The 576,716-nt window shown below is 36.7% G+C and overlaps 6 protein-coding genes and 1 pseudogene across 12 annotated transcripts; 4 read left to right on the plus strand and 3 right to left on the minus strand.

Moving 5' to 3' along the window:
* Positions 1-6,020: 6,020 nt before the first annotated feature.
* On the minus strand, positions 6,021-134,447 carry ANKRD31 (ankyrin repeat domain 31). Its single transcript, XM_054578257.1, has 25 exons — positions 134,338-134,447; positions 123,851-123,924; positions 120,117-120,175; positions 115,666-115,706; positions 112,235-112,308; positions 107,074-107,117; positions 103,871-104,515; positions 101,026-101,297; positions 96,467-96,573; positions 83,025-83,180; positions 74,043-74,185; positions 64,326-64,470; positions 61,914-61,975; positions 59,450-60,962; positions 58,761-58,931; positions 55,090-55,227; positions 54,080-54,222; positions 42,755-42,917; positions 41,389-41,504; positions 33,771-33,858; positions 30,154-30,250; positions 25,732-26,731; positions 23,610-23,750; positions 17,000-17,102; positions 6,021-6,166 (listed from the first exon to the last, which is right to left on the minus strand). Exons 1-25 carry the CDS (start codon positions 134,439-134,441, stop codon positions 6,021-6,023), a joined length of 5,745 nt encoding a protein of 1,914 aa, XP_054434232.1. The 5' UTR covers positions 134,442-134,447.
* On the plus strand, positions 65,152-65,710 carry LOC129074445 (RWD domain-containing protein 4-like; annotated as a pseudogene).
* A 32,538-nt stretch (positions 134,448-166,985) lies between the features above and the next one.
* HMGCR (3-hydroxy-3-methylglutaryl-CoA reductase) lies at positions 166,986-191,899 on the plus strand. The gene is made up of 20 exons (XM_054578496.1): positions 166,986-167,092; positions 171,982-172,168; positions 172,616-172,727; positions 173,243-173,330; positions 174,255-174,339; positions 177,764-177,869; positions 180,224-180,330; positions 180,440-180,556; positions 180,979-181,139; positions 181,261-181,508; positions 181,623-181,801; positions 182,811-183,005; positions 183,374-183,532; positions 183,681-183,838; positions 184,515-184,620; positions 186,353-186,523; positions 188,674-188,814; positions 188,899-189,057; positions 189,445-189,599; positions 189,742-191,899. The coding sequence occupies exons 2-20, from the start codon at positions 172,004-172,006 to the stop codon at positions 189,794-189,796; spliced, it is 2,667 nt and encodes an 888-aa protein (XP_054434471.1). The 5' UTR covers positions 166,986-167,092; positions 171,982-172,003; the 3' UTR covers positions 189,797-191,899.
* Positions 191,900-197,656: 5,757 nt separating this feature from the next.
* On the minus strand, positions 197,657-299,039 carry CERT1 (ceramide transporter 1). Of its 5 annotated transcripts, none has more exons than XM_054578504.1 (19): positions 298,957-299,039; positions 298,318-298,711; positions 291,776-291,910; positions 274,884-275,000; positions 249,392-249,499; positions 248,413-248,551; positions 243,321-243,404; positions 230,918-231,075; positions 226,025-226,117; positions 220,187-220,273; positions 218,178-218,270; positions 217,583-217,660; positions 211,518-211,613; positions 208,175-208,307; positions 207,251-207,321; positions 204,795-204,923; positions 204,120-204,249; positions 202,770-202,906; positions 197,657-200,922 (listed from the first exon to the last, which is right to left on the minus strand). In XM_054578504.1, exons 1-18 carry the CDS (start codon positions 299,037-299,039, stop codon positions 202,779-202,781), a joined length of 2,256 nt encoding a protein of 751 aa, XP_054434479.1. In that variant the 3' UTR covers positions 197,657-200,922; positions 202,770-202,778. The 5 variants fall into 5 exon arrangements, with proteins under 5 accessions (XP_054434479.1, XP_054434475.1, XP_054434478.1 ...); XM_054578500.1 differs by lacking the exon at positions 298,957-299,039 and adding an exon at positions 298,769-298,855 and having other exon boundaries at positions 298,318-298,496; XM_054578503.1 differs by lacking the exon at positions 298,957-299,039 and having other exon boundaries at positions 298,318-298,777.
* On the plus strand, positions 299,027-370,812 carry POLK (DNA polymerase kappa). 3 transcript variants are annotated; one of them, XM_054578497.1, is made up of 15 exons: positions 299,027-299,108; positions 327,593-327,759; positions 332,644-332,763; positions 339,270-339,422; positions 343,871-344,002; positions 346,528-346,681; positions 351,597-351,836; positions 356,610-356,734; positions 358,055-358,221; positions 360,548-360,580; positions 363,146-363,242; positions 366,113-366,284; positions 367,986-368,930; positions 369,793-369,835; positions 370,016-370,812. In XM_054578497.1, the coding sequence occupies exons 2-15, from the start codon at positions 327,622-327,624 to the stop codon at positions 370,098-370,100; spliced, it is 2,604 nt and encodes an 867-aa protein (XP_054434472.1). In that variant the 5' UTR covers positions 299,027-299,108; positions 327,593-327,621; the 3' UTR covers positions 370,101-370,812. The 3 variants fall into 3 exon arrangements, with proteins under 3 accessions (XP_054434472.1, XP_054434473.1, XP_054434474.1); XM_054578498.1 differs by having other exon boundaries at positions 351,666-351,836; XM_054578499.1 differs by lacking the exons at positions 299,027-299,108; positions 327,593-327,759 and adding an exon at positions 332,112-332,190.
* Positions 370,813-377,902: 7,090 nt separating this feature from the next.
* On the plus strand, positions 377,903-423,069 carry ANKDD1B (ankyrin repeat and death domain containing 1B). Its single transcript, XM_054578258.1, has 15 exons — positions 377,903-378,071; positions 383,180-383,283; positions 385,815-385,913; positions 391,996-392,094; positions 392,201-392,305; positions 399,224-399,322; positions 400,093-400,191; positions 404,642-404,740; positions 409,599-409,697; positions 412,153-412,251; positions 415,480-415,578; positions 419,508-419,603; positions 419,946-420,147; positions 421,861-421,992; positions 423,008-423,069. The coding sequence occupies exons 1-15, from the start codon at positions 377,903-377,905 to the stop codon at positions 423,067-423,069; spliced, it is 1,662 nt and encodes a 553-aa protein (XP_054434233.1).
* Positions 423,070-425,772: 2,703 nt separating this feature from the next.
* POC5 (POC5 centriolar protein) lies at positions 425,773-462,661 on the minus strand. The gene is made up of 12 exons (XM_054578259.1): positions 462,552-462,661; positions 459,040-459,135; positions 456,956-457,097; positions 454,934-455,020; positions 446,137-446,342; positions 444,510-444,686; positions 441,752-441,856; positions 437,842-438,021; positions 436,333-436,486; positions 432,509-432,780; positions 429,051-429,227; positions 425,773-426,054 (listed from the first exon to the last, which is right to left on the minus strand). Exons 2-12 carry the CDS (start codon positions 459,121-459,123, stop codon positions 425,911-425,913), a joined length of 1,728 nt encoding a protein of 575 aa, XP_054434234.1. The 5' UTR covers positions 459,124-459,135; positions 462,552-462,661; the 3' UTR covers positions 425,773-425,910.
* Positions 462,662-576,716: the final 114,055 nt, after the last annotated feature.

The following is a 576,716-nucleotide window of genomic DNA, read 5'->3' on the forward strand; positions in this document are numbered from 1 at the left end:
CATAAACAAATTTAAGGGAGATTTAGAAATTGTATTAGTCTTCTAGTGCTGCCATAACGAAATACCACAAGCCAGGTGGCTTGAGCAACGAAAAGCTATTTCTCACAGCTCTGGAGGGTAGAAGTCCAAGATCAAGGCATCAGCAGGTTTGATTTCATTCTGAGGGCTCTCTCATTGGTTTGCAGATGCTACATTCTTACGGTGTCCTTACATGGTCTTTTGTTTGTACTGGCGCCTCCCTGGGGTCCTTTTGTGTGTCCAAATTTCTTCATATAAGGACAACAGTCAGACTGGAATACTGCCACCATAACAGCCTTATTTTAACTTAATCACCTCTTTAAAGGCCCTATTTCCAAATGCAATCCCATTCTGAGGTGCTTGGGGTTCAAACTTTAACATATGAATTTTGGGGGGACACAATTCACCCCATAACAGGGACAAAAAAATTTAAGAGTGAGTCAAAGGTTAGAGATGATTGGGAGATGAAACTAGAGTTTATGTAGGATCAGAGAGTAGGGGGCCTTGAATGCTGGGCCTAGATTATACTCTTGAAGCAGCAGGGAAGTAAAATAGATCTTTAAGGAGAATAATTTGGCATAGTATGCCACTTTTTATAAGGAAAAAAATTGAGGTGAGAGAAATGGGTTAGAATTGCAACTGCACATTGTCTAAACATGCACTGATAAAGGACTGAATTCAGGAGGAAAGTCAAAGGGACTGAATGAAAGAAACAGAGGAGAATGGACAATATGTATGCTTGGACATTCCCAGCAATCGGGCCAGTGGAAGCTTATACCATAATAATTCAAGCCTTCAAAGGAAGTATTATTTTATTATTATAACAGGATTGTGAGGCCTAGACATTGGGGTTCCAGCTTTTTAACACCTAGGACTACCTTTCTGAAAGGAAATAAGCTTCCTTATTTAGTATGGCGTATCCTGGAGGTGTTGAAGAAGTTAGTTTTATAGAAAGGATGCAAATATCAGGTAGAAGGCTGGATTATTAGATATTCTTGGAGGTCCCTTATATGATTTACAGGGATTCATTTAGAACCCAGAATAGGCAAAACATCTAGCAAATATCCCAGATCACCAGGTCTCCTCACAGGCATATCTGGGTGGGGTAATGTAGCTAGCTCTCTAAGCCCTAACCCTAGCTGGAGCAGACCTTTTTGCTGTTTAGTTTGGGCAATACTCAGCATGCCTTGGGGCACTAGGCATTATGTCAGTTTCCAGGTGGTACATAAAATTTTAAACAGGACTGGAACATTAAGAATTTTATCACTAAAATGAAAACTTAGAATTGCAAGATTTCTTATAGTATAAATTTAGAATGTGTGAATTTTATAAATTGTAATCACCAAATAAAATACATACTTTTATTCTTTTTATTTTTTAAATTATATTTTCTTGATTGTGCTATTACAGGTGTCCCAATTTTCCCCCCTTTGACCTGCTCCACCCAGACCCACCAGTCCCTCAGGCCATCCCCACACTGTTGTCCATGTCCATGGGTCATGTGTATCTGTTCTTCGGCCACTACATTCCCTACATTGTACTTTACATCCCCATAGCTATTCTGTAACTACCAATTTGTACTTCTTAATCCCTTCACCTTTTTCACCCATCCCGCCTCACCCTTCCCACCTGGCAACCATCAAAATGTTCTCTGTATCTATGAGATTCTGTTTCTCTTCTGCTTGTTTATTTTGTTTTTAGATTCAATGTTTTTAATTTTTGTTTTAATCTTTTTTTCCATTACCATTTAGTCCCCTAATACCCCCTCCTCCCAGCAATCACTACACTGTTGTCCATGTCCATGAGTCCTTTTTCCTTTTTGCTCAATTCCTCCACCCCCTAACACCCCCACCGCGGTCGTCCTGCACTCCATCTGTGAGTCTGTCCCCATTTTCCTTGTTAGTCCAGTTTGTTCCCTAGATTCCACATATGAGCAAAATCATATGGTACTCTTCTCTTATATTCAATTGTTGATAGGTATGTATTTATTGCCATTATATTGTTAATATTTTTTATCTTATTTTTAAAGACCCTTTAACATTTCATATAATATTGGTTTGGTTGTGATGAATTCCTTTAGCTTTTTCTTGTCTGGGAAGCTCTTTATCTGCCCTTCAATTCTAAATTATTGCTTTTCTGGTTAGAGTAATCTTGGCTGTAGGCCCTTGCTCTTCATAATTTTGAATATTTCTTGCCAATCTCTTCTAGCCTGCAAAGTTTCTTTTGAGAAATCAGCTGATAGTCTTATTGGAACTCCCTTGTAGCTAACTAATTGCTTTTCTCTTGCTGGTCTTAAGATTCTTTCTGTGTATTTAACCTTTGGCATTTTAATTATTATGTGTCTTGGTGTGGACCTCTTTGGGTTCATCTTGTTCGGGGCTTTTTGTGCTTCCTGTACTTGTGTGTCTATTTGCTTTACCAAGTTAGGAAAGTTTTCTGTCATTTTTTCAAATACATTTCCAATTTCTCATTCTCTCTCTTCTCCTTCTGGCACCCCCATGATGTGAATGTTGTTACATTTGAAGTTGTCCCAGAGGCTCCTTATATTATCCTCATTTCTTTGAATTCTTTCTTCTTCTTGCTGTTCTGATTGGCTGGTTTGGGGTGTTTTTTTTTTCTTTTTTTCGTTTTTGGCTTCCCTATATTCCAAATCACTGATTTGATTCTCAGCTTCCTCTACTCTACTGTTGACTTCCTGTAAATCGTTCTTTACTTTAGTTAGCATATCCTTCATTTCCAACTGGATTTTTTTTTTTAATGTTGTTGAGGCTCTAAGTTCCTTGAGCATCCTATAACCAGTGTTTTGAACTATGCATCTAGTAGCTTGCTCGTCTATTAAAGAATTATTTTCTTAAGTTCTTTTTTCTGGGGTTTTGTTCTGTTCTTTCATTTGGGCCATGTTTCTTTGTCTCCTCATTTGGCAGCCTCCTGTGTTTGTTTCTATGTATTTGGTAGAGATGCTATGTCTCCCAGATTTGGTAGAGCAGTCTAATATAGTAGGTGTCCTGTAGGGTCCCGTGGCACAGACTTACCTATTACTCAAGCTGGGTATTTGAGGTGTGCCCACTCTTTGGGCTGTGTAAATCCTCCTATTGTAGTTGAACCTTGATTACTGTTGGCATGTCCAAGGTCAGCCACTGACTGTTTTCTGTCCAGGATTACTCAACATAAGCAATAAAGCAATCTGCTGATGGCTGCTACTTGTGCTGGGATTGGAGGTGCCCAGGTGAGGCCAAGCTTGAATCAACACTGGCCACTACTAGTGCTGGGCCTGGGGCAACTTAGTGAGAAGTATGGGACTTGCTGAAGCCAGATGCTGCTTGTTTGAGAGAATTTAGAAAAATCTTAAGCATCGGCCAAGACAAGCCATTTGTATGGAAAAGCCAGTGGAAACAGCTTGAGTGTGCCTAAAATTTGGGTGGGACAGGTCTACAGAGAATCACCAGTGTAGGACAAATAGTGTGAGCCAGTTTGATGAAGCCTCAGATATGGCACATGCCTGCTGGCTCTGTGGCTCTGTGGCTTTGTATGAGGAGAGCTCAGAAAAGGAACAGTGGCCTCTGCCAGCACTTCTCTCTGGAAGAAAGCTGCCCCCCAGCTCTTGCTCTGATGCCAGACAATTCAGTTCCTCCCTATATTTCTCTGGTGCTTTTCAATCTGCTATCCCCACGCTGCATCTCAGCAGGAGTGAGTCTGAGTAAGTCTGCATGGGCCCTTTAAGAGGTACTGCCAGGCAGCCCAGCAGCTTCTGTCTTCCACTGGTTTTTACAGCCAGAAGTCATGGCAACTTCCTTTCCTGGCACTGGAACCTTGGGCTGGGGGGGACTTGTGTGGGGTTGGGACCCTTCACTCCCGAGATATCCCTACCACTTTTTATCTACCACAGATGGTCGTGGGAACAACCTGTTCCATGTCTCCTCTCCTCCTACCAGTCTCAATATAGTTTCTTCTTTAATTCCATAGTTGTAGGACTTCCATTTGGCTCTATTTTTGATGGTTCTATAGTTTCGTTGTAACTTTGATGTGGTTGTGCAAGAAGGCAAACCGTGTTTACCTATACCACCATCTTGACTAGAAGTTCTATTCTTTAAAAATGTTTTTAAATTACAAATTTTAAAAAAAAAGTTTAAAGTAAAACTGCAAAAGTATACTTCCACCAAGGATTACAAAGCATGAATTTGCAATTACAAAATAGTCAAGAGGATATAAAGTACAGCACAGGAAATATTGCCATTAATATTGTAATAACTATGTATTTTGCCAGGTGGGTACCAGACTTAGTGAAGTGATCCTTTCATAAGTTATATTTGTGTCTAATTACTATTTTGTACACCTGAAACTAATATAAAATTGACCATCAACTGTAATTGAAACATAAAATTTAAAAATATTTTTAGGGACTGTCAGTGCATAGTTTTATTTGCAGCATTCCAGACCTTTTACTCAACATATACCACCCCCCTCGGACACTTACACATACAAATACACATTCAGAGCTTATAAAATATATATAGCATATATATGTATATTTATATGGCTACATATTATACATTTAAAGGCAAATCATTTTTATTTAAAACGACCAGTATTTGTACTAAACATTTCCTAATAATTTGCCTTTTTTCACTTACTTATATGTATAATTTTCATGCTAGTACATATAGTCCCAAAGGGCCCATGTTTTAAATATCTCCTTAAATAATAAAAGTTGAATCGACTACCTCATGTAGATTATTCAAGAATTTTTTTGTAAATAAGGTAGTCTAAGAGCATTATGATGGAATAATATAATTTTTTTCTGTTCTCAAACATTGTAACTTGAAGGATCATTCTATCCTGAACACTTTCAAGGGACTCTCAGAGGAAGAAAAATGAAATGATCTAATATAATAATGTCCTTACACTTTTATTAATAGGCAAATCTTTCCAGATGCTTTCTTTTCAGTTACTTAAAATTTTTTATCTGAATAGAAAACAGACAAACACAGTACTAGTTTTGAAATTTGCCAAAGGGTACATGTAGTTAAAAGTCTTCCTTTCCCCTTAGTTCCTCAATTCCATAATTTTTCTCCTTAAAGGCAACTTTTAATGATAAAGACATCTAAAATTCAATACAGAATTTTAATTCTATTTGTTTGAAATATCAAACAAACAAACAAAAAACACTATCTCCTCCTCTTCCTCAAAATTCTAGCACTTGCTACAGTAATTTTAATTGCAATTTTGACTTCCCTGCTCAAATGAGAGAGAAGGGAATTAGTCCACAGAGGCAAGAAGCTTATTTGGGGGTCTGGGGTGATGGTTAATAAGTGAAGAATAATATAGCTATCAAAGGATTAAGACAGGCCCTTGAGAAAACTTATGTTTTTGAATATATCTTTTTAAAAAACTTCATGAAAATGTAGCAAAAGATGAAGTAATCCTATTTAGAATAATCAGTCCCCAAATCAACACTTAATTCATTTTTTTCTAAGACTCAATACAGTTACAATTCTATCTATGCAAATTTTATAAAACCTAAAATAAACCTATAATAATTTTAAAATTTGATTTCAAGATAAATTTCAAAGTAAATGGGGAAAGGTATTGGGACTTTAAGTTCTTGTCTGAAGTAGATGCACTTTATCCAGGCCTTCCATTCCTCAGACCAATCATCACTCTTGTTTGTATCCTTATTCCCTTAAGGAATAACTGTTATTTATTACTAATAAGGAATAACTGTTACTAAAGTAGAGGTGCTGATCAAAAGATTAGTTTTAAATTTATGCTAGTAAAAAGAAAGCCAAAAAGTCAAAATAGATTGCTTCAAAATTGCCTTTATTTGAGTGGCAAAAAAAGTATTCATCTTACTTCAGTAGTTGAAAACTTATGTTTTTTTTTACAATAGTAAACACACATTTTAAATTCAAGTTAAAATAGGCCCACCAGATCACAGAGGTCAAATATGAACATTAGTTAATAACACGAACAAAGACCTAATACATTATTAAGAAAACAAGGCTTTAGAATGTTAGCTCCTCACATTCCACATAGAACTTCCAATGTTGATCCATTATATGGCATGGGAGAAATTCTTGATCGCTGATTAACAGTATCTCATTTATTTGTAGATAATGTGGTATGCTTTGTATTGACTCTCCAGAGGTTCCTGTTTAAATAAGTGTCAACAAATTAAAAGCTGCTTTTAAAAATAAGATTTAAATTTACTTACTGCAATTCTTAGACCCTAGTCATGTCTATGAGCACACATAACGGGGCTTTCTGACCAGGTCATTCTTCACTCCATTTTCTATACCTGAGGTAACCTGTAAATCAGCATTAGCTCATGTTGGGAAAAGAAGCCTGTCTGCAGCCTAAGTCAATGATCCTAAAACTGGTTTTTTCAGCCTCCCTGACAATCACAGAGATTCCTTTCTCAGAGGGCTACATGAACTGTACATCATTCAGCAAACTGAATCTTATTCCAAATTTAGCACCAATATGGACTTAACCTTTGCCAGGCAGTTTCAGTTAGACATGTCATATAGTCCAAGAGCTTTGTTCATAATTCTAAGCAATGCAAATATTTGCATATTACACATCTGTGTGTTGCAATTACATATCTGTGTGGGCATCTGGTGCTTTTGATGCACAGTAGCCCTGAAACCTTCTCATGTTGACTCCACTCTAATTTGCCTCTGGAGAACTGTCCTTTTCCCCACACTTGGCCCATATGCTTCTAGTGGAATTTATTTAGATCTAAGCCAATCAGTGAACAGGCATTGATTCAGGGATGAAAACGTGACTCATTCAGAGTGAAGTGAGATGCAAGAAATCTTGGGTCTCCTGGGAAATAATTCCATATTCTTCCCCTCTAAACTTGAACCTGGAAGCATGTAGCTCTGCGATAGAGAGAAGCTGTTAAGATGGAGCTGAGACACAAAAAGCAAGAAAACGGGCTACCAGCCATGCTGTTGAAACCTGATTAACAGACTTAAGCCTGAAGACCTCTTCCTGGGCTTCATATATAAGTCAATAAAATTCCTCCTTTTTGTGGGGAAGGAGGATTAAGCCAATCTGATTTGGGTTTTAAACTGTCACAACATGAAGAATTCTACTTTTACCCATGGTCCACATCTAAACATAATAATTCCCTTATAGCAGCCCATTTTTTGGGGTAGACTTTCTGCAACAAGATATCCTACAAAAGTTGGGGGTGAGGATCATTCTTCTTTCAGAAAAAAACCCATAGAAATTGGCTTTAAATATTACTTTAAGTTAATTTCATTAAGGTTAGCTTAGCTTCATCAGAGCAAGGTGGGGCCCTATGCACAAAAACCTACTGTCTCTTTCCAAACGGTGGGCCTTCCCACAGAAGTCAGAGACCTATATAAAGGCACTTGTAAGAAAGGGCCAGTAGCACCTGATGAGCTTCACCTCATTTGTAATATCAAATCATCACCATGGTATTCACATAAGAAGATCACCAAGAAAACTAGATAATGGTAGGCAGCAGCTCCAGAGGAAGCAACTTGCCCATTTTCCCAACTGATATGCTGGATATAGAGTGGTACAAACTTGGGGTGCTTGAGATAATGTAACAAAATTGTTTGGAAAACAGCACTTTTAGATGGATATTTGTTAACCTAGTAACTCCTAGAAGCCAAATTTTCAATAAAGCAATGCTAATGTTAACCATATTTTCTTTTTGCCTTCCCATTTCCTTTGGAGATCATTCATCTTTGTTAAATGAAAAAATATACCACATACATGAAATCTTTCTGTAAAATTATAAAGTGTTATTCAATATTACTTTGCACTCTGTTTGCTCAGAGATGAACCGGAGCTCTCTCTCCCTTTGAAGCTGTAATGAATTAAGAGAAGGGGACCATTTTAGGCCTACCTCCTCTTTTTTAGCAGGGCTGATTTTATTACTAAAGTCAGTGGTGTGTGAAGGTTTTGATTTACTCTATCTTTCTCAACAGGTTAGCCATGATACATCCACAAGACTTAACTGGTTGACATTCTAGCTAGTACAGTCATGCACGTGGCTTCTCTTTCAAAGGGACAGAGGGCATGGCAGCTAAAATCTCATCTCCATCTCCACTCAAGTTTACTGTCAGCATAATACATTACTCAATATCAATCACAGGACTGTGGGAAAACTTCAGCGGCTCCTCAGTAGCCATTTCCTGGGGAAATCCATGGAAAATGGTCTGGGAATATGCGTATCACATCACAAAACACAGTATTAAGACCATCTTCTGCTCATTACAGAATGGCTTCCTTTCAATAATGATCAAACTGAAAGGGGGGAAAAAAAGACCATTCCCTACAATATACCTGTTCTCATCACCTTTACCTCTCATCTTCTGCTGCCTTTTCCTTCTCCTCTACCACCTTTACTGCACTAGGTATCTCTGAACTCCATCCACCAGGGCATGCCTACCCTTTCATTCCAGCTAGTGCTGTGCTGTACTGTCTACTTTACCAGGATTCTGCACCTTTGGCTGACCACAGCTTTTAGCTTCCAATTTTCTTTGTTGTTATCCACAAGAAAATTCCCAGCATATCTTCAGGGTGGGAATGAGGGAAACAAAACAAAAAACATACATACACAGAAAACAGAGCTAAACAGAGTAATCCCCAGGTAAAGAAATGTAAGGATACAGCAAATTGATTTCAAATTTATGATCCTAGTTTGAATTAAATTTTAAGTAACTGTACAATTGCTAGGTTATTTCATTACATAAGAGTACAAGCTTCAAAATTATTTGAATCATTCCTGGCAGATAACACTAAAGTTAGAGCCAAAGAACCTCACTAACTTTTATTCTTTTTCTGAGGTTCAGCAAACCTTTGGCTCCATGTCTGTATATATGTATGTATGTATGTATGTATGTCTCTCTCCACCTAAAAGCATGAATGCTGGTATGTAATAATGTTTTTTAAATTATTTGCATTTTCTTTACTTAAAAAATGAAACATATTCAATGTATTATACCTGCTTTAAATAAGTGAAAACATATTGTGCGTTTTATATTGGTTTCCTGAGACATAAATAATAACCATAACCTGTGGCTACTGTAGCCAGAGGCATAATTCTAGAATCGAGACTCTTTTCTGCAGAGCCTAGTCTGGGCTCACTCTGTAGCATATTCCGGGATATCTCCTCTGGCTTCAAGGCTTATTTGGCTGAGTTTTTAATGTTTTACCTGTGTAAAAGCTCCAAATGTTGCCTGTAGGTCTTTACCATCCCCCACCTTCCCCTCCTGGCCAGGTAACCAATGTTAACAACTCCGGGTATACCATACGCTTCTGTAATTTCTTCCAGTGCTCTGATAATAATATCACACAGTTGCCTAGTACTTTTCAATATATTAATCCTTGCACAACCATGGGAAACAAGAAAGGGAAAGACTAACTGGTTAGAAAACTGAGATTTTGATTTAATTTTCTTTATTTAATAATTAATTTATAGTATTCAATAAACTCACTGTTACTTAATAGGTCGCACAAAATAGAGACACTTAAATATAAAAGAAAAGTGAACAAGTTTCCCCTCCAATCCAGCCTATACTCTTACTTCAGCCCTATTATTCCCATCAAGCTTTGGGCCAGTCAGGAGAGATGAGAACACATACAGGGCCTGTGAGAAGGGCACACTAGGAAGATTTGCCTCCAAACTGAAAGCTCCCCAACACTGAAGGTTTGCTTCCCTTCTAGCCCTGATAGTCATGTTAGAAGCATGGAGCTGAGAGGGAATAAAGCAGCAAGATTCACACATCACGTATAACATGTACCTTTTAATAGATGATTTTACTTGGGGTCCTTAAGTAATCATCATTGTTCCACGGGAAGATCTTAGAAACACTAGGGTGTTGGGATCGGCAGAAATAGGAACCGACAGGTAAGACACTATAACACCAAAAACATACACACATATATAGACTTAAGCAGCCTGACAATATCAGCTATTTTTTCCAGTCCTCACTGTGGGAGGATTAAGTGGAATAGCACTTGAATATCTAGTTCTGCTTAAGGGGCCAGATATCTCCTGGGCCTTGAGCCTGAGAGAAATAAGAAGGACTAAGAGGATTAAAAAAGAAGCTCTATCACTGAAAGAATTTTTGTATATGAGAAATTAGAACCCTGAGAAGTAGTAATTTAATCCCTTCATTGGTCAAGTAATGATCATCTTCTTTGCAATGATACCATGGACATCTACTTGTAGCTCTGTGACAATGAATTTTTCTGTCAGGAACTGTGTAGACAACCAATCTACTCCGCTGAGGGATAGAAACCCTTCTCCCTATAATTTTTACTTTGAAAGTTTTTTTTTAATTTATTGATTTTTAGAGAGACAGAGGAATGGGGGGAGAGAAGAGAGAGGGAGAGTGGGAAAAACTCTGATTTGTTATTCCACTTATTTATGCATTCATTGGTTGCTTCTTGTATGTGCCCTGACTGGGGATTGAACCCACAACCTTGGCAGGTTGGGACGATGCTCTAACCAACTGAGCTGCCTGACAAGGGCCTAATGTTGACTTTTACTTGAGGTAGATTTCCCTAGGCAAAATACCTCTGATATCTAAAAACAAAATTTCTAAACAGAAGCATATTTAACAGCCCAGAACAAGTAGGAAAATAGCCATTTATGTGGACATCTGGCTCTTCCTGTTGCCCCTCATCTCCAACAAGAACTGCACAGCTAAGAAACCATTCTACTTATGCACGAATTACAGAGAAATCAATCTTCCTCAATTAGTATCACCAAATATTAGATATTCTGCACAAGCATACTTAAACCGAAGTGCTAGATTCATTACCAGGCAAAAGAATGGGCTCATATAACCATTCAAGTTACCTAGTTATCCAAATTAGCACTTCAAAATGACAAGTTATTTATAGTAAAATAATTTTAATCCTCTAATTTTTTAAAAAAAATTTATCTTAATAGGTCAAAAGCAAAAATAATCAGATTTGTTGTTTTATCTGACGGTTTACTTCTGAAACACTACTAACCTATGAACCCTTTACATAAAACCCACTTGACCTCCCTGGCTCAGTTTCATCATCCATAACACAGGCCCAAGGCTAGTTCATATAGTAGGTTCACTTTTAAATCTAAAATTATTGAACTCAGACTTCCAGAATTTATTCTTACAAACTAAGCTTTTCACATTTCATTAGAAGTATGGGATGAAACTTTGCTTGCTCTAGTTATAAATGGAATATACATATATATATTCTCATTCTGAATTAGAAATATAATTACAACAAAAGGCAAAATGATTAAGAATTATTTTAATAGATTGTAAAAATACATTTGTTCTAGCTGTGCTGAGGAAAAAAATTCTATTATGGCTACTTAAACAAAAGCTCAGTGTTTTTGAAAAATAGAAGGATTGTAAAGGATAAACATGGTGGTGGATTATTATATAATTTGATATTTAAAACTAAATTAGTAACTTGATATAGATTCACATTAATAAGATCAAAAATGGTCTGTGAAACTGTACTGGAATCAAGAAATAAAGTTGAATATTATGTTTTGAAGTTTAAAACTATGTCAGCTTTCATTCTTTGGGGAAAATAGAAATTCATTAGGTGGTTCCTTAAACTGAATTGGATTTGAGGTACCTGATTTTACGTGTAAATTTGCAGGACTTTTGTGTCTTTGTAGTACAATCACGAACCCTGGAGTTCTACTAAGAAGTAGCTCCTCAATGGCCTGATATATGTAAAATAATCTGGGAGAGGGACTGGCACATGGCAGATACTCAGCAGAGAACTCGTTTTCTTCTTTTTCCTCCACCTTATGAATTAGGTCAAAAGAGGATTAATCATCATACCAGTATGAAAAACATCATGATGGAAATAATGAAAAAGTATCAAGAGTTGTAAATAGGAGCGGAAGTAAACCCTCTGCTCTGTTATCAGGCCCCATCTTCCTTGGGTTTTTAAGGTTTAAGAAATTCTTAACCACATAAAACAGAAGCACCTGTGAATGTTTGTGCTCTATTACACATACTCTTACAGAGAAATGAAGCACAATAACAGCACTGAAATGATGAAAACTCTTTAAAGTCACTTATTTACAACATATTATCAGTAAGTTAAGAACCATCTTTATTAAAAACAAAAGTATCTTTTTTTGCTGTTGTTTTTTTTTCTGAAAAAGCATGTCCCATTTTCAAATGAACAAATGGTGTTAGGTCCCCAAGAAGAAAATTCTCTAATTAGTGTGCATTAAATGATGACTTGGGAAAAGAAACATTTCAGGAAGATGTTTCTCTCTCTCTCTCTCTCTCTCTCTCTCTCTCTCTCATTTTTTGCTTAGATGAATATGTTTACTTTAATGTGCTCTAAGTGTCTTGGTACTATAGTGACAGGGGACAAAAATATATAAAATTGGTTTTCCAGGCAAATATTAAAATGTAATCTAGCTTAACAGAATATTTTTTTTAATTTTTGTGAAAAATATATCAATGTGTCTATACACAGTGATCATAAATTATGCAGAAGTTTGGGACTGTTTATCTTTTTTCCTTCCAAATTGTACTGAAACATCAGTGAAGATTCCCTCAATAACACAGAATAGGAACTACCACCAACTAGGCAGAGAGGAGAGAGACTTGGGATGAAGTTGTAAAATTTCGAAGAAAAATACACTATAGACTCATTCCACTTTAAAGCTTAAAAGGACTTTAGAAATAGATGCTTCAGGGGTTTCATCAACAGGATTTAATTTTTAAAGGCTGGTGTCTGTATGTTTAAAATCATTAGTTGGAAACAACATATATCCTCGAATTTGTTAATATCACATTTTAACACTTGAGCCCATTGATACACTGACTTGAGTTACAGATTTAACTAGTTTTTTTGCGTGGGACTCAGAATAAAACTCTTCCATCATTTCTGAGTAAGAGAAGACTCTTAATCTTTAAATGGCAAGGTTAAAAACGTTTATCACTTATCTTGATGACTCAGGATTTTCTTGATCCCATGAATCCAAAAGTAGGTATTGAAGTTGCTGCTATTTGTCCCACAAAATAGCAATATATATTATCTGATTAAAGAAGTTTAGGAAATGTTGGTTAACAAAGCTAAACCGATTCCTTTATAATTTCATAAGAAGGGGAAGGAAAAGTGAGAGGGAGAAATAGTTCTCTTGAATTTCTGGTTCAGAAAATGTGAGGGTCCATCACTCTTATATCTCACAACTAGATGCAGAAAATTCTGATAAAGGAGATATATTAATTAATCTAAATCCCATTGACCATTTGTTGATTTCTTTACCAGAAATTCCACTATAGCCTGTGAGATCTAGTCATGTCCACGTATTAAGACAGTCAAAAATGGGGATAGAAGGAGACCTGACTTGGGGTGGTGAACACACAATACAATATACAGATGATGTATTACAGAATTGTACACGTGGAACCTATATAATTTTATTAACCAATGACATTCCAATAAATTTAATAAAAAAGAAAAAAATAGTCAATCACAAGTAAATCCAGTTTTAAAATAGCAGTCCTTTGAATCATATTCATGCATGCATTCGTTCATTCAATGAACATTGTTCAGTGAGCATTTACTGAGGAGTTACTGTGTGCCAGGCACTGGGGAATATAATAGGAAGCAAGGACATATAAAAGTCTCTCTAAATTCAAAGATTTTTCTCAGTCTATCAGGGGATTAAAATTAGGTAACCAGCAATTATTTATAATGTAGAATGATATGCATAAGATTTGTACATCTCTTTGCAGAAGTGTTAGAATCTATACACTTCTTATACAAATAAACAAAATTTAAAAGTTTCTCTCATTTTTTAAAACACCTTATCCAAATTTTTCTTTTTCCAACACCTATTTGCTTGGTTCCTCTTTGGAATCATCTAAATAAGGCATGCCTGAAAGTGAAAGGGTATGCTACTAATAATTTTGTTGGATTAAGGACTGCCCAGGTCAAACCGGGATGGATGGTACCCTTAGTCCGAAAAAACTATATTCTGAACTGTGTGATCATCAAAAGTGTAAGAACAAATTACACTCATGATCTGAAGTAGGCTTATGAAACCTGCGTTGATTTATCTTTCCTTCTACAACTTCCGTGAGCACTTCCTAATATGCAGAAAAGGGAAAAAGTTTCTCCTAAATGCTTTACTTATAATAGGATTAGAAAGTTTACATTTTTCTAACTTCCCATGTCTTTGGATTTCTGTAAGATACCACAAAACCAGGTACAGAAGAATCCTAAATCTAGAAGGTTCAAACAAAACTCCAACAGTGCCTACAGAATGTCAGGAGGGACCTGCCTGTGGATGTCTAGTCCTAGATCAAAGTAGCAAGAAGTGGGTTGGCTATACTGGCACCCTCACGGTTATCAAATTAACATTAATATTTTTGAAATATCTAAAGGGAAGATAATTCGGGACTTAATAAAAAGAAACTGTTCATAGTGTCTGTGACAGAAACAGCAGTTGAGAAGATATTTTTTTCTTTCATGTTCACTTAGCAGGGAACTGTGGTCCCTGTGAGGAAGGAGATGCATGACCAGGGTTGGAAATTCATGCCTAGCACTAGAAAATCTGAGAAGCAGAGAACCTTTGTGATATAAGGAAGAACCTATATTTCTACTTTGAGGTTAGAATCTAGGAGGAGAAAGAGTTTGCTTAGCTTTGCTTCAAGTGTGTTTGTGTGTATATGCTTGTGTGTGCATGCGTGTGTGTGTGCTTGCGTGTGCGTGCGCGCGTGTGTGTGTGTGTGTGTGTGAGAGAGAGAGAGAGAAGGAGTGGGAGGGAGGGTGAGGGAGAGACAGAGGATCGATCCTGTGGGCACTAGAGCAGGTGTGCTTTTGGAATCAAAATGAAGGGCTGAATGTACCAAGTTTTCAAGCAGTTATCTGCATAAGAATAAGATTCTACTAGTCCTTCAGAGTAGTAAGTTTAGAGTAAGAATCACTTTTAAAATTCAGGTTCCTAGCCCTGGTCTGGTGGCTCAGTTTGTTAAGAGTGTTGTCCCATACATCAAAAGGTTGTGGGTTTGATCCCTGGTTGGGGTGCATACAGAGGCTACCTATCAATTATTTTTTCTTTCACATCAATGTCTCTCTCTCTCTCTCTCACTCTCTCTCCCCCCTGTCCTCTTTCTCTAAAATCAATAAACACATTCTCAGGTAATGACTAATAAAAAATTTAGATTCCTGGACCCCACTCCAAGATTTGATTAGATAGATCTGCAGTTAGGATTAGGAACCAAAGACCGTAATTACTACAAAAACTACTTTCAGTTTGTTAAGCCCTTTAACTTCACTGCAATTGTTGTTTTACCAGATCTGTTTCCCCCAAATGATAAAAAGCACCTTTGAGGCTGTCTTCAAAAACGGGGGAAAATGTATCCTATTCTTAAGCTAGTGTTGGAGAAAAAGGAGGGCACTAAGAGGTTACAGTGGATTAGGTATCAAGTTTGGAGAGAAAAATACTTTGAATTATTGGGGTTTGTTGTAAGGAAGGGAAAAATCCTGGAGCATCCTGGTTAGGGGCTTGGTGGGAGTAATCCATTTGGTTCATGACTCCGGTTATCACAGTATTATTTTCTATTTTGTTTCTCCTCTCTACCTATACTGTTTCCAACTAGTCTGAGACAGGGGACCTGGCGGGGAGGAGAGGGGCTGCTACAGGGGAGAAGGGTAACCTGACATGAGTTATGTCTGCTTCCCAAAAATGTGTGCTGCCCTTTTAGGGCCATTTCAAAATCCGCTGCTATTTAGTGAAGACTACATTCTTTTCAGTTTTTGCAGGCTAAGATTTCATCAGGTAAGTTGTATTTGCTTATACTAATAAGCAAAGATTTATTTTAGTATGTTTTTAGAAAATATGGAAAGCTAACAGAATTGTTTCCAGAAAGGAAAAATACCATTTTTTCCCTTTTATATGACACTTAAAAAAATCTTCCCAAAGTAAGTACAGCATATATTCAGAGAAAGAAATTAGGAGTGGAGGGTATCATTTCTTAAATTCTCCTAAATCAACTGTAGTGAGAAATGGAGTGCTGTACACAAACAGATAATAACAAGTGTTGGTGAAGACATGGCGAAATTGAAGACTTGTACACTGCTGGTGGGAATGTAAAAATGTTTCAGTTGCTGCAGGAAACAGTTTGGCTGTTCCACAAAGAGTAATATATATATATATATATATATATATATATATATATATATATATATATATAATTGCTATATGATACAACAATTCCACTGCTAGGTATATAACCCAAATAATTGAAAACATATACCCAAATAAATACGTGTATACATGTGTTCATAGCAATAGCAAAAAAGTGGAACCACCCAAATGTCCATCAAAGGATGGATGAATGAACAAATTGTGGTATATATGTACAATGGGATATCATTCAACTATAAAAAGGAATAAAATAATGATAGATGTTACAAGGTAGGTGATCTTTGAAAGCATTATGCTAAGAGAAAGATGCCAGGCACAAAAGGTTATAGAGATGGGGCAAAAGTAGGTTTACAGTTCATATGGAAAATAATATAATAAATAAATAATATATATATTATATAATAATAATATATATAAAATAAATAATAATAAACTGTTTTGTATACTCACAACTATAAACTCACTTTCGCCCCATCCTGTATACTGTATGATTCCATTTTATGATACCTTCAGAAGAGACAAATCCATACAGACAGAAAGCAGACTAGTAAGTCCCAGGGACTGGGGGGAGTGGAGAATGGAGAGTAACTGCTGAATGGGTGTGGGATCTCTTTTTGGGGTGATAAAAGTATTTTAGAACTACACAGATGTGGTGGCTGTACAACACTGTGAATGCACGACATGCCCCTGACCCGTTCACTTTAAAATGGTTATTTGAATGTTATGCGAATTTCACTGGAAAAAAGAAGACAAAAAAAAAGTGTTTGTATTTTCCCCATAACTAAGAAATGGGTGTGGGTGTGCACATACCTGGAAGACAAGGTTGATGTTGCTGAGGTACTAAGTTTGGTTCTGGAGGTATGGGTACTTCCTCTGAAACATACTTTAAAAGTTCCTTCCCCAGATATGTTACCTGTGTATAATTAAGCAAAGAATTTAAAAAACCATACATTTTAGAAGGAGCAAATTGTAACTTTGGTCAAGTATTAACTGTTGTATATTATGGATTGGTAAACTGCCACGTTTTTTGTAAATAAAGTTTTATTAGAGCACAATGACACCCATTTGATTACATCTATGGCTGCTTTTGTGCTACAACAGGACCAAGTAGTTGCAACAGAGACTATGCCCATGAAGACTAACACATTTAATATCTTGTCCTTCACAGGAAAAATTTGTTGATCTCTGTTGTATATCATTAATTCTCTCATCCATTCACTTATTCAAAAACCATTCATTCAGCACATTTTTAAAAAAATTTTAAAATTTTATAATTAAAAAAATTATGTTGCATTAATAAAATTAAGCCACAAAAGTAATGGTACTATTCAAGAAATCAGATATTCACCTGGTCAGGTTAATAAACATTTTGGGTCTATATATTCCCAGTTTTTTGTTTTGGTGTGTTTGTGAACTTAGCTATTGTTTATCAGACCAAAAGATTAGAGCTTAGAAATATTTATACATGAATGGATTGGCAAACACCTGCCAGAAATGTTCTGGGCCTGAGTGTCTTTGGGTTCTCCACTCTTAGTTCTATACGAGTATGATAATATACCCCCAGAAGCTAGGTTCACTGTTTTTAAACCACCAATTCTCAACTTGAAGATCCCTCCAAAATGCCTTCCTGTAACCTTTAAGCTCAAGTAATGACCCTTCTCTAGGCTGTCATAACTCTGCCCTCAAATTTCTGTCAAGGTACTTCTCACATTTAAATGAAATTATGTGTTAATGTATCTGATTCCATTAAACTATAAACTCCTTGAAGACAGGATCTGTGTCATTTTTATACTCTAGCACTTCACATAGTGCCTGACAATACTGGGGAAAACAACTCTGAAGTCCCAGCTCTTAAGCAAGATTTTTAAATTCTCTGAGTCTCAGTTTGCATATCTGTAAACCAAGTACCTCCACCTTATTAAGTTGTTCTGAGGAATAAAAGAGAAAACATATGAAAAGCATTTGGCATACTGTCTAGCACATCCTCAGTAAATGCTTATTATTTAACAGAGCGAGAAAGGCCTGGGAGATAGGAAAGGGTTAGGCACACTTTGGGCTCAATTCCATGACCAAAGACTGGTAAGGGAAATGAAACAGACCTGGCCTATGCAGTGAGCTAAACCCCCTTGCTTACCATTGGAAGAAGGAGAGGCGAAGCCCCTGAATGCCATCTGTCAGTTCTCCAAACAACTAACAACTAGAAACAATGGATTCTGTTCATGCTATGCTCTGACAATATGCAGTACTCATCAATGTGCAGGCTTGGTATGTTTTCACCTATATCTCAGATTTAAAGTACATTTTTATCACTTAGTGCTAGGTAACATAAGGTGGTAAAATTGCACCTCAGTGGCCTTAGAGACCTTAAACATACAACTGGGGTAATCCAGACACAAAAAGAACACAACTTTAAGAAAATCCACTGAGCCCTGGCTGGGTGGCTCAGTTGGCTGGAGCATCATCCCATGCACCAAAAGGTTGCAGGTTTGATCCGCAGTCAGGGCACATACCTAGGTTGCAGGTTCACTCTCCCAGTCAGGGTGTGTACAGGAGGCAACCTGTTGATATTTCTCTCTCACATCTATGTTTCTTTTTCTTTCTCTTTTTCTGTCTCTCTCTCTCTCTCTTCCTCTCTCTCTAAAATCAGTAAACATATTCTCAGGTGAGGATTTTTTTTAATTAAAAAAAAAAGAAAAGAAAATCCACTGAGTTAACAATCCATTTTCCACAAGACAGAAGTGATTTATTGAACAAAGGTGGTAATGAATAGATCTCTAAACGAACAGGCACTAAGTCTCTTCTGAAAATGGTCTGTCTCATAATAGTGCTTGTGCTCCCATTGGCTAAAGCATAAGGGCACCATCCCATCTTAACATAACAACACAACACATCGCTCACATGTTTGTGGTGATGCTGGTGTAAACAGACATACTGCACTGCCAGTCGTATAAAAGTATATCACATACAATTATATACAGTATATAATACTTGATAATGATAATGAACGACTATGTTACTGGTTTATGTATTTGCTATACTACAAAAAACTGATAAAGCATACGGGCGAACAGTCCTCACATCTGCCTATGACTCAAAGTCTGATTCCTGGACTAAATATCATCAGACGCAAATTTAGCTCATATGCCTGCTAAGACAGATAGGATGCCACCTTCCCCCAGATGAGGACAAGTAAGAGTATTGTAGTTCAGAGTAAGATGTAGTCTGTGAAGAAACCTGTAGGTGGTTGTATTCTTGTGTTTTTGAAAGGTAAAACTATAGGGGTGCCTTCACCCTGAGGCCACCGAGGCTTTCCCTGAAGCTCTTATAGCAGAAGATCCATTATTCCTCAGAAATCAGACCATGCTGAATCCTTAATATCATATTTAGGGAAGAAGAAGGGTGTGGGGTATGTGTATGTGTGCACACTTTGGGTAGATGGATGATTCAGCCAGGCACTATTCTGGAAATCTAGCGAATGCACCAAGTAAAATGATCATTTAGCTTTATCTTGGTTAGGTCTCTGAAGAAATTCAGTATCAGTTGTAATTAATTACAGTAATAAATGTTTCTCTATACCTTATGTACCAACATGCATCAAGAAAATAATATAAAACACAACCTTCCTTTGAATACTAAAGAGGTGTCTAAGAATTTGTTTTCTTGCCGGGACTCCATTTTATTTGAAAGTACCAGTCCATTTTTCATGTCTTTAGAAAAACCAGTTATTGGTATTCACTAATAAGAACTTGTTCATGGATGATAAATGACTTTTTAAATTCCATTTCAAATTTTAAGGAGCAAGTCAACAAATTTTCACTACTTTGAGAGGAAAAGGAAAGGATGATTGTTTTTCATCTTAGGGAGAGCAAAAAAGGCAAACTTCATTTAAGTTTGTTGCAACATAAAAACCCATTTGGGCTAAGAAAATTAAAATACTTCTCAAGGAATTCAGATGACAAGGTAAAAAGTAGCATCAAAATGTAGTAACTGCCTTGGAAGAGCTGATCCTGGGGAAATAATAGGTATCTTTCTACTACTCACCTTCTTCCAACCAGCCTAGAGCCTTCCCATTTCTACTTCCCCTAGACACCCTATGCAGTTAGAGACAAGAGAAGGGCAGTAGGCCTTTCACTTTATTTATGTCTTCAGGGTTCATACATTCTGGATAGTTGTATTTCAAAAGGGCCCATATCTCCAACCATCTCCTTTGAGTCAAAGTTGGGCTCATAAGAAGTTTAAGTTACAACACATTGGGAGTGTAATTAATTGACTGAATGAGGCTGGCTGTCCAGATCAACAATTTACATCACTTTCTACATTCCCACTCCAAATTTTCCGTATCTTTTTTTTTTTAATTAATGTATTTACTTTTTTTCCGTATCTTGATATTCCTAATCATGGTGGTGGGAGAAATTTTTTTAGGACATGTGTAAGGTGAGGGAAAACCATAAAGAAAAGTCAATACTATATCCAAAGGAGTAAATGTATAAGGGTAGAAATTCATACAGGAAAGCATTAGGATGGGAAGTATGTTTACACACGAGATCTATAAGTGCTCCTTGAGTCACTGCACAAAATGGCAGTCTTCTTTTTATCTGCATAAATCTAGTTCTGGGTATTTACAAAAATGAACTGTCATCTCCTTTCTTATGATTTTCTTATTGCTATCACATCACAGAAAGGCATTTTTCGTGTGGAAGTGGGCAATTTTTGCTGCACAAGAATAACGCTTTGCAGAAATTCATAGAGGCAGCTAAAGGATTCTGTGTGTTTTGAGTTTAGGGCAACCTGTTTCCAATGAAAGGAAGTGGCCTTTCTTGTGTGTGATTGTTGTAAAAGTAAAAAATAGTAGATAGGGGATCAGAAGCTCAGGTTTTAGTCCTGGTTCTGGTACATACTGGCCTTGAGGCCAATCAGCTCACTTAACTGCCTGCAACCCTCGTTTCACATCTGTAAATAAAGATTATAGTTGACTTTGTGACATCATGTGGTTTTTGTGAAAGAATATACATAGAAGAATTTTATGAACCACACAGTGCTATGCAAGTCCTAGCATCTCTAAGTAGGAAAGGTCTTTAGAAACCATTTAGCACTACTACATATTGTATACATAAGAAAATAGATTCAGTAAAGTTAAAATGATTTGACTAAGAATGAGTTATTCTCATTCCAGGATGCACATTATAATTACCTGGAAAGTTTTTAAAAAATACTACCACCTGAGTTTTAACCCAGACCCTTAGATCAGAAACTACGGAGCTGGAGTCTACTAGGCATTGGTTGCTTTAAAAAGCTTCTAATGATTCTAATGTGTAGGCAGCGTTGGAATCTGTTGCCCACATCATGTAATTTATCAAGAGTGGTATCAGGAACAAGCATGGTCTCCTGTCTCCCACAGAGAGATCACTCTGCCACATCAGGATGATGCTTAGGAGGCTGTCAGTGACAGCAAACAGTGACGCCCAATGGGAATAAACATCAGGACCAGCTGCTTGGGTGGGAAGTATGAGTCATCTCTGTGTCTAATGGCTCTGTGGTTCTGTCTTATGCAGGACAAGACCTACTTTTTTGGCATTTCTTGCCTGACAACCAACCATTCCTGGACCTATAGCCCCACCGGCATTGTTAAAACTAGTCAGTTGAAATGTTCAAGTTTAGCAATGTAAAGGAGCTTTAACAAAAGCTCCTTTCATCAAGAAGTGGCTGAATTCAGGAGTTACTCCAAGACAAGAAGATGTACAGGCAGTTTCTGTGGTAAATTTTAAAAGAGGCTTTTAAATCTTGTAAACTCTTTATATTAAGAAACTCACTGGGGTAGTGTTTCTCAGCTTGGAGTATTTACTAGAAGTACCTGTATGGCCTATAGAAAACTTTAAAAACTGTTTCTGTTTTTAGGATAGTTTTTTAAAAATATAATACTTCTCAGATAATTTGTATGAATATCTTATATCCAAGAATTGGCCTAATATTGGTGCCCACATTTGCATTTGGCTTCATTATCATTTAAGTATTAAACAATACAACTCTAATTGACATGGCTGATGAGATAAGATCAGAAGCAATGTGATATGTAAATGAGGTACAGAGTAAGGGCTAAATGATGTCACAACCAGCTATTCAAAAGGAGGAAATGCAGTAGTTCCAGTACAGAAAAAGAGTGGGAGATTTGAGTCACCACTAGGCACACTGTAACACAGGCATGTCAATTTCAAAAGAATCTAAGCTATAGCAGTCAGTACCATATTCATACTGTGAGCATAAATTAAGTTTCAGCAAAATGATATAATCTATCATAAGTTTAGGAAACTTTGTAAAAAAAGGTATTTCCATGGGTTAAGTTGTAATTACTAATATGCAAATATGATTTATGAATCCATAGAAAGGATTGGGCAGGGTGAATTGAAAGCAGATGGTTTGCTGATTCCAAGGGTTGGGGGGAAAAAAACTTTAGGAGGAAGAAGAAGGACAGACTATAAAGCAGAGAGAAATTCAAAATGTGCTGATATAAGTGAAGGAATTGATATACAGTTCTGGAAGCACCTGCCGCAAAGGTGTAGGAGACCAGAATGCAGAGGTTAAGGATACAGACCCAGGGCAGGGGTTAGGGGAAAGGGTGGGTAGAGCTAGAGTGGGCAACAAAGCAGAGAGGAAGCTGTGCCTTCTATTCATGCTGGACTGAGGCTTACTATAATAGCTAGCAGTGGCCAAAGACATCTTCAAATCTGTGAAACACTAATGGTAAATGTCCAATTATTCACACTTTCCTGGGTGATTCATTTCAAGACTTCCCTTAAGTGGTGCCATAGACATCCGGAGGTGGCTGAACATTGGGCCTCAAGGGGGTCAGTCATTAATAGCTCTCAGACTGGTGGTTAGGCTGGGTTTCTAAGTCGGAAGACAGACTGTGAGGGAGGCTCCTAAGTCTGGGAAGTCTGAATGAAAAGAAATATTTCTTTGAGGAGGGCTAGCGATTCATATATAAGACTATGTTCAAACATAAGGGTGCACCATAATTTCTGTGGGTCTTATGTCCCTTGCTTGTTCCTTCTGTCTTTAGTAGAAGATTCTGTCAGAATACAGATAACATTATAATAAATTATTAATATACCAGTGGTTCCAAATTTTCTATGTGGAATCACAAAGACCTGAAATCACTTGGGGTCAAGAAAATTGGGGCATTTAAATTTTTGAGACTAAGTGAAGAGCAAGAAAGGAGAGGCTCAGTCAGCTGTGCAACCCTGCCCCTAGGGAATTCTTGCAGCTAGAAGTTGTGAGGAAAAGCATGTAGCATATTGCAGAAGTGGGACAAAAACAAGCTTGGTGAACTTTCAGATTTCTTTTTAAAAAAGAAGTTTTATCATAAAAAATGGCACCTTTCCATTTTAATATGAAATTAAAGATAAACTTAGGAATGACCCACCTTACTCCAAGCATAATTCCAGGTCACATAACTGTCACCTCCTAGAAGGTCCTTGAGCCAGGTGACTGGGGTTTGATAAATCTGACCACTTTCTACCTTAATTTTACCACTCAATAAAACACTGGCTTTGTGGGTAGTCTCCTGAAGAAAGAAAGTATTAAAAAAAGATGAAATATGTAAACTTCTGCTTCTGGCCATGATGAAGTAACAGGGACCAAGTTTATGTTAACACCCAACACAACCAAAACCAGACAGAATATATAAAACAATGGTTTAACAATCCTCAAAACTCAGTAAGAAAATAAGAAACCACTAAAAACTGGACAAAAGATTTGAACAGATACTTCATCAAAGAATAAATATGAAGCCAAATAGCACATGAAAAGATGCTCACCATAATTAATTATGAAATGCAAATTAAAACCACTACACATAGTATTACATATATACATATATCTACTCTTCACGTTAGCATGGCTGAAGTTAAAACACTAATCATACTAAGTGTTGGCTAAGTAAGGATGCTGAGGAATTACAACTCTCATACAAAATGTTGCAAACAACTTTGGCAGTTTCTTAAAAAGTTAAATATACACTTACCATATATAATTCAGCCACTCCACTCTTAAGTATTTACTCAAGACAAATGAAAGCCTATGTCATACCAAAACTGTGTATCAATGTTCAGAGTAGCTTTATTTGTAATAGCCAACAACTTGAAACAAACTAAATGTCTACCACAGATGAACTGATAAACTAATATATACATACAATGAGCTACTACTCAGCAATAATAAAGAATAAATCGTTGATACATGCTATATCAAGAATGATATATCAAATAATTATGCTAGGAAAGAAGCCAGACAAAAATAAATACATATGGTATAATTCCACTCATACAGAATTTTTGGAAATGCAAACTAATGTATAGGGGCAGAAAGCAGACCAGTAACTGTAGAGAGCAACATGGGAAGCGAGCAGATGAAGAAGGTATACAAAAGGACACAAAGAAATTTTGGGGCTTGATGCATATTGTTCATTATCTTGCTTGTGGTCTTGGCTTTATGGGTGTATACATATGTCAAAATCTGTCAAACCGTATACTTTAAGTATGTGTAGGATATAGTGTGTCAATTATATCTTAATAAAGCTATTAAGGAAAAATAGCTGAAATATGAAAAGTTATATTAAAATTCTACAATAGCTGACCCAGAGATGTAACCACAACTGCGAAAATACAAGTTAATGTAACTGATTTACTGAATAAAATATGATTTGCTTTGACTAATCTGAGGTAGGTATTACTTGGCAATAAAATGGTTAACAGGTAAGCGAACAGGAATATCAAGGGATCTGAGATGAAGCTAATAATTTGGTCTTTAAATTATAGTTTGGAGCTTTAATATAGGTGTTTTTTCTTTGCTCCTAAGTTATACGAAAAGCTTACTAACTAGGAAAAGCCTTATTATCCAGAAATGGAAAAGGTTGGAAACACAGGTTGTTCAGATTAAGTTCCAGCTGGCCAGGATTGGTATCTGTTGGACTAGTCCATTAGCAAGGAAGTGTTCCAGGACCCTGCAATCTTTGCCACTTAGAATTCCTCTTTCAAAAAGTGAATGTGGGGAGAGAGGAGAGGAAGCCTCTTTTGTTGGCATTTCTAGCAGAACCATTTTTTCCCTCCTCTCTTTGTATGCGTATGTGATATTGTTTTAACTGAATCAGATGTACACAAACTCCAACTCACTTTTTGTTTGTAAAAACAAATTGAGCTTCTGTGGAAGTTGAATTTTTACTTATCTCTTATTAGGGTAAGCTTTAACAGCACACTGGTAGTTCCCAAAACTCTGGAATCAAAGCCAGCTCCAACTTATTACTTTTATGTTGTTCTTATATCCTTTCTTGTGCAATATAATTAATTCTGGTCTGAGACCCCAAAGGTGCTTGCGACTGAAATCTGCAGGGCAATTCTATAAGCACTGTTTCACTTGATAGAAGACAATGGTTGTGTCCCTCCATTCAAACCCCATTTCACTAATTGGAGGTAAATGCCTACACTTTGTTACAGCAAAACTTATTCACTTATAAAATTCACATGATTTTAGAGAAAAAAATAAGATACCTGTGTTTTGAATTCCAAAATGTTATTTCCTGGGTTAATTCTTCCTAGTACTATCAGATCCTTTATCTGCATACATTTCTTTTTAGGAGCTGTGCTGTGGCTTAAAGGCTTTTTTGTAGAATGCTGCCGGCCAGACCCAGACCAGGAGGTGCTCTGACTGTCATTTCCATGTGGAACAGCAAAGGCTGATTTTTTAAGATACGGTTTCATCTGATGCCCCATATCACTGCCTAAGTCATCAATATCTTGATGTGCCAGGGTTTCTGATGCCCCACTAGGCGGTTGCTGGGAAGCTGTTTTCCTTTTTCCTCTCTTTGGATCACAACTGGAAAGAGCCTGACCACAAATAACAGTTGATGGATGGGCATCATTTTGGACAAACATACTTGTGATTTCTGAAGTATTTAATGTGCCAGTTTGTGCTGAAGGACTACAGGACTCATGGCCTTTGGCTGTATTTTCTGTAAGATCGTTTTCTTTCTGTGAATATTCTGCGGGAGCAATAAAAGCAACAGGTTGGGATGGTAATTTAATCTTCCTAGTGCCATCTGAAGATCTGAATTTTGATAACCCATCCAAGCTATAGTCATTGACATTTTGTCCTGAATTAAGCTCATTTTCAGAAAATTCTTCCCTTCTCACTGCCTCCGAAGTTAGACAAGTGCCGGTATGTTGGCTGTCGTTCCAGGACTCCAGAGACAACTGTGTTTCCTGTGCGCTCCCACAAACAAGGCTGGCAGGAGCAGATGCATCTGACGGGGGCTGCCCTGCATTGTCCAGGCCGGTGAGCTCGTGGCCCTCCTTTTCACAAGAGATGTCTGAGCTGGGCAACAGCTTCCTCAAACTAAGACCAGACACAGATGTAACATTCTTGTAGTTTTGAATTTTCTGGCTTATTTTTTTCTGTGTTTTTGCTGCAACTAAAAGGCTCTTCTGTCTTGTGGCCAAGTTAGCCAGTTGTTCTCTCAGGACTCCATGCTTAAATGATTCTATAGATACCCTTTACGAAGAAACAGAAAGAGACAAAAATACAAACACAGTAGAAAACTTTTAAAACAGTCATTTGCACTTTAAAGATACTCTGTCTCAATTCAAATTTGACAACCTCAAAGTACACAAGAGTCTGTCTCTGTAATGTATCTCCTTTGAGAGGAAACTGACTCTTCAGGTATGTGAGTTGGCCTTTTTAAGGAGATAACAGTGTGGTTATCCACATTTATATCTGCATTTATACTGATATTTTTATTTAGCAGTTGTGAGTCAACCCTAGAAGAGAAACAAAACTTGGGTAGTCTATCTAGGTATCTACTAGTCCATTACTTGGAAGCTAGCAATTGTCGGCCAAGGAGGAACACCATTCTCGAGCGTGCGTGCGTGTGTGTGTGTGTGTGTAACTTCTTTATATATATATAAATTTTTATATATATTCTTCTAGGCTACACACACACACTCTAGAGAGAGAGGAAGGGAGAGAGAGAGAGTGAAAGAAACAGTGCTCTGCTGCCTCCTGCACATGCCCCATCCGATGAGGGAGCGAACCGCAACCCATACGTGTGCCCCAATGGGAATCTAATCCATGACCCTTGGGGGCAGTGGATGGCGCTCCCACCAACCAAGTCTCACTGCCCAGGGCAGAAACACTATTCTCTAAGTCTGAAGTTTACTTACCTGTTTAGTTTGGAAAGGTGTGTCAGGAAGTAAAATCTGGGAGTAAATTCCACTCAAGTTCCCTTAGCTATGTAGGAGTGGGATTATTTTGTAAACAATTATACTTGAGCTAGATCTGAGAGATTCAGTTCAACAGGTAATTACTGTAATTGTACTACGAACTAGTACTGAGGCATTTTCAAGTTCAGAGGGACTACCTCCACAAGCATTATCCTGTTGGCCTACCCAAAACCAAATCTCTCAAGAGCATGAGGACTAAGTGGGAGGAAATGACTCATTCACACCTCTGTCTTCTGGTTATACCCATCTACTCCACAGTTATCTTCAGGATATCCTTTGACACCTTATTTCCCATGGCTCTCAAACTTTTTGTTCTTAGGACTTTATACTCTTAAAAATTACTGAGAAACCCAAAGAGCTTTGTTTATATGGATTTTATCTATCATTATTTATTGTTTTAGAAAATAAAACTTAGAAAATTTTAAAACACAAGAATACCCAAGCACACATTCCATTAGCTATTAGAGTGATGATCTTACCACACATCATGTGGCCTCAAGAAAATTCCATTGTATACTCATGAGAGAAGGAGAGCAAAGAAAGGTAAATAATGTCTTAATATTCTTATAAAAATAGTTTTGACTTCACAGACCCCTTGAAATGGTGTCAGGAACCATTTGGGCCCATCCTTTAAGAACAATTGTTTTAAGGGAAGCAGTAATATTGATATCTGTTTCTTCTATCACAGTTTAGAATTGTTGGTACTGAACACCAAGTAGACTGGGTGTTAAAGCAAGCAGTAGATGTAAGTGGAAGAAGCAGCAAGAAGAAATAAAATTAACAAATAACTGCTAGCACAAAATGCAAGAAACTAAATAGAGGAAAAAGAAATTAACAATACAGTTAAAACTATATGAAACAGAGTTTAGACAAAGAATAAAAGTATTCTTTGGAATACTTTGGAATAGAATAGAAAAGTATTCTATTCAGATAAAAGAATAAAGGTTTACAAGGTTTTGAGTCTTACAACAATATTAATAAGGATTTATACTTGAAATCCTAACTGATCAAGAACTTTCCAAAACTCTAGCTATCTTGTTAACCAAAAGATATAAGGAAAAATTGAAAATAGCCTTTTCTGAAACCCCCTAGAAAATGTTCTTTAGTCAATTTCCCATCTGTAGGTCCTGCAAGCTCACTGGTTGTATAGAAAGGAGTTTATGATACTCATTAGAGAGAAAAGCAAAATTGGGATAAAAATAGATTTATAAATAAAAATTAAAAGCTGATTTTAAAATAAGTTCAGAAAAAATTGAATAGGTAATAGATGTCAAATGATGATAAGACGAAAATATAAAAAATTAGAAAGATTACATGTGAATAAAGAATAGGATAAAATAGTTATCTGCATATTCATTGCAGCATTATTAACAATAGTCAAGACATGGAAACAACCCAAGTGTCCATCAGTGGATGAATGGATAAAGAAAATATAACATACACACGGAGTAGAATGTAAGTCATCCATAAAAAAGGAAATCCTGCCATTTGTGACAACACAGATGGACCTTGAGAGCATTGAGAGCTAAGTGAAATAAGTCAGACAAAAAAATATACCCTATGATTTCACTTATATATGGAATCTAAAACATTTATTTAGTATGTGTATATATATGTGCTTATACATATGTGTATATAGGCATATGTGTATACCACATAGATAGAGAGGACAGATTGGTAGTTGCCAGGGTTGGGGAGTAGGAGATGGGTGATATGGGTGAAGGTGGTCAAAAGGTACAAACATCCAGTTATAATATAAATAAGTCATGGGGATGTAATGCACAGCATGGTGGCTACAGTTAATAACACTGTATTGTATATTTAAAAGTTACTGATAGATCTTAAAAGTTCCCATCACAAGAAAATAAATAGGGGACATATGTAGTTAAGTCTATGAAAAACTAATAAAAATAATATCCAAATAAGAAAAAATATATATATATAAAACATCCTTCTCCAAAAGGGATGAGAAGAGGTATATAAACAACTTAATCGTGATAAAATTTCTAAGAACCCTAAGAATTTAAAAGTACACAAAACAACAAAATACACATTATTAAACTGCTTAGGAGACATTTGTAATAGCAAAAAGAAAAACTGTAATGTAAAAAATTTCAGTTTACTAAAGAAAAATATTATTTTGAATAATTTAAAAAAATTATTCATGACCAGAAAGGTTTTCATAAAATTCTTGGCTGTAGACAACTTTGTAAGATATTACAATGTCATTTTCTGAATATTTCCAGTAATAAAGAAGAAAAATATCTTTCTGGGAAGTACAATTTCCCATTAAGGTAATAGATAATCTCAAAAAGTTATTTTTTGGCCCTAAGCAACATTTGTTGTTTTTTTTTTTGCAGTTATTTTTTTAATCCTCACTCAAGGATGTGTTTATTGGTGAGAGAGAGACACACACACACAGACAGAGAGACAGACGGAGACAGAGAGACAGAGACAGAGACAGAGAGTAGCACTGATCAGTTGCCTCCTATACTCAGACGACTGAACCCTCAATCTAGGTACATGCCCTGACTGGGGATCGAACCGACAACCTTTTGGTGTACAGGATGACACTCCAACCAACTGAGCCACCTGGCTAGGGCACATTAGTATTCTTAAGAAACTCTAGGCCTTACTATTATAGTTAAAAGTAGAAAAATCTGAAAATTCTAACATACCTATTTTTTCACTTACCTGTATTTTTTAGCCAAATCATCCCTTTCTGCCTTCTGTTTGGCAAGTACATTATCCATAACCTCTTTTATCTCTAACATCTTTTCAGTGTATTGTTCTAGAAACATGGTAACAAAGTAACAAGTCAGTTAATTGAGAGATAGCAAATGTTAAATGTGCTCACATAGGATGTAAATGTGCTTACTGTTAATTTTATGATTTCCCTTCCTCTTCCCCAATACTGATGGCCCAGATATACAAATCAAGACTTATTAACTTATATCACCCTATGGAAGTACCCTGAGGCATGTCAGTAAGAACACTGTACTAAGAAAGAGCAGGCCAGCCTGAGTTCTAATGCTGCTACACCATTGACTAAGGTCAGTGAAACTGGATAAGTCACATGACTTCTATTAGTACTTTGATAGCACTGTATATATTTGTGTGTACACTAATATATTCATATAATGTATTGTTCTATATATTTATAATATATATAACTACATGTTACATGTGTTTAAAATAAAATAAGAATTGTGCTATTTTTGTTTTTGTTTTTTAGATTTTATTTATTTTTTAGAGAGAAGGGAAGGGAGGGAGAAAGAAGGGGAGAGATGTGCAAGGGAAACATCAATTGGTTGCCTCTTGCACACCCCCAGCTGGGACCTGGTCCACAACCCAAGCATGTGCCCTGACTGGGAATTGAAACACTGACCTTTCAGTTCATAGGCTGGTGTTCAATCCACTGAACCACACCAGCCAGAACCTGTTCTTGTTCTTTATACTTACAAAGGGCTATATAAAATCGAAGGTCACTTATAGATTTAGATGAAATAAGTTTTATAATAATTACTTAAATTTTTCCTTTCTTCCATTGCCTACTAAGTAAAGGCATCATGTATTACCGCAGCCCCATCACAAATCCACAGGATTTACACATAAATACTGATTATATCCAAATACAAATTCCCAAATAGGAAATTGAAAGGCTTAGATTTGATTTCTCTTAAACTATTTGCTATTCACTTCACCTTTGGCTTTGTTCCCCAAAGTTTTTGCCTAATTTTTTAGATCAATGCATATTTTTCTAGATAATTTAACTAGAGAATATCAGGAGTTGGAAATAACATGAAGAGAACCAGCCTTTGCAAATCAGATAAATGATTTGATAAGGATCGAATTGGTGTTCCCAGAGTAGTTTTTATCTCCCCAAAAGGGTCAGTTTCACAATGTGATACATGTGCTAACAAAGCGCGGAAACTTCTATGATCATTAAGAATTTAAATATAAATTTGTTTAGCAGATTTGACACTGAAATTTCCATTATCTATGTACCCTGTCACACTGGGTTTTCTAAAAGAATTTTAAACCACAGGTAAAAACAGTATCATAGTAACTTTAAATATTCTGTTTCTATAAGAAAGAATATAAAAATATTTACATGAGATACTTGTTTATCAAAGAGACATTAAATTAATACCTTAGAAAGAACCTAGAAATTACCCTAATATGTATAATATTTTAATATATGATAATAAGGTATTATAAAACAATGAAGATGAGAGGAATTATTCAACAAATAAGAGTAGCAAAATGCAGGAAAATCCTTTGGGAGGAACCCCATTCTATCCTTATTTAATACCACACATGGAAAAGAGATTTTAGATGAAGCATATACTTAAAATGCTCAGGAAAAAAAATAACATAAAATTTTTTAAATGATCCTTTTTCTGCTCAGTTGAGGCACTAAAGATTTTTTGATACAAAAGTGAATGCAAGACATCTAGAAGAAAAATTTACAAAGAAATGTAAAAAAATGGGATTCATTACTCTTGGACCCCCTCAGCCAGATCGAAGATATAAACTATTCAAACTATGAAGGTAGAGAATTTGCAAAGATACGTCTTTAGAAAGCTGTTGTTTCACTGGGGTGGGGCGGGGGGGGCGGGAATCTCCATCCTGAACAGCAAAAGTGAGAGGTGTGGGGGTTTCTCCCCTATATTTCAAGTCTAATGGGAGCAATTTCTCAAAGAATTGTTGAGAGCATAACAACTTTTAGTTGAGGTGATAATGGACTCATATCTGGCTTTCTCCTCGAACACCTAGAGGCTGAGACTCTGAAGAGCAAGGAGCTTGCACAGCAGGGCAGAGAAAGCTGCTGCTCTGTTGGAACTGTCCTCCCTTCCAAAAGTGGGTCCAGTATGCTAGGATCCTGAAGACTTGATGTGGAGCCTGTCCTATGATCCTGCCTATGAGGGCTTCTACCTGAAATCAGATAGCTGTATAAGATACTGTAAATACTAAATAAAATATATGAATCATCGTATTTGGGGGGGGTATAAATTATTTTGGATTATTTTCCTCAAAACATAATATGCACCACACGTTAGGCCAGTAGGAATAGTAGAATGGATATAATTTAAAAGGAAATGATTTTTTAAAATCTTCACAACATGAATTAGGACAAGAGATGAACTAACAGTTGTATCTTGCTACATGGAAGATTGATGTAGTACTTCAAATCATTTTTAGCTAACTACTTTTAACACTCAGATATGCATATATCAGGAGCTACTTTCCACCTTGTAAATTATAACTCAAGAAAACAGCTGTGCCCTGACTGGTGCTGCTCAGTGGACTGGGCATCATCCTGCAAACAAAGAGGTTTCCAGTTTGATTCCTGGCCAGGTCTCTGGTTGAGGGCATGTGAGAATCAACTGATTGATGTTTCTCTTGTGTATCGATGTTTCTCTCCCTCTCTCCCTCCCTTTCTCTCTCTCTAAAAATAAATAAATAAAATGTTTTTATAAAGTAAACACAGCTGTGAACTATCAAAGGTTTTCAAATATTTACTGCAGTTTTGAGAAATTAAGGTAATTAGGTCAGAAATTAGTCTAATTTACTATTTTGAATCACTAGTGTTTTGTAAACAGAAAGGCACCTATGCTGTAAGACATACCTGCTCATTTGAAAGGTATGAGGATTTGCTTTGTTGTGTCACTACTACCCATTCCTTTTCTAATTTGTGAAGGGTTACCATAGCTGGGTGAAGCTGAGAAGCCAAGAAGAAACATAATCTTAACTCTAATCACTATCTTGTGCCTTTTGATCTTCATATAAACATATCACCAATAGTAGCTTATTCTTTTTAATTTTTTTATCCTCACCCAAGGACATTTTTTCATTGCTTTTCAGGGAGAGAGGAAGGGAGAGAGAAGGGGAGAGAGAGAAAATAACATTGATGTAAGAGAGAAACATCAGTTCATTGCCTCCTGTACATGCCTGGGTTTGGAATCGTATGCACTGAGACTGAAGATCAAACTCACAACCTTTCCATTACAGGACAATGTTCCAACCAACTGAGCCACACCAGCCAGAGTCAGCAGTTTATTCTGATCATGGTTCTGAGTAACTCTCAAATTACTCATGCTATAGCTTGAATCTAGGTATACTCATGCAATACCTTGAATCTAGGTATCTTTATCAAAATTACATCAACTACTGGTTTGCATCATTGACTTCTAATGAACACTCCTGGCACTTTACTCTCACATTAAAAAAAAAAAAAAAAGCTACTTTTTTCAGCCACTGTAATTAAGGTAGCAATGATTCAAACTTGGGTATGAATCCATATTTACCTGCATCTTCGGGGGTTCTTATTTCAAACTCCAATAAATTTTCTTGTTTTTCTTCTATATCTTGTAAAATGGCACTGATGGCCTGATGCTATCAAATAAAAATATTAAAAATTTCATTACAAGAAATTAGATGTTTCTGATAGGCAATTGACAAATACACAGCGGAAGTGCTATTAAAAATACTCACTTCCCAAACAAGGATGGAAATTTCACTGTCAAGATGGCAGCGTAGGCAAATATGCTCACCTCCTTACACAACCACATCAAAATTACAACTAAACTACAAAGCCACCATTATTCAATACTGCCAGAAATCAAGCTGAATGGAAGTCGTACAACTACGGAATTAAAGAAGAAACCACATCGAAACTGGTAGGAGGGGCGGAGAGAACAGGCTGATCCCATACCCATATGTAGTAGATAAAAATCAGGAGGGATATCTTGGGAGTGAGGGGCCCAGGGTTCCAGTGCCAGGAAGATAAGTCCCCAGAACTTCTGGTTATAAAAACCCATGGGGATTGAGGCTGTGGAAGACAGAAACTGCTGCAGTCCCAGGCAGTTCCTCTTAAAGGGCCTGTGCAAGGATTTACTCGATTCACTTCCTCTGAGCTTCAGCACTGGGGCAGCAGCTTGACAGGCACCAGAGGCATACGCGGAGAAACTGAAGTGTCTCAGATCATGGTGAAAGCTGGAGGACAGCTTCCTCTCAGACAGAAGTGCTGGCAGAGGCCTTTTCTGAGTACCCCGGAGTACCTTTTCTGAGCCCTCCCCCCACAGAGCTGACAGGTGGGTGCCATATCAGAGACGCCATCAACCTGGCTCACACTGTTTGCGCCACCATGGTGATTCCCTGAGGCTCCACCCCACCCAGTTTTCAGGCACACCCAAGCTGTTTCCTGGGGCTTCTCAATATGAATGGCTTCTCTTTGCTCATGCTTCACATTTTCCTCAATTCTCTCAAACAAGCAACATCTGGCCTCAGTGAGCCTCACACCTCTTGCTAAGTGGCCCCAGGCCCAGAATTAGCAGCAGCTGACCTTGGTTCACAGCTTGGCCTCGTTTTGGCACCTCTAAACCCAGTACAAGTAGCAGCCATCTGAAGACTGCTTTGTAGCTTATGCCAGATGGTCAGAGAATTTAGGGGAAAAGTAGATGAAATCAGAGAGAACTTCAGCAGCATGAAAAAGGATATGGAAACCATAAAAAATAACCAGTCAGAAATGAAGGATACACTAACTGAAATGGAGAATAATTTACAAGGAATCAATAGGAGAGTGGATGAGCTGAAAATCAAATCAGCAATTTGGAACATAAGGAAGCAAAAATCAACCAATAGGATAAGTAAGAAGAGCAAGGAATCCAAAAAAAAAAAAAAATGAGCATAGATAAGGAGCCTCTGGTACAACTTCAAGCATACTGACATTTGCATCATGGGGGTGCCAGAAGGAAAAGAGAGAGAGCAATAAATTGGAAACCTACTTGAAAAAAATGACAGAAAATTTTCCGAACTTGGTGAAAGAAATAGACATACAAGCCCAGGAAGCACAGAAAGTCCCAAACAAGATGAACCGAAAGAGGCCCACACCAAGACACATCATAATGAAAATGCCAATGGTTACAGACAAAAAGAAAATCTTAACAGTAGCAAGGGAAAAGGAGTTAGTGACCTACAAGGAAGCTCCCATAATATTGTCAGCTGATTTCTCATAAGAAACTTTGCAGGCTAGAAGGAAAAGGCAAAAAATATTCAAAGTGATGAAAAGCAAAGACCTACAATCAAGATTACTCTACCCAGCAAAGCTATCATTCAGAATTGAAGAACAGATAAGAGCTTCCCAGACAAGAAGAAGCTAAAGGAGTTCATCACCACCAAACAGGTATTATATGAAATGTTAAAGGGTCTTCTTTAAAAGAAAGATCAAAAATATGAACAATAAAATTGCAATAAGATCAATAATTGAATCTAAAAAACAAAATAAATAAGAAGCAAAACAGAAACAGAATCATTGAACAGAGAACATTTTGATGGTTGCATGATGGGAGTGGAGGTAGGGGGATGGGCAAAAAAAGGTGAAGGTATTAAAAAGCACAAATTGCTTGTTACAGAATAGTTATGGGCATGTAAAGTACAGCATAGGGAATATAGTAGCCAAAGAATATATATATGGCAGCCTTGCAGACGCCATTGCTGCCTCAGATCTTCCCAAGCTCATATTCCCAAGACCATATTCTTCGACATTGCTGCTTACGGCCAGCCCTTGGGCTGTCTCCTTTGAGTTGTTTGCAGACAAAGTTCCAAAGACAGCAGAAAACTTTCATGCTCTGAGCACTGGGGAGAAAGGCTTTGGTTACAAAGGTTCCTGCTTTCACAGAATTATTCCCGGGCTTATGTGCCCGGGTAGTAACCTCATACCCCACAGTGGCACAGATGGCAAGTCCATCTGTGGGGAGAAATTTGATGATGAGAATTTCATCCTGAAGCACACATATCCTGGCATCTTGTCCACGGCAAATGTTAGATCCAACACAGACAGTTCCCAGTTTTTTATCTGTACTGCCAAGGCTGAGTGGCTGGGTGACAAGCAGGTGAAAGACGGCATGGATGTTGTGACAGCCATGTAGTGCTATGGGTCCAGGAATGGCAAGACCAACAGGAAGATCCCATTACTGACTGAGGACAATTCTAATAAATTTGACTTGTGTTTTATCTTAACACCAGAACATTCCTTCTCTAGCTCAGGAGAGCACCCCTTCACCCTCATCTGCTTGGAATGTTGTATTAATCTTTGTGCTCTTGTCAGAGTTTATTGGGTTCCATGTTTTCCTTACGCCTTCCAAATCTAGCTGGATTGCAGAGTTAGATTTATGATTATGAAGTAAAAACTAAAAAACACAACAAAAAGAATATATATGGCATGACCTATGGACATGGACAACAATGTGGGGATTACCTGAGGGAGGGGGGTCTGAGTGGAGGAGTGCAAAGGGGGAAAATTGGGACACCTGTAATAGCATAAACAATAAAATATAATTTAAATTTAAAAAAATACTCATTTATGTTCAAAATGTACTCATGCTTTGTTTAATTTTAACTGTATAAATATTGCATATCTGAGGGGAAAATACTTAAATATATCTTGATTTAAGTAGATCTATTTTTGAAAAATAGAATCATAGTTTTTCACTGACTTCTGTTATAGATGTAGGAGAAAACCAAACAACTCGGCATATATTTAAAGATAACATATATACAACAAATTGACTTTAAGGCTTTATGACTATTATTGCACACTATTCAAATGTTACACATAATATTAGAAATACAAAACACTACTCTCAAAAACTCACAAATGAGATTTAAGAGCATATCTTTATATCCTGTCAGTATTAATCTTCCTTCCTGGAACATCTTCAATTTATTCTGCCCAGATCCCTCTCTTTCTTATGAGAGATGAAATTATAAAGTGAACTCTTGAACCAGACTGCCAGGGTGTGGATTCTTACTTCATTTCTTCCTGGTTAGTAACTCCAACAGGTCACTTATTCTCATTGTTTGAATTGAGTAACACATGTAAAATGGTTAGGACAGTGTAAGCACAAAGTTAGAGCTCAATAAATACTGCTTATTATTTTATTTATTTATTTATTTATTTATTTATTTTTAGAGAGGGAAAGAGAGAGAGGGAGAGAAACATCAATGGGTGATTACCTCTCGTGTGGCCCCCTACTGGGGACTTGGCCTGCAACCCAGGCACGTGCCCTGACTGGTAATTGAACCAGCGGCCCTTTGGTTTGCAGGCTAGCACTCAATCCACTCAGCAACACCAGCCAGGTACTGCTTATTATCATATAACATCCATCTCATACACAAAACCTCTTAGTAATCTAATTCATACTGATTTTTCCTTTCTCAGAATTACTTAAGAATTTCAGTGCTACAGAATTTAGTATTAATATGTATGCCTTATATAGTATATTTCTTCATCAAGATAATGATATCTTGTTGGCAGGAGCATGATTTTTATATTCAAATGTGGTCTCCACACTGTTGGATGTGTAGTTGTTGCTCAATAGATGACAACTGATGGGTTGACTCATATATCTATCCTTTAATATATTCTCAGTACACATTCATTTTTAAAATGTGTAGGTCCTCAAAGCCTTCTAAGTATATTATTCTGAGATTTTACTTTGATGCCCAGAAGGGATATGGAAAATGCACAAATAAAACCATCCAATTATGTGGAAAAGCAATCTCGTTGCTGTCATTTATAAAATGAATCAAAATGAAACTATAAAATGTACATATGCAAAACAAATAAACAATGATATTTATTTCTTTTTACAATGAGTGGCTACGTTATAAAAGCAAACTAAAGGTCTGAATTTGGGCCCAGGCTAAGCCTCTACCTACAAGTTTGGATAAAGAAGACGACTTCCAATGCTGACTTTCTTTACTGTTTTGACTTATATTGTGGATGTGTATAGTTTTAGCCACCACTGGCCATAAGCTTTCACTCCACACCAGCTCCATATTCTACCTTCATTACTGCCTGAGTATCTTCAAACAACAGCAAAAAAAAAAAAAACCCCTAACCTAGGATGTATCTCTGGAACAAGCAGTTTTACACAGTTTATATTCTCCTTACTATGAAACTTCACTATGATTTTATTCCAAATATGCTATTTTTACTATGGCCAAGTCACCTTTGCCTCTGATACCTCCTTTAAAGTTTGTACAATATTGCACAGTGGTAAAAAATACAGGCTCTGGAGCCAAATTGCCTGGAGTTTAATTCTGGCATTGGTACTTAATAGAAATGTAATTTTGGATTAAGTTATTTAACCTCTTTTACTTTAGCTTCCTCATCTATAATGAGGAAAGTAATGATAATAATAGAACCTACCTAGAAGGGTTATTATGAGGACTAAATGCATTAAGATAGTAGTTAGAGGGCAGCTTGTCATATGGTAAGTACTTAGTGAATGCTAATTATTATTTCTGTACTTTTAAAATATGGAATAGAGAAGGAGGCTCTCTATATGCTGCAATATGAAGGTAGCACCAAACTAAAATCATCTCATTTCCTTTGTATGTGGCCACAGACTTACTCTTCACTCCCAATTTGGCTTGAAATTTCTAATATTCAAAATCAATTTTATATTTGAAGTCCTCATATTTCTTTTCAATTTTCTTTTTATTTTTTGTAAAGTTGGTTTTCCTTGGACTCTTATAACTCCATTACATATTCTCCAAGGCTAGGCATCTAACATGATATATGCATCATTCCTAAAGCAAATACCCATAGATTTAGTAACAATAGAGTGGTTTTTCATAATGTTCTAATCTTTATATGAAAATATACCTGTAGGATACAATATGGTGGACTGAGCTGATAGAGAAGGACCTACTACAAACACATGGAAACACTGGACAAAATACCATAAGCGTCACACACACACACACACACACAATAAGCATTACACACACACACACACACACACAGCTAAACACAGAAAAAGAAAGGGAAACTCTTTGGACACACACACACACACCACCACCCCCACCCCCCACCCCCAAACACAGAAAAAGAAAGGGAAACTCTCTGGACACACACACACACACACACACACACACACACACACACACCCCACCCCCCCACCCCCCACCCCCAAACACAGAAAAAGAAAGGGAAACTCTCTGGTGCCAGAAACTAAGCTAGCAGTGGCCCATGGGGAATTTGGAACAAACACAGATATTAGGGGCTAGGTTTTCAATGCCCATAGAGGAGCAGGAGATTAAGGCCTCAAACCTGCATGAGGAGGGATATATAATGGAGTTCCTGCATGCTGCTAGAGGCCCAGAGTGGGTGCACTTTAGATTAGATAAGGATTAGAAAAACTCTACTTGTCACCCATCCAGGCCTTTAGGTAGAAGAGACCTACTTTTGCCACACATGTATATGAGGACTAAATTTATAGAATGTGTGGTTCAGAAGCCCAAACTGAGAAATTAGCATAAAAATTGATGTGCAACTGACAAACCTCTAAGGCCCCAACAGAGGCAAATGCTAAACAGGAAGCCCAAACTCACCAAAATTCCCAGAGCAAACAACAATCACTAAAATGAGATTATAATAAAAAAATTGCAAACCACGTGAAGAATCATGTTATCATGAAAAAGAGTCTGGTGGAGAGTTTAAAATTCCTGCTAAAGTGTTTAGAAGGATTTTTTTTAGTGCTATCAATATTGTAAGGCAAGAGCAGAAAAGTTCTTTGTTTTGTTTTCTTTTTTAAACAAAAATTTGAAAAGGGTACAATTTCTGGAAATAAAAACAGTCATTAAATGAAAGAGGGAATGTACAGGTTGAAGAGGTTAAAAAGATTTAGGAGAAAAATAATGAATTGGAAGAGAAATCAAAGGAAATCACCCAGAATATCATATGTAGAGTTGAAGTGGTAGAGAATATGAAAAATGTATTAGGACACATGGAGGTGAGTCTAACAGACACCTAAATAGTTCTAAAAAGAGAATACTGAGAATAGAGGAAAGGCAATATTCAAAGATATAATATAATGACTGAGAGGTTCCAGAATACAAGTGAGAAATGCTTTCATATTAAAGGAGCATGTTTATTCCTGAGCATAATCAATAAAAACACATCCATGTTTAGACATAACCTAGTGAAACTATAGAACATAAAAGAATAAGAGAAAAATCTTTAAAACTGAAAGATTAAAAGACAGATTACCTACAAAGAATTGACAATTTGGTTGACAGTTGACTTTTTTGATCTATTACAATAGATACCAGGAAACAATACAAAATATTTTCAAAGTGCTGAGGCAAATGCAATTTAGCTTGAATACCATTTAATACATTTAAAGTATAAATTAGATGATTAATCACAATCTGCTTTCAATGAACAACATCTTCCCTCTCTTCAATAACAGAAAGTATGTAAGAGAAATGCAATCAACATACGTAGTCTTAATCAAAAGAATGTTTCACTGAGGGTACCACTTTGCTTAAGAAATGAGTAGTTAGGTCTAGTTGTTTTGTGTTTTTGTCAAATTAAGGATATATATCTTATCAATTAATATATATTTTATTGAGCAACTACTGTTATTTTTGCAAAAGTATACCTTTATTGAAGGGTTTCATATACAGCAAACACAGTCTATCACTATAAACCATGTGGGATTCAGGATAGCTAAACCAGATTGCTGTCCTCTCTTCTGTCTGTGTTTCCGAGTTTCACAGTCTTTTCTACCTCGTATGTATCCTAGAAACTTTCAGTAAGTGAGTGAGTGAAGACACATTATTACAGTGGAAACAGCAGTGTATGTGGGACAAAAAGCAGCCAAAGAACCAAACCTAGGTGTAAAAGACAGCAGCTAATCTATAATTCTTAATCAATGCAGATAATGAGAATTAACCATACAACGTATCTTCGTGACTCATTCTATTCAATTATGCTATTTTTTTTAATGATAAAAAACATTTTCAACCTGCATGTCCTTAGAATGAAAAGACTGCTGCCAACAACCAAGGTCTGGCTGGCCCAAAGAATGGTACTTTCTAGGCTGGAGAACGAAGGATTTCAACTTCACTCACCATAGGAAGGTTTTCTCTTGTTTTTTCTTGGTGTGAAAGAGAAGGTGGATGAACAGTTTTTAAGTCATCACAGGAACATGATTTGTGTCTTTTGGCCTGGACAGTAGCAATTTTGACTTTAAGAAGTAAAATTAGAAAATACAGTAAGAATGTGCAAACATTCAGCTTCATTTTATCAATTATGATGGTGATAGGAATGGATAAATTAAGTGTACAAGTATTGAAATATCTTAATTTTGGCAACACTTCAGTATTTATTATCAATTGACTAATTACAGCTAACATTTGCTGAATATTTATCACATGCTGGATATCAAACACTTTCCCTGAATCATCTTATTTAATCTTCATATGGACCCTGTGAAATAGGTAGTTTATTATATCCATTTTACAAAAGAGGAAAGTGAACCTTAGAGGGATTCATGAGGTTGCCTAATTGTCACACAGTGAGTACTGAAACCCGATTTGATCCCAAAGTCTATGCTCTTAATCACTATGACTATGATTTATTGTGAAGTTCTCTATGACCCTTCGCCCATTCTGGATTCCCTTTCTCCAGATAACTATTGTATCCGATACTCCTCATCCCTTTGGGGTTACCTGACCAAGGAAATACGTACACAAGAAACAAAAGACAAGTGGAAATAGATACAGTACTTCATAACAGAGTCCCTAGGAACTTCAAATGGAAAGCTTCTCTAAAGCTAAGATGATATACAAGTAAATCATGGGGCCTGAACCTTCAGATATGGCTGTGGAGAGATATGGATGGGGGATCTAAAAATGACCCTGACCATATGGACTTACTATATAGTAGCAGGCAATAAAAAGAGGAACTATCTATCAGTTTTGACCTTGACCTACACATGATTTAGCTTACTAGTAAAACATGGCACAATGATTATCCTTGGCAATTCCTTATATTATTTAAATTCTAACCACTGCTGAAAAATGTTTCATAAAATTTTGCCTGGCTGTACATTACCTTGAAATATTTTTTCACTATCTTAGTTGCAGATTGTTTAGTAGTATACTCTTTTCTATCCTCACTACAAGTGAACCAGTCTGTGTAGTTTTAGTTATATATCTGTCAGACCCAATGTTAGGATGATTAGTGTTTGTTTAATGAATGGAATGGGTTTTATTTCAACATGTAACTCCAAATCAAATATGATCATATAATTTATAAATTAAACCATGTTTAGAAATTTTACTTTCTAAAGGTAAATATTTTTTCAAGAGTTTAATAAATATACAAACATCCATCCTGAGTTATAAAACAATTTATACTACAAATATAAAGATTTTATTTTCTGAGCAGAGGTATACACCTATATAAAACAGTAAGCGATATTGACATACATACCAGAGGCTATAGCATTATTCTCATCTCTATTATCAGTCTCAATAGCACCGTAAGATTTTAGCAGCTCTTTCATTTTTTCATCATCTGCTTCATCTAAAGCAGTCTTCTGTTTTTTATTCTTTTGATTAGGGTTTGCTCCATGTTGCAGGAGAATCTCAGCTGCCTAGAAGGTATTTTCCAAAGTTATCTCTGTTAAGACCTTAGATCAATAATTTCTGATTTCATTATAAGACACCGTTACCAAGTGTTAAAAGTTATCAAATAAAGTTTTCAAATTCTGGCCAAAAATATTTATTAAGTTTTATATAACAACTGCAAATGGACCGACTGATTTGGCTTGATTTGTTCCCACAGGAGAACTAAACATGATATTGTGCGAGTACCAGATATGCTGTATTTACTGCAGTAAGAGGCAAGCATAAGTAGACTGTGTGCAGAAGGTTTTATTCAATCTCTTTAACAGAGCCCTTTGTCCTCATCTCCACAAGCTGCTGGAGGATGGGTAGAGAAAAGAGCAAGAATCATATCACAGCCCTGGCTGGTATGGCTCAATGGAGTAAGTGCCAGCCTGCAAGCAGAAAGGTCACTGGTTTAATTCCTTGTCAGGGTATGTGCCTGGGTTGCAGGCCACTGCGGGAGTGAAACAGGCAACCAATCAATATTTCTTTCCCTCTCATTCTATATCCCTTCCCTTCCCTTTAAAAATAAATAAATTCTTTAAAAAAATTTTAAAAATCACTTCAGAACTATATTATAAACTGTATCATAAATTGCCATTTGACATAGCTGAATAAAGTTCTATTTGGATTATATTTTAGGAAACCTGATATCCAATCTAATAATGTCTATGTAAATGTGTCCTAAATAACTGATTTATAGTCACATAATGTTAAAGACAAATGGAAACAGAAATAATTTACACTAACCCCATCATTTTATAGAAAAGGAAACTGAGGTCAGAGACTGATGTTTTAGGGGCAAAATAATCTTCCAGTATAAATAAGATTTCTCTAAATAACTCAAGGTTATGTATTAGAAGTCAGTTTGTAATTGATCAAAGTTAAAGATGGTTACTAATTAGTTTGTGGTATAAGTCAATTAGTAAAAACCACCAGTTATTCCATTTGCATGAGGCAAACCACTAAAACACTAAAGTGACTCAAACCACTAAAAAACCTTCTAATTAAGAAAAGACGGTCAGAATTTTGTTAAAATAGAGATATGTGATGTGCTAGTAGCTTTTCTATTTCTGCTTGTGTTCAGGGATACACAAGAGAAGTTGAGGAGCAAATGGGCCAGCTGAAATGATAGGGATAGCTCCTTATTTGTTCCATCAGTTTAGAGATAGCACAGCATAAAGGAAAACACATATTTTAAAGTGAAGCATACACCAGCAACACTGAAAGGAAAAGAAATCAACAGAGACAAGAGGGAAGGAGGGAGGGGGGGGCGGGGAAAAGGAAGGGAAGGGGAAAGTCAAGGAACATATAGCAAGGACTCATGGACAAAACCAAAGGGGAAGACCTGAGGGAGGGAAGGAGAGAGGGGGCAAGGGAAAGTGGTGGGGGGTAGGCAGAGACAAATGTATTTGAAAAAATAAATTAAAATAAAATAAAAAAATAATAATAAAGTGAAGCATACAGAACTCACTCTTGCTAATCACTAGTTATGTCCTTGAGCAACTTACTTACCATCTGAACCTTATTTTTATTACCTCTGAGGATTAAATGTGAGCCCTTGTAAAGTATCTGGCACACAGTGAGCTCTTAATGAAACTAGTTCCCTAATCCTACCTGTTTTCCTTAAGAGATGTAAAAAAGACCAAGTGAGGTAATAAAAAACAGTAGATAGTGCCATATGGGAAAAGTCTCCTGCAAAGATTTTTTTAATGAAACCTACATATATACACCTTAGTGAAATCTGAGTAATGATATTTGATTTTATTTTACTTCTTCAAAAGATGGGGTGAAAAGTGCCTTATCCAGTAGTTTCCATGACTGAGTGATCATTAAAGTCACCTGTGGACTATTTTAAAATACAGATTCTTTATTCTATTTTCCTACATTATATGAAGGAGAGAGAAAGCTATTTTTGGAAAAGGAAGCTTTCTAGACTCTTAAAAAAACTTATGGCATATGAACAATGACTATTCTGCCTGTGTGTTCAGACAAGGCCTTTCTCTAAGACTTGGACTTTCATATATTAACATGGATTAATTTACTAGAATGGAAGACGCAGAGAACTTGGCTCAGAAAATAGGCCCCTAAACAGCTGTTTTTCAGTAATACTCAGTCACAGGAAAAAAGTCTAAGAGAACACAACCAGGCTGAAAGGGACTAAGTAGGAAAGGCTAAAGCAAGAGTTGGCAGAGAGTTCCAGGTTAACAGGGTGAGATGGACCTGAGGAACAAAGAGCTTGGCAAAGATGAGGGGACCAAGAAATATGTCTCTCGCCTGTTTTTCTTTTTCTTTTTTTTCAAATTTAATAGCTTTACTGAAGTAATTGCTACTATAATCATGACTTAGAAACATTCCGCCGTCAGGAAAAAATCTGTTATGCCTCTGCAGTCAATCCTTTCCCACCACCGTTTGGCCCTTGGCAATCAGTGATCTGCATTAATCATTACAAATTTTGCCTTTTATAGAATTGCATATGAATAAAATTATACAGTATATGGTCCTTGTGTCTGGTTTCTTTCAATTAGCATAATTTTGAGATTCATCCATATAACTGCATCAATAGTTTGTTCTGGCTACTTGCTAGCTAGTATAAGTACAGTGTTTTATCAGTGAATGGAAGTTATACCCATTCTGCAATGCATGTAGAGAAGTATATAAGAACACTTGAAATAAAGACGTCTCTAAGAATGCTGATTGCTAACTACGATGATAACAGTGTTATACTAGTGTGTGGAAGTTATACCCATTCTGAAATGCATGTAGAGAACTGTTTTTGTTTTTGTTTTTTTCATTTGAAGTCTTTTGAGAGAAACATCAATTTGTTGTTCCATTTACTCATGCATTCACTGATTGATTCTTGTATGTGCCCTGACCAGGGATAGAACCCACAACCTCGATGTATTGGGATGATGATTTAACCAACTGAGCTTACTCAGGCAGGGACTGTAGAGAACGGTTTTTAAAAAGCTTACAATAAAGATGTCTCTTAAGAATGTTGCTTGCGGTGTTAGGAGAAAAGATGGTGGAGGAGTGAAAGGGAGTCACGCTGACCTCCTCCCAAAACCAAACTGGAATTGCAACTAAATAATGGAGTAATCACCTGGAAAGCAGTGGAGCGATAGTGGGAGAGGAGCCTTGGTGCCGCGGACAGTGGATTCGACTCTCACACATCCCAACGGGTGAGAATTGCGGTGGAGGCTCGAGAGGGTGGACTGGGTGCGCACGGGCACTGGCACCAGAGGGACATTGAAACAGCCAGTTAGCGTCCCCCCGAGAAGAAAGGGGTCTGAATCATAAACAGGAACCCCTAAACTACAGCAGCTAAAGCCGAGAAAATACAGACAAAACGCAACCCCAAAAAGCTTAGGGGCGCTCTCTGCCAGAGACAGGTAGCTGGGGATGCAAAAAGACATTTAAAGGGCAAACGCAAAAGTTGCAGCGGCAGCCACCCTCCTTGATCGCTGGGTACAGGCGGCAGCAGGGTGGGCTGGCGCCTGGAAAAAGACCGGTGAGGAAAACTTTGTGAAGAGAACTGACACTGCGGCTGGTGGAGCCCGGGTGATAACGCACTTCCCACTCTGCAGCTACCATCTCGCTCAGGCAAAAGGGAATCAATTAACCTGCCTTTTGTGCGCTCCGCACACAGCTTGTACACGCCTGAGCTACGGGGCTGAGTGCAGACTGGCTGGGAGAGCCTTGAGGAGAGACTGGAGACAGAGGCGTTGGGGAAAGAACGGGAGGAGGAACCGGGGAGTCCCGACTCCCTCCCCGTTCGGTAGTCTCCATTGTGGGCTGGAAAGGCGCGACCCCAAAGAGGCAGAAGCGGGGCGTGCATGAACCAGACTGCCTGCGATTGAAACGCAGTCCGCACAGGGGTTCGATCCTCAGCCGAAGGGGTCACAGAACTGCCCAGAGGCCCCTGAGGGGAGACTAGAAATGGAGGCATTGGGGAAAGAACGGGAGGAGGAACCGGGGAGTCCCGACTCCTTCTCCTTGCCGTAGTCTCCATTGCACGGGGAAGAGGCCACACCCCCAAAGAGCCAAAAGCCGAAAAGCAAACATAGACACCCCCAAAACACCCAGAGCAGGCGCGCACACTTGCGCCGAGTGACTGGCGAGGGTTGGCGAGCGTGTGTGTGACCCACGCGGGCTGGCGAACGCTTGGACCTACCGGCAAGGCCTCACACAGACTGGCACCCATACGGCCTGCGAGGGAGTGCACAGAGGGGCAAGGGCAGGCGTAAACTGACCTACCCGCCGCGATTGCGGAGCAGCCCACAAAATAAGTAGAGCTGCCCAGAGTCCCTGGAGGAGAGACCAGAAACAGGATTAACCGGAGAGTCCTAGAACTGATTTCCTCCCATTTCCGTAGTCCCCATTTGGCGAGGGCAAGCAACGCACCCAAAGAGCCAAAAGCGGGGAAAACACACAATAGAAGACCCTAAACTGACCAGTGCCGCGAAGCTCGCGTGCCAGGGAGGCCAGATGAGCACGGGAGGTCGCGAATAAGCCCCCTGGTCTGGGGCAAACACATGCGAGCCCAGGCAGGTGGGGGACCCTGCCGCGCTGGGAATGCGCTCAAGGAGCTCTCGTGAGAGCGCAGAGAGATCCCAAAAAATAGCCCAGCCCTGACCAAAGGGGTCACAGAGCTGCTCCAAGCAGGAGTCAGACACAGGCATTAGACTCCTGAAAGGCTCAAACAAACAACCCAAGGCCCTATAGGGTCAACAACTGACATCATCAGAGGCAAGCCCAGAAAGAAAAGTAAAGGACAAAAATACTTAACAGACTCTCACAAAAATGGGAAGAAAAAGAAGTTCCCCCCAAATGAGTGGAAAAGGGGACTCCCCACAGAGAGAGCTCAATGAAATAGAGGCAAGGGAACTATCAGATATGGAATTTAAAACAATGGTTCTAAGGAAGCTCAATGAGCTCAGCCAGCTCAAAGATAACTATGAGAAACTGCAGAGAAACTATCAGGATCTTACAGCAAACTATATCAGCCTGGAAAAGGACATAGAAACTATCAAGAAGACACAAGAGGATATGAAGAATACCATTTCTGAATTGAAGAACACAGTAGAAGGAATCCAAAGCAGGCTGGATGAAGCTGAGGATCGAATCAGTGAGATGGAGGACAAGGTAGAAAAAAGCTCCCAGAAAGAACAAGAAATGGAAAAACGGCTCAAAAAGAATGAAGAAGCATTTAGGGAAATGCAGGACAACCTGAAACGCAATAATATCCGTATAATAGGGATACCAGAAGGAGAAGAAGAGGAGCAAGGAATAGAGAACCTCCTCGAAAAAGTAATGATGGAAAATTTCCCTAATTTGAGGAGAGAAAGACTCTCATGGATCCAGGAGGCACAGAGGACCCCACTCAAGAAGGACCCAAGGAGGTCCACTCCAAGACACATCATCATTAAAATGGCAAATGTCAAAGACAAAGAGAGAATCCTCAAGGCAGCAAGGGAGAAGGAGAAAGTAACATACAAGGGGGCCCCGATACGCCTAGGAGCTGACTTCTCAACAGAAACACTACAAGCCAGAAGGGAATGGCAACAAATATTCCAAGCCATGAAAAGCAAGGGCCTACAGCCAAGGCTGCTCTACCCAGCTAGGCTCTCCATTAAAATAGAAGGAGAAATACGGAGTTTCCCAGACAAAAGAAAGCTAAAAGAATACATCTCTACCAAACCAGCACTCCAAGATATGCTAAGGGGACTGGTTTAAGCAGATGAAGGAAAAGAATGAGACAGAGAGGAACACAAGTACAAAGAGAAAAGATGAGTAAGTTTCTATCAGTAATATCTCTCAATGTGAATGGACTAAATGCCCCAATCAAAAGACACAGGGTAGCTGAATGGATAAGAAAACATGACCCACACATATGCTGCCTACAAGAGACCCACCTCAGAGCAAAAGACCTACACAGATTGAAAGTAAAGGGATGGAAAACAATATTCCAAGCAAATGGACATGAGAAAAAGGCTGGCGTTGCCATACTTGTATCAGACAAAGTAGATTTCAAAGCAAAGGCCATAAAGAGAGACCCAGAGGGGCACTTTATCATACTTAAAGGAAGAATCTATCAAGAAGACATCAACATTGTAAACTTATATGCTCCCAATATAGGAGCCCCCCAAATTTATAAGGAAATTGTTGGATGACTTCAAAAAAGATATAGATAGCAACACACTGATAGTAGGGGATTTCAACACCCCACTGTCAAAAATGGACAGATCTTCCAAACAAAACATTAATAAACATATCGTGGCGCTGAATGAAACACTGAATCAAAGAGACTTAACTGACATATATAGAATCTTACATCCCAAAGAAGAAAAATACACATTCTTTTCAAATGCTCATGGCAGTTTTTCAAAGATAGACCACATGATAGGACACAAAGCAAGCCTCAGTAAATTCAGGAAAATTGAAATAATACCAAACTTTTTCTCAGACCACAAGGCCTTGAAACTCGAAATCAAACTCAAAGAGAAACTTCAAAAACTTGGAAACTCATGGAGACTGAACAGTACACTATTAAACAATGAATGGGTCAATAATGAGATAAGAGAAGAAATCAAAAAATTTCTGGAAACAAATGAAAATGGACAGACAACTGTCCAAAACCTATGGGACACAGCAAAGGCGGTCCTGAGAGGGAAGTTCATAGCAATACAAGCTTACCTTAAAAAGATAGAAACATTTCAAATAAAAGACCTAACACTACAACTTCAAGAACTGGAGAAACAACAACAAATAAATCCCAGAGCAAGTAGAAGGAAGGAAATAGTCAAGATTAGAGCAGAACTGAATGACATAGAGACAAAAAGAACAATTCAAAGGATCAACCAATCCAGAAGCTGGTTCTTTGAAAAGATTCATAAAGTGGACAAACCTTTAAGCAGACTCATCAAGAAAAAAAGGGAGAGGACCCAAATTAATATCAGAAATGAAAGAGGAGAAATAACAACTGATACCACAGAAATACAAATGATTATCAGAAACTATTATGAACAATTATATGCCAAGAAATTTGAAAATCTTGATGAAATGGACAAATTTTTAGAAAAGTATAATCTTCCAACACTGAAGGAGGAAGAAACAGAAAGCTTGAACAGACCGATAACAGTTGTGGAAATTGAAGCAGTAATCAAGAAACTCCCAGCACACAAAAGCCCAGGGCCAGACGGTTTCCCAGGAGAATTTTACAAAACATTTAAGGAAGAGCTAACCCCTGTCCTTCTCAGACTATTCCAAAAAATCCAAGAGGAGGGAAGACTGCCAGACTCCTTCTATGAGGCCAGCATCACCCTGATCCCAAAACCAGATAAAGACCCTACAAAGAAAGAAAACTACAGGCCAATTTCGCTGATGAACATAGATGCTAAAATCCTCAACAAAATATTGGCAAACCGCATCCAGCAATACATTCAAAAGATTATCCATCACGATCAAGTGGGATTCATCCCAGGGATGCAGGGATGGTTCAATATACACAAATCAGTAAACGTGATACACCACATAAATCAAAGAAAAGACAAAAACCACATGATCATCTCGATAGATGCAGAAAAAGCATTTGACAAGGTACAGCACCCATTTATGATCAAAACACTCAGCAAAATGGGAATAAATGGGGCATTCCTCAACGTAATAAAGGCCATATATGAAAAACCTACAGCCAATATCATACTCAACGGGCAAAAACTGAAAGCTTTCCCACTAAGATCGGGAACACGACAAGGATGTCCGCTCTCATCGCTTCTTTTCAACATCGTATTGGAAGTCCTAGCCACAGCGGTCAGACAAGAGAAAGAGATAAAAGGCATCCAAATAGGAAAGGAGGAAGTAAAACTATCATTGTTTGCAGATGACATGATAGTGTACATAGAGAACCCTGTAGACTCTACCAAAAAACTCCTCAACCTAATAAGTGAATTTGGCAAAACAGCAGGATACAAAGTCAACATTCAGAAATCAAAGGCGTTTTTGTACACCAGCAATGCAATAGAAGAAGAAGAAATCAGGAAAAATATACCATTCGATATAGCATGAAAAAAGATAAAGTACCTAGGGATAAATTTAACCAAAGACGCAAAAGACCTGTATGCAGAAAACTATGCAACATTGAAAAAAGAAATTAAGGAAGACACAAATAAATGGAAGCATATACCGTGCACATGGATTGGAAGAATTAATATCCTTAAAATGTCCATACTACCAAAAGCAATTTATAGATTCAACGCAATCCCTATTAAGATACCAATGACGTATTTCACAGAAATAGAACAGACATTTCAAAAATTTATATGGAACCATAAACGACCTCGAATAGCCGCAGCAATTTTGAGAAAGAAACACAAAGTAGGAGGGATCACAATACCGGACATCAAACTCTACTACAAAGCCACTATACTCAAAACAATCTGGTACTGGCACAAGAACAGACCCATAGACCAGTGGAACAGAATAGAAAGCCCAGAAATAAGCCCAGGTCTCTATGGACATCTAATATTCGACAAAGGGGGCAGAAGCATAAAATGGAGCAATAACAGCCTCTTCAACAAATGGTGTTGGGAGAGCTGGATGGCTACATGCAAAAAATTGAAATTGGATGATCAGCTGACACCATACACAAAAATAAACTCAAGATGGATAAAAGACTTAAATATAAGTCGCAACACCATCAAAGTCCTAGAGGAGAACATTGGCAGGAAACTCTCAGATGTCCCACGCAGCAATTTTTTCACTGATATGTCTCCTAAAGCAAGGGACATAAAGGAAAGAATAAACAAGTGGGACCTCATCAAAATAAGAAGCTTCTGCACGGCTAAAGAAAACATCAGCAAAATGAAAAGGGAGCCAACCATTTGGGAAAATATATTTGCTAATGATACATCAGATAGAGGTTTGATCTCCAAGATATACAAAGAACTCACTCGACTTTACTCCAAGAAGACAAACGATCCAATCAAAAAATGGGCAAAGGACCTGGGCAGATGCTTTTCTAAGGAGGAGATACAGAGGGCCCAGAGGCATTTGAAAGGATGCTCTGCATCACTAGCCATCAGAGAAATGCAGATCAAAACCACCATGAGGTACCACCTCACACCGGTCAGAATGGCCATCATAAACAGATCCACAAACAACAGGTGCTGGCAAGGCTGTGGAGAAAAGGGAACCCTAGTCCACTGTTGGTGGGAATGCAGACTGGTGCAGCCATTGTGGAAAGCAGTGTGGAATTTCCTCAAAAAGCTGAAAATGGAACTGCCTTTTGATCCAGTGATTCCCCTGCTGGGACTATACCCTGAGAACACCAAAACGCCAATACAAAAGAACCTATGCACCCCAATGTTCATAGCAGCACAATTTACAATAGCCAAGTGTTGGAAGCAACCTAAATGCCCATCAGTAGATGACTGGATCAAAAAATTATGGTACATATACACAATGGAATACTACGCAGCAGAAAGAAAAAAGAAGTACTAAACTTTGCGACAGCATGGATGGAACTGGAGAGCATCATGCTAAGCGAAATAAGCCAGGGGGCGAAAGACAAATACCATATGATCTCACCTATAAGCGGAACCTAACCAACAATGCAAAGAAGCAAGGAAAATACGACCAGCAACACTGAAAGGAAAAGAAATCAACAGAGACAAGAGGGAAGGTGGGGGGCAGGGAAAGGGAAGGGAAGGGGAAAGTCAAGGAACATATAGCAAGGACTCATGGACAAAACCAAAGGGGAAGAGCTGAGGGAGGGAAGGTGGGAGGGGGCAAGGGAAAGAGGTGGGGGGAAGGCAGAGACAAATGTATTTAAAAAGTAAATAAATTAATTAAAAAAAAAAAAAAAAGAATGTTGCTTGCTACCTTGAAAAAAATGCTTTCACTTTAAGTGGACATTTCCCTGTACAAATAGCCAGTAAGTTCATCACTGTAATGAATCTTCCTGTTTCCTCTCTTCCATTTCAAAATCATATAACCTTGAGATTTGGTCTGTTCTCTTTTAATGTAAATACCCTAAAGGCAAAAGAGCTTCTTTGGTCAAAAGAAGCCACCTTGGACATTTACCCACCAATCTGGTATTATGCTTAATCATTAGTTTACATCTTCTATCTCAAATCATAAATTCAACACTATTCTTTCACAAGATTACATTTAGGCTGAAAACAGTGGTTACATATGTTCACAAAATTAAATAGATATTAGTGAGAGATCCAAGAAATTTTATGTATATGAACCCTAGTTTTATATTGTTTTTATTGGTGGTAGTTTCCTTAACTATTTTTTAAAGCCTATGATTATTCCTGAAATCTTCATTGCCCACTGATAACAATAAAAGTTTTCTTCTAAGGTCTGTCAAACAAAAAGGTGTGTTTAAAAATCTTAAGAATTTTAGAGTCTAGATTTGAAATTCAGTGTGCTAAAATAGTGACCCTAGTAATCTTTTCTTATGATATTTTTGCCACATTGCTAGGAAAAATAAGGAGAAAAATATACAACAACCCCCCAAGTAACAAGCTACTTGTGTTTTTACCCATTTCTTTGAGACCTCAAAGACTAAAGTCTCTCTGTCACATGTATCATGACTATAATTAGACGCTTATCCACAACAGCAAAATCATTTAAGACCATTAAAAAGGGAATGTATTAGATTTATAGCCTGTGTTTACTCTCAACCCATTCATTTTATTCTGATTTACATGAATTATGTAATGAAGAGATAATGGAAAAATGACTCATTAGTAAATATATTGATTTTCCAATCTATATACAATGGCTTATCTTTATTTGTAATTTCAAGTCTTCAAAAAGAATTTGTTGTAAGGATCACTTTCATTCTCAATTTAAAATACAGGCTAGGTGGCTCAGATGGTTGGGGCATAATCCAGTACACCAAAAAGTTGTGGGTCCAATCCCCTGCCAGAGAGCGTACAGAAGCAATCAATCAGTTTCTCTCTCACATTGATATCTCTCTCCCCTGCCTACCCTTTCCTCTCCCTCCCTCCCTCCCTCTCTAAAATCAATAAACATATCCTCAGGTTAGGATAAATAAATAAATAATAAAATATCTTCATTTTCTTCATTCATTTTTCTAAAAAAGAGTAATAGGAACCAACTCTGATGTGCACTGTACCTTTAAATGATTATTTGCAACTGCATCATGTAAGGGCAGAATTCCATCTAGATTTTCACAATTAACATTAGCACCAGCTTTTAACAACGCTACAATTATATCATTAGATCCCTCACTAGATGCCTTATGTAGTGGTGTCCAACCTAAAATAGAAAAAAGGAAAAAACAAAAGAAGCTGTGGCTTACAGATTGACATTCATGTAATGTAGCCACCATTAAGTTTATTTGCACTAATGGAATCAGCATCTATATTGATTCAAAAGTATATACTAGTGGAAAAGAAATAATATTGAAAACTATGGCCTTAAAATGTTTCATTTTTAAAAACAAACTGATCTCATAAAAATATTTTTATAGAAGTGCCAAAACAGAAGACTCACAGAACATTAAATATAATGGGACCAGAGTAAATATTAATCATATCAATTTGTTTCAATTCAGATATTAAAATACAGTAAGATCATGCCTGACTTTTCCACTCGTATCCTTCCATTGTCACATTTCTCTTTAAAATGAAATGTGATTCAACCAGTCTTTGAGTTTTTCCCTCTGAAATTCCTTACACATGATTCTTCTCGGATGAGCAAAGTGTCAAGAGATCAATTTAAAACTGGAAGTTTAAAATAAAATTAAGGGAGGAGAGAAGAAAGGAAAAGTAAAAAGAGAAGAGGAAAGGAAAAGGGACATAAAATGGAAAAAATTTTACAAGCTCTCCAAAGTTAGGGAATGGTATTAAAGTCTCCAAGGAAAAGGCCTAAATAAAGCTTCCCTTACTCCCCATTCTGTATACTCTCACTGAATGCTCCCAAATGTGTATTAAAAACTCTTTCAAAGAAGGTTATTTTACTGTGGGAACCAAGATTAATATTACTATTCAACTAGCAGTAAAAAAGATTGTTTAAAGTTAGCTGTTATATAGCAGCCAAATTCTAAATTGGGGTGGTGGGTGTGAAATGTGTATTTTAGTGAGTTCAAATTGTAAACACAATTAAAATTAAAAGAATCCGAACCTGCATTATCTTTTAGATTCACATCTGCTCCAGATTCTATTAGAACTTTCATCAGAGACAAATTTCCTCTTCTGGCAGCCAAATGAAGCTGGCTTTCCCCTCTGGCAGTCCTCTTATTGATCCCAGCTGTTTTCATTTCTGTAAATTTGCCAAGCAAAACTGAGGCCGCTTTTCTGCCAAAGGCTGATTATTATAAAGGAACTTAGAAAATACATAACAACTTCCTCAAAATATCCTAAGTAGGGTGCATGACACAGAAGCATAAATTAATATTACCATTACTGTTACTATTTTAAAATATAACTGAGACACAGTTCTTCAACTTCTGAAGAAATTATAGGACATCTAAGCACAAATTCATTCTAGCAGTTGTTCAGTCACTCTATCATATGCTTGATTAAAACAAATAAACTTGTTTCAATTCTACACTCGTTTCACCCTTAGTAGCCCTTTAACAATGGATACATTTTTTCTTAAAACAAATTGTGATTTTTATAAAAATTCTCTTTGACAGCTATTCTCTTTCTTGGTGAGTCTGTTTCTGATTACTTAAGATGCCAAGAACCAAACTGTGGCCTATTGATTTATTATTTTTATTTCATAAAAAGTGAAGCATTATCTAAAGATTCTTTTTTAACTCTATTTCTTGCAAGACAAGTTAGATAGGCTTAAGCTGGAACTAAAAACAATGAACTGAACACGTTTTCCCCTATTTCCTCCTCAAACCATACTAAAGTGATGGTAAAAGTTTTAAAAAAAATATATGAAAGAAGCAGAAGAAGGAAAAATAGAGGACAAAGACTTCAAGAAATTTGGGGGAATTGGAAAGTCACAATGGAGAAGAGTTAACTTGTGGCAAAGCGGGGAATGGTTCACAGGAGGAATTTGCTGAGGAAGGGAGCCAATCCTCACCCAGGCACTCAGCACTTGAGGGCATTAGGTACCATGAAAGGAAGCATGGAAACAGGGGGACTGACTGGAAAAGTGTATGTAGAGAAAAGTTGGAACTCCAAGTTGCTTTTTCCTCGACCCCAAATTGCCTGGCAACCACTCCTGCCACCCCAGATTCCCATCCCTAAACCAGGAACCTGGCGGGTAATTTTCTGTAGAGCTTGCATCAGAGGAGCTTCAAACGGAGACACTAGGCAAAGTAGAGGATTAGACTGATTATACAAAAACAACTATTCATTAAACCAGTAGTACTCAAAGTGGAGTCCCAGATCAGCAGTATCAGTATCACTTGGGAAACTTGTTAAAAATGCAAATTCTTCAGCCACCCTAAGCCTACTCTGGAGGGCAGACTTTAAGATGGCTTCTAATGATCCTTACCTTCTATTTATTGCAATGTTTTAAGGGGCTTTCCAGGAGACTCTGATGCAAGATAAGGCTTAAAGACTGCTGCATGAAACCATCAGACCCTTACTCTGCTTATGTCCTATATGTCAGCAACCAGGCATATAATGTCAGAGCAAGAGAAAAAAGATGGGAGGACTACTCTAACAAATAGATCATTTGTGTATATGAGTCACAGGGAAAACTGATACCCAGACAAAATTTCTAAAGTTTTTAGAAATTTGCATTCAGAAATTCTTTATTGGAAGAATAAAGACATATTTTATATATAATATATATTTCATGTTAGATGTATATTTCTAAATGGTAATATAAAGACTACCTAAGATGGTAGGTTTGCAGATTGTAAGTTTCAATTGAAAAATCTCTCCCAGTAATTGTTCCTGTGAATGACACAAATCTTTTCAACTTGTTCCTAGTATGTTTTGTAGCAAAGAAGGTAGGCATGTGATAAACATTTTGGGATAAAAACTCAGAAACTGCTCAATGTTAGTGCTGTCATAAATTTCAACAGCATTTTCCTGAAATTTGAAAATAACAAAATGTGGCAGAAAAAGGAAAGGAAACAAATGGGACTCACACTAAAATTCTTTATAAAGTCCACTGTAGTTAAAGCTGAGTATTTCATAATAGCATTATATTTTACATTTATTTAATAAAGTATTAATTACTTATTAATAAAGTATAATGTCATTAAGAAATACTCAGCTGTCTGAACTTTTTTATGTGGCCTGTTTTTTCCTCTCTAGAAGCTTTTTGGATCTTCTCTTTATTTTTTCTTTGAAATTTCACAATGAGATGTCTTATTTATTGTACTAGATACTTTGTGGCCCTTTCAATATGGAAGCTTCTGTTCTTTATTTCTTATATCTTTAATGATTTCATTTCTTATTTTCACTGTTCTCTCTGGATATCCTGAAGTGAGCTTCTAATTTTCTTTTCTCTCCTTATTTTCCAGTTTTCTCTACTTTTATTTTTTACAGTGGACTTGGAATGTTTTACCATCCAACTGTGCTACAGAGATCTGTATTTTTTAAAAAACCTTTCTGCTATTATGTTTTTAACATATTATTAAGGGCTTTCTATTGTTCTCTGTTCCTTTTGTCTATGCCTTTAAAAAAAGTTTCAGATATATCCTGATTCTTTTATCTGTTTCTTCTGGATTCCTTTGGTCTGTTTAGATCACTTTGATATCTCTTTTATACTGGGATTTTCTATAAATACATGTTAATTTTTCTCTATGAGAAAAACTAAAATGCTGACTGGAAATCTGTGGAGGATGAGGGAAGTGCAGCAGAGCTCAGGGCTTGGTAGAATTCACCCTTGGGTGATTGGGGCTTAGGTAAGATGGCCTTTGTCTTAGGGAATTACCAGGTGTTTTTGGAATTCTCTTCTCTTGGGCAGTTCAATTTATTAATTCAATAAAATATATACTTATTCAGGCACTGTACTCTAAAACAAAGAGAGAGAGAGAGAGATGAAACACAACAGAAATTTATTATCTCATAGTTCTGGAGACCAGAAGTCCAAAACCAAGGGGTCAGCAGGTCTACACTCTCTCTAGAAGCTCTAAGGGACAATCCTTCCTTGACTGTTCCAACTTCTGATGGATATCAGAATTCCTTGACTCCCTTGATTTTGGCTACATTGCTCCTCTGCCTCCATCTTCACATCGTCATCTCCTTTCCTGTGTGTCTCAAAGTTTCTGTTTTTCTTTTATGAAAACACTTGTAATTAGATTTAGGGCCCACTGAATAATTCTGAATGATCTCCTCATTTCAAGATCTAAATTACATCTGCAAAGATTCAAGATGGCAGAGGAGTAAGTGGAAGCTACACTAACTGAAGTAGTCCAGCCTATTGTTCAGCACATAACTAGCTCCAAGGACTGTCAAAGCATAGTTAGCTTGACCATACTTCCAAACACAAACAGTTCATTCATATGACCCAAAGAAACTAGTGGCTATGCTTTTAAATATTTCCTTATGTTAAAAGAGCTCAGTGGATGTAGCTATGAGATGTGAAACAGTTTACCCCTACTGCCCACTCTCAGAATTTGTGTGGTTTATCTCCTTTAAAATAACAAATTAGAAATCAGAGGCAGAAATATCATAAGAACGTATCTAAAGATTAACAGATTCGTAAGTGGTGCTTTATAGTGAAACCATCTGAAACTATAGCTGAAATAATTTTATAACTTAGTGAATGACTAAACAAATAAACAAATAAATCTGAAAGTTTAGAAATGTCCTGAAGTAGAGTAGGTTTCTGGGCTTGGCCATGTAAACATTTACCAATAACAGTACAGGAATACAAACCTTGGCTGCAGGCAGCTTTCGAGAAATTTTGTCTTTTCTTGAAATTCTGAACTTTATAATGTTCTTGTATGTTAGCAGGTATATGAATTTCTGAATCTGTTTTATCTTTTTTCCCTTCACAATTTCTTACAGTGTTTTCATCTCCATTGATATTATTAGTTAACTCTTCATCTGAAAAACAAACATTTTGCCTTATCAGTGTGGTAGTTCTCATTACTGGTTACATGACTAGAAAAAAGTCTAGTCATGTAACTGTTTTGAGGTTCTGTTCCTAGCTGGACTGTTTTCTTTTTAAGGGAATGAAAAACTTTAAAAATGTTTTTATATAACAAATGTAAATTAGTTTGCCAAATGCAATTCTGATGGGAATTCAGTGAATTGTTAAAATCACTGGAGCTAACAATTTCCTGCTTTGAAAATGTTGTTTCCTAAGATAAGTCCACACTAAAAACAAACATAAAATTGATATAATTACTGTTTATTAACTTTTGTCAATATCAATTGAGCAACTCTCTTTGATAATAATGGTTTGACTTTCAAAGTAAACACTAACAGCATCCCCAAATTATAGCTCACATGTCCTCATTCTTGTTAGTTTGGTCATAAGTTGAGTGAAATTCAGTTGGAAATTTCTATAAAATAAGGAAATCTACAGCAAATGTGTACAAATCTAGAAATACTACTAATACCTGGTTTGTGAGAAATTTTCTTCTCTTCTCTTTGACTAACTTGTGAGACGTTGGTCAATTCTTTATTCATATTGTCAGTGGAATGAAAATCTACATTATGTATGTTTTCGTTCTCTGGAAGGTCTTTTTTCCTTTTTTCAACTTTAGTTGTTTCTGTCACTTGAGAATGGACAACTGTGGATAAAGGCGCATTTGAAGAATTTGTTTTTTGGCCTTCATCAGTGTAATTCCTTTTAGCATCTTCTTTCTTATTCCTCCTTTCCACAATATGTGTCTCTATTTGATTCATTAAAGGAGTTGGCACTCTGGGGCTACAACAATCCTGAGATCTTGTGAATTGCTCCACATGACTAGTCAACTTTGAAACTTCATGTGTTGAAAGTGTTCTTGTACAAGCCAAGGAAGTATGCTCAGGATTCCCATGTGAGTGATCAAAAGAAGTTCCATACATGCAGCATTCATAATTTGCAACGTGTGGTTCAGAAACAGCTATAGCTATATTATCTGAATTGGAAAAATTGATGGCTTCCTGTTGTGGAAGTATACTTAGGCCACCTGCTGTTAACTTATTTTCCTGTGAAAAATGGTCTTCAGAAGGTAAAAATTGTTGAAAATTCATTCCTTCTCTAGTTGTTATATCTTTATAATAATGGTGATTTTTGCAACCTGTAGAATATACCACCTTTTTAGATGTTTCAGTCTTCTCAGAGGTACAGCAGTTGCCATGAATATCATTATTAAAATTTTTCCACTTATTAAGGTCCTCTGTTTTCGCATCCAAGTTACTGTTTTCATGAGATTTATAAGGACTAATGTGCTGTTGTTCTCGATGAGTATGAGGCTGCTGATATGTAGTAACAATTGGTAATTTGGTTTCTTTATGTAAAGAATGTCCTGAGAAAGAAAGGGCTTTAACTTGGTCACTAGATTCTAATTCCAAGGACTGGAGTATTTCTTGATTTTCTGATAAATCTAGGGTCTGGGTATATGTCTCTTTGCGAATTGAACAAATCTCAATATTATTATCTAATCTATTTTTCAGGCTTGACAGAGCCGGGCTAAAAGGTTTACATGGCTCTTCTGGAAAGTCATCAAGGGTTTGGAGACTATGTTGCTGATGAGTAATCAATCTACTACAACTTCTGGAAGAAGAGATAGCTACTGTCTTTCTTGAGTTGCTTTCTTGGGTTGCACTATCTACTTGAGTGCTTTTTTTTTGTGCCTTTTTTCTTCCTTTATATTTAGACACATTTGTGCTGGTATTTTTGACACTATGGAGATTGTCTTTTCTGAGTCCTGTAGAGTATGCTTGGTTAACAGTTGATTGTTTATGCTTGGAGTTACCAAATTTCATGCTTTTGGAATCTTTTGGGTAATGTTCATATATATCTTCTTTCTTTATAAATAAACACTCTTTGCTTCCTTCATTATCTTTTACATGTTCTAGCTTCTGTTTGTTGGAATTTTCATCACAAACAAACTCAACACAATTTTTAGAACTGACTTTTGGTTTCTATAGAAACAAAATATACAGTTAGCTTTAATTGTCAGCTGTAGTTCTATATTCAATTCATTCTGGATTGTTCACAAATTAAACTATTACTCCATTCAATTTTATAATTTGACCTAATCACAGGGTCTACTGGGATATATACAACCTGACTCTTCAGAAAAGTAGATTAATAGTAGAAAAGTATATACAATAGACTCAGTATGTGTACTAATCTTTATTTTCTGGTGTAAATTTCAATTTCTTTTTACCAGTATTTTAGCTCGATCGACCTTATGAAGTATAATAAAAAATCTTAATCTACTTATAGGCTTTTGAAATAATCAGATAAAAGTTTCCTTGTAAGGAGACTTTACAAGAATACATTAGAAATACTCTTCTTTCCCAAATGTTATACAGATAGAGCTTGAATTTAAAAAGTTTCTTCCGCTCGTATTTGTGAGAGACTATATAGGTAGGGCAGCAGAAGAAGGGATTTAAAAACACAAAGACAGATATGCTCCTAAACTGGTCTGTATGGAAAAATTATTGTGGGCTGCTAAGATTAAAACAGGAACAATGCTTCCTGTCACTCACCACAACTGAAGCACCACATAAAGAGTAACTGTCCACCATGTGAAGTTTGAAGGGACAGATCAATGCCTTTGACTCTTGTACTGTGTTTAGGCCAAAGGAAATCTGACATGGTTGATAAACCTTATGGCTCCATGAAGAGGAAGAGAAAGCAAATGTCTACCAATATATCATTGTGCCCAGATACGCTACATTTACTACTTCCCAAATTTATGGCCCAGAACCCTCTGATTCTCATGTAATTATTCCAAAGTATCTTAAAGCAAAGATGAAGTCACTGTTCTTAATCCATGCTTCAGCAATCTTTCCCCTTTGATGATGTATAAAAAATAACCAGCAGGTGCATTCTATGAAAATGTTTATTGCTAAACAGATATATACCTTGTGCTGGTGTGCATCCTCTACCTCTAGTGGGTCACTGCTGTTCTTTTGAGAGAACAGAACTTCTGTTAAAAAAGAGAGAGAGAGAGAAATCAAGAAAATAGCCTCCAGTGGTCAGTATATAGACTTCTAAAATCCACAAGTCTCTTGCCATGAGAAAATCAGGTAGAATAAGTATAATTATGCAATAATTTTCTATTAAAATTCACACAAATAACATTACTATAATTTCCATATTTATCAGAAACCAAATACTGTCTTGAGGGATCTAAAAACATTTCTGTGGATAAAGCTAAATAGACCTAAAAAGTAATACTAAAAAAGGACACTGAACTCAGTATTTTTATATTCTCTAGAGATATGTCCGGATATTTAACTGTGTGAAAGCAACTTTTATAAGGCAAAAATTATTTAATTAATTGAATTACCATCATTCCCTAATGTTTACTTAATGAGGTTCAGTTTGTTCCTCTTATTTTCCAGTAAGATTGGGCTACCAAAAAGAAGTCTTTTGTCCTAAAGAACTATTTATTAATTGCTTCTTGGTGGCTTTAATTATCACTAAGTTATCTCTTTATTATAAAAATAGGGTGTTTTGATCCAGGTCTTAGTCCTTAGTCAATGGCATTCAAATAATCACCTCTTGGGAAAAATTCTATTAATATGTAGTTCAGTCAAAGTGAATGAAGCACACGTATCTCTTGAATGAAAAGAATTTGTTTTGTTTGGTTTCAAAGGACTGACACTCAATTTATTCAACAAATATTTACCAAATGCCTACTGTGTACATGGCACTTCAGTATTTATTACTACACAAAACAAAGATCCTTTCCTTCATGGAGCTTAGCTTCTAGTGGGGGAAGACCAAAAATAAAAAATAAGCAATTGTCCAATGTGTACGATGGTGTTAAGTGCCATGGGAAAAGGATAAATACAGCAGGTAAGAGGGACTAGAGAGAGTGTGGTAGTTCTAAAAATATGTTCATAAAAATTGTGATACTCTTCCTTTCAAGAGGTGAGGCTTAATTTTGCTGCCCAAGTGTAGGCCAGACTTAGTGACTCACTTCTAACAAATCAAATATGGCAAAAGAGATTGTATATCAATTCCAATATTAGGTTATAAAAAGGCTGTGGCTTTGTCTTGGGTGCATTTTCTCTTGGATTACTTGCTCTGAGCCAGCTATCAGGTTGTCAGCAGCCTTATGGAAAAGCTCATGTGGCAAGTAACTGAAGCTACCAGCTGACAACCAGCAAGGTACTGAAGCCTGTCGGTAATCATGTGAGTGAGCTGGAAAGTGGCTTTTCCTGCCGCACTGAGCCTTGAGATGACTGCAGCCCTCGCTGTTAGCTTGACTGCAGCCTGTGACAGACCCAGATACAAACCACTGAAATGAACGGCACTCAGATTTCTAACTCCGTGAAACTGTGAGAGATAATAAATGATGTTTAAAGATGCTAAGTTTTGTCGAATAATGGTAGATAACTAATTCAGTGGGGGTAGGAAAAAGGCAGTCTGCAATATTAAGTAGGGTGGTCCAGGCCTCAGTGAGAAGATGTGGGAGGATATCTAAGGAACAGCAAGGAGGCCAGTGTGACTAAACTAAAGTGACAGAGGTAGAGAGTTGTAGGAGAGGTTAACTGGTAGGGTGGCTGATAGTGCACTGTGTTTCTAGGCCTGGCATTTCTTCTAGATTAAATGGAGAGCTATTGCAGGGTTTTGAGCAGAGAAATGCAGTAATGCATTAATTAAATTGGTTATACTAGCACATGTAGATTTTTAAAACTGAGAGGAAAAAAGCCCCTTCTTGCTTCCAGACTCCCTCAGAAAATTTGCCTGTTAGGTTGGCTCCCAGAAAAAAAATTTTTTTTTACAAAAAAAATATAACAGGTATTAAGGAGAACATAAAGAATATGCCATGTATTTAAGTTATTCTTATGTAACCTTTATATTGACAACTGCAGATCAAGTACTTTGGAGTTAATTTAAAAGTGTAATGGATGACAGGGCAACAGTATAGCCATAAGAAAAGATTCTTAGGGAATGGAAATAAACAATTTTGACTATATTCATTAACAAAGATACAGCCAAATATAATTTACATCACATAATGCTATTCAGCCTAAGGATTATGGGGAGTGTCAGAATTTTGCAGAAGTTCTCTTAACCATTTCCTGTGCACAACCTGGGGAAAAGTACATTTGGTATTACCTTTCTTTTTCTTTTAGGAGTCCTTCAGTTATGACATTTGTAAACAAGTCAGTCTGCTTTATTAAAGAAATGGAGCAAGGACATCACTGGGTGCATTTTCTCAAAACTTATAAGGAAAACAAATTTAATTTCTATAATTGTAAATTCAATTTCTGTAACTTTCTACCAACACGAACAAATGTAACAAAGCAGTTTAATCTTACCTGTAATAAGATGTTTCTGATGTTTAGGAACATATCTCTCAAGAAGACGCTTCATACGTGCATCTTTGGCCTCATCCAAAGCACACTTTTCATTGTCACTTCTAAATAATGGATCAGCTCCATTCAAAAGAAGTAACTCTGCCACCTAGAGGAAGACTCATATGAAGGAAGCCAGACAAAAGGTATATTATTGTTAAATGTGCGACAGCATACCACTCTAAACAACATCAGATATTTCTTTCAACAATACAAAGTTTGATTTTACCTATAACATATTGCCCAATAAAAAGTTTAATGTAATTGCTACTGAATCATAATTTGTTGATATACATATCCCTTTTTTTACAAACAAAAAAAAGAAAGAGGGAGGGAAAGAAGGAGAAGAAGAAAGAAGGGAAGAAAGGAAAAAAGGAAGGAGGAGAGGAAGGAAGGGAGGAAAGGAAATGTTTGTATTTCAGCTGCTGGTAAAATGGGGCTAGAAGATAAACCAAGAATGAGGATGGGATTCTGCAGTAGTAAATGTTAGTATACCAGGTTCTGGGAGATAGTCATGTTTTCCACCTACATCTGTGTTGCTGCTGCTCCTTCTCAGAGAAAAATAACCCCTCTCTTCTTTCAGGTACATATTTTGCAATAGTGCCTAATATACTCTATATTATTTTTTGGACATCTCTCTGTGTGTTACCGTCATCTGCAGCATAAATGGTGCGCTTCCAGCAGCAGAGGAAGTGGAACAGGGACAACTTGGCCTCAGGAACAGGCCAGGTTTTGGGGCCCCTGCTCTTGGTAGTCACAAATGTGATTTGCCCCAGAGGTGACCCATATGATGACTGCCAATGAGAACCAGGAGATGGAAATGGAAGCATTACATTCTACATATGAAAGAGATGACAGTTTTGGGGAGTTAAGTCCAGTTTCATTTCAATATAAAGTGAAAATAGTGATCCCAAAGCCTTTTTAATAGAGATTTCCTGGACAGAAACATATCCTCAGAGACCTCCAATTACATTTATGAACACTTTTTTTTTAACAGGACCATATCCTCAGCTGAAAAGAAGACTGTATTAGCCAAGGAAGCATGGAAGTTAATCTTTGCACTGCTATGACCTACACATTGTTCAAATATGCAAGGACAATAAAGAACAGTTCATGGAGAATCACTATCCCATTAATTCTTCAGCATCCACAAGCAATATCGTCTTAGTTGAACTTCATAAGACAGTCTCATCAAGTAAGGAAAAAAGACAAAAGAGAATAATTTTAGAAAGCTCAGAAATGTATGCTGGTAGATAGAACAAATCAGAAAGGAGAACTTCCTTGAGGATGGAACTGGATTGATTGAGATGAAGCATTTAAGCAAAACTGACTCTAAAGATGACGAATAGTATTTGGAATTTGAAACAAGGGAAGGACATCCTTTAAAAAGAAATTGAGTTCAAAATCTTTTGTTACTCTTCCTGGTATTGAGGCGGCTTCTATAAGATATAGACGCTAAATAACATTTATTAAACAATGAATGGGTCAACAATGAGATCAAGGAAGAAATAAAAAGATACCTTGAAACATATGAAAATGAGGGCATCACAATTCAAAATCTGTGGAACTGGGAAAGCAATCCTAAGAAGGAAATACATGGCATTACAGGCCTATCTCAAAAAAAAAACAAGAAAAAGTTCCAATAAATAACCTATCTGTATACTGAAAGGAACTTGAAAAAGAACAACAAACAAAACCCAAAGTGAGTAGAAGGAAGGAAATAATAAAGATCAGACCAGAAATAAATGAAATAAAGTCTAAAAAAAAAATACAAAAGATCAATGAATCCAAGAGCTGGTTCTTTGAAGAGATAAACAAGATTGACAAATCTTTAACCAGACTCATCAAGAGAAAAAGAGAAAGGACCCAAATAAATAAAAACAGAAATGAAAGAGGAGAAATAACTGACACCAAAGAAATACAAAGGACTGTAGGAAAATATTATGATTAATTTACATGCCAACAAGCTGGACAACCTGGATGAAATGGATAAATTCCTAGAAACATATAATCTCCAAAACTAAAACAGGAAGAATCAGAGAATCTGAATAGACAGATTACAACTAATGAAATTGAAGCAGTAATCAAAAAAACTCCCAAGAAAGAAAAGCCCTGAACCAGAAAGCTTCACAGGGGAATTTTACCAAATATTCCAAAAATTAACACCTCTTCTCAAACTATTTCATAAAATTCAAGAAGAGAAAAGTTTCCTAAACTCATTTTACAGGCCAGCATTATCTTAATTCCAAAACCAGTTAAAGACATACAAAGAAAGAAAATTATAGGCCAATACTCCTGATGAACATAGATACTAAAATCCTCAACAAAATATTAGCAAACTGAATACAGAAATGGATCATATACCATGATCAAGTGGGATTTATTTCAGGAACACAAGGTTGGTACAACATTCACAAATCAATAAATGTGATTCACCACATAAACAAAATGAAGGATAAAAACTACATGATCATATGAATAGATACAGAAAGGCATCTGATGAAATTCAACACTGATTTATGATCAAAACTCACAGCAAAATGGGATTAGTGGGAACATACCTAAACATAATAAAGGCTATATATATGACAAACCCACTGTCAGTTAGCATCATATTCCATGGTCAGAAACTATTAGCATTCCCCTTAAGATCTAGAGAAAGACAGGGATGTCTGCTTTCACCTCTCTTATTTTACATAGTACCGGAAGTCCTAGCCACAGCAATCAGATAGAAGGCATCCAAATTGGAAAGGAGAAGAAAACTATCTTCATTTGCAGATGATACGATGTTGCACATAGAGAATCCCAAAGATTCCACCAAGAAACTACAAGAACTGGAAAAGAATTCAGCAAAGTAGGATACAAAATTAATATCCAGACATCAGCTGTATTTTTATATGCCAATAACAAACTAACAGAAACAGAAATTAAGAAAACAATCCCATTCACAATTGCTACAAAAAGAGTAAAATACTTAGGAATAACCCTAACAAAGGATGTAAAAGACCTGTACACGGAAAAGATGCTGAAGAAAGAAACTGAAGAAGATACAAATAAGTGGAAGCACATACTGTGTTCATGGATAGGAAGAATTAACATCATTAAAATGTCCATATTACCCAAAGCAATCTATAGATTCAATGCAATTCCTAACAGGATTCCAATGATGTATTTCATAAATTAGAACAAATATTTCAAAATTTATATGGAACCACGAAAGGCCTCTCATAGCAACAGTGATCCTGAGAAAGAAGAACATAGTTGGAAGAATCATGATACCTAATGCCAAACTATACTACAAGGCCACAGTTATCAAAACAGCCTGTACTAGCATAAAAACAAACACATAAATCAATGGAATACAATAGAGAATCCAGAAATAAACCCACACCTTTTTAGTCAATTAATATTTAACCAAGGAAGCATACACATACAATGGGCTAAAGATAGTTTACTCAATAAATGGTGCTGGGAAAATTGGACAGATATGTGCAGAAAAATGAAATTAGACTGCCTTATACCACACAAATAAATTCAAAATGGATCAAAGACTTAAATGTTAGACCTGAAAACAGAAAAATCCTGGAAGAAAACATGTCAGCAAAATCTTGGACACTGGAGACTTCTGGCGAAGATGAAGGTGTAGGTAGATATCCTTTGTTTCCTCACACAACCAAAGAAGGACAACAACAAATTTAAAAACAAAAAACAACCAGAATTGCCAGAAAATTGAACTATACGGAAGTCCAACAACCAAGGAGTTAAAGAAGAAACATTCATCCAGACTGGTGGTAGGAGGAGCTGAGACAGACAGCTGGGGTGGAGAGGATGTGAGGCAAGGCAGCGGACTGGGCAGGCGAGGCTGTGGCCGGCAGACCAGACCCGGTGGTCTGACTTTCACATGCAGATAAGCCAGAAGGAACAGCAGGGAAGTGAGACAGACTGAGCTACTCAGGGCTTCAGCACAGGAAATTAAAGCCTCAAAACCTCTGGCTGTAAAATCCTGTGGGGATTGCAGCAGTGGGAGAAATTCCCAGCCTCACAGGAGAGTTCACTGGAGAGACCCACAGGGTCCTTGAATGCACACAAACCCACCTACTCAGGAATCAGCACAAAAAGGGCCCAATTCACTTATGGGTAATGGGGGAAGTGACTGAAAGCCAGCCAAGAGCCAAGCAAGCTGCATTGTTCCCCCCTCTGACCCCTCTCCCATATACAGTGCCACAAGACAGTGACGTGGGTTGCCTGCCCTGGCACATACCGAAGGCTCCATCCCTCACAATGTAAAAAAGTGTGCAGAGACAAAGAAATACAGCCCAAATGAAAGAACAGATCAACACTCCAAAAATAGAACTAAGTGATAAGGAGATAGCCAACCTATCAGATGCAGACTTCAAACACTGGTAATCAGGATGCTCACAGAAATGGTGGAGTATGGAAGCAAAATAGAGGAAAAAGTGATGGATATGCAAAGTGAAATAAAGAAAAATATACAGAGGACCAAGACTGAAGGAAACCAGAACTCAAATCCACAATTTGGAACAGAAGGAAGAAACAAGAATTAAAAAGAAATCAGGAGAGGATTAGGAACCACTGGGACAACATTAAACATTCTAACATCCAAATCATAGGGTTGCCATAAGGAGAAGAAGACCAAGAAATTGAAAACTTATTTGAAAAAATAATGAAGGAAAACTTCCCCAATCTGGCAAAGGAAATAGACTTCCAGAAAGTCCAGGAAGCTCAGAGAGTCCCAGAGAAATTGGACCCTAGGAGGAACACACCAAGACACATGGTAATTAAATTACCCAAGATCAAAGAAAAGGAGAGAATTTTAAAAACAGAAGATAAAAGGGGATACTTACCTACAGGAGAGTTCCCATAAGACTGACAGCTGATTTCTCAAAAGAAACCTTGCAGGCAAGAAAGGGTTGCGAAGAAGTATTCAAAGTCATGAAAAGCAAGGACCTACATCCAAGATGACTCCATCCAGCAAAGCTATCATTTAGAATGGAAGGGAAGATAAAGTGCTTTCTAGAAAAGGTCAAGTTAAAAGAGTTCATCATCATCAAGCCCTTATTATATGAAATGCTAAAGAGACTTATCTAAGGAAAAGAAGAAAATCAAAACTATAAACAGTAAAATGACAACAAATTCACAACTATCAACTCTGAACCTAAAAAAACAAAAACAAACTAAGCAAACAACTAGAACAGGAACAGAATCACAGAAATGGAGATCACATGGAGGATTATCAGCTGGGAAGGAGACAGGGGAGAATGGGGGAAAAGGTACAGGGAATAAGAAGCAACAAGCGTAGGCACAAAATAGACAGGAGGTTAAGAATAGTATAGGAAATGGAGAAGCCAAAGAACATACATGTGTGATCCATGGACATGAACTCAGGGGTGGGGAATGCTGATGGGAGGGATGGGGTGCAGGGTGGAGGGGGATAAAGGGGAGAAAAATAATGGGACAACTGTAATAGCATAATCAATAAGTTATACTTTAAAAAGATCTTGGAAATAGCTCATAGTTATTTTTTATGGCATATATCTCCTCAGGCAAGGGAAACAACAACAACAACAACAAATGGGACTACATCAAACAAAAAAGTTTTGCCCAGCAAGGGAAATCATCAACAAAATAAAAAAGACAACCCACAGAATGGGAGAACATTATTCGCCAATACACCTGATAAGGGGTTATTATCCAAAATTTATAAAGTATTTACAAAATTCAACACCAAAACAACAAACATCCTAATTAAAAAATGGGCAAAGGATCTGAATAGACACCTCTCCAAAGAGGACACAGAGTTAGCCAATAGACATATGAAAAGATGCTCATGTCACTAATCATCAGAGAAATGCAAATTAAAACCACAATGAGATACCATCTCCCACCTCTCAGAATGGCTATCATCAATAAATCAACAAACAAGTTCTGGTGAGGTACAGAAATGGAGAGCCCTTTTGTACTGTTGGTGGGAATGCAGATTGGTGCAACCACTGTGGAAAGCAGTATGGAGATATCTCAAAAAATTAAAAATGGATCTGCCTTTTGACCCAGTGATCCCACTTCCGGGAATATATCTGAAGGAACCCAAAACACTAATTCAAAAGAACATAAACACTCCTATGTTCATTGCAGCATTATTTACAATCACCAGGATATGGAAGCAGTCCAAGTGTCCATCAACAGGTAAGTGGATAAAACAACTATGGAACATTAACAAATGGAGTACCACTTGGCCATATAAAAGAAGAAAATTTTACCCTTTGCAACAGTATGGATAGACCTTGAGAACATCATGCTAGAGTGAAATAAGCCAGTCAGAAAAAGACATACCGTATGATTTCACTCATATGTGGAATCCAATGGATAAACTGAACTAACAAGCAAAACAAGAGACAGACTCCTAGTAAGAGAGCAGATGACAGCTAGTGGGGAGGTGGTTAGTGGGTGGAGGGATTGAGCAAAAAGGAGAAGGAAGTCATGGACATGGATAACAATGTGGTAATTGCTGGGAGGAGGGCGTATAAGGTGACTAAATGGTAAGGGAAAAAATGCAATAAAGATTAAATTAAAATTTCAAAAACAAATAGAAAATATATGAAAAAAAAAGCTATAGACCACCAGAAAGATAACATTAGCTAAATTCAAAATTTAGGAAATTCTGTTATCAATTAAAACATACTTAAGAAATACAACAATCACATGTAATATATGGACTTTGTAAGATCCTGATTCAAACAAAACCTTTTTAATAAAACACATTTGTTTAGATAACCTGGAAAATTTAAATATAAACTGGGCATTAAATGGTTTTAAGAAACTGTTAATTCTTATTATGTGAAATGATATTGTGGGTGTGAAAAAAATGTCTGTACCCATTAGAGATGCAGACTCAAATATTTACGGGTAAAATGGTATGATATCTGGGATTTCTTAAGAATATTCCAAATAAAACACAATCTGTATTCCAGCCTGTAGAGGTGGTTTGACTCTTTATAGCATAATAGAATATATCATCAAAGCTTTATAAGAGAACTCACTCTAGATACACATGGAATGAATAATCATCATGTCTGAGGAATATTTTTTCAATATATGTGGATCCCAGTAACTTTGTCAACTAATCTCATACACTCATATACCTTAGGGCACTTCATGAAATAAAAGCTTTGTTAAAATCATGACAGCTTACATCAACTTGCCATGTCATTTTCTTCACATACTAACAAAGTAAGCCTAAAAATAGAGGAATCAAGGTTTGTCTGATATATCTTGTTCTTAATGATACCAAAAGATTTTCAAAGACCACTACATTCTTGTCTAAATGTCTCCTATCATCTGTTAAATAACTTATTCCAGATTTTTTGAAGGAACCACACTGAGATGATCATCTGTAATACTCAAATTCTACCTTTTCCATATTTTAAAAGATGTACTTTTAAGTTTTGTTTATTTAGAATTCACATGCCACTCAATTCATTTAAAGAATACAATTCAATGTTTTTAGTATGTTAAGAGGGTTGTATAAACATAACCACAACCTTATTTTGGAACACTGTCATTCCCCTTAAAAGAACCCTTTAACCATGATCTGTCACTCATCTTTCCTCACCCTCTACCTCCCATTCCTACTCTTCTTTCTGTCTCTATAGATTTGGTCCATTATGGCTGTTTTAAATAAATGAAATTATACAATATGTGTTTTAATGGCTTTTTCACTTTAAAAAGTATGATTATTATCTTTTAGTACTCCTATATTTTACTATCTTTCCAATATACAGTCAATGCCTGTAGGACAGTATCAAGTACCTTTAACTCTGGGATGTTAAAAAGCTCACACTCCCCGGGTTCCGAGTCCAGAATCAGGTTCCCAGGCTTCCCTATTTGACATCTTTAGTCCTCTGACATCTAAGATATAGGAGCAATCCCATACACAGGGCCTAGGCCATTTTTCTGATCATCTTTGCCTGATCTACGAGATTCCTTGAGGTAAGCCTAGATACTCATCTGATGCTCCCACCATTCCTACTCTATCCCCTAAAACCATGTCCTGACCCACTTTGGTTCTCAAGGCTTTGGTTCTTAAATCAGTCCAGAACTAACCTGGAGTTTTCTAATTGCTCTTGGACTGGGTGAAGTAACTTGTTGGCTCCACCCAGATAAATTAAAGGGGAGGGCAGAAGGAAGACACACTGTGACTTCACCCCACTCCACTGGGTTTTAGCTTTTAATCATCATGACTGTTCTCTAGATTTCTACTCCTTGTCATTCTCTTTTCTCTGGCGTCAGGATATGCCATAGAGCCAGGAGCACATGAGTTATAGGAACACAGAAGATGGCAAAAGGGGAGGGTGGTAAGTAGTGAGGTCTGTGCCTTTGGTCCCTTCTACTTCACTGAGGCAACAGGAGAAGGTTACATATCTGTAAAGGCTAGAGGAAGACAGCCAGTTCTAGCTATGAGATAGAAATTAGCTGGAGACACATTACCAGGTAGAGCAAAGGAAGAACTGAGAAAGAAAAGAAGAAATAGTAAAGTGCTCACATTGCCCAAAAGGAGAAAAGATTCTTGACCGGGAAAGGTCAGCCCTGGCAAGAGAAGGGAGAAGTGCTCTGGCTTTAAGTTTTCACTGCTGGAGGCCAGGGGTAAAAAAGGGAGAGAGAGAGAGCACATGCCTAAATCTGCATTCTTCTGGCCTATTAGGTCCCAATCAGAATTCCCGCTTTCCAGCCCTCTATATAATGTGCAGTAATGATCACTTACTAGCAGGTGATACATTATCAAAAAAAACCACTTAAACTCTCCTAAAGTACTGTTCCACACTAGGAAGGAATATGCTCATAGCTCCCACTAGCCTTCCACAGTTCTACCTGTGTCAGGCATTTGTTCTGAAAGTATACAGGACACATCTTCCTGAGCCCAGGTGATTAGCTCTCTTTCCTATCCTAGGGGTTTTGAACCCTGAGGGAACTTCCAACACTGAAATAAAGACATTTTCAGCAAGTGTCTTGGTCCTGTAATACAGTGCCTGAACCAAAAAATGTCTAGGAAGTTCACAGCATATATGATTTCTGAAATAAACTATGTGTGCTGGAATTCATAATCTCAAATATTATTATTACTATTATTATTATTGCAGTTACTACTAATCAACTCATATGGAATTACAGTATTTTGATATTTAACCAAGGTACATCTGTGTTGGTGTGTACTTGCTGATCATTAAACCTGGGAGGCTCACCTATCTTATACTGACTATGAAAATTATATTCGACTCTATAACGCTGCCTGCCTCTTATCAGGGTTGGACATCATTGTGTAACACGTTATTGAAGGAAAAATTCTCTTGAAGTCTATAAAGCACCATACAAAAAGAGTTTTTTAAAAATGCATATTTTTAACAAAAAATATTCTATATAAACAAAAATGTTCTATAGTTATTAAGAGTTACATGTAAAATGTCACCAGCCAGATTAGGCAAATAAATAAATAAGCAAATAAATAAATAAATAAATCGGGCATTAAAATTTTAGTACAAATTCAGAGCATCAATTAGCAGAATGAACTGAAACTAAATTCCTATCTATTTTCCTATTGGTTGGTCCCAAGGATTTTAATACTTGCAGAATGTAGTATTTGATCTGCAAACAAAAGCATCACAGTACCTTATAATGTCCATTCATCACAGCATCATGTAGGGGAGTGATCTGGTACATTCCTTTGATATTTACATCTGCTCCACCTTTTACTAGTTCACTTGCTGTCTCATAAAATCCCCTTACACTCACTTCATGAAGTGCTGTCCAACCTATTATACAAAAAAAATGTATTTGTTCACATTTGGCATCTTAATAATTTTTTGTGCTTAGCCTTAAAATAAAATAAAAACTCAAATTTTAAGGTGTTTCTTTAAAAAATATTTTAATTATATGAGACAAGATAATCTCACCATGAAAACAACCTGTATTATTTGGTGAATTCAATAAATCTGAGGGAAAAATCAAATTTCTACTCCAAACTCTGTTGTAGAAAAATATGGAAAGAAATAAAATATTTAAAACCATTCTTGCCTTCTTCAAATAAAAAAGCTGTAAGTGGGGGGTCATTATAGCTCATAAAGTAAGCTGGTTACAGGATACTTTTCTGCAGAGAAGAGGGGGACAATAGCTTTATTTCTAATTCAAGGTATTTCCATTAAAGTAACCCAACTGACAGAACTACATAGAATCATCTCTTTCTCCTTATTTGCAGAAAGCTATTTACAATTTAACAATCTTCAAACTGCTCCAAGAAAATGAGTCACCCAGATAAATATTCTTTTTCTTTGTTAGATAGGGACAATGGTAAAAGTTATAGATATTTATTAAATTCCAATAAATCATATGATTGATGTAAGAAAACCTGAAAGCCGCCATATTAAAAGTATACTTAACTCTTTTCAGAACCTTCTCTATAAACGAGGGTTTCTCAATTTCTGCACTAACATTTTGGACTGGATAATTTTTATTGTTCTAAGCATTCTATCAAATGCCAGTAGCAACTCCCTTTCCCAGTTGTAACAGTTAAAAATGTTTCCAGGAACTGCCAAATGTCACCTGAGAGGCAAAATCACCCAGTCAAGAACCATAGCCATAAAATGTTACAGGAAGAATTTCTCTTATAATATTAAATAGAAAGCCTAGAGGAAAAAATAAAGGGCACCAAAAATGGTAGATACATAGTTAATAGAGATTTTTTCTATAAATTTCCTTAAAATGCACATGGCTATTTAAAACAATTGATAAGTAATATTGGTCTACAATCATAACACTATATTTTGGGATTTATAATGTACATAAATATATGTGACAGCTATCGCACAAAGGATAAGGGAAATATGTTCACTGTTCATACATTTTATAAGAAGTATTACAATATTAACTCTAAAAAGACTGTAAAACATTAAAGATATATATTGTAATTCCTACACTATCCACCACAAAATAACGCAAACAAGGAAACAAAAAATACAGAGGAAGCTCAAAAGGAACAATTAGTAAAATGGTAATCCTAAATCTGACTATTTATATTATATGAAAATAGACTAGTCAGCCTAATTAAAAGGCAGAGATTGCCCTGGCTGATGTGGCTCAATTGGTTGGGTGTCATCCCGTAAACCAAAAGGTCATGGGTTTGATTTCCAGTCAGGGTACATGCCTGGGTTGTGGGTTTGGTCCCTGGTCAGGGTGCATATGAGAGGCAAGCAAGCAATGTTTCTCTTTGAAATGGATATTTCTCTCCCTCTCTCTCTCCTTCCCCTCCCCTCTCTTGAAAATCAATAACCATATTCTTGGGTGAAGAAAAAAAAATAAAAAACAAAAATAAAATTAAGAAAGGCAGAGATTGTCAGAATGGATAAAGTAACAAAACACAAGAAATATATTTTAAATATAAAGACATAGGTTGAAAATAAAAGATTAAAAAAAGACATAGCAAATAGAAAAGAAACATAAGAAGACTACAATGTATATATTAACATATATTAACTATAAATTTACAATGTATGTATTAACATATAAAGACCTTAAGACAAAGTGTATGTATTACCAGATATAAAGAGAGATTATTTCGTAAAGATTAAAAGGTCAATTTATCATAAGATATAATGATTATAACTATGTATGTACTTAATAACAGAGATTCAAAATATTAGAAGCAAAATTTGACAAAATTAAAGGGAGAAATAGACAAGTCCACAATCATAGCTGTGAACATTTCAATACCTCTCTCAGGAAATGATAGGTCAACTAGACAAAACATCAGTAAAGACAGGATGTTCTGAACATTACCAGCCACCTTCATCTTACTGACATTTATAGAATATCACATACAACTAAATAACACACATTCAAGTGCACAGGGTTATTCACCAAGAAAAACCATACACTAAATGATAAACCAATTCTCAGTAAGTATAAAAGGATCAAATTCATAGAAAGTGTATCCTTTGACCATAATGGGATTAAATTAGAAATCAGTAACAGAAAAATATATGAACAATCCTCAAATATTTAAAAATTAAACAACTTCTAATATAATCCTGGGGTCAAAGAAGGTACTCATGCAAGAAGTGAAAAGAATTTCAAACTGAATGATAATGAAAATTCAATATATCAAAATTTGTGGGATGCAGCAAAAACAGTATTTAGAGGAAAACTTAAAGCTTTAAATGCTTATAGAAGGAAAAAAGGTATAAAAATTTGTAGCCTCATTTTCAGCCTTAAGAAAGTAGAAAAAGAACAAAGAAAACCAAAAATAAATAAAAGTCTGAAAAAGAGTAGAAATGAAATACAAAACAGGTAATAGAGAAATTGATAATCCTCTAGGAAGGATGGAAGAAAAAGAGAAGAAGGAAGGGAGGAAGGAAGGGAGGGAATGGAGGAAGGGAGGGGGGAGAAAATAAAAATATAAGGAATAACAGATAAAATATTCCTAAATTTTTTCAGATATTAAAAGGATTACAGGAGACTATTATAAATAAAACTTTATAAATAAATTGTATAACTGAGATGGGAAGGACAAATTCCTTTATAAGTACAACTTACCTAAACTGAAATAGAAAACTGAATAGCCCACACCTATTCACCTATTAAAGAATTTTAATTTATTATCAAATCTTCCCACAAAGGAAACTACAAGCCCAGATAGTTTTACTCAAGTTCTGTCAAACATTTAGGGAAGAAAAAAAGCTCAACCTCATATAAATTAGAAGTGAGAATACTACTTAACCCATTTTATGAGGTCTGAAAAACCCTGATACCAAAACCAAAAACATTACAAGAAAATTATAGACCAATATTACTTATCAACATTGACACAAAATATCTTTAACATAGTATTATTAGCAAATTGAATCTAACAATATATTTAAAAAAATCATGATCAAGCATTCATTCCTCATAAAAACTCTCAGCAAATTAGAAATATATTCCTCAATATAAACAGCAGCTACAAAAACCTACAGCTAACACCATGCTCATTACTAAATATTAAAGAGGCAAAACTAATCTAGGGTGAATAATATTTGAACAGTAGCAGCTTCCAGAGAGCAGGTGTGGGGAAAAATTGGGAAGAGATATGAGGGACTTTTGTAGAATTGTGGTAATATTCTATCTCTTAATCAAGGTTTGGGTTACACAGGTGAATGTTGTATGTCAAAATTCATCAAATGGCACATTTAAGAATTGGCATTTTACTGTATGAAACTTTTACCTCAAAGGAAAAAACTAGCGAACTCTAGTTAATGGCATGTATGCTGACTTATTTAGTGGTAAAATATACTGATCTCTATACTTTGAAATATGTCAACATAAAGATGGTTTATAGATGGATAGGTGTAAAATAATAAGAATGAATTGGCCTCTACCTCGTGGTTTCTGACACAGAGCTCCTAAAACTCTTGTAAATAGGGGTACGAGGAGAATATTTTGTTCTAACATTTAGCCTTTGACCCCAGTTCTTGATACAGAACCCCCAAGACCTTTGTAATTTCCTGAGTGATAGGAGCCTCTCACACAGAGCTCCTGAACTGCTTGGAATTTCCTGGGTGATAAAAGTGTCTTTTGTTATAATGAGGCAACTTTTGGCAAACTCCTGGATGGGAGCTGGTCACCAGAAGACCAAGCCATGATGAGAAACTTGGAACTTTTGGCTCCCCCTCCCACCCTAATTCTTTGGAGAAGAGGGAGAGGCTGAAAATGAATTTCATAACTGATCATGCCTACATGATGAATCCTCTATAAAATTCCCAAAAGTATGTGGTTTGCAAAGCTTTTCCAGGCTGGTACACACATCTATTTGCTGAGAGGGTGGCATACCCCACATTCCATGGGCATAGAAATTGAACAGAAGTTGTGGGTAATCCGGGGACCTACTACTTGCAATTGGCATTTAAGTGGGAGGCAGTTTTGTGGGACTGAGCCCTTAACCTGAAGGGTCTGCACTAATGTAGGTTAGTGTCCGAATTGAACTGAACTGCAGATACTTGGTTGGTGTCAGAGAACTGCTTAATGGATTGAAAACCCATACATCTGGTGTCAGAAGTACTGTGAGTGTGAGTAGCAGGAAAATATGAGAGTGTTTTTCCTTTACAATAAGTATATGGAAAACATGTGAGTGTTTTTCCTTTACAATAACTATGTGATATGTAGAATCTAGGTATTACGTATATAGAAGTTTACTGTACAGCTCTTTCAACTTTTCTTTATGTTTGAAATTTTTCACATTTTCATAAAAATATTTAAATAAACAGCTCTCACATGAACTTTTGGAATATATCCATTTAAGAACTACCTGTTTTTTAAAAATATATATATATAAAACTATCTCCCCCAAAGTACTGTTTCTGATAAAAAATGTGAACTCATTGGTGTTTTGTATTAAGACCTGTAGACACTGGAAATTTGCTTACTGATGTGTACCCTGATTAACTCGATTATCTGCCATAGGTCAAGGCTGGCTGGATGAAAAATGGAGTATCAGAAATCCAAAAGTTATTAACTTTAGAATGCAGATGATGATCTTCCTTTTAGAAACCTCATTTCCTCATTTAGCTTTCCTTAAACTACAATAAAAATTGGTTTCCTCTGTGGCTGTCTTCTTCAGTTGTTAATCTAGTCACTCTGCACTCAGCAGTCAGGCTTAGACAGCACAGGGTAGGGCAGAGTCCCTCCTGGGGGCGGGGGGGTTATTGGGTCCTCTCACACTGCTGCTGCTCAGGGGAGTGGTCAGACTGAGCCTAAAACTCCTTAGATTTTACATATTGATTTTTAACTCACCTGAAATTTTTTTGTATAATGTGTGAAATAGGGCTCTATATTTGTTTTATTTCAAGTAACAGTGGTCCATGCACCTTATTTGTTGAATAACATTTATTTTCCCCATTGATTTAAAATATCAATTTAATCATATATTGTTAGATATATACATTTGTTTCTAGAATGCTCATTTTATTTCTTGATTATTTCTGTGCTGGTGTCATGTTGTTTTAATTGGTGAGACTTTATAGTGGATTTAAACTTTTTAATATTTTATAATGGATTTTGACATTATAAATAAATAAATAAAATCTGCATTTAAAAAAAAAGAAAGAAGGAATTCCTACCTTTTATGACAACATGGAGAATATTATGCTAAATGAAATAAGCCAGTCAGTGAAAGACAAATACTATATGATCTCCTATAAGGTATTATGATCTTCCACCCATAAGTGGAATCTATTCAACAAAATTAACTAATGAACAAAATAAACCACAGGCATGGAAACATGGAGCAGGCTGCAAGTGACCAGAGAAGATGGGGAAGGGGGACAATGGTGAAGAGAAGGGGAAGGGACTAGACAAAGAACATGTATAAATGACCCATGGACATGGACAACAGTGTGGGAATTGACTGTGGGAGTGGGGTGGGGGATGGGATGGGTGGAGGAGGGCAAAGTGGGAAAAATTGAGACAACTGTAATAGAATAAACATGATTTAAAAATAAATAAGTAAATAAATTCAAATTTTAAAACAAATGGTTTCCTAAAGGGAACAAAAAGGCTGCTATAGAAATGAAAAAATAACTATAACAAAAGATTAGTTTGTTTTCCTTGAGCCCAGACTGACAAAAAGATAAGGTAAATGTAAAACAATTGTTTGGTTTCCATGGAAAAGCCAACCTCTGATTTTAAATTTACTAAAAAAAATTCCCCAAGAAGACAACGTGCATGTGAGTGATTCAGAATAAATGATGGAACCTGAAGGGAAGGGACAGTTAAAAGTGAATGTTACTCCTGCCCTGGCCAGGTGGCTCAGTTGGTTGGAGCATCATCCTGTTCACTAAAAGTAAGAGGGTTCGATCCCTGGTCAGGGCACATACCCAGGTAGTGGGTTCGATACCCAGTTGGAGCACGTCAGAAGGCAGCCAATCAATGTTTCTCACAGTAATGTTTCTCTCTCTCTCTCTTTTAAAAAAAATCAATAAGCATATCCTTGAAGGAGGATTAAAAAAAAAGAGAGAGAGTTCTACTTTAAGTATGACCTAAGCGAGAAAGATCCAGTGATGAATGGTCTCAGGGCTGAAAGAAATTCTCAGTCATCAATAAACCCAGAACAACCTTTATTCTGTAGAGAGGGCCACTGTAGACCATAGAAAGAGCTACATATTGCAGAAACAAATCAAATTTAACCAAGAATTTCCCTTTCCCTAGAGTTATTCCTTCTGTGATGTAAAACCATGCCTACAAAATAAAGGTAGAGTATAACTTACAACAGATCTTTTATTAACTCCTGAATCTGCAGGTTGGAAGATCCTTAAGTAACGTATTTTTTCTTTTTAAACATTTAACCATTTTGGAGGAAATCTCTTTAAAGCTTTATAGGATTATAAATTTCCCATAAAGGGAATATAATTTAACACATGTTTAATAAAGATTCAAGATCATAATGTTAGTTTTATGTTCTAAAGCAGCAACTGCTAACACCCACAGAGGTAGGAAGAACACTTCTTCCCAACTGTATAGTCCTCAACAATTTTACCTCTCATTTTTTGTTTTTATCTGTCACTTGCCTTGATGCTGGCTTAAATTTCTTACTGTCATCAATATCCTGATCCATGCCAAACTTTGTTTTCAGTTCTAATGTGTCACAGGCATAGGAATCAGAATGCCATATAAAATAATGCTCAAGACACTTGTCTGAGAGGTTTTAGCAAAGAAGCTTTACGAGATCTATGTTGGGCATTCAGAGTTTTTTTCAGTCTACTTGCTGGTTATCATCATTGCTTTTGATAGGTAAAAAATTATTCCAATTGATTTTTAAAACCAAAGATATTAATAATGTATATGAGGACTTATAAAATGTAAATGGTACCTATGAAAAGACCATTGGTCTGTTACTGTACATTTTGTAATTTCTTAAAAGGCACATAAGCCTTTTTCAGATTGCATCACAAAATACATTTAAGGCTTTCTAGTAGATATTATTTATATTTGTTTTCATAGCAACTGGCACATAGGAGGCACACTGGGAAAGTTCGCAACATTGAACTGATATGTTATGTGGAGGCCATACACCTCTTACCAGTAGTTCTTGAGCTTTAATGAGAATAAAAATCACCTAGGAGAACTTGTTAAAAATTCAGATTTCCACACTTTAACCTATAGATTTTTACTGAGTGAGTGTATGTGTGTGTATATTTTGGGGTGGAAGTAAAGACCGTATTTTAAACAAAACATTGCAAGTGACTGATGAAAATGGTTTGTAGACAGCCCTTTGGAAACACTGCTCTCTGCAACCTGTGGGATGTAGTAGCCAGAAGTATAAAGATCAGAGCTAAGATGCAAAGAGAGAAGGAAAGTAGAAAACAAGAAAATTCATTGGAGGGATAAATGGTAATAGGAAAAAATACAATAAAAAAATAAAATAGAAAATTAAAAAAAAATTCTTTATAAACTTAAAAAAAAAACAAGAGAGTTTGAAAAACCTGGAGAATATGGGAAGGATAAAGAATTCATGAAGGTCACAGAAGTACCTGTGAGGAAAAGCTGTACATCAACTGGCTGAAGACAAACAGGGAACAGCCACCAAGTATGTTAGCAATAGCATAGAAAAAAAGGTGGAGGGCTAATGAAAAGACACAGGTCAAAAGATGCTTCAGAAACCCACAAAGCCCAGTCAGCTGAAGGTAGAGCTACTCCTGAATGTAAGGGGCAGATAGATACTAACAAAAAGAACCACATATATCTCAAAATCAAGGGAATAAGTGCTCTACCTAGCAAATAAGGATCAAAGATTGAGGGTAATAGGAAGATGGCGGTTGATCTCGATATTAGGTTGGAAATTACAGCCTGTTAAGACCTGATTACAGTAGAAACCCAGACCTTGCTAAAATTAAGTACTGAGGGTGCACTAGTAATCATCTGCTTGTCATTGGACTGTGCTATTGCTCTTGGCATACCATACATAGACTTTTTGCACTGTTTCATAAACTGAGGAAGTCTAGACACATTAGTAAAAGTATGGACACAGAAAAGCCCTATCCAGTCTGGCTCAGTGCAGCTCAGTTACTTAAATCCTTTAAAAGAATCATTCATCTCCAGGAGAACATGTCAGGTTCTTCCCACAAAGAAGACTGTACCAGAGATACGACAGAGACTCTTCTCTCTGAGTTCCCTGCCCTTCTCTCTCCACCTCATACTCTCTCCTCTCCACTCCCTTGGCCACTGCTACTTCTATCATCTACCATTTTTTCATCAATATTCCCCAAGTTCAATGTATCAGTAGCTTCTTTCAGCTTTTGACCTCATTTCTCTTCCACTCAAAGTTGAGGTGCCCAGGGCAAAGGGAGCAAGCCAACCTCAGGAACCCCATTCTCCTGTGTAATGCCACTGCACATAGCCCACAGGCAGGCATATTCACTGAAAGTAAAATATAATGCTCTTCTCTTGCTCCCCCTGCCCCTTACCTTTTCCCTGGGAGATGATGGTGAAGAGCTACCTGTGCAGGAAAAATGCCTGGAAGCTTTGTGTTTGAGACTTGCCTTAGGCCCAGTTTGCCGTACTTTCATTGGAATGGCTCTTCTAAACAAATCACTTTCAAGATAACTGTGGGTGGTAACCCCAACTTACCAGCATAACTTGGTTGATTAACATTTCCTCCTTTTTCAATACAATAATGAACAAGATGAGTGTCGTTGTGCAGGGCAGCCTTATACAGTAGGTTCTCTCCAAAAATGTTTCTCCGGTTAATGAGAGAAAGAGATATTTTATTCATCTTCATTTTTTCTGAAATGAGGGAAGGAACAAAAGAAAGTAATCCTTATTTGAAAATCAGGACGAATACTGGTAACAGGGTGAATCCAGTCAACATTCCAGAATAGAGGTACACCATATTATGAAAGAGTATTTTATCCATTGACCCAACCACAATAACTACATGCAAAAAGGTAAAAGAGGCAACTCCTATTAGTTTGAAAATATTTGTAGAAGTTATAAACCTCCTAAGCAATTTATGTTGACTGAAACCCCATGAAACATGCATATATTAAAAGATTAATAGATTATTTTCTTAAAAATTCTTGTGAAAAAGATTATTTAAACCTAGAATTAAATGCCATTAAACCCAACAAAATGTTATATAATACCATTATAGAACACCAAAATGTCTTATAAAAGACATGAAAAGAAAATCTAAAAGGTACATGAGGAAAATACAAAAATTAACTACAATGAGACCAGAAAAGAGAATGCTAAATTTTCTTTCTTTGCTAAAAATAACTGTCATTAAATTGAAGAACTATGATCTTGATCTGTACAATAGTTCTGATCTCCCAAGCCAAGAAATAGTTTACCAGGTTATGTATATCAGGTATCATTTTCCACTGTGCTTCCTAAAATACTGAAACTCCTCATTTAGATACTCTAAATCCTGTCAATTTTTGTGGGTAATATTCATTTGGTTTCCTTGAATTTCAGAGTAGCTTTGATGATAGCTTTTCCCATTTTGATTTAGTTAACCTGCCCCATCCTAAAACTTCACAAAGGTAATTGAGTACTGCAGCAGGTTTCTTAGTAGATCACAATTTGCCTTTTATTTGAATCCTTCCACTCAGTTCCACTGTAAATCAAACTAACTGCTGAACATTTGAGCTTACCTTCCTCCATCCCAAACTACAAAGCATTTTGATCCCATCAGATAAACGGTATGCTTACCAAAAATCAGTAGTTTAACTCTTCAGTCTGTCTTTGCTAGTTGTACTTGTTATTACAATTATGTAATTTATTTAAAATAATTTTTTGCCTGTTGAATATGATGCTGGCAGTGGGTTTGTCATATATGGCCTTTATTATATTCAGGTATGTTCCCTCTAACCCCACATTGCTGAGAGTTTTTATCATACATGGGTACTGGGTTTTATCAAATGCTTTTTCTGCATTTATTCATATGATCATGTGGTTTTTGTCCTTCATTTTGTTTATGTAGTGAATCACATTTATTGATTTGCAAATGTTGTACCAAGCTTGCATTCCAGGAATAAATCCCACTTGATCCTGCGTATGGTCTCTTCTGTTTTTCTAATTTTTTTTTTTGTTGTTTTATTGCAGTTGTTCCAATTTTCTCCCATTGCTCTCCCCTGTGCCACCCACTTCTCCACTCCCACAGTCAATTCCCATCCTGCTGTCCATGTCCATGGGCCATTTATACTTGTTCTTTAATTAGGCCCTTCCCTTTCTTTCCTCCCTTATCCACCTCTCCTCTCCCTCTGATCCCTGTCAGTTTGTTCCTTGTTTCTATTCCTCTGGTAATACATTGCTTGCTTCTTTGTTTTGTTGATCAGGTTCCACTTAAAGGTGAGATCATGTGGTATTTGTCATTCACTGCCTGGCTTATTTAATTTAGCATAATGCTCTCCAGTTCCATCCATGCTTTCCTAAAAGGTAGGAGTTCCTTCTTTATTTTTGCTGCATAGTATTCCATTGTGTAAATACACCACAGTTTTTTGATCTTCTCCTTTACTGATGGGCACTTAGGTTGTTTCCACTACTTGGCTATTATAAATAACACTGCTATGAATATAGAGGTGCATATATTTTTGAATTGGTGTTTCAGGATTCTTAGAGTATAATACCAGCAGTGGAAATGCTGTATCAAAAGTTCCTTTTTTAGTTTTTTGAGGAAATTCCACGCTATTCTCCACAGTGGCCACACCAGTCTGCATTCCCAACAATAGTGTACTAGGGATCCCTTTTCTCCACATCTTCACCAGCACTTGTTTGTTGATTTGTTCATGAGGGCCATTCTGACAAGTGTGAAGTGGTATCTCACTGTGGTTTTAATTTGCATCTTGCTGATAGCTAGTGATGCTGAGCATCCTTTCATATGTCTCTGGGCCCTCTGTATGTCTTCTTTGGAGAATTGCCTGTTCAGGTCCTTTGACCACTTTTTAATTGGATCGTTTGTCTTCCTGGCATTGAGTCATATGAGTTCTTTACATATCCTGGAGATCAAACCATTGTCCGAGGTATGGCTGGCAAATATGTTATCCCATATGGTTGGTTCCCTTTCATTTTGATATTTTCTTTAGCCCTGCAGAAGCTTTTTAATTTGATGTAATCCTATTAGTTTATTTTTTCCTTTATTTCCCTTGCCCTAGAAGATGTATCAGTGAAAATATTGCTGCATGGGATATCCGAAATTTTATTACTTATGTTTTCTTCTAGGACTTTTATGGTGTTGTAGCTTATGTTTAAGTCTTTTATCTATTTTGAGTTTATCCTGGTGTACAGTGTAAGTTGGTGGTCTAGTTTCATTTTTTTTTCCACATGTACCATTCCAGATCTCCCAGTGCCATTTGTTGAAGACGCTATTTTTACTCCATTTTATGTTTCTGCCCCCTTTATCAAATATTAATTGACCAAAGAGAAATGGGTTTATTTCTGGGCTCTCTGTTCTGTTCCACTGATCCATGTGTCTGTTCTTATGCTGGTACCAGACTGTTTTGATTACAGTGGCTTTGTAGTATAGTTTGATATCAGGTATGGTGATTCCTCCTACTTTGTTCTTCTTTCTCAAGATTGCTATGGCTATTCTGGGTCATTTTTGGTTCCATATAAATTATTGAAATATTTGTTCTAAATATGTGAAATATATCATCAGCTTTTTAAATAGGCATTGTGTTGAATCTATAGATTGTTTTGGGTAGTATGGACATTTTCATGAGGTTGATTCCTACAACCCATGAATATCATATATGCTTTCATTTGTTTATATCTTCCTTGACTTCTTCAGTGTTCTGTAGTTTTCTGAGTACAGGTCTTTCACCTCTTTGGTTAAGTTTTTTCCTAGGTATTTTATTTTTCTTGTTGCTATAGTAAATGGGATTTTTTCTAGTTTCTGTTTCTGATATTTCATTGTTGGTGTACAAAAATGCCTTCTATTTCTGAATATTGACTTTGTATCCTGCTATTTTGCCAAATTCATTTATTAGGTCAAGTAGTTTTTTGGTAGAGCCTATAGGGTTTTCTATGTACACTATCATGTCGTCTGCAAATAATGACAGTTTTACTTCCTCCTTTCCAATTTGGAGGCCTTTTATTTATTTTTCTTGTCTGATTGGTGTGGCTAGGACTTCCAATACTATTTTGAATAGAATTGGTGAAAGCGGAGATCCTTGTCTTGTTCCTGATCTTAGGGGAAAGCTTTTAGTTTTTGCCCACTGAGTATAATGTTAGCTATAGGTTTCTCATATATGGTCTTTGCTACGTTGAGGTATCCTCCCTCTATTCCCACTTTGCTGAACGTTTTAGTCATAGTGGGTGCTGTACTTTATCAAATGTTTCTTCTGCATCTATTAATTTGATCATGTGGTTTTTATCTTTCATTTTGTTTATCTGGTGTATTACATTTATTGACTGGTGAATATTATACCATTCTTGCATCCCTGGGAAGAATCCCACTTGATTATGGTGTATTATCTTTTTAATGTATCGCTGCATCCAGTTTGCCAATATTTTGTTGAGGATTTTAGCATCTATGTTCATCAGCAATATTAACTTGCAGTTTTCTTTGTTGTGTCATTACCTGGTTTTGGAATTAGGATAGCACTAGCCTCATAAAAAGAGTGAGGGAGTCTTCCTTCTTCTTGAATTTTTTAGAAGAGTTTGAAAAGGATAGGGGTTAGCTCTTTCTTAAATGTTTGGTAAAGTTCTCCTGTGAAGCCAGCCAGCCCAGGGCTTTTGAGTGCCAGGAGTTTTTCAATTACTGCTTCAATTTCAATAGCTGTTATCAGTCTATTCAGGTTTTCCGCTTCTTCTTGACTCAGTTTTAGAGGATAATATGTTTCTAGAAATTTGTCCATTTCACCCAGGTTTTCAAATTTCTTGGCATATAGTTGTTTGTAGTAATTTCTTACAATCCTTTGTATTTCGGTGGCATCAGTTGTAATTTTGCCTCTTTTGTTTCTGATTTTTTGTGTGTCCTCTCTTTCTCTTTTTTATGAGTCTGGTTAAAGGCTTGTTGATTTTGTTTATCTCTTCAAAGAACCAGCTCCTGGATTTACTGATCCTTTGAATTGTTCTTTTCATCTCTATGTTATTTAATTCTGCTCTGATCTTGATTATTTCCTTCCTTCTACTTGCTCTAGTGTTGTTTGTTGTTGTTCCTCTAGTTCTGGCAGACATATGGTTACATTGTTTATCTGAAATGTTTCTATCTTTTTAAAGTAGGCCTACATTGCTATAAACTTCCCTCTCAGAACTGCCTTTGCTGTGTCCCATAAGTTTTCAACTGTTGTGTGTCATTTTCATTTGTTTTCCAAAAACTTCTTGATTTCTTTCTTGATCTCATTGTTAACCCATTCATTATTTAACAGCATGTTATTCAGTCTCAATGAATTTGAATGTTTTTGAGTTTTTTCCTTGAGGTTGGTTTCTAGTTTCAAGCCATTGTGATTCAAGAAGATGCTTGATATGATTTCAATTTTCTTGAGTTTGTTGAGGCTTATTTTGTGACCTATTATGGGGTCTACCTTTGAAAATATTCCATGTGCATTTGAAAAGAATGTATATGTTCCTTCTTTGGAGTGAAAGGTTTTGTATATATGAATTAAGTCAATTTGACCTAGAGTGTTGTTCAATGACACAATATCCTTGTTGATTCTTTGCTTGGAAGATCTATCCATTGTTGACAATGGGGTCTTAAAATCCCCTGCAATGAGTGTATTCCTATTAATATCTTTCTTGAATTCCTCCAAGATTTTCCTTATATATTTGGGTGCTCCTATGTTGGGTGCATACATGTTTACAAGGTTTATATTTTCTTGATGGATTGTTCCCCTGAGTATTATATAGTGTCTTTCTTTGTCTCTTTTTATGGCCTGTTTTGAACTCTATTTTGTCTGATACAAATATTGCTTCCCCAGCCTTTTTTTTCATGTCCGTTTTCTTGGAATATTTTTTCCATTCATTCACTTTCAGTCTGTGTAGACTTTTTGTTCTAAGGTGGGTCTCTTGTAGACAGTATATATGCAGATCATGTTTTCTTATCCATTCAGTTACCCTATATCTCTTGATTGCAGTATTTAATCCATTTACACCTCAGGTTATTATTGATAGGTACTTACTGATTACCATTTTTTCCTTTTGTACTTGTGTTTCCTCTCTCTCTCTCTCTCTCTCTCTCTCTCTCTCTCTCTCTCTCTCTCTCTCTTCTTAAAGCAGTCCTTTTAGAACCTCTTGCAATGCTGGCTTGGTGGAGATGTATTCTTTTAGCCTTTGTTGGTTGGTTTGTTTGGGAAACTTCTTATTTCACCTTCATTTTAAATGTGAGCTTTGCTGGGTAGAGTAGTCTTGGTTGCTGGCCTTTGCTTTTCATTACTTGGAATATTTCTTGCCATTCCCTTCTGGCCTGTAGTGTTTCTGTTGAGGAATCAGCAGACAGCCTTATCGGGGCTCCCTTGTATGTTACTAGCTGTTTCTCCCTTGCTGCCTTTAATATTCTCTTTGTCTTTAATTTTTGCCATTTTTATTATCATGTGTCTTGGAGTGGGTCACTTTGGATTCATCTTGATTGGGACCCTCTGTGCTTCCTGGACTTGTATGGCTTTTTAATCTCATCAAGTTAGGGAAGTTTTCTGTCATTACTTTTTCAAACAGGTTTTGTATGCCTTGTTCCTTTTCTTCTCTTTCTGGTATACCTATGCTATGGATATTATTACATTTCATGTTGTCCTACAGCTCCCTTAAACCCTCTTCATTTTTTTAAATCTTTTTTTCATTTTGTGGCTCTGTGTGTGAATTTTTTTCTACCTTGTCATCCAGCTCACTTATTTGATCCTCTGCTTCATCTAGCCTGCTTTTAATTCCTTAATCTAATCTACTGTGTTCTTCAATTCAGAAATTGTATTCTTCTTTTTCTCCTGGCTCTTATTCATGGTTTCTATGTCCTTTTTCCTGCTGATGTAGTTTGCAATAAGTTCCTTGTAACTTCCCTGCAGTTCTTTGAAGTTCTCACCGCAGTTCTCCTTTAGCGTCCTTATAACTATTATTTTGAAATCAATGTCTGACTGTTTACTCATCTCTATTTCATTTAGCACTCTTTCAGGGGATTCCTCCTTTCCTTTTGACTGGGGAGGTGTTTCTTTGTCTCCCCATTTAGATACTCTTTCTGTTTGTTTCTGCTTCTTAGATTGATCTGCTTTGACTCTCTGTCTTCTTGGTGTGACCTTCTATGGTAGGAAATCTGCAGGGTTCAGTGGTACAGTCTCCCTGATCTCCTGAACTTGATGTTCTTGGGATGCCCCTTATGCCATTCATGTTAGCTCTATGGTTGTAACTGGGTTTTGATTGTTGTTGTTTCATTCTTTGGTGGGTCCTTCCCTCCAGCTTGCTGGGAGTGACTCTGATCACCACATTTTGTATGCTGTTGTGCAGGTGCACTGTTTTTTCTTTCTGGATCTGCTTCTGGTAGTCAGATGGTGTCCCAGTCTGGCCTTAGGCAGCCTATTCGAGACTACAAGGCTGTCTATGGCTATGAAGGAGACAGCCACAGACTGTCTCCCTCAGTTGTTAATCTGTAATCAGCAGTCAGGCTTAAACACCACAGGGTGGGCAGAATAATTCCCGTGGGCAGGGCTATTGCTTCCCTTCAGGCTGATGACATTTGGAAGAGAGTGGTCTGCCTGAGCAAGATGGCTCCTACAATACTGGGCATGATTCAGCACCAGGGTACCTCAGTTCTCTCCTCAAAGCCATCGTCTCCGGTCTCTCCTCCAGTGTCTCTAGTCCCCTCTGCCCTCCTACCCTTTGCTGGAGCTGAGTGTAAGTGACTGCAAATGAAATTTTATGCATTGGCCCTTCAAAAGGCTCTCCATGACTCCAGCCATCTGTCCCTGGCAGAGAGAAACCCTGCCGTTTTTCATAGCTGGAGGTTTTCTGGGTTCTTTTTGGGCTCTGGTTCTGTAGGCTTGAGAGCCCAGCTTGGGTTTTAGACCCCACACTTCTCAGGGGGAACCCCCTGGATGCTGAAATATTCCTCCAACACTTCAGCTTCCACCCAGCCAACCCTCCTGCGTCTCCTCTTGCTCTCCATACCAGTCACATTGTGGTAAAACTGTTTTGTTTGTCTGTCTGTTGTTTTAAGTCTTTTCTCCTGCTATTGCTCAGTTGTTTATTCTGGATGATATCTCTACAATTTAGTTGTAATTCCATACTGTTCCTGGGAGGAAGTTAGTGTATTTCCCACTTACTCCTCTACCATCTTGGATCCTTGGTTATGATCTTTTTGATTCATTGTTGTATTCAGTTTGCTAATATTTTGTTGAGGATTTTAGCATCTATGTTCATCAGGGATATTGGCCTATAATTTTCTTTCTTTGTAGTGTCTTTATCTGGTTTTGGAATTAGGATAATGCTGGCCTTGTAAAATGAGTTTGGGAGCCTTCCCTCCTCTTGAATTTTATGGAATAGTTTGAGAAGGAGAGGTGTAAGTTCTTCTTGGAATGTTTGGCAAAATTCACCTATAAAGCCATCTAGTCCAGGGCTTTCTTTTTTGGGAATTTTTTGATCACTGCTTCAATTTCACAGGTGTAATCTGTCTGTTCAGATTCTCTAATTCTTCCTGATTTAGTTTTGGATGATTGTATGTTTGTAGGAATTCTTCTACTTCATCCAGGTTTTCCAGTTTGTTGGCATATATTGTTCATAACCTTTTCTTACTCAACACCACTAATCAGAGAAATGCAAATTAAAACCACAATGAGATATCATTTCAGACCTGTCAGAATGGCTATCATCAATAAATCAACAAACAAGTGCTGGTGAGAATGTGGAGAAAGGAGAACCCTTTTGCATGATTGGTGGGATACAGACTGGTGCAGCCACTGTGGAAAGCAGTTATGAGATACCTCAAAAAATGAAACATGGATCTGCCTTTTCACCCAGGTATCCCCTTTCTGGGAATATATCTGAAGGAACCCTAAACACTAACTTGAAAGAACATAAGTATCCCTATGTTTGGGGGTTTTTTTTTACAATCACCAAGATACAGAAGCAGCCCCCATGTCCATCAGAAGATAAGTGGATAAAACAACTATGGGGCATTTACACAATGGAATACTACTCATCCATGAAAAAAGGAAATTTTACCATTTGCGACATTATGCATGGAGCTGGAGAACATTATGCTAAGTGAAATAAGCCAAGCAGAGAGAGACAAATACCATATAATTTCACTCAAATGTGCAATCTAATGAACAAACTGAATTAACAAGGAAAATGGGGACAGACTCTTATATTGAAAGCAGGATCATAGCTGTGGTGGGGAGGTTAGGGAGTGGAGAGATTGATCAAAAAGGAAAAAAGACTCATTGACAACAGTGTGGTGATTGCTGAGAGGAGAGGGGTATAAGGGGACTAAATGATAATGGAATAAAATACAATAAAGATTAAATTAAAATAAAATAAAATAAATTAACAATATAAAATTCAAAATGAAAACTAGTTTGGGAAGGAAAACTAGCAATGGAAGACATTCACTTCCAGTCATGACTAAATAGCTACCGGGACTTGCCCTCCCACTGTAAACAAATTTCTTTTGATTGATGTGGTAGGGTGAATAACAGTCCTCCAAAGATGTTTATATCTTAATCCTCAGAACTTGAAAACACTACCCAATACAGCAAAAGCAACTTTGTAATGTGGTTATGTTGTGGATCTTGGGAAGGGAAGAGGGAAGCAAGAAGATCAAATGGGCAGAAGGCAATGTGATCATAGAAGCAGAGACTGGACTGATGTGGCCAGGAGCAAAGAAATGATATAGCCTGTAGAAGCTGGAAGAGGTAAGAAACAGATTTTCCCCTGTAGCCTACAAAAGGAACCTGTGCTGCTGACACCTTAATTTTAACCCCTTATTATTCATTTGGACTTTGAACCTCAAGACTGTAAGACGAATAAAGCTGTATTGTTTTTAGTCACTAATTCTGTGGCAAATTATTACCACAATAGAAAACTTAGGCAATTGATGTTCGCAGAGTGTATTTTTCCTCATCCTTTTAATTTTAACCTATTTATGTTTTTATATTTCAAGTGTGTTTCTTAAAGTCAGTATATAGTTGGGTCTTTCTTTTTCAGCTGTAGTGGGGAGGTTAGGGGGTGGAAAACCTCTGCCTTTTAATTGGGAGTATCTTGACCATTTACATTTCTTGTGATTGTTGATGCAGTTACTGTATTTTGCCATGTATAACACGTACTTTTTTGACCAAATTTCTGATGGAAAAATAAGGATGTGCATTATACATGGATATAATGATTACATACTATGAGTATAATAATGGGTATAATAATCCCATATATGATGTGCAAAAAAGCATGAGTGTTCATTATACATGGCAAAATGTGGTAGGTTTGACTGTATTATCTTACTATTTGTTTTCTGTCTTTCTCATCTGTTCTTTGTTCCCTTTTGCCTCTTCTTCTACCTTCTTTTGGGCCAACACTGAATATTTTTTGTTATTCCATTTTATCTCCCTTGATGGTTTATTAGCTGTAACTGGTTTCTTTGTTTTAATGGTTCCTTTAGGTTTTATAGTATACACTTTTAAATTATAATAGTCTATCTTCAAATGGTATCTTCACATATATTTTACAATATTATACTTCCGTTTCTTTTTTCTTTGTTATTGTCACAAATTTTATGTTTATATGTTAAAACCTCATAATCCACTCTTATATTTGTTTAAACAACTTTCCTTTAAAATTGATTAATAAAGAAGAAATTGTATATTTTTATCCATTTATTTACCATTTCCAGTGATCCTAATTCCTTTGTATAGATTCATATTTCTATCAAGTATCATATCTTTCTTCTGCCTGAAGAATGTCCTTTAGCATTTCCTATAGAATTGATCTGCTGGTGATGAGTTCTTCCAGCTTTTTTGTCTGAAACTTTATTTTACCTTCATTTTTTAAAAGATATTTTCCTGGGTATAGAATTCTAGGTTCTAGTTACAGAATACTAGGAATAAAATTTCTTTTAGAACTTTATAGTTGCTGCTCAACTATCTCACTGCTTGCATTGTTTCCAACAAGAACTTTGATATCATTCTTATCTCTATTCTTCTATACATAACATGACCTTTTTCCTTATCAGCCCATATATGAGGTCTATCCAGAAGGTACCCAGCCATGTAATATGAAAAATAGAGACACTTATTAAAGAAGATACAAGATACTAGAAACATAAAACTCTGCAGGAGACACGATGCATGAGCAGGTGCATTGTTGTGATGAAGCTGCCAATCACCAGTTGCCCTTAACTGTGGCCTTCTGAATCATCCCAATAGTTTCTGCAGAGGAATGTTTAAGCTTAATGCAAAATTTGATGCATATTTGTTGCTCTACTTGCTGAGGCATTTTGAATGTGATGGGTACATGGTACACATGCTCACTCAATGGCATCTGCCGCCCTCACTGACTAGTACAGTGAAGTCATCATTGTTCACACATGCTCATTCCAGTCCACTCTCCTTGGCTGCCAGGTTACATTGATGTTGCGCAAACCATTCTCATTATATTAACAATGGCTGGACTTTTCCTAGAAAGTCCTTGTATATCACATATATATTCTTCTGATTTCTTAAACACTTAAATATTATTTCATTGGCTATAATATAATTTATCAACTATTCACCTAATTTATATTGTTTCTTGTTATTACAATTAACAAGGCTGTGATAAACATCATTATAAAATATTTTTATGTATCTAAGCAAGTGTAGTTATAAAATAAATCACTTTAAGTAGAATTGCTGATACAAAAGAATTGTAACTTAAAATTGTGACGAATGTAAATAAACTGTCCTGTAAGGGGACTGAACAAACTTAAACTCTTCTCAACCACATATTAGAATGTTTACTTGTTCTACATTCTTACCACTGGGAATTCTCAAATGTTTAAATGTTTAGAATTCTCACCCTGTCTGGGTGTAGCTCAGTGGATTGAGCGCCAGCCTGCAAACTAAGGGGTTGCTGGTTCGATTCCCAATCAGGGCACATGCCTGGGTTGCAGGCCAGGTCCCCAATGGGGGGTGTGTGAGAGGCAACCACACATTGATGTTTCTTTCTCTCTCTTTCTCCCTTCCTTCCTCTCCCTAAATATAAATAAATAAAAATCTTTTAAAAATGTATGGTCTGTGTAAATTTTATCTTCTTTTCTCTCCTGGCTTCTGTGTTTGAATCATTTTTTTAAAAGGTGTTTTTCTACTCCAAGATTACAAAAATCCAAGATTCACTTATATTTTGTTCTAGAACTCTTTCTTTTCTTTTAAATCTTTGAGCAAACTAGAACTAAAGTTAGTACCATAAGAAATGTTATGCCCTGGCCAGTGTGATTCAGTTGGTGGAGCATTGTCCCATAAACCAAAAGGTGGTCGTTCTATTCCCAGTCAGAGCACATGCCTAGGTTGTGGGTTTGGTCCCTGGACAGGGCATGTATAAGAGGCAACTGATCTATGTTTCTCTCTCACATCAATGTTTCTCTCCCCCTCTCTCTCTCCTTCCCTTCCCTTCTCTCTAAAATCAATATGTCCTCGAGTGAGGATAAAAAGAAATAAAATGAAAGAAATATTGTAAGGATCCAATATTGTGTTTTTCACTACTTATTGTTTAGTCATTTTTTGCCACCAATTTGACACTCCATCATAATCAATACCTGCCCCCATACTCCCACTTTATCTGGCTTCTACACCTAAACTCTTTACTCTGTTTCATCGATTTGTCTGTCCCTGTGCCAGTACCAAATTAGTTTAATTTCTGACTTCCTAATTGTTTCATTTTATGTAGGGTAGGTTCCTGCCCCACTCTCCTCTGGATTTTATTTTTCAGAATTTTCTTGATTAGTTTTTCATATTTACTTTTCCAGCTGAAATTTAGTATCATACAACATTCTCATAGCTAACTTCCAGCCCTATAAAGCAAAATAAACTAAAATAATTAACAAATAAAAATATTTCTGATTGAGCTCTCATGCATTTATAGAAAAATTTAGGGTGAAGTAAGTTTCTTACAACATTGAATCTTTATTGTCAAGAATAAGGTTGTTCTTTCCATTTATTCAATTTTTTATATCCCTCAGAATAATTTTTAAAACCTCTTCTTATAGGTATGGCACATTTTTTAATTAGGTATGTAAGTAGATACTTTTCTCTTTACATACCTGTTATAAATGGGATGTTCTATTTTCTAACTGGGTAATATTTTATACATGAAAGATATTTACTTTGTCTTCTTTTGGTTTACTGAATTTTTAAAGACTTTTTATTTGGAAATAAGTTCAGACTTACAAAAAATTTTAAATACAGAACAAAGGATTCACCTATTGTTAATACTTTGCCACCACTTTTAAATCATTCTATTGCCCTCTCTATATATACATACGCATGCACACAGATGCACACATAAAAAAGAATAATTTATATACATCAGGCCTCATTACTCAGTAATACTTAAGTGTACATTTTCCAAAAACAAGGACATTATTTTACATAACCAAATTATTATTAAATTCAGGGAAATTTAACACTGATAAATATTATTATTTAATCTACAGTATTTCAATTTTACCAACTGCCTCACTATCTACAGTTTTTTAACCAGTTCTTATTTTTCTTTCTGATAGTTTTTTAGTTCATTCCTTGAGATTTTATAAGAATGTATAAATAACATCTAAGACTAAGAATAATAAATTTTGTCTTCTTTTCTCCGTTTTATCCCTCATGGTATGATTTCTTAAAGACTTATGCTAGATTGATCATTCTACAAATAGGTCAGACATGTAAATTTTAAAAGGGTTCTATAACTATTCACTCCAAAGTACAAGTATAGAAAAAAACATTCAGGATCAAGTCCTAGTTATGCTACTGATGATCTGTGCAATGCTGGGGAAAATCCTTAACCTCCTTGAACTTCCTCATCAGTAAAATGAGAACACTTGAGATAGATAATCTCTAAATCCTTTTTAGTACCAGAATCCTATGTTTCTGTAAGTTACTTACTTAAACAAATAAAATAAGCCTCACCATTTTTTCTTGCAAGTTTTCTGTTTTTCCTGATTTGTTCTCCAGTCTTGGGTCTGGATGAATGCATATTCTTCATTTTACCTTCAATCAAAGCAGGACCCTGCATTCTTGAAAAATAAATGTAATTTAAAATTACTCTCATGTTCTCTACAACCATTCATAGAGAGCCATACCAAATTTTGACTAAATTTTTAAAACTCAAAGGTATTTTACTGAGCTGTTGTCAAGCAGCACAGCAGTCTAAAATACAGAGATGTCTCCTGAGTAAACAGTAGATAAATCTGTTATAGGCATGCTAGTCATTATGGTTTCTGGTGTTTTCTTTGTGCCACCTGCATGCTTTTATCCTTTAAAGCAGTCACTTACAAGTGTATTCGGAGTCTCTTGCCCCTTACCCTCCAAGTTGACATGAGACTATCCACTCTATTCACCTTCTAGGGAAAATGAGGAAGACAGTTTGCAGGAAGAAAAGGGTTTGCCATGTGATATGGTACTGATCAAAAACTCCAAAATACTGGCATAAAAACAGAGACATAGATCATAGGAACAGAGTAGAGAGCCCCAAAATAAACATGCATATATGGTCAGTTAATTTATGATAGAGGGAAGGGGGGGCAGGGAAAGGGAAGGGAAGGGGAAAGTCAAGGAACATATAGCAAGGACTCATGGACAAAACCAAAGGGGAAGAGCTGAGGGAGGGAAGGTGGGATGGGGCAAGGGAAAGAGGTGGGGGGAAGGCAGAGACAAATGTATTTAAAAAGTAAATAAATTAATTTAAAAAAAAAAGGATCCAAATATATACAATGGAGAAAGGAGAGTCTCTTCAATAAATGGTATTGAGAAAACTGGACAGCCACATGCAAAAGAGTAAAGCTGGATCGTGATCCTACACCATACAAAAAAATTAACTCAAATAACTTCAAAAAAAGATTTGAAGGTAAGGCCTAAAACCATAAAACTCAGGAAAAAACGTAGAGGGTATGCACTTTCATATCAGTCTTGGCAATTATTTTTTGGATTTGACATCAAAAGCAAAGGCAACAAAAGCAAAAACAAACAACTGTAACTACATCAAACTAAAAACCTTCTGTAGACCAAAGGTAACCTACTGAATGGAAGAAAATATTTGCAAATTATGTATCTGATAAGTGATTAAAATATAAAATATATAAAGAACTCATACAACTCAATAGCAAACAAAATGTGATTAAAAACGGGAGAGGAACTAAAAAGACATTTTTCCAAAAAAGATGCCCAAATGGCCAATGGATCTACATTAGGTATATGAAAAAGAGCTCAATACCACTGACCATCAAGGAAATGCAAATCAAAACCACAATGAGATAACACCTCACACCTGTTAGAATAGCTATTATCAAAAAGACAAGAAATAACAAATGTTGGTGAGGATGTAGAAAAGGAAACCCTTGTATACTTTTTTGGGAATATAAACTGGTGCAGCCAGTCGGGAAAACAGCATAGAGGTTCCTCAAGACAATTAAAAATGGAACTATCATAAGATCCAGCAATTCCACTTGTAGATATTTATCCAAAGGAAACAAATCACTATCCAAAAAAGGTAGTTGCACCTCCATGTTCTTTGCAGCATTATTTATAATAGCCAAGACATAGAAACAACGTATGTTGATGGATGAATGGACAAAGAAAATGTGGTATTCATAGACAATGGAATATTATTCAGCCATAGAAAGGAAGTAAATTCTGCCATTCTTGATAACACAAATGGACCTTGGGGGCATTATGCTAAACAAAATAAGTCAGACAAAGACAAATGTTGTGTAATCTTCTTATATGTGAACTTCAAAAAAATAACAAAAACAAACAAACAAACAAAAAACAAACTCACAGATACAGAGAACAGACTGGTGGTTGCCAGAGGTGGGTGGGTGAAATGGGTAAAGGTGGTCACAAGGTACAAACACCCAGTTACAAGATAAATAAGTCCTTGTATATTATGACAAATAGCAGTACAGTTTCATTCTTTTGCATGTGGCTTTTCAACTTTCCCAGCACCATTTGTTGAAGAGGATTTATTTTCTCCGGATTTGACTTCTTTGTCAAAAATTATTTGTTTATCTAGTGAGTTCATTTCTGCGCTCTCAATTCTGTTCCATTGCTCTATGTGTTTATTTTTTCTGCCAATACCATGCTGTTTTCATTAGTGTCTCTTTATAGTAGAATTTGTGCTTAGAGAGTGTGATGCCTTTGGCTTTGTAATTCTTTCTCATAATTGCTTTGGCTATTTGGGGTCTTTTGTAGTTCCATAAAAGTGTGATGATTTTTTGTTCTTACTTCTTTTTTAAAAAAGGCCATTGGGATTTTGATGGGGATTGTATTTAATCTTTATATTGCTTTGGGTAATAGGGTCATTTTAATTATGTTGATTTTTCCGATCCATGAACATAGAATATCTTTTCATTTCTTTGTGTCTTCTTTAATTTCTTTTAATAATGTCTTACAATTTCAGTGTATAGGTCCTCCATATCCTTTGTTAAATTTATTCCTAGGTATTTTATTATTTTGTTGCAATTACAAAAGAAACTGTTTTTTAAATTTCTTTTTCTGAAATTTCATAGTTTATAGGAATGCAACGCATTTTTGTATATCAATTTTCTATCCTGCAACTTTACAAAAACAAACTTTATTTGCTTATTGTTTCTTTGTCATCCTATACAAAAATTAACTCAAAACAGATCAAAGACATAAATATAAGACCTGAAACAATAAATTACATAAAATAAAATATACATGCTAAACTTATAAACTTTGGTCTTAGCATTTTATGAATTTACCTCAAAGACAGAGACGGAAAGCAAAAATAAGCAAATGGGACTATATAACACTAAAACGATTCTGCACAGCAAAACAAACTGTTAACAAAACATGAAGGCAACCAACTGAATGGGAAAAATATCTGCAAACAACACCTTCAATAGAGTTTAATATTCAAAATATATAAAGAACTCATACAACTCAACAACAAAAAACAAATAATCCAATTAAGAAATGGGCAGAGGACCTGAACATACATCTCTCCCAAGACAAGCAAATGATCAACAGATGTATGAAAATATCCTCAACTTTACTAGCTATTAGGGAAATGTATATCCAAAGCACAATGAGATACCACCTCACACCTGTTACAATTACTATTATCAACAAAACAAATAACAACACGTGTTGAAGAGGTTGTGGAGAAAAAAGAACCATCATTCACTGCTGGTGGGGATGTAAACTAGTACAGCCACGATGAAAAACAGTATGGTGGTTTCTCAAAAAAGTAAGAGTACAGTTATCATATGACCCAGCAATCCCTCTTCTGGGTATTTACCCCCCCCAAAAACTTGAAAACATTTATTCACAAACATATGTGTACCCCTATGCTCACTACAGCATTATCCATGGTGGCCAAAACATGGAAAAAACTGAGAAGTCCTTAGATAGATGACTGGACAAAGAAGATGCGACAAAGCCCTGGCCAGTGGCTCAGTTGGTTGGAGTGTTGTCCCCTACACCAAAAGGTTGTGGGTTTGAGTCCCAGTCAGGCCATATACCTATGTTGTGGATTCAGTCCTTGGTCTGGGCATGTAAGGGAGGCAACCGATAGATGTTTCTCTCTCACATTGATTTCTGTCTCTCTCTCTCCCCACTCTTCCTCTCTCTAAACATATCCTTGGGTGAAGATTAAAAAGACAGTTGTGGCACATACTCATATATACAATGGAATACTACTCAGAAATAAGAAAAGATGAAATATTGCCATTTACAACAACATAGATGGATCTTGAGAATATCATGCAAAGTGAAATAAGTCAGACAGAAAAAATTAAAAACAATATGATTTCACTCATATGTGGGATATAAAACTGAAAACAAATGAACAAGAAAAAAAACCAAACAAAAACTCATAGGCAGAGACAACAGCATGGTGGTTACCAGAGGGAAGCGGGGATAGGGGATCACAAAAGATAAAGGCAATCAATTATATGGTGACAGAAGGAGATTTGACTTTGGATGGTAAATACACAATGCAATACACAGATGATGTATTTCAGAATTGTACACTTGAAATCTATATAATTTTATTAACTAATGTCATGCCCAATAAATTTAATAAAAATTATTTTTACAAAGATAAGTAAGTCCCAGAGATATAAGGTACAGCATGGTGGCTATAGTTAACAATACTGTACTGTATATTTGAATGTTGCTAAGACAGTAAATCTTAAAAGGTCTTATCACAGGTAAAAAAACAAAACAAAACTGTAATTATGTGTGGTGATGGATGTTATCTAAAACTTATTTTTAAAAAGAGAAAATTAGCATTAGGTTGCAATACAACAAATCTCCATTATTTTATCTTCAAGATAAAAAAGTAAGAGTTTTCTAGTTTAAAAAAGCAACTGCAAAATAAAAATTTAACAACACTAAAAAATAAAGTTCTTTACTTAGGGGTAACTATACACTGACTCTGAAGTCCCAAACATAGATTTATAAGTTCTGCAGCATATCTAGGTAGAAAAATAAACACAGCATACCTGAAAGTCTCAGTTGAAGAGTTATTATTTGTTTGATTCTCACAGCCAAGTATTTTTGGTAAAATCTTTTCCGGCATCTTATGCATGTCCTCTGTGTCCTTTGTATATCTGCCTACTTTTATTCTGGATGATCTCCTTAACACACATGGAGCATCCTGGTCAGAGCTATTGTCCACTGGATTTGAATTTCTCTTACTATTCAGTGTATCACAAGAGGTTGCATTTTGATAAACTGAAGCTTGCAATCCAAATGGATTTGGATCTTCTAGAGTCTGTAATAAAATATAAATACATCCACAAATAAATGCAAAAAATATTAAAAATAGGAGAAATTAAGTTTTATCTTGTTCTTTGATTACATAAAAATGCCTCTTATAAGATGAAAGTACAAAAACCCACATGTGTGAACATAATGAAAAATTATATATCAATATAATAAAAGACAATGCATATTTAAAAGCCTAAGGCAAGCAGAACCTAAGTAAAAATTATTTTTATCAATATTTATTCTTAAAATTCAATGCTTTAATTTCACAGGAAATGTGTAGCACAGAATGATAAGAGACACGTACAAAGGGTAGAGATGTAACATTAGGCCAGATCTATGTTCTATTCAGCCTAGTATTTTCTAATTTGACAGCAGCAGGAACAAGAAAGTATATTACCTCCACTATGTTGATTTTAAAATGTTAACAGTATGTTATAAATAGCTCTGACTTTGCCTTAATAATTCATTATAGATTTAACTTTTATAATGACATATTTTTTTAATAAATACCATGTAAACCTTTCCTGAATTATTTATATATCCAGTTGCTAAGCTTCTCAAAGTAACAAGGTCCATACTTTTATTACAGCTGTGAAAAAGAATATTTGATTTGTTCTAAATCAATCTTTCTTATTTCATTTATTTTTTAGTGATATCTGTTTTAATCATTGTTTCTTTTAACATTAACTTAACAATTTTCATTGATCATAGTTTATATGGTGTTGGTTATAATTATTAAATGTTCAAGAAACAACCAAAAATCAACAATGATTATTTAATGTCAATGGGACAAAACTCATTGCACAAAGAGGCTCTATCTATTCAAAAGACAATTAGCAAACTCAAGCAATACTTCAAAGAATTTCATTCTACTTTTTAAAATTTATTTTTTATTGTATTTTTTTCCATTACCATTTATCCCCCTTATACCCTCTTCCACCTCCAACCACCCCCTCCCCACAATCACCACACTGTTGTCTACATCCATGGGCCCTTTTACTTTTTTGCTCAGTCCCTCCACCCTTTAACCACCCACCCCACAAACTGTCAGCTCTTTTTTTTTTTTAATTTCTTTTCTGGACGACTTGCTAAATTCATGCCTATTCTATCATAACTTCCTACACTTTACTCATATTGCCTCATTTCAGATTACAATACTCAAATGATTAATTAAATCTTCATGCCCTATTCTTGTGATTAGTTTCTATTTTTCTGAATATTTTTAGTCATACTATGTCTGTTTTGAGATTTTTTTTACCAGAATTACATATAATATTATGATTCTAGGTGTGTATGTTGCAATATGACCTTAGTATAATGTTATTTATATATTCCTAGGCATGTTCATAGGAGCATTTGGTAATAGACAGAAGAAAAAAAGAAAACAAATAAAAATAATCCAAACAACCATAATTAATGAATTGGTCAAATAAACTGTATACATATACACACACATAAAAATTTCATATAGTGAAATACCATGCAGCAAATAGAAATATTTAAGTACTGCTACATTTGCTGACACAGAAAGATAATCAAGATTATTAGTAAGTTTAAAAAACAAGTAATATTTTATATGTATTATAATCCAATTTACATAAAATAAAATTACATAGAATATGCACAGATAAAAATGGAGACGGATACATGAAACTGTTAACAGTGATTATCTCTGGAAAATGGAACTGTGGGAGACTATATTATTGAGTGTTGCTGTAATGTTTAAATTTTTTATAATTAGGATATATTACTTTTCTAAAAATTGTTACCTGAGGATATATTTTCATTGCTTTAGACAAAGAGGAAGGGAGAGAGAGGGACATCAATGAGAAACAGAAGCATCATTGGTTACCTCCCACTTGGTCTGGAGATTTTACGCACCTGGACCTCCCACCAGGGAATCAAACCTGCAACCTAGGCATGTGCCTTGACTGGGAATCGAACTGCAACCTTTTGGCTACAGGGTGACACTCCAACCAACTTAGTCACACTGGCCAGGGCAAGGATGTATTACTATTTTAATAAGAAAAACAATAAAGATTATTCTTTTTTAATTGTCAACATGAAAATGGGACTCAGCAAGTGGGCCACTGCAGAGTCCCCAGGCATGACACTGTAAGAATTGTGCCCCTGGCAATATCCTCAGACAGAGAATGCAAAGTTCTGCTAAAGCCAGGCATAATTTTTCCCTCTCCTAGCAGACCAACTGCATATATCATATGTCCAACTAGAAATTAATGTGGGCTATCTCATTTCTACTCTTACCTGGGTAGACATAGTGATTTTTGAACTAATAGGGAAAATTCTGGTAAAGAACTCTTTCTTTCTCCTATATAAGCAAGCTAATGATATATCTTCACAGGTCTTCTGGGGAGAAACTTACCTCAACTTTTACCCCTTGAAAACTCTACCCCAGGAACCTCTAAAAAAATCATTGTACACTTTCAAGTCAAAAAGTATTTTCTGAGTGTTGATATTTGTTTAGAAGGTTTGAATTTAAAATAAAGGATATGGGCAATGAAAACTTGTTAAAGCTCACTATAAAAGGCAAAACCATAGATTCATACTTGTACTTACTTGCTGCACTGAAAGATGCTTGTCCTGGAGCTCAGCTAACTTGGAATCTTGTTTAAATAATGGAGTAGAAGAAAGAGACTCAGAATTCACTCCTGCTATTTGTGTACAATCTTCATCAGTCTGAGGCATGTTGAGCTCTATTCCTAAACATTCATTTCCAGCACTGAGACTGCTGCCTCCCTCTTTTCTGTGACAGATGGGTCCCTCCTTGTCTTCAGACAATGTATTTAAGGCTGTTAACAATTCAGTTGGCAGTGCATCATCCTCTGTTTTTTCTAGTGAATCTCTGTGACATGTCAAAGGTATTGATGTGGAATTCGGAGAGTTACTCAACAGGTTTATCAACTCCCTAGGCTCAAAATCACTCATCGTTTCAAACAATCTTTCCTCCTGGGTGTTTTGTGGTGGTGTTAGTAACTTTTCTAAGGCAGACACAAAAGTTTCAAGAGAGCTTTCTTCATCTTTGGTTTCTTCAGAAGTCATAGTCAATGTGACTTCCATTCCAGACTCAGAAAATGTATTTGGTGCTGCTAAGGTCTGTGGCTCTATTAAAGATTTCTCCTTTTCAGGAACCGTATCAGGTACTTTCATACCAGTACCTGAGAAAAGGCTAATTTCAGGAGCATCTCTATTTGCATTTAGTTCCTGTGTATTCCAAAAAGAAATTCCATCAGTATAATACATACAAAGAAATGTTTAAAATGAAAATTTTATAGTTTCCCAGTTTATCATACCAGTAAGTTATCACCAAAAAGTTTTATCAATTTTCCTCCCTTTCTATAAATAAAAATTCCCTTTATTACTTTACTATACCAAATAACTAATGACTCTAAACACATGGCTAAACATCAAATAGTGGGCCAAGGGTAAAATTGACTGGGCCATAATTACAGATGGCAAATTATCTGTTCAGCTAAGTTAAATTAATGTGCTACAGAAGAAGCAGAGATGGCACGGAGAGTTAACCAATGATCTCAAAACCTCTCTGCAGTTGGTTGTCAAAAATCTTGTCAAAAATCTATTGAATTTTATAAAAATTAACCAAGAATAAAATTGGTATAGTTTCACCTTTTTATTTCCCATCTCTGTATGATTATGTAAATGTGAAGTAAAAAGGATAAAAGAGAAGGTGGTCAGAAGGAAAAAGAGGAAAAATTAGGACACGGGTCTATGTAAATATTATAAGCCCTGGCTATAAATAAATGATTCTGGGTTGTGGTTGTTTTAAACAAAAAAACACAAAACTTGTATTTCTAAATGACTATTATTTTTCAAAGACATCATCTTAATGGGTTATACCTATTCTCACAATATTTCTAATGCTCAAAATATTATTAGACTTCCTCTTTTGAAAGTGTTTTCAAATCTTTTTATAAGCATTTCAAGAAAACCAGTCTCAATATTTTAAAGACACTGAACTTCTTTTCAGTATTAAAAACTGCTTATTTGCTTGACCTTAAACAACAGAACAGGTTTCAATGACTTTTGTCTGTCACTAAAAATCAAATCTACCTTCCACTGACACACCACTCTGACACAATGCACTATAAATTTTAAGCACTCTAATATTCTGATTTGATTTGAATAAGAAGAGTGAAAACTATTTTATTCTCCCCCTGTTCCTTTTCTATCTGCCACCAACCATCTTCTCCACACCTTTTGGCTACATAACACACAAAGCCTAAGAAGATACACTTATTTAGCAGTACTGCAAACTATTATTTGCTCTGAAAGATAAAAGGAATTTAGAAGGAATTAAAAAAAATACATCCTATCTGTTCTTTAAGTCATAGCTCAATGTCTCCCTTCTATTTATAGTCCTTATATATATTAATTCAAGGCCATATATGAAATAAATTATATGCATTGGTCACTGCCCTAAAGGAATTTAATTTCTAACTGAAGATTGAGAGCATAAATATATAACATTAAGTAAAATATAAATAATGTCAAAAACACTATATGAACTCAAATGAATGGCATAAACCATAAAGCCTAGTGTGTTACAAGACAGTTTTGGGGGGAGAGGAGTCTGTTGCAAGTTTTCATGATTGCTTTAAAAATGCAATTAAATGAAGTTAAACAGGTTTCTTTATCACAAGAATTTTCATAGTATGTACATTGTAAATCTGAGAACACATTAGGATATAATGTTCTCCAAACTTCTTTGTTCAAAAAAATCCTTTTTCTCAAAAGATCTATTAATATTATAGGATGCAAGTGATTGGGAAATACTGAAATAGTCAATGAATAATAAATGTTAAAGGGGAATCAACTGCTTTTGTCAAGATCACCAGAGTCATCTGAGACAGGGCCACAGAAGAGGGATTTGAGCTAGAAATCAAAGACTTGTGAATAAATGATATAAGGGAGAAACACATATTTATTAAGCACTAACTTGGGCCAGATATGCTGAACTATCATTGCCTTCACTCCTCACAATAATTCTATGAAATGGATAGCACTAGTGGTATTTTACACAGGTAAATGGCACATTTACCCTTGGAACACACACCTATCTGGTCCCAAATTTTATGTTCTTTCCCTTGTTTTCTGGTTCCTGACCTGAACAAAGTTATGGAACCAGGAATGTGTAAGGTACAGCTGAGGTAAAGTAAGGTATAGCAGTGTTGACCTTGGGTAACCCTTGATTGCATGAGTCCATTGTGGGCAGAGCCAGTCTTACAATCCTCTGATTCTCCATAGTGCCAAGGAGAAAGCAAAGCCTAAACAAGAACTCAATACATGGTTACTGATTAGCAAGTATGGCAAGTACAGTAACCATGCCATACTGGAAGATGGCAAGGCAGTTTGTACAAGGAAATATTAAAAGAACAGAAAGCATTTCTGCTACATCATCTCAGCAACTAGTCTGATAATAAGTTATATGTTTCCCCTCTAGATAAAGAATAAGAAACTTACAATACTAAATAAGGAACATAGTCAATTACTTCTGGGCCTTTTGGCTAAGATCAAGTATAGGAACATAGTCAAAAAAATACTATTTCATTAGAGATAAGGAAAAATAAATACTGGAAGGGGTTGTTGGACAAGAATAGATTTCTACCTGTTGAAATGATTTAGTCATATTCCTGCCTATAAAAAGAGCCTAAATGGGCTTGAGACTTTAATAAACATAATTTTTTTAAAAAAAAGATATAAACCTATGTTCTGCATAGCTAATCTCAGTTATGTACACCAACCTTTTCTGGGCGTGGTAAAACTTCAGGATTTTCAGCCTTAGACCCTAGAAGATAATAACATTTGTTTACATTCCAGTTTTATTAAAATACTAAAAATATACATACCACCTCATTTGGCATTTCTTAATCACATAACCTAAAATGATTTCCTCAGACATTCATGTAACATTTCAAATATGTTATAAATATTATACCAATTTGATATAAAAGTACCATTATGCTGGCAGTAAAGTTAATAAAAGAAAATTTTGCCATATCCCTAAAATATTTTATATGAAGCCAAGTAAAATTCTAATTATTTGGAATGAGTTTAGCTAAAAGCCAACCTTATTATTTTGGCTGAGTTATTTAAACTATTTATGACTACATGAGGGAAAATCATGTCTACTTCCTCAGTGTTATTATCTCTTCCATTATAGGTAATAGAATTTAAATGAATTTATGCTGTTAAGCATGAGAAGGAGTGCTTCATGCAGGAGCCAAAAGGAGTCAGGAGATTGTCTTAAATATGACTTCACCTTCACCATCTATTCCTCATCTGGCCTACTGTCTCTGAAGTGAGCCGGCTGACAGCAAGTCCCACCAAGCTAATGGGGATCAAGAAAAAAGGTATTTCTCCTACTCTATTCCTCTTGCCTTCTACCTTCACCAGCAAAGCCCCAGCACTCTGACATACTTAGGTAGGAATTCAGGGCTCACTGGCATATGTTTGAGTCATTATTTTGGTTTCTTTTGATTGCACAATGTTTAGAGCTGAAGTATAAGCAAGTAGTTATCTGCTGAACCTCAAATGCATCCTCATAAGACAGGTTTTCAGCAGAAAAAAATAAGCATACTGAGTTTATATGCTTACTGAGCTTTATATCCTGCAAAAACCCATTATTATTATCATTATCATCATCATCATCATGCTTCACTTTTACCAGTTGATAAGGAAAAGCTTATCATCATCATCATCATCATCATCATCATCATCATGCTTCACTTTTACCATTTGATAAGGAAAAGCTATGAAAATCAGCTAGGAGGATTAAGAGTATCACAGCATTCCAGTCCCTCACAAGATGATGAGAAAAAAGTCTTAAGAATAAAACATTTCTTATCCTTGCATTACAGCCCTTTGTGCCAAGCAATAATGATATATTACACTCTATCCTGTTTCAAATTTTGTATGTCTGGTTGCTTAAAATTTAATATCAATAAAGGAACATTTTAAAACAACAGATACATCTTCAATTATCTTTGCAAGGCAAATTTTGTTTTTAACAAACAGATCCCGGGGGGTGTTAGAATAAAAAAAAAACCAGAATTCATACTCTTCCTTCTTCTCTGAATTGTAAAGAAAGAACCTTAGAGTCATCTTCTTCTATGTTGTTTTTAACCACCTTAACATAGAAATGATAATTCTTTTATGCCAATAGTTTACTATTTTTAAAACTTGATAAATATAATAAAGTATATTATGGTAATTTGATTGCTATATTAAAAACTCACATAGAAGGAATTCTCATTTTCTGGCTACAAAGTTTACCTAAAACAGTTTTTACAAACTAAAAAAAAAGCATTATTTCTTGAATTCTTTTCTCTCCTTTAATAAATTATTAGAAGATTTTGTGCATTTTCTATTTACCACTTGAAAGAGATAAAATGTAATGTATGGGAAAAATAATTCTAAAGTGCCAAATGAAAAGAAAACGTTGAGAGGAGGTGAATTTTAACTTCTAAACAAACTATTTTAAGGCCAACGTTATCATACTTACTAAAGATAATTTACTTATTTTGATCAGTCTACAATTCAATTAGAATTACTCTGAATTGAGAGGGAGAAGATAGAATGGTATTAGGACAGAGTCAGTTATACTAGCTAACAATTTAATAATTTCCTATTACATAAATCAACTCACATTCTAGGATGTTAACAAAATAAGCTTCCTGTTCTCAACACTCTGAAAGGGGTAAAGAACGAGAGGGAACTACAAGTAAGAGCTAAAAGAGAAGGGAATTACCATTTCTGGGTTTCAAGTCACAAAAGATTCATGATAGTAAGAAATACCACGAAGTTATAATTCCGGTGTCCATGGCACTTTTTAAAAACCATTTTATTTATTTATTTTTAGAGAGAGGGGAAGGGAGGGAGAAAGACAGTGAGAGAAACATTGATTGGTTGCCTGGGGACCTGGTTCACAACCCAGTTATGTGCCCTGACTGGAAATTGAATCTACAACCTTCTGGTTCAGAGGCCAGTGCTCAATCCACTGAGCCACACCAGCCAGGGCTCTGTGGCACTTTTAAAGAAACAGTCAGTAAAAGACTTGTGACTAAGAACTGCAATGAGTGCCTTACAATGCTACTGGTGGTGCCAAGAGTGCACAGGTACCAATAGCATCATAAGGCACTAATGGCCCTCACAAGACCAAATGAGTAGGAGGTTGGAATATCGGAAATGCAGAACATAGTGGGTCCCTGTTTTTCTGGGATTGAGCACGAGAAAAATGAGAATAAAACTAACTATTGCTGACACCCGTTATCATGATCAAAACGCAAGCTATTCCTGACACCTGTTATCATGATCAAAACTCAAAGAAGAGAAAGGAATGCCCAAGGCATGCTATAACCCATAACACCTCTCTCTCAAACTGTTCAAGTCACACTTATAAAAAACGGATTTCAACCTCTAAGGTGTTGCCTCTATAGCTTCATGATTGTTACACCTGACCTATAAACTGTATCTTGTAAAAGATGCCAAATAGGTTTTCACCACTTTTGGTGGGTAAGTTTGCCATACTCCAAATTATATTAGCCTATTTACAATTGATTAGACATCTCAAAAACCACAAAGGCTTTTTTACTTGGAAACATCTACTATTATTCATATTTATATTTGTTTAATGGTCAATCTTTTAAACTTCTTTATCTAACATAGGAAAACTTGAAAACTATTGTTTAACATTTAAACATTAATTATAAACTTAAATTCCCATAATTTAAAATACAAGTTTGACACTTTTACCACTTCAAACATATTAACTATTAGACAAAACACACATGAATATGATGGTTATAAAACTTATTACTGCTCTTAACATAATTCTAAAATAACAATACATTGGTGTAATTTATTCTACATTATTTCCATACTTGTTCCTATGCCTCTTATGATTAAAGTCATATTTATTTTGGTACCTTGCCAGGGTTAGGAAATTGTACGAGATCCAAAAATGCTTTATTGATTTTAGAGATAGAGAGGGGGGAGAGAGAGAAAGAGAGAGACAACCATTGACGTGAGAGAAACACGGGATGACTAACGGATTTTTGTTGGGTCATGGTACCGTTCCCTCCAAGACAACTCAAACCTGAAGAGTCAATGATCTGACTGCACTTAATAATAAATAAATACCTTAAATTCCACAAAGGTTATTTTTTGTGAAATGTAATGTTCTGCCCAAGAATGCTATCTTTAAGTTTTATATGGCTAGTGTTACAAAAGCTTTTGTGCTATCATTATTATATACTGACACATTTAGCACTGTTGCAAGCTTATGCCTGCTCTTTTAATATCAAGCAAAGGAATACAAAGAGAGGACTTATAGCCATGGACAATGGGGTGAGGGACTGAGTGCTGGGAGTAGGGCGGGGATGGGGTAGGGGTGAGCAATGGGAAAAAAGGTAGGACAATTGTAACTGAACAATAAAATAAAAAAAGACAGTCAATATATTTTTAAAAATATCATGATCAGCAGGGCCATCCAAGGCTTTAATTTCCTTAGAGATGGGGGATGTAATCTGTGTAGGAAGGTCTCCTTAATTATGTATCAAGTTAATCTGCCATCTTGGGACATAAATAGACACAATTTTTTACATGCTTTTATGTATGACTGCTGATGCTGTGTAGTCTTTCCTTTTCCTGTTACAATTCTTACCCCAGGACTACCTGACTTATTGTACAATTCTATTTTCTTCCTTCTCACTAACACAGTAATAAACAAAAATGTCCTATGCTTTATAAACAGACACGTATTTAATAGAGAAAACACAGTGCACACATATTAACATGCCTCTTTTCTTAAAGTCATTACAATGTTCTAAATACTCTACTATAGTGGTTTTAATTTTTGCATTGAGACTACCTTTTGTACACTATTAACATTTTTTAGTATCATCATTAACTCATGGTTTTTTTCACACTTATTTACATGAACTTAAAATTATTGTTGGATCCCCCCCGCCAACTTAATTTGTGATAGCTTGGCCAGTTAGAGCACCAGTGATCTAGCTTTTTATTCCTTTTGTACTTTTAGACATTCTGGAAAGCATTCTGGCTTTCTAACAACAGTAGGATGTTTCAGACCCATTCTAGTATCTTCATGTTCCAAGAAATATCAGCTGTCCCGTAAGGATCCTGGTCTATTTAGCATTCCATACACTCACAGCACCTATATACCCTCCATACACTCACAGCACCTATATATCTAGTACACAGTAGGATCAATAAATATTTGTTAAAATATGAATAAATATTACAGACCAAAATCTAGGCACTAAGAGCATATGAAAGAATTGGCGATGCGTATAGATGGTACTGCTACTGTAGTAGCAACAAAGTAGCAGAAGGCAGAGCTTTTAAAATTTAACTTTCTCAATTTCAAGTTATCATGTTTTTGTTTCCTTTTATTACAATACCAGGTTTCATTGGCCTCCAAGAATATTTACTACACTGTCACACAACATACATGATATTCACTCTGGAGGAGTCACTAGGAGACACCTCAAAGACAAAGATAGCCAGCCATTCTCTAATATAGCTTAATCCTAGTTAAGTGGACTGCATGATTACCTGTCAAGAAAGGCACAACATATATAATATTAAGAATGCTATGAACACAGAACCAAACCTTGTTTTCAATTTCAGTCCTGAAATTACAAGTCGAAAGAGCAGACTTTTGGCGTAGTTGGTATTGACTGCACCTGAGCTGCTTCTCATGTGGGCAACTTTATGCAGCATGATCCAAAGTAAATAGCAACATTGATTTCACATATTAAAATGTATTGTAGCAATGTATAGTAGACTAGCCCAGTTGTAAACAAAAGTATATCTAATTAGGCCTTGTATTTTTAGACTAAAACAAATTTACTTTCAATAACTTTACCCATGAAAACATACCTTGGATGCTTTTGTGGTTCAGTGAAAGTTCAGACTGGGGAAATGACACAGTAAACATTGGACTTTTTCTAGTTCTGAAATAGAAACCAATAAATAAATAAATAAAATGTTAAAATGGAAAGAAAAAAACACTTCCTCATTCAAATACAATTTGAACTTTTTTCATTTAAAGGGATTTCAAAATAGGATAAGTTGTTTTTATTGCTACATCATTCCAAATACTTTCACAATTACTACCAATTTGTGAACATTATTTCAAGTGGTTGAAAAATGAAGGAGGGAGCTGAAAAATTAATGGATGAACTTCAGGGGTGTAAACAAGCTAAACTACATTTAGTTCTGAAAGTAACTTTGAAGATGACTATCTGCCAAATAGGTGTGGTGGGGTCAGGAACAAAATTGGTCCTGACATATAGTTGGGCTATCTAAATCCTCAAATACATTGAAAGTTTGTCATTATAGTTTGAGATGTAAGTGAAAGTAACTAATGACATCATTTATCATTTTTGTATTTCACAGCAGGCAAAGATAGGAAATATTGAAGGGGAGAGGGTAAAAGCAAAATGAGAGTCATGTCTAATCTGCAATATTGATCACCTGCCCTAAAATAATTAAAAGGTCATTGAAGAAAAGCAGTTAACTCTTTTTCTCAATCTAATTTACTACACAAATGCAATTAAGGTATCTTCCTTTAAAAAAAAGAAAAGCCTCTATTTTCAGTTGTTTTAAGAGCAGTTTTCATGCATCAGACATATCTACTTCAATCCCAAGCAAGAATAATAAATTGAGCATTCTCTTCTGTCTAAAAATAGATGTAATCAATATATGCTATCTTGGAAATACAACTGCTCATGTAAAATAATTTCTATGAGGCAAAGAAAACTGAATACTGTTTCCCCACCCCAAACTGTGATTTTTTTAGAAGCTGATTTACAACAAAATAAAATCATAGTTTGAGTCAATAACAGAATTCTTTTCCTTAATTAGAAAGAACTGAAGACATAAATCTAAAAACAGAGCAAACTTTCATCTAAATTATTAAAAATAATTATATTAGGCAAGACTGCAAACAATATACAAGTCTGACAATAGTGATTAAATTATAGTACAGTCAAGTTATACAGTGAAACATTATGAGGCCATTAAAATTCATGTTTATAAAAATATTGAGAAAATAATTATAACCATTACTTAAAATTTAAAAAGAGCATATAAAGCTATCTACAGAATGATAGCAATTTTGTAGAAAATATGAATAAAAGCAAAAATATATAGAAAGCCTAAAACAAAATGTAACAAAATGTTAACAATGGCTCTCTCTAGGCAGTGAGATTATGGATGTTTTGTTAGTCTTCTTAGCCTTTTTTCTATTCTGTAGATAAACTTATATTCAGTAAAAGAGTTTTTTTAAACAGCAATTCTCAAAACCTTTTATTTTGGACTTCTTTACATTCTTGAAAGTTTTTGTCTGTATGGCTGATATTTATATTTACATATTAGAAATTAAAATGGAAAAAATTTTAAATGATCATTAATTTAAAAGTAACTAATAATTTAGTAACACACTAATATATTTTATGAAAAATTATTGTATTTTCAAAATGTTTCACATTTTTACAAATCTCTTCATAGTTTAATAGAAGACAGCTACCATCTCATATGTGCTACTGCTTTCAACCTTTTGCCATATATTTTGTTTGACATATATAACAAAAATCTGATCTAACACAGACATGCAGTTGGAAAAGAAAGGAGTATTTTAGTAGCCTTTTTGGATAATTGTAGGTATTCTTTTTTGATATCCCATCAAAACTCTAAAAGCAGTAACTTCCTTAAAGGTTACTGAAAATGTAGAAACTGAAATAAAAAAATCAATGAACATTACAACCCTTTGGTCTACTTGTACTATGAACAGATATTTTACCTGTGCCTGACTTTGTGACATCAGGCATTGGGTTTTTTTTTTTTTTAATTAATTTATTTACTTTTTAAATACATTTGTCTCTGCCTTCCCCCCACCTCTTTCCCTTGCCCCCTCCCACCTCCCCTCTCTCAGCTCTTCCCCTTTGGTTTTGTCCATGAGTCCTTGCTATATGTTCCTTGACTTTCCCCTTCCCTTCCCTTTCCCTGCCCCCCGTTCCCTCTTGTCTCTGTTGATTTCTTTTCCTTTCAGTGTTGCTGGTCATATTTTCCTTGCTTCTTTGCATTGTTGGTTAGGTTCCGCTTATAGGTGAGATAAAAAATTATGGTACATATACACAATGGAATACTACGCAGCAGAAAGAAAAAAAGAAGTACTAAACTTTGCGACAGCATGGATGGAACTGGAGAGCATCATGCTAAGCGAAATAAGCCAGGGGGCGAAAGGCATTGGTCTTTTAGAAAATCCTGAGTTATACAAATCTTAGGTATATCTCATTATAAAATATCAAAAAGATCACCTTCATAAATAATATTACCACTGATCTCACCAGAAAATTTTAAGTATTTGAAAGCCATCAAGGTCAAAGTGGTAGACACAGGTTTTCCTAAACTCTAATTTTCTGTTGAAAGCTTGAATATTTTCATTGGCAACAAATACTATTAGCTATTTTCCTTGAAGTAACTGGCTTACTTTTTTCATTTTCAAGAATATGTCTGCCATATATCCAAGTGTGAATAACTAGTTTGTCTGTTAGTCATTTTTTCAAGTTACAAAAAAAAGTGAGGCTAGTTTTCATACAGTGCTTATAACTCAAACAAGTACTCTCCTTTAGACAACTATAACACTTCATTATGCATAGAGGTACTTTAAGCATGCTTCCCACTTCATCAGGTTTAATAAAACTAATAAATTTTCTACTTCAACAAGTACATTAAAGGAAACTTTTTTCCCTTTAACTGCAAAACATCGTGACTACTAGTGCTATTTGGTACCACTGCCCTGATTCCTACCTAAGGCTCAAGAATTTTACACATTTGCTCTTAACACTATAAGTGTAAACATCAATACCATGAAATAGGCAATCGTGTGTCGGTATTATCATGAAAATAATTTTGACCTTACATACCTTCTGGAAAGAGTACCAAAAGTTCCTAGGGGTCCACAGACCATACTTGGCAAATCTTTGCTTTAAAAGAACTGAAAGGATAAAGTCTCCTCAAGTGCAATAGTTGTATGAAGTCTATTTTCAATACACTCTACAAATTCTCATTTCATGTTATGCTTTAATTTTTTAAATAATATTAATAAACAGAATCAACTTAATCTGATTCAATCTCTCATGAAATAAAATGAGTGTGTGTAAAATAATATAAATTTATGCTGCTTTTAAAGGGGCAATTATATAAAAACATAATTCTAAAACTCTTAAGAAAATGAAGACTCATTTTAGATGTGCAAAATGACAAAATATCTGTAGTATTATAAAGCCAAAAATTAATATGCTTACTGTAACAGAGCTTGACTTTGTTCCACTTCATCTTGAGGTTGCTAGAAAAAAGAAACAGTAGTTTTTTTCTCCAACTGATGAATGCTAATCCAATGCAACACACTAAAAATTTAACATTTAAGGTAGTTCAAATGTTATTCTTTCTTAGCATCTTTTTAAAAATTGTGGTAAAATATACATAACATAAAATTTACCATTTTAACCATGAACAGTTCTATGGTATTGCATACATTTAAAATGATGTGCAACCACCACTACCATCCATCTCCAGAATTTGTTCATCTTCCTCAACAGAAACTCCATACCAATCACACACTAATTGTCCACTCACCCTTCTCCCAATGTTTGGCATCCACCCTTCTACTTCCTGTCTCTAAGTATCTCATATAAAAGAAATTATACTATATTTGTCTTCTTATGACTGGCTTATTTCACTTAGTAGGATGTCTTCAAGGAAGCATGTATCTGTGTTTACCTCCTTTTTAAGGCTGAAGAATACTCCATTGTATATACCACATTTTGTTTATCCACTCTCCTGCCAGTAGATGCTTTGGTTACTTCCACCTTTATGGCTACTGTAAATAATGCTTCTATAACGATGGGTAAATAAATATACTTTTGAGTCCCTGTTTCCATTTATTTTAGATATACAAAGGTCTGTCCATAAAGTATCGAGCTATGTATATGAGAAATAGAGACATTTACTGAAGAAGCTACAAGATACAAAAAACACTGTACACAGGACAATGACACCTCAGTCCCTTTCAAAGTAGGCTCCTTGGGACCTCACACAGTTCTCCCAATCGCCATCAGCTGCCCCATTGTATTTTCCTGAGTCTCACTGATGGCCTGAAATCTCTCCACTTTCAAAGGAGATTTTAGTTTTGGGAAATGCCAGAAGTTGCAGGGTGCCAAATCTGGGCTCTAGAGGAGCTGAGCCACCTGGATGATTTGATGTTTCACCAAAAATTCTGTAAGAGATGTGATACATCAGCAGGCATATTGTCATGATGAAGCTGCCAATCACTAGTGATCCACAGCTGCAGCCTTCTGAATCATCCCAATAGTTTCTGCAGAGGAATGTTCAAGCTTAATGCAAAATCTGATGCAGATTTGTTGCTGTACTTGCTCAGTCATTTTGAATGTGACGGCCACACAGTACACATACTCATTCAACAGCATCTATCGCCCTCACTGACTAGTACAGTGAAGTCATCATTGTTCGCACATGAGCTTCCTAGTCCACTCCACTTGGGTGCCAGGTTACATTGATGTCATGCAAACTGTTCTTGTTATATTAACAATGGTTGGATTTTTTTCTGGGCAGACTATATATATACAGAGAGAGAGCTCAGTTAAATACAGTGGTGTTTCCTTGCTTCCTAAGGCTTTAAGTGTTAAATAAATATTTTTTTAATTTTTAAAAATAATCTTTGAAGCTGGTTTTTATTTTACATTGATGTTGTGCAAACTGTTCTCATTATATTAATGATAATTGGACTTTTTCCTGACAGACCTCATAAACCCAGAAGTGGAATTTCTGGATCGTATGGTAATTCTATGTATAATATTTTGAGGAATCACCATACATTTTCTACAGAGGCTGGACCCATTATACATTTCCCACCAGCAATGAGCAAGAATTCTGATCATTCTGCATTTGGTCCAGCTAGTAAGAGGGAATGTTAACTGCATACTGGGGCTTAATAAGACTGATACACACACACATATATAAGCTATATATATAATAAAATAGCTACTATATATTCACATAAATCTCTCCACAAGCTCTGGACTTGCCAACCACAATCCTTCTTCCATTACATAGCCATCAAATAAGCCTGTGGTTGTTCATTTCCTTCAGGGTTCATTTTAACTGATTTCACCTTTACATATGGATAAGGGTAAAAGGTAAAAGAAGAAAAGTGACATTCAACCTGGATTCACACCTCTCAGATAAAAAGTCCCACATTTCAGAGAGTAGAAGTTGAAAGATGCAGCATGCTGGAAATATCCATAAGATTGAATTAATCATTACTCCCTATTAAACAAGTATTTTCCAGATGATCAGAAACTGGTAATATGACCAGTGATGCCTCTGCATTAATCACAGTTCTTCAGAGAAACAAAAACATAGAATATGTACATACATATTGAAAAAGATTTATTATAAGGAATTGGTTTTATGAACTGGCTAGTCCAAATCTACAGTGTGGGCCAAGAGGCTCAAGACCCAGGGAAGCTGATGACACAGATGAAGTTCCAAGTCTACTGGAGAATACTCTCTTGCACGTGGAGGCTTGTCTTTTTGTTCTATTAAGGCCTTCAACTGGTTGGATGAGGCCCACGTGCACTATGGAGGGCAATCTGCTCTACTCGAATACACGATTTAAATGTTAATCTCATGCAAAAACATCCTCATAGAAACTGCCAGAATAATGTCTAATCAACTACCAGGGCGCCCCATGGTCCATCCAAGCTGACTCATAAAAATTAACCACCACACCTCCTAATTTTGATAGACACCAGTGTCTTAAATTATTTTCCATATTACTAAACTCTCCAAAAAAAAAATTTTTCATGTAAAGTTTAAAAGGTGCTTGCCAAAAAATAGTATGTCAGCTAGAAATATAATAAACAAGTATCATACAGGGTGGGGCAAAAGTAGGTTTACAGTTGTTCATATGGAAAATAATACAATAATTAATAGATAATAATACAAGAATAAACTGTTTCACATACTCTCAACTGTAAACCTACTTTACCCTACCTTGTATATAGCAATGAAAATAATATTATTTATTTATTTATTTATTTATTTATTTGTATATTTAAAGGTGAGATCATACAGTATTTGTCTTTCACCACCTGGCTTATTTCACTTAGCATAATGCTTTCCAGTTACATCCATGCTGTCATGAAAAGTAGGCAGCTACAAGCAAAAAAATGAAACTTGACCACCAACTTACACCATACACCAGAATAAACTCAAAATAGATAAAAGACTTAAACTGTGACACCATAAAAGTCCTAAGGAGAACATAGGCAGGAAAATTTCAGACATTCCATGCAGCAATATTTTCACCAATGTGTCCCCACGAGCAAGGGACATAAAGGAAAGAATAAACAAATTGGGACTCCATCAAAGTAAAAAGCTTCTGCCTGGCTAAAGAAAACATCAGCAAAATGAAAAGGGAACCAACCGTATAGGGAAATATATTTGCCAATGATACCTGGGACAAGGGTTTGATCTTCAAAATATAAAAAGAACTTACATGACTCCACACCAGCAAGACTAACAATCCAATTACAAATAGGCAAAGGACCTGAACAGACACTTCTCGAAGGAGGACATACAGAGGGCCCAGAGACATATGGAAGGATATTCAGCATTACTTGCCATCAGGGAGATGCAAATTAAAACTACAATGAGATACCACTTCACACCGGATAGTCTACACATTTTTAAAAAGCTATCCAAATGAATCTGATAATAAGCATTCAAAATCACTGTTCTGAATTACAATACTCACATAGCAAATGCTTCTGAAATAAACTAAAAGAAATATTTCCCATTTCACAGTTGCTGAAACTAAAGGAAAATATGTTCTTTTTTTCTTAACTCAGATATTGCAGAACTGATTTTTAAGCAAATTATTAGAAACTAAATATAGAAATTTCAGCTTCAAGAAAAAAAAACTTGATGTTAAAATTTACTTTTAATCAGAGATCATTCAAGTGATACACCTTCCTAGGTACAATATTAAATAGATCCTTAGGGTCAACTCTTTGGAACTATTGTCAATTTCTGCTATTAAAATGTATGTTCTTTCCCATTCCTTAAGACTTTGTAGGTGTCTAGTTAGCTAACTTCCAAGGTACTAACTAAATTACTCCTTACCTTTCCCCTAAGTGATTACATTACAATGAAACAAAAATCTGTGTATATAAGCATGTGTACACACACATGCACACACACACACACACACAGGACAACAGCAAAGCCCTTCAGTGGTCCATACCTCAAATCACATCACACTGACTAGTATCTTCTTTAGAAATTTAAGATGACCTCTGACATACCATGGAGATGAAAACTGTAATTTTTAACCTAATTTAACCTATTTTAACATTCTGTTCCTCTCACTTCCACATCTATACTAGAGAGAAAAATAAAGAGGGAAAAGGAAATATTTTAACACCTCCTCCTAAAACAACTATCTTTCAACAAATTTGCAGCAAAGAAGTAGAATGACTAGCTAAGAAAAAAGATAAAACTAAATATGATAAGAAGGAGCAAAATAATAGATGAGAAAAACAAATCATTAGTAATTTGCCACTCTTCAAAGTAGCATTTCCGATTTTTAATAAGTATGTATTTAATCAATATGCTTAAATATCTGTAAGACTGCATCCTCACTAAGAACAGGCATCGTCTTCTTTTTACTTACTTGCTCTTGGGGATCCTCTCTGAGCTTGAACTTAAGTTGAATCTCAGGAGAACGTGTGCCTAGAATGAGATATAATCATAAATCATTAGTAACAGTTTTATTGCTCTGCTTTGACAATGACCCAAGGATTAAGAGATAGTAAAAATGTCATTAAAGATCATTTTGTAAATTATAATTTCCTAACTGCCACTTTTATGTGTTATGGCTTTTAACTTACTAATTAGGAAGAAACATATGCATTACATTGAATAAAATAATATTTCTTTTTTCAGGATGAATGATGAAAAGGATATATATTATATATATTTATATAGACTTAAATCATGCTAGAAAGAATACTTTCTTTTTAAAATATTTCATTTTAGGTTATTTTAAAAACCCTTCAGGTAGTATCAAGAAAAGTCAGTTTCTGTTACAAGATGACAAATTTATTTTAACTTTCTTCCCTTCCCAGTTCCTAAAAAGAATCCAAAGAAATGATTGGTTTTTAAAATCTGAAGCAGCAATGGTAAAAAAGGAGATAGACCCTCTATAGATTAGAAGATTAAAATGGATTAAAGGAAAATTAAAAATTAGTAAACAGCTGTCACTCAACGTAGGAAAAGGAGTGGCCCCTTCAGAAGTAATTATGTGGATTTCTTCCATCAAAATCGTTGAAAACCACCCAGCTCAGTGCAAATCTCACCAACAAAAGATAGAAGAGGGTAAATTAGACGTTCACAGTGGGTAGTCTCATACTTCACTAAGCTTACTGTTTGTACCAAAGAAGTTTAGAACGAATGTTGTAGCCAGCTACTGTGTATAGGAGGATATCTTCCTGGGCAGATACAGAAATGTACCAACGGCTGAAGTTGGTAAAATAACATAAACTTGGCACAAAAGTAGAAACAGTCTAAAAGATCAATGAAACAAAAAAGAAAGAAACAGACATATATATGTAGGAATTTAATATGTAACACTAGTGGTATTTTAAACAGTAGCACCGGGATGAGTTATTCAATAAATAATATTGGGAAAGTTTAACCATTTGAAAAAAATGAATTTAGAGACCTACCTTCCCATATGCCAAAATACTCTAAAGAGATATTTGTAAAAGTTATAAATATAATAAATGGAAATAAAGATTAAAAAAAGTATCTTTATGGTCTTAAGATAGGTAAACTATTTCTAAATTTGAAAAAACTAATGAGCCCTAAGGGACCAACAGATTTCACAATATATTGATAAAAACTTAAAACTTCTGCAATACAAAATACATCATGAATAACATTAAAACATAACTAGGAAACTGGATAAAACTATTTGCAACATATATGACAAACTTTTGTTATCTTTAATATGTGAAATACTCTTAAAAGTCAATAATAAAATGAGAATAATTAGGAGGCATATAAGGCAATTCACACTAAAAAAAAACCTATGAAGAGTCAATATTAAAATATGCCTAAATATTCTCAAAAATGCAAGTTAAAATAATCAGATGCTTTTTATTTACCAGTTTCACAAAGACTGAATATGTCCTGTGTTGGATCTAGAGGGGAAAAGTCATCTTTTTTAGGGGGCAATATATGAGGTCTGTCTGGAAAAAGCCCAGCCATTGTTAATATGAGAATGGTTTGCGCAACATCGATGTAACCTGGCAGCCAAGGAGAGTGGACTGGAACATGCATTCGTGAACAATGATGACTTCACTGTATTAGTTCAGTGGAAAAGGTGCTTGCCATTGAGTGAGCATGTGTACTGTGTGGCCATCCCATTCAAAATGACTGAGCGAGTACAGTAACAAATCTGCATCAAATTTTGCATTAAACTTGAACATTCCTCTGCGGAAACTATTTGTGTGATTCAGAAGGCTGCAGTTAAGGGCAACTGGTGACTGGCAGCTTCATCATGACAACATGTCTGCTCATGCATCATGTTTCATGAAGAATTTTTTGGTGAAACATCAAATCATCCAGGTGGCTCAGCCCCTCGACAGCCCAGATTTGGCGATCTTCAACTTCTGGCATTTCCCAAAACTAAAATCACCTTTGAATGTGAAGAGATGTCAGACCATCAGTGAGATCTGGGAAAATATGATAGGGTGGCTGATGGCAATTGGGAGAACTATGTGAGGTCCCAAGGTGCCTACTATGAAGGAGACTGAGGTGTCATTGTCCTACATACAATGTCTCTTTTATCTTGTTTCTTCTTCAATAAATGTCTCTATTTTTCATATTACAGGGCTGGATACCTTCTGGACAGACTTTGTATGTCAAGATCTGACATATGTCAGATCCTTTAAAATAAGAATAAAGAATCAGATTCTTTAAAAGCAAATCTACTGTTAACTAGTTATTTATTCTAAAGAAATAACCAAAAAAGTGGGCAACGGTATAAGTATTAGAATATTCATATTTGTTATAGTATTGAGAAACATCAAAAATATAATCAATTCATTTAGTAAAGGTACACTCATACAAAATAATATTTAGCAATTTAAAAGGCTGAGGTAAACCAATATAACAAGGAAAGAAATATACTATGTAGTATAATGACAATTATGAAAAGAAATGTTTATATTGGCATGACATTCTAGAAGGATATAGAAATACTAAACACCAGCACTGTTGGGAGTGGGATGATAGGGAAGAACATTAGAAAGCATCTTTCACTTTCCACATAATATAATTCTGTATTTTAAAAAAATTATACTTTTTTAATAATTAGCAAAAATAATAAAGATCTATCCATTTGGAAAAGAAAAAACTTAGCTGGACTATTAAAACAGACCTCTAGCTTTTTCCTATTGGCATTGTACACATCAAAGAATACATTCTGAAGACCAATATTACACCTTGTCCTTTCCAGTTACAAATAAGAAAAACCACCCCGAGACAAAACTGTAACTTGCCATTTTCACTAGCCATTGAGGTAATGTGCAGTTAAAAAACTGTAAACTGTAACAAAAAGATCTTCATAGTGTTTAAGAAATTTTTCTTCTATTCTACTCCTATTTCCAGACATCCTCTAAAATGAAAAATGCTCACAGGAAGAAATAATAAAAGGAAATAACCTACCATTTAAACAGCTATTTCAGAATCGATCTTTTTAACAGTAACAATTAGTGATAGACTTTTCTAGAAGCATTTTAAATTGATCTAGAAGTGGTAAAAGGCACTTTATAAAAAGAGATATATAACTAAACTTATTATGTGACTAGGTTAACTAGACTAATAAAATAAGACTTTGTTAACTACACTTATTGTGATGATCATTTCACAACATAAATATTGAATCATATTTTTGTACACCTGAAAATACACCTGACATATCTGTCAAATTATACTTCAATAAAAATAGAATAAAATAAAAATATATACTAAGGATATTTGTAACAATTTTATTTGAAACAAACTGGTTATTAAAAAGTACCATTTACTTTTGCAAATAGGCAGCTTCTAGGGTTAAACTGGGAATTTGGGGTTGGGGGTTGGTGGGAAGAGCTATCTGATTACCACTTCCATATCTCTGTTGTCATCTCTAGGAGTTGTAAACATCTTCTAGAAGTTAAGGTGCCTCCTGTTGTCCTCATAGTAATAGACCTTAATAGACCTTAGGGTCTATTAAAGATGCGTAAAAGAAACTAACTCTTATAAAGTTAAAAAGTGAGACTAAATATAAAAGGAGATAGTAATGGAATAATAACACCTGGGAAGTCGTAAGGACTATTGCTGAAAAGAATTATTTCTCACCTTTGCATGTTCCACTTACATCAGGATGGAGACTGAACTCAGATCTAAGAGATGTGTCTTGATCAAAGAGCAACCTTTCAAATACCAAAATCAAGGTAGATTGTTATCATGTTTCCTTAACAAAGACTAACAATTTAACAGTCAGGATTTTTTTTTTTACAGTTTACTGTCAATTTTGTTTTGCAGAGGTTTCAGGTATACAGCTTAGTAGTTAGACAATCATATACTTTACAAAGTGTTCCCCTCGATATTTCCAGTGTCCACCTGGCACCACACAGTTATTGCAATATAATTGACTATATTCCCTATGCTTTACTTTACATCCCCGTGACTGTTTTGTAACTACCAATCTGTACTTCTTAATCCTTTCACCTTTTTCACCTAGTCCTCTAAACTCCCTCCCCCTGGCAACCATCTGTGTCTATAGGTCTGTTTCGATTTTGTTTGTTCATTTATTTTGTTCTTTAGATTCCACATATAATTGAAATCGTATGATATTTGTCCTTCTTTGACTGACATTTCACTGAGCATAATACCCTCTAGGTCCATTCAGGCTGTCATACAAATAAACAATACGATTAAAAAATTGGCAGAGAATCTGAGCAGACGCTTCTCCAAAGAGGACACACAGATGACCAATAGACATATAAAAAGATGCTCAACATCACTAATTGTCAAAGAAATGAAAACTAACACTACAATGAGATATCACTTCACACCTGTCAGAATGACTATCATCAATAAATCCACAAATGGTAAGTGTTGGTGAGGATGTGGAGAAAAGGGAACTTTCATGCACTGCTGGTGGGAATGCAGACTGGTACAGCCACGATGGAAAACATTATGGAATTTCTTCAAAAAATTAAAAATTGAACTACTTTATGACCCAGCAATTTCACTTCTGGGGATTTATCTGATGAAACTGAAACATTAATTTGAAAGAATGTATGCACTCCTGTGTTCATTGCAGTGTTATTTACGGTAGCCAAGATTTGGAAACAGCCCAAATGCCCATCAATACATGATGATAAAAAAGTGGTAGTAGATACATACGTACATACAGTGGAATACTATTTGACCACAAGAAATGAAACCTTAACAGCCATTTCTATTATATCTAAACTTGCTAAAATTCTTAGTTATAGCACTGCTAATACGTTGGGATGTTACTTCTGATATTAGGTTACAAAAAGACATTGGCTTCCATCTTGCCTCCCCCTCTTTCTCTCTTGTTTTTTCCCTCTCATGGAAGTTGGCTCTCCATGTTGTGAAATGCCTTGTGGAGAAGCCTGTGTGGCAAGAAGGTAAGGGACGCCTCCAATCAACAGAGATGAACTAAGGGCAGAAGGAACTGATTCTTAAAACCATCATGTAGAAAGTGGATCCTTCTCATGAAGCCTTGAGATTAATGCAGCTTTGGGAGTTCCTGAGCATGATGACTTACGCAACTCCTGGATTCCTGACCTTTACAAACCACAAGAGGATGAATGTTTTTTATTTCAAGATGTTAGGTTTTGAGGTTGTTACACAGCAATGAAAAACTAATAAACAGACTGTAGTCACATTTCCCCAACTGTCTCTATTTACAGTTGTTTTGTTCAAATCAGGATCCAAACAAGGTGCACACACTGAATTTAGTTTCTATGTCTCTTAAGCCTCTTCTTTTTACTTCCAACATCCCCCACCCCTTTGCAATTTATTTGTTGAAGAAACTGGGCTGTTTTTCCTGTAGGGTTTCCTACACTTTGGATTTACTGATTCAAGGTCAGTTAACATGTTCCTCTGTCCTGAATAGTTCCTGTAAAATGGTTATTCCTCTAATTCAAGTAGTCTGGAGAAGCATATGTGTACTTCCTACAGATTTTTTTTTTACAGTGTGTATTGGGAAAGACAGTCTTGTGCATGCTGTATTTCAACCACCTTGGCCCAGAAACACTTTTTTAAAAAGAGAGAGAGTCCTCCCCCAGGCTGTGCTGGACCTATTACCTTGTGTGGGAATATCTTTCTTTGTTTCAGACAGAATGTGTACTCCTTTGTTCTATTTAAGTGTCATATGGCACCTGGCCAACCCCAATACTATGTCTGTCTTTTGTAGGGAGAGGATGAAGTTCTTCATTATGGGGCACAAGGGACTGTGCAAACCAATGGCTCTGCATCATCAGCTGCTAGCATGAGGGACCAATGCCTAATGTTGAAGCTATTCTTGCCTATAGAAGTGTTATTCCAGCCAGTGCTTTATTGTACTGTATTTGCATTGGTGACTCTGATACCAAGATGCAGTGGACAGAAGTGTTTGGATTTCTTCTCCTGGTGATAGGCAACAGGCTACTTGCTCAACAATATGACTGTAACTCATTTTGTCATGCCAGTAACCACTGATGACCACTGCCTAGTACATTCATTATTAGGCATGTATAAAATAATAGTATTCTACTTTACCACCTTCTTCACTTATTAATGGAAATACATACATATTTTTTAAAAAAACAACTTTCCCTCATCAACTATATAATTACTTTCCATTAAGCCTGTGCTAACTCAGCCAGGTTACCTAGGTACAGTTTGGAAAGGAAAGGCAAGATAAACACCTGCTTCTTTCACTTTCCTTATCTGTTTTCAGAATATTGAAATAAGGTTTGAATCCACTGCTGTTATTGTTCTTATTAATGTTCAAACTGTCCCATTTTTAGCTAGTGGAGCCTCATTAAAATGGCTCATGGGTTGTTTAACATGAAACCACTTATTATGGACTGAATTGTGTCCCTTGTCCCATATTCATGTTGCAGCCTTAACCCCCAATGTGACTACATGTGGGAAAACAGGGCCTTAAATGGGGCAATTAAGGTAAAATGAGATTATAAGGGTGGAAGCCTAATTTAATATAACTGGTAGCTAATAATCTATAGGTTGGCCATAAAGTCCATTTAGTTTTTTCCGTAAAATAAAAGACACATCTTTCATTTTCATCAATAACTTTATTGATTTGGATATTTTGAGAATGTTGGCTACCTCCCACATGTTAGAATGTTGATTGTTCTCAATTAATGTCTTGATTTGATTGCTATCAATTTCAATTGGTCTACTGGGAGCATCTAGTAAGAAATCTCCAGCACAAACCTTCGCAAACCACTTTTGAAACCTTTGATCAGTCATGGCACCTCCTTCATACACTGCACAAACATTTTTGCATTTCAGTTGCATTTTTACTTTTCTTGAAATAATAAAGCATAACACACCAAAAATGTTGCTTGTTTTTCTCCATCTTCAATATTAAAATGGCTACACAAAAATTTACCAATTCTGATAAGGTTTTTTTAATGCATGCTGATGATGACAGCTGTCACACAACAATCTAATAAAATTGTTTCAAATGAAGTTAAAGACAACTAAGCACTACTAGAGCCATCTAACAGGAAAAAAAAACAAAGGAAATTTTTGGCCAACCCAATAGTAAGGAGAGAGAGACACCAGGTTATGCATACACACAGAGGAAAAACCGTAAGACACAGGGAGAAAACAGCCGTTTGCAAGCCGAGGAGAAAGCAACACTACAAGCACCTTGATCTTTGACTTTCAAACTCTAGAACTGTGAGAAAATAAATTTCTGTTGGTTAAACCACCCACTCTGAGGTATTTTTGTGGCAGCCTGAGCAAACACACACTAGTCATCCCTAGCCTCCCAGGATAAGATATCTGGCCTTATCTTATGTATCTCCTCCTTTAGACCTGAAATTAATTGTTTTTTCATGGAGCCATGGTTCCTTTAAATGGGATACCATATTTAGAGTCCACAATAGTAATATTATCATTAACAATCTGATTACTGAAAAAAGTTATTTTGCGATTCTTTTGTCCTTGGAGTCTATCTCATTTTGCATGTATAGCTAAATTCTATGTTTTAAAGGCACTTAATTCCTTTAGTGTAATTCTGCTACCAAATCTATACATAATTAGGTTTACTTGTTTCATCTTGCTTTTGCTTTTTAGGAATTTATGTTAATTTCATTTTGTTTTATAATTATGCAAACCATTTACATCACTCCAAAGACAAATGTATTAAAGACAACCTATTTAGAGAAGTCTAGCAGCATCTATTCTTGTCCCCTCACCCACCTGTTCTCTCCCTCCCCACTTTTTAATTATATGGTTTATCCTTCCAATGTGTTTTTGGAAGTATAAGCAATAGGTCCCCTCATTCCTTCTTAGGTAAGCAGTCACATTCTTTACACACTTCTCTGCTTTCTTAACAATGTATCAAGTAGATTGATCACTCTAGAGAACAGAGACACTCCTCATTCCTTTTTATTAATTCATAGTACACCACTATGTGGATTCTTTAAACAGTTATAAAATCTTCAAATTTTTTAAAGATTTTTTTAAAGGGTTTTTTTTTTAATTTAAAAATAACACAAAAGGGGCATGGAGGAATTTTAGAAGGTAGTGGGGCTGTTTTATATATTATTGTGGTAACAGTTATTACACTACTGTATGTCTGTCAAACCTTACAGAACCATACAGTAAAAAGAGTAAATTTTGCTGCATGTAAGTTATACCTTAGTTCTAAAAATGAAAAAAAACAAAGATATTAATTTTCCATAAGTAAATTTATAAATTTAATATTATACCAATAAAAGTACTAACAAGGCTTTTTGTTAAACTAGACAACTGCTTGTAAAGTTCATGTGGTAAAATAAATAAGAATAGCCAGGAAATTTTTAAAAGTAAGAATAAGAACATAATGAGCTACAAGATATTAAAATATTTTTGGATATATTTTTTAAATGTGAAACAGGCACATGAAATGACAGACCAATAAACAGAATAAAATCTCTCAAATAAATTCATATATGGGAATATATTAAAAAGGACGCATCTCAAATCAGTGCAAAAAATATAGGTTTTTTAAAAAAATTATTTTGGGACATTGAAGGAGACATGGAAAATAACTGGATCCATATTTCACACTGTACTCAGAAAAAAATTCCACATAAATTAAAGATGTAAATATTTAAAAGTGAAACAGAAAGTACTAAAAAAAACAAGGAGGGATTCTTTTATAATTGTGGAGGAAAGAAAGCCTTTCTAGTTTTGATATAAACCCAAATAATTCAGTTATGAAGATTACAAACACCCATACTCCTTTACATATTGCTTCTATTTTTAGAAAATAATTTTATATATTTTCTGAAACATATACACATATCTTGAAACATATCTGACAGAAAAAAAACAAAGGAAATTTTTGGCCAATCTCTGGAAGGATAAAAAGAAATCAGACATATTGGTTGCCTGTAGAAAAGAAAACTGAGTCACTGAGAGAGAGGAAAGAGAGGGAGACCTTCTACTATACACCTTTTACTACTTAAAAAAATTTTTTTGAACCTTGAAAATATATTACTTACTAAAAAACTGTAGAAAACACAGGCAATAAAAGGAGATATATATAAGAAGAGAAAACTCTGTAATCCTACCTGTATTAAGACTTTGGTGTACTTCTTTCTATGGTGGCTTATGTGTGATGGAGCCAGAATTCTTTTACAAAGTTTCGATCAATCTGTTTTAGAAACTACATTTGTCATTTAACATTGTATTTAGTCATTAAATACTGATAATATTCCATCATAAGGATATATCATAATTTATTTAAACATATAATTCTAAAGCATTTGGTTTGTTTTTAATTTTTCATTATTGCAAATAACTTTGAGATAATTTTCTTACACATCAGTCTGTGTTCTGTTACTATTTCCTTAAAACAGGAGTCAGATGTTTTTAATTCTACAAAAGAAAATGAAAGAATGGGGCCCATAAAAATTACTAATCCATGTTCAATCAATGAAGTAACTGAAAAGAAAACATTAATTTCTAAGTGGATTCTTAAACTACTAACCTACATCAATAACAATCCAAAAGTCACTGACTACCTCATTATGGAGGCAGTATTTCAATAAAATAAAACTTTGAAATACTGTAAAGAGAGATACTAGAAAATATTAACTATAGAAGGGGGGAATTAGAGGTTTAGGTTAAAAAAGGAAATTATCAGACAAAATCTGAGTAAAAATTTGAAACAATTTTCACTACTTTGTTAAAAGTACAATGAAATGTTTCATGACAATAGGCATTTCAATTTTGATAGTACAGAATCCTAATGTCATGCCAAGGTTTTGATTCATAAAAGAAATCTAACTAAAAATAACTAAAACAGTTAACAGTTCTAAAAGTAACAGTACTTGGCACCATTCTGTTTTAATCATTGGAGTGGCTACTATTTTGATATATCTCCTGAACAAAAATATTGCTATCTTTAACTAATTTAATGTGATTAATCCTTGCCTCCTTGTACTTTTTTATTCCCCTCTTCCCCAAGTGTATCCTTGTTAACAGGTATAGTCTACCTAGACAATTTACATGAAGACATTGTTAGAATTAACACCCACCTTATAGAGTAATTACGTTGAATTAGCCTTTTACTACATGCAATTATAATGTTCGGAGTACATGATCTGACTGAACAAATACACAAATCCGTGTAACAATGAACTGTTTTAGAAGGTGGCTCTACTTAAATGTATGGAATAAGATTTGAGATATATCCCTTAATAAGCTATATGCTTATTATGTTAATACCATATTAAGCTATAAGCTTAATTATATAAGAATATAAGCTTAACATATTCTTATGTTATTGAGCACTTGGTTAACATTACCAGAGGCTGAGACAGAAAATAAGGATTAAAGGTTCCTAGTGACACAGATAAGAAAAAATGAATCCTACCACTTAGGAAACAAATTACAAGCAAACAAAGCCTTATTAATCAGCAACCTGAATATTTAAAGATTAGTAGCAACGACTACTGAGCCACAAAAAAGGACTGGATGCATTTCAGGACAGTTTCCAGAGGTGGGGCTAGGACCAAAACCAGGCTCTCAAAGAGTGAGACACAGTTAACACCTGGCATCCTGATTCTTTGACAGCCTTGCCTTTTCTAATTCCAAATGTTACCAAACCCTTTCTCAGTTCTTAGCAAAATCATCTTGAATAATTGTAACATTTAAGGATTATTAAGTGACATGAAACTGTATCATGTTTTACCTGCTGGGAAATCTCCACTCTATTAGATGTGCTCCCCATTCCCATCTAAATTGGGAGCTTGTACATGAAAAACAGCCAAAATGCATTGCACATAAGTAATCAAAGACAATGAAGGGGGAAAAAAGCAAAAAACAACACTAATTTTTAAACTCAGGCTATGAGGTCTGAAAGAATGATGTTTCTATGGCACTGCAAAGAAGCATTTTAAAATAAATCAGAGGGAAAACCAAAAGATTAGCCACCCAAGATACAGTGAGCTATCTATATAGCTTATTTCTCCCCTTGTTACAACTGGTAAAATATTTTTTAAATGCTACCTGAGTAAGTGGAACAGTAAACAATAACAGGTAGACTGGGGACTGAAGTCAAAATTTATATAACAATCTTGTATTAATGAGTTTCAAGTTTGTTTTATTTTGTTTTTGGGCTCCAGCTTTAATCCAAGGCCTAATTCCAGAACTGCACAGCGGGTACAGAGAACAAAAACTCCAGAAGAAACTATGTCTCTCTAGAAGACTAGGGTAAGGAACCCCTGAATGCCAGAAGGCATGGGGGGAAAATCCTGGGTTTTCTTTATTAGTTTTCTCTCTTTGGCCTCAGAGCTATACTGCTACCAAGTGTGGCAGCTTGGGCACTTAAAACCCAAGAGAAAACCTACCTCTCTAGCTAAAGGAACCATACACATACACTGAAGAATATAGACAGAATCTCTTATTTTCTTCTCTCCCTTAATATTTTGCTCTGAAGGTGGCTCCAGTTGCAGGGACCTGCTCTATAGTGAGAAGGCTAACACGCAGAGAAATCTGCCTTTCTGGTCATAGGAACCAGCATGTGGGTAGAAGGAAGAAAGGATACATGAGAATCCTGGGGAAAAGAAAGTAGCAAAGAGGAATCATCTAAGTCTGTATATGATCCAACATTAAGGCCCAGAATCAACTCTGAGCTGCCCACAAGCACAGGAGATTCAAAGAAGTATAATAAAGGCTTAGAGAACTGAACAATAATAATAAGTACTGCCCATGTTCCAGAATAACTCGTGAGTGGTACATGAGTCGAACAGACTCAATCAGCACAGTATGGGCTCTGAAAATTGGACTGATGTGACTACGACCCACGGAAGGCAGAAGAGAATGTGTAGTTAGAACCTAATCAGACTGACTGCCTGTCGAAACAAACAAAAACCAAAATCCTCTAGAGGATTTTAATAGGACCAAGAGTCAAGAACAGAATATTCAAAATATACAGGATATAATCCAGAATTAACATACAAAGAACAGGAAAATCTGACTAATTCTTGAGAGAAAATACAATTAACAGATGCCTCATACCCCCTCAACTGTTGGAATTACAAAGACTTTAAAGCAGCTACTATAATCATTATTGATAATCTGAACACGCATCAAATGGATGAAAACCCTGATGTTTTCAGCAGAGAAATAAAAACTATGGAAGAGAGTCAGATAGAAATGCAAAATTCACTGGATAGGCTCAACAACAGAATGGAGATGACTAAGGACAGAGTAAGTAAACTTGAAGATAGAGCAACAGAAATTAAACAGTCGGAGGAATTGAGAGAATTAATAAAGCTTCAGGCATCTCGGAGGCAATATCAAAAAGTCTAACATTTATGTCATTTAAATACCAGAAGAGGAGATGAAATTGGTACATAAAAAAAAAAAAAATGAAATAATGACAGAAAACTACCCAAGTTTGGTGAAAGACATAAATGTACAGATTCAAGATCAGTGAACCCTAAACAGGAAAAACACAAAATCATGACCAGATATATCATCTAATCACACTGCTAAGAACCACAGACAAGGGGAAAAAAAAGAAAGCAGACATACAAAAAGATGATCTACTACATATACAGAAACAGTGATTTAAATTGGAGGAGGCCTTGACTACAAAGCAGCAGCACAGGGGAGCTTTTTTGGAGTGACGGAACTGTTCTGGATCTTGATTGTGGTGGTCGTTATAAGGTTCCACGTATTAGTTAAAATGTGCCCTGGGCACCACCTAGAGCAAATATCACTGTGTATGCATACATAAATAAGCCAGAAACCTGGGTATCTTCTTCCGTATCTAATTAACCACCATCTCCTGCCCAATGTACTTTCTAAAGATTTCTCAAGTTTGCCCTTTTCCCTCCATTCACACTGTTTCTTCTTAGCTGAGCTCTCATCACCCCAGTCTGTTACTACTTTGATCCCAAAACTAACCTCTGTAGACTTGCTTGGCAAAAGGTGATCTCTTCTCTAATAGAACCTACTTTAACCTGGAAGCTTGTTAGAAATGCAGAATCTCAGACCCCACCAGAGAACTCCTGAATTGGAACCCACATCTTAACAGGATTCTGTAGTGATTTATAAGGGCATTAAAATTTGAAAAGCCTAGCCTAGGGCATGCTGGAACAAACAAAAACCTGATTATGCTGCTCCTCCATTTAACATCTTACAGGCACCCCCCCTGGACAGAACAAACGCAGAACACAGGAGGCCTTACAAGACCTCACCCTACCTTCCTTTCCAGGCCCATCTTTCATCCCTCCCCACCTCACCATGTACTTAGCACTTCCGTATAACTGAAGCTGCCCATTCCAACACACGTACACAGGATGTCCCCCAGCTACACCTTTACCTATGCAGTTCCCAGAGCCTACAGTACCTCCTGTTCCTCACCTGGCTAATTTCTAAACCATCATCAAGGCTCTACTCAGAAGTCAACCCTGACAAACTCTGAAGGTCACCTAGGTTGGGATAAAAGATCCTCTGTGCTCCTAAACCAGCCTGGGCACACTTCCATGCCTGGACTTCCCACATTACATTGAAATTACCTGTTTGCGTGTCTTTCCTGGCCTGAAGGTTTCTCATAGGCAGGAGCCTCATCTCTTCCCTGAATCTAGCACTGAAAACAAGGCATTTTCAACAAGATACTGATGGACTAAACTACCGACTTTTTTTATTCCTATAAAATTATCCGTTGCTAATTTGGTAGTAACTAGTCCTCCTAACACATTATTTTCCTGACAGAAATTATGTTAACCATCTCCTAGACCTGAGTTACAAGCTGTCTGAAGCAACATACATTGAGTTGTTTAGATCTAAGACGTTTTGGCCCGTACAAAAGGATGTACGTCCCCAGGCTAAGAGTAAAGGCTTAGTTTTTTGTTTTTTTGAAAATGCCATAAAGCCAGCTACTATAAAGTCCTAATTTGTCCTAATTTGGGGGTTTTTGGCCTTGTTTATTTACAAGTTCTTAGTTCGGGACTGGCTGCCTCACAAGACCTACGTTAGACTGGTAACAATTCTTATGCATATCGAAGAGGGCCACTCGCGCCTGTGTCCATGCCTAACAGCAGTCACTTTCTCCTAGCGCTAGTGGTGGTCACCTTCTCCATGGCAGTTCCTCTTCCTCCAAGTCACTCTCCGTCACCGACCCCTCTATCACGGTCTCATCGCTGTCCCAGTCTGGAGCCTGGGCGCCTTCCTCCATCTTTACCTCACACTTGGAGTATTTTTATCCTCCCTAATTCTCCCCTTCCCCCCCCCCAAAAAAAAACAAACAAAAAGCTCGGAGAGGTGGGGTAACTCCTCAGTTAAAAATAAAATTCGCGGCGGGGGCCGGACCTTGCACCGGGAGCTAAAAGAGTAGAAGACCACCAAAGTCGTCGTGGGGTAGGCGGCCCCGTTCGGCAGTCTCGCCGCACGCCGCCGCCAGCAGGTGGAGCCGCGCGCCGCACGTTGCAGCCAAGCGCAGCGCACGGCTCCACCCTCACCACTCGCTTCCTTAGCCCGCGGGAGTCGCCGGAAGTCGCCCGCTCCGTGCTCCCGCCCTCTCTGGGTTTCCGGGTTGTGTTGGGCGTGGCCCGCTGTCGCACAGCTTTCGGCTTCTGTCTGTATCCTATTCGTTGGCTGGGCTGTGTGGGGCCTTGAGGACCGCAAAAGCAGAGGTGCCTCTAACAGACCGCACGCAGTCCGAACTTTCCTAACGCCGTTGGCAGGGAGCGAGTCCTGGGTCGCGTCACGTGCAGTGCACCTGAGGCTCGAGACACCCAGACCCGGAAATAACTTGTCAGCTCCTGCCGGACTCAGCATCCCGGCTCTGAATCCTACATTCTGAAGCCAGAATGTTACCTTAGACCCAAAAGTGTTTTTGCAGTCCACGAAAAACGGCCTTTCTCCGTAATCCCTGTGACATCTCCTCCCCGTGTACCCTGAGGTAGGGAAAAGAAGCATTTATCAGAAGTCTCAGGTCATCAACTAATCGAATAGAGGTGTATTGTAGTAGTTGCGTTTTAACGTCAGCTTTTAGATTACTCTGTAATATAGATTGTGTAGGAAAGGCAAGATAAATGCTTCCTTTTTCCCATTTATTTTTAAAATAATAGTGGTGCCTAGACAATTATGATTTTTAAATGAATCTCTGGGTTTTTACATATTTGCTATATTTCAATCTGTTTGGAAGTTTTTAATTGAAACATTCAAAGCAAAGCCAAGTAAGCTCCACCCCCCAAAAAAGAGGACGATTCAGGAAAAGACAGAACCACTTCTGTATATACCAAGTGTTTAAGATCCACGTTGGAATATCCAGCGTCTAGCTCATATTGAGTCTTTAAAGGTTTGTGAGAAAATGGATGGAACTGGGGCTTCCTGACTCCCTGATTCACTGCTCTTAAATACATGGAGTGGTATTACCATTATTTTATATTTAGATCATTTTCTTTTTCTAAAAAAAAAGTCTACACCTTTGAGAAAATGAAGGAGGTTCTTTTTGGGAAAAGGATTTTAAAATATTTACAGAATATTTGGTAAAACACTTTATATAACTTTATTTGGTGGGATATTTAGATGAAAAATAGTTGTTGGGTTTACTATTGGAGGTTCATGTTGCGTAATATTTGTGGTAATTCAAATCTTCTATAAAAGTCTTCTCTCTCACAATTCTGACCTTGAGAGGCTATAAATGATCTGAAGCTATAGGCAGGAAATTTTAATTATAAAGCAATATGTATTGTGTAACCACAAAACAAACGTTTTTTCCAAAATCCACTCTTTTAAACAAGTCTGATTACATTACACCTTGTACATACTCTACTTCTTAGTGCTCAAGCCTCATTTCATATGACTCTCCCGTTACTCCCCAACTCTAGGCAAACAGACCTCCTTCCTGTTCTTCTGGGATGTCTCAGAGTCTTTGCACTTAATGTTCATGCTTTAGGTCTAAGGTCAAACATCACCTCCTCAGAAAGGCCATCTTTAATCATGTTCTCTATCTCAGCAACCTGTTTTTTCCTTCAGGCACACATCACTCTCTTAATTATTTAATTTATTCATATACTTGTTTATTGTCTGCCTCATCCATTAAAAGGCAGGACCAATAAGGGAAAGGTCCTTAAAATAGGAGGTAGAGGTGGAGAAAAGGTAATGTGCAAGCAGTAGCTCAAATCTTTAATGTATAATTTACATAAATAAAATACATAATAAAAATACAAATTTTAATTATTTTGGACTGATGGGATTGCTAGATTTATACATGGTAATAGGATCATCTTTGTGCACAACTATAACAGCCTTGTAAAAATGTTTAGGCTAACATATTAGCAGGTATATCAATATAGAAAAAGAGACACAAAAATCCTAGCCACAGGGGTTAATCAGAATTTTGATGTAGTAAATGCAGTTCGATAATTTTGAATATATATGAAGTCTGTCCATAAAGTATCCAGCCATGTAGTATGAAAAATAGAAACATTGACTGAAGATACAAGATACAAGAAACATTTCACATAGGACAATGACACCTCAGTCCCCTTCAAAATAGGCACCTTGGGACCTCACATAGTTCTCCCATTCACCATCAGCTGCTCCATCATATTTTCCTGAATTTCATCAACAGTCTGGAATGTCAAGGTGATTCTAATTTTGGGAAAAGCCAGATGTTACACGGCACCAAATCTGGGGTGTAGTGGGGCTGAGTCACCTGGGTGATTTGATGTTTCACCAAAAATCTCTGCCCAAGACGTGATGCATCAGTGGGTGTGTTGTGATGAAGTTGCCAATCACCAGTTCCCCATAATTGCATCACTCTGACATCCAAATAGTTTCCAGCAGAGGCATGTTCAAGCTTAATGCAATATTTGACACAGCTTTGTTGTTGTACTTGCTCAGTCATTTTGAATGTGATGGCTCAGTACATATGCTCACTCAATGGTATCTACTATCCCCACCAACTAGTACAGTGAAGTCATTATTGCTAATGCATGTGCATTCCGGTCTACTCTCCCTAGATGCCAGGTTACATCAATGTTGTGCAAACCGTTCTCATTATGTTAACAATGGTTGGACTTTTCCTGACATATCGTGTGTGTGTGTGTGTGTGTGTGTGTGTGTGTGTAACCGCCCCTTAAGGTAATTTCCATCTTTCCTGCCTTCAATATCTACCTCCAGAAAGCACTTTCTGATTTCTATCATGCAGAATAGTTTTTTGATCACCATAGGAATCACACTGTAAGCATCTTTTTAAACTGCCTTCTTTGAAACTAGGTTTAAAACTACGTTTAAGTTTTTCAGATTAACCCATGTTGTTGTACCAATTCATTCCTCTTTATTGCTAAGTACCATTTCATTTCATATGAACATACCAGCTTTGCTTAGTCCATTTTACTGTTGATGGACATTTGAGTTCTGTCCAGTTTGGAGGCTATTATATATTAAGGCTGCCATAAACACTCTAGATGAAGTGTTTTTGTGGATGTGTGTTTTCATTTCTTTTAGGTAAATAATTAGAGTGAAACTGCTGGGTCATATGGCGGGTACATGTATTACTTTATAAGAAACTGCTTTTCAGTACTCCAAAAGGAGTATCACTCGCACCAGCAATGAACGAAAGCTCCATTTGCTCCATATCTTCACAGACATTTGATATTGTCAATCTTTAATGTGTTAGCCATTCTGGTGGGTATGAAATAGTATCTCATTGTGGTTTTAATTTGCATTCTCCTTCTGGCTAATGATGCTGGACTTCTGTGTGCTTTTTGGCTGTTTGTATACCTTTTTTGAAGTGTCCAAATTTTTTGCTCACTTTTCAACTGGGCTGTTTGTATTTTTTTTTTTGTTGATTTATAGGAGTCCTTTATATATTCTGGATATGAGGCCTGTGTCAGATATATGTATCATAAATATTTTTTATTAGTCCCTGGTTTGCCTACTCATTTTTTAGTGCTTTTTTTTTGATCAGCAAAAGGTCTCAATTTGGATGATGCCCAGTTTATCAATTTTTTATAGTTAATATTTGTGTTAGTTTCCTATGGCTGCCATACAAATTATCACACACCGGGTGGCTTAAAATAACAGAAATTTATTATCTCACAATTCTGGCTAGGCCATGCTCTTTCTGAAGGTTCTAGAGGAGAATCTATTCCACACCTTTTTCTTAGCTTCTGGTGTTGCTGACAATTCTTGGTAAAATATAACAGAATAATTAATAAGTGATGTTTTTTCATATCCCATTTATTTTTAACATGATTTGTTCAATAATAACTTCATTTACTTTCATTTTTAGTACTGACTCTTTAATAACTGACTTGCAAATTCTTGAAAACTTAACAACAGGCTCTTGCAAACTAGTAGAAGCTGGCTCCAGCTCACCTTTGACACCACTCTAGTAAGGACTTTCCTGCCTCCCTCCCCACCATCTTCCTGTCAGCCTCATACTGCAGTCCTGAACGGTTAGCCTTTGTCCTTAGCTAAGGGGATAAGGAGAATCAGAAAATAAACAATAATGTGTAGATTAAGTTTTGGAACTCATGGTTCTTTGAGTGTCCTACCTGGGAGGAATGAGTTAGTCCTTCATTTCACAATATGAACATTATATTAGGAAGACTGTGTAAAAAGAGGAAGACTGAAGGGTGGCAGGCAGAAAAGAAAAACAGAAGGTAAAATGAATGTTGAGGGAGAAAGGTAACAAAACAAAATAATGGCCACTCTATTTGGGTTTATATTAATTGTGATTGTATTTACTGTGCATAATTTATCTTAGCCAAGTCTCGCCGAACTGGTTGACTGTTACATAATCATGTAACTGACTTGTAAAGTGACTGAATAGATGTCAATTTTGAACTGCCATAAAGAAATTGTGTTATTTTTTCTTTATTAGGATGCACTGCAACTGAAGAGTCAAATGCTTTATGGCATTTGGTGCCTGTGCCATGATGTTCATTCTTTCTACCTGGAATGTCTTTTCCCCTTTCTCTGTCTGAAAAACTGCCCCATATTCCCTCATCTCATTTAATGCTTTCCTCTACTGAGCCACACCTCCCCTTTCATAATCATGATTTAGACTGTGATATTTTAAACTAAAGGACACACATTCACTTTTCTTCATAATACAGATGATGTGAGAAGAGACCAACCCTTAGCTTATAGTATAAATGTACTTCATCAATATTTAACTCTGGCTGTTGTCATACATGAGGGAACATGCCATGACCGTTTTAAAAATAAGTGGAGGTGCCAAGTCATAAAATGAAGAAAGTCTAACCTTTTTAACACAAGGTACTGGAACAACTGGGTATTTGTATGGAGAAAAAAAATTAACCTTGTCCCCTATTTCATTACATACACAAAAAATAATTGAGGTAAATCACAAAACAAGCATCCTATAATTCAGAGATTCTACTCCTAGAGAAATTTCGGCACATTGGTAGCGGGCACATGTACAACGTCATTCGTAATAGCCCCAAAACATAGACAACCTAATTACCCTTCCATGAGAGAACAGACATAAATGTTCATCAGGAGAAAAGATAAATAACTTCTGGTATATTGTATAATGGGCTATCTAATATGCTGACAAAAGGAATGAATATATCAACATGGATGAGTTTTAGAGACCATTCTTTCAAAGTTTAAAAAAATAAAACTAAGCAATATATTATTTAGGACCCATTCATATGTAGTAAAACTCAAAGGGATAATTTAAAAAGAAAATTCAGGGCCGCGATTACCTTTCTGGGAGAGGCAGAGGAATTGTATGGGGAAGAAGAGTTCACAGGAAACACAAAAGAATTGCTAATGTTCTATGTCTTGAGTTGTGCAGTGTACCACAGGTGTCTATTTTGTTATTATATTTTATAGCTGCCACAAGATGTATATGTGTATACATGTGGCGCATATATAATATAAAATGAAAGTATATATATACTTTATATATGAAATATTTTATAGTTTTAAAAGGTTAGGAAAAAATGTGCTAACATGCTTATCCTGAGTGGTAGAGTTCTTGGTAATTTTCTTATTATAAAATTTTCTACATTTCCCTAATTGCTTAAATGGTAATGTAATAATCAGAAAAAGGCAATTTTAAAAATTAAAAAAAAAATTAGGATACCTACAATGTATTGTTTTTTGAAACCTGATTTGAAACTTCAGTCAAGTTTTAGATGCCCTAGGAGGGATAATCTCTAAAGATTTAACATTATTGTTTGGCTGAAAAATAGATGTCAGAATGCTAACACACAAGTTTCAACTATGCCAACAGTGGCTTTAGATATTCAGCCCTCCTTAGTTTTACTTCGTCTATCTTTTAAAGATATAGTTCCATTTTCTGTGTTTAGGCTTTTATCTTTACTATTTATGAGAGCTCTAAGCTTCCTTTGAGCTCCAATTTAGTAGGTCAGAAGCCTTGGATGAAAAAATAAAGATTACCTTTTCCATAACCCTTTAGCAATATCTAGTGGGTACTTAAAGATAGGACAAGGCAAACATTTTCCTACATAATTTAAAGGGCAACAGCTTTGATGGCTAATCTGACTCAGCAAAAAAAAAAAAAAGTCTTAAGTCCTCAAGACAAATATAAAGCTCCTGTGGTTAAGTCAGTTTACATACATGTGTGTGTGTATATAAGCCCTTCAAATATATCAGGCATTTCCTCATCTGGCTTGCTGTGAACTTAAACAACATTCATTACCACATTATACAATGAGCATTATCATGGAGAACCATATAAGAGGTCCTAAGCAGGAGACCAGAACAGAGTCAAAAACTCAAGAGCAAAAAGTAAGAACTTGGGTGGGATGACATCAATAAGAAACAGAAGTTTACAGGAATATAAGCAGAGAGGAAGAAAGCAGAGAACAGGAGGGAAGGGGGGAGGGAGGGAGCACAGGAAGAAGAGGAGAGTGGCAGATTTATGATAATAACAGTCCAGTCATTGTTCTCTTAACCAAAGGTAGGTTTTCCTGGCTAAGAAAACATGGAGAGAAAGGTGCACCACCCCACCCTGGGACAAAGAGGGATAAGAAACATTCTCTCTCCCCCTTTTTCCATGTTAAGACATCACATGACTGCATGTAATTTTGAGTCTTGAGCAGAGGGTGATGATGGAAGATGGTATTTTTAGAGTCTTTTCATTGAGTTCCTGATGCCTTATATCAGCACAGCTTGCGTGACCCACCTCAGTTATGGCACACGCCTTAAGTTTTCTGGTAGAGCTCTTAAAAATGTATAATTAGCTCTCCTATGTTAATAAGGCCTAATCACCCAGGAGTAGGGCTCAATAATTTGTATTTTTTAGTAAGCATCCCATATGATTTTGTACAAAATTCTAGTCTATATATGGAAAAGCTGCGTAAGGGAATAAGCAATAATGTTTGTCTTAATTTCGACATTTGTTCAGGTCCAACTGTAGATAGGTGTCTAAGCTGCCATTGCACCACTCATTTGTACACTTTGTGTGAATTTTGCAAGTTAGATTTATTGCATGATAAACAAAGTGGCTGTGGTTGGGTCACTTGTATATCTGTCTGGTGCCAGCAGATTATGAAACTCACCTTCTCCAAGTCATGCCAGCTGGCAGCAGGGCTCAACTAATTTCAAGCAGGAGTCTTCTGTTCAACTGCCCATGGCAAATTGGGTGACTTCCTTTCCTTCATCAATTCAGATACCTTTCACATAGTACAGGAAGTCATCTTGGGTGCTTCTCTGTTCTCTTAATCTGCCTGTACAATCGGTTGAAGGACATTAGGCCATTACTTGACATCGCCTGCCACTACGTGGTTCCACTCGTGGTTTCTGAGGCCTTCTCAGGCTCCTGGTGTTGACTGCACAGGTCCCCCAGCCATGGCGGCATGTCCTCTGTCTTCTACATTTCATCTACTTATACTTCTTAGATTCTAGAGTAGCACTGAGGTGAAAGTGGCACAGTCTTTCCCTTTTTCACTTTTCTTCAAGTCCTCCTAAAAGGTAAGGTCAGACTTCATAATTACCCCGTCCCATGGGGCCTAATTCTTTCAGCCCAAGCTCTGGTGGCCTAACTCCTTAGGTTAAGAGTGACTTTCTTCCCCAGAATTTCTTCAGTTCTCAAGGCCATCTGCCCCACCACATTAAGACTTGCTTGACACACCAGTATAAATATAGTTTATGCTCTTACTTTGGGACCAGCATTGCATGAAACACTCTGAAGAAGTTAAAGCAAAGAGTGGAGGTATAGTTTGTCTGAAAACAGTCGAATGGCTAGAATGTAGAAAATCTTGAAAATATTGTTTGGGAATTGTTCATTGCCATTTACTGAGCAAGAACACGCCAATTATTATGTATACGCCCAACCTCACAGAAGCCCTGCAATGTAAGTGACCTGATGTTACAGGTGAGGAAAGGGGTTCAGAGAAGTGAGGCAACTTGCCCCAAGTCATAGAAATAGCAAGTGAATGAAAGGCAATGAGGAGGGGGGAGAATAAATTTGCTCCTGGTTTTAACTTAACAGTCAGTGCTCTGAAGCTCAGCACTGACAGGTAAAGACCCGTTGAAGTAAAAGGGCTCTGAGATCCCATTGGACCAAGATTGCTGTTTAAAGGAATGTGTGTATTCAAATCAGACAGATGGATTATTAAAAAAGAAATTGAAAGTATGGATCTTTCTCTTTGCTTAATTACCGTTAGTTCAATGAAATCACAGACTTTGATATATTGCATAGCTATTGGGTAGAAGAAATTAAGTCACCATTTCTGAAAATCCAGAATTCAAATGTTGACTACAAATCATGTTTTAAATTTCTATGTCTGTGGAGGGCACACCTTTTCAGTAAATTTAAACTGATCCGAAATTAAACACAAGTAATGTTTGGGTCCATCTAACAGTGAAAGAACATTCTCTTTTATAAAACTGCTAATCTAAAAGCTGGGATACACTTTTTAAAAAAACATTTATAATATTAAGAATGGAGTAGTATATCAAAATTGAGCAGAGCTCTGAATATAATCCAAGGTCCTTATAAATATTGTGGCATGATATTGAAAGATGGCAGAATATGCCATCCCAACATATTCCACATTGGCGTAAGGATTATTTTGAGCTGAAGGCAACTGAAAAGAAGCAGGTATAGAAAAGCTCTGTCCTCCTTCATTTGCTTAAAAGCCGGACATAAATTTGTAAATGTGCTCCCCTCTCCTCCTGAAGAGGAAAAAATTCTCATGTTTCTTCTTTATTTGCACATTCTGCTTTAAGAATACTCTGACACCAGATGTGTGGGGGGGAGGGTCCCCACAACACAATTCTCAGACACCAGCTGGATGTCCTACAATTCAAAACAATTGACACTCTACCTTGAGTGAGCGTCAGATGCCCCAGGTTAAGAGCTCAGTCCTATAAGACTGCCCCACTTCAGATGCTACACCCAAGTCTAGGTTGTCACCTACACTTTTAACCAACAGGCTATCAATCGGCGATTCCCAGGATCCCCACCTCATGTTTCATCATTTGCTACTATGGCTTACAGAACTCAGGAAAATAGCCTACTTACTAGATTACTGTTTACTATAAAAGAATACAACTCAGGAAAAGCTACGTGGAAGAGATGCATAGAACAAGGTATGTGGGAAGGAGTGCAGCACTTCCATGCCCTGTCCAGGTGTGCCACCCCGTCAGCACCTCCAGGTGTTCACCAACCTGGATGTGCTCTGAATCCTGTCATGTAGGAGTCATTACCATCATTAATTCATTCATTGGCCATTAGTGATTGATTCAACCTCCAGACTCTCTCCCCTCCCTATAAGTTTGGGGATGGAGCTGAGAGTTCCAATCCTCTAGTCACATTATTGTTTCCTCCAGCACTCAACCCCCATCCTGTGGTTATCTAGTGGCTTTCCAAAAGTCACTTCTTTTGGAGACAACTCTAGACCGTATCAGCCTAGAGACTTGCAGAGAAATCTATATAACAGACTTTACTAACTAGTCCTTATCTTCCATTAGTTCTCCCAATATTTACCTTCCCACAGTTTGCTACTCTAGAAATGCGATTTTTTTCCTTTGCCTTATCATTTCTCTAAACACTCATTGTTCTTTTGTTAAGATGCTACGAAAGCTCAAGCCCTAAACACCCCTTTGAATTACTCATCACTGAGTTCTCACATGGATGCTCAATGCACATATTAATAAACTTGTTAATCTGTCTTTTGTAAGTCTAATTTACAGGGCCTCAGAGAACCTAGAAGGGTAGAGGGAAAGGATGATTTTTTCCTCCTCCACAACATGAATATTCAGACTTTTAAAATACGAAAACATAATTTTTGTATGTTTTTCCCCTTTCTGCACAACAAAAATGAAATTAAAATATTTACACCTCACCTCCTGGGAAGATTTGAAGATTAGGTCACCAGCCACACCATCTGTACACTGTATTGTGTGTCCACTACCTCAAGTTAAGTCTCCATCCATCACCATTTCTCCCCCCATGCCCTCCTCCACCTTCCCCCCCCAGCACTCTCCACACTGCTGTCCAAAAATATTGTTGACAAGATTATTTTCCTTGAGAGCAGCCCATATCACCTTCAGGGATTAGGCTCAGGAAATCAAAGCCCTTCACCTTCCACCGAAACATGACTTGGGCCAATTAGAGTAAATCTCAACACTTTGATGGAAGCTACAAGTAACTTCTCTTACTCTTTCTTGCTAAACTTGAACCTAAGAGCTTTCGAGGAGGGAGTACCCACAACTATTTTGTCCCTATTAGAAAGAATCTGGAGATGCTGGAGCTGTACTTGGTGACCAAAAAAAAAAAAAAAAAAAAAAAAACCCCGAAAAAACAACATAGCAGAAGGCAGAGCAGGGAACTAGATAAAAGATTAAGACTGGGATATGTTTGGAGGCTTGAATCTAGCTAAGTTGAAGTCAGATCTACCTCCTGAACTTTTCAGTAAAGTGAGTCAATAAATTCCTTTTTTTAAAGATTGTATTTATTTATTTATAGAGAGAGGAGAGGGGAGGGAGAAAGAGAGGGAGAGGAACATCAATGTGTGCTTGCCTCTTGAGTGCCCCTCTACCAGGGACCTGGCCTGCAAACCAGGCTTGTGCCCTGACTGGGAATCAAACCGGCGACCCTTTGCTTTGCAGTCCAGCATTCAATCCTCTGAACCACACCAGTCAGGGCAATAAATTTCTTTTCTGAGGCAAGCCAGTTTGCACTGGATTTCACAACCCAGAGTCCCAGCAGACATACGCTTTATAAATTTGTTTTCACAATAATCACTGCTTCTTAGTGATTCTTAGGAACTTGAGCCTCAGAAAAGTTAAAAAAAAAATTGTGAAATGAAATACTGTTGGTTGGTGGAGCTGAAATGGCACATAAATCTTGTGACTCCGTCGCTAATGCTCTCTCTTTTTCTGTAAATTATCTGAATTGGTAACAAAATTATGGTTCAAAACTCATAATGCATAAAAAGGTTAACAATCTGCCTGATCTGCACTGTTCCCTGCTCCGGGGGGAGGGGGCGGGGGGACATTTCTTATGTATCGCTCCTGTGTATATAGATTTACACACTCTTTTTTTATACAAAAAAAGGTATTATATACTGTGTTCAGCACTTTTTAAAACCATAATATATGATCTAGCCCTGGCTCACGTGGTTCAGTGCATTGAGTGCCAGCCTGCAAACCAAAAGGTTGCTGGTTTAATTCCCTGTCAGGGAACATGCCTGGGTTGCAGGCCAGGTCCCCGGTTGGGGGCATGGGAGATGCAACTCTTTGATATTTCTCTCACACATGGATGTTTCTCTCCCTCTCTTTCTCCATCCCCTCTCCTCTCTCTGAAAATAAATTTTAAAAATGTATATATAGTAGATCTTGCCATATTAGTAACAATAACAAAAGAAACCACTTACATAGTGCTTACTTTGTGCCAGGCTCTGTTCTTAAATGCTTTACATAAATTAAATATTTAATAATTATTAGACTGATTCTACTGATAGGTACTTATTAATATCCTCATTTTACAAATGAAGAAATTAAGGCATAGAAAAATTAGTCAAGCTGGAGGTGAAAGCAGGTAGTTAAACTCCAGAATTCAGGGACTAATTCACTATGCTTAACTGATTGATATTCTTACATAAGGAACTCCTTTTCTACAGTCACATAGTATTCTTCAGGGTGAATGTAACATACATTACTGATAAACACATTACTGATAAACATAACCCCTAGAAATGGGTTATTGTCAATAACTTACTATTACAAAAAATATGCAATGCATAACCCTGTACATCAATCATTTTATATGCAGATATAGTGGTACCTCAGTATTTGTTCATTTGTTCCAAAGAGTGGCAATCAAGCAAAGATCGATGAAGCATTTTGTCTTGCGGGGTGGCATTGTGACGCACAAGTTCTAGCAAGTGTGACAAGTGGTGAGCAACCACCAAGTGCTAAAACATTTTTTTCTTGTCAAAATGCGACAAGTATCACATTGGTCGAGTTCTGAAGCTGATGAGTACTGAGGTACCACTGTCTAACTTTGAGTAGATTCCCAGCAGTGGAACTTCTGGGTAAAAGAGTATGTGCATTTATAATTTTGACACATATGATCAAGTTGCTCTCTGTAAAAGTTACAACAATTTACACCAATGTGATTTACACCACCACATATGAGAGTGCCTGTTTCTCCATTGCCTTGCTATTACGGAGTTCTATCTAACTTTTAGATTTTTACCAATCTAATAGCTGACCAATAGTACCTCAGGGTAGTTTAAAATTGTTTCATCGTTGAAGAAGAGTGCACAAATCACAGATGTAGAGAGTTTCACAAAATGACATCTTTGAAACCAACTTAAGAAATGGAACTTCACCAGGACCTAGAAACCCCTTCTCACACCCTAGTCCCTCTCCAACTCTCGTTAAAGCACTGTCGTGACTTCTAACAGCATGGATGTGTTTGATTGTTTTGAAACTTCATATAAGACAAATCATACAGTATACTATTTTGTGTTGGTTACTTTGAGCTCAAAATTATGTTTCTAAAATTTATTTATATTGTTGCATGCATTATAGCTCATTCATTCTCATTGCTGTATGGTATTTTATTGTGTAAATATTATTTACAAATTATTTCTCCATCTTACTGTTTGTGGAAATTTGAGTAGTTTCCAATTTTGGATTATTAAATATATTCTCATGCTTATATTTTGTTGAACAGATTCCAAACTTTTCTTGCATATATGATTGCCTGGTTATAAACTATGCATATATTAAGTTTGGTAGATAGTACCAAATAGTTTTTCAGAATGATTGTACCAATTTATGATCCCATCAACAGCATATCAGAGTTCCCATTGTTCTAAACCTTTGCCAACACTTGTTATTGTTTATCTTTTAAAAATATATGGGCTCCTATCAAGATAACAATGGCATACTTCACAGAACTAGAACAAATAATCCAAAATTCATGTTAAACTACAAAAGACCCAAAATAGCCACAGTAATCTTGAGAAAAAACAAAGTTGGAGGAACCATTCTACCTGACAGCAAGCTATACTACAAGGCCATAGTAATCAAAAGAGCATAGTACTGGCATAAAAACAGACATATAGATCAATGGAACAGAAAAAAAACAGAGGTAGACATTTTTTCCTCTTATGTTTTGTCCCTGGAATCTGAAGAGTTCTTTTTTTATATGTAAAATTTAGCAGCATGCTTAAGAATTAGAAGATGGCGGAGGAGTGAATGGGAGTCACACTAACCTCCTCCCAAGACCAAACTGGACTTACGACTAAATAGTGGAGAAATCACCTGGAAAATAATGGAACGATAGAGGGAGAGGAGCCTTGGAGCTATGGACAGACAGTGGATTCAACTCTCACACATCCCAGCGGGTGAGAAGTGAGGTGGAGGCTTGAGAGGGTGGGCTGGGCCCCCACGGGCACCAGCACCAGAGGGACATTGAAACGGCCAGTTGGATCCCCCTGAGAAGAACAGGGTCTGTACCATAAACAGGGATCCCTAGACTATAGCAGCTGAAATTAGGAAAATGCACAGACAAAAATGCAACCTCAAAAAGCTTAGGGGTGCTCTCTGCCAGAGACAGGTGGCTGGAGATGCAAAGACACATTTAAAGGGCCAACACAAAAATTTGCAATGGCAGCTGCCTTCTGGGTAGAGGCGGCAGGAGAGTGGGCTGCTGCCTGAGGAAAGATTGGCAAGGAAAACTTGGTGAAGAGAACAGAGACGGTGGCCAGTCATAACTCACCTCCCATTCTGCAGCTACCACCTTGCCCAGGCATAAGAGAATCAATTAACCTGCCTTTTGCGTGCTCCACACACAGCTTGTGGGCGTTTGGGCCTAGGGGCTGAGTGCAGACTGGCTGGAAGAAATAGAGGATCCCTGGCCAAAGGGGACACACAGCTGTACAGAGACCCTTGAGGAGAGATTGGAGATGGAGCGGTTGGGGGAATAACTGGAGGGTTATCTGAGATCCCCAGAGCAGAGTCCCTCCCCATTCCATAGTCCCAATTTCCACAGGCAGGCTGCGCCCCCGAAGAGGCAGAAGCCGGCGTGGGAGCCAGAAGGCTCGCAATTACAGTCCGCAGAAATAGCGGATCCCTAGCCAAAGGGGTCACAGAGCTGCCCAGAGACCCTGGAGGAGAGACTGGAGACAGGATTAACTGGAGAGTCCCAGAGCTAGTCTTCCCACTTCCCTAGTCTCCATTTCGCACGGGCAGGCCACGCCCCCAAAGAGCCAAAAAGGATGAAAGCACACAATAGAAGACCCTAAACTGACCAGTACCGGGGCGCCCGCTGGGCATGGGTGACAGGCAAGTGCACGGGGTCGGTCGAATAAGCCCCCCTTCCCCGGGCTGGGGCAAGTGCACGCTCCTAGGCGGGCGGGGGATCCTGCTGGGGCCAGGGAGCGCACTCAAGAAGCCAGCGTGAGAGTGAAGAGCGATCCACAGAAATAATGGATCCCTGGTCGAAAGGGTCACAGAGCTACCCAAAGCAGGAGTCAGACACAGACAGTAGATTCCTGGAAGGCTCAAACAAACGACCCAAGGTCATATAGGGTCAACAACTGACATCATCAGAGGGAGGCCCAGAAAGAAAAGAAAAAATAAATAAATAAATAAAAGACCCGCCTACTGCCATAGAAGTTTAATCCACAGAGTCAGGAAATCTAGATGGATCAATTGAAGCAGAAGCAAAAATAAATAAATAAATAAATAAATAGTAATAGACTCTCACAAAAGTGCGAAGAGAAAGAAGTTCCCCCCAAATGAGTGGAAAAGAGGAATACCCACAGAGAGATCTAAATGAAATAGAGGCAAGGGAACTATCAGATATTGAATTCAAAACAATGGCTCTAAGGAAGCTCAATGAGCTCAGCCAGCTCATAGATAACTATGAGAAACTGCAGAGAAACTGTCAGGACCTTACAACAAACTATATCAACCTGGAAAAGGACAGAAACTATCAAGAAGACACAAGAGGATATGAAGAATACCATTTCTGAATTGAAGAACACAGTAGAAGGAATCCAAAGCAGGCTGGATGAAACCGAGGATCAAATCAGTGAGATGGAGGATAAGGTAGAAAAAAATCTCCCAGAAAGAACACGAAATGGAAAAAAGACTCAAAAAGAATGAAGAGGCATTTAGGGAAATGTAGGACAACCTGAAATGCAATAATATCTGCATAATAGGGATACCAGAGGAGAAGAAGAGGAGCAAGGGATAGAGAACCTCCTTGAAAGAGTAATGACGGAAAATTTCCCCAATTTGAGGAGAGAAAAGGTCTCATGGATCCAGGAGGCACAGAGGGCCCCACTCAAAAGGGACCCAAGGAGGCCCACTCCAAGACACATCATCATTACAATGGCAAATGTCAAGGACAAAGAGAGAATCCTAAAGGCAGCAAAGGAGAAGGAGAAAGTAACATACAAGGGAGCCCCGATACGCCTAGGAGCTGACTTCTCAACAGAAACACTACAAGCCAGAAGGGGATGGCAACAAATATTCCAAGTAATGAAAAGCAAGGGCCTACAACCAAGGCTATTCTACCCAGGAAGGCTCTCAATTAAAATAAAAGGGGAAATAAAAAGTTTCCCAGACAAAAGAAGGCTAAAAGAATACATCTCTACCAAACCAGCACTCCAAGATATGCTAAAGGGACTGGTTTAAGAAGATGAAGGTAAAGAGTGAGAAAGAGAAAAACACAGGTACAAAGAGAAAAAATGAATAGGTTTCTATCAGTAACAACTCTCAATGTAAATGAACTAAATGCCCCAATCAAAAGACACAGGGTAGCCAAATGAAGAAGAAAACATGACCCACACATATGCTACCTACAAGAGACCCACCTCAGAACAAAAGACCTACAGAGTCTGAAAGTAAAGGGATGGAAAAAAATATACCAAGCAAATGGGCAAGAGAAGAAAGCAGGGGTTGCAATACTTATATCAGACAAAATAGATTCAAAACAAAGGCCATAAAAAGAGACCCAGAGGGACACTTTATAATACTTAAAGGAAGACTCTAGCAAGAAGACATAAACATTGTAAACTTATATGCACTCAACATAGGAGCACCCAAATATATAAGGAAAATCTTGGAGGACTTCAGAAAAGATATAGATAGCAACACACTGATAGTAGGGGATTTTAACACCCCACTGTCAAAAATGGACAGATCTTCCAAACAAAACATCAACAAGGATATTGTGCAGCTGAATGATGCACTGAATAAAATAGACTTAACTGACATATATAGAACCTTACATCCCAAAGAAAAAAAATACATATTCTTTTCCAATGCTCATGGAAGTTTTTCAAAAACAGACCACATGATAGGACACAAAGCAAGCCTAAGAAAATTCAGGAAAATTGAAATAATACCAAACTTTTTCTCGGACCGCAAGGGCTTGAAGCTGGAAATCAACCTCAAAGAGAAACTTCAAAAACTTGCAAACTTATGGAGACTGAACAGTAGACTATTAAACAATGAATGGGTCAATAATGAGATATGAGAAGAAATCAAAAAGTTTCTGGAAACAAATGAAAATGGACAGACAACAGTCCAAAACCTATGGGACACAGCAAAGGCAGTCCTGAGAGGGAAGTTCATAGCAATACAGGCTTACCTAAAAAAGATAGAAACATTCCAAATAAAAGACCTAACACTACAACTTCAAGAACTGGAGAAACAACAACAAATAAATCCCAGAGCAAGTAGAAGGAAGGAAATAGTCAAGATTAGAGCAGAACTGAATGACATAGAGACAAAAAGAACAATTCAAAGGATCAACCAATCCAGGAGCTGGTTCTTTGAAAAGATAAATAAAATGGACAAGCCTTTAAGCATACTCATCAAGAAAAAAAGGGAGAGGATCCAAATAAATAATATCAGCAATGAAAGTGGAGAAATAACAACTGATACCACAGAAATACAAAGGATTGTAAGAAACTACTATGAACAATTATATGCCAAGAAATTTGAAAATCTTGATGAAATGGACAAATTTTTAGAAAAGTATAATCTTCCAACACTGAAGGAGGAAGAAACAGAAAGCTTGAACAGACCAATAACAGCTGGGGAAATTGAAGCAGTAATTAAGAAACTCCCAGCACACAAAAGCCCTAGGCCAGATGGTTTTACAGGAGAATTTTACAAAACATTTAAGGAAGAGTTAACCCCTGTCCTTCTCAGACTATTCCAAAAAACCCAAGAGGAGGGAAGACTCCCAGACTCTTTTTACGAGGCCAGCATCACCCTAATCCCAAAACCAGATAAAGACCCTACAAAGAAAGAAAACGACAGGCCAATTTTGCTGATGAACATAGATGCTAAAATCCTTAACAAAATATTGGCAAACTGCATCCAGCAATACATTAAAAAGATTATCCACCATGATCAAGTGGGATTCATCCCGGGGATGCAAGAATGGTTCAATATATGCAAGTCAATAAACGTAATACATCACATAAATAAAAGAAAAGACAAAAACCACATGATCATCTCGATAGACACAGAAAAAGCACTCGATAAGGTACAGCACCCATTTATGATCAAAACACTCAGCAAAATGGGAACAAATGGAGCATTCCTCAATGTAATAAAGGCCATATATGAAAAACCTACAGCCAACATCATACTCAAAGGGCAAAAACTAAAACTTTCCCACTAAGATCGGAAACACGATAAGGATGTCCGCTTTCACCACTTCTTTTCAAAATCATATTGGAAGTCTTAGCCACAGCGGTCAGACAAGAAAAAAAATAAAAGGCATCCAAATAGGAAAGGAAGAAGTAAAACTATCATTGTTTGCAGATGACATGATAGTGTACATAGAAAACCCTGTAGACTCCATCAAAAAACGCCTCAACCTAATAAGTGAATTTGGCAAAACAGCAGGATACAAAGTCAATATTCAGAAATCAAAGGCATTTTTGTACACCAGCGATGAAATAGAAGAAGAAGAAATCAGAAAAAAATACCATTCGATATAGCAACAAGAAAAATAAAGTACCTAGGAATAAATTTAACCAAGGAGGAAAAGACATGTACGCAGAAAACTATACAACATTGAAGAAAGAAATTAAGGAAGACACAAATAAATGGAAGCATATACTGTGCTCATGGATTAGAAGAATTAATATTATCGAAATATCCATACTACCCAAAGCAATTTATAGATTCAATGCAATCCCTATTAAGATACCAATGATGTATTTCACAGAAATAGAAGACATTTCAAAAATTTATATGGAACCATAAACGACCCCAAATAGCCTCAGCAATTTTGAGAAAGAAAAACAAAGTAGGAGGGATCACAATACCAGACATCAAACTATATTATAAAGCCACTATACTCAAAACAATCTGGTACTGGCACAAGAACAGATCCTTGGACCAGTGAAACAGAATAGAAAGCCCAGAAATAAGCCCAGGTCTACATGGGCAACTAATATTTGACAAAGAGGGCAGAAGCATAAAATGGAGCAATAGTAGCCTCTTCAACAAATGATGTTGGGAAAGCTGGATGGCTACATGCAAAAAATTGAAATTGGATCATCAGCTGACACCATACACAAAAATAAACTCAAGATGGATAAAAGACTTAAATGTAAGTTGCAACACCATAAAAGTCCTAGAGGAGAACATTGGCAGGAAACTCTCAGATATCCCACGCAGCAATTTTTTTCACTGATATGTCTCCTAAAGCAAGGGACATAAAGGAAAGAATAAACAAGTGGGACCTTATCAAAATAAGAAGCTTCTGCACGGCTAAAGAAAACATCAGCAAAATGAAAAGGCAGCCAACTCTATGGGAAAATATATTTGCTAATGATACATCAGATAGAGGTTTGATCTCCAAGATATACAAAGAACTCACTCAACTCCACTCCAAAAAGATAAATGATCCAATCAAAAAATGGGCAAAGGACCTGGGCAGATGCTTTTCCAAGGAAGAGATACAGAGGGCCCAGAGACATTTGAAAGGATGCTCAGCATCACTAGCCATCAGAGAAATGCAGATCAAAACCACAGTGAGGTACCACCTCATACCAGTCAGAATGGCCATCATAAACAGATCAACAAAAAACAGGTGCTAGCGAGGCTGTGGAGAAAAGGGAACCCTAGTCCACTGTTGGTGGGAGTGCAGACTGGTGCAGCCATTGTGGAAAGCAGTGTGGAATTTCCTCAAAAAGCTGAAAACGGAACTGCCTTTTGATCCAGTGATTGCCCTGCTGGGACTATACCCTAAGAATTCCAAAACGCCAATTCAAAAGAACCTATGCACCCCAATGTTCATAGCAGCACAATTTACAATAGCCAAGTGTTGGAAGCAACCTAAATGCCCATCAGTAGATGATTGGATCAAAAATTATGGTACATTTACACAATGGAATACTACGCAGCAGAAAGAAAAAAAAAGAACTACTACACTTCACGACAGCATGGATGGAACTAGAGAGCATTATGCTAAGCAAAATAAGCCAGGGGGCGAAAGACAAATACCATATGATCTCCCCTATAAGTGGAACCTAATCAATAACAGAAAGATGCAAGGAAAATAAGCCCAGCAACACTGAAAGAAAAAAGAAACCAACAGAGACAAGAGGGAAGGGGGGAGGGGTGGGCGGGGGAAAAGGAAGGGAAGGGGCAAGTCAAGGAACATATAGCACGGACTTATGGACAAAACCAAAGGGGAAGGATTGAGTGAGGGAGAGGGGGGAGGGGGCAAGGGAAAGTGGTGGGGGGAAGATGGAGACAAATGTATTTGAAAAAATAAATAAATTTTTTAAATAAATAAATAAATAAATAAATAAATAAAATTTAGCCGCTAAACCAGGCAATGTCTTGATTACAACCATTCTTTTATTTTTTCTGATCCATTGTATGCCCTTTTATCTGGCAAATCAATAGGTTGAGTCCATAAATACATTTTTCTACTGTCTTTGGATGTTTTTAAAAAACTTTTCATTACAACAGTTTAAAAACTTACACAGATGTAGAGGGAATGATATAATGAAATCCCATCTACCTATCACCCAGCATCACCATTTATCAACATCCTACTATTTTGTTTCTGAATACTTGCTTTGTTTCATTTGGAGAGTTGTTTGCTTTAAGGACAGCAGCTTATCCTTATTTTAGCTGATGCACATTTATATTCTATCATCTAATTGCTTTAATTGATTTGTTTTTATATTCTATATTTTCTAAGGTATCTCAAGCCTTTCTCTTTATCAGTGATTCTATATTTAACCCTATCTAGTCAGTTCCTTGATATTTATAATTTATTAATTTTATAGTGGTATTATTTTAAAATTCATTTCTGAAGCACTGCAATTTCCTTTTTTAGTCCATATGTATTTTTTTTACCATCTAGTCTTTAAACTTTTGTTTTACTTAATTTATGTTGTTATTATTTTTTAATCCTCACTCTTACAGCTTATTCAGTGAAGAGGGACCCTGCTGGGTTGTCCTAAGTAGCCCCACGGCTGTGAAGCTGCTAGGGATAGATAGTTGGGTCCATATTTCTAGAGTAAAACCAGCAGATTCTCTCCCATACCAGCAGAAGAATCTGAACTCCACCTACACCTGTGAACTCTCAGAAGACCTCAAATTCCTGTTCAAGAGAAGAAACCTTAAAGATAAGTCAATATTTACCTCTTCTTACTAACAATCTGCATCTCTGCTACTCCTTGGGTCAATAACTCTCTTTTCCATCTTTACCCAGGATTTACTCTGGGACAATACTTTTAACAATTGCTGGGTTTGCCATCACCAACCATAATACAATAGCTGACCTGATATAAAAACAAGTCAGTCATGCCCCCAGTTCAGCACCAAGACCCGGGCAAAGACAGAGAATCTGGACAGTGTTAGGAGGGGTATTCCTAACAGTACTTTGGGCCAACCGAACTAACGCACAATCCGAGCCTCCATGTACTCTTGCCAGCCCAGAAACCCAAAATGGACTTTTAAGTAAATTACTTATTAGCCTAGGAGGGTGGGGTTTGTGCTCTAGCTAATACTTCTTGATGATCTCTTAGGGCAAATGGAAACAAGTGCTCACAAAATATTTTAGCAAGCAACGTGGCTAAAAGAGTCATATCCCGGGAACCCCCAAACTATCTGGGATATTATTAAGGGATATATTCCCTCAGTAATTTGTTTTCTACCTGTGTTGGGATTTATCAATACTTCGCCCTTGCATCCTTAACCTGTTGGTTAAATTTATATCTTTCAGACTTGCCACATCAGGATGACGATGCTCCAGGGATTTCAACCAATCCCTAAGGAATCTGAAGTCAACACCTTATAACACCCAGTGTCCATGCCAATCTCAGGAATTTCTCCCCAACCCCTAGATAAGATAGGGCGAGAGTTACAGGGTCTACTGTCCCATTCCAGCAGGAACTAGATACAGAAGACTGACCATCCTTCCTCAGCAACCCCAAAAAAGAATTTTTGAGAACCATGTCTCTCAAAGTGAAGTTGAGGCAGGAGAAAGAATAGGAAACCTTGAGACACTGCAGCTGTCATCAGTCAGCATCTTGTTTCTGAGAATTGCCTTTTGACACTTGATAATAATTAGCATTGTGGTTTCTTCCCTGAGTGGGCAATCAAGGAGGATTGTGGGAAATCGCATACATAGAAACTTAAGTAAAAACCCTTTAAAGCCTGTATCCCTTCAACAGAAGGGAGACATTCTCTGGCAAGAGATGCCTTGCTCCCATGTTTTGGAAAGTGTATTTTCCTTAGTAAATTTCCCACTTGCTTTGTTTTACAAAATCTGTGTGGTCCCTCCAATTCTTTGCTTGTGATCACCAAGAGCCTGGCCCCTGTCTCCATCTGTAACAAACAGACACAGTCTTTTCATCCTAACAACACCCCAAGGAAGAAGGCCGAGGCAAGAGAGATGACTCCACAAGAACAGCCCAGCCAATAGCCAAGACACTCTGGCAGGAAAGAGCTATAAAAACCCTACACTCTCTGTGTTTTGTTTTTTTTTTTTGCTAGACTGAGTAAACACAGAGCTATCAGTCAGACACAAATACTCATTTCTCACAGCCAGGAGAGGGCCCTCTCCACAAATGCTGTTTATATCTGCCAGCAGATTTTTCTGCACAGTGGTAGTTCCTGAGAGAACAAAAAGCTGGCCTAGAGCGTATGGAAACAACTTCTGAGACGTGTGCCAAAGGTGTGGAAGATAAAGAGGCAGACAGACATCAGCACTTTTCTCCCCAGCTGCCACCAAAACACTGATGTTCCCAGAAGGCTCTGAAATATTCAAGCAATTTTGTGAATTTCTTCATCTGTTTAATTCCATAGCTACATAAGCTACCATTAATGATGAGAACAATAATTTTGCAGTTATGGTTTCTTAGAGTTCAACCAGGGGCTAACCCACTTGGGGTACGCTGAGGAGATTTGATGCAATAAGATGGCCAAATCCACAATATTCTGGAGTTTGCTCTGGTTTCTGAAAGTTGGGAACCTAACATTATTGCAGATTCATTTGAAGTGTTTGATAGCTTACAGCAAATTGATCAAATTGGCTTTTGAAGAAATTATTTTCAGGGACATGACTTAGAGCCCACTTCTCTCCTTGAAGAGGGACAGTAGTCCCTCACCATCTACTCTGGCCCTTAGTCACCCATTCTGGGCTCTGACACAGCCAGCCTGCTACATTTAGACTACTTTTCAAGTCTCTGACCTCAGCCCCACAGTTGGTCAAAATCATCTACCTCGGAGCCGAGAATCAATTTGCATCCATGCCTTAAGCCCTTCCTACTCCTTTTTATCCATAGCTATCATCCTCAATTTCTCTGAAGCATTCTCTCTTTTTCTTTCTTAAAGCTCTTTGTACTTAACTCCACTACCACTTGCCCTTTTGCCTATTACAGATCAAGGCCACTACCCCCTGGCTGAGTAAGCTGGCCTGCCTTTGTTAGAGTGGGAGGCCTCCAGAGTCTTTCTAACTCATGCTCTCTATTTTTTCATCTGTTGGTATCTCTGAACTATTTTTATTCACATTTCTGACACTAAATGTGTGGTGTCTGTTCCAGGACCACTTCTCCAGCTCCCCAACACCAGCTGGCTGTCCTGCAGTTCAACTTAATTCTGACACAATTTACCTGAAATTAGAGTCAGTTCTCTTAAGTTAAGGGCTCAGTCCCACAAGACGGCCCCACTTCAGATCCCAGTCTCAAGTCCCAGGTTGTTACAGGTGCTTCTGATCCACTGGCTATAAATTTGGGGGTTCCCATTAACCTCTCCTCAGGTTTAATATTTACTAGAATAACTGATAGAACTCAGGAAAATACTTAAATTAACTGATTTACTATAAAGGCTACAACTCAGGAATAGCCAAATGGAAGAGATGCATAGGGCAAGGTATGAGGGGAGGGGCACAGAGCTTCCATGAACTCCCTGGGTGCACCACCCTCCCAGCACCTTGATGTGTTCACCAACCCAGAAGCCTCTGTACCTCATCATTTATGGATTTTTAAGGAGGTTCCATTACATAGATATGATTGATTAAATCATTGGCCATTAGTGATTGACTTAATCTCGAGCTCTTCTTTCCTTCTTGGAGGTGGGAGGGGAGCTAAAAATTCCACCCTCTAATCGCAAGTCTTGGTCTTTCTGGTGACCAGCCCCCATCCTGATGTTACCTAGGAGCCCCCGGCACTAGTCCTCTCATTAGCATACTGAACACACTCTCATCACTCCAGACATTCCAAGGTTTTTAGTAGCTGTGTGCCAGAAATAAGGAACAAAGACTGAATGTTTGCTTTTTAAAAAAAATTATATCACAGTATCCCAAACAAAATGAAAACTAATAAGCTCATCACCTGCTAAGTTTCTGAAGCTGAGAATCAAGATATTCCTACCTAATAGCATATGTAATTGTCCTATTTAAGGAGATTTCTTAAGATCTGGCACTACATATCCATACTTATTCTATAGTAGACATTGTTTTCAGAAAGCAGAAATGAGATGCTTCAATGTGGCCAAGTCTATCCATTGGCTCACCGAGTAGCTATTCCTAATCCTCTCTCCCTTGCTATTTCTCCTGATAGAAATTTAAAAACTCAAGTGTTCTATTTCCCTGCTTCTCTTGCATCTAGGGGCAGCCATGTGACAGGGCGGCCTGGGCAAGGAGACAAAAGTCTTCTGAAGAAGCCTGGGAAAAGTTTTTTCTGATAAAAGAGACACACACCTGGTATGCCTCTTCACCCTACCCTTCCCTTGAACTGTAGAGGAGGCAAAACTCTCAACCACCCTAAGGTCTCTGGAGGGGCCTAAGAATTAAATTGCCATAAGACGGATTAAGGGAGAAAAGCATACAAATTTTACTTTTACATTTACATGAAAAACAACAGAAAATGAAGACCCAAAAAGCATTTAGACCTCAGTACTTATCTACAAAGTTGAACAAACAGTAGTAATTGTGAAAATGTAACTAAAATATATGGGGAAGCTAACAGAAGATAAGGGTTACTTTTAACAAAGTCAGTGTCTGTACAGGTTTCTCTTGGCCTCAGCTCTCCATCTCTGGTGATAAAGTTCTCCTCTTGGTATAAGGAGGGCATCTTTTACAAGGGAATTTTATCTCCTGCTTTCAGGAGAAAAAGGAGAGGTTAGGGTACCCTTCTTGCATCTGCTATTCTTTAAATGCCTGTAGCTCAAAATAATCCTTATGCCAAAGTGGCATATTTTGGGGTAGCATGTTCTGCTACTTTTCAGAAGCCAGAAGGAATGCCTGGAGCCTCAGCAGCCATGTTGGAACCATGGATCAAAGGCCAACATAACTGTAGTGGTGCTATCCCTAACACGGTCCAGCTGCTGATCCAGTGCTAGTAACCACCTACCTCCAGTTTACTTGATATGAGAAGGAAAAAAACGTTTAAACCTCTGTAAGTTAATTTCTCCATTGCCTGTAGCTGAAATATATCATAGAAATGTACACTTGAAAGTTATATAATCTTATTAACCAAGGTCATCCCAATAAATCTAATAAAAAGAAAAAAAAAGAATAATTCAAAAGCAACTCTTCCATAAAGATTGATTTCCCTGTATTGGCTGGTGTGGCTCAGTGGATTAAATGCCAGAAACCAAAGGATCACCGATTCGATTCCCAGTCAGGGCAGAGGCCTGGGTTGTAGGCCAGGTCCCTGGTAGAGGGAGCATGAGAGGCAACCACACATTGATGTTTCTCTCCCTCCCTTCCCCTTTGTCTAAAAATAAATAAATAAAATCTTTATTTAAAAAAAAAAAGGTTGATTCCCCTAGTGCAGAGAAATACTTGCTGGCATTTAGGCAGTAACCTAAAATGGAAATTCTACTAGTTCCATGCTGCCTCCAATTGTTTTCTAATCACGCCACATGAACTTACACAAGTTGAAGTGCTTAATCATGGGAAACTTATCATTCACTTTATTTAAAATTTCCACAATTCTTGAGTAGGTCTGGACAGTCAGGAAAGCACTTAGTAAGTACAATATTCTTTTCACGGGGTGCTAGAGCTCCAGATAAGTTACACCCTATATACTCTGTAATCATTCTCTGAAAACAGTACCCTTTGGAACTAAAGAAAAAAACTAATGTAAACAGGGTATAAGGGGGACAAATGGTACTGGGAAAAAAATACAATTAAAAAAGTATTTAAAAAAAGAAGTAAAAAAATTATAAATTATTTAAAAAAAAAACAACGAAAACAACCTAATGTGGTTCATTATATGCGGAAGTGACTCACCCGAAGAGAGAGCTCATAGCTGTGCGGCTGTACAGAACATAACCACTGGTCAGAAGATTATATTGGATTTACACCTCACACTTACACCCAAGAATAGAGTCCAAAGGATCAGAGATCTTAATGTAAAGAAAAAAAACCAAACAAATACTAAAAGAAAACACAGATGAATTCTTTTATAACCTTGGTATGAGTAAGGCTTTTGAACTATAATTGAAAATCCAGATGTAATAAACGACCACATTAAACACACACACACACACACACACACACACACACACACACAGCTTCTGTGTGGCAAAAATCACCAGAAGCCAAATCAAATGATAAAGTGGAAGAAAATACTTGCAAAATATGAGGTCTGGCAGAAGTAACACCTCCTTGAGTGTGGTTGGTAGGGTAATAACATAGGTGTACTAATTTATGGTTTTAATTTGAACATTTCACCTAAAATGTTATATGGTGTGCCTGAGAGTGATATTGTTATGTTACAGAATTACATGCTTATGATTTTGTAATAAAAGGTTTTGTAATAAAAAGAAGAGTTATTTGTGCCATTATATTATAAAAAATGGGCTAGTCATAAGAAGCACATCTCAAATCTAATAGCACAGATGACAGTAACACTGATAGAGACTAACACAGTGGTTTTCAGCTTTTTACATGTCATGGCAATATAATTCACCAAAATATATATTTTTTGCCGATCTGACTAAAAAAGAGGTATAATTTTGATTCATTCACACTGGACAACTACTGTTGCTTTGGCTGTTGCCTTTTTTTAAAATTTGACAATCTAAGGGTAAAGAGGTCAGTGCCCATGACTACATAGTCAGGTGTTGCGTGTTTTAAAAAGTCTTGTGTCACAGCAGTGGAAAATCGCTGGATGAAAGCAATACTATAGGCAAAAAGGAACATGTTAGCATTCGCCACCTAATTCCCACTTATTTTAGAATTTAATAGTTAAATCTTATGGGTAGAAAGGTTGGAATGCTTAAGTATCTATAGACAAGCTCTTCCATCAGGGGGTCTCAAAACATGATATGCATAAGAATTTCTGTCAATGTAAAAAAAATGCACGCTGCTTTTATGAAATATAAAGAGATTTCAAGAATATTTTTGATTTTGATATTTTCCCTCCCCACTTTGAGATCCTGATGGAATTCTTTTTTTTAACACTGATTTTAGATCCTTACAATAATATACCTCTTCTGTCTAACAAAGATGAGATTTTTAGATATCAGAGCCATTGTAACTCGACTGTATGTATCAGCTTCTTGAATTCCTATGTGACTGCCCATCAGTTTTCTGTTCTTTCTTAGAAATACTTTTTGTAAGGAATGTTAACTTCATTTGACTAGACAAGTTTCAGACAGCATTTATAAGTCAGAGTTTCACTATTGTTAAGAATCATCAACAAATGTGTATTGATCACTTTCCACGTGTAAGATAGAGTATTTGCAAGCTTAAAAATATTGACAGCCACCTGCTACGAGAATAAGGCCTACTCAGAGGCCAAGGAAAACCAGAGTGAGAAAATAAGAGGTCTTTAGAACGTGGTTTGTGTGTCCAACACTGTTGCCCAGGCACTGGCAAAGCATTGTAAATGTTTCAGGGGGAACAGGGCCAGCTTCTCAAACTGTTTCAGGCATGTAATTAAAAGAGGCCCAATGGGAAAGGAAAAGGAATGAAAAGACTGGTATGTGACCCATAATACAGTCTTCGCAGCAGAAAGCCACCTGTTGCCACATCTCCTGCTTGTGTGTTCATTACCTTAACCTGCCAAGTGTGGCAGACTGTTTCTGGCAGTCTTTCCCCTTTCAGGTACCTACCATCAAGTCTTTCAACTTTTTTTTTTTTTTTGCCCCTGGGCTTTTTCAAAGCCTCTGTTTATCAGCCCTTGCATACATACAGCTGGAGGTATGCCCAGAAGACATTTATCAACCAAAGAGAGACTGGACCTGGTAGATAAGTGGTCCTACCTCAGCCCCGCCATCCTTCACCTTCATCCTCCTATATGGTTCTTCAGCAGATCCTCAGCAAGATTGAGCCGCGGATCCCCACAATGGTAACTAACTGTATATTTGCCTTTCCTTCCTCCCTGTTATACTTTGCATTTGTATTTTGACTTCCTGGTGTCATCCCCAAGATAAGCTATTGCACCCCAGTTTTTATCTCAGTCTTTGCCTTGGGGAGAACCCAAACCAAGGTGGTCCTACTCATGATAAAGGAGTAATAAGATCAACTGAAGAAGCAGGTTGAAGTTTTAGACTCAGTTGGGTCTGCTTGAAAAGAAGAGTGGACCAGAAAAAAAGTGAGACTATCATACTTATGCAGGAAGAGGGGCGGGGGGAGGAGAGTTTCTGCTATATTTAAGGCCTGCCAAAATCAGGATGTCTCCCTTCTCTGTGCCAGACTATACTTCTTTATCCTTTTTATTGGAATGAGAAGGGCACCTAAAGACAGAGGCCAGCCAAACAGTTTCATTCTCCCTTTATCCCCTATTAAATGCAATGGCAAGAAATGGTCAAATATTCCCATCCATGGTTTGAGCTCTTTACCAAAATTGGGATTATTGGTGGTCCAGTCAGTCCTAGATTCCAAAAAGAAAGATAGTTCCCTTGGCAAGGGTTGGGTAGAGACACATAATTTGATCCACAGCCTATAGCCAAACTCTGGTAGAGCTCCCAGAGCAATTGTTTCAATAAAGGGCTAGGCAAAGGAAGAGGTTGTCCTGATTACTCGCCCATGGTGACATAAATTGTGTATAAATTGCTAGAAATTGCTATAACTCATTCACTTAATGTCACAGCTGTTGGAGAGAAAACAATGGATAAGATCAGCATCCACTTTGCTAGTTTCCCAGATCACTTCCTAATGTTGGACCATGTGTAACATTATATATTTTTGGTGAATTTAGCTAAGTCAAGTCTAGGTGTTAATAAGAATTCCAAGCTAATGTTTATAAAATACAGATCTTAGATCTTAGGTTTATGTTGTGTCTCATGCCCCTAAAATCTTCATAGTAAAATTGTTTCCTGTTTTTGAAGTAAGTGATCAACAACTGTATTGGGTACTCACTGTGTGCTCATCCAGTATGGGCATACCATGGAAGATACAGAAGTGAGAACTTTCTTCAGTTTTAAGCTAGACCTATTGTTGCCAAAAATAAAGAACACATTCCGCAGCTCCCTTGTCTCTATGTATGACCTTGTCCTTCCGACCACTGGAAAATAAACTATGAGAAGGAAGCTGACTCAGCTGGGAAGGGCCCTTTTTTGCTCTCTTGTACTTTTTTGCTCTTTTCAGAAAGATTAAAATGCAGATATGAAGGCTGGAGCTTCAGATGCCATCTTAGACAATAAGGTTACCCTGAGAGTAGAAGACATGCTGAGGATAGTGAAACGGAGGGACAGACGGTCCCTGACAGCATCGTGGGCTGCCATGCTAATCCTGGACTGCCTATCTCCAATTTCATTTATCCAAGGAAGAAATGCTTACCTTGTTTAAGCCACTTTTAGTTTAGGTTTTCTGTTAATTGTAGCCAAATTCATTGCAATTTGTAGCAGACAGAGCTAGGGTCCTGTACCCTGTTTGGGCCACTTTTACCTGTAAGGGACACATCTTCTGTATTAAAAGGTTGCCCGCTGTGTGTAGTCTACAAAGCTAAGTGACCAATTAATTGCTTGAAATATACTAGTTAAAAAAATTATCCCTGAAATAAAAAAAAAAAGAAATATTGTGCAAAAAAAAAAAGAGAAAACTGTCCAAGACTGGAAGATATAAATTTGAACACAGCTGGGATCTGTAATGGGAAATAGGTAAGTGAAACTCTTTGTTGATATTATGAAAGTTTTTCACAATGGAGGATCAGAAGATTAAATCATCATAATATGTGCTAATATAATACAGTGCATTATATTCTAATGCAAAAAGATGGTACAGTGGAGTAGTTTAGAGCATGTGCCTAGGAGCCCTATTTCAAAGTTCATATTCCAGCCCTGTGTGAATTTAGGCAGGTTACTTAATTTCTCCGTTTCTGTAGCTTCATCATTTGTAAAACACAAATACTACTAATACTTTCCTCATAGAGCTGTTATGAGAATTAAAGGAGTAAATATAAATAAAGCACTTAGAAAACGGGCTGGTACATAGAAAGAGCAATTTAAGTCTTTATTATTATTGCTATTGTTATAATTTCCCATCTTAAAACAGAATCCATGACAACAAAAAGGAAAGGTGAGGGTAGGAGTTCTAGCCTGTTTACACAAGTAAATGCTAAGGGCAATGTAAGGCTGCAGTGTGGGCCATTCAATACTTTAAGAGAGGCTTTCAAAATTGTACTTTTATAAACTCTGCTCTGAGGGTAAACCCACAAGATAAGACAATAGATTCCGTTGGTCCCCCACCCCTCACCGATTCCCCTGGGTGTCGTGTCCAGGCCAAATTTTGTGATTTATCATTAAATACAAATTATTAAGTGCAATACAGATTCTTTTGAAATACATTTTGGAAATTATATAGAAGTTGTTTTAAGAACAATTAGAGTTTATTTACTGCTGTCTTTAAGCTTATATGCTCACTGGAGTTCTCAATTAAGCAAAGTTTAGGAGTAACTTTCCAAATCTTGGTCTAAAGCCTTTTGTGGAAACACCCCCATAATCCTTATTTGAATTTATATTCGTAAGCATTTGTATACTCTGTAACTAATTTTGAGATATCTGGCTCTTTAGATTTCTAGGCACAATAAAAGTATGAAAAGTTTCTAGGCTTTCAGTACTCACAGATCTTTCGTTTCTTTCTTCCTTTGGATAACATTTATAATAGAATATTGCAAACTTTGGTTAGTTCTCCTCAGTCTTATTCACTGCGAAAGCTCCTTTCACTGTAATCAATTCAACAAATATTTAATGATCATCTATTATGTGAAGGGGTGTAAGGTTCATAAAGGTGATTTTCCAGTTTGTTATCCAGATTATTATCTCAGTGTAAACTATGGTGCATTTCACGTAATGGGCATTCCAAAAGTATCTGGTGAAGAGATATGAATAAAAGTCTCATACTGAAGCAGTGGAGTTTAGTAGAACCAGCCTAAGTTTTAGATTTTGATTCAAATCCTAGTTTTTCCAATTATTATCTGTGTAATCTACAGCAAGGTGCTTAACGAACCATATTTTTTGGTAAATGGAGATAATATCCATTTTATAAGGATTATAAGAATTTACCAAGGTAATAGTTAATGAAAACTCCCACTGTGTGTATATATAGTATTTTCTACGGACTGTGTTTCAAAATACCGGGCTTTAAAAATTGAATGGATTACAAGTCCTGTTCTTAATAACCTCCCAAATAAGGCAATAAGACAAGTCACAGAATGTTATGGAAATATTTTAAGTGTCAAACTAGGGAGAGATGGAGTGTGTTTGAAGAAATTATGAAAGGAGGTGGCATATGAAATGGTCCTTGAAGGCTAGTTAAAATTTCAACAATTAAAATGCATAGGCATATCCATATTAAACATAGAATCATATGCAGGGAGAAAAAAAGTTTGAGTGTGACTGAAAAAAAGTACCGAGTGTGACTCTTCTGGCAGAAGTATAGAGTTGACACAGGGAAGCTGTGAGAGATACGCAAAAAATGTGGGTGGGGCCGTACTGGTGGGGCCAGTTACTTTACCTATTAAACAATCGGCAACTCTTGATGGTTTGGAGGCAGGCCTATGGAATACTGTAATAGGATTGGAAGGTGGAAGCGCCAAGAGTGGAGAGACCAGTTAGGAGAGGCTATTGCATTATTTCAGGTAAGAGATAATAAGGGCCTGCAGGAGAGGGAGGGCAGAGGGAATGCAAAGACTCTGGAGAGGCATGTTTCATAGAGAATTGACAATACGTGACTACTGCCTCACACTGGCAGGGGACGTGGTGGGGTAGGGGGAGAGACCAAGAGACCAGTCAGTGACTGGAGTCACTTACACGAATGGTTAAGTCCCAGCAAGGTGTTGGTTTAGGTTTTGGACATTGGTCAGTTTGAGGTTTGGGTGGCACCTCGCTGCCATCTTCCCCTTTTTACACCCCTTTTTTCAGGGACACCTCCACTTCTCTCCACCTTCCCCCTCTAAGTAATGGAGCTTTCTATCCTCAACCTGATCTTCGTTTATCTTCACACTTCACTTCTTCTTCTCATAGTATTCTCATTGCCAGGATGACACAAGTCAGGTCCTGGCCTGTAGAATACTCCTCCCGAATTAATCCACCCATTGCGCCAGGGCAGCTTCGAGGCTTGCGCCCCCCTGCTCTTTGACCAATAGGCAGGCCCTAGTGCTGGAACTCGACTAGCTATTGGTTGGCCGAGCCATGGTGAGAGATGGTGCGTTGCTGGATCTCTGCATCCGTGCGAGCTGAGGGAGGTTGTTAAGGCGACCGTTCGTGACGTAACGCCACCAGGCCGAGTAGCCCCCAGATGATTGGCTAGACGATCGGACGATCCTTTCTCATTGGTCTCAGGCTCGGCTGGCTCCGAGCGTGCGTCAGCTGAAGGTTCCTTCCGCTCCGCGTCTCTGTTGACTGGAGACAGGGAAAGCGCCGGCGGTGCCGGTGTTCGGTGACCTCTAGTGAGATCAGGAGGTGAGGCACATAGTGGCCGCGGAGGGGAACCGGGCGGCGGGAGAGGGGCAGCGGTGGGTGGGAGCGGGAGAAGGGCCGTGTTGGCGGCGGTTCTCAAGCTCCCCTAGGCCTTGGGAAGGGACAGCAGACATCTCCTGCGGACCTGGCGGGAGCTGCGGTGGTGGATTTGCGGGTGTGGCAGTCGTGTCTCGCAGGAACTTCGATTTGACGTCCCCGATGCGCGGCCGGCAGGGAGGTGGCCGACACCAATGCCGGGAAAGCCTGGGGGCTAGGCAGGGCCTCAACGGCGGACCGCGGGATGGGGCATCCTTTTCCGGCCCTGTTCGATCTAAGCAGTGCTGGCTGCGCTCTCACGATCCTCTAGGCGGAAAGGGTCGCAGGATGGTGACCCTGGAGACCCTCGATTCGAGAAATACTGGGGGGCTGGAGGGCGACCCAGCCGCAGCTCTCCGAGAGCACGCGAGAAGGTCCCTTTCGGTGCAGTCGTCCACGCCCTGGCGGTGCTGTTCGTCAGCACCTTTTTTTAAAGTGATGTGGAAGGTGTCTGTAAATGATGCAACTAACACAGAGCCATGAGAAAACCAGGGATCTGCATAGCTGTGCCCTGTTATGGCCAGGAGAAACGGGTTGAAAGGATGCGGAGGCCAATGTAGGGAGGCGCCCAAGGACTTTATTTCCTTTTTCTTGTAAGGGGTGTAGTCTCTTTGGTGGTGATGTCTTTTAGTCCAAAACTTCAGGGTTTTCAAAATTACTTGGTTTTAGTTAGGAAAAACCTACCCTGGGTGTTCAGATATCGAACAGTCAGTTTCTGCGGTAGGAAAAGGTTGATGTGTGCTCCATCTTAAGTGATTTATTGAAATGTTTCGCGGCTTGAGGACATGCCTTCTTAGACTTGGTGCTGAAAAGTTACAGGAAACATTGGTTTCCAGGCCATGATAAATAATGTCAGCCTCTCACAACGTAGAGAATGTATTTTTTTTGTTTGCTTGTGAATTTATTTTTCACTCCAAGCAAAGACATTTTATGATTTAGAGAGTGTGCATAGATTGTATTTTAAGGACCTGCTTTGTTGTAGTGTCTTTCCAGAATTTAGGATAAACCTGCCAATAGGGACAAATGGGAGTTAGTAACATAAAGGTTTAAAAAAAAAAAGTGTGAAGATTACATCATTCCATCAAACTGACGCATGGATGATCATTTCAAGATAAAGTGTGTGTGGGGATGGCTGCATTTGCTTTTTAATCTTTTATGCTCTTATTTATAGACCATGGATAATCACTTCTACAGGGTAGAGCGAAAAGTAGGTTTACAGTTGTTCTTATGGAAAATAATACAATGATAAGTAGTAATACCAGAATAAACTCTGTGTTGCCAGCTCACAACTGTAAATCTACTTTTGCCACATCCTGTATATGAATGTCCTTTTACTCATATGAAATTGCTGATATTTGAAGTTTGGCTGTTTTTTACCTACAAAAATAGCAGTTTTTTTTTTTCATATAGTTCTACTTAATACTTTGTCCAAACTTTGTAGCTCTAGCTTTATAAGTGAATAAAGAGGAGAGATGACTTATAAACAGGTAGCATATGATAGAACTGGATGCAGAATCTGGGTTTCCTGATTCTCAGTGCAAGAAACTATCTTTCCCCTAGGATATTAGGTTAAACAACAGATGTTGAATCCTGTTGGAATTAAAAATGGCTCAGCATAAGGCAAGGTGTTTGTCTTCAAAGGAACATAATGTATACAGCAATTAATTTGAGAGCAGTGTAAGCAAGTGTATAATCAAATATTGGAATGTGTAGCACAGGAGAGGTACTGAGTCAAAGGAAAGAATTAGAGCAGGATGCCCAAGCATCCTCTTCTGCAATTGGCTTTTGTAGGTGGTTCCATTAGCATACTGGGTTAGAGTTTGAATTTAAATTATCCATTCTTTTGAAAAATTTTGTGAAATGCTTATATCATACTTCATTCTGAATAAGCAAGGAAAATAGATTACCTGTTCAATACGATTTTTAAAGTAAATTTTATTTTTGTTGCAGCATGACATAAATATCTACCCATTGAATTTGTCCAAGCCCTTCTGTAGCCTGTTAGGGCCACTTGCAACTGCTGATGAAAGTGGAAGATTTGATTCCATGGCACTTAAATGCTTTGCAGCATAATCCCAGAGATATGGGGAGAGTGCTTGCTCATGAGAAATGAGTTTATAGTTATGGTTATTTTTGTTACACCTTTGTACATTCCTTTACTCAGTTTCTGTTTCCAAATAAGTCATGTTCTCTGTGCTGGGGTATAGTTCACAGGATCACGTGTAATTTTTTTCCTGAATGTTGCAAAGATGACATAACATCCAGGAAAGAAATGTCACAGAATTTACAGGGCTACCATGAGATCTTTTTGAGGGAAAATATAATGTGCCTAATTATAGAACTATAAGTTAATAATGCTAAACTGATTTGTGATTAGATTGGGGTACCTTCCTGCTAGCAGCTCAGATTTTATTTCAACTGAATTAATTTTTTAATGGTGAAGGATATGTTGATCTAAATTGAGGGGTTTTGGGAGAAGAAGTGTTAGAAATCATTTTAACCTAGTTTTGAAATGTGTTTTTAATGAACTCATTTTCTGGAACATTGACTTCTTTTGATTCTTTAGACAGGTCTATGGGGTTTTTCAGTTTTGTTTTGTTTTGTTTTTTAATTCAAGAAAGAAGTTATGTGACAGCGAAGACCATCATGAAAAGCAAATCTTTTGTGAGGCTTTTGGTTGTAATGAAGTAGGGTTCAAATCTGAGATATGATTAATACTCTCCAGTACTGTAAGGCCAAGTCCCTGCTTATTTAATAATATTAAATATTATTATTTATAATTATAAATAATTATAATTATATTTAATATTAAATATTAAGAAAGTATTTTTGTTAGTGCTTATTTCCCAGAATACTATTGATATATACAATGTTGCCTCACTTCCCCACCTCATCTCCATTTAATATATTCCTTGAATGCTCCACATTCAGCCTTAAATTGGGGAACCAGAGGGGGTAGGGTTATATTTATATCTTGGTGACTTCAAAAAAAAAAAAATCTTGTCCTGGCTGGGTGGCCCAGTTGATTAGAGCATTGCCCATACACCGAAAGGTTGTAAGTTTGATCTCTGATCAGGGCACATACCTAGGTTGTAGGTAGGTTCGATCTCTGGTTGGCGTGCATTCAAGAGGCAACTGATCAATGTTTCTCTCTCTCCCCCCTTCCTCTCTCTCTAAAATCAAGAAGCATATCCTAGGGTGACGATTTTTTAAAAAACTAATCTTTAGGTTTGTTTCAGGATGTGTCAATAAAAGGCATGTTGATGTAGTTTAAGAATACATTTTTAATTAAGCAGGTATTTGTTGAGCAACTGCTATATATGAGTGCAAGTGCTGAGGATAAAAGAGTAAGACTGGGGGAAGGTTGAAAAAGCATGAATAAACACAGGCAGATGCAAGGCGCAGTTATGTGTCTTAGTGACTACCGGCTGTTTAATATGGAGGCCCATAGTATGAAATATATGGTATGTGTAGTTTCATGAAACAGAAAGTTTCAAGAAGTAAGTTCTTACCCACAGCTATTTTTTCTATTTTATTTTATTAAAAAATTTTTTTTTACTGACTCAAAAATTTTTTTTATTGACTTCATTATCTAATTGATCCAGTGGCCTGAACACTGAAAGCCAGATATCTAGCTGGTGGCCTTGTATGGTTGAAGTGTCGAGAACATAGAGGAATGCAGTGTGAGATGATTGCTTTGGTTTCTTTAGATAGATTTGGTGTCTTTAAATAGATTAATGCTTTCTTTACCTTGATTTGCCTTTTTACTTTTTGTCTTCAATGAATGAATCATCTTCTTAGTTATTATCATAAATGTGAGATTCATTTGAATTCTTATGAGTGTGCTAGTGTGTCAATCAGCTTACTTTTTAAATCTTAATTGATTTTTTATGGGTAGTTTATATGCTTTATCATAAGCATATTAATTTTAGAGTAAGGAGTAAGACTTGTAAGTTCCTATGTTAGAGATCAATGACTATTAGATTTTTAAAAAACCAGAATATCAAAATTATTATTATTCTTTAGCCAGCAAACATGGGGAAGTTTAGTCATGGCAGTCTAGATCTAAGTTACCTGTGTGTTCTGTTGGGAATTTTTGGATGCTATAGACACCTACTTTGGTCAGCCATCCTCTTTTTCAAATAATGTTCTAGCATTTTGATGAGCTATAAAAGTTTGGGAAAAGGCTTTTCTCGGGTGACAGCAACGTTAGGAAAGTTTATTAAACATCATTTGGCTGGTGACATTATGCCAGATGTTGAATGGAATGTTAAAGTGTAATGGGCCTCTCCCTTGAGGAGCTTTATAAACTAAGATAATTTATAGGAGGTGTCCCAGAGTAGGTTCTTTGGTATTTACTTTTTACATAATGAGAATGTGGAGAATGAAGAGGGTGTTATATGCATTTTACATCAGGGTAATTAAAAAGAAATGAATAGTTGTTTCTCACTTTTGTTTTCTGCTTTATTGCTCTCCTTGGCTCAGGTAATATCAAGGGCTGAGATACTTATTTGATTTGATTTTAAATGCTGGAATTAATACAATTTGTAAGAAATACCTGCTTTTAAGTTGGTTGCTAATGAATAATAGAGGATGTAAGTGTTGTGAGTAAAAAAGTAGTAACAGAGTTCTCTTATTTTGATTTTATAATTATCTTCCAAAATTATAAAGAGCACTATCAAATAGTGTTATTCATATGTACAAGACACTGCATACTATAGCAGGGTTTACAACAGTCTTTTCCTAAAAATACAGTGAACTGTATACTAATTGTTCATACTTGATATTCCTTCCAGGATCCAAAGATTCTGAGTAACAATGTTGTCAAGACTTTTCCGAATGCATGGCCTCTTTGTGGCCTCCCATCCTTGGGAAGTCATAGTGGGGACAGTGACACTGACCATCTGTATGATGTCCATGAACATGTTCACCGGCAACAATAAGATCTGTGGTTGGAATTATGAGTGTCCAAAGTTTGAAGAGGTTTGTGAAATTAATTTAATATTAGCATAAACAAATTACATTTTCAGTTTCTAACGAGTATCTTTTTTAAGAGATTATATAACCAAAAAAGTTATGAGTAAAATATTTTAGTATTTGTAAATTTACTTCAAATTTTCATTTATTTATACAGTATGGAAATGCGCAAAAACACTTGTTTTGCCTTTTTGTACATAAATGAGTGTAATTGCCTCTACTTGAGAAATACAGCTTTTATAATTAACAGTGAATGTGATTAGCTTAAACAATGGATTGTTTAAAAATGGGTTTAATTTTTGATTTGCACATTTAGTGGTTTTACTTGTATTATGCCTACATTTATGTTAAAATAATATGTAAACTGATGATGCATACAAAATAAAAAATTTTATTTTTTATTGCTTATTTTAAAAGCTATAACTATTGTGATTTTTTTCTCTCTCCCAATAGGATGTTTTGAGCAGTGACATTATAATTCTGACAATAACACGATGCATAGCAATCCTGTATATTTACTTCCAATTCCAGAATTTGCGTCAACTTGGATCAAAATATATTTTAGGTAATCATTTTATGTATTAACTTCCTTTTTAAAAATATATTTATTTTTAGAGAGGGGAAGAGAGGGAGAAGAGGAGAGAAATCAATATGTGAGAGAAACATCAATCAGTTGCCTCTTGCATGTGCCCCAGCCGAGCCAGGCCCACAACCCAGGCTTGTGCCCTGACTGGAAATTGAACTGGTGACCTTGAGTTTCTGGGAAGACGCCCAACCCACTAGCCACACCTTTGGCTATACATTTGGTTATACATTTAACTCCTTTGTGCCACCAGATTGTTTTATTTGCTGTGGCTGTACATATATTTATTCAAATTGTGTATATGGAAATGTGTGTATTGCTTAAAGTGTGCTGTGTGCATTCAGTAGTTCACTTTTTCATTACTGGGAGTGAGACATTCTGATATTTGAAATCTTAAGAATCTGGAGAAAATAATATTTCAGAATATTTATAGGACTATATGTTATTTGTGTAATAAAGGATGGAATTTTTCAGTTTGTTGAATTTTGTCATTTTAGGTATTGCTGGCCTCTTCACAATTTTCTCAAGTTTCGTATTCAGCACAGTTGTCATTCACTTTTTAGATAAAGAATTGACAGGCTTGAAGTAAGTATTGAAAGCATAATAATACTTTTTTCAAAATATTATTTTTATATATTATACCTGTATATATTTTCTTCAATATTAAGAACTTATAAAGTAATATGTAAATTTTCAGACTTTTTAGAAAATAAGAGGGAAGTTTTCATGTAATCATTTAGCTATTTTTAAAAACTGTTAACATTTTGGTATATATGTCCTTCGCCATTTTTTTTAATACTTCAAGAAAACTTCTGAGATCATCCTATATATACTGCTTTATAATTTATTTTTGACTAATAATAGTTTATCAACATCTTTGCATGTGCTTAATGCTAAACTAAATTATTTGTTGTGGCTGCCTATTATTAATGTCTCTGTATGAATATTTTGTAGTTTATTTAGTCATGTAGAATTGGATTGTTAGGTTACTTAATTTCCTCCATTAATAGCAACACTGTGCTGCATGTCTTTGTAGATAAATTTTTGTTCATATTCATAGTCATTTTCTTAAGACAAATTCTTAGGAATGAGGTGTAGTGGTTGTGTGAGTAGAATTGAGTGCCATTTTTGCCACTTTACTCTCCAGTAAGGTTGTTTAACTTCTCAGAAGTAACGATAAATGAAAGGAAAATTATATATATTCTACTTTTTTTCCTCATGCTAATTCAAGGAGACATTATTTACTAAGAATGATATTTTGGTATAAAATTATCAAAAGGTGTTTCTATATAAATGTATTTACATTTTTAACAAATGTTTTGAACAACTAGAATATTTATTTTTAAGGATGTCAGAGGAGTATAGGGTATTGACTTTTTGATCTGCAAAAAGGCACACACACTAGAGAATCCTACAATGTAAGAAGGAGCAAGTTTTGTTTTAGAAAAGATTTTAAAGCCATATGTTTTCCTCTGTTAAATGTACCTCATCATCTTGTTTTTTTTCCAGTGAAGCTTTGCCCTTTTTCCTTCTTTTGATTGATCTTTCCAGAGCAAGTGCACTAGCAAAGTTTGCCCTCAGTTCAAACTCACAGGTAAGTATTGTTTATAAGACATGTAAGTTAATAGCACTCCTTTTTTGTTTTGTTTTTTTTCAGTTTGTTTACATTCATAGGAAAGATTAATAGTAGAGTTTCTTTGTAGTCTGAGGTTTAGGAATCACCTATAATTGTAAATGTATTTTATTTTTTAAATTGTATTTTCCGATTATGTTATTAAAGTTGTCCTGATTTTTTCCTCCTCTGCCCACCTCGACCCAGCACCCCCTGCTCCCTCAGGCAATCCCCCCACCGTTGTTCATGTCCGCAGGCCATGTGTATAAGATCTTTGGCTACTCTATTTCCTATACTGTACTTTACCTCCCCATGGCTATTCTGTAACTACCTATTTGTACTTAATCCCCTCACCTTTTCACCCATTTTCCCACACCCTCCTCCCATCTGGCAACCATCAAAATGCTCTCCGTATCCATGATTCTGTCTCTATTCTTCTTGTTTGCTTAGTTTGTTTTTTAGATTCAGTTGTTGATATGTATCTATTGCATTTTATTGTTCATAGTTTTGATCTTTTTTTTCCTTAAATAAGTCCCTTTAACATTTCATATAATAATGGTTTGGCGATGATGAACTCCTTTAGTTTTTTCTTGTCTGGGAAGCGCTTTATTTGCCCTTCGATTCTAAATAATAGCTTTACTGGGTAGAACAATCTTGGATGTAGGTCCCTGCTTTTCATGACTTTGAATATTTGTTGCCAATTCCTCCTAGCCTGCAAAGTTTCTTTTGAGAAATCAGCTGACAGTCTTATGGGAACTCCCATTTAGATAACTGGCTGCTTTGCTCTTGTTGCTTTTAAGATTCTCTCTTTATCTTTAACCTTTGGCATTTTAATTATGATGTGTCTTGGAGTGAGCCTCTTTATGTCCATCATATTATTTGGGTGCTTCCTGGACTTGAATGTCTATTTCCTTCACCAAATTAGGGAAGTTTTCTTTCATTATTTTTTCAAATAGATTTCCAATTTCTTGCTCTTGCTCCTCTCCTTCTGGCATCCCTGTGATGCAAATGTTGGACCTCTTGAAGTTGTCCCAGAAGCTTCTTATACTTTCCTTATTTTTTTTTTTAAATTCTCTTTTCTTCTTGTTGTTCTGATTTGTTGTTTTTTGCTTCCTTGTATTCCAAATAATTGATTTGATTCTCGGCTTCATCCACTCTACTGTTTCCCTGTAAATTGTTCTTTATTTCAATTAGTGTATCCTTTGATTCTGCCTGGAATTTTTTATGCTGTTGAGGTCCTCTCTAAGTTCTTTGAGTATCCTTATAATCAGTATTTAGAACTCTGCTTCTGATAGATTGTTTATCTCCATTTTGTTTTGTTCTTTTTTTGGAGTTTTGATCTGTTCTTTCATTTGGGACATGTTTATTTGTCTTCTCATTTTGGCAGCCTCCCAGTGTTTGTTTTTATGTATTAGGTAGAGCTGCTTTGACTCTGTGTCTTCGTAGTGTGGCCTAATGTGGTATGTGTCCTGTAGGGTCCAGTGGCACAGCCTCCCCTATCACCCAGACTGGATGCTTGAGGTACACCCTTCATGTGGGCTGAGTACACCCTCCTTTTGTAGTTGAGCTTTGGTTGCTGTTGGCAGATCAGTGGGAGGGTTTTACCCAGTCCAGTCAGCTGCAAAGATTGGCTGTGACCCTTACTGCCAACCTCCACCCTCCATGGAGGGTCAAGTTGTTCAGGGGCAGGGTATACTAGCCCTGCAGTTTCTTGGGTGGCGCTGGCCAAGGTCAGCCTGTGTTTTGCCCAGAGTCACCCTGCCTGAGCTATGAAGTAATCTGAGGTGGCTGCTACTGGTGCTGGGCTTGGAGATTCCCAGGCGAAGTCAAGCTAGGCTGGCTACTGCCGGTGCCATGCCTGGGGCTCACTGAAGCCAGCTGTTGCCCATTTGATAGGATCTAGGAAGTTGTGAAGCATGAACCAAGACCAGCCATTCATACAGAAAAGCAGCTCTCATGGGTCTGTAAGTTGGGTGGGGTGAAGTCTCTGGGGATCTCCAAGGCAGGTCCAGTGGTGTTAGCCAGATTGATAGAGTCTCGGATATGGCACCAGCTTGCCAGCTCTGTGGGGAGAGGCACCAGGAAAAGGACAGTGGCCTCTGCTTGCCTTAATGCCAGACATTTCCTCCCTTTATGCCACTGGTGCCTTTCAAGCTGCTGCTCCAGTGGTAGAGCTCAGAGAGAATGAGTCTGAGTAGGTGAGTGTGTGTGTGGGTTCTTTAAGAGGAACTGCTTGGGGCTCCAGAGGTTTCTTCTGCCAATTCAATCCCTGCTTGTTTTTGCAGCCAAAAGTTGTGAGGACATATCTTCCTGGCACTGGAACCCTGAGCTGGGGGGCCTGGGTGGCGCTGGGACTTCTCACTCCTGAGATATCCCTCCTTAATTTTTATCCACATGTAGGTGGGGGACCATCCCGTTCCACGCCTGTGCCCCTCCTACCAATCTGGATGGACGTGGTTTCTTTAATTCCGCACTGTCAGACTTCCATTCACCTTGATTTCTGATGGTTCTGAGTTATTGTTGTTCTATATTTTAGTTGTAATTTTGATGTGGTTGTGCTAAGAGGCAAGCCATGCCTGCCTACACCACCGTCTTGACTGGAAGTCCTTCTATAATTGTAAATTTAATTATAAAGTCCTAAGACTGGTCTTCTTAAGTACCCTGGGAACTGTCTTATTTATCTGACAACTCAGTTACAATTCCATAGCTTCTAGAATTTGGAATCTTTTCCATTTTCCTTTTTGAATGTTTCAGAAATTAAGGTTACATTTCAGAGTTTTGGATAAGAGTATCGACCTAGTAAAATGCAGGATAGGATCTAATAAAAAGGTGCTTCAGGATAGAGTCCCTTTGAAACCACTGTCATTATTTCCCAATAAAGTTTTACCTTGGTATTCATTAGTCTCTTTAAAGAATCTAACATTTTTAACAATCTTCCTTCAGAGTATCTGAGTATAAAATAGCATGTTCTGCCTTGATTATGTATTTGATGAATAGTTATGATCATTTGAGATGGGACATGATTTGACAAGGATATTACTTAGGTTTCATAATAGTAACATGGTCTTAAAATTTTTGCAACTAAATACTTCTGTCAGTGGTAGCAAAAATATAAAATACTGTAAAATTTAATTATGTGAGATTTAAATGGCAGAATTCATGCACCACCTCAAAGGAATCTTTCCAAGAAATATCTTGTTCAGTAGAAAGGGAAAGCAGTACACTAAATATGCTTTTCTTTTAAATCCATTATTTTATTGGTGCACTTTGCATTTAGAATGCTTGTTAGTCTTGTCATATTGCATATTTTATTCTTTGCATACTAAGTTAGATTGGTAGTATGCTAACATTTTTAAAAGTCATTTTGTATCTTACCCTCATTGATAACGTTTGGTCTGTGTTTTAGGATGAAGTGAGGGAAAATATTGCTCGTGGAATGGCAATTTTAGGCCCCACATTCACCCTTGATGCTCTTGTAGAATGCCTTGTGATTGGAGTTGGAACCATGTCAGGTTTGTAAGCAATTTTTAATATATTTTAAAATAAGTTTGTAATAAAGAGAAAAAAAGAACATTTAGATTGCATTGGTTATTCTTAAATCCTGATTGAAAAGACTGATGTTATTCTTAAGTGTTTCGATTATATGAGTATGTTGGTATAACTGACCTGTTTGTTTTAATGTTAACTTAGTAGTAGATTTCTGATTTATTGTTTACTCTTGCCATCTTTTTCAGTGCAGCACTCTTTGATTACTTTGTGGTGTTTTTGTTCTTTGGTTTTGTAAGATTGTATTCCAAGGCTTTTCTGGAAAGCATCTTCCAGACCCTGCTGTTGCCCATACTATAATAAATGACCAATTTGGTTCCTTGTGTTTTGTCATGTAGAAGATAGTGCAAGAGTCAGGAGCTGGACAAAACTAAGTTAGATCCTCCTAATAAGATGACTGAGAAGATTTAATCAAACAGTATGTGGCATTTTTTCAGTTTGACAGTAGAGAATTATATGGTAAATATCAAAGGGATTCATTCTTTCAAAAGCAAATGATCTAAGTTTTAAGACAGTAGTTAGTTGTCACTATTAGTTGAGGTCTCTTCACTAGGTAGTGTATTATATTGCGATATATATAATGTTAATTAAAACTTCCTGAGGGTCAGTTTTTTCATTTATTTAATCTGTCATTCAACAAAATTTTATTTAGTAAAGACATTTTTTAAATAATTTTTTTAAATGTACATTCTTCAAAATCTCTTTTTGGGTAAAATTCTGAGTTTTGACAACAATATAATCATGTAACTACCATGACAATCCAGAAAAATGTTTTGATTAGGTGAAAAACGTACCTGTGTGATTTCATTCAAGCAAAGGAGAGTAAATAAGAGGATAAGGAAGACCAGCCAGAAACTCTTAGTAGGCCCTGAAACCCTGAATTAATCTTTTGAAACTGACATGGAAAGCAGTGAAAACTGATGTGGAAAGTAGGGTGATGAGCTCCATGATAGGTCAGGGAAGTGGATGAATGAAGTGATCATATTTGTTGTTGGAGAAGCCAGTTGGGAGACATTTATAGCTGTACAGAAAAGGAATAATTGTTTGGGATTTGGATTAAGGTAAAGTTTTAGAAAGGACAGATTTAACACATATTAACTAGGAAGTAACCCTTTGGGAAAATCAATAAAAAAATGTAAAAAAACCTTCACTTTCTGGAAATATAGAAATTAATGCTCTTTGTATGGTAGCAAAGTGGCTCAGAGATACTACTTGGAAGGAAGAGTAACCTGGAATGTACGGCACCCGTCATTACTGCTGCACAGAGGAAGTAGTAGATTTCCAGGTTGTAAAAGGTGCTGGTTTAGTATAGTTTCCATGATCGTAAGTCTGAAAAGATTATATTTGACTGCCATTTAAAATGTAGGCTGTTCATAATGCTTTTGTTGTTGTAATTTTGTGTTCTCCTTAATTTCCATATTTGAGAGTAATTGCTATGGAATTTTTAAAACTGCAGTGTATGCTCTTGTTCTATTAATTAGTCCAATGGTTTATCACGATTCAGAAAATAAAGTAAAACTGAGTTTTTTGTATTACTCTATTTGGCAGTTTTTATTTAAAAATGGGAATATTTTTACATTTAATATGAGTGACATTGGAAATATGTTTTATATTCAAGTTTATTTGGAAAGTGAAGGGGTAGGATTTGATTATTTAAAGTCTTTTCCAGCTCTATAATTCTGTTACCTTCTATTTGAGACGATTACTAGATGACACCTCAACCATTGTCTAGTGGAACAGTTGTTATTTTTGTATCTTGAGATTTCTTTTTGCATTATATCATTTTTCAAACAATGAAAATAACAAAAATACAAGAACATCAACAGGTACTATAGAGGTTATACTGAAATTAGAGTTTAGCAGAGTTATACTGAAATTAGAGTATAGTTTATTATGACACTATATCAGGAATGGTGGAACTGGCAGTATGTTTTATTTTTATATAAAGTCCTTGGTCCACAGGTGAATTGCTTTTGTGGTAAAGAGTAGAATTGGATCAATAGTATAAAACTGTGGGAGGTGTGTTCTATTAGATATCATTATCTCAAAACAGAGCATTTAAAAAAAGGGGATTATTAAATGTACATTAAAGGCTACCATACTGCCTGGCTTTGTGATTTTGGTGACATGGGAGAGGATTATCTATCCTCTCGGGCTTGACATCACCTCTGAGTTCCTAATTCTTTTTCTAGTAGATGACAAAGAGATTGACACGCTATATTCTCATGTATTTGTATACCTATGGGAAGAGTCTTGTGAGTATACGGCATCAAAAATACACATGCTTTAATAATTGTACATTTGATTTTTCTCTTACTAGGTGTGCGTCAGCTTGAAATTATGTGCTGCTTTGGCTGCATGTCAGTTCTTGCCAACTACTTCGTGTTCATGACTTTCTTCCCAGCTTGTGTGTCCTTGGTTTTGGAGGTAAGAGCAGTTCTTACAGCAACATTAATAGAAGAGTAATATTTCTCATTGTATCAGTTCACTTAAATGAAAGCAGTACTTTCTAATGTAACACTGACTTACTTTGTAGCTTTCTCGGGAAAGCCGCGAGGGTCGTCCAATTTGGCAGCTCAGTCATTTTGCCCGAGTTTTAGAAGAAGAAGAAAATAAACCGAATCCTGTTACTCAGAGGGTTAAGATGATTATGGTAATTACATAGTTTTCTTCTCCCTTCAGTACCTTCTGTTCCAATATCATATTCTGCTTTTCAGTTTTGATTTTATTTTCTTCTTTTGTCATCTTTCTATAGTTTTTGGCTCTTTCGCTGATATTTCTCTTTACTTCTTTTCTTAACTTGTTTCTTAGAAGCTCCTGGTCTTTCTTAGTGTCTCTCCCATAAACAGATTTTTCAGGTTCCTCCACTTTCTGTCACTGAAAACCTGTTCTTTGGAATGTGCTCAGTAGTTCAGTGAGGCCAGTACTATAGTCACATAGCAAGTTTGGGGCTTTCTTTTCATGCTAAGGGGAGGCCAAAGGCGATAGTGTCTGGTTATCCAGTTGCTAAAGATAAGAAGTTTAGGTTTTGCTGATATGTAGAAAATATATAATTTTTTAAAAATTTTATTTCAGTCTCTAGGCTTGGTTCTTGTTCATGCTCACAGTCGCTGGATAGCTGATCCGTCTCCTCAAAACAGCACAGCAGAAAATTCTAAGGTTCCTTTAGGTTTGGATGAAAATGTGTCCAAGAGAATTGAACCAAGTGTTTCCCTCTGGCAATTTTATCTCTCTAAGTAAGTTACCTGATACCTACTTTGTTGTATATTAATCTTGGTACTCTGTGCTACTAAAAGTTCAGGTGGTGCCCTTTACATTTTCAAGTAATAACATTATAATTTGCTTTCTTTTATTTAGAATGATCAGCATGGATATTGAACAAGTTATTACCCTAAGTTTAGCTCTCCTTCTGGCTGTCAAGTACATCTTCTTTGAACAAGCAGAGACAGAATCTACACTTTCATTAAAAAACCCTATCACATCTCCTGTAGTGACCCAAAAGAAAGTCCCAGACGATTGTTGTAGACGTGACCCTGTAGTGGTCAGAAATAACCAGAAATTCCATGCAGTGGAGGAGGAAGCAAAGATAAACAGAGAAAGAAAAGGTGATTTGTTACTCTCTTCGTTTTCGTTTCTTACAATGCTGATTTGTTAAGAAGTGGAGTCAGTTTTAGTCCTTATGTTTAGTGTTGTGAGATTTCATTTGATTTTTCTAACAGCTGAGGTTATAAAACCCTTAGTGGCAGAAACTGATACCTCAAGCAGAGCTGCGTTTGTGGTTGGTGATTCCTCTTCACTCAATGCTTCGCCAGAACTAGAGACCCAGGAACCTAAAATTGAACTTCCCAAGGAGCCTCGGCCTACTGAAGAATGTCTGCAGATACTTGGGAATGCACAGGTGAGGAAAACAAAATACACTCAAACGTGGTACCTTTCTTAAGAAAAAGGGCTTTTTTAGTGAAGGAAGGAAGTTTTAGCTACTGAGTACCTACTAAGTTCTAGGCACTGTGTTGCATGATTTACAGGCAGTGGTCTTATTTATTCCCCACAACTTTGTGAGATAGGTGGAATTATCCCCATTTTTCAGATGAGAAAGCTGAGGCTCCAAAGGTTTCAATATTTCCCAAAGTAATACATCTAGGAAATTGTAAAGCTGGGACCGAGAGTCCAAGATTTACTGGCTCAAGGGTCAGTGCTCGTTCTATTTTATTACTCTTATTACGGAGATGAGAAACTACTTTACTCTCTCATGTGTGTTGAGGCCTATCAAAGGTTTAATATAGAAATGAACCTCAGAGATAGAAGAAGGTTCTGGTGTTTTTTTTTAAAGTAAGCTTAATGCTCATGAAGAAGCTTACTTTCCTTTCTGAGATTTGAACAGGGTTCCTACCTACATGAAGAGGCCATTCATGCTTTAGTGTGATGCTGCGTTCTATCCATATCTGCCTAACCTGGTTCATTTTTAGCTTATCTACATATGGGTGAAAATAGGGTTGTGTTTGTTTTATCACTTTCCTTTGCCTCATCCTGTTAACATGTAGCAGTATCTCAGCTGTCTTGCTATATACAGAGTTATCGATACGTATAGGGTGGGTGTCAGAATTTTAATGAGGGATTTTTTTTTCCAAGGAACTTACTTGCAAAATTTAGTGTTTTGGACTTATGTTGGTTTGTCACATTTTTATGAAGAATTTACTTTCATTTTGATATTCTTATTTCTTCTCAAATCATGTTCTTTAGAATGCCAAAGTCCTTTAGGTTCTACTCTTACTTGTGTTTTAGCTCTGTTGAGAGCATTATTTCGATTAAATTGTTTATTTAATATGAATAATATGAAGTACAGTTCTTCAGAGTCTTTCGTCATCTCTCTCCCTCAACTCCCTTCTGTTTTTTTTCCATTTCTTTAGAAAGGCGCCAAGTTCCTCAGTGATGCTGAGATCATCCAGTTAGTCAATGCTAAGCATATCCCCGCTTACAAATTGGAAACTCTGATGGAAAGCCATGAACGAGGCGTGTCTATCCGCCGACAGCTACTTTCCAAAAAACTCCCAGAGCCTTCTTCTCTCCGCTATCTACCTTACAGGGACTATAATTACTCCTTGGTATGTTATTCTATTGATTTTAGAAGGTTTGCTTTGTAACTTTTTACTCTTATAGTTTTAGTCTTTTGCTTCTCTCCCGCCCCCAGCTCATCTTTTCCATGAGTACATAGTTTTATATTTTCCTTTTAAAGTCATTTCACTGTAATTTTGTATTCTGTTTATGATGTAGGCCATAGAAATTCAAAATATACTTCCTTTTGGTATTTATAGTCATTACGTAAATATTTTAGTATCTTAAATACTTTTAAAGAGTAAATAAAAATTTTGTTGAAAAATATACTAAAAGGTTAAGTTGAATAAAGTTTTAATGACAAGAGCCGTGTATTTGCAACACAGATTTCCACTTGGTTCCTAACTTTACCGTTTAGGTGATGGGAGCTTGTTGTGAGAATGTTATTGGATATATGCCCATCCCTGTTGGAGTGGCCGGACCTCTGTGCCTGGACGGAAAAGAATTTCAGGTTCCAATGGCAACAACAGAAGGTTGTCTTGTGGCCAGCACTAATAGAGGCTGCCGAGCAATAGGTGTAAGTTGGCATGTTTTATATTTGCCTGTTTTAGGATACACTGTCGGTGAGACAATGGGAGGAGATTGGGGGCAATCGGGGACACCTATTGGGATAAGCAGAAGTGCTTTCAACATTAATCTGTGCTTCTGTAACATACGCTGCATAGCTCGGTGGGGGTGCCAGCAGCCGAATCCTCGCAGATGGGATGACGCGTGGCCCAGTGGTGCGTCTTCCCCGTGCTTCTGACTCTGCAGAAGTGAAGGCCTGGCTTGAAACACCTGAAGGCTTCACAGTGATAAAGGAAGCATTCGACAGCACCAGCAGGTATGTGTGGGGGTTTCTAAGTTCATTTATGTCTATTTCAGAACCAATGCCATCTTCTTTGATCACTAAATGTAACTGTTAACATATTGCCAGCTTGAAGTGACATAAAATATCAACTTTAAATCCATTTATTCAAAATTTGTAGTGTTAATGCTTGGTTTGGGGTGGGGGAACGGAATGTTAATCTAAATGAATACCTCCACAGAGGTGAATTAGAAAGCTCACCTAGTGTGAGCTAGTAAGTTTGTGTGTTGATTTTATAAGGCTCACTAGAAGAGTTTTGACTTAAAATTGTCCTCTGGCAGAATTGCCTGAGAGATGATTTTGGAAGCAGGATAGAAGTAAATATTAGTATAGTTGATTTACTTTGAATACAGAAAATTAAACTTACAAAGAAGCATAAACAATACAAATGATATCCCCAGTATAGTTCAGATTTATATGCTTGTCTTTATTTGGACTTCTAAAGTTTACCTATAATGAAATGACTGTAGCCCTCCCTTCCTTGCAGCATATAATGAGAGAGTTGATATAGTATTCTGATAAAATGTTTAAAGAACAAAACACATTAAGTAATCTCCATGGGGTTTCTCTTACGAATAAAATGAACCAACCAAACTAGATTTTAAGATAACTTACATTTTCTTTAAAAAAAATCTGTTTCTTTGGTTGATAGGTTTGCACGTCTACAGAAACTTCATATGAGTATAGCTGGGCGCAACCTTTATATTCGTTTCCAGTCCAGGTCAGGAGATGCCATGGGGATGAACATGATTTCGAAGGTGAGCGCAGATAGACTAAAACAGAGCTTGAAAGAGCGTCCCAGGAAAGGGGACCTCATTGTCAGGGAGACAGATGTCGGGAGCAGACTTGCTGTCTTCTTTATGCCCTCCGTACTTTTAATATTATACCATATACATCTGTTTACTCAAAGAAGTAATTGATGGAAACATTTTTCATGTAACTCATTATATATATCAGGCATTTGTTGATTGGTGGTTTTTTTGATATATTTAATTTAGACTTGGCATTATATATGTTCTGGGTCTACTCGGGATGGGAAGAATCTTGGGGTTAGCACTTCAAAACTTTGCTGTATAAACCTTGAAAGTTGACCTCTTTTAGGAACTTTAAGACTTTTATTTAAGAAGCTAAAATATTTTTTTTTTTAATATTTTGAGGGAGAGGGGGAGGGAGGGAGAAAGAGAGAGAGGAACATTGATTTGCATGAGGAGCAGCACGCCCCCAGCCAGGGACCTGTCCCGTACCCCAGGTATGTGCCCTGACTGGGAATCAAACCATGATTTTTCTGTTTGCATGATGACTCCCAACCCACTGAGCCACACCAGTACCCTAGTGAGGGAAAAATGCATAAGCTTTAAAAATTGCCAATAAACAGCACAGTGGTTCTTTAAATATATTTATTATCCAGCAATTCCACTTCTGGGTATATACCTAAAAGAATTGAAAGGAAGGTCTCAAAGAGACATTGTGCACCCTTGGCCACAGCAGCATTCTGCACAATAGCCAAAAGGTCACAGCAGCCCAAATTCTCTATTGGTGGATGAATGGATAAACAAAATGTGTTGTGTGTATACAATGAAATACTATTTAACCCTAAAAAGAAAGAAAATTCTGACATGCTAACTGTGAATGAATCTTGAGGTTCACTTGTTAAGTGAAATACTCTGGTTACAAAAAATAAATACTAGGATACCCACTGATGAGATACCTAGATGAGTAAAATTATAGAAAGTGGAATGGTGGTTGCTGGGGGCTGAGGAGAAAGGGGAATGGAAGAGTTATTTAATAGGTATAGAGTTTCAGTTTTGCAAGATAAAAAGAGTTCTGGAGATTTGTTGTACAACAAGGCGGACATACTTAAAACTACTAAACTATAAACTTGAAAATGCTTAAGATAGTAAATTCTATGTTATGTGTATTTTACCACAATTGAAAAACATTGTTTAATTGTCTGCCAGTATGTTTTGGGTTATTGAGGTGTGAGTTAACTGAATTAATTTCACTTAATTGGAAATCGTTTAGAGGTCTTGTTTATAGTCCATATAATGTAAATCCCATAAACTTTCCATTAATGGCAAGGTTTACTTTCATATCTGACCTCTCCTTTCAGGCTTCATAAATTGGGCTTTTGGGTAACAATTTAATAACCAGAAGAAAGAATTTATTAAATGTTGATCATGGGTTGGGTAACACCCTCCAGTGGCATGAATGTGATTATTCTCACTGACTATTTTTTCATACTCTTAACTACATTCTATTCATCAATAACTAGAAAGGAGTGTGTTTTCATACCTAGAAAGAACCATTAGCAATCTACACCTGACTAAGAAATTACTTTTGTGCTTAGTTTCTTTTAAGTATAGTTATATTATTTGAAATCAAAATTATTGTAGTTACTGTACTTAGAAGTATTACTATTAGATACAAATAAAGCCTCTGATCTGTAAATAACTGTGCCTTTTAATGTAATTTTTTTGTTGTTGTTTTCAGGGTACGGAGAAAGCACTTTTGAAACTCCATGAATATTTCCCTGAAATGCAGATCCTTGCAGTTAGTGGTAACTATTGTACTGACAAGAAGCCTGCTGCTATAAATTGGATAGAGGGGAGAGGAAAGTCTGTTGTTTGTGAAGCTGTCATTCCAGCCAAGGTTGTCAGAGATGTGAGTGATTGGATAAATATTTTATTTTGTTAATCTTTATTTGGATTAAAAAATTGGAGGAGTATTAGCATTCAAAGTAAAGTTTTAACATATGGCTGTATGTTTTACGTTAAAGATAACTGTTGATCATATCTTGCCCATCTGTCTGTCGGTGGCATTCACAGGAACAATCTTAACTGATACTCTCTCTATTGAGGACAGGGCTTACATGGGGCCACATCTAAACTTCCTTGTTTTCTGGAGGTACAGAAAGACAGATGTGGACACACCACAAAGTCAGGAAATGACAGATCAATTTAAGAAGCAGAAGAGAAGAGCCTCACAAATAATGGGAAGACAAAGAAACAACCCAGTCGAAGAGAAAGGAGGAATACCCAGAAAGAGAAATAAATGAAATAGAGACAACTAAACTATCAGATATTGAGTTCAAAACAATGGTTCTAAGGAAGCTCAATGAGCTCGGTGAGCTAAGTGAGAACTACAAGAAACTACAGGGAATCTATGAGGAACTTACTGCAAACTAAATCAGCATGAAAAAGGATATAGAAACTATTAGTAAGAGACAAGAGGAAATGAAGAATACAATTTCTGAATTATAGAACACAGTAGAAGGAATCAAAAGCAGACTAGATGAAGGAGAGGAATGAATCAGCGAGCTGGAGGATAAGGGAGAAAAAAAGATCCCAGAAAAAGCCAGAAAATGAAAAAAGACTCAGAAAGAATGAAGAGGCATTCAGGGAAATGCAGGACAGCCAGAAACATAATAATATCCATGTAATAGGGATATCAGAAGGAGAAGAGGGTGAGGAAGGGATAGAGAACCTGTTTGAAAAAGTAATGATGGGAAACTTCCTTAATTGGAGGAGAGAAAGAGTCACAAGTTCAGGAAGCACAGAGGGTCCCATTCAAGAGGAACCCAATGAGGCCCAGTCCCAGACATATAATTAAAATGGCAGATATCAAAGACAAACAGAATCCTAAAGGCAGCAAGGGAGAAAGAGGTAGTAATATACAAGGGAGCCCCAATACGGCTAGCAGCTGACTTCTCAACAGAAACATTACAAGCCAGAAGGGAATGGCAAGAAATATTCCAAGGAATGAAAAACAAAGACCTGCAACCAAGACTGCTCTATCCAGCAAGGCCCTTAATTAAAATGGAAGATGAAATAAGGAGTTGCCTCGGACAAAAGAAGGCTAAAGGAATACACCTCCACGAAGCCAGCATTGTAAAATATGCTAAAGGGACTGCTTTAAGAAGATAAAGAAAACCAGTTCCTTTCACAATCACCAATACTTGATATTACCAATATTTTTAATATGTATTAATCTGATTGTGACAATGATGTTATTTTAATTGTTCCTTTATTGTTGAAACTAAACCTGTTTTTGTATATTTCTTGCCTATTTCTATTTTTAAAAAGCTTTAAATGACTTTCTGGTATTCTTTATCCATTTTTTGATTAAAGATTTGCATAGTTTTTACCCTAAAAAACAAAACAACACAATACAATTAACCCCTTTTTTAGATGTGCTGCAAATATTTTCCTATTCTATTACTTGTCCTTTAACTTTTTTATATATGTATATTGCCGCATAGTCTTAAATGCTTAATATAGTCATATTGTCAATATTTTACTTTATAGCTTCTGGGTTTGAATATGTTACTTCAGGGTAAGAAAAATATTATATTGAATTTTCTCTGAAAACTCCTTAGATTTTACATATTGATTTTTAACTCACCTGAAATTTTTTTTGTATAATGTATGAAATAGGGCTGTATATTTGTTTTATTTCAAGTAATAGTGGTCCAGGCACCTATTTGTTGAATAAGCCTCATTTTCCCCATTGACTTGAAATATCAATTTAATCATATATTCCGTTGTTAGATAGATATATATGTTTGTTTCTCGAATGTTCATTTTATTTCATTGATCTACTTGATTATTTCTGCGCAGGAGTCATGTTATTTTAATTGCTGAGACTTTATAACAGATTTAAATTTTTTAATATTTTATAATGGATCTTGATATTTAAGAAAATAAGTAAAATCAGTCTGCATTTTAAAAAAAATAAAAAGAAAGACAGATGTGGGTAACGTACCCCTGGATATCCGGATGGAGATGTAATGGGTGTACACCTCCGTTTTCTAGGTGTTAAAGACTACTACGGAAGCTATGATTGAGGTCAATATTAATAAGAATCTGGTGGGCTCTGCCATGGCCGGGAGCATTGGAGGTTACAATGCCCACGCAGCAAACATTGTCACTGCCATCTACATTGCGTGTGGACAGGTGAGGACCCCGGCCTCTACTTCTTATCTCTTTTATTGTTCTAAGTAAGAGAAGTTTTAGTTTCTTTCTTTTCCCTCCCCCCAGGATGCAGCACAGAATGTTGGTAGTTCAAACTGTATTACATTAATGGAAACAAGTGGTCCCACCAATGAAGATCTGTACATCAGTTGCACCATGCCCTCTATAGAAATTGGAACTGTGGGTGGTGGGACCAACCTGCTCCCTCAGCAAGCCTGTTTGCAGGTATGAAACACAGGTGACCTCAAGCCTAGTTCTCGCTGAGATCTCTGTTTCTGCCTGCCACGACATATGACTCAGCTCTATATTTTAGCTGTCTTTTCATTCTTTTGTTTCCCATCCGCCTTGTCCAAGTAAGCATGTTTGGTCATATGCTTAGTGAATTGAGAAGGTAGGTTAAGAGAGCAAAAGAAAGTGCGCTGCCAGCCGGGCTCTGTATGTTTACTCTGTATGGTATATATGTTGTCAGTACTGGCCGTCAAACCTTGGGAAATTAAGGGGAGTCTAGTTCTGTTCTAACATCATGTAGTTGCCCTTATTTTAGTTGACTGAATAGGAAATTGTTGCTGTGACTTTAAGGGTGAGTCCTGCTCTGTCTCTCTGTGGCTGCAGATGCTAGGTGTTCAAGGGGCGTGCGAAGACAATCCGGGGGAAAATGCCCGGCAGCTCGCCAGAATCGTGTGTGGTACAGTAATGGCTGGGGAATTGTCACTGATGGCAGCATTGGCAGCAGGACATCTTGTCAAAAGTCACATGATTCACAACAGGTAAAGACCAAAAGATTTATTTAATGTGTTTTCTGTTCTCAAAATAGGGAGTATAAAAACCTAGTATTCAGATGCAATAGTCCCAACTTAAAATTCTGTAGTCTTGATATTTGGTATATCTCTTTGTCTCTTTTTCCCGTAGGTCAAAAATAAATTTACAAGACCCCCATGGAACTTGCACCAAGCAGGCTGCTTGAATGGCCTGGCAGTTCTGAACTGAAATACGGGTGTTGTGTTCTAAAGGACTAACATAAAATCTGTGAATTAAAAAGCTCAAGGTTCTTTTGTTGAGAATGAATAGATATGATCGGTGAGATGACTGCTTGGTGTTTGGCTCTTTCACAAAGACCTGAGGTTCTTCTCTCCGTGCAGATTCCTCAGCTCTGAAGACAGTTTAATGCTTTAGGTGCTGTGCTCTTTGGAAAGATCTCAACATGGCTATTATGCTTCCAAGCGTCACAGGTCGTGATTGACAGTTCGCTTCTGAAAGAGAAAACGCGTGGGGAAAAAAGTGTTTTCTTTTGACGAAATTCATGGAGTTCATGGTGATCAGTATGAGGTGGCACTTCCCTGACACCTCCAGCACACTGGGTTGAAAATGGACTTTTAAATTATACTGCAGCTGACAAAATTCCTGATTTCATAGTAATTTATTAAGCCTGGGTTGTAGAATTTTAAGAAATAAGAGTTAAGTTTATTTTTTGTAAACTGCTACTTCATTTGGTGCTGGTCTATTTTGATTTTTTTGGGGGGTAGCCAGTGTGATTCTTCAGAAGAGAACCTGCTTTCTTCAAGGGAAGAATTACTCTTATTACCAACCACAGAATAATGTGCTAAGCAGTATAAAATAGTTCTCTATCAGGAAAACAAATCACTACACTTATCTCTGCAGGCTGTTTGTTCAGTGAGGCCTCTTGTTGAAATGTAAATGTATGTCTAGATTGGCTATAACATATCTTTCAATATAGTGCTTTAAGAAACAGTTTGTGTTCTTTATTAAAGATACCAGAGATCTTAATATTGCTTAGACCAGTGATTTTCAACCTTTTCCATCTTGTGGCGCATACAAACCAATTAAAATCTGTGGCACACCAAAAAAAATTTTTTTTTCCCCCATCTGACCAAAAAAAAAAAAAAAAAACACCCCAAAAAACAGATATAATTTTGATTCACTCACACTGGATGGCTATTGTGTTGGCTGTTGTCATTTTTTCATTTGACAATCTAAGGGGAAGGAGGCCAGTGCCCCTGTCTAAACTAGTCAGGTATTATATGCTTTAAAAATTCTTGTGGCACACTGGTTGAAAATTGCTGGCTTAGATGAAGGTGGTTCTGTTTATCAAGAACATAGAAGTCTGTGACCCCTCTGAGAACTCAGAGGATGGAAAATAGGTTTGAAGAAAAATGCCATTTCTCTAACCAAGTTTAATTTCTTAATGATGCTTACATTTATTTAGCTGAAAAATCTAGACAGTTTTTTGTAAAGAACTGTATCAAATCTGTGTATGTTGTAATAGAGCTTCTTATGCTAGTTTATTGAGAGTATTGAAGGAGTAAATAAAAATCACAAAAAGACTACACTGATAAAACACTCTGCGCTCAGGCCAGAGATGACAGTGTTCTTTAATGTAGTCCAGGAAGCCCTGGTTTGCTTGTGGAGCCCAATGAAAGGGCAAGTCAAGGGTCAGAGCCAGTGTGAATGGCCCTGGAGGAGTGTGCCTTGTTCCTGTGGCCAGGAGGTTGGTGACTGAAACATGCACCCAGGGCTCTTTGATGGATCCATAAAAGCTCTCAGCTTTCTCAGGGGGTCGGCAGAGTTGTTGGATCTTAATTTTTTTTAATATACAAGTTTTGTATAAGTAATAAAAGAAGTCCTTATTTTGTATTACATCTAATGCTTCAAGTGTTGGTCTTGGAGAGCTGATGGCTCGTGTGGAAGACGGACTCTGGAGAACATTCCACTGGTGAATGTCATGGCAACATGAGAGCCTCTGAATGGTCACGTCTGCAGCATCGTTGTGGAAGCTGTCTGTAAACTTGAACTTGCTTCTGTTGTGACTTTTCATCCAGTGACTTATTTATCTGAACTTTTCAGAGAAGTGGCAGTGAAAAACATGTTGAGTCTTCACTTTGATGAATAACCAATATCATCTTCCTAAATTAATGTTTTGTACAATTACTAAATTGTATACATTTTGTTATACTTTTTTCCAGTTCCAGTAAATTATGAGAAGTCAATACTGATAAGTGTAAGCAGTAACCTTTTTCTTGTTTGGATTAACCCTGAGGCCTGAAAGCCTGTAAAGTCCAGCCGGGGTGGTAACTGACCTATGATTCCCACTAGGGGTCACATGACCATTTATCGTTCTCCATTATATTCTCCAACTCTACAACATTAATGGCACGCTGGTGTTGCATGCACATTAAAATTCTCTTCCCTATAGAGAGTTTGATCAGATTTATCATCTCACTGAACTACTTTTGGATACTGGGGCTGTGAGGAAGGGCATAAATACTGGGCAGCCAAACCCAAATAGCCATTGCAGTGTGCATTTAAGCTGTATACACTGAACAGGAGAGTACAGCATTGGCCTCTTTAAAAGCTGATTCCCATTTTGCAATTATCAAGTATACTTCTGCTGTAGTTAGAGATGAAAAGGTGTATGTATGAGCCTCTAAGAACAAAGGCCCAGGTAATAGAAAATCAGTTTGAATTTTTCTTCCCAAATGGCATGATTACTTGGATGTTTGTCTCCTCTAGAGTGGAGTGAGTTGGAAAGGCAACAGTGAGGATTTTCAGCCCCTTCTCTGCTTGGGTGATTCCGTGAACAGAGAGGTGCATGTGGATAGAGGATAGAGGTCGAAAGGAAACATCTCACATTGTTGAAGGGTCTAAGTTCAAACGACACAGAGCAGCAAAACACATCAGTACAAATCCACCCTATATAGAAGGTAAAATAAGAGCAGTAAATTCACTATAGAAAAGTATTTTCAAGGCCACTGTTTCTCCTGGCCAAGACTAATTTGATGATGATAAACTTTGTGAAGTTAGCATAATTAATGGATAACCTCTACCATGGAAACCAGAAGATGGCAAATGATTTTTGATACACAGTTTTGTAACATTCCTTTTTTCACTGTAATGGAACATGCCTCCTATGTGGCCACCTTTTTCCCTCCTGAACAATTTTGAGGGCTGCCGACTGAGGGATGGGCACTCTTGTGTCAGGACCCCAGTTTCCCTGAGGCCAACAGAAGAGAGCCTTGTGCTGGCAGGGGGAGTTAGGGGCCAGAACACAAAAGAATACATTAATTCAGGGCTTCTCCAACCTGAGTGTGCAACACAGGGAAGACTTGTCCAAACTGTGCTGCGCCATCCCCAGGGTTTCTTGCTTCCCTTGGTCTGGGGCACGGCCAGGACTTTGGCAGTTCTGTCAGTGGGTGCTGCTGCTGCTCTAACGGTGGATTTCAGCAAGCGGTGCTTGCTGTTAATGAGTGGTATTAGGAGTCATGTTTCTTCAGAAGCACTCAGTTGGAGAACGCCATGGAGAGATCAAATGTTATGAATTAATCCTAGAGAGAGAACAACTGGAAATTACGTTACCTGGATTTGGTGTCTCCCTGAGCTCCACCTATGACCACCCCCCTCACCCTCGCCTCACTGAACAACACTGGAAGTCTTCATATCTTCAATGAATGGAATGACTGGCCCCCCCCCCCCACCCCGCCCCCAGACATCTAGCTGTGCCGACTGGAATTCCTTTGCTTTCCTGCCACTTGAAATTTGCAATGGTAAACAGGCTTTAGTGGATAGGGTAGGGGTAGGGGATGGTTGAGGGAGCAATTCTGTCTCCACTCTAAACTCAGCTGGGATCCTGTTAGAAGTGTTGGACACAGTAAAGCAAATCCAGAGTATCATTAGTCCTAAATGATGTGTGGTGGGTGAGAGCCTTACTCCCAGCTCACTCTTAGCCTGGTGATTGCACAGCAGCCTCTACCTCTGCCCATTTCACTGTCTGGACTTGGGCTGTGGCCTCAAAGGGCTAATGAAACCATGAAGTTTTGGTTCACTTTCTGCCTCAGTCTCTGATAAAGGGTATAACCTGTGAGAGCCCTACCTCATTCTTAAACTTTTATTGCTCTTAATGGCAAAATATACTCAGGTCTGGACGGAGCAGCCCACTGACCTCCGGCCATGGCCCCTCCAACAGATCGGTGTGTTCTCACACTGTACCCTTGGCAAGTAGAGCATCAAGTTGGCTTGCTGGTGTGGCCTGGATTTATCACAAAGCTCTTGGGGAAAGGGCCTCCTTTAACTTGCTTAGGACAGTGTCTACCTAGCCCAGTAGGATCCAAACCTTGAACACCCCATCAGAAAAAACTTTTGGAAACACACCTCCAATAAATGTATTTCTTGATAAATTGCATTTATATTATCAAAAAACTAAAATATAAAAATATATACAAATAATTAGATGTTTCTGTACTCCAGGGGTAGACCTTGGGCACATTTTCCTCCAGATTGAGCTCTCTTCCAGACAGGAACCATGTCTTTTCTAGTTAATTTAGTACAGTACCTAAAATTTAAAGGTACTCAATGATGTTGAATGGCTAACATAATAATTAGGACTCCTCCCAAAGGGAAAATAGCAGTCATTTAAAATGAGATGATGGCAGTGTTAAAGAAGCTGGAAATCCAGACCTGTGAGGCCTCAGGGTGTGCTGGTCTATTTTTCTGTTTTCTTTGTAAAAATGTAAAACTCAAGACAGTTGGATAGCTGGCTACTTAGGCCTTGTCTAGCTCCACATACTCCATGAAATGCTGCATTTATTCTCTTATATATACAGAATCATTCTATTATCCAAATACAGGCATTTTTTTTCCAGTGGTTGTAATGGATCGCATGGTTACTCAAGTTTAATAGCCCGTCCCTTTTCACACAGCATCTTAGGGAGTCTGGACAAAGTTCCTTAGCCAATTGCCTCCCTTTTCATCCTGTCTTCTCAGGAACTGCACAGCTAACTACTTAACTCTTTGCAGCCCAGACCCTGGGGGCTGTCGCAGCATTTACTTTACAATTCTTAGCTCCTTTGACTGGGAGATTCTGATCTCTTTATAAAGATTAAGTCCTAGGGGAAAAGAAGAAAATGTCCCTCTTCCTGGTTCTCCTTCTGAACTCATTCTTCTTGGACAGTTCTACCCTCTTCCATTTATTCCTTCTGTTGTCAAATAGGTACCTTCTTACAGAAGTTAAAACCCTCTGCCCACCGCAGCTCCAAGCCAAGGGCCTTAATTCAGGCTTAAAGCTCCAAAACACTTGCATCCTTCTTGTCATTATTCCTCTGTCTACTCATTTTCATATCTCTAGCATTCAAAAGACAGTACCTAACACATACCTGTGGTGGACTAAATCCTTATAATCACATAGTGCTCTAAGGTTTTCAAGGGATTTTAAATACATTATCTCACTCTTCTCCAAACACCCCTGTGATGTTGCCATGGTAGGTGGTTTTTGTATTACTTTATGGAAGAAGAGATTTAGAGACATTGAAATGACTTGGCAATATTTGAAACACAGGCATGGCTACATGGAACAGACTGACAGCTGGCAGAGGAGGGTGGGGGGACTGGATGAAAGAAGTAGCCAAAGGACATATGCATAACCCACAGACACAGACAAGTGTGCTGATGGCCAGAGGAGGAGGGGTTGAGAGAAGGGGGGAGGGAGGAGGAATGGAGACATCTGCAAGATGTCAACAATGAAAATAAAGAAAAAAAGATTAACAAAATAAAAAGAAATAACTTGGCAACATCAAAGCTGTTCAAGTGAGAGAGCCAGAACAACTCTGGTCTTTCAGCCTCTAAGTCTCATTCCCTTTTGGTATGTTGAATACATGAATACTCAGGAACATGGAGATTTTTCTGCTTAGAAAACAGAAAAATCTAATGGGATGTTAAGAATGTAAAGTCAGTCACAAACCATAAATTAAATTGTCATTTTAGATTAAATTGAATAATCAGCGGAGTGGAAGAGCTTACCTATTAATTTCATGTTATCAGCACAAAAATTGGCAAACTTGTTTAAACACAGCAACAACTCATTTCTTACTTGAGAACACACCCAAGAGCCAAGAATAAAAAATAAAATTTTGTATATCTCAAATGTGGCTTAGTCTGTAGTTCAATGTACCCCTATTCAAAGCTCCTGATCTCAAAGCCTATTTCCTCTTTGTTTAGATACATTTCCTGGAACACTTCACGGCAGGCGAGTAGTGGGTGCTCAGTTAAGTATTTGCTCTGGGAATTGTTCTGCGTGCAGAATTAGTGCTATCCACATGCTAAAATGGTTTGGATGTTGACAGCTTGATTTAGCGAGTTCCTACCGCTGAACTCAGCTACCCTGTAGCCAAGGGTTAGTAAATGGAAAAGAACCACAATTCATTGACCAGCTGTGGCTCGGTTGTGGCTTTAGTAAGCTAATCTTGTGGTCATTTTGCAGCAGGTAGCTCACAAAACAGTTGGACAGCTATGTTGGTGCTCATCCTTGGGTTGAAAAATCCAAGGAAAAATACCCTTCTTGGGCTTGTCTGTGGTGCTGTTTTATGACTGAGTTCCATTTCACCCCTCTAAGCTAGGAGACAGGAGGGCAGTTAAGGCATCAAAGAATGGTCGAATTTAACCTTTGAGATAAAACTTACATATCTGGTGGGATTTTATGACAGGTATTTGGGATTTTGTGAAGCCAATGTTGATGTATGTAATATGAAGACCCATACCTTCAAAGTGCTTCAAGCATGTCAGCTTTTTAGTCTATCAAACAATATATTCTTGATAGCGAATACTAAAATTAAAACGGTGTAACAGAAAGGCTTTAGACTTAATAGGCCTGCAACCCCGGCCTGCCTTCTCCTCTGTGAGAGTGGTCATGCTACCACTCCCACCCACCAGCACCGCCCCCCCGCCCCCGCCACACCCTGGCAGTGTTGTAAGGAGCAGTAAGATCAAATGCGGGCACAGTGCGTTACAGGCACCTAATGGAGACATCCTCATTCAGGACCACGATACTGGGTGCTCAGAAAACCTTGTTTGGGCATTTTTGATAACTTCAAAGACCTTTAAGATGTGTTCTAGTACTAAACTCAGACTTCTTTGCAGGAGAATGAAGAGGTCAAATAGTCTGTGATAGTTAAGGTTATTCAAAATATAAAGACATGGAGGATTCATAGAAGATTTGTTTTAATGGGCAGGATACTGCCAATGCCAACAATATGAGTCCTGCTGCAATCTAGTTCAAACAATGGCAAGAAAACCTGGAAGATACTATAGAAGCAATCTAACTTCATCTATCTGCAGGTTATATTCCAAAGTCAAGTCTAAGACAAAAGCTGCATACAGTTAAATCACTCTTGAAAAACTCTACTTAAACATGTGTCATGAGGACCACATACTCTCTCTCAATAAATTCAACACAGCAGCCAGACTATTGGCTCCAGCATCCCACCAGATTAGTTAGCTGGTGTTTAGGGGTCATATTGCTTGGATGGTGTGTTCTCTCTGAATACTAGGAAAGAAATAAGCTCAGTGTCTTCCAGTAACGACAGAGGAACTCACTGAATTAACTGCAAATTCACATTTCCCATCTCATGTTTGTTCTAGGGCATAAATTCTCTGAGTATAACATGTGGAGTTAGTCATATCATTTCAGTAAATGAGATGATTTACTCATAGCTAAATTCATGTAAATATAAGTGTGGATGATTCACTGGCACTGTACTTTCATTTTAGAAATGCTTGATTACATATGGTTTTTCTCTCTGGCAATTAAAAAAAAAACTTTTGGGCCATGACTCACAGTAAAGAATTCATTTTAAATTGTAACCCACTACACACACACACACACACACACACACACACACACACACACACACACTTATACATATGAAAAAATTCACAAAATATTTACCTTTATTATTTTAAGTACTGATTATTCCATTCTGTTCTATTTTGCTTTTAAGAAACAATCAGGTCACAACTCATTAATAGTTTTCTTGATCCCTAACTGCGTTACAACCTACAGTTCGAAGAACATTTAGCTGGAGTACTTCAAGCTCTTGACGACTCAGGGAATTAAATAGGCAGTATCTCGAGGTTAAAAGAAACAATCAAACAAGCACGTTTGTCCATAATATTTTAATACTTTTCCACTTTTAAATACTGGTTTTAATTTTGTGATTGTAACATGGAAGATCCAACTTTATTATTTTTTAAAAACATCATCAGGATCATAAAGCTATTATAGAATAGTTACACTCTATACACTCCCAAGGTACTTTAAAATGATTATGTTTTGAGTTTGTAGATGAAGAATGACAATAATCCAAATACATCATCTGTACAACTTGGACTAAATACTGGTAAAAGTGTTTAATTGGACAAACAACTGATAAGCTTAAAGATAACCAGCACAATTTCACAAGAGAACCAGCTCACCCCAACTAAAAACTTCTCAACAGCAATTGATACTGATGTTGTAAAGATGTACAAATTAGTTGATGAAACCGAATAAATGGGGAACCCATTCCTCATTTTCCTTATTTGTGTTCTTATACCTCTCCCAGCCATCCTCCTCCTGCTCTGGCTGCCCCTATGTCTGGTGATCCCAAACCAAGAGCTGCTAGGATTACCCTCCCTTCAAAATCAGGAGTTCTGAATTCTAACTAAAACACTGTTCTCACTCAGGGAACAAAACCCCTCATCACCAATATTTTGTTTCGATTGCAGTACAAAAGGGTAACTGAGTAGAAAAGAGAGTAGAAAGATCTTTTTTTTTTTTTTTTTTTTTTGGGCTTGGGGAAGAGAAGTAGTAAATAACTGTAGATGAGAATACATCATGTATATTCAAGAGTATGTAGGAATTCGCCATATGGAAATAATTCTAGAGGGTCTGAATACTGTCTAAAGGGCTAGTACCTCTCTAAAATTTGACCACTTTTAAATTCTTTTCACATTCTCCTAATTTCTATATCTGGTTGGACAGGATTAACTCTAGTGAAGTACCAGTGCAATTATCTAAAGGTAAAATGCATCTTTTTTCTTTTTTAATACAAATATTTTAGTGTAATCATTTTATTTACAGAATAAACTGCAAAAGTATATCATTAACATTTAGTGCAAATGCAACAAATGATAATTAGATTTAGATACTGCTTTGTAAACTTCCCATACCTTTGTAAAATAAAGCTATCCAATTTAGTTACGAAAGAGTTACTTGTCTGTGTTCATAATAGTTACCAGAAAAAATGGCAAACAGAGAAATATTTATAGTGGGCATATAGAATTTTTTTAAAGATTTCCATCAGCGTCTTATGGTGAATATACCTTCCCTCCCTAACCCTCCCACACCCCAACCCACAGCTGATTGTAAAATAAAATACACATTTGAGGTATAAACTTTTCTTTTTAAACAGCACAATATAAAATGTTAAATGGTGATGTAGTAAACTGATAGGATAATTTGTCTTATTTGCCTTACTAGCATTACCACCATAGGCACTTTTCCACATAGTCAAATTATGAACAGCATTTTTCTATATAAGGCATATTCCATGCACATCATTTAGAGAAAGGTAAATTAAAAAATAGAAAAGATTTATGGAGCATGAAACCTGCGTGCATGTAATGTTAAGCATATGTTTTATATGTATTTTTCTCTCTGTACAGAATAATAAATACCACTATATCTGATGCAAGTAATTCACTTCCAGGATTGTGCATATTAAGTGATCAGACTAATCCCATCATTAAATTATCACCTTGCATTTATCATTAAGACTCCATTACCATGTATGAAATATATACAGGACATGTTCCACATGACATGACTTTCTGCTTTACAAAATGGATCTGATTTCTGTGTTTCTACAGAGATGAACAAGTCAGAAAAGCATCTACAAAATGCCTCTGATTTATGTAAGCACATTTGTATATAAACATAATGAAGATTTTGAAGTGGGCAGTCATTTCTACTTCAATGAGTAAAATTTCTTGCCTCAACTCCATGCTTCAAGGTTTTTATCAAAGGCCTAAAACTAGTAAAACTAAAAAAAGTATTTTACATTTAAGTTCTTATAGCAACTAAGGAAAGAATTTCACATGGACTCCTTTACTGCTCTGTTGAAGTTTCTGATCAAGAGGCAAACAGGGGCATGGCTCACATTCTCTATGCATATCTTGCAACGTATCTTTTAAACTAACTCAAATTAGAAAAACTAAAAAACATACCTGTTACTGAAGAGTAAAAATACTGAATGAAAGGTCAAACTCAGTCTGATTTGCTTTTATGAGTAATAACTGTATATCCTCTTACAAATTTCATAAAAATGTGAGCTCAGTTTACCCTGACCATTTTACCAGAAAGTAGTTTATACCCACAAGGTTTGTGCAGATTTCTGTTTGAAGGCAGGCAGAGCCAATTTAGGAATTGCCAAGTTGTGTTTCTAACAAACGAAAACAAAAGCTGTGCCACATCGGTATACAACTAAAAATACATGAAATGTAAAGATGTCTAGGGGGAAAAAAATAAAGCTTTTCCTTCTTTCTCCGTCAGAACCAAAGTTCTTCATGGGAGTAAGACTACAGAAAAAACAAAAAAATCACAGGTTATTGACAGCCCTCAGTTATTAAGAGACACATTACATGACAACATGAATCATTATGGAAATCAGCAGCAATGAATTCTATGATTATACAAAGCAAAAATAAAATAAAATAAAATAAAATAAAATAAAATAAAATAAAATAAAATAAAATAAAATAAAAAAATTCTGGAAACAGATTTAACTGTAGGCCTGAAAAAAGAAGCCCATCCAGGTAGTTGGTGCACGGAAAGCACATGGCCCCATGTGCGTTCAACTTTTGTGCTTTGCTTTTGGGCACAAAACCTGATACAACTAAGGATCTTGGGCTGGACCACACTAAGTTTAAAATTCTGAAAAAAGTTTCAAAAAATTAAAGCATCAATTTCTAGTTGTGATTCAAAGTTGATTTTTTTTTCTCTTCTAGGAGCAAGCAAATAAAAATATAGCCATGTACATGTAACTTTACATGTATTTATAGTTATATGCTGAGCACGGAGATCTAGCAGGAGACAGCTAGTGTTAGATGTTCAGATTTGCTATTGCAATATTTCTTCATTTTTGTACACAAGGCCAAGGTGCTGGGCCATACAAGGCTAGAGATCCTACGTTCCAGCTTAGAGCATTCTATTTTTTTTTTAAAGTTTTTCCTCCAACATGGAATGTCACACAGCCTTGCTTTCAGTCACTGTAGGAAAGAAAATGACATGCAAAAAATTCAGCAATATATTATTATAACAACAGTAAGACTACCAAAACAGATTTCCCCACCCCCTGAATTCATGGAATACACAGATTCTCTATTAAAGTTTATCTTTAAAAAATTTTCAACTTTAAGAATATAAAATTATCCCATCAGAAGGAAGAGAAGGTATAAGGAATCTTTGAAAGTTAGAAAAAAACTAAAAGGGTCATGTGCTACAGGTAAGCACACAGGGAATTAACCAAAGGTCTCTGGATCTGTACTTTGCACATTGGCATTTCCTCCTCCTTAGTCTATTAAAAATTTAAATATTAACACACTGAGAGTTCACAAGAACAGAATCATACAAATGTTCTCCAATGGACCAAAAGATGCTCAAACTCATTTGTAATAAGAGAAATACAATTAAAACTACATGGCAAGAGTACTTGTTACCTATCAAATTGGAAAAAATCAGAAAGCTTCATTTAACACATTGTATGACAGGGTACAGGAAAATGGGCATTCCAATACACTATTGCTGGTGAAATGGTAAATTAATACAACCTCTATTGAAGGCAACATCTAAATTACAAATGCATGAAGCCCCAGAGCACCAGCGGGGTCACATCAAATACTTCATCCCACTTGTAAACTCGCAAGTGCAAAATGACATGTAGATATAATTGCAACACTGTTCTAACAAAAAATTGAAAACAACTTTAACATTTACAAAGAGAGGTTAGATAAATTACGTATATCCATACAGTGAGATACTGTAATAGCCTTAAAAAAATGAAGAAGCTCCCTACCACATGTGAAGACCTTCAAGAAAATAAAGAGTGCAATAACGAGATGCAGAATGATGTGTATAGTATGTTATGTTTTCTTCAACAACAAAAGAGTACGTGTGGGAGCAATACAACTGATTTGCTTTTTCAGGCATTAAAAAAAAATTCTCTTGTCTTGGCTGGTGTGGCTTGAGGGCTGGCCTGCAAACTGAAAGGCTGTTGGTTTGATTCCCAGACAGGGCACATGGCCGGGTTGTGGACCAAGTCCCCAGCTGGGGGAATGCAAGCAGCAACCACACACTGATGTTTCTCCCCCTCTCTTACTTTCTCTCTTCTCCTTTAACTAAAAGTAAATAAATAAAATCTTAAAAAAAAAAAAATCTCTGGATAAGTAGGGGGACGGGGATAAATTTTACTGTATACCTTTTCATACATTTGACTTCTTAATCATGTTAACATATGACATAAAGAAAATTAAAGATCCTTGCTCTCTGCACAAAGATGTTCAATGTAGCATTTCTTGACAGTAAAAATATGAAACCAATATATAGATGTTACCATAGGGACTAGTTAATAAATTCTGCAATATTCATATAACAGATGTTAATATAATGAGACAGCATATACATCTCTTATCTTTATATGGAATAATAAAATACACTGTTAAGTAGAAAAAGAAGCTGCAAATCAGTAACTATAAACACATTTTTTAAAAAAATCAAAAATACATATATGTAAGTATATAATTATATAGAAAAGTCCAGAAGAAGTCTAAGTTTAGAAGTCTAAAAGTAATTTCTGTGGAGGAAAAGATACAGAAAATTTGTATTTCTGAAATTCTTGAGTTCTATAATGTTAAAATTTGTTTAAATAAGCAGGTATTATTTAATGTAAGCAGAAAGGTGAAAATGTTAGTTTTAAGGCTATAAAAACAACAACTCTTTATCTGAGAATTGATATCGTAAAACACAGAAACTACTTTCAACAATTAACTAAATTTTAATATCTGCAGAATCATGTTAGGCAAAGTTTAAGAAAAAGATAACATGTATCTTCCAGTACCTGTTAATACTAGAACAAAATAGGCTTTCCTGCCGTTTTCTCTTGGACATAAGAAGTAAAACGTTTTAGAAACTTGGGATATTCTCGTTTTGCCACTGCCCTTAAGACTGAGGCTGGTGCCCATCCTCCAGGGTTCACTGTGAGTTAAAGAAAAATTTAAAGATATTAAGATGTAATTCTCCAAATACACATGAAGCATTTACTCATTTTGTTCCTTTGCTTTTAAAAAATTCTTCATGTTGGAACAATCAGAATCTCTTAAAGTCTTGACCATTAATCCTTAATATTAACCATCAGGCAGGAACAGATAGCAAATAAGAAAGCATTTATTATCTTTCTAAAGTGTTTTTACTTCCCTAAATTATAGGTAAATATTGGTATAGCTAGACTTTACATTACTTGAGGCAGATTTATTCATCAAAATGTACTATAATCAAATAGTAACTTACTCGGGCATAACTGTCTCTTTAAACATAGTAGCAGTTAGGGTCCTTTATAAAGACATTATGAGGATTTGATTAGATGGAACTTCATTAACTACTGCAGGAAAAAAATGGGTGTAGTAAAGAATCAAAGCAACAGGGGTGTCCAGCAGCAGGATGGTATCAAATAAATATGTACTTAACTTCTAATTAAGGATGATGGACCAAACAATGACACAGAAAATGAGCAAGCCTGACAACAGGAAAAAGTACTAATTTCCTTTCCCCAAACTGTTGCTTATATTCCTAAGTCTATGTATATTATTTCAGGTAAACATTCAATAAAATGGTTGTTAAAACCAAGGATAGCCGTTGTTGTCGTGGCTCAGTTGACTGAGCATCAACCTGCAAACCAAAAGGTCGCAGGCTTGATTCCCGGTCATGGCACACGCCTGGACTGCAGGTATGGTCCCTGGTTGGGGCCCAGCTGGGCCGTGTTTAGGCGTATATGGAAGGGCAGCCAACCGATGTTTCTCTCTCACATAAACGTTTATCCCTCCTTTTCTCCCTACTTTCCACTATCTATAAAACCCCTCTCTCTAAAAAGCAATTGAAAAAAAAAAAGTCCCTGGGTGAGGATTAAAAAACAAAAAAAACAAGGGTATATGACAGTAATCTTGATATAAAGTTTTAAAATTTACCTATCCAGCTCCAGCTTAAAAAATGCTGATATAGTAGTTCTGGGGTCAATACTGAAAGTTTCCCAATAGTTTTGATATACATCTTTCCAAATTAAAAATCACTTATGTAAAGAATAAACACTCAAAAGGCATTTGTGATGGTATTTCTCTAAACGATGTTACCGTGTAGATCACACTAAGAACATCCACATTACAAAGCAGCAGAAACAAACAACTGAAATACGTACCATTAGCTACGTATGTGATCTTGCATAAAATGTTGTCCCTGCTAATCTCCTGGTTTCCCTCTGGTGGGCTTACCAAGGTTTGACAAATCATAGCGATATTTATTTTGGCACGGACACATCGATTGTTCAGCTGCCAAAACAAAAAAATAAAAACAAAACACCAGTAGAGAAGATACCAAGTATTTTGTAATCTCTACTGGTCTACTACTGCTAGCTTAACCAAAACCATAACTCATCAAAAGCTCCAACAAAATCTTGTAAACACCAAGAAATAACACATGCCAAGCTGACAGGATACCAGAAATGATTTTCCCTCCTATTACTTAGTAAATGGAGCTAAATCAAGGCGGAAACCACAGAGGTCTTGCCAGTAGTTAATAATGGCTTGAGAGGCAACTGTGAGAAGTAGTCTATGTATATTACCTATCAGCTCTGTCTCACTCCACCTCAGGAGGAAAGGAAGATGGACCAGCTGAACTGTTCACAGCCATGACTACTGTCCCTCAGATAACACATGGACTATATTATTCCCCAAAGCCAACATAACACAGAATCTAAGAATCATGATCAAATCTAGTATCTGTGTGTGTAGGGTATGTGTTTAATCACTTTTGCATTGCATTGTGTAGTCAGCTTTATACTGTACAACTATATACATTTATACAGTGTACTTACCGGAGCACTGTCATGATCCACAGAAAAGTTACAAACTATCCAAGTCTCAGGGTCATTTTCAGTCAAGGCGGGTATCTTTCGAATGGCAGAAAGATACAATACATCTCGCTGAGAAGCAGGCCACACTCTCTGTGGAAGAAGTAAAAATCATTTGATAATTTAAACTACTTTTATTTATATGTAAAATGGAACTAAGAGAAATAGATGTAAGATCAATAAATGTCTTAGTTGAAGGTCAAATCTGTCAAATTTTAAATGAACAGTGTCTGACAATACCCACCAAAGGATTAATTATGAACACCTAGTTAATGGATTTGTCAAACTATTACCAAAGGATTAACATTCTACTATTTTTCTAAAATTGTGGTTATTTGCTATTTAAAACACTTTTAAGTGTACAATTCAGTGGTATTAATTATATTCACAATGTTATATAAACATCACCACTATCTACTTCCAAATTTTTTTATCTTCCCTAACAGAAACCCTACCAATTAAGCAATGGCAGACACTCCAGTACCCCCTCCCATAGACTCTGGTAACGTCCTGTTTTTAAGTATAGTATTAAACCTCAGTGTTAATTGTTCAGAGACTTTAAAGCAAAGACTTCAGGCAAAGAAGACTCCTCGTGTGATGGCATAATCACTTTTAAAGAATTCCAAATCAGTTAGACAGAACCTCTGAACTTTATGGTATATAAGGAAAAACAGCTGTTGGAATGACATAGTACCTAGGTCACAGAAAACTGTAACTATGTACTTTTAAGTGCGAGATTCTAATTGTTGAGTATAAAATAGAGCCAAAAACTCAGTGTCAATACAACACAAATCATTTGCAAAGTGAAATAGTTTATCTTTTAAAGATACAAAACTTCTTGAAGTCGACAAAAGTAGTGTTGCAGAAGTGCATGTGAAGCCAATAATAAATGAAAATTTGTCCAGCTTAAAATAAATGAGAATCCAAAAGGATGATAAGAAAAATTTAAAAGATGCAAATAACTTAAATATCAGGAGGTGAGTAGCCCTATTTAAGGCCATATTATAAAAGAAGCCAAGTCTAAAGAGAAAGATGTATAGCGTTATTGGATATTGTTGGAAAAAATGCTAGGATAAATTGTTTATTCAAATAATTATAACTTAAATTTTGTTACATATAAGATTTACATAAGATACATATTTTAACAGTTTTTAGTTTTATTTTTCAAGAAATAAACTTAGTACAACCTATATAATCTTCCCCCCCATCTACTATTTACCAAGTAAAGTATATGCTCGCAGCAGACTGTTTTCCAGGATCAGTTATCTTCAGATAATAACACTCTTCTGAATCTAAATTATTGGTCATTTATTTTCATTCTAAATTATAGGGCAAGTAATTGAAATTTTAACATCTACTAAATTTCAGATTTCACTTGGACCCACCTCCTCAAATCTGTATGCTGAAATAGAATCTTCATTGTTACACATTTCTTGAGCAGCTACCATGTAAAATGAAGCCTAGTTCATAGTTATTAGATATAAAATGACTCAGGTGACAAGACTGAGCTTAAGAAATACAAAGCAAACCTCAAATATTTTCGTATATTCAGCTCAATTAAAAAATCACTGGAAAAAGAAAAGTGAAGTACTTATTGAATCATTTTATTTCCTATATAACATATAGTATTGCTTTTGGTGGATCTCTCCAAAATTTAAATTCATTTTGTTATTCTTTTTAAAAAGGTATTCATTCGTTTATTTATTTATTTATTTATTTTTAAAGAGAGGGAAAGTGAGGGAAGAAAGTGAGGGAAGAAAGTGAGAGCAACGTTGATTGGTTGCTGCCTCTCACATGCCCCCACTTGGAGATCTGGCCTGCCACCCAGGCATGTTTCCTGAGTGGGAATTGAACAGGCAACCTTTTAGTTCACAAGGGTGGTACTCAATCCACTGAGCCACACCAGCCATGGCACTTTATTACTCATTATTCGAAATAGTATTTGGCAATTTTCAGAAGGGGAAGAGAGTGGAATAGAGTAAGATAAATATTAATTTAAAAATTTTAAATCTAGATCAGCAGAGGAAGAAATGAAAGGGAACCAATTCAGATGACTATGTTTCTGTGTACTTTGGTATATGATCAACCTCTCAATAGTCATGCTCAGCAATTTTCCATTGCTTTCAGATAATACACTGAGGATCACGTTCACTCTATTAGTCTTAACATAGGCTAATACTTTCCACTCCCCTTATTATATTGTTATCACAGGAAACTATGATTCACTTTCACATTCATTAACTGTCATTTATCTCCTATAAAGAGAGACTAGATGCTAGAAAAATATTTGGATTCTTGAATTTTAATAAAGTCTTTAGACCTTTTCTGGCATTTAATTTTCTGCCAAATTTTACTTCAGATAATTGCTATGACTCAGTTCGAACTACAGTGGAACCTTTTTGGATCAAAGTGATGCTTACCTTGTGCGTCTGATAAATGATGATTGCATTATCAGCTAATGTTTCTACCACATGAAAGTTTTCTATAGTTGCTGAAATAAAGAGAAAATATTAGTCAAAAAGACATATTATCTTTTTCCTAGAATGTGATTAATTCACTTATACTGAAAGTCAAATTATAAATGAACACTATGACAGAATGAACAGGATTCTGCCCCACTTGGGCTAAGTTCAAATTGAAGGTAGTTAATACCTAAGTTATTAGGGCTACAGATAGTGGCTGTGAGACCTGGTCACCGGGGAATCGCTCTTTCTTTGGTGCACTATTTAGCTTTCACAACCAGAAAGCAATTTAATTCTAATCACACTGCATTTCTCAGGCACAAATTATTTCCTGACACTATGCCCCTCCTTATAATCCCTAATTTAATGGATCTGTATAAACTGTTTTATCTAGGCTTAGGTGACTATATTTATGCAAAAAGAATGTCAAACTGCCACTGATACACATCTTATAATGCTTAGAAGCATCTATTTATGAAATGTGGTGCCTAAGGGAAAGCCCCCTGCCAAAGTAACTAAATAAACCACAGCAGGATTCATCTAGGATTTACCGGGGAAACAAAACAGTCTAGGAGAAAAGTTAGATAAAACAGAAATCTTAATTTTAGTCCTGGATTTCCCTCTAACTAGTTCTGTGGCCTTTGACAAGTCACTAGACCGATGTGAATTTTACTTCATTACCTATCTATGCAGGACTGTTGAGGCAGCAAATCAAATGCTATAATATACTAAGAATTTTACACTGTGAAAAGCTCTATTTAAATGTAAAGCATTATCAGTCCCCTGTATCATTCTCCAGATATTTTCTACACTGATTTTGTAAACTAGCAGAAAACCAGGTTGAATTTGATATTAAATTAAAATAGTATTATAGCAGCTTACTTTCCCAATCATTGCGAACATCAACATTCCAGAAGTAATTGCAGACCTCGTGTCCTGTAACTCCTTTAACTGCATGGGTAGCTTTCAAAGGATCAAGAACGATCCCGTTTTCTTCTACTTCTCTCCTATATACCTACATAGGACATAGTTAAAGACCTGTTTAAAAAATAAAAATCAAACCCCTAAAGTACAAACTTGAAAGCATGTTTTTAAACGTCACTGGATTTTAGGATTTATGAAAATCTCTTTATGGAACATAAGTATTCTGCTAAAAGTAAGTTTAAAAATGTAAATTGTTTACACATAAACACAAAAAACATTAAAAAACTACAAATCCAAGGAAAACTTTAACTAAGAAAATATGCATGTAATAAATAATTACCATGAGTTGTTAAAAAAAAAATATCAATTTAAATCAGGCATTATTTAGTGAATATTCTCAAAGGCTCTCTGACATGGCTAAGAAGGACAAATAAACTTGGTTAGTATATAATCTCCTTAAGGATACTGATTTAAAGCACTCTGTTCAACTGCTAATATCCCCAGCATCCAGAACAGTATCTGAAACACAGTAAAGCAATTACTTGTTGAATTGATGATTGAAAGCTAAAATGAAATAAAGATCTATGCTCTCTTTAAATACTGAGACTGTGTATCTATCTAACAGTCTGATTAAAATTATTTCAAAATCACAGAGGCTTTGCTACTTTAGAGAACTCAGTAATAAGTTCGATAAATGAATAAACATTATCATAGGGAGAATCAACTCTCACTTTATGGAGTGCCTACAGAGCCAGATACTCTTAGACATTTCACATTTACTTTCTTTTTTACAATCTCTCTCACCAAACACCTTTCCCTACATGCTTATTTATTCATTATTGGGACTGTTGTTTTCCTGGTCAGCTAAACTGGAGTTCTGTACACTTTTCATGCCTTTTCTCACACTTCACGTAGCTATTAAACTTGTTTCCAATCTTGGATAAGACATCTAACAGCTTGACTTTTCTACTGTCCTTTTAGGTAAGCTTTCATTATCCTGTACCTGACTTCTATCAAGAGGTTTTCTTGATCTCTTGTTTATTCTCTATCAGCTTGAAAATGTTACTTTGTGTAGTGGCTCACCTACTGCTACAAATGACAGACCATTCTCTTTAATGGGTTTATACTCCCCATAATCCAGCCCGATTTCTCTCTTGCTAATGTTCTAAGCTGTAGGAGCAATTTTTTTCTTCTGTTTAGTCCCTTCACTTCCTGGAATCTTCCTAAGGGGAGAAACAGTGACTTATCTGAAAGACGAGGACAGAGGGAGAACTAGCAGGTGTGGCTCAATACCTTCTTCTGCAGAGAGCATGCATCCTGGTCTGCTTTTAGGGCTTGATCTTGTGGGGAAGGCCTGTGATTACCCCAGTATGTCAGAACATTATGTTTAGAGATAACATATTAGCAAGACCCCAAGACAGCTGTACTCCCTGTAACCGAATCAGCTTATAAGAATCATAACATTTTGTAATCTCATTTGCAAGTCTCCTCTATCTTATTTCTTAATTTGTTTTCGATTCAGGAGGAGAGGTAATTCTAACATCTGATATTGTATCCCGTTTGCTGGAATAGTTCTGGTTAACACAGTCTATACAAATCTCCTGAATAAAAAACTAGCTTTCAGTAAGTGAAAATTAGTCAGAGAAAGACAAATATCATATGATTTCACTTATACAGGGAATCTAAAGAACACAATAAATGAACAAATGAAATAGAAACAAACTCAGATACAAAGAAGAGAGTGATGGCTGACAGAGGGGAGAGGGTTGGAAGATTGGGTGAAAAAGGTAAAGGAATTCAGAAGAACAAATTGGTAGTTAGAAAATAGTCATGGTAATGTAAAGCACAGCACAGGGAATATAGTCAATGACTGCAATAACTATGTATAGTGCCAGGCAGGTACTGAAAATATCAGGGGGAACACTTTGTAAAGTATACAACTGTCTCACCATTATGCTGTACACCTGAAACTAATACAAAGTAATACTGAACGTAAACTATAGTTGAAAAATAAATTTAAATTTAAAAAAAGCAAATCAGCTCTTAAGTTTTTGCTCATGTTGTATTTGTCTAAAATGCCCTCACCTTACTTTTGTCCACATTTTTCCATATCCAGACATAGTTCAAATGCTTTTCCTCAGTGTAAAACAACCTCATTGTTTCAAATCAGAGTCCTCTCTCTTTTCCAAATTTTTCTCCACTATCCTTCTGTATTCTTCATTCAGTACATTATCAGATGGAGCCAAGTCACAGTATCTTTTAAATGTCAATATCTTCTTTACCTAACTAAAGTTTCAGTTTAGAGGGAATCTTATTACACATCTTTTCTTTAGTACAGTGCCTTGGGTGTTAAGTAATCCAAAACTCAATGCTGCTGCTTTTCAATCTATCTCTGATCTCCTGGTCCTTGCTCTTATTCTCTGTCTCCTGTGTTTAGGGATGTGAACATTAGCTGACCAATGTCCAAATATCAAAAAAAGGTTGTAAGAGAAAGGACAAGAAATGAGGTATAGACCAAAAAGGGTAATGTGAAGTGATATCTGGGCACAACGTTTAGTATAGTTAAAAAAAAAAAAAGAGAAAGAGAGAGAGAAACATCCAAATAGAGAGCTATCAGCTAATGGTGATTTTTTCATACCTAAACCACAAAATTTTATTTTCTCCATTGCCTAGGCAAAACAGAATGGTTTGTGCATAGATCTGATCATAAAGAAATTATATAAAAGCTAAACAAGGGAAGCAAAAGAATATTTTATTTCTCAATATCTGGTGCTTCTTTGGTCATATGTAATAAATGCCCATCAGTAGATGATTGGATAAAAAATTATGGTACATTTACACAATGGAATACTACTCAGCAGAAAGAAAAAAAGAACTATTTCCCTTTGCGACAGCATGGATGGAACTGGAGAGCATTATGCTAAGCGAAATAAGCCAGGGGGCAAAAGACAAATACCATATGATCTCACCTATAAGCGGAACCTAACCAACAATACAAAGATGCAAGGAAAATAAGACCAGCAACACTGAAAGAAAAAAGAAACCAACTGAGACAAGAGGGAAGGAGGGAGGGGTGGGCAGGGGAAAAGGAAGGGAAGGGGCAAGTCAAGGAACATATAGCAAGGACTCATAGACAAAACCAAGGTGGGGAAAGACTGAGGGAGGCGGAGGGGTGCAGGGGAAAGTAGTGGGGGGAAGGCAGAGACAAATGTATTGGAAAAAATAAATAAATTAATTTAAAAAAGTAATACTGCTGTAATGAGTTGCAATTAGCAATCTGTAACATTTCATTGGAAATTACCTTCATTTCTCCTTCTTCTACAACCAACTGCCAATTGGCATCTCCACCTACATCCTGTAATGAATACGTCATGTGGTTCTTTACCATTTCTTCAACCTTGAAAAAAATAATTAAAGCTGTAAGAATCCACATCCAATTAATAGGTGTGACATAATCTCTAAAACAGAATAGTACTCAGTTTACTTCAGTTCAGAAATGCTGTTCTTAGAAAGCTGAGCAATCAAATGCACAATGGTTAGTAAGTTTTAAATAGTATTGAAGAGTTTAGTCCACATTCCAGATACCATCATATCTAGGTTAATGACAGGAGGGAGAAATGCAGGGAAGTAAGATGCTTCAATCAATTAACATATTGTATACTGGACCTAATGTGTGTCACATGACCGAAATCAGCATTTTCTTAAAAAAAAAAAAATTCCTTCCTTTACTATAAAATGCTTCCTTACAGAGAATGTTTCCTTAAAGCATAAAAATCACTAAACTCTAAGGATAAAAGAAGCATGAAGAGACCATCTAGGCCAGTGTTTCTATATTTAAGATTACATTGAGATACTAGAGAGCTCATTAAATGGCAAGATTACCTAAAAAAAGTAATGAAACTTTTGTTATTTCACTGAAATGATAAAGACTGTCTCTGAAGGAACTGGCTCCTTTGCCTTCTATGCACAGACACTTTTTCTAAGCTCTATTTCCTAACTTTTTACTCATAATTTTGTTTTACGTAATAAATACACTAGAGAAGGCAGAAAAGAATGGAAAATGTGTATACTTCAATTGTTTACTTACATTTACATGAAGTCTATTGTGTTCATTAGGAATAAAAAACAAGAACCAAGTTTATACATATTTTGAAATAAATACATTAAATACAAAATTAATAGTTTGGGGCAGAAACTCTTAAAATTATTAACCCTGTAGATAGGGGTTTTCTATGCAAAGTATGCTATCGATAGAAACTGTGACATGTACTTCTACTACATCAGGCTTTCTGGATCTCAGAATGCATTTTTGGTTCCTGAAGGCAGGTAGCTTTAAGTGTCTCCTTAGTTGGCAATGATCATAAAAAGGCTTTTGATAAAAATACATGCTGAGATTCTATAATCTATTTTTGTACTACATAAACACTAACATAGTATTTTATTTCTTTATTCATAATCCTCAAAACATTGTGAATGGTGCTGGGTCACATACTTGAGAGAAAATTTAAAATATGACTATTAACTTTACAAAGCCTAAATTAAAAAACATAACTTCGGGGCTGCCTGGAAAAACTGGTGTGCCCCCTGTAATATTGAAATACGCTTTTAGAAGGAAAGGACAACTAATGTGGGATTCCAAGTTACAAATACATTAAAAATGTAGCTCTTTTCCAAAACAGGAAGAACAAAAGTAGTTTCAGTTAGTATTCATAAATTACACCACCACAGTAGCACTGCACCTTCCTCTGTCTGTGTCACATCGTGATTGGGAGAAATTTTTATCCATTCTAGATCCCAAAATCTTAAAAATCTTTAGATTTAAATGAACTTTTTATGTTGGACAATGGAGGTAAAAAGCACCTATATATTTATTATGTGAGTAGAGGCAGAAGGACAGGCTTCCCCCAAGTCAGCCCTACTTTTAATGGATTACCCCTGTGGAAAAGTGTGAAGGATTTTATTTTTACTTTTTAATTGTATTTTTTTCCCATTATCATTTAGTCCCCTTATATCCCCTTCCTCCCCCTAAATCACCAGTTGTCCGTGTCCATGAGTTCTTTTTCCTTTTGGCTCAATCCTTCCACCCTCTAGTTCCCCCATCCCCCAGGATTTTATTCTGTTACTAAAAGAAGAGAGTTCTGTTTAAAAAGAATAATTAGTATCATTTAGCTTTTTGTTGGAAATTATGAGGGTAATTGCGTTTTTATTTGGGAGGTTATTTCGGAATTAGCTCTTTTCAAAAGTTTGAAAAATGATTTGTTCTGGTCCAAAAGAAACCAGATTCCATAAATATAAATTGATAGGGGGTAACCTAAGTTAAAACAATGTGGAGTAAAGCACACTTAACATTGTCTCTTTCGATAGATGAAAACAATGGTGTTCCTATCTCACAGTTACCACTGCATCTATGAAAGTTTTCAGTCTTCTGGTCTTATCTACTTCCTTGATTTAAGAAGGCTTGAAAAAGTCCAATAAAGAAACAAACAAGATGTATTCAATGCTCTACTCCTAGGAAATTAAAGAAACTAAAGAAATACTCGGTTATTGTAGAAATAGTTATTATAGTAACCATTTCCGCAAAGCCTTCATCATGAAATCTTTATCCAAGCATCTTCCTCTAGATAATAACATTAAGAGGAAAGATATAATACCATTTTAAAGAATTTTGTGTTCACTGAAATACAATATGAAGTAGTAAATCTTATGACTGGGGGCAGTGACTATGGAATGTGTGACCAGTTACTTTCAGTTATAACTGTATATCAAAATAAGTGGGAAACAAGGGACTGTTAAGTTGGACAAGAATAAACACAAGCTAAATTTACCATTTTCTTAGGCTCAAAATTTGATATAGTAAACCCTGCTGTTACTTAAAAAAAAAAAAAGAAAAAAAAAAAAAGACTAGACCAAAATTACTGAGGCAGGTTTTCCCTGCTTTAATAGTATTTGCAAGTTTTAATTAGACTAAGCATAATTTCGGGAATCATGACCTTGATTTTTTTTGGGCCCAGAGTTGAAAATGCTGAGCTAACACACACAGCATCTTCATACCAAACGAACTATTAAAAAAAAAAAAAAAAATGGAGATGAAACATATTTGAAATAAGAAGTGATGGCACTCCAATTATAACCCTTTCTTTCACCTTACATTTGAGTCAGTCAGTATGCCATTTTAGGAGGCTAACTGAATTTTCCTAACATTATTAATATAGTAATTTTAATAGAAAATTGTCCTTTGATAACACAACAGAACTGTAATGAACAAAATTCTATTGAACAAAAATAAACTCTTCTAAGAGGGCTCAAATGTAGCTCAGATCTCTATCTCTTATCCATTTAAAAGGAATACAACTATGCTTATTATTACAGTTACAGAGTCAAAAAGAGGTGTATTGGGTAGAATAGTTTATTAGTAAAAAGTTAACAGTGTACTGTTAACCTAAGAGAAAGTAGCCAGGGATATAAAGCGTCCAAACATCCAAGAAGCAAAAATACCACTTTTAGTATATCAGAATGACAAAAATTAACAGAATTATAATATTCTGTATCAGTATAGTAAAAGAAAACTGACCTGGGAATATAGCTGATTCAGCTTTTTTAATGAACATTCTGGTAATCTAATGTAAAAACTCATAAATGTGCATGGGCTTTGTCCTAACAATTCTACTTCTATAAATACAGTATAAGGAAATAATCAAGTAAGTTTACAGATATGTTATATATACAAGGATGCCCATGTAGCACTACTTATAATAGAGACAAACTGAAAATAAACTAAATGTTCAATATTAGGTAAGAAGGTAAACCCAGTTTACATATCCATAAATAGGTAAGACCTTTACTTACTGATGCAAGATGGGCCTAACTATATGTTTTTTAAAAAGCTTATTACAAAATAATATATATAGAATTAACAACTGTGATAGAAAAAGCCAATTAAGTTGTGTGCATTTATCAATATGTGCTAGTTTTTTCATATGCATGAGAATGTGTATCAATAGTGATGTAGTATTTTACTTTTATTTACTTTCTAGTTCTGCTATAATTAGCATGTATTACTGTACAATAAAAACAGGAGTAAAATAAATAATTACTGCAATAATAATACGTTACTATCGACATAAAGTAGAACTTTACACAATTGTTTTTGCAGTGATGCTCACCCCAGATTAACCTGCAGCTGTACCACACAACTTTTAATTTTATTTTTACAACAGATGGGCTTTTTCTTCTTTGATTTTTGAGGTGACATTTTTAGATGGAAACTGTGTTATACAAATAAATGTGACCAAAAGATCCATTTATAAATCCAAGCCCTTTCTACTTTCTACAGATTCTGATTTGGAGCTACTTCATTACCAATTTCTGTCCAGCAGACAGATTCATGATTTGCTATTAATTTCCTAGTTGAATCACTTATTTTATTTGAAGTACTTTTCAGGGCATCTCGTGATTCTATGCTTAATTATCCTATCCCATCAGGATTATGAACCTAAGTTCAACAAGAACAAAGCAGTCAGGAGCCGAGACTTGTACACAGATGCCAAAACCCAATTAATCAACAGCTAAATGCCAGAGCCCAAGTCTGCTAGTGACAACACATACTTTAGCAAGAACAATAAATACTCGAAGACCTCAAAATTATTTCTCTTCATTTTTGCCTGTTTTGGCATACAACATAGTACAATAATCAAAAGCTAAAACAGAATCTGACCAATCATTTGCATCACATATTAGAAAGAAAACACCAAAGACTTCTCAATTTACATACCTGAGTTACACAAAAAAATCTGATGGAGTAAGCTACAATTCAGGAGAAGTCTTGTAAAAATCTGGGCACCTACTTCTCAGTGATATATTCATAAGTCCTTGAAGGTTTTCAGCTGTTCTACAGCTCTCTATAGGCAGGGTCCTAGTCTGGATTCTGCAGCCCTAATTCTTAGGCACCATCAGTGGCTTCTTTTGCTCTCATTACCTTTCTTTCATTTATAGCCTGTATAGTCTTCTGTTTTGAAGGGAAAATGGTGACCAGTACTGATGAGTTTTAGTCTGTTATTTGACTATTTTAATGGAAGGTGGAACTTAGCAGAATAAACCAGTCTCCCAGGATCATCTAGTTTTGTCCGTGATTTATTGTGAGTATGAATCACTTTTTATGCATGCCTTTTAGCACGCATAAATAGATGGATAAGCAAAAGGTAAGAAATACTGGAATAATTTTGACTATGGGTGATTTCTGATAAATTAATACATCTCCTTCTCAAAAATGTTTAAAGAGAAAAAAGGTGCAAACGTCAGAAAAACACAATCTGATTCTTAGATTTATTTTCTTTACTGCATATTAAAACTAATGTAAATTTTATTCATATGTGTAAACTAATTGGACAATTTTAAATTATGACTTTTAAAAACTTTTATTGGAATACTGATAGAGAAAAAATAATGTAAGTAATTTTCATTATCTCAAAGAAATTGTGTTATTATATTGTTATTAAAAACTTACTTGCTGAGCACTTATTACATGCCAGGCCCTAGGCAGATCTGAACCCTAACTAGATCACAGAGTGGAGCACAGAAGCGTGAGGACAGCTGTCCAACATTATGCAGCTAACCAAAATTTAAACTTGGTCACTTTGGGAATTTTGGTTCTTAAAATAACATAATGCAATGCAGTCACCATAAAAATACAAAGTTAAATTGCAAAGATGGTAAGATGATAAAAATTTTTTCCCTCAACTAATGATGATGTTAAAATCTATTGTTCCAGTGATTTTATGATACTATTTTGCAGAGACTGCAAGCATCCAGCTTCCTGCCTTAAATCCTTACTGATGATATCAAATAACCAATTAAAACCAATTTCCATAAACTTAGCATATGAACAGGAATATTAATTTACGATATCCAACAGTAATGTGCATAAGGAAAGTACAACCTGTTCAATGATGATTAGTATTATCATGGTTATAAGACAATAAATTAGATCAGAAATGAGACTGTTGAATCCTGCTTTTATGCTATAACATATCCTGTAAACCATATCCATCAAAGTTATTGAATCCTGCCTGAAGAAATCATATTCATGATATTTAAAACCAGGTATGTTTAATTATTTCAATTCAATTTGAAATCTTTCAGGAGTGCTTCCTATATGGCAAAATTTCACAGTAAGGATACAAAGGGCACATACAAGCCTGACAGAAGAACTGTTTAGTAGACAAGGAAGGCCTTTTTAATGCTTATTGTCACTACTTAAAATTCAAGATGAAAACAAGTGGTCTAACCAAAAGATTTCTTGGAACTGGGAAAGCAGGCTGAAATATAGTACAGAAAGACTCAAGTCCACTCTATACATTCATACAGTACCTGGGAGCTGAATCTGTGAACATCGTCAGAGGCACTGACTAGATCAATGGAAGACATGGAGGAAGAGCGACTATAGGGCTACCAGAGACAGACAAAGAAAAAACCAAGTAATCAGAACAAAGGCACAACAGAGCATTCAGTACCAACTTCCAAACACAAGATAAAGAAAGAAAGAACAAAGCACTATATGAAACAAACTCAGCAGCAAGTGCTGACTCCATGCACCTATTATGTTATGCTCCAAAATCTTTCTAAAAAGAATGCAGTGTTTTCAATAATATAATACCACTTATCCCCAAAGAAAAAAGAATTTAATATAACTGGCTATGCTTCTGGTTAACTATTTTGGACTAGTCATTCCCTATCAACCACCTCCAGCCCCCCTTTCCCCTTAAATAAAAGAGAAAGAACATTGTGTTCATAAGAAGATTTCTAACTGTTTTGGAAATGTATATGGAAGAAAACATATGATACCAAAAAAATCTCATTAATGAAATTCAAGAAAAGGAAGAAAAACTTATACAACAAGATAGTTCCATCAACAGTGAAGAACAATACAACATGTAATTTCAATAAACTCTGACATTAGGCTTACCTTTTGGACAAATCTATGAGTCCCCACAGAAGAAAAGGCATCTCCAGATGGCATGGATGTAGGCCAATGTAACCTGACCTTTTCGCTCTGTGACTAAGAAAACATAATGTTAAGGTGCAAAGGTTTTAAAGTGTATTTTGCAGCTAAAGAATGGTTAGTATAAACTATAACCTGGAACTATGAACATTTGATTATTGAACACTTCAGTGCTACTTATGTGGTAGGCAGTTAGACAATACAAGCAGAACAAGGACCATGGGCCAGGTACAGGTCACCAGGGCTGAAAGCCCCAGGGGCCTAGCAATGGACAGAACTGGAAAAACAAGGGCCTTGCCCCCAGAGTAACCTTTCCTCCCCTAGCATATGTTAGTCATGCAGTTCAGACCCCCTTAGAGGGGGGGGATGAACAAGGGGGCAGAAGAATAGCCTCATACACCTCCCCTATGAGCCCTTGCATGACCACTCCCTTTAGCATTAAGCCTCTAGGACAATGAGGTTCTGACCTGCATCAAATAATCTGAGGAACAAAGCCTCAGGTCTGTTGACTACAGAGACAAAAAGTTTTGGTCAAAGTAGGGATAACAGCTAGGTTTAGTTGTGTTTTAGGTTCAGGCCCAGAAAAGCAGCAAAACAAGACAAGTGATGCATGACTGACTGACATCAGGACCAGCTGCACTGACTAATGATGACCCCCTGTCCTCGCACTGACCAATCACTGGAGTCCATGACCCAGAAAAGACACATCTGGAAAGTGGATGAATATTCATTCATTCCATTTGGATCCTCCCCAGAGCCTCCAGATGGAGGACCCAGTACGGCTCTCTGTATGGATTATGGATCACACCTTTCCCCAGGTGCACCTTTCCCCAAGTACAATTTCCTTGCCTCTCTCTTTCCTAAGCTCCAAGAGTCCTTCTTTTGCCTCTGTGACTTGTTTCCTGAGCCTATTTCCTCAACAACTCACCTCCACCACCTCTGTGACTTTCTAAATAAACTTTTGCTTGTGTCTGAGTCTTGACTCTAAATTTTCTCTTAGTCAGAACTCAAGTACCAAGATGGCTGAACAGGGTTCAAGTCTGACTCCACCAGTTCCCACTCTTACTGAGTGTTCTATAGCATCTTCTAGGTATAAAAAATGAGCAATAAGCTTTATAAATTAATGTGGCATGAGTTTTTATCACTGATTTGTAAAACATATAATGAAAAATGAACATGAAAAGCAATCACTGTTGCAGGTGATTTACCACCGAATGGGCATAATGGCCATGGCTGCCTTTGCAAGGGCAGGGAAGGAACGTGCCAGCTCTTTTTATGAAAGCAAATCTAGTGTACAAAACCAATATATGTATCATTTATTTGCAAGATGCTTCAAGTCCCGGGAAAAATAACTAAAATTCACCCTTAGGTACCATCTAGTGGCAATACATGGTAACTACACTGTTGCAGAACTGCAGGAAAGCATCAAAATCATCTCATTAAAGGATTTAAGAAATGTCTCCCACAGAACAAGCTGCGTATAACTGCCGTGAATTTAATGATGATAAATCACTGAGAAAAGTTAAAAGTGAGCAAGCAATTGAAGTTGAAGGTAGTGAAAGCAATAAAGGAGGTAATAACTGAATGACACTAACATAAAAGGGAAATAAATTCTTGATAATCTTCCTTTTCAATTTATATGGTACTTGATGGTAAAGAGAAATTCAAAGAAGCTGTTTTACTCAGAGTAAATATGTACCTGATATTAATAGGATGATGATAAAATTGGAACTTTAAAAGGCAAAATATTTTCATTTAATTTTGAATTAATTATGCATGCTTTCTTTAAATTATCATTGGTCTTTTTTCTATTGTTTGGAAATTAATCAATGAAGGAAATGACATAAGGATTCTTCTATATTTGAGACTCAATGCAGACACTTCATTTTCTAGGTTATGACAGTTTCATGGTTTTTAAATTCTATTTATATAAAATAATATTCTAGTGCTAGAATTTTTAATAACAGATGTACCTGTTCTTCTATTTTATCTTGTCTGTCAAGAGCAGCTTCAACCGCATCAAAGAATTCTTCTTCATTAATCAGACTGTTTGGACCTTCCTATGTGAAGACATAGAAAAAAAAAGTTGATTTAAGAAAAATGGAAAACACTGATAACCCTGGTGTTATCTCTATGGGAAAGCTGAAAAGTGACTCAACAAACATTTAAGAACCAGTTAGTATACTAGGTAATATTATATAACAGATGAGTAACATATGCTCTGTAGAGAATTCTGTGAGTAACAATTCAGCACTCAGTACTCATACACTTACTGCATGTTGACCAATATTGTGTTAGGGCAATAATCTAGAGGGCAGGAGGTTGGTGAACTATGGCCCATGGGCCAAATGCCGTCCATTTCCTACTTTTGCATGGCCGATAAGCTCAGAATTTCATTTTTTAAATGGTTGGAAAAAAGAAAAGAATAACATTTTATGACATAGGAATTACATAAAATAAAAATAAAGTTTTACTGGACTACAATCATGCTCATTCATATTATTGTCTATGCCTGCTTTCATGCTACAGAGAGTTGACTACTTGTAACTTGAATACTTGGCAACAGAAACCATATAAAATTGCACAAAATTAAGTAAAAAGTTGCAGTCTACAGGCAATGAGTAGCACAGATGGGAGTTCTGAGAGGGATCTTTCTAAGCAGTGACAATTATTTTATGGAGAGAAAAGAGGTGAGCTGAAAGCGTGGTTAGATGGCAGAGCAGTGGTTCTTAATCACCTGGGAACTTGTTAAAATGAAAATTCCCAGGGCCCCATACACAGAAATTACTTCTCAGAAAGTCTTGGGTGGGCCAGGAATATGCATGTTAATAAGTCCTCAGCTGTACTGGAAAATAAAAATATAAAGAATAGCAAAATGGAAAAAAGCAAGTGTGCCCCTGCTACCATGAAACAAGTAAGTGGACTGTAAGCTGAATAATGGCTTTACATTATAGTAAATGTGGAGACTATAAAAGTAGGCTTAAGTTTAAGTTTCCCTAAATTTCTAAATATAAAAATATGACACATGAATGACTGCTGGTCTGTCTATAATCTTTCTAGTTAGACTAATAACTCCAGGTCATTACTACTCCATGAAAAAATTTAGCAACCAGATCCCATCCCTGCCACAACTTGGGGCCACAGAGGAAGGGTGGGAGGAACTATGGTTTAACACTCCTGTCGTCTGTAACAAGCATGTGAGAAATCTTGATTTAATGCAGTAGTTCTTTCAGAGGACTCTCTTACAACCCATTTCAAAAGAAAAAAAACAAAACAACAACTTTTTATACATACATATTGAAGAGTGCATATCTCATTGAATTACCATTAAATGTATATAAATGATCAGATGGATCATGAATCAAGAACAGTAACAACACTCCAGATACTACCATGTGGGATTCCCTGTATAAAGTTAAAACATTTCAAAGAGACTCAAAAGACAGCAGTATGACTTTGGTCTGTTGATAGAAGGCAAATACAAAATATCCGAAATCTCTCAACACTAATATATCTCCTAGTGACTAAAACTCTATTGATCATAACCATCTCTACACTTTAAAAATGTAATATTCATTCCATCTATGCTATCATGTCAGAGTATCAGGAGTCTAATTGGAAAATTTAGCATTAAGAAGTTCTACTTTTGGGATGAGCACACAAAGCAATATACAGATGATGTATTATATTATAGTACACTGTATACTTGAAACTTATGTTATTAATTAATGTTGCCCCAATAAATTTAATTTAAAAAAATTAAATTTCTACTCTGACAAATGAAATGGGCAATTAAGACAGGTAAATCCTTTGATGGCAAATTGGAGAACTAAAGTAACTGTATAAAATGTGCTTTATTTAAAAAAAAAAAAACCCTTTTATCTCATCATACTTACCAAGGAAAAGAGCTATTTATTGCTAAATCTATGGGACATTCTAGTCTTGATCTTACTAGCCCTATTAGCAGCATTTCCAATGACTCTCTTTGAAGAGATCTCTGCCCTTGGATTCTTAACTTCTCAGTTCCCCTGTACTAAGCATTCCTCTTTGGGCTCCTGTGCACTCTTCCTTCTCTGTGTCTCTCTTAAATGAGGGCATTCCTTAGGGTTCCACACTTCTCTTCCTACAGCATTCTTATTCATTTCTAAGACTTCAGTCATCATCTAATTATTTCCTAAATTCACAGCCTGCCCACCTCTTTCCGAAGTGTCAGATCTTCATGTTAAAGTATAGAAGACCTCCTCAGATGAATGTCTCAACTCAAAAGCAGCATGTCTAGAAACTGTTCTTCCCCTACCTGTGTACCAATATGAGAAAGGCAGAAACCTGGGCCTGTTCCTGGATTCCTCCCTTTTTCTCCATTCATCACCACATCCTTCGATTCTACTTTCCAAATATCTAATTTCTTCACGTCTATTCCTACTGTCCTACCCTATCAAACTTAGGCTATATTCAGTTCTTACCTGTAATACTGAAAAAGTCTCCAAGCCCCTGTCACATCTTTCAATTTAGATTCACTCTCCTCACTACAGAAAGCAAGAATGATTTTTCTAAACTGTAAATCTGGAAACTTGGTTTGCTTAAAACTCATTCCTGACGATCTGTACTGCTTCTTGCAGATCTCTCTAGCTAGCTTTATCACTCCCTCCCTCCTATGGGCCCCGTGCTCCATAGATAAGTTCTTTCAGTTCCCCTGGCAAAATGCTTTCTTCCATTTGCTTCTGGCCTCCAAATGTTTTCTTTGTTCTGAGCCCCCTATAAGCAACACCCTTTCTAGGCTATTCGCCTAATTAAAATCTATTCAACCTACTCTTTGTTAAGGTTTCAGCTAAGATGCTGTTTCCTTTAGAAAGCCATCTATAGCAGTGTTAAAAGTGCTTTATAACACACCTCATTCTATTTGCCTGTTACCTAGTCTTTATTCCCATTAGTATACACTCAAGTGGGGCCCTCAGGCAGGATCCCTGTCTCCCTTGTTTCTTACAACCCACCAATCCCATTCCCAGCACAGTGCCTTACCTTATAATAAATCTTAAGGAATGGATTTAAGATTATCAAGTAATTTCTGAGGCTACAGATGACAGAAATATTTAATTTTGTTCAATTAGAACATCAAGAATGTTTAATAAGAACCAAAGTAAAGTTATAGTTTAAAATAGTGTCTAAAATCTACGCAAGCATAGTACTGACACAACATAGATGGTTCAAGACTGAAAGAAAGGGGGAGGGAGCATAAAAACAGGCCCTAGGTTTGCGTAAAAGTATCCTTAACTCGATACCACAAGGAGTTGGTGAGAAAAAGGCTGAAGTACCCTTAACTATTTTCTTCAGTAAAAGAGGGCAGTGCATTTCAAATGAGTGGAAAATAATACTTTATTCTACACTATTGGAATAAAAGATTCCTATATTATATCATAATTTTTAAACATCTAGGTATATTAACAATATATTTAGAAGAGACCTTTAAAAATTAAAAAAAAAACCAAAATACAAATAATATTTGAGGTAGAGAATGCTTTTTGTGGCATGATACTAAATGTAGTGATCAGTATATCAAAAGATTGAGAGATTAATTACATGAAAGCATAAAACAAAAAAAAATTTTTTATCCTCATCTAAGGACATTTTTCCATTGCTTTTAGAGAGAGAGTAAGGGAGAGAAAAAAACATCGATGTCAGAAGAGAGGCATAGATTGTTTGCCTCTTGTGTGCTCCTTTGAATCTACAACGCCCATATGTGCCCTCACAGGGAATCGAACCTGCAACATTTTGGCTGTAAGACAACACTCCAGACAACTGAGCCAAACCAGCCAGGGAAAGAAAGTGTAAAACTTGAAATGGTAAAGCAAAGGCCATTTGCTATCGTGGCACTGTTTGCTGAGTAGGCCTGTGACCTTGTTAAACATGACTCATTTTTACTCTTCTGAGTTTGTCCCAAGGACTGGAAATTACTGGAAAGCAAGAACAGAACGAACAGCTCCTTATAGCCACACGCAGAAGATAACATTGGAACAAACTGCAGCCTTGTGTTACAACGCCCCCAGCAGCCCAGGGGCCACACAGCAGCAGCCTCCACCTTTTTTTAATCCAATTATAATCCAATAAAAGCTCAAAGCCCTCACCCTTCAATGCTGGTGTCTCTCTCCACATCATGCCCCTCTCTTTCTTGGAGACTGAATAAAAACTTTATTCTCCACACTTCTCTTTGTGAATTCTTTCACAGCTCGCATCACTGACTACCCTAACTTTTACATGGCAAAACTAACACTCAAAAGACCTTTTAAAAATTACAAAAGGAAGAAAATTACCGAAAAACGAAAAGCCAATCCTATACATCCAAATCAAAAGGGAAAAAATCCTAATTAAAAAAGATGTTGAGGGACATGGACAAGTGAGTCATTAAAGAAGGAAAATGACCAGAAAACTTTTTTTTTTTAACAAAGTCCAAATCAATCACATTAAAAAATAAAGCATTTTTAAAATTTGAATCTAGTAAACACAGGGTCTCCCCTCCCTCTACTCTTCTCTTATCCTCTGAAAGAAACCTGTGTTCTCAGAAGTGAAAAAAATATATATATAAACTATACTTACAGATTGCTAGTAAGAAGTTAATTGGTACCACATATTGTTAAATTAAAAACAGGGTCTTTTTTTTGTATTTCCTATAATAAACATCTATTTTATTTATAATATGAAAAAATAAGGTAATTTTTAAAAGCTGATAATTCTACTCAAATAAAACTAAAATGGCAAAACCATCTGCTTACTTTAAAATAAAAATTAAAATTTAATAGCTTATATTTCAGAAATCTAGTTTTTGAGAACTCTGGAACATAGCTAATTATATAATTTTTATCCATCTAGAAGGAATAAATTGACAGCTTAAGAATTTAAAAATATTACAGCTCAAGTCTCATTATTATGAATTTTTACAGCTGGAAATCAATTCCAACATAAAAAATATTCGGTCTATAGCAGTTCTTTTTTCCTTTCTAAAATAAAAATAACAAGAAGTTTTCCTTCCATTTTTCTTAAATATAATCTAACTATAACTATTTTATCATCCTACTTCTATCTCAATGGTATTTCTTGCTACTCCATTAAAAAAAATTGCTCATTTTAGGAATATCAACAATGTTAATGACAATTACCTGATATATTTCTTACATGTTTTTTCTCTAAAAAAATATGATGAAAAAACAGCTCATAAAATTATAATGTGTGTGTGCCTATGGAAAGAAAGTTTTATTAACTGCTTAACAGAAAAAAGAGAGGAAAGAAGTTGGTTTTACACACTTTCAAACATAAAAGCAAGGCAATTAGAACAAGTCATCCTCTGCTATGGTAAGACTTCACAGTATATTGCACCAACAAAAACCTTTTGCCTGTATTAAGTACTCAGTCTTTTCCTTTATAGGTTGCTTTTATTTAAAAAGTTAGAAGATAGTATTAAAGATTACTGTCCTCACAGGGGAGATAAAAACTTGTCCTATAAAGTGGAGAGGCCAAATAACAAGCCTTTTAAAGCCTATGCAAAACTTTGCAGGCAATACCAAAAAATCAATTTTAGAGTAAGCCTAGCATTTACATATTATGAAATATACAGTTAATTAAAATAAACACCAAATAATTATATATTTAGAATCTTTAAAGCTTATGAAAGTATTATTTAAAAATTAATCACTTTTGTCTACGGCCATACCACCCTGAACACACCCGATCTTGTCTGATCTCGGAAAAATTAATCACTTTTGTAATAGATATGCCTATATGTTTTTCTTTCTAAGATCAAAATATAGCTATCTTCATACCTCATAATCTGGTCCTCCAAAGTGGGATTTTTTCTTAAGTTCTGTCACGGCATTTTTGTAAGCTTCCTCTATTCGTCTTCTTTTCTCAATTTCCTATTTAAAAGAAAAAAAGGAAGTGACATTTTAATCATTTAAAGTGGGAATTTTCTTTGCATTTCACTGAAATTTTATGATTTGGCCAAAAAAATAAGTCTACTCCTATGAAAACTCAGTATTATTCTGAGCTATATATTATACAGAAGCTACCATTTAAATCACCACTTAAATCACCTAATACACAGGTTATGTATTTAAATGGGTTAAGTAACTGCCACAGTGTTTACACGTTAAAAAAGATAAATTACCACCAGAGGAATGCCTCCAATATATTCATGTCTGTTTCCCCCAAAATAAAACCACATTTACTTTGTTATAAAGAAAAAAACAAACAAGTAATGGATGCCAAGAAGAAAATAACGCAGTTATTGGGTAAGGGGAAAGCTCCTGTCCCACTCTTCTGGTACCAGATTGGGGTGGGACCTGGGAAGGCAGGCACTGGCGTCACAGAAGTCAAGATGGTAGCATTGAAAGGTGCTGGACCAAAGAGGCCTGACAGTAGCCTGGGGAAAGAAAGGATTGGTTGGGAGGTGGACCTATCCAAAGGGCACAAACGTTTGGAAATTTAATTAGTCATTCTGAGAAAGCACCTGGCCTATCCCACACCAAAAGACAAATATAGCCCCAGGGGAACAAAGAAACGCTCTTCTGCTTGTTGCTCACTGCTTGGGACCTGCACTCAGAGGGTGGCTTTGTAGCTGCATGGCCGGCCCATGGCCTCCAGGAGGGAGTCTCTCTCTCTCGCTCTGTCTCCCACCCCCACCCCCTCTCTCCCCAACCTGGTGAAGCATTTATCCATGTGCTCATGTCTTCTCCCGTCCAGGAAAACATGAACATGGCTATGCCGGTTCCACACAGAACCTCCAGGAGGGAGCCTTAAGTTGGAGAGCAGCTGAAAACAAGCTGATCTACCAGGATGACCCCTGCCTGTGGGCTCCAAAGGATGGTACTTTAAAATGGAGCAGGAACTCTGGTCACTGCCTTTTGTTTTGGTCTTGTTGAGGATGGCCGGGCTTTATCCAGGTTTTGCAGAGGAGATGAGCTATGAGATGGGGTCTCCCGCATTCTCCAAGATTGTGCTGCATACGAATAAAACCCCTTTTCTTTTGTATCAGCATCTACTTTGATTTTGGCTTTTGTGGCACCAGGCAAACAAACTCCCCATTTTGTGGTTGGTAACAAAATTTCTTTTACTTTCCCACTGCTGGTTAAAACTATTTTAGAGCTGAAAAAAAGCTTACATTTTTACCTAAACACTCTCCTCTTATAGATATTGTCTAAAACTCTAAGGTTAAAAGACCCAACGTCAGCACTTAAAAGAAAAAAGATGGCCCTGGCACCAATCTCACACTTATTTCTACAACAATGGGCTGCATTGTGTTAAATCTGATACTAAAGTCCAAAAAGCTTGTAAAGAACCTAATGCCTTAGTTAAATGCTTTCCCTCAAATATGTAAGGGCTAAAAAGTCCATACTAAACTCACACAAGCTAACTACTTCCAAATACCCTCTTTGAAATAAAGCTATTAGTTCATTAATCCAACGACTAAATGCTTATTGCATACTCAAGAGAAAATGGGACTAAAACTCCAACAGAATGGCTAAAAATTAAAATAACAAAAACAAAACTGACAGTATTAAGTGTTGACAAGGGGGAAGAGCAACTGGAATTCTCAACTATTGCTGGTGGGAGTTTAAACTAATATAACTCACTTCATTCATTCATTCATTTTTAACCTCACCCAAGGATATGTTTTTTATTGATTTTAGACAGAAAGGTGAGAGAAACATCGATGTGAGAAACATCAACGGGATGCCTCATGCACATGCACCAGTCAGGGATCAAACCCACAACCCAGGCATGTGTCCTGACCAGGAATTGTACCAGCAACTTTTTCGGTACACCAGATGACGCTCCAACCGATGAGCAACCCAGCCAAGGTGAAATTGATATAATCACTTTGGAAAATTATTTGTCAATATCCACTAAAGCTAAGCACATACCCCATGAATCAACAATTGTACTCCTAGGTATGAAATCTGTCCAGAAAATGTCCAGCCATTATTAATATAATGAGAACAATTTGTACAATATCGATGTAACCCGGCAGCCAAGGAGAGTGGACTGGAATGCATATGTGTGAACAGTGATGACTTCACTGAGTTACTAGTCAGTGGGGGCTGCAGACACTGTTCAGTGAGCATGTATACTGTGGGGTTCTCTCACTCAGAATGACTGAGTGAGTAGAGCGATGACTCTGCATCAAATTTTGTATTAAGCTTGTACATTCCTCCATGGAAACTATTGGGATGATTCAGAAGGCTTTCAAGGATGATCCAATGAGTACAGCACAAACAGAAGTGTGGCACAAATGCTTCCAAGATGGTTGTGAGTCTGTTGAAAGTGATCCATGTTCTGCAAGGCCTGCAACAAGCAGAACACCTAAGAATGCTGAATGCGTATGGGCTGCAATCAATAGAGTGGTGACTGACAGTGTGAGAACTAGAAGCTGATCTGGGGATTCCAAAAACTACTGTGTCCGAGATTTTGATGCAGGATCGTGGCATGAAACATGTGGTAAAATTCATTTCATGGTTTCTGCTACCAGAGCAGGAGGAACATCATGCTGCAGTTGCTAATGACTTGATTCTAAGCTCTGCCAATCAACCAAGAAGGTCATAACTTTGAAGGAAACTAAAGTGTCACTGTCTCATGTACAACATTTCTTGTATCTTCTTCAATAAACGTCTCTAGTTTTCATACTACATGGCTGGATACTCTCTGGACAGACCTCATACCCAAGAGAAATGAGGGCATATGTCCACCATATGTACAAGAATGTTCATAGCAGCTTTATCTACAATAGCCAAACTATAAAAAACCAAAATGTCCCGCAACAGGAAAAACAAATAATCAAACTGAAGCCACACAATGAAAATGTATCATACAATGAAATACTACAGAACACTGAAAAAGAAAAAATTAACACTAAATCTAACAAGATGAATAAACCTCACAGTCAATACTGAGGGGGGCGGGAATAGACACAGAGTGTATATTGTATTGATTCCATTTATATGATGTCCAAGATCAAACAACAACTAATCTATGATTATGTTAAGTTGGATCTATGGTCACCTCTTGAGGTGGTGATATGAATAGGTAGGGGAATGAAAGAACCTTTTGTGGTGCTATAAAAGTTCTATATGTTGATCTGAGTGGTGGGTACAGGGGTACATACAAATGTACAAAAATCATCAAGCAATACACTTAAGACTGGTTTACTTCACTATGTGTATTAATATATAATTAAAAAATAAATAAAACAAAAACACAGAGCACAGCAGTAATATTTAAAACACTTCTGGAAAGCGAAAAAGCATGTGAAATTACACACTTTTGAGTCTATTATGGTAAGAAAACATCTGAAATAAATAGAATTTTTTTTAGGCAGTGTGATTAGATATGACTGAAGATCATGATCCCTTAGTGAAGGGTAAAGAGACTAAAGACACAAAGTTTTAAATAAACTAGTCTAAATAAGTTAAATGATTCTCTTGGGCCATGAGTCTAATAGATTTAAGGGGTTGCCTTGTTTTCTCAATATATTATTTTTTTGGTACACAGGCAATCTTCTAAAATTTCAATTTGATCCACAATGGTATAGAATATAGAATATTCTATGGGCCATCATAGGGCCAAGCAGGGTGATGCGAGGGGGACAGGTTTCATCTCCTCTGTGGCCTGTTTTCCCAAGGCCTCCTTGATTATTTCCAGCCTTGGGACCCTCTGGCCTGTTGGCAGGGCTACAGTTCCTGAAACAAGACAGAGCATTTCCCAACACATCAGTGATGACACTGTTTTCTTTCTTTAGTGTCCTGCTCAAACTGATAGGACCTTCAAACACTGCAAGCAATATGACTTGATTCTGACTGAGGTCTGGCCTAGCATCTAGAACTGAAATACAGGAGACAGTAAAATTTTTCTAATTCTGCTACTTAACACTCCTGGATAAGTCTCTGTGCCCCAGTTCCTCTTCTATAAAATGGTAGCACTGGACTAGAGCTAAATAAATTCTCTACGGTATGTTTTGGTTCTAATATTTACTGATGTTGAATCATGAACAGAACTATTTCTACTGAACAAGTTCAATTCACTAAGCCATACTTTACACTAGAAACTAAATATTCATATTGTAATATTATCAGTGCTACAGTTAAACAAAGGTCAGAAAAGATAGGCAAAAAGCAAATGTTTACTGAACAATATAATGTATGATGAATATCACAATGACCTTGAAAAATATACATGGCTATGAAGCAATAAGTTAATATTGAACTATATAAATTGGTGCTTACGTTAGTCCATATATCTTAAATGCAGTTTTATATATCACACAATAAAGCTGGATAATGTTAAATGGCTCATCACTTCTATTCCAAAGTATTACTATTAGCCTTACAAAAATGGTAATATTAAAATCCTATCAAGAATGCATATTGTACAGTAAGTAAATACTTAACTGGTAAATCTCATTAGCAAAACTGGGTTAAGATGCCCACAAAGTTTCAGAGCAGTATTATCACCAGCTACTTCTATCAATCCCAATGGATTTTTCCCTGAGAAGTATGTTTGGCTTAAATGTTCAATCCAGTGGGGGGTAGGCAGAGACAAGTGTATTTGGAAAAATAAATTAAAATAAAATTAAAAAAATAAAATAAAATAAATGTTCAATCCAGATATAAAACTTCAATAAAATCTGATTATTTTTTAAGAGAAAGAAAAACTAGGTTTACCTTATCTAGTCTTTTTTGCCAGCTGTCCTCACGTTTTACCATTAGTTCAATACAATGAGAAAGTGTAGCAAGGATTCCAGCAGTAGTTGCTTTAAAAGTTATTGCTTCCCCTTTAAAGTCTATGCCATTAATTCCTTTCGGTGTTACCTGTGGAAACACTGAAAAAGAAAGTTATTCACTGAAAATCTTTGTAATGAAAAAATAATTCTTCACTTACACTTAAAATTAAAAACTGTTGAGAAAACTAGCAAATCAGAACAGGCTTTCAGAATATATTTTCCCTCCTGTTGGCCAACATTTAAAAATTTCCACACATATTCTAGCAACAAAGAAGTTTGTAGCAGCAAATATACTTTCAAGTCCTTTTTTCTAGATTCTTCTCTCTGAAATCTATTTGCTGTGCTGCACTCAGTGAATAAAGTGGTAGGAATAATACTTTAATAATAATACTCTGACAGCTTAGAGTAGGACCCAATTATGGCAAGAACTATGTTACATTTTGAGAAACCTAGAATGTAAAAAATATCTGGATGTAAACTGCAGAGCTGAATAAGACAGTATAAGAATTTTAAATAAATGTCCAAATTTAAGTCCAGGACCAGTGCACACATTAAATCATTTTTTATGTTCATATTTTATAATATTAATTTGGAGTTAGCCTCTGAATGAAATAAAAAAAATCTTAAAACTCATAGGATGCAAACAAGAGAACATAGTATCTTCTCCTATTAGCTACTAAGAAAGCATTGCAATAGAACTCTTATAAATGAAATAAGGATACTTATACCTTTAAAAACTCATGCAGACATGACAGCAAAGTTCAATTCATAAAAGAATAAACTGATAAACTACTTCACCAAAATTGAAAATGTATGCTCTAAAAAGGCATAGTTAAAAGAATTATAATTGCAGTTATGTGTGATGGGTAACTATGGAAATCTAATATACAGCACGATGACTACAGTTAATATTATTGCACTGAATGCTAGAAATATTGCACTGAATGCCAACAAGTAGATTTAAGGTGCTCTCATCACCAAGAAAAGGTAATTATGTGAGATAATTAGTTTGACCATAGTAATTATTTTTCTATGTATACCACATCATCACATTATACACCTTACTGAGAGAAAATTTTTGTAAAGCCTATGTCTGATAAAGGACTTCTATCCTTTGTAAATCTGTATTATAGATCAATATAGAATGTTCCATATTATAATACAGAATATATATTGTAATCCCCAAACTCAACAATAAGAAAATATATAATCTAATAAAAAAATTGGACAAAAAATTTGAATACACACTTCACCAAAGAAGAAGTAAAATGGCAAATAAGCACATTCAAAGATGCTCAATACCATTATTTACTAGGGAAATGCAAATTAAAAACCACAGTGAGATACCCCTACAACCTTTGAAAAAACTAAAATTTAAAAAGACTGACCATGCCAAGTGCTGACTGAGATCTGGAGGAACTGGGGCTCTCATACATACATGACTGGTGAAATATACTTTGGCAGTTTCTTTAAAAATTAAGCATACCCCTACCATATAATTCAGCCATTCCACTCCTAAGTATTTACTCCAACAAACAGATGAGTGAGTACACAAACTGTGGTGTATCAACACAAGGGAATACTATTCAGCAATAAAAAGCAATCAAATACTGATAAAATGCAGTAACATGATGAACCTCAAACTAAGAGTGAGCCCAGGACAAAAACCCCATAAATTGTGTTAAGTCCATTTGTATTAAATTCTTAAAAATGAAAACTAACCTACAGTGACAGAAAAGAGATCAGTGGTTGTTTGGGAAGAGAGGAGGGATGATAAACAAGATGAAGAAACATTTTTTAAGGGTGATGGATATGATAAAGATCTTTTTTAAAAAATCCTTACCTGATTTATTTTTATTGATTTCTGAGAAAGAGGAAGAGAAGGAGAAACATTGATTGGTTGCACCCCTGCACCACACACACCCTGACTGGGCTGACTGGGGATTGAACCCACAACCTAGCTCTCTGGGAATTGAACCCATAATGTTTTGGTGTACAGGACAATGCTCAGACCAACTAATCCACTGGGCTGGGGTGATGATGATCTTAACTGTGGGTGATGCCATCAAAACTTACCAAATTGCACATTTAAATATGCGTGGTTTATTTAATGTTAATTATATCTTAGTAACACTGTTAAAAACATATTATTTTATTCTTATGTTTTCTCTTAAATCTTTTCTGTCATTGTAGCTGCTTTATTTTCTATCACTCTTACCAAGATTGTGATTTTCTTATAAACTGTTTTTATTAATTATTAACTTAGACATTTAAGTCATCTGTGTCCTATATAAGACAATGTGTGCAACTGTAATAATGGGTCCTTGCTAATTTATATACTTGTACTTATATACTTGTCAGTATATGAAGAAAGAGCAACAGGAAATGTCTTTGGGAAAATTCTAGAAATAGAGATATGTACTGTTTCAGCTGCACTCACTACTTTCAGAACCAGATACCTAAAATCCTTTCCAGAACGATACAGGGGTTATGTTAACAGATTTTTAGGCTTTCAAATAGTTGATATTTTCAACATGTATTTAGTGTTTCACACATAGTAAGGTCTCTGAATAAATGTCTCATATTACATTCTGTTTGGAAATGAAAGTATAAAGACAAAACATCATCTTAATTTGTCATTTACTGGGCTCCTCTAAGTATTGGTTACTTCGATTTTTTTCCAACTCTTTCATACCTTATATTGTAAAACTACATTAACATTAATGGCAAAACTTAAGCAAAACCCCAAAGTACTTGATCATTTTCGATGAGCATATGTATCTAATATTTCACCGGAAAATAAGGGCAAGGTGATCTTAAAGAGACAGGTGACCATGTCTACTGGGATAATGATCACTTTAGTAAAAGAAGTAGAAAATAGGTAAATGCAACTAAGCATATGAAGGGCAGAAATGAAAGAAATAAAAAAATAATCTACAATTTTTAAAGTACTTAGGCTCCAAAAATTATCATTCAGATTTAGTTCTTTCAGTTGACCTCAGGCCTTACATACTTAAATAATCGTTTTTTTAAAGATTTTATTTACTAATTTTTAGAGAGAGAGGGAGGGAGGGAGGGAGAAAGAAAGGGAGAGAAACATCGATACATGCATGAGAGATACATCAACTGGTTGCTTCTTGCGTACTCCACACGGGGGGACCTGGCCTGAAACCCAGGCAATGTGCCCTGACTAGGAATTGAACCTGTGGCCTTCCAGTTTGCAGGCTGGTGCTCAATCCACTAAGCCACACCACCAGGGAAACTCCAATAATCTTTTAAAGGAACTAACAAAATCAGACAATCAAGTTACCTGTAAGACAACATCAACATGCCAAAAAAAAAAAAAAAAAAAAAATGCTGACAGAAGCTGCGAGATTTGTAATCCCTTCATTTCATTAGGACTCTTAAATACACTGTTTTGAATAGTAGACAATCTAATGGGGAATCCTCAGTTTCTGTGCTGAGTTGTTTTTTCTCTCCCAACATGAAGTATTCCAAATGACCATGCAATGTCATGCACCCCCATACAGTGGCAGAAAAAAACAGGTGGAAAGTCCTTCTGAACATACAGGATGGCAAAATCTCTCCTTTCCTGTCTACTATGACCCTGGTATCACTTATACTAGAATCAACAATCAGTTGGTTTGGGACTACTGGCCTATTATAGATATGGTTATCCTAATAAAGTAAGTTATGTTTGGCTAAGAAAGTGTATTTAAAATATTTGTACATGAAAAATCTGTGAGCTAGTCCTGGTCAATGTGGCTCAGTTGGTTGGAGCACTGACCTGTAACAAAAGGGTTGTGGGTTCAATCCCTAGTCAGGCCACACACAGGAATCAACAACAAATCAATGTTTCTTTCTCTCCCATCCTCTCTCTCTAAAATCAATAAATTAGAAAAATTAAAAAATAAAAATTTACCCATTTTTCCTAAGATCTTTATTGTCTTAGCTCTTTAATTCATTTTGAGTACATTTCTGCACTTCTTGTCAAGTAGGGGCTCAACTTCCTTTTTTTCCATATGGAAATCCAGCTTCCCAGCATCACCTGAAAAGACTTATTTTTCCTCATTGAATTGTCTTGGCATTCTGTGAAAAACTGATTTACTATAAATGTGTTTATTTCTAAACTCTCATTTCTATTCCACTGATCTACATCTCTCTCCTTATGCCAGTCCCATACTTTACTGTTACTTTTGTACTAAGTTATGAAACCAGAAGTGTGAGTCCTCCTACTTTGTCCTTTTTCAAGATGGTTTTAGCTATTATGGGTCATCTGTACTTCCATATGAATTATAAGATCTAGCTTGTCCTTTTCTGCAAAAAAAAAAAATTACCTGGGACTTTGGTAAGGACTGCACTAAATCTATAGGTCATTTTGGAGAATACTGAATTCTTTACAATATTAAGTCCCATGAACATGGAACATCTTTCCGTTCATTTAGGTCTTAATTTTTTCATAATGCCTTGTTATCTTCAGAGTACAAGGTTTGTGCTTCTTTTGTTAAATTTACTTGTAAGTATTTAACTTTTTGATGCCATTATAAATGAAGTTGGTTATTAAATTTTACTTTCACTGTTTGGTGCTACTGTATTAAAAATACAACTGATTTTTTATATTGATTTTATATATATCCTGCAATCTTTCTGAACTCATTTTTCACCTCAAGGTTTTTAGTGAATTCCTTATATTTTTCTCTACACAAAATAATGACTTCTTCAGAATATAGTTTTAATTATTCCTTTTAAATCTGGATACCTTTTATTTGTTCTTCCTCCCCAGATGTCCTGGCTAGAATCTCTCATACACTGTTGAAAAGGGGCAAAAATGAACATGCTTGTCTTGTTCCTGATCTTAGGAGGGAAGCATTCAGTCTATCACCATTAAGTGTAACGTTAATTGCTGGCTTTTCATTTTTATCAAGGTATACATTCCTAGTTTTTTTTTTTCCTTCAGATCATGACAGAGTATCAGATTTTGTCAAGTGATTTTCTGCATCTACTGACGATCATTGGTCTTGGCTTTTAGTCTACTGATATTATTATATTAACTGATTTTTTTAATGTAAACTAACTTTGCATTCTGGGATAAATCCCATCTGATCATAGTGCATAATCCTTTTTCTATGTTCCTGGATTCGGTTTGGCAGTATTTTGTTGAGGATTTTTATCTATATTCATAAGACATACTGATCTACAGTTTTGTGGTATCTTTGCCTGGTTCTGAAATCAAGGTAAAACTGGTCTCCAATTCTATTTCTGGAAAAGATTTTGTGAATTGGTATTAAGTCTTCTTTAAATATTTGGTAGAATTTACCAGCGAAGCCATCTGAGCTCAGGCTTTTCTTTGTGGGAAGTTTATACATAGATCTCTTTACTTATTATTGGTCTATCTGCATTTTCTGTATTTTCTTGTCAATTTCAACAATTTGTGTCCTTTTAGGACCTTAGGCCATTTTGTTTAAGTTACTTAATTTGCTTTCATACATGTGTTTATTACATTCACCTATATCTTTTGGGTTTCTGTAAAATCAGTAGTAAGGTCCTCCCATTCATTTCTCATTTTAGTAATTAGAGTCTTCTCTCCCTTTTCCCTGATCAGTTTAGCTAAACATTTATCAGTTTTGTTCTTTTCAAAGAACCAACTTATAATTTCACTGAATTTCAGTAGTTTTTAAAATTCTGTTTCTTATTTTATCATAAAAGTGTTCCAACTACAAATTTCCCTCTAAGTACTGCTTTAGCTGCAGCCCATAAATTTTGGTATGGTGTATTCTTGCTTTGATTCACCTTATGGTACTTTCTAATTTCCTTTGTGATTTCTTCTTTGACCCACTGGTTATTTATGAGTGTTAAGTTCTACATATTAGTGAATCTCCCAAATTTCTGTTATTGATTTCCAATTTCAGTCCATTGTGGTTGGAGGATATGCTTTGTATGATTTCAATCCTTTTAAGTTAATTAAACCTTGTTTTACAGCCAAGCATAAGGCCTTTCCTAAAGGCCTTATCCATACCCATGTGCAATTGAGGAGGATACATAATCTCCTACTGCTTGGTGGACTGTTCTGTAGATGCCTGCTAGGTCTGTTTATACTATTTAAGTATTTTATTTCCTTGTTATCTTCCAACTTGTTCTGTCCATTATTTGAAAGTTAGGTATTGAAGTCTTAAACTATTATTATTGAATTGTCTTTTTTTTTCTCTTTGGTTAGTTTTTGCTTTGTGTATGTGGGGCTATGTTGTTACATATAACTATGTATGAAATTGTATCTTTTTTATGGGTTGACCTTTGTAACTTCATAAAATCTCCCCTTTGTCACTAGAAACATATTGTATCAGCCAAAAAGTTTGTTTGGTTTTTCCCCTAAGATGGCTCTTGTAGCATTTAGTTGTCTAACTTCATTCGAAACAATTTTTGTTAGATTGTACTATGACAGCTGTCATATCAGCATGCATTAAAAGAAATTATCAAAATTGGTGAATTTTTGTGCTGCCATTTTAATATTGAGAATGGAAGAAAATATGCAACAATTTTGGCATATTATACTTTATTATTACAAGAAAGGCAAAAATGCAACTGACACATGAAAAAAGATTTAAGCAGTGTATGGAGAAAGTGCTTTGACTGGAGATAGTGCTACGATTGATTAAATGTGTCAAAAGTGGTTTGCGAAGTTTCGTGCTGGAGATTTATCGCTGGACGATGCTCCACAGTTGGGCAGACCAGTTGAAGTTGACAGCGATCAAATTGAGACATTAATTGAGAACAATCAATGTTATACCACAGAGGACATAGCTAACATAAAAATATCCAAATCAATAAAGTTATTGGTGAAAATGAAAAAATGTGTCTTTTATTTTACAGAAAAACCATATGGACTTTTTGGCCAACCTAATAAATTAAGGTGGTATAAAATATAACAGAAGGAAATTTACATTAGATATAAATAAGAACTTTGTTCACAGGCAATTAAGGAATCAGTTCTTCCACCATCTATAATTCTTGAGATCTTTAATTATGGAAGACGTTTTCTTATCCAGAAGTTTTTCCTCTTGTGTAATCTTCAAGTTTATTGCCTTCCTTCTGGAAATTTTACTCCTGCTTAAGTCTCCCCCGATCCCTCACCAAAAATATCATACTCTTGTAGTATTTACTGTTTACTAGCTGGTTCTAAATTTTTAAAACTTTAGCTTACATACTACCACAGTATGTGATTTAGACCTAATCCATAATGATGGCCTTAATGGTGAGACTCATTACATTTATTTTAAGATTCCATTATCTTGTAAACCAAAGCTTGCTGGATCCTAGCCCATAGATCCTCTATCAGTATTTGAGAGATGACTGACATAACCTAATCCCAGACTACATTCATAGTACCAGATTTAAAGGCTAAATGTTCTACTTATATACCAAATTATATACAATGCTTCTGACTAATTTACTTCTAGTATCAAAGATACTTTCCATCTGTGATTAACAAGAATTTCCATTACCACTAAGAAAGGAATTTTTTTAAAACAGTGACTTCCACAGGTGTACTGAAAACATGGCTCATAATTTTAAAAATTATGCAGATAGCTTGTGTAGGATATCTTCTAAATGACAGCAATAACCCTGCCTTCTATTGACTGGTCTCAGTCTCTCTTCAAAAAAGAGATGTTGGGGTTTTCCTCAAACGTCTGGAGATCTGGCTATCTGTTCACATTTAACACTTTGAAATGGAAAACTCTATATGCAATAGCAGGATTTTTTAACCAGTGGAATTCATGAAAGGGTACCCTGGTAGTGAGACAGCTTTTTCATGATGGACCCTCAAAAATCTCTATTTATAGGTCTTTCTCTATGTCCATTAGTGTCCCTATAGTTATGTTCTAATTTTACATCAGAAAATATATGGCTGGTTCATAGGTATTCTGGAAACAGGGTTATATAAGAGACCTGGGGACTGCAGCTTTCAGTATGTAAACTTTCATTTAGTCCGTGGCTGCCAGAATTCTTAAGAGATAAACAGAATAGTGACACTGTTAGATTCCAATAATCAGTATGTAAATTTCCATTAATCACTTTATCCATAGGCTGATACATCTATCTTTTGCTGTGCCAGGTATTCCTGAATCTGTAACTCTCCAGTTCAATTTCTATAGGAAATAAGTTTCCATTCTCTTTTGGGGAATGTAGCTGTGGTAGCTAAGTATATGTGGCATGGCAGACTTGACCTGTGAGTTTTAAACTTCCTTCAATAATATTTTCAATATTTGAACAAAACATTTTTTTCTACAAAGATTATTCATTGTGAAATTAAAATGTAACTGAAAGAACCTTCCCAAAATAATCCTTTAATTCCATAGATATATAAACCTGGGTGATTCAATAAGGTTCAACATTTCAGTCCCAACTTATAAGGACAACCTTGAAATAAGCTACTATTCTGCAAATTGGGAGGGAGTTAGGTTATACAGAAAAAGTAGAGAGCCATGATGAAATTAAGAAATAAGAAAAGGAAAGAAAAAGGTTGGGGAGAGAAGCATTAAGTTTTAGTATCAATATTCAGATAGAATATTCCCATATGCTCTCTGAAATAAAAAATTACTTCCATGCATACAACTTAAAAAAATTATTTGAAAATATGACAACCACAGATTTTACTTTATAGTCTTTCACAGCTGCAGCAAAAAAAAAAAGCACAATTAGATTAACTTTATTATTATTTAATGAAAGAATGTGTATTTTATCTACATGCCTTTTTCCAGAAGAAACTTTCTCTTTCAAGCAGTTCCACAGCTTTTAAAAATTAATCACATGTTAGGATACAAAAAAAGTCTTAATAAATTTAAGAAGACAAATCATATCACGCATCTTCTCTGATCAAAATGCCATGAAATTAGAAATCAATCACAACAACAGTGAAAAACACACAAAGACCTGGAAGCTAAATAACATGTCATTAAACAATGAATGGGTCAACAATGAGATCAAGGAAGAAATCAAAAGATACCTTAAAACAAATGAAAATGAGGGCACAAAAACCCAAAATCTGTGGTACACTGGAAAAGCAATCCTAAGAGGGAAGTTCATAGCATTACCGGCCTACCTCAAAAAAAAGGCCCAAATAAACAACCTAATGTCACACTTAAAGGAATCTGAAAAAGAACAACAAAGCCTTTTTTTGAAGTACAAGGAAGGAAATAATGGAGATCGGGGCAGAAATAAACAAAATAGAGCCTAAAAAACACTATGCAAAAGATAAATGAATCCAAGGGCTGGTTCTTTAAAAAAGATAAACAAGATTGACAAACCTTTAACCAGGCTCATGAAGAAAAAAAGAGAAAGGACTCAAATAACACAATCTGAAATAAAAGAGGAGAAATAACAACTGACACCAAAAAAATGCAGAGTTGTAAGAAAAATGTTATGACAAGCATAAGCCAACAAACTACACAAGCTGGACAAAAATGGATAAATCCCTAGAAACATACAAACTTCCAAAAATACATGAGAACATTCAGAGAATCTGAATAGACAGATTATACCTAGTGAATATAAAGCAGTAATAAAAAAAACTACCAACAAACAAAAGCCCTGGACTGGATGGCACCACAGGTGAATTTTACCAAACGTTCCAGGAAGAACTAACACCTCTCCTTCTCAAATTATTTCATAAAATTCAAAAGGAGGGAAGGCTCCCAAACTCATTTTACGAGGCCGGCATTATCCTAATTCCAAAACCAGATAAAGACACTACAAAGAAAGAAAACTACAGACCAATATTCCTGATGAACATAGATGCTAAAATCCACAAAATATTAGCAAACTGAATACAACAATGCATCAAAAAGATCGTACACCATGATGAAGTGGAATTTATTCCAGGAATGCAAGGTTGGTACATCTGCAAATCAATAAATGTGATTCACCACATAAACAAAATGAAGGATTAAAACCACGTGATCAATAGATGCAGAAAAAGCATTTGATGAAATCCAGCACCCGTTTATGATCAAAACTCTCAGGAGAATGGGAATAGAGGGAACATATCTAAAGATAACAAAAGCCAGGTATGACAAATCATTGCCAGCATCATACTCAACAGTCAAAAACTACAAGCGTTCCCCATGAGACTGGGAACAAGACAGAGATGTCTGCTTTCACCTCTCTTATTCAACATAGTACTGGAAGTCCTAAATACAGCAATCAGACAAGAAGAAGAAACAAAAGATATCCAAATTGGGAAGAAAGAAGTAAAACTCTTTTACTTGCAGATGATATGGTACTATACATAGAGAACCCCAAAGATTCCACCAAGAAACTACAAGAACTGATAAATGAATTCAGCAAAGTAGCAAGATACAAAATTAATATTCAGAAATCAGCTGCATTTTTATATGCAAATAACGAACTAACAGAAAGAGATATTAACAGTCCCATTCACAACTGCATTAGAAAGAATCAAATACTTAGGAATAACCTAACTAAGGATGTAAAAGATCTGTATTCAGAAAATTATTAAGACACTGAAGAAAGAAATAGAAGATACAAGTAAGTGGAAGCACATACTGTGCTCGTGGATAGGAAGAATTAACATCATTTAAAATGCCCATACTATCCAAAACATCTACAGATTCAACACAATTCCTATCAAGATTCCAATGATGTATTTCACAGAACTAGAACAAATACTATATGGAACCATAAAACACTCTGCACAGCAACAGCAATCCTGAGAGGGAAGACCGAAGTTGGAGGTATCACAATATCTAATATCAAACTATACTGTAAGGCCATGGTAATCAAAACAGCCTGGCACTGGCATAAAAACAGATGCTTAGATTAATGGAACAGAATAGAGAGCTCAGAAATAAACTCACACCTTTACAGTCAATTAATATTTGACAGAGGGAGCAAGCATATACAATGGGTTAAAGGGAGTTTATTCAATAAATGGCATTGGGAAAATTGGACAGATATGTGAAAAAAAAAAAAAAATGAAATCAGACCACTTTCTTATACCACACAAAAGAAAAATGAACAAATGGACTACATCAAATTAAAAAGTTTTTGCACAGCAAAGGAAATCATCAACAAAATAAATAGTCAATCCACAGAACAGGAGAACATATTCACTGATACACCTGCTAAGGGGTTAATATCCAAAATTTGTAAAGAACTTACAAAACTCAACACCAAAAAAACAAACAACAATTAAAAAATGGGCAAAGGACTTGAATAGACACTTCTCCTGAGAGGATACACAGATGGCCAACAGATATGAAAAGATGCTCAATGTCATTAATTGGAGAAATGCAAATTAAAACGACAATGAGATATCATCTCACACCTGTCAGAATGGCTATCATCAATAAATCAACAATAACAAGTGCTGGCTGGTGAGGATGTGAAGAAAAGAGAATTCTTCTGCACTGTTGGTGGGAATGCAGACTGGTGCAGCCACTGTGGAAAGCAGTATGGAGATACCTCAAAAAATTAAAAATGGATCTGCCTTTTGACCCAGTGATCCCACTTCTGGGAGTATATTCAAAGGAACCCAAAACACTAATTCAAAGGAACATAAGCACCCCTACGTTCATTGAAGCATTATTTACAATCATCAAGATTGGAAGCACCCCAACTGTCCATCAGTAGTTGAGTGAATAAAACAACTATCAGACATTTACACAATGGAATACTACTCAGCTAGAAGAAAGAAGAAAAATGGACCTTGAGAACATTATGTTAAGTGAAATAAGCCAGTCAGAAAAAGACAAATACCGTATGACTTCACTCAGATGTGGAATCTAATGAACGAACTGAATAAACAAGGAAAATGGTGACAGACTCATAGATGGAGATAAGCGTGACAGCTGGGTGGGGGGTTGGGGGTCAGTGAACAGATGGAGGGATTGAGCAAAATGGAAAAAGGACTCATGGACACAGACAACAGTATGGTGATTGCTGGAGGAAGGAGGGTATTAAGGTGACTAAATGGTAATGGAAAAAATACAATAAAGATTAAATTTAAAACATTACTAACTTAGGTAATTATTTTCTTTAAAGAATTCTTTTTATTTATTTTTAGAGAAAATGGGGGAAAAAATAAAGGAAGAGAAACTTCAACATGTGGTTGCCTCTCTCACACCCCTAACTGGGACTTGGCCCACAACCTGGGCATGTGGTTTGACTGGGAACCAAACCGGCGACCCTTTGGTTCACAGGCCAGCCAGCGTTCAATCCACTGAGCCACACCAGCCACGGAGGCAATTATTCTAGTAATATAGTTAATGATCATATACCTTTAGGAAGTTGTAGTTTATCCAGCCATGGGAGGAAAATATACTACTTACGCTTTTCCTTATTGCCATTAGTATTATGCAAGAAGTCTCCATCAGAACGCGTTGTAGGAAAGTCATCTTCATCATCTTCTACCACTAAATAAAATATATTTAAGGATATTAGGATGAAAGAAAATAGAAATTAACCAGTTTATTCTTATGTTGACCTGAGTCAATATATTCTGGATTCTTTGAGTACAAGATCTTACTCATCTTTGTATTTTCAGTGCTTATCAAGGTATGCCCAATAAATATGCTGTAGAATGTCTTAAAAACTATACGTATTGTCATTTGTGTAAAGGATGGCATTAAGATATGAGTTATTTTGCCCTTTAGTCTTTATACCTCTTCCTACCTACCTTGGGGCAATTTCTTAATTCCATCAGAGGTCTACAAGGGTTGAGCAGGACTAAAAGAATTTAACTTCCATGCGGAGGATACCTTAGCTTGTTTCTGGGAGTTCCTAAATTTACCATTTCTGAATATGCAGGGGAAAATATAATGACTTACAGATGTGACATCAATTTTCATTCATCCCAGTGTGTCTGTACCTGGAGATCCCTTTTAACTTACTCAATTCTAGAAAAAACAAAATCCCCTGCATTCTCCTCTGCACACCCCTTTGTTCTATGTCCCCTTTTTCTACTGCCTAACATACTTTAATTCTCTGCACTATATATTCCATTTTTAATGCCAATTTCTAGACCTTGGCAACCTTATCCTCTGCTTTCTAGCAAATGTTTTTATGGCTTCTTTATTTTATTATTTTTTTGAGGAACTCTCTTTCTACAGAAAGAATTTTCATCCTAAACTGTCGAACTTCTTTACTGTATCTCTTTACCTCAGAGGTAATTTGGCTTTACAAGGAACATCTCATCCCTTTTAGCTTCTCTCAAATACGTGCAAAGCCCATTCCTACTCCTTATTCCCTTCCTTAACTAAATGGTAAAAATCACCACGAAAAATATCTTTATTCTGTAATGTCATTTCTAATTACTGAGCTGTTTCATTTTTTCATCACGTGAAAATTTTGCTACTTATCCATAATAACTTTATCAAACCATAAACTGCTTTATCTACTAATACCTATTATTCATTTCTATCCAGCTAGCTGATACCAATATCCGACTTGACACTTCTTTTCCATGCCCATCACCCCTATCGAAGCCCTCTGCAGGTACCTAACTCCCAAGATTAATCAGATTCCCAAATTCGGTGGATCTTCATTGTCTCATCAATCAAATATGATCAATTCTAGAAATTCATTAACACAGCACACTGCTCTGTTTTTAAATCAGTATTCATCATCACGTAAGACCCTGACCTTCACTCAATATTACTCTGATTAACTGCTCTTAAATAATGAAAGATTTGCCTTTCACTCATCTCATTAGTGCCTACTTTGGGTTACTGAGGATTCACTTTCGTATCCCCAACCATCCAATAGCCTAGTACCACCAAACAGGGATTTTCAACCTTCTTTTTTTTCTAGCCCAATACTCAATATACAAAACCAATGAAAACAAGAGCCTTTCTGCCTAAAAGAGCGGCTTTCCCCATTTCCTTCCCAACCAAGCATTCCTTGTCCATTCTTGAGGCACCTCTGAGAAATGTCTGACATGGTTTGAAACCACTGTCCCCCATCCCAATCAGACGGCTTTCCTTCACCAACACTCAAAGTGATTATGCTAAATTCTGTCTTTGGATCTTGCACACATCCCTGCTTTCCTTATCCCTGAAATAACCCAAATTAACTATATTAATACCAGCTATTATTTATTGTTTTTCTTTTTTTGCTAGTAAGCACAATTCTAACATGTATAATTATTTTAGTTGTCACAATTGTGCGTGCAAGACATAAAGACCTATTTTACAATTGAGAAAACAGTTATAGAGAAATATTTCCTCAATAAATAGAAAAGTCTTTCCTTTAATGTGGTAACATGTGTCTTGTTTTAAAATCAAGCAGTATAAAGATAATGTTTTCTACTTCTGCAATCCCAGAGTAGCTAAGACCTAAAGAGTTAATTAAATCTTACTGAAGTATGTGTGGGAACGGTGAAGGATCAGCCTGTCTTACTAGCAATTCTAATAAAACACATGACATGAAAACACTGATGATCACCTAAAACAAAAGAGTTTGCTATTATCATTTCAATGACACACTTACTGACCAGCAGTGATTCTTAAAATTCACACTTAGTTTTGATAATTTAATAAAAGTGTACCTACAGAGATCCTTAGACTTTGGTCAGAAACTTTAATCTACAAAGTAGAAAACTAAGGTCCATGTCCTTAGCTCACCTGTATCCAGCATATATCCTTAAAAACACCAATATTTCTTAAAACAGCATTTATAGGAAAAAACAATTGTTATACGTGGAATTGTGACCCCCAAAATTCATATGTCAAAGTCCTAACTCTCCTGTATCTCAGAATGTGACTATACTTGGAGACAGGGGTTTTACAGAGGTAATCAAGGTAAAATGAGGTCATCAGAGTGGGCCCTAATCGAATATGACTGATGCCCTTATTAGAGGAAGAAATTTGGACGCGGGCGCAGAAAATAGATGAAGTAAAGATATAGGGAAAAGATGGCCATCTACAAGGCAAGGAGGGAGGCCTGAAACAGCTCCTTCCCTCATGGCTACAAAGGGAACCAACCCTGCTAACAGCTTCATCCCAAACTTCTGGCCTCCAAAACTGTGAGAAAATAAATTTCTGTTGTTTAAGCTACCCAGTCTGTGGTACTTCATGACAGTGGTCTTAGCAAACTAATGCATTAGTCTACCACTGTTATTATTTACTCAAAATGAATAATGTTTAAAATCATTTTTCAAATCTTCTACACAAACTGGTTATAACTGAATTCCAATTTCTACTCCTCCATCACTTGTGTACTTCAAATGCTATATACTTTTGTTGTGGATCATTTAAAAACAAAGAATCCAATTCTGTATATATCCTAATTTTGTTTCACAAGGTATTTTCAGGCAAATGAAAGTGGATATGTAATGTTTAATTTGATAAAGTTTTATACAGTCATCTCTCTGTATCCATAGACTGAATATATTTTTTAAAAAGTTATGTTGTTGCTGACATGTACTTTGTAGCTAGGCCTACAATGGTTGTTACTTGTACTAAACACGAACATACTTTTTCCCTTGTCATTATTCCTTAAACAATACATTATAACAACTATACATAGCATTTACATTGGATTGAGTATTATAAGCAACCTAGAGATGATTTCAAGTATATAGGAGGATGTGTGTAGATTATATGCAAATATTACTCCTTTTTACATGAGAGACTTGAGCATCTGGAGATTATGGTATCAGCGAGGTATCCTGGAATCAATCCTCTCTGAATACTGAGGGACTATTATATATACATTTTTTTTTTTAATGAAGGAGAAATTGTTCACCTACATTTATTTTTAGAGAAATAAACATTAAATGTTAAAAAACCAAAAACTTAGAGCATATCAAATATAGAGAACTTGAAAGCTACTTAATTTTGTCTAAACTTTAAGAATATGGACTTTTGCTAGTGGCCAAGGTGGAATAAAGGAACTGAATTTACCCTCTATCAAGAAACAAAAAGCTGCACAAAACATATGTAACAATGGTTTTCAAGACATTGTCTATTAGGCAAAAATGGACAGTGATCCCTTTGATTGTCCTCTATGATGTGGCCTGTAGGACTGTCCAACTAACTGCCTTGGGAGAGAGTCCAAGACCAAGTGATGTGACCTCTATGACTGTCCAACTTACTGCCTTGGGAAATAGTCTAAGCTGTAGAGGAAGGAGGAACATAGGAGGAGCCAAGTAGACTATGAGGTGAGGAAATGGAGCTGAGTGTCCAGAGAGATAAATCAGAGTACTAGAGAGGAGACTGCTGTATATAGAAAGAACCCAGGAGATTGAGAGAACGTCCCCTTGAATATTCAGTAGAGTACTGATAGTACATACAAATGAGGGAACTACAGAGGTCAGGGAAAGAACCATCTGAAAGGATTCCAAGAAACAGTATCCAAAGCCAACATGGGGTGAGGAAAAATGTACTTCTGGTATATTACTTGAAGACAGACTGTAATAAATTAAATGTGTGTACTATAAACCAAAGTAGCCACTAAAATAATTATAATGAGATAAAAATGGAATTTATAAAAATAAAGTATATATAAAGTATATATATATATGTATATATATAAAGTATATATAAAATAAAGTATATATAAAAATATACTTCCTGTGTTTTGGGATTTTGATCCCAAAACACATAGGAAAAGGAAACAAAGAACAGAGAAGACAAAAAGTATTTGAACTCAGATCAAACACATTTAATAAGACCAAGAAATGAAACCACGTTAAGCAACTTAGTTTTACTGGGAATAAACTTAGTGCTATTTAGTAATAATTCCGTGAGTAGTGCACTTTTGCCTTAACAGCAAGTAAGAGAATACTGAAGAACAAATGTTGACACCATCAGTAATATCTTCAGCAGTAACAAAGAAAAAGTTCAAAACACACATTATAAGTTAACTGAAGATCATATCTCTCTTAAAAACTCTCTATAAATTGTTTTAAAGTGTATATATAGCTCCATTATTAATTTCTTCTTCCATGAAAAAAAGGCCACAGAATGGGAGAGTGATGAGGAGGGAGAGAAAGAAAGGTAAAAAGATAAAGGGAGGAGAGAACAAAGAGAGACGGAGAAAGAGATCAACTGGTTCCAGGCTGGAGAATTTAACACAAACACATGCTTGGTCTTTAAGACTCATCATGGGGTAAATTTATTTGACATAATTGTATAAAAGACCCCATATTACTAAGATGACAGATACTCTTATTTTTTAATAAAATAAAGGGCTTAAAAACCATTTAAAAATTCCAGTGGAATCTGGCATGAGTAATCTGATTAATTAAGATATGTTATTAAAGTATACAAGTTATAGAGACACTAAAATCTGTTACATTGGCGGTTTGCAGCAAAAGTGACTATAATTACCTTTATCAGTTAAAGACATTACCCTTTAAGATCAAGAGGCTTTAAATCCATTCATTCTCCAAGTAAAAATAGTGGTAATAGCCTAATTAACCTTTATCCCTTTGAAGTTCATCCTTGGAGACAGCATCAGCACAGGCATCAAAGTACTTCTGTAGAGTATCAACTTGTCTACATAGGATATCTCTAAAGGTTTCCATTTCAGCCAATTTCTCACGTAAACTGTGGCCTTTCTGCAAAACACAAAAAGTGGAGATGTGATCCAAGTTAACAAAACAGTAATTTCTTTAGTCCTATGGTATTTCATCACCTTTTACGGCCATCATCTTATTAATGAGGGCCATAGGGTAAGGTGAGCTGTCAAGCTCAATGTAATACTCCCAGGTATTAACTTGAAACCGACTAACAGTGGCCAGATAGAGATAAGCCTGAAGGAAATAAGAGCAAATAAGCCTGACAATTTTCTCGTGTAAAATTTAATATTTTCAAATTACTGACATTGTGAGGAAAAACAGTAAAAGACTTTGAAATGGGCAAAAATATTACTGGATAGCCTTTCAAAGAAATGGTGTCTGTCATCTATGGAACCTTGAGCACTTATGGAACCCTTACGTTGTTGTCTAATCATAGGAAAGTCTTTAATTTCATTACATTTGACCTATTTTGTAACTCTTTTAAGTAGTAGAAAACTAAGAGTAATATAAATGATTCTTGTCCATAGATATGCAAATAAACTTTGTTCAGTGGAATATACTAGTTACTAATTTGTGGATATTGAACAGTTTTGCATATATTAGCCACATCATTTTGGCATTCTTCAGATTCTTATTTGAACCAAATTTTTTCTTTATATCTTATCTACTAATGAATGAAATAAAATCTCTGACATATGCTCATTTTATATTTGTATGAGTCATAAATTTTACCCCTTAAAAAGCTATTCTGTAACTACTTCAAATAAATTATATTGCAGCAAAGTTCTTTCAAAAAACTATCAAATAAGTTCTGTTACAACATTTAGCGCTAAATTCAATTTATGAGCCCTTAACCTAAGAACATTCAAAACTACAAACCTTGAATGAAGAGGTGGATGTTGCAGAGTAGCCACTTGCCCCAGACACCAGTGACACCATTGAGCCATGTCGACGCAAACTGGATTCAGACCCATAACCAGATTCAGTCTAAAAAAGAAAGAAAACTACATGAAAAAGAATTAAATAAAAAATACTTAATCAGCACGAGAAAAAAGTTGTAACCATGTGAGATAGCAGATGTTAATTTATAATCATTTCACTAGATGCTTTTGTGTGTGTGTATATAATCATTATGTTGTACACCTTTAATATAAGGTTATGTGTTAATTGTATCTCAATAAAACTGGAAAAATACTTGAGAAAACAAAAGTTTCCCTTTAAATTAATAAGACTGTTATAAAAACTGGATAGAAAAAGTACTATAAAGTAATAATAATAGGGGGTGGGCTAAGAAGTCTTGAATCACTTTTAATTCTTTTTTGTATAACAAGTAAATAAACAGTACATTTTTAAGAAGAGGGCAACGTCCAGTAATATTTCTTCTTTTTGAAGTTTTAAAAAAAAGATTTTATTTATTTATTTTTAGGAAGGGGGAAGGGAGAGAGAAAGGGATGGAGAGAAACAGTGACCTGTGAGGCTGCTTCTCATGTGTCCCTAACCAGGGACCTGCTGGCAACCCAGGCATGTGCCCTGACATGGAACTGAACCAGTGATCTTTCGGTTTGTGGGATGATGCCCAACCCACTGAGCCATACCAGTCAGGGCTGTATTACAGTGGTACCTTGGTATTCATAGTTAATTCATTCCAGAACTTGTGACGAGTACCGGAACTGACGAGTACAGAACTGTTTCCCAAGGTACCGTGGGACTGACACATCAACCTCTGTTTTATTGCAAGAGCGCTGAATGGCGAGCAAGTGCTGAGTGCTGAAACATTTTTTCTTTCATCAAAATGCATCGAGTACAGGTTTTGTACTGTGTTATGACTGTAATTCTTTTTTTTTTAAAGATTATTTATTTATTTATTTATTTATTTATTTGTAGAGAGAGGGAAGACCGGGAGAAAGAGAGGGAAAGAATCATCAGTGTGTTGTTGCCTCTCACATGCCTCCAACTGGACACCTGACCCAGGCATGTGACCTGACTGGGAACTGAACCAGCGACCCTTTCATTTGCAGGCTGGCACTCAGTCCAATGAGCCACACCAGCCAGGGCTGTAATTCTTTATAGTACTATTTCCAGTACCATCACTTATCACTGTCTCAATGAAGCCTCTCCCATTACACCAGGCAGTTTTGTCTCTGGATTCTCAACGATTTTTAACATATCACAATTATGTCATTTATCGTCCAATTATATTTACATTTTATAATTACTACTGAACTTGCTTCTTCTGGAAGAAGACTGTATCCTTCTCATTTTTGTAGCCACCTCAACAGTTCATGTCACAAAGAAAATTCTCTTCATTGTCAGTCAGTGCACATGCCTGTGTTGCCGGCAAGGTCCCCATTAGGGGGCGAGCGAGAGGCAATCACACACTGATGTTTCTCTTCCTCTCTTTCTCACTCCTTTCCCCCTCTCTAAAAAACATAAATAAATAAAATCTTTAAAAAAAAGTTAGTTCTCAGTTTTGCCAATGTGTTAAACAATCACACAATACAAAATAATCAAACTCATGGATGTTTGGGTATACTCAGACTTAGCACTATAATACTACTCTTATCTTAATTTTGATGGAGTTGGTACTCTTCAGAGTATCAATATTATATTCCACCCTGATACCTGCTCAAGTATTTTAGATCTCTAATTACTTTCTATTGCTGTTTTATAAAGAACTGTGCATGGTTTTAATCTTAAGTCTCTAAACTTAAAGAGATAAAATAACATCTAATCATTTTCTAGTATCACACCTAGTACACAATTCAACTATCCAATTAAAATAATAGTTGTTTTAGTTTACTTGATTTTCAAGATTAAGATTGGGAATCATTACAATTCAGTACAATGTATTACAGAAAATATTTCCATTGACATTTTATATCCTCTGTGCTCTATTTCCTGAAAATTCATTACATTTTCTATATAGTATTGGTTTACCTCTGACATTGTTCCAATAGCAAAATGTTCTTTTAGGTACAAAAACATCAAGCTTTTATACTGATTTAATTAATAAATGAAATTATATTATTTTTATGTAAATAATATTAACACTAATTTAAAACATTTTTTCAGTTCAGTGTCACTCCATTTAATTTAAGTTTAATACTCAAGGAAGGAGGAGGAGGAGGAAGATAGAAGGAAAAAGGAGGAAAAAGAATCCTAACTAAAATAGCAAAACAATTCATAAAAAATGAATATCTTCAGGTAAAGACACTAGAAATTTATCCATGTAAAAACAAGCAGCCTCTTAATATTCAAACTTCAGGATATACAAGTCACTAAACAGTCAAAGTGAAACTCCATACTCTAATGATGCCTGTTTACAAGACATTCTATCTATAAAAGGTACTGTAATAGCTCAACACTTAATTTACTAACAGGTTACATGTAAACTTAGGACTGTATGAAATCAAACCTCTTCTCCAAGACTTACATTACTATATACCACTTCACATCTCAAGAAGAGCAATGTCTTTAGCGATGAAACAAAATAAGTATTTTGGTACCAGGAAAGCATGTACTTTATTATAGGCAAATTATACCTCAACAAAATTTGTTTTTTTTTATTTTAAAGGCACAGCTATTATATGACAAAAGAAAGCTGGTCAGGGTGCAGTAGGGGCACTAACTACCAAGAGGAACGAAAAATTTGGGGGTGGGAGGAGAATGTAGGTAACGATTGTCTAAACTCAACTGTCTGGTTAAAATAGATATATTTTAAGAATGCTAAATTATCTCAAAAAGTAGATAAAGAAAAACGGTAAGCTTGTTTCAATATAATATAATTTACTAAAAGAGAATTCTAATTACAACAATCATAGAGTTTACAAAAATTAAGACTTTCTATCAAATAATGTCCTGGAACAATCATACTGAGCTAGGCAGGTTCCTTAGCTCAAATGGCTCTAGTTTCTTGTTATTTGTGACAGTAGCACTAACTTTCGAAAGGCAGCATTTCAACATTTTAATTGAACTGGTTTGGTAAAGTTTTTCCCTGGATTTAAATATACAAAACTAAGATTAAAAATAATTTATCTGTAAGAGGTTAAAAATATAAGGTACTTCAGAAGCAACTTAGATCCCTGTGTCATCCATTTCTAACCAAAAATTAATCTGAATTCTCCATTTAAATAGAAATGACCATGTAATTTACAATCAATATTTATTATTTGAAAAAATTTAAAACCAATTTGAAGTTTAAATCCTAATGACTCTACCTTCCCATTTCCTGCTTTATATCAATGTCTTAAACAGGACAAATCAAACTTCAAGATCTTGAAACAAAATATAAATACTACAAAGCTTCAGTAAGTGTGTCTTTACTGTAAAACATACTTTTTATATCCTTGTCTATTTTTTTTTCAGGTTTCACTATTTCAAAATAAGTAATATCTCCTTACAACAAAGACACAGAACAAAAAGACTCTACCATAGTAATAATGACATTTTATACAATGGGTAGTAAATAAATGTGGAGGCTGAGAGTTTAGTGGAATTGTGTTTCTATCTTTAATAAAGTTTCACTTAAATAAGTTCTACTGTAAGTTATATAAATCATTCCAAGGAAAAAGAAAATGCACCAATTCTACTGTCACTGAGTTTAAATAATAATGACTCATTTGTCATTATTTCAGTCAGTAACTGCACTAAGATAGCTTTAAATATAATTTGTTTAACAAATATACATATACACACACAAATGAATCCTCACTATTTAAAAAGCAGTTTTTCTAGAAATGCCAATAATTGTGCAAATGCTTTTTCATTGTGTAAAACATTCCTGATAGTCTTGCCACAACATTTAGCGTAATTTTATGACAAAGCTTCAAAATGAAGCTACCTGAAATCAGTTTCAGAATAAAAATTAAAGAACTGTCTCATTCTTTAAAGAAATAGCTTCAAAATATTTAATTAAGCTTGATGGCTTCCTTATTTATATGACATGGCGCTCAGTTTTGAATTTCTCTCAAAAACCTGATCTATCAAGCATTATCATTATCTTTCAATGTTTTTAAGAAATACTACACCTCCTCAGTCCTTCCCCATCTTGGCCTCATCCATGTGTCCTTCATACCTGTTCCTTGATCTGACCCAACCTCTTGCCCTCTCCGCTACAGTCCGCCCTCCCTCCCGCCCTCCTTCCTGTCCTTCGGTTTCTTCTTTCTTTCAAAGTTGCTGGTCATATTTTCCTTGCCTGAGGGGGGGAGGGGGAGGTGGGTGGGGCAGGGAAAAGTGGTAGCAGGTAAATGGAAACAAATGTATGTGAAAAATGAAGAAAAGAAAAATTTTTTAAAAAAGAAAAAAAAAAGAATCACTCCATTTCTGAGCATTACTATTATTAAAAAAATTAACCTCAGCATTTCTGTAACAGACAACATGTACAGTCTATTTCAAAGTTTATATAGCACACAAACATGTTTTTAAAATTGTACTATTTATGGGCATTTATATAATGCTACAGTGGCGCAGGTGCTGCCTTACCTCAAGATTCAATGTTTTATAAACACTGTCATGGGGCTGAAAATAATTCTAAAAGAGAAGTTGTAAAACTACTCCAAAAAGTGGCAATGTTGTTGACACATTTACTTTGGCTTCCCAAAATGTCCACTTTGAAGGCAACAACACTCATCCTGAATTTGTAAGATCTGCTTTTTGAAGTTAGAGTGGGTGAGCAGGGATGAAAATGGGAAAAAAGTAGTTTACAGTCACAACTGATACACTCTTAAATGTTCTTAAAATTATAAGATGCTTTCAAATCTCATTGGTATGATTTTTATGCATAGTACTTTACAGGTATCCTGGCTTTTAAAAAATCCCACTCAGTCTTCCACAAGAAAAAAGAAGGTGAGCTTACTTAGAATCTCTAATCACCAATACAGTATTTTGAAAGCACCAAATTCTATCTAAAATTGATGAGAAATTCAAATGCAGTTAATGCAGGAATATTTTTCCCTTCCAATATAGCTGCTTTAAGCTCCATCATATGAATTGCTGTGTAAAAACTTTCCCAAGTTTGTGTTTGTAAGCAATATTCCTGAACATGTTTTGCATAAACACAGAAGGCCATTTTGGTTCAATAAAACACTTACTGATGTGCCTGATATAGAACAAGGTTTACTTCTTTTAAATACTACAGTAATGAGACCACACCTCTTTGTTACAATATTCCTTTTTACTTAAAAAAAAAAAAAAAAAAAAAGGCAAAGCACAATCTTTTGGCCACTAGAGGGAGCCAGCAGCATATTCCAAATAACAATATACTACCTGGACAACTGATACAAAGGTTACTGTTGGTCAAAGAACAAGAGTAACCTTAGTTTAGACTAATTCCTTTACATGTACCTGTATCCACTGTATCTTATCTTTGAGAAAAATGAAAAAACAAAATTAAATCACATCGTTTTAACTTTGAAGTTATCAATTTAGTAAAATACAAAAAATGCCTAAGAACTGATCTGAAAAGAAAACTCCCTTATTAATCTATTATTCTGCACATTGTTTATCCGGCCATCCACACTCCAAAGCAGTGGTATAAAATATGGCAAAAAGGCTGGCTTATATTTTTAAAATGACACTTGGCTTTTGAAAAGCTTACTCTTTCTCCTAGTAGTATTTTCCAGCAAGAAATACAGCAAAAAAAGAGAAAGAAATTAAGTAACTTCTTCACAGTGTCAAAAGTTATCTAGTTATTAATAGCATAGCTCCCTCACTCCCAAACTATAGTGTATTTTTTCCACTTTATTATGGAAAAAGGGAAAAATAAAAGATTAAATGTTAACATAAGAATGAAGAATTTTCAAAAAACCAAAATTCTGAAACCTGTAATAAAATCAAATAAGCTTGCTGTGTTGTGAGCATCCATATCTACCTTCAATATTATTATTTTATTTTTATTTTAATTATGCTATTACAGTTGTCCCAATTTTTCCCCCTTTGGCCCCTTCTACCTGGTACCCCATTCCCTCCAGCAATCCCACCCCCTTAGTTCATGTCCATGGGTCATACATGTAAGTTCTTGGACTACGCTATTTCCTATATTTTTCTTAACATTGCTGTCTACTTTGTACCTACCAATTTGTATTTCTTAATCCTTGCAACTTTTCCCCCATCGCTCCCCTCAATGGATAACCCCCTAAATGATCTCCATATCTATGATTCTGTTCCTGTTTTGTTTACTTCATTTGTTTTTTAGATTCAATTGTTGATAGTTTTGAATTTATTGCCATTTTAATGTTCATAGTTCTGATCTTCTTTTTCTTAAATAAGTCCCTTTAACATTTTATATAATGGCTTGGTGATGATGAACTCCTTTACTTTGTTTGGAAAGCACTTTATCTGCCCTTCCATTCTCAATGATAGCCTTGCTAGATAGAATAATCTAGATTGTAGGTCTTTGCTTTTCATCAATTCGAATACTTTTTCAAGTTCCTTAAATCCTACACAGTTTCTTTTGAGAAATGAGCTGACAGTCTTACGGGAACTCCTCTGTAAGTAACTCTTCTCTTGCTGCTTTTAAGATTCTCTCCTTATCTTTAATCTTGGGTAACTTAATTATGATGTGCCCTGGTGTGTGCTTCCTTGGGTCCAACTTCTTTGGGACTCTCTGTGCTTCCTGGATCTCCTGGAAGTCTATTTCCTTTGCCAGACTGGGAGAAGTTCTCCATTATTTTTTCAAATAAGTTTTCAATTTCTTGCTATTTCTTTTCTCCTTCTGGCACCCCTACGATTTGAATATTGGTACGTTTGAAGTTGTCCCAAAGGCTCCTTAGCTTATCCTTGTTCTTCTGGATTCTTTTTTCTTGTTGCTGTTATGATTGAATATTTTTTCTTCCTTATGTTCCATATCGTTGATCTGACTCTTAGCTTCATCCACTCCACTGTTGATTCCCTGTAAATTTTTATTTCACTTAGTGTAGCTTTCATTTCTGCCTGGATATTTTTTATGCTGTTGAAGTACCCAATGAATTCCTTGAGCACCCTAGTAACCAGTGGTTTGAACTCTGCATCTGACCGATTGCTTATCTCCATTTTGTTTTTTTTCTGGAGTTTTTTTCTGTTCTTTCATTTGGGCCGTATTTTTTGGTCTCATTTTGGCAGCCTCCCTGTGTTTGTTTCTACGTATTAGGTAGAGCTGCTTTGGCTCTCAGTACTATGACCTATGTAGAAAAGCGCATCCATAAATTGGTTAGGCGGAGCCTAGGTAATCGCCAGGTCTGGGCAATCCATGTGAACCAGGTTGATTGAGCTTCCAATATGGTGTTGCTGCTCTTTGGTTTGTGTTGGGGAGGGCTCAGAAAGGAGACAATGCTGCTGCCTGGCCTCTGGAGTTCTGTCTGGGAGGAAACTGTCCCCCAGGACTTGCTCCAATGTCAGATATTTCAAATATTCCCTGCATGCCACTATGCCCTTCCAAATGCTGCTCTGGTGCTGAAGTCCAGAGGGAGTGCATCAGTCCTAAGTCTGTTACGGGCCCTTTAAGAGGAGAATCCTGCAGTTTCTTCTGCCACCCCAACCCCCACTGATTTTTACAGCCAGAAGTTATGGGGACTTCTCTTTCTGGCACTGGAACCCAGGGCTGGGTGGTCTTGTGTGGAGCTGGGATCCCTCGCTCCCAAGGTATCCCTCCTGATTTTTATCTTCCATACGTGGGTGTGGGACCACCTGTTCCACGTCTCTGCATCTCCCAGTGCAGCTGTGTCTCTCTGCTCCACCTACCCATCTGAATGAATGTGACTTCTTTAATTCCTTGGTTGTCAGACTTCCATACAGCTCAATTTTCTGACGATTATGGGTGATATTTGTTTTGTAGTCTAGTTGTAATTTTTGCTGTGGTTTTGCAAGGAGAAGAGCTGTGTTTATCTATACCTCTACCTTGATCAGAAGTCTTTCAATGTTACTATTTTAAAGCAAACCACATGAGAAGCAAGACAGGACAATCAGGAGAACAAAGGAATCAATAGAGGTGTGATTTAAAATATCGTTAAGTTGCAACGGCAACAATTTTATTCTTGTCTAGGTCAACATAACAAAATATTTGACTTAAGAAAATTTGGTACAACAATTTCATGCTTGGCATTATTAAAAAATATCATCTATTTAGCTTTTCAAATACTTATGGATCCCCCTAGAGAAGCAGTAGCCTCTGAAACAGAAAGAACACAAGGGTAAGAGTGAGAAACAGGCTCTAATATCACTCTAACCATTACAGACAAGACAAGCCAGTCATTACAATTTCCTGGGCTTAATTTTTTTTTATTTTTAAAATGATATGGCTGGTTTAATACTACAGTTCTTCATACTAAACCTAAATACCTAAAGCTTAGGCTAAAAATGTATATATCCAGTTGAGTCCAAATGTAAGGCAGTTCTTTGTTGAACCAGATGGAAAGATAATTCATTCAGAAAACCAACATTTGTAATGTACAGATGAGGAGAGATTCAATCCATAATGATTTCCAGGAATTGCGTCATCTCATATATCAAATAAATTGAGAAATATATTTAAGAAAATGGTATTAAAGAGGATTTTATCATACTTTGTCTAAATAAAATCCAAAGGCAATACAATTAACTTCACTGAGTAGAATTATTTGCTGACTTTCAAGATGCTTTTCTCAGATCATACTTAGTAACAGAACATTTGTTCAAATTAGTTCTAGAGAGCTTTTTCTTTCCTATCTAGATGCTAGTAACACTTGTACCATGATTTTAAAAAGTATCAAATATAACTTCTCATTGAAAATTATAGAACTTGGTTATTCATTTTGCATTTTCTTCTATTAGAGCATGACATGAGCTTTCCTTTACAGACATCACTAAGCAGGCAGTGTTACAGTGAGATGAGGCTGGAAGGGTTAAGCAGGGCCTTGATCACATACCCTTGGTAAGTGTTAAAAGAATGCAGAAGAAAATAAGACACTACCTATCACAGTAGAAAGTACTAAAAGAAATGCTCAAATAAAATATGGTACTGCAGAAGTAGAGGGTAACAACATCTGTCCCTACTCTCTCCTTGATTTCATAGGTATTTATGATACCTATGATTTCATCTTCCTTTCCTGTACTTATAATTATGGGCTTAGGATTCCATAATATATCCTTTTATCTACTGGGGGAAATTAGTAAACTACCAAGCCATTCTTCAATACCAAAAGCTGTTTAGAAACGCAACCTGTGATACAAAAGATGATTCTAAATAAACTAAATTTAACACTCTGAAATTCAGTCTTGTCTTTTTTTAATCTTTCCTCCTTTGAGGGAGCCTAGAGGTCCAACTGTCTTTTTTCTTAGTGATGTTAAAAGGAAGGTGAGAAGTAACCAGATAAATTGAGTGAGGCTGTATAAAACAGGTGTGTTAAACAATTTTCCATCCTAGTTTTAGAAAACAAATACTAAATGATAAGATCTTTGTTTTACTTTGAGAGGAGGGCTGATGAAAGAGTTCAATAATTTTAAATGGATATTTTATATATCCATTCCAGAGAGCCACACTGGATAAATTACAGCAACAAAAACAGTGAAAGCTATTACTTAGGACACTTTGTGCCAGGTATGATGCCAAAGCTTTATGTGCAGTATTTTATTTCATTCTTTTAATAGTATATGTGAAATGGGTATTATTATTATTATACCCATTTTGTTGCTGATTTTAAGTAATGTCTTCAGACTCACACAACTGGAAAGGGAGCCAGGATTTAATCCCAGATTCAAGTGTCCATGGTATTAATCATTGCTATGCTGCATCAACATCTAAAGACTTTTGTTTCTACTTCTCTCCGATCTGTTCCTTTCTGTATTTTCCCACTGCCATACTCTAGTTTAGGTTCTTAGTGTTTCATTTTGGATAAAGTCTCGAGTTTTCTGCTTTTTAACCTTGTTCCTCTTGAAATCCTTTCTAGTGTAGCCAAGCAGTCCTTTAAAAACAGACATCTGAGTCTTCGTTTCCTGTTTTAAATCCTGTTTGGCTATTTCTTCTAGGATCAAATCTTTACGTTTCCTTTAAGATCTTTATTTCTACCTGTTAGAGGAATTGTAGAAATTTTATTTCTACATCTAACAGGTAGAAATAAAATTACACTAAACTACTATCAGCCTCCATATTCATTTATTATCCACTATTTAAAATGTGGTTGCAACAACATTGCTGTAATGGGTTCTTTTATTCTAGTATTCATTTGTTGTAAGGAGATATTGCCTATTTTGATACAGTGGAACTTGAAGATACAGTGGAACAAGGATATAATAAGTGTTTACTGTAAAGAAATCGTTAGTAATACTTTGCAATACTTGTAAGTGCTTAATAATGTTAGCTACTTCATCCCCTACAAAGGCAAGATATACCTTTCTATCTCTAGGGAACACTTACATAGGGGAAAATAAAATACAGAAGCTAGCAGCAGATGCTAAAAAATATCAGAAGGTCAGTGCATATTTTCCTTTAGACAGAAGTTCCAGAGGCATAGAATAAAAAGATCATAATTTTATTCTTTTTATCTAATTGCAAAGAGATGACAGTGACAAAACACTTGTTACTTTTATGAAACTCCCTAAGGTGTCCCAGTAAGGGAAAAAACAGGTTTAATATGTTCAAGAAGTATTTGCAGGACTGTTGAAATGTTAAGACTGCATTTGGCAAGGGGACAGGAACTATTTAAATTTCTTTGCAATGATCCTAAAAGAAATACATGCAAATAAAACAATGGTCAGCAGATAAACATTACTCTGGGGCTTTGGACCCAAACTAAATTTTCTGCAAAAAATATGCATTCTTTCTTAGGGGGAGGGGAGAAATTGAGACCTGTATCAAATATGAAAAGAAACCCATAACTTATTGCTAGCGGAGAAAAAGCTATAGTACAGCACAGTATTATGTAAAATACATAAAATACAGCACAGTATTTACGTAAAACTATAAGGCTGTACATGCAGAGATATATCTCAAAGGAATTTTTACCAATGATGAATAGTTGCCATTTCTATGTGGCCTAAATTTTCATTTTCTTTTTTGTAGTTCTCAACATTTTCTATATTATTAGAATTATGTATAGCAATCATATATCATGTCCACAAAAATTAAAACAAAAAAAGTCACAGAATACATTTTTCATTTATTTCACTTAGAGGGTTAAAAAACTAATAATGCTAGTAAATTGCCAGTGAAATGAAGATGTGCACATCCTGTAGATGAAAAGTACATCAGTACAATCGTTGCGGAAAGTAATTTGGCAACATATATATCACAAGTGCTTGTATCCTTAAACTTACCAATTCTACTTCTGAGAATCTAAGGATGCAACTACACTGCAGGAAAATGCTTTAAGTAGGAAGACAGTCAATATAAGATATTAAAATAATAAAAGGTCTAATAATAAGCAAATGAGCACCAAAATTACAGTATAATAAAATATTAAGTGAGCTGTGTTATAAGGAGAAAATGATGTTAGATGGGGGAATAAACAAGATACAAACTTTATCTCCATAATGTTTTGGGGGTAGAATGTATAAAGAATAAGAAGGAAATATACCAAAATGAAGAGTAATTGTCTCACTTATAAGTTGAAGATGGTTTTGTATCTTCCCTTATGAGCAAATATTACTTCAAAAAATCAGAATTGGGGAGCAGTAAAATCTAATTAATAAAACTATTTGCAGGAATAGTTTTAAAAGACTTGTTAAGAATTTTTAGATCTAACTGCATGGGAAATATTTTTTAAAGGGGCTAATTATTTTTTAGCATTCAACTGTGCATCCATTAGAACAGCTGCAATTAACTAGAAAAGGGAGTATTACAAAAGAACTGAGATTGTTAGTTCTTGGAAAAATGTTACCACTCACTGATCAATAGTCTCATAATATATTCAATTATATACATATTTTTAATGCAGAATGCAATTAACACCTACACAGAAAGGCTTCCAAAAGGATGAAATGATAACAGTGCCTAATACTCTTCAATCCCTTTACAGATCAAAAGGATGCCACTGAAAATAACAAGGGACTAGGAGATAAAGTGATATAAGCACTATCAATAATCATATCTTGTGTCTCAAGAACAAGGACTTTATGTAACTGAAAAATGACAGAAATGTTTTCAGGTAGGATAATATTTTAACCTGCAGAGGATTCATTTACTTTGCTACTTACTTTACTTTGCTTATTATTCATTTACTTTACTTACTTTACTTTGCTTATTATTCCTAACCCAATGTTGTGTTTCATCCCTCAATTTCAAAAAAACCCAGAGTATTTACCAGGCAATGAAGACAACACAGGCAATATTTTTTCTAAGCTATTAGCTAAAAGGTTTATTTGAGGAAAAGGCATTTTGTACTCTTTAAGTATTTTTTAAAAAAATTTCTCCCACTAATATCCATCATACTCAGCAAATAAAATTAGAAAAGTTTCCACTGCTGTCAATGTGTGCAAGCCATGCCACCCACCATTACTTTTCTACATCCAACATAGAAAAAGCAGAATCCCATCTGTCCCAGTGACTGACAGAAATCTCCCCTCCTGATTAAATACAAATTCAAATGCAATATTGAAATACTGTAAAAAAAAAAAATGACTTTGTAGCCTAACCTCATTTTCTTTCATATTTTCTGTAGTAATGATATAGAATAGCTATTTAAGTATAGTTAACTGCTTTTTTTCTTATCTAAAGAAACATTTTGTAAGCAAATTACAGACTAATAAAGACTAAAGAAATAAGCTGAAAATCTAGTAATATTCACTTGAGTTGTTAGTAGATAATATGTGCTAAGCATGATAAAAACTTACAAATTTGGTAAACGTTATACTGAATTATACAACATGCTTTCAGAACATTGTACAACTGCCAGTTCCACTCTATCCTTTAAGCTTAAGTAAATATATAATTGATTATAAATGGACTAAGGTGGCCAATTCATAGCAACCTAGAGTGAAAAGGCAGTCAAATTTTCTCAAGACATTTACTTTAGGAAATGCCAAGAGATTAGGGAGTTAGCAGTAGTAGCTGAAGCTGAAAAAAAGCCAACAATAGGAAAAGGTCACGGCAAACCAAGGAAGAAGAAACTAAGAGTAGGATGGGAGGGCAAAGGTTATGAAAAAACAGAAACTATGAAAGAGAGAGAACAATAGAATGAATCTAACTTACTCAGGTGGGAGTAGCTGAGTTCTGTTAACAATAAGATCATTCCAAGTTTAAGTATAGCTTGTGGTATGTGTCCAGGTAGCACATTCTAAATTTTCTTGGTTCCTGGCCTGGCATATTCCTATTTCTTAAGGTAAAATGGGTGGGCCTGTACTACCTATACCATGTAAAATCTTCTAGTTCCGCTTTTACCATCATGGTAAATGATAAACACCTTCCTCAGAAAAAAGAACTTGGATGAAAACTATAAAATTACTGACCTCTATTCCTTCTTTTCAAGATAATACACTTTTTATTAAGTATTTAGGTAATTGGAAATGCAAGTGCAGATGCTAGTTTCAGGTGAGTTCAGATTTCAAAAATTGCAGGTAACAAAAATTAACAAAGTTATTTTAAAAACCCTTAACAATTTAATTATTTTTATTCCAGAACACTAAGAATATTAAAGAGGGTCGGTACTTTGTTTTCCTCCTTCATGTTACCAACAAAAGTCCTGGTAGTGTAACACCATCTACATTTAGATGTTTAAAAAAATTTGTTAGCCATGTATGGATTGCTGCAAGCAATTACCCATTAACTCCCACTGTTGGGAACTAAGCAAATTCCTGATCTTAAAAAGAAAAGCATGCAGAGACACACTGACATTTCTTTCTGGTTAATCAACTTCCGCTGTGATCCCATGTACTTGGGCTTTTCTACAACTTATCTGACAGCCCTGATGCAGCTACTAGATTTGCACTTCCTTCAAAAATTAAAACTCTTGAATGCAAAGAGGTAAAATTTGATTCCATCTTCTTCCCTCCATCAATGTGATATAATGCAAATAGTTAAATGAAGAACTGGTTCTCATCTACAGATCTCATAAAATTACTTACATAAAACATATACTAAAAATAGTACTTTAAAAAGTATATTTGCATTCTTAAGCCTTTACAGTTAAATCAGATTCAAAATGGAAAGATAAGTTTATAGGAAAATCATTTATAAAGCAGACAAGTATACAAAAAAACTTTCTATTGAGAAAATTTTCCAAAATTATAGTTGATTAAAAATTGGCAAACAGAGGTTGCCAAAATGACGGAGGAATAAGTGGAAGATACACTAACCTCCTCCCAGGACAGGTCTGGAATTACAACTAAATTGTGGAGAAATCATCCTGAACAACCAACTGAACACCAGCTGGAGAAAAGCCTTATAACCAAGCACAGACAGAAGAAACCACTTCACCACAAGACTTGTAGGGAGTGTGAAGATGCGAGAGGGCTGGCTGGGCTCCGACAAGCAGCAGATGAAGTATTGGAGGGGTAGTTAAGCAGCCAAGGAGTTCCCCCTGAGAAGTGTGGGGTCGAACCCCAAGCTGGGCTCCCTGGGCTATAGTAACAGAACCAGAAAGGAGTGCAGATAATATCTAGCTGTGAAAAGCAGCAGGGCATTCACTGGTGTGGCTCACTGGATTGAATGCTGGCCTGTGAACCAAAAGGTTTCCAGTTTGATTCTGCTAGGAGCCTGGGTTGTGGGCCAGGTTCCCAGTTGGGGCCATGCAAGAGGCAACCAAACGATGTTTCTCTCCTTCTCTCTTCTCCTCTCACTAGAAATAAATAAAATCTAAAAAACAAAAAAAAGAAAAGCATCAGGGTTTCTGTCTGACAGGGAGAAATGGCTGGAGATGCAGAGAGCCTCTTAAAGGGCCAATGTACAAAATTTTGTTTGCAGCCACTTACCCAGGGCTCTACAGAGAGAGGGCAGAGTGAACTAAAGACCTTTGAGGAGAGTCTGGAGCTGCTAGCTTGGGGGAGAGAACTGAAGAAACAGCCAGCAGGATTCCTGTGCTGAGTCATTCCCCAGACAGGAGAGGCCTTCTTTCTCAGGCAGAGCACTCCTCTCCAAGTGGCATCAGCCTGAGGGGAAGCAACAGCCTCGCCCACAGGAATTACCATATTTTGCTGTGTATGTTACGAACGTTTTTGTGCACATTATACATGGGATTATTATACTTGTTGTTATACCCATGGTATGTATTTATTATACCCAAGTATGATGCACATCCTTATTTTCCCCTCAAAAATGTGGACCAAAAAAAGTGTGTAGTATATACAGCAAAATAGGGTACTCTGTCCCAGCCTGTGGTACTTAAGTCCAGCTGCCAATTACAGCGTGGTTAGATTAACAAATTGATTAGTTTAGTGGTTGATTACTTTAGCAACTAAGGCAGAAAATGCAAAGCAGCAGCCAAAATGGGAGGACAAAAGAAACAGACCCCAAATGAAAGAAAAAGGGAATTCTCCAGAAGAGCTAGATGAAATGGAGGCAAGCAATTTATCAGATAGAAAGTTTAGAGTATTGATTATAAGGATACTCAACACCATGAAAAAAGACATAGAAACCATAAAGAAAAGACAAGTCAGAAATACATAGTGCAATATCTGAAATAAATAATATATTGGAAGGAATAAACAGTAGGTTAGATGAAGCAGAATATCAAATCAGTATTTTGGAAGACAAGATAGAAAAAAAAAACAAACCCTAGGCAGAGCAGGGAAAAAAAAAAAAAGAATTGAAAAAAATGAGAAGAGCTTAAGAAACATTTTGGACAACATGAAGCGTAACAACATCTGTATCGTGGGAGTACCAGGACAAGAGAGCAAATGAAGGATTGAGAATCTATTTGAAGAGATAATGACTGCAAACTTCCCTAATGTGGTGAAAGAAAAAGTCACACAAGCCCAGGAGGCTGAGAGAGTTCCAAACAAGTTGGACCTAAAGACGCCTACATCGAGACATATCACATAATTAAAATGATAAGGCTTAAAGAAAAGGAGAGAACGCTAAAATCCACAAGAGAAAAGCAAGTAGTTACCTATCAGGAAGCACCAATTAGACTGGCATCTGATTACTCAACAAAAACATTTCAGGTCAGAAGGGAGTGGCATGAAATATTCAAGGTGATAAAAAGCAAGGACCTATGACAAAGGCTACTTTACCCAGCAAGGCTCTCACTTAAAATCAAAGAAAAGATAAGGAGTTTCCCAGACAAGAAACTCAAGGAGTTTGTCAACACCAAACTAGTACTGCAACAAATGTTAAAGGGCTTGCTTTAAAAAGAAAAAGAGAAAGAAAAAAAGAAAAAGACGAAAACAATCTAACCAATAAAATGGCACTATGTACATTATCTATCAATAATCACCTTAAATACCAATGGCTTAAATGCTCCAACCAAAAAAACATAGGGTAGCTGAATGGATAAGAAAACAAGACCCACATATATGCTGCCTCCAAGAGATTCATCTCAGAAAGATATACACAGACTAAAAGTAAAGGGTTGGAAAAAGGTATTTCATGCAAATGGAAAAGAAAAAAAAGTTGGAGTGGCAGTACTTATATCTCAGAAAATAGGCTTTAGCATCAAAGCTATAGAAAGAAACAAAGAAGGACACTACATTGATAAAGGGAACAATCCAACAAGAGGATATAACCCTAGTTAAACATTTACACACCCAGCACAGGAACACCTAAATATGTAAAGCAAATCTTGATGGACATAAAGAGAGAGAGCCACAGAAATACGGTCAAAGCTGGGGATTTTAACACCCCACTGACTTCAATGGATACATCTTCCAGGCAGAAAAACAAGGAGATGTAGCCTTAAAAAACACACCAGATAGAATGGACTTAAGTGATATCTCCAGGGCATTTCCCCCCAAAGCAGAATATACCTGCTTTTCAAGTGAACAGAGAACACTTCTAGGATGGACTGCATGCTAGGACACAGAACAAGTCTTAATAAATTTAAGAAGACTGAAATCATATCACGCATCTTCTCTGATCAAAATGCCATGAAATTAGAAATCAATCACAACAACAGTGAAAAACACACAAAGACCTGGAAGCTAAATAACATGTCATTAAACAATGAATGGGTCAACAATGAGATCAAGGAAGAAATCAAAAGATACCTTAAAACAAATGAAAATGAGGGCACAAAAACCCAAAATCTGTGGTACACTGGAAAAGCAATCCTAAGAGGGAAGTTCATAGCATTACCGGCCTACCTCAAAAAAAAGGCCCAAATAAACAACCTAATGTCACACTTAAAGGAATCTGAAAAAGAACAACAAAGCCTTTTTTTGAAGTACAAGGAAGGAAATAATGGAGATCGGGGCAGAAATAAACAAAATAGAGCCTAAAAAACACTATGCAAAAGATAAATGAATCCAAGGGCTGGTTCTTTAAAAAGATAAACAAGATTGACAAACCTTTAACCAGGCTCATGAAGAAAAAAAGAGAAAGGACTCAAATAACACAATCTGAAATAAAAGAGGAGAAATAACAACTGACACCAAAAAAATGCAGAGTTGTAAGAAAAATGTTATGACAAGCATAAGCCAACAAACTACACAAGCTGGACAAAAATGGATAAATCCCTAGAAACATACAAACTTCCAAAAATACATGAGAACATTCAGAGAATCTGAATAGACAGATTATACCTAGTGAATATAAAGCAGTAATAAAAAAAACTACCAACAAACAAAAGCCCTGGACTGGATGGCACCACAGGTGAATTTTACCAAACGTTCCAGGAAGAACTAACACCTCTCCTTCTCAAATTATTTCATAAAATTCAAAAGGAGGGAAGGCTCCCAAACTCATTTTACGAGGCCGGCATTATCCTAATTCCAAAACCAGATAAAGACACTACAAAGAAAGAAAACTACAGACCAATATTCCTGATGAACATAGATGCTAAAATCCACAAAATATTAGCAAACTGAATACAACAATGCATCAAAAAGATCGTACACCATGATGAAGTGGAATTTATTCCAGGAATGCAAGGTTGGTACATCTGCAAATCAATAAATGTGATTCACCACATAAACAAAATGAAGGATTAAAACCACGTGATCAATAGATGCAGAAAAAGCATTTGATGAAATCCAGCACCCGTTTATGATCAAAACTCTCAGGAGAATGGGAATAGAGGGAACATATCTAAAGATAACAAAAGCCAGGTATGACAAATCATTGCCAGCATCATACTCAACAGTCAAAAACTACAAGCGTTCCCCATGAGACTGGGAACAAGACAGAGATGTCTGCTTTCACCTCTCTTATTCAACATAGTACTGGAAGTCCTAAATACAGCAATCAGACAAGAAGAAGAAACAAAAGATATCCAAATTGGGAAGAAAGAAGTAAAACTCTTTTACTTGCAGATGATATGGTACTATACATAGAGAACCCCAAAGATTCCACCAAGAAACTACAAGAACTGATAAATGAATTCAGCAAAGTAGCAAGATACAAAATTAATATTCAGAAATCAGCTGCATTTTTATATGCAAATAACGAACTAACAGAAAGAGATATTAACAGTCCCATTCACAACTGCATTAGAAAGAATCAAATACTTAGGAATAACCTAACTAAGGATGTAAAAGATCTGTATTCAGAAAATTATTAAGACACTGAAGAAAGAAATAGAAGATACAAGTAAGTGGAAGCACATACTGTGCTCGTGGATAGGAAGAATTAACATCATTTAAAATGCCCATACTATCCAAAACATCTACAGATTCAACACAATTCCTATCAAGATTCCAATGATGTATTTCACAGAACTAGAACAAATACTATATGGAACCATAAAACACTCTGCACAGCAACAGCAATCCTGAGAGGGAAGACCGAAGTTGGAGGTATCACAATATCTAATATCAAACTATACTGTAAGGCCATGGTAATCAAAACAGCCTGGCACTGGCATAAAAACAGATGCTTAGATTAATGGAACAGAATAGAGAGCTCAGAAATAAACCCACACCTTTATAGTTAATTAATATGTGACAGAGGAAGAAAGCACATACAATGGGTTAAAAGTAGTTTATTCAATAAATAGTGTTAGGAAAATTGGATAGATATGTGCAAAAAAAGGAAACGAGACCACCTTCTTATACCACATACAAGAATAAATTCAAAATGAATCAAAGACTTCAATGTTAGACCTGAAGCCATAATTGTAGAAGAAAACATAGGCAGCAAAATCACAGACATTGTTCGTATAAATTTTTTATTGGATATATCTCCCTAGGCAAGGGAAACAAAAGAAAAAATACACAAATGTGATTATATCACACTAAAAATCATTAACCAAATAAAAAGACAACCCACAGAATGGAAGGACATATTCACTGTTACATCTGGTAAGGGGTTAATATCCAAAATTTATGAAGTTCTTACAAAACTCAACACCAAAAAAACAAACAACAATTAAAAAATGGGCAAAGGACTTGAATAGACACTTCTCCTGAGAGGATACGCAGATGGCCAACGGACATGAAAAGATGCTCAACATCATTAATCATCAGAGAAATGCAAATTAAAACGACAATGAGATATCATCTCACACCTGTCAGAATGGCTATCATCAATAAATCAACAAACAACAAGTGCTGGCTGGTGAGGATGTGGAGAAAAGGGAACTCTTTTGCACAGTTGGTGGGAATGCAGACTGGTGCAGCCACTGTGGAAAGCAGTATGGAGATACCTCAAAAAATTAAAAATAGATCTGCCTTTTGACCCAGCAATCCCACTTCTGGGAATATAGTCAAAGGAATCCAAAACACTAATTCTAAAGAACATAAGCACCCCTATGTTCATTGCAGCTTTATTCACAATCGCCAAGATATGGAAGCAGCAAAGTGTCCATCAGTAGATGAGCAGATAAAACAGTTATGGAACATTTACACAAAAGAATTCTTCTCGACTGTAAAAAAGAAAATTTTATCCTTTGTAACAGTATGGATGGACCTTGAGAATATTATGAGTGAAATAAGCCAGTCAGGGAGAGAAAAATACCATATGATTTCACTCAGATGTGGCATCCAGTGAACTAACTAGCAAAAGAGAGACTCGTAAGGGTACAGTAGATGACTGCTAATGGAGGGCGGGGGGTGGCACAGGAGGTTAGGGGACGGAGGGATTGAGCAAAAAGGAAAAGGACTTGTGGACATGGACAACAGTGTGGTGACTGCTTGGTGGCAGGGAGTATAAGGGGACAAAATGGTAATGGAAATAAATACGATAGAGATTAAATTAAAAAATGGCAGAGATAATAGCTTTATATGACCTTGATAACTAAAATGCTAAGTAGTAACACATATATTTTGCCACCCAGTTTTTTAAAAATAGTTTTCTAATAAGCATATGTCAAATTTAACGCAAAAGAAATTAAGATGTTAAATAAGCAGAAATTGTTCCTAAAATTAAGAGGAAAAGCACGACTATCAAGCTATCCCTGAGGTAGCATGGGGAAAAAATTTCATTATGGCAAACAGCAACATAATTTTTAAAAGATCTTTACAATGAGTATTGGGTACACTCAGCTGGCTCAACCATGAGAATCTGTTGGTGAGAAACTTTTTTCACAACCATTTCAAGTAAAATGTATAAGTTCGTTTAAAAAATTGTCTTCTATATTATTTCTTCAGGAATCCTTAAACTTCTCAGTTTGAGAATAAACTTTTCTTTCTGAAAGTATTCAGTGGAGCTTCACATATAAATTAGTGAGCCTTCAAAAAGGGAAAGAACAAATCCACAAACATTAAATTATAAAACAACTGCCTGAAGATTCCCACTATAGAAAATCAACATCTGTAAAAATTACCATTTTGATTCTTTCTCTCTAATAATGCATTTTCCCATGATTCCTCAAGTCTTGGGTAATTTTCAAAAATTTTGCGTGGCCCATGACAGCAGAATATCAGGACCTAATAAGGTTGCTCCCTTATGGACAGAAAGGAATGTTGTGATTACCACAAAGTGGTAGAGAGCCATAAAAACTTAATTTTCATACAGTTTTTAGTTTTTAGATAATTTTCACAAACACATCTCATCTGATCTCAGGACAACATGGAAGATGGCCAAAACATTTATTAATGAAAACAAAAGAAAACAAAGTCTTCAAAAATCATTTATTTAGTGTTGTATTAAATCCCAGCAGAAATGCAAAATATGAATGAACTCCACACAATAAAGCCGGCAAACTATTTCAAAATAAAACTACTAGTCTGGTATATATATCTCTTTCTATATTTTAAATTGAAATACATCCTTCAAATTGAAGAATGACCTCAGGAATATCTTTCAGAGGGGCCACTGCCTAATGTTACATTGAATTATTATTTTTAATACAGTGAGAAAATTTATATCACAGAATTATTTTTTTAAAACTTTTCTTGTAGTGAGCAAGTTATCCTGGAATAAATACGAAGGAGGACAAAACAACAGAACTAGACAAAGAATATAGAGCTCTACAGTGTATTTTTGTAAGTAATCATTCTAACACCAACTCTAAAGAGTAAAAGAAAAAAAAACACTTCAAAATCACATATTTCCCCCATAAAATCTGTTGTACAATACTCTAAATTATTTCAACTGGAAATCTTATGTGCCCAAAGCTTTGCTGATTACTACAAAGGAGTTGTCTATCTGAGCCTTTATGAGCTTATGGTCTAAAACAAACACTAGAAATAGGAAGAACATAAAAATATGAGAATATTGTGATTCAAGAAGCCCATGATTTAAGTCAACAAACTATATGTCAAATAAATACATACTTATAGGATGGCAGAAGTGCTTGCTGGCCAAAAGCTCTGGTTCTTAGGGCAGACAGACCTGGGTCTGAATGCTGGCTCCTTCACTAATTATCCATTTAACCTTGGACAAGTTACTTAACCTCTCTATGTCTCAATTTCCTAATCTGTAAAAATAGGATAATAATGTTAAACTCACAAGACTGTGAGAGTAAAATGAGATAACGTATAAAAAGTGTTTATTACCACATCTGGCATATATTAATTCTTAAAAATGGTAGCTATCATCATCATCATCATCACATTACTATTGTTAAAGAGGTCCTGTAAGATAGAACTGCCGGTGTGGTGTGGTGTGGTGTGTGTGTGAGAGAGAGAGGGAGGGGGACAGAGAGATGGAGATGGATGGGGGGAGGAGGGGGAAAGACAGAGAGAGAGAAGTATGTTAATACATAGAGGTTATTATAATGGGCATAAGGACCTCTTGAGAAAAAGAAACCTCAAACTTACTCCAAATACTGAAAATTGAAAATTGCTTAAACCCGTCAGGAAAGCCCTAACAAAGGCCCAGAAACAAAAAGAGAGGGGAGGGGGGCAATGAAGGCTCATCTGATGACATCAGAAGAGAAAAAGGAAAAACACAGGTCCACTATTTCAGGTGTCCTGTCCAACTACCATAAGGACAAGTGGTACAATGAGGAAGTAACTACTAATTGAACGAGTCGGCATGATGGACACTCTTGGTTTAACATGATTGCATTATTTTGCTTGCTTATTTGTTTTTGTTGGGGGGGCTGGGCACATACTGTATAATGACTGTCATCTTTTGCTTATTTGTTTTTGTTGGGGGGGCTGGGCACATACTGTATAATGACTGTCATCTTTCCTCCTTTAACTTACCAGTGTCATACAGCTACTAAATAAGAGTGCCAGGATTCAATCCCTTATTTGTCAGACCTCGAAATCCAGTGTTCAAACACTAATTCAATAAAATGCTCCTTTTGACATTCCATGGACAGAAAGATGAGTTAATACTTGTCCTGAATACATATGGTAGTAACTCAGATGATACTCTTACCTGCAAGAAGTGAGCTTATGGAAATTATTTTCAAACATTCAGTCTACCAATAGTAAATGATGGAAAGCAGAATCAACATAAAACTGAATCCTAAGAGTCCATGAATGAAAAGGTAGTACAGTCTTAGGCCAAGTTAGTTAATTTTAATCTAAATCTCAGTTTTCTCTTCTGTATAGCAATACTTCCCTCACCTCTCAGGATAGTAGGGAGAAAATAAAGCACCTGAAGCACAAACAAAATAATTAGAACTTGGTAATCCTCAGTAAATAGTAGAGCTCATTTCATTATCATTATCTAATTATCATTATCATCATGATCATCACCATCATGCCCTAACAACATTTTGATATAAATTTTGAAGAGCAATACACCAATGCATGCTTAAATAGTAAAATTAAAAAATTAATTCCCACATTCAATATTCTTTAGTGAGTGATACTGAAGAATGAATTAGAAAACATCTCCTTACTACCTCCTTACTTCTGGTCTACGGGAAAAAAAATAATACTTTGCTGATTATGTCTGGTGATAGGATTGATAGGATCTGAATTTTTTCCCTCCTAGACATTAGTTTCACAACTCAATTTATTTTTAGAATTCACATGGAGTTTAAATTTTCACTGATATGTTACTTAGTTGGCACATATCGTGTATTTTACATGTATGTAAATACCATGTAAAATTAAATAAGTATTAAAAAGAGTAACAGTTAACAATGATTCCTCCTTCCTTGCCGATGAATAAACTATCTTTAGAAATCAGAAAAGTTTACATTGTATCTGCAACCCTGCTGTTCAACCTTTTTTGTAATAACTTAAATGCACCAAAAATCTGTTATCTCAGCTTAAGTCACAGTGCTCTGAAAGAGACCCAAAGATTCTATCTATTACTGTTCAAAGACACAAAGAAATCAATAATATAAAAGAAATATATGCTTCATATATATTTCTTTACTCAAAAAGAAAATACAAAATGGGAGCATGCAAAAAAATTCTGGCAGTTTTACTAAGAAAAACAAGCAAAATAAAATATGCTTAATTAAACAAAAAAAAATTTCTATAATCTAAATCAACTGATTATGCCTTTAAAAGCCATCTCAGTTAAAAATATAGAAATTACTTCTATTTAATAACATCTTTAATCATTAAGAGGGCTGGTCCTGATTAAATTCACAAACTAGGCCACTCTCCTGATGTGTACATTTAGCAACTCTCACCAAATATAGGACTCTTAATCCAAAAAAACATGGTAAAATTTAGTGAATTTAGTAATGACTCCAAAGCCCATTCTTTTTTCCATTATGTCATAAATGGGAAGGCATATCAGCCACTCTGGTAATTTTACATATATTATCCCATGTATTCCTTACACACTAAGAGGTAAATTATCACAACTAAGGTCACATATGTTGTATTTGGCACAGGCTGCACTGTCTGATTTCAGGTAGGCCTGGCTCCAAAGCAGTAAGATTCTGGAATTCTAGCTTGTTTCTCTTTTAAGTAATAGATACACATTTCCCATTTTTACATTTTTAGACACTTTTCTAAAGTAGTAATACCAAGATAATTAAGAGTTGCAAAAATTTTTAAATCAATATAATGCTAAAACTAAAACAAGGAGAAAAAGATGGGCATCACAGTCAGTTTTCTCTACGCTGGGAAAAATTCAGAATCAATAATGAGACAAAAAAAACAAATGATCAAGGGGGGATATGTTACAGAGGGCGGGCAAAGGGAAAATCATTGGGACAACTGTAACAGCATAATCAATAAAATATACTTTAAAAAATAATTAAAAAAAAAACAAAACAACCCTAACACATGATCAACATCAAGAAGAATGTGCCTGTGGAATCCCAGGCTGGACTGGTTTTTCTTGTTTTGCGTGTGTACAAGTTTTTGTGCCTGTCAATCAAAACAGGTGTTTCAGCTACAACTCTGAAACCGAAAAGAACAAGTACAGACAAGTATGTGAACAAATGCAACGTTCTCTTAAAGTCATACTCAGGAGTGACAGAGTAAATTTATAGCTTTTCCTACTCTTTGTTTTACCATGATACAATGAGTTAGCTAATAATGCAGATTTATTAATATATTTCTTTAGTCTACTTACCACTTATAGAAATCAAAGACTAGTTTTAAATTATAAGAATGTGGCTTATATATTTATGTAAGAAAGACTTTCTAAAGGCTTTTTATTAAATAGCTTTATATTTATAAAAAAATGATTTGCAAAGGTTTACACTAAGAATTTACCCAAATGGTTACAGATGACTACAAAAATTAACAATGAAGCTTTTAAATATTAGGGTTGAATGACATTTATTTTGAAGCAAATCCTAAATATGAAAATCAAGCTTTGTTTTTACTAAAAAGGGCATATTTTTAGTCAACAATTAAAAATATTTATCACAGCAAATTCATTAGTGCAGCTCAAATGTTAGAAATAAAGTTATTTCAAAAATTTACTTCTGTACTGCTTTAATCTTTATCACCCAAACAATATACAGCTTTTCAGTAACACATGGTAGATCAAAGGATGGAAGGTAAACATTGGAGATCCTACCTTATGTTGTTCAATGGCATCTATCCACTGTTGTCTGTGATCTGGATCCTGAGCACGAAGATACCAAACGCTATCATTTACACTAATATCAAATCGACACTCATCAAAATCATGAGGCTGTGGGAAAAAAGTAGAAAATGAAAAGCAAAACTAATTATATTCTTAGAAATATCATACTCTATAGCAAAAACATGAACATACCCATTCTGGCTGGTAGGACACTCTTGTTATTTTTTCTCTTCAAATAACTTTTGTGAAGATGTCTCAGTTAAAGAGCACATCAAGCTCTTTAAGCAAGGGCATAGTTACCAAACACTGAATTTCATCTACCATTCCTACAAATGAGCTGACATAAACTACAAACGTATTTCAAAAAAAGAGTGGATATTTTTCATCAAATGCTTTTACTTAGCCTAACTAATGGAACCACTACTGAAAGCACAATTTAAAACAAAGGTCCAAGATAAGTTTTACAAAGACATTTACTATTTTTTTCTGCCTCCATTTATCAAAAGTAAATTCTCATAATGAAGAGTTTCATTTCATTAAATTTTAGAAACAAGATATTGTTGTATTTTATCACAAAATGATGTTAGCATTTCCTCTCAAGTAACTCAAATTAACTTCTAGGCTTTTATGTGTCTTCAAAAGTAACAGCCAGAAGAGCTTTCAATAAAAAGCAAAGATAAAATGAACACTATGTTAGACCAATGTAGGATAGGTAGAGGCATCAAAATGTAAAAACTTAGTGAAAATGTCAACTATTTGGTTCAGTGTTTTACATTCTTCATAAGGAGATATAAAATCAATACTTTATATCCTTGTTTTTTTGCCCAGTAAATGAATTAGAATACAACAGGATCACATCACATATCATGTCTTCGTCCATCAGACAGAGTACAACAAGTCCTCGAGGTAACAATAAACTTATTTGCTGAAGAGAAGCTACACATTGTACTTCCAGAGTTTATTGTTTATCCTCTCCCCTCTTAACAGCATCATCTTTTATATCTTTATCAGTTTATTTAGCAAGAATAATATAACTCCACAATGTTCTTTAGCCTATGAAACAATTTCTTTCAAGATTAAGACAAGCGCCCTCACAGGTGTGGCTCAGTTGGTTGGGCGTCGTCCTGCAAGGAGAAAGGTTTGATTCCCAGCAGGGGCACATGCCTGGGTTGCAGGTTCAGTCCCTGGTTGGGTACCTACAAGAGGCAACTGATTAATGTTTCTTTCCCTCTTTTTCCCTCCCTTCCCTCTCTCTAAAAATAAATAAATAAAATCTTTAAGATTAAGACAACAAACCATGGTTCTGACTGGCTAACGTATACAAAAACATTTTGTGAACCACTATGTGCTGGGCATCATAGTTAGGACTATGGTAGGAGGTAAGGTATGTTAAAATGATGCAAAAGGAAAAAAACAAAACAATGCACACCTTGTTCAATAGTTATGAAAACAGAAATGCATAGAAGACATTTAATACTCATAAATACAACAATTACTATATATTTAACTGAGTGTCAAATACTCAGAAATTTTAAGAATGGAGTCCAGTCATTGAGAAAAGCTTCTTGGAGAAAGGGAAGCATATACACTCTCTGAAGAACCTAGTAAATAATTTAACTGATCAGTCTACTGTTCTAAGTAGCCCAAAAACCTGCTTTCTTGCACTGTACTGTTTGCAGTTTTAATAAATTTATGCAAATCGAATCAATATGTATTCCTTTGTGCTTCACTGCTTTTACTTTGTATAAAAATACTGAGGTTCATCCATATTGCTGTATCTCACCAGTAATTTATTAATACATAGTAGGTGCAAACGGGGCTGAAAACAGGGCAGGCTAAAAGTCTATATATGACACAGCAATAGTTCTTCTTTAGAAAAAAATATAATACAATTAGTTTTCTACTCAGTTGTACTTCCATAAAACTGCATCCCACTCAACCTGAACTGTGGTACTACCAAAATCTCTCCTAACATGTTCTTTAAAATTCTTTAGGTTATTTCTAAAAATTTCCGAGTTTTTCTAATGGCTTTATTGTCCCTCCATGTCCTGATCATAACAGTTGTGTATCTCATATAAATTCATAGTTCATTTCGATAGCAGCTAACGGTCTAATAAGATAACTACCAAAAAAACAAAAAAGACAAAAACTGAAGAGAATACTTACTCCCTGGAATAGTATATGGCAATTTTAATACAGTGTATGAAAGATTAACAGTCACGACTTTTAAATTGTATGATTAAAGCTCATTGCCTTAATTTGCTTACCTCTACATTTTTCTATATATCACATGTAACGCTTTTGTTAAAGGACAAAATGTTTATTTTGAAAGTATGTGGAACTTGTGGTTAAAAATGGTAGACTAAATATATTCACCTCCATTCATTCATCAAATCCCATTTAAATAATAAGAAAAGGCATTAGACAAAGAATTAAGTAGAAGAGGACAGCAAAAAAGAGATTTTCATCAAATTTTAGTAGGTGGAAAGGAGCAAACCGGTATGTCACAGGCTACTAGGGAAACCTAAATGTGTAGTGGGGAGAAGACAGGCTAAGTAGCAAGTTTAGCACGTCAGAATGAACAGGGAATGAGTTTGAAGGGATTTCCATTAGCCAAATATAGAACAATTTGATCATCGAAATACACAAGTACAGAAATGGATTATAAATCCATTGAATAAATCAGGAATAATGAGTCCATTTCTCTTAACAAATTGGGCAAAAAGGGCTGTTTTTTTATGGTAGAATGCTGGTAAATGTAGGAGTTTGTAGAGTTGAAAAAGCACCATTTTGTCAATCATTATAGAAAATATTGGGTAGGGCAGGCACCATAAATAGTTGCAAAATCAAAAGTACCTCTTCCCTGACCTCCAGACTTCTACTCAGTTGCCTCCTCTATTATTTTCCTTCTTTCTTTTTTTATTACAATGTTTAAAAAATAGTTTTCCATTACCATTACCATTTCCATTACCATTTAGCTCTATACTCCCCTCCTCCCAGCAATCACCACACTGTTGTCCATGTCCATGAGTCCTTTTTCCTTTTTGTTCAATCCCTCCACCCCCTACCACCCCCAATAGTTGTCATCTGTTCTCCATCTATGAGTCTGTCTCTGTTTTGTTTGTTAGTTCAGTTTGTTCATGAGATTCCCCATATGAGTGAAATCAGCCTCCTCTATTACATTCTCTTGAAAACCTAACATGCATCTTAACTATGTATAACTGATCACCTGGTTTGCCGTTCCCCAACCTTCTCTTGCAGGGTTCCACATTTTTGTAAATGGTAACTACCAATTGCTTAGACTTGAAATCATCTGACTCCTCATTTTTCACACCCCATAAATTAGGGAACCACTGCACTAATGGCAATCCTTCCACCTTGAAACAGGAGGAAATTACTATCTCTCTTGTAATAAGAATGAAAGGCATAATACAAGACAAAAACATATATATGAAAAGGTTATATATACAATATAAGATAATATTTAGTTAGGCTATAAGGAGATTATTGTGAAAACAAAGGAAGCAATAAGTAAAATACCTAGCACAATGCTTACCATGTAATAATTACTCAGCCCATTAAAAAAAAATCTCCTCCTAGCTGGTGTGGCTCAGTGGATTGAGCTCCGGCCTGTGAACCAAAGGATCGCCGGTTTGATTCCCAGTGTAGGGCACATGCCTGGGTTGTAGGCCGATCTCCAGTAGGGGGGTTGCAAAATGCAACCACATATTGATGTTTCTCTCCCTCTCTCCCCTTCTCTAAAAATAAATAAATAAAATCTTTAAAAAAAAAATCTTATAGTTAAGACAAAAAATGAGGAGTGATTCATTGAGAAGTTGTGGCCTAGGTTGGGCCCAGAGGAAAGACAGTCTGTTGATAGTGGAGGAGGGGAAAGATAGTCTATTCTCAATAATGGAAAATTCAATGAGCAATGTTAGCAAAGAATACCAAGATGCCAGTTAAGACAAGCAGCCAGGGTGGTATACAGGGGTTCATCTGTTCTCCATGTAACTACTCAATTTCTGAGACAATCATTATACTTAACAGTTTCCCAAAGTCTGAACATTTTACATCCACTGTCAATTCAGACTGTTAGCACCAGTAGCACAACTAATAGCAATTTCTCTGCCTTTATGCATGATAACTCCATCCATTTAAATGTTAGATCAACTATCAAAGTTCTGAGAGCAAGCAGTTAAGAAAATGAGATGGAATAAACCACCAGTAATGTCCATTCTTTACTTGAGCACAACTATTTTTCTTGCTTTGGGAGAATGGTTCTTCACTTAGGCATGCATTGACATCACTTCAGAGTTTGTTAAGACATAATGCTGGATCTCATTACCCAGAGTTTATGATTCATTATGTTTGGGTTTGGGCCAGACAATTTGCATTTCTAACAAGTTCACAGCTGATATTGATGCTACTTGGCCTAGAGATCACACTTTGAGGATAATATCTTCTGCCGAATCTTCCACTTACTTATTTAAGACTTCCTTGTTTTGGTGGGGCACATTTTTCAGAAGTAAGGTTTGTAGAATGTTTGTGTATTTTACTTTTTATCATGGGAATTTTCAAATACATGCAAAAATAAAAAAATAGGAAAATGAACGCCACATACTACTATTCAGCTCTGACAGCTATTAATTCATGGTTACTCTTGCTTTGTCTATAACCGCCCCCCTGCAAATACACACCCTCCCAGGTGGATTATTTTTTAAATTTTTATTTATTGATTTTAAAGAGAGGGAAAGAGAGAAACATCATTTCCTGTTCCACTTATTTTATGCACTCACTGGGTGCTTCTTGTATGTGCCCTGACCAGGTGTTGAACTCGCAACCTTGTCCTATCAGGACAACACTCTATTGGAATGAACTACCTGGCCAGTGCTCATAAGTAGATTATTTTGGAGCAAATCCAAAACATACCATTTCATCTATAGGTATCTGAGTATGTAATCTATAAAATACTTTTGAAAACCATGAGGAGTACCTTTTTAAAGACCTTAGTACTTTATAATGCTTTTATGTGCCTTAAAATTTGATCACTGGTTTGACTAGATACAGAATTCAGTGTTGAAGATAAATCAGAAAAATGAAGGCCTGGTCCATTGTGCTTTAGCTTCCAATGTTGTTCTCTAGAAGTCCACGGCCATTTTGAATCCTTATCTTTTGTTGTAACCGGTTTTTCCCTCTGGAAGCATCCAGAATCATCTGTTTTTCCAGCTGTCTGACTCACTATAATGATGTGTCTTGAATATGGGTCTTTTTTCATCTATCATGCTGGACCTTTCTTGGCCCTTTCAATGTGAAAACTCATGTCCTTTATGTCTATGAACTTTTCCTGTAGTCTTCATCCAAGATTCCTTTCTTCTCTGATCTCTCTTCCTGATGCTCAAACATCAAAGCTCTTGGGATGGGATGGGGTAAAGGGAGGTCTCAGGATTCAGTCTGCATAGTTCCCTTAATCCCCTTCTATTCAATATCATTCCTTGCTTTCAAGTGTTTCTAGTGCCTACTGACCAATTCACTAGCCCAGAGACCACTATTTTATCTTCTCTATAGAATAAACCTCCCATCTTTTGCCAGGTTAGGGGTGGGTCAATCACCCAACTGCCAGATTGGGGGGGAAGAAAATTTTAGAGATCCAACTGCTTCTTAAACTGATATTCAATGCATCCTCCTTATTTTAAACAATTTCCACCCCAAAATTCTTATTTCAAGAGGTACCTTGTACTGCTAAAGAATTATGTGATTGTTATGTAAATTTAGATCTAAGCTTCTGAACTGACTGTTCAGTATCTGAATTCTCAGGTCTACAAACTCACTCACTTAGCAACTGCCCGTATTTTTTCCAGCTTCTAAAATGATACCTTCTATTGTCTCCTCTCTTGTTCTCCTTTTTTGGGTTAAAAAATTTTGTAACTTCTTTACTACTCTTTTCATGGACAAGACGATTAAAACAGATACATCTTTACCAGGTAAACTTTTTAATTTTTTAAAAGCCAAATGAAACCACTTGAATTCTTTTACAACCGGAGAAAACTCACCTTCTAAGACTGGGCTTACACATAAGTTCCCAGGAATCATTACCTAACCCTGTCTCCCACTCTCAAGACATTATCACTTTAGAGACTGCCTTAATTTCTGTATGAGCTTCAACTGTCATAGTTTCTTGTAGTCAATTTATTAAGTGATCTTTTAAGAGTGATGAACCCTCACTAGTGGCCAATTATAAAATAAATAATTGTTGGATAATATAAAGTCTAACATGGGGACCAAGAAAATATCTCATTCTCTATCAGCCATGGTTTTCTTCCTTCAGTGAAGCAATGAGACTTCACAGCACACACTCCAATGAAGCAGCTCAGCAGCAATACCAACTTCCCTGAATTCACTACAAGATTAGTTGTTAGGAGGTACTTTAAAGTACAGGTCTTTGTTACTTTAATTAAACAAGCATGTGCCACAGTAAACCCAAACTAAAAAATTAAAATTAAAAAAAAAAACAAAACCCTGAGAAATGCTGCCTCTTGTACAAATAATAGTGTTGGTATCTTTGCAAACTGTACTAGAAGATAAAAGAGCCTTCAAGAGCTCCTAAGAATTCAGAGCAAAAAGTCAGCAAAACATACATTCAAGTATGTTTTTCTGATTCTGAGTGACAAAAACCAAACTGATTGGCAGAAAATACCTGCCAAACATGTCTAATTATAAAAATAAAAGTCTGATAAAAATTATGTATCCAGAATATTTGAAGAACTTTACCAATTTATTAAAAAAACACAGAAACAAAAGTTTTGCACAGGCATAGCATCAAAGAGATACAAAGAGCAAGGAGATGAAAAGATGTGTAACGTCATTAGGAAAATGCAAGTAGAAACCACAATGAAGTACTACTATATATCTGCTAGAATGGTTAAGATAAAAAAAAAAAAGGCAAGTGCTGACAAAAACGTTGGGCAACTAGAATTCTCATTGTTGGTAGAAATATAAAATGGCACTGCCACTTTGGAAAACAGTTTTGGCAGTTTCTTACAAAGTTAAACATACATTTACCATACAACCCAGGAATCCCATTCTAGGTATCTACCCATATCTTTACACAAAGACCAACATGTGGATGTTTACAGCAGTCTTACTTATGGTAGTCCAAAATGGGATACAAACATATATGTGCATTAAATGGTGAATGGATGAACAAACTGCGGTACTTACATCGGTGGAACAGTACTCAGTAATAAAAAGGAACAAGTTGTGGATACAGCAATAACAGGGATGACTCTCAGAAACATTACACTAGATGAAAAATCAGACACCAAGAGTTGCATACTGTATGATTTCATTTAAATAACATTCTGGAAAAGGCAAAACTATGAAAATAGTTATTGCCAGGGGTAACTAACTACAATGGGGTAAGAAAGTACTTTCTGGAGTAATGGAAACTGTTTACATTCTGATTGTTGCAATGATTATATGACTGTATACATTTGTGAAAACTATAATGGTACACTCAAAAAGGGTGAATTAACTGGATATAAATTATATCTCAATAAATCTGATTTTTTAAAAAAGCACAACATGCCTCCTTGAAACTGAAACAACGAAAAAACAGTCTGTCAGGAAAATTCAAAAGGCATATAAAAAGTTGTGTGTGTAGTGAAACAGAACCACTTGGTAGAAGGAACATGCTTATGGGAAATGCATGCTTATGGGAAATGCTCATATACGACATGCGACATACCTGGCTCTCCTAAATCACCCGCCTTTTATCCCCTTTAACAAAAGGTTTTGTCGGCTTCTCTTATACTTTCTTTTCTTAAGACAGGCTTTACTTCCAATACAAATATTTCACAAAATAAAATTAAAGAAATATGAGTGCCTACTATGTGCCAAAAACTGTGCAAGTACTTTTATGCTATTCTGTTCAATACACATAATCATCCCATTCTTAAATCTTATACCCCCATTTTTAACCAGCTAAGGAAGGTGAAGCTCAGAGAAATTTAGTTACCTGCCCAAAGATATCTCTATCCATGAAAAGCAGTGCCTAGGTCTAAAACCAGGTTTGACTTCAGAACTCCTGAACAATACTTAAGCACTTTGGAAATTAAGATAAAATACTAAATAAACACTGATGTATTTGGAACTTAAAAGACCTTCAGAAAAACTATGAAAACAAGCCTCTGAACTACCTCAAGCAGGCAAATCTAGAAAATTATGTGTATTCCTTAGGGAAACTTGAATGCTAAAATACATTTATTAGAGATTTAACAGAAGGCATTAATAGTAAATCACAAATTTTTAAGAGGTGCTTTATAAATATTTAACAGCCATGTCCTGCAAGTCTTACATAAAGTAAAATGCATCAATATGCATTCTTCCTATGCTTAGTGATACGTGACAATAAAAACACTAGATGGGAATCAGGAGGCTTGCGTTCTAGTCCTAATTCTGATACTTGTGTGTATAACAGGTTTGTGTGCTCACAAATTTATACAATATGTTAAAACTCTAACCCTATGTTATCTTAGCATGTGACTTTATTTGGAAATTGGGTAATTGGATATATAATTAGTTAGGATGAAGTCACATTGGAGTAGAACAGGCCCCTAATCCAACATGACTAGTGTTCATATAAAACAGACAAAATTGGACACACATATATACAGATAGGGAGAGTGTTACGTGAACATGAATGGAGAGACTGGAATGATACATCTACATCTATAAGCCAAGGGACACCACAAGCAACAGAAGGAACCAACCCTGACAACACTTGGATCCAGACTACTAGCCTCCAGAACCGTGAGACAATAAATTTGTTTTTTTAGATCACTCAGTTTGTGGTAATTTGTTATGGCAACCCTACAAATAACTACATTTTGTAATTATATAATTTTGGGTAAATTATTTCAACATTCTGGGCCCTACATTGCAATAGGTATCCCTTTTTATATTTCCCTTCTCCCAAAACTAACCAAATATTTGAAATATTTCCTACTATGTTCAAATTGTTCAAGTTACATTATTAGAGGTTAACGTTCAATTTATCTAAAGATGGAAGCTAATACTTCCAAATGAACTGCTAAGCAAGCATCATTAGTTTCTCAAGGCATACATCTTACTAGCATAAGATTCTAATTTATTTAGAAATTCACTGGCAGATGCTCCTCAAGAGTTATTTATCTAGTATCTTATCTTGTGCTTTTACTTGTTGTATGTGCCTTCCTCTTTCCTTCAGATCTTCCTAATAGAGTTCAATATAGCAACATTACACACTTACTAAAAGGCCAATTGCTGGGATTTCTCACTAATCTGGAGTTCTTTATATATTAATTATTTATGGCATGGCTCATATTTGATGATATTCAATTTGCTGAACATCAATCTACAGCGTAATTTTTTACTTCACAATTCCACATTCAAAAACTTTTTAAATCTATCCTGGCTGGGTGGCTCAGTTGGTTGGAACATCACCTCATACACCAAAAGGTGGTAGGTGCAATCCCCAGTTAGGGCACATACAGGAAGCAACTTCCAATGTTTCTCTCTTTCTCTCTCAAATCAATAAAAGTGTATCCTTTGGTGAGGATTAAAAAAATAAAATAAATAAAATAAATTAATCATTAAAATATAACTTTTTAGATCTGACTACTCTTTATTTGGCACTTTTAATTATTTTGTGTTATTTTTTATCGTTCTCTTCAATTTTGAATACTTTCCCCCTTGCTTTTACAACTCTATTTTCAGGATCTTTCAATTACTTTTCTTCCAACCCACACTTATCTAAAAGTATTTGGCTTTAATTTTCTTTTTAATCTAGCAATAAACATTCTTACTGCTTTTCAATTTTCCTTCTGAAAATATGAAACTGGTAAATAAATTTCTCTATAACCTACCTATGTTAAGAATAATAGGGATTCCATTCATCTGATAACCAGGAAGTTCTACAAGATATTAGGTATACAAAGTCAAATACCTAAAGTGAGATTTGGGAACGCAGAATTTAGGCACATCAATTCTGAAGACATTACTATTTATTTCCACAAAACCAAAAATCTCTTCCTACCTAATTCTCAAGACAGTTTCTAATCTCAATAACTGCAAATAAACAACTTATTTTCGTTTCACAAGAGGGTCATTGGCAGTTTGAGGAATTAGTTGATGACACATTAGCAATATAATTTTAAACATGGTACCAAAAGAAGAAAGCGACAAACCAACTTAAGAGAAGATGGTCCAGAAACAACCTCAAATACACATAGGAAAGTAAATTATGATAAAGATGACATTTCAAACCAGTAAGGAAAAGGTGAATTATTCAATTAATATTGAATAGCATTAAAGTACATAAGTCATTTGGAAAAAAGTAAAAAGCTAAATCCCCAGATCACTCTTTACACTAAAATAACTCCCACAGAATCAAAATTCAAATGTAAATTGTAGATGAAGATACAGCTACATTGATTTAGAGTAACAGTCTTGGAGGGGGAAACAGCTATCTAAACATAACTACACAAGCCATAAAGGAAAAGGTCAGTAAGAGTATGTAAAATTTTTAAATTTCTGTAAGGCTTCAAAAGACTGTAAAATAAGAAGAAAGAGACAAATGACAATGTGGGATAAAAAAATGCCTGTAGCAAATATGACAGATGGCTGATTATCACAACATAAAGAGCTTCTACAAATCAACAAGAAAAGTGAAAAGAGATGAACAAGCAACTGGAAGAGGAAATAGAAAAGGGTTATAACATACGAAGTTACTAAACACCTTATGAATAAAAATGCAATTTAAAACAATGATATCATTTTTATCTAGCAGTTCGACAAATATTTTAACATTTGCCAAAACCCAACTCTTTCAAATACCTGAGGATATGGAGAAATAGAAGCACTTACACACTAATATTGGGAATGAAAAGTTGTACTTTTTTGAAAGAGCATTTGACAGTAACTATACAGAAATTTTAAAATACATGTTTGTACCAACAATGTTTGTAGTAAAACAAAAGTAGACATTATCTAAGAACAGGGAAGGGTCAGACAGGATATGGTACTATTTGTGTAAATGAAAATTTGCATATAAACAAATAAATGCTTACATGTATAGGCATACAAATTATCTGGAAGGACAGACCAGAAATTTAACTTTGGTTATTTCTTGAGTGCAGGACAAAGAGTAAAGAGAAGTATTTACTTCTTAAACCTTTTCACATCATGGATTATGTTTTTCACCATGGGCATTTTATTTAAAAATAAAATTTTAAAAATAAAGAACAGTTTACTCCACAAACCTTGCTTTTGATTAAAGAAATACAACAAACATATATTGAACATCTGCTATACGGCAAGTTTTGTAGCAGGGAGTTGATCTTAAGCAAATAACTATTAAACTATAATAATTGAGAAATTCAACTTTTTGCAAACATTTATTCTACATACAGATAATTCAGTTTTCACAAAGTGAAAATGTACTGTTTTTCTTCTCCCAATTCTTTCACATTAAGAATTATTTCTAGGTAACAAATAAACTTTCCCAAGAAATACCTTGTCCCTTAAAAGTATTTCACCCAACTTAGTATCATATAGCCAAAGAACATGACTTGAATATATTAAGAATGATTTAACTGTTAAACTAGGTAGGAATGAGGTTAACAATGAATTAGGTTCTATCAGAAAAGGTGGGCTCAGGTACTAGGTTCACCAACTAATAATACACGTTAATGAATGGTTACAGTAAAGTCACAACTCTTCAAGTCCAGATTTCTAGATATATCAATTTCATAAGGGTATCATGTGAGCAAACTCATCATTGATATTTATTTTTTGTCTTCAGAAATGAGGTGATATATATAACAAGCCATATTTAAGAAAAAAAGAAAAAAGAAAAATGGCCTATTTAACAGATATTAGCAATACATTTTAAAAATTTAACTCAAATATATATTCTACTTGTAAACTCATTCTGAGTAGTTCACTGAATTTAGTCATATTTTGTAATTTCCTTGAAATATGTAACGATGAACCTGGAGGCCCACAGCAAGGGGCAGATTGAAAGCTGAAGGAATTCATAAATGCTTGTGTTTCTCCCTGCCATTTGTATCACTGTATCTAAGACTACTACTCAGATTCTGCTGCCTCACTGACCTTTTTATCCTCTCTAATACTACTTATTCTGGTAAATACTTTCACCAGGTCTCTTCCTAATCTCTCCTTTCAAAGTTTTCAAATTGTTATTAGCCATTTCTTTGACTATATACCACAGTGAAAGTGCTGGAGGAGCATTTGAAATCTTGCTCCCTGACATATGTCCTTAGGTTGGCTCAAATAAACTTGAAAAAATTCTCTACAGGATTGGATGTTTCTTACATTGACATTTACTTAGCATAGTCAGCAGGATTCCAAAGAAGCCCATCCAGGACTATACTACCCAGCAAATCCAGACCCAGTGCTAGGTACAAGCAAGGGCCCTTTGTGCACCACCAGCTCCTCACTTCACATCAGGTGAACTTGGGTGAGTTTCTCTCAGAATTGCAGGCCTCCATTCTTTAAGTAGGAGGCCAGGACTTTATTTGAGCTGTTCTTAGAAAATCCTCAAGGTGGATAAGGGTTGAGATAACCTAGGGACCGGAAAATAAAAATGGGCTGCTGCTTTTAATTTGTCCTGTTAATTAGATTGATTACTTAGTCTGAACAAAATCTTTGGTGGTTAAATGAGAGTGAACTCTAGCTTCAAAAAAGAATGGGAACTTGCTTACCCAACCCAAATAAGCCATTGGGATTTGTCTACTGTGGTGGCACAGATGATTCCAGAGACGCCAGTGGGAGCCTCAGGGTGAATGGACCCCAAGATGGGGGCCTAAGAGAGGGGACTCATGCCTTGCCAAGTATCGTGGTTCTGGTGGCATCTTGTAAGCTCTAGCTGTCCCTTGCTTAGGTATTCTTAGGTGACTAAGAATCTTTGAGAGGTTGCCCAGGGAAAATTTTCCTCTAGAGCAAAAAGCAGTCCTACAGGGATGTCTACCACATTTGACTTGTACGAAGTCATGAGGGCTGGTTTTCCCTCTAAGTTGTTCAGGCTCTACAGATCTCAAAATTAAAATGGAAAGGCGTGCCTCTGAGGCTGATGAGCCCCATGATAGTCAGCCTCTCATTAATACTGAGATGGCCAAAATGAAGATCCTTTGATACTTTTAAATTAATTTTGTGCACACACTTGGAAAAGGTGGCTATAAAATTAGACAGAATATATGAAAAACCTACTTAATTGGTCTTTCAAAGCCTCAAAAAGAGGATTTAGATAAATAGGTCAACCTATGATGTCGTTTAGATGTCAACTCAATTCTTTGAGATATTAGAAATGGCTGTCCTTATTTTAAAAGGGAGAAGGTCATTTAGAACTTCATTTGTTAGGCACAGATAAATTGTAAATACCTCCAGGGTAAAATTTAGATTCAACTCTTTTTGCTATAAACTAGTGAGTTTCCCTTCCCCACCCTCACCCCCCCGATGGCTAAAAGGTCTGTGTTTCTCTGTATGTGTCTCTCTCTCTAATATGTTGTATATGTGAGATAATTTTCTACCTCTGAATGGTATCGTTAAAATTAATTTAAAGGCAAGCACTTACAAGAAATGGGTTTTCTAAAATTGTCAGAAATACAGAAACTAACACAAATCTTTTTCAAGTTTACATGACTTAAAATTAATCCTTAGTAAATAAAAGCTAGCTTACGTTTATTGGCTTAGGTAAAACAGACATTGCCTTTATTTAAGTCCATGTTAATAATTGACATTATGTCTATGAAATGTTCCTGGAGTTTGTAAAATGTCTTATATTTGCCAGTAAAAGTCTATTTCTAGAGGTTATAAAATGTCTTCATAAATCTGCCAAGGTAAAGAATGATACTTGCTTACTTACTAATTTTCATTAGAAACTAAAGTCTTAAGGGTTAAAAATCTCAATATATGTAGGAAAACTTCTAGGGTATAGTGTATGGGCAAACAATGGTTGTAAATTAGACAAACAGGGCTATAAAAAACCCAAGACAGCTCCTTGGTTCTTCCCTGCTCTGTGGTTTCCCATTTTTTTGGTTTTTGCGTTTCTCCATGCAACACAGTACCTTTAAACTGACCTTAAATGAAGGAACTTAAGATCCAACAGTACTGAAAAGAGATGTCTTATACTACTGCCTGGGTTTGACAGGGTCATTTCAAGAAAATGCCAAGTTGGTAACCCCTTCCTTTCACAGAGAGCTCCCAGGAGAGAGAGACTTTAAAGATCATTCGACTGCCACCTGGAGATTTTGTTTAATGAAGAGGGCATCAAATAAAAGACATTCTCCAACCTCACTGGAAGGGATCTTACAAGGCACCTAACTGTGAACGGACATCTTACTCCTGTCTACAGGCATCAAGGACACACCTTGAGGACAAGAAGCCACCAACACCAGAAGTAGAGGGTTATCCCAAGGCATCAACAACACTTGTGTATCTACAGATTGATACTGAACTTAGCAAACATTTTGTTTATCTTCACCTGACTGCTAATGATATTAGTCATGACAGTAGTTGTATTTATTCTCTGTTTCTCTATACAGTCCAACTGTTTATGATTACTGTTAACACTCTTCATGACTTATGTAAATATTATACTAGATACCAAATATAGAAAAATATGATAGAAACTGGTGTCATGATAGTTCACAGGGCAAAAATGGTCCAGGGTCTATTTTTCTTACTGAAGGCCCTCAAGATGGCACATAATCTTGTTAACTAATCCTTGAGACCTTGCTCCCTGGCAATTACCAGTTTGGCTCAAATAAATTTTTATGAAAAATTTTTTTAAAAAGTTCTGCATGCAAATATAACAACAAAAATATCTACAAAGAATGAACACACTCTTTTTTCCTGAGGAGATGCCATGTAAATGTTTATTAAAAATGTTCCATTTCCCCAAATAAGCCACACACTATTACCATTGTCTATAATTCAAGACAGGAAGACTATATTTAACTCTATGTAATCTAGCATGGTACTCTAGGAATACTACTTAGTAATCAATAAAGATAAAATTTCATTTCTTCCTATCTTCACATCAACCATCCACATATTATATAATCATACCTCAGTACTCGTTGGCTTCAGAACTTGTCAAACCCTGTACTCGTCACATTTTGATGAGAAAAATACTTCAGCACTCTGTACTTGTTCTAGTGAGGGACTGGTCACATTTGCTAGTACTTGTATGAGTCATGACACTATCCCACAAGAGGAAATGCTTCGTCTTTGGGTACTTGTGGGTTTTGGCACTCATCACGAGTTCCGGGAGGAGTGAATGACTAGCACTGAGATACCACTGTATTTTCAAAGTGTAAAGCATTGTAACTAACAAACATGTGACAATATGCAAAAAGAGGGAGGGGAGGAACCTAGGAAAGATATTTCAAGAAAGTACATTTCTATTAACTATTCTGTTTTCTAGCATGATGTTCTATCTTAAAAGAAATTAAAACCCCCAAAAACTAAACTAGATACAATTTCAAAATACACTACAATGTATCACCTACCAGTCAAAATGAATAGACTTTATACTCAAACTATTTTCTTAAAATTGTCCCTAAGGATAGAGTAGTAGTCTCATTCTCAACACTTCCGAACAATTCCTCTATAAGTTTTTCCATCTCAATAGGCAACTAAGCTTTTGTTTTCAAACATGGAATATCCAAAAGAAGCAGAATGTATGAGAAATGATGGAAAAATAGTAAAAGATTTTTCTTAAATGTGTAACATAAACATATATGTCAGACTTATATAACACATATCCAAAGTGCTTTTTTTATAAGCATTAAAATATATCATAATGTGAATTCTCTTAGAATGTATCAGTAAAATCTATGATTAAGTTTTAACACATCCATTTTTAAGATTTTAACTACAATTACTACCTTAATTGACTTCCATTTAACTGACCTGCCTTAACCAACACTTTTTTTTTTGGCCCTTTATTAAATATGTTATGGCATGCTGACCACTCTCAACTAGTATGCTATTTTTAGTATTATCAGACACTCTGATCCCATTAGTTGAGATACAAGTTTAACAGGTCAGTTGGTTGTTCCTAAACCTGTTTATACCAGTTTGTTGTACTTCTTACACAACTTAATTAATATTATGTAAGTGTATGGAACACAAGAACAAAAAGAGATTTGTTTCTATGTAAACTAAGTTGAATGTAAGTTAAGTAGATTATTCAGTAAAAGTGAGTCATTCTTTCAAAAGGTATTGAATTAAAGGTGAAATATCAGTAACATACTAGGGGAAAAAAAATCATAAAAACCCAGAAAGAATGTATATTTAGGTTTTTTAAAAAGTATCTTTAAGCTTTTATTTTACCTTTAGAGAACTGAAAACTATAAATTGCAAATAATGCATTACAGATATAGTTTATAAAAGATCAACTTCTCTCAACTCCACATTCAAAGAGATGGTGTTAGCTCTGTATCAAAAAGTTGGCAAATAGATTTATATTTTTAAGTTAAAATTTTAAGATGCCAGGATATGTATTTTTTTTTTATTTTCCTCCTTTACGTTTTCAATAACCTACAAATCTCAACAGACGTAAAACCTAATGGCCTGAAGGCCTTGTTTAAAGGCTTGCTATACCAACTAGATAAATATTACATGTCTACATAAAATAACAGTATATAATAATAAACACTCTAAAATAACTTCATGGAAAAAAGTATTAGACTGTATACTCCACAAGGGCAAGGATCTTTACCTATTTTGTTCACAGATGTATACCAAGCACCTAGAATAGTTCCATGTGTATAGTGGATGCTCAATAAATATTTGTTAAATGAAGGAGAACAGAAACTTACCGTGATGACAGCCTTGCTAAGACAGATGGATCCTCTGCAGCCATACTCTGTTTCGTCTTCAGATTTGTAGTAACTCAAAGTATTATTTTTCAAAACTACCCAACGATCCTGCCACCCATGAATGTAGTTCGTCCACTGAGAGTAGGGGAGAGGCGGGGCGGGGGGGGGGGGGAGAAAAACAAAAAGTAACAATTTAGTATTTTTGAAATCCAAACTTTCTGAAATAGCAATCAATATAATTTTAAAACCAAAATGTGACAAATTCTAACATGATTATAAAGAGTAAAAATTATTATAAAAAGTGGAAAGTTACTTTCTAGATTAATAATTTTCAGTAATTTTTACAAAATTATACATAAAATATAATATTTACTTCTAACAGTTGAAGAATAAAACAGAAGCAGATTTCAGTTTAAAATTCTGCTTTGCTCTGCAAAGCAAACAATACAAAACAAAAAGGCAACAAAATGAATGTAAAGATATTTGCAAATGATATTTCCAATAAAGGGTTACTGTCCAAAATATATATAGAACTAATGCAACTTGACAACAACAAAATCGGATTAAAAAATGGATAGGGGATCTGAATAAAGAGACATTTTTCTAAGGAAGATATACAGATGACCTACAGGTACATAAAAAGATGTTCAACATCACTAATAATTAGGGAAATGCAAATCAAATCCACAATGAGATATTACCTCCTACCTGTTAGAATAGCTACTATCAAAAAGACAACAAATAAGTGTTATAAAGGATGTGGAGAAAAGGGAAGGTAAGATTATAAATTGGTGTGGCCACTATGGAAAACAGTATGGGGCTTCCTCAAAAAATTAGGAATAGAGCTACCATATGTTCTAGCAATTCCTCTCCTGGGTATTTATCCAAATATGAAAACACTAATTCAAAAAGATACATGTACCCCTATGTTTATTGCAGTATTATTTACAACAGCCAAGATACTAAAACAACCTAAGTGTCTACTGATGAAAGAATGGATAAAGATGTAGTGTGGGTGGGTGGGTGGGGGTGTTTGTGTGTGGGTGTAATGTTACTCAGCCATAAAAAATGAAATACTGTGCTATTGACAACATGGATAGCTCTTGAGGTTATTATGCTAAATGAAATAAGTCAGATGGAACAGAAAAGGACAAAAACCCCTATGATTTCACTCACATGGAATATAAAACAAAAAAAGTAGCAAATGAACTAACAAAACAAGACAGAAACTCACAGATACAGAATGATGGTTACTAAAAGGGAAGGGCGGTAGGGGGAAGGTGAAATGGATAAAGGGGGTCAAATACATGGTAACAGATGGAAATTAAAACTTTTTGTTGGTGTTGAGCATGCATGGGTATACAGATATTTAAGTACAATATTGTACACTTGAAATTTATACACTGTTATTAACCAATGTGACCTCAATTAAAAAATTAGTTTAAAAAACTATGCTTTGTTCTTTGTGTGCTTTCATCTTCCCCTCCTCACCACCTTCGTGACACCTACTACAAATCTCAACAGACATAAAACCTAACGGCCTGAAAGCCTTGTTTAAAGGCTTGCTATACCAACTAGATAAATATTACATGTCTACATAAAATAACAGTATATAATAATAAACACTCTAAAATAACTTCACGGACAAAAGTATTAGACTGTATACTACACAAGGGCAAGGATCTTTACCTATTTTGTTCACAGATGTATACCAAGCATGACTACTACAACTAACATATTCGAGAGAAAAGTAACTAACATATTCGAGAGAAAAGTTTGGTTATACAGTCTCTTATTCTCCTACACCAAGTACTGCATGAAACCTTCTAAATCAACAGAAATATGAAGCTAAATCATGGCCAAAACTGTACTTTTGTTGTAAGTCATTCCCATATGAAAATTTATGATGTTCATAACTACATCAAAGTAAAAATACAAGACCATTAATCTTTAGTAAGTCTATATCAACTTCATTTTCCTCCACAGAACTCAACATTTCATATTTAAAACAGTTAATTCATTTTCCATATTTCTCTGAAGATCTATTTTTCAAACCCAAAACTATTAATACAAATATAAAACTGGTTTTTCAAAAATATACTTGGATTATCTGTTCCCAGTACCTATAAATGGTTTCTGTTTTGCTAAACTTTTGCACACTGAAGATTACAATAAACTTGCAATGGCAGAAATGTAACCTCTATGGGAATTCTTGATTTTGCATATTTTCATGTTCTGGGGCTTAAATATAGACAATTCCAAAACTGCCTGCCAAAAACTAATTCAAATGGACTGTTAAACATATACATACTGCAAGGGCTCAGGCTCTTAATCAACTGAGAAATCTTTACTTTCCTATTCCCTAATTCAGCATGTTTGAGATGGTTCAGGTCTTAAATCTAAGCCCCATCTTTACAATCCCTCCCTGAGAGCACATCCATGCTGGCAATTAAATCCATTCTTTTCTAAGGGCTTCCTAATAGCCATTTCTTTATTTTCAACTCCCTGTGACTTTCCACCACTTAGACTGCAAATTGAAATAAAGATTCTGGCCCTGGATGATTAGAGCAAGGAGCTTGCCTGAACTGTGCCTCCTGTCTCTGCCTGAGGAACACCTTCCCACTTCCCTCTCCTCTGCCCCCTCCCCTGCCCCCAGCAGCAGGTGAGCAGAAGTGGGAAAGTGAACAAGTAAAGCTCACCTGAGCTGGGCCTCCTGATACTACCGGCCCACTGCCGACCCCCACTCCCCTCCATGCCCAAAAAGGTTGGGGACCCCTGGATTAGAGCATCATCCCAATATACCAGAGTTGCAGGTTCAAGCCCTGGTCAGAGCACATGCAAGAATCAACCAATGAATGCATCAATAAGCAGAATAAATTGCTCTCTCTCTCTCAAAATCAGTTAAAAAAAAATAAAAAGAAAAAGAAAGAATGATTCTTACATATAAAGCTGAATGTACCTCCTCTCTTAAGGACCTCTTTATGTTACCATTTCCTTGACTTCTGGAGTATTAGTCAAGGACTATTTCCTTGACTTCTGCAGTGATTCAGACTCAAACCTGCCTGAGAGTCTGTGTACTGCATTGGCAGAGTAGTTAATACAAAACCAGAGACTCAACTACTTTATTAGTTATGTGAGGAGTTTTGAAATTATTTAACTTTTGAACTTTAGTTTCTTTACCTGTTATTTCAATGGCTAAATAAAATTGTGAAGGTGCTTACTATATTGATAGGAAATAATCAATACCTGAGGGTTCCTTACCTGAAGGTTCCTTCTTAATCTTTATAGTCTATTATCAACTCTTATGCATCTTTCCTTCATATTAAACCCTTGAATTTGGCTCCTCTTCTCTATTTTCAATTAATCCAACTAAATTATCAGGTTCCTGGACTCCTGAAATGGCTTAGTAACCTTATCTCTAGTATCTTCTGCTACTTACCTCATAATTTATATTATCTTATTTACTTATGAAGCATATTTGTCTACTTATCGTACATTAATCTCATTGAACCATCAGCTCCACAACTTACATGAACAACTCCCCATTGCCTATAATACAAATTGTTTGGATTGGCATATCTTAATCCACCTCACTTCCAATTGTTGCCCTTCTAATGACTAGTAACTGTGTGACCATGGTTAGGTTACTTATTCCCCCTGTTTTTCTGTTAAACTCTACCTTAGAATTGTAAAGATAAAATAAGAATAGACTTAGAACACTGCCAAGCACTTACTACTTTCTGATTTGGAGGCAGCTATGCATAGCTAATGAAGCTTAACCTTCAGAGCAGCTCACTAGAACAGACCCCTTCCAAAATGACAGAAGGTGCCCCCGCAATATTGTGTTCACAATTTATACTATTTCCTTACAGAGGACCCAGTAAATTACATAAGCCTCAGGACCCTCTACTCAGTAACATTAAACTATTATTATACCTAGAAATCAGATTTTTGCCTTTCTCTACCCTTATAAAGTACCTTCACTCTTCCCCATTTATCAGAGACAAGGCAATGTGCTAGACACTGCAAAGGAATCAAAGATTTCTGCTCCCAAGTATATTTTCAAAAGAAAAAAAGACACCTACATTTAAAACGAGAGTAAGAAGCAAGTTATGAGTAAAATGCTATGGGAATCCAAGGGAAGTAGATCTGGACTAGTTGGAGAAATAAAAGGCTTCATGGAAAGAACAGTATTTGAGATGGACTCGAAAAAAGGATAGAATTTTAGTCAACAGGTGTGTAGAGAAATAAAAGATAAATTACACCTCAAAGAATGAGAATTCAGAAGCTGGATGCGATTTATTTTACCCAGTCTTAGTCGCTCTCAAGTCTTACTAAAACAGGAAGCTTTTCACAACCATATTCATCCTGATACTTATTAGAGCTACCTAGAATTAGTGCCTATCCAGTATTTTTGTAACCTACATACCTAATTATAAATGCTATAGAAAAAAAAGCTTCATAGGTATTTCCAGGCATTTTAGATTACCTAATAGGAAAAAAAACAAAAACAAAAACAACTTTGGACTGGTTTAAGAAACTAATCAAATTAGTACTAGGACTTATCTACATTAATAAACAAAACGGAAAGAGAACAGCTGTTGAGCTTTAATTCATATTTTAATTACCAAGTGAATATAAGAGGCTCAAAATATATACTGGTATGTACTTCAAATTTTAAAACATGTATTCAATATAAAATAGTCTTCATTAATAAGCTTTCAGGAAATTACATATACAATCATAAATTGTTAAATTTCAGGGACATTACCTACAAGAATAATACCAATACCTATATTTCTGTTGATCTAAGTACACAGAGACACTGTAGTTATTTATCTACCATATAAATGATCAAATGCTACATTTCCACACATTTAAATATCAAAGAGACAGTCTTCCATTTTCCTATATAGTGTACCTACTACACTACTCTGAATAAGGTAGCTACTCTGAGCACCAGTGATTCCACTAGTCGTTCCAATCCCCCGCCAAAATCATGATGAATAGGTTAAAATTATGGTTTGTTTTGTCAAACACTTAACACCATCACAATACTAATTTGAAAGTCTGCTTATCATCTAATAAGAAAAGCACTGAAACTACCAGAATCACTCAGAAGCAAAAAGCCCATTTCATAATAATTCCATCTGAAAATATATACCTATTACACAATGAGTTCAATACAGATTCCTAAATTACAAGATACATTTAATTTAGACAAACCCTAGGGAGCTTCTTTACCGAAACTCTCTCAGCGAAATTCCAGTAATGATCACAGTATCAACACACACTGTAATTTTTCTGCTATGCAAATGAGTTAATACTTGTAAGCCTTAGTTCTGACATATTAATGCCTTTCTTAGGCCCTTTCTTACCAGCCTTCTAAATACATTATAAACACCTAATATGAAACAATTCCAAAAGATGTCCAAATCCTTAGCCAAAGTATGTATACTGGAAGCAGGGTGATTTCTTAATAGCTGCACACATGACTTAGTATCTTATGACCAGCTTGTTGAGAGACGCCCCAGCTCCCTCTTCTCCAGGTTAACTGCTTGCTCCAGCCATTTCTAAAAGTTTAACAGGAATGGAGAAGGAAGAAAAAACAAAACAAAACAAAAAAAACAACAATGTGGATCTTCTCAAAACTTTAAGAAAAAACAAACAAAAACTACCCCCAGGTACTATTGAAAGAAAATATCGCCCACCTTCTTTCTTAAAAAGAGCCTCATCAATGTTAACTAATTAGCCTTAGAGTCCAACAAATGACTAGCTGCTTTGCTAAAATTTTAAAAAAGAAGTTTTAAAAAATACAGGAAAGGTACAAGGACTGAAAGAATATTTTATTAAATAATGCTCTCCTTCCTGGACTAAAGGTCAGTCTCCATTCCAACATGTTCCAAGATACTACGAATATTTTTTTGTACATACTACGTGGCGATTCAATAGCTCTTTTCCGATTAGGAGTAAAAGGTGAGAGAAAAAGTACAAAAGTCCTCCTCAATGAGATCTCTCCCTACATCTAACCTGGCATAGTTTTCCACCCGATTTTAGCACCGAGCCTAGTTGCGCCGGCTTCTGTGTGAACAGCCGCATTCCCAGAAACCCCCTACTCTGATGGGCATCTGCGGACTAACCACGTTTGAGGGTGCTATTGGCACTGCTCCGAAACCCAGCTGTTCGGCCACTCCCGCGGCTCAACCTGGATTCTTACACCCAGGAGAACTGCTGTCCCGAGTCCCAAGTCTTGGTGCGCTTCCCGCTCCCTACCTGGATCCGGGGTTGGGACAGGTTTCCCCTGGTCTTCGGCGGCAGGCCACCGCCGACACCCAAGGGAGACAAGGAGGACAGTCCTTCCCTACTCCACCCCTGGCCCGGGCACTCTGGCTGCAGAACTCAGCCCCGCACCCCGACACATTCTGCAGCCTCCGCCCCGGGACAGACCGTGCCTCCCGCCCAGCCCCACCCCATGTCCTCAGTGGCTCGCCTCGCGGCAGGTGAGTCTGGGCAAGGGACCCTCGGCCCCGCGGGTCGCTCACCTTGCTGAGGACCCCGCAGCGCTCCACAGGCGGCCCGGACTCCGTCTCCGGATCCTCCTCCGAGCCCGACGAGTTCCAGCTCTGGTTATCCGACATGGAGGCGCGACAGACGCGCAGGAGACTGACCCCCGCTCCTTGAGCTGCGCCGGAGGAGGCGCCCAGTCCCCGGGGTGAAATGTCTGGGGATGGCGAAAGGAACAGTGCCCGCTCCGGTGCCTGGGGATGCTGGAGGTGGGACGAAGTCCGCCCCACGCGCCGCCGCCGCCGCGCCTGACACCGAGCGGACCGGGGAAGGAGGACGAGCGGTGAAGGAAGCCTGCCCTTCCAGCCGTCAGCCGCCGCCGTCGCCGTGACCCCTGCGCTGCGACCGGAGCCGCCACCCGAACTCAGCCCCCTCAATGCCAATCTCAAAAGGAGAAGAAAAAGGGGAGGAAGAAGGGAGGAGACAAACCAGCTGCAGAGACCCGAGTCCGCTCACACCTCCGTCCCCGCCGCCATCTTCCTGCCTGGCCCACTATTTACCCTTCCCTCCCTTCTCCCCTCCTCTTCGTCCTCCCATTCTCCTCCGGCTCTCCGCCCCGTCCCCTCCCAACGTCTGACGCAGCACGCTGAGTGCTTGGGGACCCTCCCGCATCGTACCTTCGGCCCTCCCGGGTGACGCCAGTTAGAGAAGTAGGAGGGGCGCAGAAAGGAGAAGGGATAAGGACGCCGCTGTGCTGCATTCTGGGAGGGACCAGATCTGTCAGCCGCGTTGCCTCCTGGGAGTTGTAGTCGCAATCCTGAGTCGACTGGTGAGTGTTTAGTGCCGGTAAACCTTGTTGTCTTGGGGACAAGTCAGGCGGTGGGTGGGCTTCGTTCGATAGCTGCGTGAGTGGTTCCCTCAGCAGCGCTTCTTTTTCTGCCTAGCGTGTTTATGACGAACCCGGGCTTGCGGCGCCGGACGTGAGCTAACTCTCCGCTGAGGATGCCGGGCCCGGTTTAGCGAAAGCCCGGGAACATTTTAACACTTACCTGGGCTCGAGTTTACTGGACCCTTCCGCCTCAACCCAGGGCCAGGGGTTTGCGACTTTTCTAGTGACAAATGACAGGTGGTCCTCCAAACCACCTCTGCACATTTTGATGGTCTTTCGTCTCGCTTTTTAGAAATTTGACTTCACACTTGACGTCCCGCTTTTGAAGGAAAATTTTTCAGTTCCTTTTCACCAGAGCAGACACTTCGCATGATTAGATTTCCAGAGTTTTATTTTGTGCAAAGTAATTATGAAAGTGCCAGGGAATAAATCGTGCTTGAAGAATTTTTAAAGCAAAATAAGAATGTATGTGATAGCCTGGCATTTCCTTTTAGTTGTGAATGAGTATCCTTTTGAGACTCAGGTCAACTGTCTCTACCGACCTACTACCGGTCTCTGAAAGATCAAGATTGGAGTAGAAATTTGGTTCTCTACGAATGGCCAAAGTGCAATAAACATTGAACACTAAGGGATTAGGGAATAGGAGCCTAACTTTTTTAAAACTAGAATTGTGGGAAAAGCAATAGAAGAGCTAACAGATATTACCTAGTCTTTTTTGCATTCATTTTAAGGACAACTTTAATTGTGAGATCTTGAACTTTGTAGCTTCAGGGCTTAACTCCCCTTTGCTACTTTTACATATTTGTCAATTTCTTAATAATTGCCAACAATAAAATTCACTATTAAACCGTAGAGAAAATACCGGTTTACTGCTGGGACGGGAGTATAGTAGTGAAATTTTGAGTTTGGTGGAACAGGCACTGCAGCTAAAAATAGCTATGATAGCGATAGGGGCCAACTTAACTGGGGTCTTAAGGAAATAATGGAATGATCTAAGTGTCTCTGAGGAGCACCTATCTTCCGTTCCTAAGATTGACACGAATGCTCAATCTGTTGTAAACAAGTTACAAATCGCTTTTCATTGTGAAATCAAGTGATCAAGGAAAGCCATTCAGATGAATAAAATCTTGAGATAGAGCTTTTGAAGATAATTTGTCAACATGTTAATTAAAACGTAATTCCAAAGTTGTCATTCAAAGAGAAAAAAAAGTTTAGCACATTTTCTCCTCTTTTTTGAATTACTAAATTATACCTTTAGAATGTTTGAATACTGTAGCAATCAAGTTTTGCATTGCCTTCCAGAAACCTAATACAGTTAGATTTTTCTGTTTCTGATTTTTTTTTAAGCCCTGGGTTTTAAAATGTCATTAGTCTTAAGCAAATGATTGTGGATTGTTGAGAAAGTTACTTCATAATGCAATTTAGAATCATGGGAGTGTAGTATATCTTTCTTAAAAAATATATTTTATTTATTTTTAGAGAGAGGGGAAAAGAGGGAGAAAGAGAAGGAGAACATCAATGTGTGGCTGTCTCTCGTGGGCTCCCCTACTGGGAACCTGGCCCACAATCCAGGCATGTGCCCTGAGTTGGAATTGAACCAGGGGCCCAGGTTTGCAGGCTGGCACTCAGTCCTCTGAGCCACACCAGCCACTGTGTGTAGTATATCTTTAAAATCAAACTTTCTGTTTTATTTTATGCATTTCTGAGCTGTGCTAGTACTAAGGTGCCCTTTTACTCAACAGAAAATTGTTTCAATTGTTTCATTTTATTTAGTATTAATATGGGAAAAATTGCCTTTTTTATTTAATTTGTTGGGGTGACACTAATTAACAAAATTCTACAGATTTCAGGTGCACAGTTCTACAACACACCATCTGTACACTGTATTGTGTGTTCATCACCCCCAGTCAAGTCTCCATCCATCACCATTTATCCCCCCATGCCCTCCTCCACCTTCCCCCCAGTTGCCACACTATTGCCTGTATCCATGAGTTTTTTGCCTTTTCTTGTCTTTTTTGCTCAGTCCCTCGATGCACCCCCCCGCCCGCCGCACACACAGCTGTCAGCCTGCTCTCTGTGAGTCTTGTCTCTATTTTGCTTGTTATTTCATTTTGTTCATTACATCCCACATCCCAGTGAAATCATGTGGTATTTGTTCTTCTCTGACTGTCTATTTCACTTAGCATACTGTTCTCCAGGTCCATTCATGCTGTTGCAAATGGTAAAATTTCCTTCTTGTTTACAGTCTAGGAGTATTCCATTGTGTAAATGTACCACAGCTTTTTTTTTTTTTTTAACCAGGTATCTGAGGGCTTTATTTTGAGATTTCACTCCTGACTCTTTCACTGCCAGCATTGATTGGTGTCAAGAAATTTCTTTTTAAAAAGATATTTACCACAATCATCTTTCATATTTATAAGACTATTTAAATTGTTTTTTAATTTAAGAAGGATTTTTATATACTGATTAGAATAGAATACCACATTAGAGCCTGGGATTCACTTCATTTCAGTTGATGGGAAGAAATTGCAGTACAACAGTAAAATGCATGTCCTTTCTTTTTATTCTATAGTAAGTGATAGCTTCTCAGTTGTCTCTCTTACTTAGAGCCTCCCCCAACTTCTTAAAAAGTATTTCTCTTGGTAATTTTCTTTTTTAACTTTTAGAATTTCAATCCACCTGGGATTTATTTTTGTATATGGAATGAGGTAGGAATTTGTTTTTTAAGGACAGTCACTTGGCCCAACGGTTTATTGAATCGTCTATTCTCATCCTTATATCTATGCGATACGTAAAATCCATATATATATATGTGTGTCTGTTTTTGGACTCTATTCTTTTTTTAATAATTTTTTTATTTTTCAATTACAGTTGACATACAATATTATATTAGTTTCAGGTGTACAACCCAGTGATTAGACATTTATATAACTTATGAAGTGATCATCCTGGTAAAGCTAGTACCCATCTGACACGATATGTAGTTTTTACAATATTATTGACTGTATTCCCTGTGCTGTATGTTACATTCCCATGATTGTTTTATAACTATCAGTTTGTACTTCTTAATTCCTTCCCCTTTTCACCCATCCCCTTCAGCAACCCCCTCCCATCTGGCAACCATCAAAATTTTCTTTGTATCTTTGAGTTTGTTGTTGGTTGGTTTGTTCATTTATTTTGGTTTTGTTTATTTACTTTATTTTTAAAAGATTTTATTTATTTATTTTTAGAGAGAGGAGAAGGGAGGGAGAAAAAGGGAGAGAAACATCAATGTATGGTTGCCGCTTATGTGCCCCCTACTAGGGACCCTGACTGCAACCCAGGCACGTGCCCTGACTAAGAATTTAATGCGAGACCCTTTGGTTCGCAGGCCAGCATTTAATCCACTGAGCCATACCAGCCAGGGCTTTGTTTTTTGTTTTTTGTTTTAGATTCCACATAAAAGTTAAATCATTTGGTATCTGTCTTTCTCTGTCTGACTTATTTCATTTAGCATAATACCTCCTAGGTCCATCCATGTTGCAGATAGCAAGATATCACTGATTGTATGGCTGAGTAATAATCCATTGTATATATGTACCATATTTTTATCCATTCATCTATTTATGGACACTTAGGTTGCTTCTATATCTTGGCTATTGTAAATAATGCTGTAATTAACATATGGTGCATATATCTTTTCAAATTAGTGTTTTGGGTTTCTTCTGATAAATATCCAGAAGTGGAATTGCTGAGTTGGACTTCATTCTTTTCCATTGATCTATTTGTCTATACCTATGCTAATACCACACTGATTTAATTACTTAACTCTGTGTGTGTGTGTGTGTGTGTCCAATATTTTCCCAGTGTTTTTTTGCATGTGGGTATTTTTGTGTATCTTCTCTTCTAGATGAATTTTAGAACAGCTTGTCAAATTGCATGAAAAATGCTATAGGGATTTGGATTGAGAAAGCCCTTAATTTGTGAAGAAAACAGCATCTTTACAGTATTCTTATCTCTGGCCAGGCACTTTATACACCTAATCTGACTTATTCCTTACATATAAGGTGAACATTGTTGGCCTCTTTTTCAGGTTAATGAAACTGAAGCTAACCCAATGTCATATAGCTTTTAGCTAGAAGAATTAGGATTTGAATGCAGATCCATATGACTTCAAAGATTAACTATTTTCTTTGCTTCAGAATGCCTCTATAAAAGGAAGAATCATGTACATAAATAATTTTATACTGTAGGTAAATATATCAGAGCAATTATGCTCTTAACTCAGCTAATGATTTATAACATCATAAATTTATGCTGTTTTGTTTGCCCCCAATTTAGAATTTACTGTTTCCATTCCTGATATTTTACATGGAGAAACTGATCCACAGAGAAGTTAAATAACTTTCTGAAGGTCATACAGCTGGTAAAGAGCATAGTTGCAGTCTAAGCTCAAATATTCTGACCAGCGTTCATTCCCATCCCACTAGAGTCCTATCTTCCACATCACCTCATTCTCTCAGCTTTTATCTCCACTAAACACCAATTCCAAAGCTTTCACCTTGGCCCTCCACTCTCACTGCCAAGCCACAGAAGCCAAACAAAACAAAAAACAGAGGTGTTGGAATTAAGAATGTTTGCAATTTTACTGATCAGCAGGTAGGGTAATGAAGAGGAATATTTGTTCTTGATGCTGTAGCAAGGGAGGCTGTCCCACGTTGACATAGGAAATAGAATTTTTTTAAAAAGATAATGCTATGAAGACCCTTTATTAGTCAGCAGGCTGCCATGCAAAATACCATGGACTGGGTGGCTCTGGTCTTTCTTCCTTCTCTTATAAGAACATAAGTCCTATTGGTGAGGGCCCCACCCTTATGACTTCACTTAACCTTAATTAATTTTTTATAGGACCTATCTCCACATACAGTGACATTGGGAGTTAGGATTTCAAATGTGAAAAGTGGGGGAACATAATTTAGTCCATAACAGAGCTTATAGGTTCTATACTCCCACAGTATTTGTTATGTTTTTTAAAGCATATGTTATTAATTATGCTATTACAGTGCCATTTTTTTTCTCCCCTTTATTCCCCTCTGCCCTTCATCTCCTCTCCCACCAGCATTCCCCCCCTTAGTTCATGTCCATGGGTCGTACATATAAGTTCTTTGGCTTCTCCATTTCCTATACTATTCTTAACCTCTCCCTGTCTATTTTGTACCTAACAATTATGCTGCTTATTCCATGTACCTTTTCTCTATTCTCCCCTCTCCCGCTTCCCTCTGATAACCTTCCATGTGTTCTCCATTTCTGTGATTCTGTTCCTGTTCTGATTGTTTGCTTAGTTTGTTTCCTGTTCTTTTTGTTTTTTAGGTTCAGCTGTTGATAGTTGTGAGTTTGCTGTCATTTTACTATTCATAGTTTTCATCTTTTTCTTATGTAAGTCCCTCTAACATTTCATGTAATAATGGCTTAGTGGTGGTGAAGAACTCCTTTAACTTTACCTTATCTGGGAAACACTTAATCTGCCCTTCCATTCTAAATGATAGTTTTTCTGGATAGAGTAAACTTAGATGTAGGTCCTTGCCTTTCATGACTTTGAAAACGTCTTTCCAGTCCCTTCTTGCCTGCAAAATTTCTTTGGAGAAATCAGCTGAGAGTCTTATGGGAACTCCTTCATAGGTAACTCTCCTTTTACTACTTTTAAGATTCTCTCCTTATCTTTAATCTTGGGTAGTATACTTACGATGTGCCTTGGTGTATGCTTTCTTGGGTCCAACTTCTTCAGGACTCTCTGAGCTTCCTGGACTTCCTGGAAGTATTTCCTTTGCCAGATTGGGGAAGTTCTTCATTATTTTTTCAAATAAGTTTTCAATTTCTTGCCCTTCCTCTCCTCCTTCTGGCTCCCCTATGATTTGGATGTTGGAACATTTAAGGTTGTCCCAGAGGTTCTGGAGCCTCTCCTCATTTTTTTTTTTTTTTTTTGAATTCTTGTTTCTTCATTCTGTTATGGCTGAATGTTCATTTCTTCCTTCTGTTACAAATTGTTGATTTGAGTCCCACTTTCCTTCTCTTCACTGTTGGTTCCCTATATATTTTTCTTTATTTCACTTTGCATGGCCTTCACTTTTTCTTCTAATTTGCTCCCGAGCTCAATCATTTCTGTGAGCATCCTGACTAGCAGTGTTTTGAACTCTGCATCTGATAGGTTGGCTATTTCCTCATTGCTTAGTTCTTTCTCTGGAGATTTGATCTGTTCTTTCATTTGGGCCATATTTCTTTGTCTCGGTGCACCAGTCTGGATGAATGTTTCTTCCTTAACTCCTTGATTGTGGGACTTCCATACAATTCGATTTTCTGGCAGTTCTGATCGTTTTTGTTTTTAAATTGGTTGTTATCCTTCTTTTGGTTGTGCAAGGAAGCAAAGCGTGTCTACCTACACCTCCATTTTGGCCAGAAGTATGAATATGTATCTGTATTCCTACAGTATTTGTTATGTTAAAGACTCATTTTGAGTTACATAGTCCTGTTTAGCTAATCTGGGAATTTAATTGTTATTTATACTGCTTTTTCAAACCGAAACATAACCAGCTAAAAATTGGGAATTTACATAAGAAACATGATTTTGCAAACTTAGAAATGTTAATCTATGTCACAGAGGTAATAATCTATGAAGAGCAACAGCCTAAAACACTAGAGGACAAATGAGCAAAGTATAGCATGTGACTAATACAGTTGATTTTTTTGCCCTTTATTAATGTCTTGAATAATTATCTGGATGGTGAAATTATGGACCATTTGAATTTTCTTCTTTATACTGATTTGTATGAAGAAAAAACTATCTGTATAGGTATATGTGTGTGCATGTGTATATGTATCATTTGTGATAGAAGAAAAGGTAATTACCAGTGTTATAAATTAGTTAAGAATTAGTTAATCTCCCCACATTCACAGTCTTCTAAATTAATTTTCAATTTCGGTTGTTAATGTCCTTGTTTTTCTATACATTTTCCTCTTTACAATCAAGAGAACTGATGATTGCAACATTTCTTTAAAATGCCCCCTCGTCATCTTCAGGTTTTTCCCCAAGCTGACACTTATTCCTCATGTTTTGATTCATAGCTAATGACAATTATGTCACAATTGCTACTTTACTGACAAGGATTATGTGAGGCAGCCCAATTTTAGAGATGTTAAAATGTGAAAAAAAAAAAAAAAAAGGCATGTCCCTGAAGCAGTGAAATATGGTACTTACTTTTCTGTGTTTCCTCATTTTTTTCCCCTGAGAACATTATTTATGATTTTCAAAATGTAAACATATATGTGGACAGAGAGAGCAAGAGAGACTATTTATACCATTATATAAAATGCCTTTTAAATATTACAGCATATTGTGACTGTGTGTTTCATGACCTTTTTAATGACTGCATAGAATCCCTCTATTGAAGAACAAGGAAAATATTTTATATTGTGCTATTACAAAAATATACAGAACAACAGTTCAGTTCTTGTACACTTGTTTAGCTCTTTTGGAGGGAACAAATTGCTAATAATAGACTGCTGAAGTGGGGAATATGTACATTTTACAATGTGATACTATCAAATTTTTCTCTAGAAAGGTTGCTAATTTACACTCCCCATTATGGTGTGTCTGAGTTCTCTGTCCCTAAAAGAAGACAAGTGATGGTGGTAGGATGGCATCTGAGTAAGCTATTGAAAGGAGATTGTGATAGGAGTTTATAGTTTCAGAATGAACCCACACTGGGAATAGTGAACACTTTATTTTGGTTGACCTGTTGGCAACTTTACTATTATTGGTCTTATCAAGGCTTTTTTGACTGGGGGCAAGAAATAAATTCAGGGTAGTTGAAATAAGAGAAAGTTATTGTAGAGATCTCTGAGTCCTCAGCTAGGCCTCATACATGTTGAAAACTTGGAAAATGAGGACTTGGTGTTTTCCTGTTCGTCTCTCAGGGGTGGTGGTATCGCTGTGATCTCGTGTTCTCAATCTCTGTTTTCTTTGCCTCTTTCAACACTTATCGTGCATATTGTCCAAACTTGGTTTAAGTACCTCTCAGTTTCAGGACCATCTCAGTGTCTTCTAGCTCAGGTTCTTTTTTTAAAAAATTGCGTTTTATTGTTTATGCTATTACAATTGTTCCTGCTTTTTTCCCTTTTGACCATCTCCATCCCTCAGGCAACCCCCACTCTGTTGTCAGTGTCCATGGGTCATGCATATATGTTCTTTGGCTAATTCCTTCACCTTCTTTCATCCAGCACCTCCTTCCCCTCTGACATCTGTCAGTCTGTTCCATGTATCCATGCTTCTATTTCTATTTTGTTCGTTACGTTTATTTTGTTCATTAGAGTCCACATATAAGTGAGATCATATGACATTTGTCTTTCACAAACTGAGTTCAGATTCTTAAAAGAAACAGGTAGCTAGCTGGCCAGCCAGTGTTCTAGTTGGCTCTTCCCAAAAGTGTGGAATATAAAGCTACCCCTTCCGTGGTTTTCTGGGAGTGGGAGGTCAACTAGAAACAGCATATCTAGGGTATATAATTTCAGAGTCTGTTTATAACTTCATGGGGAGAGGTGGGGGTGTTCTTGAGGGTGAAAAAATCCATTTAACATACGTGAAAATCCCATTGTCAACCAGCACATAGGGCATAGCACATAATAGTATGTGATAAATGTTTAGATGGATATATTAGACTGCATATATTATTTTCTTCCATTAGAATGTGAGTCGACAATTTTTAATTTTTTCATCCATTTTCTTCATAACTTTTTTCTATCCTTAGTCCTTAGAATAATGCTCAGTACATAGAAAGCATTCAGTATAACTAATTAATACATTATACCTTCCCTTTCAGTTAATAATTTAACTTAAAAAACATACAACATGCAAGATATTATGCTGACTACTGTGGGTGATTTTAAGATAGTAAAAGATTATCAAATGGGATGCTTTGGGGGTTCTGCCTTCAAGGAGATTATAATAGAAAACAAGGTGAGAAAGTTACACATCTAACTAGGATAACTGAATTAGTGTTTTCAAAGTTGAGAGAAGTAAAGGAATAAAAGAGTAACCTTGACTCCTACTACCTGACTGTGATAAACCCTGTTCTCTAACCCTGTTATCTAATTGTACTTTTACTGGATCTCTGTAGGTCACTTACAAGCAGTTTAACCTGTACTGCTTGCCCATTTCAATGCACTTTTTTTTTTTCCTGGTTTGACCACCTCTTGATCGTATTAGTCTCTCCCAATGCTTCTGCCAGGCCCATGGCAGAAATGACATGGTTAAAGAATCACGTCATTTCTGTCATTATGGTGATTTACAATGAGTTCAGAGTGAGCAAGTATCCTAACTAGCTTCATCCTTAATAACCACATAATTCTGGATGTGTATTTAATATATACTAACTTAATAAATGGCATTATTTGTGTAACCAGTCTCTTTTTTTATTACTATATCTATCCCAATTGTGCTATTTATACGCATTGCTAAAGTGATATTTGCATAAGTATACCCAATATTCATTTATGTGAAACGTGGTGAATATATCTATGTCCATTTCTGATATTATAAACATTAGGTTCAGAAATATAAGAAGCAAGAAAGTTGCATATATTTATCTTTTATGACTTTATACAGAACTATTGTATTACATCTTTGCAAGTATATTCATAAAAGTGGTATACAAATGTGTGTAAAGTGAATGTAGAAATATTGAGGGGATTGTTCTCCTAATTTTTTGTGTTGGTACAAAAAAATGATTGTATTTTTCCTGTCTATAATCAACATCTGGCAATATCAATATCTTACAAATTAATGCTTTTTAGTTAGACTTAGATTTTTTTAAAAAAGATTTTATTTATTTTTTAGAGAGAGGAAGAGAGGGAGAAAGAGAAAGAGAGGGAGAGAAACATCAATGTGTAGTTGCATTTTGTGCGCCCCCTCCTGGGAACCTGGCCTGCAGCCCAGGCATGTACCCTACACTGGGAATTGAACCGGTGACCATTTGGTTCGCAGGCTAGCGCTCAATCTACTGAGCCACACCAACTAGGACTAGGTTTAGATTTTAACAGATATATTTATATCCAGTGTAAGCAACCTAAGTATAATAGTCAGTGAAGGAACTTTAAAGGATCTATCAAGTTTTTTAAAAAACAGAACAAACTTTTTCAGTTGCTAAGTAAAATACCAAAAGCTGTGATCATAAAAATGTAGTTCAATAAAAGCAACCTTGTAATTAATCTGACCAATATATATGCATTCTTTACATGTGAATGGTCCCCACAGCCAAACAGCTGCAGAATTTCTGTCTCCTTCCTGCATATGCTAGTACACAGCCCCCCTTTATCTGTAGGGGATGGGTTCTAAGACCCTCAGCAGATGCCTGAAACCAAAGGTATACTGAACCTTTTATATATTATGTGTTTTCCTAGAAATACATACCTATGATAAAGTTTAATTTATAAATTAAGCACAGTAAGAGATGAACAATAACAAATAATAAAATAGAACAATTATAATAATACACTGCAGTAAATGTTATGTGACTGGTCTCTCTCAAACTTTCTTAATGCACTATACATACATCATGGATGCACTGGACAAAGGGATTATTTGCATCCCTGGTGGGATGGAAGGGAATGGCATGAGATACTCATGGCATGAGTATCATGACTCAGAATGGTGTACAATTTAAAACTTATCAATTGTTTATTTCTGGAATTTTCCATTTAACATTTTCAGACCATGGGTGACCACAGATTATGGGGAAACTACTGCACAATTTTCTCTCTCTTCATTCCTCCCCTTTCCCTGCATTTCTATTGTTTATATGTGTTGTGTATTACTATTGTTTGTTACTATCTTTCCTCTTCCTTTATTCCTCGTCTACTATAGCAGTCATTGGCAGCAGCGATGGGAAAATTAGAGGAGAGATCAGGTGAGACTAGAAGCTGGGAGAAAAATTACTTACAATGGAACCTTTACAACATGTCTTCCACCCTGTTTTACTTGACTCAGAGATAGAGAAGAGAAGCTGATATTATGCCTATTCATAATTCTGACTTCAATCCGGTTTCCCACCTCAGCATTCCAAGTACCCCTAATCTTCTCACTGTTTTCCCAGGCCCTCTGATTTGTATTTATATCCTTGTCTCAAATCTAGACTTGATTTTGTTCATCCCAGTCTTATATTTTGTTTTTCTCCAAGGGGAATAATTATGATTCTAAATGGTTAGTAGCATTAAGTTAGGTTATCCTTTTTATGGAGATGGATATTGAAGCATGCGTGACCAATATTGCTTGATTTCTTTTTCTCTGTTCTGTTTCTAACCACCAACACTCTATTTGGATTGAAAGACTTAAATAACTATCAATTATTATTATTATTATTGTATTACGCTCATACTGCCAGGTCTTATTCTGTTACTCTGATCCATAAGGTGACTTTGCATGTATATCTTGGACTGACTTGTGTGATGATTTTTACCATTTAACTCTCTAAGGACAATTGATGCCTTGATGCATTGCGTATAGTTACTTAGGAATATGTTGTATCCCTCAGAAAGTTCTAACATGGAGCAATAAGACAATGATTTCAGAAAAAGAAATTCAAAGAGCTATGTTTTTATCCTGTTTCCTGTTATACAGAGGAGAGCCAAGCTAGGCATGTTCTAAGCAGAAATATGCTTTTTTGCTATTAAATAATATTGAAATTGTATTCCGTTATCTTCTTTTTACATGTATATGGTTTATAGAATTAAAATGTGTCCAAGATCAATTTTTCTAGGTTTCACTGTAACAGTAGAAAATCCTTTAAACAGCACATAGTATTCATCTCTAGTGGATAAACAGTGATATTAGTGTCCACTCTGCATATACACATTTTCATTTCATTTTTTCCCCAAGGTTTTGAATCTCTAACTTTTAACTTCTTTTGCTGTTACGCTGAGAGATTTTGTTAACATGTTAAAGTCATGCTGTATAAAGAAATGTGCTATTTTTAAGTATTAGTAGAATCTTTATGATAACTATTTTGTAAATGTGTTTTTGCTTCCTCTTTTTCTTCCCCAAGTTTTTGAAACTCTAACTTTTAACTTATTTTGCTGTTACATTGAGAAATTATTTTGTTAATATGTTGGTCATACTGTATAAAGCAATGTGTTATTTTTAAGTATTAGTAGAATCCTTATGATAGCTATTTTGTAAATGTGTTTGGCTTCCTCTTTTACTTCCCTGCCTTTCATTGTTTCACTTTTACTATAATTTCAGATCCTCTTCTTCTTAGTCAAGTATGCTGAAAACTACTGTAATAGAACATACATGTTGTTATGGTGGTACAGACAGTTTATGAATATACAGTTTATCTTCATCCTCATTAGAATCTGCTATATGATTGATGATCCTGATTGGGGTGCTATGAATATGAGATATATACCACATCTTCCATAGATTAATTGCTTGTAACATTTTTACATCTAGAAATATAGGCAATAATTAAGTGTATAAAGATACTGGTATGTTTTTAACAGTTACATTATTAAAGATCAAGTAAAGGTTTAACTAACACAGTAAGTGTTCAGGAAGTATTCACAGATGAATGAGAATAAGTTTACTTGGTTGATGATGGTAGGGAAGTGGTAGGAATGGCAGTTAACAAGGTCCAGAAGAAAAATCACTAGCATGATAAACATGAAAGAGAAACTGAAGAACCAGATTCCATTATAGCTTTTTGTAAGGAAGAAGGACCTACCCAATGTCAAACAGTGTTTTAGGCTTATTTTTAAAAAATATATATTTTATTGATTATGCTAATACAGTTGTCCCATTTTTTTCTCCCCTTTGTTCCCCTCCCCCCTGCACCACTCCATCCTCCAGCCTTCCCCCCTCCCCTTAGTTCATGTCCATCTGTTATATATGTAAGTTCTTTGGCTTCTCCATTTCCTATACTATTCTTAACCTCTCCCTGCCTATTTTGTACCTATTTATACTCCTTATTCCCTGTACTTTATCCCTCATTCTTCCCCCCTCCCTTCCCCTCCCTTCTGTTTTACTGTTCATAGTTTTTGATCTTATTCTTAAATAAGTCTCTTTAACATTTCATATAATATGGGCTTAGTGATGATGAACTACTTTAATATTACCTTATCTGAGAAGCACTTTATCTGCCCTTCCATTCTAAATGATAGCTTTTCTGGATAGAGTAATCTTGGATGTAGGTTCTTGCCTTTCATGACTTTGAAAACATCTTTCCAGTCCCTTCTTGCCTGCAAGGTTTCTTTGGAGAAATCAGCTGATAGTCTCATGGGAACTCCTTTGTAGGTAACTGTCTCCTTTTCTCTTGCTGCTTTTAAGATTCTCTCCTTATCTCTAATCTTGGGTAACTTAATTATGGTGTGCCCTGGTGTGTGCTTCCTTGGGTCCAACTTCTTTGTGACTCCCTGTGCTTCTTGGATCTCCTGGAAGTTTATTTCCTTTGCCAGATTGGGGAAGTTCGCCTTCATTATTTTTTCAAATAAGTTTTCAATTTCTTGCTCTTCCTCTTCTTGTGGCACCTCTATGATTTGGATGTTGGAACATATAAAGTTGTCCCAGAGGTTTGTAAGCCTCTCCTCACTTTTTTGAATTCTTGTTTCCTCATTCTGTTCTGGTTGAATGTTTATCTCTTCCTTCTGCTCCAAATCGTTGATGTGAGTCCCGGTTTTCTTCCCTTTACTGTTAGTTCCCTGTATATTTTTATTTATTTCACTTTGCATAGCCTTTGCTTTTACCTCCATTTTGTGACCATACTCAACCAATTCAGTGAGTGTCCAGATTACCAGTGTTTTGAATTGTGTGCATCTGATAAGTCTATCTGTTCATCTCTTAGTTCTGTTTTTGGAACTTTGATCTGTTCTTTCATTTGGGCCATGTTTCTTCTTCTCAGCACACCTGTTATGTTGGAAGGGGTGGAGCCTTAGGTATTTGCTAGGGTGGGCCACCCAGGTCACTGCCTTGTAACTTTGTGTGGGGGAGGGATCCTAGAGGGAACAATGCCACTTGCTCAGCTCTCCACCGGCTTTCAGTCACTAACCCTGCTGCCCACAAGCAAACTGGGCCCTTCTGGTGCTGATTCCCAGGTGGGAGGGTTTGTGTATGTTCTAGAACCCTGTGGGTCTCTCCAACAGACTTTCCTGTGAGGCTGTGAGTTTTCTCCTGCTGCCACAACCCCCAAAGATTTTTACCTCCGGAGGTTTGGAGGCTTTCTTTTCCTGTGCTGAAACCCTGGATTTCAGGGTCTGTCTTGCTCCCTAGCTGTTCCTGCGGTTTATCCGCATGCAAATATGGGACTGCCCAGTCTGCCCACTGCCGCCTTGATGCGTGTCCTCTCCGCCCCTCCTACCGGGCTGGATGAATGTTTCTTCCTTAACTTCTTGGTTTCGGACTTCTATACAGTTTGATTTTCTGGCAGTTCTGGTTATTTTCTGTTTTTAAATTTGTTGTCGTCCTTCTTTTGGTTGTGCAACGAGGCAAAGTGTATCTACCTACACCTCCATCTTGGCTGGAAGTATCAACTTACCTATTTTAGGATTATTACATGTTTACCCTTCACAAAAATCCACAGGATAGACATTATGCTTATTTTGCATATAAAGAAATAAAAGTTTGAGAAGTTAAGTTGTCCATAATTGGTGAATAATTGAGTCCAGACTTTTGAACCTCAGAGGCTTATAATAGGTACTTTTAATACATAGAAAAATGATTTTAGACTAAAAAAACCCCCAAGCTATCCTAAAATGATTAAACATTTGAGCATCTGTTAGAACCAGATTACATTCTAATATGTTGCATAGTTTGTCTTTAGTTTGACAATTTTCCTAAAAGAAAATTCATCCACATACATTTTTAAGTTGCAATAATAGCTTACTATGTAGCCAGTTTACAATTTTTTTCTATGTTCTAATTAACCATAAATAACTTAAGTGATCTCTGGAGACTGTTACTATTTTCCTTTTGTCTAATGTTGATAAAGGAATTATGTTTTGATTTAATCAGTAAAAATAGTCATTTGCATTTATCATTTTAATTTTTTATATTTTTGAATAATCTTAAGAAGTAACAAAGGGATAGTAAGCAACTTCATTAGAAATTATAATAAAAATTGAAACTTAAATAAACTCAAATTTTTATTCCGTATTTCCGTGAAATAGGTACTGTCCCTTTAAAGCAACTAGCTGCTCATCAACTTTTATGCATGGTCCTGGAACTAGCCATCTTGTAAATAAAGGTTTCATATTTAATATTCATTTTTTAAAGATTTTATTTATTTTTATAGAGAGGGTAAGGAAAGGGATAAAGAGAGAAGAAAAAAACACCAATGTGTGCCTATTGCACACCCCCAAATGGGGACCCAGCCTGCAATCCAGGCCTGTGCTCTGACCAGGAATTGAATTGGTGACCCCTCAGTTCGCAGGCCAGCACTGAATCCACTGAGCCACACCAGCCAGGGCTTAATATGCATCTTTCATAGATCTAACTTATTGTTACTTATGGTTCTTTTTATCTTGCAATTATGTTGTCAAATACAATAACATTGAAAACTATGATATCTCATAACCTTGTTAAAGAGAAGCAACCATTTTCTATAATTGCAAAACATTTTCATTTTTATATTTATAAACACCAGTTAGAATTATTAGTCCAATAAGCTTTCATTTCTACATCACTTGTTCTCTCCCTATTCCCTTTTTATATGCATCTACCTTAAACATCTGCTTATTTACAAACTATTTTAAGTAGCTTTTAGCATGCAAACATCATAAAGAATGAAAGAACACTGTCCTATACTTTCTTTCAAAGCTTTGATACTGTGGGCAAAACACAATAAGAAAACTGAATGATGATGTAGTAGTGATGATTTATTTGACTACAAGATCATCCATTTAGGTGATGGTGTTATTTCATTTTATTATTTCATTTCTTAGCTTAACTCTTAAAAATAATTGATGAATAATGATTACATAATTCCGAGGATGATAAAATAGATCCATATAGAAATTTTGCAAGATAGAGTAAATTTTAGTCTGTTAGAAAATGAATGAATTGGTTTTTTTATTGTTGTTGTTTGGAAGATTTCTAAGAAAAAATAAGATGTGAAACAATGCTTACAAATGAAGTTGCTCAAGAACTAAAGTTGGGTCTAATAGATCTTTGTGGTACACCAAGGGTTACTATAATCACATATCTTAATTTCATTTTATAACCAAACCAGAACAGTTGGTATTTCCTTCTCCTATCTCAGGTGAAAGGGTTAGCCATCATAATTCATTCCAAAATAATAAGCTGACCAAATAAGGAATTTATCTTAAAGATTAAAGCACAGCTTAATGTATTATGAGTTCATTTATCTTTGCTTAACCTAGTGAATTTTTTACATTAAAAATAGATGTGCAAAAATTCATGTATACAGTATATAATAAATATTTTCCCATTGGGACATCTGAATAGGCCATTTTTTGTTAGTTACAAATACCTAAAATAACAGAATTTTTCACTTTTTTCTTACATAAGAAAAACATGGCTATCATGTAGACCCCACTGTAGCAAGCATTTCACAGTAGAACCATACTTTATAAATCACAATCTGAGGGAATCACCCAAAATCAAGTGCAGTCAAGGAGATCAATAACTGACATGTAGTAATATTTACTTTAGCCCTCAAGCAGTCATGTGAAGAGATGTGAGCAGTAAAGAAATATTGGTGAACTCTAGAGACAAAGGCCTTCAAAAAGACCTTTGCCTCTTTCTAGGGATTGTTGCTAGTTTTTTATGGAATGAGAACCCAAATAATTTTGTGATTAAGATTAGTATAGTGCTTGATATTGCATGTAGAAGTTAAAAGAGGTACATAATTCAGACAGCTTTTTGTAGGTCATATGCTTAAAAAAGAAACTGGGAATTTTTGAAGCCTTGGAAAGCCTTCTTTTTTATCCCTTATTTGGGGGTATTTTGGAAAAATAGAAAAACATTAAAATATATACATTCTGAGGGTAGGAGGGGATGAGGAAGGCAGCCCTGCTGCATGTCAGGGGCAGAGAAAACCTTCCAGTTTTTAAAAGGACTGGTGAAGAGGAAGCATGAGTAAAGCATTCATGGAAAATAGAGAAACCTGGTCTAGCTCTGTCCTTTGAAGGAAGGGATGTGTCTAGTCACATTGTGGTCAAACTGTTGAAAATCAGAGATTAAGAGAAAAACTTGAAAGCAGCAGAAAAAGAAAAAAAGACATTATCTACAGGGAACAACAATTGGAAAGATCATGGTTTTAATGGAAATAACAGAGGCTAGAAAACCGTGGAGCAATTTCCTTATATATTTTACTAATATATACTTTATTGGGATAATATCTAAACTGGTGACTAATCATGAGGAATAAATGAAAGAATATTACTTAAGCATTTAGTACCTGCCTGGCATACGGTAGTTTTTAAAAAATGTTAGTTATCATTAATCATACATATTTTTAGCAAAGTAGCCAACCTTTATGGAATTTAATAATTATTATTTTTGTGTTTCATTTTTTTCTAACTTTAGAGAAAAGTTTTGTTTTATTTTAAAAGTTTTTATTAAATTTTTCCAGCTTTATCATGAAAAAGGAAGAAACCACTGACAGTATTATAAAAGAGAAGTCACTTTTACTATTACTTTCACTTGTACAAAGATAAGATTTAAGAAACTCTCATTTTCAGGAAAAAAAAAGTCATTCTTTTTAGGTATAATGCTCTTCTTATTTTCTGTGTTTCTTTAGGCAGAAATACAGGGCTTTGTTATTACTGATTTTTTATTTAAGTTATTAGGTAAGGCAATGCCTGGTAAAAATGAACTGTTTCTTTTAGATACCATGATTATTAAAGAAATTGCTCTTCAGATTCCCAGTTTATCCCCAAGTATATTTTTAATTGTTCAGTCTTTCTCACATTTTAGGATACTCAAGAAACCTCATCTATAAAATTTTCTCTAAAAAGTTCATGGTTTTTATACAAGACTGAATGAACACATTTTTATATGAAGGAACTTTGAGTTCCTTGTCATTATTTCATATTTTCATTTGAATACTTAGGCTATTAGAAAGTTCTCAAAATCATGATGTCATTTAAAACTAAATTGAGTCATAAATTGTGCTTTCTATTACAGTAACGTATGATATTTTATCTATTTTTGTTCATACCACTTTTATGTTACTTCCATTATCAGTCAGTGAAAACAACTATTGTTTTATCTTTTTTGGTAAGATTTCACTAATTTTCTATTTTAGTTTCTTTGTGTTTATAGTAAGTGTGATAGCTTTTAAGCCAGACCTGAAATACAGTCCCTAATTTGCATGACCTTATCTAAGGTACTTAACTAAATCTGCACCTTAGTTTACTCGTCTCTTATGAAGAGTAAATAGATTAATGTGCATAAATGTTAACTTCTACAGTTATTGCCTTTAAAAATATTTAACTGAGGTATTACCATTAATTTTATTCCTTTCTCTCTGTTAATCTGCCCATCATTCATTCATTCAACACACATTTATTAAATAACAGGCTCAGTGGCCTAATACTGTACCAGTTTTTGCTTTTTTGAAATCTGTATTTTAGATGTCTTAAGTACTACAAAAAAATATTGCCTTGTTTTTTGTTTTCACAGATTCTAGGAGAAAATAGTCATGTGGCATAAACGTTGTTCAGTTGATCGGTTTATTAGTTTATTTTAAACTTTCACCTATTTAAATGAAAACAGTAATCTTTAGTACAGTTGTTTTATGGTAGAGTTACTTAAAATGTGGTCTGTGGATCAGCACTGACCTGTAATGAGATAATCACAGAATTTGAGAATAAGCTAAAATTTACTATCTCACAGTTTCTTGTGGGTCAAAGATCCCAGCTTTGCTTAACTGGGTTCCTATAGATTATAAGGTAGCAATCAAACTTGTCTAGACTTATCTGAAGACTTGACTGGAGGATGATCCACTTTCAAGCAGCTGGCTTCCTTAGATGAGTAATCCAAGTAAGAATGAGAGCTTTGAAGATGGAAGTCGCATTCTTTTATAACCAAGTTTTAGGCATGATATGTCATCACTTCTGCTTCTGCTATATTCTGTTTGTAAGAAATGAGTCAATTACACATTAGCATTTGTTTCTTGAACCTTGTTTTCCTGGCATCTGTGAGTACCATTGAAGGTAATTCTCTAAGTAGTATTAGGAAATGCATAGTTCATTTGTAGATGAAATTTTTTTAGTTTTTTTAGTGTGGCAGTATAGAAATGAATGCTTCATATGCTGAAAGCTACTGTCAACATTTGACCCATTTTCATAATGCTATATCATGTGCAGATTTAATAACATGGTCAGAGTTAATCATAATAATTTACTGGCATTGGGGAACTGGTTTTGGCAAAAAGATTAAGATTAACGTAGGTTTTAGCCCTGACTGGTATGTCTCATTTGATTGGCGCACCATCCCATAAACCAAAACGTTGTGGGTTTGATTGCATGTCAGGGCACGTACCTAGGTTGCAAGTTCAGGCCCCAGTCAGGGTGCTCAGGAGAAGCAGCTGATCAATGTTTCTCTCTCACATCAATGTCTTTTCTGTCTCTCTCTCAAATCAATAAGGCTGTCCTTGGGTGAGGATAAAAAAAGAAAAAGTAGTTTAGGTTTTATAAATATTCTAATACCATTATGGTTTAAAGTTCTGAAATCTGATAAATTTAAGCTCTTACTTTAATATAGGCTAATGCTTTATTTTAACCTTTTAAAAATTATAGTCACGTAGTAAGAAGTCAGATTTTATATCCCAAAACTAGGCTGCTATTATTCGTAGCTCTAAACCTTTTAAGTAAAGGAGGCAATAAGCTATCTTTGTCTAATCTCTGTTGAAATAAATGGATGTTGTTTTTAGAATCTACTTGACTCCTAATCCTTTGAGGCCTGGTCAGGTAGGTAGAGACAGTGACAACAAGTATTATAATGAAAATCAAAAAGCAAAGTTTCACAAGGAAATCAAGGAATGGGATTCATTTTTTGTTTTTTAAGAAAACTATGGTGTTCTCCAGACACACAGATGTGTCTTACTTACCTGTGAAGGTTATATAATACCAAATGCATTTTTAGATTAAAGGATTAAAATTATCTGTTAATATAAGCACTTGTCAGGTATTTACATTTTTTAAATATGCACATTCTAAACTAGATTTGTAGAAATGTTCTTGGGGATATTTTGAGATTTAATTTAAAACTTCGAGAACTTGATTTATTCCTGTAAGTATATTAATTTGATTTTTTACATTAAAAATGTGTATATTTGTCAAGCTTTATTAATATAAAGTATGTATGCATATATTCTAGTCAGTAATATATATGATTTTTAAATTAGTCATGCCAAACACATTACATCAGTACATTCATACAGTTAAGCATTATCAGATCAAACTCAACATTAGATGTTAATGGGGAAATTTCATGTGTATGTGAAGACTTGGTTTCCTCCTTTATATTGTATTCAGTGACTTGAAGTAAACTAAAATATAACTGCTTGGTACCTTGCTTTTATTTTCGGATCATGTCAATAGTAAAGACTTAAAGCCATGAAGAATATTTTCTTGTTGGTTTATTGAGTTCCACAAACTCTGAGATGGGTGTGGTGAGGGATCGGAGGTTATTTGTTCCTTCTGACTCCCTTAAAGTTACACCTAACATTTTGTGATTGTGTTAGTGGTGGGTGACTTTTTTCCCTTGTCATTTAGTTAGGAATGAGGATTATTTTTTGTTTTTCAATTATTTCTCAATTACATGCTCATGTTTGCAGCCAGCTCTGTAGGCTTAGTCACATTTTAGAGAAATAAGTAAGAATGAAAGTAAGAGGAGAGAATGCTAACCATGTGTTTACTGTGCTATGGGCTCTTACATATTAAACATTTAACCCTCAACAGCCCTGGAAAGTAAGTGTTACAGACCAGGAGACCAAGATTTATAAACCTTGAAATCACATAAATTGACCAAGAAGACACAGCTAATTAAGTTTCAGAATTTAAATTTAAATCCAGGAACTATCTGGCTTCAAAGCACGCACTCTTTGCACTACTATATCAAAATGCCCCCTGGAACCGAACTGTTTATTAAATCTTCTGTAGGTTAAAATAAGCAGTTAGCATACTTAGCTCTCATTAAGGAATAAATTTGTATCAGTGAATCTGGACTGCTTTTCCTTTTATGAGTTAATAGTTCCCTTTAGCTAACATAAATTATTTATTGTGTAACAGATGATTGTTTAATAAATTATTCTAGCTCAGAGTTTTGCAAGGCTTTTTTTTTAGCCAATGCTTCCTTTTACAAATCTTTCTTTAATGTTATGTGAAACTTCAAAACAAGAATCACTAAATACAAATCATTATTACCTCCCTCCCTCCAGTTATAGCATATAACCCTGGGAAGAGGGGAGATCATCTCATCAGTTAATAATATTTTTGCTAATTTAATGTAAATTCCAGATGTTGTTTTCTTTGTTATCAGATGCTTTTCTATATCATATCTGTTTAAATATACTTTCATAACACAGTGTTAATAATAGTTTGTAAATGGGTTGTAAATGCTTTAAAACCAAAGTCCTTTAACAGAGTTTGATTTTTAAAAAGTCAGATTATTATGGAGTTTTGATTTATTACAGCAAGGGGAAGGTATGTAGGTGTGTTTTAAATCATTTTGGATCAATCACTCCAAAATCACAACTTCATGCTACTGTTTTTTGTTTTTGTTTTGTTTTATTTTGCCATGCTTCACAAATTTTGGAGTAGTATTTTTTGGATGTTTAATTTTTGTTTCTGATTTTTAGGCATTGTATAAGATCAATTAAAAAAAATAACAGTAATGATTTTCAGAGCCTGACTTCTTATGGAAACCACCTTTCAAAATTCATCAATAGTAAATAAGTTATCTGGAAACCATTAATGCAGTCTTGGAGTTGGTAACAATTTCAATATATTGTATTTCAGCGTTCAATAGATACTTCTAAGGAATTAGGAAAATCAAAGAAATGAAGGTTACTGTTAACTTTCCCTGTTCTGTAGGCTATGTATTTATGCTTTTACATTAGTGATAGAACATTTATGAAGAAATATTAGAAGAGCTCGACAGCATTCTTAGAACAAAGATTTAAGGAAAAGTTTGAGATTTTACTTAAGATTTCATTTGCCAAGAGTTAGGTTGTAAAAGTGCTTTAAACTCCTGCCATAATAGACTATTGGAGCTGTAAGAAACCTAAGAAGTCAGCAGTGAATCAAGAAATACTAAGAAATCAGCAGTGAATCAAGAAATAATGTCAAGATTAAAACTCATAAAAACTGGACAAGTTTGTTGGGGGGCGGGGGGTGGCAATAATTGAAAGGATTTTTTCCAGGATAGGAAAATAAAATAATATCTTGTACAACTCTTTCTGTACAATTTATTAAATTTATGTTTAAAATATTTTCCTTTCAATAATGTAGAACACAACGCAGTATAGTGATAAATAGTATACTGGCTCAATTTTCCAGTAGTACTATAATCCTGTCTTATTATCCTGGCTTCTTATGTAATTTCTTATTTAAATGGTAACATTTGTGTAAAACTTAAATTATTACTGTACTGGCTCTGGCTGGGTAGCTCAGTTGATTACAGCATTGTCCAGGTACCCCAAGGTTGCAGGTTCCATCTCCAGTGAGGGCACATACAAGAATCAACTAATGAGTGCATAAATAAGCAGAACAGCAATCTCTTTCCCTCTCTCTCCTCCCCCTACCCCCCCAACTTCCCTCTCTCCCTTCCTCCCTCCTCCCTTTCCTCTCTCCCTCCCTTCCTCTCTCTCTAAAATTAATAAATAAATTTTTAACCTTTTTAAAATTATTACAGTACCTAAAAAGGTACTATAGAAGAACCCTTTTCTCCTTTTAAGAACATATGTATTCAGATATCTTTTAAGCTTTGTGCACTTTACTATATACTTCAACTAAAACAAAATTAGTCTGTTCATTATCACTGCTGTTTTGCTGACTTGCTCTAGTACCCAAAGAAAGAACCTCTCAGCCTAAATCTTTCATGTTAATGAATCAACATACCAGAAACAATCAAATTCTGTAAGATATAAACTTAGTTTTTCACAGTTGTTAAATGTCCTGAGTGTGTTTATTTCTGAGTATAAACAAAGTTTTTATTGTTAAAGAACCTGCCAGACTTTTTACAAAATATGCAACTCATCATCAAAATAGGAACTTCACTTTGGTAATTTACCTTTGAATTGACACTTTAGTTAATGTGTTTTGTATCAGGATAATTTCCATTCTCTACTAAAGAAGCAAATAATTTTAATTTAATATTCTATAAGAGTGAATTTTACATGTGTCTAAGATGAGGTATAGTATAGGTTTTTTGACTGCCTCTGCCCATTCTTCTTTTGAGTATTTCAAATGAATAGAACACACAGGAAGGAAAAAGGCACCTGAAAAGAACGTATGCGCAGTTCTCTTTTATAGAGTAGTCTTTATGTCCTCAGCAAAAACTTGAGTTTTCTTTTAGCTGACATATCCTTGGTTTGGATCTGTGGAATTAGAGTATTTTAGGTATTTCTCTCAGTGATACATGCACGTTTTAAAAATCTTGCAAATAACCCACTCTGAAGTAATTTTGAAATTTTTGTACATCTTATTTTGTAAAGATAGTAAAAGCTAAAGCTAATAAATACAGTTGTTCCCATCATATAAGAATTGTGGGTATGTGATTTGAGTGTATGTGTGCACATATGTATATATGAAATAATTGGAGAAAAACATTGAACATAATCAAGTTGGGGTTGTGATTTTTTTATTTTCTTGAAAATTAAAAATAAATTATAAGAAATGAAGCTGAAAAAAGAAATTAAGCCAGATTTTAATTTGAAAATTACTATTTTAAAATTAAGGTAATATTCTTAATTTAACTTATTGTATTTAAATTTAGATAGTAAAAAGAAAATATAATCACAGTCTGAAGTTTTGTGCTGGGTGCTTAATCTATTTAAACAAATATTAAATATTCAAATATTTGGAGGGTTTAAAAACAATTTTTGTTTTTAAAACATACAGGGTTTTTTTCTGGGGGAAAATTATTGATTTTGGTTATTTATAGTATGTTAGAAATAGGAGGCAAGCTCTATCTAGGAACTTACCTGCAGTTTAATTTTTCCTCCTCCTCTCTTTGCCCTCTTCTTTCTTTTTCTGCTCCACTCCCTCTCTTTCTCTTATTAGTATATTTTGCACATTTTCTGATAGATTAATTCTAGGTGATTTTGGTCGATATGCTTAGTGCCTGTGATATTGTTTACATAGTTTTGTATGCTTTTTTTTAGTAAGTAGGTGGAACCCTACCACACAAAAACTTCCTTAGAATCCCTTCTGAAAACTCCTAATTGTACATTCTTACTACCTCCAAAAACATTGGTTGGCCTTATGTTTTTTAAGTGCTAACGTGAATAGTTAGTAATAGAATCAGACTGGGAAGAATTTGAATATTTCCAGAGAAAATGTGCTTTTAAACAATATGCTTAACCACTAGAACCCAGCGTTCTTTCCTTTGAGTTGTGCATTACTGTTTTTGTTTCTGAGTTGAAGTGGAACAGATTATTCTGTAATATCGAGCTATATTAATATTTGACCATTTTCTTTTTCAAAAAAATTTTGTTTTTATACTCACAGTTATATCCATTCATAGATTTTGGGACTTTATATGTGATAGTGCATAGTAATCATAGGACAAATACTATTTTGGAAGCAAAACAAAATTCATTTGTATGATCTGTGAACTTTGACATTTTCTCAAGGATGCTTACTTACAGTGTACCCTGTTACCTTATATAGTCTTTTTATCTTAAAGAGAAGAAAGTAAGGCAAGTGGTTTTTTGCAGCTCTGAAAATTTGCTTGATTTACTAACAACTATTGAGTGAGTTTGTCATGTAGCAAACACCATACTAATCACTGACTTTATATGCTGCCTTCCTAAAGCCACCTGCAGTATCAAATCTCACATCCCAGAAAAATATGGAAAATCTTCATACTTTGTTATATTGTGTGATCATCTCTGCTAGAAGCTCCCCCTTTCAATTTACAGATTTCTAAATAAAGAAACTCAGTAAGAACTAATGGGAAGAACAGACATAACCAGGACTAATGAGGGCTTTTAGAAATTTGTAACAAAAATACTAAATAATAAAAACAAAAAACACGTTTACCACAATGACATATATGAAAGTGCCAAAAGGAACTGATAGGGACGCAAGTATACTAAAACTTAGTATGTTGTTTATTACCTTGTTTATTACAGAATAATAATTTTTCTTAGGTTTAGATATAATTGGGAAGTATTTAATTAAAGAAATGAAATTTAACAAAGCAACTTAATTTCCCAAATAAATATAAGCTAGAATCTTTTGAATATTAATGAAGCCTAGCAAGCATTCTATTGTGTAAATTCAAAATACTCTTATCTTCTCATACAAGTCCCAAAAGCTTTAATAAACCAATTTAACCATTAAATATCTTAGGAAAATTAGAGTTATAACATTGGAAGTTGTTTAAGCTCATATACTTGACCTCCTTACATATTTAATGTTGAAATAAGGAAAAAGCTACAAATATTTTTAAATTATTAACTTTAGAAAAGTAGTTTTTCTCCCACTCTTTTAATTTGATTATATGACTTTGATATGTGAATATAAGAATTAGAAAATGATATAAACTGAATACGAGGGTAGACAGGTAACAAGTAACTGGGGATCCAGATTGTTAAAGACTGAGTTTATTCTAGAGTGAAATGAGATGCCACTGTATAGATTTTAGCAGAGGAGTAAGATGACATAAGTTGTGATTTAAAAGAATCATTTGGGCTACCATGTTGATAATTGACTGTAGGAGGAAAGGGCAAAATCAAGAGACTATTTGAGGCTATTGCAATAATCCAGGGAAGAGATAATGGTAGTTCAGACTAGAGTGAAAGTAACAAGAAGTGGTTAAATTCAGGTACATTTTGAAAGCAGAACCCACAGCATTTCCTGACAGTTTTGATATGGGTTGTATGAGAAGGAGTGGGAGGAGACAACAAGGTTATTTGCATGAGCAATAGGAAGGGATTAGACTTGCCTTCAATTGAGATGAAGAAGGCTGCAACTGGATCTGGTTGGGGGGATAGAGGCACGTGGAAAGATCAATTTTGTGCCTATTGAGATGTCAGACATGCATTTGGACTGGAGCTTCAAACTTAGAAGTCTTTAGCCTGTAGATGATAGTAAGCCCATGTCCATGAAAAGGGACATAAATTGGCTGGTAACTGGGCATCAACAAAGCAAGATGATAGCTGAAAACTTAACTATCACGAATTTTCCTCGTGCCAGTATTGCTGCTGATGGCCCAGTTCTTCTGACCTAATTAAGAACCAAACAATTCTTTTCAGAGTTTTTGGGCTAATAGTATACCATAAGTGAAGTAGTAAGCATTCATTAAATGTTTGTTTTCCTTTCATCATTTAAAGGACAAGGCAGCTTAAATGCAGATGTCTGCATTTAGCCTCTTCACTCTTTGGTAGTGTTGGTTTGGGGAAATTATGGATGAATTACACTTAACCTGTTTTACTAGAAAATGAAAAGTATTTGGATTACTAAAACATAAGACAAAATACCAGGTAATATTAGGCTGAATGTGATAGTTGAAGAGAAAAGAATTCAAATGATAAAAAACAGAAAACTAACCTCTGTTCCCTTGGGCACTGAGAAACAACGTCACTGGTGGTTTCTGTACTTTGGGGAACGTTGGAATTATCTGGGCATCTCTTAAAAATGCTGATATTTGGTTCCTTGCTCCCAGACCTTCTGATTTATTTGGTTTAAGATACAATGTGGGTATCAAGCGTTTTAGAATTTCTCCAGGTGGGTCTAATGTACACCAAAGGTTGAGAACTACCTTGATATACACTATTTTTTTCCTAATGGAACTATCACTAATCACCACAGTATTCAGTTTTCCTTTCATAATTTTTTTTGTTCTTTGCTGGTGCCAAGAAAGGAAGCAACATTGAGAAAAGGTCCTCTTGTAGGTATTATGCCAAGTGAAATAAGTCAAAGAAAGAAAAATACTATATGATTTCACTTGTATGTGGTATCTTTAAAAAAAAAATCATAGATATAGAGAACAGATTGGTGGTTGAGAGTGAGAGAGGAGAGGAATGGGTGAAGGTGGTCAAAAGGTAAAAATGTCAAGCAAGGTTTAAGATGAATTAAGTCATAAGGATGTAATGTACAGCAGTGGTGACTGTAGTTAATAATACTGTATTACATATTTGAAAGTTGCCAAGAGAATAGATCTTAAAAGTTCTCATCATAAGAAAAAAATTTAACTATGTTTGATGATGGCTGTTAACTAGATAAAACTAAAAATAAATGAGCTCTAAATTTTGTACATAAGAAATCATTATTATAATTTGTTGTAGATTCATGGCAGCTGTTCACCTGGTCATTTATTTATAGCATAAGTGAACCTCAACTTGGAGACAGCTGTGATGCTATGGAAGCTTCATTAAACTTTGAGTAAGAGGACTTGGATTCAAATCACAGTTCTTTTGCTTCTTAGCAGAATTGTAATAAGCAATTAATTTAATCTTCCTGTAATTATAATTTCTTTCTCCATAATGTGCAAATCTATTTTGCATGGTTATTATAAATAATTTTTAAAGCTAATGCATGTGAGGGTAAACTATAAAGAATTATATAAATAAAGATATTAAAGAATTATTATTTGAAAGGATTTTTCTTAACCTTAAAGTGATAAAACATTGTAAAATGTAATAATTTCCTGAAAGTGAGTAGATCATTATTTTTTCCATATTTTTTCACTGCCATAAGAATGGAACTCTGCATGCAGTAGGTAATAAATGCTAATAATTAAACACTTAGTAGAGGAAGTATTGTTTTGTATTTATTTCCTATACAGTGTATTAATATGGGGAAAATACAGGGGGAAACTCGGGCCTGGGTTTCAGCACAGAAGTTGTCAGTTATTAGCAAGTTCGTGTCAGTAGACATGTTCTAAGTCTCAGGTTTCTTTTCTCTGCATATTTGGGATAATAGTCACCTTTCAGGGCTTCTGTGTGAGGTTCAAATGTAAAGCACCAAGTATAGTGGCTGGCACAGAGCTTGCAGGAAATGTTAATTCCTTTTTTCTCTCCAGTAGTACAATAATCTTGGAATGGTAATTTTAAAAGCTGAATAATAATAATTTCTCAGTAGCTAAAAATTCTTAACCATCATTTTTTATTTGTTTTGCTGATTTCTATATCATTTTAACTTTTAAGCTTCCACCTCCTTCCCATCCCCAATGCTTTGAAAAGCAGTTTTTATTTTGTATGCATTTTCAGGTAATAAAGCCATTTAATATTAAGTCTACATGATGGACAGCACAAAGGAAAAGAATGACAGTTACAAAGATGACCTTTTGCTTAGGATGGGACTTAATGATAATAAAGCCGGGATGGAAGGATTAGATAAAGAGAAAATAAACAAAATTATAATGGAAGCCACAAAGGTAAGTTTCTTGTTTCTTTCAATATCTTTAATTTAGTAACTGTTGTACTTTGCTTTGAACTGAAAATCAGTAAGTTTTAAACATCCTTTTTATTATAATTTTTAATTTTTTAAAATATAATATTATTAAACTACAAATGGGTGTGGAATAATCTCCTTTCTTGCCATCCAGTTTTCTACTTCACGTGTACATAATATATATATGCAAAATAACATGCTTGCAAAATAACATGCATTTTTCTTACCCTTTTTAAAAATCCCAGTAGAATATAATTGTTTTATTTTTTATTTTTGTTTGAGTTAATATAACTTGGAGGTCTTTCTGTATAAGTAATTAAAGATCTTCATTCCTTTTTTATGCTACGTATGTGGATATATAATTTACTGAACCGGTCAGAATCTTGATTGATGAATATACATCATTTCTAGTCTTATGTTTTTACAGACAATGCTACAATGAATGACCTTGTATTTTATAACTTTACATATGTGCAAGTAAAGCTATAGGAGAGATTCTCAGAAGTCAGATTATTCCACCAAATGCAGATAGCACTAACGGATATATGCATATGCAGTTTTTTCAATTGCCCAGCTGTCCCCCATTGTGGTTTTATCAATTTACATTTCCACTGATTGGCAAATCCAAAAGTTTCGTAACACAAACATGCCAACACTGTGTGTTACGAAACTTTTGGATTTGCCAATCAATGGTAACATAATGTACCATTAATTTGTATTACCTTTTTGAAAAGTAAGATTGTACATCTTTCGTATGTGTAAAAGCTAATTGTCTTTCTTTTTTTATGAACTGCCTCATTTTAGCCTTTGCATAGTTTTCCATTGGATTATTGTTTATGTTTTTATTTTGCTTATGGTAGTTTCTTCTGGGCAAGGTTTTGCAGAAAGGTATAAAATTTAAGATAATATCCTCATTCTCAGTAAATGCATGCTGATATCCACAGCAGCTTCCTTCAAATGGTTTAGTCAAAAATGGGGAGGAAAGCTGTGTGTGCGCCTGTGCACACATGCACATCCAAGGCTTAGGGAAGCACCCAAATGCAGCAGGATGTTAACTCTTGCTGTATCTAAAAGAGGACATACTAAGTGTTCATTGTACTATGTGTCACCTTTTAAAGATTTATAAATTCCAAAATAAAAAGTTGAGGGGAAAAATAATTTAAGGATATAAAACATAGACACAATTTTAAAAGTAGAAGGATTATGAGGTGAAATAGGCAAATATAACATATGGACCCTGATTGGATCCTGGCTTAAACAAATACATTTAACACATTTAGGTGCATTCGAATATGGAGAAGGTAGTACAATATATTCATGAATTATTGTTAATTTTATTAGTTATAAAAATGTTATGATTATGTGGGGAAATGACCTTATTTTTAAAGATGCATGCTGAAATACTCCATGGAATAGCTAAATGTCAGTATATCTGTAATTTATTTTAAAACAGTTCACTTTAAGAAAAATCAATGAAGGCTGTATGACAAAATGTTAACAATTTTTAAATCTCAGTGATAATTTTATATGTGTGTTTATTTTACTAATCTCTGTATTTTTCTGTTTGAGACTTCTTTGAAATTTTCATCATGAATTTTTTTTAAAAAGAAGACGACAAGAATAAAACCTGTAATCTTGGTTTTTAGGTTAAGAGATAGAATATTGCATATATCCTAGATATCTCTATCAGATCTTCTCTCTTTTCTTTGTCCCAGTACCACTAATTAAATAATCTATCCTTTTCCTACTGATTATTTGTCTTTTTCCTACTGGATTATTTCTCTATTCTTGTAACTATACAACATGATTTTAATTAAAATACTTTATACTAAGAGTTAATATTTGCTAGAACAAGTTCTATTGCTCTTTCTTTTTGTTTTAAGAGTATCTTGGGTATTCTTGAATCTTTGCTCTACCATATGAATTTTAAATAATATATTCATAGAAAAATATATTTTCATATATCATATAATGATATATATCATATGATTGATATATATTACAGTCATATACATTATAATGGTATATATTCCTCTAGTATATATGTGTGGGAGAGAGTTTACCATAAATATCTTTTTAAATTGAATTTTCTAATTGTTGCTCTCCATAGCAATGCAATTTACTTCTTATGAACTTATCAGAAAATTTTAAACATACTCTAAATTAGAGAGAATAGTAAACTGAATCCTGAGGTAAATATCACCCAGCACCAACATTTTTACAAATGCTATTTTCTCTATCCCACACTTATCTCTCCCCTAACTGAATTTTGGAGATATTTAAAATAAATCCCACTAAACTGGACAAATTTATAGGAATTTAAAAATTTTCAAAACTGACTCAGGAAGATATAGGAGATCTAATTAGACCTATGATAAATAAATTAATTTAATAATTAAAAATCTTCTCACCCCACCCAGCCCTCTGCCCCAAAAAAAGAAAAGGAAAAAAAAGACTAGGTCAAGATGACATCACTGATGAATTTTACCTGACTTTTACCTGAAGAAACAATACCAATATTCCACAAGCTCTTCCAGGGGATGAAGAAGGATAGAACACTTACCAACTCATTCAATGAGGCCAATATTTCTTTGATATCAAAGCAAGAGAAGCAGAAGATTATAGATTACTATAAATGTTAAAAGTCCTCAACAAAATTGTTGTAAACTGAATCCAACAATATATAAAAAAAGATTACCCTGACCAAGTGGGATTTATCTTAGGAATGCAAATTTGGTTTAGCATCCAAATATCAATTAATGTAATACACCATATTAATAGAATAAAAGACAAAAAAGCACCTTGTCATCTCACTAGATGCAGAAAAAGCATATTTGACAAAATCCTATACTCATTCATGCTAAAAACTCTTGAAATAAAAGGGAACTTCCATAGTGTAATAAAGGGCATCTATAAAAACCTGTAATTGTCATCACACTTTGTAATGGAAGACTAAACACTTTCTCCCTAAAACCAGGAACAAGGTAAGGATGTACAATCTTTCCTATTCTACTCAACAGTCTTAAAAATTCTAGCCAGTGGAGTCAGGCAATTAAAAGAAATAAAAGGCATCTAGATTGGAAAGGAAGAACTAAAGCTATCTCTTTGCAGATGACATGATCTTATATATAGAAAACTCTAAGAAACTTCAACATGTACCCTGAAAAGTACAAAAAAAATTGTCGAGGGAAATTAAAAATCTAAAAAATGGTGAAGTATGAGGAGACTAGTATTATTAAGGCATTTCTCCCCAAACTATCTATATATTCAAGATTATCCCCCATCAAAATTTCAGGGGCCTTTTTTTTTCCTGCAGAAATTGACAAGCAGATCCTAAAATTTATATGGCAATGCAAAACACCTAAAATAGCCAAATTGGTTTTGAAAAGGAACAAACATGGAGGTGTTTGACTTTCCTATTTCAAAATGTATTATAAAGCTACAGTTATCAAGACAGTGTGGTACTGCCATAAGGCTAGACATATAGGGCAATGAGCAGAATTGAGTCCAGAAATAAATTTTTATGATTTATTGATTTCTGACCAAAGTACCAAGGTAAAAGTATAGTGTGCTCAGCAAATGATGCTGGGACAACTGGATGCTCACATGCAAAAAAAGATGAATTTACACCCTCACTTCATACTATACTAAAAAAAAATTAACTCACAATAGACTTAAATATCAGAACTAAAGCAATAAACCTTTTAGAAGAAAGGAGAAAATCTTTGAGACTTTTGGTTAGGCAAACATTTCTTAGATAAAATACCAAAAGCATAGTCAATAAAAGGAAAAGTTGACAACTTAGACCTCGTCAAATATCAAAAAGTTTGCATTTCACAAGATGCCATTAAAAAAAAAAAGATAAGCAACATACTAGGGTAAAGTATTTGCAAAACACCCATCTGTTAAAGGACTTAACATCATGAATCTATGAAGAATTCTTGCAGCTCATTAATAAGACAAAACAACCCAATTTAAAAAATGGGCAAAAGATGTAGACATTTCACAAAAGATATAAGAATGTCTTATAAGCACATGAAAAGATGTTCAGCATCGTATTAATCATTGGGGAAATGCAAATTAAAATCACAATGAGATGCCATTTACACTATTATAGCCTAAAATGACTATAATACATAAGACAGACAATAACAAATGTTGGCAAGAATGTGGAGAAATTGGAACTCTCACACATTGCTGGTGGGATTGTAAAATGATTCAGCCACTTTGGAAAACAATCTGGCAGTTCCTCCAAAGATTTAGCATGGAATTACCATATGACACAAAGATTTCACTCCTAGGTTCGTATCCATGGAACTGAAAACATGTCTGCATAAAAACGTGTACACAAATAAGTCATTGCAGCATTTTTCATAATAACCAAGAAGTAAAAATCCAAATGTCTATCAGCCTGGTGAGTGGTTAGATATTATGTTCAGTGACGGGATGATAGTTAATTTTCTAAAAGTTATTTTCTTTAACGACTAACATTAAATTTTTAAAAATACTTTTAAAGTAAAAGTGAAGGAGATAATTGATGAGCCATGTGACTAAGACCTGGATATGCCAAGGACCCTGCCTAGGACACATTGTTATTTTCCAAGTGCAGATCTGCACTCAGTTTATACTGTGCTTGGTACTGCCTCACAATAATTCTATCATTTAGATAACTATAAATTTATTTTACAAGTAACGAAACTGAGACATAGAAAGGTTAATTTTAGAGTTGCTTAACTAGAAGTAGTGGAGCTAAGTTTTGAAGTCAGTCATTCTGATTTTGCAGTCTGTACTCTTAACCCCCAGGTTATACTACAGTGATGCTTTCCTTCAGACGTTTTTCTTAGGTTTTGTTTTGTTTTCCACATAGGGCTCCAGATTTTATGAAAATGAGCTTAAGAAAGAAAAGCAAGTCAACCAACGAATTGAAAATATGATGCAACAAAAAAGTCAAATTACCAGTCAGCAGCTAAGAAAAGCACAGTTACAGGTATTCATTTATTTACTAAATAAAGTAGAGGCTGGCAGAGTAGTAATTGATGGTTTAAATGCATCATGGTCATGTTATAAGTAAAAAGGTAAAATGTAAATGTTTGTTATACTGTAAAACAAAAATGTTTATTTTGTTAAAATTGCTCTACTTTACATAAAGACATCATATCTAGACATTGTCACCTTCATTATACAGAAGAGTAAAAGGAGCCTTAATTAGGTTGAATAACTTGCGTAGCTTCATAGGACAATTAGTTGGCAAAGACATGGCTTACGTTATTTTTATTATACACATACTTAGCAGCTAGAAGGGTCACAGGATTAATGTGATGTGCTTTATGCAATACTGATTTTGCAAAAAAGATTTGGAGGAACATGTTAAGTAATTAAATTAAAAGGTGATTTTAAACAAAGTTGTGTTATAGTAAAATAAAAAGTCACCTAAAGTGATGCCTATGTGCATGAATTTTTAAGATGAAACACGAGAATTTTTGAGATAGTTTAAATAAGTTTACAAAATCAGATTCACCTTAACAAAGTATTTTACAATATAATGATAAAATTTTATTATTAATCTGATATGCTACAAAATTCTTCTCATGATAGAACTGAGATAATAAATTTTACGTTTCTTTACCAAACTATAATGTCATTTTTTAAAAAATATATGCTTTCATAGAGCACAAGCTAATTTTTTTATCTTCTGTGTTAAGTGGTCTGCTACCATGACACGACATGACTTGTCTGTCAAATCATCATTTTTAGTGCTTCATAGCATGCCACTTGTGTAGAGGCACCATTATTAATTTACCTTAACCCACTTTGGTTCTAGTTTTTTGTTTGAGACACAGCCTTGTGACAGTGATTCTTATTTATGTCTTTGGCACTCTTACCCTGTATTTTCACCACAGATTGGATCATTTTATAATTTCAGCATCAGAGTGCTGGTTTCCTCAAGTGTTTTAAAGCTGGATTTTATCAACTTTATCATTAGTTTAGTTTCTGTTGATGCAGTGTCCAAAATCTTATTTCATGGTTGTTTTAATTTGCTCTCCTTTGATTATAAAAGAGAAAGATTATTATTTTGAGGAGTGACATTGGTTCACAAAACCGTACAGGTTTCAAACATCGCCTGCACACTGAATTGTGCACCCATCGCCCAAAGCCAAGACTCTTTCCATCCTCATTTATCCCTGCTTTGTCCAGCTCCACCTACCCGACCCCGCTTTCCTCCTATAAGTCACCACACGGTTGTCTGGGTCTCTGTGATATATGTATGTATATGTTTCTTTGGCTTAATCCCTTCCCCTTCTTTCATCCAGCCCTCTAACCCCCCTCCCCTCTGACAGCTGTCTGTCTGTTCCATGTATACATGCCTCTGTTTCTGTTTTGTCTGTCAGTTTATGTTCTTTAGATTACATATATAAGTGAGATCATATGGTATTTGTCTTTCTTTGACTGGCTTATTTCACTCATCATAACAATCTCCAGGTCCATCCATGCTGTCACAAAAGATAATTGTCTTTTTACACATTTGTTAGCCATTAATATTTCCTTTTTGTGGGAATTTCATCTTTTACTCTGTTTTTAAGGCTAAGTAACTGACACAAGAGACCCAAAGATATAATGGTCCTAATAAGATAAAAATTTCTTTCTCTCTCACATAATAATACGTAAGTAGTCCCAGCTGATTTGGGGAGTTCTGATCATCATAGTAATTTTGAGACCCAAGTTCTACATCATGTTGTTCCATCATTCCAAAGTGTTATCCTCACTAGAATTGACAAAACTGGGTTAGCCCCAATCTATATTCCAGCTCCTGGTAAGGAAGAAAGAATAAGGGAAAAATCAAAAGCAAATTATTTGCTATTATACAGTGAAAAAGAAGTTGCACACATTACTTCAGCTCACAATTTTTTGGCAAGAATTTAAATTTCATGTCACACCTAAATGCAAGAGAAGCTGTAAAATATAGCTGGGTGGCCACATGCCCAGCTAAAATTTTATTACTATAGAAGGAAGAGAGAATGGATTTGGGGATTCAACTAGCAGTCCAAAGCAATATACTCTTGTCTACATTTCTAGTGGAGTTTGCACCTTTTTTCTCTTAATTTGATAGATCTTATATATTAAGGACTTTTTATTCTGTTATTTGTTGTAAATATTTTTCCTGTTTGTTGTCTCAATTTTGCAGAGTTTTTTTCCCCCTATGAAGTTTTAAATGTTTATGTAAACATCTCAATATTTTTAAAATTTTTCTTGGCTTTGGTATTGTGCATAGAGGTTATTCCTCACAAACAAACCTGTATGTTCTTTTAGTATTTTTACAGATTTTATCATAATCAAATCTTCAGTCTCTTTGGAATTTGTTTTGATATAAGGTGTGAAGTATTTTTTCCTTTAATAGTGAGTATTATAAATACTTTTCCCTGACTAGTATTATTATTTCTAAATAATGATTCTCTTGTCTCAACATCATTTATTGAATCATGAGTCCTTTCTCCAATGAATCCAAGAAGCATGTTCATTTACTAATCTCTCATTGCAGTTGGATTTATTTCTGGACTCTCTCTTCTAATTAATACAGGAATCTTTTCCTATATCAGTACCATGGATTTTAATTATTAAATGATAATAATATAGTTTAATACCTTCATTACCCTTTAAAAAATGGGTATTTTTTTCTCAGGCATTCTTTTAAATAAATTTAAGCATCATTTCATCAAGTTTTTTAAAAAAACTCTATTCTGTCCATAACAATATTATTTTTAAATCAATGTTAATCCTTTGGCAATTTATTTTCTAGACTTCTTTTTAGTAAGTTTTATTGATCTCTAGTCTACAAATATCTTTAATTAAGTTCTAAAGATATACGTGTGAGTGGCGCAATATAACAACTTTTTGCTGTTCATACTGTATTTAGAGCTCATGTTTTTAAATATTATGATAATCTGGAGAAATAGAAAATACCTTTACATTGTGAAATAGAACTTCAGAAATTGTTACTGTTTTAGTTGACTATTTTATAGGATGCTCTCTGGCATCTTTTACAAGGGGAATGACAGGAAATGTGTTTTATGTTGATTGTTAAATTGTTTTGTTTGTTGAGAGCTTCCTTTAAAAAAACTTGCATGAGTGGGAGGGGATTGAGGAAGTCCTAAGGAGTTTTAGAAGTTCTGAGAGGACGGAGAAGTTTTCATAGGAAATGTGTTTCTATTTTAGAGTCATAAAATTTTCAAATAGTAGATTTTATTATGTGTGATAAGATAGTATGAACTATTGCCAGTCAAGCTGATGTAAATTATCTCTGTAGGCATGAACTCCCATGATATTTATTCAGAACCTCTCTAAGTATTTCCCACTCTATCCCATCCTCATTAGATTTCTTATAAGCACATTTTTGTAGCTGCCATAACATCTTATTATAACATGGTTCATAAGTTGAATAGACAAATATCCATATTACAGTAAATGGCAACTGTACAACAAATCAGTGCATTTTGACCATTTTAACAATTGATTTTATGAACTCAGAGTTACTCAACAATTTTTAGGGTACTACAAATTAAGAAAATGAAAAACAGTATTTCTTGAAACACTTAACTGATATAATAGAAGTAGATCTTTAAAAAGTAAGATGTAATATGGATATAAAATATACCATTAGAGTTTGGTTTCAGCTTATTTCAGTGATAAAAACTTTTAAAAATCTACTTTAGGGAAGCATAAAATAATGGAAACAGCACAGACTTTGGAATAATCTGATTTCCAGGCCTAGTTCTAACATTTACCAGCTGTATGATTTAGGGCAAATAACTTAATTTGACTGAGTTTTAATTTCCTTATCTATGAAATGGGAATAATAATCATTACCTTAGAATGATTTTGACCATGAAATGCATTAACATAAAAAGCATTTATAATATACACATGTCATATAATATAATCAGTAAATATCACTTCTACTTTCAAAATAATAGGTATTATCATGAAGCCCTTATCATATCCCTGGCAGGTTCACTACATGGGTATCTCTTTTAATTATTTCAACCTTTTGATGTTGGTTTAGTCCCACTTCACAAATAAGGAAAGTGAGAGTAGGAGTCATTTGGAAGGAAAAAATGGAAGAGAGGAAAGAGGATTTCAGAAGAAGAAACTTGAAAAAAGCAATGGTGGACATTTGCTAGATGTGGAAAGAAAAGAGTTCAGAGAATGGTGACTAATGAGAGATAGTAAAGGAAAATGGAATATATGAATCATCATTGGGGAAGTTTCCTTTTGGCAACTGTACACTTGCTGTAAGCACAGAGAAATCAGTAGATTGCTGAAAAAACTGCCATGGCTTAATATATGAGTCTAAGGAGAATTTTTCCCATTTAGTTTGCTTTCTGTTTATTATCTTTTTCCTTTGCAATGATTCTGGGTTAAGATATTTCAGATTTTGTTTTTATTCTCAATTGACTTTATCTTGGACATATTTCCTGGATTAATATAGAGTAGTTTTCAAACTCTTGCTTTTATTAGTTTCCATGATTTGCTTACATCTTTTTTGTTTATGTCAAGTTGCTATTCTCTAGTTTAAAACTGAACTGGAAGAATAGTTGCTTTAAATCTGAATGATAAATTGGGTTAATGTTGAAGGTTTTCATTTATTAGGTGTGGTGTCTCACTCCATGAGATCAGACTTACCCAAATTTTTCTGTGAATACTACTTTCTTTTTTTAAACCAGAAATATATATAACATGTGTGTGTGTGTGTATAATTTATTCTTTTTCTCCCCCTTGTTTCTCCCTTATGAGGAAAGAATTTAAAAGCAGATAAGTTCTTTCTCTTCCTTATCTGAGATAAGATCTCTTCTTAGGTACTAAACTCACAATTTAGTCTCTAATACAATAAGTGCTGTTGTAAGAACAGAAAAACAAATAAGGGAGCATTAAATTCTGTGGTGTAGAGAACAGAGATTCAATTAAGTTTCATAGACACATCTGAACCAATACTTAAAGGTTTTGTGACAGAACTAGGAAAGGCGTTCTAGACAGAGACACAGCCTGAAGAAGGCACAGAGCACCCCAGGTTGTTCAGTGAGTTGCAACCTAAATAGGAGCAAACCTCTACGGAGTCTTCTGTGCCTGCTAGAGACATATGTGATTCGGTGTGATTGTGTCTAAAAGAGACTTTGCAGTCTTAATCTGCAGGTAGCGGGCAGCTAGTATCACTATAATGCTAAGAAGCAATACTAGAAGCAAGTTCGAAGTTCATTGAGGGGAAACGCTAAGTTATATCCCTGTAACTCTCTACCTTTGAGGAAACCTGCTATTGGGATTTTCACATGATGGAAATTGCTTTTATTCCAGTCACCCTACTTGCATATTTCTGGCTCTTTCCCCCTAAATTTTCTATTGTTTTGCCACACAGCTAGCCATTGCTCCTTTTAGTAATATATTGCATTTATTGAACTTGAACCATGTGCCAGCCACTCTTCCATATTCTTTATGTAGTCCATTGCCCTCAAGAGCTTTCTAATCTCTTTTCTCATAATTTTGTGGGTTTAATTGACCTCATGTGTTTTGGAGATCAAAAAGGTCACACAACTACCCCCAACTACAGGGAAACTGAGGAAGTGCATATTTAGTTTTTTCAGCCTCTATAGTAGAGGCTACAAAACAGGAACACTTGGGAATGGGTATGTTGCTACACAAACCTTTTTCTTACTGCCCTACTTTGCTTATCTCTACCCCTTTTCATTCCTTTCATTCCTTTCTTCTTATTAATCCAACTCTCTCTCTCTAAAGAAACAAAAAAATTCTTTATAATTTAAGACTCTCTACTGTTATATTTGACATATATATTGAAATTTTATGAAAGAGTAAATTACACTTTAAATTTTTAATTTGGTTTGTATAGACTAACAGTTATCAAATTTTAGTCTTATAAAAGCAATTCTACAGAGGGAATGTTTACATATGCTTCGGTATAATCTTTTGTTATTCATTTCCTTTGTTGCTATTTTAAGACATGAATATTATGAGTCAGATGGAAGTAGTTGTTTATTTTACCTAAACTGAAGCTTTTAGTTACAGTGTGTTCTCTAAATTTATAAAGCAGCAGACTCATTTGATATAAGCAGTTGGAATTGTTCTTTCATTCAATAAATATTAAGTACCTCTTTTACTTGTGAGTATTGAGGAATGTGAGAGTTGGTAGGGAATGATATTTGAGAGCAGACTGCCTATGCTTGTCAAAATTAAAGCGGTTATCAGCCTTAATAAACAACAAATATATATACATGGGTGGATTGATGGGTGGGCAGGTGGGGGTATGATGGATGGATAGATGAACAGAAACAGATAAACAGATACCTAGTAAAAGATTGATGTTATGATTAGTAGTATTATAATATGAACAGAAACAGATAAACAGATACCTAGTAAAAGATTGATGTTATGATTAGTAGTATTATAATATTATGTTGTCAAAAGTATATTAACTTTTTAAAAATTAAGGTTGACAGATATGCAATGGAATTAGAACAGAGCCGGGATCTGAACAATACCATAGTGCACATTGACATGGATGCCTTCTATGCAGCTGTAGAAATGAGGGACAATCCAGAATTGAAGGATAAACCCATTGCTGTAGGATCATCAAGTATGTTGGTAAGTAGATAAAGACAAAAAGGAAATTTCATAATATATTCAAGTAAGCTTTACTGGTTTATGAAGGGGAAAGACTTTATTGAATTCTATCAGTGTACTGAGTATTTTTCTGGTTACTTTAGGTGTTCAATTGCTGGATCTTTTCAACATCCCTTGAGGTACAGATTTTTGCTTCCATTTGACAGATAAGAAAACAAACTCAGAGAGGTGTTTAATGACTTCCCTAAAGTTACAAATCTGGTAAATGGTAGAGAGGCATTTTACCTTTCTGTTGTAAATCATATTTTTCTTAAGTATGAGAGAGGACCCCAAAAAACCAGAATTATCTTCCAGAGGGTGGGCCACATGTAGCACAGGCTTCCCCCGCTAGGAACCCACATGTGTCAGTGTACCAGCTGGTATTGCTGTGTTCAGCTTCAGTGAATTTTTTTGAAGACTCTTTCAACATGTTTGCCCATTTCACGATGAGTGATTTACAAATGCACCTCCCCATACAGAGCTGAGTGTGCAGCAGTTTTTGATGAAAAATGGAGTGACCTTCATGTCCCATCCTCCATGTTCACCCACTATCACCCCAAGCGACATTTTTTGTCCCCCCTTTTTAAAAAAGATTTTATTTATTTAGAGAGAGAGGAAAGGAGGGAGAAAGAGATGGAGAGAAATACCAGTGTGTGAGCGATACGAATACCATCGATAAGTTGCCTCTTGCACGCCTCCAACTGGGGTCCTGGCCCACAACTCAAGCATGTGCCCTGTCTGGGAATTGAACTGGTGACTTTTTGGCTTGCAGGCCAGCTCATCCCACTGAGCCACACCAGCCAGGGCTGTTTCCTCCTCCCCTCCCTTTCTTTTTATTTCCCCGGATGAAAAAATTCCTCAAAGGGAAACGTTTTGCCAATGTAGAAAAGGTGAAACAAAAAACTGGAGAAGTGCTAAAAGACATCAGAATTGACAAGTTCAAAAACTGATTTGAGCAGTGGAAAAAATGTCTCGATAGGTGTATTGCATCAAATGGAGAGTACTTTGAAGGTAACTGAGTTTTAAACATGTAAGAATAAATAGACAATTTTTTTATAAATAAATTTTGTTTTTTAGGGCTTTCATCATACCTGTTCCAGTTTAAGAAAATTGAAGAAAAAGTAAAAATGATATTCTAAAGCAGAGGTTTTCAAACAATGGCCTGCATGCCAAATATAGCCTGCCATCTTTTTTGTAAATAAAGTTTTACTGAAACACAGTCACACCCATTATTAATTTATTATTGCCGTTGCACTAAAATTGCTTAGTTGAGTACTTGCAGCAGAGACCGTGTGAACTGTAAAGCCTTAGTAATTACTATCTGGACCTTTACAGAAAAGATTTGCCAACCATTACTTTAGTTGAGTACTTGCAGCAGAGACCGTATGAACTGTAAAGCCTAAGTAATTACTATCTGGGCCTTAACAGAAAAGATTTGCCAACCACTTCTAGAGTAACAAATTTCATTGATATAGTACTGTAATTAAGTAGCTTTTCCCAGGGTTTGGAACCTTTGCTTTTCTGATTATTATGTTGCTCTTCCTTATTTCCACCCTAACCACAGAAGGTTAAAATGATCAGGATAGCCATATGTAGCCAAAAATGTGTTGGGAATTAAAAGTAGCAACTGGAATAAAAGGGTTTTGTTAAATAAACATACAAGAGAAACAAGGAGAGTTCTTCCCTGTTACCTAATGCTTTTCTATAAATGTAATTCCTGCTAAGTTATTATTTTACTGTAAAAATAAAATCTGGTCATTATCTCTGTTCCTATGAGTACATAAGCAACTAATAGTCCTGTTCCCAAAACAGTGTTTATTGAAAGAACACTCCTCTTTCCTGTAAATAATCAACTAATATTTGAATAAATATATTTAATTCCATTAGGAGTATATAATACTATGCCCTATGCCCTAGCTCGGTAGTTCATCCCCATACACCAAGGTTTCAGGGTCAGTCTCCTGTCAGGGCACAAGAATCAACCAATGAATCCATAAGTAAGTGGAACAGCAAATTAATGTGTCTGTCTGTCTCTCTCTTTTCCCTCTACCTCTCTTGCTCTAAAATCAAAAAATAAAACTTTTTTAAAAGAATATATAATACTATATGTAATATATACCTTTATATAATATATTAATGTATGTATGCATGTCTGTATGCATATATATGCAAATAAATAGTATATATAGATATATACATATATATGTACATATATACAGGTGGCATAGTCATGTTAAAGCTAACCCCACTGTCCCACTGTTAAATCCACAAAATATTTCTTTCCTATAATTTTTGTCCTCCTAACAACTGGTTATTGTTTCCAAATTCAAAATGATTATCTATTGTATTTAAACAAAGATTACTCCCATTTAAGATTACTCCCATTATATGTATACTGACCCAGTAGATTTTCCTTCTAATGAGATTTGAAGCATAACTGTTTTTGTCCTGTTGAACTGATAAAAATGTATCTATGCAGTAGTGGTTGTGGTGACACATATCTGACTAATACAGACTGTTACAGTTAGAATTCTTTTTGAATGAATTTGATGGATGCTTAAAATATTTAAGTTAGCACTCATAGTTAGAACTTAGACCCTGTAACATTTATTGCTGCATGATGAACCCCTTCAGTACTTAGTGGTCAACCATTTATTTGCTCATGAGTCTATAATTTGAGCAGAGTACAATGGGATGGCTCATCTCCACTCTACCTGGGGTTGGCTAGAGCTATTTAGCTGAGGCTGGAGGGTCCAACATGGCTTCACTAACATGCTTGGCACCTAAGCTGTCTGAGATGGCAGGAATGGCTTCCAGTCATTCAGCTTTCCCCTCTCATGATGAATTATTATTCATTCATCTAACCCAAGACCTTTACATGGTTGCAGAATCCCAAAAAAGCAATGGCAGAGGCAGCTGACTTTGTAACACCTAGGCTTCATGACTCATATAAAGTCACTCCCTCCCATTCTTTTGGTCAAAGCATTTAGTCACAATGCACATTGCTTGGCATGAGGAACTAGAATCCACTTTTTGCTAGGAAGAACTGTAAAATACTGTGGCAATGATTTACAGTCTACCACAAACCTAAAAGTTAAAGGAGGTCATATCTAAAATTTTGTTTCTACTCTACTATAGATATAGCTTTTATATCAATTCCATTAGGCTTATTTATATTTAAAGCATTGGTTTGCTTTTCTAGTGCCATTTGCATTTTCTGTTCCAGAATACCAACCACAAATTACATGGTTTAGAGTACTGTCAAGATTCTTTAAATGCCATTTAAAAAACCATTAATGACAATTTAATGTTATTCTGAAATAATTATACCATTTGATAGATTCTGTTTTGCATTTCTCTGACTTTTCACTTAAAACTCCAAACAAAGATTTCATTTGTGGTAAAAACTGTGGTCTACTATATTGACAGAGACTGTTGTCAGGTATCATTTATAGGATTTAATAAGTAATGTTCTCCTTTTTAGTCTCAGTTTTTTACTTCCATCTCCTAGTCAAAGTGTTTTCATCAAAAAAGATATTCAAGTCTTAAGAAATAAAACTTAACTTTTAAAGTTCTTTTACGCTTTTATTACTTCATTTTGGAGACTTAATTTTACTGACCACATATTAGACCTTTGATTTTTGTTCTAGATGAAAAATTTCCAAAATTCCAAATAGACCAAATTTCAAATATATACTGTTATACCATATTGTTACTTTCTATACTGTTAATTTCATGTACCATCTATGCTATTTGTATTATACTGTTACTTTATCATTATATTCTACTATCATTACTAAACTCTTACTATTTTTTATATATTTAAAAAAAAAACTTTTAAAAATCCTCACCCGAGGTAATGTTTATTGATTTTAGAGAGAGAGGAAGGGAAAGAGAGAGAGAGAGAAAGAGAGAGAGAGAGAGAACACTGATGTGAGAGAGAAACATCATCAGTTGCCTCCCATACACACCCTGAGCAGAGATCAAACCCGCCACCCAGGCATGTGCCCTGACCGGGGATCAAAGCCCCAGACTTTTTGTGTACAGGACGATGCTCCAGCCAACTGAAGGGCTCTGACTTTCATGTAACATCAGCCACTATCATCAGCTTTGATGTATAGTACTATGTTATCGGTATACCTTAAAACCAATGAAGTTTAGTTACTGGAAATATACGGGAACCTTTTTACTAGCACAGTCTTCCTTATTACCTGGTGTCACATTATAAATATGGGACAGCAGTAAGAGTGTCATGGCATCATAATACATACCATGGTAGGATAAAAATAAGCTCGATTTGAGACAGTGACCTATAAAAGAAATGTCCTTGAATTGAAAATGCACATCAGTAATGTGTCTCTTCTGAATGTATCGATCAATATGTTCATTTAGGTTTGTATATATTCCCCATGTGGTCCATTTTCTTTCAGACTACTTCAAATTACCATGCAAGGAGGTTTGGAGTTCGTGCAGCCATGCCAGGATTTATTGCTAAAAAACTCTGCCCACAACTTATTATAGTGCCTCCAAACTTTGACAAATACCAAGCTGTGAGCAGAGAGGTAAGTCTAATGTCTCACTTTCTACTTATATATAGCCTTTCACTGATTTCCTGCCACCTATCAAGTCAAGTCCACATGCCTTCACACATCGGAATTTGGCCTTAGTTTATCCCTTCAGTCTCGCTTCCTTCCACTTCAGCCTGTATATTGCATACTGAGCTGCATGTCATATCTATAATTCATCCTTCTAGTTCCCAATTCTTTGTTTTTCCACATTTTTTCATCTGCTTAGAAAACTCTATCTCCCCAGAAAACTTTGAATTGCCTTAATTTTAGCCTAAATTAACTTTAGCTTTTTTTCTCTTACTGTGCGCTATACATTTTCTTATGGAATCTACCTGATCTTTATAATTTACAGAATCTACTCAAGTCATTAATTTGAGCCTCTTTTCTGAATAATTTTTTTATCATGTTTTTAAACATGAAGGACTTAATTCTTTTTTTTTTTTGATTAGCTGCCTTCCTTGGCCCACAACCTAATAAAGATGCTTATGAGCACTTAATGTCTAAGAGACTGATAAAAAAGAGAATAGCCTATTGCTTTGAAAAGAATCTCAAGTATAAATATTTGATTACACAGTAAAATTGCCTAAACTATCATATATGAAAAACTATCACTTTCTGTATTTTTGATAACAACTTAGCTATCATACCAGTGCTGGAACTTAAGTCATAAATTAAAATTTTAGAATGCTACATAAAACACTTTAGACAACTGAGGTAAAATGCAATGTATTTTCTAGAAGTGAACCCCCTACGAAATTAAAATGATACCCCACACAAAATTTTTAAAAAATTTATAAACAGTCTGTGGCAGCAAGCACTTTAGCGCCTACCTCTGGAGGGTGTGGGAGGGAGAAACACATTCACATTTGGTTACTGCTTACCTGTTTTCCTGTATTCCTAATTAAAAAGAGATAAAATGCTGGCCATAAATGTAGGCCTTTAATAAGTCTGAAAATATTTCAAAGACTTCGTAAGAAAGTTTTTTTTTAAGCTCTACTTTAATTCAGTAAAACTTTGGACAGTATGACCATGAGAACTAAATTTTTTAGTTATCTTTAGTTATTTGTGTAAGTTGGAGATATCTTTCTTCAAATTTGAGTAGGATCTAGCTAGTTCATTTGCAGATAGCAAATGGGTTTTTATGTGTAAATAAACTGCAGCATAAATTCCCTGACTATAAATACATTAATATTTATGCCTTTGTTTAAAAGTTAAGAAAAGCCATTTTGTTTTATCCAAAAGAATGGAATAGCTTGAACCGTTCTTGAAACCTAAGTACTTGATATTTACTGGAACATGTCTGTTCTCATTCTTAAAGCAGTATCCTGTGTAAAGGAAGGGAGTACTCAATGCCTCTAAGGAGTACTTCTCATTCAGAGTGATTTTAGTTGGCTGCCAACTACAGCCTTTCCAGAGTTTCATTTTCACTAGAAAGATCCTTTTTGAGTACATCATAAAAATGGTTTCTTCTACAAGAACAGAGCTAATTAAGGTACTCTCGGAGCAAAGCGTGGCCAAGTTTTATGTCACCATTTTCTAAAATTACTTTTCACTCAGCTGTTCATACTTATATTAAGCTAAAAAGCTTCCTTTTTATAAATCATAAAGAAAGGTTTTCTCCTGGTACAGCAGACAGCTTTTAAATACTAGATGGAACCATAACATAATTTAGCAAGTATGTTTTTCTAACATACATATTATTTTGGCAACCATTTCCTCTCTAATTTCAGCTAATACTTCAGAGGTTAAGAAATAAAGAAAAAATAAATAGGTGAATGAGTAAAAAAATATGGTTTAATGAGTAATAAAACTATCTTATATAAAAGGTACTTCTGGGATCATATAGACATTCTGATCTCTTTATGTATTTCTGTTATCCCAAGATGCAACTTCATACTATTCTCCATTACTTATTATAGTCACAGACACTACAGATTTTTTGTCATCTTTTCCACTATAAATCCTGATAATTGAGCGTTGTTTTCTTGAATGGATACATGCATTAATACATGTATGGAGTGGAGTTTTATGTGCATGTTATAATTAATTGAAATAGAACTACTTTGTAAAGCAACATAGTACCTTTATGTAAGATTATTCTTTTTAAAAATGTACAAAAAACACCATAAAAGGTGAGAGAGAGCAGGATCCTATTGTTCCTTCCCCCTTATACTTTTGCTCAACTAAAGTTTCAGTGCTTAACCATTTTTTCTGTGCCTACCAGAATGATGTTGTCTGAGACTTATTTAAATCACTTGCTATATCTAGATATAGATGGCTAAATAGAGATTGTATCAAATAAACCTGGTCTTCTTCATTCATGATCTATTTTAATACAAAAGAGAATTTGGACAAGTTTGCCCTAATGTAAATTATTTATTCTCTAAATCCATGAGCTATTGATTACAGGATTGTTACTATAGTTGCAAAGTAAGAATGTAATTTTTCTTATCAGATGTATGTGACAGATTTTGCTATGGCAGCAACACTTTAAATAAACTAATTTGTTCCTTTTGAAGGTTAAGGAAATACTTGCTGATTATGATCCCAATTTTATGGCCATGAGTCTTGATGAAGCCTACTTGAATATAACAACCCACTTACAGAAAAGACAAAATTGGCCTGAGGACAAAAGAAAATATTTCATCAAAACAGGGAACTCTCTAGAAAATGGTAAGCAATTTATTAGAGCAATCAAACTAACAAATAAAAAACCTTTTGAATTTGAATTAACCCAGTTAATCTATTAACATGCATAGGTGGTAGGACTACATAGCTATACCTTTATTATGAAAAATCAGAAACTTAAAATATACTGGTAGGTTTTCTGAGTTAAATATGTGAAGTGTCACTTTAAACCAAAAGCAATTATTAAATCTCTAGACTTTAAGACTGTGCAGAGTGCCTGAATAAGGTGATTTCATAGCAGTTCTTTTCCTAAAATCTAACCAAGGCTTAGAATGCATTGAATCTGAGGGCCTTATCTGTTTAAGGTGGGTTTTTGTTGTAGTTGCAAAGTATTTTAAAAATTTACTTCAAACGTATGATATTAGGTGGGTTTTTTTCTTCATTTACCAAATTAACAACTCGCCACTCCCTTCTTTGCCTTAGACCTTACTTTTATTCTTTTGTATATGATGAAACAGAAGTTTCATGATCCAAAGGTTTCTTTTTAAATGGTCCCTTTATTATCTATCCAAAATGATACCAATAAACATGAAGATATTATGAATACTGCTTTTAACCTTCTGTCATACTTCCGATTATTTCAAATGTCTGAGCTGTCCTGGACTCCTGAGCAAAGCTCACCTGGATTAAAAGGTAGAAACAGAGGGTTTTTGCTCACAACCAACAGCCACATTCTGTGTGCACAGCTCATATGACAGCTGCAGGGGCCCCACTTGTCTGTGCCCCTGAAGCAAAAGTAGAGGATTCTCAATGGCAAAAATTCTAACTCTTACATTGTTTGGATCTCAAATCTTTGGAGCAATTTCTTTACCTTCTTTACAGTTCTAAGAGGTAGGTCTCTTTAACAGAAACATTAAAAATAAAGAAGGACAATTTCTGAACACAGAGGGTTGGAACAAAACGTTTTCTTTCCTTAGTTTAACTTTATTGTTTGGGGAAGTGGCACAAAAAGCCTCATGTCACTTTGCTTAAAATCTCACTTTGTTATTTCCTTACTTTTCCCAAGAGAAGGGGGTGGAGGGCATTCAATGGTTATGTCAAAGAATCCCCTGGGGGCCTTCCATAACAATTATTTTCATATATGTATTTTTTAATATATATTTTATTGATTATGCTATTACAGTTGTCCCTTTTTTTTCTCCCCTTTTTCCCCTCCACCGTACACCGCCCTATCCCCCGGCATTCCCTTCCCCCCTTAGTTCATGTCCATGGGCTGTAAATATAAGTTATCTGGCTTCTGCATTTCCCATACTATTCTTAACCTCTCCCTGCCTATTTTGTACCTACTATTTATGCTGCTTATTCCCTGTACCTTTTCCCCCATTCTTCCTCCTCCCCCCCACCCCCCGTTTTACTGTTCATAGTTTTTGATCTTCTTTTTCTTAGGTAAGTCCCTTTAACATTTCATATAGTAAGGGCTTGGTGATGATGAACTGCTTTAACTTCATCTGGGAAGCACTTTATCTGCCCTTCCATTCTAAATGATAACTTTGCTGGATAGAGTCATCTTGGATGTCGATCCTTGCCTTTCATGACTTTGAAAACTTCTTGCCAGCCCCTTCTTGCCTGCAAGATTTCTGTGGAGAAATCAGCTGATAGTCTTATGGGAACTCCTTTGTAGGTAACTGTCTCCTTTTCTCTTGCTGCTTTTAAGATTCTCTTCTTATCTTTAATCTTGGGTAGTGTAATTATGATGTGCCCTGGTGTGTGCTTCCTTGGGTCCAACTTCTTTGGGACTTCCTGAGCTTCCTGGATCTCCTGGAAGTTTCTTTTCTTTGCCAGATTGAGGAGGTTCTCCTTCATTATTTCAAATAAATTTTTGAATTCTTGCTCTTCCTTTTCTCCTTCTGGGACCCCTATGATTCGGATGTTGGATCCTTTAAAAGTTGTACCAGAGGTTCATAAGCCTCCCCTCATTTTTTTTGAATTCTTGTTTCTTCATTCTGTTCTGGTTGAATGTTTATCTCTTCCTTCTGCTCCAGATCATTTATTTGAGTCCTGGTTTCCTTCCCTTTACTGTTGGTTCCCTGTATGTTTTTCTTTATTTCACTCTGTGTAACCTTCCCTTTTTCCTCCATTTTGTGACCATACTCAACCAATTTTCAGTGAGTATCCAGATTACCAGTGTTTTAAACTGCGCATCTGATAGGTTGGCTCTCTGTTTACCGCTTAGTTCTATTTTTGGAGCTTTGACCTGTTCTTTCATTTGGGCCATATTTCTTTGTCCCAGTGTGCCTGTTATGTTGGGAGGGGCAGAGCTTTGGGTATTTGCCAGGACGGGCAACCCAGATTGCTGCATTGTGACACTGTGTGTAGAGGAGGGGTCTGAGAGGGAGCAATGCTGATTGCTCAGCTTTCAGCAAGTTTTCAGTCACTTCCCCCACTACTCACAAGCAAACTGGGCCCTTCTGGTGCTGATTCCCAGGTGGGAGGGTTTGTGTACGTTCTAGGATCCTGTGGGTCTCTCTCCAACAGGCTCTTCTGTGAGGCTGGGAGTTTCTCCTGCTGCCACAACCCCCACAGGTTTTTACCTCCAGAGGTTTTGAGGCTTTCTTTTCCTGCACTGGAACCCTGGATTGCGTGGTCTGTCTCACTCCCCAGCTGTTCCTCATGGTTTATCCACACGCAAATGTGGGACCGCCCAGTCCTCCAGCCACCTTGCCATGCACCTTCTTTGTCCAGGCTGCCCATCTCCACCCCTTCTACTGGTCTGGATGAATGTTTCATCTTTAGCTCCTTGATTGTTGGACTTCCATACCGTTCAATTTTCTGGCAGTTCTGGTTTTTTGTTCTTAGATTTGTTGTTGTCCTTCTTTGGGTTGTGCGACGAGGCAAAGTGTATCTACCTACCTCCATCTTGGCTGGAAGTCCACAAGCTATATAAAGATATTTCTTTCAGAAAGCAAATAAGAAACCACTTTAGCATTTGGTTGCTCATCCAGGCCTCACAGAGAATAGACAGATTTGAACAGTAACTATACCATTAAGCAGCTCTAACAATGAAACTGAAGGCAGCTCTGCTTTGCTTCCTGCTATATATAGTGTTCTACTATCAGAGTGACTCACCTAAGGGCAGGGTGATAAGGCCATGAGGAACATGAAAATGGCATAAGGACTCTGAAGAAGGGGCTTATGAATGGGACAGGTTTATACCTTACTTGAGCTGCAGCTTTGCTGCTCTCTTTGCCTTGATTTCCACCCATCCAGATGGGAAAAGAGGGCCTAAGTAAATAGCACTTCAACTGCCAGTCTTAATCCCCTCTGAATTGCTTTGCAATTTAAACTAGAATATGGGAAATGGAAGGAACTGAAGCACACAAATAACAGGTAATGTAAGTTTGAAAATAAGGCTTATTTTGTAAATGGCCTAGAGATCCAGATTTGGAAAACCTCTCTCCATAACTTTATTTGTATTATATACTTTAAAATTAGAAATGAATCAGCTGTTTGTCACATTACTTATATTATCTTAGAAAATATTCCAAGTTCATTTTTAAAGTAATATAAATTCATATGAGTCTTACAACTAGAAATTTAATTTTTGCTTCTGCACTTACCTTAATTTGGAAAACACTTATATTTAATAAAATTATGAAATGGGATCAGAAAGCTCTGTTGTTAATCTTAGTTTTAAATGTATTTAAACTGCATTTCTCCTCCACTAAGCTCACAAAGTGCAGTCTTTAATGGATTTGTTCATGAGGGCATTTTTAGTACCAGTATATATTTAAGTGTATTTTACATTCCATTTATGAAAAATGCAAATGAAGTGATGTAATAACCACATATTTTACTCACTTTTTAATAATAATATTACCATATTTTGCCATGTATAATGTGCTCCCATGTATAATGCACACCCACGATTTTGGTCCAACTTTCAGGAAAAAAACCTTTCACTTTAATTTTCCAATTAAATTTTGTATTCATTTATATTTAAAAACAAAACCGATTATCATATACCAGGGTATTATTTTGCATTCGTATATTCTTATCACTTTCTAGAGTTACACTTTTAATGTATAAGCATAAATAAAAAAATTAAAAACATGTATATGGATAAGGAATTAGTACTATGCAAGTATAATGCATATCCTTATTTTTCCCTCAAAAATTTGGGCAAAAATGTGCACATTATGCATGGCAAAATACAGTAGTTTACAGTCAATGTATAATAATAAAGGCTTCTTTCCCTGAACGTGGGACAATGGTTACTCTAATAGGACCTTAAGAATTTGTATATTTTAATAGATATACACATGCAAATATATAGACTATAAATTAAAGAAAAAGAATTTGTGTATTTTAAAAAGTATAACACCCAGAAGTAATTTTTACTTATTTCAAATATGCCTTTAGTAAAAGTGACCTTTATTAACAGACAAGTGAATATTAAAATTAGCATTTGAAAGAAGAAAATTCAGATTATGTTAACATCTGAGAAGTTTGTTCCATGAATGCAGAAAATTTAAGCTTTTTTCCTTTAAAAACAAAACTTACTTTTCAGGAGTTTATTCTAGATTGCTTAATGCCTTCTCATTATTAAATTCTAATTTAAGAAGATTTTTTTTTCTCCTAGAGATAAGTAAACAAAAAAGAAAGCTTTCATTTTCTAAGAAAAAAATAATGTGATTTAGGTACAATTAGTGAGTTTAGGATATTTCCTTTTAAAATGTATACTATGGAAATGGGTAATATATATATTTTTAAAAACCTTAGAACCATTGTTTTCTTTTTAAAAGAGTTATAAAATATAAACGATGGCATTTCTGATCTTGGTTCTTAGAAACAAAACTAAACTGTATTTCTTTGGTCTTTATGAAGAATGTAGCAAAACCTGATTTATGAAGTATGTGCTTCTTAAAATGAAGGTGAATTATTGTTCCTGTTTATAATTTAGGTAAACCAGGAAAGGATGTTAATAAACTGAATGAGCATGACCAATCCATCTCTCCATTACTTTTTGAAGATAGTCCTCCTGATTTGGAGCCCCCAGGAAATTCTTCCCAAGTGAACAGAGAAGAACAAAATAATCCTCAAACACTTCAAAACTCAGTTGTTTTTGGAACATCAGCCGAGGAAGTGGTAAAGGAAATTCGTTTCAGAATCCAGCAAAAAACAACACTGACAGCCAGTGCAGGTACTTAAACAGAATATTTATGGCTACAATAGTTATAATTTTCAGACTGGCTAATTCATGTGTAATATTGGTAGTTTCTCATTATAAAGTATAAAATAACATTTTACTTATCCATTTTTTAAAATTCAACTTCTAACAACCTATTTAGAATGCCTAGAACCTACAGGTAAGTTGGAATTAAGCCAAAAAGGCTTTGAGCCCAAAGAAGAAAACTATTATAAATCTCATGTAGCTTTTCTTTTTTGAAGCACAAAATATATGTTAATTATTTTTGGACATAGTACTTTACTACTTTTCCCTCAGAGGACTGCAGTCCTTCCAGGGTTACAGTGCAGGAGAGACCCCAGGTGGCCATAAGGTAGCAGACAGAGGAATCACTAACCAGCAACATAGCAATCTAGGACCACGCAGGGAAGGGAAAAAGAGCTTTACATATGTCAGTAAGCCATAGGGGTAACAGTACTTATACCATAGAGACTGATAGTCATCTTAAGGATCCTAATTATGCTATAAAAGCTATATTAAGATGAGATTAGTCTTCTCTTTCTATACCAAAGCATGAGAAGAGTAATAAAATTTAGGAAGATATGTATAAACATTTAAATGAACTATTTAATGATTGTATTAGAATATTTTTATTTCAATTTCTCTTAATCATTAAAAGTGGTACTTTACTCTGTAACAGAAAAATGATGCACCCATATCATTATCATCGTTTTAAATATACAACCCAGACTCTGATTTTTTTTTAATGTGGATAATCTGTAAGAAAGACCTTTTCAAAGAGTAAACATACATTCTAATTTATATTCTGGATCTTTTCTATGAGATAGTCCTATGTTTCTACTACAGATAGTATGTAAATTAACAATATGAAAGGGTAGTCCTCAAAAAACCGGAATTATTCCTCGAGGGCAGGTCAGTTGTAGTCCAAGCTTCCCCTTAGGCGGGTGTTCTAGAAACCCATCTGTGTACCAGCTGGTATTGTAGCAAGAGGCTGCATTTAGCTTCAGTGAATTTTTTTGAAAACTCTTTAAACATGTTTGCCCATTTCAGGATTGGTGATTTATGAGCGCACCTGCCCAAACCGCTGCCACACTGAGTGTTCAGCAGTTTTTGACCAAAAGATGGCATGACCCTCATGCCCCACCCTCTCTATTCATCCGATCTCGCTCCAAGTGACCTTTTTTTTTGTTTTCCTGGATGGAAAAAGTCCTCAAAGGGAAACTTTTTGCTGATGTGAGGGAGGTGAAACAAAAAACTGCAGAAGCACTAAAAGGCATCAAAATCTATGAGTTCAAAAAGTGTTTTGAGCAGTGGAAAAAATGTCTAGATAGATGTATTTCATCAGATGGAGAGTATTTGAAGGTGACTGAAGTTTAAACATGTAAGAATAAATCACAATTTTTTATAAATAAATTCCTGGGTTTTTTTGGGGGTCCCCCCTCATGTCACTTAAATAAACTCAGAAATTACTCTTAGACTTTAAAATATGATGGAGATTTAAATAGTCCTCATTTCTGTTATGAAAATAACTAACACAGTTCTTTTTACTAAAACCATAGGAAGCCCAGGGGAGATAGATAATATTTATTTGTTTGTTTGTTTGCTTGTTTGTTTTTGTCATTGTTCATGCATGCATATTTCAGTCCACTCTCCTTGGCTGCCAGGTTACATCAATTTCCAGGTAGACCTCATGTATTTTAGAAAATACCATATATTTGAATAATAATATTTTGAAAAATCCAGCCTATGTTACTTAGAATGAATGCTTCTGTGTCTTCATAATCCTAAAAATTATAACTCATTTAAATGTTTGTAATTTATTTTTTAAAGATTTTATTTTTTTATTTTTTATTTTTAAATCGTGTTTATTCTAATACAGTTGTCTCAATTTTTCCCCCTTTGCCCTCCTCCACCCATCTAACTCTGCCCCCCCCACTCCCACAGTCAATTCCCACTGTTGTCCATGTCCATGGGTCATTCATACATGTTCTTTGTCTAGTCCCTTCTCCTTCCTTCTTTCCACCGTTGTCCTCCTTCTCCATCGCCTCTGGTCACTTTCAGTCTGCTCCATGTTTCCATTCTTGTGGTTTATTTTGTTCATTAGTTTATTTTGTTGAATAGATTCCACTTATAGGTGAGATCATATGGTATTTGTCTTTCACCAACTAGCTTGTTTCACTTAGTGTAATATTCTCCAGTTCCATCCATGTTCTTGCAAAAGGTAGGAGTTCCTTCTTTCTTTTCTTCTTTTAAAAATGCAGTTTGATTTTATTTATTTATTTTTTAATATCAGAATCTATTATAAAATATTTAAAAAATTTAAATCCACTATAAAGTCTCAGCAATTAAAACAACATGACACCAGCACAGAAATAATCAAGTAGATCAATGAAATAAAATGAGCATTCTAGAAACAAATGTATATATCCATCTAACAATGTACTATATGGTTAAATTGATATTTCATATCAACAGGGAAAATTAGGCTTATTCAACAAATGAAGTGCATGCACCACTATTACTTGAAATAAAACAAATATAGAGCCCTATTTCACACATTATACAAAAAATATTCAGGTGAGTTAAAAATCAGTATGTAAAATCTAAGGAGTTTTAGGAGAAAATACAAAGTAATATTTTTCTTACCCTGAAGTATAGCTTCAAACAAAGAAGCTATAAAGTAAAATATTGACAATATGACTATATTAAACATTTAAGACTACCAGTAATATACATATTAAAAAAGGTAAAGGACAGGTAATAGAATAGGAAAGTATTTGCCACACATCTAAAAAAGGGTTAATAGTTTTGTTTTTTTAGGGAAAAATTCTACATTTATTCAAAAAATGGATAAGGAATACCAAAAAGTCATTTAAAGCTTTTTAAAAATAATAGAAATAGGCAAGAAATACACAAAAACAGGTTTAGCTTTGACAAATAATAAAGTAACACTTAAAATAACACTTCATTGTCACAATCAGATTAATAAGTATTAAAAATATTGGTAATATCAAGTATTGGCAACTGTGAAAGGAACTGGGTATTCATAGACTCTCTTTCTTCATCTTCTTAAACCAGTCCCTTCAGCATATTTTACAATCCTTGCTTGGTGGAGATGTATTCTTTTAGCCTTCTTTTGTCTGGGAAACTCCTTATTTCACCTTCCATTTTAATTGAAAGCCTTGCTTGGTAGAGCAGTCTTGGTTGCAGACCTTTGCTTTTCATGACTTGGAATATTTCTTGCCAGTCCCTCCTGGCTTGTAGCATTTCTGTTGAGAAGTCAGCTGCTAGCCATACTGGGTCTCTCCTGTTTTCTCCCTTGCTTCCTTTAGGATCCTCTGTTTGTCTTTGGTATTTGCCATTTTAGTTATGATGTGTCTTGGAGTGAGCCTCATTGAGTTCCTCTTGAATGGGACCCTCTGTGCTTCCTGGACTTGTGTGACTTTTTCTCTCCTCCAATTAGGGAAGTTTTCCATCATTACTTTTTCAAACAGGTTCTCTATCCCTTCCTCACCCTCTTCTCCTTCTGATATCCCTATTACACAGATATTATTATGTTTCAGGTTGCCCTGCATTTCCCTGAATGCCCCTTCATTCTTTCTGAGTCTTTTTTCATTTTCTTGCTCCCTCTGGGAGTTTTTTTCTATCTTATCCTCCAGCTCGCTGATTTGATCCTCTGCCTTATCTAGCCTGCTTTTGATTCCTTCTGCTGTGTTCTTCAATTCAGAAATTGTATTCTTCATTTCCTCTTGTCTCTCATTGATAGTTTCTATGTCCTTTTTCATGCTGATACAGTTTGCAGTAAGTTCCTCGTAGTTTCCCTGTAGTTTTTGGTATTCTCTCTGAGCTCACTGAGCTCACTGAGCTTCCTCAGAACCATTGTTTTGAACTCAATACCTGATAGTTTACTTGCCTCTATTTCATTTAGTTCTCTTTGTGGGGATTCCTCCTTTCCCTTCGATTGGGGGGTGTTTCTTTGTCTTCCTATTATTTGTGAGACTCTTCTTTTTTCCTTCTGCTTCTTAAATTGATCTGTCTTGATTTCCTGACTTTGTGGCGTGAACTTCTATGGTAGGAGACTGCTGTTTTTTCTTTCTGGATCTGCCTCTGATGATATCAGATGTTGACCCTGTCTAACCTTAGGCAGTCTGTTCGAGACTTCTGAGAATCTACTGTCTCCTTGCTTGTCTTCAAGCCCAGGGGAGATAGATAATATTTATTTATTATATTATCTCCTGGCTGTCTCCTTCAGTTGTTAATCTCTATTTTTATTTATTTATATTTTAACAAGGCATATAATTATGATTCATTGCTACTATCTGAATATTCTATTTCAAACATAGATGCATTTTTTATTTATTAAATTTATTGGGCTGATAATGGTTAAAATTATATATGTGTCAAATATACAATTTTATAATATAATATCTGAATATTGTATTGTGTGTTCACCACCCAAAGTCAAGTCTCTTTCTGTCACCATTTATCCCTTTTTTACCCTCTTTTACTTCCCCCCATCCCGCTTTCCCTCTGGTAAATACCATACCATTGTCTGTGACTATGAGTTTTTTGCTTTGTTTTGTATTTTTGCTTAACCCCACTGTTTTTTTAAAAACATTCTTTTTACCCACTCTTATTTTTAAAATAGCATTTCACATCATTTCAGATTTTTTGCACTTAACATTGTTATTTTCCTATGTTGATATCACATATTTTAAAGTCATGCATATCAAATTCTTTGAGTCATCAGAGTGTTCTTCTTTTAAGGCATTGCCCCAAATACAATGTTAGCAAAAGTATGCAGTGATAAGAATAAGCCAAATGGACAATACCAAATCCTCCCCAACAGAAAAGCCGTGATGGACTTCATCAAGGACTTACCCATTAGAAAGGTGAGATTTTATAAAAAACTTATTTTATATACACACACATTGAGTTCTGAGGAGATACTGTTTAGGATGGCAGTAATTCTTAGCTGAAAAGTTTTGAAACAGTAGGTAACAAGCAAGAACTATAATGGATAATTGAACTAGAAGAAATCTTTCTATTAATCCCTTACTGTGAGATTAGAAATCTTGTTTGCTAAAAAGTTTTAAGAAAGTAATAGATGACAGACTTTTAAGTTTACCCCTGCCAAGGAGAAGAGGAATAAAAAGAATACAGATAAGATTTCTTTCAGCTGTAACTCAATATACAGTCTTAGTTCTAAAGTACAGATTGCTGCTAGATTAACAGGTATGATACTTCAAAGGGATTTAGAATTTTACTTGTTTTGACAAAAATTAATCAAAATATTACCAAGTTTAAAATGGTAAAATGATACCTTAGGGATTATTGGAAGGGGGTATATTTTATTATTTTTAAAACTTCTAGATTTTTCTGCAGTTATATACTTTTTAAACAGTAATTATACTAGATACTATTTGATGTTCTGGGACTTTTCTCATTCAACATAATGTTTAAGTGAATTTCAGTAAAGCATTTTTCAATGCTCAGAGGAAAGGCTATATCAAAATATATAATGTATAATGATTACTGCATAGTTTATTATATAAGGGGTAGGTATAAAACAATGTTTTCTAAAATGTTTTTTAAGGTATAAATAGGTGTTCCATAAAAAAGTTTCTGGGATCAAATAACTTGGAATCTACCCTTGGAGGTCACAAAGATACTAATATATTAAAGATTCATAAGTCTTACATTGAGAAGTTCAATTTAAATTTGTTCATCCTAGCATTACCCAAGTTTGACCACAGAGCACCTTTTTTTTTTAATGCTTTTAAAAATGTCATGGAATTTTACATTTAAGTTTTCTATGGAACACTCCATAGGAAATGTGGCCAAAAGCAATTAAGCAGTTTTCCTACAAAGATAACTTATAAATATAGTCATATTATTTATGCCTTTTTTAAAAAAATATTTATTAATTTTAGAGAAAGGGAGGAAGAAAGAAAGGGAGAGCAACATCAATATGTGGTTGTCTCTCATGTGCTCCCAACCCTGAGTGACCCAGCCTACAACCTAGGCAGATGCCCTGACAAGGAATCAAACTGATGACCCTTTGGTTCTCAGGCTCGTGCTGAATCCTTTGAGCCACAGCAATCAGGGCTATTTATGCCTTCTATTGACTGTAAAAGGTATAATGAGATTACAATATCAGTTCTTACCTTAATTTAAAAATGTGTTAATAATAAATACTGATTCTCTTCTAGGTTTCTGGAATAGGAAAGGTTACAGAGAAAATGTTAAAGGCCCTTGGAATTATTACGTGTACAGAACTCTACCAACAGAGGGCATTACTTTCTCTTCTTTTCTCTGAAACATCTTGGCATTATTTCCTTCAGATATCCATGGGTCTGGGTTCAACACACCTGACAAGGTATCATATGTATATTCATTCTGCTTTTTCTTTATTTGCCAAAATAACAGTTTTAACCATTGAAGTGGAGCCTATAAGGATAACACATTTTAAAATTATTTTAGGCTGGTTCAATATAATTTTTAAGTTCAAGTCAAAAGATTGGATGTGGGAGAAAAGGAAAAGAATAAAGAATCACACCTAAGTTGTTGGCTGTAGCAATTGGGTATATGAACATGAGGAATGATATGTACCTTCTTTTCTGTAAATGACTTGTTCTTTGTTCTGAACATAAGAATACTGGAACACTTATGGTCTGATTTTTGAGAAAAGCAAGATGGCTTATATCCCAGAATCCACTTTTTAAACAAGGAGATTTAATGATTCTTTGAAAACCTTCATGAACTGTTTCTTTCCCCCAGATTTGTAATGATTCATTCATTCAGTATTGAATTCTTACTTCGTGTTAGGCACTGTTCTGGACCCTGGGGATAATAGCAGTAAACAAGAAAAACATCCTGCCTTTATGGAGTTTGCAAACTTGTGTAGGAGATAGAAAGTAACCAAATAAATGAATTGAGAAAGTGAGGACCTAAAAAATGACTTGGGGGCAGGGGAAGAGTTGGGGTTGGCCAAGGTCATCCAGAAGCAGAGACCTAAAGGGGCCGGCCAGATAAAGATGTAGCAGATGCACATCTAGAGAAAAGGCCCCATGTTTTCTTTTTTGCCACTCTTTTTTATCTAGGTCTTAAAAAGAAGTATCCTAGAGCTAGAAGGATATACTTTTGGGGGTGGGTAAAAGAAGGGAATTAAAAAAAAGAATGGGAATTAGCAGAGCACTATTTTTACAGTTTTGTCATCATCCTGTCAGCCTGCCCTCAAAATAACTCCTTTATATTCTTATACTCAAACTAAAGGAGAACAAAAGATTACTGAGGGAGCATGTAAAATAAAGTTGATTAACCAATTAAACCTGGTAAATCTTACAGAGATTGTAAGACTTGAGGTATTGATTTTCTTAGCTCTCTGTGCTCCTCAGTCATTTGAGTCCACAATCAGCTGCCATTGATTTTGAGCGGATATCATGAAAAATGAGAAAAAGCCATTATAGTACTACAAATAATCAGTATTTTGAAGATGATGAGAAATAAAACTTTCCCTTTTAATACAAAAACCAAACTCTTTTTATTTTTGTAGTGCTTGGACACATTAAAGTTCTTGATAAAACATAGGACATATTAATCTGGGGTTGTAAAAATAATATAATATATAATATAGTATAAATATAAAATAACAAATCTACCTTTTTTTTCTGTCTACATTCTCTAAGTCCCCTACTCTGCTTTATTTTTAAATCTGTACTACTTCTCCCCTTCTAACATATTCCATATTTACTTTTATTTCTTTATTTGTCTCTCTCCACTAAGCTACAAGTTCCTTAAGGGCAGGCAGTTGGTCTGTTTCCTCCACTACTGTATCCCCAAGGCCTAGAACCGTGCTTCATTCATAATAGATTCATTAAATCTTTGGAAATGAATAACCTAAATGTCATTTCAGCCTTTTGGCGTCAACTGCTGTCAGAGCTGGTAAAATCCAACCAAACGAGGTGTTTCAGATTTCCAACCTTCATCCTGTTGCTGTGTGCCAAATTCTGACTGAGGTTCTATAGAGTGGTATAAATGAATAATGAATAGGCTATAAGAGAGAGAAGTTAATGTACTAAGCCAAAAACTAGATAATTGATATTAAATTATTTAAAATTTAATTATATCCTATAACTGCAAGCCATTACATTACCACCTGCTATTGGTTTTTTTAAGTTGTGGTTTTGATATTCAGGCTTTTAATAGGAGCAAATTATAATATCAACCTATTTTCTTTTTAAAAAAGTGTTTTATTTATTGATCTTTAGAAGGAGGGAGGGAGGGAGAATGAGAGAGAAAGAAAAACATCAGTTTGTTGGTCCACTTATTTATGTGTTCATTGGTTGCTCCTTGGTGTTCCCTGACCAGGGATCAGACCTACAACCTTGGCATATTGGGATGACGCTCTAACCAACGGAGCTACTCTGCCAGGGCAATATCAACCTATTTTCAAATTTGTTCTCTTCAGTAGATACAGACTTGATCCATGACATGTGTAATCATAGTAGCATCTTATCTATCTACATTCCTTGGATGATTTACTTTTAGATTTGAAAAATTCACTGTTTCCATGATATATAAATCTGAATCAAAAACACTGAGATCTCTAAAGGATAATTGATATAACAAATCATCTTGGTTGACTAAAAGGAAATCAGTCTTTGAAAAAGCAAATGAAACCTTCTCTTTTTTTTAATTTCAAGGGATGGAGAGAGGAAAAGCGTGAGTGTTGAGAGGTAATCTTTTGATATTATTAATTGTTCATAATTCATGCTATTTTAAACTAATTTTTAATTTTTAGGAAAGTATCACTGAAATTAAAATACCTATTTTCAAACTACAGGTCAATTCTCAGCACGTCACATTCCTGAAGTAAATATCCCAGTACAATGCTTTATTATCTTCACTTGCTATGCTCTCAATGGAAAAAAAACAAACAAACCCTACAGTTATTTTTTAAATGTTGGTTTTGTTTCTATTCAATGAAAACCAAGCATTTTAAGATTCCAAATCTTAATTTCTATCCTTTATTTAAAAATTATACTGAGAAGTTATTTGGGAAATTTATGAAGTGGCCATGGAAATTCTTTCTAAAACTTCAGATATTGATGAATGAGCTGAGTCATCAAATAATAAGATATTGATGTAAGAGAGCTTAGAGGTGGTTTGCAGTCTTGTTTAGAAGTCACATGAAATCTTGATGGAAAACTTATTGTTTTGGAAAATATCTCATTGTTTATAAAGTCCCTCAGTTTTCTCCTCAAAGCACCAAAATTCCAATGAGACATTAAAAACCACTGATGTAGTAAATGGTTGTGTTCAGAAAAGCTGAATGACTCTGACAAAACAATATATTCAATAATGACTGATAAAAATTGCTTTGAGGCTGAGATTTATATAAAAGCAATCAAAGAAAAAGGGGGAGAAAGCATCTAAGAGTGAGATACTATTGTCCTAGTTAATGAATTTTTTCCTCCATTTTGTCTGTTATTGAGAACACTACTTAGTATCCAAAAATATTAACTATTAATATGTGTTAAGAAAGGGCTAGCAAATCAATAGGAAAAAATGAACAAAAATCAACTAAGTTAACACAAAGAAAAGTATAAATGGCTCTTAAAACATGTGAAAATATTCCCAATCTGCTTTATAATTTAAGAAATACAGATTGAAAGTTCTCTGAGATACAGTATTTTTCACTGATGAGGTTGGCAAAGATTCTAACACAACCTATGGGAAAGACTGTGGGAGTGAAAAAGCTATGAACTCCGGGAGGGAGCATACTAGCTTCTTATTGGTACTGTAACAAATTTAGTGGTATAAAACAATACAGATTTATTCTCTTACAGTTCTAAAAGTCAGAAGTCCTAACATTAAGGTATTGGCAGGGCCGCATCCCTTCTAGAGGCTCCAGGAGAGAGTCCATTTCTTTATCAAAAGCTTCTAGAGGCTGCCTGTATTCTGTGGCTCATGGATCCATCTTCTGTCTTCAAATGCAGGATCTTCTCTTTCTCTGACTTTGAACCTCCTCCCTCTAATAAGGAACTTTGGGATTCCATTGACCCACCTGGATAATTGAGGATAATCTCCCTGACTTGATTTAAACACATCTGTAAAGTCCCTTTCTTGATGTACTCAGTTTAGAGGTTTAGGATTTGGACATCTGTGGGGACCATTGTTATGCCTACTCCAGGTGACAAGATGTTTGGCAATAGTCAAAATTACAAATATGTATATACTTTGATCCCACAGTTCTTTTTCTAGGAATTCATTCTGTAGTTGTAATTACATGGCATTTCACATGTATACAAAGTTATTCGTTGCATTTTTTACTATAGCAAAAGATTGAAAATATAATAACTTAAATATCCACAAATAGAGGGCTAGTTAAATGACCTTACATCTTTAAACTAGAATATTATGCTGCCATATAAAAATGAGAAAATTATTTACTCATAGGGAACTCTGACCAGGATGAATTGAGAAAAACAAAGTGCTAAACAATGTGTCTGATATTCTACTGTTTATATAAAAATGAGGGGAAAGTTTTTGCTTGTTTGTTTATATGTACATAAAATATTTCTGGAGGAATTCATAAGAATAGAAAGCTGGCAACATTGGTTCTGCACCTGGGGGGAGAACTGGGTACCTGAATAGTTAGGAAGGGAGGTCTGAAGGGTCATTTGCACATGATTTATTACTTATTACTCTGATGGCTCTGTAGTATCCTTCTCTTTTAGGTTAATCAAACTTCCAACTTCTTTTAACACTCTTGTGCAGATGAATTGAAAATTTCTACATTTAATCAGTCTTCCATTTTCAGTTATTTGTTAGATAACTATACCTAGGTGCCATTGAACAACCCCTTAAATCTACTTGAGGATATTTTTCTTTCAGGAAATACCTGCGCAATAATTGGAATGATGTTCTCATCTGTACTTTCTTAAGATAATCCTCTATAGCAGAGTCTACATACATATATACCTAAATGTGTTTTAAGTTTCTGAGGCCATTATTATCTGTTGTTGGCTTTAATCATCTTTTTTAAAAAACATTACAGAGAGAGCAAAAAATATAAAAACACACCTTTGCTAATCAGCTTAACTATCTAAATGATCTTCAATTATTAAGTAGGTCTTAAATTTTTTTTACTTAATTATATCTTAATTCATCTGAAAACTTTATTCTGTACTACAGAAAATATAACTTAATGCTAAGCCATTTATACATACTATATTATTCCTAAATTATTCTGAATTATATTTTTACTTTGAGCACCAAAATCATTCTTGTCTTTCTAGGACATTCAGTGAGATAAGTAAAGCAGAAGAACAGTACAGCTTGTGCCAGGAACTTTGCGGTGAACTTGCTCAAGATCTGCAGAAAAAAGGACTTAAGGTATTTTATTTTAATGTGGTGTTTCTTAGTTTTAACATTTTCTAATAATGCATTTTAATGCAAGAATTAAATTTTGCATTTGAATACAAAGTGGGGAATGTCAGATAAGAGTATTCTCACCACCAACAAAGAAATTTAATTCTGACCCTTATTTCAGGCCTATGATGAGGTCATTCTGTGAAGAAGCATGTTATAGGGTAGAGGGGTTCCAGTATAACTCCAGAGGAGTTTATACTGCCTTGGGTATACATTGGAATGAGTTCAAAATCTGAGTTACATTTGTATTAGAGAATAAAGCAAAGGGAGAAGGATTTTCCTAGAACTGTATTTACATATAAACACCTTCCAATCATCCGTTAATGATTTCTCATGTAGGCAGTGACTTTCTACAATAAGCATTTTGTTTCAAGGCTCTAAGGCAGGTTTTTTTTAACACATTGAGAACAAAATCTAGAAGGCTTTGAACTTTGTATTTGATACTTTTCACTCACAACAATCCATATTTAGTGTTTTTCCAACACTCTCAAACCAGAGTTATTTAGAGTAATTACAAAGCGTAATGGTAATTTCCAGAGAGAAAGAGGATTAGGGGGAAGTAGAAGAGGGTAAAGGGGGAGTAAGTGGTGATGGAAGGAAACTTGACTTTGATGGCAAACACACAATACAATATACAGGTGATGTACTACACAATTGTACACCTGACGCCATATTATTTTATTAACCAATGTCACGTGAATAAATTCAATAAAATTTTTTAAAGTATTAAAACATTATTGCAATGAATAGAATAATTGAGTATTTTTCTTTTTTTTAATGTTACATTTTGGGGTTTTTTTTAAAGATTTTATTTATTTATTTTTAGAGAGGGGAAGGGAGGGAGAAAGAGAGGGAGAGAAACATCACCTGGGGGAAGGGAGGGAGAGGGAGTGTGTGGTTGAATCTCGCACATTCCCTGCTGGGGACCTGGCCTGCAACCCAGGCATGTGCTCTGACTGGGAATCAAACCAGCGACCCTTTGGTTCACAGGCTGGCACTCAATCCACTGAGCCACACCAGCTAGGGCTGATGAGCATTTTTCTTATAATCCTTTTCTATCATACCATGATTGTAGAAAGAGTTGTTTTTTTAAATGTTTAAATAAACTTTTAATTTTAGAATCATTTTAGATTTACAGAAAAATTGCCAAGATACTATAGAGAGTTCTGTCGTATCCCATTTTCCTCATTATTAACATCTTACACTGCCAGAATATATTAGTGCAAACGAAGAAACTGACATTAGCACATTGTTTTAGCTATTCACCAAACTCCAGACTTTATTTGGAGTTTATCTGTTTTTGCTTAATGTTCTCTTTCTGTTCCAAGATTCAGTTGAAGGAACCACATTGTGTTTAGCCGTCATGGCTTCTCCAGTATCCTCTAGTCTGTGACAGTTTCTTAGTATTTCCCTGTTCTCATGACCTTGATAGTCTTGAGGAATACTGGCCAGATATCTCCCAGTTGGGGTTTGCCTGCAGTTTTCTTTAGATTCGACCACAGTTAGGAGTTTTAGAAAGAATACCACAGAGGCGAAGGGTCTTCATCACGTCCTTTGAGGTACAGTAGTCTCCTCTTATCGAGATTTTATCTTCCATAGTTGCAGTTACCCACAGTCTGAAGATATTAAATGGAAAATTCTGGAAATTAAACAAATCATAAGTTTTAACTTGTATGTCATTCTTGGTAGCATAATGAAATCTTAGGCTGTCCTGCTCCAGTCTGCCCAGATGTGAATCATCCCTTTTTCCAATGTATCTGTGTTCGATATACTACCTGCCTGTTAGGCATTTAGTAGTGGTTGTGATTATCAGATCAGTTATCAGAGAGAGACCACACTTTTATAACTTTTATTACAGTAATATTTGTTATAATTGTCCTATTTTATTATTAGTTATGTTGTTAATCTCTTACTGTGCTTAATTTATAAATTAAACTTTATCATAAGTATATAAGTATAGGAAAAAACACAGTATATATAGGTAGGGTTTGGTACTATCCACAGTTTCAGGCATCCACTGGGGGTGTTGGAACAAATCCCCACAGATAAGGGGTAGCTACTGTATATGAAATCCACATGATATCATGGGTGATGTTAACTGTACACACTTGGTTAAGGTAGTGTTTGCTGAGCTTCTCCATTGTGAAGTTACTATCTTTCCCTTTTCATACTCTATTCTTTGAAAGTGAGTCAATAAATCTAATCCACTCTCACTACCTCCAGGAGGTAGTAAAATATATGTAACATGAAACTTACTGTTTTAACCATTTTTAAGTGTTTATTTGAGTGGCATTAAGTACATTCATACTGTGTAACCATCAATATTGTCAACCTCCAGAACTTTTTCATAATCTCAAATTGAAATTTTGTATCCATTAAACAGTAACTATACAGAGAGTTCTTACATGTAAATTGTTTAGCAAGTATCTGTCACATAGTTGGCACACAGTAAGTATAAGCTATCCACAAGAGCTTTTCAATGAGGCTCTTTTAGAAAGATTTTTTTCCTTCCTTTTTTTTAGGCACTGAATTGACCTCTAACACAGGTTGTTAAAAAAGAAAAATGATTAGTTAACTTTGCCCTTTATATAAAGGTCTCTAATAAAATTTCATTTGGAGAGAGGAGTAATAATTATTGGCTAAAATGGGATTTTTGACTACTTTCAGATTCCAGTTCTTCTTTATGACAATTTTATTACTATGTTTTAGAAATAATTGATTATACTTCCATATTATATGTGTTTAAGTGAGCTTTATGAGTTTTTAAACCTGCAAAATAACTTTTTTCTATAAGTTAGAAAGCCATATTTAATAATATATTCTATTAATTATAGGGTAGAACTGTAACCATTAAGCTGAAGAATGTGAATTTTGAAATAAAAACTCGTGCATCTACAGTATTATCTGCTGTGTCTACTGCAGAAGAAATATTTGCTATTGCTAAAGAATTGCTAAGAACGGAAATTGATGCTGATTTTCCACATCCCTTGAGATTAAGACTTATGGGTATGACTTTTCTGGCTTTTCCTTAAATCTTCTGGACTTTCACAAAGAATCAACTTTGGAAATATTCTCACCTCCATTTTATTTCTTAAAACTTTAGGAATTTGTACTTACACTGCTGCCATCTTCCTTAATTCTTAGAACCTGATGCATGTGAAGCTATGATTATTAGTTTAATTCCAGTAAGAAACAATTGAAGTTGTTCTTTTCCTTACTACCAATACTTACTGAAATCCTTGGGGCTAGGTTTGTTTCAAAATTTTAAACTTTTCAGAGTTTAGAAAGCATACTGAGTGTATTTTGTAATACTCCTTTGGGATATATGAGGAAGCACTTCATGATCAAACACATGAATATTTCTGCAGCAAAACAAAAAAATATTCACACTGAGTTGTAAAGACTCTAAAGAGCTTCCCATCAGTTCAGCTGTCAATTACCATATGTTGCTTACAATTTTCAGGGCTTTTTGGATTTCAGAATTGCAGATGAGGGACTATGGTGCTAATAAAACCACATCTTTAGCTACCATGTGTTAAAAAAAAATGTTTCTGAAGTGAACTGTGTAAAGACAATATTTAGGGATAAGCATCTCAAATGCCAACTTAGTATACTACTAAGAGTGGATCATTAGCTATATTTTCATATATGAAAGACAGCACACACTGAGATCAATTGAGTAAAACATGTTAACTAAAAGGAACTAAAGGACAGATGTTAATAGCAGCTTTATTTATTATTACTAAAACTTGGAAGCAACCAACATGTCCTTTGGTAGAAGGTTAATCAATGGAAACTGTGGTACATCCAGACAATAGAATATATTTAGCCATAAAAGAAATGTGCTATCAAGCCATGAAAAGACATGGAGAAAACTTAAGTATATATTACTAACTGAAAAAAGGCAATCTAAAAAGCCTACATACTGTATTATTCCAACCATATAACATTCTGGGAAAGATTATGACCACACTAAAAATATCAGTAGTCATCAAGGGTTTTCAAGGAGGGAGGAATGAAGAAGCAGAGCACAGATGATTTTTAGGACAATGACACTATACTGTATGATGCCATAATGGTAGACACATGTCATTATACATTTGTCAAAACATATAGAATGTGTAACAACCAAAGTGAATCTAACACCCAGAGCGGATCCTAATATAAACTTTGGACTTTGAGTGATAGTGTTGTGTCAGCATAGGTTCATTGGTTGTAACATATGTACCACTCTGGTGGGGAACATTGGTAGTGGAGGACACTATATGTGTTGTGGTAGGGGATATATGGGAACTCTGTTTTAATTGTTCAATTTTTCTGTCAACCTAAAATTGCTCTAAAAAATATAACCTACTGAAAAAAAGGAGCTAAAGTACCCATGTAGTTGACTCCAATTAGTTACTTAGTATTTATTAAAAGGTACATGTGTCAAAATATTGAAAGACCCATATAATCATGCTAACTCCAGTAGGTACTTACTAATTAGTGATACCCAGTTTTATTTTAAAAAGTAGAAATTTCAACTCAAACACCAGCTTTGGAAAAAACATCCTTTAATTCAGAAAATATACAGAGTTGCTAATTGTTTTTCTCTAAACAGCCTTTTTTATGTATGTCACAATAGTATTTGCAAAATGTTTAAATGAATTATGAGTGAATTGGCCTTGTTGAATTTGAAATTGATTAACTGTGATTGATTTCATTTAGGTGTGCGGTTATCTAGTTTTCTCAATGAAGAAGCTAAGAAACACCAACAAAGGAGTATTGTTGGTTTTTTGCAGGCTGGAGACCAAACCCTGTCAGGCACTGGGTGTGTAGAGAAAACTAACAAAGATCAGTTTTTAAAACCTGTAGAGATGTCTCAGAAGAAGAGTTTCTTTGATAAAAAACGATCAGAAAGGAAATGGAGCCACCAAAACACATTTACGTGTCAAACTGTGAATAGACAAGATATACAAACATCACAATCATTCCAAGTTTTAAAGAAGATGGGTGAGAATTTAGAGACATCGGAGAATTCAGATAGCAATCAGATATTTACCTGTCCTGTTTGCTTTAGGGAGCAAGGAAACATCAGTCTGGAAGCCTTTAATAAACACGTAGATTCATGTCTTAATGGACCTTCAATGAGTGAAATGTTCTCATATTCACATGCTTCCTCAACAAAAGTTAAGAAGGAAAATGTACGTCATTCTTCTTCACTGTGTGAGAAGCAGGATTATGAAACCCATCAAAAGAATACAGAAATCAATTCAAAAGGTTGTGCCAAGTTGATAGAGACTATAGGTAATCCATCTGAAACAGAAAGTATAGATGGTTTAAATAATAAGCACAGCAAAGAGGAATGTTCTAGTCTTCCAAGTACATCATTTAATATTGAACACTGTCATCAGAATTCTTCTCATACTGTTGCATTGGAAAATGAAGACGCTGGGTCACTGAGAAGGCAAGAACCCCCGCAACCTTATTTATATGAAGTGATAACAAACCAGGCTCTAATTTGTCCTGTGTGTAACATAGAGCAAAAAATTTCAGATCTCACCCAGTTTAACGAACATGTGGATATTTGCTTAAATAAAGGCGTAATCCAGGAACTGAAAAAGGATAAAGTTGACCCAGTAAACCAACCCAAAGAAAGCACCAAAAGTACTGGTGAGTTTGCAGTCGTTTTAAAGAACTTGATTTTCTAGGAATGCTTTATTAAAATTGAGATCATTATTAGATCTGAAACACTATTAAAGGGACTGTTTATGAATGCTGCCATTGAGGTAAATGTTAGTTACCTTACTATAAATTAGAATTAAGTGAAGCCAACAGACATTAAATTTGGGGAAAACTTTGGTTTGGGCTTGATTTAGCCCAGAATGAACTCAAAGGTGGAGGGAGCAGAGTGGTGTAATCAAAAAAATTTGTCAAGAGACATTTGTCAAGACACAGTGGTAAATTAATGATAATTACATAGACAGAAAGCCTCTTAACTTGTTTTTTGGTAATTCTGATTCTGGCCAAATTTCAAAAATAAAATTAAGTGTAATACTAATAAAATAGCTATAAATAAATTATGCTGTAAAGTTAGTTCCTGATATATATAAGTATGAGCTATGTAGTACTAGGGAACTTTTTATTATTATCTTTATATAACAGTCAGCTTTAACTTTTTAATTTTTTAAAATATTTTCTATTGTTGTTCAATTACAATTGTCTCCATTTTTCCCCCATTTGCTCTCCCCTGCCCTGCCCACACCCCCTCTCCAACCTTTAATCCTCCCCCCAACCCCCATTGTCCTTGTCCGTGGGTCAGTTATACATGTTCCTTGACCTTTCCCCTTTTCTCCCCCTTATCCCCATCCCCTCTCCCCTCTGGTCACCGTCAGTTTGTTCTTTACTTCCATGTCTCTGGTTCTATTTCGCTCACTTGTTTGTTTTGTTGGATAACTTTTTAAATTTTTATACAACCCTTTAATTATTTCTTATTATTCATTATGAAATTTTTTCATTTTTCTTCCCTCTAAAGGTAACTCAGGCAGAGTACAGAAGACTGTAACAAAAACAAAAAGGTATAGTTAATTTGAGCTTTAGTAAAGCTTCCTAAAATACTCATATTTTGAGGCTGAATTTTTAGATGTTAAAATTTCATTTTATATCAAGTAAAATTTTAAAAAATCAATTATTTGAAAAATTATTTTTAAAAATCTCTGCATTTTAATTGTTTTTTTTTTTCTTTTTTTAAATTTCAGATCAGGATTGATGACGAAGTATTCAACATCAAAGAAAATAAAACCAAACAATTCCAGATACACACTCGATACATTTTTTAAATGAACATTGAACATTTGAGCATTGATTTTTAATTGAAACTTGTTTTTATAATCACTGAAGCTATTCTTCCTCATTTTAAGTTTACAGATTCATTTAGTGAAATGCCAATGAAGTAATCCCTCCCTAATGATATTTCCCTTACATGAATTTGGAATATATATTAATTTATTTCTGTATATCTTTTTGATATCGTAAGAATTGCGCTTCTTGTTAGACATACTTTTAAAATGTGAAATTAGGAAATGGATCAAAAAGTAATTTCTTTGTTTATTAAGTTTTATAGTGAATGTAAAACCATGTATTTATAAGGGCTCTGATGTTCGCAGAAACCTTTTTTAGCATATAAACTTTTCAGTACTTAACCATTTTGTTGGCACTGGTCTGCCATATTTGATCTTAGTATCTTCTACAACTTCGTGTATTTGTATTTTAGTTCCTAGTACCTTCAGATTCCTCATGAGCTTTCGTAATTAATATTTACCATACATTCTATGAAAAATGTTAGCAGAACTAGCATGGGTGGTTCTGTTCCTTTCAGGATAATAATATCACAGTATTATTTTCTGTGTTAAAAGAGTTTTCCTTAAATATGATTATTCATTTGATTTTTTAATTTAAATTTTCTTTTTATGAATAAGCACTTGGTCCACTTTTTAAAAAATTTAGTCTAAGATATAAAGTAATTATTTTCTTATTTAGGACTTTTAAATAGCAGTATTTAATTTCTTGGCAATTATGTTTGTACTCTTCGCAAATCTATAAAGAATAAATTGTAAATTCTATTTTTATAAAACCTTCAGAGGAAAATGCACAATTCAAAAGATTAATGTGTACTACAGTAGCTCATTTATCTTAGTTATATTTCTGTCATGTTTTTATTCATATTTATGAAAGAAGACAGCTTCACAGTAAGTAGTTAGCTTAAACGGTTGCTCCAGATAATTTTGTGCTATCAGTAATAGTTTTTATTAGAAACAATTATTTAGTTGAAACATGAAGATGGTAGCCATTTTGTGACTGCTCTAAAGAACCAAATCTTTTATTCTCTTAGATTTTTGTTTTATTTTTTCTACTTTTCTTTTTAATTGACATACAACCTCAGTTGCAGGTTATAACAATGATATAATATTTGTATACCTACTTTTCATCTAAATTTACTTCATTTAAATTTACACAGAAACCATATTTTAGGAATAGCTTAAATTAGGATCTTGCACAGTCTTTGGCCAAAGTGGTAACTTGACTTTAAATTACTAGATTGTTTAAAATAACGCTTACTGTTTATTAACATGCCAATCTCATACCTATTGTTATTATATACAAACGTGAAAATAGAGTTGTGCTATGGTTCTTGACTTTGTGATTTACTAAGTAACAGTAAAATCTGTAAGAAATAAAATTCTGTGAAACATTGATTTAATGTATTGAAAAGTAGATAACATCATGTACATTTTCTGTCTTGCATCGTTAATTTTTGTTTTCAACATTAAATACTAAATTATTTTCAGTTAGATGACTTATTTAATTGAATGTTATTTAGACATTTATTTTTTTGATTTAATCTTTATTGTATTTTTCCATTATCATTTAGTCCTCTTATATCCCTCTTTTTTAGATATATTTAATAATAATTCAAAATAAAATTTAAAATATTTGGTTGATCCCTTAGCCAATAGAAATGGTTTCCATCCTTTCCACTCTTTTTCCTTCTTCAGTGCTGTTACTCTTATTTTCTTTGCCCCCAATTCTCTTCATGTCCTTGTCTATCTGTTTTATCTAATATCTAACTCACTTTTTTCTCTTTATTATGATTTACCTTTGGGGTATTTTTAGAAAATGCAGCAAAGCTACAAAGAAAAAACACCTATAATCTTACTACTTATAGGATCAGAATATAAGGAAGCTCCTGGGAGAATATATTTGTAACACAATAACTGGGGAAAAAAACAGATTATATAATTCTGAATATATAAATGACTTTAATGAATCAGTAAGAAAAAGATAGCCAATAGAAATTTGGATAAAAGACTTTAAATGGTACCTGACATAAAAAGAAATCTAAATAGCCAAGAAACATGCAAACATTCTCAGCCATTTTAGTAATAGGGAAATGGAAGTTAAAATACAAAGAGGTATCATTACATCCCTACCAGATTTGCAAAAATTAAAAGGTTCAGTGATAATTAAATTCTGGTGATGGTGTGAAACAATGTGAACTCTTACTTTGAAAACAATCACTTTGGAAAACACTTTGCCCTTTTTTATTAAGTTCGAAGATGTACACACTCAGTAACCCAGCAACCACACTCCTAAATATACACCTTTGCTGGTTATTTTCTCTTTGCCCTCCAGGTCATTCTTTTCCCTTCAGGACCCTCTTTATGCTCAGCAAGGTGTTGCGGCAATGGGGCAGCCACTGCAGAAGATTTGGGGGAAGGAATAATATGGAGTTGGCTATTTATTCCTTCATATACCTTTTGGTTAAGTCCCTTGACCAAAGGTCACAACTTCTTGTAGGTGGCCACAGTCATACTGCATTCTCTGCTGTCTCTCCAGGTTCTGATAACCCTTTCCTTCCCTCACCTCTTCAGCTAGGCGTGGCAACAGAGCCTTGCTCTTACTAGCCCCGGGGTGCTACACTGTCCCTTATGATTTCTCCATACCCTGCCTGCACCTTTGTAGAAGATCCCTTTCTTAAAATCATCTCAGATTACAATTTTTTTTTTCTCTGCCAGAACCCTAACCAATGCATTGTCTTGGAGAAACTATTGAACACATTTCCTAGGCAGCATGTATAAGAATGCTCACAGCAGCACTGTAAGAGCCAAAAATTGGAAATAAATAAAGTATTCAGCAATGGTGGAATGGTTAAATTCTATCACTGTATATTCAAAAAACAATTCTACCCAGTGGTGAAAATGAAGGATATAGCTGATCAGAATGTGGATGAATATCACAAAGATAATGAGCGAAAGAAGCAAGTCATAAAAGGATGCAATCAGCATGATTCCATATATATAAAGTTCGAACAGTTAAAGCTAGACTATATTGTTTTTAAAGAGGTATCCATATGAGATCAAATTATAAAGAAAAACAAGTGTGTTAGTTGTCCCAATAGTTAATGATTTCTTCTGAGGAATAGTAGGGGAATGTGATCAGGGAATGGCACATGGAGCTTCGGGATGCTGGCAATGTTCTGTTTCTTATCTTGATTGGTGATTGCCTATATATTCACCTTAAGCTGTACAGGTATATTTTATACACTCTGGTTCATATGTGACCTATATCACAATAAAAAAGAAAAAAATGACAGAAACTGCATCAATAAAGAAAAAAAGGACATTTCACTCTTCTAGGACTTTGCCAGGCACAGCAAAAAAAGAGCCATCCCACACCAACATTTTGAGTTTTCCTCCTAATGCTACAGCCTCAGTCAGCATTTGGTCTGCTTTTCAAAGAACAGCAGTTGACAACTCGGCCAAATACTTTGTCACTGCCAAATAAGTCGCCAGCTTTTCAGCCAGCCATATGTGTCCCCACTCCCCAAAATTCTCCCTGAAACACCAACTCAATTCTGTATATTAGGTTTTGTTATTTGTGGCACCCTACTTTCTACATGAGTTCAGAATTTCACTTCAGCTGTGTGTTATAAAGACCCAAGTCACAGTTTTTTTAAAAAATTGGATCTACTATGCACTTGAAACATGTGCATAGTACATGGTTCATTGGTTTAGCACTGGCTCAGTGCTTCAAAGATGGGCTCAAAGTCTCTGATTTCCTTAGCTTCACACAGTCAATTTGTGGTCACAAGATGGACTTTTCCACCCCAGCCTTACATGTGTGTTCCAGGTAGGAAGACACGAAAGTGGAAATGATAAAAGGGCAACAAGTTAGTCCCACTTTAAGGAGCTTTCCTAGAAGCCCCACATAATTTCCAGTTATATCTCAAACTGCTATAGGGTAGCTGATAAGTCTTCCCCATATTATAGGGAACCTGGAAATGCAGTTTTTATCTGGGCATATTGCTACCCCAGATAGAATCAGTTTCTGTTAGTAATTCTAAAATATTTTTCCTATGAAAAACTATATAAATTATTACATTTGATGGTGAAATTTTAGAAGCGTTTCTTTAGAATAACACAAGGGAGCCCTCTATTATTTTGTTGGAGATCCTAGCCAATTTAATAAATAATATAAATGAAAACTGGAAATGAAACACAAAACTTTGTCAGATGATGTATTTCTCTACATTTGTTTAAATCTACATTTAATAAAAGTTCAACAAAATTATGACTACAAAATCAATATACAAAAAGAGTAGCATCCCTATACCATTGTAATAACCAATTAGAACATAAAAATAATCTACATAATGACAATGTACAATGTACTTAAAGAACAGGTGGGGAATCTATCAACAAATGTGCAATAACTTGGGAACTGAAAAATATTACTGAAAGATGAACTTGTACATCTAACTAAATGAAAAGTGTAACCCTGTTCATGATAGCAAGGATGACTACCTTAAAACTATTCTCCCCAAATATTTCTATAAATTCAGTGGAACTGAAAACAAAGTCCCTCATGGTTTTTCTTGGAAGTGGTTAAGTAGACTCTAAATGGTATATGGAAGAGCAAAGGCCTAAGAATAAAAAGGTAGAAGGACAAGCCTTATTACATGTCAAGATTAACTATAAAGCTATAGTTATACAGTGTATTAATACAGTGGTATTGGCATGGATATGGACATTGTAGACAACTCAGTACAAAAAAACTATTGACTATTAAATAAATGATGCTTGCTTGATTGGTTATCCATAGATTAAAAAAACAAACAGACAAACTGAACTCTACCTTATTATGTGATGATCCTCCAGGACTACCCTCATGCCAAACATGTTGTTAGAATTATTTGCAGGACACAAAAAAGCTGTTATAGTTTGTTACAATGAAAGAATACATATCAAAATCAGCAAAGGGAAAAAGGCAAATGGGTAAAGTCCAGCAGGGACCAGACACAACTCATGCAGCAAAAGTACTGCCAACCAGGGAACCTCACACGACCCTCGGAGTCCAGAGTTTTTACTCAGCCATCTGTTGTTGACTTCTGTCAATAGGGCCTCTTGAAAACATTTCTTCCCATTGTTTTTTCAAGCTCTTACCAGTTGCCCAAACTCTGGCCTTCCAACTGATTTCTCAGCTTACCCTCTTTCAACTGTCCTGTGCCTTTTTTTTTTTTTTTTTTGCAGATTAGCGGTATATAGCGCTTTCATAACGTCACTCTTATGTTAGAAACCAAACAAAAGATTTCAAAAGCTCTGAACTCTCTCCAGGATCAGTAGGGGGTAAGAAAAAGGGAACTGATTTTCAATGAATGATGATTTCTGTAGTGTAAATACAGATTTTAAGCTGTGGACATGATGTCAACCAGTTCTCACAAAATTCCTGAAAATTTAGCAACCAGCTCTTACAAGCCAGTACAAGCTGGCTTCCACATAGCGCTGTCCATGATGTACACTAAACACTGGGCTTGGCATTCAAGGCCAATCAAATCACACTGCACAGCTTGTAGTTTCCTAAATAGACCAAGCTATTTCTTCCTTCTGGAGTCATGCTTGGGTTGCTTCCTCTGCCTAGAAAGTGCCTCCTGAATGCCCCTTTGGCCTCTCCCACTGTACACAACTACTCTTCTTTTAGCTTAGCCCAAAGACCACATTCAGGAAAGGGTCCCTGCCCTCTAAAAAAACTGATCAGATGCTCCTTCTTGGTTTTGTTTCTCTATAAAGGCCCTGAAACGTTCTTTGCTGTGGCTTTGCTGTGGTCTCTCCTTGCTAGATTGTAGGATGCTAGAGATCCTGAGCTGTGTTTCACTGATCTTTGAACTCCAAGTGTGAAGTATATGGTCTGGCACTTAGTAGGTGTTAACAATCATTTATTGATGCATAACTGAATAAATATGTGCCCAAAGAGTGGTATCTATGACTATCTTACTATTTTTCCCTGGGAAAACAGGGTGGTGGCTGATGTAGGTGACTGTACTCAAGCTGGGCCCTAAAGGATGGGCATTCCAGAAAGAGGGAATTGCATTTCTTTCCTTTTATTGGATAAGGTTTGCTTTGTAAATGTTGTATTACTTGTCCTTTTGGCATGGCTTGGAAATATTTGGAAGAAGGTTCAAAATATGACAGTTAACCTAGAGCTTGAAAGTGTGTTTTGAGGAAATATTCCATTTTGAAAACAATACCTGGTAGCTGGTGCTGATTTTTTTCTTTTCTTTCTTTTTTTTTTCTTTTTAAGTAATGCTCCATTCAACAGCAGTAATATGTTTAAACACACCTGCCAGGATTTTTGTGAACTTCACAGCGAAGTGGTGTTTATTTCCCTGGAGCACAAATATTTTCTTTTGTTGTACAATTAAGGGATAATCACTTTCCTTTGAAATACACAATTGGATTAACAGTTCAAGAAAAGCTCAGATGATAGGGTGAGAATTGGAAACATGATTCCCTTTATTAAGCAAACCGTAATATTGAACTATCCCCCTTAAAAGTGTGAGCTAATTTATGGCAGTATCTTCTTGTTGCTGTTCACACAAGGGTCAGGGAGATAGAAGATAATTGATAGGCAAATAGTGCTAACCCTTTCCTTCTGACTGCAGTCTCTTAAGTTCATTACAATTTCAAACTCATACTTACATATACTTAGATAAAACATGCATTACATGCCTGTGCACACACACACACACTCTCTCTGCTAAACCCATATCTACTATTGAATTGTCTACCCTTGTGGGGGTCTCTTGAAAACATCTACTACTTTCTCTTTCTTTTGTGAAGCTCTTACCAGTTGCTTAATCTCTGGCTTTCCAATTCATTTCTCAACTTTTCATCAGTTTCTTTCCCTTCCCTTCCCTTAAACCCTCTTGTGCACTTTATATAGACAGTGCTTTCCTAATATCACTTTTATGTCCGCATGCCTGTGTGTACACACATAGAAAGGGTACATCACGTCTGGGGTCAAATCTAGTTTTATTATGAGGGGTCTCAAATTTTTTTCCTTCCTAAAATATGTAAAACTTCCCACTTGACTGCTGAAACCGTCCCACAGGTGTGAGATGGTTTTATTTTATTTTGTTGTAATCCATTCATTGTACACACTATGGAATTCAGGGCAGAGATCCCGGTTGACCTTCAATATTCTACTTTTCTTGCATATTATTAGAATTTTAGCTAGGCACATGATTGGCCAAAGTAGATTGCTGTATTCCATCAATTCTTTATTTTATCAACCACTGAGAAAGCAGTAATACTAAAGATGAGGAGCCCAGTAAGTCACAACTGTATTAAAATGGGAGAGGGGTATCCAACCTTTCGGGGTCTCTGGACCAAATACATAAACACTAACAAAAATGGATGAGCAAGGGAGAAAAAAAAAAAGGTTTTAAGTAAATTTACGATTTTATCTTGGGCCACCCTCCTAGTCATCCTGGGCCACGGATAGGACACCCCTGGAACTTTACACCTTAGGAGACGTTGAGAGTGTCACCTGAAAAGAAAATTCTGCAGGCCCATGTAGAAATGGTTTAATATTGAAGTTCCAATAGTGTTGGTTATAAGTCCAACCTCCATAGCTCTCAAAACCGGACGAAGAACGACTGGAGTATGAGCTGGGAGTTTCCTCAGAATGTTTTACTTCAGGGAAAACCAAACCCTATCACGCGCCCGCCACACCTGAAGGCGGACTTCACAGCCGCCGGCGGGCCGCTGCCCCGAGAACTGCCAGGCTCTGAGGCCCGCGGGGCGGCCATGGACCCGGCGCCCCGCTTCCCGGGGCGCAGGGCGGCGCTGAGGGCGCTGCTGCTCGCCGCGGCCCCGACCGCGAAGGGGGTTCGGCAAGACCGCAGGGGCCAGTCCGGCATCCTCAAGGAGGAGGGGCCTGCCGAGGAGGAAGCAGCGGCGGCTGGACACGAGCTCCGTGAGTCCGGGGAGGAGGGCTCGGGAGCCTGGCGGGGGCGGGGCGGGCGGAGGGGATTCGTGCGGAGGCGGCCGAGGGGCCGCAGCCTCCCCACTGCACCCTCCGCGCGCCGGGCTCCGCTTCCGAACCCGAACCCGCCCACGTCCACTTTTGGGCCCACGTTTCCCAGGTTGTTTTATTTCGGGTTAAACGTGTCCTGTGGATGGAAGGGAAGTGTTACTCTTCCCACATAAGGAAGAGGGTTCTTACAGAAATGATTAAGCCCTTTTACAAATAAGAGTTGTATGTGCTCTTATCTCATATCCTGACTCACGTACTGATTTATTGTGTGACTTTAAATAAGTCACTTAATTTTTCTGTACTTATGTTTTTAAAGCATGGAACAGATCAACTATGCCTTGGAAATACACTTATAGTATAAACTGAGGTACGCTGTTGAAAAATTTCCAAAAATCACGAATGTTCCTCTTTGGTCCATTAAAGTGTTTTCCCTATTTGTTTTACTGTTGACTTTTCAGAGTCGTTTATGTATTATGAATATAGTTCATTTATCAGATGTGCGACTTGCAAATATATTCTTTCAGTCTGTAGCTTGTCTCTTTGTCTTAATAGTACTTTTCACAGAGCAAAGTTTTGACTTTTGATGAAGTCCAGTTTATCATTGTTTTCTTTTATGGTCATGCTGTTCATGTCATGTGTAAGAACTCTTTGCCTAACCCCAGCTTATGACATTTTCCTCCCGCGTTTTCTCCTGTGTTTTACATTTACATCTATTATCCATTTTCAGTTAATTTTCGTATGAGGTGTGAAGTTTACATCAAGATTCGTATTTTTTTTTCTTTTGGATGTCCAATTATTCAAATATATTTTGTTGAAATAATGATCCTTTCTCCATTGTCAAGACCTTCAAACCTTTGTCAAAAATCAATAAGCCAGCCCTGGCCAGGTGTCTCAATTGGTTGGAACATCTTCACATACACCAAAAGGTTGTGGGTTCAATTCCTGGTCAGGGCACATACCTAGGCTGCAGGTTCCATCCTCCGTTAGGGTGCATGTGGGAGGCAACCAACTGATGTTTCTTTCTCCCTCCCTTCTCCCTCCCCCCACCCCCCCCAAATCAATAAACATATCCTTTGGTGAGGATTAAAATAAAATCTAAAAATATCAATAGGGCCAGGCCTTGGCTGGGTAGTTCAGTGGGTTGGAGTATTGTCCTGATACCCCACGGTTGCAGGTTTGATCCCCAGTCAGGGCACTTATAAGAATTAACCAATGAATGCATTAATAAGTGGAACAACAAATCGTTTCTCTCTCTCTCTCTCTCTCAAATCAATAATGTTTTTAAAAAAAATTTTTAAAAGATATGAGCAAGTGGTTTAGCTTTCTTTTTTTCCTAAGTCACTTTCCTTGTCTGTGAGATGGAAGTGATAATATCTATTGCATCAGGTTGTCATTTTATAAAAGCCCTAGGGTAGGGTGCTCCAACATTTGAAGATCAAGCAGAGAAGAGCCAGTAGAAGAGACTCAGAAGCAATAGGAGGTCTGACAGAAACCTGGAGAAGAACATGTTACAAGGGAAATGTCCTCTGTGTCAAATCTGCCATCAATTTAGTGCACATGGCAAAGAAGTGATGACTGTATTTTGACAAATCTTGATCTTGACCTGACAAGAGCAATTTCAGTAGAGTGATGAGAACAATGTCTAATTAGCATGGGTTGAGATAAGACTGAGAGATGAGGAAGTAGAATTGGGAATTATAGAACACTTATAAGTTTGGGGGTCACAGGAAGTTGAGGAATGGAGTGGCAGTTGGAAAGCAATGTGAAGTTAAGAGACAGGCGGGTTTTGTTTTCTTTCTTTATTCTGGAGGTATTATAACATCACTGGGTATTTTGAGGTGATGATTAAATGGTGCAGAGGAGAAAGGAGATAATTTCTAGGAAACTAATATATGAAATAATTGATGAGAAGGGGCGTGACCCCGAGCCCAAGTGGAGGGGCTAGCTTTGGTTAGGCACGGGGATGCTTCATGGACTGTAACAACAATACAAGCAGAGGGTGTGGGTATAAATGTACATATGTGGGTAGGCTTACTGGTGAGAAGATGTGGGAATTCCTATCTGATTGCTTATACTTTCTCTGTGCACTGTTATAAACTGGGAATTAGATGATGTTAATGGTCGCCAATAAGGTAAATTAGTAGATTAGGATATTTGAAGAGAAAGAAAATGGCATGAAATTTTGGAGAATGGAAGCCTAGAGAAGTGTGGTAGGATTGCTGTGCTGAGGTTGTACTTGAGAGTAGTGCCTAAAAAATGTAGGAGTATGTTTGCTATCTGTTGCATGTTAGTATGTGTGTCAATCAGGATAGACTAGCTTTTCCCGTAGTAACAAATAACCCCTAAACCTGAGTAAAGGTCTACTTGCTCATATAACATGTCTTATATGGGTTGGGAGGGTATCTGCTCTACCTAGACTCTCAGGACCCCCCATGTCAAGAACTGTAAAAGGTCTGAGATTTTACTGGACTTACAGGCTAACAAGTAGGCCTACCATGGTATCATGGATTCTGGCAGAAGACACTTCTGGATACAAAGGTTTTATTACTCACAGCAGAAGCAGTAGCCAAAGTGCCAGCATTTGTGTCAGTTTTATCCAAGCCCTAGTTCCCCTAGTGAGATGCAAAGAGCGCCAAGTATTATAAAAGTAATACCTACCTGCACATGCAGTGAGTTGTGTTACAGGAGGACCTTGACTTAGGAAACCCAGATCTTTTGAAATGGGCAGTAAGGATGCCTTACTCTATTATTATTATTATTATTATTTTATTTTTTTAGGCTGTAAGCAAAGCTGCCACTTGCTTAGAGGAAGAAATGATCTCTCTCTTCCACTACAGTTTGCTATACAGAATCCTTGGGAAGATAGTCCAGAACAAAGGCAGTCAGTGATTCTACTTGTAAAGTGTGCAGAAATGCAAGAGACCCATGGAGGATTGTCTCCCAATGCCATGCTGATGGAGGTGCCACCACCTTGTGACTTGTAGTCATCTGCTAGGGGTGCCATAACAAACTACCATAGACTGGGTGGCTTAAACAACAAAAATTTATCACACAGTTTCTGAGGCTAGAAGTACAAGATCAAGGTGTAAGCAGGGTACATTTCTTCTGAGGCCTCTCTCCTTGGCATGTAGATGCTCCTCTTCACCCTCTGTCTTCACGTAGTCTTCTCTCTGTTGTGTCCATATCCAAATTTCTTCTTTTATAAGGATACTGGTCATATTGGATAGGGCCCATCCTAATGACCTCATTTTTTACTTAATTACCTCTGTGAAGAACCTATCTCCAAATAAAGTCACATTTTGAGGTTTTGGGGGTAGGATTTACTTCACAATATGAATTTTGAATTTACTTCACAATATGACAGTTCAGTCATAACACCTCTACATTTAAACACATGACTTCCAGGGTTGACAGGACAGGGCAGGAGAGACCTGGAAGATAACACAGGCTTTTCACTGACTTAGCCCCAGAGTGACACACCATCGCTTCTGCTCTCAGTTCAATGGACATACCTCACCCAGCTGCATCTGGGCTGGGATATGTACTCATCCGTGTGTTCAGAAAGGATAGGAGAACAGGATTTTGAGGAACATTAGCTGTGTCTGCCACAACATGGTTGTGATAGACCATGTACCATCTAGGTGTCCAGGTGCAAAAACAAAGGAGATAGCATTTGCTATCAAATGCTAGCAAATAAGGAGATAGCTTAACAGTCGGAATTAGGATTCTGACCAACTAGGCTGATGAGGGAAGAGAGTGAATGGTGAGGGAGATAAAGGTGTTTACACAGAAGTGATTTCAAAGATAGGCTATGGGATCTAAACTGGGTAAGGAGGGAAGTAAGGACAGAAGGGATGCAAATGAAATGATGGGAGAACAGTGTCTTCGAGGACTTGATGAGGTCGCAGAATTTCTGGTCTGAAAGAACTCAAGCTGAATGGATGAGGTGGTGTTCAGAGAATGGGATTCTTGAAGATGTGAGAGGTAGTGCAGTGTTTTGAGGGTGATCAGGTCAAGAATATGACCCTGAAATTGGATGGCTGAAGTCATATAGATTATTGGAGGCAGGGGAGTCAGGGAACTTAGAGGCTAAGGTGCTGGATTACTCCTCTCTGTGGATGTTGAAGTCACAGAGTGGTAACAGTAGGAGAGGTGGAAAGGAAGAGAAGGATCTAGGATTGGAAGAAACAAGATGCTCCCTGGTCTTTGACTGGCCTTGGTGGCATTTTAAAGTGTCTTTGATAGGTAGTAGGGAAACTCCTCAGGAACACATCTACAAAACCTCTCTTAGGATCCTTTCTTTTTGGAGATGGTCTATTGTTGATTTAATATTGTTCCAATTCTGGCTTTATCCTCCAATGTTGAGGTTGTCCCCTGTGAGCCCTTGATCTCTGCTACATGACAGTAAATAAATGAATCCCCAATCGTCTCTATGCTATGTAATGAAACCTACCATCGGAATGTGTGTATGTGTGTGATATATAATGTTTATAGTAATTGTGAATCTACTTTATCTCCTTCCATATAAATAAGAATAAAACATGTTCATTCCTTTCAGGCTTTGTGTATATTTATGTGATGTGCTGCATTTTAAAGTTTTGTTTCTGCAGGCCTGGCATCTGCACAGGGTTCTGCAGACAACAATTTTATCTCTGTATGGAGCATTTGGGCTCCTCCCTGTCTAATCTTGTACAAACATTTTACAAACAACGTCCCCTGGGAAGTCCTTGGCCACCCTACAACCTCCTAGAGCCAGATACTACATTACTGACTTCAGGGTGGTCCCAGGAATAATGTTTTATTTGGGACCAGGAATTTTTTTTTTAAGTATGTGAAAACACTTGTAGAGCAAAGAGAAAGCAGAATCTTAACAATACAACTTTATAAAATATTGAAGCAGAGTTCCCTTGTTCAGAATGGCAAAATGAGAAAGGCTCAAGGTTGCTGTTTCAAGTTTTTAGAGTTAAAAAGTTTACCAAATGAGGTTTGCTTTTTCATCACCCCCCTTAAATTCCCTCAGTCATGCTTGCTTGCTTGCTGTCTTTCAGTATTGCCAAATGAGAGAAGCTTCCAGAATGCTGCTAAAAGCAATAATTTGGATCTTATGGAGAAGCTGTTTGAAAAGAAGGTTAACATTAATGCTGTGAACAATGTGAGTGGAAGTCACAAATGTGACAGTGACTGCTCCAAGGGTGGCTTGGGTTTACACAGGTCAACAAAAATATAATACAAATAAAAATAAAAATGATTGTGCTGGATGAGGTAAGGGAGATCTCTTTTGTTGGTAATTCGAGTGTTTATGCTAAAGGTGAAATCAAGCACTGGAATAGGCTCTGGGTGTTTTAATTTATCTTAACAGAGGGGAAGTGCACAGGGTCTTTATGCACATCTGTGCAAAGTCTGTGGGTGGGCAGTAAAGCCAGCTGTCAAGGTTATGGGCCTGGACTTGGTCCTAGATGATAGTCTGTGGATGACTTTGGCCCGCACATTCTGGGAAGGCAAAACGTCTTTGCTACACAATCTGTGTTGTTTTCTCTCCAGTTGTGTCCTTTGTGGTTGGTTCTTCCAAATTTAAAATCTAAAGGAGAATATGTGTTTTCATTCTACTTCTTTTGAAGTATTTGCATCTTAATGTTGGGCAATGGAGCTTTTTCTGAAATCTGGCTCTTAGTTGTTCTTAAGTGCTTGGGTTTAGGGGAGAAGCCTACTGCCAGAATATGAATTTCCTATGGCTTGGTTTTGTGGGGATTTCCTGACAGCCCCTCAAAGCAGAATTTATTGAAGTGAACTGGCTTGGGTTCTGTCAGTTGTTTAGGGCAATTTGTGGAGTGGCTCTAGATGGGGACGGCAGAGGTAGATGTAATGTTAAATGAAACAGAAGTTTTAGGACCTGCATATATAGCCCTCTTTCAAGGCACTTGGAGGATTCTAGCAATATGTTCCCATAGTTATATGACTTTGTGAAATCTGAAAAAGTGGGAAATTTGAACTGCAATCACTGAAGTTTTCTGACTCTGTCATTAAAGAGGGCTCCCTAAAGAGTGTAAACTTCAAGTTCCACAAAACCTGAATCTGTCCCAGGCAGTGAGGTCATAAAAACTGAAGTCTTGCATCACATGCAGTGGAAGGATGTTTAGCAGTTGTTCATGTGTGTCCTTGAGGAAGTATGTGTTTATGTGTATGTTGGAATTTATGTGTCTATGTGTATATTATGTGCATGTGTGTGTGTGTCTGATGTGTTATGGGTGTATATAGTATTCATTGTCTATAGACATCCTCAAAAGAGTAGAAAAATAGCAGATTTTTTTCAGCATAACAATTTTAGTAACAAAAAAAGAAAAATGTCAAAGAATTAAGGGAGAAAGGGAAAGAAAAGAAAAAAATAAGAACTTTTGAAGCTATTATTTACATTAATTGTTGAATAAATAAAACAATAATCATTTTCCCAAGTAGCAGGACATAGATTCTTCAGTATACTTTTATAACCACTTAAAATTTTTCATGTACGAGTTCCTAATATTGTAAGCCATGTTTTTATATTAAAGTACTTGGAGAAATAGTATAACCTAGACCACTTTAACTGTTAGTATGGTAAATTATTATAAATTCCTGATGAATTGTGTCATTCTTTCTATTGGCATCTCTTTTAGGCCTGTTTACAGAAAATTTTTGACATGGTTACTTGTAATGTTCCTTAAAATCTGTGATGATAGAGATGAAAAAAACCTAGATGGTTTTATTGAATTGCCTTGGATGTTATTTTGGCTTGCATTTTTATTCACAAATAGAGTTAATAGGGAATTGTATAAGCCCAAATTTGACATACTAGAACATAGCTCTAGATTGCAGACAGTGTTAAGATAACTAATGTTTTGTCAAACTTAATTTATCACCAGTTTAGCTACCAAGGAAATCAAATATTTAATTTAAATATTTCTCATATTTTTGTAATAAATTATTTATGTGAAACAAAGGGTGGTAAATCCATGCCCAGTCACCTTCTATGGAAGCAAAAACAGTGTCTAGAATATGGGAAATATGACCTGAGTTTCACTTACAAGTGAAACATCCATCATTTGAAACACATTAGACTGTCTCTGGACATCTCTAGAGTACCACGGTGACTTTCCTTTGAAGGAAAGGATATTCATAGCTTGCTTTCTCTGTGTCTGTTTCATTCTCCTCTCATCTTCCCTTCCTTCCTTTCAGAAGCAGTTTGCTTGCTTCAGTAAAACTTGTAGTCCAAAAAATTACAGAAGAAAAAACTATATATGTATTAAAAATCTAGGAAATTTTTTGTTATAACATTATCTATGTATTCTAAGAAGAAAGCATTTACCATTATTATTGCTTGCATATATGGAAAAATACAACTTTTGCTCCCTAATTGACATCCATTATATTGTTACAAGCAATGGTAACAATATAAGCAATAGGTTATGCAGTGGATTTCAGCTTGGGGCATAGCCTCCAGTGGATTGCCAAATTCTCTGATATTATCTGATAATAAATGAAGGCAGGATTATGCTAGACACCATTCTCACTGCTTTCAAAGACAAAAATAAAGAGTAGATAAATAATAAAAATACACCTGATAGAAAATTATGGTCATTCAAGGAATAGGCATCTTAAAAAGCCTAAATAACAATCAGATGATTGAAAACACAAATTCTGTTTCCTCAGATGAACCGCACAGCCCTGCATTTTGCAGTGGGGGCAAGTCATTTATCTGCGGTGGATTTCTTGCTTAATCACAAGGCCAGGGTGGATGTTGCTGATAAGGTAAACTCATTTTTGTTTGGTAAAATGGATTGGAACAGAATGAATGTATGGGGAAATCTGGTAACTTCGGTTATCTTTTCTTTACATATGCACAAAATATTTCCATTGGTGGTATTCTTTTCGGAAAGGTCTCTGCAAATATATGTATTGCGTGCTCTTTGTATTTGTTGAATAAATTCTTTACCCATTACCTACAGGTCTTGGGCTTTTACTTATTTTCCCATATTGACCTTATGGCCAGTAGCATACATTTGCAAGAACGAAATGGTTGCCCAGAGTGTAATTTGGGACATAAAAGACAGAAGCTAACTGGCCTCAGGGACTTTGCCCTGTGAACTCTGATAAATAAATAGGCTTATTAAACACATAGTATGTACTAGGCACCAGCCTTAGGACTTTAATATTTAGCTGCTCAACCTTGAAAGAGAATTAATACCAAAGTTACAGATGAGGAGTCTGAGATACAGAGAAATTAAATATCTTGCTCTAAGTATTACTTCTAAGAAGAGGTGTTGGCAGGATTTGAACCTGCCTTAACTGATTCTAGAGACCATACCATTAGCCACAAATCAGCCTATTTGCGTAAATATGAAAAGCCATCCTAAGGATTTTCCACCTACTTTTTCCAATTTTATTTAACATTTTACCGTGGCACAAGGAAACCATTTGGGCTGGAGAAATACAACATCATTGTTTATCATCTCCAGTTGCAGAAAAAGATGATAGCCTTGGTTTGTAGGTAATTCAATGGAACATAGTTCTTAAAAGTTAATCTGTTCAGCAGATTCCCACACAGCTATTCTATTTCCTCTCTGAAATGACTCTGAAAAGGCTTGGCATGGCTCTACTTTCATGTCTTACAGGGCTTGGATTTAGTATGTGCTTAGTAAGTCTTTGGAAGATAAATGAATGAAGTCAGTTCAAACCAATTGGTCATTTTGTTAATTTTGTCAGCAATTATAGATGTAGTCTACACTTGATAATGATGAGAGTTTTTCTATTTCACGAGTAGAGTACATCCCTCTCTGCCTATTTTAATGCTCTGGTATTGGTGAACAAGTAGATTGATCTGTAACAGAGTCAGAATGAAGAACTACCCCTTTTTAAAAAGTGGTACCAAAAGCACTCCAACATTGTAAGTGTATTAAGTTGTATTATGGTAATGGTACTTAGAGAACAGGTTTTTTAGGTTATTTTGATTATTTTTCAGTGTTAGTTAGCCTACAAAATATGCTTTGGTCATAGACCTGATTGCCAAGAATGTATTCTTATTTTGACATTGAAACACTGATACAATAACTTCTTCTTCACTTTAATTTTTAAATTAACATTCTTTTTGGCATACAGTGCTATGAATTTTAACACATTTATAGATTCATGTAACTATCACCCCAAACAAAATACACAAAAATTGCATCACCCATAAAATTCCCTCATGCTGTTCTTGTAGTCAAACCACCCTAGCCTTGGCAACAACTTGTCTCTTCTACATCTCTCTAATTCTGCCTTTTTAAGAATGCCATGTAAGTGATATTGCATAGTATATGTAACCTTTGACACTGTCTTCTTTCACTCAGCAAAATGCCTCTAAAGTTCATTTATGTTGTTGTCTGTATCAGTAATTCCTCCCTTTTATTGCTGAATAGCATTCCAGTGTGTGGATGTACCACAGTTAATTTATCTGTTCTACCAGTTGAAAGACATTAGAGTGGTTTCTAGTTTTTGACTGTCACAAGTAAAGCTTCCACAAACATCCATGTACACGTATTGGTGTCAGCATAATACTAATCTCACTAGAAGTGAGATTACTCGACCATATAGTAAACTATGTGCAAGAAGCTGCCAGTTTTCTAGAGTGGCTGTTCCATTTTCATTCCCACCAGAAATACAGCAGAGTTCCAAGTGTTCCACCTCTTTATCAGCATTTGATATTGTCATTTTTCTTCCCTTAATTTTAGCCATTTTAGCAGGTTTATATGGATTTCTCATTGTGGTTTTAATTTGCATTTCTTTAATGGGATATTGAGCATCTTTTCTTATGTTATTTACCCTTTGTATATCTTTTTTGGTGATGTATCCATTCAAATCTTTTACATATTTTTAAAAAATTCAGCTGTTTTCTTATTGTTGAATTTGAGAGTTATTTATGTATTTTGGACACAAAACTTTTATCAGATACATGATTTACAAATATTTTCTCACATTCTGTAGCTTTTTAGTGTTTTTTAGAGCAAAAGCTTTTAATTTTGATGACATACAATTTACTTAGATTTTTTAAATGAATCTGGATATTGGTGTTATATCTAAGAATGATTTGCCTAACTTAAGGTGATGAAGATTTTCTCTCTCTTTTTTTTTTTTCAAAATTTATAGGCATGTTCTCCCTCTGGGAAGCAAACTGCCATTCCCTTCCCCTCTTCTTCCCTCTCTTCCCCCCCGCCCCCCCGCAAGCACAAATCTCCGAAACCCTGAGGTCCCAGAAAGCTTTAGCCAGGGGAGTGATGGGCAGCGGCAGCTTCTTCCAGGTTCTTGTTTGTTTGTTTGTTTGTTTGTCTTGCATATGGATGGCCAATTTCATCAACACCATTTGATACCAATGCCACTGTATTTTCTACACCTTCGCAGTGCTATTTGAACCTATCCCAAAGCATGACATTCAGGGGCCAGTCTGAGAACCTGGGCAGTGACCTAATCCTAGTTCACTTCTCCAAGCCTTTGTCAAGCTGTTTAGGGTCAGGTCCATGTACAGGTCAGAGGGAAGGCCAGGAATTAATGCACAGTTTAGCGGGATTCCTTTCTCAACCTCCCGCCTCTTCAAGATTCTCCCTTATTCTCCAGCTCCAGGGCCTCTTTCCCCCTTTTCTGGTCCTCTGCCTAGAGAGCCAAGGGTGTAGTCTCCCAGCTCCACTCTGTACTTCCCACAATAGGTTCTCTCTTTGGGACTAAGAAAGGAGAAAAAGTAATGGGTTCCCCATCACCACCCTCATCCTCTTCTCTGACCATAATCTCTGTGGTCAGAGAGAAGGATTCCCACTGTGAGTTTTAGGTACTTGCTCAGTCACTGTTTCTATCACTTCTACCACAGGGTTGCAGCTTTGGGAGTGAGGCTTGCCTGGGGCAAGGCCAGAAGGGGGAAAAAAAACAGGGCTTCCCTTTCCTTCTCTGTCCTAGAAGGTCACCCTTCCACTCCTTAGACCAGAGAGGGCTTCTCTTGGAACTCTTTCTGCCCATGCCCAGGGTGAAGTTCTAGTTCATGGAGGAAGGTATGAAAGGAAACAACAAAAAATCAGGAAACCCATATTGTTTATAGTTTGGATTCTGGTTTTCTTCCCCAATCTACCTGTTACCATTTACTTCTTGGAGTTCTCAAATAGCTGCTCCATGCATTCTGTCCAGAGATTTTAGTCACATTTGGTGAGAGAGACAGGGTGGAGTATACTTACCCCATCTTAACCAGGACCAAAACCCCAAATCTTTAACATGCTATAAAAGTGAAGAGAATCGTACAACAAATACCTATGTATCCATTGCCCAGGTCAAATAGCATATTTTAAACACCATGTTTCTAATATATTAAATATACTATTGGCTTATGTCAGAGTATAAGTCAGTTATTGCCAAGATGTTTTTTATCAACTTGTTCTCTTTGAAGCTTTTCCCATTTGGAAGCTTCTTGTAACTTATCTTGTGAGACTGAATTGTTGTCAGTAATTTCTGATCTATCACTATACTCTGCCTTGAAGGGTTCACTAAGTATTTCTATAACTAGTTTAATTATTCATAGTGGTATTAGTACATAACTAATAAAATGACTTTCATAACTCATGTGAGGCCATGTTTGGTCAGACCTGGCAGCTTCTTTATCTGGGTGACGAGCCCTGAGCTTGTCTTGGCAGATAGATCTGTCTTGTAAATTCTAACACCCATTTGCAAAGAGTCAACAGTTGAAGCCCTTCACTAGCAGTGCCTGTTGTGGGTAAGTCTCAATGCCAACTACTACTGGGGATTCAACTATTGATAGATATTAGTTCTTGCTACTCAAAGTGTGGTCCTGGGACCAGAAGCACTGGCATTACCTGGGAGCTTCTTAGAAATGCAGATTCTTGGGCCCACCCCTGACCTCTTGAATTAGAATCTGCAATTTAACAAGATCCTCAGGTGACTGTGTCCGAAAGTACTGGCATGAGATACAGTCTTTGTTTTGAGGGGCCAATAATCTACTGAGGGAGCAAGGACCAGGACTGTAACAAATGTGTACCATTCGAGACACCACATAAGGATCAAATGCATAGCCCAGATGCTAAGGACTCCAGGTTCAAAGTGAACGGCATCCCCAAGGCTCAGGAAGAGGCAGACTAGTAAAAGGAGGCTCTTCCTCCAGATGTGAACAAAGGATCCCAGGTGGAGTGCAGATGATGCTCAGAGAATAGCGACAAGCATCTGCTCTCAGAGCTTCTTACTTCTGGAAAACTCCTCAAGTACAGGTGTTCCCCAAGGGAAGTTACTGAGCATTTCACCTATGACCAGACTGGTAATAAGGACAGTCTGTCGGTGGTGGTGGGCATTTAACACTTTACAGAGCATCATGTACCTACCACCAGTAGTAACCCATGATGCATGCTCATAAACTGTCGTAGGCATGTCAGTTTGGTATCAGAAGAGTTAGTTTTATGATGGTTCTTGTGGTGGAATTGGCATCTGTGAGCAGTGATTCTTTGTCTCTGAGGGACAATGGCTCCACACTGAATTTATATTTTCAGAGACTCAAGTTGTTTGAAGCTTGACTTTCTGGCTTTTGGATTTTATGGTCAGTGTGTGAAATCTATATGTGTTGGCAGCTTTGAAATTAGGAATGACCCTCTTAGGGAAAATTTGAGCTCCTATCAAAATGAGATTTATTTTCTATCCCAAATATTTCTGGCCTTTTTTTTTAACCATATGTGAAATTGGATTTAGTATTACTGAATATATAGCATTGATTTGTAGAGAAAGCTAACCTCAACTATTCATTGTACATCATTGTTCCTTGAGGGAAAGAGTACAGAAATTGGTAAACATTTTCTTTTTACTGGAATTGTAAATATTTAAATAGAATATGTAGGCTTAACTGCATAGTACATATCAGCAACAATGTAACATTTTTTCAAATATTTTCAATTTACAGTTTGTTGAATACACTGTTGTAGAATCTGCGGATATGGAGGGCCAACTATATATATATGCCTACATATAAGGGTTTGGTTTTTTTTTTTGGTCATTGCTTTTTTTTTTTATCAAAATGGGATTATATTATATTTTATCTGCACCTTATTTTCCACATTTTAATAGCTTCCTTGTGGAACTCGCTCCAAGTCTATTGTTATAGCTCTAATTCATTATTTTTAATGGCTTCATGATGTGTTTCCTAATTTGCTCAGCATTCTTATATTGATAGACATTAACCTTGCTCCCAGTTTTAAGGGTTAAAATTAATACCCTTGTTTATATAACAGTAGGCTCTAAAACTTATTTTTGTGGGGTAGATTCCCAGGAGTGGGACTGTTGGTTGTATTTAAAATTTTAATGGATTTTGCCAGATTGCTTAAAGTATAATGTTTTAATTTCCACTTATACCATTTTTGGTACATTTTTCAATTGGTTTAATTGCTTTTTTTCTTGTTGATTTCTGAGAGTGCTTCATATATTAGAGAAAGTAACCATTTATCTTTATTTAAACACTATCCTTTGCTTATTGATTTTATCATCAGTCTTTCCTTTTAAAACTTCTGGATTAAGACACTGTACATTGCAGTCTAGAATTTCTTCTAATATATGTATTGTTAATATGCTTTCATGTGTTTGTGATGTGATATAGGACTTAATAGTATTTTTCTTCTGGTTGGAGAGCTATTTGTGCCTGCACCATTTATTAAATATATTTGTTTTCTCCGTAGAACTGAAATATCACCTTTGCTGTATATGAAAATCTCTCCCTATATCTTAATTTTCAACAGTCAACTGTCAGCTTGCCTTTTGGTGACTTAAGATCATTTGTTGTGGCTCATCCAAATGATGGATTCTTTTCTCTCTCTTCTTGGGGAAGCACGGCTTGACAGTGATTCACCTTGCAGCCTGGTCTGGGAGCCTCGAGGTCGTGCTCATGCTGGTTAGAGCTGGAGCAGACCAGAGAGCCAAGAATCAGGTAGGTATGTGGGTCACCCCTGGACAGAAGCTCCCACCTCATAGTGCAGAAGGGGCTGGTCCTAAGCTCACTGTGTGATTATCTCCTGGACCCTTCCTCTCTCCAGGATGGAATGAATGCCCTCCATTTTGCAGCTCAGAGCAATAATGTGCACATTGTGGAGTACCTCATCCAAGATCTACACCTGAAGGACCTGGACCAGCCTGATGAGGTGGGCTTGCTGTGGTAGGACAGTCTCACACACACCCCCACCAAATTCTACTGTCTTTCTGCCCCTGCTAGAGCTGCCAGTGCAGCCAGCACAAACCTGCAGTGAGCTCCTCCATTGTCTTGGTGGACCAGGGGGCAGAGGGGAAGTGCAGGTACTGGCAGTGGCCCTGGCACCTGCATGTGGGGCAGGCAGGAAGTAGTAAGGAAGCCACCAGATTCCTTTGTCCCTCTCTGCTCCCTCTTGCTGGCAGGAGTGTGGACAGCATCCACTCTGTTTGGTATTCAGAATGGGTGACCGCATTTTACTCCATTATGCCTGACTTTTTTTGGAATGTATTCGACCCAAAGCTCTGCAGTAATGAGCCATGAAATATGATGTAATTTTATCATATTTGGCTATATTCCTTTTTTCTTCTTTGGGAGTTATATAATAGCAGCTACCACTTTTGAGTACTTATTAGTGGGCTAGGTACAGAAGAAAGCTACTTAGATTCATTTCAGTGAGAGGCTAGAGCCTGGTACACATAGATGTTAAACAATTCATTGCCGTATGAATGAATTATCCTATTAATCTCAATAAAGGAGGGAAGATTTTGCCCATTTTTAAAGGTGAGGAAGTTGAGGCTCAGAGAAGCTAGGTACCTGATTCAAAGTCCCAAAACTACAAAGTGACAGAGCTAGGAATTGAGTCCAGTCACTGTGCTGTACTGTCCCCCTTTTCAGGTGACAGTGGACATTGCCAATTGTCATACTAGGGATTGTCTTTTCTCTGCAATATCTGTTAGGCTTTTTTTCATAAGGTATAGTATTGTCTGGAATTGGCAGTTTTATGTTCAATGGGATCACCATTTCACTGTGCCTCTAGAACATTATTTTCCATAAAAGTCTCTAGAAGTTAATCAGTAGTATTTACTTCATTAAAAAAAAAGCTTTTATGTTCTTTTCTGACTTCAGACTTAAAAACAACAATAAAAAACCATTTCTTTTTAAAGATTTTATTTATTTATTTTTAGAGAGAGTGGAGGGAGGGAGAAAGAGAGGGAAAGAAACATCAATGAGTAAAACATCACCTGGTTGCCTCTTGCATGCTCCCACCTGGAGACCTGGCCCACAACCCAGTATGTGCCCTGACCAAGAATTGAACCAGCATCTTTTTGGTTTGTAGGCCAACGCTCAGTCCACTGAGCCACATTAGCCAGACCTATAAATTTCTTCTACTTCCTCTGAGTGTGACTAAGCATCTATTATACAATGTAGCTCGGAGGCAGAGAGACTTGGGTGATGGTCGGGGCATATATTAGCTATGTGGCTTTAAGCAAACTCTCCAGTTGCGGAGAGCCTCAGTATCTCCATCTGTACACTGAGAATAATAAAACCTACTTCTGGTAGCACCAAGGGAATGATTGGGGAGGGTGGGTTGACTTCCATATAATTCTTTTTTGGCAGCACTTCCATTCTTTGAGATAGATAATTGATATATTTTTTTAATTTTCTATAAAAATGACTATGTCAATGAGCTTCATGGTAAGCTATTCTATCACTGCTTTCCAATCAGATAGCACCCCTAAGCCATTCTTATGTAGGAAGTATCCAAGCAGCCACTGTTGGGGTGGTTAAATGAGTTCATGACTAAAGCACTTAGCAAAGAGCCTGGCACACTGCAAGTGCTCACTAAATGATTGCTGTTATAACAATTATAGGCTACAGTATACTCTCTGATTTCCTCAACCTGATAATCATATTCAAATAGCATCTGGTGTCAAGGTAAAGATGTTGGATCATTCCCGTTTGATTGATCCTAAGTAGGGATGTAGCCTTCAAATGAATTCCATTCAGTTCAATTCAGCAGATATTTGTTCAGGGCCTGTTACACCTAAGACATGTGACAGTCTTCCCTTCCAGTGGACTCTTGCTGCTTTCATGGAAGGCAGCAGTGTGTGGGGATGACCAGACAGGCTGAAAGGGTTCAAAGACCAAAGCATGTGTGTGGTGACCCTTCCCTGCTTTTGGAGCATCTTCCAGCCAGCAACTTTCTTGTCTCTTCAGCTGGTCTGGGTTTGTCCTGTTCTACCCTTCTTCCTCCTCCTCTGACTACCTGCTGGGTAAAAGGCCAAGGAGCCCTGGCAACAGATTGTGCAAGCCACATATGCAGCTGAGATGAGTTTAGAGACATATGAGGAATGAGCAAAAATAGAGATGAGTTTAGAGACATATGAGGAATGAGCAAATAATGAGCTCACTGGGTCGTCTAGGGAGAGAAGGATCTTTGAGTTCACTTTTAGTCCTGTTCAAAACCTGGATTGATCAAAGCAAAAGACAGAGTTTCTTCTTCCTCTGAAATCTGTGCGTGGGATCAAGGATGTTGGCCATTCTTTGATAAGATGTTGGCCATCCTGGGATAAGATACTGGCTCATCCAAGGATAAGGCAGTAGGAACTGGGAGCTCATGGTCTATTAATTCATCATTAGGTGTTTCATCACCATTTGCTTAAAAGTATGGTGGAGCTCCTTAAACACATATCAAAGAAAAGACTGCTCCACCTTCACAGTGTGCCCTCTGGCCTAGTGTCTTATCAACAGGAAATGATTGAAGGCCTATTTATCTTCCTAGGGTTAGAGAAATCCCTTTAGCCTCGAGGGAACTCCCAAAGCTAACAATGACAGGCCTGTTCTGAGGTCATTATTAATAAAATAGATTTAACTAGACTAGGAGAGTGTGGGTGGCTAGTTAAATGGGAGAGATGAAGAGCGCTCGAAAATCTTATATGCTTTCTCCCAGCCCTATAGCTCTAGAAATCACGTAGCCTCTCCAAGAAGCAGATTAGAGCAGCCAGAAGAAGTTGTAGGTAAATTTGGCTAGATAGTTTGAATCTCCATGTAAATTCTCATCTAGTGATCAAAAATAAGTACTCAGACTAAAAGCGGGGACACAGAAAGGAATGGCCTCAGAGGCCATTCATATATTTGTTGAATATTGACAAGAGTGTGGTGGTACAGTGTTAGGTTGGTTTCAGCTGCAGATATATGGAAAGTTCCATTGGTTTAAAGGAATCTATGTAGAAACTCGAGAGATTAAAATGCAAAGAAGCTTTTTTGCGGGGGAGTGTTGGGAATAATGAGCATGAGAGGTTTGAGGAGATGTATCTTCTTATGTGAACCTGAGGCCAGTATTTAACAGCCTTAGTTAGAGTTAACAAACCTATCAGCTCCAGTGTGTAAGGGAAGAACTAAACCCCACCTACACCATTTCCATGCTTTCATATATATCGCTGGCTCTTTCAGCACTTTCTGCCTTATGACAACATTCTTTTTCCTTCTCAGATCTCTAACTATTCAGGGACCTGCTGGTTTTCCCCTTCTGTTGGAGTTCTTCTCTGAATTCCTGACCGCAGGGAAAGGGAAAATGTGCAGTGCCCAGGTGCACACAAGGCACTGGGCGCTCTGTGCTGGGTTCCACCAGCCTCCTTCTCTCAGAGGCTATCCAAGCACCATCTCTGTGGTCCCTGTGGGGATGGATGGTCAGGTTGGATTTCGGGTGCCATTTAATGACTACTTATAAGAAAATTTGCTGAATTTGGTGAATTGTCAAATTTCATAACCCTGGCAATAAACTTAAAAATCCTTAATAATAAATAATTGCTACTCCTCATGCAACAAAAATTTAAATGTGTTGAATTAAAGCATGTTAGGTTAAATATACATTAAGGTAATAAAAGAAAAAAGGAAGAAGAATTCTGGGTCCTCCTTATTTTTGTTGATTAGGAAAGGGAATCAGGATCCTGAGCTGGGAGGGCATTGTGACTTGCCTGGGGCCCGGAGCCCGGGGCTCGGACCCCAGGTTCTACTCTTCTCCTGGCGGGACACCTTCCTGCCTGCTTGCCTTCTGAGTGAGGGGCAGTCCGGTGAGATTGCACTGAGTAGCGGCCTATCCATTAAAAAGGGTCGGGTGGCTAAAAATGAAATAAGACAGGATAGGGAACTATATTTAAAAACATATTTTTGGAGTTCTTGTTTTTATTTTACCTACATGTTCTAGTATGGGAGAAAAGATTTATATCTCTTTGTACTGTTACTTCGTCTTTCTTTATGCTATTTTTGATATGTTTTTAAGATACAGGGAGCACCTTTCTATTTACTAGAGGGGATGCTGCCCAGTTCATGAATTGTTGAATAAAGCGTATTGGATCTTTAACTTTACTTATTTATTTATTTTTTTATTGTTGATACTATTACAGATGTCCCCCATTTTCCCCACATCGGTCCCCCCGCGCCCGGCCTTCACCACTTCGTTGTGTATGTCCATGGGCTATGCATATATGTTCTTTGGCTAATCTCTTACAGGCCTCCCCACCCCCTCCCCTCTGAGATCTGTCAGCCTGTTCAATGTGCGGTGCCTCTGGTTCTGTTTCGTTCATCAGTTTCTTTGGTTCATTAGATTCCACATAATGAGTGAGATCTCCTGGTATTTGTCTCTCTCTGACTGGCTTATTTTGCTTAGCATAATCTCCAGGTCCATCCACGTTGTTACAAAGGGTAAGAGCTCCTTCTTTTTTACACCCATGTAGTATTCCGTTGTATAAATATACCACAGGTTTTTTAATCCACTCACCTACTGATGGGCACTTGGGCTGTTTCCAGATCTTGGCTGTTGTAAATAACACTGCTGTGAACATAGAGGTGCATATATTCCTTCTGATGGGTGTTTTGGGATTCTTAGGATATATTCCCAGAAGTGGGATTGCTGGGTCAAATGGCAGTTCCATTTTTAATTTTTCAAGGAAACTCCATATTGTTTCCCCCATGATCTTAACTTTAAAAAAAGATATAACTTCCTTTATGCTATTTTTGATATGTTTATAAAATATAGATTACTTTGTGTAATTTGGCTTTGACTTTTTGTTGTTGTTGTTGATGATAACTTTTTAAAAGGGCATCCAAAGTTTAAAGTAACAACTGTTTTCTTGGCGAGGATAGATGTTTCATTTGTGATAACCTCCCATTTCCTGCCAGAAGAGGCTTTTTTTGTGGGTGGATCCTCTATCATTTTGTTTGGATATACAGACATGCAAGACTGTATAGCAAAGGGTAAAAGAATAAATCCATTTTAAAGTTGAACAGACTCTGATACTTCTAGTAGTGTTTGTCCCCAAACTATTAAATATTTATGAGTTAGAATTCTTTTTGTTATGAGTGAAAAAATATCAGCTTAATCTAGATTAAGCAATAAAGGTAATATATTAACTCCTAATAAAGACTTTGAAGGTCTATTTGGCTAGCTTCAGGCATGGCTGGATGCAGTTCTTTTTTTTCTCTCCATCTCTTGGCTATCTGTGAGTTGGCATTATTGATAGGTATAGTCTTCATAAGGTGGGAAAGATGGCTGCCAGCAGCCTCAAGTTTATATTCTTATGGAGATTTTTATGAATTTTAATTCCTAAGAAATAAAATTTCTTGCTCATCAAATGCTCATATGTAAATCTCAGGGAACAACCCTTTTTGTCCTTGCTGGAATCACATGGCCAACCCAGAACCAATCACTGTGACCGGCCTGGGTTATGTGATCACTTCATGGGGCAGGTGAAGCCTGGTAATTGACAGCACTTTGAAGTGCTTGGAATGTAGACCTCCCTGGCAACATATCTGGCTCAAGAATAAAGGATTAGTTGAACTTTTTGATGCCAGTTTTTTTCTCCAGACTCTATTCATGTGCAAATGCAGAGCCCGTAGAGCTGGTTCCTGTAGACACTTTATCTTTTCTTTCTTTTTTTTTTTTTTGCCATTTATTATTTTAGCATTTTTCTTTCCTTTTTCTTCTGGTTACTGGGGAGTCATGAGCTTTATCTCAAGTTAACAGTGACCATGATCTTTTCATTATCCTGCTTTAGCAGGAGATCAGTTGACAAATCTCAAACTCAGGGACCTTCTTATAAAGAGGCTTATACCTTGTTTTTCATATTTCAAACATCTTGCTAAGCTTTTAGTTATTAACACACCACGCTAATTTGAGTTTTCTTTAGTTGAAAAAAATACTTCTGCCTCCATTTTGCTGCCCCCAACTTCCTTTCTTTTCCTTTTAAATATGTTAAGTTAGAAAATTAAAGTTTCTATGGGCCTTTCACTTTCCCTGGTGACATTTTGGCTATTACAAATGCAATCTTCATTTGCAATGTGAAAAACTGAAGAGATTACCATAATCAGAAAATTCTGCGTGGAACTTTCCTTCCCAAAAAATCCCACCTGAACATCCCTCTTAAGCTGTGTTCTCTAGGTAATGCCTAATTTCTTGATTCTGTTTCATATAGACCATTCTGAAGAGTTTTTCCTCTTGATCCTTAGTGAATAGTGGAGATAAACACATGAGTAAGCAAGCAAGGCCCGAAAAGGAGCGGTGGCTAAAAGGTCATATTTGAATGAGACATGTAAATATTGAGCCCTGGAAAATTTCTGCTTCAAACATTTTAGTCCAAAAGGCAAGGCTTAATGTGTGATATGCAGGTGCCTGAGACAGGTCTGGCATGTAATAAAATATTTGAGTGAGAGGGCTATTCAGTAAACACAGAAAGTTGGTAAAATTGCCACATTTGAAAGGGAAACTTGTCTGGCTGCGAGATGGTACCTTTGCTGGTGCTGGGAAGGACCATTTCTGAGCAGTGCTTCTCTGCGCCCCCCCCCCCGCCCCAAACAATTTTGGGCTGATGGAGAATTCCCAAAGTTTTGGGGATTAGCACAGAACTGAATCTGGTGTATGGTTAGAGAAATTGTTACCACCCTTCCCAGGAAGGGGAAGGGCCCAGAATGCTATGACCAGAAGCACCATCTTGGCTTCCTCATCATCCTCAAAATGCTGTCCACCTTGTCAGGTGTCTTGCTTGTTCAATAAGTGTATAATTTACACTGGAGGTTTATGATTGATTTTCAGAAAGGAAGGACACCATTTCTTTTAGCTGCTGAGAGAGGCCATGTCGAAATGGTAGAAAAACTTATCTTTCTTGAGCTGCATACTTCAGAAAAGGACAAGGTGAGTTGGACTTTTATTTTTTTCTTTTTACTTTCATTTCTTTAAAGAACACGAGGAAGGGGAATGACAACTGGTGTATATTTTGGTGATGGCATTTTGATTACCCATAGAGTTTTTTAGTTATTACTACAGTCAGAGAAAATCATGGACTATCCAGATGAAATTAACCCACTTTTGAAATGGATTGCCCAGATTGCTAATTTTTGATCCATAAATGGTTGGGAAATTAATCAACTACCTGGACTTTTCTTCTCATTGTCTACTCTACTCTCTTTTCTTCCCATGAAGTCTGTTGGAGACTCAGCCCCACCTGACTGGGGAGGGAAACCCTGGATGGACATCTATATCTATGTCACATAGTTGATTATTTTCTTAGGACAAATTCCTAGATGTGAAATTGTAGGTCAGAGAGTTTTGTACATTTTAAAATATTTTGGTATATACATTGCTAAAATTTTCACCAGTTTACCTTCACAGAGGTTATATGGAATTTCTTTTATTGTCCTACTTTTTGCTAGCAAGTTAGTAGCAAAGGTTGAACAAAGGATATGGAGAATAGCTTTTTTTTTCTGTTACGTTCAAACAGCTATGTATTTTCATTTAAAATTTTAAGGTATTATAAATTTCACTTAAAACTGTGGATATTGTGGCCCATGCCTTGGATCACAGCTTTAACCAAACGAACCCCCCCAGAAGCCCCATTGCAGCCTGACCCGAGAAGGTGCGTGTTCCCCAGGCGTGCACTCTGCCTGAGTGTGTCTGTGTTTCAGGAGGGCAACGCGGCCCTGCACCTCGCAGCAAAGCACGGTCACAGCTCTGTGGTGCGCGTGCTGCTCACCAAGCAGGAAGAGGTGAATGAGACCAATGAGGTATGTGGAAGTGCTCATCACAGTTGGGCATGGGGCTCACAAGCAGAAGGGTGGCAGGGGTGACTTTGGAGGAAGGAATGGGAAGAAAACAAAGATGCTAGTGTCACAGGATGTAAAATGTGATGCTAAAAGATTCCTACTTTTTTCTTTAAAGTGGTGTATAACGATTCATTTGTTAATCCATTTGTTTATTTATCCATTCATCCAAAAATATTTACTTTGTGCTCTATGCTAGGCAGACTATATATTCTTATTCTAGATGTCTATAAGGCAAGAAGGGCATTCTGAAATAATACATTGGGCTAAATGAAATAATTGATATCTATATAGTCTTCTGTGGGAACACTGAGGAAACTCTGTTTCAGAAATTACCCAGGTTTCACAGAGGAGGGGCTATATTATCTAGATCCATTTAAATGGAGTTTGGTAGGAGCAGGTTTGAGGGAAACACAGGCAAGCACAGAGTATTTCGGACAAAGGGAAGAGCCCATATAAAGAAACTGAGGCATGAAAGAGCATGGTGTGTCCTGGGGGTTACAAGTTCAGTGGGCACAAATTAAGGACAGGTGGGCCAGGAAAGGTGGGAGCTGAGTGGGCCCAGAAAGAGAGGTGAGGAAAGGCTGTGCTTACCAGGAGGGAGGTTTGGCTTTGACCCGTTGGCAGCAGAAGGGTTTGAAGCAGCAAAGAGGGATGGGAGGCATCTTGGGTATAGGCAGGTCGCTAACTGTCACAGTGGTCTAAAGGGGAGATGGGAGATCGGTTCCGGGAGAGGCTGGAGGTGGGGAGTCGCACTCAGGTGACTGTGCAAATGGCTAAAACACGAGCTGTGAAAAGCCTGCCCTCAAGGCACTCACAGGCCGCAAAGAGGATGAGGTGACGGGCGGAGGCAGGGGCCACCTGACTTGTGACCAGAGATTAGGGAGAGGGTCCGCCTTCTGACCTCCAGCTGTCTGGCTTGGACTATTGGGATGGCGGGGTACCCACCCCTAAGCTGTGGCGCACAGGGGAGGAGCAGGGAAGCGAGGGCCGCAATAAGGGTTTAGATGGGTTCACTTTGAAGTACCTGGGGCGGGAAGTGGGGTATATTCAGATGGAGAGTGGTGAGGAGAGATAAATGAGGTCTGGGGTTCAGTGGAGAATAGGGAGGTAAAAACTGGGTCTGAGGTTCAGTGGAGAGGCTGTGGCTGTGGAGGTAGATTTGTGTCATCTACTCTGGCTAGTCAGTCACTTTAACCTTTGGACCAATGGGTTTTGGGTTGGTCCTCTGGAAACTTAGATGAGTGGAGTCTTCTTGGACTTTAATGTTCTGATAAATTCTAAACTTGGCACCTCTCCTGGGAGATACTGTAAGGAGTGATATATAGTAATCAGTTAATTTAAGACACCATTGGTTATAAGGCCCATTATTATTTTATATAATACTAAGAAAAATAATCCTGCCGATGAAACTATGACACAAAAAGACTTTCTTGTCTCTTAGAATATATTATACTTATTGAAAGACTTTCTTAGACTTTTATCTTAATTTTTTTTTTAGTATACATATGTAAAGGAACAAATGAGAAAGTTAATCATTCCTATACTTCACACATTGAGTCCTATTCTTCTAAATCACTTTTTTACAGAATCTTGAGGTCCTTGCTTTTCCAAACAAAATATTACCCTCTGTGCCATTGACACAGCATTTCTTCAGAGGGTGCCGCACTATTGTTTCTGAGATTGTCTTCTAAGCCCGCCACAGGCATTCTGTGCATAATGAGCAATGACAGCTCTATTCTGTCTGCTGCCTGGTCAACAGAGTTTGTGAGATAGGTCCTGATCTCAAATAGGTTAACATACGAAAGAACATGTGACTTAGAATTGGTGGGGTGTGGTCATAAAAACAGCAACTGTGGGTAACAAAATAGAAACTGAAGGCTATACAAGTGTGCATGTGTGGTGCCTGGGAAAAGAGTATTCCCTTTGGGCCAGGAAGGCCCCTCAGCCTGGTCTGTTGTGAGGCTGGACCTGGGCGTGCGAGGTTCAAAGTGGGGCTCTGACTGCTGGCCCTGGCCGCAGCACTATTCCAGCTGGCTGATGTGGGCATGTTCCTTAGGCCCTTTCAGCCTCAGTCTCCCCACCTGTAAAATAGCCTCATAAGGCCACAGCGAGCTTTAAGTGTAAAGCCTGTGTCACACGTGTGGTAAGAGTGCAGCAAGTGGTATCTGCCGTTATTATGGTGTTATCTGGGTGCAATGAATGGGATTGTGGTTATTGTTGGTATCAATGGTATATATTGTTATCACTTTCATTATTTTCTCTTCCAGTTTTCAGGAGGATATAAGCCAGGCTATTCTGGCCAAAAATAGAGCTTCCATTTGTTTATTTGTGTGTTTGTGTTCACCCTTTTCTGACCATCTGGCATGATGATCAGGTTTAATTGATTTACTTCAATTAAAGATCCCAGGAATTTGGTCTTTTTGAATAAAACTCAGGACCAATGCTTTAGAAACCTATAAAGAACACGAATCACCGTGCTCTTGCCTTCACAAATCAATATAGAGATTGAGTCCTGTAGTCAGGATTTAAAGTCTTAGTTGTGCTTGCCCTGTCTGTTTTAATGCTTTACCATTGGAATGTGTACATTTGGGTTTCATCCACATTTTAGCTATTTTCGAACCAGGGCATGTTGGGAAGAACTCACAACATCCAACAAAGTGTAATTACAGATTATGAAAGTATTCATATGCACAAAGTAAAGAGTCTGGTGATATTATTAGCCTTTTGGATAAGGCCCATAATGTTCATGCAGTTTCGGGCTGCCTCTGTTTCTTGATAGAAGCCACCGCCAGAGCAGCTGGAGCGGCCCATGTGAATATGGGCTAGACCAGTTGTTTCCACACATTTTTGGGGAGCAGACTCATACCAGTAAAGAAAGTTTGTACGTGCACCTATCGCATATTCATTTATAATTAAATCAATACATTATAAAACCTATGCCGGAAATAGATATTTTAAAATTTTGAGATAAGCATAAATATAAATAGTGGTTCTCCTATTTTCCCCACTCTGAAGGGATTGTCCTGTATACATCTGATGTGTTTTCCTGACACTTTTCTTTGAGTTCCTATACATGCATACATTGTAGTGGCTGCCCCAAATTCATTTAGTTTATTACTTACTTAGTGTATTTCAGTTTTTCTTTATTATATGCTATCCTGAACCTCTTTGTACATACCTTAGTTTGAATCCCTCACTATTTCTTTTGGGTATATTCTTCGAGGTAGGATTGTTGGATCAAAGATATGAACGTTTATTATGCTCTTAATATGTTAAAGATGTGAATTCTTTCCTTCACATCTTTGCAAATATTTTTCCACTGGGGTTTGCCTTTTGGCCTTTTGGCATCTCTTTTCCTGGAAAAATGAGAAGGTAGGTTATGAAGAGAAATTCTGCTGTAACAGATGACTGTCCTAGGTAAAGCAGCCTGGGACACAATTTTTCCATCTTGTTAGAATGGGAATATTGGTTCTGTGCTCTTGCATCCTTGTAAACATGAATGTACATTTCTATATAGCTACAAGTAAAACCTCATGAATGTGTCCTAATGCAGTTTTTAAGGATGTTATTCTTAATATCCAATGGGGGAAATGGTTGGGGAGTGAGGGAGGAATTCTGCATTCCTTCCCAATATTTTTAGGAAAGAATTCCTAAAATCCCGTCTGCACAAGGAAGGGAAAACATCCAAGTAACTATTGTGTGAGACCTGTTCCTCTTTTTCTCTCTCTGTTTTGGCCTAAACTAAACTCACTTTGTCCTACTAGTGTTTATCATGAATTTCTGAGACAGCATATTACTTTCTTTTTTAGTGACATACAACATTTTAAATCAATTTTAAAGGTTAAAGCTATACTTTGTACAAGTGTACTTCTATTTTTGTATGTTTCACTGCATTGTAATTCCTTATTTGTGTGATTATCTTTCTTAACAAACTGTTACCATCTGGCGGGTAGGGTCTGGGTCCTATTTGTCTTTCCAATCCCAATGCTAGTAGTGTCTGTCAGATAGGAGGTGTGTAATGAATGTTTGTTGCATATATTAATGAAGGTTAAGAGGATGAACGATGGAGGGAAAGCCTGAAAGGAGGCAGCATAACAGAGTAGTTAAGAATGCAGGTTTGGGAGCCAAACAGCTGGACTTGCATCTTAGTTTTGCCACTTTTCAGTTGAGGCTCAATTTTCGTATCTCTAAAAAGGGGGTAATATTAATCCTGATCTCATGGGGCTGTTGTGTAATTTAATGGCGCCAAAGCCTATAGCCTTGGCAATGTATTCTGGCACATAGATGCTTAATAAACGCTATCCATTATTAAGACTTATGCACAAAAGATAACAGGAAAAGCACATTGTTTCTCAAGTGATTTCATTCCATGTCAAGAGGTAATTAATTTTAACACTTTTCCTTTTGTTAGAATGGAGAAACACCATTCTTCCTGGCTGTTGCAGGAGGTCATGAAGAATGCAGCAAAGTGCTGCTGGCAGCAGGAAGTGATATCAATGTCCCAAATAAAGTATGTGCTCCGTGCCGCGGTCACTCACACAGTGAAAGGGGGACTGAGGATGCTCTCTGGGTACCCCGGTCCTGTGTTGATCCACTCTCTGGGCTTCTGTAGGATTAATATTTATAATTTGCTTTGTTTTGGGTAAGAATCAGTGATTTACACCTGATATTCCGTAATTAATGTCTCCTCAAAAGCAATGCCATTTCCCCTATTTATTGGGGAAGGAATAATTGAAAATGGGGCAAAAGGAGCAAGTATTCCTTACCTCTCAAATACAGAGACACTCTTATTGTGCTTTGTTTTCACCCTACAACTAGTGCATGCCTGGCTTATTCATAGTAGATGTTGCAAAAAACCCCAAAAAACAAAAACAAAACCCCCCCAAATATTATGTAAAAACCCAGAGCTCAGCCTTGGAGCCTGGAGAAGAAAGGATAGAGTCTTCTTCTAAATACAAAATATTTTGGTGCTCAGATCCTTTGACACCTACCTTCATTTTTTTTTTTTTAAAGATGAGAAAACTTGAATTTAGAAAGGTTAAGAAACTCATCCAGATTTATACAACTAGTTGATGGCTTTACAGGCTCAAGTTCAGTGCCTGAGCTTCTAACCACTGCTATGGCCTTGTCTTCAGTTGGTTTTATGTACTTCTTCTATTTTTCTAATTAATTTTAAATTATAATGAAAATAACAAAAAATTTTGAATAGTACCAAAGGGTATATGATGGGAAGTGTCTTATTCCACATCAACATCTCAATTTCACCTTTTCATTTTTTTATTTTTTTAAGTATATTTTATTTATTATGCTATTACATTGTCCCAATTTTTCCCCCTTTGTCCCCTCTTCACCCGGTATCCTCCTTCCCTCCAGAAATCCCCCTTAATTCATGTCCATGGGTAATGCATGTAAGTTCTTTGGCTTCTCCAAATTTCACCTCTTCAGAATTAACATTAGTAATCGTTCGTTTAATCTTATCTGGAGAATGTAATTAAACACATGCAAATACTCACACTGACGCCACATAAGTGGTAGCCATATATATTGCTCTGCACCTTGTTTTTTTTAAGATTTCATATATTTATTTTTAGAGAGGAGGGCGAGAAGGAGAAAGAGAGGGAGAGAAACATTGATATGAGAGAGAAACATTTCGAATGCACCAGGGACCAAACCTGCAACCCAGGCATGTGCCCTGACCGAGGATTGAACTGGTGACCTTTCGCTTTTGGGATGACACCCAACCAACTGAGCCACACCAGTCAGGGCAGTGCTTTTGTTTTCATTGCCATTATATCTTTGAGATCTTTCCAAATCAGTCCAATGTGTGAACAGTTCTTCCTCGGAAGTGTTAAAGAATAAAGTCCCAACTGGTAATGCTTTATACCCTTGTATTCTGCTGGCAGGAATATACATTTGTTTAACCCTCTTGAAAAGCAGTTTGTCACTTTCCTTTCACCCACGTTTGAGGAATTATTTTAAGGGAGTACTCTAAAAGGAGGGAAAGCTGCATGCATTAAAATAGATAGATAAAGTTACCTCCAAATGCCAAGAATTAGATATAACCTATAAGTGCAATGAATGGTAGGGGAAAGGCTGAATAAAAATTTGGTTCACTTATTTTTTGGAAAATTATGTATCCATTAAAAATATTAATGATAAATACTAAGTATATTACAGTATAGAAAACATGGTCATGATAGAACACTAATTGAAAAAACCAGTATATGTTTATACATATATTTTCATCATATAAAATTTATATATACATGGACATGATTGTGAGAGTGTGAAAAATGAAGATAATGTGAGGTGAGTTTCACTGATGTTGCAGTTATTTATGCAATAAACGAACACAAAGCTAAGAATTCATGGGGCCCAGGAAATATTCAGAATATGTGCCGTCCTGCCCTTCTGGACTTAATTATTTGGCCCTCAGAGTCATTTGGCTTTGCAATGCCCTTTACGAGCTCTCTTCTCCTCAGCCATCTAAGGCTACAGGCTCCGTGTTGTCCATATTTCTGTGGTCTTGGCCTTATCTAGGCAGCCTGGAAATTGTCCTGAGTCTGTTTTTCCAGCTCTCATGTTACCTCGAGGTTTCCCCCTGAGTTCATTAGCATGCTTACTGGATCTACAGCCTTAGTCCCCACTGACCGTCACACCTGTCTCTGCCCAATCTAGTGAGGACCCCAGGGAAAGAGGGTGTGTGAAGCAAGGGACCGGCAACATGGACACACATTACCCAGGGGACATGCTAGACTCACTTTGCTTTCACATCTGTAGGTGATTACTGTGTTTGATCTTGGAAATGCTTTACCTGCTGACATTGATTAGTCTTGGTCTCCAGGAGATTGCTTTTGTGTCCCTACCCCCAACCAAGGGCGGCGGTAAAGAGTTGAGTAATTTCTAAGGAGGTAATTGAGGTAGGTTATGGACTTAGCTGATGGCAGAGAGTTCCTTCATTAGTGCTGGATGGAGAGGCCGCTCAGAGTTTGGGCAACAGGCTCTCTTCAGGGCCCTACTAACTGCCTTGGGTCCAGGAAGACATTTGTAGGCCCTAAGAATTCATATTTCTGGATTCCCTATCCTCACATCTTATTAAACCTATTTAAATTTCCCTACATTTCAAGTTAAATAATTTATTTTTTTGCTGAAAACTATTTTTAAAGGATCTTTTTTCATTTGTGCTTTTGTAATTGTTTAGATATGATAAACTCCCCTAATTTATGATTGACTGATTTCTTAGACCCCCTTTTTTTTGTACTTGGGAATTTCAGGAAGGTGAAAAACTTGAACCTACTACAAATTGTTTGCAAGTGTAATGTATATTTTCTGACTATTATTTTTAACAGTCAATGAAGTATGAATATGTCATTGAAGTATTTATTCATTTCTTTTGGTATCTTGGAACCAATTTTTTTTTTAAGATTTCACTTTTTTTTTTTTTTTTTTTTTTGGCTCTAAAACATCTGTAGGCCCTATGCCCTGAGCCTGTAGTACCTCATGGAAAAAATGCCCCAGACTCCCACAGATCTTCCTACCGCAGGGTTCCTGGCTTTGGGTTCTTTACAAACTTGTTTCTGCTTCAGATCTCCCAACTGGGGGCCTTTCTTACAATTCTGACCTCAGTCTAAATGTTACCCTATCCAAAAAGCCTTTCTTGATTACTCACTGGAAAGTGGTCATCCAGTTCTATTTTACTTGTCATTATAGCATTTATCACTAGCTGATATTATTCATTTAATAATACCTGGGGTATAATAAATTTATTCTAAATTTACTGATTTACTGAACTACCAATCTACAAATGTATAGATCAATTTATTGTTTAGCCCCACTGGAATGTAACACCAGCGATTATGTTGGTTTAGTCAAAACCCAGGCACATAATAAATGTTCAATAATTTTTTAGTGAAAATGATTAAGATGATAATTATGGTTACCGTACACATTTACTAGCTCATTTATTATCCCAGTATTTCTGTGTTTTGAGAGAAAAAGGTAGGATGGTGTGATAGGCAGAACAATGGCCTTCAAAGATGTCTACGGCCTAATCCTTGGAACCTGTGAGTACGTTCCGTCACCTGGCAAGGGGGAATTTAGGTTGCAGACGGAATTAAGGGTGCTCATCATCTGGCCTTAAATGAGATTGTCCTGGATTATCCAGTCACGGTAATGTGATCACAAGGGGCCTTTAAAGTGGAAGAGGGGGCCAGGCAAGGAGGTCAGAAGCCGGCAGGACGAGAAGGATTCAGCACACCATGCCAGCTTAGAAGATGGTGGGAGGGGGCCATGAGCCCCAGGGTGTGGGTGGCTTCTGTAAACTGGAAAAGGCAAAGAAACAGAGTTTTCCAAAAGCCTCCTGAAAGGCCTTTATTTTAAACCAGTGAGGTCCATTTAAGACTTCTGACCTCCAGACCAGTAAGGTAATGTGTTTGTAGTGTTGAAGCCACTACGGTTGTGGAAATTTGTTATTAGCAGCAATAGAAACTGTCACTTCTGCCATGTTCTATGGGGTCAAAGCAGTTACAGGGACCACCCAGATTCAAGGGGTTGAAGAAATAGACTCCACTGCTTGGAAGAGAGTGTGGCAGGGTCACATTGCAGAAGAGCATGTAGGGTGGGAGACACTTATACAGCCTTTTTAGGAAACATGATATCCTACAGTGTCCTTATTTAGAGGACCTGAGAATACTTTGGAGTAATCTTACAAGGAATTCATCAATAACTATTTATTGACCTTGTGTTATTATTGCAAGGCACCTTCTAGGCCTTTTGGAAGATGGCAGGATCATCAAGAGCAGGCCCTGACCTGGAGCCGTTTGGCACCTAGTGTGGGCACTGAGTGAAGACACTAGAGCACAGGAAGCTACAGGACGCAGTTGCTGGCAGTGAAGGAGAGGAGGTGCTAAAGAAGTTGAGAAAAGGGGCCAGGAGGGAATGTTGCACGTAGGTAGCATGCACACTAAGCTATGGCAGAGGAGAGAGCTGCTAGCAAATAGACAGGAGAGTGCTAGGGCTTTTGTTGGGAGCAATACCAAGTCAGCTATCTTGTCTCGAGGAGGGGTTTGAAGGGTGTGTAGAGAAAAGACTTCTCTAGTCTGTTTTGTACTTCCTAGAGTAGAGAAACAGAGATTGGAATTATTTGCCCGAGGCATGTATTACCTAGGACTCAGACTCTTTAATGGGAGACACTTAGAAGCAACAAAGTTCTGTCCCCGCACCCCACAAATTGTCGAAAACACATTCGATTTTCTTTATTAAATAGTTGTACTACTTCATTGTATCATTCGATTGCCATGTGATGAACACCAGAAAGCATGCTGGATTCTAATGAGAATGGCTCCATGTCCTCTGCACCTGTCTTGCAGCTCAATGTCAGTGCTTTGCAGATAGCGACCCAGAATGGCCATGCATCGCTTGTCAGCTTTCTTCTCAGTGAGAACGTTGATCTGCACCGGAATGGGGAAGTGAGTCTATTCTAATAATTTGGGCTTTGATCCTGGCACTGGGAGGCTGGCTGTGCTGGGAGATGCTCCTTGCAGATATGTGGTGGGGATGAGGTGTTCACAAAGGAGGGATTCTTTCTGGGAAGGCCGACTGACTTCTTTTGGAGACTGAATCTTAATCTTGAGAAATAAAATCTGAGGGTTGAATTTTAGAAAGTCATTGAGGCTCCTGAACAAAATGAAATCTGTGTGCTTTAAATATTTATATTTGCTGTAATAAAACTTTATCATGTGTCTAGAGATGTCATTATTCTTGGATTAAATTTATCAGTCTGGGAAAATGATGAAGCTGCTGACAATAGGAAGGAGAATGATTATTTTTCTCCCTTCACTGAACAATTTTGTTTTTCTTTTCAAAGTCAATCCTTTATGCTGATTTAGGTTTTCTGAAGTTTGAATTGGCTTTGGTAAAATTTACAAAAGTTCTCTGTGCTGGAATTAGATGGGAAACATTCCTCTATTTTTCACTCTATTTTCATTTCTCCTGTGAGAATATTATTTCCTCTGATCTTGCTTAGCCATTGCTATTTCTTGTATTAACTCAAGAGAAGGGAAGTGATTTGAATCACGACTGGTAGTTTTCAGAGAATGCTGTTCAGGGAATTGGCCCTGAACTTTCCTGGTCGGTTCAAAGATGCTTCCTGTGTCTCAGGAGGGGCTGGGCCCCAGCAAGGCCGGTGGTCCCAGCAGGAAGAACCCTGCCCACTTCCTGGGAGGAGGGATGCTCTCCCTCCCTTCACCCTCCCTCCCTCCCTTCCATGCTCAGTGTGTCAAGAGAGAAGGTCTTCCTGAGCAGAAGTGTCCTGCACAGAAAGCCTTCCCCTCACATTGCCCCCTCCAGCCCCATCTGTCTCTCATTTCCCTTGCTCACCCTCAGACAATCTGACTGACATAGCTATGGCATCCTACCTGCCCCCTCTTCTCCTCTTCCTCTGTGTGCTGGTGACACACTTGCCAACTCACTACATCTCTCTTCTATCGAGTTACCCCTGCTTCCTGGGAAGGAGCCTGATGCCATGTCGGCATCAGGAAGATCTGGGTTCAAATCCTGTCTTTGCCACTTCCTCAGTCCAATGCCTAGTGGAAGTTATTTAACCTCTCTGTGCCTCATATATAACTCAGGGAATAGAAAACCTGACTTCTAGGGTTATTATGAATGAAAAGTTGTATTTAATACATAGTGCTGTTGGGAAAGTGAGTGTACAGTAAATACCATTATAAGAATACATTGGATGCACATAACTGATGTTTATTAACATCTATTCCACTTGCGCGCCGCTGCCTCCGTCCTCTCCCACGCTCACATACACCTGCCTTCCCCCTCTCCATTCACTCTGCTTTCAGCTCAGTGACTCTTCGACCGTCTCACTGGATCTTCTGCTCTTGTTCTTTCACACTTGTACCTGCCTCCTGGCCTCTCCACTGGATGCTCCTCACCTTGCCCTCTCTCACAACTGTGTTTTTTCCACTTATAAGCTGCCTTCTCTGCCCTGGAAACATGTTTCCTCTCATGCCTTCGGGCCAGTGGCAGCTGGGTGAAAGGGAGGCAGCAGGAGGCCAAGTGTGTGACCCTGGAGGTGGGCACCATCACCTGGAGGGCTGGGTAAGGAGCCCGAGGGGGAGATGAGTGAAAGCATGGGGGTGTGGCCGGAAAACAGGAGTGTTAGCCACAAACACGGAGGAACAGGGAGCAGGCCGCAAGGGCGCGGTGAATACACCATGGCTGGACTCCATGGAGGCTGGAGGGCTGAGCCAAGAAGGTGCCCCTGGGTGAGTGCGGAGAGCTTGAGATCAGATCAGTTCAGGAAATGCTAAATGTGAATGCCATTTCCTCCTTGTGGCTCTTCCCACGACACTGTAGCTCTTTGAAGGCTCTGAGAAATCCTGTATTATGCCTATTTAATGCATTCTTATCCCTCATATTTGAGTTCACATGTCAGTTCTTCGGAAAGTATTTACCACCTCCAGAACAAGGTCGGCCCTCCAGCCACCCCGACGTGTGCTCTCATGCTACTCTACTTTTCCTTTAAAGCACTTATCATAATTTGTAATCGCATACACACACACACACACACACACACACACACACACACGAACACATGCACGCGTGCGCACACATGTAATATTTGTTTACCCTACTAGACTGGAAGATTTCTGAGGATGGGCAATGTGCAGCACTCAATCCCTAGCCTGGCCCGCAGCAGATGCTCAATGTATAGTTCTAGAACGAATGAAAGGAGAAAAGTGATCGCCAGTGAGCAGGTTTGCTGCACAGCCTTGGGATGGAAATGGCAGCTGAATGCTTACATTCAGCACTCAGGAGATTATCAGGAAATATCTGCTGAAATGAATTGCTTTTGATCTGAATGACGAAGCCAGAATGTTTTGGATTTGAAATTTTCGTTTCTTTCTGCAGCCTAAGGAGTCCCCTCTTCATTTAGCTGTTATCAACAACCACATCACCGTAGTAAACAGCTTGTTAAGTGCACAGCATGATACTGACATCTTAAATCAGGTAAGTCAAGCAAGGCAACACCTGGAGTGTTTATTTTCTTACATGTTTTACTACTGTGTATGTTTAGAGGTAGTTTTGATCAAGTTCAAGGTGCTCTAAAATTTCCTGGGAAGAATGTGCACATTCTTTTTATTCTTTCTCTTTTTTTCTGTAACCTGCAAACAAACTGTCTTTTTCAAATGTACAGCTGGGATTCAGCCAGTGCATTCATTTAACAGGCCCCGCATGTCTGATAAACAATAGCTCAGAGGTAAATTGCCAAAGGCTCATTAAATTAAAAGCCACTCCCCCTGCATAAAATATTGTAATGGTTGGGGGAGCCCTTTGCCTTCAGAAGGAAGCTTTGTTTCTAGATTATATTATGGACAGTAGATGTGTCTTCCTTTAGTCCAGAGGCAAAATCTTGGAATAAAAAAGTCACAATGAATATCATCCACTGGAGCAGAATCAAATGCCTCATAAGCGGAAGACATCACTGGCTGGAAGTCGCAATGGGCAGGTGGGAGAATGAGGAGGGTGGGGATGGGCACCCTATGAATCAGAACCTGCGCCCGGGCTCTGGCTGCCCCTTTCTGGGGCTGTAGGGAGGGGTTGGAAAGAGAAACTCTCAGAGAGGAGCCTTTTCAGAATCCTGAGGACAGAGCCCTGTGGACTCCTCCTGCCTCTCTCTGCCTCTTCCCAGAGAAGCCTCAGCAGTGCCCTCTGGGTGGGGACCAGCCAAGCCAGCCTAACCCACTGTGTAGCACTTAGTTTCTCCTTTGTCCAACCAGAGCACTGACTCAGATCTTTTTTAGTCTTCTCCTATGAGGCCATTTGTCCTTGAGCTAAATGGAGACTTATTTCCATTTCTGTCCCCTCCTTCCCCAGGGCCTTGCCCCCCACCCCCATCTTTTACTATCCCAAAAGTTTAGAGGAAGAATAACTCCTCTTACTATTAAATATACTTACATGTTCAACTATGTTAATGCACCCAGCCTTTCCTAATGGGCGGACTCTTTGCTACACGCACAGACAGAGCTCAGGTGTGATTTTGGTTTCACCACAATTGGCTAGATCTGCTCCACAGAAGGGGATTCTGTTAGACTACCATCCAGCTATGGAACTAGACTTTATCATTTCAGCAATATACTCAATATATAAAAATAAGAAAACATATATAAACTAAAAACTTATCATTTCTTTGTAATCTCCCCAAAAAGAGAACTATTGTTAACATTTCAGTGCATTTTCCTGCCTTCTAGACAGATAGCAACATTGTTACATGAAATTTTATTGGTATTTGATGTAATACATTTGTGCCTCTATTCTATGTTGGTATAAACCTTCAACAGGTTTGTTAGTGTAAGTGTAATGTCTTGGATGATGAGCCCTCTGAGGGGAACACTGCCATCCATAAGTGGGTCTTCAGTAAGTGCTTTTCTGTTTTAATTATGCTAACACCTTAAGCAAATTGGCCCTCTGCTCTGGTAGGGAGAGTATGGGCTAGAAGCTACTGCCCAGCTGTGTGGCCCTGGGGAAGTGGCTTCCTCTGTCTGGTTTAGGGTTAGGATACATCATAACCAATGTCCTTTCTGTTCAAATAGTTTAGAAATGTTTCACATGAACATTACTTTGGGTGGGAGGTTAAGATGGATGATTTCTTGAGATTTCATATATTTCTTTGAACACTCTCATTCTCTTGATAGGAAAATGATTATGCCAGAAAGAAATTAGAAGTCTTGTAGTCCTTTATACATTACATTGCAGGAAATTTACAAAATAGAGAGAAAATCCCTCCATCTAGATATTATCATTCTTAACATCATTGATGTATTTTCTTATATACATATTGACTTTTATATACATGTATAAATTCAGCCATGTAATATGAAAAATAGAAACTTTTATTGAAGAAGATATAAGATACAAGAAACATTGTACATAGGACAATGATGCCTCAGTCCCCTTCAAAATAGGCACCTTGGGATCTCACACAGTTCTCCCACTCACTGTCAACTGCCCTGTCATATCTTCCTGAATCTCATCGATGTTCTGAGTTCTCGTCCCTTTCAAAGGTGATTTCAGTTTTGGGAAAAGCCAGAAGACTCAGTGTGCCAAATCTGGGCTGTATGGGGGCTGAGTCACCTGGGTGATTTGATATTTCACCAAACACTCTGCACAAGACATGATGCATGAGCAGGTGCATTGTCATGATGAAGCTGCCAATCACGAGTCGCCCATAGCTGTGGCCTTCTGAATCATCCGAATAGTTTCTGAGGAGGAATGCTTAAGCTTAATGCAAAATTTGATGCAAATTCATTGCTCTACTTGTTCAGTCGTTTTGAATGCAGTGGCCACACAGTACACATGCTCACTCAAGGGCATCTACTGTCTTCACTGACTAGTACAATGAAGTCATCATTGTTCACATAAATGCATTCTAGTCCACTCTCCTTGGCTGCCAGGTTACATCGATGTCCCACAAACTGTTCTCGTTCTATTAACAACAGTTGTACTTTTTCTGGACAGACCATATATATATGTATAGAGAGAGAGAGAGAGCGAGAGGGAGAGAGAGGGAGAGAGAGAGAGAGAGAGCATGCAAGTGAGGGCGTCCTTGGCTAAATACGGTGTTGTTTCTTTGTTTCCTAAGGCTTTTAATGTTAAGTATTATTTTTATTTTTAAAAATAAACATTGAGACTAGTTTTTATTGTGACAAAATACACATAACATAAAATTTACCTTTTTTAACCATTTTTAAATGTACAGTTCAGTGGCATTGTACATTCACATTGCTATAGAACTATCACCTCTATCCATCTTCATAACTTTCTTTGTCTTCCCAAACTGAAACTCTATACCTATTAAATAATAACTCCCCAGGCCTCCTTCCCTCAGGCCCTGGCAACCAACATTGTACTTTCTATCCATAAACTTCACTATTCTAGGTACTTCATAGGGAAATCATTTAAAAAAAATCTTTTTAATAGTTGCCTACTATTCCAATATGTGGACACACCATAGTTCATCTAATGAATCTTGTTAAACATGTAATTTCCTATTAGTTTTTCACTGTCATAAACAATACTGCCACAAATATCCCCTTACCCACTTAAAAATATGTGATTTTATCTCTTTTTCCTTATGCCTGTATAGGACACCTCTATTTTCCCTTTGTCTTTTCACTATGCTAGTTTTCTCCCCTTCATAGTGTACTTGGATTACAGTTTTGAAATTTCTCATGGCAGAGACAGCAAACTCCTTTGCACATAGCTGCTGACCTTGGAAATGTGGAACTGGTGGAAACCCTGCTGAAGGCCGGCTGTGATCTAAAGGTCGTTGATAAGGTAACCTCATGGAGTTCACTCTGTTCAGTAAGATGGTTGCTAAGAACGCCTTGTTGGCTATCCGCCTTGAGTAACAGCATAACCTTTGAGAAATGGATGCAAACTGGAGAAAACGTGTGTAAAACATCCCGATTTTGATTAGGACAGGACAGTAAGAATTTTTACTGTGAACAATAAAATATGAATTTTTAAAATTCAAATTATTTATTAACTTTTGGAAAAGATTATGGATTCATATGGTTCAAAAAGTTCTAAAAATACATATAATTAGTAAAGGTCTGACAGTATAAATTTCCCAGTACCCCATCCCTCATTCCCATACTACCCTTGCCTTATGTATCCATTATTATACATTTCTCAGTTCTTTCCAGAGTTTCTTTATGCAGAGATAAGCAGACATAAGTATATTATACTCTTCTTCATTCCTGCATCCTTTTTACAGTGGTGATATACCTCTGTATATTGTTTTGCATGTAGCTTTTTTGTTTTAACAATATACAGTGGAGATCATCCCATATTAGTACTTGGGGAATTTCTTCCTTCTTTTTTACACAGCTACATAATATACTGTGGTACGGACATACTGTTAATTTAACTAATCCTCAACTGATGGGCAATTAAATTGTTCCTAAGCTCTTACTATTATAAAAATAGCTGCAGTAAATAAGTGTACACATGCATGTCTAAACTTGTTAATGCCCCATCTGAACTGTTTTTAAGTGTGAAGTTTAGTATTATTAAGTGCATTCACACTGTTCTGCAACCAACCTCTAGAACTTTTTCATCTTGCAAAATTGAAACTTTATGAACAACTACCCATTTCCTCCTCCACACGACAACCCTGGGCCTGGTAATCACCATTCAAATTTGTCCCTAGGTACCTACTGTAAGTATAACCATACAGTATTTGCACTTTTGTTGTGACTGGCTTATTTCACTTAGCGTGATGTCCTCAAGGTTCATTCATGTTGTGCATGTGTCTGAATTCCATTGCTTTTTAAGGCTAAGTGGTATTGATTGTATGACTATACCACATTTTATTTTTTCATCTGTGAATGGACATTTGGGTTGCCCTCACCTCTTGACTATTATGTAGATTCATTTGATGAAGTAATGCAGGTTTGCCACTGGAGGGGAATAAGACAACTGCCACTAAATTCCAGCTTCGCTGAAAGGTGTAGGTGCAGGAGACTGCTGTGCGGCAGGCCTGTTAGGGGCTCACGCACATGCTGTATTCTTTCAGTCCTCACATCTCCTCTGTGAAGAGGACAAAATAATCCCAGTTTTCAAGACATTTGAGAGATTTAATGACATCAGGGCACATACCTAGTAAGAGCCTGGCTTCAAACCCAAGGCAAATGGCTGGTTGGTTGTCCAGTATTTTCCTACAACTGTCGGCAAAGCTGGCTGCTTCCAGAACGTGCAGTTCTTCCTGTCCTTGTCTTCCCCACACTGTTCATCAGCTCAGCACATTCCGAATTCCCAGGGCAAGTCTGCGTCCACCCCACTCTATTTCAGAATCACCTATTTCACACTGTTAGGATCTGAAGTAGTGACGTGCTATTTTACTTTCCTCTGTATGTCAGTTTTTTAATTAACTCTTTTCTGATCATAAAAGTAATACAAGCCCTCTGCGGGCACCCTGGAAAACACAAGTTTTCCTTATGATAGGAAAACCCATAATTCCATCACCGAGGTAGAATCCCACCAGTTGTAGCTTGTTAACTTCCGATAGCATTTAGCGTTAGTATTAACATTTAGTTTTAGTATTTTCCTATGCTTTCTTTTTGTACTTTATTCTACTTGTTCATTAATGTATCACAGCCCCAGGGAAGTCTTGTGGGCAGAGAATTTAGATAACATTGGCAGGAAATTCACGTTGGGTCCCCTGGTGCTAGTGGACTGGCTATTCCAGTAAACACTATTAATGTTACAACTTGACTTTGTTTTTGGAACAAAAGCCCACAGTTTCCTAGACCTCACAATTTGATTTTCCCAGATTTCCATTCTCCTCCTCCCTCTTTCGTCTCAGGGCCTGAAATACAATTGGCACCAAATACATATGTAATTAACGAATAAAAGCTACTTTTTCTATCTGCTCCTACAATTTTTACCCAAGATAAGTGACTGTTTCTAAGACTGAATTAAGATCTGGATGGAAAAAAGGAGCCAAGGTTTGGCATAAATTTGACTTTCCCAGAAACCTGTTCTCTGGGCCTGAGACATTTGTCACAAGGCCCCCAAGAGCCTTTTACCCTCAACAGCTCAGTATTTGGATTTCCACGCCGGCACACACTCAGGGAAAGGTTTCCTGGGAGCCTGAAAACTCTGGCTCTCAGAATGCTGCCTTCCCAAAATAGACTAATTATGGTGACGCAAATGGCTTTACAAGCCAGAATTTAAACAGTGTACAATTAGAGGTTTGCTGAATGCCTGCAAAATGCAGTTCTTTCTAATCTCATTACTGTTTCTTTTGATTAGGAGCTGATTACTTTGAGCCCTAATTTTCAGGTTCACCTGGGTCTTAGCGCCTGGACTAACAGCCAAATGATTTGGGTTGGTGGGAATTGCAAATAGTCATATATGAGAGAGTTGTTCGGTTACATTTCTGGATCCCTAAGCATAGAGACATCGGTTCCTAAGATTGGAGCTTCTTCTGGGGTTATGTCTGACCATACATTTAAATTTTCATCAGGGCTCTTGAGCAAATTTTTCATGGGCCATTTGCAAAGCAAATAAAAACCACCTTTGCTCAGGAAGAAGTGTAGAGATGTGTAGATTCTGTACTGCATAAAATCTAGGGGAAAAATATCTAGAGGGCACTGCTTGCAAAGCTGTATGTCCTGGCTTCGAGCTATATTCATTTTGATAAAAGTGTGCCTTTTGTAATTTGTATAAGGTCCCATATGGACACCAGGCCACTCATGCCCCAAAGTATGTTTAGAACAGCCATTATCAGTCATTGTATTTGGTTAAGATTCCAATCCTCACCCTTGGTTAGAAGCAGTAGGATATCATAGAAAAAGGGTCTAGTTAGGAGTCAGCAAACTGAATTCTGTACTATGAATTAGTTGTGTTGTCATGACTGATACTACTTTTAATAAGATCCAGTCTTTTTCTGTCTTATTACTCCACCTTCCTCAACACATGGCTTCCACTTCCTGGTCTAAGGTGCCTGTATAAGGTCCTGCCATCATGCCAGCATTCCACTCAGGGGGAAGAGGAAAGGGAGGAGAATGACATCCTCCCTCTCTTTAAAGATTCTTCCTGGAAGTTGTGTGTGCCACTTCCATTTACATACGTTGGCCAGAACTTAGGTCACATACGTAGATGTAAGGGAAGCTAGGAAATGTTTGGAATGGCCAAGTGCCCAGCTAAAATCCAGAGGTCTCTTCCTATAGAGGAAAGGAGGAAAAGGCTATTGGGTGGTAGAGGGTGGAGACATGTCCTCTGGCTGAAGCTTCTGCCACAGGTGGAGTCTGCCTTTGAGGAGAAAAATGTACAATCATGTTATTTATTTGCTGAGGACATTCCAGTGCAGTGAGCCAGGGAGACCCCTGGGGGTATTGGAAACATGTTCGCGTTCTCGTTGATAGACCATATGTAAAACATTACTTGTTGATGCTGGGTCCCTAAGCCCAAACTCTTTCCCTTGACCAGTTGATACAGCACCAGGCACTATCATTATCTAGCATTTTTTTGGACAATTTGCATGTGTCATGCACTGTCCTAAGGCCATGACATGCATTATCATATATACCTCCTCCACTACCCCATGGAGTAGTTATTGAGATGGAGAGAAACTGAGGACTGGCCCAGGTTCACTTTGCAAAGAAGCAGTAGGGTCAAGATTAGAACCTAGGCTCTTGTTTTTGAGACTTCTTAATCACTAAGAAACACCACCTGATATATTCCTTTTTAACTTTTAGCAAGGGAAGACGGCCTTGGCTGTGGCCTCCAGGAGCAACCACAGCCTTGTCGTGGACATGCTCATAAAAGCAGAGAGATACTATGCCTGGAGAGAGGTAAGGAAGAACAATTCCATTAAAAATGCATTGGCTGTTGTGACATTTCTTTACCCAAGATGTCGCCTCTGTTTCTGTTGGGGGTGGGTAAATGACAGGTTGAAACAGAAGCAAGGGACACCACACTGAAAAATCCCTTACATTTCCTGTGTCAGACAGATAGTACGCAAGCTTTTTATTTCAGACATTTGTCTTCAGTTTGAACAAAAAAAAATGATCCAATAACAGGTAACATTGAAAACGTGATTCGGTTATCACCTTACCAGTTATATCTGAAAATGAATATTCTGTAATAAGGCGATAAGCAGAAAATGTCTGACATCATCTGATACTTCCATTTAGAAGCACAGTGAGAGCATCAAGGACCAAGTAACCGACTTTCCTCTGACATTCAAGCAAGATCACAGTCAGGAGACCAGGCATATTCGCCGTCTCCTCTGGAACCTGGCTTATCGTCAGCTGAAGGCCAGCGAGTGGCAGAGGCTGGCCCGGTTGTGGAACTTCACCGAGGACCAGATCAGAGCCATCGAGGAACAGTGGTCAGGTGAGCACGGCCTAGGTGATGTGGCAGGAGGCATTCTGTGTCAGGAACAGCAGCCCTTCCTGCTGAGAGATCTTCCAAGTAAGTGCCAGGGATACAGACTCCGGGCTCCCTCTGGGGATGCCAAGCCACGGACTCATTTCAGCCAGACTCCGGCTGTCAGGATTAGTGCGGTCACGTCAGCTGGAGTCTTTAGCTTTGCTTTTTAATGATTTGGCCCAAACCTAGAAAATATACAAAGTTTGTTTGGCATTAACCAACTATTTAAAAACAGAAGCAAACACTTTTCATGGCAAAATGTTCTACTTACAGCACTTTCTGTACATGGATACCATGCGATGTGAACGAGTCCCATGCTGGGGTTGGTTCGCTTTGTTGCCCACTGACGACTGCAGGTACAGAAGCCCAGCCGTGGCACGGGCAATTTGTACCACAGATTACAGCGATTTTTATGGCCTGTTTTCATGTGAAAAAAATAGAAGATGTTGAATATTGACTGTAGTATCCAAAAAGAATTCTTTGTCATTTTTCCTTTGTCATTAATCAGGTATCTATAGTGTTCTGTGAAGTCTTTAGGAAAGTTGTCCTCTGAAAATTTCTCTTGACCTGAAGAAATGATTTGGAACTCTAGTGTACCCTCATTGCCATTGTACTTGCCCCTGGGGCGAGGGGGATTTGAGGTGTTTCAGTCCAGCGCTACGGAGCGCTTAGAGTGTGCTCAGGCCAGGCGAGGGAACACCTGCTTGGTAAACTATGGCGCATGTTTGACAGAGTTTATACTGCAGTTGGCATAACAGTAACATTCACAGTCTATTTATAGTGTGACCCAGGTAATGGCACCAGGGAATGTGTGGACTTTTGAGCAAAGGAATGACATGTTATTGATGATATTTGAGAAATATTAGTTCCACAAGTGTAAGATTAGGAGGATTCACCTAAGAGTACAGTCTTCATGCATGCTCTCCCTGAAATGCCTGCCCCTCTAACAGTCTGTCCAACGAACTTCCCCCGCGGAGCACAGGCCCTTCTCTTATGGCATCTGTCTGCTTGGGGGCACACACTCAATAGAGCCAGAAGCCTGTCTTGTGTTTGTAACTGTGAACTCCTGCTTGGAGGGCCAGTGGAGTCTCATCTGCACATCCCAGCACTCCCCCAAACACTTCTCAGGGGTAGGTATTCAGGGAGTATTTGTCCAGTACTCAGTGCCCCAGACGGTGGGGTCGCAGACTTCCGTCAGAAACTGGAGTGGAGGAACAGTCCATGCTTGCTGCTCAGGGTGTGGGTGACGGACAGCAGCAGCAACCGCAGCACCCGCGAGCTAATTAGACTGACTGAATCAGAATCTGCATTTTTCACAAGATCTTCAGGTGAAATACGCACTTTGAGTTTGAAAAGCTCCGTATCTCATCGAGATTGTTCCTCACCGCAGGGCAGGGGTGCAGCTGTAAAACCCTCGTCCGCTCCTTTGGGCTATGGCAAGCACGCTAGGTGCATGGGAAGTGCTGGGGTCAGTCCAAATGCTGGTCACCCTGAAGCAGCCCCAGCGAGGCCAGCTGCAAGGGCTCTCAGCCCCTGACCTTTGCTCTAACAGTTGTCAGCAGAGGAGTGAATATGCAACCAAAGTTATAGAGAAAACTCAGAATTGAGATCACAGTGATAAAAAGAGACGTCATCAGCAGGTGGTGTTTGACCTCTGACCTTTTGTGTATGGCACAGGAAAGGACAGCTTCCGTGAACATGGCTACAGGGCTCTGCTTATCTGGCTGCATGGGACCCTGATAATGCAGGACACGCCGGTCAAGCACCTGTATGAAGGGCTGGTACGCGCGGGTTTTCCAGAACTAGCTGGTGAGTGGCAGTTTTCAATAAACAGATACTCCTGCTCCCTTAAAATGTTAGGGGACCCTTGACAGAAATACTACTATCCTGAAAAGCAACAGCCCCAGCTTGGCGATCACTGTGGCTCAGTCAGAATACGCAGCTCCTCCTTTGGTGAGTGACTCAATCAGTACTTGTCCTTTTTTTTTTTTCCCTTTAGCCCTGTGGTTCTCAGTGTCTCAGTGTCAACTGGGCATTTGGGAAAGTATAGGAGTATTTTTGTTTATGTGTCTGTGTTGGCGGGGGTGGGAAGGTGGGGAAGGTGACAGGGGGACAGGAACACTGGACCATGTCATGAGGTTATAGGTTCTCTACAACTAAGAATGGTCTTGCTCCAAATGCTATTTGGCCCCTGTTTGGGAAACTGCAAGTTAGTGTACTTAAAACTATTATGTCTAGGTTGAAGGAAAAGAACAGACAGGCTATTGCTTTGCTAGCTGAGCTTGCTGTTAAAAAATCATTCTGTCAAAGATTATATTGTCAAGGAAGATGCTTTGAAAATTTATCAGTAAATTAGGTGGTGTTGTAAATAACCAATTCAAGCAAAATATAGCAACATCTGCCATTATTTTCCTGATGCAGCTTTACCTGAAGCTGAGAACATAAATGTATGATTCGATGAAACCTACCTTCTATGACATTATCTTCATAGCATGGGGATTGTTCCCTCAACTTTATATTTACTCGTTCCTGGGAAAGTGTATCCATAAGACTCCCCAGGAGGTGACGAGAGGCAGTTCTCTGAAGTGGTGAAGGGCATGCACTCTGGACTGGTATCTGAACTCCAATGCTAATAGGCTGTGTGGTCTTGAGAAGTTCTGTAACCTCACTGTGCCAGTGATCTCATTTACGAACTAGGGAAAAACCTGTCTATGACAAAGGGCTGTTGTGGGGTTAAGGGCATAATAGTGCCTGCCTGGCACATAGTGAGTGCTTAATAAATGTTAGCCATTAATAATAAATGTTATGCTATTTTTTTTTCCAGAAAAGATCCGTCAATTCAAAAATGAAACTGATTTAAACCCCAAGAAATGTGCAGTTTCATAAATGCCTAGAGAAATTGTATTTGAATGATTTTCCACTCAGCATCCAGTCTTTTTAACTTCAGTTCTTTAATGCCATAAAGTTCCTCTAGCAGTAGGATGATTTTCCTTTCAACTACGAAGATGGTGGTAACAGGATCCTTTAACAGATGAAAAAATGGTATTATACTTACAACCACTGGAATGAAAAGTCAGAACTTTTTTTTGTTTTTAAGGCAAGCTGTATATGATTTTTTTTTGGTTTGTTTTTAAGGCAAGTTATATATGATTTTCCCATTTCTTTCATTTGATGCAATGTATGTGATAGTATAATCTAGGATTTTGTACATTGTGCCTTAAAAAAATCTGATGGTGAGGGCAGCATCACAGCATATGGGAAAACCCAGGGTTTTATGATAGACCTCGTTTTGGGTCATGGTTTTGCCACTTATTAGTTATGAACTTTTGGGCATTCCAATATTCAAATTCTCAAATCTTCAGTGTCCTTCTATACAAAAAGGAAGAAATGCTTACCCTAGCATTTTGCTGAGGATGAAGGAAGAATGCCTGGAAATGTGTAACCTCATGCCCATAGTATTGAAATCATTAACTGTTACTTCTCAAGAAAAACTGGCTTTGGAAATTTATAGTTGCTGTTGGCTTTAAATACACATATGTGTAATATATTACTTAGAAAAGATCAGAAGTATATATACCAATATTTTTTCTCTCTTGGGGATTTAATTAGAGGTGATTTTATTTTCTTTGTACTTTCCAATTTTTTTCACAATGAATGTTTTATTTTTGTAATCTGAGAGTTATTAAATAAATATAAAATCAAGTATCAATTTATGTCAGCATACATGCACCTATTCATTATAACTTAAGGCTCTTCGTTCTCAAATTCTGACTCTAGGCCTAGAAGGCCAGAAATAATATCGTGAGCAATTTCAGTCCAGTTATTCTGTCATAAATTATAGTTCTACATTTTTGGCCCACTTAATGTTATGAGTCTTTAAAACAGGTAATATGTTCACATGATTCCCAGAAGTTTTTAACAAAGGTATTCAGTGAAAAGTCTCCATCTGTTCTTCAATCTGGCCAGTTTCTAGTGACTTTGCTATTCCTCCCTACCCTCCATCCCCCGAAATCTGGTAACCTCTTGATATAAAAATAAATATGAACACATACTCTTATTGTATAAAGTGTTTTAATTGTTGAATTTAAGTTAACTTAGGCTAAACACTAATTACTTGATGCTTTAAACAATATATAGTTTCCAGAGCTTAGGTAAAGTTTAAAAAGATAATTATAATATTCTTAATTACAGTAGTCATAATACAGCCTTCCGTTTGTCCACATGGTTATGGCTTGCATACTGAAAACTGTTCCTAATTGTAATCTAGATTCTTCAAAAAGCAGAGCCTGAAACCCAAGTTTACGTGCCACTGTTTTTTCCCAGAGTACAAATCCAAAGAAACAGGAGAGAAGGAAAAGAGGTGCTATGGGGAAGGAGCGGAAGCCAGACCAGGGTGAATTACTAAATTGGCCACCGCTTGCTATCAAACCAGATTTGACCTTGAGGGTACTCTCTTCCAAGAGATGAGACGGGATGGCTGTGCCTCTCAGGACAGTTCATACAGGGGAGAAAGGAAGAGCTGATCTGTTTACCACCATGGTGGAGCCTGCCCGTCTCTCATGACTGGCCTGGGAGTGGAGGAGCCCCGGGAAGGAGTGTGCCCGCTGAACAGCCAGCGGATGAGGTGCTGTTGGGAGCTGTTCGCCACAGTAGTAGCTGGGCCAGAACCCAGAACAAATATTGCGTGAGAAGGATCGAATACTCTTTTAAGACATGGCCAGGTACTCCTAATAATTCACAAAAGCCTTGGTTTGCCCCTTTAGCAGCATAGAACTAAGTCACATTCCAAATGGAAGCGGCTTCAGGTTATTAAATATGTCTATTTTGGTTAAAAATGTGAAAATTGAGGTCCTAGACAGATTCTTCTTGTTTTTAAAGTAACCCGTAAGTACTTTAACCCAGGCAGCCAGCAATAAAACCGTTAGCAGCTTGGTCCTGTTCTCCTGGACCAGTTTTGCCCGGGGGTTTCCGCCTAGTGGCCAGCCACTGAAAAGTCTCCACCAGGCTTGGGAGATATGCCAAGTCGCTCAGGGCTACACTACCGCAGGGCACTGTTTGGACATTCAGAGAGGACAATATAAGTTCAAAACTGTAGTTTCAAAAGAGGCAAAGAAGAATACTTCTAAAAGGATGTTTCTGTAACTGTTTTTGTGCTGGTAAATTTTTCCTTTTTAACATTAAAAATTATTCATAGGTATTGCTATTTCCCCCTATTTTTAATTACTAGAGAACTAGGAAAATGAAGACAAATATACTACAGTCACAAAAAAATTTGTGATGAAAGTATTACTTTTGGCCTTTATCTTTTTCACTTAAAAATAAAAATACCTTAGTTTCTATTAGTTTTAATAATTTTTAAAGTAAACTTTTCCTAAAATTTACTTGGTAACATTGGAAATGATTCCTTTTGGAATAATACAGAGAAAACAATTTATATACTTTGATGATATAATCAGCCACAGGCTGAATCTATTAAAAAATATAGTCCAGTTTCTTTTTTAATTCAAAAAAGTTTTACTTAATTGCTTAAATTAAAAAATAACATTAAAACAATCCTACATATAGTTACAAAGGATGATGTGGCTTGAAAAAGTCTTTTGTGATTTTGAAAAGATGAACATGATGTATCCACAATGTTCTAAAAATATGGAAAAATGTGAAACTACAGACTTCTAATCCTTGGTAAAACCAGAGGACTTAAAAGATCTTAATATGCACATATTCATTTTAGTCAACCACTTTGATGGAATGAACGCTGGCAAGTGACTGAGTGTGAGTTGATCTGGTCCCGAGAGATCTGGAAGCCGAGGTAGCACTCTCAGGATGAATAGTCCGGGGATATTTTGCTGCAGCAGCTTGAGGAATAGTTTGCTGAAAAGATAAAAATCTGTTTTAATAATCCCATAAAATTACACATATTAAATATCATTTTATCATCTGTGATTTAATCATTAAGTGTCAGTGGATACAAACAATGAATTGGATGCAGTAGCCATTAAAACAAACAAGATGTGGTCCTTTTCTGTAAGGAACCCACACCAGTTAGACTGATGTGCTCAACACCCACAATCTGTAGCAGAGCTTATTCCAGAGGAGCACGAGGCGAACCATGGGAGCCACCCTTTCCTCAAGGAGGACTCAAGTGGATGGAATCTTATAATGTTTATAGAAGCTAAGGACAGAAAGGGACTTCGTGGTGTTTGGAAGAAGGGTCTGCCCCAAGCTCTCCCTCTTGTTCATTCTATCCAACTTCCTCCTCCTCGTATCTGACTGTTAAAACATGGAGTCCGATCCTGAGGAACTGCGGGAAGCCCTGAGGAATCCAGGCTGGTCCTTGCTTCAAACCAGCGTAAAGCAGTCCCTTGTAGTTCACCTGGCTCACCTGGGAGCTGACTAAACCTTTTATGATCACACATGAGGCAGTCTTCCCAGAGGCCCAGTGCTCTCTCAAAATGGACCACAACTTTCTAAATTAAGAAATAACTAGATGTTGAGCACATATATTGAGGGGAGGATATGCCCACTACCTCCACGCTCAGAGGAACATCTTAGACATGAACACAGAAGCATTAAAGTCAGGGCACATCTGCCTTCATTGATACATGTAACACATTCAAGTTCATGCTATGTTCATTAAGTATGTATTACATGTATACACATACATATGTACACATATAAGGCTTTCCTGTATTATGTCCAATACAGCTTCTTAGTAGGCAGTAGTAGAACTTGTTATGCAGACAAATTCTCAGTCCATGTCACTGACCAGCACATGCAGATTCTCATTAGGTCTTCTACTTAGAAAAATCATCTCTAAAATACTTGAAGTAAAATGATATATATTTGATTAAAACATTCACTATATATTTCAAAAGCTCTATGATACAGCTATGAGGGTCTTCATTTCAGATTCTGCTTTAAGAATAAAAGCTCCTTTTTAATACAATGGAAAAATAACCTTCTTAAAGTATTTTATATTAATGTTTCTTTGTACATAAATAACTGGGTAATCATTACAAATGGAAGATATTCTCGCCACTAGTATGAAATTTTATTTGCTAACCCCCTAATCTGACCCTGTCAGAGGAGCTATTTTTCCTCGAGGAGGGTGGGCGAGAGGAACTGTAGAAACAGGTTCATGTTACCGCGGGTATCATGAGCTACCAAATTGGGCACAGAATGAAGTAGCCCCAGGAGCAAGTCGTCATCCAGCAGGTGGGGCTAAAGTGTCAGACTCGATTACTGGTTTAATAGTGGTGTTTCTGGTAGTTCTAGATCTTAATTTCTGGGAAAAAATGAAACATTGTACAGAGGACTGCCATCATGTCTGTCACGAAATCCACATTAGGTACTGATGGGAGCAGCGCGTGGCTTTCTGATTCACGGCCACTTACTGGAGGAGTACTGCGCGAGCAGAGTGAGCGAAGGGCAGTTTGGGAGTATCAGAAAAGGGTTATAAGTCTTTAGTGCCTTATTTCTCTTTTGCAAAATATGAATTTCTATTATTAATCCAAAAACAAAAGGTTGTCTGCATTAAAAATCAACAGGTGTGCTCTCTTTAAGCCTTCTTCACCTAGATGGACTTCTTTATCTGCATCATAGGTGCTGATAAAAATAGAAATGTGTTCATGTCTTATTTTTTATTATCTTGCATATTAAAAAGTACACGGAGAAGCTGCCTCGGACGTTCCGAGCCTGCCCAGCCTATGAGGGCCCCAACAGCCCTCCACCCTCGCATCCTCCTCTGCACTTGGTGCCTCCGTCTTCCACGTCGCTGGGGTCACACTCTACCTGAGATTAAATTTAAATAATCAGCCCAGCTTCTCTTGATTTAATCTAGTGGCTAGAAAAAAAAAGGATTTTAAATCATTCCATGTGTCTTTTTTTGCTAATAAGTTGACATAATAAGCAGACAGGAATATTGTCTAATATTGAGACTTTATATAGAGGGCTATTTTCAAATCAATCCTGTTTCTCTTTAGGGATATGTTCTCATATAACTTTTAAAAATTAAACTTTTTAAGATAATTATTGATTACATACAGTTATTAGAAATAATACAGAGGTTTCTCTGTATCCTTCTCTAGTAACTTTCATTAAATTAAATTTGCTTATAGTTTTGTAGTTTACAAAGTGTCTTTCTACATCTCATTTAATTTTCACATTATCTCATTTAATCCTAAATCCTGACAATAAACCCTAGGAGCTAAGTACTCTTATCACTCCCTTTTTCCCTTTTTACACAAGAGAAAATGGAGGCTCACATATTTTACTTGTTTTCTATATGATCACAAGGGCAGTAAGTAGCATAATTGGGGCACTAAGGATTTTTTTGTTTATGTTTGCTTAAATTCCATGTACTTTTCTTTATGGCACATGAATTTATTGCAATTTGAAATTTTTTCCAAACTAGAAATATGCTGACAATTGTATTGAAGGGGAAGAAGACTTTTTTAAAAAGGAGCAAAAGTTAAAAACTTAAGCAGGGAACTATTTCTTGTAATCAAAAACCTTCTACATGAACAGCTAGTTAATGAATCAACAGTTTTTGCTTCTTTTTTAAATTAATGAGGAATCTTTTACATATTTTCCCCTTCTGACCATAGACATACTGGATTACTTTTTGTATTTGATCATTTTTTCACTGTTGAGAAGAAACAATGTTTCCGAAATCAATTTCCTAAAAGAAAAAAGGCAGATTCAGAGCAGGTGTGACAATTTTAAGTATCGAAAGCCACAACAGTAAAAGGCAGAATAAGGACTGGTCATCATGAATGTTGATCTCCTCAACATGTCATTTAAGTGTTGATTATACTATAAATCTCAGGAAAAAGATTTTGACAAAAGGTTATTAAATGTGGACTCACCACTGTGACTGGATGATGTTTTTCCACAACAACTGAGCTCATGGGAGGAGAAACTCCCATTATAGCTAAACTGCTGCTAATTCTGTTTTTTGAAGCAAAATCACATCTCCCTGTGATGCGGGCTGTGATTGTTCTTCCCGCTTTCTGCTGTGCGGATGTCACAACTCTGGGTATGTACTGAAAAAGCAAAGAAATGTCCAGTCAGTAGAAAATCCAGAGCCAAATTGATAGTACTTTTGGTTCTATAACTTATGAAGAAAATACACAGGCACTGAAACTTTAAAAAAAATTTATTTAGAAATTATTATAGATTTATAGGAAGTTGCAAAGATGGTATAGAGAGACCCTGTGTATTCTTCACCCCAATAATTATGATATCAAAACCAGGAAGCTGACATTGGTGTAATGCTTGGGTACAGTTCTACATCATTGTATTTACATGTGTGGATTCCTTTAACTCTCATGGCAATCAAGGCACAGAACCATCCCATCACCATAAAGATCTCCCTTGTGCTACCCTTCAGTCATCTCCATCTCCCCACACCATCTCTAATCCTTGGCAGCCAGCCGTTCATCTCTTTTATGAACTCTTTTGATCCTTATGCACGATGAATATCATCATCATCATACCTATGCTTTGTGTTCTGCCTTTTTTCTTAGCTTTGTTAGTATACTTGTCCCATGAATAGAGAACGGCTATAATTTTTGAGAGATTTTAATACCAACAAACTACAGTTAATCTAATTATCTCAATTCTCTTACTGTTATACATAGCAAAGTTTCGTAAAAAAAGAATTCCCATTCTCTGATGAGTTTTTTTTCTGTAGGATATATTGTAAACTAATGCAATGATCTGATCAAAAGTTAACACACAGCAACTTTTACAGCTTTTGTTGTTTACTACTGGGCAACACTCCCTAAAGAATTACATTTACATCAGGAGTAATACATATGAGTACTCCTTTTGTCCCTCTGTTAACTAATTACATTAGCTGGGCAAAAAGCAAAAGGAATAAGAAAAGAAAAGGAACTGACATGTTCTACTTTTGTTACTGATTGTGTCCACAGCCAAGTTACTCTCTCTAAGCCTCATTTTCCTCATTTACAGAATGGGAAAGCAGCAGCAACTGCCTAATGATACCCTTTCATATTCATTCAGAGGAAGAGAAAGTTAGAAGAGAAACTTTACTAAGTAAATAGCTTAAAAATCCAACTAAAATCTCTCAGTTAAATATCAAATGGAATTAGAAAAAGTAAAGTGCCATCTATTGTTCAATCTCATGAACTGCAATGTATTTGCTTGTATAACTGCCTAATGTATTTTTGAAAAATGTTTCCCACCATGAAATTTTGACATTTAACATATTGAGGATGTGTGCAGAAAGGGAAGAATTTTACAAATGAAGAGATTATTTCACTAGAATGATTATCCTCCTTTGTCCAGTTCTGTTTCCCAAATCACACATTTCCCTTAGCTACTGGAAATACTGAGGAAGATTGGAAAAAGTTTTGAATGTTCACAAGCCTCTGTGATTAAAATGGAGAGAACGATAATTAGGCCGGATCACAAATCTCTCCTCTTCTCCTGTTCCCATCAATGGTGATTTCACATGAGGTAAGTTATCCAACTAATACACACGGTGGGGAAAAAGGTTTATAATTGTGAATGCACAAAACAGAGTTTATTCTTGTATTATTATTTACTGCATTACATACAAATAACTGTAAATCCTACTTTTGTTATTATGATTCTTTTTAAAAACAAGAAAACATATTGAAGTGAATCTGAGTATTATAATTATACAAGGAAGGATAAAACTAGCCTTACTCTTGGGTTAATTTGTGATTCTCCTCTCTCCCTAACCCTAAAGGCTGTACTTATGTGAAAAAAATTGAATGTGTATTTTTTTCCAAAGGAGTAGAATGTAGTTGGAGGAGTGGGGAAGAAGGGCTGTTTTTCAAGTTTCAAAGACTTCAAAATTACCTTAGGTGATCAAATTGTTTTTAGAAGTTAATAACAAAAAAGGTGGTAAGCACACTCATTCCTTCAACCCTTCCCATGCATTTTCAGACTTATATGTAAATGCGGGTGTATAAATGATGTAGTCATATTTTAAGAGGATTCTGAAAAATCTAGCTCTTGTGTGTTATTATCTGAATATGCAATGTGAATGACAAACCAGAAATTTAAATAAACACTGTGCTTATTTGAATGACATCATCTGTATAGAATCACAATTCAAACTGTGTAATCATGAAAAACACATAAAATGTGTTTATTAAATAAAAATGAATATATTCAGGGTTAAATTTTAGTGTCTTATTTCTAAGTCAAAGCTCCCTCACACATTCAAATTCCTCTTAACAACCATATTTTTTTAAACTTCTTTGAATCAAGAGCAAACATGATAAAGAACAGATCTCAATATATTTTTCCCTCAAGTCAGCAGTTCCCAAAAGGCAGAAATTCAAGTCAGCTGGGATACTAAAGATGACCAACGGCTGGGCTGCCTGGGAGCACCGGCACCCTCTGCGGCCTGCCAGGGGACTCCCAGACCTAAGACTATTCTGCCATCACCTTTCCTCTCATGCGAGTGGTCAGGTGGGGAAGAGGACGGAGACAGGCACATTAAAATCATCTCAGGATCTTTACCAATCCGTACATGCTTTTGTGCCAAGCTAGAGGAGGGAAGGGTGTAAAGTTAAAAAAAAAAAAAAAAAAAAAAAAAGCCCTGCAGAGGTGAGGCCAATAGGCTTGACTTGGACCCCTACACCTGTCTCTGAGAAACACTGAAGGGTACAGGTTTAACACCAGGAGGCCGAGGAGCCAGAGCCATGATGTGCTCTCTGAGATTCTTACTGTATTGCTAGCACGATTATTTTCACTTCACGCCAGCTCTCGCACATTACTCCATCCCTAGACAACACTCTTCCCCTCTAGGCACTTCTGTAATGGTGACTCTCGGAAAAACTATCCCTATCTTCATTCCATTTATGAATTAAAAATAAAACCTAATCAAATCAAGATGGAGTTACTACAGAGTCATAGTGTTAATAACATGTCTGCATCCAGGAAAAGGGAAAAGCTACAGCTGAACAGAAAATATACAAAAGAGCAATTACCTCCTAAACCTTTAATATATCAAGTTTTCTTTAAAATTAAAAAAAAAACAAACCCAACTCTAAATTAAATCTACTTTCCCCAAATAGATTTGGCAAATGTAAAATGAAAAAAGCTATTTTCTTCTATTATCACTATTGTAATAGAACTTTTAATAAAACTTACAAATTAATGTTTTACCCACTTTGTGTACTAAGTATTTTCTGTGACTTGGCCTAAAACCATACAGGTTTTTTTCTCCATGAGAAAATATGATCTGAGTTCAAAATATCCAACATACAAACAAGCTGGGAACCCTTTCCCAATGCAGGCAGCCACCCGCATGGCCCGCACTAACCATTTCTTCCGGTGCAGCAGGAGCTGTAGGTGCGGCGCCCAGAGGAGCAGAAACAGGAAGGTGAGCGGAGGAAGCAGAAGCAGCCCCGGCGGAGGTGACGGAGGCGGCGGAGGGAAAGGCAGCGGTGCTGGTCGCTGCCAGGGCTGCGGCTGATGGGCCCGGTGCTGCCGCCCCTGCTGAGAGCACCGAAGGGGCCGAAGGATCCAAATGAACAGGATGTTCTTTTCCTTGGACACCAGGACCATACTCTTCCTTTTTATTATTTGTGAAGTCTATCCGTATAAATCACAAATTAATTCTATTAAAATTCTTCCAAGTTAAGATTACTTTTACCCCCCAATAATAAAAATACATAATAGCTACAATTTGGTTTTAATGTAAATGTAGAAATATGTCATGGATTAGATATAATGTTCAGTTACTAGTTTGTCAGTAATAACTGGTTAATGTCAGCATAAGCCACTAAAGACTTCAGACCACTTCCTTCAACATGTGAGAGCTAATAGATGACTTGCTCTTACTTAAAAGATAAAAATACATACTCAACTGGTACCTCAGTTGAATAAGGTGTGTTGTCATCACAGCCATTACAATAATAAGGTCTGATGAGCGTGAGGACTTATGCCCTTTTGCATTATTTCATGCAGCTATTCTGATTAATGGCCTGTTATTTAGATCTCTAGAGTAATTTTATATCACCATACCCCTCTCTTTTCCTTCCACTGCTCCTCTCTAACCAAAACAATGCATTTTTATTTTTGATTTTTCAGCAATCAAAAATAAATCAATGCGTAAATTTTGACATTATAAAAGAAGCTCTTGCAGGTAGATAATGTAAGTCAATGAATTAAGAGCATATTTGCACACTGAACTGATTTTAGTGAAACACATGTAGTAGCCTTCTCTCCTTAGATCAAAGGAGTGAATAACATCAGCTTCCAGAAGCTATGGCAAAGGGTACTATTTTAGAGTTTTCCCTCCCAGTATTAGAATTTGGTTAAAATTTCTAAAACTATATCTATGTGATGCCACAGACCAGGGTGAGGGTTTCACAACTCAGTCACTGAGATGTTTCAGACTATCTGAATAGAGTATGTAACCCTGTGGTTAAATAGTTTTGTATGTTGTTCTCTTTCTATCTACAAATTTGGGCTTTTGAATAAGTCCTTTTCTTAGACTAAATTTATATGAAATATGTAAACTTTATTAACAAAGTTTAATGAGGATATAATGCATAGGTCTTTTGAAATCATTTGATGAAAGGAACTAATTCGATATAAAAATACTGCTTTTGCTTTGAAATACACACACACGCGCACACACACACTGAGTTTTAACATGTTTTTGATAGAAAGTGATTCTGACTGTCACTTTTTAGGTGGGTGGCAGACTTTGTATGAGATGTGGGACCAATACACAGGTCAGGCCTGGCCATGGGACTCCCAATGCAGGTGACCAACTCTCACGAATTTGAGTGGGTGTATGCAGTTCCTATTTGCCACATAATTGTAAGTTTTGATAATTATTCTTACTTTAACTGTGATAAATTGAGATGCACTGCAGATGACAGCAGAGAATCAGGGCAAATAAATAAAAATCAAATACTAGTTTTGTTCTAACACGACAGATACATTAGGAACACTGCATTATTAAAAATTGTATTATGCCCTGGCCAGGTGGTTCAGTTGGTTGTCTCATTGTCCCATACACCAAAAGACTGCGGGTTCGATTCCCAGTCAGGGCACATACCTAGGTTGCAGGCTCTATCCCTAGTCGGGGTGCATGAGCCAATGGATCGATGATTCTCTCTCATATCGATCATTGTTTCTCTCTCCACCCCCTTCCTCTCTCACTAAGATCAATAAACATATCCTCAGGTGAGTATTAAAAAAATTTTTTTAAATAAAAAATTGCATTGTAAAAAGCAATTGTCTTAAGGGAAGAAAGAGGTCTAGATGTAATTTTTTTCCTGTGAGAATAGCTGTCAAAATGCCACAAAAGCTAAACATCACAGAGCAAATCCAGCATTAGATTATGAAGGGGGACCCAAACACCCCGCAGAATTTATTTTTAAAAATTGCGTATTTATTCTTACATGTCACCTTCAAAGTACTCTCCATTTGATGAAATACACCTATTAAGACTTTTTTCCACAGCTCAAAAGTTTTTAAACTCATCAGTTTTGATGCCTTTTAGTGCTTCTGTTTTTTTGTTTTACCTCTCCTATGTCAGCAAAACATTTCCCTTTGAGCACTTTTTTTTTCATCCAGGAAAACACAAAAAAAAGTCTCTAGGGTGAGATCAGGTGAATAGGGAGGATAGGATACGGCAGTCATGCTGTTTTTGGTCAAAAACTGCTGAACACTCAGCGTAGTGTGGACAGATGCACTCATAAATCATCCATCATGAAATGGCAGGCATGTTGAAAGAGTCTTCAAAAAAATTCACTAAAGCCAAACACAGCCTCTCACAACAACAGCAGCTGGTACACTGATACAGATGGGTTCCTAGAACATTCACCTACCTGGAGAAGCCTGTACTACAAGGGGCCCACTCTCCGGAAGATAATTCCAGGTTGGTTTGTTGTTTTTTTTTTTTTGGTTCCCTCCTCATACATTGAACTTTTGCCTTTGGTAGCTCCATTTAAAAGACCATTTATTAGAGAAATCAAGCACACCTTGGGGTATCAGCAAGATAAACTACTTAGCCTTGAAATCTATAATTCTAAGTTTCTGACTTACATATGGGCCACAGAGTCAAACTGTTTCAGAGAGAAAACAATTTGCCATAACCCACTGCCACCCACGACATGAACCATTTGAATAATAAAAGTTTGCTGATGGATAAAAACGAGGCACAACAAGCACAGAGGAGTATTCGCTGGAACAGAATCATGTTAATGCTGTTACAAAATGAAATTATTTCACTGATAAGTTAAAGCGTGAGTCTCAAATAAGATTTATTATAATGCTGCAAAAATGTTCATGTATTTGCATGAGACATGGGAGGCCTACTTGAATGAATGAAGACTACAATAATCACAAAAGGACTATCATGCTTACATGCTGAAGTATTTTTTGTCTTTTAAAGTGTTTTCAAGTATATTTCACTGCATTCCCACAAGAACCCCCTATTAAACAGATAAAAAAGTTTAAATTATCTTCTTTACTCAGAGAAGAAAACTAAAACCCGATAAGGAAAATAGGCCTCATTGTAAATTGGTGGCAAAGGATTCTTGTCATGTGTTCTTCCAACCCATGCTGATGAAACTGACACAAACAACTCAAAGCCGAGCCAGTATATGGGCTTTTCTTGAAATAAAATTACTATTACTTTTTTTACTTCTATAGACAGTCCTGTATTTGTAACTGTTGAAAATGAGTTTTAGTTGAGGTTTCTCTTACACTGGAAAACAAGCAAATTTAAAAACAGGAAACCATGACTAGATAAGAAATATTTAATCAACAAACAGTCCAAGGAATTTGTCTACTTAGGAAAAAACAATAGAACTTAAATTTGAACTTAAAGGCATTACAATTATTAAAGAGCCTTGAAGATGTACATTCAAAGAATTATTGTAACATTGAGCCGAAATACTTAAGAGTTGACAGTTGACTCGGTCGGATCTAAGCTACCATAAGTAACCCTGAGGGAGTGAATTTTCATGGCCTTTAAAACTGAATACGGGATGACACTACGAAGCTCAAAGGACAGTGCCTGGTGAGACAGAGCTGTTGCAGGAAATTAGCACTGTAGCCCACACCCAGCACTGAAATTCAAGTCCTTTTTGAAAGTAGGCAGAGAATCATAAGTAAAACACTAACCTGTGTCATTTCTGTTTTGAAATATTGTCATGGCTTCAAGATTTAATGCACAGACTCCCCGCATGAAAGCTTTCTTCATGGAATCTTCAAAGTGCTCTTTCTCTTGCTGCATTCTTTGGATTTCAGTTTTTGCATTTTCCAAAGCCCCAGATAACTAAATTAAGGAAAATTAAAAAAAAAGAAAAAGAACAACATCATGATACATGGAATATTACTTATTGTTCGAAAATGAACTTACACTGTGAGGTTATTTTTAGGTGAAATACTGAACAGTTTCCCACACACCTCTTCTGCTGTGTGTCTCAATTTACTTTGTCTCTGTCAACAAACCATTTTCATTTTTATCCACAGAGTCAAAGTTCAAACAAGGGGAATTTTATACCAGTCCCACTGAAGGTTACTAATGTGTTTTAATTATACAAAAAGATATGTCATTTCTTACTATAAATCTTTTATGTAGGATGTTAAACAAAATATATTAGGGGCCACAGACAGCCCTCACCACTTTAGAAAAAAATAACTAAATCCTTGCAATATTAACAGAGTATGTATGTATGTATGTATGTATGTATTTATCTTAGCCTCGCATAGGTTAATTTTAGTGTAAAATACTCTTTTCCTTGGGACAAGTGTGGATTTGCTTATAGGGGCTCCCCCTTGTCATGGCTCAAAGAGATCGCAGAGTATACTTGTGTCTCTGGCAGCATCAAATCACGGACAATGTAATGCTATGTGCAAAAACTCTGGTCTGTGACTCATATTAACAGAGTTTTTAAAAACTAAATGTTACTATAGAGTTTAAAGGGCAAAGTGATATTAGTTACAACACTTTCCCATAGACCAAATCTAAGGGGGCTCCATTTTTTGCATGTCATTTTCAACTGCAGAAAATTACCTATATTGTGACACTGATTTTTACCATTAAAAACTCAATACTATAATGAAGAATTTTTTTTTCCTTTTAGTATTTGATTTCAAGAGGCGTACTGCATTTTTCAGTATGGTTTTTATTTCATTTTGAATTTCAAATGTTTTCCCATGGAAACAATGTTAATTTTATTATTAAAAGTCAATGGGAAAATAATTCCAATTTATCTACAGCTGCTTTAAATCAACCTTATATGAACAATGTTTATTTAAATTAACAAGAGGATAAACATTTTTGGTTTTGATCTCTATTCTTGGCTAAATAAAAACCCAAAGAAGAAGCATAAGAAAGGATACTTCCTTAAAGATGTATGGGTAATTTACATTTTTGAGAGACAGGTACACATATGTATACGCAAGAAATCCAACACAAGTTTGGAGGCCATAAGAATTATAACTTTTGAAAGTATAAATAAGTCTGTAAGTCTGACTTATTAGTGTTGTTCTTTCCCAAACAGTCAAGTAGTCTTATCTGAAGATATGGGTCACTCTGCCTAACTATAGACTCTCTGAGTGATGCTACCTATCTTTTAATTCTATTAAGGGAAAGTGAAAATTAAAAAAAAGAAGAAGTTGTTTTACCATAGCAACTTTGGCTTCATAATCATTGGAAATCTGGACACAAACTTCTTCAGCTCTTGCTTGACAAGCTCGCTCCACCACATCTTTCCACTTCTTCTGCACCGTGGAACGCCAGGCTTTCCAGACCTTCTTCAGCAAAGTTCTCTGGAAGTGCTGGTCAGCTAGTTGGCCTTCATAAACCTAAATTAAAGTAATATAACCTTAAAGCACAGTGTGCCGGAAAATATATTGGCAGTAATAATAAGAACAGTAACAGCATGGGAAGCATTGTACATACATTATCATTCAATCCTGTGTAATTATTCTTATCTGCAGATAGGAGAACAGGCTTAGAGAAGTTAACTAATCTGCCCAGGTTGCAGAGTAGACGGGAAAAGCTGTCCTTGCCTTATCCCAGAGCCTACACTCTTCCTTATCCATTACATAATTTTAAGTAACTAATCAAGTGAGGAAAAAAACAAAAACAACAAACTAATGAAAGAAAATGAGTAACTTGCCACTTGCCATCTTAGTTCTGAGTTCCCATGCCTTTTAGCTGAAAGCAGGACTAGGAGGACAACAGAGTGGCTGGAAGGCAGGAAGTGGACTGCGGCTTCAGATGGCACTGATTTCTCTTCGGTTTAGTGGCCACAACCATAACCAAGGTCGATTTAATTTACATACTCTGCATCAGACATAGTGCCAAACTGATCCAAACAGGAATATATGCTATTCTTTTTATCAATGAATTTAAATTGTTTTGAAGAAGTAGTTCCAATTTTCATTTTTTTTTTACATTTGAAGAACTATCAAAAGGTGATGGCAGCCTCAACTATTTCAGCTAACATTTAAACATAATATATTCTCATTATGTAACCTGATGAATGACTTTCAAAATATGGTATAAATACTCATTTTAAATAGCCCTTTTCAGCCTGATTAAAATAAATTTAATCTATTGCAATTAATAAAAAAAAATGCACTAGGAAGTAGGCTTAAAGGAGAAATCATATTCTAAAATAGTAACACCTTTTCCTTAAATATTAATCTCTTAGAACTAAATGACCTTGATGGCTCACATGAGCACAGCATGAAAGAATATAAATATATATATTTATATTCTACACTGTTGAGCCTTTATACTCTTCTTATAGGTTATATACATACTCATATTTCCTATTTTTTTAATTTTTAAAAATTTATTATCCCATTACAGCTGTCCCCATTTTTTCCTCTTTGCCATCTTCCACCCAGCATGCCCCACTCCCTCAGGCACTCCCCCCACCATTGTTCATGTGCATGGGTCATGGGTTTAAGTTTTTTGGCTACTCCATTTCCTATACTGTACTATATACATCCCCATCACTATTCTGTAACTACCTATTTGTATTTCTTAATCCCCCCACCTCTTTACCCATCCCTCCACACTGCCCTCCTATCTGACAACCCTCAAAGTGCTCTCTGTATCCAAGAGTCTATCTGTTTTTGTTTGCTTAGCTTGTTTTTTAGATTCAATTGTTGACAGATTTGTATTTTTTGCCATTTTATTTTTCCTAGTTTTGATCTTTTTTAAAAATAATTCCGTTTAACTTTTCATATAATAATGGTTTGGTGATGATGAACTACTTTAGTTTTTTCTTGTCTGGGACCTCTTTATCCGCCTTTACATTCTACATGATATCTTTGCTGGGTAGAGCAATCTTAGCTGTAGGTCCCTGCTTTTCATGACTTTCAGTATTTCTTGCCAATCCCTTCTGGCCTGCAAAGTTTCTTTTGAGAAATCAGCCAACAGTCTTAGTGGAACTCCCCTGTAGGTAACTAACTGCTTTTCTCTTGCTGCTTTTAATATTCTCTCTTTATCTTTAACCTTTGGTATTTTAATTCTGATGTGTCTTGGAGTGGGACTCTTTGCATCCACCTTGTTTGGGACTCTGCACTTCCTGGACTTACATGTCTATTTCCCTCACCAAATTAGGTAAGTTTTCTTTTATTACTTTTTCAAATTGATTTCCAATTTCTTGCTCTTCCTCTTCTCCTACTGGAAACCCTAAGATACAAAAGTTGGAATGCTTAAAGTTGTCCCAGAGGCTGCTTATACACTATCTTGTTTTCTGGATTCTTTTTTTCTTGTCCTTGTTTGGTTGTTTCTTTGCTTATGTTCCAACCATTGATTTGATTCTTGGCTTTATCTACTCTACTGCTGTTTCCCTGTAAATTGTTTTCTATTTCAATTAGTGTATCCTTCATGTCTGACTGGATCTTTTTTATGCTCCTGAGGTCCTTACTACATTCCTTGGGCATCCTTATAACTAGTGGTTTGAACTCTGCATCTGACAGATTGCTTATCTCCATTGTGTTTAGTTCTTTTCCTGGAGTTTTGATCGTTCTTTCTTTCATTTGGGTTACGTTTCTTTGTCTCCTCTTTTTGAAGCCTCCCTGTGTTTGTTTTTATGTATTAGGTAGAACTGCTATGACTCCCTGCCTGGGGCCACTTAGCCAGGGGTATGGGGGCTGGGGACAAACTGAGGCCTGCTGTTGCTATTTGATAGGATTTAGGAAGTTGTGAAGCATGACCAGTTATTCATATGGAAAAGCCACTGCTAACAGCTGTAAGCTGGACGGGACAGAGCCTCAGGGGATCTCTAGGGCAGGGCAAACAGTGTTAGCGAGGTTGATGGAGTCTCAAATATGACACCCACCTGCTGGCTCTATGGCTCTGTGGGTAGAGGGTTCAGATAAGGGACAATGGTCTCTGCCCACTTCCTGCTTTGGAGAAAGCTGTCCCCCAGCTCCCTACCTTGATGCCAGATACCTCAGTTCCTCCCTTAATAACACTGGTGCCTTTCAAGCTGCGACCCTGGTGCTGGAGCTCAGAGGGAGTGAGTCTGAGTAAGTCCCTATGTGGGATCTTTAAGGGGAATTGCTTGGGACTCCAGTGTTCTTCCATCAACTCAATGCCCCCTGGGTTTTGCATCTAGAAGTTATGGGGACTTATCTTCCTGGGACTGGAACCCTGGGCCTGGGGACATGGTGTGGGGCTGCAACTCCTCGATCCCAAGATATCCTTCCCAAATTTTTATCCACCACACACGGAAGTGGGACCAGCCTGTTCCACATCTGTGCCCCTCATACTAGTCTGGATGGATGTGGTTTCTTTAATTCTGCAGGTGTCAGACTTCCATTCAGCTTAATTTCTGATGGTTCTGAGTGATGGTTGTTTTATATTTTAGTTGTAATTTTGATGTGGTTGTTCAAGGAGGTGAGCCATGTTTACCTATGCTACCACCTTGACTAGAATTCCGTACTCACACTTTTTCACTTTGACACAATAAATTATTATTCTGTCTCAGTTTATATTTACTCTGATATATTAATTCAGCTCTTAATTAAAATGAACAATGTTCAAATTTAAATTATATATTATCTAAGTATAATAATTAAGAAAGACACGGCTTTCTTTAATCTTACTGAAGGCAAGTCTATACAACAAACATTTATACAATTTTATGATGTATGAACACAGTATTGCCTCTTTTTGAGGAGAATTTCAGAAGTAGGCATTTTAGAAGTAGAAACAATATAGGAAGCATATGATATGTTAAAGATTTTAAATTCTTTCTCCACACAATCACATCTGACTTAAATCTGTTAAAGGGGTTCCATTACCAGCGTATTTGTAATTTAAGTATAATTCTTACTGACCTATTATAAAGTAGGAAATGATATATCAATAGATCTATACAATATGAGCTATTTTTTCCCCAAACTATAATGAATCAATTTCCTTTAAAATCAGAGCAACATTAAGTTGTAAATTCATTTTGACTTATTAGAAAATAACACCTTCTTTGACTTTTTTCTAATACTTTTGCCTAAACACTTTTGAGTTCAGAAGTCTAATATTTGTCAGTCTTTTCATTTTTTTACTTACATCCTGTCTGGATTTGACATGGCCAATTCGCCAGTGGAAGAATGTTCTCATCAACTCTATCCTTTCCTTTTGCTTGCCTATGGCATGAGTCAAGCTGGAAATCACCTGGGAAGAGCAGTTAAACCAATTATTCTGATGCCATAATAACAGCAACTGGTAAAGTGATTTTTCTCATATATTAAAAAATGCTAAAGAATACCTATGGATCACTACTATATTCACCCAGTTAACACCATTATTATCTTTAAAAAGACCAAATCTTCCCAGTGAATGAAGGGAAACAAAAGAGCAATCTCATGTGTATCTTAATAACCAAAAAAAATGTTATATATACATGAAAATAATAATGAAAAAATACAATAAAAAATAAAAACAAGCTTAAACTAAAATAAGGAAAAAAGAAAATTAATACAGTGTGGGGCAATAGTAGTTTTACAGTTCATATGGAAAATAATAACAATAATTAAAAATAATACAAGAATAAACTCTGTGTTTCATGTACTTACAATTGTAAATATACTTTTGCCCACCCCGTATGGTCACTAATATTTAATTTTAGAAAAACAACCATACATTGAAAGTTTTGCTTCATACACCGAAAGTCTTTCCTGACTAGAATCGAAGGCAGAGACCAGATTTTAAATATCTTTCTAGTACCTAAATACCTTTAGTACCTCGGATAAGATGTTTCTAAACTGTTTAATGATTTTCTTCTGGATTCAATAAACTCATAAAAGCAATTAATTGTTATACTTTGATGTACTTCTTCAGTGATACTATTCTTGTTCTTTTTTAAAAAAGCTATGGAGGCTTTTAAATCCTAAGATAATACTCTCTCTTATAAAGAACTGAGTAACTGAAATATACATGGTCCGGCACAAGTAATGCCCCATTTTTATTACAAAATCATAAGCACTCCGTAACATAACAATATCACACTCAAGCACACCATATGACATTTTAAGTGAAATGTTCAAATTGCTGTCCATCTTGTGCAAGATATGCACGTACCCTACCAACCTCACCCAAGCAAGACTTACTTCTGCCAGATCCTGTATATCTAAAAGAAGGCCACATTAAAAAGAGATTTTGTAAACTGGGCACATTTACTGAGACATTTATTCTGGTTCTTTAAATAATTTTCTTTTCTTTTTTTTTTTACTGTTATTCTATTACAGTTGTCCCAATTTTTCCCCTTTGCCCTCCTCCGCCCATCCCACCCCCCGCTCCCACAGTCAGTCCTCACCCTGTTGTCCATGGGTCATACCTACATGTTCTTTGGCTAGTCCCTTCCCCTTCTTTCTACCATTATCTCGCCATGCCTTCCCCTCTTGTCACTGTCAGTCTGTTTCATGTTTCCATGACTGTGGCTCTATTTTGTTAGTTTATTTTGTTCATTAGTTTCCTCTTATAGGTGAGATCATATAGTATTTGTCTTTCACCAACTGGCTTATTTCACTTAGCATAAATGCTCTCCAGTTCCATCCATGCTGTCACAAAAGGTAGGAGTTCCTTCTTTCTTTCTGCTGCATAGTATTCCATTGTGTAAATTTTCAAAAGTGGAAAAGGGCACACATTCTAAGATATTGTTAATATTCTCTTTCTTAAGCTGTGTGTTGGCACATGGCTATTTACTTCATTTGTCTTTAAAAATTCGACATTATATGTACATATATATGTACAAGTCTTTTTATGTGTGATACTTTAAAAAAATTTAAACTTAAAATATTTAAAAACCTTAGGATAGAGTTTTGAGGGTAATAGTGAAAATGACTGACATTAACATCTATTGTTTCAGACAAGTAAAATATAAAAAGTACAATTCTATATTACACCTTGCAATACCAAAAGAAATGTATGGTTTAAAAAAACACACACACACACCATAATCTTTATCTAGTTAATTAAAATAGTGAGTGCTGCATCTGCAGACTAGCAGCTGAGGCGTTTGCTGTGAGTCCCTCTTCTCTGGAAGCCACCATGCCCCTGGGGGCAGCCACAGATGGTTGCCCCGCTGCTTTGTTCAAGGTGCTGTCTGGAGGCACACAATTAGCACACACCTGAACCTTACTCTCAGGCTCTTACCAGCCTAACAGAAAGTGAAATAAAAGGTGCTGTTTATTGCCCCGACTGGTGTGGTTCAATTGGCTGGAGCGCTGTTCCGTAACCAAGAGGTTGCGGGTTTGATTTCCAGTTGGGGCACATACCTAGGTTGCGGGTCTGATCCCCAGTCCGGGTGCATCAGGGAGGCAACCAATTGATGTTTCTCTCCCTTCCTTTCTCTCTAAAAGCAATGAAAAAAAAATTGTCCTTGGGTGAGGATTAAAAAAAAAAGTGCTATTTATCAATAAAAAAAGAAAAGATTTCATCTGTGAATAAAGACATATCACAGATAGAAATGACCCCAAAAAAGATACTTAAAATGACTCCAAAAAAGGATGGTTTAAAATGTGGATAATGCTCGTTCCCTAAAGTTCTCTTAAGGGCAGTCTGGAAGAAAAAATTAGTGTTCCCACATTTAGCATGCACCCTTAAAACTTTAAGCACACTGAAGTTGATTTCAAAGATAATAAAGTGGCGTGACCATGGCATATTTAATAGGAAGAATAAATCATACATCTATGTACCTATTTTTCTACCAGTTTCTGAAGTGATCTTTCCTTGTATCTTGCATGACCTAAAAAATCACTTCCTGGCATTTATTATTTAGCAAGACATTTACTAAATCTTAGTTAAAAAGAAATACAAAAAAGAACACCTCATCTTTTCTCCCAATAGAGATTTCATAGGCTTTTTGCAGCTCCTTCAAGCTGTTGATCTGGTTGCACAGTTGTTTTAAATGTGCTGCATGTTTTTCTTTCTCTTTTTTCATTTCCATACGATGCCAGTCAATAAAATTTAGTCTCCACTTAGTTAGTTCAGATATGACGTTTGTCTGAAAAGTAAATATATCAATAACTAAGCAGTTTTTTCCTTGATAGTGCTTCTAAAATTACACTGAAATTTAGAAACATTCTGAAAAAATCAGAACAAGCAATCAATGTGAGAGCTAGTTTTAAAAAAAATCACCAGATAAAATGTTTACAATTTCAACAATTACAGCTCCTCTTAGGTCACATTCCCTATAGTAAGGATCTGAATTTTTTCCTATTTAAAGTTACTATGTATGAAATCTTGTGGTTAAACAACATTTCAGGTCTCAGTCACTAATAAACAGGTTCTTTGTTTACTGAAGGACTTAAATATCCATATTAAGACAGGCAGGAAAAAAGAAAGGCAGGGACTGTGCCCTAGCCTGAGCCCCAGGACCGGGAAGTTACCCAGGAGGGGTGGGCAGTGGGAACCATGGGAGCTGATGCTTTCTTCCCCCAAATCATTTATCACGACGGCCGCTTAAAAAAAAATTTGATAAGTCTGATCCATTTTCACCCTACTGACTGGCCTAAGTAAAAACACCAAATAATCATGTTATCAAAAATTAGATAACACTATGGTTAACTGAACAGAGAACAATTTAAATGGTTGGTGGTACATAATTTCAGTTGACTTATACCACGATTAGAAGTATGAAACCTCTTCCCTTGGGGAAAATGGTAGAAACTATACTAAAAGATTATATCTGGAATTTATAGTTCAAATAACAGAGAAATATAGATGCCACAGAACTATCATGACCATTATTTATCCATGCATGTGAATACTCAGCTGTATTTTCTCAAACTGTTTCAGAAAAATGATTATTTTCTCAATTATATTTTAAGTAGCAAAAGAAACCCCTGCCATTTCTGTAATTCTTTGTTTTACTTAAAGGCCACTAACATCACCAAAACAAAAATCAATTTTTATAGATACATCAGTTATACATTGTGGTGCTATAAGAGTGGCTATAAAATGAATATGTGTTGCTAAAATTGGATTTTGTAAAAAAAATAAAATAAAATTGGATTCTGTGTTTCATATAAAAGGGGACATTTCCTTTAGCCATAGCTATGATATAGTACAGGTTCAATAAATGTCTCAGTCACACACATGCTGCCTTTCAAAAACTCTGAGAAATTCAGTAGAATGTTCAAAGCTGTTCCACAACTATTTAAAACTATACTATTCGAAGTATGTTTTCTGAACCAGCAGCATCACCTGGGAGCTTGTTAGAAATGCATCTCAGGCCTTCGCCAAGACTAAGAAACTGCAGTTCAAAAGCATTCCCAGGTGATTCATATGGACATTAAAGACTGAGAAGCACAGATGTAAGACATTGGGCTGATCTTATAAAACTAAAGATAAAAAACAAACAAACAAAAAAACCCTACAGTATCTTTTAATTCAAAGAAAAGAAAAACAGTGGAATTAAGAGTAAAACTGTTATACTAATTCAATAACAATACCTTAAGGCCTGAACTCCAAACATCCAGTACATTTTCCACCTTCTGAAGGTTTTCATCAGAAACGAGAAAATCACCCACAACTATTTCATGAACACCTGCATGACTGGAATTAGACCCTGCTGAGGAAGAGTCACCTAAAATATTCGAACTGAAAAAATCCATGACGGGGTATGAAGGCTTCCTTGGTGATGACACTGGTGACAACCCTAGAATTAAAAAAAAATTTTAACGGTCAAAGCAAATTGAAAACAACCCAAATTGGTCAAGACTTACATTGGGAGTTACAACAGAGGCTGAGGACAATGCAGAGAAATGACCTTTTAGTGTACTTAATCTGGCCATTAAAAGAATTTAAAAAAATTTATTTTATTTTATTTTATAGAGAGGGGGAAGGGAGAAAAGAGAGGGAGAGAAACATCAACGTGAGAAAGAAACACCAATTGGTTGCCTCCTGCCTTCTGCAAGGACCCTGATGGGGGCAGAGCACAGAGCCCGCAACCCAGGCATATGGCCTGACTGGGAATTGAACCAGCAACCTTTAGGTTTGCAGGATGATGCCCAACCAACTGAGCCACACTGGCCAGGGATAATCTGGCTATTTTTAAGTTCAGTATTATCGTCGATTTAGGACTAACCAGCATAAGATGCTTCCTATTACTCAAATAAGGATGCTTTATATGATGGAAAACCCCCAGAAAACACCCTAGAATTATTTTCTGGGGGGCAGACCCTTTGTAGCACAGGCTTTCCCTGCTAGGTCAGCATTCTAGGAACCCATCTGTATCAGTGTACCAGCTGATGTTATTGTGAGAGGCTGCATTCAGCTTCAGTAAGTTGTTTTTGAAAACTCAATGCATTTGCCCGTTTTGTGATGGGTGATTTATGAGCACACCTGTCCACACCACACTAAGTGTTCAGCAGTTTTTGACCAAAAATGGCATGGCCCCTGTGCCCCACCCTCCCTATTCAACCAATATTGCCCTGAGCAATATTTTGTGTCCCTGGATGAAAAAAAGTCCTCAAAGAGTAACGTTTTGCTGATGTGGAAAAGGTGAAACAAAAAATGACAGAAGCCCTGAAAGGCATCAAAATTGACATGTTCAAAAACTGTTTTGAGCAGTGGGAAAAATGCCTCGATAGGTGTATTGCATCAAATGGAGAGTATTCTGATGGTGACTGAAGTTTAAAAATGTAACAATAAATACAAAACACAGCACTTTATAAATAAATTCTGGGTTTTTGGGTCCCCCCTCGTATACCCTGGCCTAGGCTGAGCTGACGCTATTACCACCTGCGCCATCACATCGACATTTTCAGAGCACTCTGTATGTTTCTGTAATACAAATGTTACAGGGGTTAGCTCTCATAATACATGCTGCCCTAAGAAAAGGGTCTTACCTCCATTTTACTGATGAAGAAACTGAGATTCAGAAAGGGTTAAATAACTGACCAAGGTCAGAGTGGTTGTATACAGGTCATTATTACTTCATGTAAAACACTGGGATGGGTTTTAACACTACTAAAATTCAACACTATAAAAAGAAAAGAGACTAGTAATGACCTATCAGATACTCAACTGTAAGGCACTCTTTTTGTCTTCAACACATAGATAATAAATTCTCTCTCTCTCTCTTCCATTTCCTGCCCATAAACATGGGGGGTGTGGGAGGGGAGTGAGAGCCAGAGCCAGAAAGAGAGCTGGTATCTATCTTTAAACAGTAAAAAATAGACAAGTTACTGTTTCATCACACATGTATGTTAGAATTAGAGACTATTCACCATCATCTCTCACATATCACACTTTTGTTATGAGGTGCCTACAACCAAGACTGAAGGGCTTTTCTCTTGTCCTTACAAAATGATTCAAACAAAGATAAATTTACTATAGAACTTGTTACTTAAAAGAAAATCTTTCAAGAATTTTTTTTTTGCAAAAGGGAAAACCATTACCTAATATATGCTTTGCATAAAAAAATACATCAACAGATGATTCAAGCTCGTCACACTAAGAAACACCACCTAGGCACTTCCAGTCAAGATGGCTGCAAATGTAAACATGGGTTGCCTTCTTGCACAACCATACCAAAATTAAAATTAAAATAGAGAAATAGGTGCAGCCACTGTGGAAAGCAGTGTGGAATTTCCTCAGAAAGCTGAAAATGGAACTGCCTTTTAATCCAGTGATTCCCCTGCTGGGACTATACCCTAAGAACACCAAAACGCCAATACAAAAGAACCTATGCACTCCAATGTTCATAGCAGCACAATTTACAATAGCCAAGTGTTGGAAGCAACCTAAATGCCCATCAGTAGATGATTGGATCAAAAAGTTATGGTACATTTACACAATGGAATACTACGCAGCAGAAAGAAAAAAAGAACTACTAAACTTCGCGACAGCATGGATGGAACTGGAGAGCATTATGCTAAGCGAAATAAGCCAGGGGGCGAAAGACAAATACCACATGATCTCACCTATAAGTGGAACCTAACCAACAATACAAAGATGCAAGGAAAATAAGACGAGCAACACTGAAAGGAAAAGAAATCAACAGAGACAAGAGGGAAGGAGGGAGGGGAGGCAGGGAAAAGGAAGGGAAGGGGAAAGTCAAGGAACATATAGCAAGGACTCATGGACAAAACCAAAGGGGAAGAGCTGAGGGAGGGAAGGAGGGAGGGGGCAAGGGAAAGTGGTGGGGGGGAGGCAGAGACAAATGTATTTGAAAAAATAAGTTAAATTAAAATTAAAAAAATAAAATAAAATATAGAAATAGAAAAACCATCACTCAAAATCATCTGAAAATCGAACTATGTGAAAGTCAGATAACCAAGGAGTTAAAGAGGCCAAATTCACCCAAGGTTAGGAGGGGAGGAGACAGGGAGTTGGGGTGGAGAGGACAGAGTGTAGCTAGGAGTGGCAGTGGCAGAATGGGTGGCCCCACGTTCACGTGTGATGGATAAAAATCAGGATGGATACCTCAGGAGTGAGCGATCCCAGCCCCACGCCAGACCACATAACCCAGAGTTCCAGTGCTGGGAAGGTTAAGCCTTAAAACTTCTGGCTGTAAAAACCAATGGGGGTTGGTACAGTGGAAGAAACTGCTGGTTTCTCAGATGAATCTGTTTAAAGGGCCCACGTAAGCTTAGAATGCATGCAAACCTACCTACTCTGGGAATCACCATGAGGGTGCCAGCTAGAAGGGTGCCAGTCACATACAGGAAATGGGTGAAGTGACTGGAAATGGGGAGAGAGCTGGGGAAGTCTCCAGAAGCCAGGCAGCAGCACTGTCCCCTCTGATCTGTTCCCCCCTGAAACACAGCCAGAAAGGGCTGAACAGGGTTTCCCTGCCCTGCCAAATGCCTAAAGTTTTGCGCCATACAACTTAACAGGTGCTCTAAGACAGGGAGTCAAAGCAGCTCTACCTAATACACTGAAATAAACACAAGGAGGCTGCCAAATTGAGGAAACAAAGAAATAATAGCCCAAATGAAAGAACAAACAAAACCCCAGAAAAAGAACTAAATGAAATGGAGATAGTCAGCCTATCAGAGTTCAAAACACTGGTGATCAGGATGTTCAGAGAACTCATTGAGTACAGCAAAATCATAAGGGAAGAAATGAAAACTACACTAAGTGAAATAAAGAAAAATCCACAGGGAACCAACAGGGAAGGGAAGGAAGCCAGGATTCAAATCAATGATTTAGAAGGAAGATTATCATTTAGAATGATTAGGAAGAAACCAGAATTCAACCAAAACAGCAAGAAGAAACAAGAATTAAAAAAAAACACACACACAAAAAACGAGAATAGTATAAGAAGCCTCCGGGACATCTCCAGCAGTGCCAACATCTGATTCATAGGGATGTGAGAAGGAGAAGAGGAAGAGCAAGAAATTGAACATTTATTTGAAAAAATAATTAAAGAAACTTCCCTTATTTGGTGAAGGAAATAGATGTACAAGTCCAGGAAGCACAGAGAGTCCCAAACAAGTTGACCACACCAGAACATATTATAATTAATTAAAATGCCAAAGGTTAAAGATAAAGAGAGAATCTTAAAAGCATCAAGAGAAAAGAAGTTAGTTACATACTACAGAAGAGTTCCCATAAGGATGTCAGCTGATTTCTCAAAAGAAACTGTGCAGGCCAGAAGGGACTGGCAAGAAGTGTTCCAAATGATGAAAAGCAAGGACCTACAACCATGATGACTCTATCCAGCAAGGCTGTCATTTAGAATAGAAGGGCAGATAAAGTGCTTCTCAGACAAAAAAGCTAAAAGCTAAAGGAGTTCATCATCACCAAGCCCCTATTATATGAAACGTTAAAGGGACTTATGTAAGAAAAAGAAGATCAAAACTATAAACATTAAAATGACAACTCACAACTATCAACAACTGAATCTAAAAAGCAGAAACAAATTAAGCAAACAACTAGAACAGGAACAGAATCATAGTTATGGAGATCATTGGAGGGTTATCAGTGGGGAGGGGCAAAGGGGTAGATTGAGGAAAAGGTACAGGGATTAAGAAGCATAATAGGAAGGTACAAAATAGGGTAATATTAAGAATAGTATAGGAAATGGAGATATGCATGCTCCATGGACATGAACTGGGGGGGGGGGAGGGGATTACTGAATGGGAGGGGGTCCTGAGTGGAGGGGGGGCAAAGGGGGAAAATTGGGACAACTGTAATAGCATAATAAATAAAATATACTTACAAATTTAAAAAACACCCAAAAAACTAAAAACAAAAACAAAACAAACAAAGGACCATAGAAATCAAGTTGAATGGAAGTCTGACACTATGGAATTAAAGAAATCACATCCATCCAGACTGGTAGGAGGGACACAGATGCAGAACGGTCTGGTCCCATATCTGTGTTTGGTGGATATAAATTCAGGATGTGTATCTCTGGAGTTAGGAGTTGCAGGCCTACACTATGTCCCCAAGCTTAGGGTTCCAGTTCCAGGAAGAGAAGTCCCTATAATTTCTGGATGCAAAAACTAGGAGAGTTTGAGTTGGTGGAAGAAAACTTCTGGAGTCCCAAGCAGTTTCCCTTAAAGTTCCCACACAAGAACTTACTTAGACTCACTCCTGCTGAGCTCCAGCACCGGACAGCAGCTTGAAAGGCACCAGTGGCATAAAGGGTGGAACTGAGGTATCTGGCATCAAGGTGGGAGTTGGGGGACAGCTTTCTCCCAGACAGAAGCCAGAAGCCACTGTCCCTTCTTTGAACTCCCCCCTACAGAGCCACAGAGCTGGCAGGTGGGTGCCACATCTGAGACTCCACCAACCTGGCTAACACAATTTGCCCCTCCCTGGAGATTCCCTGAGCCTCCATCCCACCCAACTTACAGGCCCATTCAAACTGTTAACCATGACTTTTCCATATGAATGGCTGGTCTTGGTCAATGCTTCACAACTTTCTAAATCCTATCAAACAAGCAACAGCTGACCTCAGTATGTCCCCAGCCCCCAAACCTCTTGCTAAATGGTCTCTGGCCTGGTAGTAGCTGCAGCCAGCCAAGACTCACAACTTGACTTTGCCTGGGAACCTCCAAGCCCAGCACAAATAGCAGCCATCTCAGATTGCTTTATAGGTCATGCAGGGCAGCACCGGGCAGAACACAGGTGGGGACTGACCTTGGCATGTACCACCTAGGAAACCCAAGAGCCTGTGCACCCAGTGGATGGCTACAGATCATGTTGGGGCACCACCACCCCATCCCTGCAAAACAGTCCTTCAGAGAGGGCACAGGTTGGTGGTCAGTGCTCACAGCCAGTCCTTGCAGCTGACTGGCTTGAGTAAATCCCTCCCAATAACCTGCCAGAAGCAATCAAGGCTCAATTACAAGAGGAGGGTGTACTCAGCCCACACGAAGGGCAAACCTCGAGTATCCAGCTTGGGTGATAGGGAGGCCATGCCACTGGACCCTACAGAGTATCTACTCATTAGGCCGCACTACCAAGACACGGAGTTAAAGCAGCTTTACCTAATACAGAGGAACAAACAGAGGGATGCTGTCAAAATGAGGAGACGAAGAAACATGACCCAAATGAAAGAACAGAGCAAAACTCCAGAAAAAGAACTAAACAACAATTTGTCAGATGCAGAGTTCAAACCACTGGTTAAAAGGATGCTCAAGGAAGTTAGTGAGAACCTCAGCAGCATAAAACTGATTCAGTCAGAAACAAAGGATATGCTAATAGAAATAAAAAACAAATTACAGGGAAGCAACAGTAAAGTGGATGAGGCTGAGAATCAAATCAATGATTGGAACATAAGGAAGCAAAAAATAACCAATCAAGAACAAGAAGAAAAAAGAATCCAAAAAAAACAAAACAAAACGAGGATAGTGTGTAAGCAGCCTCTGGAACAACTTCAAGCATTCCAAATTTTGCTTCATAGAGGTGCCGGTAGAAGACGAAGAGCAAAAAATTGGAAATCTATTTGAAAAAATAATAAAAGAAAACTTCTCTAATTTAGTGAAGGATATAGACACGGAAGTCCAGGAAACACAGAGAGTCTCAAATAAATGGATGCAAAGAGGCCTACTCCAAGACACATGAGAATTAAAATAAAGCAGCAAGAGAAAAGCAGTTAGTTACCTACGGGGGAGTTCCACTAAGACTGTTGGCTGATTTCTCAAAAGAAACTTTGCAGGCCAGAAGGGGTTGGCAAGAAATACTGAAAGTCATGAAAAGCAGGGACCTACAGCTAGGATTGCTCTACCCAGCAAAGCTATCATTTAAAATCAAAGGGCAGATAAAGAGTTTCCCAGACAAGTAAACAAACTAAAGTAGTTCATCATCACCAAACCATTATTATATGAAATGTTAAAAGGACTTATTTAAGAAAAAGAAGATAAAAACTATGAACAATAAAACGACAATAATTACATATCTATTATCAATTGAATCTAAAAAACTAAGCAAACAAGAACAGATACAGAATTATGGATAAGGAGAGCATTTTGATGGTTGCCAGATGGGAGGAGGGTGTGGGGGAATGGGTAAAGAAGCGACGGGATTAAGAAGTACAAATAGGTAGTTATAGAACAGCCATGAGGATATAAAGTACAATATAGGAAATGGAGTAGCCAAGAACTTATATGTATGACCCATGAACATGCACAATGGTGTGGGGAGTGCCTGAGGGAGTAGGGGGGGCTGGGTGGATGGGTCAAAAGGGGAAAAATTGGGACTATAATAGCATAATTAATAAAATATAATTAAAATAAACAAAAGAAACACTACCTATATATTCTGAAGATGGTTTAGGAACTCAAAGAACAAGGAGGAATGACAAAGAACATAAATAGTATCTTTTACTACATTTTACCAACTAGGTATGCATTCATGGGAAAAGCAATAGGCTCTGCTTTTTTTCTTTCTTTTTCTTTTTAAATCCTCACCTGAGGATATATGTTTTAGAGACGGGGAGGGAGAGGGAGAGGGGGAGAAAAAGGAAAACCAGTGTGCTAGGGAACCATCGCTATGTTGCCTCCCATAGGTGCCCTGACCAGGGATGGAGCCCACAACCTGGGCAATGCACCCTCATCGGGGATCAAACAGCAACGTTTTGGTATATGGGATGCTGCTCTAACCAAGCCACCTGGCCAGGGCTTTCTTTTTTTTCCTCTAATGTACTCAACTTAAAAATAGAATCGTGTAACTTAAGAACTTGGGTTCTTCCTAAAAGCAGCCTAAGGTGACCTCTGAAAATGGTTTGCTAATCACCTGATCCAGAAAACCCCACCAAGTCATGCAAATCAAGACATTCAAATCTTTTAGTTCACTTTAAGAACACTTGTGGAACTGCCCAGACCTCCATGGGTATGAATATCTGAAAAGCCACCAAGTATCTGAGAGATGTCACTTTATAGAAGCAGTGTGTGCCATTCCATCATTACAATGGTGGAGCTGCTAGGTGTGCCCAGGCCAAATAGTGGGTATGGCCACAGGGCTGGTGGCCCAAATAGAGTGCTAAATTTTTATAACACATGCTTTAAAATGCAGAGAGTAATGTTGGACTTAAGTGTTTAGAGGTAGATTCTCTGGTTATCGAGCACATCCAGGTAAAGTAAGCTCCCAAGATGCGGTGCAGAACTCACAGAGCTCTTGAGTGGATTATCCCCTACATGAGCTCTCCCTACCACACTGAGATGATTCTCACTGAAAATGAACAGACTGTCCTAAACCAGAAGAGGGGTTTGCAGTGAAAAACTTGGAAGGTCCCTCAGAGATTACATTGCCCAAGCCCTCTATTTACAAGTGAGGAACTAAAGGATAGAGGCATTTCTTACATGGTGGCTTAAATCGCCCCTATGTTAAATAACATTGAATCATATAGTATGAAAAGTATTCTATATTTATTATATTAATTATTCTATGTCAAAGAAAAAGTTTCAAACTGGTGCTACTATGCTTTCAAAACCACTGTAGCATTTGCTAATCTCTCAACAAAGAAAAAGCAGACTTCAGGGTGAATACACCCTGAATTTAAATTGGCCAAACTATGATATCCCATTGAATCTTTAACAACATTTGCCCTAAACCTAGCAGACTTAAGAAAGGATGTCACACACTGTAATACATAATCCTGTCTTAAGTGTATTATTTTGAATCTTATGAAATTATTTTAAATAGTATTACCCAATAAATTAGCAACAACAGCATTTTAAAATCCTGCCAATAAGTAATATACTAAAATTATTCTTCTTACTATATAAATAATATTCATCAAACCACAGAATGTTATGTATTACTAAAAAATAAGCTAAGGAAAAGTCATACCTTCTGTCTTTGAATGACTTATAATATTTACATCACATCCTTTTCCAACTTCCATCCTTGTTTCTCTCTCTACAGGGTTATTTCCCACTGAAAAGAAAAAGGTGTTTTTAAAAAATTAAGCTAAAGCATTCTTAAATAAAATGCCTAATGACACACACCTAATTTAAGAAGATGAGGTACATATGTAAGAATTTAGAACAAGGAATATACAACATGCTGGGGTCATAGGAATGTTAAAACAAAGAACAAGAATAAAGAAAAGACTCTGAAACTAGAAAAAGTGTTAATATGTCATTAATAAAGCTCAATTTCACCCACCAAATATAGATGAAAGAGAACTCAGTCTATTATGGCATTCAATTCACACTCAGAGAATCAGTGGGTGAATGACATTAGAACTTAGTGAAGGCTATGCTATCTAACAGCGCTGCTATTCCCCGGGGCGTGCCGCTTTTCATTAGCTGCAATCAAACGAAAGTGACACTGGTTCCCTCCAAAACAGGGACTTCCTTTCTTCTACCTCGGGAACCTCTAGTCAATACACGGTGAAAAGGAAACTGGGAAAAACCTTACGAGAATGACTTTGCCAACTTTCACAAACCTCGCTTACACCGAGCAATGGCAATACTAGCAGTAAAGAGAATGCGACGATAACTTTACATAGTCCATTCGAACCAAGTCTGTGCGTTAATCGGGATAATCTAAATTCACTGAATGTTGTATGCTTAGGTCCCAAGTCCTTTTTGATAAAGGCGGAGCATAAAGAAATACTATCTTACATGCTAAAAAAGCAGGGGCTTAAATTAAATCCCAAATGATTATGTTGAAAGATTTCGGGGTTGGGGCAAAGAAACGACTCTGGCGTTGTATCACTGGGAACAGTACAGTCAGCACTATTGTAGCCAACGAAAAAGAAAATGAGCTTTTGGTGACCACCTTAAGGGCAGAGGTTTAGAAGGCTAACGCGATTGCATATACACACTTGTAAGGGAATATACAGCACTTTGTTTAGGTTTGCTTAGTACGATCTCCAGCTTGAGGTGCCACTGTAAATCAGAACTTAGTCAAGATCGCTGATATTGAATGAATTAATCTAAGGGTTGTATCTCTTCAAGATCAATAAAATTTGGGTAAAAAATATTCCATATTAGAATGTTTCAGTGGTAGAATAAGTATGTTTACTTTACAACTGTGGTCTATTCGTCGATCCGATGCAGTAGGCCAAAGACAGAAGCACTGACAACTCCTTGTCTACAGAAGGAGAAGGACCACAGGCACTAGGGCCGAGACTTACCAGAAACCCAGGAGCCTGCTGACTCCGAGTAGGCTGTGCCATGTGCCTTCAAGGGGGGAACCTAGGAGTTACACCTATTGTTCTTAACTGCCCATTATCATATCAGGCCTGTTGTATGAGCGCTTTCTGTACCCTTACTTAGAACGAGCTGTTTGAGATCCTGTACTTTACTGAATAAGGAACAAATAAGTAAAAGGAGCTTCATCCTCCTTTTTCAACCTTTTACTCATCTACCAACACACATCCTGGTTGTATTAGCTCTCAATTCTGTCACTGACATAGTCCCAAGGTGGGTTCACATTTGTGGTGAGAATCCAGAGTCCTTCATGCCCAAATAAATACTGCTGACAAAGCCCTAGCACATGGTTCATAAACTTAAGGGGTTCTGAGGGCTACCTATGGACCACCTTTAATTCGAGGGATTGTGCATTTATTTTCCAAGATAATACTGCCAAACTACCATTTGAGCAAGTACAGAGATACAACAAACTCCACTAGGAGACATGAAATGTTCATAAAATACTCAAAAGAGGCTCAAGTAAAAATCCAGCTGTCATATAAAAGCCAAGATTAACATATTAAAATGTAAAAAGTTTCCCCAGATAATAGCGGTACCCACTACTGAGTGAGAAGCAGCACTGGAGAAGCATTCTCATAGTCTTAAGTCAAGAACGTTAATAAGCTCAAATATCATCTTAAATTGAGAGATATTGAAAAATATACATAACCTTGATTATGAAGAATATCATCAATTATAGTAGGAAATCTAACTTCTGTTACCACTTCTCCCTTAGAATGAGATGGCTGTGGAGCACCTGATTCAATATTTGGAGCCACTATAGCATAACGAAGCAGTTCTTCATACTCTTCCTACGAGAAATCAACAATAAATAATGTTTCAAGACACTGTTGTAATGGACACTCAGGCAATAGAACAACAAAAGTGGTACATATTTGCTATGTATAAAAGTATATAGCTATTTTATTTATAACATCATGTTTGGCATTTATATTTTGAAATGTTTTCAATAATGGAACATGGGTAGGCTTTCAACTGTAGTCAAGAATGCGTAGGGTCACAAGTTGAGGGTTACTAAGAAAACAGAATCTTAGCTGGGCTGACATTCTAAGCAGATAACCAATAACACAAAATGACTTCTGGCATATCTATAAGATCCTTCCCTGTCCCTCTATGAAATTCTACTCTAGACATTTATTCTTTCAATGTAAACCTTTGTCCCCTGACCAAACAACAACTTGAGATCTTACAGGGTGTTTACATTTTAGTAATAATGGGTTCTAGACCCAACAATTACAATGTATGGGTTTCCCTTCTCACCACCAAGCAATTCTTGGACATCAGTTGGGTGTCTTACAATTCAACTCAATTCTGACACTATCTGGCGGAGTCAGCATCAGATCACACAGGTCCAGGGCTCACTCCCACAAGACTGCTTCAGGTTACCAGTGCTTCTAACAGACCAGCTATGGATTGGAGGTTCCAATGACCCCCTCCTCAGGTTCAATTAATTTCCTAGAGTGTCTCACAGAACTCAAACATTTTACTAGATTACCAGTATATTATAAAAGGATATAACTCCAGAACAGCCAGATGGAACTGAGGAACAGGGGAAGGCATGGGGAAGGGGTATGGGGCATCCATGCCCTCTCCTAGCATGCCAGTTGCCAAGCACCTCCACTTGCTCAACCAATAAGCCCCCTGAATTTGCTTTTTTTGGGTTTCTATGGAGGCTCCATCACATAGGTGATTGATTAAATCATGGCCACTGGTGACTGAACCAGGAATCAGGATGAAGATCAAATATATATTTCTTATTATAAATCATAATATCACAAGTATACACGAGTTAATCATCAGTCTCCTCTTGAAAGAAGTTTGGACAAAGCAGACATGAAGGTACAGAAAAGCATTGTCACCTAAAAAGACAGCACTAAGTGGGAGAGCTGTCACCCAAAGGAAAGGCAAGGATAATCATGTCTCAATTTCAGACTACGTTTTTACTCATAAATAATCACAGATGTTTTAAAAATAGCTTCCCATTTGCTAAACCTGTAATTTCAATTAAAGGAACACAATTGTTTCATAAAATATTTTTCTAAAGATTTTCTCATATTATACAGTGTCAGTAAGAACTTATTCTACTTAACATTATGTCTAGCTTTTCCCCTCTTAAGTGATATAAATATAAAACTCAAGATATACCATGTCAGTAGTCTCTCAAAATCTACTCCGGAAATCTGAATCCATATTTTTGATGATAAAACATTTATAAATAAAACATTTCATGTAAAATCCATACCTTCTGTAGTCAATTCATCTGTCACTGTCCAGATCCTGGGCAGCAGAATGTGCTAAATGTTGTGGCAACAGGGACTGGAACCTAGAGTAGAACACTGAGGAATCTAGGCCCCAGAACTTTGGATGGTCTCCTATTGTATTAATGGGTATTAAAGTGAAAGCAGCTTTCCTAAAAGATAGCTACAATAAGAAAATTTCAAGAAAAAAAAGTTTCTTGAAGTTTCCAGCTTTCCTTCCCTTGTGTTGTTTGAAGCCTTTGTAGAGTGAAAATGATTATTTTCTGAAAGGTTAAAACAATGTAAGGTATTTCCCAAAGTTCTTAAAGTAATTCTTGAAGTGTGATATACTTTTATATACATTATATACATGTTAAAATTATAAATGTAAATGGCATGAATGAATTAAAAAGTTTTCATTCATTCCTAGTTTTCCCTCACAGTATTACTTGTTGAAAATTAGTAGGTCATGACAAATTTAGACAAGTCTTCCTACCTGAAGTTCTGAAGAGACTGAGCTGCCTCTGTTGGAGCCATTCTGCATAACTGGAAGTGAGCATTTCTCCTCATCTGATGACATTCTGCACAAATACTATAAAATATAAGTTAACTTTAGTTTCCCCCCCCCCCAATATTTAAAATAAAATGTTTTATATAGAGGGTGGAAACCATCCCAACCTATAAACAGTAATTGTGATGTGTTAAAATCATTCAACATATGGAGGGACCATAGACAAAATCATTGGGCAAGAAAAAATAGTTAAAGACTCAATTCCCAAAATTAGTGAGTTTATAAGGTACCAAAGAAGATGAGATAAATACATGAAAGGTTAAAGGAAAATGGAGGTTCCTCAGAAAAATCTACAGTCGGGCCTGTTGAGTGATCACTGTTCTTCAACAATGTGTGACAACTTGCATGCTGTGCACTTTCTCTGAAGAGAGGGAACCAAGAGGAATGAACAATTTATGCAAATTCCCTGCTTTAGGAACTTATTTTTTGGGAGTATTATTTTAAGAAAAGCAAGCCTATACAAAATTACAGGCTCTAATAGATACAAAGAAAAATTATTGAAAGCCTTAACAACAACAAAAAGTAACTTTTAGTAACAATAAATAAATTATTTAAAAGACAGGTAGTGAGTATTCAAACTATCTGAATACTAGTAACATGTAAGACATTGGTGAGGAAGTAAGATGAAGAGTCCTCAAGGACTTTACAATCTATAGAGAGGGCCAGATATGTATCTAAGCAACTGTTGAAGAAAGTGCTGTTAGACCCTGAAACAAGAGGTGCAAGGAAGGGAGGTAGTAGTAGCCACTTTTCATGGGGTGAGATCGTGAGGGTGTGGAGCAGTAGGAAATGGAGCCAGAGAAAATTTTAATAGAGAAGATAACCCTGATGTAGAGACCTGAAAGACAGATAAAGGATATCAGGATATGCTAGGCTGAGAAGCAGCATAAGCAGAGACACAGAGGCATGGACATGTATGCTTGGAACATAAGGCGTTTGTAAGGCTGAAGCAAAGGATGCAAAGCAAGGCTTGGCTAAGGACGAAAGAGGCACACATTAGCAACAACCAGATCATGGAAAATCATGACTGTGTCATGTTAAAAAGTTTGGTCTTTATTTTAGAGACGTTATTAAAATGTTTTAAATGGGTGATAACCAGATCATGCTTGTCTTTTAGAAAGAGCACTCCGCCAACTTTCAGGATGACTTGGACAGCTGGAGTGCTGAGAAAAGAGAGATCAACTGGGAGGTGAATGCAGCAGTCTAAGAAGTATGTTCCCTCTGGCAGTAACCCGGGAGATAAATGAGGCCCCGGATGTAGGGGCCGGCAATGGGAAGTAGATGGAGGGTATGACTGCGAGACAGCTGTGTTATGGCAATGAGTATGACAGGTCACGATCAATAATTAGTTAAGGGGTTAAAGGGAGGAACTGCTGATGGCTTCCAGATGTTTGGCTTGAGTAACTAGATGAATGATATTGCCATTTACCAAGGCAAGAAACGCAGGAAGATGAACAAGTTGGGAGGAAGAACAATGGGTTCAATATCAGATGTTTGGGTGTGAGGTGCCTCTGAGGCACGGAGGTGAAGCTGCAGGTATGCAGTATATCGCCACACCCATTACGCTGTGCGCCACCCCACAGACTGCCATTGACAATGGTCGCAATGTGAATGGTGCCTCTTGGAGCTCAGCAATGTGGGAGCCCTGCATTGGAACTTTAGGTTGGAGATACACAATTTGAGGAATCGTCAGCACAATGGGAAATGCCGAAGAAAGGAGAGGATAAGACCAGCTATGAAAAGGAGTGTGAGAAAGAGTTCTTACTCTGAAGTCCATATACCCAAATTGTATGCAATATTTTTAGTATAAATGCACATGTGTACTTTTCTAGGAAGAGGATCCGTAGCTTCCAGTATGTATTCAGAGGGAACTGTGACCCTAATACAGTTAAGGACCACTACCACAGTGAGAACAGGTTAAAGCTAGAACCACTACCATGTAAAGGGAGAAGAGACTAGCCAGCAAAGGAGACTGAAAAGGAAGCAGATTGGTAGAACTTTCAGAAAGAATAGCATCAACAAAAGCTTGGAGACGGGAGAAGTCAGAGTCACATGCCGAAGAAAGCTGAGACTGGGATAGAGTGCCTTGAATTTGGCAAGTGGTAAGTTGCTATGATATTGAACAATTTCAGTGGAAAGTAGAGCAAGTCTCAATCACAGTGGGCTGAAAAATAGGAGAGAGATGAGTAAACTGAAGGAGAAAGTGCTCTATAGAAGAAACATGGGTTGGGGCTAGATTCTGGAAAGCATACTTCAACTTTATTCAACGAGTATCATACACATGATTAAGTAAACTAAATCTCAGCATGAGTATCTTTAGTTAAGCCAATTAGGGAGGATAAAACAAGCACATACACCTCAGCAAGGAAGGGCTGCTTCTCAGGACTTCAAATCCACCATTGTGGCAACTTGGTCCATTTCTGTTTTCACTCATTTCTTCCTTTAGGATGTGTTTGCTAACCAGTTAGATAGAGGAGTGGGGGTGGGGTGACACTGATTATTTAAAAAAAAAACAAACAAATGAACTGAAAAGTATGATTGGACTTAAAAGAGTTTCTAAATATAGATACTGAAGACACATTACAACTATTATACTTTTGGAAAATACGCTCTAAATCTTCCAGCTGTCCTGCTCTGATGCCAACAAGGTATGACAGTTTACTTGAAACCTTACACAGTTGCATTTTCCCTACTGCTTCTAGGTTCAGAAACAAAGGAGGAAAATGAAGCTTGCTTTAGTAGGTGGCGGATGTATATCAGTTCACTAAATTTTCATTATTCTCGAACTCAACACATCAGAAACCAGGAGATAAAAAGTTCTGAGTGTTTCTCTATTGCCAGAGAAATCAAATTACATCTTGGTCATCACCTGGTTGATGGGGAAAAGGGGTTCAGGGAACTCAAAAGTAACCCTTAAGAGGCAGAGGAAGAGTGAATTAAGGTGCAAGCTGGCAGCAGGGAGACGTCCCTGCGCCCTCTCAAGGACCCTACCTGCAAGGCAAGGAAAGAGGGAGCAACTGCTGTCCCCTACGGCGAGGACTACAAGCAGAGGAGGAAAGCAGTTGCGAGTCAGCAAAGAGTGTAGTTCTCTTGGATCACCTTCCTACCCATCCCTGTTTTAATCAAATTCTTACTTAAAAACAAAGCGTTACTCATGGTTATTTTCCCCTTACGTTTTAAACGACCAGTGCCTACGGTGACAGCAACTGCTATACTTCAGGCATTCCCTCCTGCCCCCTCTTCTCGACGCCTCGGAGAGGAAAACCTCTCGACCTTGCCGTTCTGCAGTTCAGCAAAAAGGCCCGCGTCTGGGGGAAGATGCTCCTAGTCCCGTCCTATACGAGCCTCGGGAGCGAAAATCCGGGCCAAGACACTTTAAATCCCACTCCATTGTCTCTGCCAAGGATGCGGGGTCGGTCGGGGACGCAGCTACCCACCGTCGCGGCTCTCAACGAACCCAGACTTCTCCGTCCGCGTCTCCTCGCCGCGTCACTGCTAAAACCACAGCCAGTACAGGGGGCTCCTTAGCAGCAACCTGACAGTTTCAAACTGCAGAGAAGAATTAAGGACGGCCCTGAGCATTGGTCCCGAGCTTCAGCAACCTGCTGGATGATTGGTCAGAGCGCCGGGGGCGGGGTTCTACACCTCGCCGGGGAAAAACCGAAAAGAGGCTCTAAGGAGAGCCCCGCCCCCTGCGCCGGCTGGCCCTGAGGAGGCGGGGCTTAAGGAGCCCCGCGCTGGGGCTAGGAGAGCATGCTCAGTTCCGCTCTGCAGCTGCAGACTGGGAGGCGGCTTCTGATATGAAATTTGATTATGCTGAGCCGGGCTGAAGTCAGCTAGGGTGAATGCCGTTGTCTTTCGATAATACCGAGTCTGTGCGCGTGATCCTCATGCATAAAAGTCACCTGCGTCTACAGGTGCTCTGCAACGGGATCACTTGGCGGTGCTTTTTTACAGTACAGATTTCTCACCACCCCCTACCCCTGCCTTCCTTCAGTCTTGAGCAGGATCAGGGAACGTGCATTTTTAAGTATGTTCTGGAAACTGTACTCAACTGACTTATTCTCAGATTATCCCTGTGATGGAGATGGTATTTCCATCGTCATTTTACAGATACAAAAACTGAAGCCTAGAGAGGCTTATAAGATTGCTTATAATCACATGGCTAATAAGAGCAGAACTGGTATTCTGAGGCAATCTGGGCTCTGGGGTCCGTGTTCTTATCTCTCTATCTGTTCTGTTGGGAATAGTGAGATTTATGGATTGAATGCTGTCCTCAAAAAAAGGCATGTTCAAGTCCAAACCTCTGCTACCTGTGAATGTGACCACACTTGAAAGTAGGGTCATTATAAATGTAATTAAATTAAATTAGATCATACTGGACTGAGGTGAACCTAAATTCAATAACTAATGTCCTTACTGAAGGAAATTTAGACACAGAAAGAGATGCAGGGGAGAAGATGGAGACAGAGATTGGAGTGATACATCTATAAACTAGGAAACATAGCGGATGCCAGCAACCTAGCGGCTAGAAGGGGCCAGGAAAGGTCTTTTGCTAGAGCTTTCACAGAGAGAGTGTGGCTCTGCCAATACATTGCTTTTGGACTTCTGGCCTCCAGAACTGATGATACATTTGTGTTAAGTCATTCAGTTTGTGATAATTTGTTATGACATCCTTATGGCTCAGACCTTGATATAAGAAAATGTTTATTGTATTTGAATAATGAATAAAAGTGAGGGGTAGAGTGACACAGGATAAGGCTACAGATAGAAGTGGGGACCTGTGTTAGGGATTTGAGATTTTATTTAAAATTCAATGAGATGTTTTTTGATATGGAAAGAGATGAAAACAACTTGAACTAAGGGGATGACAAAGGTAAATGTCACTTCCATTCATATTACATTGCCTCACTTGGCTTCAAGATAGACTGGGAAATGTGGTTTCACAAGGAAATGTTGATTGATGGATAAATGGATATATATATATTTATTTATCTGTTTATGTATGTGTGTATCTGTCTATTCATCCGCCCATCCATCCATCAATCAAAAGAACATGGTAGATTATTTTAGGGCAAGTGATTCACAGTGCATGTCCCCAAACAGATCTTCTGTAGCTGGACTACACAGTCTATTTAGAATCCCTTCATACAGTGAGAGCCAAAAACATGGATTCATTGAACACATTTAATTGAGAGAGAGCAGAGGAAGAAAGTCTATCAATAAGCAAAAACAAAGGTCATTGTAGGCATCATGGTCCCAGTGGACAGTGCTGCGCAGGGGTGAGTATTTGTAGTGGAGTAAGAGCTTGATCAGAATATCTTGTCTGATGTCCTGGATTCCACAGGTGCATTTTGCCCTTCCTTACTCTTTTACTGCAGAAGGGAGTTATTTCTTAGCCTTCATCATCAGCCTTCTGTTCTTCCTAATTAAAAAGACTCCTTCCCGAATCTCTCTGTTACCATCCTCTAGCTACATAAAAATTTTCTTACCCTTAGCATTTCTTTCTCCTGATAAAACAACTTGGGACTAGCTGTGAGGCAAGATTAATTAATTTTTCAGAGGACAATGCTACTGAGTCCTACTGATGTTTGAATCCTCTGCAGATGCTGTATTTTGGGTGTTTAGGGTTTCTGAGGAGGGTTTGCAGATCAGGGTAATCCAGCTCTGAGAGAACAGGCAGATAAGTACATTTTGGGTTAAGCACCCAAATGTACTTTTTTTTTAAATAGATGCTTGGGTGTTGATTCTTAGAAATTCAGAAAATCAACTTTATCACTTTATTCTAATTATAAAATTGATGCAAGTCAATTTCATACATAAAGTACTTTTTATGTATTAAGCAAAGTGTTAGGCCATTTCACATATTCTGTTATTAATTGTTACAAAATTCTGCATAATTAAACAATAGCACTAGAAATACATTCACAGTAAAAATTCAATTTGATAATATGCAAAAAGTTGTGATGCACTATTAACTATTATTACATATTACAATATTGTATATTTGTTTATCGCTAAAGTTTAATATTTGTTTTTTTAGAATGATTTTGGCCATTTAGAATTTTTATTTATAAAAAAGCAAATACACAAAACCAGATTAATTAAAGGTTATGTCTAGTCTACAAACATCCAGAAGAGAAATAACATTAAAAAAATGAGACTGTGAAATCCTCAAGTGTCATATTTATCTATTAAGATATGAGCTACATAATCCAAATACTATGTTAAGCAAGCTCTATCACATAACTTTAAATATACATAATATTTCATTAATATGAAAAAAAGCAAAAAGTTCTTTTTAAAAGTTATGGGTTAATAGAATTATATGTATAAAAAGCATTTTGTATTTTGTATTGGGTATTATTCAGTTTACATGAGTCATTATTTTCCCAAAATGAGTGGATATGTATTTAAGACTATAGCAATGAAAATTCAAGTCATTGATTTATTTGTATGACACTGAACACTTATAAAATTTATGCAAACACTACAGAATTCTAAGAAAAAACATATGCCAAGAACACACTCCTCTGTAAAATCAAAATTTAAATTCAAGATTGCAAAATAAACTGATATCCCTCTCTAGACTATAATTCAATAATTGAAATGACATTTGAAGATATTGACATCTACAGTATAAAAGCATCAATTTTATAATTAGAATGAAGTGATAAAGTTGATTTTCTGAACTTCTAAGAATCAACACCCAAGCATCTATAAAAAAAAGAACTTTAAAAGTGAACAGTTGTTAATTCATTTATGGCTGTGAATATATAGTTATATTAACATGATATAAATATATTATCGAAATTATTTTAAGTTATAATTTTAAAGAAATTATGAAAAGTCTGTATGGAAGGGGTTTTGTCTTTTTTGAGGCAAAGGGATTTAAAGAGACCTTAATGGAAGTATTGCTATCAAATACTATCATTTAGAAATTACTTTTTAAGAAAAGCAAAATTTAATTGTCAGCTTTTCAATTTAAATATTTTTCACCCTTCTAATAATAGAATTCTAATAACAGGTGACTGTGAAAAGTATAAATTTTCTCTTGTACACGTTGCTGATGATAAAATAAAATAATAAAATAAGGCTTTTTTTAACCAGAGGTTTTAATTTATTATTTTAGTATTTTTGACATGTATGTATTCTCATCCTTTCCAGTTTTCTATCTCTGACCATAAAACCTCAAATCTCCTTCCAGGCCTATCCCAAATACCACTCATCAAAGAAGTCTTCTTTTGTTTTGTTTTGTCTTGTTTTGATATTACTTCTTGTCACCTCTTACCCATTCATGTACTTTGTATGCTTAACTCATATAATATTCTGTTGCAGGGACTGTGCCTTCCTCATTTTTGGGTCACCTGTGGGACCAAGCACAGACCTTACCAGCAATGGCCCTTTAAAAAATATTTGCTGAATTAAAAGTGCTGAATACTTATGGTTTTCCACCTCCTCTATAAAATGGTTTGTGTTTTTTGTTGATGCAAACCTCTCTCCTTGCTTTCTGTAGGCCTGCAAAATTCTCCAGAATAGAGTTCAACCTGCGGTATGACTCAGCAATGCAGGGTCCGAGTGTGGTCCCTGCCTTTGTAGCTTCCACAGAATGGAAGGAAGTTTGTCTCGGCCACACCAGGTGGCAGTGTTATCCACGCCTGGATGGCCACCAAAGCAGGTGTATGAGGAAAAACAAGGCAGTGATTCTACAAAGAAACATTTGAAAACAATTTAACATAAAAAGGCTAAAATAACTCAATTTTCTTGTTTTAATCAGAGATTCCAAGACTCATGTGATTATACAATTGCTGCTGACAGGGATCGGTGAAAAAAGTTTTATTATTTGCACTGTCAACAGATACACAGAGAGAACAAACACATGTTCTGGCAAACCAGAGTAAACTTTTGCTTTTATATAAAGGAATAGAAGTGATCATATTGAAAGTTAATGTTATACTATTTTGTAGATAAGAGAATAGCTTTAAAAGGCACAATTATTCTTCAGAATGCAAATAGTCAAGGTATTTTACCTACAAAAAATTAAGATATTAATTTGATTGTCAAGAAACAGTATTTTGGGGGTACAGAATGATTAGATGTTGGTGCAGGTAAATTTTTTTTGTGCAAAATGTTTTCTGTGTTTTTAAATACCATTATTATCTTATAGTTGGGATTATAGCTGAGTTCCTCTGAATCCGGCATATGATGAAAAAAGGGGCGATTGCATTATTCTAGTGTTGGTACCATATTCCTCCATGAAGGAGCACACGCAGCAGTACTTGGTAAGTATCATCACTTCCACATTTCAGTTGGTTTTCTGAGTATTTGCTGGAACCCTAAGATAGAGGATGTGAAAGGGGAACTCAATAGTTGGAAAATTTTAGTTTTAGGTAATAATCAGCTTAGTAGTTAATGCATGAAAAAAGCTATTGTTTCAGGAACTGAAGGTATGGCCCCCCCCGACCCCAGGAGCCCACAAGCAATTCAATCTTTGTGCTCCAGAAGAGACCATAAGCAATCAAGGTGGTATCTGAGCCATTGTGGTCCAGGGAGAGACATCTTGCCGCCCAGGACGCAGTTAAAAGAAAATCACCCAGGACACAGGACACAGGACCCAGATAGAAAAATCACTGGTCAATGAATTAAGGATGTTAGGGAGATTGCCAGACTGTAGCTTTTATCTCGTTCACCTCTTTCCTGAATTCCAAATCCCTTACCTACACTTTTCCCTCCTTATAAAAAAGCTGGCTTGAAAGGAAATGTAAGATGACTTGTTAGGGTACATAACCTGCCATCTTCTCAGATCGCCGGCTATCGGAATGAAGTGCCCGTAAAGATTCAATCCCTGTCTCTGCTTATTGGTTCTCATAGTGACAGGCAGAAAGAACGCTAACTTTTCTGATTTCAGAAGCACTCACTAACAGAGAGAAATCTCTCCCTGTGGACATTTGTCCTGTAAACATTTCTGATTGCCCACCCTCCTTTAAACACTCTACTATTTGGGAAATACCTTGTCTTTTGAGTTTTACTTCCCCAGGTTGAAGCAGAAAATTGGCTTTCCCAGGTTCCCTTGCAGCAAGGGCGCAGGTATATGACCTGGATTTCACCAATCAGATGGACTTGTGTGTGATTTTGGTTCAGAAGAGAGCAACGGGAAAAGGAAGGCATGCAACATTTGTCACTGGAAAGCATGACAACAGTAGTATTGGGTTTTTCAGGGGCATTAGTGCTAGAGTTTCTGGCCTCCGCCCCTGAGCATCACCAGCATGAGCTGGGCACATCAGTGCAAGTCCTGGCAGAGGTGCTGACCAGTGGCAGCAGCGGTGTGGGGGCTGCGGTGGCTCCTGCAAGTGTAACTGAACATTGTTCCTGGCTGCTTAGCATTGAGCCGGATTCTTAAGTCCCCTCAGAGCTTCTGTGAACTACCTACTAGCCTTTAATTCTTTTTCCACCTAAGCCAGCCAAGGTAGATTTTATTGTTTGCCACCTAAAACCCTGATAGAAACAAGGACTAAAACGATCTACTCTTTTTTTATAGACATAAGTTTTGGGATAACTTGTAAAATTCTACCATGTTATAAATCTAGGGAAATTTTAATATGAAAACAAGAAAGGAAAAAAGAAAGAATATAAAATTATAATTACAATCTGCAACTGATTAAAGATTCAATAAGTGAGATAATGCAACCACAATTGAATAATTAGAAAGTCCCTTTAATATTTACATCTATAAGTAGCATGTTTTCTATAAATAAATAGTGTTCAAAACTAAGAATTTTAATGCTTATGCTAGGAAACACAACTTGATATCAAAGAGGAATTTAGCAAAGTACCTGTCTGTCTTTTAAAACGCAGAATACAAGACTGTTGCCATTTTCTGACCAGAACTCCATTTCACATCTAATTATGGAATTCCTCTTTACTTTGGGGAAGCCTTGGCATGAGACTACCCATGAGGAAATAAGAAGTAGTTGCTGAGAAGAATGGAGCAGAGGGTTAACTAGGGCAATGTTGGTAGCGCCATGGGCTATCTGGAGTTAGTGGTTATGAACTTAAAAGGAGCTCAGTCATCCTAGTTGTGTAGTTTCCTCCAACCACACTCAGCTGATGAGACAAAAGTGTGAAGAAGGCAGAGTGATTTAACCTGGGATACCATTTAGCCAATTGAAGTGCAGGGCAAGAATGATGAGGGATGCAAGGGAGTGATTCTAAAGATAGACAATGGCATCTAAGAGGGAGAAAAGAGAAAAGGAGGACGTGAGGTAGGTGAAGGAGAGTGACAAGTTGGAGGGCACACTGAGGTCAAAGAATTGTAGCCTTTGTAATGTACAGAGTGAATGGGAGAGGAAGAGGCGGTGGTCAGAAAATGGAATCGCTGAAATTGAAATTAATAATTTTTTATAAGAAAAGATTGTTTATTCATCACTTTTCAATCATTCCTTTTCTTAAAAATCAATTTTAATGTATAATTTATAATAATGAAACTCACATATTTTAAGTATATGGGTTGATGAGTTGTCAAATATATCTACCTGTGTAATTGTAATCCAAATCAAGGTATAAAAGACCGCCATTTTTTCATAGTTCGTTTGTGCCACATTGCAGTTAATCTCCCTGCAATGGCCTGAATGTTTGTTTTCCTTTACCAAATTCACATGCTGAAATCCTAACCTTTAATGTGCTAGTACTAGGAGGTGGAGCCTTAGGCCATGAATGAGGTGGAGCCCTCATAAATGGCATAAGTCTACTTTTAAGAAGAGACAAAAGAGCTAGCAAGCCTTCCTCCGCCATGTGAGACACAGAGAGAAGACAGCTGTCTATGAACCAGGAAGCAGACTTTCACCAGACACTGAATCTGCCAGCTCCTTGATCTTGGACTTCCCAGCCTCCAGAACTGTGAGAAATAAATGTTTGCTGTTTAAGACACCCAGCCCATGGTATTTTTGTTATGGCAGCCCTGACAGACTAAACACTCCCTTACTCTCACCTCAATGAAACACTGGTCTGGTCTTAAAAAGTCACTATACATGAGTTTTAACTTATTCTAGAATTTCATGTAAGTGGAATCATTTGGTTTGTACTTTTTAACCCTGGCCACTTTTACCCAGTATAAAGTTTATGAAATTCATCATGTTACTGTGTTTCTCAGTAATTTGTTCCTTTTTAATGTTGAATGCTATTTCATTGTATAAATAAAAACAATTTATTTATTCACCTGTGAATAGCTATTTGGGCTATTTCTAGTTTGGGCTGTTATTAACATTCATATACAAGTCGTTTTATGGGCATATGTTTTCTTTCTGGGGTAAATAACAAAAACTATAGTTGCTATTATGTATCATCTGTTTTTATATATTGTTGGATTTGATTTGTTAATGTTTCATTTAGGATTTTCCTCTCTGTACTCATAGGGCCAAGAGAAGTCACCATAACTATCAGTCAAAGAGGGAAACATTTATTCCTTTGCTGGAAGGTGAAGGCAAAACTAAGCCTTTGGCTCTTTACCTGTGTTGGAGCCGTCACGGCACCAGTCCCTTGATCCTCAACAATGGCAGATAGAACAGAATGCATGTAAGCCAGGTGGAATCATCCACCACCATAGGAAGAAAGGCATAAGAAATAAGTACGGGGTCATGGTAATAAGGAAAAATGCAGATATGTAGGGGCTACACCACTCCCTCCTCACAACTAAATAAGCTTGCCCTATTCTCTTTCCAAATCTCTGTTGTTTGGCGGTCTATGTAATTATATTCTTAGGCAACTAATCCTTAAGTAGCTTGTGTTTTCTGAATTGAAATTCCCCTGCTATTCTGAATGAGCTCAATTTCTGGTCATTTGAGCTTGCTTCAGTTTACCTTGTTATTTAGGTTTGACAATTTGTTCTCAAAATGCAAGTCTACAAATCACAGGGCTGAGAGTAAAGGCCATTCTTAAAAAAAAAAAAAAAGCACGGACAGTTGTGGTGGCCCCTCTGGGGAGTCTCCATTTTGGGGAGGCATATGTTTTCAGTTGTAGCAGGGAAACTACTAAACCGCTGCACCTGAAGGAGGGTCCCAAGTGAAGCATGCCCTGGATCCATGGAATTACAGCTTTCGACACCTACGTCAAATATCCTCTCCCCTAAGTGTTAAGTGATTAAGTGACTTAAAGACTATCAAATTCCCCCAAAGTAAGAATTATTTGTTCCACAGTAAATAATTCAATTTGCAAGTTTAGATTTATAACTAATTTAGTGGAGCTTTTCTTTCCTGTATTCTTTTTAAATACTCAACTTAACCTCTGGCATGTACTAAGGCAATTAGTAGATTGTTACAAAAGCAATCAATATTCCAAAAGCCTCATCACAAAATTAGGCATTAAGTAAAGATAATTGAAGTGAAAGACAAAGAACACATTGTTTTCTTCACTAATTTCACCTCTTCCTGGACAATGAATTTTCTTGAGTTGCTTGGACCATTAAGGTAAAATGACATTTTAAAGTCTGTGATTATTTGGGACAGGAGTACAATATTTGTAGGCTTTTGTTTGTATATTTATATTTATACTGACTATAAGAAATTATAAGTAAAATGCCTTCTGTTTTTAAATTGCTCATTTAGTACAGTATTTGCAAAACATCACTTAAATGCATACTTATTGTATAGCATTGGGCAAGAGTAGGTTTACAGCTGTGAGTATGGGAAACACAGAGTTTTTGTATTATTAATTATTGTATTTTCCATGTGAACAACTGTAAACCCACTTTTGCCCCATCCTGTATGTGAAACACAGTGCTTTATGAGTTGGCTTTAAAATATTTAATTAAGAAATGGAGGGCAAAGTATCTTGGAGCACAAAATAAACGGCTTATATGACTTTGACATGTTAGAATAAATTTTCTGAACACCTAAAACTTATACCTTCAAGAGCTGCCTTTTTTCTTTTAACCAATGAAATACTTTTAAAAAATGTATCGCTTAAATTCCTGCCATATTAAGCAGAACATATAGACTACAGCTTAGGCATTCTATAGGCGATGATTACACATGTCAGCTCACCAAGAGGGGCTGCCCTTGAGGTTTACTGAAGTGCAGACCCGAAGGAAGAGATCAGAAAATAGGCAACATAGCAGTCTGAGGCCATACAGTAAATGATGGGGCCACACATTAATGCCTCCTCTCTCCCGCCACTACCCTCCCAACCACACCCATTTGCTTCTAATCGTCTATTTATTTACAATCAGGAAGACAGGGGATTAGTACAAGAAACCAGATAAGTTTGGTTATTCACTCACTAACTTAATTTATATTCTTTTGCATTTTGGTTTTGCAGTGGGGCCCAAGGGTGACTCTAAATGCTTTCAGGTGGATGTCAAGTGGATGTATTCACAGACCCTTTTCTTTCACTTTCGTGCCGTTGGTCTTCGGTTTATTAAAACTACCATAGAGTGATTTCTGGAGACATGGCACGTCATTGGACTAAGGTTTGTGTACTTCACAAACTTCCAGTCATAAGATATGTACTTATAGGGATTTAATGTACAGCTTGGTGATTATAATTTATAGGAATGTATTATATACTGGAAATTTGCCAAGGGAGTGGCTCTGAAGTGTCCTGACCACACACACACACACACACACACACTCTCTCTCTCTCTCTCTCTCTCTCTCTCTCTCTCACACACACACACACTGGTAACTACATGAGGTGATGGATGTGGTAATTAACTTGATTGTAGTAATTATTTCACAATGTACACATATTAAATCACATTGTATACCTTAAATATATGCAATTCTTATTTGTTAATTATACCTTAATAAAGATGGAGAAAAAAAGATCTGCGTACTTCAAAGTTAGGAAAAGGATGGATGGCCCTCTGAAGACACGATTTTTTCCCTCTTTCTGTCTCTTGTCCTGGAAGCAGATCCTGAGAAAAGAATTCAAATAAGAGTACAGCAATCTCTCGAATAAAATCATTTTGTTCAATGTTGTTTTAACATTCATGAAATGTGTAGGAACTTAACTTGTTTCCATGACTTAGCCTTTGGTCAAAGTGGTTTCTTAATACTTCTTTTCACTTAAAGAGGCAGCACCAATGGACAATGTTACCGGAGGACTAATTTAGTTTATTTGCCAGGTGAAGGGAATACAAGCTGGGAAGTGGGGGCCTGAGAGAAGGAGGTGAAGGCAGCCAAGAGTGTTACCAAACTTCAGTCCCCTGGGCACTCCGACGCAGTGTAGCACGCACGCCACGGAGTCACTAGACCGGCCCCCGTGAGTCAGTCAGTGAAGAGTGTTGAAGGAGCTTTAGGACTTGCCGCACTTTCCTCCGGGGTGCGTGCGTGCTTGCGCGTGTGCACGTGTGGGTGGCGGGCATGTGTGCGTGGGTGGTGGATATGGAGGTGGTCAAAGAAAGCTTTCATGTAAAGGAATGGGGTCATGGTCGGGTGGAGGAAAAACTGAGGTGTATTAAAAACTTTAAGAATTTATTTTATGAAAAACTGATTCAAATTGGCCTGGGCCACACTGAAAATGGTGAGGAGCGTTCCGTGGCAGGACCTCAGAGAAAGATGTTTATAGAGAAACGGCGGAAACAAAGTAATAAAATTATTGATGGGCTGTACTTTTAAAACCTTGTGTGCTGTTTGTGATTGGTTGTCCTTAGGTTTTGATTTCATAACCTTGAGGCATTTATAGCTTTACACAGGCCATCACGGCATTAAAACTATCTTGGTCTCGTGGTATCCTTGTTTAATTAATTTAACAGGCAGCTTACATTAGAGTTGCCTTGTCAGGAGATTAGATGGGATACTAATAGTGTTCAGTGTAGCTGGAGACCTTGACAGGAGAATGGCCCTTACTCTCAGCCCTGTGATTGTAGACTTGCGTTTTGAGAACAAACTCTCCTAAACACAGAGGAAAACTGAGGCAAATGCAAATAACCAGAGTTGAGTTTATTCAGAGTAGCAGAGGAATGTCAATTCAGGAAACACAAGCTACAGAGGAGTCGGTTGAAGATTTGGGGTGGACTCCTAGTTATGGGCAAGTGGTGTAAAGAGGGGGTAGTGCTGCCAGTGTCCACACAGTGAGTTCATTGGCTTGAAGAGGGAGAGAGATTCTTGGCTAAAATTTATTGGGCAGGAGATAAGTTTCTGGTCTTCTGTAAATCAGATAAATCTCTTAGTTACTAAATTTCCTCAAGGCGCCTGCATGGAATTCTCCTTTTCATATCCTCTGGTTCCATTTTAGATTAAAATCCTTTCACAAAAGAGACAGTTGGGTGTTTCCTTTTACTCTACTGGTGAATGTTTCTTTATTGTTCACTGTTTCTGGAAGAACAGCTCAATCACTATTAAGTAGGTGCATTATGTAGCCTTTTCTGGTTTATTTCCTGAATAAGACAATAAATTGTCTAACTCTACTTTCCCTGTCTCTACTTGTATAATAATTTAGCTACTGCCAATTTTAATTTCTACTCTCTTCTCTCTGAATGGTTAGATGGAGTGAGATGAGAGAGAAGCATTTGATTTTCTTGTGTCAGTTTACTCCTTTAAATCAGTTTTTAAAATTATAGAGTAATGATTCTGAAAAATATAAGTGAAGCACTGCCTATTTTTAAAAACTATACTGTTTGTAAGATGCTCTGCTATGGGTAGGAACAGAGAGTATAATAAACAGAGATTCTGTCTTATGTTGTAGTGGGAAGGTCTTTTTCTTGTGGATCCATCTCCAACTTCATTTGACCTCGGGTCTATGTCTGTAATGAGGACTTACACATATACATACCCTTTCCAGGGTTGGTGCATGCAATGATTAATTTTATGTGTCAACCTGACTGAGACGCTGGGTGCCCACATTAAACATGATTTCTGGGTGTGTCTGTGAGGGTGTTTCTGGGTGAGATTAGCATTTGAATCCATAGATTCAGTGAAGTAGGTGGCCCGCCCCACCGTGGGTGTGCATCATCCAGTCCATTGTTGAGGGCCTGCATAGAACAAAAAGTGGAAGACGGGAGGATTTATTCCCTTCTTGCTTGTCTGCTTGAGCCAGGTCATTGTCAGTCTTCCACTCTTTAACTGGGATTTACACCATCAATTCCCCTGGTGCTCAGGGCTGTGGATTCAAATTAGAATTATACTACTGGTTTTTCTGGACTCCAACTTGCAGATTGTGGAACTTCTCAGTCTCCATCATCATGTAAGCTAATTCTTCATAATAAATCTCTCTCTTTATGATATATATATAACCATATACTGTATAGAGATATATATCATGTATAATACAGTGGTACCTTGGTGCTTGTTAATTCGTTCTGGAACTCATAACGAGTGCCAAAACCACAACTGGTGCCCTGGCTGGTTTGGCTCAGTGGATTGAGTGCCAGTCTGCAAACAGAATGGTCACTGGTTCAATTCCCAGTCAAGGGCACATGCCTGGGTTGTGGGCCAGGTCTCTGGTTACGGGGGTGTGAGAGTCAACCAGTTGATGTATCTCTCACACATTGAAGTTTCTCTCCTTCTCTTTCTCTCTCCCTTCTCTATTAAAAAAAAATTATATATATATATATGTCTTAAAAAAACACCTACAAGTGGCAAGTAAGTGATTAGTGATGAAGCATTTTCTCTTGTGGGGCGGCATCATGACTCATACAAGTGCCACGAGTTCTGAGCAAGCGCCAAGTGCTGAAACATTTTTTTTTCTCATCAAAATGCAATAAGCACAGGGTTTGATAGGTTCTGAAGCTGGTAAGTACTGAGGTATGACTACATATCTCTCTATATGTGTGTTTATATAAGTATATGATATATAGTATATATACAGTGGTTCTATTTCTGTGAAGAATCCTAAGACAACATGTGAACAGAGCTGGACCAATCTTAGTACACCATTTGGTTGGGCACACAAACTGTGTATACTGACAGACTGAAGGTCTATTTCTGCCTTATTTGCTAATATGAGATAATATAAAAGTAGGCATGATTGTGGTTACTATCTTGACTTGCTTATGTGGAAAAAGATTGCATGCAGAATGAAGCCAATTAGAGGCAAGTAGTGGAGACAAAAAGTCCTGGAACTTTAGTCCCTGGATCTGGATGTGCTTGAGCCCAATATCAGGGCCTTCTGAGCAAATTTTTCTGAACTAATAATTTTCTTTCTTTAGTGTAAGTTAGGTTTCTAGCACCTGCAACAGAAAGAGTTTTGACTAATACACAGAACTGGCAAGAAACTGAAGATGCAAATTAGAAAATGTTTGTATCAGAGAAAATTTCTTTGAGAAACTTAGCTTGATGATTAAAAAAATCTCCTTAAACACAATTAAATTGATTTAATATCAACTAAGAATATGTTTTTAAAGATCAGAATATGTGTAAAATTATGATCTTTTGCATTACTACACCCCTGAGAGAAAAGAGTGGCTATCATTTATGTTTCCTTGCAGAACAGAAAATTATTCCTGGATATTTTTGTCTCCTGGCTTTCAATTCCAAATAAGTTTGTGAAAGTTGGCAAGTAAGTGTGTACATGCATACATACATACATATATACATATATTCTTTTATAGTTTTAATTCCTATCTACAACTTTATTTCCAGGGCTGAGGGTAAGGGTATGAGGTAAATGCCAAACACAAAAAGTAGTTGTTGGTGTGCAATATTACAATATACAATAAATCAGATGGTATTTGCGATTTCTCCTAGAACTGGTCAGAAAACCATTTCTGGCCTTGGAAACCTGAAAGGCCTATACTGGGGTGATGAGTCTTGTGGCAAATCCCTGCTCTCTCCTGATCACTAGGACCTCTCACTCCCAGCAAGCAATGATCTCGGCTATAGATGCCCTACCTTGAAAGCAACCCTTAGTTGTCCAACAAAAACAAATGATTTGTAAAGAGGCAGTGGGCCAGGGGCCTCTCGGTGCAGCAGAGCAGAGCTGTGTGTTATGCCATGTAACACACCCATGGAAGCAGCCGGAGCTGTAAAGAAAAACAGGAAGGGTCATGTGATTATTGAGGCAACTCATCTGTTTTCATATTTTTGTTTTCGGGACCTGTTATACATCACTGAAAAACCCAAAGAACTTTTGTTTATATGGGCTACATTTATTTATATTTACGATATTGGAAGTTAGATCAGAAAAATCTGTAAGTTTTAGGAAGCTTACAAGACAATCCATTAGTATTGAGTTTCCAATATTCTAGTTTACATTGAAAGATTAGAGTTTAGGAAGAGCTGAGGGAGGGGGCAAGGGAAAGTGGTGGGGGGTAGGCAGAGACAAATGTATTTGAAAAAATAAATTAAAAAAAAAGAAAGATTAGAGTTTGTAATTGACAACAAGTACTGTGTTCTTTTTCTTAAAGTAACTAGAATGTGAAGTGAAAGTGGGTATCTACCAATACCCAAATCTGAATAACCATTCCTCGTCAGTGTCTTTTCAAGACAGCATTGTGTTCCATGAAAAAAGTGTCTAGTTGGCTTGCGACTTAAATACATAGTTGTTTTCCTTGAGCCATTGTACTTTGGTATACAGAAGTGCTTTATAAGTACTTACCATTTTATAAAGTAGAAAGGTAAAAAGAAGTATACTCAAGGGTAGATAACTACTAATTTTATGGGCTTTATCAAGGGCATTCTAAAGTAAAACTTCTTTTTGTTTTTTTATCTGGAGTGGTGGCAATGAAGAATACAATGACGACTAGAATAGTTTGGTGCCACTGCCTTGATTGGTGCTAAGGTGCCAGCAGTTTTACCTGCATTGCTTTGCGCCACCAGTGTAAATGTCAATATAGTGAAGAAGACAGCTATCATCTTAGTAGTGTTATGAAAATAGTTTTGACTTTGTGGGTCCTTAACAGAATTTGGGAACCCCCAAGGGTGGGCAGACCATATTTTGAGAATCACTGATTTAAAAATGTTATCATTTTATTATTCAGGAACAGATTTATCGAGTACCTGTTATTACCAGGCACTTCTGAGGGAATGTGTCAGTAGACAAGACAAGATCTCTCCCTTTTTGGAGGTTATTTTCTAGCAGCAGTAGTGACAGACAATAAGGCAATAGAGATAATAAATAGGTAAATTTGGAGATGCATTAGGAGATAAGTGCTATGGAAAAATAAAAATTAGAGCAAGGTAAGGGTGATTAGGAATGCTCATAGGTCACAAGCAGCAGGGTGAAATGTTAGAGTAGTCAGGATAGACCTCATTGCAAAGATGATATTTGAGCCAAATCTTAAAGGAAATGAAGGAGTTAGCTATGTGAGTGGTTGTCTGATGGAGGAGCATTTCAGTCACGGGATCAACTGCATAAAGGCTGTAGGAGTATGCCTGGCATGGTCAAAAAAGCACCAGGAAGTCAGTGAAGAGGGAGTGGAGGGACTGAATGGTAAAGTCCTAGCATACGTACCCAGAGACAGAAGGGAGGGTGCAGATCATATAGAGAAGTGGGAGCTGCTGAAGGGTTCTTAGTGGAAAAGTGACCTGATCTCTCTTAGGCTTTTTAAAGGTTATTTTTATTGCTGTGTTGGGGATAGACTGTACAGGACAAGGAAGGGATATGAAGATTAATTTAGAGGCATGTATAGTAACGGGGTGAGAGATAATAGTGGGTTAGGCCAGACTGGTGGATGCGGAACTGGTAAGAAAGGAGAATCACAGCTCTCGAATGGTTTTGATGTAGTATGTAAAAGAAAGAGACAAGTCAAATGTAATTACAAAATTTTTGACTTGAGTAACTGAAAAGATAGTGTATCCCATTCAAAAATTACTTCGAAATTTACCATAGGTCTAAGTGTAAAGTTCTAAACTCTTTTTAGAAGAAAATCTTCATGACTTATATGGGTAGGCAAAGAGTTCTTAACCATGACATCAAAAGCATGATTCATAAAAGAAAAAAACCAGATACATTGGACTTCATCAAAATTAAAATTATTTGCTCTCTGAAAGATACCATTAAGAAAATGAAAATAGTTAGAGTATGGGAAAAATGATTACAAATCACATATCCCACAAAGGATTTGTACCCAGAATATATTTTAAAAACTTTAAAAAATTCAACAGTAAGAAAAAGAGTCCAATTTAAAAATGAGAAAACAATTGTAACAGGTACTTCAAAAAAGGATGGCAAATAAGCACATGAAGAGATGCTTAAATCATTATTCATTAGGGAAACGCAAAAATTAATTCACTTAGTTAACTGACTTTAGCTTCATGACTAGGCAAACCATTGTAGTGATTTTATAAGTTTAGGGATGCAGCCTTGCTTAGAAGGAAGTTCATAATCCCAATTCATATTAGAAAACAGGAAGGGTGAAAATCAATGATCTAGGCATCTATCTCAAGAAGTTGGAAGAACAGCAAACTAAACCCAAAGGGAAAAAAAGATATAATAGATATAATAAAGATAAAGGAAAAAATTAAGGAAATAAACATATAATAAAAAAGATCAACATAAATGAAAGCTGGTTCTATGCTAGAAAGATTGTCCAAGGGAAAAAAAGAGAGAAACTATAAATTAACAATATCAGGTACCAAAAAAGGGACCTCACTTTAGATGTTACAGAGATTAAAAATGTATGAGAATACTATAAGTATTTAGTGAATTGAAAAAAAGAAATGAAATCTAATTCCTAGTTAAACAAAATTGACTAAAACTGACATCTATTTCTGATATGAGCAGAAATAGAAAATGTGAACAGTCCTTTTGTAAGTTGCCTGTTCATATTCTTTGTTTATATGTCTATTGATATTTTTGTCTTTTTTGATTGATGGATGGAACTTCTTTACATATTAATATATTAACTCTTATGCATTGCAAATATTTCCTCCAGTGTTTTTATCTTTATATTACATTCATAAAAATATAGAAATTTTTATTATACGATTAAATTTGTCGAACTTTTTCTTTGTGATTTATTTTGCTTTTATGCTTAGTTTATCCTTATATGGTTTCTTCTAGTTGATGACGATGATGTGTGCACCTGGGGGGGAGGATTGAATGTGGGAGATGGGGGTGGGCAGGGCGGGGGGAGTAACGGGGGGAAAATGGGACGGCTGTGACTGAGCAACAATATTATGCATTTGGTATTACGTTATATTGGAAAAGGTTTTAAATACGAATGAAAAGATCTAAGTTCTTAAAAAAATGAATTCTTTAAAACTTTTGGAACTGTTTGTCAATTTTCTCAACATCATTTAAAATATAATCAATGATTTTTCCCATTGGTTTGTAATGCTTCCTTGACCAAGTGTTAAAAATTTGTATATTCTAGAGTCTGTTTCTTTTTTGATTTTTCTGTTCATTCTTCTGTGGCATTGCTCTTTAATTTTTTTCTTTCCCTTTACACCTTATTTTTGAAGAACTTTAGAATAGGTTTATCATTTTAAAAATTTATACAGGTGTTTTGTTAAAGCCGTATGCTTTTGGAGTGAAACAGACATTTTAACAAAGGTAATGTATCAAAGTGGTTAAAAGTACAGGTTTTGTACAGTATCTGTAAAACGGGGATAGTAATACCTGACAGTTTGTTGAAAAGATGAAATAAAATGAAACTAGAGTGTGAAACACTTTGGCATATAGTAGGTGCTCATTAATTAAAATAACTAAGTCTTACCAATTTCCATTACTCTGTGCCTTTCAATTAATAATGCCTTTTATTACCATTAATAGTATTTGGTGTTTCTGTCCTCAGATATAGCATGCCTCTCCTTTGATGTAAATCTTTTCCATCTCTCAGAAAAATTCCAGTTTTTTCATATTAATTATACTCTTTTTGGTTAGGTTTACTCACAGGTAATTTATGGTTTATACCTGTATTACTGTTTTTCATAGACTTGGTTTTCTCCCATTACATCTTCTTAGTCATTGTTGCTATATAGGCAAGACTTTGAAAGTGTATATTTTTCTTATCTGCTTACTTTCCCAAACTATAAAAAATAATAATTTGAATTTTTCAATTGATTCTTGTGTGAGCTACAATGATAATTTGTGTCCTCATTTCCAGTAAAGTGTTTACTTTTATCTTCAATTTCTTTCCTTTTTAATTAAACTCAACAGAAGAATGATGGTAGTATATGTATTTTTATTTTAATTCTTATTTTTAATGAGAATATCTTACTGTATGTTATTTTGTTGGATATTGGTTTGGAGCAGATATTCCTTATGTTGAGAAAGAATGCTTCTCTTCCTAGTGCACCAGATATGACTCTCAGGACACAAACTTGGGTGTGTAAGAAAAGTAACTGCAGTAAATTTGTGCTTTGAGTTTTTATTCTGCGACATGGCAAAACCTTAGTTTCTGTTAGTTAGGGTTTCTCCTCTGCTTTTCCAAAGGGCTTACATTGTGCCAAGGTGGGGGAGGGGAGTGAGAGTCTGGTGCTGGGCCTCCTCCTCTTATCTGTTCCTCCATTTCTCTCTTCCCCAGTCGTGGGCGAACCAGTCAGCTATGAGGCAAGTGTGGGAGGGACTGGACAGGGAAGAGCAGCAAAGACTGGGGTAGTTTTTCTGTCTTTTGTCTCACAGATTGCAGTGGGGTGTGGTAAAAAGCAAAGCGTGTTCAGAGAAGTTTTCCCTACCCTGATCCCTAGTCTTCCCTTGATAGCTTATTGTCCTCTTGTAGTTCCTCAGCTCACTAATTGTGGGGTGAAGTCACAGGTGGAGCGTGGAATGTAGAGTGGTGGGAATGAGAAGGTAGGTGAGGGTCCTGGAAGCAGTGGAAGCATAGAAACAAAGGGAGAAGGGAGATAGAAGGAAGGAAAGTTCCAGTAACAAAAAGGAAGACAGTAGGCCTGGGTCAGCATGGGCTATCTGCTCTTACACATAAGCAAGTTTGCTGGCTATTCCTAGTGAAGGACTGCCCATATTTCAATTAAATAATGAAAAAGGAAGTAGGTATAACCCAAAGAACTTCTACTTCCCAATATTTGAAATATGAGTGTATGCACACACGTTTTGCATCTGACTCTTCCTCCCTCCCTCCCTTTTGCCTCCCCTCCCCTGCCCCCTCCCCTCCTTTCTCTCCCCTCTTTCTCCTCTCCTCTCCCCCTCCTTCTCTTTTTCTGCTGGGTTGGCCAAAAAGTCCATTTTTGTTTTTTCTGTAAAATAAAAGTCACTTTTCATTTTCACCAATAACTATATGGATTTGGAAGTTTTGAGTATGTCAGCTAATTCCCATGTGGTATAACATTGATCATTCTCAGTTAATGTCTCAATTGGATCGCTATCAACTTCAACTGGTCTTCCTGACTGTGGAGCATCATCCAGTGAAAAATCTCCAGTACAAAACTTTGCAAACCTTTTTTGACACATTTGATCAGTCACATCCCCTTCTCCATACACTGCACAAATCTTTTTTTGCATTTCAGTTGCATTTTTACATTTCTTGAAATAATAAAGCATAATATGCTGAAAATGTGTATTTTCTTCAATTTCAATATTAAAATGGCTACACAAAACTCACCAGTTTTTTTAAATGCATGCTGATATGACAGCTGTCACATTACAATCTAACAAAATTGTTTCAAATGAAGTTAAAGACAACTAAGTGCTATTAGAGCCATCTTCTGGAACAAACCAAAATGAACACTTTGGGTAACCCTATACATAAAACTTTGTAAAGCTACTATACAAAGGGCAGACAATTGGGACAGTAAAAAAAAAAAAAAAAGTAAATGCAAAAAAGAGGTTTTTGACAAATACCTCTGATTTTGAAAGGTTTACAAAGCTTTCTACATAAAGCTTTGCTTTTTGTAGAAAAAGCAAATGTGTTTAAACAGCAGAGTGTTTTGATTTCCTTTGGAAGAAAAACCTGCTCTGCATTCTACCTGTTATTTGTGAAGAATGCAGCAGGCATGACGGCTAGCTCTTGGGCAACTGTAATCAACAGTGTAGCCTTCTTTGTAGGGTAACATTTATTTCTTCAGCTGCAGTTTTGTGCTGTTGTTTTTTTCCTCTCCATCTGATTCATTCTGAGTCATGGGGAGCACGCTCTCATCGTGACGGGATGCACTGCAGAGAGGCCTGCCTCACTTGTTCTGCACCATTAAATGCTTGCTTGAGTCTGTCAGAAATAGTTTGGAGAGTCACAAAACAATAAAAAAAAAAAAAAAAAAAAAAAAAAAGAGAGAGAGGGTGTGAGTGAGGGTTCTGCCTGAGAGGACTTGGATTAGGAGAAATGAAATTAATGAAGAGAGTTTTCTGTTGTGTTCCCAAAGTAATGTACTAAGGTGCTGATGGGCAGCTAAATCTGTGTCATGGTTCCCAAGCAACCAAAGAGCCATTTAACAATGGCATTCTCTCCTGATGAAAGAGTCCATTTGAGCATGCCAGGTTTCCAGGGAGGGGTTAGGGGTAGAGGTCACCTTGGTGGCAGAAGAGTGTTACCAATGTCAAATGTCTTTGGTCACTAGTCTTCCCAAATATATTTTCTTGTAATCTCTCAGTGGGAATTGAAGGTTATCATCTCAGTCACACTGAAGAGACATGATTTTTTCAGGATGTGAGAGGCTTCTGTTCATTAAAAGCCTGCTGAAAGTGAGTATAGCCTGAAAAAATTAATCTGAACAAAAGGGGCCCTGTACTCAATGAAAATTACTTTCAAGGAGGTAAGGGTAATATATACCTTAAAGATATTAAAAGCGAGAATGGAGTGGACTTGTGGTACATGTCTATTCTTTCCTCCTTTCTGTGCTTAATACAATCATTTCAAACATAAGTATAGTACACGTAGATTATGGAGACAATGAATAAAAAAGTCACTCTTTGTACTCTTTCATCTCAAAACATTAAATCCAATCAATTTACTGTAGGAGTTATAATTCCATTCACAAGAGAAGAATCATAGCACCAGTAAAGTGACAGAAAAATGTAATTTGTTGCATTATTGGCAAGCAGTTGGAACAAAATGTATCATAGTTTAGAAACCATTCTGTGCCTGATTATGTGTGTGATTTTTATTAAGAAATACACAAAATGGAAGGACATGGGGAATAACAGCTTTTCATTGGCATTAATCCTTTTACTTGAGAGCCCTTCTATAGTTGTAAGTGATGAGAAAGCATATTTGTCCTTGAAACTATGTAGTTTGCAGTAAAATCCATTTCCAGTACTTCTGAATTCAGCTCACATAGCCTTCTTATAGGTTTTAAGGAAGTTCTAGCTGTTCTAAAACAATCATCACAATCCATTACACTTTGTTCCCTGTAGCTTTTGCCCCCAGTTACATGTGATAATGTAGCAGCATAAGAAATTTAAAATATATGCTCATTTTATATGTGGAAGGATTTAGTTTTGCTTGTTCAAAGCATTCTTCAACATACCATCCAGAATCTAGCATGAACAATCCCAGGCAAAGGTAACATTTCAAAAGGTGATATATCAAATTACCTTAGGAGAAAAATACTTCTTGAGATTGTGGTTTGGTTTACATGTGGGAAACAGAGAATTCAAGCCAATAACTTAAGTCCCAAAGATTTACTGTAAATATCTATATCACAGAAGCAGAATTATTTTTCCTAAGTACACATTTAAATAATTTTATCCTCAATTGGAGAGTGTATTGATTCCATTTATAATAAATGATAAAAAGTACCATATATAATGTTTTAAATTATATTTGGAATATAATTCTCTTTTCGGATGTTTCAGATTAGATCTTAAAGTCTAATTTGAAAAGATTAGAAAACAATGAAGAGAAAATACATAGTTTTGTACTAGCGTACTAGTTTATCCCTCAAACTAGGGAAAATTCAACATTTCCTCCCAGGAACCAACTCCTGTTCATTTTGATCATTATTGCTTTTTGTCTTTCAGTCATTCCATCTTCTTTGAGACCTTTCATTCTTTCCTTCTCTATGCAATCACTTACAAATCCTACGAAGTCTTTTCTTATAAAACTGCTTTCCTCCATACAATCTCAGAATTTTGTGTCTTTGAAGAAAGCCCATACAGTCCAGTTCTTTTTCAGAACTTTTTAAATAGCAGAAAATTTTCTCCAAATGATACCTGGAAGTTCCCCAATTAACTACTATGATGATGACAACTACTATTGCTACTACTGTTAAATCTGATTTGGTCCATTCTTGTTGGCTTGCTGTCTCAAGGAATCCTTGGAGTGGAAAGAAAAAAAAGTCCAGAGTTTAGGTGACTTTTCAAAGATCATTATTAGGCCAGTTAGCACAAAGCTGGAACTAGAAGTCAAGTTTAAGTTTATTGCCCCTTTGGCTCCATTGCCCATACCATCACTATCACCACTTGTGACTTGGTTTATTGCAATGTGTTCTTAGCACTCTCTGACATCTACTCTTAAAACTTTCTCATTTATAAAATGTAAGATATTTTGTATCTCTCCTCTGTACTCAGGCTCCTGTGGCTCTCCAGTGCTTATAAAATCAAGCTTCAGTCTTTCTAGATCCACTTCAGGCTTTTTATAATCTGAGCTTTTTCTTACATTGTTTCCAAATTCCATGTCACTGTGCCAGCCTGGTGGTTTCTTCACTGATCCCATGAAGCACCTCAAAGTAATTCCTTACATTCTTCTCTCTACCTGGAATGCTGGGTTTCCTTTTACCCTATCTTTTAAGCTTCAGGTCAAGATCCTTGAAGCCTGTTTTTAACTATACCAGTTCAGTTATCCCTTTTGTCTTTTGAAGGACTATATAATGTACCATGTTTTAGCTTTTAAATTCCACATGGGTAAGGACACATATTGTCTTTTCAGTAAAAATATAAGTTCTGCTAGGATATGGACCACAGCTTATTTTGTACTTAATACTGACACTGTGTTGTGTGAAAATCAGCTGTATTTTGTGAGTGAATTAAATTGGACCGGTGCGATCAAAACTATCCCCACTCTCAACACCGCACAAGGATCCACGGCAAAAGTTTTCATGTAGCTGACGATGCGGTTCCTCCAGCTGAATCTCATCTATTTCCTTTCCCATCATAAAATATTGGATCTGAGATTTTCGGTTTGATTGTATTTTGTAACTGTGCCACCAGCCTAATCATTAAAAGATTCTAAGAATATAAACAGATGTTAATGATAATAATTACATAAGTGTTTATTGCAGATACCCTAAATTTGACTAGAACAATGAATATAATTCCTTTACAAAAAATTTCAGAATCATGACAAAAGCCATATTTTTCCTGGAGCAGAGGCTGTCCATGCCTCTCTCGTAGCCAGGTGATGAACTCAGGCGTGACTCCATGCTTTATCTACCTATGTATCTACAGTTAGAATTCAGAAGGTGGGGTTATTTGAAATGAAAAATGGAGTCAGAATTCTGATTGGTTATTGTTTACAGTGAAGAATAGCTTTGCTAATTAGGTTATGTAATGAGTATTTTCAATATACTTTTGTTAGTACCTTTTTAAAAAACATGTAAGCTGCAGATTTAACTCAGTTTATTGAAAATGTGTTAACAATATTGAATATAATTAATGATTTCTTAGTTTTCCCAACCTGTTATGAGTCTATTAGTCTATTAGGCTAAAGAAGATGCCTCTAAATGAAAGAGTAGGCAGTATAATTAATTAGTAGTCACTTGATTAGTCTTAGAAAAGTCTTGTTGATGAATTTCCCCAAAATTGAAAAATTGACATTTCTAATGATGGGTAACAAGTCTTTTCACAATTCAGGATAATTTTCACTTCTGTGCTTTCAACAAAATTGAGGAGGATCTAATTGCGTTTTCAGCTGATGGGTCACAAAAATAATATTTGAAGATGTGGCACTGTGTGGTTTGGCATGTAAGGTGGAAATAGTTCAAAGAATTGAATGACATTATTTCATAGAAAAATTTTCTCCAATTTCATCTGTTTATGTGTGAAGATTCTCAGAGATCACAAAAAAACCACATTAGAACTGATGCTGAATCCAGCCTGATTATAACAATAAATAATATTAATACACAAAAACAAGGTATCAAGGGTGAGCAGATATTGAGGGTGTGAGATTCTTGCTAAACTAACTTAGCAGGGTTCTTATTAAAACTTGATTTTACATGGACGTGCACAGATGGGCCTAGGGGAGGGTTTAGGGGCCTGACTAAAGATAGGTCAAGCAAAGAATCTTTGTCAATACGTTCACAGAAGTGATTCAGTGTTTGCTGAATGGATGAATGAATGATAAATCTTTTAAAAAAATAGTTTATTCTTAATAGCCTGTGGTCACAGATACTTGTAGGGCATTATTATTAAGGGAGAAGAACTTCTATATTCATGAAAAATCCCAGTAAAGCCTTAAAAACAGTTATATGAATCAAATAATAATATGTATCAAAAAAAAAAAGAATTTGAGAGAGTTAAAGTCAGTATTTCAATGTTGAATATTTCATGTAAACTCTCTGCATCATTTGGTTTCTTGCATAAGCAGTCACCAAGGCAGGCTTAGATGTGCGGATTTATTGAGGCAGATGCCAGTGAATGACAAAAGCGAGCAAGAGAGAACAGCAGTAGATGGAGAGAGCTGCAGACGTCTGACACCTGTGAAGGAGCGGGAGACAGAGGGCGGATTGGACAAGGAGAGTCTCAGACTACAGCGCAGCTCTAGGAATGTGTCAGTCAGATGAATGGCGAGTTCTCCAGCCTGTCTCCTGTGGGAGTTTCACATCCTACAGGATGGACTGCACTAGGGCCCCCTCTATGCACAGTCAAGACTTAGGGCAGCCAATGGGAAGCATGGCCTGGGTGCACACGGGGTGATAGATCCAGAGGGATGCAGCTGGGGCTGTCAGTCCATTCTGCTCCTGCCCACAGGAGACCAGAGCAGTGCATTCTCATGGCTCCCACACCCAGATATCTAGAGGAGCCTTATCAGTTATCATATTCTATTTTATTTATCGGGTCACTCTACACAGGACTGGGGCAGCCCATTCTCTAATTTCCAGTTTGTAATTCATGGGGTGTTTTCTTTGACAAAGGCTGAACTTACTCAGTTAATACCACCAAGCTTCCAGGTGTACCTGCTGTTTGCTGTCAGTTCATTGCATATTCCAGTCAATATGGTTCTCATTTCATTGTGGCCCCCAATCCATTAACTACGTGGAACTGACAGGTTGGCTCTTGGTTATTCCAGTGTTGGGTTAGGGAATCAAAAAAAAAAACCAAACAAACAAATGCAGAATAAAGGCTTGCTTTTAGCAAACAGTCCCTCGTTGTAAAAGCTCTCTGGGATAACCACTTACAAATTTTATAACGAATAATAAGAATTCAAAGGAACAGAAATACAGTAATATTTAATTATAAAAGGACCTCCAGTTCCAATAGTTGATACCATTACCTGGCAATGGACTTCTCTCTGGAGAAGTGCAGAGACCCAGGGGATAAAATTTTGGCACTCATAAAGGCCAGGGAGGAGCAGCTCCTGTCTTCTTGGGGCTTCATCTGTGCTCAGTAGTTATAACTGCACTATCAGTTCCATTTGTCTCTAGGGAACTTTTGCTCATGGTTCTGCTAGTATCTGTTGTCAATTCCCCCTTGGAGGAACAATTTCAAGTATGGTCACCATGGTGATGCCACATAGGTTACTTTGTACTCTTGTATGACCCAGACTTCACAGACTGTGATTTTAGGCCCAGCTCTGTAGTCTCTGTTGGAGATATATAATTATGAATCAATCACATAGAGCATTAATACTACTGTAATATTAAAATAGCATTGAGGGGTAAAAAAATCTTTCATATTTTTCCCCTCTCGTTATCTTTCTAAGGGCAGTGTGATTTTGAGTGGCTATATAATTGCATGATGGTTTTGCTGGTGGTTCTTTTTTTTTTTCCTCTTCTGATTCTTTACATTGATGGACCTTTGAAGGCCTTTTTGAAGCATTGATTAGGAAATGCAAAGAATATATATTTTCTACATATAGTAACCACCTATTTTCATTATCAAAGGAATGTAAGAGCCTCTGGCCGAGATAGGATCATAGAAATGGGTGAAGGGAGTCAAAAGGTCATAAATGAATAAACAAACAAACAAGCAAACAAATCCCTAAGAACCTTGCACTTACCATATATATATGTGTGTTTTTTTAAGGCGCAAGGTCAGGAACCTCTCCTGATTTCTCTTTTGTCTTATTGCCATGGTGACAGGAGGGGGTGGAATTGGGAGAGAACTAGAACTTATCATCGCAATATTTAAAGCTTAAAAACCCATGGGAACATTTATTTCTGACTTGGACATTGACTGGTCTCTCTTATGTGATAGATACTATCTGTCTAATAAGGTCTTCTAGCATCCTCCCAGTTCTCCCAGGACTTTAGAGATTGTGGTTGAGGGGGAATAGGTTCTTGTGTCTGTAATACTTTTTAGTTTGATCTGTACAATATCTGGCACCAACAACAAAAACTGTAACATCCTGGAGTTGCTTGAGGGTATTTAATGGTGTCAGGCAGGAACTGGAGAAGCTCGAAAGGGGGGTCGCTGTTTACCTGCTCTTTAAGCATGCGAGGATGCTGACACCTGCAGAAAGAACCTGTGCTCCAGTGAGAGACAGAGAGAGAGAGAGAGAGAGAGAGACCTCTATCACAGTCACAGTAATACTGTAGAGTTAACTAAAGGGAGGCAAGCCTTTCATGCTAATCAATGGTAATGACTTAATCATCAGTGACTGTGTACACACAAGCTCATGGACAAAGAGTGAGAGCTACCTGTGACCAGACACAAGGGGATCTGAGGAAAGGAGACATCACAGCATGATGGAGAATTGGGTAGAGGGACAAGTACAACAGGGTTCACAGTAGATAACCCAGACAGCAGCATCCCATAGACTGCTTCCTAGGCCTTCTGGATAAGACAGTTTCTTGAACTATGTTCTACAGAACATCAGCTCTGCAAGATGTTAGGATAGGACACACCAAAAAGAGGGCTCCTTGGTCAAATAATCTAGGGAAATGCTACCTACCATATCTCCTCATGTGGAGATGTGTTATACACATTAGTTATATGAAGTAAAGAAAATGGTCTAACTTTATTTAAGCCCAGTGTTTCTCAAATTTTTTGAAGATAGAACCTTAATTTTTTCATTTAGATATTTATTATGAACATCTCATGGAAAGCACATCCTGATGAATATAGTATGGAAATGCCATGTTAATGGCTATTAGTTATGAAGTGTAGAAGAGTGAGAATTGGCTATCAGAACCCTCTGACTCACCTCTTGAGTTCTTGTGTGTATGTGTATATCCAACCGTAGATGTGCATCAGGATCATGGGATAGAGCTTTTTAAAAAAAAGAAAAAAGAAAACGGCCCATTCCAGACTTCACTCCCACTCTAAAAAACCTGAATCTAAAGGATAGAGCCTTGGGACCTATATTTTAGGAATGTTTTCTTGGTGATTCTTATGAGCCAGTTGCACTGTTCTATAGACCAGCATTTAGAAACCACAAATACATCCATTTTCTCTCTCTTGAATGGTTAACTTCCAGCTCTTTTGGTTCTCAGCTGAAATGTTACTCCTGCACCAAAGTCTGTTCATTGAATCACCAATATCCAGCAGTTTCTAAAATATGGTAAACAATTAATTTCATTCCTATTTTTGCCGAGTAATGTTGCAGTTAATATCAAAGTGCATGTCTCCACCCATATTTCAGGTTATTTCCTCAGGGTATATGCCTAGAGGTAACTGGGTTTAAAAGGAGCAAACACTTTTAAGACTGCAACTATATATATTGCAAAATTGTTTTCTAGCACTTGTTCCAATTTCCACTGATACCATTAGTATGGTCTTTCTGCATCCCAAAGTGGAAGCAATTAAATTTTGGAAGCATTGTTTTCAGGTTTCCTAAAGTCTGCAACTTGATTTTAAATTGATTGAAAATGTATTTTCATTCCCTTTTTACTTTCCTCTGTTGCTGGCTTATTTTAAAAAATCTCATTTCAGTGGGCAGGCATGTTGCTGTCACACAATTATTTATTCTTACAGTTTTCTTATTCAGTATCGCATGATCTCTATTCCAGAAGGCAATATATATAAATATTTTTTGCCAAAACCACAAATGATTTCTCTAAAGGTTTTTTAATGCCTCAAATTGAGCTGTCATCTAGTTCACTGCCCCAAAAAGATTGATAATACATTTTGTATAAATAATTTAGGAGGATTCCTTCTGTCAAAAAAATATTCCTTTAAAAGTAAACCAATATTATTTGACTATTCAGAAAGGATACTATAGTAAATCCATGAATGATATTTCACATATATCTTATGCTTTATATGTGAAGGCCATACTATATATTGCAAATAATAAGCTATATATTAACATCAGGTTCTTAATTCACAATATTATGTAGCAATTGAGGGGACTGAATAAGAGAATAAATGTTCCTTTACAAAAAATATGGCAAAAATCAATCACCAACAGGTAAATTAAGGGTTTTCTCCAAGTGGATAGCACATAAACAATATAATTAGAGTTTGTATGTTCTGATGTTTTAGATTGACCTGGAATACATGATAGCCTATTCCAGGGGTTGATCAACGTTTTTCTGTAATGGACAAATAGTAACTATTTTAGGCTTTGTGGGGCCCCTGGATGTCTGTTATAACTACTCAACTCTGCAAAAGGAGCCATGGGCAATCAGTGAACAGTGAGGGCAGCTGTGAACCAATAGAACTGTTTACCAAAACGGAATAGTAGGGCTGGGACGTGCTGACCCTTGGCCTATATGTTAGATAGGATGGTGTTGCTCAGAATGTTACTGAGAGTCCAAAACATAATTGTTAGAAAGTGTAGGAATATTTATAAAAGCACGTTACAAAATCCTGAAGAAACCACACATTAATCATGGCGAATAAAAAACCCAAACCCATAGATAGGTGAAGTCTAAAATAATGTCATAAAAGTTTTCAAAGCTGGTAGAAAGAGATGAGAAGAGAAGGAGAAAGATAGACCAGAGCACCCTCTTGCCCCTCAAGTTATTGAGATGGCGCAGATGGTGAGTGGGGACTAGAGCTGTTTACTGAAGCCTGGACCGCAGACTGCTCTCGGTGTCCGAAGCCCAGGAGAAGGGACCTTGTCTCCTTTGGTCTCTAGGGGAGAAACAGGCTACTGAGATGGGTTTAGGTTAGTGTGTAGTGTGTGTTTTTTACTTGGTCTCACCCTGCCTTTCCCACAGAGGTGATCCTGGGGGCCAGCAAGGAAACTAACTTACCCAAATGTACCCACGTTATGTTGGCTTAGGACCCACTGCCTTTATTTATCGTCCCCCATGTGTACTCAGACATGCAGGAGCGGTTCTGCCGTACTGCCTCCTGTGTGGTACGCCCCACTCCCTCACCCTCTTGCTTCCATTCTCCCTGTCACACCTTCACAGTGGTGCCCGCATGCTTTGCATGACCCAGCTGTCCCTCCTCTGGGGAGCTCCACTGCTTCGGGAGAAAAGATACAGCTTTTCTCCTTATAGAGATGGCATTCAGCTTTCACTAAAATATAGTGGCTTAAATGATACACATCTATTTTTGTCACAAAACAAGTTCAGAGGTATATAGTCTATACTCCTTTGGGGCCACCAGTGTTATTCTGTGGTTTTTATCCTCATGGTTGCAACATGGCTGCTTGCACCTCCAGATCCTCTTCACAGTCCAGGCAGGAACAAGGTAAATAGGAAAGAGTTGGCACCAACAGGCTTCTACATATTTATGGCCAGAACTCTGTCAAGTGGCCATATTTAGCTGCCAAGAGTATTTATATATTATATATACATATTTCTTCTAAAAATAGTGATTGGGTTAGCCAATCTGTACTGAATTCTCAACTTCTTGTCTATTTCATTCCATGAGTAGGACAGGCCCTGCCTTTAAGTCCCCCAAAGTATGGTAGAGATTGGGCTATAACTTATTAAAAATAGCTCATTTTAAAAAATAGTTTAAGGCTGACAGGTTGCAAAATGGTAATATAATTCCTGCGTACCATTTATCCAGCTTCCCCAATGACAACATTCCACAGGAGCATAGTACATCAGCACAACCAGAAGACTGATGTTGGCACAACACCACCAACTCAGGTACAGGCCACATTGAAACATGTGGTAACATGGGTTAATCTTTAATAACACTGAGTGAAATAAACCATACCAAAAAAGACTGCATATGATATGATTGTATTTATATAACATTTTAGAAAAATACTAATGTATGGTGACAAAAAGCATAACTGTTGCCTGGCGTTGGAGGGTATAGGGTGGATTCAGGAGGGATATTACAAAGGAGCAATGTGGAAGTTTTTCAGGGTGATGAATATGTTCACTATCTTGCTTTTGGTTATGGTTCTGGGGCGTGTATACATATCAAAACTTCTCAAATTGTACATTTTAAATTGTTTACTTTATATCAATTATACCTCAATAAAGCTTGAAATAGTAACACCCAAATAAAATACAATAAAATTTAATAATCCATGTATCACCACCCAAGTTATAATAATGATACATGTTATAATTTTGTGAGTGATTATTATTTTCCAAGAACGCTAAGCACTTTACATGTTTTCAAGCATTTAGTCATCACACTAACCATGTGAGGTAGTACTATGCTTACCAGCTTTTACAGAGGAGGAGACTGGGGCATGTGCAGAGGTTAGGAAATATAAACGAAGTTGTATGACTAGAAAGTGGCAGAGCCCAACGACTTGGCTGCAGAGATTGCACTTGTAGGACTAGCTGTTTAGAGGTGAAAGCTGGGAGAGAATGTGTAAGTATGTGACAGAGCAAAGGTCTAGAGTGAGACCTGTAGGTGTCTTTTTAGGAAGCTAATTTTTCAGGACTCTCTTCAAGCCAGTATTAATGAAATATTTCTTAAATATATGTTTTGTGGAGGTAGAAGGAAATTGATTTTCTATTAATCAGAAAGTTTGCCCTGGCTGGTGTGGCTCAGCGTTTTGAGTGCCGGATTGAGAAGCAAAGTGTCGCCAATTTGATTCCTAGTCACCGCACAGGCCTGGGTTGTGGGCCAGGTCCCCAGTGGGGGATGCATGAGAGGCAACCATCCATTGATGTTTCTCCCTCTCTCTTTCCCCCTCCCTTCCCCTCTCTAAAAAGAAATGAACAAAATCTTTAAAAAAAGAGAAACATATAAAAAACTGTACTTTTTTAAAACACTTTTTTTATTGTTCAATTACAGTTGTCCCCATTTTCCCAAAGTTATACTTTTTTAAGTGTTCCAAACAAACACTGACTTCAGGAAAATTCTAACTTTTTAAAAGTTATCTTTCCTTTCTTGGTTTTTCCAGCTGATTAGAGATAACAGGATTTGGGGAGAGAGTCTTGCTCATATCTGAAAGCTTGTTTATGTTTTTTCCCCCGACTTGTCTGTGCATCTTGTCTTTTCTTCTGTTTTCTTGGGAAAACAAAAAATCAAACAATTTCTTGGGAGGTACATTACGGAACTTAAAATTTCTTTCTTCTCAAATGCACTATGCTACGCACCATTTAACTCTAATTTTGTCAATTTCTAGGTTCTGTTCGATGACTGTTCTCAGAATTGGTGCCATAGATTGTTGGGCCATGTAACCTTTGTGTGTCATAAAAATACTCAAAAGACATGGGTTGGCTCTAGCAAGGAGTATTTTTTTTTCCCCTCACTAAAGATTACTTTCTACTTCAGAGGAAATGAGGGAAAATTACATTTTACCAATTATGTAAGGGATTGATTTTGAAAACCTGAGTTAATGGTATTCTATTTATAATTTACTCCAGAATTCTTTAAGTGCTAATTAGAACTGACTGCTGCTTGGTAGCACATCTCTTAATCCAGTTCTGGGAATACTGAAATCCTAACAATAGGATCAGAATTACACTCAGAGAAATAGAATGGAATAAGACAGTAGTTCAAGGAGTCCAGCTATACTGAAATCTGTTTGAAGAGGAGAAAGTTGAGTCCTTAAAGAATTTGTGTAGTGTTTATCTGGCAGTGCTGGAGGCTTTTTGGTACCTATAGTTTTCTCTATAACAGGAATAATGGGTTAATATGGATGAAGGTAGAATGTGTTGGATCTCTTCAGTTCAAAGGAATAGCTTCATTTTCAAGCTCATTAAGAACTCTCTCACTCTTTTGAGAGTTGTCTTCAGCTCAGTTAAGAAGGAAACCTATCCCAAAGTGCAACAGCATTATGGTTATTGATTTGTTGTCTAATAACTAAAGCTCGATTTACTTATTTGCGTATGAGAGTCATGTTGATCAACAATGAGGAAAAACACCCACTAGTTTTCTTACCATCAAAAGTATGCTCAACAGAAACAACAAGAAGATAATCACATTAGGTTTATCCATGCTCTTTCTTCTCCAGGGATTTGATAGGCTAAATTATTGATCATAAATTGACTTCAATTTATGATCTATAATAACAGTATAGACTAGGGAAAGGAAGATTTGACTTATGACTCAGAAAAAAATGGTAAAAATGTTGATGTGTTATCAACATGTATAACAAATGAATTATTGAAATCCTGACTAGGAATACAGATGTGTTTAACTGAATGCAGAATACCAACAAGTCTTTGATGATTACTGGAACACAATAATGAGAAGAAAGAGACAGATCTTATGTTTACTGTTGACTCTAATGAAGTGATTCTCAATGAAGCACTTCACCTTTGTTGTATCTTGGTCTTTCATAAAAAACAAACAAACAAAAAGTGGGAAAAAAAAATCCCCAAACCAACCCAACCAAATTTAAAGACTGTATCTGACTTTCTGAGTAAGGATTTCTTGACAGGGCTGAATTTGCAATGTTGCAAGGACTTAATTTCAGAAAGATGGATTCAGATACTCAGATGAATTGAGCAAATACCAAACTATTAATAATTGAGGTATCATAGGTGATTTTATATTCTGTAGTCCCCACAATTCTGCTATAAATAGCTATTAATATTATAACTAGGAAAAATTAATAATTTAGCCAAGAAAAATAAACTCAAAACCTCATTGGTGAGCATTGTTATGTCTAGATGGGCAAGTGGGTACATTAAATTACAAAAGGAGAGTAATTCCAGAGTCCAGAGGAGGGCATATGACATTTTTTGCTTTTGCCAGCTCCTATAAATCAGCCTTAGATCGACTACCCCCTCTCCTCATGTCCTTCCCTCTTTCTTTTCCTATGCTTTCCCTTTCTCCACATGCCCAGCTTTATTTTGCTTTGGTGGTGAAGGCTGGGCAGCCATGGTTCCTGGCTGTGGTAAGCTGCTGAATAATGGCCCCCAAAGACATCCAGGGCCTAATTCCTGGAACCCTTGTGAATCACAGCCTAATCTGCTCTGGTTGATACGTGGGCAACATGGGGAGGTTATTTGCTCTGGGACAGTCTTCTCTATAAGAAACTGCTAGGGCAAGCTTGCTGTCAAATATTTGGTGTGCTTCTCTATCCAAGCAGGACATAAATCAATCACAGCATCCTTCCCACTAAACTGGCACTTTGGGTTGGATCTCTGAATATCTCTCAGTACAGAGCTCCAAAGGTTTCTGCCAAATGAGGGATCTGGCTAAGAGGTTTTCCATCCCAGCCCTAAGGGTGTGCTGGGCTGAGAGCACCTATGACAACTCGGGAAGACAATATTTGTCCCACCAGATGGTGGACCAAAATGACCTGATTTGATTTATAAATATTTCTTTCCCTTTAAAAATATTCTTTCAGAATCTCTCATATGAGTCATCTCTGGAAAGTCTTCTCAATTATGAGAAACTTCAAACTGTGAGAACTCATTAAGTGTTGAGTGTTAGTTGTTCTGGAACTCATCAGAGAAAGAGGTATTAGAGAAATAAAGATTTTTAGCTTTTTTTTTTTTAAGTTGCAAGCAAGTTCTTTAATATTTCTTCTCCCCGTTAGTTGTTTTTTGCATGGTGGACATCAAATATTAATGTGTCCGCCTCCATCTTCAGCACTTTTGCCCTCAGCTTTGGGTCACATCAAATTCCAATTTGATTTCCACCTAAAGTACCCAGTGTCCTGTCTGTGCCTTTGGATGGTCTTGAGCTCAGCATTGCACCTCTCCTTTAGCTGTGTCACTGTCCCCACTGACATGCAAGGTAATGTGACATTCATTACCTTTTCTAGGTCCCCAGGAGCCCAGTGAAAAAGCTCTTTGTGCCTCTGGTTGCCTCTATGCATGCTCTCTTCTTGATCTCCACTGAGGGACTTGCACTTAGCAAAGGTAGTTTAAGTTCATTAATAGGGAAGACCCAGTTGATGAGCTGGGCCTTCAGCACATGGGCTGGCTGAGAGGGAATAATTTTTATGCCTTGGTGAATTCAAGGGTAGCAGAGCTGGTTTAATTGAATCTCTTATGTGTATCTACATTTTCATTTTCTTTTGTTTTTAAGTAGCTTATACATAAGTAATAAGCTTGGAGATGGGAATCTGAAATGATAACATGCTTTATAAATTAGGAATTGAGTCGCTGCAAGTGGTATATGCCTAGAAGTCACAAAAAGTGCTCATTTTGCTGGATAACTTTTCCCAGTGCCCACTACTTGCACCTTCACAGCCACTGTTCCAGAAAGCTATTTAGAGTAATTCTGAAAACTGTAGTCATCAGATAATTAAAGCTCTCTGCAGAAAGGAGAAGCTGACATTTCAATTTTAAAAGTAAAAATCTCTTGACAGGTTGACTGCTAGTGTTGAGGCCCCTGTTATTATTGTTCTTAAAGTATCACATTTAGGTTGACAGGGAGAGTCAACACACTTAATTTTGGGGGAAACATACAAAAGAGGATGACCGTAAGTAAGTTTACTAGAAATATCTCTGAATGTTTTAAAAGAAACATGACTTGTTCTGTGTATTCATTTATACAAAATATCTGTATATTCTATAAATTGCTAGGTGGAAGCAACTGGCTTTTCTCAGCAAGGAAAGGGAATCACTGAATTTTGACCTTTAATAACATAATTTCCTCTCCTTGCAGTTTGGTTGGGCTCCAGTGCCATTAGGTATCATTTTATTTCCTGCTCCAGCTTGCTGTCATTCCAAGGCATGGATCCTTCACTTTGGAATTCTTTTGGGGGCCTTTGCCTGTGCGCAAATCAACACAGCTCTGAAAATCACGTCCTTACTGGGGCTCATTATTGTATCTCTATCTGAGTAACTACCAGTCATCTCTGCTTTCCTAGTAGGGACTTATTTCAATAGTTGAGGTCTGCATTACACTTCCTTCAAGTCTCACTTAGATTCTGTTCTATTAATGTCATCTGGGCTGCACTGGGGAACTTTCACCAGCTGAAAAACCTCTTTTCTGCTCTTTCTGCTCATCCTAGCTCATCCTGCTTCACCATTGCTAGCAATGCTAAGGAGACGTTAAGACACGGTTGAAACATCCAGGTGGTTCATCACTTTGGGGAGTGCGAGGACCAATCTGTCCACAGGGAAGTGGTCTTTCAAATGAAAGACTGAGGGATGTATTACTGCAGTACACATAAAGCATGAACCTTTGGCCTTGGAATGAACAACAGTCATAATAGTGGTTGTGATGGTGATGCTTCTTGTCTTAGATGGAGATTTGCGTGCAGGAAGTTTATTAGGAAGAGCTCTCAGGAATAACACTTAAGAGGAAATAAAGGCAACAGAATTGGGCAGAAGAAGAAATTGAAATAAGATGCAACTGCCACAGAAGGTTCTGCCAATTCTACCTCTAGCTCAGGAGTCACGTGACCCTTCAGAGTTGTCTGAAATTGAATGAGGCAAGGGGGCTGGGCATTGATAGCCGTTATAAACTGGCTGAATGCAAGTACACTATGAGAAGAGTATTATTGTTATTCTCATTTTGTAGTTGGGAAATCAGAGCCTAATGAGATTAAGAAACATGCCTAGTAGCACATGGTTAGTATGTTGCAAAGGCAGATTTTGAACACAGACCTGGGGTAAAGAGTATGTGCATTTCTAACTTTTTCTGTTATATTGCTTACCGCTTATATTCCCATCAAATGTGCATTAGAATCTTATTTCTTGGCCTCCTCTAAAATACTTGTTATTACCAGATATGAATATTTTTGCTTATCTGATGGTTATGATGCGAATATTACATTATAGTTCTTATTTTCCTTTCTGATGTCAATCTTTGGTAGCAGATATTACTGTTAATCTCATTTTATAGTTGGGGAATTGAAGTCTTAGAAAATAATTTGTCCACAGCTTCACATTAGTAGTGAACAGGAAGTCAGGAATGACCCTGGAGTGTCTAACTCTTGAGCTTCAACATTTTAGCTTACACTTCACTGTGAAACCAGGATGTGTTATAATGTGGAAATAGCGCAGGGAGTCATATTTTCCTCTTTTTTCTGTACTCTTCCAGCAGTGTGCTCTCTGTCTGAGCTTTTTTCTATTCACCCTTTTTATCCTTTTTGTATTTCTTTTCTCTCTCATCTTTTTTCTTCCCTGTCTTCTTTCTTCCTTCAATCACTCTGTCCCTTACTCCTTCCTTCCTTTCATCCCCACATTTTAACAAGTGATTTTAGCTGGGTTATTCTGCATATATATTCATAAAATGGAAAAAATGAAGTAAATAGTCATAATAAAATCTTGAGATATTACCTGATTTGTCTTTATACTGTATGTGAAAAAATCACAAACCCACACATACCAAGGTTGAAGGGGAAAGATACAAGCTGAATGCATTCATGTGTGTTTAATTTGGAAATGACTGTTAGCAGAATTCTTTCTGGAGCAGCTGCTTCTGATACACACCACTTGTCTCTTATAATTAGAACTAAATGTAAGCTTCCTTAGGAAATGAAATTATGCAGAAAATGTATAATTAACAATAAAATATTAAATGGAGATTGGCTCCACCATTCATTCCTGCATTAACTTTTCTGTTACATTTCTTTGGCAAATTCTATTTTTAGCTAAAAGAGAATGACTGTCTAAGCGGGTAATCTGAGAAATGATTGCAAAACAAAATATAAGCTCAGGGTGTTCTAAACCTTGCAGTTGGAAGAGCAGTGAAGCAAATTGGACTTAGTCATCAAAGCACCATATTCAGCAACTTTCTAGCCCCCAGGGTTTGCTAGAAAAAAGATACAAGAAATTGAATCAATATTTTTATGCAGAACATTAAAGTTTTGATTTTGTCATATTGCTCTTTTCCCCTCCTCACCCAAGGACTTTTTTTTCATTGTTTTTAGAGAGGGAGGAAGAGAGAGAAACATTGATGAAAGAGAGGCGTCGATTGGTTGCCTCTTGTAAGCACCTGAACTGGGAATCAAACCCACAATGTAGGTATGTGTCCTGACCAGGAATTGCACCCACAGACTTTCAGTTACTGGATGATGTTCCAATCAAATGAGCCACACTGGCCAGGGCAAAGTTTTGGTTTTGTCATGTTGCTTTTTTTCTTAAATAGGAAGCCTCTCTTCTGTGCCTACACACCCTCTGCAACCCTTAGGACATTTTGCTTCCCATAAAGCCTTTCTGCGTATGTGGTTGCTGCCATAACAAAGTGAAAGATCCTTGACAACAGGGCCCATGACTTGTTCATTGTTGAGTCCTTACAGAAATTAGCACCTTGTCTGACCCAATATATGATTATTGAATTAAGTTAAACTGAATTCAATTAAGGTAACAAATATCTTGCTTTCTAATTCTGATCATGTCTGTGAAAAGCTGGCCCTGAGCACGTGATGAAGTCTTTTGATTACAGCAAATCACTTGACCTCCATAGCCCCAAACTCAGGAATACAACGCTGTTAATAGAAAGTGTCCTAGGTGGGATATTGGTAGTGAGTTGTGGCATAGGGTAGCAGATATCCAATAAGAGCAGTTCCATTTCCTAAGGTGCTCCAGAATAAGCAATGACAATGCCTTATCCTTGGGTAGGTAGAGTTAATCTTGCACAATTTTTTCCCCCTTAAATTAGGATTTATCAGAGTTTTGGGTTGGGGGAAGATTGAAAAGAATATTCTGAAGTTAATTTGGAGTAAAATTTGCAAAATTTCTCAAAACATGTCAGACAAAGTATTAAAACATATTAACTATAGTGATCTTTTTTCTTTACTCATTTATTCTTTATGTATTTTTAATTGTATTTATCCCTTCTGTACCCTCTTCCACACCTACCCACTCTCCCCGCCTCTACAGTCACCACAGTGTTGTCCATGTCCATGAGTTCTTTTCTTTTTTTCGCTTTTTGCTCACTCTACCACCCCAAACTGCTCCTCACCGAACTGTCAGCCTGCTCTTTATCTATGAGTCTGTCTCTATTTTGCTTGTTAGTTTAGTTCATTAGATTCCACATATAAGTGAAATCATATGGTAATTGTCCTTCTCTGACTGGCTTATTGCACATAGCATACTGTTCTCCAGGTCCATGCATGCTGTGACACTGGGGTAGGAATAGATCAACTTTTTATCTGTCCATGTATGTGATAGATATTCGTATCATTTCCAGTTTTCATCTATTATGAATGGAACTTTTATGAATATTCTTGTACAAGTATATACATTCTTGTAAATGCCTTAGAATTGCTAAATCTTATGGTAAGAGGAGGCTTAACTTTATAAGAGATTGTTATACTCTTTTCCAAAGTGATTGTTTGATTTTGCATTTCCACCAGCGATGGGTAGAATTTTAGGTGTTCTACATTTTCTCCAACATTTGGTATTGTCAATATTTAAAATTTTAACTATTCAAATGGAAGTACAGTGAATCTCAGTGTAGTTGTAGTTTACATTTCCCTTATGACCAATAATGTTGAGCATATTTTTTAGGTGCTTATCATACATTTGTCAATTTTTACTTGAGTTTTTTGTCTTCTTGTAATGAAGTTTAAGAGGTCTTATATAGTATTTTGGATACAAATGTTTTGTCAGGTGTATGTTGTCTTAGGGTTCTCCAGAAAAAAACAGAACCATTAGGATATCTGTAAGAGGAGATTTATTATAAGAATGGCTTACATGATTGTGAAGGCAGAGATCTGCCATCTGCAAGCTGGAAAACCAGGAAAGCTGGTAGCGTAAATCGGAATCTGAGGACCTGGGAGTGGGGGACTGATGTTATATCTTATTCCATCCTTTTACTGTTAATATATCTGTGGACTTCTTTTAATCCACTCTGATAATCTCTGCCTTTTAGTTAAAATGTTCAGATTATATTTAGTGTGATTATTGATACGGGTAGATTTAAAACTACTATTTTGTCAACCTGTTTTTAATTTGTCCCATATGTTCTTTGTTCCTTTTTCCCTCTTTTGGGGGCTGTCAATTGAGTATTTTATAATATTTCATTTATTTCCACCATTGATTTCTTAGCTATGTTTAGGGTTTTTGTTTGTTTGTTTGTTTTGTTAGAGGTTGTTTTGAGTTTAGATGTACACCCTTTGCTTATTACGTTCTACTGGGTTGACAGGGTTTGCTCTCCTTCCCCCAGTCCCACAGAACAGAAAGGTTTCAGTGGACTTAGTGCCTTTTTCACTTTCCTGAGTGAAGCCCTCTCTTGTTTCCCGCCCTGCCTGAATCTTTCTTCTGAGCGCCCTTCGGAGGTCTGTGGAGAACTGCAAATAAACATGAACTGCCCTTGTGCCTGAAACTCCCATGGGTTCTATAACATCACAATAGTCCGCACAGAGCCTTTAGCAACTTGTTAAGTATTTTAGCTGAATTCTTCTTGCCCACTTGTTTGATGGCCAGTCTCTCCTCCTCTCATGCTCTGCCATAAATAAGCAAGTGCTTCCATCTCCTTGGAGGCTCCTGTCTTTCCCTGGCTTTTGGTCTACTTGGTTGCTTTTTTATCTCAGTTCTCTGATGAGTTAAAAAAGGTAATGAATTTGTAGTTTACCATATATTTATTGTACTTGGAATGGGAATGACACTTTTCCAGCTACATGCTAGGCAAAAACAAAACTCTCATAATAGAGGAACTTTAATGCAGGATTTAGAAATGGGAAAGCTGAGAGCCCAAATAGAGGTTGGTGAGCAACTCAGAAATTTGTAACATCAGGAAGCCTACGCTGGAGGCGCATGGGAGGAGGTGCTGTTTAGCTCAGTAGCCAGGGTAACCAAGCAGAACCTGGAACCTTGGGGGACTTGTGTGGTGGGAGCTGATGTCATGGGGGAAACACAGCGCTTGAAATGAGACCTGAGGCATAGCAGAAGGAAAAAAAATACTGTCTTTTCTCCTCTTCTTGCTATTTAGCTTCCTGACAGTGCTACCCATTGGCCAAACCATCTGTTTCCAGTTGTCGGGGCAGCTTGGAGAGTAATGCCTGCAGAGATTGGATACCTCCCTATTAGAGAGAAGAGAACAGGTGGAGGATGAAACATAGAGCTGAGGGCAGCACTGAATACCAGCACAGGCGTTTATCCTCTGTTTCTGAAAAGTGTGTTTATGCTGTTTTTTCAAATTTAGAATTTTATCTATTGACAACTTATCATTGAAATTTGGTTCTTTTGAACTTTTTCCATCCTCTCCCTTGCTAAGCTTCCCTTATTTTGCAAATGATGTTATATCACAATTTTTGTCTAAATAATGAGTGGTATATTATTATGAATACATATGTACATGCTGTTCACATCTGAGCTATGTAATGTATTACGATTACATTTCCATTAATCATTTTTAAAATTCTGGTTAAAACCCAGAGCATAAAATTCCTCATCTTAATTATTTTAACTGTACAGTTCAGTAGTGTTAATTAAGTATATTCACAGTGCTGTAAAACCAATCTCTAGAAATTTTTCATACCTCTGAATTCCGCATTTTCTTCTGCCTTAGCGCCTGACAACCACCACCCTACCTTCTGTTTCGCTGAGTTTCGCTACTATAGACATGTCATGTTAGTGCAATTGCATGTACAACATTTGTCTCAGCATAACACCCTTGGGGTTCATCCACATTGTAGCATGTGTCAGAATTCCCTTCCTTTTAAAGTTTGAGTTATATTCCATTGCATGTACATACTATGTTTTGTTTATTCATTAATCCATCAATGTTTATTTGGGTTGCTTCTACCTTTTGGTTATTGTGAATAATACCTTTATGAAAATGGGTGTATAAATGTCTCTTTGAGACTCTGCTTTCAGTTCTTTGGATACATGCCCAGAAGTGGAATTGTTTGCTTATATGATGTTTCTATTTTTAGTTTTTTTGAGGAACCATCATATTACTTTTCATAGTGGCTGCACTCGTCTTTCTTTTCATCAACAATGTACAAGTTTTTAATTTCCTCACACCCTAGCCAACAGTTGTTACCTTCTGTTGTGATTTTTGTATAGCAGCCATCCTAATCAATTTGAAGTGGTATCTCATTGTGGTTTATTTTTAAGCAATCAAGAATGTTGAAATGAATTTACTAAGAGAGATTCAAAACTTGCCTCCACCATACAAAACTAATTTGAAGTAGAGTAGTCTCCCCTTATCAGCAGTTTCTTTTTCTTTTTTTAAAACAATTTTTATATTTTTTCCATTACCTTTTTAAATTTAATCTTTATTGTATTTTTTCCCATTACCATTTAGTTCCCTTATACTCTCTTCTCCCCAGCAATCACCACCCTGTTGTCCATGTCCAAAAGTCCTTTATTTTTATTTTTTTGCTCAATCCCTCTGTCCCCTGACCTCCTCCCCGCTAAGCTGTCATCCTGCTCTCCATCTACAAGTCTGTCCCCATTGTCTTTGTTACTTCAGTTTGTTTGTTAGATTCCACACAAGTGAAATCATTTGGTATTTGTCTTTCTATGACTTGCTTATTTCACTTAGCATAATGTTTTCCAGGCCCATCCATACCATTGCAAAAAGTAAAATTTTATTCTTTTTTATAGCTGAGTAGACTTCCATTGTGTAAATGTCCCATAGTTGTATTATCCACCCATCTGTTGACAGACACTTGGGCTGCTTCCATATCTTGGTGATTGTAAATAATGCTGCAGTGAACATAGGGGTGTTTATGTTCTTTTGAATTAGTGTTTTGGGTTCCCCAGAAGTGGGATGACTGGGTCAAAAGGCAGGTACATTTTTAATTTTTTGAAGTATCTCCATACTGCTTCCCACAGTGGCTACACAAGCCTGCTTTCCCACCAACAGAACAAAAGTGTTCCCGTTTCTCCACATCCTCACTGGCATTTGTAGTTTGTTGATTTATTGATAATAGCCATTCTGACAATTGTGAGATGGTATCTCATTATGGTTTTAATGTGCATTTCTCTAATGATTAGTGACATGAGCATCTTTTCATATGTCTATTGGCCATCTGTATGTTCTCTTAGGAGAAGTGCCTATTCAGGTCCTTTGCTCATTTTTTAATTGTGGTGTTTCTTTTTTTTGGTGTTGATTTCGTAAGTTCTTTAAAATCCTGGGTGTTATTTGTTTTGAGGTTTGGTTGTAATTCTCTCTGTGGCTGTATGAGGAGGCAAAGTGTGTTTATCTATGCCTCCATCTTACCGCAAGTCCTTAATTATTTTTTCTTTTTGCTGCTTTGCCTGGGTTTTTTTCCTACCTTGTCTTCCAAATCACTGATTCAACCCTGTGCTTCATCTAACTTACTGTTTATTTCTTCCACTGTATTTTTTTATTTCAGATACTGCATTCTTTATTTTTGAATGATCCTTTTTTATGGTTTCTATGTCTTTATTTATGCTGTTGAATATCCTTATAATCATTACTCTAAACACTCTCCCTGATAAATTACTTGCCTCCATTTCATCTAGTTCTGGAGAATTATCCTGTTCTTTCATTTGGTGTCTGCTTTTTCTTCACATTTTGGCTACTTCTTTTTATTTTCTGCCTTAGCTGTTAAACTAATTAGTGATAAAACCTTGAGCTGTAATTGGCAGCTCAGCTTAAGCACCATAAGGTGGAGCAGAGTAATTCCTGTGGGTGCGGCTATTGCCTCCCCTCCAGCTGATGCCACTTGGAGAGGAGGGCTTTGCCTGAGAAAGATGGCCTCTATAGTATGGGGAATGACTCAGCAGAGATCCTGGTAGTTGTTCCTTCAGTTCTCCCCCACAGCCACCAACCTCAGACTCTCCTCAAGCATGTCTAGTCCACCCTGCCTTCCCTCTGTTGAAGTTCCAGGGTAAGTGGCTGCAAATGAAAATTTTTGTGTTGGCCCTTTAAGAGGCTCTTTGTGTCTCCAGCTATCTATCCCTGGCAAACAGAAACCCTGCTGCTTTTCACAGCTGGATGTTATTGGGTATTTTTTCTGGCTCTGGTGCTGTAGGCTGGGGAGTGCTGCTTGGGGTTTAGAATGCACACTTCTCAGAGGGAAACGCCTGGCCACTGAAATAACCCTCTGTTACTTCAGCTGTCACCCGTGGGAGCCCAACTAGCCCTCTTGTACCTCCTCCACATTCTCTACCAGTCTTGTTGTGGTGAAGTGGTTTCTTCTCTGTCTTTGGTTATACAGTTTCTCTCCAGCTAGTGTTCAGTTGTTGTCCAGGATGCTTTCTCTACAGTTTAGTTGTAATTCCCCATTGGTCCCTGGGAGGAAGTTAGTATAGCTTCCACTTACTCCTCTGCCATCTTTGGTCTCAATCTAAATAATCTCCATTACCACTTACTCCCCTTATTCTTACTGTGGTTTTGATTTGCATTTTTCTAATTACTATGATGTTGAGCACCTTTTTATGTTAGCTTTTTGTATGTTTTCCTTGGAAAAATGTCTATTCGAGTCCTTTGCTAATTTTTAATCAGGATATTTGCTTTTTTTTTTGAGTTGTAGGAGTTCTTTATATATTCTGGATATTAATTCTTTGTCAGATTTAGGGTTTGCAAATGTTCTTTTCCCATTCTGCAGGTTTCATTTTCATTTTGTTAATTGTGTCCTTTGATGTGAAGTTTTTCATTTTGATGTAATCTAATTTTTGCTTAATCACTCATGCTTTTTTTTACATTTAAAAAAGAAACCTGAAGGTTTGTTCATTGGCACAAAAACATGTGTATTTTTATAAATTAAAGCCAAAAATTGAATAATTTATATAGTGATCCCTGCCATGAGAGCCACCTTTTTTGAAAGTTAATTTTTTTATTGTTTACGCTGTTACAGTTGTCCTAAATATTTTCCTCTTTGCCTTCCTCCCCTCAACCCACCCCTATAGTTAATCCCCATGCCATTGTTTATATCTGTGGGTCATGCATATTTCAGGTCTGTCCAGAAGTTATCCAGCCATGTAATATAAAAAATAGAGACATTTATTTAAGAAGATACAAGATACAAGAAGCTTTGTACATAGGACAATGATGTCTCATTCCCCTTTAGAGCAGGCACCTTAGGACCTCACACAATTCTCCGAATTGCCATCAGCTGCCCTGCCATATTTTCCTAAATCTCATCAATCATCTGAAATCTCTTCCTTTTCAAAGCTGATTTTAGTTTTGTGAAAAGCTAGAAGTTGTGGGGTGCCAAATCTGGGCTGAGTCACCTGGATGATTTGATGTATTGCCAAAACACTCTGTACCAGATGTGATGTATGAGCAGGTGCGTTGTCATGAAGCTGCCAATCACCAGTTGCCCATAGCTGAGACCTTCTGAAATCATCCAAATAGTTTCTACAAAGTAATGTTCAAGCTTAATGCAAAATCTGATGTAGATTCGTTGCTCTACTTGCTCAGTCGTTTTGATTGCAATGGCCACGTAATACACATGCTCACTCAACTGTGTCTATAGCCCCCACTGACTAGTACAGTGAGATCATCACTGTTTACACATGTATGTTCTAGTCCACTCTCCTTGGCTGACAGGTTACATTGATGTCGTGCTAACTACTCTCATCATATTAACAATGGCTGGACTTTTTCTGGAAAGACCTTGTGTGTTCTTTGTTTAATCCTTTCACCTTCTTTCAACCAGTCTCCATCTCTCCTCTCTCTTCCTACAGCTGTCAGTCTGTTCTTTGTTGTTGCTGTCATGTCTAAAAACACTCTTGCCAAGTCCAAGGTCATGAAAATTCCCCCTACATTTTCTTCTAAGAGTTTTCTAGTTTTAGGTCTTATACTTAGGTATTTGATGTATTTTGAATTATGTTTAAAAATGTAGTATAATGGTCCACATTTGTTCTTTTGCACATGGATATTGTTTTCCCAACATCAGTTGTTGAAAAGAGTGTCTTTCCCCCATTGAATGGTATTGGTACCCTTATCAAAAACCATTTGCCCATATATGTGAGGGTTTATTTCTGGGCCTTTTATTCTGCTACATTGACCTACATGTCTGTCTTTTTGTCAGTATTATGCTGTTTTGATTACTGTGGTTTTGTACAAGTTTTGAATTCAGAAAGTGTGAAACTTTTAACTTTACTCTTCTTTTCTGAGATTGTTTTGGCTATATAGGACCATTGATATTCCATATGATAAAATTTTAATTTGATTTTTAGGATAAAAATTTTTTTTATTTCTACAAAAACATTATTAAGATTATGTTAAATTTGTAGATTGCTTTGGGTAGTATTGATATTTTAGCAAAATTATTTTTAAAATAAGCTACCTCATCTTTTCAGTCATCTGTGACTGCTCTTGCCCAGGTTAGAGTCTCTCAGTCAATTTTCCAATTTTCTAATCTCTGGTCTTCTGCTCTTCTTCATGTGAATGGACTGAGGGAGTGCTTTGGACATATGCAGACTTTTCAGCCAATCTTCTTGATTTCAGCCTAAACTGTTTGACTCAATGATATCTGGTTTATTCAGTTCTTGAGAATTCCCAATGTTTTGTAACTTATCAAGTTTTCAACACAGAATTAGCCTTCTTCTTACTGGATTTCCAATTACAGATTTAGACTTCATCTTTCTCTGGTCTATTAAGCTACATCTCATTTATTGCTTTCCAGTTTCCACTGGAAATGCAAAATGATAGATTTTGTTGACATCTATCATATGTTGTAATTAGTTCCCTGGGTTTTTATTTTCTTGTGAATTTATAGTTTTAAGTTCCTTTTCTGTCATGTTAGTAGGGTTTCAGGAGGTATCAATGGAATATAACAATTATATTTAATCTATCAAGTTTACCCACAAATTTATGTATTGAATTTTAAATTAAGAAAAAAATGTGAAATAAAAGAAGTGGTTAATAGAGTTATAGTTGGAAAATTAGTTCACTGGGTCATTCAACTTAAAAATAAAATGTTTTGTTATTAATAGTAAGGTGATGAGGAAAAATGGAAATAGTGAATTTCTTATTAGATATTTACTTCAATTTTTCTCTTTTGACTAATTTTCTCTTATTGGATATAAAGAGGAAACACATGATTTAAGAGATTATAATAATAACATAAAGCTTATAACACTAAGAGAAAATGCATAATACAAATTTGTAGATACTGCTTGATCACAAGTATGTAGTTTCAGATGGTCATTTATTTCACTCTGTCCTCAAATAAAAATTGTTATTATAAGTATTATTTACTTTTCCTTCATTGTATTCAGAGTGCTTTGATGTTTTCCATTGGACAGTTTGAGTTCACAGAAGGGTAAGAAATAACATCTGGGGGGGAGGAGTAGGGCAAAAGGAGAAGAGACAGAGACAAGGCTAGACTTCATGAAAACTCTGGACTCTGAGATAGGCCAGCGGCTATAAGAGCAGTCCTTTGACATTTTCTCTGGATATTGTAACTGGTCGTGATTTTGGGTTTCCTTCCTATTAACAGAAGGTTAGCATATTTGTGGTTGTAAACATGTCAGTCAAAACTTGTTGAGAGTAAGCATCTCTAGAACTTTTAATGTCAGTGGAAGGGTACTTTCTCTCCATTGTAGTTTTCTGTGTCCTCCAAATTTTGTATAAAGAATATTTATTAACTTCTAGTGAAGTTCAAGAAATGTTCAATAGATGAAATCAGTAGGATGTAGAAGGTGGAGAGCATAAAAAAAGAGGAAGGGTCCTTGGTGCCAGGAGGGAAGGGGTGTAGTGCTCTGAACAGGCCAATGTAGTTCCTTCTAAGAGAGACATCTCTGCACCAGCCCCTTACAAAGAAGCAGCTGGAGGTGCACCTATGATCTCACCAACCTGAGCATAGCTCATTAGAAAGGAATGAGCTTTGGCCCAGAACTGAACTATGGTGGTTTAAGAGACATTGACATACTCTTTGAAACTTCTCTCTCTGAAAGGTAGGTTCTCAGTCTCCCCATTCCTTGAATCTAAGCTGAACTTAGTGACCAGTTAACCACAGAGAGTAGTAGATATGATACTCTGTGACTTAGGAAACTAGGTCAAAAAAGGCAATATATCTGTCACCTGGTTTATTGGGACAGTCATACTGGAGCCTTGAATCACCTTGTAAGAATTTATCACCCTGAGGCTGCCATGATGCAGTGAAGCCCAGACCAGCCCAAAGGAAGAGATCACACAGACAGTCCTTGAAGCCTCACAAGAAAGAGAGGTGCCCAACCAACCACCTGCTGCTTCAGCCCTGACAGTCTTCTAGCTCCAATCTTCAACTGATTGCAGCTGCACAGGAGTCCCTGCACCACAACTACCCAGCTGAGTGCTTCTCAAATCCTTGGCCCCCAGAAATAGGAGAAAAAAGAAAATTATTGTTGCTTTAAGCCAATAAAGCATGTTATTAACTCACACAGCTATAGACAATTGACTTATGTTACCAAAATCTTCTCCAATTACCTATTGCTGCAGAACAAACTAGTAGTATAAAGAATGTATTTTATTATGCTCATAGATGCTGTGGATTAAGAATTCAGACAGGGCCCTGTAAGGATGAAGTGTTACTCCTTTATGTTATCTGATGTGCCAGTTGGAATGATTGGGAATGACTGAATGGCTGGGGATTGGTATCTTTCAGAGGGAGCTTTACTCACATTTGTCTGGTGGTTGATGTTGCCTGTTGACTGGGACCTGAGCTGGAATTGTCAGCTACAACACCTGCCTAGTCCCTTGGTGTGGCTGGGGGCTTCTTTATAGCATGATGGCTGAACTCTAAAAGCAAGTAGTTTAGTTTCTTAAGGCCTGGTCCTGGAAACCAGGACAGCAATATCAATTATACTGTGTTCACAAAGCCCAGATTTAAAGGGAGAAGACATAGGACACCCCTCCCCAATGTCTGGATAAGAGGAGTGTCTAAGAATTTAGTATAGACCACTACTGTAGGCTAGGTAATGGTCTATAATACGGTGTCACTTAAAAAGATAAATTGGGTTAGTCATTTTCTCTTTTTCAAAAATTTAAACCAAGTAATGAAAGGAATTATCTCATTTGAAGTGGGAGACAGAGATGAAAGAGTAACACGATCTATACTTGAGGCCATGGATAAACTGATGTCATGAAGAAGCAGGGACTGTAAGAAAGCAGAACATCTCTTGAGTAGAGATACAATGAGGAGAGAAAAAGAAATGGGATGAGAGAAAATTAATGTAGTCCTGGAGAGGGACCGTGATAAGACAGGGGGCCTCTGGAATGGGCCCCTGTGTGGCAGTTCCTGTTCAGTTCCAGTGCATTCGTTGCTTTTGATGTTAGTCTTAACTTTCTTACCCAGTTTTCTAGGTCACAGCCAATAACAATGCCCTACGTGGCAATAAGATTTGCTGAAATGATGGGGCTGGAAAACAAGATTCTTCTTTCCCCAGATTATTTTACTGCCGTGATGGTGAGAGCCACCATTAGAGAGAAATAGCTGTGTAAATGGTTGCCGCTGAGTGCTATGAAAGAGCCACTCCACACTCGTTATTTCCATCTGTACTTGATCATTACAGCCTGGGAAGAGATGTGGGAAGTGGGTGCAAGAAAATGCTTTATTATTTCTAAACATGTATTGTTTTATAATGCACTTTAAAATGGAAATGGATAGCTTAGTAGAGATCTGGTTTTATTCAACCAAAGGAATTATTATTATTTTTTATAAAAAGGAAATGACTAGAACTTCAAAATACATTTGTTCAATTTGTTTTCCCTGAAATTCGAGAACACATTATCTACTGTTTACTAAATTCAGAGGAATACTATTTTTTTGCTTTGTTTTATTTATTTTTCAAAATTGTTTTAAAGTTTTTATTTATTTAGTATTAGAGGGGAAGGGAGGGAGAAAGAGAGGGAAACATCAATGTGATACATCAATCAGTTGCAGAGGCATACTATTTTAAAATAAATATTTTGTTCCCCAAGAAACAAAATGTTTTGATACTCTTAAATAGGGGCATTTAGAGTTCACCTACTGTTACATATTGATCTTCTTATTTGAAGGAATAGGTAGGCAGTCATTAAGGTATCACTATCAAAACAGCGTTGACTCCAAGAATATCATCATCTGATCAGAGAGAATAAAGAATTCTTAGTTGTGAACAATACTAATATAGTTTTTTTTTCTTACATAGCTCTTCTACCAAAGACTCATGTAAAATTCTGCCAATGAAGTAGAGTGTTTTGAGCTGCTCTTGCTGTGACAGAAAAGATATTATGTAAAGTCAGGTCAGGGAAGGGTTGTACCTGCTGACAAGGGCCATTCTTTGAAAAACTCCTGGGCTTGCTTTTACGCATTTTCACCATGACACACTGACATTCAATACTTATTGTAGTTATTTAACCTAATCATTGCGCCAAAGATATAATTGATCTTTCTTATGTAGGAGGAACATAGCATAATAATGCCCTTTGTATGTCTCTACTCTATAATGACAGGCTGTCATTTTCTATAATTTACCAGGGATGATGAATAAATTGTGTAGGCTGAATGCAGTTGCTTAGTTACCACCTTTTGTAACTTTCTTAAATGTAATTGCCAGGGAAACACTGATCCAGCTAATTTACATTGAACCACTCTCTAAGTAGCTCAACATATTAAATGTGCCTGTGCTTTTTATTTCAAATTGGTTGCCTTTTAAATTCTGTTAGGGTAAGTCACCTTCATTTATGATCATTATTTGACTTTGAACAAAGTGGGACTTCCAAGTGATTATCTGTACATTGTCATTTCCCCACTGTTTTTCTCTGTCTCTTTTCATATTGCTTTTTCAGATTTGAAGAGTATAAACTTGCAAAGAGTTATGAAAATCTCCACTTTCTCTCTGAATGATTCTTAATGCTCTCAAACAACACTAATCTGGCTTTCTTAACTGTATCAAAATTTGTACCATATGAATGTTCTCTTGGCTTCTCTCAAAACTTTCAAACATTTGTATTACTGTTTAAGAAAGTGCAGTGTCTATGTAGATGCTTGGCATACAACTCCACTTTTTGTAATTGTGTTTGCCTGTGTGCACTGACTTGAAGGAGGAAATGGTTAAAAGCTAGAATTCTGTCAAGTTTTTATAGTTAGTGTTGCAGGATGATACTACAAATCATTCCTTGCTGCACTATTTCAAGTCTACCATATAGTTGCCCAGTTTTTCCCATTGGACAGAAAGAACTTCTATTAATGTAGGAATAATTCACAGCTGAGAACAAAGCCAACTTACTCTTTGGTCTAAGTTTGAGGTGGGTGCAAGACAAAAAAGCCCAGAAATGGATTTGAGGAATTGAAAGTACATGGTTATATTTCTGTCCCCTAATCCTCAAACTTGCTAAATGACATCCAAGCTAGAGGAGAAGAGAAAGTTTTGAGAAAAGACAAAAGGCAATTAGAAGCAGTGTAGTGGCTTCACTCTCCAAACTCCACTCATTATATGTCTCTACGTTTTCAAATCTCTTTACATCTTAGGATCCCAGAGAGGAAATTGCCAGGTGAAATCTGGAATAACTACAAGCCCCCAACAGAAAGTCCTTGTTTCATGTTGCCTTAGCAGGGTGGCAGAACAGTTTAGATGGAAAGAATAGTGTAGATGGAAAGGAGTAGGCCAGAGATACCCTACTTTCCCATGGGTCCTGAGATCCAGTCACAGTATTCCTATGGGCCCAGCGTGGGGAGGAAGAAGTTAGCTAAGAGTGAGAGCTGGTCAATCACCTGTCAGGGGGTCACCTAGCAGGGTTGAGAAGGTCTTCACCAGAAGAGTGCTGCTTGCACTTCCAGCCAGAGATGAGATGGATGCAGAACTGAGCTCAGAAGACTGGCAGCACTGGAGAGCAAAGAGGGAGCCAATGGTCAAGAGTTTTGAGCTACCTGAGGAAGCACTAAACACCTTGAACCAAGAGGACAAATTACATTCCCAGGAGATACCAGCAGACAACCTCAGAGAAGTAACATGGAGCCTATCAACTCTGTAAGGCTCCCACAATTTTCCCTAGAACTCAGATACTACCCCAGAGAGGAAGGTGGAAGACAGAACAGTCAGTTCATTAAGGTTTAATCTGGTAAGTGACCTGGTTACAAGCTGGATTTGATTAAATTAAAAATCACTGCTGGACTGAGAAAATCCAGGAACTACTTGTTTTACATTGCCTATTAGACAGTCGGGAAACAGATTTAATTGAATTATGCAAATACAGAAAGTGAGCATGTTTGCATCCGATTTAATTCATACCTCTGTGACACAGCCCGGTTGTGTGTCAGGATGATGGGTCGGGGGATGCAGTTGGAAAGGGCAGAGGAGTATGCTGAAGTTTCTGTCCCACAGGGGACGGAGTCTGGTGATATGATCAAGAGTAGATGATCTAGAAAGTTGCTAAGAGAGTAGATCTTGAAAGTTCACATCACAAGAAAAAACAAAACAAAACACCTCTATGTATGGTGATCGATGTTAACCAGCCTTATTGTGATCACTTCACGACATATACAAATACCAAACTATTAGGTTGTACCTGAAACTAATATAGTGTTGTATGTCAATTATACCTCAAAAAGAGAAATAGACCTGTTTTGCATTTTGGAGAAAATTATTTGAATCCACTAGATCTGATTTTCCTTATCTGCAGAAATGTAATATTCAAGGGTTGTGAGGTTTTGAAATAAAATACATTACGCTTTTGACTCACAGTATCTGGAATATAATTACAGTGCATCATATTCCTAACATCCAATGCTCTCCCACATCCCCTTGCCCTTCTGCATGACAGAGGGCTCCATGCAGTAGAATCTCTCCTTTATTCAGTTTTGTATCTATGGTGTCTGGCATCCAGTATACAGTTGTTGAATAAATTGGTGAGGAGCTCTAGGGAGATATCTGGGAGTATAGAGCAGGATCTACCTATAGAGTAAGTTCCGAATAAAAGGAGAAAACTTAGACCCCAGTGTAATATAAATGGTACATCTCAGGTAAGCACATTTTGATCAGAGAGGGAAACAGAAAACAGTTATACTCATCTGCACACATATGTTTAAAATAGAGAGGGAACAGAGATCCATGGTCTGCAGAGGGGAAAAAAGAGCCTGAAGTATAAGAGCATATGAGGTCTGTCCAGAAAGTATCCAGTCATGCATTGTGAAAAAGAGACATTTATTGAAGAGGATACAAGATACAAGAAACATTGTACACAGGACAATGACACCTCAGTCCCCTTCAAAGTAAGCACTTTGGGACCTCACACAGTTCTTCCAATTGCCATCAGCTGCCCCATTGTATTTCCCTGAATCTCATCAATGACCTGAAATCTCTTCCCTTTCAAACGTGATTTTAGTTTTGGGAAAAGCCAGAAGTTGCAGGGCGCCAAAACTGGGCTGTAGCAGGGGACTGAGTCACCTGGGTGATTTGATGTTTCGCAAAAAAACTGCATGAGACATGATGCATGAGCAGGCATGTTGTCGTGATGAAGCTGCCAATCACTAGCTGCCTGTAGCTGAGGCCTTCTGAATCATCCCAAAAGTTTCCACAGAGGAATGTTCACACTTAACACAAAATTTGATGCGTATTCATTGCTCTACTCACTCAGCCATTTTGAATGCGATGGCCACACAGTACACATGCTCACTCAATCCTATCTACCACCCACTGACTAGTACAGTGAAATCGTCATTGTTTACACATACACGTTTCAGTCCATTCTTCTAGGCTGCCAGGTTACATTGATGTTGTGCAAACCATCCTCATTGTATTAATAACAGTTGAACTTCTCTGGACAGACCTCATATCTTTACAGACCACTGGTTGTATATTCCAACTGTGTGTATGTTTATGGGAAAGCACACTTGTCACTGGTTCTAGTGTGTGTTTCTGAATAATGCTTGGACTAGATTTTTCAATTTTACTTGATTGTTTTTGACCTCTGTGTCTGTCTGCCTATCTGTCGATCGATCATATGCAAGTTGGTTTTTCTGTATGAAAAAATGTAAATGGAATTTACTCCATTATAAGGTCAGTACTAATGCTTTAAGAATTTTAAAAGCTTATAAAGATGAAAAATATTTAAAAAGATTTTCATTTGACATTTCAAGATCACTGTAGATTTTCAGAATATAATTAACCCTTAGACTTGGTTCATTTATAAAATGGGTAACAGACTTGACCTTGGAATAAATGCAAAATCTTAAAGGGTAATGGAATTAGGACATAGTACACCTTCCTTCCTTCCTTTAAATTTTTTTTTCACAGTAAAAGTCCTTTAATATCTCATGTTTGTAGTTTTTATTATAACTACTGGGAATGATGAGTAATGATTTCCTGAAGGAAGAAAATTTCTATTTCTAATGTTTAAAAAGATTTAATATCCTTAAAATAGTAAATGATGATGTTTAATTCTGTTTTTCTTGAAAATCCTCATCATTTTAATCCATATTTGTTGGTACATAAGGAATGCCATATGCACAAAGTGATCTGTCCTAATACGATGACATTCTTATCAAGCCATAAATAAATGTTCTTTTGTTTATGAGAAAAGAAAAAGGTTAATTCTTGTGTTCTTTTGAAAATAACTATTTGACTATGTCATCATTCAATAATGTGGAATGAACATTTCATGCTTCCCGTAAAGATCTTTCTCTGAGACTAGCGGTAGGAAAAATTTGACCAGGAGAAGCTATAACAGAACCCAGAAATTTTGATTTAGTGAGAGCTTTAGTTGATTGAATGGTATCCTCCAAAAAAATATATTCACACATCTGTGAATGTGACCTCATTTGGAAAAAAAGTTCTAGTAGATATAGGTAAGGATCTCCAGATGAAATCATTCTGGATTATCCAGGTGGGCCCTAAATCCAATGATAGGTGTCCTTAAGAGACACAGAGCAGGAAAGACACATAATGGAAGACAGCCATGTGAAGGCAGATACTGGAATTTTGCAGCCTCAAACCAAGGAACACCTGGAGCCACTAGAAGCTAGACAAGGCAAGGAATGATTCTCCCCTGGAGACTTGGAAGGGGTCATGGTTCTGCTGACACCTTGATTTTTCAACTGCTGGACCCCAGAACTGTGAGAAAATACATTTTTTATTGTTTTAAACCATACTTGAACATGAACAAGAATGAAACTGAGATGTTAGCTTGCATTACTTTCTCTCCCTTTTCGTACTTTCTGCGGCATGGGCGTTCTATGCTCGCACAGCCTTATACCTCCTGCTTATCCTCAGACCTCAGTTTAAACTTCATTTCCTGGATTAGATTAGTCTTTTTTTCTTTTTTAAATTTTTTATCCTCACCTGAGGACATGCTTATTGATTCTAGAGAGATGGGAAAGGGCAGGGGAGAGAAAGAGAATATTGATGTGAGAGAGAAACATCAATCGTTGCCTTTTATATGCATCCCAGGCAGGGACAGAGTCTGTAGCCCAGGCATGTGCCCTAACTGGGAATTGAACCTGCGACCTCTCTGTCCACAGGACAATGCTCCAACCAACTGAACCACACCATCCAGGGTAGATTAGGTTAGTCTTGATTCTAACATTGCACTAGTACTTTTTGTGGCACTCTTTATCCATTGCAATGATTGTTTCAAACGTGTCTTTCTGAAGCATTGTACATTTTTTAAGGACAGAGGCCATGCAAGTCTTATTCACGTATCTCCAGTTCCTGACACAGAGTCTGACACATTGTAGATACTCAATAAACTTATCAGTGATTGGAAGGTAAGCCCTGTCCTAAAGTAGAATTAGAGGCCCAGAGATTACTGTTCTTAGTGGAATATTTGCTCTTTTTCTATTGATTGCTGACTTTTATTAAGGATAAAATCATTTAGTAGATAAAACTAGATGTTAGAAGTAGACCAACAAATGTATTAAGTAATTCTTTCTCTGCAGAATTTGTTGAATTAGAAGCTCTGAATCAAAGTGTACGTTATGTTCTATAAATATATACAGGCACTGTTAGCTCCAATATTGCTGTGAGCATGCTTTCACCTCTAAGGCAGGTTGATTTTCTGTCAATTTGTGTTATACCTGCGTAAGGAAAGATGACACTTTCTGGAAGGCACACTTTTTAATGACCACAAAATACTTTGGTTTTTATTAGACTTTTAAAGACAGGGTTTGAAACTGCAGCTTTTTATTTTCTTCTAATCAACAATATGAAATTAGCTTTTTTGAGTGGACCATCACTTTTTATTTCCAAGAACAAAATAACCAATTTGTTGCTATGACTACCTAACATTGGTCAGAATTTAATTGTTAAATCCCAGGCCACCATACATACTGGTATTCAGTTTTGGTGGGATCTCTAGCTCCAGCACTAGCTATACAAGGTGACCCAGGAAATTTCAGTAGAAATCATTATCTAACAGTAGCTCATTCTTTACTGTGGGATTATGCTATATACGAGGTCTGTTCAGAAAGTATCCAGCCATGTAATATGAAAAATAGAGACATTTATTGAAGAAGATACAAGAAACATTGTACATAGAACAACTTACATCTCAGTCTCCTTCAAAGCAGACACCTTAGGACCTCCCACAGTTCTTCCAGGTGCCATCAACTGCCCTGTAGTAGTTTCCTGAATCTCATTGACCGCCTGAAATCTCTTCCCTTTCAAAGGTGATTTTAGTTCTGGGAAAAGCCAGAAGTCAGAGGATGCTAAATATGGGCTGTAGTGGAGCTGAGTCACCCGAGTGATTTGATGTTTCACCAAAAAACTTTTCACCAGACCTGAGGAATGAGCATGTGCATTGTCACGATGAAGCTGCCAATCACTGGCTGCCCATACAGATTAGTTGCTCTACTTGCTCAGTCATTTTGAATGTCACGGCCACACAGAACACATGCTCACTCAATGAGGTCTACCTCGCACACTGACTAGTGAAATCGTTACTGTTCACACACGTGCATTCCAGTCCACTCTCCTTGGCTGCCAAGCTACATTAATGTTGTGCAAACTGTTCTTGTTATATTAACAATGGCTGGATTTTTTTCCAGGCAGACCCCAAGATATATGTGTGTATATATACATATATGTCTACATAGTATATGTGCATACATTTATATGTATATGTATGTATGCATTTGTAATGTATATGTGTATATATATCAAAGTTTACTTTTTTCAGCTACATTAAGATATAATTGACACAATTGTATACTTAAGGTATACCTTGTGATGTTTTGATACATGTATACATCATGAAAAGATTCTTCAGGGGGATGTCTTAAAAGATTTTATAAACTAGATAACATATATATTAGCTACTAGCTAAACTATATTCTGCAAGTAAATTCAGTTTTGAGTTAAAAATTTGAGTCCAGTTTTTGAATTCATGTCTACTTGAATCCTAAAGACCCTATTCTTTTTATAAGACTACATTAAAAAATAGCTGGTATAGGCAGTTCCACTTCAGGTTAGGGTGGAAAGTGCTGTATTATGACTTAGAAGAAGTATATCTTTGGTCATTCAGGTGACCAAAATATATTTCTCTTGTATGTTTGTTCTTCATCCAGTTCCCAGCTCACAGCTTTCAAAACCCTTGAGCAATGTGAACATCTTTAGTCATTTGGTCTCTTGTCCTCAGTTCCTTTTTTTTTTTAAACTGAGATTGATTGATTGATTAATTTATTTATATTGTTCAAATACATTCGTCTCCATTTTCCCGCCACCACTTTCCCCTGCCCCACCCACCCCCATCTTCCATCCCCCCATCTTCCCCACTTTGACTTTGTCTATGGGTCCTTCATACATGTTCCTTGATTTGACCCTTCCCCTTCTTTTCTCATTACCCCCTCCCTCCTTTCAATGTTGCTGGTTATATTTTCCTTGCTTGTTTGTTTTGTTGATTAGGTTCCACTTATAGGTGAGATCATCTTTTACCCCCTGGCTTATTTCACTTATCATAATGCTCTTAAGTCCCATCCATGCTGTCGCAAAGTGTAGTAGCTCTTTCTTTCTGCTGCGTAGTATTCCATTGTGTAAATGTACCATAGTTTTTTGATCCACTCATTTACTGTTGGGCACTTAGGTTGCTTCCAGCACTTGGCTATTGTAAATTGTGCTGCTATGAACATTGGGGTGCATAGGTTCTTTTGAATTGGTGTTTTGGGATTCTTAGGGTATAATCCCAGCAGTGGAATCACTGGGTCAAAAAAGTTCCATTTTTAGGTCTTTGAGGAAATTCCAAACTCTTTTCCTCAGCGGCTGCACCAGTCTGCATCCCCACCAACAGTGTACTAGGGTTCCCTTTTCCCCACAACCTTGCCAGCACTTACTGATTGTTGATTTATTTATGATGGCCATTCTGACTGGTGTGAAATGGTATCTCATTGTGGTTTTAATTTGCATTTCTCTGATGGTTAGTGATGCTGAGCATCCTTTCATATGTCTCTGGGCTCTCTGTATCTCTTCCTTGGAGAAGTGTCTGTTCAGGTCCTTTGCCCATTCTTTAATTGAGAGTTTCCTGCCTATATTCTCCTCTAGGACTTTTATGGTGTCGCGACTTATATTTAAATCTTTTATCAATCTTGAGTTTATTTTTGTGCATTGTGTAAGTTGGTGGTCAAATTTCAATTATTTTTGCATGTAGCTGCCAAGCTCTCCCAACACCATTTTTTGAGGAGGCTATTTTTATTCCATTTTATGCTTCTTCCCCCTTTGTCAAATATTAATTGACAAAAGAGAAATGGGTTTATTTCTGGGCTCTCTATTCTGCTCCATTGACCTGTGTCTCTTCTTATGCCAGTACCAGGCTGTTTTGATTACAGTGGCTTGTAATATAGTTTGATGTCAGGTATTGTGATCTCTCCTACTTTGTTCTTCTTTCTCAAAATTGCTGCAGCTATTCAGGATTGTTTATGGTTCCACATAAACTTTTTAAATGTTTGTTCTATATCTGTGAAATACATCATTGGTATTTTAATAGGGATTGCGTTGAAACTATAAATTGCTTTGGGTAGTATGGACATTTTGATGATGTTAATTCTTCCAATCCATGAACATGGTATATCTTGTTCTCAGTTTCTGTAACAAACCCCATTCCACCTTAACTGGGTTTATCTTAGTGAGGTGACTTTTGAACCACACCTAAGGATGTGGACTAGTTGCAGGGGAGTCAACCATGCGATTAGAGAGAGGATTGGAACTTTCATCCCTCCAACCCTCCTCACCTCCCTAATCCCATCCCCCACCTCCTGAGAGGAGAGAAGGGCTGGAGACTGAGTTCAATCAGCAGTGGCCAATGATTTAATCAGCCTCCTTGTATAATGAAGACTCCATAAAATTCTCAAAAGATGAGGTTTGGAATGCTTGCAGGTTGGTGAACACGAGATTTGGGGAGAATTGTATGCTCAGAAAGGGCTTAGAAGCTCTACGCCCTTTTTCCATACCTTGCTCTATGCATTTGGCTGGGACTGAGTTACATCCTTTTATGATTGACCAGTACTGTAGTAAGTAAAATGTTTCTGAGTTTTCTGAGCTGCTTTAGCAAATCTAACCCAAGGGTGGGGATCAAATAGCTGGTCAGAAGCACCTGGACTTGTTACTGGCATCCTCAAGTAGACTGGCAATCTTGTGGGACTGAGCTCTTAACCTGTGGAATCCAATGCTATCTCTTAACAGATGGTGTCAAATTAAGTTGAATTGTAGGACACAGATGGTGTCAAAGAATTCCTTGGGTATGTGGACCCCCGCCCCCAACACACACACGCACACTCGAATTGGGTGCTCAGAACCTTTAGAGAGGGTATGGAAGTCTTTTCTTTGCATTGATTTTTTTTTTTTTTGTAGGTCTGTTTTTTTTGTTTGTTTGTTTTTTTTTTGTAGTCTACAAAAAATCTGGACAACCTAAAACTCATTCTTTATCTATGGGACTTTTGAGTATTGGATGTAAAGAAAAACTGGTTACCTGAGCTCTAAGTTCTTAAACTTTGTTTTTTTCTCAAAATTATTTTAGCTGTTTTATGTCTTTTGCATTTTCATATAAAGTTGGCTTGTCACCTTTTATAAAAAATCCCACTGGAATTTTGAATGTAATTGCATTGAATCTATAGATAAATTTGGGGAGATTTGATATTTTAATAACACTGAGTTTTTTATATTGCTATATTTTCTAAAACAAGAACACAGTGTACCTCTTCATTCATTTAGTTCTTCTCTAATTCCTCTCAGCAATATTTTGTAGTTTTCCATTTACTGATCTTGATGATATATTTTGTTAAATTCATTCCTATGTAAATTATGTTTTCCTCCTATTGTAAATGGCACTAAGAATTTGAATTTGAATTTCCAATTTAATTGCTGTGTGAGAGAAATACAATTATTTTTTTATATATTGACCTCACATCCTGCAACCTTATGTGTGTCTTTTACTTTTTTTCCTTGTTTTCTAGAACTAGCTGGAATCTCTAGTACAATGATTAATAGGAGTGGTGAGGAAGGTTTGTCTTCCTTCCAATTTTAAGAGGAAATAGTGAATCTTCCAACATTATATATTGTATTAGCAGTAATTTGAAAATATACAACATATTTTAGTAATAGTCATCTGGCTAGTCTCTTTTAAAATATTTCATCCTGATATAAGCAAAATCACTAGTCTATAGTAAATACTACATAGTGTTAGCTATTTTTACTAGTATGCTTACTAAATCTTAAAAGTACATAACATAGTATGGAATGTTTTTTAAACAAAATGAATTATTTCAGGCATATTCTTTTTAACCCTGTTAACTGGGAAATAGAATTTACTGAAGCAGACCATTGTCTGAATATTCTACTCATTTGAATTTTCAGAATAGTATCATTTCCCAGTCAGCCAGTTAATTGAAGATGATACAAGAAATTAAAAATTCTGATTAATAAAGAAATTAATAAAGATACTCAACAAAAGTTAGTTTAGTTGCTATCAAACTCTGGAAAGATACACCCCAGTCTTGGGGAATTTTCTTGGGGAAGGAAAACTGAAAAATAACATCTTGAATTAATCATGCTACTCAGGTGTGAGCACAACTTTTGAGAAACACCAAAGAGGACCTGGTGCATGGACTATTTGACTGGCACTAACAAATGCTTGACTTTGTCAGTGTGGTAATTTGGGAATGATAAGTGGAACCTGCCAACAATGCCATTTTGCTTGATTGCACCATAATTGCTTTTATGTCATTGATATCAAACTGTGCATAATTTAGAGACTATTTTAACCCTAATAACAAATAATACACTTTGTTTTTACATGGCTAAAAATTATCCTACAAAAGCATTAAAGGAAGACCCATCTTTTCTGATTGTTTAAAGTATTATGCATAGACAGGGTTGATGGCTTGCTTATTTTTATTTCATAATGTAAAACTGGATTGAGGTGTGCATGTTGTTTGTGTTACAAACTCACTGAAATGATTGACTTAGACACGTGCTATAGAACTCAACCACAACATACTTCATGCTAGTGTGCAGGCAGTATTGGATATTCATAACACAATTAGTAGTAATAATAATTAAAAACCTTTGTGACAGTTAAGATACTAGATAATACTTGAAATTCAAGGCAACAAAAGCAAGTTAACAGACTAAAGGCTATTCTGAATGTAATGCATTCATGATTCAACATGTGAAAATTTTATGTAACTGGTTTATCCTAGAGCTGTGACACCTGAGAGAAACGTAGTGCTTATTGTTTCAAATATGGCTCTTGTGGCAAAGCAAATTCCGGAGATTACCAAGTAAACTCCCCCCCACCCCCATTCTCTTACAACTCCAGCACCATTGACATTTTCAGTCAGATAATCCTTTATTGTGCTTGTTGGCTGTCCTGTGTCTTGTGGTTTGTTCAGCAGCATTCCGGGCCTTATCCACTAGATTCCAAGAGCCCCAGCTGCCCCATGGTTTGTCCACCAAATGTGTCTCTAGACGTTGCTGAAACTGCTGAGAGGCAAAACTGCCCCCAATTGGGAGCCACTGTTCTAATGTGATATATCCTACCAGACATGCAACGCTTGAATCCCCACCCCAGCACCCCCACTGGATGTTTGTCTAGACTGCTTGAAATCATCCAGTGAATTCAGTTGGTTCTGGAAAAGCCCCTGTTTACTTTTTCTTTGAGCTGAATTCTGCCACCCACTGCATCTTTGTGGACCTTGCAGAATCCCTTACCCATTCCATACAAAAGTCATTTACAAATTTAAAGATAACTCTGGTCATCTTATAGAGTCTATTCAACTTTAAGGCTCCACAGTGCTTCTTTAGTATCATCAAAACTCATTGTTCAAGGTGGTAGACTCTGTAGCGTAATTGCTAGTATCCCAAGCACTATGTTGTCCTCAAAATGCTTCCCACATCTGGTTCTCTGATGCCTAATTTCTACAACGAGAACTTCCATCTTTGGTAAAAGTCAAACAGGAAATGAAGTCGAAATCTTCCTGGGAAAATTAACACACTTAGCCTTAATAATAATTTATACCTGTTTGTATGGAAAACAGGAAAATTGACAACAACACATTACACAACATGAACATTGACACATGCAAGCACAAGCTGAGGTTATCATTGATATTTGGATGTAACTGATTTTTTTTTACCTGACCTCTTAGTCAACATGATCTTACATCACTCAGATGATAGACACTTCCTACTCTCTACACACACTATCACTGGCACCAGCACCTTCACGACTGTTCTCAGAATCCTTCCTGGACTCCTAAGGATTTCTCCAAATAACAGCTCAAAATCCTGCTAATGCTGAATTACTTTATGTTATTATTTTTTTAAATGTAATTAAACTTTAGGTTGAGATATAACATACTTAAAAACATGTACAAGCCATAAATGCACAGCTTGATGACTTTACAAAATGAAAAACATCCAATTAAGAACAGAAAATTACAGTCCCCTAGAGACCCCGCACATGCCCTCTTCCACTTACTCTGAGAGTAACCACTGTTGTGACTTCTAACAGCATAGATTAGTTGTCTGTTTTTGAACTTTGTATGGAATCATATAGTGTGTGTTGTGCTTTGACTTCTTTCATATAGCATTGTGTTTATGAGATTCTTCCATGTATGTAAATTGTGTCTATTCCCATTATTGTATAGTATTCTGTTGTATAAGTAGATCTCAATTTATGTTTTTTTCATTCTGCCGTAGGACATTTGGGTTGTTTTCGGTGTGGGTCCACTGTGAACATCATTGTGCATCTCTTCTGATAAACCAACACGTGCATGCAATTGTGTTGAGTATATACTTAGGAAATGAATTGCCAGGTCATGAACTATGCCTATATTCAACTTCAGTAAATGCTGCCAAATAGTTTTCTTAAGTGCTGGCACCAATTTATGCTCCCACCAGCAGTGCATGTCAAGTTTTTAAACTTAGACATACTCGTGGATATGTGGTATGGTATCTCATTGCAGCATCAATTCACATTTCTCTTACTAAGATGTTGAGCACCTTGTCATTTGTTAAGAAGACTGAAAATCTTTTGTGAAGTAGCTGTTCAACCTTTTGTACATTTTAGTTGAATTTTACGTCTCCTTATTGATTTCTAAGATTTTTTAAAAATCTTGGATTTAAGTCCTTTGTTGGATTTATGTACTGTAAATACAGGGTGGGGCAAAAGTATGTTTATCATTGCATGGAAAATAATGTAATAATTAACAAATAACAATAAGAATAAACTATTTTGCACAACCACAACTATAAACCTACCTTAGCCCACCCCTGTATTTTCTCCTATTTTACGGTTTATCTTCTCCCTGTCCTGATGATGTCTTTGGATAAGTAGAAGTTTTAATTTTAGTGTAGTCCAATTTATCATCTTTTCCTTTAGGGTTAGAGTTTTCTGTGACCTATTTAAGAAACACCTCTAAGTTATCTCCTGGAAGCTTTATCCTTTTCACATTCAAATTGACAATCTACCTGGAACTGACTTTTGCTTATATGAGGTAGAGGCCAAGATTACTTTTTTTAAATGAAGATATCCAAATGACCCAGGACCATTTATGAAAAAGATCATCCTTCCCCCAGTGCACTGCACAGAACCTTTCCTATAATCAGGCTTTTGTACATGTGTGGGTATGAATCCTTAATCCCTAACTCCTCTCTGAGCCTAAACAAGTGGGGAGGGGAGGCAGGATTAATTTCAAACTGTTGCCAGCAGACTGTTACTCCTCTAACATGCCAACTACTCCCCAGAGTGAACATGAGCTGTTTTAGAAGATTGGAGGGATTTAGTCATCATTTCTAAAGTCTAAATTCATCTACTATTGAATGGATGCTAATATCTGTTAGCTATGTTAGGAAAATAAACATATGTGTGGGCACACACATGTGCATATAAAACTGAGAGTGCCTCAAATGCAAGCAGCCATGACTTACACACTTTGCCACCTCAAACCACAGCCATCATAGTAGTTACAAGGACAAAGCAATAATAACAATGGCAAGTGGCATTGCCAAGAAAGTTTTACTTCCTTCCCAAACCATTTCAAATAAACAGTATTATATGTTTCCTAACTCTATCAGTATAGCTTAAGATTGTCTTACAACCATCCCTTCCTTTCCAATTAAATTACACTAGACCTTCTAATAATACAGAAATTCTAATATCTAATGAAGATATTAGTGGTGCTACTACTACTAATATTCATGCACTTGACATTTTTTGAAGGCATTAGCAGGTACTCTTCTAAGTATTTTACACATGCTAGTTCATTTTACTCTTAACAATAGTCTTATGAGGCAAGTACTATTATTTCCTACTTTTTACCCTCTTCTCCTTCTTCCTACTTCCTCTGGAGTCACAGAGCTAGTAAGTTGCAGAGATAGAGCTCAAACACAAGGGCCTACCAGGCTCCAGGAGTGGTGGTCAGCCATGGTTCACCCTAGAGCCATTGTACAGTGCCCTGTGGGCATCACACATAGCGAGTGTTCTCTGCTCAGTAACCAAAGCATGTATGAGCATGGCTGCAGGAGCGTGTGGTGGACAAATAGTGTTGTAAGTCCCAATTTCCCTTCTGTTGCAATTAGTGCAGCAAAAAAATTCTGACTCACCACCTTGGGCTGCAGAATTTTTCTTGTTTAGTGCAAGGCATTCTCAGTAGAGGCTTTTAGACAAGCTATATTTGTAATAATAGTTTCTCGGTGGTAAAGAAAGCTGAATTTCCCACTTGGGTAACTCAGAAAATCTGTGAAAACTGATTTTTTCATTGCTGGGTCCAAGGTAAATTAAAATTTAACTATGCCTTATGTGATTTGGTCCCTCTCTTTCTTCCTTTCCCATTCTTTCCCTCTCCATCCTCCCTCTTTCACTCCCTTTCTTCTTTCCTTCATTGTTTTTCTTTTTTCTTTTTCCCCCGGAGATTTTGGCTGCCATGTTATCTGAAGAAAAGAGCTAGGTTAAATGACCTTTGATACTGACATTTTAGAGTTCCTCCCAGGGAAAGCTAGGACCCCATTCATTCAACAATATTAAAGCCTTTCTGTTGACATGTCTAGCTCATTCATATAATGCTTCTAATTTCCATTTTAATCCTCACATTAATCACAGTAGACAGTTTAAGATCATCTGACATTTGAAGATACCCCCTAACATGTTATACAAAGCCAAAACTAACACATTGGAATTCAGTGAATGCAGTAAATGCAGGAGGAACTATCAAACATCCATGACTTAGAATCATTCCAGAAAGTCTAAAGATAATGCATTCATAAAACAAGAACAAGATGCTGTGAAAAAAGGAAGAAATAAAAAGTATGTCAGAGAACAAGAAAAAACTCTTGGAACTTAAAAATGTAAGAACAAAGATTTAAACTTCAAGAGAGGTGTTGGCAGATAAAGACAAGTACATTTCTAGAAAGAGCAAAAGATAAAATTAAGATAGAATATACAAAGTAGTCAAGAAAAGATACAGGTATTAAAAGATGTTCAGTAGTTTCAATATTCACTTAATAGAATTCTAGAACCAGAGAACAAAGAAAATGAAATGGAGAAAATTCTCAAGGTATATTTCCTGGAACCGAAAGAAATATTTCCCAGTTGAAAGACCCACTGAGTAAAAGAAGATGCTTTTTGATAGAAGAGCGATGCTAAGTTCTCCCAGAGATATAAAATACATAGCACACAAAAGATTAAGCAGTAGAGAGAGATCAAATTTTTTAAAAGAAACTCTGGAGGCTAGAAGTTGATTAATAATTTCTTTGAAATTTTATACCCAGCCAAATTGTTACTTAAGTATATAGAGAGGAAAAAAGCCACATTCACACCTCTGAGGTCTACAGATTTTACCCTCTGTGCACCATTTTTTTCAGATAAATATTAGGAGATAGTTGTTTTACCAAAATGAGGGCGAGAAGTAGAGGAAATTCTCCTAGATAATTCCCATGGGAATCCAGGGATAGCGCTGGCATATCTGGCCTAGAGAGCAGCCTGCCCAGACTGGAAAAGGACATTAAAGGAATGCTCCAAGAGGAACGCCTTTTGGAAAATTTGGACTGGTAGATGACTTACTTGATAGCTTTGGCCATGTGTAAAACTGAGTTGGGAGGCATTTTCCGGAGCTGTGCAAAGATGGTGGAAACACTTGGAGTTTCAAACCAAATGGAGGGGAAAACGGTAATTAATTCCAGGAAAGAAGTGAATAAGGAAGGAAATATGATCATATATACTACTTGACTCCTTGGTACACATTTAATCATAAAAATGAAAAATTATATGTGGGTTAACCAAAATATAATTTAAAACATATACTGAGAGGATAGGAGAGGAAAAATGTGTATATGACAGTTGATATGAATTAAATCCTTTAATTTTGTAGGAAGTCAACAAATCCTATATAAGAGAAACAGACAAAATGACATGATCAGTATTTTTAAAAATTATGACTATGAAGGTAGGTACCAGAGGAATTAACCACAGTAATTAAAAGTTGTTGCCTTTTGGGAATTGGAAATAATGAGGGGGATTGAGTAGGGAACTACTATTTTTAAAAAATTGTGCATATATTTAAAGGTAAAAAGTAAATTGAAAAAAGATTATGGTAACTCCCACATATATAATTTAAAATGATAAAACACTACTGTCTGAAAATTAATAAAAACACATGTACGTGAATGCAAGGGTATGTGCGTGTGTGTGTAGCACAGGCTGCGTTTCTCAAGTGTAAAGTGTAGGAAGACAATGCCCCATGTTTTTCTCACATTGCTGCATGTCTTCTATCAGTTTTTTTTTTCCCTGAATGATCTATTGAAGGGTTTTTATGTGGCAAACAGGCTTAGAAGACGGAGATAGTATCTGCTTCCGGGACAGAAGGCAGATTTGTTTCCTGACCAGTATAATAAATATAATGTCTCCCTTTAGGGAAAAGGGTAGGCAGATTTATTAGTAACTCCATTCAAAAGAGTGGGGTTTCCTAAGTTCAGGCTCCCTCAGCTATGATGTAAGCCCATGTGTATTTTGTATCCCCCTGCCAGATTTGGGGAGCAAGAAAAATCAGTTTTAATATGAAGTTCTTGCTCACTACTGTGCCATGAGTAATAACATTTTTTTGTTTTTGTCCTTTACCCAGGAATCTTGATTGAGTCCTCTGCCTGAAATCTATGAACTATGGCAGTTTAACTTAATTTGCAAGTTGGTAAAAACCTCAGACCCTTCACAGTTTTGACACCGAGAAGCAAACTCTAAGAAGGATATTTGCATGCACAAATGGGACATGCTCGTGAGGTCAGCAGCATCGTGGAAATGAAGGTGAGAGGGCTGGGCTGCGGAAGTTAAGCTGTTGCACTGTAGTGCCGCCACAGCAGAAGCCTGTCAATCCCATAGGTAGGCAGTCCTGAAGCCAGCATGGCTTTTCAAAGTTTTCTGGAGTTGGAGAAGGGCTTGGGCCTTTGTCCGGGCATGGACAAGCCTTTGGATTTGGGCTACTCCCAGGAAAGGGGCTTGGCCTTGGATGAGCCAGACCTATCTACCTAGAGCAAGTCCAGATGGACCAGCTCTCAGCTGCAATCACTACCAGGAGCTAGTGGAATGCGTACAGGCAGGATAGTTTGGAGTTTCCTTTGATGCATCTCTCTCCTTTCTAAGAAAGTCTCCAGACATCAAATTCTGCTCTTTTTTTCCCCTAAGGGATATCTCTAGTGGCTCCTGAGTGACACATTGCTTTCCCTTTGAGCCAGCAGAGGAGGCTGGAGACCTCTTCAGGTTCTTCCCCTGACCGTGCCTGGGGCAGGTCCTTCCTTCTCCATTTGAGCAGAATTATTCTTCCAGAACTTGAGTCTTTACTGAGTTAATGTTTGTCATCTTCCATCTTCCCTCCAGACTTTTAACATTTCTCTTTTTCTTCCTAACATTTGTGCCTTTGTGCCTTCTCTTGAAGCCATTGTGCCTTTAAGCAGATATTTGCCAAATGCATCTATGATCTAAGGACTGTGTTAGATACGCAAGATGTAGCAGATGAAGACGCCCTTATTGTTTGCTCAGTAACAGTTAATTCAATTTAGAGCTCAATCCAAACAACAGACATTTACGGAGTCTCTACTTAGTGCCACTTAGGATCTCTTCAAGATTTTTGGAATAGTATAAGTTAGAATGCTACAAGAAGCAGAGACCTGACTCAAAGTGGCTTTTAAAAAATAAGAGGTGAACTAGGCTGACTAACCATCCAGGTTTGCCTGGGACTTTTCAGTTTTAGTTCTGCCCCTTAGGAAATCCCCCGGTCCTCGAAAATCCTTGATGGTTAGTCAAGCCTAGGCCTCCCAGGCATGATGCTTCCTTCTTAGTGGTGGGAGGTACAAGATGAAGTAATTTGTTCTTCACTTTGGAGGAGATATCCTAGCATCTTCTCAAGTTTGTCTCCTGTCCCCTGGAACTAGGTACTTTAAGAAGGCCTCAATATACTTGTTGCTTCTTGCTCATCCAGTCAAATTGATAAGATATTATTAATAGAGTGGATTAAGTAGATGTTCTGGATAATAATGCATAGTGGGACTTAGGGCATTCCCATAGTTCTCTCCAAAATTCTTAAAAAACCCTAACCTCTTTTTTTAATCTCCAGATCTTTTTATGCACAAAATGTGGCAAAAGAGCTTAGGTGTCATCTAACTGGTTTTCAGACGCCTATTCTGAAATATCACCATGGTCTAACTTCAGAATGTGGTGTCTGTTGTCTTCCTGCTATAGCCAGAAACTGAGATAGCAAGAGCCTTGTTTTCCATTCTATTACACATAAATTTTAATTCCATGCTTAAAAGCATTCAAATGTGTGTTTTTTTAAAAAAAGAAATAAGAATAAATTTTTATTCTACTATCAGTGAAAATAAAATCTCATAAACTGAGTTTGGTTTAGCAAATTTAAGAAGTAACAATTCTATTCATCTCAGTCCATTCTGTAAATTTTATTTTATTTTTTAACTTTATTAAACTTGTATTTATTCATTTTCATTTTAACCATTTTTATTGTATTTTTCATTACTATTTATCCCTCTTCTATCCTCCTCAAACTTAACCCTCCTCTCTTCCCCCCACAGTCACCCCACTGTTGTCCATATCCATGAGTCCTCTCTCTCTCTCTCTCTCTCTCTCTCTTTTTTGCTTTAACCCTCCCACTATACTGATTTTCCTGGACGTTGGGGCCTGCTCAGTATGTGGATAGGGCTAGGCCTGTCATTGAAGTGAGCCAGAGCCTCTATATTAGTGTCAGTAGAGGTAAATGAGGATAAACCCCTTAATGGCCTTCCCCTACCATTTTTCTGGTTGGCCTTGTAGAGATACTAGAGACAAGGTATTACTGAAATATTCCTTTGTTCTCTGAGCAATATTGCAGTATTGATGCCAGGGGAGGCTCATCCTATTTGTTTTGTTTTGTTCTTAACCACACCATACGTTTGGCTGAATGTTTTGATTCCTTTTGATTCTGAGGTATTTGTGCCATCCCTAATTTAGGGAGTCTTAGTTGTTTTCTATATAAATCAACAATTGGCATTGATCATAATTAAAACTAAGGACTTTGAGGCTTGAGTTATTGATCAGATCCAAACAATAGGTTTACCTGTGCCTGCGTTGGAGAAACATAAAGATGTCTAGATCTCCTAATCACTGGCCAACTGCCTTTGTTTACCATATCAGATTTCCAAGGGAATCTGCAGAACAGATCATTTTTCAGACAAATGCCACATGTTAGTATTAGTGTTAGGAAATTTGTAAAATAGATAAAATGTTCACTTGCATTTCTAGTTTTATTTTGGGAAAAGGTTTAATTTATTATCATTTTGGTCCATCCAAGAACACTGATGCATGATCAGTAATCTGTGAGTAAATTTTAAATTCAAAAGTAGATTGAGTCAGTACTTTAAAAATGATCTTTTTCATCATTTTTAAATAACTTTATTTCCTATTAAAAATTTGATTTCTCTCTCTCTCTCTCTTTTTTTCTTTTTTTGTGCATAATTTCTGGTGAATAATCCATTTGAGCTGTAACAGATGGCATGGAATGGAAAGGTTACTTCTGCAATTTAAAATCCACTTTCTTTCATTCCAGAGGTTTATTTTTGAGGTATCTGCCTTGCAATCGCAGACTATGTAAATGTGTTTGTGACTTGGGAAAGAAATGTGTCACTGACTGGCATAATTGAACTGTAGAATAAATTTTCTTCTCCGTTTTGTCTCTGCTAGGCTGTGTTTGGACCGTGAGCCGGCACCACCCATTCTGTGCTGCAGAGATCTATCTGATGCCAGGAGGGACATTCAGTCAGTCACAGGTCCAGGCCAGCTGAGCACTCAGGCCCATTCAAAACAGCCTCTTTGATTCCTCAGATTGATTTTGGTCTTGTAGTAAAACTCCAACTCTTACTTCAGGGGCTAAAGGGGTCATTTCTTCTCTGGTATTAAGGATTTTCACGTGCCCCTGGTTTGGGCCTTGGTGTGGTTTATGTCATATCAGTCACTACCCTATTAATTGACCTGCTTAATGAGAGGATTTATGAAAGAGGCTCTGCAGGTGGAATTGTGGTGAGCTGTGTTAGATAGCGGACATCTGACAGGGGAGAGTCCTGTAGATAGTCACTATTTTAAATCCACTCTGCAATATCATGGATTTTTGTTCCATCCAACTAATGTTGTTATTACTCTTTAATATACTGATTTCTAGTTGACAGCTCACATTTGCTTTTATTCTGGAACATATTATGGGATTCTTATGTGATTTAGGTAGAGTTAGACAGTCAGATGTATCATTTCTTTTCTCATGTGACAATTTGGAAAATTGTACTTTCTTGGTAGGTCTGACAAGATAATTTCTCTTTGGGGGAGAATTATGTTTGGAAAAATAAGCACTTGGTATAGAAGGTGAAAACACCAAAGGCATGGATACGTGTCAGCTGGTAACAGCACTTGAGGAAAGAAGGCAGAGCCACATGAATGAGGAGGGGACTGTATTTGTCATTTTCATGAGAGAAGAGCTGATAAAGAAGAGATGGGCAGAAGGATAAGGGCATGGTCTTTGAAAGGGGGAAGATACAAAAGATGGACCCTTAGAGGTAAGGTGAGCATAAAAAGTTTGGAGAGCAGGAATGATTACTAGAGGTACTTAGATTACGTTCTTGTACCATCTACAATCTGCACCCTTCCTAGAAGTCCCAGATATTTTAAAAAATGAAAAGTGTTTTGGGTAAGAATATGGGGTTTGTAAGCAGGTGAACTGATTTCATGTCCAAGTTGATGGAGGATGCTGAGGTGTCAGGTGAGGAAAAGGCTCCTGGGATGGGGGAAAGCAATACCAGGGACTCTCAAGTTGAATTGCCTCAGAGAACTACTGCAGTCCTGAAGGCCAGAGAGCTGTATGCAATGAGGAAATTTTACCTAGGTCTCAAGAAGATGAAGACTCCAACTGATGTTTGGATTACGTACCCTGGACATTGAATAAAAGGCTTCAGATGCTGAGTAGTAGCATTTGGACAAGGAAATTAGGAATACGTTGATCTGTGGAGACTCTTAATTACTAAGCGAGTGATGGTAATCAAGGATGTACAAGATTCGCTCTGTGAATTAGCAGTGTTATGGAATTCATATTTATGGAATAAGGTTTATGTTTATAGCACACACATATGTTTAAAGTATGAATTATACTTTATAGCTCAAGACCAAGTCTGTGCTCTTCACGTGTTTTATAATTTATAAATGTAGTTTGGTATGTTTTAGAAGATAAAGGAGAATCTGGTGTTTTTCTTTCTTTCTTCTTTTTTTTCTGATCCAGTTGAATAAGTTCCTGCTTATAAAAATATTATTTCTTTTGGCTAGGGTATCTTGTTTGCTCAAAACAGGTCTTTGGAAGGCAACAGGAGTACCAGCTCACTGTCTGGGGGCCCTTGAGATATTTCTAATCTAGATTACTTGGAATCTAGGATCCCAGAGGCCACACTCCTGAAAAAGAGGCTGTGGGTGGGCTTAGCCAAATGAAATACCCCAGCCACTCTGAGTGTCCTGTGACTTCTCACTTCCTTATTGCACATTGATCAGAGCTGTCCTCTGTTCAGAATTCAAGAATAAAGCTGTTCTCTGTACATGGAACAGTAAAATGGAGCCCCCAAATCCAACAAGTGATTCATCTGCCTGTACAATTTAATTGCTTGACTTCCTGTCCCACTCCCAAGTTTGAGCCATCACTACTGGAACTGGATCCTTGGAAAACAGTTTCCATCTATCACCCTACCCTTGGCAGACATAGACATAGATAGCTAATGTCTATGACTTGAGAATCAATTTTAGTAAATCCATCACTTAAAGTATTATTTATGGTCCTGGTTATGATGAATAACACTTTATTACCTAAAGATAGTACATGTTAGTAAGGATTATTACTCTTTTACATTCTTGAGTTGGCTAGATCCTGAGAGTAAGTAGAGAGGACACAGAATTCACTCTTGCGAATGAAATTGAAGTCCTATTTCTTACTGGCAAGCAAGCATGATTGTAGATAATTCCAGCACTTTGAATTATTATTGATGATAAATGGAGGTAAGCATGACCCTGCTTCAAAATGTATCCTTGGAGTGCTGCTTTTAGTCCCAATTTAGGCTTTAGTCCTGCTGTATGATATTATGGCCATGAAGGAACATGAATTCTTTTATGTTAAAGGATTCCTGAGAGTTTCAGAATTCTCTAGTGATGTTGAATCTTTTTGCCCCAGGATACAGCTATGAAGCAAAGCAAAATTGCCTTTCCTTTGCTTTTACCTGAGTCCTGTTAGTTATCAGATGAGAATGAAAGCCCTTGATAGACAATAACTCTCAAATGACAAACTTCTGGCTACTGCTGCTCTGCTGGGGTCCTTGTCCTTATCCTCTGAGGCAAATCATGTAGTAAGCAGTTTGATTAATATATGCATTAAGAAATGCATACCTACCCTGGCAGGGTAGCTCAGTTGATTAGAGCGTTGTCCAGATATCCTAAGGTTGCAGGTTTGGTCTGTGGTTGGGGCATATACAGGAAGCAACCAATGAATGCATGAATAAGTGGAGCAGCAAATTGGTATTTCTCTATCTTTCTCTCTCTCCCTCTCACTCCTCTCTGTCTAAAAGCCAATGAAAAAAATTTAAAAGAAAAAGAAAAAAAGAGAAACACATACCCATGTTGCAAAATAAACTGGAAAAAAAAAACAGCAACTCTTTGGCTTGCTGCTGTGTTATATTGTTTGGATAGAATTCCAAATGGAAATTCAGATGACTCTTGAAACAATATACTGAGCACTGAGATCCTTGTACTGAGGCTGGAGATAAAATTTGAGGCAGAGTGGGAAGAGAGGGAAGAGAGGGTCTGCAGATATGCACTCCAACTTGTCTCCAGTCTCCCAGCTGATGCTCTAAGGTGAGTCTCAAGCTCACTCTGTGGAGCTCAGATTTCTTCACTTACCCTCAGGGCATCCTTAAAAAGGTGACTTGCATGCCTGCCCACTGTATTTCTTTAAAAAAATACCATGGAAGCATAAATCTTTCTAATGTAAGATACTGTTATGCCATCTACAGTGGGTTCTAGTGTCCCCCACAAATTTATATCCACCTGGGACCTCACAATGCAGCCTTATTTGTAATTAAGGTCTTTGCAGATATAATTAGTTAAGATGAGGTCATACTGGATTAGGGTAGATCCTAAATCCAATGACTGATGTTGTTCTTTTGAGAGGACACTTGTATACAAGGACACACAGGGAAGAAGGCCAGGTGAGGCAGAGTTTGGGGTGATACAGCTACAAGCCAAGGAACGTCAAGGAGTGCTGGCAACCCGCAGAAGGCAGGAAAGAGGCATGGAACAGATTTTCCCTTAGTTCTTCTGGAAGGAACCAATCCTGCTGATACCTGGTTTTCAGACTTCTGGCCTCTAGAACAGTGAGAGAACACATTTCTATTGTCTTAAGGCACGCAGCTTGTGGTAATTTGTTAAGGCATCCCTAGAGAACTAGCACAGTACCTTTCAACCACTTTTGGATGGTAGCTATGTTGTGTCTCCCACACTGTACTAAACAAGATATGAGGAATAAAAAAGATGGACAAAATGCCCCCACGGGTGAGTAGGTTTTTGTGTCTTTTTGACTGATTGTGAGCCTTTCTGACCAGCTCACCTTCTTTGGTTAGAATAGGCAAATGTGTCTCAGGAAGGTATCTTGGGGTCATACTTGGCTTCAGAGAAGATGTCACATGTGGATATACATGTCAGGAGTCTGCTTCAATTGTAAGTAACCTAAAAATCAAACCCAAATGAGATTTAAAAGATGTTGTTAGACCCCTCCCCATACCTCAGCTTTCGTTTTCTTTTTCTGTTGGCCTCATCCTCTCCTCCTGCAGATGGCTTCCCCATGGAAGCTTCCCTCCAGGCAGCCCTAGGGAACATAGATGCAGGAAAATCTAGTTTACTTTGTCCTTACAGACCCACCTTACAGCAGTGGTTCCTAAGTGAGGTTAGAGTTGCATTCCCTGCAGGATTTTGGGCAATGTCTAGAATCATTTTTGATGGTCACAAGTGGGGCTCATTATTGGCATCTACTGGGAAGGCTGATGTACATCCTAGAATGTATGGGATAGACTCCCATATCAGACAGTAATCTTGATTTAAAAAAAAGTGAATAGTGCTGATATTAAAAAACCCTGTCTTACAGCATCTTTTCTGAAAGTGCTGGTCGAGATGTTTCAGGAGGATTCTGATTGCCCCAATTTGGGTCACCTACCTGGCCTTGAACCAATCAGAGTGGCCATAATAACAACCCCTGACCACACCACGGACCAGGTGTAGGGCCACATGGCTAACCCCATCTATACCACATAGAAGAGGGACAGTCTCCCAAGGGAGGAATGTCTGGGGGGTGGAAATATATGTTCATTACAAATTTGGCTTAAGGAGACAGGTGGAGGAGCTCTGACTCTTGACTGTGAGATATTACATTATAGAAACAAGGTGGTCTTACTCATAGCACACCTTGATCATTATTATTCATTCAATAGATGCTTACAGGAAGTCTGGCATATGCTAGTCTCTGTGCCAGGGACAGGGGCAAATGTGGGGAGTTTCACTGCAGGGTTGCTACGTTGTGGTGTGGTGACGTTTGTGGGTTAATGGAAGAGGTAGATACAAGCCCATACCCATATAAAACTAAGATAGACTAAGAAGGAAAAGAGCCCTGTGAGAGAGAATAATAGGAATGACTTCTTTTGTGTGGGACACTTGTCATCTAGCAAATGTCAGAGCAAAGCTGATAACTGTGGATTTGTGCACAAATGTCACTAGTGGTTGCTGGTGGGGACCAAGTTTGGCGCTAACCTAGACAGAGCCTTTTTAAACTCTCCTAGTACTTGAAGGGCAGGGAGATTGTTCATTTCTTTTTTTCTTTTCTTTTTTTTTTTTTTTTAGTCTGATCTGAGTAATCAAGAAAGAAAACAGATGAAGCAAAACATCTTGAGTTGTTCTCATTTAATAGACGCTGGAAGGAAGACAATATTGAGCAGGCCGGGAGGAAGCCAAACCTTAGAGCCACCGGCATGGGCCTCTGATAAGATTCCTGAGCCCTGTACCTGCACAGCCTTGTCCAAGCTCTTTCCCATCTCTTAGTAGAGCACTCCTGGGACAGACATTTGGGTGATATCCAGCAATGACCTTTAATTAGTTGTGTGTGCCATATGAGCAAGGGAAACAATGAATCCAAATATGTCCCTTTCCCCAGTTCTGTTGGTCCCTGTTTTGCCTTATTCTCTAACACTGAAGACCTGTTGTTGCCAGTAGTTTTGGTTCTACCAGCCTCTGATAATACTTCTTCCAGTGCTCGATAACCTCTCCAGCAATAAAAATTTGCTTCATTTTATACTTAAAAACCTCTTTGATATTCAACAATGTCGTTTCAAAATTAACAGTTCTATAGGCATCGTGCTTTACAATTTGCAAGAGCATGGTGACATAATATCCCACTTGATTTTCATTCTTGCTTTGGGAGGGAAGAAGGTGGATGTTACTGTGCTCATTTGTCAGAGAAGGTGAGTCCTAGAAGCCAGGGGCAGTGCGTTGGCCCCAGAGTTGGGTTTTCTGACCAGCCTTCTGTCCTCTCTTTCCTAAGGCTTCATGCTGATTTCCATAGGGCAGGGTGAGCCTCAGCAAGATGTGGCCAAATTGCTCTGAATGACAGCCTGTTCATGTGTGTCAGGGTCCTGAGTGTTCTCCCAGCTTTCTTGGCAGGACATTTAAGTCTTTCTTATCTGGAGGTTGCAGTGGCCTCTGTGTTCCTGATTGCCTTTTCCTGGGGACCGCAGATGTAGTTATGATGCCACTTAGTCTAAACGGGGGAGGTGAATGGATCTGCACGGAGTCGGTGTCTTGCTAATTGCCGCTGCTGAGTACAGGCTCTTATTTCTGTTGACACTCTGTGGGAGTGCAGGGACCGGAAAGTAGTGTATCTGTGGGAGGGAGAGACGCCAGCTCGAGGGAGACAAAAAGTGGGCTAAAGGTAAAGAAGGAGGATTTGTTCTCCGTGGCATTTTATTTGTTTAACATTACTGGAGAGTGATAAAATTGTTTCTAATTTCAGTCTCTTCCCATTAAGCAGCCGTTGGAACAGTAGGAGAGCATGTATAGCATGAACACATGTTCTGGTCTTTAGTTTTAGCCTCTTTTTTCCTCTAATCCCAGGCCACTGTTAAATGTGTTCTAGAATTTTCTCAGTGGTATCTTTTCCATAAATGGTTTTTTATGTTCTTCTTGTGATGGGGAGCAAAGTTGGGAATGACCTGTGTTGACATCTTGGTGATGGCAGTCTCCTACATCTGTAAACTAATTAATATTATTTCTTAATCTCTTTTATTTATCCTTCTCAACATCCCAAAATAACAGGTTGAAAAATGTGCAGATTTTACCATCCCCCTCCCAAAAGACATGAAAGCACAAAAAATCATACCATCACCATCGTCATCAAGGAAACAGAACACCACAGATTCGGGATGATCCTTCCACAGGCACAAGAATTGTCCCTGTCTGGTCTATGTGTGTCCTGCCCAGGAGACTCCACAGCAGAAGGATTGTGCCCTGTTATTTTTTGCTGCATTCCCAGTCAGGGCCTGCCTAGCATGATGACTCTCACAGAGCAGGCACTCCATAAATATTTGTGGAATCAATGAACCAGTTGGTGGACACGGTAGTTTCAACAACTGTTTGATTCCATCTTCTTTTCTCATGTTTAAAGTGGTTTAATCTCCTTATTGAATTAAAGAAAGAACATATCCCGTGGCTGTGAAAAAGTGTAAAAAAATATGAAACTTTTGGAGGACGTATAACCAGTATACGAAATATGATCAACTGTGACCACATTTTTGTTTTTACCTGACATCATCTCTTTAGACTTTAGTTAGTGGGATCCCTGAATGAAAACTCTGGAAGTTCTCATTATTTTTCTTCTTATCCTAAGATAATAGTCAGTGAAGTAGAAGAGAGGAAGCAAACTGAAATAAGGGTCTGTTTTAAAGTTTTCCATAGAAAAATTCTGCAAAATTACTTCACAATAAAATCCAAGTAATGTACCTTGGCTTAACAGGTTTTTGACTGTATTCTGAGATTACATTGCTCAAGATGAAGATTAAGCCAGGTAGGTTGGAGTAAACTCCAAAGTGGCCAAATTCTTTCCCATACAGTATGAGAGTACATTTGGTTTAGGATATAGGGGAAGCCATGGAGGCTCGAATCCAAGAATGGTCCAGATCCATTCCTGGTCAATCCAAACCAGGTTTTCTGTGAGGCATTCTGGATCACAGGAATGAACCAGTGAGGGAGACAGAAATCAGGTCTTTGGACCCAAACTAGTAGTCTAGCCCAGTAGAACTTCTCAAATGATAGTGTCCTAAAGATCAGGGTGAAAGTGTGTTTGGCCAGTGTTGAAATCCCCAGTCTCTGATCCAGTGAGTAGAATATCAATCCAGAATCTCCAGAAATTGCCCATACATCAATTAGACAGTTATTAGTATCATGCTTTCAGATAATTCATTATGTTTTGGTGGAAAGATCCAGCCCACACTGAATGATGTAAATTAGAGCACAGTAAGTGTTGGGGTCCCAGGCAAGTGAGCTCATAAAAGGCTTAAGCTGAGAAGCTGGAGAGTGAGGAGATAACTAGTAAGTCTTGGAGGGTTTAGGAGTTAGGGAGACATGGGAGCAGTTTTGGGGTGGAGGGGGCTATACTTCTGAAGGCTTGTGGGTGTCCAAGGTCACTATGTGTATACTTTATGTAGGATGGCAAGACAATTTTGGATCCTATCTTCCGATGGGAATGATCCTACTGACTTTTCTGGAGACTTCTCAGGTTCCAGGATTCCAGGTTGGATGAGTTTAAAAGTAATTGGAGGAGACCAGAACAGGTGAGCCTTCCCTTGACTCTGTGTTTTAGAAACCACCCGTAAGCTGAACATTTGCAAAAGATTCTGGGTTTTTCTTAAAATCTAGAGTATTTGAATAGGATTTGTAACCTACATAACACTGAAATACAAAACACAGAGGAAACCCTCTTACTGTGCTAATGAAGACCTGTAGAGTTTTTGTTTTGTTTTTGTTTTTTGTTTTTTGTTCTGATGAGGCGACTCTTGGTGGGCTCCTAGATAGCTTCAGGAAGGGTGCTGGTCGCCAGAGAGACGAAGCCACGATGAGAAACTTGGAGCTTGCAGCTCCCCCATCCTCTGGGAAAGAGAGAAGGGAAGGAGATTGAATTAATAATTGATCATATCTATCAGGGTGGACCCAAAAATAAACACCCAGAATTATTCTCTGGAGGAGGGACCCCTCATAGTACAGGCTTCCCCTACTATGTGAGTGTTCTAGGCACACCTCTGTATCAGTGTGCCAGCTGGCATTGTTGTGGGAGGCTGCATTTGGCTTTAGTGGATTTTTTCCTGAAGATTCATTAAATGCGTTTGCCCACCATTTCATGATGGATGGTTTACGAGTGCATCTGGCCACACTACGCTGAGTGTTCAGCAGTTTTTGACCCAAAACAGCATGGCCCCCACGCCCCACTCTCCCTATTCACCCGATCTCACCCCATGTGATTTTTTTTTGTTTGTTTCTCTAGATGAAAAAAGTCCTCAAAAGGAAATATTTTGTCAAAGTGGCATAGGTGTAACAAAAAATGGCAAAAGCACTAAAAAGCATCAAAATCAATGAGTTCAAAAACTTTTGAGCAGTGGAAAAAAGGCATCTCAATATGATTTTGCATCAAATGGAAATTACTTTGAAGGTGACTGGAGTTTAAACATGTAAGAATAAATACACAATTTTTTTATGACTAAATTCTGTTTTTGTGTGTGGGTGTCCCCTCAAATGTGATGAGGCTTCTGTAAAACCCTCCTGAACTACAGGGTTCAGAGAGCTAGGTGCTGGGAGGGTGGCGTGCCCAGAGAGTACACTCTCTCCCTTTCCCCAGAGCTTGCACAATACATCTCTTCCATCTGGCTGTTTCTGAGTTACAGGCTTTGTAATAAACCAGCAATACTAAGTAATGTGTTTTTCTGAGTCCTGTGAACCATTCTAGCAAATTACTGACTTTGAGGAGGGGGTTGCGGGAACCCCTGATTTATAGCCAGTCAGTCAAAAGAATAAGAGGCCCAGGCTTGCAACCGGCATGTGAATCGGGGTTGGTCTTGTGGGACTAAACCCTTAACCTGTGGGTTCTGTGCTAACTATCGGTAGTCGGTATTAGAATGAATTAAGTTATAGGATACCCGGTTGGTGTCTGCAGAAAGTAAGAGAATTGTTTGGTGTTAAAAACGCATACACTTGGTATCAGAAGTGTTGTGAATAGAGAAATGAGTTTTTCTTTAACTTCCCAATGGAAATATTTGCACTTTAATCCTTGTCTTAGTATCTGTTTAAAATAGGTTAAGGTTAAGATAGATTTTATTTAAAAATAGCAGACTCTTTTTAAAGATGTCCAGGACAATTAGCCACTGCCATCCCAACACAGAAAAATCTTTAAAACAACAACAATAGAGAATTTAGCCACTGGAAGGCAGCATGAGTATCTGACACATGTGCACAATATTTTTATCTTTTCTGTGTGTGTCTAACCCCTGAAATGCGCAAGTCAGGTGTAGAGCCTTAGCCAGAGTGAAATACACCTGAATGCTATCAAAAGGAGAGAAGGGAATTATATTACAGGCGTAGTTACCACAGAGCTGGCTCCAATCAGGCTCTATCACATGTAATAATCTCATTTAAACCTCACAACTCAGGGAAGTAGGTTTTATTACCTTATTTTTCACCTGAAGGCATCACTATGTATAAAGCCAGGAAGGTAAGGATTGTATTTTACTTGACATTGTATCCATAAACTCTAAAATACGTTTGCTTAATGAATAAACAAGTGGTATTTGAAGTAGTTTGGACAAGGTCAGAGAGCCAGTTGTTTGTAGAACTGGGATTGCACCACATTGTGCTACTCAAGGAACAATAACCTATTGATTGCCCCAAACAATACTACAACACTTTGATAAGTACAGTAAGCCCAAACAAATTTCCTCTCAATGTTTCTAGCAGAAATAAAAGCCAAGGCTTTACACTCCTTTTCCTATGCATTATGTAATTTATAGACAATTGAACAGAAAAATAGTGGCATATTTATTGTCATTTCAATGACAAACAATTTGCTGTGACTTTTTAATTAAGTCAGTGCTACATCTTGATGAACGATGGAGGTTCTGCAAAGAAAAAAAGCTGAGTTGGGGAAATGAGAGGAAGAACTCGCTTATCATAAGGTTGCTGGTGCGTGGCAGCCCTCATGACGTTGGGGTATGAGAGGCTGTAGGCTGCTCACTCTGAGCACCTCTTCTCTCCTCATCATCAACCATTGAGCCTGTTGTAATTAATCAAAACTGAAAGGACCAGCTCTCAAAGGATGGCATTTGGCATGCCTGTGGTAGATGACAGGAGCGGGAGATGCTCCAAAGGTCAGAGAACAATAGGAAAGATGGTTTATGGTAGAGAGTGGATAATGCAGAAAAAAGACAAACACAATTCTCAGGACCATCATAACCCATGAATGTTTGTGACTGGAAACCAAAAGCTCTTCCCCTGTGAATATTTCCAGTTCTAAAGGTAGTAGGCGTAAGACGCAAACTATGGGATCTACTGTTTACTGTATGATGAGCTTACATTGCCTGCATGATGCCAGGGAAGTATCAGATCTGCCAGTAGAGTCCACGATTTTTTTATTCGATTTTTTTTTTCTGTTATATCCAGATGGGATTACACCAACTCCAAAACTTTGTTGAATGAACTAACTATATGTGAGAATGTAACTCGTGATCCCAAAGCTTATCACGGGAATACCCTGTTTCGGATTGGTTCATTCTTCTTGTTCAACATGAGAAAACTCTACCAGTTATTGGTTGGACAGAATGATTACTCAGATTGTCTGAAAGTCAAGGCAGCTTGGGATTGGGGAGAAAAAAACATACCATACTTTCTGTAGCAAGGGTGGCCTTCTGAAGTCAAAACGTCAGTGCGATTCTGATTCTGTTTCTGACCTGTGTAGTGTTTCTCTACTTTATGCTTATGTTTATTTGTTTGATTCTTCTGCTTTGTGATGAGAACCAAAACCATTTCCATAGTTGACTGTCTTCATCAGCACAACTTTACTATTCTAGGAGGCTCTTGCCCAGGAAAATAAAAGTTGCAAGTACCTTTATTGTTCATTTCAGTAACTTCCTGAAAGGTCCATCAACTCTTCAGTAGAATGCATCCCAGACCAGTTTATAGCCAAGACTCTTTGAACCCTTCCCCTCAAAATCTAGCCATGTGTGCTGATCCCAGGTTATCATATCGTAGACCTGACTCCATCTGAGTGAAGCCCTCCCACTCATCGAAAGGACCCATCTTAAACCAGACTTCAAAGTTTCAGCGAATATCCTGACTTTGCCACTTACTCTTTGAGATGCTACTATGACTCTGTGGAGGTAGAATTATCTCTCAGTAGATAAACTCAGCAGGTGAACAATAAGCTTAGCTCTGTCTTATCAATAGGTTTTTCGATGATGTATTGGGGAGCCAGCATAGGACAGTGGTTTTTGTATACTGCAATGTCTTTCTGCTTCAGCTTCTTTACGCTCTGCCACATTCTGTATTTTAAGTCCCAAATTCCAGAGTGTGTTTGATACATTTGATTAACAGCTTCATCCTTTTAGTATAAAACTGAATTCCATACAGTCTCTTTGGGGACTGATGTTCAACTCAGGGACTTATTGCCATTGGATCATGCCCCTCTCCTGGGCCAACACATGTCCAGGAGAGGGACCAGGATGACAAAGATATGGGATGTAACGTGTGGCCACACAAGTATAAGGAATTGACTACAATCACTTTCTTAGGCAAGAATCCAAGGACAGAGTCTTTTTAGAAGGGGGCTGAGGGCATAGCAGGCATTCTGAGAGTGGACTCTGATAGAGGTACAAGGGCGATGTGCAATAGCTAGGAGCTGAGGACAGGTCTGTGGTGCTAACATCATGGTTTAAAGATTGAACCTACTTTTATCTGTTAACAGCAATGGCTACAACCATCAAAGGACAGAGGGTGATCAGATGTTTGAGGCTCCCCCAGCATTTTGTTTCAGAGGCTCATGGTATCCATGAAGCTTGTGCCAAGGATCGTTGTGAGGATTCCATGAGACAATATATAGGTGGTTATTTTTTAAAAGTGTAAAGTGTAAAATGGTACCAGATGCCATTCATTTAATAAATAGTCATCTAGTGTTTACTCTGTATCAGACATTGAGGGAAATGCCAGACATACAAATACAAGTGAGGCCTAAATACCTTCAAAAAGCTCAGAGTCTAGTGCAAGAAACAGATATAAGAACAAATCATTGGAAAACAGAACATGTGTCATGATTAAGGAATAAGGTTTTATAAAAACATAGATAAATATGTTTAAGATATGTATATTTTATATATTTCACTAATCCCTATTTTGTCCTGTAAAATATGTATTATTTTTTCCTCTTGTAGATTAAATAACTGAAAGGCTAGGTAATGCAGGCAATAGTGATAGATCTTGTACTCGAAGCTAAATATTCTAACTCAAAGTCTAGTTGCCTGTTTTCTCTCCCTTCCCCAACACACACTATATCAAGCTGCTTCATTTAGGAGTGAGGGAGACTTTATAAACAAGACTGGAAATCCAGGAGTTAGTAAAAAAATAAAACACACTTTGAAAAATATTTAATACAATAGGAAACTGTTCACTATAGTGTATTAACTGAAAAAAAAAAAGCAAGATACAAAACACCCCATGAAATGAAATTCCCATGTCATGAAAAATTATGACTATATAGTATGTTTTCATAACACTTGTCTGGCTGTAAGATACTAATGAGTTTACACGAATAGCAAAACCCCTCATTTCTCTGGCTCTGCTTCTTCCCTGCATTATATAGAACTTAAGTGCCTTATAAAACATGTTCCAAATAGATCTCAGAGGCCTGGAAGTGGGGTTTTTCTTACGTGCTCACCAGCAAGGATGCTCCCAGTCAGCACCAAAGCCAGACCTGTATTCGACGAGGCTCATTACAGCTGCATGAGAGCCATCTCTGGGCCCCAGGAAAGAATGTCTCTCTTTCCTTTGTCATAATCTGTAAGAGGGTCTCAAGGCAGTGTTGTCTGGGCCCCAGTGTATCAGAGTATGTAGTGATATTGCTTTTTACAATGTTTATCCACTGCATCTCCACATAGCCTCACAGGACAGACTCAGATAGTAATTAATCCACAACGGCTAAGGGCTTTCTGATATTAGGCTCAATATGGCCAGTGCCTCAAGAGCTCCCTCCCAAGGCTTCCTAGTCTTCACACAAAGTAGGTGCTGAAGGGTCATTCCTGAAACCAAGCAGATTAACCCTACGTACACCTGAGCCAACCGTGGGCCCAAAAACTCAATCTCTGCGTGCCAGTATTGGGGGTGGGGGAAGAAGGAGAGTTCCTCTTTTTTCTTTTCTATTATGTACATTAAAAATATTAATTTTATAAATATGAAATATTTTTTAAAAAACAGAGAACATAGATTATTAGAATAAGTGACTTGATAAGTTTATCAATTTTAAAAATAGGATGATGTATCATCCTCTGGGGTGGCTTGAAATGTGATTTTTTAAAAAACTGGATGACCTCTTAATCTTAGGTTTCCATGAATCACTTTGGTTTTTTCGACTCCTTTCTTTCTTTTTGACTTATATCTAAGCCAGAGATAGTAGGACTCTGTGTGAATGATTGAACATTAGAATTAATAAAACACTGACATTGGGGCTTCTTTGAGTTTCAAGTTGAATGGCTTCCATTTAACTATGGCTGATGGAAAATAGAAACATTCACTTTAATCAAAGTTGTTTTGTGATTTAGGAAAAGAATCGCAAGCCAGGGTAGCTTGACATAGATATAAATTCTCCTCACTGAGCTTGCCCAAACTCACATCTGCTCCAAGACTTGCAGCTGTATAATGAAGTTTCTTTCAGAATTATTGTAGTTCATGTCTATAAAAAAATTATCAAGTATAACAAAACATTCTTGGAAAGACAGGAGGGATTCATAGCATTTCAGTTGACATAAAAAGAACTAATGAGCTTTGCTACTGATAAAGAATTTTGGGATCTTACTTGCTTTAAAAAATGATAACCAATTAATAACTCAAACACATGTATCTTTTCCATTTTTGTTTTTCTTGCTCAGTGCCAGAGTTTTCTTGGCAAGTAATGGGATACACTGAATAGGCTGGCTCCACTTCTTATCTGCATAGTCCATGGATCTGGTGGCTCTAAATCCAAGTCACTTGAATAATGATAGAAACCAAATGTTCCTAATGAACATACATTGTATATAACCAGGTATTGCCAATAAATAGGGAAAAGAAAAGGATGATGTGGGCCAGAGTGGTACATAGAAGCTGTGTTCCTGCCAAGCTGAATGTGTACACAGCCACAAAGGGCCAAAATCCTTTGGTGAGCAGTCCTCACACATCCCCGCTAGTCCTCCTGTTAGTCGCTCCCTTTAATCCCTGTGTCTCCTCCCCACCCCCCAACTTACGCTAGACCAGAGGTATCAATTTCCTCCGGAAGGAGTGCTACAGCAGACAAAAAATAGGGAATCACTTCTCATGTTTGATGTTCCAAATGGACTCGAGTCAGTTTGAAAGAAAATGTTTTGATTTCAAAAGCCTGAATTTTTTAATATCAGAGGCTAAGATCCCGAAGGACTCGGTGCATAAAAGTTTGCCATTGACACTTTAGATTGGAAACAGTGCATGTGTATGACAGAGTTTGCTTTTCCTGTTGGAGATGAGCTATGGATTTTATGGATTGGGGGAAGAGAGAAGAGCTGCCTTGAAGAACAAGGCAGTCTGGTACCACTGAGCCTGTCTGAGAGAGGGTCCTATGATCTGACAAGTGGAGCTGAGCACAAGGTAGAGGATCAGAGGCATGTGCATGTCCCAAACCATGTATGGACCTGGGTTTCTGATAAGCAAGATCCATGCTTTGCTTTCTAAATGAAGCCTGGTCAGGTGTTCAGCATGAAAAACCTAGCTTCAACATGGCATGGGAGCAATAGAGTAGGGATGGATGGATGAGGCACCTAGGTCTGAGGGAGCCCTCCCACCCTATTGTGAATAATGCTGCAATAAGCATGGGGGAGCAGACATCTCTTCCAGATAGTTATTTTGTTTCCTCAGGATAATTACCCAGAAATAGGATTGCTGTACCATGTAGTAATTCTATTTTTAATTTTTTGAGGAACCTTCATAGAGTTTTTGATAATCCCTGTACCAGTCTACATTCCCACCCACAGTATCCAAGGATTCCCTTTTCTCTACATCCTCACCAACATTTCTTATTTTTTTTCTCTTTGATAAAAACCATCCTAACAGGTAGGAGATGATATGTAATTGTGGTTTTGAATTGCATTTCTCTGATGATTACTGGTGTGGAGCACCTTTACATGTGCATGTTGGCCATTTTTGTGTCTTCTGTGGAAAAATGTCTTTTGGCTTCTTTGCCCATTTATAAGTTAGATTACTTATTTTTTGCTATTGAGTTGTATCAATTTATTATATATTTTGGATTTTAATCAATTACTGTAAATGTGGTTTGCAAATATTTTCTCCCATCCTGTATGTTGTCTTTTCAATTATTTTTTTTTTACTGTTTCTTTTGCTGTGCAGAAGCTTTTTAGTTTAATGTATTCCCACCTGTTTCCTGGCTATGTTGCCCATGCTTTTGGTGTTGTATCAAAAAAATCATTGCCAAGACCGATGTCAAGGAACATTTTTCTTTGTTTTCATTTAGGGGGTTTTACTGTTTTAGGTCTTACATTTAAGTCTTTGACCCATTTTGAATTAATTTTTGTAAATGGTATAAGATGGAATTCAACAACCTTTCATGATAAAATCTCTCAAAAACAAAGTGGGATATTGAAGTCCTCTACTATTGTTGTATTGCTATATGTTTCTCCCTTCAGATCTAATATATTTAGGTGTCCCTATATTGGGTACATAAATATTTATGATTTTTTATCACCTCATTGAATTGATCCCTTTATCATTATGTAATGACCTTCTTTTTCTCTTGTTCCAGTTCTTCACTTGTTTCTTGTTACAGTTCTTGACTTAAGGTTTATTCTGTCTGAAATAAGTACAGCTACCCGTGTTCTCTGTTGGTTTCCATTTACATGGAATGCCTTTTTCTATTCCTTTACTTTCAGTCTGTGTGTTTCCTTAACACATCACCATAGTATAGTTATAGAGTATTCTAAATTTTACTATATACCTACTTTTACTAGTTTGTTTTATATTTTTATGTTGCTAATTAGTGTTCTTTAACTTCAGCCTTAAAAACTCCTTTCAGCATTACTTGTAAGGTGGGTCTAGTAGTAGTAAACTCCTTCAGCTTTTGTTTGTCTAAGAAAAGTCTTTAACTCTTTCGTTTCTGAAGGATACCTATGCTTGTTAAAGTGTTCTTGGTTGGAGTTTTTTCTTTCCGCACTTTGAATATATTATCCCCCTCTCTCCTGGCCTGCAAGATTTCTGCTGAGAAATTAAATGGCTCGCTGGCATTCCCTGCCCTGCCTGAGCCCAACAGGATCGCGTTCACTTACCCTACCTGAAAACCCCTCAGGGCCCAGTGTTGGCTGTCACTTGGCCCTTTCCCTAGAACAGGTCAATCCTCTGGCTCCTAATCTCTGTGCCTCCAGCCTGTCCCTTTACACCTGCACGTACTCTGGGTGGGGTTGCTGCTGGCCCATCTGCACTGCCTACTCTGCAAAGTCAGGAGCCTCGAGCCCTGTGCCCTCAGCTCCCCAGGCGAGGCCCTCTCGAGACAAGACCCAGTGAATGTTTGCCTAAGGGCAGGAGGGGAAGGAGGGGCACCTGCTTGGGGATACTGCCTGGCCTCTACGGCTCCCAGGAATAGAATTATCATGACTGCAGAAAGAGGATTAACTTGCACTTGGGGAAAATATAAACAATGGTACCTTATAACGATGGAGAGCTCTAAAGCGGAAAAGAGAAATAGTATATATGGTTCTGTGAAGGTAGTATTAATTGCAAGAATTTAGGAGAATTTATCATTTATGGTTAACTACCATAAATGCACTACATTTATCTATAAGGGTAATTTGTCTAATTAATTTTGTTGCAAGTTGTGTTGGTTGGACTATTACACAAATAGTAATGTTATTATTTTCTGAGCTTCTTCTAAGTACCAGGTACTATGCTAATCACTTTATATAAATTATTTTACTTAATCTCATACTTTTTGTTCTCAGTCTTCACTTGCTTATCGAACGTGCTCATTACCTTTTTTATTTTAAGGGAAACAAACGACATTTTGTAAAATCCTAGCTGGATCCTAAAAGCTCTGGAAGTCCCGAGTACAGACTAATCATGTATGTTTGGTATTTATCAGAACTTTTGCTATCAAAATTATATCTATCATATCAACAAAATTTTCTAGAAATTTCCCAAAATTCTTCTTAGTTCTAGGAGAAAACATTGAAAGGGAAAGCTTAATGAGAGCTGGTTCATAAGTATTTCTACTTCTCTCTTCCCCCTCCCCTCCTCCTTCCCTTTACCTCCAGTTCTCCTCTCACCTTATCTTCCACTCTCCTCTCCTCGCCTCCCCTCTGCTCCGTCTCTCTCCCTCCCGGTTGTGTCTGACAACACCCATCAAATAACCTCAGGTGCAATGTGGAGACATTGGGAAAGGAACTATCTATAAATACAAGCAGAAAGTTTTCATGCTTTCTCACAGTATTCTGGAAAGTGACAAAAGTTACCAATTTTAAGTTTCACAGTATCCTAGAAGGGCATGTGTTCCTCTGTGGACACCCAGCCATGGTGCACTGGACACTGAAGATTGAATTCAGTTGAGGCTCACTGGTTCTATTAACAAAAGGAATTGAACAAAAGGTCTGTGTGACATGCTATTTTCTTCATGGGTAAGGAATTGGTTTGTGCAGTGTGTGTGTGGCTTGAACATCAGACAGACTTCTCTAGAAGGTTTGTAATCTAGGAGACTGCATTTCAGAATGCAATTTTTGTTCACTGACCTTTATGAAAAAGGCACTGCAAATTGATGGTATGAAAGTTGGAAATTCATGGTTGTGAGCATTGTCCTAGTGGTACATTTAAATCTTGAGGAAGCTTCCAAGAAAATTTAAAAATATGAATACAGTCTACATTCAAGGGAAAAAACACATTTGAGAATATGTTAACTATTTATGGACTGTTATATTACCTTGATAATCGATTTCTTTTGGTGGAGAGTTGTAATAAGCACCCCTTTTATGTCATGTCCTAAGAGATAGAATCCTAGTTTTAGGAATAACCAGCTAAGGAGCTCCAGTCTACACCTTTTCTTCCGTCCGTAGTCGTTTGAAGGGTAGTGGGTGTAGTGGAAAATGCCCAGGGGAAGGAAGCTGGATACCAGTTTATGCTTTGTCACAAATTTCTTTCATGGTCATAAGTCAGTAAATTGCTCTGAGTCTTAGGCTTCCTATCTGTCAAATGGAATAGTTAGATCATACATTTCTCCAAAGGTCCCTTCCAGCTCTAAAATGCCGTGGTTCAAAGTGGTGATGGTTCTAAGTGCCTTTATAACAGCATGTAACTTTGGTTTCACTGTTGTAAGTTGTTTTGTCTAGTGGAGTTTTATTCCAAAGGACTTGCTGCCTTTTCCACAGATGCTGCTTTAATCTCTTGTTTGAGGACCAATCCATTGCTGGCCCATTATGTTAATGTCAAATGAAGGGCTGTGGCTGCATTAAACCTAATTTGTTGTTGAAAAACAAGTTCAAAGCTATGTTCCAAAACAACCAGATTCTTTTGACAGTGTCCTGCAAAAGACACTTAGATAAATGAAATTGTTGTTTTGAAGAATATTGGGTTCTTTTGCACAGCCTTTGATTTTGTACATTTTTCTCTCATGTCGGTGGATTTCGTATTGGATTTAATTGGAAGAATTTAATTCTATCATCTTTTCTAAGTTTGAACTGAATTTGGCTTTCTAGAGTTCTTTTTCCAGGGTAACTTCGAGTAAGTCCTTGAGTGCTATGTTTTTTGTTTTTGGTTTTTTTTAACTAACACAGCATTACTATGTATCGCTTTCTTTCCCAGGGCAGTGCTGTATTAATCCCTCACTAGATGACTTCTTGAAAGGATCCGCAGACCCAGGGCTTCAGTGATACCCCCAGGCCCCTGGGGAACCAGGATCCATCTGGGAATTCTTGATACTATCCCCTTCTCACTCACTGAGCCCTCGCCAATTCCTTTCTTTTCTTATCCCATGCATTTCGAGTCTCTTCACCGCTCTCCATCTCCACTCTTTCCACTCCAGTCCCAGACTCCATTACTCTTGCCTGGACAATAGCCTCCCGACTGCTCTCTCTGTGTCCAAGTTCATGCCCTCTGAGCTTGTCTCCACTCAGCAGCCATATTGGTCATGCATGCTGAGTCATGTCCGTCGCTTCACCCCTTTTCCTTTGGAAACTTTTTCCTTTTATTCCCATTGCATAGGAATAAAATCCCAGCTGAATGCTTTGATGTAGGTAAGTACCTGCCTCATTTAGTGGTAAACTACTTGGGCTCCAGTTGCCATGCCTGCCTCCTCTAACATTCCTATCTTTACTACCTCCCTTTTTTTATGGTAGTCTGTTTCAGTTTTTTGTCTATGGTCCCTGTATGCTTTATGTTCTCGCCCTGCCTACCCTAGCTTTGCTCATATCACTGTATCCAGCCCCAATAAAAACACCTTATTCCTCTGTACTTTCATAGTCCTTTGGGGACTTACCTTAGGGCACATACAGCCTATTTGCAAAACCTAGGATCAAAATTCAACTCCATTGAAATTTAGATAGTATTTACTTAGGTGGGATCAGACAGAGGCTCAGAACTTCACAAGAGTGATTGCATTCAATTCTCATTCAATTCCAACCATTCTATGGAGTATCGTATAGTGTTGTGTCTAATGAGCACATTTTTGCCCAAATTTTTGAGGGAAAAATAAGGATGCGTGTTATACATGGGTAGTACCTGAAATACCTTGTATCTGTTCTTGTGTTTTGTAATTATTTGTTACATAAACTTTCTTGTACCATAATATGTTAAAAAATAAATGCTAAAATTTCTTTATAATACCAAAAAGCAAGTATCTAAATATAAATAAATCTAAAAATTAAAAGATTTTTTTTCCTGAAAGTTTGGGCCAAAAATGTGGGTGTGCATTATACATGATAAATGTGGTACTTACTATTATTATCTGCATTTTACAAGCTTAGACTGATGAAAGAGATTTGGCCAAGGTAGGACTGGGATTCGAATCCAAATGGTCTGAGTACAGGGCCAGTCCATACACTTAATTCTCCACTGCATTAGACTGTGTTTATGTAACTCGCTCCACGGAGACCAAAGTACATTGCTTTATTTCCTAGTAAAGAGTTTCTTTTAAATTCTGCTTTGGTTTATTTCTCTCCTTGTTTTAAAACATAAAGAAATTTTAAAAAGGAGATTAGAATTACTTGGGCCTTAGAGAAATCATTTGTATTATGTTATTGTCTTATTCATTTTGCTCTTGGGTCCTATTTTACCATGAGGAGGGGAGGAGGCTTCATGGAATCGTGGGGCCATTTGCACTAATATTCTGTGTTCTACAAAGGTGGAGAAAGTCAGGGCAGGGGTGGTGAGCCCACATTGATGCTGATACAATAGAAGGAGCAAAACAACTTTTCTTATCTTTTTCTTTTTTGCATTTTAAGTCATCCTGTGTTCTCTATTTTGTACAGTAAACTTTGTTATATTATGGGGAAAAAATCAGACGCTTATGAAATATTGCTATATAAAAATGTCACCAATTCACTTAATTACATGGCAAGTATACTTAAAAGAAATGTCCACGGGTGTGTTATTTTTTATATATTACTATAAGATAATAGTTTATATATTGATTTTTTTCAGACATGGTTGAAATTTCATATTTAATTTCCCAATATGAACCCATGTAGTCTAAATTAAATACTCAAAACTGTATTAAATAAAAATTTAAAAACATATGTACTTGCTCCTTGAATAATAAAAATTACAGCAACAAAAAGTGAACTTTTTCACCTACCTGACTGGTAAAAATTTTATCAAAACCAATATTTACCAATATTTAATCAAAATATTGATAATATATAATGTCTGGAAAAACATGTTGTTTTATATAGTGGGGTAGTGTTACTGGACTAAAGGGATCTGTGTGCCTGGGCACATCAGAGCCCAATAAGACATGAACAGGAGTTTGCAGCAAAGAAGGTAAGGGTTTATTTTTAGAAAGTGGCCCACACTGGGAGACAGGCTGGCTGATGCTCAAAGATCTGGCTCTCTGATGGCTCCCAGGAGATGGGTTATAACGGGGAGAAATCATTAACCATGGTGACCAAGGGAGTCAGGGTTGTGGGCAAGGTCATGGTCTCTCCTGAGTAGGTGACACTAGGGTACAGGGCAATTGATCAGTGTACCTGGTCCTCATAGCTTCTTCATTTGGTTTAGAGCTTTTCTGGGAGTGGAACTGAACCACAGCTGAGGCTTAGATGTTATCTCTAGTTGACCAAAACTCTGTCTCTGGGGTCAAGAGACCTGAAGCTTCACTCCTAAGACTATCTGATGCTGATCAGAACCTCAGTGTCCTGAGATCTTAATGATTAAAGGAGTGGACGAGCAAAGGAGAAGGAGGCAGGTGAGTCAAAGTGGTGGATGAGGCTAGTTTGAATTAAATGGAAAGAAAGGAGAAAAGGTCACATTAAAGAAACCAAGTTTCTATGGGTTATAGTAGTAGGGAAATAAATATATCTCAAAGTTAACTGAGCAATTCTGTTTCTTAGAATCTACTCTCCAGAAACACTTAGTACACCTGAAACTAATACAGAATAATATTTAATGTAAACTGTAATTTTAAATAATTTTTAAAAAGAAAAAATGTTATATTCAGTGCCCAGTAATTGATGCATAAATCATTGCAGCATAATTTTAAATACTGTAAAACTAAAAATAACCACAGATAAAGAAAGGGTAACAATTATGGATATAACTAAGGATATAATTGTCAATATTATAGATGGCTTAGAGCTGTTAAAAAGCATCAAGAAGATCTAAATGGATTGACAAATATATCTAACATATTAATGATTGCAAAAGCAAGTTACAGATGAATAAATATAGTATTATCATGCTTATGTTAAGAAACATATGACATGTATATGCCTATATATGATACATATGTAGAACACATGAAAGATCAGAAAGATTGTTATTAGTGTTTACCTCTGGGAAGGGGCTGGGACTGGCCAGTCTTTGTTGAGAAAACAGAGAAATTTTCACATTCACAGTTTTTCTATACGTTTCTGCATCATTTAGATATTTTTATACTGACTAGCCATGCACAAATTACCTTTGTAACTTTGTAACAGAAGTAAGAAATAAAAAATTTTGGTTAGATTAAAATTATAGATTTCTATTAGAAATTGAGCTCTATGTGTGATACTTTTGAATTATGTTATACCATTGGGATATTATTACGATGTAACCTTAGGGTTTTTTTTGTTTGTTTTTTTTGTTTTTGGTTTTTTTTTTAGAAAGAACAGAAACTAATTTATAAAGCATGAGTAGAATTAAAGGAGTTAATTGAAAAAACTGTAGGAGAATCTTAGGAAGCTCGTACAATCCAGCTCAAAGGAAGTTCAGAACTTTCTCTCTCCATTTTTGTTTCTAGAGCCTCAGGGTCTCTCATATCTGCTTCTCGTCACATACCTGCACAGTTCTCCTCTGCAGAGACCTCCTCTGTTTTTTGTTTGTTTGTTTTTAATAATTTCTGGGTGTACGATTTTACAGGCCCACCACCATTTTGATATGAAATTCTGGGAAATACTTTGAACAAAGTCTTTTGATTCTGTCAGTTTACTCTATGTAATATTTTATTTTTGAATTTTGAAATTAATTTCTAACTATTAATAGTGTTTAAAAGTTCATCCATAGTCAGTTTTGTGTTCAAATCCTGCTACTAAAGAACAACAAAGTTTTATAATGAAAGCCTGTTTAGTCAGAGGTTTGTGGGCAGGGACGTATGGGGTAGGGCCAGGCAAAGCTAAAAGATGCATTGTTTTGGCATAGAATGAGTTCATATGGCTAATGGCAAACATCACATGTTTTGAGCAAAGAGAAAAGCTTATTAATATTGAGATATTTTGAGCTGGTGTCTAACAATTATTCACTCTTCATTTTGCTTTACCTTTACTAACTTACAAAGATAACAGTTGACTTAGAATTATGTTGTTCTGCATTGGAACATAGTCTTTAAGGCTCTCCTACTATGACAGAGTTTATGACAGGAACTGATTGCCAGTTGAGCTGTGTGTTCCCTTACGCTTGTTACCTTAACCTAACAATTGCACTCCTTGAAACAGTCAGTCCTCAGATCTCACAGCAGTATGGCATATAACAGTGACCAAGCAAACAGAAACTATCCAAATGCCCACCAGAAATAGACTGGATAAATAAATTGTGGCTTCATCATGAAATGAAATACCCTATAGTAATGGAATTAAGCAAATACAGCTACATAATATGGATAAATCTCACAAACAAAATGTTGAACAAAAAAACCCCCACATCAAAGAATATAGGAGGTCTGTCCAAAAAAATTCCAGCCATTATTAATATAACAAGAATGGTTTGTGCAACATGAATGTGGCCTGGCAGCCAAGGAGAGTGGCCTGGAATGCGCATACATGAACAGTGATGACTTCACTATACTAGCTATGGGGATGGTAGATGCCATTGAGTGAGCATGTTTACTGTATGGCTGTTGCGTTCAAAATAACTGAGCAAATAGAGCGAGAAATGTGCATCAACTTTTGTGTTAGGCCAGAATATTTCTTTGCTTGAAAACTATTCAGATGATTCAGGGGGCCGCAGCTATGGCAATTGGTGATTGGCAGCTTCATCACAACAATGTGTCCGCTCAGGCATCATGTCTAATGCAGAGTTTTTTGGCAAAACATCCAATCACCCAGGTGACTGAGCCACCACACAGCCCAGATTTGGTGCCCTGAGACTTCTGACTTTTCCCAAAACTAAAATCACCTTTCAAAGGGAGGAGAATTCAGACCATTGATGAGATTTGGGAAAATAGGGCAAGGCAGCTAATGGCAACTGGGAGAACTGTGTGTGGTCCCAAGGTGCTTACTTTGAAGGGGACTGAAGTGTCATTGTTCTATGTACAATGTTTCTTGTATCTTCTTGAAGAAATGTCTCTTTTTCATAGCACATGGCTGGATACTTTCTGGACAGGCCTCTTGTATATGATATGATTCCATTTATATAAAGTCCAAAAACAGTGCAAATAGTGTGGGCTTTGGGGTGCTGGTGATATTTTGTTTCTTCATCCAAGGTGGTCACACAGATATTTTTAGTTTGTGGTAATTCAACAACCTGTACACTTTTGTTTGGTGCCTTTTTCTATATGTGTGTTATATTCCAATAAAACTTTTACCAAAAGTGGTACACATTTCTAACAACAACTCATAGATAGTTTATAATAAATTCACTCTTAATGTAAATTATAGTGGATTCTTTGAGCTTCCTAGAGTAACCTCAACAGCACTCTCTTAATTTGGAGGAAAAAGAGGTGGAATTATAACAATAATGATGAAATGGTTCATAACCATGGGCAGAGCCAGGAGACTATATTGTACTTGTTACTATCATGTGTCCTTGGCTGTCATTTAAAAGGGAAGCTGGGAGGTGCTGCAGAGCATGCTTCCCTGCCCTTCGCTGCTACTGCCGGGCCAGCAGCCTCTGCACCAGGCGCCCCAGGCGCCCCAGCCGGAGCCCCTCTAGCCTTGCAGTCACTATAGGCCTGTGTATCTAGCAGACTTGAATTAACATCTCAGAATAATGTGAATTGAGTTCTTAAGGCAACTGCTTAGAAAATGAGCTTCTAGAGAAGTGGGTGAATTTTATCTAACTTCAAAATATTTAGACAGCATTCAGTTTTTGATTAAATAATTAGTTCAACAAATATTTATTGCCCATGTACCAGTACTTATTCTGATGGCACTAGGGTAGGCCTTCCCATTCCTTATTTTCTCTCTCTTTTTCCCTTAGGTTTAAAAAAAAATTTTTCAGCCACCATTACAAGTGCAGTAATTTAAAGAATTGAATTGTTCCATTAGGTCTGATTGAAAAATCAGTAGTCTTCTGACCACCACCCTCATTTCCTGGCCCCAGGGGAAATCAAGTTCAACTCTTTAACTGATTCCTTTGCTATTCACTGCCATTATCTCTAAACCACATGTTTATATTGTTACCTCCTGGTTGTTCAGGTTTTGACATTGAATTAGTTGTTAAAGCAACCCATTGAGCTATAACAAAATACCATAAACTGGGTGGCTTCAACAACAGCATTTATTTCTTACAATTCTAGAAGTTGTGAAGCCCAAGGCAAGGTCCCTGCCATTTCAGTTCCTGGTGAGGGCCTTCTTCCTGGCTTCTTACTGTGTCCTCACCTGGTGAAGAGAACGTCCTCTTTTTATAAATCCCATCATGATGCACCGCCCCCGCCGACCCTGCCTTCATGACCTCATCTAACCTGTGCTGGTCCCAAAGTCCCCATCTCCAAATACCATCACATTAGGGGTGGAGCTTTAACATATGAATTCCAGACATCATCTGTTGACATCCAACAAGGGACAAAGGATGATTTCACATTTCCTCAACCTCACGACATAGTCGTACTTCCCATCCCTGTCTCCCCATATAATTGTATATTGATTTTAGTAGGTCAGGGAAAACAAACCCACAGTATCACACTAATTAAAATGTGACTGACTCCCAAATCTGTCCTCTCCAACCCTGACCACTGTTCTGCTCTGATAATCTTTACGTCTGTTCAGGTCTCTGTGCCTTTGCTGACCTATTCCTTCTACCTGGGATGTCTTTCTTCCTCTTCTTCATGTGGCTTCCTTCATCTTTTAGTTCAAGTTTGAGTTCAGCCCCATCTCTTCCACCAAACCTTCCCTTGCTGCCACCTTACTTCCGCCCAAGGTCTCCTCCCTGTGAATTGACCTTGATCCTGCAGCTGTCACCCCATGTTGAAATTATACATGCAAGAGTGTCTCTAACCTCAAGACTACAAGCTCCCTGAAGAGAGGAACCTTACTTTTTAATCTCTGTGATTCCTAGTACAATACTCTGCTTAGCACATACAGAGGTCCCCCCTTATCCATGGTTTCACTTTCCAAGGTTTCAGTTACTGTGGTCAACCACATTCTGAAAAGTTTTTAAAGAAAATTACAGAAATAAACAATTCACAAATTTTAAATTGTGTGCTGTTCGGAGTAGTGTGATGAAATCCTGTGCCATCCCAAGCCATCCTGCTCTGTGCCACCCAGATGTGAACCATCTCTTTATCCAGTGTCTCCACGTTGTATTCACTACCTACCTGTTAGTTACTTAGTAGCCTCCTCTTTTATCACATTGGTTGTCATGGAATCACAGTGCTTGTGTCCAAGTCTCCCATATTTTACTTAATAACGGCCCCCCAGCATAAAAGTAGTGATGCTGGCAATTCAGATATGCCAAAGAGAAACTGTGGAGTACTACTTCCTTTAATTTAAAAGATGAGTACAGTACAATAAGATATTTAGAGAGATGGAGAGAGACAACATTCGCATAACTTTATTAGTGTAGTATTACGATCGTTCTATTTATTATTAGTGTTGTTACTCTCTTACTATGACTAATTTATAAGTTAAACTTCATCATAGGCTTGTATACAGGGTGAACAAAAGTAGGTTGACAATTCATATGGAAAATATAATAATAAATAATACAAGAATAAACCCTGTGTTTTACATACAACTGTAAACCTAGTTTTGCCCACCCCTGTATATAGGAGAAAAACATAGTGTATATAAGATTCAGTACTATGTGCAATTTCAGGCATTCATTGGGGGTCTTGGAATATATCCTCTGCAGGTAAGGGGGAACTGCTATAACAAGCATTCTATAAATGTTTATTTAACAAATACAATTGGAGCTTTCATTCCCTTGTGCCTTAAGCGTTTGTTTTTCTTAATATCTGCTACCTTTGCTTTGATGGATCTAAAATTGTTTCCTACCAGTTAATGGTCCTCCTGGTTCACAATAAAATTTGCACGCTAAGCACAATTCACAAAGATTTTAAGATCTTGTAGACGAGAGTCCCTGTCATACTTGATTTACTTCTTAATGGGTATGTTTTTTACTTTCAAATGTGACTGCTCCCTGCCTATTAGAGGTGGCTTGTGCTAAATCAATAAAAGAGAGTTAGAGAAAAGGGCAGATAATCCTTGTAGAAGTTACAGCACTATTTCATGATGAGAAAACAAGATTGGAATGTTTAATGCCTGAAAGGATTTAAATTGCAAGAGATTCTTAATCTTTTGTTACTTTATAAATGAAGTTGATAACCCTTGGTTAACAATATTTTTAGATGTAATTTTGTGTTTGCTTTATCGCTTTCTTAAGACCCTACAGCTCTTGTTTAAATGGCTTGTTGTAATCTTTCTTTTTTTTCTTTATTCTTTCTCTCATAAACTTTATTTTTTAGAGCAGTTTTAGGTTCACAGCAAAATTAAGGGGAAGATACAGAGATTTCCCATATGCCTTTGGCCCCACATATGCATAGACTCCCCCATTATCAACATCCTCACCAGAGTACATTTGTTAGAATTGATGAGCCTACATGCACTTTTGGAATGTTCCTTTTGGAACTGCCTTTTGATCCAGCAATCCCACTGCTGGGATTATACCTCAAGAATCCTGAATCACCAATTCAAAAGAACCTATGTACCCCAATGTTCATAGGAATGTTATTTACAATAGCCAAGTGCTGAAACAGCCTAAGTGTGCATCCATAAATGAGTGGATCAAAAAACAGTGGTACATTTACACAGTAGAACACTATGCAGCAGAAAGAAGGAAGGAACTCCTGCCCTTCACAACAGCATGGATGGAACTGGAGAGCATAATGCTAAGTGAACTAAGCCAGGCGGTGAGAGGCAAATACCATATGATCTCACCTGAAAGTGGAACCTAATCAACAAAACAAGCAAATGAGCAAAATAGAACCAGAGACATGGAAATAAAGAACAAACTGACAGTGACCAGAGGGAAGAGGGGAGGGGAATAATGGGTGAAAGAAGGGGAAGAGGTAAACCAAGGAACATGAATAGAGGACACATGGGTACAGACATTGTGGGAGTCAGGGAGCAGGGCAGGGGAGAGCAATGGGGAAAAAGGCAGGACAACCATAACTGAACAACAATAAAAAAAAAAAAAGAAAAGAAAAGCATGCCATGTCTCTTTCTCTTCTCCCCTACCCATAGGTAGAATTTAGATGTGAGGGTTGGAGCTAGAGCATCCATGTTAGATAACGAGATAGAAGAGGTGTACTGAGAATGGCTGAGCCATGAGACACAAAGGACTAGGACCTCCAGCACTATGAAGCAGTTCTGTTAGCCTAAGTTGCCCACCTCAGCCACTTATGTGACAGACAATCTTGTGCAAGCTATTGTTTATTTGGCCTTTTTCATAGCTGGACCTAAACCTGTATTCTTTTATTTTTTTTTAAAGATTTTATTTAGTTATTTTTAGAAAGGGGGAAAGGAGGGAGAAAGAGAGGGAGAGAAACATTAATGTGTGGTTGCCACTTGCACGCTCCCCACTGGGGACCAGATCCACAACCCAGGTATGTGCCCTGATTGGGAATTGAACCAGCAACCCTTTGGTTCACAGGCCAGCACTCAGTCCATTGAGACACACCACCCAGGGCCTAAGCCTGTGTTCTAACTGATACATAGTATGCATAAATTTCCACCATTTATAATTTATTCCTAGGGACTGAAGCATAATATCCAGATTTCCCTCTTAAAACTCAACTAATCTGGAAAAGGAGCCATATTAAATTGTTTTGGTCAGTAAGTTCTTAACATGTATTAGCTTATAGAATCACTTTTATTCATCCTCTGTTCTGGGGGTTCTTGATTAAAGGATGATCCTCTTGTTAAGTTTCACATTGTGTTATTCAAATTGAGAAACCTGGCTTGGGATAGAGAATTTGGCTACATTTGCACAGTGCCGAGGCTGGAAGTGCCCATTCGCACAGCTCCAGAATTCTTCCCATTAGCATTCTCATGTGAAAGCGAACAAAGGATAAGGTCCATCACGAACAGGGTCTAGCTAGCAATCCATAGGTATATGGATGAAGAAGTCTAGAGTTCAGGATACTGCTTGAGAGAGAAATAAAATAAATGATATACTTTTAAATTGGTGACTGGCTTTTAAGTGGGTACAACTGTGGATGGATAATATTTTTTATGTGATTTTTTTTCCCAATGGCAAAAATATTTTATTTCCAATAGAATTGGCCATGGAACTTAAAATAACGCTGCTGTAAGGACAGATCTTTTCTGCTTTTCTGCATCTCCTCTTCTTCCTGTTCCTTGTTTGTTTTTTCCAGAAGGCTAGCACCCCATCTTTCTGCCCAGAGGAACTGGAGAAAATGGGTCACTGTGAACCACAGTATGTGGTAGAAAGAAACATAGCAAAGACCTCAAGAAATAAACTGCCATATGAAAAAGTGACCACATCCCATCTAACTTCTGGGTCTTCACCAAGCAGACCCAACAGCATGGTGAAAACTTTCAAAATTAACTGATAGTGGAACTCATAACACACAGAAGGCAAGTTAGATTTTGTAGTTCCAAAGAAACCAGGCTGATTGCTTTAAAAATCACATTCACATTCGCCAGAAGATTTTAATAGGAGCCAGTGTCCCACAGCATAATATTCCAGAATTACTCAATATACAAATAAATTTTTAAATGACCAAAATACAAACAAAAACAATTCACTAAAACACAGGAAACAATAATCAACAGAGAACAACACTGAAATGACCCATATGTTGGAATCACTAGAATAAGATTTAAAGCAACTATCAAGCTCCATGGAGAATGCTCTTAACATGAACGGGAAGATAGAAATTCTCAGCAGAGTAGAAATTGTGAGAAGAAATGAATTTTAGAGCTAAAAAATAGAGTATCTGAAGACCTGAACAAGGCTATATATCAATCAACTTGACATAATTGATATTTATAGAAAATTTCAGGCAACAGCTACAAAACACATTGTTTTTAAGTGCATATGGAACATTTGCCAAGACAGATCTTGGATGATAAAACAAACCTTAAATAATTAAAAAAAATTGAAATCATTCAAAGCATATGTGGTGAAGGCCAGGGTGGGTGGGAGCTGGGTGGATGGGCACCAAGGGGGAGAAACGGGGGATCTCTTTAATAATGTCAACAATAAAACTTTTTAAAATTAAAATTATACAAAGTATGTTCTCTAGCCATAATTAAATTGTATAAGAAATCAACAGCTGAAAGATATCCAGGAAATCATCAGATATTTGGAAATTAAATAACAGACTTTTTAAAATTATGAGTCAATGATGATGTCACAGGGGAAATTAGTGTGTATTTTGAATCAAGTGAAAAGAGAAACAGTATCATATCAAAATTCATGGGAAGCAGGTAAGATGGTGCTTAGAATGAAATTTATAGCATTGAATGCTTATGTTAGAAAAAGAAAAGACCTCAAGAAAAGGTCTTAGAAATAATCTAAGCTTCCACATTATAGGGCTGGAAAAAAAATACAAAGCAAGCAGAATAATAGAAATTAAGAGAAATAAAAATTGCACACAATAGTATCAGCAAAACTAAAATCTCATTCTTAGTAAAGATTAAAAATATAATAAATCTCCATCTGGATTGACCAAGGGAAAAAAGGGAGGACACATATTAGTGACATCAGGAATGAAAGAGGACATGTAAATATAGACCCTACACACATTGAAAGAACGAGGTGCGATGTAAAGATAAGGGTTTCACATTTTTTGCCTATGGGTAGCCCATTGCTCCAGGGCTACTGTTAAAAAAGACCATTCATTTTTCATTGAACTATCTTTGCATTTTTGTAAAAAAAAAAAAAAAGGACTATATTTATGTAGGTTAATTTCTGAACTCTCTGGTCAGTTCCATGGATTTATGTAGCTATTCTTTTACCAGTTCCATACTATCTTGATTATTGTAGCTTTATAGCCTGTCTTGAAATCAGGTTGTGTGAGTCTTCTGACTTTGTTTTCATTTTTTGAAATTGTTTTCAATATTCTAGGTCCTTTTCATTACCATATGAATAACAAGGAAATATTACACAGTAATAAAAATAAATGAGCTATTGATATACCTAGCAAAATAGATGAATCTCAAATGTTTTATCCTAACTGAAATAGCACAGACTCCAAAGGTTATATATTTTATGATTACATTCATAAAAAAATTTTGGAATAGCAAATCTGCAGGGACAGAGATCAGATGAGTGGTTGCCAGGGTGAGGGTTTGATGACAAAGGGACAGCATGAAGGAGTTTTTGGAGGGTGATGGAACTGTTTTGTATCTTAATTGTGGCCATAGGTACATGACTCTATCCATTTGTGAGAACTGAAGGCACTGCATAATGAGTAAAATTTACTGTATGTCATTTACAAGTAAAAGTTTAAAATGCTGTTTATTACCAATCTTTTACCTTTGCACAATTTGCTCAAGACTGAAAGACCCAAGTGTAAGAATCTGATGGGCTGAGTCTGGCTGGTCACTATGCCTTAACTTTGAGGGATGCACTCTTAGGTTGCTCTTGGCTTCTTCTGTTGGACTCCCTCAAAGTTTCATGCAATTGGGAAGTATTCCAAAATAAAAAGGATTTGGAGGTGGCTGTGGGAATAAAGATAAATGTCCATTAGAACATCTTAATCAATACAGAGAGTGAGGATTAGGAGGGAATTGCCTTAATCCAGCTAAGTTAATACCTCTGGGAGTGGTGCTGAGGAAGGAAGAAGGCCCCAAGTTTCATCTTTGGAGCGATCACTCATTCCATATTCCTTTTCATCTCACTTTTCTTTCTTATTCTGCAGTCTCAATTCAGAACCTACCCTCTACTGTCTATTTTCCCCATCCCCTCCCTTAGGAAGCCCTGCCACTTTTCACATTAGGGATGCATCATAGTCCTAAGATTCTTTTCATGTCCCACACAGTCTGATGCCTGAGACTCTGGGATGCTGAAAGATTTCTACAAGGCTGGATGTGAGGTGGGAGGGGCAGGCGAGGGCATGTGCTGTGATCTGCTGAGCGAAAGAAAGATAATGGGTGTCCTAGTTCGCCAGTGGCAGCTACAGCTCATTTTCTCCAGAGTTACCCAAGGGCACAGTATATCTGACTACAGCAAATACAATTTTTTTTCTAGTGACAAAACATCCTGTCTCAAATGAGAAAGGTATGACCCCCTATTAACATATCTTTGAAACTTTTTACAAAATAATCACCCTGGGCATTATTGGGCTATGTAACATTTGTCTTCTCCTTGATCCTACTTTTCTTAAAAGGGCCCCCAAAGTGTTTTATGTTTTCCAAAATTTTTATGAAGAGTGGGAGATCATATTCCACCCCATAAAATATTAGTGAAAACTATTAATTAGCAATGACTGGTGCATTTATATAACGATCAGTTACAGAAGCACACTTTTGTAAGAGCACATCTGGGAATTTCCTTCTGGAATCAGTCTTTCTAGAGTCCCCTTAGATTAAGTGGTCTTTTCCTGTATTTTCATGGCAACTGTCACCTATGTCTATTTTTTCACTTACTACCTTACATGGAATTCTCTGTCTATGTCTCACCTATGACACTAGACTGGCAGCATGTATAAGGCAGCACTGTATCTTATATTCATGAGATTCCAAAGGGTGTTCAATAAGCTGCCACAAAGATAAAAAAAAAAGTGACAGAAAATGAAAGCAATAAAGGCTAAATAAGCAGAAGCTCTCAGTAAGAGACAAAAGGAAAGAAACAAAGCCTTTATTCCACCTAAAGAAAACCCAGTTGTGAAACCTGAGGAAGCTTCCACTGAAACTAAAATTGATGTGGCTGCCATCAAGGAAAAGATTAAGAAAGCAAAGAATAAGAAACTGAGGGCTCTTACAGCTGAAGCAGTTAAGCTTAAAATGGAAGCAGGAGAAAAGAAAAGGATGGGAAAAAAGTAATATGCATAAGTACACGCTGAATTAGAACTTATTAAGCTATCTCCTTCTGGAAAGAATTTTGAGATATTAGGGTATTAGTTGCTTTATGTGTAAGAAGTAGTACTCTGATATTTTTTCTGAGTTTGTTCTTTATAACAGTTTTTATACATACAGCTGTTCTCTCTTTTTAAAAAAAGATTTTATTTCCTTTTTAGAGAGAGGGGAAGAGAAGGAGAAAGAGAGGGAGAAAAACACCAATGTGTGGTTGACTCTCACGCGCCCCCTACTGGGCACCTGGCCTGCATTTCAGGTATGTGCCCTGACTGGGAATCGAACTGGCAACCCTTTGGTTCTTAGGCCAGTGCTCAGTCCACTGAGCCACACCAGTCAGGGCATGTTCTTTATAAATAGAAATTATTCTGTTTTTTTGAAAAATTTTACACTACAGAATGGTATATATGTCTGTATATATTGCACCTAATCTGTTCCTAGCAGGCTTTGTCTCGCATAATTTTAGGAGTAATTCTTCAGATTGTTTATATAAAGACTTTTGGAATGTGGCAATTATAATTGCCCACCAAATCAAATGTCTGATGCTATTGGTTAGTCTTTAAATACAACTATGTCCCAGCATTTGGTTTTGAGGAAAATAAATACATATTTTTCAGTGTTCTCTCTATTGATAACAACAAGAACAACAAAAACAAGCTGCTACTAGGTATTATGTTTTAAAATGTGGATTTATAGGTATATATGATTGCATATTTACTGCAGGATCTTTCAGAAACTTTCATACATTTATTTTTTCAAATATTTGTTGAGTATCCGACCATTCTGGACACTGGGAATTTAGTTGAAAACAATAAGAACAAGACATGGTTCTCACAAAGCTTACATCCTAGAGAGGAAACACGTAAATAAACAAACAAAGATATGATGTGCTAAGTGGTGACAGGTGCCATGAGGAGAAACAAAGCAGGATGAGCATATAGAGAGTGACAGTCTGGGTGAGGAGATCAGGGAGTAATTATGCAGGATGGTGCTCAGGAGGGGCTTCTTTGCTAAGATGACATTTGTGTAGAAACTTGAAGGAAGTAAGGAGGCAAGCCTTGCAGATATCTGGAAGGGAATATTTAAGGGAAACGTAAATACAAAATCTGATATGTGTGCCTAGTGTGTTCCAGAAATAGCAAAGGCACTCGTATGACAGGAATGGATTAATGTAGGTGGAAAGTGAAAAGAAATGAGAGAAGAGGGGTGGGATAAAGATGAGAGGCAGGATGGGGGAGCAGGATAACAGGCCATATGCCGTAGATTATGTGAAGGTTAGAATTGGAACTTTGGTGGGGTGTAGGTAGAGGAATGACATAACTTGGGCTGTTATGTTGACAGTAGATTGAAGGGGAGCAAGGGCAAAAGTAGGGAAACAAGATAGGAGGCTGGCGTAATAATTTAGAAGAGAGTTGGTGATCATTTGATAGTGATAGTGGTTGAGGTGGCAAGAAGTAAGACACATTTTAAATTAGACCCAACAGAATTTCTTGATGGATTAGATAGAGAACACAGGGGAGTCAGGGATGACTCCAAGGATTCTAGCTCAAGCAACTGGAAGAATAACATTGCCATTGACTGAGGTGGGGAGAACTGGTGTCGGGGGCGGGGAGAAGTTTATGGGAGAACAGCATGAGTCTTGGTGAAGCCATGTAAGAAGTAGATATGGCTGGAACTGAGCTCTGGGACACCTTCGATATGTTTGTATGCATTTAAATATCTGAGAGAGAAAATAGCAGGGCGCACTTCTTAAATTTATTCCATTATAGAACCTGTGCTTTATCTTATGGATCTAGTGTTTCACGGTGTATACTTTGGAAATAAGCATAATTAAACTAAATTAAACCTGAGGTTGGTATGAAGAGAACACATTTGGGGAACAGACCATCACAAATGAGTTCAATAATTAAAAACACTCAAATACGCTATGGTTTTCAAAAAGACCCCACAAAGAGGGGAAGAATTAGAAAGTTACTTTGCATTCTGATAAATTTGAAAATGTTAATATCATAAGATAATATGATTAATTCTTAACAAACATGAAAACATATGTTCAAAAGAATACTGCCTCTTTTGAAGTAGTTCCTTTAGATGGCTAAACACTTACTTGAGTGATACTACAGTTGGTCAAAATATATTTGGAAATCACACTAGGACTAACCTTTATAGACATACTGCTTTGAGAATCCTTAGAGATGGTAAAATGTCTTTTGAGGGTGGATTTTAATTTTTAAAACTTCCAGAAGTCATTCAGAGTCAGGCCAGATATGAATGGGTTGATAAATTGAGAAATATTTTACTGTTAAATATGAGTTGAGTCTATAAGATTGAATTTCCTGATGGCCTTGAGAGACACGGACTTTATAAATATTTTGAACAATGGCAATATCCTGAAATGATTGTTTCTTTCATGGTGTACACCTTCATTTAGATATATAAGCACTGATGCTGAAATCTCTTTATATTATAACCGCATGCTCAAAGTCAAATGAATGATCCTAAGTACCTTTAAAATGAGGGGAGATGGTAAAGGGTGAAATTAGATTCTCTTATGCTGACTTTCGCCACCCATCCTCTCCCTCTAGTCTTGGCCTATAATTTGGCAAACAAAAATGCCATTGATAATAAAAACTGTTTTTATTATTATAAGCTGGGTTTGAGATAGTTCTTTCCTGACAGTCTAGATGGTAAGAAGAAAGGGATAGGATTCTTGTGGAAGAGAGTAGAAAAATTGAGTTTGCCTCTAAGCTCTAGTTTAGACTAAGAAATTAATATACCAAATGGACCTGGCCTGGTGCCTGATGTTTACTGTTTTCCAACTGGGTGCAAACATGTCTGTGAATTTCTGGTATCGAGCCAGCTGCTCTGTACTCATTCTGGTTGATTAAAATGCTCTCAGTAGAGATGCTGTTCAGAATTGATCACTCTGCTTTTGCCTGCTGGGAAGTGGGAATTGCCAGGGCTTCTTAAGCCGAAAGAAAAAATTATTCCATCTCAGCCAGACTCTCTCAGATCCAAGGTTTCCAAATTTTTCAAGGTTGGAGAGCCTTTCTGGATTATATGCCATGCCAGGGAACCCCAACCTGTGATTCATGGGACATGCGTTGGCCAAACCAGGGAGTAACAAAGGAGAGTCTAATTAAATACAATGGTCTGAATCTAGGAATTTACATGACCTTATAGAAAAAAAAAAAGGAAAAGGAAAAAAAAGGACAGGGAAGTGGTTTGTGAATGCTAAAATCAGATACTCATTCTGGATGTGGATATAGATTTGCCTTCCTGATGACCTATGCTTCCGCCAAGAGCACTATTTCTGGACTTACAGAAAGCCTTACTCACCATTATGGTGTCCCACGTAGCACTTTTCACCAAGGAACTAACTTTACAACAAAGGAGGTAAGAGCATATAAAAAACTAATTGTTATTTCCTTGCTTCCCCCTTAAGCAAGAAAATCTTTTGAAGTGATTGGTGAGCAGTAGTAAAAATAATAAGGTATCATACTTATATAGCCCAAAGAACTCACAAGTCTTTATTATTACCCAAGGGGTTCAGTAAGTACAGCCAGTAAAAATAGAATAAAAATTGATAAATTGTTTTTAGTGAGCCTGAAGTGCAGAAAAATGAACACTGGCCAAGACAATTCATGTGGCATTATTGAACTTGAATTTCTATACTTTTTCTGACTTTGTTGAACTTGAATCTCTACACTCTTACAATGTGTCACACACGTGTCTTACCAGAGCAACCAGAATACTTACTATGTGCTGCTTTTCAGGTGTGGTTAATATTTCAAATGTGTTAACTAACATGTAGACCAGTATGATATGTGGAATGTCCAGATGATCCAAGGACCTTTGGACCTGTATTGTGACAGACAGAAGAAGAGATAATGTGGTTTGAGGCAAAAGTCTGATTGCATACTGCTATCCATTCCTTCCTCCCAATACAGATTGTCAAAGAAGTGATCCGTCTTACCAATATAGATGCAGGAAAAGATATTCATCAGATTAATAGCTATCTTTAAACCCCAGGGATCAAACTGCTGCTCATAGAATTTAATCTGTCTTCTATGATCATTGGGAGCAGTATCAATTATATAAATTAAGAGCTGACATAACATACACTTCAGACATTACTTTCTTGTTACTTTGTGTGGTCCATTGCTCATATCCTCACACTTTATGTATCTTCTGTCAGTCCAAAGATAAAAATATCTGATTATGCAAATGTCATTCTTTCCTGTAGAGGGAAAAAGAAATGTAAGATGAGTTCTATTGAAAAAGAAGTGGGGAATTGCACTAAAAATCAATAATCTAAAGACCTGGAGCATCGTTACTGCTTCCTTAAGCAAAATTAGCAGTAATGTTTCTATACCACATTTTTATTGCAGAGTAAATTTGCTGAGAAGACTTTATAGTGAAAAACTATATTTAAGCTTAAGGTGTGAAACTTGCTTAAAAGTGGTGTCGTGGGATTATAGAATCTTTTTCTACCATGCCCCTTCATAATTCTAATTCTTTATGATATTTTCATGTGACCCTTGAAGGTCAATCAAGTATAAACAAACTCAAAACTCATGAATGTTTTCTATAATAACCAGGATAAGTCAAGTGCTTGGCTGTTGGTCTGCTTTTTAATAATGTTTTACAATCTGTTTCTAATATCTACTGCTCTGCCTGCGTATTGCACTCACCTCTACTGGAGCTGCATCTTTTGGGTCAGTCTGAGAAGATTGAGTTGACTCCTAGGGACTCTGTCTTATGCCTTTTTGAAGTCCTGCCCCTACTATTTGTGGGCCAGGACAAGAATACAAATGGAAGCCCATCCACCATGCATCTAAACATTTAAAAGTTATATATTAAACTATCACACCTTTAAATAAAATATGCTCTCTCCTCTTACTTTGCAAATATACCTCCGTAACAGTAAAAATGAAAAACATATGTAAAGCCATGGTTTCTGAAAGACTATAGATATCAAAGATGACTTGATTGTATATATGTAGGTGTTCTATCAGTGGGCTGGTGCTATTTGGGTAAATAGTAAAGACATACATAATTCATAAATTATTATATATATTTCCTCAAATTGATTTTTCTTGCCCTCACTGATTATGTTGTTGTAATCAGGATTTTAAGGTAATTTGTGTTCAATTGAAGGCAATGATTGATAGGAATAAAAATTGAAGGTAAATTTATATTAATGTATAGTTAAATATTTTTAATGTAAATTAAAGTAAATATGAAATATAAACAAAATTTTATGTTTTAAAAATGTTAATTTGTTCAAAGTTATAAAATCTAATAAATATCAAAATTTAAGATCACTTTTAAAAACTGATATTTTGTTTTAAAGTTTTAATTATGTAATATTAAATATTTTAAATAAATCACTTACAATTTTAATTTTCAAGATCCTGCTAGTTACCAATGTAAAGAATTAGTATATGTTTCCATACACATTACATTTAGTTCTGCATAATGCAAACTTGAGAGTAATATGATTGTATAGTATTATGAAATGCTTCTCAACTGCCATATTCAACTGTTGTAAATGTTATGCTCATTAATGAGGTAGGGAAGTGGAGCCATTGGTGTAGTTCTTTCGTTGTTGAGCTCTCAGCAAATACCTCTCCTCCCGTTTTCAGCTCCCTTCTCATACTTGGCTTTCATATCTGCCGAATCCAAGGCTGGGGTCTCTCTGCTTATCCTCTTTCATCAAGCCATCTCCAGAATACTCTTGGGTAAGGTTTTCTCAGCCATGTTCTACTAATCAACGCTCTTCTCCCACTTTCTGTCTTTCAGAAATTTGCTGAAATCTCTAATCCATTCATGGATCTCCTCTTAGTTTCTTTATTCCTATGAATTTATTCCTTTTAAATTCTTTTGCTATCATCTTAGTGGGCTTTCAGACTAAAGAAGGAGGTTAAGAAATACATATATTCAGCCATCATAAAGTTACTTTTTACAATAATAACAGCAATATGTATTCACTGGTGGGGCCCAATATGATATATAAATCAAATCCTTTTTTATATGTCAGATTAACAGTATTAATGGCTATGTGCGTAGGGTTGTCTCTGTGTAGAGATCATGAATGTGCAGGCACATCTCATTCCCTGTGAGAGCGGTGAAGCGAGGAGGGCCCCAACGGTGGCCATTAAAGACTGGTGCTTGCTGCCACCTGAAGATCAAGCCAGTCACCTTGGCCTCAGAGGTGCTGGATTCTCACAAAGTGAACTCATTAATTACACTCCTTAGTCAGAGCACTATGGAGTAAGAAATTAGAGCAGGTTGATTTCTTTCTTCGCAGGATAATTTTTTTTCTAATTTTTTTTTTATTGTAGTAAGATATATAAAATTTCTAACCATTCTAAGTACAACCATCATGACCATTCATCTCTGGAACTCTTTTCATCTTGCAAAAACTGAAATTCTATACCTATTGAACATTAACTCCCTTTCCCCTACCCCAGCCCCCCTCAACCACCATTCTACTTTTCCGTTTCTATGAACTTAACTCCTCTAAGTACCTTATGTAAATAGAATCATACAATATTTGTGGGGTTTTTTGGTGACTGGTTTATTTCACTTGGCGTAAAATCCTCGAGTTTTATCCATGTGGTAGCATATGTAAGAATTTCCTTACTTTTATAAGGATGAATAATATTCCCTTGTATGTATTACACCACATTTTGCTTATCCATCCATCCATTGATGGGCACTTGGGTTGCTTGCATGTTTCAGGTATTGTGAATAATATTGCTATGAACATGTGCAATTATTCTATTGAGATCTTGATTTCAATTATTTTGAGTATATACCCAGAAGTGGAATCACATGGTAATTCTGTTTTTAATTTTTTAAGGAATCACTATATTGGTTTTGACAGCAGCTATACAATTTTGAACTCTTGACAACAGGGGACTACAAAGATTCACATCTTTGCCAATGCTTGTAATTTTCTTCTTTCTTTTTATTGTAGCCATCCTACCATAAAAGGGTATACCAAGTGGTCCTCCTGGTGTACTTGTACACATTCATCCTAGACTGAGTTTTTGGATTCTGCCCATTATTGTATTGTTGCTAGGGATACAAGAGGAGCAAATACTAGAACTTTTCAAGTGCTGGAAGATTATCTCCAATTTCTCAGAGAAAGAAGAAAAATCAATTACCTAGCATAGCTTTACTTGGCTGTCAAAACAGTTTACATATAAAGAAAGGCAAAAGATTAACGCTCCCATATTAAATCCTTCCATGAAGATTATCAGCTTCATGGAGCAGGAAAAAAAAATGAAGGAGGCTAAAATTGTCACCGTTGAGTTTCTGAACATTCATCAGCACAGTTACAGAAGCAAAGACCCTGCTACAACTGCATTTGATGATCTGGATTCCCTGAAGCCACATATTTTCAACATTATTGATTACCTGCCTCTAATACAAATGGTGGAGGAAAGTTTAGCAAAGAAGAAACCTTTTCTAGTTTATAACTAACTCAACTAACTTCTGGGAGTTTTATATGATCCAACTCTAAGCACCCTCTGGGTTAGTTATGATTGAGATTTATGCTTATCCTTTTAAAAAAATATCCCATTAATTCTAATACATTCATCTAAGGTGAGAAAGAAACAAGTAAGCTAAGATTTTGTTGGGGGAAATCATACTTTCAGTGGTCAAGCAATGAAGATGGCCAGACTCAAAGAATGTTTTGCTACACTAGTACATTATATGGTGGGGAAGAGGACAGAGACCAAACACCCAGGTTCATTCAGTCTGGTGCTTTGGTACTTACTAATTACTTGACTCTCTCCAAGTATCCGAAACTCTTCAGGAAATATATGTATATAATCTGCAATTAACATAGTTATTGAGGATTGAGTGAATAGGTTATATACTATAATTACTTTAATCTTTGAAATATTTATCCTTTTTTGGTGAACTGCTTAGTATTCAAATGACCAAAAAGTCATTTTTCTGCAAATAAACCCATTCTTTGATGCTCCTCTCCTCAGATGATAAGACCTTCTTTCATTCAGAAATTACTAATGGAGCACCAGCTATCTGCTAGGAAATGTTTGTGTGCATTTAGTGGTTTGGAATACTTATTAAATGACGACAGCAACTGTCACTGTTCAATTCAACTTGATGTCTGTCTAAAATTAAAGGAAAAGGTGGGCTTGTGAATTTATCAACTGAACTTGAATATAAATGACTGCATCTAATATGTCAAAATCCTGGCTGCATGTCTATAGACATTTTATTTCCAGTTCATGTAGGAATTTATTTAAAACTTAGAAGATGCCTAAGACCTATTCTTGACCCTTTGCTGTGTCTCATGTTAAATATGATAATGTTGTGCCCTTGGTGTGACTCTCTTAAGCATTCTCAAGCTTTATGTGGCAGGATAGATGACACCTCATGGATGGATTAGCATCCTGAAACCTCTTCCTCTGGTTCTAAGAACTGGCAGCAGAAAGGACATTCTAGCTTCTAGGAGGAACACCTGTTTTGATTATGCCTTATTCAGAGACCTGAGATGCATGCATCACAGATGCTGGAAAAATAAGGAGGCAAATGGTTTAGTGAGGCCCTTAGGGAAAGCCTCAGAGCCCAGCTGTCTTTACACGGCACGGAGACACAATGAACTCAGGAGAGCAGCAAGGCTCAGGCAGAATCTCTACGCCCCTTCTAGCCCTGCATTTTCAACTGTCCTGAGCAATAAACAAAGAGGGGAGAAGCTTAAATTGTACTTTCCTGTTCCAAAAAAGAAGAGTTTTATGCAGTAGCTATAATCTCAAATCATTAACTTTAAATCAACACTACAAAAGAGCTAGGATGCAATTGTACTTGCTGAAACAGTGCAGGAATAACAGTGCAATGGCCCATTTGAAGTGCACGTTTAAATGGCAGGTGTAGTTTAATTGAGTACTGTGTGCAAAGAGGAGAATAAAATTGATATGTTTCTTTAATATGGACCTGTTTAAAAGCAGTGGATCAATGCCAAAGATGCTTTTCATTTCCTCTCTCTAATACTATTTTTTTTTAAAGATGTTTTTAGATTTTTCTCTCTCTTGAGGGAGTGGGGCCACTCACAGAATAAGAAATGTGAAGACCATTTACTGAGTATAGAGAAAGATCTATGGTTGTTTCATGCCTTAGAGCTAACAAGAGAAAAATGAAATTTAAACTCTACATCCACTGCTGTTAATTCATAATTTTCTCTGTAATGAGATTGGAATGAGCTGTGCAAAGAGGATGCAGCCTGCATAATAATATGCTTTCAGACAGATTTCATTCTCAGTGGTTATGTTCTTTTGCAGTAGGGTCTTTCCAGAGAGCTCACACAACAAAAACATCATGACAAATTGGATATTACCATGCTTTTTTACTTTTTACCTTAAAAGTCATTCTTAGATCCTATTCAATGGCCATTTCTTAATATTTGAGATAAAGTCCAATAAGCCCTTTAGAGAATAAAAAATCCTGTTAATACAGTATATCAGGGACTTAAATAAGAAAATTATATGATCAATAGACACCCAGTATTTTGATGAAAATCCCACATGTTTCCAATTTAAACTGTTAAAAATAGAATAGTTTCTTAATTTGCAAAAGTAGCTTTCTTTCAAAACAGCAGCTCTATCATACTCTGTGGGGGAATGCTGGAAGCATTTCCATTAATTTCAGAAACAAATCAAGGATGCTTGCTAGAAGTCATTATCATTTAACCTTATCATAGCAATTTTGGGCAATACAATAAAAATGAAACAGCAATGGTAGGAACGGGTATTGGAACAGATAAGAATTGTTATTTATAGTCTAAACATATTTTGCATAAATAGCAAATATCTATTATTTTGCAAACCCCCAAAAATATACCAAAAACTTCTTGGAGCCTCTAGTCAATGTCTCATGTTTCTGCCAGAAAATAGTCCCCAAATCACCCTCAGCAGATTCCGAGCCTCACTCAGAAAACAGAGCCATCAAAAGTGAACACTCCTATCAGCACATCTATCAACACATGCATAGCCTTTGTGCCTGCTGTGATGGATATATTGCCCTTGGTTCTATACCTGGCCAACTCCTTCACTTGTGCACTATTATCTTCCTTATCTACTTAAGGACATCACTCTTGCACTTATCCCCTCTCTCTCACATTATCAGATTTTTCCCCCTCCACCCAGATCATTCCCATTATTATCCAAACATTCTCTAGTATCTTCCATCTTAATAAGCCATGCCTTGGCCTGACATCCCCCGACAGCTATATCCTATTTCTTAGATCCCTTTTCCAGCAAAAGTCCTTCTAAAAGTTCTCCTTACTCAGCTTTCACTCTT

This window comes from Pteronotus mesoamericanus, unplaced genomic scaffold (assembly GCF_021234165.1).
Source record: "Pteronotus mesoamericanus isolate MK-2021 breed Mesoamerican mustached bat unplaced genomic scaffold, CSHL_Meso_final contig_50, whole genome shotgun sequence".
NCBI classification, from domain to species: domain Eukaryota; kingdom Metazoa; phylum Chordata; class Mammalia; order Chiroptera; family Mormoopidae; genus Pteronotus; species Pteronotus mesoamericanus.

Bases quoted from the DNA above. Each gene is read 5' to 3' on its own strand.
- ANKRD31 (XM_054578257.1), bottom strand. From the start codon at position 134,441: ATGGAGGAAGGCGCCCAGGCTCCAGACTGGGACAGCGATGAGACCGTG. The intron at 60,963-61,913 runs GTATATATCTGT...TTGTTTCTATAG, and splicing joins AGGATGCACACCAGCACAAG to AAACCAAAAGTCAGTTCTAA. The intron at 30,251-33,770 runs GTAAATATGGAT...CCATGTTTCTAG, and splicing joins AAGAACCCCCGAAGATGCAG to AACAATACACTGAAAAGATG.
- HMGCR (XM_054578496.1), top strand. From the start codon at position 172,004: ATGTTGTCAAGACTTTTCCGAATGCATGGCCTCTTTGTGGCCTCCCAT. The intron at 181,802-182,810 runs GTGAGGAAAACA...CCATTTCTTTAG, and splicing joins AGATACTTGGGAATGCACAG to AAAGGCGCCAAGTTCCTCAG. The intron at 189,600-189,741 runs GTAAAGACCAAA...TTTTTCCCGTAG, and splicing joins AGTCACATGATTCACAACAG to GTCAAAAATAAATTTACAAG.
- CERT1 (XM_054578504.1), bottom strand. From the start codon at position 299,039: ATGCAGCACAGCGGCGTCCTTATCCCTTCTCCTTTCTGCGCCCCTCCT. The intron at 291,911-298,317 runs GTGAGCGACCCG...CCCTACTCTCAG, and splicing joins GCTGCGGGGTCCTCAGCAAG to TGGACGAACTACATTCATGG. The intron at 275,001-291,775 runs GTAAGTTTCTGT...TTTTTCCCACAG, and splicing joins TTAGCAAGGCTGTCATCACG to CCTCATGATTTTGATGAGTG.
- POLK (XM_054578497.1), top strand. From the start codon at position 327,622: ATGATGGACAGCACAAAGGAAAAGAATGACAGTTACAAAGATGACCTT. The intron at 360,581-363,145 runs GTAATCTTTTGA...TTGTCTTTCTAG, and splicing joins AAAAGCGTGAGTGTTGAGAG to GACATTCAGTGAGATAAGTA. The intron at 369,836-370,015 runs GTATAGTTAATT...TTTAAATTTCAG, and splicing joins ACTGTAACAAAAACAAAAAG to ATCAGGATTGATGACGAAGT.
- ANKDD1B (XM_054578258.1), top strand. From the start codon at position 377,903: ATGGACCCGGCGCCCCGCTTCCCGGGGCGCAGGGCGGCGCTGAGGGCG. The intron at 392,306-399,223 runs GTGGGCTTGCTG...ATTGATTTTCAG, and splicing joins ACCTGGACCAGCCTGATGAG to AAAGGAAGGACACCATTTCT. The intron at 412,252-415,479 runs GTAAGTCAAGCA...TTCTCATGGCAG, and splicing joins ATACTGACATCTTAAATCAG to AGACAGCAAACTCCTTTGCA.
- POC5 (XM_054578259.1), bottom strand. From the start codon at position 459,123: ATGTCATCAGATGAGGAGAAATGCTCACTTCCAGTTATGCAGAATGGC. The intron at 455,021-456,955 runs GTTATGTATATT...TTTTCTTTTCAG, and splicing joins TGATATTCTTCATAATCAAG to TGGGAAATAACCCTGTAGAG. The intron at 436,487-437,841 runs GTAAAACAACTT...TCCTTAATTTAG, and splicing joins ATGAAGCCAAAGTTGCTATG to TTATCTGGGGCTTTGGAAAA.